The sequence below is a fragment of the Malaclemys terrapin genome, chromosome 10 (assembly GCF_027887155.1).
Source record: "Malaclemys terrapin pileata isolate rMalTer1 chromosome 10, rMalTer1.hap1, whole genome shotgun sequence".
Taxonomy (NCBI): domain Eukaryota; kingdom Metazoa; phylum Chordata; order Testudines; family Emydidae; genus Malaclemys; species Malaclemys terrapin.
Window position 1 is genome coordinate 80507166 of NC_071514.1, and position 552323 is coordinate 81059488.

General features: G+C 50.9%; 9 protein-coding genes and 1 long non-coding RNA gene across 24 annotated transcripts; 7 read left to right on the plus strand and 3 right to left on the minus strand.

Annotated features, from left to right (window-relative positions):
- Positions 1-27684: 27684 nt before the first annotated feature.
- On the plus strand, positions 27685-70228 carry LOC128844672 (uncharacterized). The gene is made up of 3 exons (XR_008446519.1): positions 27685-27738; positions 43316-43529; positions 68581-70228. It is a non-coding gene; the product is annotated as an uncharacterized LOC128844672 (long non-coding RNA).
- Positions 70229-80635: 10407 nt separating this feature from the next.
- RAI1 (retinoic acid induced 1) lies at positions 80636-213190 on the plus strand. Of its 5 annotated transcripts, XM_054042639.1 has the most exons (7): positions 80636-80883; positions 128528-128625; positions 149445-149539; positions 199237-204853; positions 209115-209208; positions 211452-211501; positions 213088-213190. In XM_054042639.1, the coding sequence occupies exons 4-7, from the start codon at positions 199253-199255 to the stop codon at positions 213100-213102; spliced, it is 5760 nt and encodes a 1919-aa protein (XP_053898614.1). In that variant the 5' UTR covers positions 80636-80883; positions 128528-128625; positions 149445-149539; positions 199237-199252; the 3' UTR covers positions 213103-213190. The 5 variants fall into 5 exon arrangements, with proteins under 5 accessions (XP_053898614.1, XP_053898613.1, XP_053898616.1 ...); XM_054042638.1 differs by lacking the exon at positions 149445-149539; XM_054042641.1 differs by lacking the exons at positions 80636-80883; positions 149445-149539 and adding an exon at positions 125970-126037.
- A 7516-nt stretch (positions 213191-220706) lies between these two features.
- Positions 220707-247165, minus strand: SREBF1 (sterol regulatory element binding transcription factor 1). 4 transcript variants are annotated; one of them, XM_054042312.1, is made up of 19 exons: positions 246786-247165; positions 233513-233941; positions 232640-232812; positions 232393-232533; positions 231270-231488; positions 230739-230853; positions 230081-230274; positions 229486-229687; positions 227623-227792; positions 226908-227169; positions 226389-226555; positions 225857-226025; positions 225264-225402; positions 224879-224988; positions 224402-224534; positions 223931-224093; positions 223011-223196; positions 222693-222804; positions 220707-222041 (listed from the first exon to the last, which is right to left on the minus strand). In XM_054042312.1, exons 1-19 carry the CDS (start codon positions 246889-246891, stop codon positions 221818-221820), a joined length of 3414 nt encoding a protein of 1137 aa, XP_053898287.1. In that variant the 5' UTR covers positions 246892-247165; the 3' UTR covers positions 220707-221817. The 4 variants fall into 4 exon arrangements, with proteins under 4 accessions (XP_053898287.1, XP_053898288.1, XP_053898290.1 ...); XM_054042313.1 differs by having other exon boundaries at positions 225264-225372; positions 246786-247164; XM_054042315.1 differs by lacking the exon at positions 246786-247165 and adding an exon at positions 238477-238579 and having other exon boundaries at positions 225264-225372.
- A 6950-nt stretch (positions 247166-254115) lies between these two features.
- TOM1L2 (target of myb1 like 2 membrane trafficking protein) lies at positions 254116-321436 on the minus strand. 5 transcript variants are annotated; one of them, XM_054041912.1, is made up of 17 exons: positions 321340-321436; positions 318772-318798; positions 296997-297081; positions 296143-296221; positions 293865-294014; positions 288872-289006; positions 287583-287741; positions 285209-285325; positions 282426-282559; positions 278755-278803; positions 278097-278220; positions 275806-275923; positions 272699-272774; positions 270008-270073; positions 263767-263826; positions 261868-261904; positions 254116-259600 (listed from the first exon to the last, which is right to left on the minus strand). In XM_054041912.1, the coding sequence occupies exons 1-17, from the start codon at positions 321389-321391 to the stop codon at positions 259452-259454; spliced, it is 1617 nt and encodes a 538-aa protein (XP_053897887.1). In that variant the 5' UTR covers positions 321392-321436; the 3' UTR covers positions 254116-259451. The 5 variants fall into 5 exon arrangements, with proteins under 5 accessions (XP_053897887.1, XP_053897888.1, XP_053897891.1 ...); XM_054041913.1 differs by lacking the exon at positions 318772-318798; XM_054041916.1 differs by lacking the exon at positions 270008-270073.
- Positions 321437-321993: 557 nt separating this feature from the next.
- DRC3 (dynein regulatory complex subunit 3) lies at positions 321994-342830 on the plus strand. Of its 2 annotated transcripts, XM_054042632.1 has the most exons (13): positions 321994-322181; positions 323084-323260; positions 324916-325032; positions 328214-328380; positions 329314-329460; positions 329805-329924; positions 331355-331467; positions 333581-333755; positions 336674-336805; positions 337959-338029; positions 338950-339073; positions 341970-342101; positions 342373-342830. In XM_054042632.1, the coding sequence occupies exons 2-13, from the start codon at positions 323101-323103 to the stop codon at positions 342484-342486; spliced, it is 1572 nt and encodes a 523-aa protein (XP_053898607.1). In that variant the 5' UTR covers positions 321994-322181; positions 323084-323100; the 3' UTR covers positions 342487-342830. The 2 variants fall into 2 exon arrangements, with proteins under 2 accessions (XP_053898607.1, XP_053898606.1); XM_054042631.1 differs by lacking the exons at positions 331355-331467; positions 333581-333755.
- Positions 342831-344181: 1351 nt separating this feature from the next.
- On the minus strand, positions 344182-354902 carry ATPAF2 (ATP synthase mitochondrial F1 complex assembly factor 2). Its single transcript, XM_054042633.1, has 9 exons — positions 354884-354902; positions 354345-354518; positions 350991-351035; positions 350416-350561; positions 349661-349758; positions 348163-348243; positions 347462-347574; positions 345732-345847; positions 344182-344924 (listed from the first exon to the last, which is right to left on the minus strand). The coding sequence occupies exons 2-9, from the start codon at positions 354472-354474 to the stop codon at positions 344787-344789; spliced, it is 867 nt and encodes a 288-aa protein (XP_053898608.1). The 5' UTR covers positions 354475-354518; positions 354884-354902; the 3' UTR covers positions 344182-344786.
- A 202-nt stretch (positions 354903-355104) lies between these two features.
- Positions 355105-368280, plus strand: GID4 (GID complex subunit 4 homolog). The gene is made up of 6 exons (XM_054042304.1): positions 355105-355407; positions 359597-359656; positions 360678-360785; positions 362584-362685; positions 363421-363551; positions 365458-368280. The coding sequence occupies exons 1-6, from the start codon at positions 355216-355218 to the stop codon at positions 365519-365521; spliced, it is 657 nt and encodes a 218-aa protein (XP_053898279.1). The 5' UTR covers positions 355105-355215; the 3' UTR covers positions 365522-368280.
- Positions 368281-370473: 2193 nt separating this feature from the next.
- On the plus strand, positions 370474-383406 carry DRG2 (developmentally regulated GTP binding protein 2). The gene is made up of 13 exons (XM_054042556.1): positions 370474-370572; positions 371894-372054; positions 372577-372666; positions 374611-374671; positions 375774-375864; positions 376697-376769; positions 376927-377017; positions 377343-377440; positions 378161-378237; positions 378758-378846; positions 380097-380155; positions 382026-382079; positions 382170-383406. The coding sequence occupies exons 1-13, from the start codon at positions 370509-370511 to the stop codon at positions 382254-382256; spliced, it is 1095 nt and encodes a 364-aa protein (XP_053898531.1). The 5' UTR covers positions 370474-370508; the 3' UTR covers positions 382257-383406.
- Positions 383407-410374: 26968 nt separating this feature from the next.
- On the plus strand, positions 410375-496883 carry MYO15A (myosin XVA). Its single transcript, XM_054041085.1, is given in 67 exon segments — positions 410375-410471; positions 410580-412519; positions 412718-412894; positions 414671-415045; positions 418391-418473; positions 419051-419114; positions 419494-419603; positions 420187-420261; positions 420736-420826; positions 421653-421658; positions 425053-425156; positions 426986-427049; positions 427135-427248; positions 427591-427752; positions 428525-428638; positions 429226-429284; positions 430517-430640; positions 432649-432744; positions 433142-433273; positions 434805-434930; positions 435129-435206; positions 436688-436842; positions 437320-437365; positions 438970-439094; positions 439447-439564; positions 443066-443241; positions 444100-444194; positions 446826-446945; positions 447818-447948; positions 450220-450315; positions 451052-451287; positions 451811-451989; positions 452627-452699; positions 453261-453452; positions 454120-454232; positions 454666-454760; positions 455729-455849; positions 457215-457276; positions 457726-457863; positions 459910-459964; positions 461645-461783; positions 462155-462236; positions 462596-462709; positions 465754-465858; positions 466885-466944; positions 467920-467995; positions 468576-468691; positions 469048-469166; positions 470016-470157; positions 470686-470797; positions 471209-471283; positions 473351-473556; positions 473884-474026; positions 474691-474763; positions 476006-476078; positions 477436-477509; positions 477885-477967; positions 478572-478702; positions 481886-481980; positions 482640-482717; positions 483601-483697; positions 486609-486769; positions 489123-489256; positions 491398-491531; positions 492428-492561; positions 493557-493697; positions 496093-496883. Coding segments are annotated over 67 exon segments (9516 nt in total). The 3' UTR covers positions 496195-496883.
- A 13149-nt stretch (positions 496884-510032) lies between these two features.
- On the plus strand, positions 510033-536223 carry ALKBH5 (alkB homolog 5, RNA demethylase). 3 transcript variants are annotated; one of them, XM_054041199.1, is made up of 5 exons: positions 510033-510644; positions 510980-511827; positions 520797-520877; positions 528323-528478; positions 530711-536223. In XM_054041199.1, the coding sequence occupies exons 2-5, from the start codon at positions 511079-511081 to the stop codon at positions 530892-530894; spliced, it is 1170 nt and encodes a 389-aa protein (XP_053897174.1). In that variant the 5' UTR covers positions 510033-510644; positions 510980-511078; the 3' UTR covers positions 530895-536223. The 3 variants fall into 3 exon arrangements, with proteins under 3 accessions (XP_053897174.1, XP_053897173.1, XP_053897172.1); XM_054041198.1 differs by having other exon boundaries at positions 510033-510399; XM_054041197.1 differs by having other exon boundaries at positions 510033-511827.
- Positions 536224-552323: the final 16100 nt, after the last annotated feature.

Genomic DNA, 552323 nt, shown 5'->3' on the forward strand with positions numbered 1-552323 from the left:
CCCCCCCCCGCCTAACAGCTGTTTGGCAGTGCTTAGGACTTTCCATGCGGGAGTGGGAGGAGGCAGAGAAGAGGTGAGTCGGGGTGGGGACTTGGGGAAGGGGGTGGGATGGGGGCAGGGCGAGGGTGGGGGCAGGGGTGGGAAGAAGCAGGGCAGGGGCGGGGGTCAAGCACCCACTGGGCAGAGGGGAAGTCAGTACCTATGACCCCATGCATAGTAAGAAGAGCAAGGTCCTATCCATCTCCCAACAGAGCAGCACAAATCTCTCCCACACCTCCCTCCAGGCCTCTGCACTATCCTCAGGATGAGGTGAAGGAAACCTGTTATAGGTGGTGCCGTGCCAGTTTCATTGCAACTAACAAGACACTGAAGAGCTTTGATTTGTGTCAGAGTTGTATTTATACATGAAGTTCCTACATGGGATGGGGGGGCTGTAGTCCACAAAAGCTTATGCTCTAATAAATTTGTTAGTCTCTAAGGTGTCAGAAGTACTCCTGTTCTTTTTTCAGGGCAGAAAAGCTAGGGTTGGAGGAACCAAGGCTGCTGGAGAGGGAAGCCACCACAAAAGGGCTGGAGCTCTGGTGCAAGGGAAGCCACACAAACATCCAGGGCTGTAGAGCAGGGGAGGTGTGGGAAGCCCAACAAAGTTCCAAATTTGCAGACATAGCTAAATGGCACGGCACGGAGCCTGATACCTGCAAGTGGATCCTTGGGCTGGGCTAGGCTACTCCAAGGGACTCCATGTTCCACCATCATATATCCAGGGCCCCTAGGTACAGAGGGCAGCCTGGCCCAGCCCCCCACTACCTCAGAGTCCTACAGCTGTTCCCTCATCCTCTCTGGGCTGTGTAACATTCCTCCCTGAAAATAAAGACAATCTGTTACTAAAGACACTGAACACTAGGGTGACCAGATGTCCCAATTTTATAGGGACAGTCCTGATTTTTGGGTCTTTTTCTTATATAGGCTCCAATTACCCCCCACCCCATGTCCCAATTTTTCACATTTGCTATCTGGTCACCCTACTGAACACAGAAGCAAGGAGACTCACCCCAAACTAATATGCCTAGTCAGAGCTGCAATATATACAGCCATAGAATAATCCCTGCAGTTATAGTCAGACTGGGGAGAGGGATAGCTCAGTGGTTTGAGCATTGCCCTGCCAAACTCAGGGTTGTGAGTTCAATCCTTGAGGGGGGCCATTTAAGGAAGGAGGAATAAAAAAAATTGGGGATTGGTCCTGCTTTGAGTAGGGGGTTAGAAGGGACCTCAGGAGGAAAAGAAGCTCCCAAAACCATGATCAACCCTAATCTTTTATGAGTGTGTGTATCCACTAAGCAGGCTCAAGTCAGTCCGAGAAGTCTTTTCTTTACGGCAATGCCTACAACCTATATTTAGTGTTCGCTTTGGAATCCGAAGTGTCAGCAAACACATACAGTGTTCCATCTGGCACAATGCGAGCTGGTGACAAAAACCTATTTTATTACAGATAAAATTCAGATCCACCAAGCCTCAGCTATTTTAAGGAAGATTCATTCATTTTTCCTATATTCCCGCTACTACCTGTGGCACTTTGGCTACAGCCAGCTGGGTATAGGTCCCTGAGCCCACCGGTTCTGCTTCTGAAGCAATCACATCTCCGGCAGAGATTAGATGGGGTGAGACTCAGATGCACTCAAATTCTCTGTTGCCCCTTCAATTTCTAAAGAATTTAAGCTTTTACTTAATAAAAAAGTTTAGCCCTTATGGTTAAGAAAGAAACCTCAGTTTGACTAGAGTCATTGCTGTCTGCCTGAGTCTACAGAGTGACAGCCTGAAACCATTTACATGTTTATAGATATACCTCTAAATTGGGTGTTAACTCTGGAGCCTAATGGTGATATTTGGAATGTCAACATTGTTAGCTATTTCGCTGTGAATTCTTTTAATAGAAACATTCAGCTCCTCTGAATTGTAAGTGGAATTTGGGGTTGTGGGTGCAGCTTGAGTAGAGACCCACCAATATATCCCCGTCCACTGGTCACTACAAAGGAAGCGGCTCTCCCCACACACAAGCAGGAAAGCATTAGGAAAGGTTGTAGGAAAAGAAGCTCCCAAAACCATGAAGGACACAACTGGCAGCATCAGTGCTCTTAACAGTCTAGGGAAGACTGGGAATCCTCTTCCAGGAGGAAAAATGGAGGTTTATGAATTACTGCCCCATCCATACCCAGCCAAAAGGAAGTCATGTTTGGCATTATAAAGGCATATACAACAGTGGGCATTACGTAAAGAAGACCCTAGCTGATGAGGAGCCGGACTACATGTGCTGTCACATCAGAGGCCTTAGCCACTAATGACCTAGAATGATGACAAATATTTTATAAAAGCAACGACACTGTCAGGAACCCACAGTTACAGCCACCCTGGTCATCACAAGAGACAGCACCCGAGACATTCTGCTCTGAAAACACAGACTCTCTTGCTTGGGTCAATAAGGTTCTCCAATAGTTATAGAAACATTCTGACTTATACCACTTCTGGGCACTAGCAGGCAACGTAGACACAAACACTTGGGCGCATCGGACTACAGTGGGACACATTGGCCAAGACAATAGTTCTACATGATATCAGGATGCCATGAGTGGGGATGAGGCATTGAGGCATCAGCGTCCTCCAAGGATACACATGCGGATCCAGTGCCCAGACACTATGGTGATGGGGATGCGACATAAGAATAAGAACCTGAACAGAACCACCTCATTGCTCGTCTGGTATTGCTCATGGGTATGCTGTCAGTCAGGTTCTGCCCCAGGATATGGGAGGTAGTCAAGTTCTAGTAGGTGACAGAACCACTTAGCACCACTTTGCTGCCCTGTGCCAGAGCCCCTCACAGCTCACATGGGCATTCAATGCTAGGTACAGGGAGAGGTGCGAGGATGCCATAGGAGGAGATCCCTGCAGTAGTCCTTTGAGTAGCCCAGATTCCTGGAGAGGAAACAGGGTCCAGTGGGCAGGGCACAGTACTGGAAGTCAGGAGACCTGAGATTTAAGTCCTAGCTCTGCCACTGACCTCTTCTGTGACCTTGGACAAGTCACTTCACTGCTGTTTCCCCCTCTCGTTTTGTCCATGTTGCTCCTTTTGAACCTGGGCGGCCAGTCAAAGTTCAGGGCCCTGGGATGTTGATGAAGTCTGTTTTTTTCTTTAATGTCATCTTGTTTAAAGTCCTTCTTCTCTGCCTGCAGGAGGAACCAGAAACCAAAGGACCAGTTTCCTAGCTTACAGCCCCAAGTCTCTTTATCCAACAACCCAAATGGTGTCTCTCTAGCTTTTTCCAGGGTCACACGATACTCATAGGCTATTGCTTGGCTTTCGGGCCTTTTTCCTCTGCCTCCCTCTCAGTGCCTGAGTGTTCCAACTTCTTCCTTTTCAAACATCTGGGTGGGTTCACAAGCTCTTTTTGTCTTGGGGTCAGGTGGTGATGGGATTGGGAGCATCTGATTAACTCACCTGGAAAGTTATGTTAATTGAAGGGTGTGTTTGCACCCAATCTCAATGAGGTTTTAACACCACGTAAGTTTTCACAGTCTATTTAGATCTAGTAAGATCTAGTGGCTGTGTGCACATATAACACAAGGGGGACCTGATCTTGCTTAGGGCCCTTTAGACACTACTACAATACAAATAATAATTATGGGCCTGATCCAAAGCCCATTACAGTCAGGGAGACTCTCGTTGATTTCAATGGGCTATAGAGCAGGCCGTAGGAGAGAGGTGTGGGCTGGGCTAGATGTCCACCCAAATGGATTATCTACAGCAAGTTCAGGCCTTTAATCCCTCTAGTTGGATAATTCCCCACAGCGGATGGCAGCGATGCTTGTGCTGAGTGTATAATTAGCACCCCTATAATTTCCGAAGCAGAGATATGAGAGGATGTTGTTTATTTTGCAGTGCCAGCACCTAGCTCCTTATGATTGGGCAGGCGGGGGAATGAAATGTGAGCCAAGAACGCTCCAGAGACTAGAGAGTCGACAAAACTAGTGGGAAGGCCGATTGTAACCCATTCCCTCCTTTCCTGGAATGGAGTCAGCAAGGAGAAACCCCTGCAACAAATGCAGAAAGTCCCTGACCTCTGAATGTCCTTCAGTCTTGGCCGGCCTGGCTGGCGAGCAGGAAATTAGTGCTGGTTCTGGAGACGTGAGCACCTACCCCATCCTGAGCCAGAGGGTCGGGACCTAAGCTGACAGCAGGGCCGGCTCCAGGCACCAGCCGACCAAGCACGTGCTTGGGGCGGCACCTTGGGGCAGGGCGGCGCTCGATTTTTAATTTTTAAATTTTTTTCGGCGGCGCAGCACTCGGCGGGGAGGGTGGGGGCTTCGGGCGGTGCTCGGGGGCGGGGCTTCGGGCGGCGCAGTGCTTGGAGGGGGCGGGGCTTCGGGTGGCACTTGGAGGGAGGGCAGGGGCTTCGGGCAGCGTGGTGCTCAGAGGGGGGGCGGGGCTTCGGGCAGCGCGGCGCTTGGGGGGGAGGGACTTCGGGCCGCATGGTGCTCGGGGGGGCGGGGTCTTGGGGAGAGGGGGCTGGCGCGGCGCGGTGCTCGGAGGGGGGGCAGGGGCTTTGGGTGGCACAGTGCTTGGAGGGGGCGGGGCTTTGGGTGGCATGGTGCTGGGGGGGGTGGGGATTTCGGCAGCGCTCGCGGGGGGGGGGGTACGTCGGGGCAGCGCTCTTCTTTTTTGCCTGGGGCGGCAAAAAAGTTAGAGCCGGCCCTGGCTGACAGGGTTTAGTCTGGGTGAGGGAGGGCATGGTGAATTGGTGGTGTGCATGGGGGAGTGGGAAAGGGAATAGAATCATAGACTCGTAGGACTGGAAGGGACCTCGGAGGAGAGGGGGAACAGGATTAGGAAGGTGTCAGCCAGGCTGGAGGTAGAGAGAGGAAGAAGCAGCTGAAGCTGGGAGAGCGCAATGAAGGAGTGACACAGAGATAAGCAGTGATCCTCCCTTCTGCCCCTGGACTGTAGAGCAGGGGACTCAAACAAGCGGCCCTCGAAGTTATTTCCTGCGGCCTACCATAGGCGCCGACTCCACCGGCAGCCAAGCTCCCCTCACCCCCCACACTCCCTCCTCCCCAGCACATCCCTCAGCCCGCGCCGTTTCCCGCAGCCCCCATTGGCCTGGAACAGCAAACCACAGCCAGTGGGAGCTGTGATAGGCCAAACCTGTGGACGTGGCAGGTAAACAAGCCAGCCTGGCCCGCCAAGGGGCTTACCCTGGCGGGCCGCGGGCCAAAGGTTGCCAATCCCTGATTTAGCACTTCCACAGCACCCTCCACACAAGACTCTCAAAGCCCACTGAATTCTGCCTTGTCACCCCTCTGAAGCATTAACAGGTCAGTAGCCTGATTTTCAAAAAGGGCACGAAATCAATGGGAGCTGCAGGCACCCACTATCTCTGAAAACCAGGCCCTCAGTGACATGCCAGGGTCCTCTGTGGCAGAGTCAGGAATCAAACCCAGGTCCCTGGCTCCCTCCTTTAACCACAAGACCCCAGCCAGGAAGTCCTGGGGTTCCTCAGCCAAACAGCAAGTGCGGAGGAGGCTAATACTCGTTATGGTTGGAAGGCCACTTCCCCACTGGCAGGGATGTAGCGTGGTGACAGGGACAACCCGAAAGCCTTGATTAGGAATCAAATAGGCAGCTGCAAGAACTTCAGCTGGGCTGGAATGGGCTGAAACGCAGTCTTGCCACCAGGCAGACTGGGTTGTGAGGAAGCGGAGGCAGGAAACATGTCAGGATTGAGGTCCCCAGGATTTCCCTTAATCCCAGCGTACTGCTTAGTCCTTTGTTACCAGAGCGTTCACCGCATAGCAAGGGAATGGTGTTTCCAAAGCCGGGCCCCTATCCACCTCAGCCAGCTTAGCCTTTTTATCCTGCTTCTCGGACGTACCCTGACAGATGGTAACAAAACAAAGAGGCACTTCTCACTTAGTTTGATCCTTCCTCGTCCATTGCCAGTCGTGTTTTATTTAACTCTCCTTCCCCAAGAGCAGAGGCTGAAAGCTCAGCCCCTTCCTCCTCCCGCCCTTCTGAATCCCCCTACCATCTGAACACTCAACGCGCCCTTTCAGTCCCCATTACGGCCCCTGAGTGGTCATTGATGAGAATGGAATGGAATTGCAGATGCTCACGTGGGTGAAAACAATTATGCGGCCATTAATGGCACTGCTGAACTGGCCTGGCGAAGGGAAGACAGCAAACACAGCCTGATGTCGTGCTGCTCTAATGTCAAGAGAAATAAGCCGCTCCCTTTGTTTCAGTTTGTTCATTGCCTCTGTAGCTAACGGCTGTCAGTACAGTAGGCATAAGCTCAAAGGTGGACTTGGCCAGGCATCTGTCTCACGACCACTTGTCAACAGCTCAACTGCCAAAAGTGTCCTTGCTGGCTGCCCTGAACCCAGAGTCTAGTGAACAGGTGGGGGGAAAGGCAGTGCAAAGGCAGGAGCCCTTGACTGAAGGCCCTTCTTCCCAGCCACAGGTAAAGAATTCCTGGGGTTGACTGTGATAACCACTGGGTGGATCTCGGTCATGGCAATGGAGCACAACGGGCTTGTCCGCACTAGAAAGATGCCCCTTTGCTGATAAAGGCCATGTAGTAGGACAAGCCCCGGACAGACAGGCCAGGCCCATGCTACTGACAGAAGAGGAAAGTCCTGGCCCAGGGGCTTTGTTTCAGCGTGGAGTATAACGAACTCGTGGCCTTGACTCTCCTCACAGACGCGTGCTTCAAAGTAGAGCTAGCTGACAAGAGACGGTTTCATCAGAATTTGCCAATTCACAAAAGTCGACACATTTCACAGAGATGGCTTAATTTCAAGGAAATCCCCCCCAGAATCTAGGCAGGTTTCCAAGCCTGCCTGCTTTCCTACCGGCTCAGCCGCCTGCCTTTGGTTTGCTGACCAGGAGCCAGAAAACCCGTTCCCAAGCTCATGGCTACGCAGCAGCCTGGAATCTGAGTGGCCCCAGGGCAGCCCACTAAGTGGGCTCCGTTTCACAGAGAGTTTCGAAGTGTTTGCTTTCCATTCCAAACCAGAACCCAAACTTCCAAATCCGCCACAAAACAGAATCCCCAGAGCTGTACTCTAAACATTTACAAAGCACAGTCAAGTCACTTCATTTACCTAAAGCATTCAGGGAGCACAGTGCTTAATTTGTAATGAAAGAGATGCCAGGGATGGAGCAATTAGGTGCTAGGCCTGAAACAATTTTTTTATTTTCATAACTGACATGACAAGCCCAGAGGTGCCGGGGCTCTGAACTGCCAGGCCCAGAGGTGCCGGGGGGCTCTGAACTGCCAGGCCCAGAGGTGCCGGGGGCTATGAACTGCCAGGCCCAGAGGTGCCGGGGGCTATGAACTGCCAGGCCCAGAGGTGCCGGGGGGCCATGAAACTGCCAAGCCTAGAGGTTCAGCCCTTGCACAAACCAAGCACTGGGAGAGTCCCATCAACATAACCTACCTCCTTTCAGGTCTCTCTATACCTAGAGCAGATCAGGGTTTACATATGTCCCTGATTTCCCAACATCCTTTTCCCCAGGCTAGGGCTACAAAAAGGCTGCCAGGAAGGACTACATTTCCCAGCAACACTGCTTTCCTGGATCTTAGACCAGCTGGGAACTACCCTGAGCCAGCTTTGTCCATCACTACCGAGGGGAAGAGGAGTTCCAACCTGCCCTATTCATAGGGCTCTGAAAGAGTCAGCAACGGTGCCGTCTTCACTAGATCCAGTCTGCTTCCAAGAGACCATCTCCTTCCCCTTGGTGACTGCATGCCCTGGCCCAAAAAGGCAAACTTGCTGTGGACTAATGCCAGACCTGGAGGGTTCCTCACAGACGTCAAACCCTACTCAGCACTGCTTCTGAAACAGAAAAACCCAGTCAGTGGCTCTGAAATCGCCTACATTATCCCATCCTCCATTAGCTACAATTATTGTCATCAGTACCGCAGGGACCTGCAGTCCTAGTGGGGGTCTCTAGTGTTTATGGAAGAAGTTAGCTCTGTTTATACAATGAATGATTTACCAGGGTAATTGGCTTACTGCTCCACTATTACAGGTCATTAAGAATTAATTACCAGGTTTTCAGTGCTCCCTTATCAGTTTTATTGGGCTTCATAATACTTGGCAATTTGGAACATACAGTGCATGGTGAGCTTCTGTTCACACTTAAATCTGTGTAAATCTGGAGTATCTGCATCGGGGTAGATTCAGATCTCAGTTATACTAGTGGAAATCTGGAGTAACAGCTCCTCCTCCTCATCCCTTCACTGCCACCTGCCCTCCCTTTCTTTAAAGGTACAGAGACATGTATTATCCACCATGTATAGCCATTAACACAGAGATTAGCCTGGACAAAAACTCTGTTTCTGAATTCCCTAAAATCTTAAGATGTTCAAGTTCTGAAACTGGGCCTGGGTGAACGTATTTTGTTCATGTCCGCAGGCGTTATACTGGGCTGAATCGAAACCCAGATCCAAACACCCTTTGAGTTTGGTGAGTTAGAGGTCTGGCTTTCGTGGCTTGAGCCCAGCTCTAAACAAAACAGCAACCCTCAAACACAACCAGAGCTAAAGTGGGACTTTCACAAAGGGCTCTATGCATCACATGCAGACGGCTAGTTCCTTTGAAAGCAGTTTCTCAGTAAATTACTGGAGACATTTGTGTTTGCATCCACACTTCCTCCCAGGGCCCAGCTCTTCTGCCTGGTAGGTGCTTGATATGGTGCTGGAAATATTGTTACTTCCATGTGAAGATGGGTTCCTAGGTAGTGGACCTGTAAGAACCTGTGGGACTAGAACCTGGGGGGTTCTGGGCTGATAACACTTCTGCCTTGTCATGGGAAGCTTAGGCTGGGTTTCTGCTGGAGGACTCTGTGACCAGCCAGGGCCCCTCACACCCCACTGATTGGCTGATGTATTTAAAGCAGGAAGACGGCATGGGGCAGTGTCGGAACAAGAATACAGACTGTCCCTCTGCTTCCACTCCAGGCCCTGCTAACTGTAGACCCTAGACTGCAGCTTCTGACACTGGTTTGTCCTTGACTTTGCTATTTGCTTGCTGTCTATAACCTGGCACCTGCCACTGACTTCCTGATATCCTCACCTGGCTCGACCCCGACTCTGCTCTTTGCTTGCCACCTGCAACTTGATGCCTGACCCTGACTGCCTGGCATTCTGAGCTGGATCACTCCTGACGCTGTTATTCGTCTACTGACTGCAACTTAGCAGCTGACGGCTGCCCATGGCCCACCCTTGACAGGACCCTAACCTCAAACGCAAACCACTTTGCTAATTAACAAAGGTGGCAAGGAGAAGGCATTAAATATTCATGGTTAGTAGATCCCCGTTCAGCCTAAGAGCACATCACGTTTCCCTAGCCCGTGTTTCACAATAATGCCATCGCCACTGTATCTGTACTCCCAGCTGCCTTACAGAAGACATGGTGGATCGTCATCTCAAAGTAGCATCCTGTTTTCCCATCTCCAAAACCCAAATGTGACTTTCAGCTCCTCCCGGCTTCTTACTGTGTGAGGGACCAATTCCACTGGCTTAAATGGGAACTGTTGACATAAATGGACTACTTGCATGAATACGTACAACTCAGCCTGAGCAAAGGTTTCAGAGTAACCATCCTAGCCTAACGGAGTAATCCTAAATAGGCAGCAGAGAGACTGGTGCGGGGCACAAAACCAGACAGATGTATTGTAGTGCTCAATGTCACCCCCTACAGGTGACTCAAGGAGCAGCATTGCAGGGCAATAATGCTGTATCCAATCGGTCTTGTCTGAAGGCTGCATGGCTATGATAGGAAACCTCACAATAGGAGGCGCCAATCAGAGAGGGGAAATCAGAAATACACCAGGGAACACAAGGGACGCTGTCCCTCCTGCACAGAAGGAAATATCCGCCCCTCAGCCATTCAAAATGCTATTTTAACGTGTGCATCATAATAGGGATTCCTTGACAGCGAGAATAATGGATGAGAATTTGGATGGATTTTGTAGGAGCCTGACCCAGCCCCAACTGAAATCATTGGGGATTTTACCATTGACTCCTGTGGGAGCAGGATTGGGCCCCCCCATGAGCAGTACCAAGGAGGACACAGTCATAGGAGTCATTATTAAGTTATATGGCCCAGCAGGAGGCTGCGTTGGTGAGGGCCTTAGGCTATGTCAGCATAACTTCTGTCGCTCAGGGGGTGAATAAATCACCCCCTAAGCGATATAAGTGACACTGACCTAAGCACTCGTGTGCACAGTGCTATGTTGGCAGGAGAAGCTTCTGCCATTTGAGGAGATGGTTTTCTTATGCGACGGGAGAGCTCTCTCCCCTCAGCACAGAGCGTCTTCACCAGACATGCTGCATCGGTACATCTGCGTCGCAGCAGGCAGCGCTGTACGTGTACACACGGCCTTAGAAATGCACATAAAACAGATGGAGAAATCGCTGTCTGCTCATTCTTCCTAGGACACAGTCCTAGGGACTGTGGGTGGCTGAGAATTAACAGGCAGCAGCAGCCCTCTAATCCCACCCCCCACAAGCTCCCTGCACCAGGGGCTGTGGGTGGGACCAGCACCGGGCAGTTTCACTGGCACTGGGAGCCCTTGACATGAGGTGTATTCCTGGGAGAGGATGTCTGCTGCCTTTAAGAACTCTTCACCCCACTGCAGCAGCTTGGAGGGGCCTTATGGCAATGGGGAATTGGACCTCTGGACTCCATTATGCCCAAGGGCCTATAACCATGCAGTGACCCGCCTTTGTGCAGTGACGTTTAAAATGGTGCATTTACTTTTCCAGGATGCACGGACCACATATTAAGCAATCCCCTGATATTCCCAGCCCTGCTGCATTCTCAGGTGACATAACACTGAATTTTTAAGGGACTCTGTCCGAAGCAGCGATTTTCTGCAGCCATTTGTAATGTGTCAGCTTTGATCATCTTCACTCGCCTTTGCCCTGCTAAATCCTCTCCGGTCTCCCCAAATGTCAGCTGTGCTGTTTTGTCTGCATCGTCGCTGATTTCACCACAGGCGCCCTGGCCAGGGCGCCCTGGCCGCTTGTCTGTTTCACTGGACTCATATCAATTTGGCTCTACACGGCCCCATATGTGATGGCAGCTCCTAAAAAACAAATGATTGTTATTCAGTGATGCCCACTGCTCCTCATGGTGCCCTGCGGTTGCTGTGGCAATGGGCGCATGGCCCTCACAGCCGCCATCAAAAAATCCCTTCGGATCACAGCTGCTTGGAGCTGGTGATTTAGCCTCACTGATCTCGCTTCACTGCTTTATTCAGGAAAGTCGCTGGGATTTGTATCGATTTAATCAAGAGCTGGGCAGAAATAAAACCAGGCTCGACACAAGTCTTCCAGAACCTTTTAGCCACCTTCCCACAGTAGTTTCCACACAAGAGTCTGCACAAAAGAGCAACAAAGAGCGAGCACTGGAACTCAGGCAATGTCACCACTGAGCATCTTTCTGACCACAGCAAATTTCACGCTGCTCCGCCCTGCCTGGGTTTCACTACAAGCTGAAACCGTGGCCTTTGCTGCCCAAGCTGCAGCCTCTTCCAAAGGGAGCAAGCTTCAAAATGAGCAGTGTTGAGTTTTAAGGGGCTTTGCAGCATCCATGCTCCGAGCCAGCCAAAGTTCTTAGCCCCGGCAAAAGTTTGAGCAAGGATTTGTGGTGGATTTAAAACTAGTCCCCAGGGCTAGATTCAGCCCTCTAATAAAACGGAGTAATCAGTGAGCCTGGCTGGCGTGAGTTGGGCTCAAACAGTGCACTCAGCTCCTGGGGTACTGTGCATTGCTTAACTGCAGTCCCCTGTGGTTGATTAAGGGACAGCACGCAGAGGAAGTCTTTGCTACAACAATTCTTGCAGCCAGGGAGAACACTGTCTTCAACTCAGGCCCTTCCAGAGAGGTTTCCAATGGGTTGTAAAAAGGGAGGATTCTTCAAGGCTTTGACAGGGAAGAAATTCCACGAGCTTTGGGTTATTATCCATTTTATCACGAGTCACACAAGAGTCGATATCTCTCTTAAATCCCCAGCTGCCTGAGTCTTGTGAATACATGAAACTCTCAGTTTTCATCTTGTTAAAAAATAAGATTTTAGCCCTTGGCACTGGGAGAAAAGTTTAAAAACATGACCTGACTGCAACCTAAAAGTTCAAAATTCAGATGGTAAATAAGACAATCTCAACCATTTTTTTTATTTTAATCTCATGATTTTTGTAGACAATCTCATGCAGGGGTGGGGGGGCTGAGTCATGATTTTTGAATGCTTGGGGTTGGCACCACTGCTCATTGATTTTGTGTGTATGTGTGTACAGACCTCAGGAATCATTTGTTTTTTTAAATATAAACAATGGTCTTTTTAGAAGACAAGCCAAACAGCATAAAGCCAGTTTAAACTCTACATCCCACCTTTAACAGTGCCTGAGAGCCTTCAGGTTGGCCAGTTTCCCCAGTGGCCTCCTCTTCTCCCCATCCTTTCTGTGACGGTAGATAATCTGCCATGTAACACACTGTTTGCCCCTAAGCAGAGCCTAAAATACCTAGTATTACCGCCATTATGTTTCAGACACGGCACGCTGGGTAATAACATGAGAGGACTCCATGCTTGTAAAACTAAACTGGTCTTTATTATGAGACCTACTTACAGAGACGCTGCAATTGCAGCCAGCATTCCAGCCATGTGCACATAGACTGACTTCCTGGTGGCTCCTTCAAACTCTTCCCTCCTGCAACCTGTGCTTCTCCCTCTAAGTTCCATGCAGGTTGCTATATTACCTCCTTCTGGGTCATCAGGTCTATTTTAAGGCATGTTCCCTCACAGTCTTGGAGGTGGATTGCTTTCATTGCACCATCACTAATATTGTAATTCATCTCAGGGGAGATTATGAACTCAAGGCTTGAGGAGACTGAGGTTACCAGATCTGGATGGAAATGAGAAAGTCCTTGTCATCAGATGGCTCCCCCCCCTCCCTAGGGTGACCAGATGTCCTGATTTTATAGGGACAGTCCTGATTTTGGGGTCTTTTTCTTATATAGGCTCCTATTACCCCCCACCCCCGTCCCGATTTTTCACATTTGCTGTCTGGTCACCCTCCCCCTTCCCCCTAGGGATTCAGAGAAATTACTCTGAATATATTAAAACTTGTGTGTGCCAGAGGGCAAAAAACGTACTAATTTGAAAATATAAATAAATCATATCCACTCAGGGAAAAGCCAGACCCACAAAAAATTCCCTTCTGTGGCTGCATGTTAGTTTAAAGTCCTCCACTCCTTTAGTCTCCCCTTCTCTCTCACTGGGCTATTTACATACTGATGGGAGCAGCAGACACTGGTTTCAGCAGGGGAATAAGAATCAGGCATTCTGGGTTCTCTTCCTGGCTTGGCCAAGTCACTCTTAACCACTGTGCACGTCACTGTCCCCAGCCGTAAAATGGGGCAATACGGTCTCCACTCTAATGCTCATTTCATTAATGTCTGTGCAGACACTGAGCTGCTAGGATGAATGATGCCATGGAGTGGGGAAGATGGTGCCCTGGATAGGGAGTGAGATGATCTGGGTTTAATTCCCAGCTCTACCACAGGTTTCTGTATGGCTTTGGGTATGTCACTAAATCTACTCTGCTCCCCATCTGTGAAATGGGGATAAGTAATTTTATGGCCAGAAGGGATCATTGTGAGCATGTAGTCTGACCTCTTGCATACCACAGGCCACAGCATTTCACCAAGTGGTTCCCACATGGAGCCCATAATATCCAACTAGAGCGTATCTTTTAGAAAGCCATGCAACCTTGATTTAGAAACTTCAAATGACAGCGAATCCACTACCTTCCTAGGCAGGGGCAGTGCTGGGGGGACTAGCGGGGGCTGTAGCCACCCCAAAATTTGCCTTGCTCCCCCCTCCCCCATAACAGCTGCCACTCTCTGGCCGTCCAGCTCTGAAGGCAGAGCAGAGAGAGTGGTGGCTGCCGACCAGGCGCCCAGCTCTGAAGGTGGCAGTGCCACTGCCCAGGCAGGAGGCAGGGGGGCCTGAGAACAGCTCCCAGCCGGTGTCCCTGCCCGCCAGGGCGCACCACCCAGGGCAGGTGGAGGGTCCAGGGCTCACCACAGCTGCCCACACTGATCCGCTCTGGCCTGGGCTCTGCCCCCTGAGGGCTCTGCCAGCCCCAGAGCCGGATCCCCCTATCCTGGCGGCTGTTACCAGCTGCAAGCAGTTGAAGGGTGTTGGGGACCTGAGGAGCAGCCGCAGCCCCGGCTTTGTGGCGAGGGGGGCACAGCCCCCCCCCCAATTTTCTGTCTAGCCCACCTCAGCCCCCACAGGAAGAGGCTGGCACCACCCCTGTCCCCAGGTCAACTGTTCCAATGGTTAATTACCCACTTTTAAATGTGCACCTTATTTCTAATCTGAATTGGTCTAGCTTCAGCTTCCAGCTAAGGGATCTCGTTCTGCCTCTGTCTGATAAATCCAGTAACCCTCTCCTGTCAGACATCTTCTCCCTACGCAGGTACTTCTGGAGTGCGATCACATCACCTCTTCACCTACATTAAAAACCCTGAGCTCCTTTAGTCTTTCACTGTAAGGCCGGTTTTCCAGCCCTCAAGTCATTCTGGGAGCTCTTTTCTGAACCCCTTCGTTTGTCAAGAGCCACAGCACGTCCCTACCGCCCAGGGCTGGTGCGTGATTTGTCCATGAAGGACTGTGAGGCACTCAGTATTAGGACGGATAAGGGCTATTGACGTATCATAGACAGACAGACATAGAAGGACAAAGTGTTCTTTACCCCAGGCTGCCATTCCCCCCGGCTGCCTCTCGGCAGGTCAGGGTGCCCAGTTCTGTTAAGCCATTGCCTTGCGCTAGCTCCGGTTAGGGTCTGGTGACAGGTGGCCGTGGAGACGGAATTGTAAATCCTCTTCGACTCAGATGACTAAAGCAGAGTCTAGTCCTTTCTGGCTGGTGGCCTTTTTTTTATCCTAACACTAAACAATCTGGCCGGCTAAAATAAAACCAGCCCATTCATCATCACCCTGTTGACACCAAACATTATGCTCTCAGGATGGAGGGGCCATGGGAAGGAAGTTAATCCTTTGCACAGCAGGGGGTAAAATCAAGGCTGGGTTTTAGAGCCCTGGAGATTGACATTCTCTGTTATCCACCGGTCCCACACATGGGCAGTGGGAGATTCCCCCATCAGTGCTCCTTACTGGAAGGACCATCGCTTGTCGGCATGTGCTCCATAGACTCAGACTCAGACTTTAAGGTCAGAAGGGACCATTATGATCGTCTAGTCTGACCTTCTGCACAATGCAGGCCACAGTATCTCACCCACCCACTCCTATACCAAACCCCTAACCTATGTCTGAGTTATTGAAGTCCTCAAATCTTGGTTTAAAGACTTCAAGGTGCAGAGAATCTTCCAGCAAGTGACCCGTGCCCCACGCTCCAGAGGAAGGCGAAAAACCTCCAGGGCCTCTGCCAATCTGCCCCGGAGGAAAATTCCTTCCCAACCCCAAATATGGCGATCAGCTAAACCCTGAGCATGTGGGCAAGACTCACCAGACAAACACTCAGGAAAGAATTCTCTGTAGTAACTCAGATCCCACCCCATCTAACATCCCATCACAGGCCATTGGGCATATTTACCTGCTAATAATCAAAGATCAATTAATTGCCAAAATTAGGCTATCCCATCATAGTATCCCCTCCAAAACCAGCCTGCAACCTTAGTATTTCCTGACATTGATCCAGGCCCCATACGGGTTTATAGCCATGCAACAAGTGGAGCAGACAGCACAATGGCAGGGAGCCTAGACGACAGGGGAGGTGTAATGGACGGGGGCAGGAGGGATCCCAGGGGAAGAATCAAGGGCAGCTCTGTTTGGGGGCTCAGGACTGCTACAACAAGGCAGGTCAGGATAAGAGCTGTGCAGATAACTGGGTTTCTGGGCAAAAAATGGAACTGAAATGTTACAAAAAATGTTTAGGGCTAACACAACGAAACTTCGAACATTTCCCATTGAACCCAAAAAGTAGAAAAACAAAATACTTTGGGGTTGAATAAAACATTCAGTTCAAACGGAAACAAAATGTTTCCATCCGCTTGAGGGTTTTTGTCCAAAACCTTTTATTACATAAAAGTGAAGTAAAATTCAAACTGAAAAGTCGTTTAGAAATTGAAAAATTGGAATGAAACATTTCAATTTACTCCTCACGTTGTTGGGGGGGGGGGGGAGGAGGGTGTTTTGTTTTGTTTTTTTTAGACTGAAGCAATCCAGCAAATTCACCATGAATTTGCTAAATGTTTCGCTCAACCCCCATCTGCATTTTTCAGCAAAGTTTCATCCGAAAATTTTTGCCCAGCTCTGGCCAGGACGGAGGGGCAGTAAGAGAAGGGGATTCAGGAGAGGGACAGCAGAAAGCGGCGGGGTGAGCCTGCTCTCTGGCTACTCTCCATGGCGAAGTGGGGGAAGCTTCTCCCACCGGCAGCTAAGGAAGGATCCCTGCTGCTCCCAGCAAGGACTGCGGGTGAGTCTGTCTTGCTACAGCAGCTCCTGGCTGTGGGTAAAGACACGGTCCCCCAGTGCCTGATGCGGGGAGTTAGGAGAGACACTGGCACTGCTTCCAGCATGCTGACAAGGAGAGGTACCGGCTAAGCAAGCCCTTTTCTCCTAGATTTTCCCTTGTAGGCCCCAATCCTGTAAGATGATCCGGGGCGGATCCCTTTGCCCCTGTGGATCAGGACAGTGGTGAAGATTTGCATATGTACTAATATATGGACCCGAAGGGAGGGGAGCCCAAGAAGCCACTGGAAAGCAAGGATCTTCCTCCCACCCCATGCAGAGAGCAGACTTTCCCTCTGTTGGTGTCCAGTTGAAAACAGTGGCCCTGGTTTTCAGTTACCTTGATGCTGCACTTAGGGCAGGGACAGGAGAGGGGGTAAAGATAACACCAAGCCTCCTTATTCTGGGTCTGGCCAGGGCCTGGTTTAAGTTAGAGCAGTTTCAAGCGTGCTTTAATGCATGATGCGCTTCCCCGGTCCTGGCAAGTCCAGAATAGCCACAGTGTATTCGCCCAGCGAACGCTGCCACTCAAAAGAGATGACAGCAAGGGAGAGAGGGAAAGAATCCACAGGTGGTGCCCGTACAAAGAGTGTGACAGCGACACCAGAGCCGAGAATTGCATCACCCAGCAGCGGCCTCTCAAGCCAAAGGAACAAGGTCTTTGACTACAAAGCCCCACTTTATCTGCTCAGCCAGTTCCCCAAATGAACAGCGTGCGCCTTTTAATATCACCGTCCCTGGAGTGGAAGAGTTTGGCTAATGCTTCAGACAAACATCCTGCACTTGATCCAGAGGGATATGAAAGGGGGTATGAGTCACGGCACCCAGAAGATACTGTACAGCAGCCACCGTGACATTCATTGCCTTGGCTTTGTCTTGTGTTCCTGTTTACAGGAATCCCAGTTCGTTTCCAGCTGGGGTAAGAAGCGAGATTGTTGCAAAATGACCTAGAAAGAGACATGTTTGCAAAGGGCCCTGGAAAAAAAAATCGCTGCTCCTGTGAACAAACGACTTCTGCTGCGGGCGTGTGAGCGGCACAGATACACAGTGGCAGCAATAATAATATTGCGGGAGGGAAGCAAATCCTCACTTGGAGTAAGTCACCATAGCCCTATTACTTTCAATCGCACGTGACACTGACGTACACCACTGAGGATCTGGCCCTTGGTTGGGCTTTTTTCCTTTTGCATTGATACAATAAAACCCAGCTAGCCAGAGATCGGAGCTCAGCTTTCCGAAATATCTCTGCATTTCAAAGTGGGGTCTAAAAACCACGTGAAGCTAACTTCCCAGGGCCTCCGCATTAAAAACATTTGCCCCAATCCGTTACCCCTCCCACCCAAGTCACCCCTAACAGAAAAACCCTGGGAAAGGACTGCTTTGGGAACCACAGAGCTTAATACTTTATTACACTGGGGAGCATAGGAAGCAATTTTATAGAGCCATATGGGTTTATTGTGAGGAACTTTAAGAGCTTGCTGTAAATATCTGCTCTCTCTCGCACACGCCAGATCTGTTACCCTTTCCCTCCCGTTTAATTTATTATTAGTTTCCCTTCAATTCACTCGGCGGCATGTTATTTTAAACCTTTATTTATTAATTGTATCGTGATAGTATCTAGTGACCCCTGTGAGGATCATGGCTCCATTGTGCTAGGCGCTGTACATACATATAGTAGGAGAATGGCCCTGCTCCGAAGAGTTTCAGTTCGTAGAGGTTGCCTCACGGTGAAGCACTACCACTGGCCACTGGGCCCATGTGGGTATTCCTGCCTTACGGCCCTGTTGCCAGGTGTACACATCAAGGTAATGCCAGCTCCCTACACCAACTTCCTGAACCCTGAACAGCATAGGAACAAACCGCACAGCGAATGTCACTGCTCCGCTGTTTGTGCTCTGTTGTGTCCTACTCTTGATCCCGGTGTTTCTGTTTAGACTAATCTCAACAGGCCAAGAGCCTTGATTGCTATCAATCAGCCTTAACTAGAGCAGAGCTGCCGTGAAGCTATAATTATTTCTCCTGCAGTAGGACCTAGAGGTCCCAAGAAATGCCAGGATTCCACTGCGCTAGCTGATGTACAGTAACATAGCAAGAGACCGTGCCTGCCCCCAAAGAGCACACAATCCAAGTCGACAAAGAGAAGGGGGGGAGGGAAACAGATGTTAAGTAACTTGGCTACGGTCACACAACAGCTCAGTACCAGAGGCAGGACTAGAACGTAGATCTCCTAAGTCCTAGGCAACTGTTCTACCCACTAGACCGTGTTGCCTCTGTCTTTCGAGCTGTTAGTGCTTTATAAATAACGTATAACACTAAACCCCACACAGGCCCGTGTGTTCCTTCTGCGGGGGGCTGATTTGCTTTGGTCTCACAGTGCGAGGCTCCACAGAGCGTGTTCGTCAGTAACTGCTCCTCTTGGTCGGCTCTCTCGTGCCTACCTTCTATCAACATACATGGCAGAAAAACGGAGCAAAGGGTGACGCTGAAGCCTCGTCAGTGCTACTGTGGGAAGCCGAACCTTTAGAGGAAACCAGTTCCTGGCGGTCGCTGCTAGAGAGTTAGCGGCTTCTAATTAACGGGAGTGCAGGGAAAGGCAAAAGCTTGCCAGTCTCCCGTCAGGGTGTTTCCCACGGGCCCCTCGGGGGTCGGTGGGTCAATAACTAGCAATGGACCTGAGCCACGAACCCATCTGGAGCTGGTGTTATTACTACTATTATTAACTGTATTGTATTAGTGCCCAAAATCTGGGAATCCACAGGTCAGACCATTTTGCTAGGGGCTGGGCAAACGTAGCACGTGATTAAATGGGACGTAAGCATGTGCGTCAGTGCTGTGCCCAATTGGGATGATCTCCTGTACTGAAGTCTCGCACTGGTAGGAAGACACTGAGGAGCTTCACAATCTAATGACCCTACTTGGACATCTTGCTGTGCCATGCTACCCAGCGGGCCAGATCCTCGGCTGATGTCAATTGGCTTCGTTCCATTTAACCTCCATGGCGCTACACCCGTTTATACCAGCAGAGGATCTGGCCCTGTGGTTTTCGAGCACAAAGATTTCCAGCTGACCGCATTGCTGCGCCCAGCGTTGCTGCCTGTCTCCTTAGTGAGGGTGGCGGCATTTGGTCCTTCCTCTGTGCCACCACGGCTCCCCTGATGGTGGGAGGCGACGGGAGAGAATTTTCATGGCAGGCTCTTGCTGAACTGGTGACAGCATGTCATTGCGGGGGCTGCGGGAGCCAATGGGGCGTTGCGTTCGAGTCCTAGGGAGGGACTAAGGGTTTGTAGCGTAGACAGAGGCATCGTCCTTCAGATGAGATGGGAAGCTGCTGGCGGGGTGGAATAGGGGCAACAAACTACATTTTTTGAAAGGGGTGGGAGAAAACCCTGATGTCTGTCCTGGCTCACATATTCTCTCTCTCTCTCTTCAAGAAACCTGCTTGGGTGCCACACCAGGGACCTCCAGCGCTAAAGGCAAAAGCTGCCAGAGGTTGAGATAAAGAGCCAACGCTCCTCAGCTGGGTCTGTAACCGACTCGTATCCTCTGTGCATCAGGCATGGAAGAGAACCTGTAACACACTCACCAGTGTGAGTTACACGATGACTGCACATTGACTTCAGTGACTGGGCCGGTATTTACCCTTGGCCAAATCCACTGTAAAATCTAAAACACGGCTCAGCACGCTGCCACTCGACGGTCGCGCTCGCTTCTGTAAAAGCAGCCTGGTGAACTGCTCATAGCAAAACATTTGTGGGAAGAATTTCTCCTCTTTGCTCTCAAATGGGTCCCCGAATAGCTTTACGCAGTTTGTTTGAGGCACTTTTTGTCTGTATTTAGTATACAAAATATCTGTGCAAACAATTTCTGTGAAGGATTCCCGGCCTGTAACTCCTTTGTTGCGAAGCTTCGAAATTCGAGCACGTCGGTTAGCTCTGATTGGACACACCGATCACATGATCCTGTTTCTGTTCCCTGACTGGAGAAGTGAGATGGAGCAGAACCCGTAGAATTAGGTTGCTAGTGTGAATAGTCACAATTGCAAATTCAAAATTAGTTGTAGGTTAATGTGCTAGAAGATTTGTTGGTTGCCTGAACATTCCTGCCAGCTTGTTCCCTGGAACTTTGGTGCTAAAGAAGGGGGGAACATGCACAAAGCCAATTTAATTACAAAGCTGAATGGACAGTCATAGAAAATGGTTAGCAGTAATTACCCGGCTCTACTTGCGGTGTGCTTTCTGATTCCTTCTGTGGCAAGAAAGCTATATAAACCCATATCTATCATCATCTCCAAGAGAGAAAACCGGTTTCCTTTTCCCTTTGCCATCAGCTCTCTACAGCCAGGGAAAAATGGGTAACACTTACAAAATAAAGCTACCATAAGTGGCCTATTGATACTAGTGTACTTCTAACGCCCACATGAATACACAATGATTTCATCTGGCTTCATGAGATTCTAATAAACGCCAGAGAATTAATGAGAGCCAGGCTACGATTTTAAAGTGTAACCGGTCTAGAAATGCAGTAGGACATTTCTCCACCCGCTTCCCGAATCAGGCCCGTTTGCAAACTGCTGCTGTGCCGAGCCACTCCAGACGCTGCATCAGTCGTAAAGCCAAGTTCTGCTCAGAAAACTGATCCGGCAAAAATGGTGTCACTTACTGTGCAGCCCACAGATGCTCAGTTTACTAATGAAGAGATAGTTTAATTCCTAACTGCCCGCCTGGTAAACTCATCTCAGGCTCTGAGAGTCACGCTGGGTTCTTTCCGTATTTATCAGCAACCTGTAGCCCAAATTGGGCAAAGAGTAACCCCTTCACAATTCCTCTGGCTTCATTTTGTACCCTCAGTGGTACCTCTGCACCCCCACTGCCTTCTGTGTATGCCCTCGCTTGGGTTTCCATGGGTGTAAGGCCTGTTGAAGTGTTCTCATCTGGATGTGTTCTTGTCTTCGTCGTCCTTCTCCATTCAGGGCACCCAGATCAGATCAAAAGACACCTGCTACATTCCTAGAAACTTGATGCACAGAAAAGGCAGCGCGGGGGCCGCATCATTTAGGCTGATTTGCTTGTGCACCTGCAAAGTCGGCTGGGGAGAATCTGCTAGTTTCCTTGGCAACCGTGTGAATGTCTCCAATTCGGCAGCTGCTTGCTGAGTAGAATTTGCCCTTACAGAGGCAATCAGACTGCAATCCATCAACTCTCCAAGGGACCTGGGGAGAAGAAAATAGGCTTGGGGGCATGTGGTACCATTTAGACCTGGCTCTCTTTTCTTGGCCAGAGTGACACTAATTAAGACACTGCAGAGCCCAAAAGCTGTTTTTGCACGGCAAACACTTAACCTTGAGGCTTGGCTTTTAGAGCTCACAGGGGGCAAATTTTTCAGCCTGTTATTTCGAGGTATTATTAACGTAATCCTAAAGCGCACAAAGGAGAAGCAGTGTTCTGTGTTTGCAGCCCTTATGAATGCAAGGAGAGCAGCAGTCTTGGTGCAGCGTTGAAGTTAGCATGGCGCTTAGGCCTTCCAGAGATTCATATTTTCATCCAGAGGGTCTCAAAGGTGGGTAAAGGTCATCAGCCCCATTTTACAGACAGGGAAACCAAGGTGGTTTGACCAAGATCACACAGCGAGGCAGTGGCAGAGTGGAAAACAATCTCTCCTGCTGGCACATCAGACTCTAGGTGTGATTATGTCGCCCTCAAGTGGCTGGTCCACATTGAGGCAAACAGCCTGCTACTTACTCCTAGTAATGGAGTTGGTCCTTTAGCTCAAGGAGATAGGAGCTTGTTCAGAACGTCACAGGTTCTGTACCTCTTGGTGTCTGTATATCCGCAGCCATGGACATTTTACATAATGTGGCGGTTTAATACACCAACCAGGTCGACATCAACTTCACCCACTTTCCAATCTCAAAGAAATCATTTCTTTATGCTTGGTATTACAGTGGGGACCTGCTCTGCCAAGCACCCAGAGTTCATCTAGCCCAAGTTTTGTTCTCTCCAACAGAAAGCCATAGCTTTGACAGTTTATCTAAGCCAGCCCCTTCTTGAAGGCCCAGTCCTAAAATATCCTAACCCACATGTAATCAAAATATTACAAATGGAGCAGGAGAGTCACATACTGGGTTCTTTCTTTCTGGTTTGACATGGGTCCTCGACAAGCAGGAGACCATTTTTCTGATGAATAATTAGATCATGCCGATTCCTCCCAGCTCTTCTCGGTGCAGTGACACCAAATGTTCAAAAGGGGCCTCTAATTTTGGGTGACTCCGATTTCGAGTGCCCATCCTGGGACACCAAGCGCCTGCTTTGCAGAGGTATTGAGTGTCTGAAAGTCCCATCAACTTCAGCACTGCTGTTGCCAATGGACCTCAGGTAACTCATTTGAGTCTGAATGATAAAGCTAAGTTAAAGGGTAAATTTGTGGCTGGATATTTACATGACCTGTGACAACCTTAGATCTCCTAGTAGCTATGGTTCTGCTATGTGGATTTTTAGGGTGCCCGTTACCATGCTATGTGGTAACATTTCATTGTGAGTTAAACTGGGATCTCTTGACACTTCCAGGAAAAGGAACAAATCCATCTCATCCCTTTGTTATATAGTGGGGGGTGGGGAAGTGATGCTTGCTGGTTATAAGCTCGGAACTCATTGCCAGGATGTTGTGATGTCGAAAACTGGGTTCAGAAATAAATTAGGTAAGTTCATCCATCAATGGCTATTAACCAGGATGGTCAGGGATGCAACCCCATGCTCCAGATGCCCCTAAACCTCCAAATGCCAGAAGCTGGGACTGGACGACAGGGGATGGATCACTCAAATTGCCCTGCTCCGTTCATTCCCTCTGAAGCATCTGGTACCCGCCGCAGTCAGAAGGCAGGATACTGGGCTAGATGGACTATTGGTCTGACTCAACCTAGCCATCAGGGCCGGCTCCAGCATTTTTGCCGCCCCAAGTGGCGGGGGGGAAAAAAATAGCTGTGATCGGCACTTCTACCGCCGCTGCTTCATTCTTCGGCAGCAATTCAGCGGCAGCTCCTTCCCTCCGAGAGGGACTGAGGGACCCGCCGCCGAAGAGCCGGACGTGCCGCCCTTTCCGTTGGCCGCCCCAAGCACCTGCTTGCTGCGCTGGTGCCTGGAGCCGGCCCTGCCAGCCGTTCTTTTGTTCTATGTTCTTAATGACCACATCCATGTTTGTCTGGGGGCTGGGATGCAGCGGTGTTAATTACATGGTAGATGTATGTAATTACTAGCAACTAGAAGCTGTAAGAACCTGGGGCCAGACTATTAAAGCTATTTAGGGCAGCTGGTGATGCAGAGAGACGCCCAGTGGGGTTCTCAGAAAGGCCTCTCTCTGCATCTAGACACCTTTACAAATCTGCCCCCTGGCCCTGCTGAGATCAGGGATTGAGCCCGGTGAGTACATGCTACGCTGGCTTTGAGGAACGTTGTGTCTTAAGTCCTATTCAAACGTGACAGCTACTCGGTGAGGTGCCTTAGGAAAGGCTTAAAAGGATGCTTAAAAGGAGAGTGGATGTGCCAGGCGCATGCTGCAGGGGCCCAGTGCATCAGGCAGGGATACAGAGCCCGTAGTGGCTAATGACCCAAGGACCATATTGTTATCCCTACATGGTAAGGTGTAAGGGCCTGATCCTGTGACGTACCAAGTGCTGCCCATCTGGAGAGATGCCCCTTATGCCTAGAAGCAGTCAAAGCCCTCCCATTAGGGGATCAATCCCCCAGCATGGCTGGCAGCAAGCCTCGTTCTTCTCGCCTTTCAGACCAGGGTCTGCCCCAGCTGAGCCATCCTGCCAGGCGGTGTTTAAGACTCACTTATCTGAAGCACTAACCACTAAGAAGGACCCAGGCGATTAATCCTCCCGGGGGCTGCCGGGAGATTTGTGTAACACCAACCGCATGCTCTGTGCTTTAAAGGGGAGTAATGAAGACAAGGATGCTGCCTTGAGGAGTGTGGACGGTGAGACAAAATAAATGGCCCGTCCCGACGTTGTTCCCTATATTTTCTGGTGCTTGGAGGTCTCGAATTTCAGTCGCCAGCACTGCTATTGGCACTGGAGCGCTGGTGGGGACGGATCAAAAGGGGAAGGCCTGGGAGGTAAATGGTGTGAGGGGAGGTGGCTCAGGGCTGCCGTGCTGTTGTGGATGGAGCCGAAGGGGTATCTCCGTTGTGGGGTGGCAAAGCCAGCTGGAGGGTTCGGAGTGGAGAGATGCAGAGAGCGTGGTGCAGATAGGGTTAACGCAGCCAGGACGGGAAGTGTGTTTGGGGCACCTGCTCAAAGCTCTCTTCATCCTTTGGGGTTCCATCCAGGTCCAGATCAGGGCTCACGTCTGAGGCGTGGCAGAGAGCGGGTATGTGTTAGAACCAGGGAAGCTAGAGACAAATACTGCTGAAGCCACCCAGCCCAGCTCTCTGCCAGTGCCTGACCAGTTGGGATCTGGACTAATCAGCATGCCCATAGAAGGGTGAATCTGAGCTCCTGTATACCTCCTTTGGGACTGTTTTGTTCGAACTCACTGTTTTCTCCCCTGCTCCTTTCTCAGAGGCCCCAACCAAGAGGAAGCGGCAGTCACGCTCCGGCACACATGAAGGGGAGAACTCAGTTAATAGACCCACTCAGCCCCCAGCTACCCTGGCCTCCGGAGGCCACTCCTCTTCTACGGAGCCCTCTCCATCCCTGCTCATCTCAGCTCTCTCCCGGAGCCAGGACGGGGCTCCCTGGCTAAAGGAAGAGACTGGACTCACAAGGGGACAGTCTGTGAAGGCTTGGCTGGAACATCCATTGCCATGCTGAGTTCTGTACCAAATCAGGACTTTCCGGGCCTCCCTTCACCCAGCGTAACCCACTTTACCGGTGTATCCTGTCCCACTCAACCCCAGCTGCCGTTATTCATCATCCTCCCTCTGCTGATCCCTAGCAAAGCCACACAGCTGAGTTTGCGATGGGCCTGTCATCCTGGCTAGCACTGCAGACAGACTCACTCCCCCGCTCTCACCCCGTTGCAGTACCTCCCACTGAGGAACCCGAGCGCCTAGCACACCAGTAAAGGCCAAGGGATGTGTCAGCAGGAAACATTAATCCTCTACTGGACGTTCATGTAACTCGGCAGCATTGCTCAGCCCTGCACTTCAAAGCTTCCCCTAGGACAATCGGGCTGTCTGTGTGGCTGGAATGACTTTCATCCCCTGCTCCTCCAAGACCAGCTGTGGCTAGCTCCAGCCCTGGCTGTTGTGTGGGTTGCGGTGACCTGGGAGCAGGAAATTGACTAGAAACATCTAGCGTAACTAATCTAGTGTCCATGCTCGGGGTCATGCAAAAGCAGAGAGAGTGAAAAGTAAATGAGCCCTTTGATTTTAATTGCCTCTGGTGGTGTTTGTATCACAGGTAAGACCCTTTTTTGTGGTAAACATACAATATGTCCTCTGACTTCGATGATTCACCTGTCTGAGTGGAAAAGCTTCTCCCTGTTGTGTGGTTCTGAGGAAGCCAGCACCTGGCTAGCTGGGGAGAGTGAGCGGCCCCCATGTCAATGCCAGAGAAAGCTCCAGCGCACACAGGGAATTAGAGTCCAGGAAGGGGCCAAGGACACAGCAATATCAGAGAATCTGCGGAGAGGGATCGCCCTGCACTGCGGCAGGGTCTGAAAGCTCTTACACCGGGGGCATTTTGAGACGCTCGCTAGCAAAGGCAAGTGAGCCCATAACGCTGCCAGGCCCCGGGCGACTGGAGCTAATCAGACTCTCCCAGGCTTTTCTGGAACTGTCCTTTGTGCCTTGGTGCTGAGTTGGTCAGGACTGCAAGTGGCCCTTTGACCTGTCAGGGGCCCTTAACTCTGTTAGGAAGCCCAGGCGCCCGAAGGCTCGCCTGACTGGCCCAGACCCTTTCCATGCAGACAACAGCTCAGAAGAGGCTATCGTGTGTGTTGGCTCAGGGGACGGCTGTCAGCACTGTCGGGGGGGAAGGGTCCTTCATCTTCCTTGAGCTAAGTGCATCCCTGGTGTAGCTACATTGACTTCAGTGGAGTTACATCAGAGGTACATTTGGCCCCAGGTGCCTTGCCAATTGCTGCCTTCAATGATACCAAGCCCTAGAATTAGAACCGGGCCAAAGCTGGATCCAATCCTGGTTCCCAGGCATCTGAACCCCCAGAGCTCAGGGGTCCCTCTTAGCGGGTTTGGTTATGTTCAGAAACAGGGGTGGTTTGGGATTTAGGAAAAAAGCAATTCTGTGTGATTCATATCCTGATTGGATTAATCTGAGCCACCAGAGCATGGGCTGGCTGGCAGGGTCCAGCCTGGCCCTTCTTGACTAGGGCTTCTGGGCAATTTCTTCTAGTTATCGACGGTTTCAGAAATCGGCCGGTTTTGGTGTGGAGAGGTGATCACTGGCACAGCCCCATGGTCTGCTCCCCCAGGGCCCTGCACACTGTTGTGGGGTGCTACTGACTCTCAGGGGCAGGCACGGGCCGGAACAGCCAGCAGGTAACAAACAAGTACTTGACCCAGTGAGACCAGCACGTGTCTTCTAAACACCAATCTTCTTCTCCCCTATGCAATAGGGCAGCCTGGCGTAGTGGGTGGTGCACTGGCCTAGAAGCCGAGAGACTGGGGTTTGATTCCTGCCTTCACCATGGACCTTAGACTAGCTTGTTTGTTTCCTCTCCCTTTCTTTGTCTGTTTCAATTACAACCGCTTTAGAACTGTCTTGCTATGTATCTGTGGCGTGCCTAGCACAATGGGGCCCTGATCTCAGCTGGGGCCTAGAAGAGGAGGAGGAAGGGCAGGTTTCATTAAAGTCCCTCCAGCCTGCTGCCTCCTTCTAAGCAGCACCCCCTTTTGACCCAGCCCGGCAATAGCATCAGACCCTTAGCATCAGTGAACATTAACTTGTTTGGTTTGGTGCCTTCGGGGCCAGGATTTGGGAATGATTAGCTCCTACAGTGATGGCCAGTGAGTCACTGGGATCTGGAAATAGCCAGGGAGCGAGCTCATTACCTGATGGGTTAAAGAAACAAACAGGAGGAAAAGAAAAGGGAGAAAGTCAGAGTTATTAACTCAGTGCCCTCTGGATCCTGTGCAAGGCAAGTTAGTCAAGCTCATTAGCAGCAAGCGAGCGGCTTTGAGCTGGGTGAGTCAAACGCTTTCTATTTAACACTTTGACTATTATTCATAGGCCAAATGAAGGCCAGGGCTCCAGGGAGGGAGAAACAAAGGGAGAAGCTCCCTTTGTTGAATTCAAACTTTCGGTGCAGACAGACACTTGTGGGAAGGGGGCGGGGATGATGGCAAAACTGCAGATGCTGGCGTCCATCTAGCCGGGCGGCAGCTGGGCGCGTGGGTGTTACATAGGCATATGGCCAGTATGGGCTCTCTGAGCAGGTGGCTACAACATGTACCGCACCAGCAACCAAGTGCCTTGCCTCCCGAGAGCCAAGCTTAGACAGTGGCCAGCACTCCAGTTTAGAACTGCCTGGTTCCCAGTAAGTAAGGATGTGTCCCTCTGCTGCAGACAAAGGCTAGCTGCTCAAGTCCGAGGTGATACAGCACATGCTGCCATGGCTTCCCGGCTGTTGTCACTGGAGCTCGCTAGATCAAAGTTAGCGGAATGTCTAGGTGTGCTGCAGGCCCGCCTCCGACTGCCGTGTGGACGCACAAGGGTGGAATCCTGCCCCTGTCGAAGGCAATGGGAGTTTTTGCCATTGACTTCAGTGGGGTCAGGATTTCACTCTGCAGCTTCACTAGCTAGGATTACAAGGAGGAGGTGGTTTTCCTTACCAGGGGAACTGAGTGAGGACTTAGGGGTTTGGCCCAGTCTCTCCCTTCTGCACGTTGTTTCAAGCTGATGCTCAATGCGCCTGGTCCAGTGAGTGTCTCCAACCATATCTGTCTGCTCCTGCCCCTCTTGGGTCAGTGGAACAAGCGTGTTCAATTCACGGGGCGCCCGGGAGCTCACGGCAGACATGAGCTGGAAAACTCAACCGAGACAACAATGAGCAGGGAATCCCCATCCACCCACATGCCTCCTCTCCCCACGCATTCTTTCCCTGCATGCCGTGTGCTCCTGCCAGGTCACGCTGCCACCGATCCTTCCACTACGCATTGTTCCTGTGCCTGCCGGCCTTGCAGCCTGGCCTTTTCAAAGAATTTCCTTATTACCACAGCCTGAATGGACAGTCTGTTCCAGGCGCTCTCAAGGCTGCGCCTCTCAATATAACATCTCCACAGCTAATGCTGGGCACAGAGCAGCTGCCTTTTGTCTACGCTGAGCTGCGGAGATTTACTGTCCTGAACAGTTTTATGTGGCCGGGGGGGAGGAGAAGGGGAGTAAACTGACGGTGCTCCCACGCTCATCTCAGCCATATCTTTGCTCAGGGATCTCCCATCCGGACACGGTGCGTTTCCTCTCTCCCCAATGGTGGATGATTTCCTGCATGGCATGATCAATAGCTGGGGTGAACTCTGCCTCCTAGGCAAATTTTATGATGCAGAAATATGAAAACACAAACAAACAGTAAAGGCAAAGTGCGGGAGCGGGGCCAATTGTCCAGCCAGCCAACAAAACAGAGCTTCCTCCTCCCGCGGGAGACTGGAACGCAGTTAAACTGTCCGTTGAGGTGCCAGCTTGGTGATTTATGCCTTGCACAAGGAAACATGTTTTTCAGCAACTGTCTTGACTCAACCGTTTGTGTCTGTGTGGAAGGCTGGGATCTGCCAGCGACTTTGTCCCTGCTCTCCTGTGGTTAGCTAGTCACACCGGTGTACGGGCTAAGGCTTACAGACCCCGTGGACTAGCAGCCATTGTACAGGGCTGGGCATCGGGACTCCTGGGTTCTATTTCCAGAATCCTCACCCACCACTGACTTGCTGGGTAAAACAATTTAATCGGTTTCCCCAGCTGTAAGGGGTATCTAACAACAATAATACGACGCTCACAGAGGAGCCTTGAGGCTTGCATAAAGTTCAGTACCAGACACTGCTCTGCAAACATAAATCCAGCTGAGACACCGGAGCCAACTCGAGAGAGACATGGAAAAGAAAACACATGGCGCAATGATATATGGGAGGTCACGGTGACCACGCTGTGGTGCCAGGTTATTCCCACTAGCTCTGTGAAGCCCTCCTAGTTCATCGCAGAGATGCACAGAGCCAGGGGTGCAGCCTTGATCACTTGCCTGCTGCTGCCTGTAGTGTGTGCCCTTGCTGAGAGGGCAAGTGGACTGCAAAACAGGCTGGAGAGGAGAACACGGGAAAGGCTGATCTGTGAAGATCATCCCTCTATAAGGCTTATGCAAGGTGGGAACTTTGCAAGTGCACAGGTCTTGTGCTGATCCTCTGCCTAGGGCTAAATGCCACCCTGCTCCTCTCCTCCCGTCCTGCCACAACGGAGCAGTGTCAGTCATCCCTGAATGGTGATGAAAAGTGAGCTGCCTCCATTCCCACAGGCCTGGCACTGAGAGTGGGGTCAGAAGGCCTGACCCTGCAGTCGGTGCCATAGGATGGGACGACTCTTGCAAATAAAATTGCTCATTGGAGTAACAGTTGGAAGATCCGGCCCATGTGGAGAGATGCCCCTTATACTTAGAAACAGCCAAAGGTCCCAGCATGGTTGGCAGCAAGCCTTGTTCTTCTGGCCTTTCGGATCAGGGTCTGTCCCCAGATGATCCCTCCCGCCCAGCCTTTCTGCACGCAGCCCCAGCGCTGTCCGACTCAAAGGGGAAGAGCAAACACTCTCCACACTTCCTAGCATGCAGACAAGAGCTTTCCCCACAACGAAGATGTCTGGCTGGGGAAACGGCGCAGTCCTGGCTGGCAGTTCGGGTGCCCTTTAGCTAAATGTTAGCTAAATATTTCAGGCCAGAGCCCGGGGAAGTCGGGGCGGCAGGGGGTGGGTGTGAATAATGCCAGAGACTTTGGGTGAGCTCTGTTGATTCACACTAGTGGAGTGGCCGGCCCCTGTGCAGCTGAGGCCTTGTCACACGATTGTACCAGGCCCACAGCTGCTGCCCGTCATGGTAATGGTAACAGAGCCCAGGAAGGCAGACATGCTGTGATAAATCAAGGGGGGATAGCTCCCTTTGATGGACCCCCAGCCAGCCAGCTAGCTGTAAAATCCCTCTTGGTAGCTGTTCTTTACCTCTAAAGGGTTAAAAAGTCCCCCCCAAAAGAGCCAATGGGAAGGTAGAACTTTTTAAAATTGGGAATGAAACTTTCCCTTTCTCTGTTGTTCTCTGGGCTAGAGGGACAACTTAAGCCAGGTATGATCATAACTTATCAGATCAGACCTAGAACTACTTATCTGAACTTCAAACGTGTAAGTAGATCAGAATGTTTAGCTAGGCGCGATGAGGATTATTTCTTTTGTTTCTTATTGGCTTGTGGACTCCTCTGCGCTAACCCCAGATGCTTTTGTTTGCTTGTAACCTTTAAGCTGAACCCCCAAGAAAGCTAGTTTGGGTGCTTGGTTTTTGGAATTGCTTTTTTAAAATCTAGCAAAAGCCTAAGTTCCAAATGTATTTTCTTTCTTTTTGTTTTTAATAAAATTTACCCTTTTTAAGAACAGGATTGGGTTTTTGGTGTCCTAAGAGGTTTGTGCATGTTGTTTGATTAGCTGATAGCCACTGCTAATTTCCTTTGTTTTCTTTCTCAGCTCTTCCCAAGTGCTCCTTCCTGGGTTCAAAGGGGTTTTGGTTTTTTTGTTGCATTTGGGTGGTGGCAGCATTTACCAAGCCAAGGTCAGAGAAAAGCTGTAACCTTGGGAGTGTAATACAAGCCTGGCGTGGCCAATATTAATTTTTAAAATCCTTGCAGGCCCCACTTCTGCACTCAGCGTGACAGAGTTGAGATTTAGCCTTGACACGTGCACTAGCGGAACAATGCCCCCACCTAGGCAAACATCACCCGTTAGCAATGGCAACAGTTCTGGTCCTTTTCCAGCCAGCTTATCTAGGCACCCGTAGGGGATTTCAAGGGAGGATATGTGCAGAGAGATGGGCTACATGGGGACTCCCACCTCTAAGGAACAGCTACAGCTATCGCCTTGCCAATGCGACCTGCTGGGATTGCCATCTGTCCATCCTCCATCTTCCAATGGGCGGTCCCTGTCAGTGTCAATCATCTGCTGATGGGCTGCCCTGGTGCTGGGGATGCCCTCGGAGTGCCCAGGGAGGAGGCAGAACCCATTCACTGCCAGCCTCCCCAGTGACTTCTCCCTCCCACCTACTCCTGGTCAAGATTCCCTCTAGACCACATGTGGGAGTGGCCATTGTTCATGCCATGGCTTGCATCTTTGTACCCAGCTAGGCGGAGTGAGGATACGAGGGGCAGTGGGGATCTAGTGGACCAAGCACGGGGCTAGGAGCCAGGAAGCATCTTCGTTCTAATCTCAAACTGCCACCAACCTGATGAGTGAGCCTTCCATGCTCCGTGCCTCAGTTTCCCCATCTCTCTAATGGGAGTAATAATTCCTACCTCCTGGGGTGGGGTGCGGATTCCTGAGGATTTGGTAATTAATGTTGCCCAACAGCCCCATACACGCTAGGATATGTTCCTAGAGGAAAGAAGAACGGAGACGCCACAAGAGAAGGAAGCCAGGAGTGGAGAGGAAGGACCCTTCTGTGTCTGAGTTAGTGCCTCTTGGCATTGCTCATAGGAACAGCATCCTCCCAGAGTGCTGTCCTGGGAACCAGTGGGATCCGCCAGGGTCATGTCACCTAAAGCTCTAAGCCTGTACCCAGAGCCGGCTGCCTTCTGAGCCTCTCCTGGGCTCTGCGAATGGCATGTTCTGACAGGCAGATGTTTACGCTTTTGTCTTCACCGGTTTTGTTTGCGTTTGGGGTTATTTCGCTCAGAAAAGCCTGTTTGGCAAGGATTTCCTGTCACTTGGCTTGCAAGGCCAATTGAAGGGAAGGAGATGCTATGCCCAGGCGTGTGGCACCCTCAAAAATAAGAGCGACCACAGTTCCCGTAGTGCCAGGGCCAAAGCAGGCACCATTTGCTGCCACAGGACACACCCAGTGGCAGAGCCACTTTCTGGGCAAGGGAATGGAATCAGTTCAAAGAATAAACATGCCAAGGCACCAACTGCGCAGCTGATGGTGTTAACCCCGGGGGCCCCACGCCAGTTTGAATCCACCTCTCTCGAACATGGGTGACGACAATTGGACACGATATTCCAGATGAAGGCTTACCGGTGCTTTGCACAATTAATTCTTTAGCATGGAAGAAGCAAGGCCAGCGTCACGTTAGGAAGCATTCCTGTAGTACGTTACCTCGCTGCTCTGCTCCAACGACCGCGCACTCAGGGCTCTTGCAAGCGTCATTATCCCGGGCTGTCAGTGCTAACGAAAGATAAACAAATCCTGTATCTCTCTGAACTGCCGTCACAAAGAGCCCACCTGAAGAATCTGTCAAATACACGTAGCCTCTGAACAATCCTCTCTCGCAGGCCTTCGCCAGGAGGCAGAGCTGCACAGGGGTCGAGACTCTCATAAGACCCCATGAGAAATGAACGAATGGTGGTTAGTGTTATTTCTCTGATCGAAACGTGTATCTGGCAGCTCCTGCTGCAGCATTGGAGCGCTGGACAAAGTCAAAGTGCATTAACATACAAGAACCGGCTTCCCCAGGTACATGGACAGGGAGAAATCCACTCCATAAGGCTCTCGAGTTGTAACACTAGGCAGGCCGTTAGCTGGCTGGAAAAGACTGTACTGCTGCTTAAACGTCACCAGGTCCGGAGGCTGGTGGATCACGAAGCAAGTGCCACAGCTAGGAGAACGTGTGGCCACTGCTAATGCACACGGTGAAATTCACTTGCACCACGTAAGCCCTTTCAAAGTCTGAAATCCGACCCCCTGGACGGGGCAGTGCAGATCTGTTAGCCAGACACAAAGCTTCCTACCAGCACTGGTTGCAAACCACAAATCCAGAAAGAAAACCCCGGAACTGGAACAGGCCAACAGCAAAGAGTTGCGTCTACTAGCCACGGGGAAATCATAAGCAGCGTCGGGTTGCCTTGCCTACCTGAGGTATTTTTTTGCATCTACAGTCTGGGGCATATCCACCTGGCAGCAAGAGGCCAGCGTTTTAAGGATGCAGCCTCAGGAAGGGATAAGAGGCAGGTGAATAACTGAGAATAACTAGAGTTGAGCCTACGGCGCAAAGTTCTGATCTGGATCCGAACTTCCCCACAGGTCAGGGCAGGAGGGTTTGGATGCAGGGATTTGGTGAGGTCCATTATACAGTGAAGGGAAGAGGGAGGGGTGCAAATTCATCCCTGGGGTAATTCCGTTGAAGTCAATGGAGACAGTGGCACCAGGGATGAGCTTGGGTCAGTTGCAAAATTTGGATGCACGTTTGAATTTGGAACACCCGAAAATGCAGAAAAGGGTTGGATCTGGGAGTTTGGTCTGCACCCATCTCCTGCACACACACAAAACCCCATACTTTATGTGCACTGGCATCATATATCATCTAGGACTCCTTTTAAGGCCTGCAGCAGCATTCAGCTGTAATGGCTCTATTGGGGGAAAACCAACTTCTTTCCGCTCGCTCCCCCCAAACTCAGACACAACTTCCACCCGCGGAACAAGGGCAGAGCACACGCGGAAGGTCAGAGGTCACAGAGGAGGATTCTGCCTCAAGCACTTGACAACATTTTGCTCCTGAATAGCTCAGCACCGGCTCTTTGGCAGTAGTTTCATCCGAGAGGCTCAGGCGTGAATGGGCCATGGAGACCGAGCTCCCCGCTCACACACCGGGAAGCGAGCTGGCCAACAGGAATGAGGGGAAACTCGGCAGCATGAACCTGGCCCTAGAGAACAGGGTCCCAGTGTGTGAAGCTCTGTTGGCGTTTGCCCATTCCCCGCCACTGCTGGGTAGCCTGGAGGAAGGGGAATCGGAGTAAGGAGAGAGGAACACAAGCATGTGAGGGATTCTTTGACTGAAAGCATTGTAACACCCAGAAATGCTGCGGCACCCCAGAGACCTGAGGGCATGTCTTGTGTTTCATGGAGCTGTGAAGGGAGGGTTTTTTCCCAGTGATGGCAAACAAAGCGGCTGCTGTCTCCGACTCTCCACTGTACCCAGCCCGGGGCCTGGGCGGGTGACACCGATCTGCTCGCAGAACGCTGATGCCCAAGTTTAAGGAGATACTGGTTTTCTGCAGAGCGTCCCGTCACCCTTCCGGGAGCTGATGGGAGAATTTTGATGGGTCCTGCCTTACCTCCAGATTAGATATATGGGACTCAGTTCTCCTCTCACACAAGCTTTACCCCGGGGTGACTCCAGTAATGTCAAGGGCGTTACTCTGGATTCACCTTTGATTGGACTCTGGCCCAGAGTTTGCTGCTGTCCAACAGGGAGCACGTTGCCCTCTGACGCAAAGCAGGGAAGGTCTGCCAGCAGATGTGCCAGGTCTGCGGGCCCATGGCTTGCTGCTGCTCCCAAATGGCTGTTTGAAGAGCCAAGGGCACGACCGCCTGCTTTGTTTCTGTTCACAGTCCTGGCCATTCCAAGCAGTTTGACAAGCTCTGCAGGTAATTCAACATTTTCCTCTGCACACACTGAAAAGAGCCGGGGAGAGTGGTAGGTAGGGTTACCATACGTCCGGATTTTCCCGGACATGTCCGGCTTTTGGGGGCTCAAATCCCCGTCCGGGGGGAAATCCCCAAAAGCCGGGCATGTCCGGGAAAATCAGGAGGGAGGGAGGGCTCGGCCGGGGCCTCTTTGGCCGGGCCAGTGCGGGGCGGGGCCGGGCCGGGGTCGCGGGGCCGGGCGGGGAGCAGGGGGCGCGGTGCCGGGGGCCGGGCCGCCGGGGGGTGCGCCGGGCCGCGGAGCTGGTCCGGGGTCGCGCCGGGCCGCGGAGCCGGGCCGCTGGGGGGTGCGCCGGGCCGGGCCGCGGGGGTGCGCCGGGCCGCGGAGCCGGTCCAGGGTCGCGCCGGGCCGCGGAGCCGGGCCGCTGGGGGGTGCGCCGGGCCGGGCCGCTGGGGGGTGCGCCGGGCCGGGGGGGGTGCGCCGAGCCGGGAGCCGCGGGGTGCGCTGAGCCGGGGGGCCGGTCCGGGGCCGCGGGGGTGCGCCGAGCCGCGGGGTGCGCTGAGCCGGGGGGCCGGTCCGGGAGCCGGTCCGGGGTCGCCGGGCTGCGGGGGTGCGCCGAGCCGCGGAGCTGCGGGGGTGCGCTGAGCCTGGGGGCCGGTTCGGGAGCCGGTCCGGGGTTGCGGGGCCGGGGGGTGCGCCGGGCTGCGGGGGTGCGCCGAGCCGCGGAGCCGCGGGGGTGCGCCGAGCCGGGGGGCCGGTTCGGGAGCCGGGCCGGGGGGTGCGCCGGGCCACCAGGGGCCGGCCGGCAGTGCTGGGCGGGCCGGGTGTGGTCGGCCGGGGCCGGCCGGCACCCCAGGGCCCGAGCCGACCCAGGCTGGAGCCGCGGGGGGGCCAGCCTAGGCCGCACCTCCTCCCCCCACCCCCTTTACCTGCTTCAGGCTTCCCGCGAATTAAATGTTCGCGGGAAGCAGGGGAGGGGGCGGAGACTTTGGGGAGGGGGCGGAGTTGGGGCGGGGCATGGGCGGGGCTGGGGGCGGGGCCGGGGTCCCCTGGAGTGTCCTCCATTTGGAGGCACAAAATATGGGAACCCTAGTGGTAGGATAGTTTGCTGGGGCCTTCAGAGATGCGCGCCACACTTGGGGGGGCGGGAGGGAGGGGATGAGCTGATGAAATCCAGGAGAGGTTTTATTTAACATTACTCATTCTCTGTATGAAATTGGGACCACCCGTAGCCTCTAGTGCAGCCATTAGAGGTTTTTTCCAACAGTGCCCATGACTTGGAGGGTCCCAGTAGCTGGAAGGGGGCAGTGAGAGGAATAATCAACAAGCCGGCCACTCTTGTTTTCTTTCACTCCTGGGAACCGATGGCTGCTCTGTGCAGCTGGAGTGGGCTATCGGAGGCCATCTTCCCACTGCCAGAGCCTTCTCTGCTGCCCCCGCTGGAAAACTAGAGGTTACTAGAAATGAAGAAGTGGGGAGGAGCTACATAAACAAACACAATGTGCTTTGGGCCGGACCAGAGTTCTGGGGAAGTTGTTCTCTGCAGTCACTGTGTCTGCCTGATTGTTCAAAACGAGCAAACAGCTCCACAGAACGGGGAAGGAAGAAGGGATGGGAGCTGGGAAGAACACTCACTGCTTTGCACAGAACATGTGCTGCCCTCCTGACCAGACTGAATTTCACTGCACATGGGCAAGGAATGCTCACCCAACACTGACATGCATCCACCTCTGGCCTGGAACACGCACCAGTCATGTCACACAACAGCCTGCAGATAGATAACTCTTCGTTTATGATCACACTCAGATACCTGGGTGGACATTGCTGGCAGGGGAAGTCAGGAGTGAGTTGTGATGAGAAAGAGGGCGACTTTTAGGGAAGTCAATGACAGACAGAAAGATGCAGCTTTTTTTCCTCATCTGCATTTCCAGGAATGGTGCTTCCAGAGGTATAAGCACCATCAATAACCTGCCGGGCTGCGTCGTCTGTGTGGAGCAGCCTCATCTGGCTTTATGTCAGGCAGGAGATAAATGGAATTTATTGATGGTGATAGAGCCTCGTATGATTGATTTGATGTGTGCAGATAATTCCCCCTGAGATGTAATTAATCTCAGTTAATGCTTTCTCTGGGAAGCTCTTTACCCACAGCTTTTCGGATGGTAAATCATTGTTTTCCTGTCAGACAGCACTCTTATTTTGCTGGAAGGGTTGTGATACACCAGTGACTGTGAATGGGGCATGACTGCCTTCCAGTGGATGGAATGATCCACCTCCTGAAGTCTATGTGATCAAGTCACCCTCTAGTGGTGTCAGCTTAAGGCAAATATAAGCCCTAATGTTGCAGCCATCAGAGATTCTTCTTAAGCACAAGGGAGAAGGGTATCTATTTTTGGTCTAGAAGGTCATGGGCGTCTGGCTTGGGAGTTACACTATGCAGCTATTCAGAACCCTAGGGAATGCTAGGTGGGTGGGGTAGATTTAGGTTACCCACTGCTGGAATTTTCCCTTTTAGCAGGTGTGTCTTCTCCTTCTAGAAACATGATGACCAATGGCAGAAGTCACCAGGTAGCACTGTTAATTTCTGAAGAAATGCAGTGTTAGTTTTGTGATGTACATTCTTTCAGCGGGAGGGGGAAGGAGGCTGTGGCAAATGAGAGTTTGCTCTCTTGCCTTAATCTTGCTAACCACAGTCAATGCTTGAGACAGAGTTGCTTCCTGGGGAATGGGTATTGGTGTTTGGGCTGAGATTGCTGAATGAAGGGATTTCCTGCCTGATGTTTGTGAAAGCCCCTGTGTGCTGGTTGTGACCATCTCTGTTCCAGGACTGGCATATGTAACGTAAATTAGCAAACTGCACTAAGAAAATCCCTAGATTCCACATCACTGATTACTGCTCCAACAGGGAATCAAGGAGCAAGATCCCAAAATCTTCTATGGATCGGAGAGTAACCAGCAGGGTTGTGCTAGATCCCCAGAATGTGAAATTGGCCAATCTAGTGTGTCTTACTCCAGTGAAAGGAAAAAGAAACAAGCACCATCAATGGGGAAACGTGTGCAAGCGTTGAACTTTCTGACGAGACCAAAAACCAAGTTTCTGTCTCCTTGTGATTATTAAAGATCTCATAACATGTGCCCCATGCATAGCAATGTTATCGCCTTTCTAGCATCCAGACCAAAATGATTGACTAAGTTATGTATGAAATTCTCTCACCTCCCATCTTAACCTTATTTGTGCAACTTTGCTGGGTCCTGCTAACAAACTGCCACGTTCCACTCCAGAGGTGGCTACATTTGAAAGGTGGAGGAAGTCATCTCTCTCCTTCTTCTACAAGGTGCCTTTGGGATCTTTCTGACTGAAAGCTGTTTGTTCAGCCTGCAAGCTCTTGGAAACAGGGAACTTGCCTGTATTTTGTATTCTCTATGGTGCGAGGGTTACTGTTGACAGTTAACCAATCAGTGGTGAATCATCTGAATGCGAGATCATTGCCATTCTACGGGCATGCATGAAACCGGGTTAAATGAGGAGTGAGATGATAGAGATGGCGACTAAGAGATGAGGGTCTTGGCTTAAGTGGATGAAATGGAGTCAGAGCATGTCTAAAGTACCAAGGAAATCAAAACAAACGTGTCAAGTATCAGGGGGTAGCCGTGTTAGTCTGTATCTACAAAAACAACAAGTTGCATCCGAAGAAGTGAGGTTTTTACCCACGAAAGCTTATGCCCAAATAAATCTCCAAATCAAACATGCTCCTCTCTGCAGAGGAGAGGACCAGAGGCCTTGGCTGCCTGCTTGCTGAAAAGTGAATTATCTCTTACTCTCGAGTGGCTGGCAAATGATGATTCAGCTACTTGAAAGCTCAGTGTCTGGAGGTAAAAGGCAGTTCAACAAGTCACAGGGCCAGAGCCTGGAAGCTGGGGTAAATGGGCATAGCTTTGCCAAGTCCAATAAGCGATGTTCATTTACACCAGCTGACGACCTGGCCCCTGCAGTGTTAATTGGGGCGTAGTCGGCCTACCCCAGTTGTGAGGCTGGCTGGGAAAGTGGCTGAGCATTTACAAAATGGTCCAAGCGCCTGTCATAACAAACATTAACGGGAAAAGGGAACAAAAGCCCGACTCAGCTTGCGACATAAAATGTTTCATAAAAAACTCAGGGAAAGTGAAAAACAGAAAGACGAAGTTAGTCTAAACCAAGGGGCTTTGCTGCTGTAACTCCAGGACTGTGCTGAGACCAACCCTGGTAAAGAAAAAGAGTGTGGGACCGGAAGTGAATGGCACAAATATGGCATGTCAGAAATAAGGCGGACAAAGTAATGAGAGGCTGGACTATTCGCTCCTTCAGAGCTCTTAAAAAGAGACTTGGGCAGGGCATGGCCCGACTGAGGGATTTTTGGAGGAGGGGAAAGGCCGCCAGGCCTCTGCTCCACTCCACGGACTTTGTCCTTCACCCATGAATCCCGAAAGTCATTGCATGAAGCCCAGCCCTTAGCACATCAGCAGGACCACCACCAGTGGAGACTCCAGCTGAAAACACATAAGGTTCTGCTCTGGCTTCCCTTCGTTTGTGTGTTCCTTTCAGCCCCCCCCCCTTTCCTCCTGTCATCTCTCTCTCTCTCTCTCTAGGGTTTCCCTTTGATCTTGAGCTCAATAGCACCACACGGTACAATGAACTAAGATTGCCCATTCTGCTCTGCCCAGCCTAAGACCGACCGGTAAAGGAGATGTGCCAGACCAGTCAGATAACATCCCAGGCTGGGAGGTGAGCCAGAGCCCAGAGCAACAGCCGATGTGGACGATCCACCAGCCCAGAGCGTCCATATGTGACTGACCTACCACCCAGGATCCTGAGAACAATAATGAAAGCCATATTTCCCCCACCTTTACTATCCTGTCTCTTCTTCCCCTCAGGCCTCAGTTTGTCTAAAGCAGGAAAAGCGACTGATCCTTCCATCAGAACTGAGCAACAGAAGGAAGACTTTCCTCCCCACCAGAAAGACTAATTGATAGCCTGGAGTGGGGTTCAGTGGCGTTTTATATAATCATTCCAATTCAATTTTAAAGTGCTTTGTAACTTGTTTTAGTTCCTTTCCTCTGGTGTATCCTAGCCAATATATCTCCAGATTTTGGCATAAATGTCTTGGTGTGTTTGCCATGGAACTAAGCAAATTGAGGTCTCTGTCCACCAGCCCCCAAACCTCGTTTACAGCGGTTTAATATTGGATAGTTATAGAGTCATGCTAACACCTTTGACTCTTTAAGCTCCTATATCCCCATCGAAATTAATCCAACACCCCAAGTCTGGAGGAAGCCGCCTTTCGATGAAGCATTTTCCCAAGCACGCAGATCTGCCATATGCATTCAGCCTGGGTGGCTTTTATTTTGGATTAAGGTTAATAGCCAGAAGAAAGGCCCAAAGTAAAGTCTCCCTGGGAATGAGGTGCAGGATGCATGTCTCCTCTGTAACATGCTGCGTGAATTCGGCATCACAAAATGGCCACCACCCTGGCAGTCAGGCAGATTCTCTAGCCACTTAGCGGTGCAGCGTAGAGGAAAAACCAGGCCTTCCTTGTTTCCCTAGCAATAAACACAGCAAGAGGCCTCCAGTGTCTGGTGGCAGGGCTTCCTGCTTCATGACCAGCAAATCCCTTCATTCTGCACTTTGAGGAGAATTGAGAGGACATGGCTATTAACCTGCAACTGCAATGTTTCACCAACTTTGGGGCACTTCCCAGCCCTGATAAACAGCTCCCAAGCAGCCATCCCTTCCTCACAAACAGGGAGGAGAAATGCCCCATGTCCCCTTTGGCAGCATCAGCCTCTCCATGAGTTTAGATTCCAACCTCTGCCCCCTTTCCAGCTCTTGATTTCTAGATGTGTCACCCTCTGACGACAGGCCTGAGCACTGTATCTGCCGCCAGGAATGAAGGGCATGGGGTTCCTGCTCGCTCCCTGCCTTGCCAGATGAGGACACAGAGCAAAACAGCCACCAGTCATGCAGGATTATCGTAAGAGCCTGGCCAGCGTGAGCCAAGCAGGTTATATAACAACTCAGTGCTACCCTGAGGGCTGCATCTGAGGTTCCAAAGTCCATCGGCCCTTCATGGTTATTTGTGCAATGTGACCGCCGCTCTGGGAAACTGTATACAGCCCATGACCCCTGCAGCAGGCAGCCGGTCCAGGGGGGGACCTGCCACACAACTTCTCAGCCAGCTTTCAGGATTTCTCCTCCTGGGTGGTCAACTTAAGAAGATTCCCAGGAACTTCTGCTTCAGATGAGACCCTTAGTGCAGTACTGACAGCCCTGGGGGCTAGGCTCCTGTATCCATTGCCAGCCCTGGTGGCCTCAGGGCAAGCACCACTTCCACAGCCCCCACCAAGGTGCTCTAACCTGGCTTGGAGGGACCATCTTCAAGAAGGAGAACTTGGTTCAGTCTTCCCAGCCCACTCCCGCCTCAGCCTCTCTGGTAGAGTTACCAATGGGGGGACTGATTAGGACCAGCAGCGATGGGGACTTCAGTGCTGTGGACACCCGCTCGCTGGGAGCGGGACCCACCAGCTTCCTGCATAAACATGGCAAGTTGTAGCAAAGTTTTTGACACTCCTACAAGTGACGGGGAGGGTGGGTGCAAGTTTCATGAATGTAAAAAGCAGCCTTGCCTCCTTCCCTTCCCCACCAGTCACCCCATTTTGCTCTCCCCATCTGCTAATTCCCTGCTGAGCTCTCTCCCTTGAGCTCAGAGTAACAGCGCTAGTTCCACCCCCATTAGGAAACCTCTCTCGCCAACCAACCACACACTGTTGCAGGCCAGGGGCTGAGCCAGCCTTCATAGAATATCAGGGTTGGAAGGGACCTCAGGAGGTCATCTGGTCCAACCCCCTGCTCAAAGCAGGACCAATCCCCAGACAGATTTTTACCCCAGTTCCCTAAATGGCCCCCTCAAGGATTGAACTCACAACCCTGGGTTTAGCAGGCCAGTGCTCAAACCACTGAGCTATCCCTCCCCCAAATAAGCATAACTCTGGGTCATTTTTCACAACAAAGTCCCCACAGGAACGGCGACAAGAACACTTAGGACCCTTCAGCAGAATCCTGACTGTTTAGAAATAAACCTTCCTTGTCTCCAAAAGCCATTTGACTCATGGGTCTGACTCTTGAACACTGGAGGTTATAAAACGCAGCACATCAATGGTCCACTGATACACCAGGCATGTAGACTCCCCTTTGAGCCCAGTGAGCAAAAGCGGGTGGCATTATTGGGATTAATTGTTCCCGGAGGAAAGAACAGCATCCTTTCACACACCCCTCTATTCATCAGCCTTTGCACCGTCCTGGGCACCTCGTTAGCAGAAATTTTGAGGGGAATAGTAGGAATTTCAAAAAAGATCAGTAAGAAAAATGAGAAGGTTTGGGGGGGGATGATGTCTGTGGCCAGGTTAAAATAGGGAAACATGGAGAGTGGTGAGCAATGCTTGTGTTTGCGGGACATGGTAACAGTCTATAGATATGAGAAGGATGGAGATCATTTTGGGCACCAGAGGCTGTAACTAGCCTTCATGGGATAAAATTGGAGACAGAAAATGTGGGATGAATATTAGGGAAAGTGAGATTGAGCCAGCGGTGGAAGTCTGTCTATTCTTGGTGTAAAAGCTCTCCCTTGGTCAGGGAAGGCCCTGATAACGCAATAGGTCTTTTCCATCTAGAATTGTGCTGTAATTTGGATGCAGCATGTTCTCCATATCTGCAGGATCTTCTTCCTCTGGGTCTTCAAGATTTCCCAGGTTGCTTCTTTCTATGCAGTAATTAATTTTGTCCAAGGCCAGGTCCCATGGAGCCATGGCCCAGCAGAGCTGTAGAGGGCCCTGGCTAATATTGGGTATAGTAACAGTGCCCTGACCTACAGCAGATAATCCCCATGGTGTTTAGTGACCCTTAGATCTTTATGGCCCCAGAACCCAACACTCCTATACCCTGAGTATTGCCACCACCTGACCCTACATCTCACAGCCCAGTGGATATTATTTTCCATGAGCCCAAAGAACCAAACAAGGCAGCATTCACACCCCAGGTAACTCAGCAATGAGATTGTCACATGCCCTGGAGGCCCCTGGTGTTTAATTTCACTCTGGCTTTCTCTTCTCATCTTCATAAGGAACTTTCTGCATTTTCTCAGGAGATCTGAGACGCGGCAAACATCACGCTACGTCACCGAGGCGTGGCAAAGCCAGAAAGCCGTGGAGGCAGCTGTCTCTGGCAGCTCCGTCACCCAGCATGGCCAAGAAATCGCCAGCAAATAATCACCCAGGAAAGAGACCAGGAGGTGGCACCAGAGCAGATGGGATCCACGAGCCCAGGGTTCTATTCCTAGCTCTGCTGAATGGCCTGGGGTAAGTCATGTCACGTCCCCATGCCTCCGTTTCCCTTCCTGTAGAAGGGGGACATTAGAGGTGGGGTGGAAGGCTTCCTTTCTCCATGTTTGTGAAGCAGTTTGAAGCCCTGGGGGAAAAGGTGCTATAAAAAGGTAAGGCGCTGGACTCTAAACAGTAGCTGGTTTTAGTCTGTGCCCATACTCAAATACAGCACACATGATAAACTGCAACAGTAACTGGTTGCATCAAGCGGCAGGGGGCATTTTTTAGGCTGTGGGAAGCCTAAAATTAGCAGCAATAGGATTAGACTGAAGAGAGGAAGGTGTCAATTGAATCTCAGGGGAAACCACCTGCCTATCAATCTGTTCAGACAGCTGCACTCATTGCTGTAGCATCTGAACCGCTCAAAACCACACCTGACTGCCCCACAACGCCCCTGCTGTGAGGTAGGTTAACATTATCTCCTTGTGAAGGGGAGAGAACAAGGCCCACATACAAGTGTCTTGCTCAAGCTCACAAAGGGAGTCTGTGGCAGAACCAGGAATTCAACCCCCCCGTCTCTAGAGTCTCAAGCCACTGGACTAACCACGGGACCATCCATAAGGGTTATTTGACATGGGGAGCTTGGAACTGCAGCATTGTGACTCGCCATGAAGGCAAAGAACTAGCAGATTTATTCAGCTACGTCTGACATGTGTCCCATCCTGGCATACGCTGGGCTTTGTGCAGAGTCATGGGAAATGTGCAAAGGTTTCCCCATCCAGGTATTACCAGTTTATGTTGGGTAAATTATACCTATCTCAGAACTGGACAGGACCTTGAGAGGTCATCAGGTCCAGCCCCCTGCCTTCACTAGCAGGACCAAGTACTGATTTTTGCCCCAGATCCCTAAGTGGCCCCCTTAAGGATTGAACTCACCACCCTGGGCTTAGTAGGCCAATGCTCAAAACACTGAGCTATCCCTCTTTTTTGTGAAAGGCTCTGTTCCAACCCTCTGGGTCATGCAGGGCCCCCAAAATATCAGATCTCAGACACAGAGCTCACCACTTTGGGCTCAGCTCCAGAGGTGGACATGCACCCTCTCTACCATATGTGAGGCAGGAACAAAAGATGAGGGACACTAGAGAATGCTGGAATTTTTCTTTGTGTCTCTCCTTAGACACAAACACAAGTTATTCCCCTGAGTCAAAGCACTGAAAGAACTTGCGCGATTGTGACCATTGGACTCAGTCCAAATAGGCCCGACTATATAGCTGCTTAGATCACATGGGGATAATTCACAGCACCCAGGACTGATGCACGGAGAGCTATGCGTATCAGCTGTGCTCTGCTCGTCTATCAGGAAGACATGCAGTCCAGGGAGATGACTCGGATGTCTTTTCATCGGAGACATCACCATGTGCAAACAGTGCAGCATAAAGAGAAATCCCACTAGAAAAATGGGCTATGGGCTTCAGACAGCAGCTCCTCTGGACTCAGCAGGTCAGACTGAGACTCCAGATTGAGCCATTAAAACACCTCCACTAGAGATGGTGCCATCTTCAGCACACATTTCAGGGGAACAAGCTGACCTTTGCTGCGGAGTGACACTCAGGGGAGATTATTTTCCTGTTGGATTTTGGCCAAGTCCTTCCATTCACAAAACACAGTCGTATCATCAGAATAAGCTGGTAAGGCAAAGGGTGAGGAGGCACCATCCAAACACGCCAGATTGCAGGCACTTGTGACTTGAAAATAAAACATGGTCCTTTGACTGGGGCTATCCTCTGCTTATTCTGAGCCAGAATCATGTGTGGGAACCTTAGCAACATTCTGCTTGGCTGGAGTTATCAGACAGCCATTTCCAACCATTAAGAAACTTTCCAGGTGCTTTTTATCATGCTCAGGTAAGTATAAAATCTCAGGATTAAACCTTGAGTTAGCTATTAGGCCAGATTCATCTCTTTACATCAGTCCTGTTCCAGGAGAGTCTCCTTATTTACTCATAGACCTTTCTATCATCTAGCCTATCTACTGCATATCACAGCCCAGAGAACCTCACCCAGTCCCCGCTACATTTCTACCCATATGAGCTCAGACTACCCATTGAACTCACAGCTCTATCCCTAGAAGCAGCCGCCCCCACAATTATCTGATCAACCTTTTATAAGCTCATTTCCCAGCATGCTTGGCTGATTGCTTGCCCTTTAAATCTGGGAGAGAGATGCCATTGCAGCCTTACAGGGACCGTAGTGTACCTGCATGCTGTGGGTTACCTAGTCCTTCCTCCTTTGCTGCTAGTAGGTGTAGATGTTTTTGTTTCATTCTAGAGGGAGTGATGCAATCTCAGAAATATGTTATTGTAGTGTTACATTTAAAAAGACAAGGGCTAGACCAGTAAAGGGAATTAGCAGAAAACCCCACTGTGCAAGCCATACTAGTGGGGTGAGACTATATAGCACTTAGCTGCAGCTTGGAAAGTCTCTTGTTTTTGACTTTCTTCTGCATCTCAGACTCCATCACCAGACTGGCCCCCTGCTCTCCTATGGTAGTGACCCCCATGCCAGTCACTGAATGGTGATCTTGAAGCTGTAGCAGAAATGTCCAAAACAGTTTGGGGTCCAAAATTCATTCTGCATAATAATAAGGGGGAGAGATAGTATGGACTAGTTAAAGCACCGGACTGGTTGGCAGGAGAACTTTGTACCAGTCCTGGCTCTGCCAGTAACTCACCATATGGCCTTGCCTAAGTCATTTATTTAATCTCCCTAGTTTAGCTTCTCACCCTGTAAAATGGGGCTCACAACCCCCATTTTGTGAGAGTTAAGTCATCTATACCAGCTAAGGTGCTTTGAGATTCGCAGAAGGGTTGGATTCAAGAATTTTGGGGCCCTGTGCACTATGGAGATAGAGGAGTGCAGACAGGGCCCTGCCCTGCCCCACCTGAATCATAGAAGATTAGGGTTTGAAGAGACCTCAGGTATCTAGTCCAAACCCCTGTTCAAAGCAGGACCAACCCCAACTAAATCATCCCAGCCAGGGCTTTGTCAAGCCGGGCCTTAAAAACCTCTAAGGATGGAGATTCCACCACCTCCCTAGGGAACCCATTCCAGTGCTTCTCCACCCTCCTAGTGAAATAGTTTTTCCTAATATCCAACCTAGACCTCCCCAACTGCAACTTGAGACCATTGCTCCTTGTTCTGTCATCTTCTACCACTGAGAACAGCCAAGCTCCATCCTCTTTGGAACCCCCCTTCAGGTAGTTCAAGGCTGCTATCAAATCCCCCCTCACTCTTCTCTTCTACAGACTAAACAAGCCCAGTTCCCTCAGCCTCTCCTCATAAGTCATGTGCCCCAGCCCCTTAACTGTTTTCGTTGCCCTCCGCTGGACTCTCTCCAATTTGTCCACATCCCTTCTGTAGTGGGGGGGCCAAAACTGGACACGATACTCCAGATGTGGCCTCACCAGTGCCGAATAGAGGGGAATAATCACTTCCCTTGATCTGCTGGCAATGCTCCTACTAATGCAGCCCAATTTGCCTTTAGCCTTCTTGGTAACAAGGGCACACAGTTGACTCATATCCAGCTTCTCATCCACCATAATCCCCAGGTCCTTTTCCTGCAGAACTGCCGCTGGTCCTGGTGCGCTGAGCTCAGCTGGCCTGGAGAGAAGGAGAGGTGGGGAGAGAGTGTGTGTGTATGTCTTTGTGCATGTGTGTGTTCTGGGAGATGCCTGTCGCAAGTGTACCAGGTGCACGTTGGTTAATCTGGGCCTGATCCTCCAAGGAAAGGTGCTAGAGGAGTGGGATTTTGCTGGAGTTCTCGTCACACGTGCTGCTGGCTTTGGGTTTGTTGATTTACTTTCAATAAATAGGTCCCCAGAGCAGCAGAGGGGCACCTTTTTCTGTTCTAAATCCCAAGTAATACTTTTATACCCACGTTATGAAGCAATCCAGACAAATTCAGGCTGGAAATAAGGTGTAAATTTTTAGCACTGAGAGTAATTAAGCATCAGGACAACTTGCCAATGGCCGTGGTGGATTCTCCATCACCGACCATTTTAGATGTTTGTTCCAAAATCTCTGCTCTTGGAATTATTGTGGGGAAGTTCTCTGGCCTGGGTTACACAGGAGGTCAGACTAGACGATCACAGTGCTCCCTTCTGGGCTCGGAAGCTATGAATCTATTAATTGTTCTTGGATTCAGACCCTAGCAGGAGATCTACACGTGCAGTTCCTATAGGAGCCAATGGGGCGTTACATACGAGTATTATGGGATGGATCGTGGCCCTTAGTCAGTAAATATTTCACTGTCAACAGGATAATAGCGAATTGCTGCATCTTTCTTTCAAAGGGTTTGTTAAAACACAGGGGCGGCTCCAGGCACCAGCGCAGCAAGCGCGTGCCTGGGGCGGCAAGCCGCGGGGGGCGGCCTGCTGGTTGCTCTGAGGGTGGCTGTCAGGCTGCCTTCGGCGGCATGCCTGCGGGAGGTCCACGGCTTCGGCGGCGGGTACGCCGAAGCTGCGGGACCGGCGGACCTCCTGCAAGCATGCCGCCGAATCTGCATTACCAGCGGACCTCCCGCAGGCACGCTGCCGAAAGCTGCCTGACTGCTGTGCTTGGGGCGGCAAAATACATAGAGCCGCCCCCGCTAAAACCTATGGATCAGTTGCCTCTAGTCCATGGATTAGAGCAAGCGCCTAAGTGCTAAAGGGATTCCTAACTCAGTTAGGCACTTTTGAACGGTGCTGGGGTAAATCAGCCCGGCACCACTGATTTATACCCGCACAGGATTTGCCAGGTGCTCTCACTGTTAGTACAATGCCCTATTTCTCCAGGGTAAACCCGCCATCAAACGAAACAACAATAGAATAAGCAGCCTTAGACGAGAGAGAGCTAAATGGAAGATACGTCTTAGACCCTTAGAATGCTCCCTGCTCCACTAGCCTGTGCGTTAATTTAAAATCAATTCAACCCAGGCTGTGTGCATTGAAGATCTGGCCCTCCTGAAGCTGCAGTTTTCCAGGAAACGGGCTTATTTGGTGCCTGCCTCTGCCTTGAGTCTCCATTGTCCTGCAGTAGATTTCGACTGGCAAGAGGTGAATTCTGTAATTGCCTGATTTGGACCCAGCAGGTGTGGTCAGCGTGTCCCAATGGAGCCCTGGTGCTAGGAAACCGGCCGTGCTGTGCCCTGCTTTGGGTCTCCTGGTGAATTATTGGGGGAGTTTATTTGCAGTGAGTTGTTATGATTCCTTCGTGGGTCGCCTTGGGGGGGTGTGAACGGAGAGGACGCTTTAACCCCCTTTTGACCTTTCCCTGATGAAACACCAACAGCCTCTTTGGGAAGAGGTGGGAAATGGCTCAGCAGAGAAAGCGCCATTGCGAGCCGCAGCTCAATGAGACCTCGCCACCTGCTTTACTGGTGTCGGAGCAGCAGCAGAAAGGGGCTGCTCACCCCCACCAGCCTAAGGGCACCGTAAGCAGCAAAAGGACCAGTGGCTGGTGAGTTCTGACCCCCTGCCTTGTTTGGTGCTGGGGCTGCATGGAAGATGGTATGGCTGGGTTTGTTCCCAGGTTAGGACACGCTGGGCCACCTTCCCATTTGGGTATGGGATTGACTTGTGTCTGGAGGCCTGAGGAGACCTTTGTTCTCGCTGGCCGGCCAGGCTCCATTGTGTGAGACGATTGTAGTCACTCAACCACCAAAAGAAATTGATTAAACCCTGGCTCCAGTCCCTGCATTTGCTGCAGTAAGGCCTTAGTTTCCTGAGCAAGTCCATGTGTCTTCACTTCCCCTCCTAAACCCCCCTGCTGTGTAGCATCGCTAGGGCCGAGCAGTTGCTGTGTTCCACCCCAGAAGTAGTTGCATTTCAGTGGTGAGGGAGTGAGCGTCGGAGGCAATTTGAAAAGGGCTTTGGGATCCTTCAGGATAAAAGACTCCATGGAAAAAAAAATTTGGTAGCACCCAGAGAAACCCAACACAGATTGGGACCCTCTGATGCTGGGTGCTGTACATAAATTGAGTAAGAGTCCCTGCCCCAAAGAACTTACAATCCAAAGAGGCAAGACAGCCAAAGAAAGCATTATTCCCATTTTACATGGGGGGGGAAACTTGAGGCACTGAGTATCAGAGGGGTAGCCGTGTTAGTCTGAATCTGTAAAAAGCAACAGAGGGTCCTGTGGCACCTTTAAGACTAACAGAAGTATTGGGAGCATAAGCTTTCGTGGGGAAGAACCTCACTTGCCTGTCTTGCATCTGAAGAACCTGTCTTGAATCTGAAGAAGTGAGGTTCTTCCCCACGAAAGCTTATGCTCCCAATACTTCTGTTAGTCTCAAAGGTGCCACAGGACCCTCTGTTGCTTTTTGAGGCACTGAGAGAGTCACTCGGCCCAGGTCTGTGGGAACTGAACCCAGGTATAGTTTATTCCAGTGCCATCCTTTATTTCAACACTTATCATCACTATAGTTTGTAGAGCTCCCTTCCAGCTGCAGCACCATACATGCAACCCCCCATTAACCTTGCTTCAGTGAGGGCCCAGCTGGGAAATGACCATTTGCGCCGTGCTCATAAACAGAGCCGTAAATAGCACCGCCGCGCTACGTGGGGCTCATTAGACAGAAACGAAGCTGGCGCTGGGCTCAGAAAAGCAAAAGCTGAACGCTGCTGGGGGAGCAATTAACATCCTCCTCCAATGCTCAGATGAGGCTCCAGGTCTATTTTTAGAAGGGCTAATGTCTGGAAATGGCACAGTCAGCCTGAAATGAAATAAAGAAATCTGACGTGCAGAGCATGCTCGTCTCTGGGGTTTTACTATATCTGGAGTCAGCATTTAGCCATCTTTCCCGAAGCACCTGCAGCCCCGCGTCTGGCTAAAGAACACTCGGAGGCGTCTTTGTTGTCCTTCCCAATAGACCTCTTTGAATGGCTGTTTGTAATGTGCTTTTTCCAGGCAAGCCCATATGCTGTGTAGGTTAAGGCCCGGGCATGGCATTCTGGAACGCTGGGTTCAAGTCCCCACTCCCCCACAGAGTTCCTACGTCACCTACCGACAAGTCGCTTAGAATCACAGAAATGTAGGGCTGGATGGGACCTGGAGAGATCACCCAGTTATGGCCAGATCCTCAGCTGGGGGCAATTGGCACAGCTCCACTGAATGCCCACGATCACATCGGAAGCATCTGATTTACACCTGCTGGGACTGTGGCCCTTAATAAGCCTATTTCAGCTCATCTGCCAAGAGGGAAAATCTCATAATCATAGAAGATCACGGTTGGAAGGGACCTCAGGTATCAAACCCCCTGCTCAAAGCAGGACCAACACCAACTAAATCATCCCAGCCAGGGCTTTGTCAAGCCGGGCCTTAAAAACCTCTAAGGAAGGAGATTCCACCACCTCCCTAGGGAACCCATTCCAGTGCTTCACCACCCTCCTTGTGAAATAGTGTTTCCTAATATCCAAACTAGACCTCCCCCAGAGCAAGGGATGTTGTGAGACTAGCTCCATCACAGTGCATGAGATGCTCAGATTCTATGGAGCTGGGGCCAGTGGTTGATTAGCCAATGGGGCCCATGCCCAAGGGCCCATAGGCGGCGAGTTATATGGGCCCGTGGTGCCCGTGCTCCACCAATATTTAGGAACGTGGGCCTGGCTCAAGCAATGTTTGGGCTTACCTCGCTTTGGGAGGCCCCCGCGCTTCAGGGGAACGCAGGACCAAAGCGGACTGGGGGGTAGTGGGGGGCCTGGTGGAAGCTGGAAAGAGGAAGGGGTGGAATGGGGGCAGAGCAGGGGCGGACTGGGGCCAGGTTGCTTGCTGCTGCCAGCGCCAGGCCCTCCATTAACCCCCCAGGCTACCCTGGACCCCGCGTCCCCCTGAAGCATGGGGCCCCCCAAAGGAGGGGGCGGTTGTTCCAGTCTGTCCTATGGACGGGATGGTTCTGCTTGGGCCTGTTTTGGGCACCACAAAAAATTATACAAACATGGCACCCATGCAAGGGCCCCAGCCAATTGGGGAGCCCCTGGAAAAATGGGTGCCCGTACCCTCACCCTGCTCCCCAGCAGGAACACGGAGGGGTCAGGGGGGACTGCAGGCAGAACGAATGGGGCGGGGCCCCCACCTGTTCTGGCCCAGGGCCCCCCAAACTTCTAATCTGCCTCTGGCTGGGGCCATATGTAGATGAGGTGGGTTTGCATTTTCCAGGCTGATCTGCAGTTTTTACTGCTTCCCTTTCCACTCCTCTCATCACTTGCCCTCCAGTGGCTTTTCTTTCACAACTGGGGCAGGCTCAGTGACGCATCCTTAGCTTTACCCGGCTGCCCTCAGAGACAGAGTTGCTTTGCAAATAGGGTGACCAGATGTCCCGATATTTAACCCTTTGTCCCGCATCCGATCAATGTACGATCGGGACGCCATTTGTCCCGATAATCAGGTAAGGAGGCGAGCGGGAAGGAGGCGCTGACCCCGTGGGTGCTCCGGGGCTGGAGCACCCATGGGGAAAAATTGCAGCCACTCTCCCCCCTCCTCACCTCCTTCTCCCTCCCGCAGCGCGCCGCATCCCCGCTCCTACCCCCCTCCCAGCGCTTCCCACCACCTAACAGCTGTTTGGCGGCACTTAGCGCTTTCCAGGAGGGAGGGGGGAGGAGCGGGTACGCAGCACGCTCACGGGAGGAAGCGGAGAAGAGGCAGGGGCGGGGACTTGGGGGAAGGGGATGGAATGGGGGTGGGGTGAGGGCAGTGCAGGGGCGGGAAGAGGCGAGGGGTGGGTGAGCCCCCACCCGGCAGAGGGGAAGTCGGCATGGTAGGAGTGAGTGGTGGGCAGGGGGGTGAAGAGGTGAGCGAGCTGCCGGCAGGCAGGCCGGGGGGGGTGAGGAGGCGAGCGGTGGATGGGGGGCTGAGGAGGGACGTAGCAAGCCAGTGGCGGGCCAGGGGATGAGGAAGGGCACGGGGGGGACGAGCGGGGAAAGGGCAGGACCTGGGCAGAGTGGGGGGCGGAGCCTGGGAGGAGCGGGGGTGGACTGTGGGCGGAGCTGACGGCACCCCAATGTGTCCCGATATTTTAGTGTGGTGATCTGGTCTTCAGTCAATGGGTGTGTGTTCATTTCAAGAGGAACCCCCTAACTATTTCAACCCAGCTCCTGTTGCCGCCGAAAGCCCCTGGCGGAAGGGTAATAACGGGTAAATGCTACCATTGGTGCCCGTGGGTCAGTGCTCAAAACCGGAGCAAACCCGTGTCTGCGTGTGGGTCAGTACAGGTGGCATTGGGAGGTGCTGGTGAAATCCCGCTGCAAATGTCCGTTAGCAGGGAAGGCAGGCAGCCCTATATCTGCACTATTGACTACCTGGCTCATTTCTACAAGGGCCCAGGACACCCCCTCACTACACTGCTGTCCCCTTAGAACTAGGGCCCCATGATGCAAGAACCTTTGGCTGCCTCTTAGCATTCCAAGCAGCAGCGTAGAGCCGTGTGACAGGGGCTTGACCCTGAGGAATTCAGCTCCTGGTAGCTGCAGGTGTCATGAGTTCAGGGGACACTAAGTTCAGTGAGTGCATGAGTTCGTTGGGGGCATTTTCCTGCCACGGCCGGCTCTTTCATCCGAGTCATGCGCACCCTGCTTCCAAGCCTCTCACGTCGTTACTGATTTACCCTTCAGCGCCTATTGCCCTGGACTTCTCAGAACGGCAGCTCCTACCCGCAGCGGTGCCTTGGTCAGATGGGTTCCCTCTACCCAGCCAGGAGGCAATGCTAAGACTCCTCCATCTAGGTGGGATGTATAGAGCTGTACTGAAGGCATTGCCCCTTGTCCCGCAGCTGGAAGGGACAGAGATGTCTCAGGCTCTGAGGTTGGTCCCTTACATTAATTTGGAGTGTGCTCTTCGCTGAGCAGCACTTTTGTTACTTGATGAGGAACATTTTGTCCAGGAATGAACTTCCATTTGAATTACGATGCACGTTTTGCAGATGTACTCCGTGCACAGTGCACACAGTCATATCGCGGGGCAGGACTATCCGAACCGGTTACAATAACGCAATGTGCCCACCTGATGTTCCCCTCTCCTTCTGAAATGGCAGACAACTGCTCCCGGTTGAACAGTCACCCAGCCATCAGCCAGGACAAACTCTGCCCTGTCTAGGGCATGCATATATCTTGAAATTGTCATTAGACTGCATGGGAAAAGCTATAATTCATAGATAGGAACCTGATGTTCCCTGAGCACCGCCCACCTTATAAACCGATCAGGTTTTACAAACTAAATAGTACAATAAAGGAGACAAAAACAAGTGAAAGTATCTATATCATATGCATATATGTGAAAATATATACAGAGTAATGACCTTGCTATATAAAATCCTTTATATATGTAAGTACATAGAAATATATTAAGAACATAGGAGCTGCCATATGGGTCCATCTAGCCCACTATTCTGTGTCTGACAGTGGCCAGTAACAGAGCTTCAGGGGAGGTCACAGAATGGGGCAATTGGGGAGCTCCACCCTGTCTTCCCCTTCTGGCAGTCAGAGGTTTAGGGTCATGCAGAGCTTGGGGTTGCATCGCTGACCATCCTGGCTAATAGCCATTGATGGACCGATCCTCCATGAACTTATCTAGTTCTTTTCTGAACCCAGTTATACTTTTGGCCATCACAATATCCCATGGCAATGAGTTCCACAGATTATTATATAACATGTATACACCTACATTGTCTAGGTATAATAATAGCTATAACAACAGTGTATATAGCTTCTCCACCTACAGCTACAGGTAACAGCTTACAGAGGCAGAATATTATTCCATTATACATTATAATTCTAATATTATATCTAACATTTATATGATGTTTGTTATAAAGTTACATGATAGACTATATAATTATATTATTTGTGTTTATCAGAAAATGGTACTGTAAAAAAATTGTAAGGAAACGAAAAATCTTCATGGAAATGTTCTGGATTTTCAACCAAGAACCAAACTGTAACAGTTTCTTTTAGAAAAAAGGTCACTTTTCAACACAAAAAATTGACACAACAATTTTGATTGATGCATATAATCTATATTTATATGTGCGTGTGTGTGTCTGTCGGTATCGGGCATGCATATCTTTGATTAGAGACTGTGATATCTCACCTCCCATCGTGTTCTGAGGGCTCCAGCAGAGGGCTGGCCCATATCCATCTAGTGGATGAAATGGTCCTTAATGCAGTGTACGGACAATTTATAACCTCCCTCTGACTCTCCTGTCGGATGGGAGTGGCTCGGGGAGATCTCTGTTGCCCCAGAAGTTGTGCAGAGCTTCATCACATGACAGCTAACCTCCCAGCAGCTCTCAGGGGAGGACATCAGTAGATCTAGGGAGGGTCTTCATTCAAGGATTCTGATTCCCAGAAGAAAAGGCTGGGGCTCATTGCCACTGAGTGATCACTGGGGTGATACCACTCCAAATGTGAGGAGGGGAGAGGGCAGAGAAAGGATTTCCATTCTGGACCTCTTTTTGGGGCATTAACATCTTGCTGGCTTCTAACCAATTCCGGAGGATAAAACCTTGTGTTTTGCCAGTTACCTTGCCTGGAGAGGAAGGCTGCTAGTGTTTCTTTTATATTAGAGTTCCATTAAATCACATGCATTGCGCTTGACTGGTGACCTCTTCCAACAAAAATACCCAGCCCCTTTTTAGGTGGTTTGACTCCTCCCTGCCCAATCTATACAGCAGAAATGAACAAACATATTCTACAGGAGGTGATTAAACATAGTATGGAGGTGCTGGTTGCAGCTCCTTTACTGAGGTTGAGTTGAGTTGTCCACATATATATGCATGTCTATATTATGTACTCGGGATTTAATTATGTAGCATATAATTTAATATTGGGAAATCGATATGATATTGTAAATCTCTGTGGGGATTTCCGTAACTCCAAGTAATGTTAGATGGGTGGATTTTTCCAGTACTAGTAACCAACAAAATAAAATAAAACACCTAGCACAAGCAGCACATTTTTTCCACTAATAACCTAGGTATTAATTATTTTATTGTGATTATAACTTGGAAGATACCACATAAGAATTGCTGTGCCCAGTGAGACTTGTGGTCCATCTAGTCTAGTATCCTGTCTTCAGCACGGCTAATAAAACATGTTTCAATGGAAGGTGCAAGAATCTCTGTAGCAGAAAGTTATTAAATGACCTGCCACGGTGGAATTTCCCTCCTGACCCCAACAGATAGTGGTTGGCTTATTACCATGAAGCATGAGGATTTATCATTCTGATCATTTTGTTCCCTCTCAAACACAACTGTGGATAGTCTCATTACCAATATACATTTTGAATGCCACTTGACTCTTGGGCTCAATGATCTTGTAGCAGTGAGTTCCACAGGTTAATTGTGTGTTGTGTAAAAAAAAATCCTCATCAGTTTTAAATCTGCTGCTGTTTAATTTCATTGGCTGTCCCCTTGTTCAATAAGATCAGAGGATAAATACAAGTACCTGCTTGACTTTCTCAGTCAGGGCCGGTGCAAGGAAGTTTCACGCCCTACGTGAAACTTCCACCTTGCGCCCCCTCCAGTCCTGCGGCAGCTTCCCCCCTCCCGCCCTGAGGTGCCCACCCACTGCAGCAGCTCCCCCCCCTGCCCTGAGGCGCCCCCCCCTGCGACAGCTTCCCACCCCAGCTCACCTCTGCTCCACCTCCTCCCCGAGCACGCTGCCCCCGCTCTAATTCTCCTCCCCTCCCAGCCTTGTGGTGCCAAACAGCTGATTGGCATTGCAAGCCTGGGAGGTGGGAGAAGTGGAGCGGCCCAGGAAGTTAGCGCTGTAAAAAAAAATTGGGGGCACCGCTTTTTGGCGCCCCAAATCTTGGCGCCCTAGGCAACCGCCTAGTTTGCCTTAATGGTAGCACCGGCCCTGTTCTCAATACCATTCATTATTTTACCTCCGGCATGCTCCCGCTTCAGCTCCTCTCTAAAAAGTCCTGATTGTCTCCATCTCCTTTCCGACAGAAGTTTTTCCAGGCCTCTAATCGTTTTTGCCTCCCATCTTTGAGCCCTCCTGTTTCTGCTGTATCTCAGGCCTAGTCTTCACTTACCGGCTGGTCCGGCGGCACGCCATCGATGTTCTGGGATCGATTTATCGCGTCTGGTTAAGACGCGATAAATCGATCCCGGATCGATCCCGGAAGTGCTCACAGTCGGCGCCGGTACTCCAGCTCGCCGAGAGGAGTACGCGGCATCGACTGGGGGAGACTTCCTGCCACGTCTGGACCGCGGTAAGTTCGGACTAAGGTACTTCGAATTCAGCTACGTTATTAACGTAGCTGAATTTGCGTACCTTAGTCCGATTTGGGGACTTAGTGGGGACCAGGCCTCAATGTTGACCAGAAATGAACGCAATATTCCACATGAGGGCGTACCAAGCAGTGACGTGATGACTTTCTAATGGTCTCTGTTGCATTCTTTATGCATCCCACCTCATGCTGGGCTTGCTTTTGTGACTGGCGCTGCACAGCGGACAGACGTTTTCCATTGAGCCGCCCAGAGTGATAATCCAGGTCTCTACACTGAGAGAGACCAGGCAGTTTAGAACCCGGTAATGTGTAGGAGTAAAGTAGTTCAAATGCCACCTCCCAGTATACATTTTTCTTGCATTTGCCAACGCTGGATTTCATCTGCCATTATGTTGCCCATTCACCCACCTTCCCTTGGCCCCTCCGAAGTACATCAGGGTACGTCTACCCTGCAAAAAAACAAACAAACCTGGGGCAGCGAGTCTCGGAGTCCGGATCTACCGACTCAGGCCTGCGCTATGGTGGTAAAAAACAGCAGTGTAGACGCGCCTGCTCAGGCTCTGAGACCCACCCCGCATCGGGTTTCAGCGGCGGCGCTCCGTGCCAAGAGAGAACGTTTGCGCTGCTTTTTTAGCGCCGTAGCATGAGCCTGCGTCTGTCGACCTGGACCCTGAGACTCGCTGCTGTGGAGGTTTCTTTGCTGGGTAGATGTACCCATAGAGCCTTCCTTCTTCTTGACTCCTCTAAGTAATCTGGTGCCATCAGCAAGTTTGGCCTTTTCCCTGTTTATACTGTCAAGTATCAGGGGGTAGCCGTGTTAGTCGGTATCTACAAAAACAACAAGGAGTCTGGTGGCACCTTAAAGACTAACAGATTTATTTGGGCATAAGCTTTCGTGGGTAAAAATATGCATATGCATCTGAAGAAGTGAGGTTTTTACCCACGAAAGCTTATGCCCAAATACAGGGCCGGCTCCAGGGTTTTGGCCGCCCCAAGCAGCCAAACAAAAAACAAAACGAAACAAAAAAAGCCGCGATCGCGATCTGCGGCGACAATTCGGCGGAAAGTCCTTCGCTCCGAGCAGGAGTGAGGGACCGTCCGCCGAATTGCCGCCGAACAGCTGGACGTGCCGCCCCTCTCCGGAGCAGCTGCCCAAGCACTTGCTTGGTAGGCTGGTGCCTGGAGCCGGCCCTGCCCAAATAAATCTGTTAGTCTTTAAGGTGCCACCAGACTCCCTGTTTATACTGCTCCGCATACTCTGCCCCCAAAACCTGGCAAACACTGCCACCTAGTGCTGGGAATTAGTACAACTCAGGGACAACTGTGAAGGGGGTGTTCTGAAAAGCCAGTTTTCGGCCCAGACTGCCAAGAGAGGGAGTCGGAAGCCGATGCTGGCAGGGAGAGACTGAATGTTTTTTTTCTCTGGCGCATGTGATGTCAGCCATCACTTCCACTGACTTCGATGGAGCTGCTCCTGCTTCTCACCAGCATTACTGCAGAGGAAAGCTCTGATCAGACATCTTCTGTATTTGCTCAATGACCATCCCTTCGGCCCCAGGACTAGCTCACCTGGATGCCAGAGTCCTGTGCGAACATCTCTTTTGCACAGCAGAAGCCTGCGGGTTTTCAAGAATGGTCTGAGAATTTCCTAATCCGGGCTTGTTCTCATTTGGTGGGGGAAGAGGTTGTAGGGAGCCGGACGTCTCTGTGCATTTCCCTTCCAGCAGCTGGGTCCATAAGAAAAGGAACACATTCCATGTTTGCCCAGCTTTGGCTGTTGCCCTGGGGGAGAGCGGATCCCCAGAACAGCTGTACCCAGCCGTGTGCCCCCTCTCTGACCTTGTCTGGGGCACCAAAGGAGCAGGAGGAGGGCTGCCAACCAGGGCTTCTCCAATAAAAGTGAATAATTCAGGGATGTCCATAAACTCCAGCCCATCCTAAGCGACAGGAAACCCAGCCCTGGTCCAAAGGACAAGAAGTAGGGCCAGCAGCCTGCCGGTCTTCTTATTCCGGTGTTCCCTTCCTACGAGGGCATCCAAATAGTCTCTCGACCCTACAATTCACTAGTGCAGCCCTCACCCTGCCAGACCCACCTCCCCTAGACCTGGCTACCAGCAGCACACCCCCCCCCCGCAAACCCTCCCTCTCACTTGCCATCGACCCAGCCTCTCTCAAAGCACATGGAGTCCATGCAGATACATGGAGTGCCAGGCGATCAGCAGAACCTGCAAGTCGTGGAGTGTTGATTTTACCCGTGGGATTCACACTCCTCCCTCCCGTGGCTGGGCTTGGTTCCCTGACCCCCTCCGTCCCATCCCCCTGTGAGCTCCATGGGGCCCGCCCCATGTGACACCTAGTCACACCATGACACCTTCGCATCCCCTGACATCAGCTGGTTACCATCCCCCTCTCCCCCGGGGCAGGCTGCATCAGCCATCATCTCATTTTCCAACATTAATCAACACAGCCTCAAGCCACAACTCATTAAACCCTCCTGCCTAACGAGCAGCCCCAGCTGCTGCTGACCAGACCCAGCCGCCCAGCAGCCCTGCTCCCGTCCCCCTGGCTCTGGCAAGGACGGTATTAGCGGGTTGCTATAGATAGCAGCATGAACTCATCTGTCAGCCCGGCTAGCGGAGATCCCACATGGGGTAATGACACCGGGGCACGGGTGGGGCGAAGCTGCGTTTTGGGGTGTGAGCTGTTTCTGCGCCAGCTGGGTCACAGCCTCGCTGTGGGGAAACAGAAAATGTGACGCCGGCTTTTCAAAACCTGACTCTCGTCCCATCCTGCCTTTTCCAGCGTCTTCACAACTTAAGAGGCACCTCCCATTTTCAAGGTGCTGCGTCTTGCACTCATAGAATCATAGAAGATTAGGGTTGGAAGAGACCTCAGGAGGTCATCTAGTCCAACCCCCTGCTCAAAGCAGGATCAATCCCCAACTAAATCATCCCAGCCAGGGCTTTGTCAAGCCGGGCCTTAAAAACCTCTAAGGACGGAGATTCCACCACCTCCCTAGGTGACTCATATCCAGTTTCTTGTCCACTGTAATCCCCAGGTCCTTTTCTGCAGAACTGCCGCATAGCCAGTCTGTAGCAGTGCATCGAATTCTTCCGTCCTAAGTGCAGGACTCTTGTTGAACCTCATCAGATTTCTTTTGGCCCAATCCTCCAATTTGTCTAGGTCACTCTGGACCTTATCCCGACCCTCCAGTGTATCGACCTCTCCCCCCAGCTTAGTGTCATCCCTGAATTTACGGAGGCTGCAATCCATCCCATCATCCAGCTCATTAATAAAGATGTTGAACAAAACTCATCTTTCCTGCTGGAAGAGTGTGGGGTTCCGGGCCCTTTATGGCGTAGCCACGGATGACTTGAAAGGGCACCGTGTTTGGAAGATTTGAAACAAGATGATGAGAAATCTACTTTTAACACATCACTGGCTGCAAAGGCCTTTGAAAAACGAAAATCACCACGTTTTCTAAGGATGGAAGCTAGAAAGTGACTTCACTGCCATAAATACAGCACGCGACATTGCTAGATTGTTATTGTAGGGTCATAATCAAGTCGTGTGAATTACAATTAATTGTCTGTATTCTGTACAGGCCTTAACTGAAATCGGGACTAGGAGCTGTACACACACAATGAGAGACAGTCCCTGCCCTAAAGAGTTTATAATCTAAGTAGAAAGGATAGTCAACAGCGTGGGGGGAGGGGAAACTGAGGCACGGAGGGGTAAAGAAACTTGTCCAAGGTCACGTACCAAGTCAGCGGCAGAACTGGGACTAGAACCCACCGTCTGGGCAGTAGCTTACGGCAGGGAAGCTTCTGATGAAGTGGTATATTGCTGTAGGGTTGCTGGTGAGCATTGGGCTGGTGTGCGCTGGTTTCTTATTGTAGGGTTGCTCGGGAACGTTCCATTGATGACCGTAGTTTTGAACAGGATTGAAGAGTTTGTTGACAAAATGCCCTGTGTGTAGAATGGCAGGAGCTCAGCAGGGAGAGATTATACAGAAATGACCAGGATCTGTTTACACAGTGCCTCTCACGGCTAGCGTCAGGGGCTGTATCTTCTGCTCCTAGTAAGGGTCTTATGTCTCTGTTCAGTCTCCTCTTGCTGTGTGTGCCTACATCCCATTAGTGCTAGTGCACACACAAGGAGATGAGATGCTAACCTTGAGGGGCAGAGTAAAGCCCTCAGGGCCCTAGCTGGGTGCAGCTGAGTGTCCGGTGGCAGACAGGAAAGCCCAACTGCAACCAAGAGCTGCCCGAGGCAGAAATCCTGCACCCGGCTCTCCGGAGACCTGCCACAAATGGTATCATGTCCGTGACTTGTGTGACCCACCCGCCAGGTGTTCCAGTGACGGGGGCCATAGACAGAAAAGACCGAGCGTGGCTGCTGGGGCCTGGCTGGTTCTGCATCAGGAGAGGGACAGCCAAGGCTGTCAGCCACATGGCAGGAATGCCCTGGGGGTCAGTTGCTCCCTCCCCAGCAGCACATGATGGAACATGGGCGTCTTGTCCCTTCGTTAATAAGCATCCCCCCGTCACGCTGAATGCCGTTACGATCTGCAAAGGGCTGGCTCTAAGCCAAGCCCAGCAGCCTTGAGCTACAAGCTGGTCCATTGACATGCTGGCTGCGGAGCTTTGCAGGTACGGTCGTCACATACCAGCAGCACTTAAAGTGCAGTTAGCATCGTCCAAGCGCTACACAGAAGCCAGCTGGTTAATGCCCTGCACTGTGTCAGCCAGCCGGCCAAATACTGCTCTCCCTCCCGTCACAGCGACACCGCTGACTTCAGCAGGGCTGAGCTATCGGCCGCCGAGTGCAGAATTTGGTGGGAGGTTTCAGCCAGTTCAGGGCTGCATTCTGCCACCGTCTCCAGGGCTACTCGGGGGGTTCGGTGCCGCTTGCCCTGAGTAAGGGGGAGCAGAATGGTTAGGTCTGCTGTGGAATATGACAGCTCCAGCCCGCTCCCCACCCCGGTTGTCCCCACAGGTCTTGTGAATGTGTTTTTCCTGAAGCTTTAATGGAAAGCCAGTTTGAAGTGGTCTCTCCGGGTTTGTTCCTTCTGAGATCCGTGACCCAGCCTGCTCAGAGCAGCTTAGACAAGACTGTGGGGATAAGCCCTGCATTTGTTACAGCTTCCGGCCTCGCTGCCACCGATGGAGTTACTTTTGCCATGTGGCCCCAGCCTTGTGTTTGCTCACGCTCGTGTGCACCAGGACAGCGTATGGGGATTTGCACGCTCATTTGCATGCACATCACGGTGTGGGCTTCTTGGCGTTGACAAAGGCTCATGTCACAGGAGGTGAGAGGAGCTGCTATTTCTGACCCTGGCTGGTTGTTCTTCCACTATCATGGAGCTAATTTAAGCACCTCCCTGACTCATCATGTCCCCTTGGCAGTACAACAGCAGCTCTCACCACTAGCTTTTCACCGCACATGACCCCTTTCCACTCCTCCTGGGCCAAACAACTGTATTGGGCCATCTCAGCATCACTGCAACGCGCTTTTATGACCTGTCCCGCTCTGGCTTTGCCGTTTCCCAGATGTGCACTTCCGAGCTTGACTCACCGGGCAAACATCAGGACAGCTCTGTTGTTTTCTTGAAGGCGATTAATTTCTCAGTAAAAGAGGGAAAGCATCTCGCAGGGTGTAGTAAAGGGCAAACTGCAGGGACAGGACAGTCCAGAAATGAAGCAACTGCAGGTCTCTCTCTGTGAGCTCCCCTTGAGATGCTGCCCGAGTGACACTAATGAGTACAGCATCGTTACCAGCCCAAAGGTCCCAGGAACCCATGGGGTTTGGGCTTTTAATGTGTGCGTAAATTAGGATAAAGCTGAAAAAAGAACAGCCACCGAGACTAAGTGGCGGTAAGGGAAAGAAATGAGGATAATGCCACAGCCAGATGGAGAACCCTGTAAGCTCTTTGAGACCCTGCCATTTATTCTCAGGTGAGGCCGCTATGCACTACAGCGGTATAAATGTTGACAGTAAGAGCTCCTATTTTAACCCTGGGTGCTCACAGCTTTCACTGGCTTTGGAAACACAGTTGTGACAGTGAGACAAATGTGGATCACGTTTAAAAGGGTGCAAATCCACTGTTTTTGGTAGAGCTGCACTTGTATTTACACCAAATCTGAGTTTGGCCCTGTATCTCTGTGTCCAATTAAGGTCCTGACTGCTTGAGGTTAGTTCTGCCTACCTAAAATTACCCTTGGGACTTCAGTTGGATGCAGTAACCTTCATTTCCTGTCCTAAACTGTTCTGCAGTGTTGGTGTTAAGCAGCTGCCATGTTCTACCCCAGAAGTAGCTGCATTTCAGTGATTGGTGTATATTTTAGTTTATAAGTGTAAAGGGAAAGCACTGTCTAGAGCTCAGTTACTCCTGAAACACTCAGGGATCATAGTGGATCCACCAAAAGTCCCCTCTTTGCATGAGGCTGTGTGGTAGTGTTCCTTTAAAGGTGTAGCAAGCTGCCGAGATAAGGTAGTTCTAGGCAGGAAACACTAAAGAGAAGTAGAGGGAAAGGCAGAGTAACTTTATGGATAACACTGTTCTAATAAAGTTCTTTTGTTCAGTGTTAGAAGAAAGCGATCCTTTCTGGGATCTGTAACTTGTCACATGATGCCAGACAGGGCTGCAGTCAGGGGGAAAGTAGGAAATAGAAAAGGCTGATACAAAGGAAAAGCACGAACTCAATAGGATGTGAGTGAGTTTGTGTAACAGCAACAGATTTGCCAACACCAAAATATTCTATGAATATTTGTTGATTTCACTGAATTGTTTGTTTAAAAAGAAAAACTTCCGAAAAAAACATACCAGTTTTGTTTCAACATCTTCAAAAGGAAACAGTGAGAATATTTGGTTTGAAACAACTTTTTGTACCTTGCCAGCCAGTCAGTCCCACCCCTTCCTGTCTGTATCACAGCGAGCTTGAGGGCTGAGGACACAAATGAAACCCGGGTTCGTGCCACCATCTGCTAATCACAACACACACGCCCGATCTGAAAGCCTCACTGGCTCCTCTGGAGTCACTTGCAGTCTCCGCTCCATTTATCAGCAGCTAAAGAGCTTTGGAACAGCAACTGCTGTCTAATTCGTCACAGCTCTTTCTCCTCTGCTGACCCATCTCTCTCCAATGACAGCTCACAAAAACCAGCAGGCCTCTGGGCACTGAGGAAGAAAAGACATTAAAGCCAATTAACTAGCCAATGCCCAAGAGTTCCCCGTGCGGGGCAGCGCCACCCTGGTCTGTGAGGGAACGCCAGTGACTGTTTCTCCCTTTGGGAAGCATCCAGCAACAACATTCAGGTCCGGCTCTAGATTGGGAGTTCAGGGGCATTGGTGTAATACGCTGGCTGAGTGGTTGTGATCTTGTCTCCCCCTAGTGGCTGGTCTCAGTAGCAGTAACAACCTTCTACTAGCTCACGGTTTAAAAAGGTCTCCATCAGCTCAAGTGACCTGGTTTCGAGGGCTGATGGTCCCTGTTAGCAATCAGGGCGTCTTTGTTTACATGGCCTCTGTTTGTTACATTTAGATCTGGCCAGCACGTAGCACTGACCGTGCATGTTCAAAGCTCTGTGCAAACAGGGGCTGCTCCTCCCAGTAGCGGGGAGATAAATATTGTTACAACATCATAAACGAGATGTCTGCGTATATGTAGTTTATTAGCTAATAGATCAGGTGCCGATAGACAGCGCTCGAGAACAAGGCGAAGAGCCTGGATTCTGTAAGACCAATAGAACTTGTTGTGCACTTGTAAGCTACACCCACTCTGTTGGGTGCTCTGCCCGCCTTCTAGTGGTGGCTGGGCCATATATACAGGTCAGTGAGCCTGCTGCAGCTTTGGCTGACGGAGTTGGGTGTTTTAGCTCAGACAGTGCAGGCTCAGGCATTAAGGTCCAAGGTTCAATTCCCACGGCCATCAACCCATCCAGGGATGTTGTGTTTCAGGTGGCAGGAGGAGGCATCCTCTCAGCAGCTCTTAACCCGTACAATTAGCCCCATTTGACAACTGGGAAAAAACTAGTCCCCCAGTCGCCTAAAACACTCACAGGGACCCTCCAGGGGTCTGTCAGCACCGAGCCTCCCATTGGCAGGACAGGTAGGAGCTGCCCTTAGCTAATCCAGCGAGACATCTTTGCAAATCTTGCGTGTAGCTGTTAACGAAAGGCCTCTCTGGTTGAGCCTTATTTCTCCATTACCATCTTGGCATCAAGATGCTAGAGTGATCGGCACCTTATAAATGGACAGATTTCTTTACTGATTCTTTGACCTCTTGTCTCGGAGAGGGCTCCAGACACCTCCCTGGGGGCAAAGGAGGGGGCGCCCCCATGCAAACATTGAGAAAAAAAACATCCTGACGGGATGCGGAGACAGCACTCCTGGGTCCTAATAACATCTCTGCTAAAGAGACTCTACAAGACCGTGGGCAGGTGACAGCCTCTACCTGTGCCTCAGTTTCCCATTTGTATCTCCTTCCCTGGGAGCTGGAGGGTTCTAACTAATCATTGTTTAAGTGCTCTTGGACCCTTAGATGAAAGGGACACAGAAGGACAAAGCGTTACTTTCTGTCCTCATTGGATGCTTGTCCCTTGTTTGATCATGGGACTGGGCTAGGCTGTGCATACAGATGCTGAGGGTGGGCTAGGTGAATCGGAAGGTTTTGCAGCCTGGGACTCCGTGTTGTCCTGGGATACACAGCAGGCTCCCATCTGAGTGCGGGGGACTCTGAGTAATGCACTTTACCAAAACACCTTGTTCTGGATGGACAGCTGCAACTGACACACATGCAGCCAGTTCAGGCCCAATTATACAGGTGATTAAAAGCCCCTTTCCAAAGGATTGCTTTGTTTGCTAGGCGGCTGGCAATTGTTCCTGCAGTCTGCATTGCAAATGGTCGGTTCTGACTGTTCTCGCTCTCAAATGCAGTCCAGAGAGGGGAGGGTACAGGGCTCTAAGCAGCGAAAAGCGGATGTAACTACCTCCAGTGGCCCGAGCCATAACCTTAGGCAGGAGAGTAGTCCAACCAAAAATGCCAGCTCTGTTTGTCAGCCCTCCCTGCTTCCTGCCATACAAGCTGGATGCACCAAGCAGAAATACTGGGCAACAGAAATGGCACCCACCTCTGCTTTGTTTGCATGACATTCAAGAACAACTGTAACAGTGGCCAGAGAAACTGCACCTGGAAGCCGTACCTTGAAAGAATGCCCTGGGGAAAAAAAGACTTATTCTAGATTCTGCCAGCAGGTGGCAGCATGAGCCATTGGACTATACCGCAGTCTGCACTGTCTGGATTAATGGTGCAGGTGACAATATTTCCTGAGGACCTGGGCTCCTTTCCATTAGACCACTGGGGAAATGACAAGCTGTCACACGCCTGGGCCTTCAGCTGCCCGAGCTTAGGTTACGGATGCTTTCAGAGTCGCTTCAGTTTTTACAAGAGAACAGATTTTTTTATTTGATGGCAGCTTTGCTACTTCACTCGGCCCAAAAGGCATTGCAATGCAGCCAGTCAATACCGTGCAGTCCAGTGAACAATGGCAATGCTACCTGCCAACGCAGAGCATTGCAATGAGTTTTGATGTGCTCAGTAATAATGCTCAAGTTTGGACATTCAAACCTGACCTCATGAGAGCTGGCGAGCTGGCTGGGAGCTGGGGGTCGCCCCTGCTCTCTATGAATGAGTGAGAGCTGTAACTTGCCCCGGAACATCTCCCAAATACAGACTGTAGCAATCTCAGTCCAACATCCCATTGGAAGGACCTCACCTCTGCCAGTGCAGCGCTTCCCCCATAGTGCACTGCAGCGACCACTGCGCTGATACCGTACTAAAATCACGGCAAGAGCGACAGCCCTCTTGGGAAGAGGACGCCAAGGCTTTCAATTCCTCCTTCATCTCCCCCAGTCGCAGGCATTTACCCAAAGGTAAGTTAGATGTGAATGTAAAACAGGGGAGGCCGTGAGTAGATTTCATCAGGAAGGGGGAGCAGGGATCATCACCTTTTCCCAGGCTCAGTGCAACTGGGGGCTGCCCAAGCTCTCTCAATGCACCTTGGCCCTACCAGCATTGTGACTCCCCTGACCAAAGGCCAGTCATTGCTCTGGGGTCTCAGCAGGTGCAGTAGGGAGGTGACCACCAGCTTGGGCCTTACGTCGGGGTCTGATCCAGATCTTGCACTGTGGGGCAGGTGCAGTGGAGTCGGGAAGGAAGAGTGGTTGCGGCAATCGTGTGATCTGCATGTCTCACGCATCTTTATTTTTCTTTTTAACCGATCAGAGCAGCAGCCCAGAGCTGAGCTAGAAAGCAGGGATGGCGGCTACAGGGCCCAATTCTCCCTGGCCCTACAGCCTCTTTATGCTGCTCTGGTGCACAAAGGGGCCATACAGGCAACAGACCAGCCCACTGGGCAATACACCAGCATAAGGCCTTTCCCAGCTGGCATAGCTGCTATAAGCCCCTTGCATGCCCTGGTACAGGGCATGTGGCCAGAAAGCTGCTGTGCTCTGGCTATTCTCAGCCCCAGAGCTGCTCTGATTTGCAGCAGGGGTCAGCTAGACTCCCGGAGGGGAGAGGCCATAAAGCAACTTCTCTCCGCCTTCTGCCCTGGTTCCAGTGCTGCAGTTGGCTCAGCTGGGGTGGAGTAGGAGACCCCCGGTGTCCACGCAGGAAAGGCTGCTTCCCTTCTAGCATTCACACCCATGCACCTGCTGGTGGGAAAGGGTTAAACGAAATTCCTCTCTCCCCTCGCAGCTAATCCCACCACTTGATCTTAGCTGGATGCTGAGCTGATGGCTGCACCCCCACTCCACCTGGGGTTCACTGGTACAGTCTGCCTCCTCCACTCACCCAAAGCCTGCCGCAGAACCGCTGCTGTTCCCCTGGGCTCTTCATCTTCCCCCTCTCCTCAGGCACAGGGGGCTCTGGGCTCACTTACCAATTAGTGCGGCCTGCTCATTAAGGCTCATTATCCTCCACGGTGAACTTGGATGGGGATGCGCTTGCTTGGCTCTGGATCAAACTCTTTCTTTCTTACTACATATGATTTGGTCACCTCCAGAATCCAGCTCCGCCTCCGTGGAGTGGACTGAGCCCTCAGCCCAGGTCCAAAGCAAACTTGGGGGTGTTCAGAATGTGGACCCAAATCCGAATTCTGCCATTTCTACTATAAATGCATGTGCCAGAGGCCAAGGTGGTATAATGGACGCAGGCTCTAGTCTTTCATCCAGGGAGAGATCCTCTCTTAGGTCACAGGTGGTAAGGGCTTAGATACCATGGTGATGGGCACTTTAGGCAGATCTATCAATGTCAGCCTAATCTCAAGCAGCTATTTACCCACACCACAAAAAGGCCCAGGTTTGGAGTAACAGAGGAGCCATGGATCAGGCTTGACTGGCATTAGCAGAGCTGTGAGGAGAATGCAGGACTGGAATAGCAGGAGGACTGTGGGTTGGGGTTTAGGGGCATTGGCAGAGCTCTGTGGGAAGGTGGGGCTCCAGGTTGGAATTGAGGGGTATAGGCAGAGCTGTGGGGGGGCTGTGGCTTGGGAGAGCTATGTGCAGGGGGCTTGCAGTGTCTGTCTGCACCTGGCCTGGCTCCAGACATAACCCCTCACTTTCCTGGGTCCAAATATCCACATTTTAAAATAAAATGAGAGTAATAATGCCATTAACCCCCATGTCCCAACCGGGAGCACAGAGGCCATGCCAGTGGCCTCTTGGCTTTCATGCTTGGACACGTTTAAATGGCTCTCTGGAGCTTTTGCTGATGGCTGGGAAAAGATGTAGTTAATCAACTGAACTTTTCTAACAGAGAAAAACTTCCTAGCACTTTGGCCTCCAAAAGGACTCAGCACAAATCAAACATCCGCAGGTGACTTACCAGGAAGCCCAGAGCAGAGATGGAGTCGCCATGACAACAGACAGCTTCTCTCATCTCAGGTGATTAACACAGCAGCCCAGAAGGAAGGATTGGAAAAATAAAGGAAAGCACGAATGAGCCTGATTGAGAATGAGGCAATAAGGACACACATAAATCAACTCAAAGGATTGGTAATTCAGCACAGATGGGGATATAGCCGTATATAAATAAACCAGCTGGAGCAACACCTGAACCATCTCTCTGAACGCTTCCACTTTCCTAAGGTTTTGGCGTGAGAGGGGGCTATGGTTTCATCTAAATACAGGAACCAGATCCAAGCCCACTCCTCCCACAGAGCTTTGTCCATCTCTAACATAAACAACAAACATTCTGTCGGGAAATTCTACCTAGAGCTAACAAAACGCTTCTGAACTATGTTGGCAGTACAATGGTCTTTTGCACTCCCAAATTCCATGAAAATCTTTATCAGCCTGGGGGTAACACTGCCCCCACTGCCATTGAAACACACCCAGGTTCTAACATTTCCCCCTCCCCCACGAACTACACTAAGGTTCTAACTCCGCCCCTCCGCCACTGAACTACACCAGGATGCTAACACCACCCTGGCACTGAAAGTAACCAAAGTTCCAGGTTCAAACGATGCACTGACAGCCTAATAAGGAAACGCAATTTATCTGAAATTGGGGAGTCCAAAAAAAAAAAATCATCTGATAGCATTGAACATTGACAGATCACATGAACACTACCAGCTCTCAGTTGGTGGGTGGTCACGTGGCAGGAAACCCTTTCACGAGTGCTGTACTGCAGCATTTCCAACCTCAAAGGGTCAAAATCCTGAGAGTGTCTTTAAAATGATGAGAGTAAAAAAAAATAATAATAATGGGTTCTTTTCATTTGCCTTCTGAGAGCGAGTAGGGCTGACATTCTCAAAGGCACCGGAGAGATTTGAACAGCCAGTTCCCATTCAACTGCGTGAATGGGAAATAGGTGTCCTTTGGGGGCTTTGAAAAGCTCATCCAAGATTTGGTGACATTATACACTCACTTTGCACTGTTGTAAATGACAACAGAAAGCCCCGCGTCTTTTTTATTTATCAGCAACTGAGTGGTAGATTGTATAAAGGCTTAGGGCTCCATTCAGTTTGGGCCAGTGAGTTTAGAGCCCCAGGGATAGTAAGTCCACTAGCTGGGAAGTTATATTAGCGTAAGATGGCCCTCAACCCACTCCTGGCAGCCTGCAGGTCAACACTTCTATGTTGGGGACAGAGGATGCAAACAGGGCACCTGGGACACACTTCACAGCTCCTTTGGATCTCCTGGGGGAGCAGTGTTTCCACCACCATGAGGGAACAATTGTCAGCCCTTTGCTGTGTATACAGAGTGAAGTGGTGATGCTATTCCTCTGCACTGTGCCTTTACCCTTCTGAGGGGCGGGGTCTCAGCTGTGCGTTGGCCATTTTCTCAGTCTTTAATGGAAGGGTCAGGGGAATATGAATCTTTAACAAAAATGTCATCTCTTCTATCTTTTTGCTGGGTGTTTGAGTTAAACGGGCGATCCGAAAACCAAACCGGAGCCAGGGTTAAAGAGGCTGAATAAAACCAATTTCCCCTCTCAGCGAATGTGGTTTCACTTCATTGGGATCTGTGATGTCATCAACATGCTAGTTCTCCAGTCATCTATAGAGTCTCCGGGGGTCAATCAGACCTGAATTTCTAATGCAAAAAACCAAGTAGTTCGATTAAAAAAAACTTCCAGGCCTCCTTTGTGTACATCAAAAAGGGACACAACCCCCTTATTTGTCCTTTAGTAGTCACCTTTATAAATAGATTAGATCATACTGGGAGGTGCACGCAGCTGCCCAGATCCACCAACCTACCACTATATTGTCTCCAGAATCCTGGAAAGCTTTGTTTCCTCACTCTCTCTTTTTTCTCTCTTACCCTCTCCCCTGGTCCTCATGTAGCTGACTCCAGAAAGCTTTTGCCCGGAACAGATGTGTTCTCATTCATAACCAGCTCCCCCACCCCGATTCAGGTGCTTGATATGGAATCCTGTGTCTGAGACTTTGGAAGCAACTGTCATGGAACCCTTTATGATGTCATCAACACGGAATGGTGGTGTTAATGAGTGGGTCAGGTCAGATGGAAGGACAGGGATCATCATCCCAGAGAGGTTTCTATTTACACAGGAATATTTGGGACACCAACAAGGTTAGGAAAAGGAGGGGCAGAAAATTTTTCCAGGATGCTGGTAGAATATTCTGTCATTGACCCTTTAAGACTCTCCAGCCTTACATTGCAGAGTGCCAGGCGTCTGCTCCACCCTGGAATGGCTTGTGGACTAGATTAACTTTCACTAGAGCTGGAGCAACTGGGGTGACAATACTGCAGTAATTTTACAGAAACACACCATTACAGACACTTGTTTTATCTATCTCTGCCCATCACCAGAGTATCTAGGCACCTCCTGTCTCAATCCAGTCCTCCTTCCCCCCGCCCCGCACATCTTCCCTGAAACAATAAATGTGGTTGGTACATAAAAAAGTCCTAGCAGAATTCAGAGGGCTTGAATTGTAGAGGCAGGACTAGTGGTTCGTGGCCAGGCTCCGCCCACCTGCTAGGCCCCACCTACTTGGGCCACCAACGTGTGACTCCAATCACAGTGGCTTGTGCAGCTGTTCAAAATATGATCACACGTGCTCTGCTGGGAATGAAAGATGAAAACAAACGTGCTTTATGCGCAGGTTGGAAACCACTAGCACGGTCAAATTCTTTTTATTTTTTTTTTCCTTTGGGGAGGGGGATTGTGTTATTTCACTTTATCATGGGGGGGAGGGAGTCAAGTCCTGCCCTTGAGGGGTGGGAGATCTCAGGGGGTGGGGGAGGTAGGTCCTGCCCCCAGGATGGGAGCCCCATGGATGCGGAGTGTTGCAGAGCAATGACGACGGAGGGATGGCAGGGCCAAAGTTGAGTGAATGGTGCTGTGACTCTGTGCGCCAGGCTGCAAAGCCACTCACTCAAATTTGGCGTCCCTGCCCCCCCACCCCCCCATGACCGAAGGGTGGCCAGGCCTAACCGGAGCAGTTCTGTGATCTGTGGTGCCAGGTCACAACGCCCAGAAGGGGTTGCTGGGTCCAGCCCCGTGGGACAGAAGCCGCCGCTGCAGTTTTTTGTTTTATTTTGTGTTACTTCACATTTGCAAAAGACGCAGGGCTCTAGGAACAACCCTTCTGCCCATTGTCTGCCTGTGCTGGCTAGACCTTTTCCTGAGTACGGGACTGCGTGGGAACTTTTTCTTGAAACAAGGGTTAATGCAACTCTAGCTAAAATCCTCCCTTCCCTTCCCCCACCTCCACTTCTCCAACTCTCACTGCTCTGATTGGCAGTTTGGTTCAGCCCCTTAGGCGTTGGCTGGCTACCGCTCTGGTTTTGGCACAGTTTTCTAATCTGATCCCTGTTGTATTTGCACCAAAGAAACACCTGGCACAGAAAAACATGAATTAGCCACTCAGGGAGCAATTGTACACCTGGCCTTTTATTTGTTGGTCTAGTCGTTGATCAAAAAAGCCTCTGGTGTTGCTAAGAGAGGCCTAGACTGGCCGACAACTAACAGCAAATACCACTGCTTGAAGATAACACTTAAAGGTCCCAGCTGAGATGGGGTAAGCGAGTCCTTGCCCCAAAGAGTTTATGATCTAAATAGACAAGACAAACAAATGTGTGAGAAAGGAAGGGTTATTCTCCCCATGGGGGGGGACAGAGAAATTAAGTGAGTTTCCCAACGTTGCACAGGGAGGCTGGGGTAGGGCTGGGAATCTAACCTAGATCTCCTGGGTCCCAGACCACTGTCTCACCCACAAGACCATCTGTACAACACACACATTACTGTTGTGACGGAGGCCGAGAACCAGGAAGCGAAGCTGACGATAAGCAAAAGTAACACTGACCAGGGCTTTTGCACTGTCCACACTGAGCCAAGTGTGGAAAAGGAAATCGGATAATTTAAATAAATCCTTTTGTTTTTAATAATCCAGGTAACACAGAAGTGGAATTCAGCTGACCTTCCTAACTCTTTATTCATCTACTTTCCAACTCCAACCAGTGGTTCTGAGTCACCAGATCTGGCTTGCTCGAGACAATCAGTGTATTTGGTGAATGGCACATGTCACTATTTATCAAAATATCATGTTCCTATAGTTACAGAAATCCAGTCATTGTCACTGGGCTTCGTTTTTAACATTCAAAAGTAAATGACTAAGGTAAGTGTCCTGTATCAGTTTAAAAACAAATTAAATTACCCACTAACCTCTTTATTTATTTATCTCAGTGATGGAGCCACCCCAATAGCAGAGAAGTATTCTACGAGCCAGAGACAAACACCCGGTATAAGATCAAGCCAAACTTCTTTAGCTTCTGCGAGCCAGGGTTTTAGCACAGGCCAATGCATAAGGCTTGTGCCTGTATCATTAACACAATCCCTAGCAAGTGCCTTCTGTGGCATCTGACCAGCTCTTAAGGGCTGCAAATCATGTCTGGGAACGCAGTCCTCCAATGCCCCCCGTTGTCAGTGCGGTTTTCATTGTAGAACTAAATGTACCTTGGTTCCACGCAGACCCAAATTCACTGCCCGTTTTATTGCTGCCAATTGCCAACAGCAGAGAATGTAACATGGGTTAACTCCTTCTCTGCCCTACTGATGTCTGCAGCCTTAAACGTACTTCAGGTTTCTCACATTGCTACCTGGGCAGCACGTGCTCAGCTGGGGTGCTCAAGGGGTTAAAGAAATGACCCAGCCCCCCACACATACACAAGCTCCCTTGGGTTCCCATAGGCAGTGCTGCCACCCAATGAAGGGTGATGATCAGGAATGTGCAAGGCTCAGACACCTACAAAGTCTGGCTGATTGCTCTCTGCTCCCAGGTTCAGCTACTCTCTCCTGGTCTGCGCCTCCATCTGTCCCCCTGCCCTCGCCCAGAGCTCCCACTCCAACTACATGAATATGGATAGCAGAGCTGAGAGGCTGCCCATCCTCTGGTGCTGACCCAGGCACCTTCACATCTCAGTGGGAGTCAAGCCGGTGCAGGGCTTTGAGCTGCAGACCACACTTCATTCCTGGTGAATGCTCTGCGGTCTCATGCTGTGAAAAGAATGAGCAGATAATAGGATTTTCCATTTCTTCAAAGGGCATGCAGGCCAGCCCCCAGTGCTGAGCAGAGCGCTGAAAAACAGCCACCAGGCAGCTAGCAGGCTTCCCAGGCATTGCCATGGGAAGGAGACAGTCAAATATTAGTATTTATAAGACAGCTACAGAACAGCCCAGTCCAAGTGACAGTGACGGGCATATTGGATGGATATCAATGGGGTGATCACAGCCAAGAGGAATGGAAAGAGACCAGGATAGCAGGCCTAGAGACCAACATCTTGGATCTATCTCCAGACCTGCCCCGCTGATGTGTCTCAAACCTAACCTGAACTGATCGGCTCCAAAGCCGAGAGGCTATGTCAGTCTCAAGGACCCATTCCATCCCTGGCTTCTCGGCTGAGATGGTCGGCAAGGAGGGGGACAGTTAGTATTAGCTGTGGGGATGGGTTTTGTGATAGAGATAAAGCTGGATTGAACCCCACCAAACTCCCACACCACAACCAAACACCTAGCAGAGGGTGATATGGAGGCGATACAGGCCTGAGTCATGCACGCTTTGCCCGCAAAGGGGAAATTTACCTAACAAAAATTCCCCACTAGTGCTAGCACCAATTCAGTGACCTGCTGTTAGCCCCCGTGGTAAAAGGAGGTCTGAGTGGAGGAACTTTGGAAATATCCTCCGTGTGGACACAGCCATGTTCTCTCTCTCTCTCTCCTCCCACACTGCAGTGACATGCCTGATAACAGCAGAGGGGGAAGCGTCACCTGCAGCCTCTTTATTTAGGACAGTCCTAAAACAGATAGTTTAGCCACTTTTTCACGTTGAAAAGCTGCTAAACAGGAGAATTACGTAGGGCTTTCTACTGTGTGTTAATTACAGCTCGTGCACAGACACCCATAAAACATCTGCACCCACGCACACCCCCTCCCCCAGATTTCCTCTCAACCTCACCCCAAGACAGACAAACACCCACCCAGGGACACAGAAACACACAGAGCAAAGCGGGAGAACTGGAAATCTTCTCGCTACAAAGGAGCAATTGATTCCCTCCGACCCCAAACTGCAAAGCAGGGGAGATTGTGGGAGCATCTGGAGACTCATTTGAAGAGCTCCCGTTTTCCTGTGTCTGCTCCCATTTCGCCTCGGATGGCTTATCAACAGTGACTTTCCCGACAGCGATCGATAGAAAACATTTTATCTCCTTCCCAGGCGGCAGAATCCTTGGAGTGGCTCTGATTTCTGTTACTATGGTGACATCTTCTGGGCTTATTAAAGCTCTTTCCTTTCTTGGTGTGGTGGTGGGTTTGGGTTTTTTTTTTTTTTTTTAAGCAAAATAACAAGAAAGTCAAACAAATCTGGTGCCTGCAGCCTCTCTCCATGCATGGAGCTTCCTGCACTGACCTGCCTTTGCGGGGGAGGGGCTCGGAGCAGCTTTCATCTGAAAACATATTTGGAGCCTCTGAAATCTATTGAGACTCAAATGCGCGCTGGCTTGGCTGGGGCCCTCACCCCTCTAATCTTGTCAGATTCCTGTCTCCCTCCCCTCTGAGCTCAACCTCCCAAGCCTGGGAAAATCCCCTTGGCTACACAGCAGGGACGGCCTAAAACACAAGAGCGGGCTTGGGTCCCTGCGTAGCCTTGACTTATGTTATTGCTCTGTCCTGCTCCTTGAAGGAGGAGGGAGCTCATGGTTCAAACCTACCCCCTCTGGCAGCTTGTGACCCTACTAGGGCGTGGAGACTTGCAAATTGCAAAGCTGACCCTGGGACACCGATCAAAGGAGGAGGGACTCCAGGGCTTTGACTTAGTTTCTCCACCACACAATACATGTGACACACACACATACACCCCTCCCCCCTGTTGTGCGTTAGACCCCAGCTCTCTGCGTGAGATGGTTGCTAGATGGTTGTTTTCCTATAGGATCTACCAGATCTGTTGCTGCTCTCATTTCTATGCCATTCTCTCTCCTCATTCCCCCAGCCCCCACGTCGGTGATGATGCCTCTTTGCGAGTGACACTTCCTCCCCTCACACTCTGAACAAAACCAGCCAAGGGGCCTCCATCTGGAAGCGACTCTCTTCCCACAAACGGCTACAGCAATCGCTGGAGAGAGAGGTTAGCTAGCGTTCTGCTGTTGCCGGGGCCCAGCCCGGCCATGCGCCTTGCTGGGAAAGCCTCTCTTCAAAACGACAGCAATGGCCCAAAACGCTGCCCTGAGCTCCTCGACGAAGTCTTGGCAAAGCGCCTGAGGGGATGTCTTCACCGCAGAGTTAGCCCAGTGGATCAGCACCAGGGTTGGCCTAGCTGTCGGGTGAACAGCCCCAGGTCACGGCACAGCCTGACCCAAGTTACTGTGTCTGCACTGGGGCTGTGCTCCTCCCCCATGTGTGTCACTAGGACTTGGGGGTGCGTGTCCGATGGCTCTCTGCGCTGCAGCACGCTGAGCTGAGCGAGGATTTTTTCCCCAGGAAATTGTAGGAGCTCTTCTCTGTCCTGCAAGAAATACGCAGGGAATTGTGGGAAGGTACTGGAGGACTAGCAGCACTTTAGCCGGCGTCCACACTGCAAAGTGGGCCAGTTACTAGCAGAAGTGAAAGCAGCACCCAAGCTGGGCCAGGCACCTGGGGTGAAAGCATCACTGAAGTCGGGTGAGAAGGTTTAGTGTGTGGAAAGGAGGCGAGTTAGGGGCAACGCCTGAGTAAGTGTCTAGGCTAACTGTGTGAAGACAGACCCTAACACTGTACCCCTCTATCTGCCTAACAAGGTCGCATTAGGCCACAACATTTGAGCCAGAGGTAGACTTTGATACTGGTTGGTGAAAGAGGCCGTTTCCAAGGGCACGAGTAGGAAAATGTCTTAGAAATGGCTAGTGCTGGAAGATTAGACAAGGCTCTCTGCCTCTGAAGCAGTCAGGGGAAAGAAAGAATACAGAATATATTTGATGATGGCCCCTATTAAAAACAAGGTCTTTCAGTGACCAAAGCAAAGCTACTGGGGTAGTGAGTTGCTTGTGGACAGGACATTTTCACTGATGGAGTCATTTCATTCCAATTTCAAAGCTGCTAGGGGATTTTAGAGGTAGGCTGGCAGCCCTCATTAGCTTGGACAGCTCTGCTCACTTCTTTAATTTAACTATCTGACCCTTCCATTCCATTTAGTTAACATTTATAAATGATATCTTCAGCTTTGGTGACACAAAAGAAAAAATGAAAGATGTTTAAAAATAAAAAACCAGGGAAATTCCAAAACCAAAAAAACTTTGTTTAAAGAACCAGTTAGGGTCACTAAGCGACAGAAATGTATTTACTTTCACATCATTTGTAAAAGCAGAAGCTCTTAAAAGCAAGGAAAGGAATAGCTAAGGACACCATGAATCCAACATAGCTTAAATGATAAATAGAAACACGTTGTTCTGGCTTAGAATTGCATATACATACATATATACATACAACAACCTTATCTCTGACCCAAAATACAAAATTTTGTATGTATATATTAACAACACATATTGATCAACTTCAAATACAAGCCCATGCAGAACATAGCCACAATTTTACCAGGGAGTTATATTGTACATATTCAACGTTATTCTAAAGAAACAGCAGTTATGTCGGCCAAAACCAACGACTGTCAATTTATAAATACTCAGCCCATCAATTTTTCCTCCCACTAGAAAAACCCAGCGAGGCCCCCAAAATTGCCTAAACGCTCGGGCCAAAGGGGGCAAGAATACGTTATCTTATATCTCCTATTCAACAGTATCCCTGGAAGGAAAATAGTTAAGATATAGAAATTAAGATAGGAAAGATTCATAATGGGGAGAAAAAGAAAACAATGGGTCAGAGTTCAGTTTGTTGTGCTGTGATGAAATACGCATTGCTTTGTACTTGATCAGAATAATGAAGTTTATTATAATGTTATAATAAATGTATTATTCTTATTTATGTTGCTTTGTGGTATGGCCCAGGGTTCCCCACTCTGGAGCAGGGACACATTATGCTAGGCACAGCACTGTAAAAACACAGAACTAAGAGAAGATAGGCACTATTATTATGTGGGCAATTTAAGATTCACAAAGTCCTTAGATTTGAATTTCCTTGCTCTTATAGATGATGTGATAGGGAAATATATTGTTAGCACTTGGCAACCTTGATTATTTCTTTAAATGATTTTTTTGTTTCTGGAATACATATAGGGCAGAGCTTGGAAACCCTTATTCACAGGAATAATACTTTTTCACACAAGTAAGCCCATTGACTTCTACGGAACTACCTGAGTACAAAATGGTTTGCAAGATCACGTGCCTGGTGCTTTTTTAAAAAAAGAATTCTTGGATCTTTGGGACTAGGGCAAGGAGCCATTTGAGGAAATTGAGAGGTGGGAAATTTTACATTGATCAAAGGAAATACTTTTTCATGCAACCCACAAGTAGCCAGTGGAACTCATTGCCACGTGGTATCACTGAGGCCAAGAGCTAAGTAGGATTCAAAAAAGGATTGGACCTGTGTATGGATAACAAGACTATCCAGAGTTATGACAGTAAACACCGGAAATATAAACAAGAGTTTTGGAAAAGATATAAGCCCCGAGGCATAAGCCAAGCTCTAACTATTGGGGGCTGGCAGAAAAATTTCCCTTGGGGCAGAATATCCTATAACTGGTTCTGGGCTACTGTCATAGACAGGATACTATACTAGATGGATCCCTGTATGGCAATTGCTAGGTTCCTATTAAAAGCCTGGGATTAGACCAGTCTAAATAGTGATTGGAGTCAAACGACAGGCTGACCTCAACTAGCATCCCAAGAGTTTAAGAAACAATGGCTTGTGTTGTCTGTTTGGAGACCCCTTCTGCCTGGGATTGCTATTCTGCAGCGTAGAATAGGGCAGAAGCCCTGTTAACACTTTCGCTGTTGTTTGGTTTTCGCAGTGGGACGCAGCAGCGCTGCAGGTATTTCCTGCTATTGGCCTCCCTCTGCATGTCTGGCTGGTTTCTAAAGGGACGTGCTGAACCCAAAATGCACCCAGCTGCTAAGATCTGTTAAAACTCAAACCAAAGAAAACCTCTCCTTGTCAGGCTAGTGCCAGAGAGCACAGGTGAGTCGGCCGGACATCCATGCCAAATGCCTCGGCCTGCAGGACCCCTACACCACTTGCTCACTATTACTTGCCTTGGTAGGCCCGGGGGATTAGATGATGGCCGTCTCTGTGATTAAAGGGAAATCATCAACTTAAAAATCATACATCTGTCTACAAATGGTTCCCCCCATTATCGCTACTAGCCAAGGCTACAATGGTTGTCGCTAAGAAAACAGAGGAAAAACAGCCTCTATGTTTCACTTTGTTTCCTCTACACATTTCACAGCACTCTGAGCATAGCACTTTGCCCTCTTTTTGCTTGGGGCTTTTGCAAAAAACGTGGGAGAGAAAAATATTTGTTTAAATGGGAAAATGTGATTGTAAAAGCACAACAAGTAGCAGCGTGGCTGGGGAGAAGGGATAGCACCCAAAGGCCTATTCATTCCTTCGGAGTCTCAATTAGGATTATTATCAAACCTTGATGTTACTGTAGCACCAAAAGGCCAGTTAGGCTCAGGGTGTTGTGCTCTACAAACAGAGATGCACCATCCCTGCAGCAGAGAGCGGTCTGCGGAGGCCTACTGGAATTACCATTAGGGTTAATGCAAACATGGGGTGTTAACAGAGAAATCCTAACAGAGAATAGATGTTGGGCCTAACAGCAGTGTGGCTTAATGTAAAGAAATAAGGTCCTTTCAGTGAACACTGCTACACCTACTCTGGCATGCAAACAGTTAACTAGCTGCAGACACGAAACAAAGATCTTATGAGGCTAACAAAGTACCCCATGGTAAGGAAAATACAAAAAAAGCATTAGACAAGTGCAGCTGGCTACAGCCAATTTTCTTCACTTAATATGCTTCCTCGGCCCTGCCTCCCCACCGCACCCCATTTCCTTCAAGCTGACGCCTGTGCAAAGATACACAACTGTCAAGTTGCCAGGCCAACCTAAACAAATACCATTTTGTCTTGCCACTTCGTTATGAGTTTATAATCCTGGGACTCAAGTTGAAGTGTAGATGGGAGTCCTACCACTCTGACGGAAGCCTGTTCTTTATCGGCCTGGATTTCCTAGGCCCCTGGCCTGCTAACGGAGATTCTCCTTCACTTCACTATTCTTTTGGATGGAGGATTGGAGTCCGAGTCTATGAAATCCCCTCCAAGTGGCCAGGGTGTGCAGCATGGTGACCCCACCTGGCTGTGGGTTCATCACCTCTCAGGGCACTTCCATCTGAGGAGAGGTTCATCGGCTCATACATGAGCTTTCAGCTCCAAATACATCCCTCCTTCCCCTAGGTTGGGCTCTGAAAGCCCTATTAAATTCGAACAGCAAAACTGCCACAGAGAGGCAGCTTCCCAAACAGCTGGAATAAGCCACCTCCGCTCAACCAGGCGCTTCAGTGCCCTGTCTCCAGCTAGAAGTTAGGAAAGCCAAAGTCAACCCTCTCTGGAGCCGATCGCTCGTTGCTACAAGCGCCCCGCGGGAGGCTGCGTGCGGGGTACCCCCAGCGGGCTGGCCTGGCCGCGGCTGGGAGGCTCGACCCCCCAGGCCCATCCCACGGCGGGGCAGCTTTGCAACCCCAACGGGCAGGGCCACGTGGGCGAGCCGGCCGGCCGGCCGGCAGATGGGGCTGTCGGCCCGGGCAGAACACCTGGATTTCCCCGGAGGGAAACATGAGCGTGCACTTCCGACAGCATCCAGCCATGCCTCTAACTTTCTTCTCCCCCCCTCCTCGCCCGCTCGCCCTTCCTGTGCGAAGTGGGATCGGGCTGCCATCGACACCCGCGCCGGAGCGCGCTCGGCTGCAGGCGGAGCGGGGCCAAGCCCGGGGGGCGCAGTCCTTGACCGGCCCGCGGGACGCGCCGGGGGAGCGCAGCGCAGCGCAGCGAGGCGGGGAGGAAATCCGGCCGCGGGGGGCGCTCCCATGGATGGGCACCGGAGGAGCTTCCGCGCCCCGCGTCCCTGGCCCGGCTGCCCCGCTTGGCGCCTGCGGTGAGCGGCGGCGGAGCGAGGTAAGAGCGGCGGAGCCTCGCCCGGCTGCGGGGGGGAGCGGAGCGCACGGGGCTGCGACAGCGGCAGCTCCCCGGGGAGACGAGGCCCGAGCGTGCCCTGGGGCTCCGGGCCGGGCTGGCGGACAAGGCGCCGGGGAGCAGCCAGCGGGGTCGGGCCGGGGACAGCGACTCTGGCTCCGGCGGCGCCCCTGCGTGCCTCCGCTGCCCGGCTCCGGAGACCGATCCGGGGCCCCGCGGGGAGGCGAGAGCCCCTGGCTGCCATTGACTCCACGTCGCCGCGGGCCGGCCGGCCGCAGCCCAGCCCCGGGGCGCGCGGGGTTTGTGCTCCGGGCCCCCCGTGATTCCCAAACTGCGGGGGCGTGTCCCGTCCCCCAGCCCGGGCCCTGCTGCCAACTTCCCGGGGAGCCCTCGAGCTGCGCTTCTCTCCCTTCCACCCACCCCCACGAGCCTAGCCCGGCGTCTGCCCGTGCCTGGCTCCCGGGCAGAGGAACAAGACAAGCCCTGCAGCTGATCAGCTCTTTCCCTCCTGCGGCCGTTCCCAAGCCAGGGCCAGCGCAGGGAGACCCTGACCCAAACCCTCTAGCACCGGGAGACCCTGACCCAAACCCTCTAGCACCGGGAGACCCTGACCCAAACCCTCTAGCACAGGGAGACCCTGACCCAAACCCTCTAGCACCGGGACAGAACTTTGCATTGCACAATAAAGTTTGCGGACCCCCGGCCTGGGAGCCCTGGCACCCCCGCCCCCGTCTACCTCTTCGGCTGGAGCAGATTTTGCAGCCGCAGACCTGATTTTGTGCAGCGCTGGCTACAGCACAGAAATCCCCAGACAGAAAAGGCAGTGGGAGCTCTGAGGTCTCTCCCTAGCGAGTAAACAGCCCCCTGCACCAGGCGGCCCGAGTGTCAGCCTGAAGGAGACACTGTATATTATTTCCCTTCCGCGAGGAATTGACTTTTCAAGGGCTTTCCATCTGTTTGCAATACATCTTGGCTGACGTCGCGGACCTGTCGGAGCCTTTAATTGACGTCAGAGCCGGAGAACTGCTGGGGGGTGTGTTTGCTCCCTGCTGCCTGGACAGGACCACCAAGGGGCCCCTGAGACACGATCAATCCCTTCTTTGCAAAAGCCTGCAGCGGCCAGTGGGCCCTACCTGCCCCCTTGGTGGCTGCTGACAAGCAACCTGCCCCTCCAGCTGGCCTCTTGTGACTGCCCAGAATGGAGCCCTGTACTCAGGTGTAGGATCACATTGGGGCCCCCAAAGGTGCAGAACCTCTCACAAGGCAGATCCAATTGTTCCTGCCTACAGCCAGCTGTAAAGACCCTTCAGCGCCCAGCCGCCGCCTCATGCTGCATGTCTTCGGCGCTGCCTGTAAAAGTGCCTCCCTGACGGCACATTGTGAGGAGCAGGATCCTACCCACCCCAGGGATAATAATAATAGTAATAATACAGCCCTGCCCCCCCCCCCCCAACATCTGAACAGAACCAATGTAGTGCTAGAACCTGAGACATCGTCCTTGCTGTTGTGATGGAAGGGATGGTCCGTGAGTTGTATTTGGCTCTTGGGTCACGTAATGATCCGTGCCCAGGGCACCGTAACAGGAAGGATTTTCATTCTCATTTATTGTTCCTAAAAATACTTTACAAATGGGGATAAAAATGTTGTTTTCCCCATTTTAAAGACTGGAAAGCAGAGGGACAGGAGCGGTTATGCCCAGGGTCTCCCCATGGGTCAGTTGCAGAGACGGGTCTAAAACCCAGAAGTTTCGATGTCCCGGTCCTATCCGCTGGACTTCCCTCGTTTATACCAATCAAAGTTCCCCTGAGCCATTGGCTCATTGGGCTGATGTGATTGAAGCATGTCCCTTGTCCCAGTCAAGGCACAGGAGGAAGCGATGTGGCCTGCATCATGTCCCACTGCTTTTGACTGCCCTAACCTGGTGGTTTGGGTACCCATTTTGCAGCGGGGTGAACTGGAGGTGACCTTTTCAGTGTGAGATAGAGCGAGACTCAAATGCAAACCTTCAGGATTGTAGTCGTGCCTTAATCGCTCAGCCATTGCCCCCAATGGCTGATGAAAATGTAGCCTGAGCTATGCTGGGGGATGGGTTAGAAAAGGATACTAAGCAGCCGGTAAAAATGGAGAAAAGGACCTGTCTTATGGTAGGTCTCTCTCCTACCCCACTGAATCTCCCACTGACAAAAGGATACCCAGGTCCCCAACTACATTAAGACAAGGCTTTAAAAATAGCAGCCGCGTGATATAATGACAATGACTTAATGTTTCTCTACTGCCTTTTGTCCAGGAGGCCTGCAAAGTGCTTTGCAGGTTGCACTGGGGTCACTTCAGCAACCAAATGCAGCTTCCTCTGGGGTGGGACATGAGTTGTTCAGAACAGGAAATGAGGACGAATACTACACCCGCTCAAAGCTACATGGGGAAATTTAGAGAAGTAGAATAGGTCTAAATTGGGAATTTAGTTACAAAAGAACTACGGATGCCATCCTTGTCTCGTGAAGGGACCACCCATGCCGAGGGCCTGTGTCCAATGTCTCACCCATAAGCTGCATCTCCCAGTATAGTTGGAAATCCACACAGTGTTCCCCTTCAGAATCCACAGCTTTCAGAAAAGAGTTTCTGGGTTCATCTAGGCAGGGCAACTGCTGCTAAACATGTATTTTAAGGGGCCCATCTGTCACACACCTTGCACTCAGGTAAATGGTTTGCCTCTCCCAAAAGTCCCCACCACTCATTGTCTCTGAGCCACTCTACTACTACTCTGTAGATTGAGTAACTGGGTCCATTTTGATTTCCCCCACAAACTGGTGCCAGAGCCCAAGTGTGGGGAGCCACGGGCTGGAAGAAGGCAGCCTAGAGGCTTATCCTTGTAGATGGGACGTCACATGCTACTTCATTGAGAGCCCTGCAAAGGCAGTCTTTTCTCCTGCATTAAACCTCCTTCTGAGCTGCAAATGTTAGGTTCTTATCTGGGGATATTCAGATCTGGGTTTTGGTTCCACTCCATATAGGGGTCACCCATGAAGTTTGGATCCATACCCAAACTTCTCCAAAATACAGGCCTACTTAGATCTAGGCTTTACATTCCGGACCATCCCTAGTTAAATTACATCTTTGTAACCACCTAGTGCTTGGCTGTTAAAGACAAGGGAGGGTGAGCTGTGAATCCTGCTCATGCGCTTGTCAGTGGAAACACCCGAACCTTTGGGATACTAGAGGGTTCGTTTAACTGGTAGAACCAGGCTGAAGCTTCACATACGTGAACTCCTGAAAGCACCGTGAAACTGAGCCCTAGGCATGAGACATGCCAGTAACCGACCTCTGGACCCTGAGAGTTTCAGTTAACCAGGGTTTTATTCTCACGGGTTTCCTCGCTCTTATCGTTTTCCCCCATTCCAGCACAGGCCACCTTTAAAACTTTTGTCAGTTGCAGCCACACCTGCAGGAGCAGACCCATCTGTGGGTTTCCTCTCGCTGCGGGTGCTGCATGCCTGGCCGCGGAGGCTTTGCATTCACAGAACGAAGTGGAAAAGCGACCCGACAGAACAGCTGACAGGCTGGGTTGGAAAAGGAGGTGCGGGGGCAGGTTAGGTGGGGAAAAAAAAACGAAAAAAAATGATTCCTCTCAAACTTTCACATTTATAATCTACCGTAAACAGTCAGATCCTCACCAGCTGGGCTTGATTTGCCTCTCACTTTACCCTGGTCTATACAGAGAAAAGCCCCTTTTCAAACCAGCGCAGCATATCTGTGCTAACGGTTTGCATTGATGCAGCTACGCTGATATAGCTACATTTCTGCAAAACACCACCCTGAAGTCAGGGCCTTGCCTGGTTTTGTACAGACGTTGCTTCATTAACTCCATTGGCGTTTACTCCTGGTTTACACCAGCGTAAGTGACAGGAGAATCAGGACCAGTGTTTGCAGGTAGGCCCTGCTGCAGGGTTAAGCCCATAGATGCAGGTTGCTGTAGCAAACATACAGTTACAGCTGGGAAATACAGACTTTGTTTCAGCTGAAGTCTTCTCCTTATTCATATCAGCTGCTGACACCCGATTCCCCACTGCCCTGCACCTTGGGTTGTCATTTACCCTGAGTGTGAAAACACTGCCATGTCGGAATGGTGCAGTCCTACACCCACTTTCCGTCTATGTAAGTGACAACACCAGGAATCATCCATGTGCTGGCAGCCGCAGAGGAGAGACAGTCTGCACCTCCCTTATTCATTGTGACCCCTAATGCAGGCAAGGACAACTCTGAGGGACGCCCTTAAATTGCAACCCTGCTGCAGTGGCCCCAATAGGGTTTTGCAGGGGGATGGAATAGCTGGGGGCGGCTCCTGTCCCCTCTCCTTCAGCCCACGCATGCCCTATCCCCAGCCCACGCCGCAACACTCCTTGTTCCTGGAGCCAGCTCTGTTCCCTTTGTGTTAGCACTGCACAGCAATGGTCAATAGGGCCCGAGGCATGAGGTAGAAGGGAATCAGGCCTAGCACATCCAGGTGGAACTTTTCACAGCAAAGACAGCCAAAGTGTGGACAAGGAGCCGAATGCAGCCCAAGCAGCCATCACCTGTAATGTGGGAGTGCGGCTCCCAGCAGGCCCTCGGCCATCTTGATCTTAACAGTTTTGAAGCAAGATGGAGCATGGCCTGCTAGGACTTGTCTCCCAAGCCACGCCACCCTAATAAATAGGACGGACAGCTCCAGGCTGCTCCATTCTAGGCCAGTTAGAGGTTGACAGGGCAGCCCTTGATGTCACCAAGTTTGGGTGCCCTAGTTTGAGAGCCAGGATATGATGGGTTTTGCTCACAGATTGGCTTTCTGAGTCATTTTTTGTCTTTAAATGACAACTCTTTGCCTTTAAATTTACATGTATAGGTGGGGAACATGACAGCCCAATGCGAGAGGGAGTGTGAGACTTCTTATAAAAAGAACGAGTCGGGTTTTATTATCCCTTTGAGACAAGCAGAGAAAATCTATACTGAAGGCATGAAATAGCAATAAAAATGGACTTTTTGCCAAAGCAAAATTAATTGAGTGAATCTCACTCCTCAAGCCTGAGCTCTGAGAGGCTTATGAGCTGGATATGAACCGTGCTGGCCCCTTCCAGGCTGTGATCCCCAGAGGATGGGAGGCAAAGCCCCTCCCTCTGCTCCCGAGCACTGGATAATTAAACAAGATGGGACCAGTATACAGGAGCAAAGGGACTCTCGCTCGGGGCCTTCGCATCAGTGACTGATCCCCACAAGTTCCAGTGCGACCCGATATCTTAGATGGAAGGCCTCTAGGGCAGGGACTCTCTTTATCTGTGTCTGTTCGGAGTCCAGCACCACGAGCCCTGATCCCGATTGGGTCTTTTGGGTGCTCCCAGAACATAAATAATTCACTTATCCTAATAATACAGAGTTTGGTGGGTCTCAGCCCCAGCTTCTCATCTCTCCACAGTCCCAGAAACTCGGTGTAATCGGCCTAAGTATCGCCAGTATTAATTTTTGGGGAAGCAGTCAAGATGGGTTATTGCAGAAGACTCTCCCTCCAGCTGAACTTGGACGTCAACACTGTTTTGGTGGCGTGTCCTAGGCGCTGGCCTTTTGCTAGTCCTGATCTTCCTGGGATGAAGTCTTGTTCCTACCAACTAGTTTATTTCCACGTCTCCATTTACTGTAACTGACCCTCCTAGGAGCTTCCTGCACAAAATCTTCACCATGGGGGGACAACCTCACCAAGGCCTCACCCTTCGATGTACGTCTGCAGTGGGTCCAGCTCTGCTCTGCTGGTATTTTTCAGTGGGAGAATGGAGGGAGGAGCCGTGGCGAGAGACCAGCGAGGTGACAGAAGGACTCTTCTCGGCAGCAGGTGCAAAGAGGACGAAACGGCATAAACCTCCTGAGTGCACCAGAGACGCAGAGATTAAATAGCAGGAGAGCTGGGAGGCAGAAGCAGCTTCCAGGCAGGAGAAGGAGGGAGAAAGGGAAAAAAGGGACAATTTGAACATGAATCTCCTCCCCCTCAATGTCTACCCTCCAATTCTGAGGTCCCAGATTCAGAACCATCAAAATATAGCCCTTTTCAATCCCTTATCTCGTGGCAGCAGAAACAATTGGCCTGTGAAGAAGGGGGAAACAATCTGTTTGACTGACAAACAAAAACACATTTCTGCACAAAAGGAGGAGGAGGAGGCAGCTGTCTAGCTGCCGCTTCTGCTTTTTCATTCCCCTCCCTCCCCTGTCCCCGCGCTGGCTGGCGGTGTCGAAGCTGAGCGGTTGCTGCTGCCAGCGAGACACCCGATGTTCTAACTGGCTGAGTTCAATGTCAGGCGTTCGGCAGCAAATGTCATTGTCAGCCCTGCTGTTTCCAGCCACGGTGGAGCTGACGCAAGCCGCTCGTGTCACAACGGAGAAGGGTTCTGTGGGATGCGGAGGGAAATCTGGCAGTCCTGGTGACCGTCTTCCCTCCCCAGCTGACTGGCTCTGGTGCAAGGCTGGGGCAGCGGAGAGGCATTATGCAATGGCGGAGAGGAAGCGGGCCTGTCTGGTAGCAAAGCAAGGACTCAGTCTAGAGAGAGAGACCGACCAAAGATGGGGCTTTGTGAGGAGCTGAGCCGGATTCCCAGAGAGGAAGAGAGGAAATTCAGCCAGATTGGCAATCATCTGCTGAGATCTCAAAGCATGGGGAGCCTAGTCTGATGGTTACAGCATCAGGACGCCAGGGTTCTGCTCCCTGGTTTTCCTGCTGACTCACACTGTGACTTTGAACTACTCGGTTAACAGTGCCAGGCCTCCGCTTCCCCATCAGCAAACCAAGGATGATGATAGCTACCCACCATTGTAAGGCGTTGAGAGTCTTGGATTAAAGGCACTATTTGACGCATAACATTGTTGTATTATGCAAACACCATAGCCACCAAGCTGTTGCTGAGGTTAATCCATTTGGGCATTCCTACTCTGGGAGACCTCAGGAGAGCCCATTGAGTTTGGGATGCTCTCCGTTTCCCCGGCATGATTTCCCATCTTTGGAAGCTTTTCCATTGAAGGAAAAGATGCTGATTTTTTTTTCCCCTTCCCCATGCGGAATCTTCTGTGAGCCTTGAGCAGGTGCAGTATCACTTCCCTGACTGATACGGCCCTTCCAGGGGACACTGTTTGGCTCTGCCAAAAGAGGTGAAAAGGGAATCTGAAAATACTAAGCGTCATCCCCGGTGCCTACTTGCGTATGGAGAAGTGTAAGAACAGAGTCTGAGATGGCCTACTGTGACCAGATAATGTATCCAAATATGAAACGGCAATAAACACAGAAAAGAGAATGCAAAAAGAGCCATTGAAGCCACAGTGAGATTCCTAATTGCCCTTAGTCCAAGGTTGGTCTCAGTGGGAACGAAATAGGAAAGATTACCTCTTATTAGTGGGCTACTCAATTTTTTAAAAATGTGGTCTGTTGCACTACACATCAAGTAGCAAAGCAACACCACATTATAAAAATGTAGTTTGCTCACCATGGGATTCCAGTTGAGTGGCCCTCGATTCATGAATGGTGAATTTCAACCGTTCTTTCTGATGCATCAGTCCAAGCACGTTATGCCAAGCCCTTTTTGTGCACACTCATCAAAAGCTGGTACAAATAGAAGATACTTGGACCCGTTCCAATGAAAGCGCATCTCACAATGCTTTATTGGGATCACCAGTTCAGAGACTTACGAGTTGAAGGACAAACACCATAATGCCTGCATCTGCTGTAGCAAGCTTCTAGAGCCAACGAGCGTGTACCCTGAAGTAGCTGCAAAAGAGCTATACACCAGGAAATTAGAGGAGGAGAATTATAAGGACAAAACGCTGAGGAGATTGGCTGGCAAGCAGCCAAGCCAACGACTATACTGTCCACATCAGTGTCATACATCATAACCCACCCTCAGGGTCAGTACTGCTGGAGGAACAAAAGACAGTTGAAGCAAACCAAAAAAAGCTGGTCTCTCTCTTTAGGACGTTCAGAATGGTGCTGCAGGTGACCATGCACTCACCAAAGTAACACTTGCCCCTCTAGTTTATTGACAATGACAAAACCAGCTAAGGTAGGCCCCAGGTGGCAGACCTGCCTCCACAGCCAGACAGATCACAGCCAAAGGAATTGTTTGGCTATCAAGAAGTGTCTGTGTGATCAGAAAACCCCTGAGATTCAGAGATGGTGCAATAGTTCTTGATGGCCTTCACCCTGGCCGTCTCTATTTGTGTGCCTTGGTAACTGCCAGCATTGGTTTGTGGTGGGTGGTTTTGGTTGACTTTATTTTGTTGCATTTGATTTTTCACAAGAAAGGGAAGGTGCGATGCTAGCTAACCCCTGTCATGTGACCTGGGGTAAGACATTCGTGTCACTTGGGCCAGGAAATAAAACCAGTCTCCTATCAGCCCAGCACTCCCGTGTTCTCACACTTGATTACAGCAGTAATACCTGTCCGTAGTCCGTATCCTCAGACAGTGTTACCCATGATCCACCCTGTACCAACAGGCTTTGCCCAGTGGAGGGAAAGTGAGCTACTAGCAAAGAGTTTTGCAAAAATAGGGCACCAGTTGCAGAATTCCCATCTTTGACACAGCCGTGGGATTCCGACACAGAGAATGGGGCTCCAAGCATTCAGTGCTCCATCTTGAGCCAGGGGACTTTCACTTGGATCCAGTTGGAGCATTGCATGCTGGAACATGTAGTCAGCAAGGGCCAGACCTCCATGTTAAATGTAAGAACAGGCCTGGGCCTCGTCAGGCTACACTGTGGTCACTTCTTGCCAGCTTGGCTGCTCTTGGTTCACTCTGCCTGCCAGGGAAACAGGCCACCAGCGCTATTATCGATGGCGTTAACCAAGCCACATGCAAAATGGGCACCACAGGACCTGTCAGCCTTTGTAAGGCTCAGTGGAGTTCATTGCCACCTGCTGGGAAGGTCCACGGAGACCTTTAAAAGACATTTAATCCTTTTCAGGATGGACAAGCCCTGTTAGCTTAGGCCGCTGTTCTCCAATCCCCCGCTCCGAGTGAGGATGTACTAGCCCTTTGGTCTAAAGCCGGGACCCCTCATTGGTATTTTTTCCAGCAGAGCAGCGCAGAAGAAGGGGTGAAAAAGAAAGAGAAACACAAAGGAACGAAAGGCCCATTATAGTGGTTCTAGCAGTGATGAAAGAAACCGAGAGAAGGAGAGATGGGAGGCGGCAGTGCAAATTAACGGATCCACTTGGCTGGTGACTGACAGATGCTGTTTCTCCAATCAGCCTAGCGATGCACTGGTGTCAGTCAGCTGTTCCATCCGACTAGCTTTGGCATGGCTGTCGTGACAGCGCCCCCAGCTCCTGAGTGCAGCCCCCTTCCTCCAAACATGCCCCCTGCTCCTTTTGCCCTTCTCTCTACACACCTTCAGCCTTCCCCGACCTAGCAGCAGTTCTGTATTCACACCGTGTCCTCTGCAGCCGTGTACCCTAACAGCTTGCCCCGACTCACTCTCATGCCCAGGGCCCCCTTCGTGCCCTATGTCTCTCCTCTCAGCTGGCCCCCAAATGCAGGCTCCAGTCCCACCTTCCTTCCTCAGCTGCCTCCCTGAAACGCCTGCCTTCTCACAGCTCCATCTGCCTTGACACCGCCCCCTACCAGCCTGCTCCCTAGTTCAGACCTACCTCCCCATTAGCGCAAGACCAGCCCCCTTGGGGATTCAGCGGCCGAGCTGGGCGAAGGCCGTACAAAACCCACCGTGTAATAAAATCAAACTAAGCCCCTAGCGTTTGACTCCTAGTGAAAAGGACAGGTCAGGCTAAGCTGCCTGCCTCTGGCTGCTCAGCCCTTCCTCACTACAGACACATTAAAACAGGTTGGAAGGCTGCTCTAACCACTTCCGTGAGGAGGCCGGGGATTTGACTCAGTCTGGTACAGCGGGAAGTACAGAGCTGTGCTGGGATCTGACAAAATCTCATCTGACTACCATGCCCCCCCCATCACCAGAGTATCTGAGCGCCTCAGTCTTTAACGTATATATCCTCACGTGCCCTGTGAGGTAGGTCAGTGCTATTATCCCCATTAGGCAGATGGGGAACTGAAGGACTAAGGCCCAGCTCCTCAGAGATATGTAGAGGCCTTACTCCTGTTGAAATCAATTGGAGTTAGGTGCCAAAATACCTTTGAGGCTCTAGGCCTAAGTGACTTGCCCAAGGTCACATAGGGAGTCTGTAGCAGAGTAGGGAATTGAACCCTGGTTTCCCAAGTCCCAGACTGCAGTCTTACCCACTTGGCCATCTGTCACAGGTCAGGGCAGTCACAGAAGTACTCTCCCTCCATGGTCCAGCAACGACACCCACTGTAGGTTCCCGGCTCCTAAGCTGTCACCTCGCTTGTGTAGAGACCTGCGTCTCTCTCCCTCCTGATGGGTTTTTCCAGGCTGCACATCTCCCTGCCTACACTGAGGTCCCCAGCGAGCCGGACAGCCAACACAGGCCTGCTTCGCTTTCTCCCCAGAGACTATAAGCAGCGTAATTGCCCACACTTAGACGTTACCACGCAGTGCTCTCTAAGCAAGCACATGTATTCTTCAGGTGAAAGCATTACAGAGAAAACATATTAAAACCAATACAAGAACCTGCATGCGTGCTAATAAGCTTACCAGAGATCATCCCAACGCTGCCGTGGGCTCTGGCAGGGTCCTTCAAATCCCACGCAGAGGTTTTTCTGTGGTTACAAGTTCATAACACCTTTTGCTCAGAACAAACCCCCCTATGAATCTGAGAGTCACTGCTTTATACAGGTTGGGCCTTTGACCTTGGGACCCTGGGAACAGATGATGGGTTAACTCCTCTGGACATAGCTTCAAAAGGTTGGGTCTGGAGCACAGTTGCCAATTTTCACACAGTAAATAAGCACCCCAACTTCACAGTAAGCTAAAAATCAAGCTAATCTCAGTTCAAAACAAGCCAGTCCCTAAGAACCCCAACACACTGTGACTAGATCCCCCCCGGTCTGCAGTCTGGGACTGTGGTGGGCCCGCTGTGCACCCCTGACTCTCCCTACCCCTTGCCCCTTCTTGCCGGGAGCCAATCAATAAAAAGAAGCAACAAGCTACAAGCCAAACAAGCCAAACAAGCTACAAGCCAAAAACTAACAAGCCAATTAATCGAAAACCAAGCCCAATTTCTGCTTTTTTTCCACGGGTTTGGCATGTCTGGTCTGGAGGTGAACATTCGTATTCCTCTCCTCCCATGTATTTCCTAGGAATCCCACTCAGCAGAGAGTTCGTTCTTGTCTGGCACCACTGTTTAAAAGACTCAGAACACTTCCCAGGGTTTATATTAGTCATGTCTCTCCCCCCGCCCCCCAGAGACGTTCTAGATAATCCCACAATAGTACATAAATATTTGCATTTTTAATACAGTGCACTTCTAAAATGCTTAAACATAATTTGATAAGGTTTTAACTTAATTCAATAAGGTTTGTCCAGGATACTGCAGGAAATGGCTAAATCTGTCACACCGGCCTTCCGCTTTTTACCTTTCTCTCCTCTTACTCATCCAACTCTGTATTCTGAGGCTGCCCTGAGTTCCAACTGTCCAGCCTCCAGCACGGACAGAAAGGTGTAGCCCGCTCTCTCAAGCAAAACCAGGACTCTGTCAGATCACCCCAATCTCAAATGCCAGCATTGGCTCCCCTGTTCATTCCAAGACCCAGTTCCGAAATGCCTTCCTTGTTTTTAAACCCTCTCAGCCCAGCCTGTCTCAGCATCCTTCTGCTTCTCTACATTTGGTCCCTACACGCAACCAAACTACTTTTGGTGCAAGAGCATCTGTCACCTGGTGCAGCCTTCCTGTATCTCGTTGCTTCATTAACTTGCCACTGGTTTGCAAATAATTTCCCCCTTGCCTGCAATACGTAATTTATTTTGCTGTTACTGTTAATTCTGGAAAGTGTTTTGGATTAGAGTTTGCATGAAAAATACTATACATCTTGAAGCTGTAGTGTAGTGTATTCATCTGTGTTTTTGTACAGTACCAAGAATGTTGTGGGATCGATCTATCTATCTTAGCATCTGGGCACTGGTATCATATAATAATTAATGCTACGTGAATAATTCGTAACAATTATTCAATGAATTTCACTTCTTTTCTGTTCACAAGTCATTTGTGCTTTCCTCCAGTTGCATTCATTATTCAAAATGACTTTCTGAGTTCCCCCAATTGTATTCGTTATTCAAAATTATAATCCAGATAATTTCTGCAAATAATTCTTGAGGTTTGCTTTTTTGTGAGGTGTTCATTGTGAATATGCAATTTCAGAAATTAGCGGTGTTTTAACTGGCCTCTTAAGTCACATGATATGTTTCTTTTTCCTGATTGGATGAGTGTAATTCTTAGAGTCAGGTTTCTGGTGCAAGTGCTTGCAAATAAGAATTTTAAATCCACTTTCTCCAAATATCCTGCAATCCCTGTTCAAAAAATACCTGTTTTGGCGAATATTCCTGCTGATAAACGAATCGGCAACAATATTCAGAGAATGTAAACACAAAAGTGGTACAAGTGCAACTGAATTTCATTTATGTAAAAATTCGAGTGAAGGTTTATGGAGACTTTTTTGCAGAATTCCCCTAGTTCCAGTAATAATAATCATCAAAATAATCTTAATACATAAAAATAATGTTGTAAAAAGACATTGATAATAACAATACTTTGCTTATAAACCCTTTCATCTCATGATCTTGTGCTTTACAAACACCTTTTAGTTGAGCCAAAGCGCTCTCTGAGTCTGGTCCGTGTTTTTATCCCATTTTATACTGTAGATTCTGATCCTCGGCATTCATTGCAGAATAGGATGCAAGTAAAGCAGAGAGAGATCAAGGACCGAATACTTCCCTGATTTACACCCTGTGCAAACAAGACTCCAGACGTCTCTCTCAGAGTTGGAGTCAGGGCAGTTTATGACCCAAGTGACTTGCCTGTGGTCACGCAGAAGATCTGTGATACAGCTGGAAATGGAACCCAAGGTCTCTTGATTCTTGGTGCTTTGACCACAAGAGCAGCCTTTCTCCCATTTAGAAATCAAAACTAAATGGTGCACAGAGTTCAGACATTTTCTCTAACCGGCAGGCTGGCTCCTGCTACCTCTTGTAGAATCGCTTCAGTTCTAGGGTGGTTGTTTTTTTTTCTCTTTCGGTATCAGTGTGAGTCAGTAAGGCCCCACCCTTCCCCCCACTTAATAACATACACTGGCATGGCATATTTATGCCTCCAAAGTGGAGCATTGTGTTAGCATTCTTGTTGGTACAGCACACACGCTCCGTGGCCTCGTGCTTCCAACAGCAGCTGCTGCTGATGATTTCCCTTAAAAATAAAACCCCTGTAAAGGTACAGTGGGGATAGCTGAAATGCAGAGCTGTGGCATGCAGTTCATCATATCCTCTTAACAGGTTTATTCGCTCATTAAATATTTAAGACTCGTTTCACTTTATCAATAGCACGGAGGCGTGTGGGCCCCATGCGAAGATTTATGCACACAATAGGACTGGCTCATTTGGGGTTGTTGGAAGGCATCTGAGGGCCGGCTAGAATTTCACCAGTGGGGAGATTTTTGCTTGTTATACCTAGGTTTATAGATTCTGATTGCAGTTTGAAGGCAACTAGGGCATTTAGCCCCACAGCTCCTATTGGGAGTTGGGGGGGAAAAGTCCCCCCAGTTGGGTTTAAAAATCTCAGCCTATTTTAAAAAGCAGGAGCAGAGAAGATCAGGAGACATGATTGCAGCTGTAAATAGCCCCTCTTGCATTAGGTACTAGCAGCGCTCTGTGTCGTAGAATAATAATAATGAAAAACACAATCTGGGAAAGCAATAGATGTGCTGGGAGAGAGTTTTGGGAAGCAGCGTTTTGATCCCAGAGTCTTGCTGCTGTTTGTAGAAGGGTCTTTGCGGTGGCGATGTGAATTCCGACTGTTGTGTTGGAGTTGTCTTGCAGGTGCAGCATCTGTTGTTCTCTGGTTATCACTAGAGCTGTTCTCTTAACAGCATTAGGTGGGGTTGATTTGGCTCTTCCCTCCGTCGTGCAGAGGTGGCCAGAGCACAGACTCTGAAGTTATACAATGTGACCTGTGACCATTCTCTTATATATAACACATTGCCGGAGCCTGTACGGCCGACAGGTCTCAGCACGCGATGCTCCTGTACCATCCCAGCGGCCTCTGCTGAGATCCAGAAGGTGCGTCTCATGCTGGGACCTGTCGTCTCTCTGAGCTGCACCTTGGTATCTCCGTTTTATGGCCGGTCTTTGGGCTCCCAGCGACCTTGCTTGGGAGAGGCTTGGATGCACCCGGGGCAATGTGGGGTGGGGTGGGGGATGGAGACCCAACACCGTCCCATTAAAAAAACCTAACTCAAGCAGCGAGGCCTGATGGTATTCCACAGTGGGATGGTCAATGCTGGATACACTGCTGGTGGGCACATGCTAAATACCGGTCTGGATTGCAAGTTACGTTAGACGGAGGAAGTATGGGCACGAGAGAGATTTTCCCAATCCCTCCTGCTTTCCAACATCCTTTAAAAAAGGATGTGGCAGCGTTAAAACTGTGAGGCTTTTTTTTTTTTGTAGTTCTGATAGCTTCCCCCTCCCCCCACCCCACCTTATAATAGCGAATGCATCTGTCACTACTTTCCTAATGAGCGTCCCAGCTGCCCCTTTGGGACTCCTACCTATCCATGTGGGCTTGGGCATGTGGAGCTCACAGAGGGGAGGTAGCGGCAGACGGACTCCCTCGCTCGCCCCCTCCTCTCCGAGGGCAGGTCGTCCAGAGCGAGGGGGGAGGAGGAGGCAGCTCTGTGTCAGCGCTGGGAGAGCTGGCTTGCACCCCCTGCAATCACAGCCAATAATGACAAAAAGACGCGGCTGCCGCTGCCAGAGAGCGAGAGCTGAGCGCCAAGCATTACAGCAATGTCACAGCCCTGGGACGGCTGCTACTGGTGAGAAATTTCCTCACGACAGGCAGAGCTATAGGAAGGAGGCATTGGTTTAATAACAAAGACTGTCTCTGCTTTTTGGGGTTGCGGGGGGGAGAGGAGGGGTGTGGATTTTCAAGGCTCTTTCCTCCACGTGCCATTGAATTTGCCTTCAATAAAACCCAAAGCGTCTCCTATCCCGTTCTCAAGAGTACAGCAGGCCGGGCGCTGCCGTGCTCAGATGCGAGCCAGACTCACTCTGGACAATGGCGGGGAGGGTGATTTTCCAATTGCAATAACAAAAAGGCAAGTGGGGAGGGACAGGCAGCAATGCTATGCTGGGTTTACCAAGGATCACCCTCCGCATCAGTCCTTCTCCCAGCCCACTGCTGGTTAAAAGCCCAGCTCGCTGGTTGATCAGTCCCAAAAAAACTACCCTAACCCAAGTCAGGGCCTGATCTGATCCATTGGAGTCAATGGGAGCCTTGCCATTGATTTTGGTGGGCTGTGGTTCTTGAGGAGGGGCGATGGTCTTGTGGTTCAGGTGCCGACCTGGCTCTGCCACTCACTCCCAGTGTGATCTCCGGTCACTTAAGAGCAGATCCTATAAAATGCAAAGTGCCCTCAGTTCTCATTGTGTTCAGTGGGAGTTGAGGTGACCCAGAACTTCGCAGGATCCGGCCTGTAACCAGTCCATGCCTGAGCGTCTCCCGTCTGTAACGTGGGGATGATGAAATACTAACCTACTGCACGAGGGCGTTGCGAGACTGATTTAGTTAACGTTTGCAAAATGCTTGGAGACCCCGAGATAGGAGGTGCTAGAGAAGGGAAAGTGCTGTTATCAATGTGCATCGCTTGGCCAGATGACTAAGGGAAATATGATAACTGTCTAGAGTTGGAGGATATAAATGCCAAGGAGGGAGAGACTGGTACAAGCGGACATGACGAGCAGCAATGGAATGAGGATTAGGAAAGGAAAAGTACAGGGTGAGTCTTAGGAAATATTGTCCACTGGTGAGATCTGGTTAAGCTGTGTGCTACTGTTCCCAGGGAGGAGGTGAATGTGTGGACACGTGTGTCATTTAAAACTGGACTGGACAAAGAGCCAGAGAATGTGCTGTAGGGAACAAGCCTGCGCTGTTCTCTAGATGGGATAGGTGATTTCACAGGTTTCAGCTTCAATTTCTATGATTCAGTGCTGTGCAAAGGTTTTACAATATAGGAGCCGCAGCTGGACATTTCAGACCTGGATTTCAAGTCCTACCTAAATGTGGGGTCTTGGTTTGGTCCATGATAGCGATTCAGTAGGAGGGAAATCATGATATTTGGATCTCTAATTTACCTCCCTGTCTGTGTATTGGACTCATCCCTTGATGGATCAAGGCACCGAGTGTGATATTTGAATTGTATGTCTAGATTTTGCATGGCCCTGTGCCAGAGTTCAGTTTTGGTTTCCAGTTATGACCACCGTAGAGAGATCAGTCCCTTCTAGACTGAGTTTGGGATTCTGGTTCAAGCCCCTCTGCAGTTGTACTGGGAATCTCTGTGTCTGTGGCCAGTGGGGAACTACCAAGGCTGAGGAGTTATTACTTATTGGCATTGTGCTGGTGCCCAGAGCCAGCCGCAACAACTTTATAATCTGCCGGGGGGGGGCTCAGCCCTCCCGCCCCCACTCCACCTCTTCCCCCAAGCCCCTATCCTGCCCTGCCTCTTCCCACCCTGTTCCTCCCCTGAGCACGTCCCTCCCTCGCTCCTCCCTCCCCCCAGCACTTCCTGCATGCCGCGGAACAGCTGATCCGCAGCAGGCAGGAAGTGCTGGGAGGGAGGGGGAGGTGCTGATCGGCGGGGCCGCTGGTGGGTGGGAGGCGCTGGTTTGGGAGGGGAGAGCTGGCTGCTGGTGAGTGCTGAGCACCCACCATTTTTTCTCCGTGGATGCTCCAGCCCTGAGTCGGCGCCTATGTCCAGAGCGGCTCCATTGGTGCCAGGTGTTGTAGAAATGCAAAGGAAGACATGGTCGTTACCTTAAGAAGATTCCAATCTACTTAGGCAGATTGTTGTTGTTTATTATTGTATCACAGGAGTGCCCAGAGAGCAGAGCCGAGCCCTGTTTATTTAGTTTATAATGGAGATATCCTATCTCCTAGAACTGGAAGGGACCTTGAAAGGTCATCGAGTCCAGCCCCCTGCCTTCACTAACAGGACCAAGTACTGATTTTGCCCCAGATCCCTAAGTGGCCCCCTCAAGGATTGAACTCTCAACCCTGGGTTTAGCAGGCCAATGCTCAAACCACTGACTAGACCCTGGACAAACACATAATAAAAAGATTTACTTACTTTACTTAAACTGCAAGTTCTAAGTCCCCACTCACCAACTGTACCTTACTCTGAGGTGTATGTTACTCTCACACTGTGATACGGTCACTGCTGTAAATTTCAGAGCACGCTGCCTGTGTTGCAGAGACAGCAGCCATTGTGCCCTCCGAACTGCCGCAGCTTGTTACCGAGGGCGCGCGCACCCTGTGCTCTCTCCAATGAAAACTTTGCTTTGGTTCTTTCTTTCCTCTCATTTGCCTTAGCATCAAATAAAAGTCATTCAGACTGAAAATATAGAGCTGCTCTTTGTGTCTGAAAAACATAACTCCAAAGACAACCGGACCTGCCAGGGATTGTACTCCCTGATGGCAACAGTGCCTCTTTGTTAGAGCCGTTGTCCCTGACCCGTCTCCAATGTCTGGGGCACTGTCTCTTTAAAGCTTTAGTGTGTAGTGTCAAAGCCAACAGAGAGTTCAGCTTATTAATGGATTCACTCGGTTAATATCCCAACAGTTCCCCCACACACATCATAATTTAGAAAGGGGGAGGGGAGGAGAAAACCCAGTCGCATTTCTGGGGAGGGAGTCGTGGTATGGCTCATTGCTTTAGAGAAATGGACCCCGAATGGCTGATCAGTGCCACAAGGAAATACTGGGCCAGCCCTTTGCCTTTCTGTCTATGTGTGTCTCTCTCTCGCTTTCTCCTGCGGGGTTCCCTGCATCAAAGCTTCTTCCCGTTCTTATGCTAATGAGGTGCATTAATGCTTAATGACTGTGAACAGGCTTGTTTAATTGCACCTATCTGAGCAGGAGGCACGTTGCTGTATAGAGGGAACAACCATGTAAGCAGCTGCATGCCCTCCTGGACAGTCTTAATTACATGTAAAACTGATGTGATCTAAACCACCAGGCTGGTGATTAGTTTAGTGAGGCAGGTGGTACTTTGCAATTCAGTGCCTCAGAAACTGGGAGAAAGTAAGATCAGATTCTTTCATAGGCTATGGAGGGATAAGGCAAGCCCCGATCATCCTTGAATTTCCTGTTGGGTGGGGAAAAGCACAGCATAGTAGATTAATTTAATTAATTTATTGCAGTTCGTTTGCAAAGACATTATCCGCCAGCGTCTGTGCAGAATACTGAGCAGTCCCATTAATGCAATGCTATTTCGCCTGTAAATCCTCTTCTCTCCCCCCCCCCAGTTATAGGAGGAATGAGCTGTAGTGGTCTCAGCTTTCTGCAGTGTTATCTCGCGCTGTTTGAATACGGCTGATTGTCTGAACTACAAAGGGGCCCGGCGCTAATGCAAAGCCATCCCTGTTGGCAGAAGACCTAGATTAATGACTCCGCATGCCTTGCCTTGGCTGTAAACTGGATTTCCCTAAAGCAGCTCGGGGAGCTGCTGTCTCTGCTCCAGTATCTGGGCTTCTCGCGGGTCTGCAATTGTTCAGCTGGCGAAAAGAGCAGAATCTGGGAGCACCTCCAAGTGCAAGGCTGTTAAGTAGGGGTGCACAGGTATGAAGGTACCAGTCACTGCAAGCCATCTGCTGCTAATTAACCATACTCATTTTGTGCAATTATTTGTTTTGCTTTTATTCACCAGAGAAAAAGCCCTTTTGGGAACCTAGCACTTTTTGTGCAGAGAACACACAGGGCCCAAACCCAGCAGTATTGCAAGGTCCATCCAAAAACGATGATGCTCCTAGCACAGTCTCTTCTTCCAGTCCCCCACTACTCATGCACTCTTCCTCCCCACCCCCAAAAGGAGCCTTGCTCTCTATCCTACTCCCTGAACACTTCCTCCCAGTCAATTCTGCTTCCTGTTGGCCTCCCTGATCTCTCCCCCGGTGTCCCAAAACAGACTGTTCCCGACTCCTGACAGTCACTTCCTCCCAGTCCCCTAACCTATGGGCTCCTTCCACTTCCTCCCCAAGTCCTGTTCACGGAGCAGACTCTCCTTTCCACTTCTACCCCCTAGTCATTGCTTGATCTTCCTCTCCTAGCCCTCTCCCCATCCTCCAGCTTTAAGTATTTATTTACAAAAAGGCTTGCCCGAGGCTCTTATGCTTTTTACACAAGTTAAAATCACAATCATGGCTGTAGGTCAGGGCAGGATTTGATTCTTGGTTTCTTCCGGACTCGCTGCCCCACTCAGACAACTGAGCCCAGATCCCAGAGATCTAAAGATCTTGCCTTAATCCCTAAATTTGTGGGATTTGGCTTCTTTTACACATTTGTTGCTGTTGCATCAGGGTTTGGCCCAGAATTAGAGGTCTGTGTGTATAGTTGCCAGTTGTTTTTTCCTGCAGCAGGTAGGAGAATGCCCCCAATAACTGACCAAACACTTGCTCCCAAACAACTGATACCGCTCTTGGCCAACTCCCTTGCCGGAATTAACTTTGAGTGGTTTGTTGCATTTCACCTCCTCTAGTTCACTTGTGTGATTGTCCGCTATAATACAAATGCACAGTGGCCAGACTATAAAAATAGGCGAGTAAGTGACAGGGAAAGCCACATGGGAGGCCTGGATTCTCGAGGGAAACTGCAGTGCTCTCCTCAGCTTCTGGAGATGAGAGAGCCGGGAAGAAGTGGGTTTTGTCTCCGGAGGGGCAAGGGGAAAGAGGGTTCTAGTGACTCCTTCGGTACTGCCTACCAGCTGATTCATTTCCTGCGTGCAGAGGGAGTGTTGCATTGTGGGAGATGAAACCTCAGTCTAAGGAGAAAAGCCATGGCAGGGCTGGCCAGATTCACTAGTTCTGCAGCCCCAAAGGGCTGTCGTGGATCCAAGAATCGGGTCCATACACTCAAGCTGAGTGTTTGTTTCTTAAATCCTTAATATTAAATGGCCCACCCTATAAGGTTCTGGGTGCAGTCCCTCAACATTCCTGATGAAGACTTTGGATCAGCTAAAGAGGAGACTTTTCCCCAGAAAATCCATCCCATTTCGTACGCCAAGCCGGGCCCTGCCATGAAGAGAGACTATATGAGCAGTCGCTGTGTGGATGCCCAGGCGGTGCAGATGCGATCAGTAAAGATCATAGTTACGTATCTCACTATCGAGGGTCAGGGCCTTGGTTTAAGTGACTGCCAGTAAGAACGGATGTGATTGGTCCCAACTGTGCCTTTGCCTCTAGAGCGAATAGATATTGATGTCCGGTGGGTAACCCTGTCCCTTGTCATGTGACTAGCACCAGGCAATAAAGACCATTCTTTTCCCAGCCCTGTCACACCTTTAGTGCAGTAACTAGGTTAATAGTCCCACTGTTACTGCTGCTGTTGGTTGTTGCTGGGTGTGGTTTAGGCTGGGTTCCTAGGGCAGCAGTGCATTGGTGATTATAGTGAAGGATGTTACCTTTGCAACAGAAAAAAAAGCTCTATTTTGATTTTAGGTTCTGAGAAAAGCAGGAGCATTTATAGAAAGATGCTTTAAGTGAGGGATCCACAATTTTACACCAGCTCTACAAATGCTCAACTTTTAGAGAGAGTAGGCACCAGCTCCCAGCTTTGGGGGGACATTACTGGACGGGAGAGGCCCTCAGTCTGTCCAGATTGTGATTCAGCTGAGTATCGCACTGGCAAAACAAAGCTCCACGTGCTGAACCCTAGCCCAACTGAAATGTTTTCTTTGAGTTCTCCCGTTTGCCAAGCACACTTCCTCTCTTTTGATTCTTGCCACCTACTTACAGCCTGACTTGCAACAACAGAAAAAAAAAAATTGCAGCATTCAGTAGAAGGCTTTCCTGTCTAATGACGTTAAATTTATTAACCAAAACTCCGGCTGCACCAGGGTGGGATCTAATAATATTCAGGCTATGGAGACGTCAAGTAGAAAGAAGCTTAAAGCCCTTTTTATTTCACAGTAAAACTGTCAGTAAATAACTGGATTGTCTTGAGACTGAGAAAATGGGGATTTATCTTTCTGAACATGAAAAGTGTGCTTATTTTTTTTATCAGCTTCAAAAAGCCCCAGCAACCTTGATTTTCCTTCCATACCGTTCTCCGCAGCTCCACCAAGCCCCCAAACCACACCAATCAAGAAGCAGACTCTAAAGATCATTTTTAATTAAATTATTAAATTAATTCCTTTCCTTCCTTCTCTGTTTCTCCCTTGCCCCCCTCCTCCATTCTCTTTCTCCCTGTTTCCCCGGCTAATGACTTCTGTGTCACTTGAGCACTAGCTGTGGCATTTGAGCACTAGCTGTCAGTAACACCACACTTCCATGCTGGTATTTAAATTGGGCACCGAGACACATAATTCCCTGCAGATGTTTCCCCATTTGATGGTATTCTCGGAGGTAAATCTCCAATCGCTCCCTGTTTTCTTTAATAACGCTAATAGGCACAGATTAATTAAACGGTTATATTACTTCCTCCTTTCTACCAGCACCAGTTAGAAATCTTATTACCTGCTCCTCTCTGCTTGCCTTGTCCCCAAGGTGGTTAAATTCCAACCAGTTTCCCAGATTTCTCTGAGGCTGTTGCACAAGGTGAAACTACAGACACTGTCTCCAAAGGGCCAGATTCTGCTTTCGGTTCTACCCTAGCAACCCTCTTGAACTTTCATAGACTCACCCGGGTGTAACCGAGGGCAGAATTTAGCTCAGTCTGTCTGAAGAGGTTCTTTCTTGAAAGCAACAGCAGGTCTATTGTTGAGTCTAGATACCCTCTCTAAAGGACTGCAGCTGTAGGGAAGAGGAACTGTATACATCTATCAACTCCTTGAGGGCCCCAGGATGTATTAGTTAAGATTGCGGGATAGCATGTCTGGGCTTTAGTGAAGGGTTCTTTTGAATGACACTCTGGACAGACAGTTGCACATCTGTAGCTCTATGGTTAGGTTTTCCAGACAGTGGGAATGTGACAGTGTGTGGGAAAATTCGGGATAAAGGAGGCACACTAAAGAATGCCTGGGTAGATTTTGGTCAGATAGCTCAATGGGGACAAGACCAGACCACAATGCAGAGGCTTGTTTTCACACAAGGATTTGCGACGTCGTTTGAAATCCACTCAGGAGCTTCCTGCACTAATTACATTTATAGTCATCATTATCCTAATATCCCCCATTCATCTAGCACTGTTTATTCACAAGGATCCCAAAACATTTCACAAACTAGGGGCAAAATCCTGAAGTCCCGGCCTGGTCTGTGCTCTGTGGGAGTTGTGACTGAGTGAGAACAGCAGAATACAGCCCTCTGTTGTTATAGGAATTGCCTCAGGACTGCAGCCACTTCTGTTATAAAAGACTTCAGCCTGTTCACAGTAAACTGCACACTTTGGGGGTGGGGGTGGGGTGCATTTTGACCAGTGAGACTTGGGCAGCCCCTACACTTACAGAAAGTGTCATTTGGGATCATCAATGTCCGTGTGGAACCGGCAGGTTGGCTGTTTCAGGTCTCACCTGAAGAATTCAATGTGGAGAGACTCCATGGCTCTCATGAAGAACCCCCAGTTGCTCTAACTTATGTCAACCCGTCCTGAGTGGCTGTAGGCTGCACCACAGCCCAGAATCCCCTTAGCGCCATGCGCTATGGACCTGTCCCCTCCCAACCGCACCTCCAGCATGGCCCCTCCACCAGGGCTTACAAGGAGTGCAGCGTAGGGCTGCATATGACTTTTCCTCTGGCTAGTTTCCTATATGGTCCCTATTCGCTGCCAGAGTGGCATATGGAGACCAGAGCCGTGTGTCTTCAGTGACAGTCTGCAATGAAACGAATGCAAACAGCACAGTCCTTGGAAATGCAAAGGTGCAGTACACAGAAAACAAAGCATAATGGCTGCAGGACTAAATACGCCTCACCAGTGTCTGATCCTGTGCGGGGCTGAGTACTCGCAGCTCTCACCAACATCAGTGGGAGCTAGCACGCGGCACCTTTTAGGATCAGGCCCAAATCTGGGGGGAAATTAGTGCTTAATGTTCATATGTGTAAGGCTAAAACCTGATAGGGAAGTTCTCCTGTGTTAATTTACCCAAGTTATTTACTATACTGATTACTGAAGATACTCTGATTAGTATATGAAATATTTCTATACCTTCAGCCTGATTAAGCGATAGCTGCAAAATAAATATTTGTCTCATTATAGTTGTGTGATCATGCAATCAAAGACCCGATCATAGTGGAAAGGGGAATGAGATAAGGCTGGTGTGGGAACGGAGGGAATAGTGACAGACGGGCGGGGGGGGACCTGAAGGGAGATAAAAGAATGGACATAACTGGAGGGAAGGCTTAGTGGTCAAAGGCTTATGATTGAATACCTCAGAGGGCACGATTCTTTTCTCATTACAGTAGTGCTCATTGGGAATAGCTCCACTGAAGGCCCCTAGATTCCCTGGAATCACAGGTTGGAATCCCAGGAGGATCGACTGGGCCCTTCCAACTTTTTGAAACAGATCAAGTGAGTTCCAGGAAGTTTATTGCGTGTGCAGGTCTTTCAGGTGATGCCTTAAAAACCAAGTCCTTGTCCGTGCTGTGTGAGCGTAAAAGAAGCCGTGGCACTAGGGGATTGTGCCAGATGTGTGCCCCTCATCTCTCTGGCCCAGCTCCTTGGGTCTGGCCCGAGAGGGCAGGACAAAGGTGGTTTAAAATTCAGTCTTTAGAGTATGCTCAACCAGCCTTAGGGGCTGCTCTAATTCACACTGGCTGGTAAGGACCCCCAGGGGCCATTACACAGCTGGTGATCACTGGTGCACAAGGCATTTTGTATGCATCCCCTTTCATCCCAAGGCACGAAATAAGCTGTCTGAAAGAGATTTAAGAGCGATATCTGTGTGAACCACCCTGGTACACTGTTCTTTACCTATGATCTGTTAGGAGAGCAGGGGAATTTTGTTGTGGTTGTAGAAGCAGCTATGGGCAGAGGTTGCCTTATGAATTCATGAGGCCCGATGAAGATGGGCCACCCAAAAGTACAGGAACGTGTCCCAGATACGGCGTATAGTTATGCCTAACAACGTCGTGTGCCATCAATGCGCCTTGAATTAATGTAAGCACTGTTATACTGCAAAAGAGCTGAAGTCATTCTTCTAAGGGCAGGGTGTGGTGGGGAGGAGGTATGTTGCTAAAGGGAGGCTGCTCTTTGCATGGTAGTATATATTTAGGTAATGCTAACGAATGGCTATATAGCGGCTAGGTGCGTATGCGTCAGCACTGTTCTCTGTTGGATGCCTGCTCGCTATATGACTAGCACTGCCGTCTAATGGCCCACAGAAGCTTTAAGACCTGCCACGACATCTAACATAGATTCTTTTTTAGCGCAAGCAGTAGCAGGCTGCTTTGGGAGCTGATGGTTTTGAAGATCTAGCCTGGATCCGGCACGTTCTCAGATTAGCTGGTGTCTGTAGTGGCCAATGTTTTACCCGCAATTTCACTGGACTGGTATAGAAAGCACGATAGGATCCATGTTATTCCTGTGTTGTTTTGTGTCCCGCCATCGATCATCACATTAAAAATGACTCAGGGTTGAGTCTGATGCCCCTGTCTGAGCGTCAGTAATAAAAGCACTTGGGAATTTAACCACCCGGTCTTCCGTGTGATGCTCCCGCTGCATCAAAGACCAGCTGCTCTGCATGAAACTTCCAGAGAGAGGGAGACTGAATGGCAGCCTTTACATCTTTGTTGCCATGAAGCATAACCTGGGTTCAGTTCCGAGTTTCGCTCTCTTGCCCCCTGAGGCAGCAGATGCTAGAAGAGTTGTGGAGGCAACATGCTTAGCCGGAGGGGTTGGGGAGAGAGTGCGCTTGTCATTCCTCTGGCGTGTGGTGTGGATGGGTCCTAAAGGGATTCCCATTCCGTCCTCCATCTGGAGGAAGCGAAGTGGAAAGCATAGTCGTGTGGGACTATTCCTAATACCCACGACAGGGTTCTCAAGTGTTTTCATAGAGTGGACCACATTTTACTAAATAAAATAAATTAATAAAAATAAATTAATGGAGATATCCCATTTCCTAGAACTGGAAGGGACCTTGAAAGGTCATCGAGTCCAGCCCCCTGCCTTCACTAGCAGGACCAAGTACTGATTTTGCCCCAGATCCCTAAGTGGCCCCCTCAAGGACTGAACTCACAAACCTGGATTTAGCAGGCCAATGCTCAAACCATTGGAGACTTTTTTTGGACACCTCGCCTTCTTTTCACACTGACATGTTCACCTCCTCCCTCATTTACAATCCTCTGAACAACCTCCCCTCCCAATGATTGTGCAACACCCCAGGGGCAATAACAGCAATAGCTTACATGGAAAAATACTATATGTCAGGAAAGTATTTAGTCATCTTTAACTGTTCAGCTGCTGGCTCTGGTCCCTTAAGGTGGTTCCTGTTTTCTCTCCTTCTTGTATTATGTAGAGGCAACTTCTAGGCCAGGTCCAGGCTAGGAAATTAGATCAGTATAACTATGTTGCTCGGGGGGGTGAAAAATTCATGCCCTGAGCAACACAGTTAAATCAGCTTAACCCCCCGGTGTAGACAGCACTAAGTTGATGGGAGAATTCTCCCGTCGACATAGCTACTGTCTCTCGGGGAGGTGGATTACCTACACCGACGGGAGAGCCCCTCTTGTCGGTGTAGGTTGTGTCGTCACTAACGCGCTGCAGGGGTGGAGTTGCAGTATTTGAAGTATAGACCTGCCCCGAGTGAAGGTTGCAAGCCTGGCCGCTCTTCTTTGTTTCCAGCGGCTTCTATAGATACCAAGGCTCTTTACAAGGAAGAGCCTGCAGGCCCAAAGAACCAACTGGAAAGTTAAGCCGTGAAATCAGCTCTCCACAGGCTCACGGCTAACTGTTCTGTGGGCCACTTTCTGAGAACTGCCGACTTGGCCTAACCGTCCATCCCTCCCGCACATATTACAATGGTATCTGAGCCAGTGCCAACTCCAGGGTTTTGGCTGCCCCAAGCAGCCCAAATAAAATAAAAAATAAAAAGCCGCGATCGCGATCTGCGGCAGCAGTTCGTCGGGAGGTCCTTCGCTCCGAGCGGGAGTGAGGGACCGTCCGCCGAATTGCCGCCGAATATCTGGACGTGCTGCCCCTCTCCGGAGCGGCCGCCCCAAGCACCTGCTTGCCAGGCTGGTGCCTGGAGCCGGCCCTGATCTGAGCACTTATCTAAGGCTTTACAAACATTAATAGCAGTAAAGACATGGGCATAACTCACTATGACTGTTTTTAGAAACTAAAGGAATCACGTGGTATGATATGGTGGCTGAGCGGGGCTCAGATGAGTGGCAGGGCTCAAATCCCTCCAAATGCCGCCCCTGCCCTCTCCCCATAGTGATTTTCCTTGGGTTAATAGTAAGCAAGAAAATCCGTTATGGCAGTTTAACTGCCACTCTGCAAACCTTCCCTGCTCCCCCCTTCCCTCTCCTTTGTGCAAGGGGGTTTATTTGCATAATACAATTGTTGTCAGAGGCTGATTTGCATAAAAGACATGGAGGAAAGACCACCAAGGGGCTGGCTGGGCCAATAAGAGGCCTTTGAGGGGAGTCTTAAGAGAGCACCAAAGCGGAAGTTGGTAGGGCCTCATCTGGGTGCAGTACTGGTTACCCGATCTTCATAAGGATATGGCAGAGAAGGACATGGAAAAACTCTCCTATGAAGAGAGATTGAAAAGACTGGGATTGTTTATTGTTGTTAACCCTTATTGAGATTGCAAAGTCTAGCACTCAAAAGTAAGGAAATGCTAGTATTAAAGGTGCTCGTGCAACCTTCATTCAGCCCCTTTGTGCGTATGCTTTATGATACAGTCTTTAATTACGTGATCATGTACTATTTTTTTCCACAGGACCCCTGCCTCATTCAGTGCACAGAATGGACAGTACTCACTTAATAAGCAGCTGATCAATACTTGGTTTTCTCCTTATTGTTCAATATCTGGCCCCAGGCCTTATATACTGCATGCTAGTCAGACCCAGCTCTGAAGACAGAATTATTCATTTTCTCATGGGCTTTTCTCTGGTACTCATCACTGTAGTATCTGACTGCGTTGCAGATGTTAGTGGATTTATCTTCACAATATCCCTGTGACGTGGGGATGGTATTATCCCCATTTTACAGCTGGGGAATTGAGGCACAGAGAGATTAAGGTAAACAATTTCCACTAATTTTGGGTGCCCAATTTGAGACACTTAAGCCCTGGTTTTTCTGAGTCCTTAGCTCTGTAAGTTCAAAGCCCAGCTCCAGTTGTGAGCGCTCAGCACCTCTGCAAATCAGACCCCAGGGTGTCAAGTTGGGCACCCAGAAAATGAAGCGCGCACAATCAGTGACCACCTCTGAAAAGTTTGGTTTAAGGGACTTGCCCAGAATCACAAAGAAATTCTGTGGCAGAGGCAGGGGTAGAATCCAGTTCTCCAAGGCAGCTTTCAACCGCCTTAACAGTGAGATCCTCCTTTCTCTTCCTGCAGTCCCCTGCCTCGGTCACTACAGACCTTTTCACTTCTGCAGCAAATAAATCAGGATTCAACAGACAACAACCTCCTTCATTACACAACCCTGACTCATCCCCAGGGCAGATCCATCCTGGGCATTGAATGAAGAAGTCCTGTGGAAAAAATAATATGCGATCATGTAATTAAAGACCGTGCATGCTTACAAGGGTGCCAAATTAAGGTTGCAAAGGCACCCTTAATTTTGGCATTTCCTAACTTTTGAGTTTTTGACTTTGCAACCCTAATAATGTTCATTTAATGTTGTGTGTGTGTGTGTGTGTGTAATTTCCTAGGTTTTAAAAAAAGCAAACTGGGGGAAAAAAACAGAAATTCAATCATGTGGCATCATATTGACACCCACATGGGTCATCAGCAGGGTTTAGATCCACCACACAGACCTCTGCAACTTGTGCTAACAGAGTAACTTATAGCAGTAGTAGGTTGTCATCTACGTGAACCTGCACTAGAAGGGGATAAGACACACCCTTTGCCAGTGAGTTTAACAGATATTTACTGAGAGCAGAGGAATGGTGAGGCTCAGGAGGGGAGCGTGCTAACGGGCACAGAATTCTCTGCCTGTTTTCCCCCAAGCTTGACCTCTTCTGCTCCACCCCCTCCAACCTGTCCTTGTCCCAGTCCTGTCACTTCCCCACGCTTGGCTCTTGTCCGAGTTCCATTCTCTTAGCCTACCCATCCTGGTCTCCACTCTTCAAGCTTTTTCATCCCAGTCTCCTTGCGCAGCCAGTTCTCAGGCTCACTCTGAGTCCTAATTGCTCTCTGCCATGCCCAGTCTCTCCCCCTCCCCACACCCAGTTCCAGCTCCCCCCTCCTGCCACATCTCGTCCCTAGTCAGCCCCAGTCCCCTCCTCTTGGCTCTTGTCAAATATGTCTCTGGCTTCCCAGTCCTAGTCTTTCTCCCCAGGCTCCTCATCCCCTCTTAATCTCCCCAGTCCTCCTTCTCCAGTTCCTTGTCCCAGTTCCCCGCTCCCTGGCTACTTTCCCCAATCTCTCTGCCCAGCCAGTCCCAGTTCTCTCCCTGCACCTACTTGTCAGATCTGCCTCCCCTCCCTTCTGCCTGCCACGGGTTCCTACTCCCAGTCACCTTGTCCAGCAAATTCCGGTCTCGCTCCATCCTCCAAGCTCCTCGTCCAATCTGAGTGTTTCCCCCATAGCCAACAGGTCCCCTTGCTCATTTCCCTCGCCAGTCCCAGTCCCAGTCTCCCCACACCACAGTTCTCTGTCCCAGTCTCCTTTCTTGGCCTCCTCTCCCCTCCAACTCCCAGTCCCAGTCTCCATGTGCAACCCATCCCACTTTCATTCCCGCTCCATCCCTCCAGTCCAAGTCTCACCAGAATCCTTGTCAGTCTACTCCCTTTCCTCCACTTGCTCTGGCGTCTGGCCACTCTGAATTTGAATCCTCTTCTACTCTGCCCAGCTGCCAGCAGGTAGTGGGGGGGGGGGGGGGTCACTGAGAGCACAGGACAGGCAGGCTCCCTGCTCTCAGTTCGGTTGCCCAGCCCCACCCCAGCTGGGATCAGCCATTACAGGCAAAACCCGGCTTTGCTCCTGTAGCCCTGGACTGGAACATGCTTAGTCGTGGAGATGGCAGATGTGGGGTTAGACCAGATGACCCTAGTGGTCCCTTCTAACTCTATGATTCTATGTGTAACCCACATGCATTATACTGCAGCATTTGATTTCTTTGACCCAGAGAAAGGGAGTGAAGCAGGGGGCAGAGGACGTGGATTTTTGTTGGAATACTCTGTGTCTCTGCGCATATGCAGAGGGCAGGGGAAAGCCAATCAACTAGAGAGGCCCAGCAATTCCCAGAGCTAGGATGCGGGTGTCAGTAGACGTACTCGGTACCTGTTTCGAATGCTGTATAAAAAGTTTTCATTTAGGACGTGCAGTCTTCCTGGCCCCACATATATTCACCATCTGAGAGCAGAGCCTATTAGAGCTTGGAGAAAAGGTTATAAATGTCAGAGTTAATTAAAGACAGCCCTGTGGACGCCGCTGCTGATGGAGGCAGGACCAAGAGATGTCTGTTGCAGGGGGGGACAATACCCGTATCATTTTGGATCCAGATGAGTGCTATTCCAGATCTACTTACTAGGGAAAGCCTCCATTTAGACAGTGTGGGCGAGCGCAGTGTGTTTTCTGGACCTAAATGGAGAGCTGGGAGGGGAGTGTTTTTCACGCCTCGAGGCTACAGAGCCTAAAGAATTTGCATTTAACTGCTTTAAACTAGGATTTTGTCCAAGTTAAAGAGAGAACAGAGTAGAGCTCAGTGAGGTGAAGGTATGTAAAGTCTTACCTGACTTTTGCTGGGCTTATGGGGAAAAGATAGTGGCCTGTTGAGTGAAAGTCTTCTAGAAATCCAGGGATGGATACTTTATATGCTGATCCCACTTGGGCCCAGCAGCGAAGGAGACCAGTCAGCTACTAACCCAAGGACTGCATGGATCCCCACATTTCTGCTTGCTGCCGAGGCTCTGAAATGTTTGGAAAAGAACTCAGATGCTGCCGTTATTCTCAAGCCCTGAAGAATCCAGGTGACAGAATACCTGTTACGGCCCCACTATAGAGACCAAGCATTCATCTCTGAGAGAAGATGACAGGGGAGAGTGTATACTAAAGTACGGAAGCGTAAATGTTCCATCGAAACCTTGCATTTAAATATATGTAACAGCAGCAAAGTAGGGAAGCCTGGAGAAGAACCAGTAGATTTACTGCCTAATAGCTTATGTTTTAAAAGTATTCCGAAATAGTCCAAATACCATTAACCGTGGTTTTGTGTGTAGTAAGTGATTGTTTACTAACAAATTGTATGTCGTACTAAGACATTCAACTGGCTGGAGCAGCTGCATTCAGGGTTTTGCATAAATAGCCCTGAGGTTTAGCTGTGGGCAATGCTTTCTGAAAAGTCCTGAAAAGAGAGAGCTCTGGTCTGCGGTTCAGCAAAGGATTAGAATGAGGTGCAAGAAAAAAGGGTGAATGCAATGGAGTTAAATATATTCCTTCAGCACCCCCGTCCCTGTGGGGATGGCAGTCTCAGTCTCGTCAGCAGTAGGATCTGTGAGGGGATGGACCATGCTCAGTGAGGACTGAATCTTGAGCCATTTTAGCTGCTACAGTTGAATTATTCTCTACCTAGCGTGTGCAAACTGTGTTGTTTTTTTCTCCTCAAAGGCTTATAACTTGGCCACACTTGGGTGGATTTTCCCAGGGACAACGAAAGGCACATCCTTGACACAAAGGCCAACCCCCTGCCAAATTTCAAGTCCCTGCTCCAAAGCATGGGGGTGCTAGAGCTGTTCAAAGAAAAGGCCACCAGAATTTTTTTATAAGCGCAAAACCTGTTTTTCCCTGCCCTTGTTCATAGATTCATAGATTCTAGGACTGGAAGGGACCTCGAGAGGTCATCGAGTCCAGTCCCCTGCCCGCATGGCAGGACCGAATACTGTCTAGACCATCCCGGATAGACATTTATCTAACCTACTCTTAAATATCTCCAGAGACGGAGATTCCACAACCTCCCTAGGCAATTTGTTCCAGTGTTTAACCACCCTGACAGTTAGGAACTTTTTCCTAATGTCCAACCTAGACCTCCCTTGCTGCAGTTTAAGCCCATTGCTTCTGGTTCTATCCTTAGAGGCTAAGGTGAACAAGTTTTCTCCCTCCTCCTTATGACACCCTTTTAGATACCTGAAAACTGCTATCATGTCCCCTCTCAGTCTTCTCTTTTCCAAACTAAACAAACCCAATTCTTTCAGCCTTCCTTCATAGGTCATGTTCTCAAGACCTTTAATCATTCTTGTTGCTCTTCTTTGGACCCTTTCCAATTTCTCCACATCTTTTTTAAAATGCGGCGCCCAGAACTGGACACAATACTCCAGCTGAGGCCTAACCAGAGCAGAGTAGAGCGGAAGAATGACTTCTCGTGTCTTGCTCACAACACACCTGTTAATACATCCCAGAATCATGTTTGCTTTTTTAGCAACAGCATCACACTGTTGACTCATATTTAGCTTGTGGTCCACTATAACCCCTAGATCCCTTTCTGCCGTACTCCTTCCTAGACAGTCTTTTCCCATTCTGTATGTGTGGAATTGATTTTTCCTTCCTAAGTGGAGCACTTTGCATTTGTCTTTGTTAAACTTCATCCTGTTTAACTCAGACCATTTCTCTTGTTCTTGGAAATGGCTGAACTGTTTTGACTGAAATTTTCCAAAAAATATCACCCCGAGGCAGACACCTGACATGGAAAATTTCAACCCAGATGGTTAAAGTTTGGCAAGGTTATGCACAACTGAAAACCAGGTCTTAAAATGGGAAGTGTTGGGCAACTTTAATAATAGACAGCACTACCAGTCTTGCCTGTAATAATGAAGGTCTAGAGAAGGTGGATCAAGAGTTACTGTTCTCCCAGTCTCATAACACAAGAACTAGGGACATTCAATGAAATAAACAGGTGGCAACATTCAAAACCGACAAAAGGAAATACTTTTTTGTGCAACGTGCCATTAAACGGTGGAACTCTCAGGAAACTCCTGAGGCCAAGAACCTAGCAGGGGTCAAAGAAGGGTCAGATATTTACATGGATAACCAGAATATCCAGAGTTATAATAGTTAGTGCTAACAAAAACTTTGGAAGGGATATAAAATCTCATGCTTCAGGGTTCAAGACAATCTCGAACTGTATGGGATTAAGATGTGACATTCAAGGAGGCAGATTATGCTACATCTGCCTAGCGCATGGGGTTTGTGAACCTTCCTCTGAGTATCAGGTGCTGGAAATATTGGAGACAGGATATGGGGCTAGAAGGACCTCGGGTCTGATCCCATGTGGCAATTCAGATGTTCCTAGGATGTGGCCAAGTTCGAAGGGACCCAATGGGAGGAGCGCCCTTTGAGCACGGTTGTGTGGAAATGGGTGCCATGCTGCCCCTAGGATAAGAGCACAACCCCAGCTTTGTAGGGGAGAGGGGAACAGCTGTGGAAAGCAGTCTCAGAGACAGGCCATGGAAGAGGCAGCACAAAGCTGTAGAAAAACAGTAGGAAGTGGCTTTGGAGGGAGCCACAGATGGAGCTGAGGCCTAGCTGGAGAGAAGAGGAGATGACGGACATCTGGGCCTCTTCTCTCTTGATTTCGGAGCCAGGGGCCAGTCCCAGGAGACTGGGACAGAGCAGAGCTGCCGCTCACCTGAGAAAGGAAAGAGGTGAGCAGGGCTTTGTACTGGGGGAAAGTCACCTGGGACAGTATGTAAGCCATATCTAGGCTTCAGAGCCCAAGCTGCAACTTCAGAGTCGGTCATCCTGGGCTGGGTATTCGCTCCAAAATGCTGTGTAGACGACCCTACAGGACTGAGGGCCCAGGCTTCAAGGCCGCCATTGGGTTCTTACTGGACAAAAAGAAAGGTTTGTGGTTTAGGTCACAGGGTCTCCTTGGCCGCCCAGAGTAAGAGCCTTAGATCTGGTTTTCGTGTTTTAAACCCCTCACCCTTATATACCTTCTGGGACATCTGCTCCTCACGTAGGGGCTCAAGCCCCTGATTTGGGGAATGGCTCACCGCTGCCCTTAACTGAGTACCTAGCTCTTGTGTAGCGCTGTTCATCAGCGGATCTCAAAAGTCTTTACAAAGTGAGGCGCAAACCATCGCAAGGGTTTAATGTCTCCGGGCGGAAGACAAGCCGTCCGTCCCTTCCTCAAACTTTGTTTTGCCACATCTATACTATCCCTTTCATGATTGCAGCCCATACGTACGTGATATACAGAATCAGCCCAGCACTAATATTTATCCCAGAGGCACAAATCTCTGAAAATAATGCGTAATCATTCCTAAGGTCCTGACACCAGCCTTCACCGCCGCATCACAAAGCTCCTGCCGCAATTGTGGTATGCGTGTGTGTCAAATCACGCCTCCCAGATAAAAGCTGCTCCGCAGGCCCCTTTTGTACTAGAATATGGAGCCTTGAAAATGTGAAAGAAACAACAAAATGTAGGACATCACACAAAGCTGACCCACTGGGGACTCAGAAAAACCACAAGGAAGAGGGCTCGACATGCAAAAATTGTTTTGTTAACAAAGCGTCGTTGATCCATTTTTGAATCAGTTTGGCTGGAGTGGTAAAACTCCCCATGTGGAGACAGCTGGAAAGGGAAGGGAAAGGGGAAGAAGGGAATGAGGCAGACTGACAACCCAGCAGATAGCTTTATAGGATGCTACGTGCGAGATGCAACCAGCAGCGCATTCCTTCATTGGACAGGGTGGGGCTCCGGACGCTGGTTACCTACGACTTGTGGAGGAAGGGAGGGTGGAAGACTAGACATCCCTTCTGAAAGTCACCAACAGGGCCACCTGCTTTCCTTGCATGATGTGACACTCCAGGTCTGTTAGTGGCATTGCAGCCTCGCTGGAGACTGCGTGAGTTCTGTTCCCAGATTTGCCACTCGCTCTTGGTGTGGTCTTGAACCAAGACGCTTACCCTGTCTGTGCCTGGGTCCCATCATCCCCATTGCAGGGTGTGTCCACAGGGACTAGGGGTGACACACTGTTTGGGGTTGGGGGAGGTACAATTGGAAACAATATTCATGGTCTCCCCCGGACCCTCCAGGAGGATCCACTGAGATTCCCAAATTCTCAACTACAACGAAAGGTCTTGCATCACCTGACCTTTCTTCCATCTCCTCTCTTGGGTGAGTCTAGCCCACTCCTGCCCCCGCTGGCCAGGTGGTGAGGAACGACTGCTCTACCAATCCAGCGAAGGGGTGAGATTGGGGCCCAGCCCTAGATTACCATAAAATGGCAGCATTTACTCACTGTGCCAATGTTCGTTTGGCCAGTTTTTACAAGGCCTAAATAAGGAAAATCCACCAGGGAAACGTGAGGTTTGAAATGGGATCATTCTCATGAAGTTGGGATCGTCCTGTTTTCATCACTGCTTAGAACCTGCTCCTGCTCCCGTGGAAATGAGTCGACGTTTTGCAGCCGACTTCCATGAGAGCAGGATTTGGCTCTGAATGAGGATTTTGAGTGAAATCCAGTGTATGTTTGGGGTAGGGGGCCTCGGGCAGTAACATTGGTTTTTGGTGTAAAGGTGCAGGGTACGGCTAAGGCATAAGGGGTGGAGAGAGGTAATATCCTGGGAATCTCAGGTGTCCCAGAATGCCGTGCCTGGGAGAAAGCCTTAGACCTACACTTTGCAGTTGGCCTAGCTCCTCGTTGATGTTGGAAATGAGTGAGGGAAATTCTATGCTTGAATGCCTGGGGCCTCTTAGCTACAGCACAAGCTAAACATGAGATGGTTTATGCTAGCAGACTGTGCTGCCACTGTAGCTGTCTGCTCTCACTGCAGATGTCTCCCCAACAGCTCCTGCTCTCTCTGCTGCCTTCCCTGCCTGACCTGAAAACTCCCTGATGGGGCTTGCTCCCGCTGCTGCCTTCTGTCTTTTGAGGGACCCGGTCCTGTCCACTGTGTCTGAATTCCTGATTACTTGCTAATTGCTTGACACACTCTGCTCGCAATGCAAGAGACAGGCCCCGTGTCATCCTCTGCGGTTTGCTAGGAGAGCGTATGAACCTTGTCTTGCCCTGACTCGAAAGGGATGAAAAAGGAGGGTGTTTGATAGGAGGAATGCAAAGACTTCAGCTCCGTTTTCTGTCTCCGCGTCTGCTGCTGTTGGAGAGCCCTTTGCACGTTGTTTTTCACAGGACTATTTTCTTTTAGAGATGCCGTCGTGGAAGAACACCGTGGCCTTGGTCGTGCATGGCCCTTGTAAGTGGAGGATGCCTATGGGGACTGGACTAAGCGCTAGGCATAAATCACAAGCCCTCTGCCAGCCCACGCCTCTGCTCAGCGACGGGTGAAGATGGGGCAGGGTGTGGGCAGATAGTGGGTGTGTCAAAAGGGGCTTGTGATCAGGCTTAATCTTCTGGATGTTTATGAAGCACTGGGGTGCAAGGACCTCCAGGCACAGTGCCTGGCAGCAGCATCTAGACCTGCCTAACCTCCAGCTCCTGTGGGTTCCTTTCCCTGTTCCCCCTGCTGCGACTCTGGCTTTTGGCTGGGGGCCAGGGTGGGTGCAGCCAGTGGCTGAAATGCCCTTTCCTCCTTCCCCTGCCCGCCAGCCAAGGAGACCCCTGCTCTGAGGTCCCACCAGAGAAGCAGAGGCGGGGCGAGGGAGCACTAGCAGCCTGCAGGGTAAGCAGAGAGGGAGGGAAGGAAGGAAGGCTGCCAGCCTAGCAGGTGTGTGAGGGATTGGGGTGGGTGGAGGAGGACAAGGAGCACGGCTGGGCGGAAGGGGAGAACTAGGGGTAGGACTGAAGGAGTGCAAGGAGAGAGAGGTGTATTGACCAGACGGAGCAGGAATAATGGCAGCGGGGAGATGGAGAATTGACGGCGTATTAGTAGGAAGCTGATTCATTTGTGTGTGGGTCACTGATGGCTTTGGGGTGCCCATTTGGGGATTTTATACATGCATATGTAAATTTATTCTGGGTTTTGGCTGAGCCAGGGCAGGCAGGCCTGCTGGCAGCTTATTAGCTCCAGCCACTGCTGCTGCTCCCATTCCCTCCTATACCAGGCCCTGCCGCTGAGTGGTCAGTCAGGGTCTCCTCCCTTTGCACCCTCACCTGCAGGCTCCTCCTTTTCAGTGCTGGGAGCTGGGGTGGGGGTGGGGGTTGAAACTGGAGAGCGGAGGTAGCAGATTCCTTGATGCTGCAGGGTAAATGGGACTTAAATGGGTGAGTGCCTGGGGAGGTGCGTGACCAGATGTGTGATCGTCGGCATGTGCACGGCTGGATATGTTAATGAGCATGGGCACCGTGGCGCATGCATGCATGAATTCCCACACCGCATGATCATGGGAACGCAAGAATATGCCTGCAGAATGGAGACTGTCTTGGGGGCCTGTCCAAACATTATTATGCCCTTGGGCTTAGGTGTGCACTTCTCTTTATAGCCCCCTGCCTGTAATCAGGCAGGAGTAGCTAGGCTGCTGCAGAGCAACAATTTCACCAAAGCAGGATCCGGTGCCCCGTGTTCACTGCCCTGCTCAGAGGCGCATTACTGCGTCCCCTGCGGTGTGCAGGATCGAGCCTGACTAGAGGGCTGCACTTGTGCAATAGAGAAGTTGCACGGCTGAGTATGTAATATCTTGTATTTTCCTGGTGCCGTTCAACCCGCAAGGTGCTACAGTATTTTACAGCCTGCCTGTATGGGTCACTGCATCCATCACTGAAATGCAGCCAACTCTGGGGTGAAGTGCAGCTCCAAGGGGAGGAAGGGCAGAATGACACTGCATGCAATTGACAATGCAGGGTGAATGTAAGTGGGTAGAATGTACGTCCCTGAGTTGGAACGTAGCCACGACTTGAGGTTAACCCGCCTCGTATGAAAATTGTCATCGGATCTTCGATAACAAGGTCCTCAGGCCTTCCAGAAGGCAGCAGCTCGTACAACTGGTTGGCTGTATGCTCAGAGGGCAGAGAGCCACCCACAGTATGGAAACACCAGGCCCACGTCCTGCACCACCCTCCCATCCAAGGACTGAGGCCATTTAACGTGTGAGATCTGGCAGGAGCACAGTGCTAGGTGAACTGGGCTCCAGGCAAATCATAAAGTAGGTGTGGTGGAATTAAGAAGCTGATATGAGTTGTATCATGTTGCCACAGCCACTGCGATCACATTGCGTTGACTGTGACATGTTTTTGAAGTTTACATGCCAAGCCAGGGTAGGGCTTCTTCTGCACCAGAAGAAAGAGACAGGGATGGAAGGAGTATGGGCTAGTGGCTAGGGCTGGGAAACAGAGACAGCTAGGCCTAGATTTGCAACTGACATGTGCTGTGTGATCTTGGGCCAATCTTTGAACCTCAGTTTTTCCTTTATGAAAATGGGGATAGAATTATTGAGCTACCCCTCTGGGGGGTTGTGGGATGTGATAAACCTTTCTAAGGATGATGAGCCCCTGGAATAAAAGGTCACAAAGAACAGGAGTACTTGTGGCACCTTAGAGACTAACCCTAACCCTAACCCTAACCCTAACCTGGAATAAAAGGTGTTACATGAGCACAAAGTGGATGAATCTGCAGTAACTTCACATCCAAGTATTGTGGCTGAACACCAGTGTGAACGCACCTGGAGAAGGCCTGGGTGGCTGGGAGAAAGGGGTTCGGAAGCGATTACTCGGGTTCAGACGTTTATCAGGTAGACGGCTGTGCCTAGAGGGGTTGCGTGGTTTTCCTTGCTTCCAGGCTGTTACCAGTTGTGCTCTGTGAATCCGCAATTCTGCAGACAAACTGATGTACCCATAATGGCCAGACTGTGCCAGAGTGAGGTAAATGGGGGGATCACGTGGGGCACCTTGACCATGAGGGGCAGTTTGAGAGCTGGGGGGGGGGGGGGTAGTTGGTATGATGCTGCGAATTTGAAAGCTGTTCCTCGCAGCTTTTCCTCATTAACAAGGTACGCCCCTCATGGCTGGCTCCAAGGTAAACAAGCTTTATGTGAAATACCTCCCCTTCCCTCATTGAGCGTTGTGAGAATATGACAGTCTGGCACCAAGAGAAGAAATAAATGCTCTGTGATCAGCTCAGGCTCCCGCACTGAAATGTGAGGAGATCCGGTTACAGTGAGGGGGTTAGAACAAAAGCGATTTCCTTCTAGAATCAATTCCTCTCCATTTTGTAGGGAGAAGTGAAGGAAAACAACAATTGCCTCTCTCTCCCCGTGATGAAAGCTGATGGGTTTTGTGGAAGCAGCAGCCCCAAAGCCTGCACAGCGCCAGCTGCATCGCCTCCGAAGGACTCAAGCATCTTACAAAACCATTTATATTCGGAGGCTGGCTGAGAACGGAGGGTGATCGTCCCAGGAGGGGTCCAGAAATAGGAGCTGTAGGACAGGTGTTTGTTCCGGTTTGAAATCAACAACAACAAAATGAGGTAGCTGAGGGCTAGTTTCAACCCTTTACTCTGTTAAGGCCTGATCCTGTGAAGTGCGGAGTGATCTTTACACCCAACTGGAGGTGGGCGTTCAGTGCCTCAGAAGCTCAGTCCCTATACAAACGAGATTTAGTGATGGGGCCTTCTACCATGCATTAAGAGCAAGCCAGCTAGAAAATCCTAACCACTTAAAAGCACTTTCCGTAAAAGGACAGCTGTACCAACATCACATGCACTGATTTCCCTTTAACCCAGGGCCGGCTCCAGGCACCAGCCGACCAAGCATGTGCTTGGGGCGGCACCTTATAAGGGGCGGCCAATGTTGGGGTGGCGGGGGGCGCTCGTGGTATTTTTGTTTTTGTTCATGGGGCGGCACTCGAGGGTTTTTTGTTGTTGTTTCGGTGGCGTGGCGCTGGGGGGGGCGGGGGTTTGGGCGGCGCGGCCTGGCCTGGCCTGGCCTGGCCTGGCCCGGCGCTCGGGGGAGGGGCAGTTGGGTGGCGCGGCGCTCCGGGAGGGTGGGGGTTTGGGCAGCCCAGCCCGGTGTGGCGCTGGTGAGGAGCGGAGGTTTGTCCGGCACGGCGCTCCGGGGGTTTGGGCAGCGCAGCGCGGTGCTCGGGGTGGGGCAGGGGTTTGGCTGGCGTGGCGCTCCAGGGGTTTGGGCAGCCCAGCGCGGCGCTCGGGGGGTTTGGGTGGCCCGGCGTGGCGCTTGGGAGAGGGGGTTTGGGCGGCCCGGCCATGCACTCTGAGGGTTTGGGCGGCCTAGCACAGTGCTCGGGGGGATTTGGGCGACTCGGGGCGGGGGAGTTGGGCGGCCCGGCGTGGCAATCAGGGGACGGGGGTTTCGGCGGCCTGGCGCAGCGCTGGGGGGTTGGCGGCGCAGCACTCGGGGGTGGGGGCGGCGCTCTTCTTTTTTGCTTGGGGCGGCAAAAAAGTTAGAGTCGGCCCTGCTTTAACCATAAGCCACACTTGAATTTGGGGCACACGTGGAGCTGACCTGGCTTGTGAAATGAATGTGCTACCGTGTGGTGGTTGTCTTTTTTTAGTTTTGTTTTTATAAACTCAGATTCTTCTGAGCCACACAAACGTGAGGCAGCTACAGTATGTACAAAATACAGACACGTATCCCACTGCAGTGTAACACGGATCGAACTTAGTGAACATATTAACCTTGGCTACAATTAGCCTTTGCGGGATCACTACCTGGATGGAAAATCCAAGTTGGTGACAGAGGTGCAGCAAATTTTCCTACGTCACCTGGGGAATGTACATGATTTCCATTTTCCATCTAGAAATCCAACATACAGAGGTTTTATATTTAGCTAGAAATGGAAAATGTTGGTCCTTTCATTGCTAAGCTTTATGATGACCCTCTGTTCCCAAATGAAGATAGTGAACCCATACATTCAGTGGGATACCAGAGCAACTTCAGCATTAAAACTCATGAGAAATGAGTTTGACAGAGTTGTCTTCTGGGTTTTCTGCCCTTCTGTCTACCAAATCTTGCTTTGAAAAGCAAGCCCCCACCCTCTGTGACTAAAATCTGTAGAAGTCCTCAGAGCTTTTCCCAGCAGTATGTGGGAGTTTAACACGCACTGAGAAATGCTGAAATCCATTATCCATATATGCACTGGATATGTGAAGTTGATATGGGGCTTATCAACTTTGGTGGAAAGAAGCTGGTAGGTGTACATACTGTCATTTCAGAACCTGCTTTGCTAAAGGCTGGATTCACAAAGGGAGGACAGGGGTCATAGTTTTGGGGTTTTTTGTTTTTTTTCAAACATTAACCAAAAAAACTTGGCGTTCGGGTTTATTATTTATTTTCAAATTTTAATGAATAGTTTCAGTGCTAGATGCCAAGCTTCTATGAACCTGGCACCCATGTAAATAACAGCACAATCAGAACTTGTTTTCCTATCTAGGCCTTCATCTCATCTGACCATGATTTCTGGAGGTCCCTCTTCCATAACTCTCTAGATCTCAGAACTCCAGACTCCATTGTGTGCACAATACTGTTTCTTGCCATCTCGCGTGCAGCAAAAGCCATGACTGTATCACACCTATCCTCAAATGCCTCTACTGGGACTCTGTTCAGTTTACAATCAGGTTCAAAATTTCTCCCCCCGAAAATTTAGCAGGCCCAAGGACCAGAATGGGCAATATTCAGTGCTGCAGCAGTGACCGGTTTAAGGCCCAACACCTCACAATCCTGCAGAGTTAGAAAAGAGGGCCACACATGATTGGAAAGATCTGAAGCCGTTTTCTTGGTGACCACAACAGCTCCGAATCAGGGCCTTACTCAGACACTGCAATGCAACTCTTCATGTACGTCACGCCATTGATTCGGGGAGTAATTCTTGCTGTGTGGTAAAGATCGCAATCGGCAAAAGGCTTCGGGAGGGGTAAGATGAGCTGGGAACATCAGCGTCTCTTGGCATCCTTGTAGGGGCCGAGTTAGTTGCACAGCAGGTTTTCTGTGTGTGGTTTGTTCTCTCCTGTAACGCTCTGGTAAGGGATATGGGGAGTGGAGGCCCTTAGCTTTGCATCATGGTTTTCCAGTGTGCGAGTGTTGGGTATTAAACTCTCATGTTCAGGAGCTCAGTGCACAGGCACCTGCAGCCCCTAAAAGCTGTGCTGACAAAGTGCTGTGTGTTTTAATATGGACCCGTGAGAGGGAGAGCGAACCTTCCCTGTAAAGCACTCTCTTACCCAGTGCTTTGTAGGGAGAGTTAGGGTAGAGGATGGGCTTGTGGTTAGAGCCCAGGAATGGGAGGGAGGAGCCTTGGGCTGAGAGGCTGTGCTGTGCCCCGGGGGAGAGAGATTCTGGAGAGGCTGCCAGCACAACTTAGACCACTCCAGGGGCCTGTCTAAGTTATAGGAGACTGCCCAGAATCTCCACAGCACTGTGGGCTGTGGCCCTGCCCTCAACGTACCCTTAGGCCGAGGCTTATGAGGGGGGTCTTCAGAGGGCCTTATGGTTGTATGGCACCGTGCCTGACCCAGGAGAATGCTCCTGTGGCAGGAGACAGGTCTTTTAGGGCCCCTTTATGCCTCTTAGACCCTTTTATGAGGTGTAAAGAGGTTAGAACAGGCTCACCCCGGTTTCAAATCATGGCTCTGCCACTGACTTGCTGTATTATCTTAGGTATAATCTCCCTGTACTTCATCTTCCCCTGTCTTTTAAATGGGGTGAATAATCCTTATTCCCCCCGCCCCCCCCGCCCAGGAGTGTTGTGAGTCTTATTTCGCTAGTGTTTGTGAAACGCTTTGAGATCCTCAGGTAGGTGTGATTATCATCATAACGCTTTGCCGAGCCGAAAGCCGCAGTGCCGGGAACATGGCACATAGAAACGGACGAGGGGAAAAGAAAAGAAGTGAACTGCCAAAGCGGGGAAGTACATGGTTTCGTAAAATGTGAGGAGACAGTGAAATTTATGAAAAACAATTAATAGCTGCGAGGACCAAGGCTCTAAACCAAAACCTTGGGGAGAAAGGGAATGAAACGGCTTAAGATTGTTATTTTATTGCTTACCTTTTTAAAAAAAAAAAAAAATCTGCTAAATGCAAATAAGCATTCACACAGACGAGGGAGAGGGAGGAGATGGGAGGCATGCAGGGAAAAGTGAGTGGGATCTAGGTTTTGCATCGTTCGCTGAATTACTGGCAGGTCTTTTGTAACATCTGTTAAAAATAAAACAAACATTCATTTCCATTTCTTGCTGCCTGAGATGGCTTCTGCAAAAATTTCAACCTGTCCAGGAGTTTATCTGGAAAGTTCCCCTCCCTCCCCTCATGCCTCTTCTTCTCCAGGGGAGATTTCCTTCCTGGACTTCCCAGGGGCTCCATTAGCCCCACATTAAAGCCTTTTACTCTACTCTAGACTCTCCATTGAAGTAAAAGGAATTCTAATAAACCACTGGGAGAACTCTGCTATTCATTCTTTCCATGGAAACAAGGTACTGACTCAGAACAGAACTCCACTCAAGGAAGCCTGGGTCAAGGCAGAAGGAGACCAAGGAGGAATGGAGAGATGGTTTCCATTATAACAGACTCTTTGAGACAAATAGTCACTCCTCCCCCACCAACGCAGCCCTTCGGGGAGAAGGGGACCTGTTTGTGCTAAGTGGACAGGCTGTGGTCACAGGAGGTTGGATCATTAGCTGAGAATGTGACAAAGATTGTAAGGCTCATGAAGACAGCTGATTACCATATGTAAGGGTGTCTGCTCTCACCAGGTGTATAGATGGGGCCTGATGCTCCGCTCACTTATGGTGTAAATCCGGAGTAACCCCATTCAAGTCAGTGGTGTACAACTGGCGTAAGTGAGAGGAGCGTCAGGCTCATCGCCTTTTACATCCCATCCTACGCACACTCAAGTGAATGACAAAATTCCTGCTGACGTGTGTAGGTGCAGGCTCCATCCCTTAGGACTGGGGAGGAGCCTGTGATCACACTTGGACGTCAGCAGCAGTGGCGTAAGGAACTGCAGAAAGGAAGTCCTGGAAACTCAGTTTAGATCCTTCTGATGAGGACTGTTGAAATCCAAAGCCTCTACAGTGGCTTCCTCTGACGTGCTTCTGGTTCCACGTAGCCCCAGCTAGGCTGAAGCTGGAGTGCAGGATCTGAGTTGATTAGACGTAGGGGAACGCCTTTGAGGAAGGGACAGGTTGCGCAGAAAGTCTCCACTGGAATCAGCTGAGAGCTTGACGGCTGACAAATGAAGAAAATTAAAGTTATTTAAATGAGAAGCAGGTGCCGAGGCGCACTCATGCTGGACAAGGAAATCTGCTACGGATGGCAGAGAATAAGGCAGTGACTATGGTTGGAGGAGGGGGCCTAGGAGGAGCCGTCCAATAAGGTAACGGTTTGGCAAAAGGAGTTATGGAAAATGGGCAGATGCTCTGTCACCATTTGTCATCCTTCTTTGTAACAGTGTGAGAAGCTTAAAAGCAAAAGGGGAAGTTGTACCAGCCTGCACTGGAAGAAAGCTTGGACATTAACTGGCATTTCTGAAATCTGTGATGAGAATGACCATTGGGCTGATGTAATTCCTAGCTCTCCAGGAAAGATAGGTTTGGACACAGGTGTGTGTATATTAGAGCTACACAAATGAGTCCATGTAGTGGGGCGGGGGGAGGGAATGTGTGGTCCTGAGGCCGAATCCCTGTAGATATAATTTGCAGGTCACGAAAATAGTGAGTTGTGCCATCAATTTCTGGATCAGAACATGGGTGGTGAATACCGAGTGCTGTGAGGAGTCACAGAGGGAACAAACTCTAGTCAAAACAGTAAAAATGGGTGGCTTTAGCTACCTGAATATAAACTGAATGACACACGAGGACATGATTTGGAGAAACAATTTCTCAAGATCATGAGCTATTGGTTCATGGAACAGCTTGTTCTGGAAGAGGAGAGGTGACTCGTGACCTAATTCTGACTCATGCACAGGAGTTAGGCCAAGAAGTAAGGTGTGACTGGCCACAGATAACAGTGACCACAGATAATTAACATCCTTGCAGATGCAATCACACCAAGAGTTAACGCTCTGAGGATTTTTTTCAAAATGAGGAAGCTAGTAGAAAACAGCCTGAAGGACAAAGTTAGGAAGTGAAAATCCATAGGCTCAGCTTGGAGACTGCATAAGATACTTTATTGGCGTCAGAGAAGGGCTGAATATTCCCTACAAATAAGGAAGCAAAGGACAGGAAGTAAACAGTACAGCAAGATGGCAAGGTACAAGGGTTGATTCAAGCCAAGTATCCCTGAGAAAATGGAAATCCAGACTGAGTAATGATGATAGAACAGAACGTAAACTTTGTGAGGTTAGGTGTAAACTGGAGTTGAAGAGGAAATGTGCAGAACAAAGAGCCTATGACTTAAAGAGAAATGACAAGAAATGAATTCAATATCTGGGAACTAGAAAGCCCCATGGGAGACTCAGTGGAGCGCCCAGTCCATAGATCACAACCAGGGCAGTTACTGTTTGTAGGTGGCAAAGGTGAGACGCTGACAGAACTCAGGTGGCATTGTTCTAACAGCTTGAGAAATGATGGTGCAATGGGGATGTGTTACTTGAAGGGAATCCCTTGCCTCTTCTTAGCCTAGTGAACTCTGCCCTCTAGAGCTGGGTGTGGAACAAGGGGCCGTGATCAGTGTGAAGCAGGGAGGCGGGTCTTTCTGTACCATGCGCTAGAGTGTCTTATCGTTCTCTGTATTCATGGTACCTTGGCAATGGCGGTCATTTGCTTGGTGCTGGTTGCTGACCGTGGTAAGCAAGAGAACCGTAACCCACTGTTGCAAGATCTTGAAAATGAAGAAAGGGCTTTGTTTGATATCTCTGTGTGCTGCTTGAGCAGTACTCCAGGAACAAAGGTGGACCCCAACCTCCCATTCCTCGCAACTGGACGGTATAATTCACTTGGGGGCGCTGAAGGAGCTAAAGAATAGTCGTTACTCAAGCAAAACTTCCATTGGATCGGGCTCAGACAGCTGGAACGTATCATTAAAATAGCTACCGTACCAGTACACCAACGGGTAAGCAATGTTGAACCATAGTCAGCATTACCAAACCAAAAATCATGACGCAGACACCTCTGAAATCATGAGATTTTAAAAATAATAGATTTTGGATTGTTTTAATTTGCCTTCTGACTTTTGGGCCTTTAAGGTTCATGTAGTCAAGCCTTTCTCTGGAAGTGTGAGGGCTAGAAACTTAACTACAAAAGCTGAGATTCTCATGCAATCACATGATTCCAGGAGCTGGGGATTTAAGATAGCATGATAGAGTTGACAATACTGCATATTTTATGGGACTCAAAGGTGACATAAAAACTATAGACCAAGGAGCTGTATATCGGTACTAGAAAAAATATTTTTGTGATGAATTAACTAGTGTGTGTCTCCCTTCTACTTTATGGAATCAAAAATGTTCAGCTATGGGTCATAGCCCCTCTGCTGCTGAGTGCTAAAGGAGATTTTCTTTCAGGTTAAGTGGTAGGAAGGGATCTGTGTTTTTGGATTAAGAGGATCTGAGTGCTAGCCCCACTACTGCCTTGAAGTTCTGACTGGCTGGGGCGTACAGCAATGTGACACTTGTGAAGTCCTAAGTGACCAGGGATTTGTTATAGTTATATGTTAGAGAATAAACCAGCCCAACTGGGTCTGGAGCTAGGAGAATGCTTGGAGGAGCGGGGAGGAGGAGAAGACAGCTGGGAGAAGAACAGTTCCAAGGAGTGGGAAATTAGGTGGAGGAGGAGATACTTTGAATGACTGTGGACTTCATGGATGACTAATAGTCAAACCTTTGCCTTCTTATGAGGATTGATCTTTATTTATTGTTTGACCTCTGAATATATACAAAAAATAATAGTGAAAAGAAGGCTCCTATGTGACTCTACCCCATCATTCATCAACAGGGGGTTCCATGTGAAATTAAAAGCCAACAGACTGGAAATGGATCCCAGCGAATACTCTTTTTCATAATGTACGATTAAACCATGAAACTTGCTGCCATGGGAGATCATTGAGGCGAATAACTTAGTAAGGTTAAAAAAATAAGAGTAGCACTTGCAGAAGGGGATAATCAATCCTCATACTTCAGGGCATCGTCTGATCACCAGCTGGGGTCAGGCAGAAGTTCCCACTCTCCCCATGGGCGAGTATGACCCAAAGAACTGTAGCAAGAGGGTTTTACAACTTCCTCTGGGGCAGCCAGCATGGGACACCTGGAAGCAGGACACCTGGCTTTGGGGACCAATGGTCTGCAGTGTCACGGTGATTCCTCTGGTTTTGAAACTTTTCATAGGGATGTTGAGCTTCCTCTAGGCGAGGGGTAGGGCTCTTTGATTTCCTTTAACCTGGCAGTGCCTAACGTCCTTGTTTTTCTCATGATTTTTCATTTAGAAGAGGTGCATGGGGAAGGATTGCTTTTTGTTAATGCTCCCCTTCCCTCGTTCCAAACACAAAACCTAAAACCACCATGCAAGGAGATTAGCTGCCGTCAGATCTAATTTGCCAGCCACCGTCCACCTAAATCCCAACAGATGCGCAAAGCTTGGAGTCCGAGCTTCTGTATTTTTCCTGTCAGTCACTGCCTTGGCTGCAGCTGGCTACGCAGAACAGAGAAAGCTGCAGGTGTGATTTGTTCTCATTTCTCCGCCCCCCTCTCTGCCTCGCTCTTTCTTTTCCCAGCTACCTTACCCGTCCACCTATCTGATCATCGCATTCAAAAATGAAACACAGCCTCAGACCCCGAGACTCTTCTGTATCTCTCTGATGCAGGCTTAGTTCAGAGCTGGGATGTTTTGGTGGGTGGGTGTTTTTTGTTTTTGTTTTTTGTTGTTAATGTGACCACTTGAGACTGAGGAAGGAAAAACAAAAAACTATAAAGGAACCAGCAAGCTTCTTCCTCCTTTTCTGTCTTCCCTCTCTAGAGGATTAAGCCAAAAAAAAAAAAAATGTCTGCAGCTTTCTGTTGACCCTGCATGATGGCATTTTTGTGCTCTGTGTGCTGCCTCTGCTGCTGATTGCTATTCCTGGCACAAACACGCGCACACACACTCACCACACACAACCCTAGCATAGATCACACAGGCGAGGCAAGCCTGCTACCCACTCAATAATAATAATTAATAATAAAAAGACACACGTTGTCACTAGCCCCTCTGCATCTCTGGCCATCCTGTCCAATGACCTGACATCTCTATCGAGAGATCGGACAAACCACGCTCTCTGCCTTTCCTTTCCTTCCCCTCCACCCCCAACCCTCACCTCTCCCCTAGCTCCACCAAAGCACCCTCCTGTCTGGTGTAGCAGCCTGCAGCCAAACCCCCCAACCACTCCTACCACTGGCATTAAATTTTCAGGCTGGATGCTATAGGGCCGTTTCTAATTACCTTATATCCCCTAGTGGTCCATGAATAATGGCTACTGAAGGAGCTTAGAAGGGTTGCTGAGAAGGAAAGCAAAAAAAAAAAAAAAAAAAAAACCCGAAGTGTGCTATTTCTCACATTTTTTTTTCCTAAGGATCTAATCTGGCTACTGTGTTCTGGAAGAGGAGGAGGAGAGAGAAAGACAGCACGAGAGAGTGAAAGAGAGAGAGAGGAGCACAAGAAACATTGCAGGTATTGTTACCAGCTACATCTTTGTGCCTTTTTTTACTGGAGGGTCTGCAGAATGTTCTTTGGGAATTTCCAGCGCTTTTTCCTGATTTATTTTTCTCTCGTGCAACTTGCTGCCCTTTCCAATTGAGACTACACCGTACGTTTCTGGCATTGCCGAGTTTGTCTGTGTCCTGCTTGCAGTGTTTGGGGTTTGGGTGGTTTTTTTCTATAATTAAAAAAGGGGGTTGAATTTGTTGCAAATTTCTAGTGACTTTATTGGTAATGGGCGTCTGAACAAAGATACAGCTGAGACTCCAAATATTTGTGTGTGTGTGTGTGTGTGTGTGTACGACAGAGATTTCTTCATGTCACTTGTCTCACCCCCCACTTTTTGGAAGTTGAAATAATAATAAAAGCTGGGGGTTATAGATGAATATGGGAACGAGGTCTGTCAAGGAGGTTTTTTTTAGTGGTAGAGTTATTCATGTGCATGTTTTTCTACTTTAAAAAGTTCCAGCACTGATGAGCCCCAGCATCCCACAATCATTGCTGTTGTCTTTGTGTGCGAACCCTGATTTGATTTGTTGTCTTTCATTGATTTGGTGTGTATCAGGCGCGCCTGCCAGAAAAAATTGTTCTAGCCGAGATATGAGTAATCCCAGGATTTGCACATCTGGCTGGGTGTTCGGAAACCCCCTCCGTGAGACTTTCACATGCTCTCCTGCTCCTCCTTTCCCATGGCAAATTTATACAAAAACCGTCCATTGTCATTAAAAAACAACCCAAACAACCAACTCACAGCCCCCTTATAGAGATTTCACTTTTCAGAATGTGTATGTGAGAGAGACGGAGCGAGCGAGCTTTTGTTTTAAATAAAGAAATGGCAATGATTGAAAACATATGAATAGGATGCAATGCAGAATGTGTGTGTATGGCGCGGGGGGGAGGGAGCAGGGGGTTGGAAAAGTGCTTATACTACAGAAGCAGCGCTTGAATGACCGTGTAGTACATGACAGCCAAGGGGGGCTGTCCATTCTCTATCATTACTGAGCAGCTCACAGGGGCTTGCGTGTGTGTGGAATGGAATTTGATTTTTTGAATGCAAAGAATGATTTTTGCAACTGTCGAACTAGCAGAGGAAAACTGGAACTGAAGTGGTACATGAAATCAGATCCATTCAAACTTTACTGCCTGATATTGTTACAAAGCCAGCTCGTAGTAATTGGAGGGAAAAAAAAAAAAAAAAAAAAAGCTAGAAGAGAGAAATGCGTGAAAATTGGGAACCAAAAGTACAGCGTGAGCCCATGGACTTTGAAACCTTATCAGCCAGAGAAAGGTGGTGATTGAGATGCTAATACTGAGACCGTATCCAAGTGTGGCCACCGTTCTGGATTTTATTTTTGTGCAGCAATAAAAATCTGTTAAGTGCCTTGGGAGGGGTGAACTCCTTGGAGCACGTCTTTCAAAATAAAATAAAACATTCCTACAAGGCTCTGCCTGCTCCCCCCACCCCACCCCCTGCTTGTTTTGTTTGTTTGTTTCCAAGGGGAGAAGAGTCTGGGGGTTGGGCAGGGCGGGGAGAAAGCATGGGGGCGGAGAGTCGATTTAAATTGGACTTAATGGATTCCCAGGGCAGCTCTTTTAGATGAAAGTCAAAATAAGAGCCAAAGTGAATCTCAGCAGACCTGTCTCTTGCATTAAAGATGCAGCGTTCCTCCTCTTTCCCCTCCCTTCTTTTTTTTTCTTTAAAAGGAAAAAAAAAAGTGTTAGCCGTACAGAAGAGAGTGGAGTTTCTAGGCCTATAATGAGAGCTCTAATTGAAGAACTTACAGCCTCTTGGGATAGTCTTTACTGATCACTGCTTTTGTTATTCCTGCCTCAGTCTGGGGTTTTTTTGTTTTTTTTTGGTGTGTGTGACAGACACGGGCAATTTTTAAACCCCCCACTTTGGCTCCTGGCAGGCAAGGTGCCCCCGTACACAGCCAGGGCATCTCCTCAGTGTAAGTGGCCCAGTACGCAGGCTATCTTCAGTTTGGATAGGCTTGGCGTTTTCTGACGGACGCACCACGGTCAGCTACGAGACTGGGATTCAATAACTCTGGGATTCAAAGGGTTAAAAATAGGCTATCTCCGTGTCTGAGTATCCTTCAGGCTCCGTGGGACACTGAGGGCCAGGTTCTGATCTCAGTTAGAGTGTCGTCACTGAGGTCAGGGTAACTATGATGAGACTCGAGCCACGGGCCCCTGCTATATGCACGCACCCTTTCTGAGGCCGAGCAGTGGAGGTGACTGTAGGAGCTGGGACCCAAGCGGTAGCAAAGCTTCTATTGGGTACATAGGCTCAGATCCTCGGCCTCACCAAGTCTGTTTTTCCCCAGTGGAGCAGTGCAAAGCAGTCTTAAAGTTCTCCTAAGCGGCCAGCTGAGGATTCCCCTTGTGTTCAGGAATTCACCAGTGGCATAGAGCTGGCACGGCCAACTGCCAGCATAGGAGGCGTGTCAGGGGTGCGACTGGGGAATGGGAGTAAGGCTGGAGTTGTGCCACCATCCCAGGGGCTATTACGGCTGCAAGCAAACTGTAGCAGCCCTGAGACTGCTCTAAAGTTGTGTCAACGGCCAAACTGGCCCTGGGCTGGCCCCGGGATTGGAAGGGGGAGCAAAAAGTTGGGGTACAGCCACCTTTGCCCCCTTCTCAGGTTCTGCGCTGAGCAGAGATCAGTCACAGCTGGGGCGAGGGGGATCGAGCCCATAATGTAGGACTCGGTTCACTGTTTTATTTCTCACTGTGATCTCTTCCTCCCATCTAATAATATCTGCCCCTTTTGGGGGGAGTTGTCTCTAGGGGATTGGAGGACCTCTTGAAGAACCATAGACACCACTCCTGCCCCTGCTGTGAGCACATGCCAGATCTCTTTTGCTGCGTGGTCATATATTTGTTTGGATTAATTTAAGGGGTCTTCCGGGAGTATCCTTGTCACCGCCAATGTGATTCTGTCCTTCCCCCCCGTGCTCCTGGTGTCCCTCACCCAGGCACTGCTTGACAGCCAACTTGGCCAACGAGGAGTATCCAATGGGATCCCCTAAGATGCCTAGTAATGCAGCTCCTTAATCAACTAGAGATTGCTTCTGAGTCTCCATAGCATTTGCATCCCCTTTGCCACTCTGGGTAAAAACGGGACCAAATCTGGGAGCTGAACTGGCATCTCCTGAAGAGCAATGCAGACCGCAATTACTAGGCTGGTCGGGTTGTGTGTGGCAGAGGGGCTTGCCTGATAAGGCTCCTAGGTGTGCCAGTTCTTAAGCCCCACTGACTCACTCCGCTTTTGTTCCTCTCCCACCACTAGAAACCTTTTGCAGCTCCAATCAAGATGTAGATTTAAAAATCAGGAGAGCAATCGGCTCTTGCTCCGTGGTATTTGCAGTTTGCAAGGCTGCAGACTTACATAATACAGGGAGAAGGGGAAAGGTTGGTGCTTAAACGCTTCCTTAGAAATACCATCGATAGGTAGGTTTAGAATGAAGGGAAAGCAGTTAACCTAGACTTCAGCTCACTTAAAGAATTGCATATTGACATTCACAGTGATGCATCAGAAACTACAGAGTCTATATCATTGGTCCCTGTCCTTCCATTACAGGGTGTCACAATCGTGGAGTTGGGTTTAATTTCAGGCACTGCTGTACAAAATAATACTACTTAGTGCCTGTCATGTGACAATCTCAAAGCATTTTGCAAAGACTAATGCTGTGTCTACACTGCAGCTTATGTCGGCTTATGTTGCTCAGGGGTGTGAATAAACCACCTCCTTGAGACAGACAAGTTACACCGACATAAACACCAGTGTGGACAGCGCTTCTCCCACCAACATAGCTATGCCTCTCGCAGAGGGGCTTTTATTATGCCGATGGGAGAGCTGTCTCCCGTAAGCATAGAGCATCTTCACCAGATGTACTGCAGCACTGTATGTGTAGACATGCCCTGAGCCTCTCAGCCTCCCTATTAGAGTTCTACTCCTTTGACTCGGAAGCAGGAACTCCACTTTTGTGTCATCACTATAGAGCTCCAGTATAGGAAAACCTCTAGTTGGGCACCTGCCTGACATCGCCTGCGGGGATTGCGTAGGCATGTGAGCTACAAGAACCTGTCCTTCAACAGCTCTTCAGCTTTTGATTGTCTTTTAAGGACAAATTTGAGTCAATGGCTAAACTCCCGTTGACTTTAATGAGTCCAGTGTTTGGCCCCAGTGTCTCTTGTGGTTAATGCACGGAGAGGAGGCGTCTGAACTCAGACCTTCTGTTCCTGGCCAGGCCACTGACCCTCTGGGTGATCTTCAGCGATTTGCTGGGTCGCTCTGTGTCTCAGTTTCCCCATCTATCAAATGGGCATTGTAGCACCTAATTAGGCCCGAGGTAGGCAATACACGTTTGTCAAACCCTTCGAGAACTCTTGAGGAAAATCCCACAGAAGGGCAGACTGTTCGGATAAGAAGAATCCTTTCCCCTTCTGCTACTTTCCACTCTCTCCTCTTCCCTAGCATCTTGAGAGTGTCAGAAAAGCACAAGCAGGCTGAGGCCGAGAGGAGAAAGCTTCTTGTGGCTTAAGTGCATCTCCCTGATTGAAACGGGGGTGGGAGGTGTTGGAGATAGCCAAGCTCCTGTCACTGGACCAGGACACGTACTGCTCCCCCCATGAAAGTGATCGCTAAAAGCCAGCGTTCCATCAGTCCCAGCCTCTTGCAGCAGCAGCACTCTCTGAAGGCTCGCACTCTGCCGCACAGAAGAAAACAAGTGAGAAGAGTGGGAAGGAAAGAGAGAGCCTTTGCAGCAGGCAGTCAATAATTGTAGTCAGGCAGTGCCTGTTAAGTTCCCACATCACACTTTCACTGAGAGAGAGAGAGAGAGACGTTGTCCTATGCTCCGGACCCGTGGAATAGGTGGAGGATGCAGGATAAGCAGCAATTGCAAAGGATGTGATGCTGGCCTCTAGCTATGTGTGCTCCTTGCCTACAATATGCTTGAGTTTCCTGCTGCGTTACTTATGACTTGATGTAGGTGAACCTTTCAACTCCCTGTCCTTGGGGAACAGCCAGGCTGCAAGGAAGGTGTCAACAGCCTTTGCATCACAGCTGGGGAAAAAAATGTTTCTCCTTTCTGCCCTCTACCCCCCTCCCCCCGCCCCTGTGGAAAAGGTGATCTTGAATGTTTAAAAAACAAAACACCTCAAGTCTCCCTTATGTGTCCCAGTTGTAGCAAAAGCCAAGGCAAAATATCAAGGAGTTTTTTCCTTTTATGCAGCGTTTGAGATTGAAGATACACTAGTGGAAAGGGGAAGACCAGAGCAGCAAGGCAAATGGAAATCTTAAAGGAGATTCTTTCCTTTTTGTCCCCAAGGAGATCAGCCCAGAAAATGATCCACCTGCTAATTAAAATTATTATGTCTTGATTGAGACATTCTTGCTTATATCCCAGTTGCCTACAAGAAGTTCGGGAGTGGACAGAGAAATTCCTATCATATATCTAGATGGATGGATATAGAAAATAGATTATCTATCTATTTAATCTAATCACAAGCATAAAAGAAATAAAAAAATGGAGGGTGCCATATATAAAATATCTATATCTATCTATATAGCTATCTTTTAGTAGCATTTGGTTATATATAAAAAGATTATACATCGTTAAAGAACGAGCCAAATCCTTCTGTTGAAGTCAGTGGAGATACATTGGAGATTCATTTGGCCCATTGTGTAGTGTTTAGTATGTAGGGACTATGCTGTAGCACTGCCTTATTTGAAACAAGAGTTATTCAGATCCATTTGTGGTGGCTGCATTATACCCAAGTGGGTGGGGAAAGCAAAAATCACAAATGGTTATGTCACTGGGGCTAAAGCAATGTAAATAGGCATAAATATGTCAACCCGTGCATGATTTACACCACACCTGCCAATGAGAATGTTGTAACAGGGTAGATTTATATGGGGTGGTGAACAGGGGTGTGAGTGTGTGTGAGTGAAAGTGAAATTTGTTCCATTAAGGGACCTAACTTTGCAGTCCTGATGCAAAAAGAACTCCCGTTGAGTTCAAAGGGGTGTAGGGTCATGCCTTATAAATGTGGTCCAAATTCAGTCCTGGTGCAAAGAGGCTAAACTCTGGTTAGCCCCAGGTTTTACTCTCACATAAAACCTGAGCTGAAACAGGGCTGGTGTCATTTTAATTTGGAATATCATCTTCAGCAAAACCCCTGGAGTTTTGGGGGTTATTTTTTGCTTTCTTACAGTCAGACTTTGCTTCCTTCCCTTTAACTGCATCTCCATTGTTAGTCACTGCTTGATGTCTCACCAGGGGATACCTTTTTTGCTGCATTTATGGTAATGGCTAAACCTTGCTGTTGTGCTCACTACCTGTGTTTGTGTAGTCCCAGCTGTTGGATAGTAGGAGAAGTTTAAATATTGTGCACCTAGTTTTCATGTATTTTAAACAACAGCCCCTTTCCAGCACTCTGGTAGTGTAAAAGGGCCTTAAAGTGAGTGTAAATTACACCAGCAGGGCACTGCCCTTAGGCCTGATCTACACAGGGAAATTGGCCAGAATCCCTATGGTGGAATAAGCTATTCCAGAATAGCTCCTTGTGGGGCCGCGTGTGGACTCTATCCAGAATAGAAGGTCTGAAAGAGCCAGTCCAGTCCATGTCCCCATGTAGACAAGGCGTTCTTGCAAATGAAAATTTAACACTACATTCAGTAGACAAGAACAATTGCTTTAAAAATGGTTCTGCCTATTGACTGCTAAAATTAATGCATCGCTAATGTTCTAACACCTGGCTTATTGCTGAGCTGGGGGGAGGGGCATGATTTAATCCTGTAATACTGTATCCCTCCCCAGGACTGTTGAGATATAGGCCACAGAACACTGTATTCACCAAATAGCGTGACCTTCACCATGGCTCTTACTATATAAACTACAGAACTGCATAGTCCTATAAAACCATGTCCTTCACCATGACTATTGCTAGATGATCTCTAGAACAGTATAGTCTGTAATACTATGGCCCGTCACCAGGACTGTTGCCTAATGCGCTTGAGAAAAGTATAGTCCTATAATACCATGACCTTCAGCGTGACTATTGCTATATGAGACACACAACAGTAGAGTCCTCTAATACCTTGTAATTCACTGTGACTATTGTGATGTGATCCACAGAACAGTCCTGCCCTGTATTATGTTGTGTCAGATTTTAAGACTGTTTGGCGTTAGCATCCTCTCTATCTGTTGTCTGGCTTCTGAGCAAGGACTAATGCCACTGGGGAAAAAATGTGAAACCAAGCAAGGAGCTGAAGAGAAAATGGACAAGAGATAAGAGAGGATACGGGCAAAGGGAGAAGACCAAGAGAAGACAAAAGAAAGTAGGGAGAAATAAAGCAATCACTGACAGGGAAGGAAAAGAGAAATGAAGGCCTTGCAGAACTGATGCCCATGAAGAGACCCCAGTTTGGTCCAGCTCAGATCTGATGATGCTGGATTTTGGAGGTGGGGGTGTAAATTTGAATTAAGTGAGGAGATCTTTAAGGCTTCAGTGGGAGTGTAGAGATTGATCTACTTGAAATCAATCTGGGCACCTACTCTGTAGTGAAAAAAGAAATTTTCCCCTGCAGATGTTAATAACATGGTCCAATGGAGTTGTCTCCCTTCTGAAGCCAGAGAAAGGGTATAATCACTGCTATTCGATATGGGTAGTTGTAGACGCCTCATCTGTGCATTGGTGCCATTTGTTATTGTTGTTCTATTGCAGCAGTGCTGTGAGGTCCCAGTGAGGATGGGGGCCACATTGTGCCAGGTACTGTACAAACACATACAAAGTGCCCGGACCCAGAGAGGTTACAATCTAAGAAGCAAAGCAGAGGACCAAGGAATCATAGATTAATCACAATAGAGGCCACAGTGAGGCATTTAAGCGGTTTTATGGCTGTTTCATATGAAAATTAAGCGAGCCCTGTAATAATACTGTAGAAATATCTTCCCTCCCTTTATCTTTGCTCCTTGGGCATGCAGGATATAGTACACCAAAGTGATACCCTGTAGGAGGTTGTGAACATGCCTGTTTCCTTCGGCTGAATGCTGCTGTAACATTTAGACAGCACCTTTCACACCAAAGGACCACTTCCGAAACTTTTCATGTGCAAGAGACAGTTACCCCACTGCTTAAATGCATCTGCTTCTTGAGTGGAAACAGACACTGTTTAAAAGCTCATAACAACACTGCTAAACAAAACAGGAAGTGAAGAGCTGTATACCCCATTGAAACTAGGGGTGGGATTTAGGTCAAGTCAGTAGTGGCTTGGGCTCTGAACGTACATTCTGCGCTCAATCCTGAAAGATACTGACTGCTGCGTCACTCCCTCAACTCCAGCTGATTTCAGTAAGGATTGAGAGCCTTTAGCACCTTGCAGCAGTGATTGGTGGGGGGTGGATAGGGATGAGTTCCCATTTAAGTGCATGGCAAACCCCGCTGACTTCAATGGAGCCGGATCAAACCCTGAATGAGTATCCAGCACCCAGCAGGTGCCAGCTCCATCTGCAGCATTTGAGAGCTGAATTCTAGGAGATTCACAGATTAACTGGGCTCTCTTGTGTTTGCATATATTGCCTGCATTATAAGTGAAATCCCTACCCGAACGCCTCAGGCAGAGAAATGGATGGAGTATGTATTCGATAGAAAGAAAGGGGGCGGGGGGGAATTCCTCTGGCTGGTTTTCTAGCCGTACAATAAATGTAAAAAAAAACCCCATGCATGTAAAGAAGTAGGGGCCATACTCAGTGCAGTCGTTTCAGGAGCCGATCTACTGTGAAGATGTAAAGGGTTCTGTGATGCCTCCATATTAGCTGGTTAACCCTACCCCTTCAATATAAACATCAGGGTGGACAGTGAAGCCATAAGGAGGCTCTGTTGTATAAATTTGCCTTTTTTTTTTAATGTTCTGAAGTGGATGTATTGCACTGTAAATTTTTTTCCCACTTTAACAAACTGCTTTAGTTAATGTGTGGGCAGAATGTAGATGTTCTTGTAACCTTTTGGTAAAGAGACAAAGAGATATAAAAGGGTCCCAGGAGGGAACAGGGTTTTGCAGTCACTGTAATGTGGGCTGTGAGGATATAGCATACCAATGGTCTTACTCTGAAAGAGACGCTCTCCCATTAGATCTCCCTTTATAAAATCCAAAGCAGAAAGTCATAGTGCCAGGCCCTCTGGGAGGTCTTTAAGGTGCAGCTGTAGACATCCAGAGCAAGCAGCTGAAGCCCAGCTGGTGACGGGATTCTGTTGATGTTGGTTTGTTTTTGTTTCGCTGGGTTTTCTTCGCAGGGGACATGATGCAAAGCCATCAGGAGAGATTTCAATTTGCAGGAGGAGCCAGGGATGAATGAGTCCAAGATAAGAGACATTTGTGGGTCTTGGAAGGGAAAGTTCACAACTGTTTGCAGGAGGGACTGCGAGATTGATTAGGAGGCACATTTTAGGAGCAAGCGTTTTCAGGCAATCTGCAGCGCAGCAGTTGGCATTTGAGATAAGGTTTGCAGGAGTGTTCGGAACAGCACCTAATAGATCAGGGAGAGGCGCGTATGTGCTCGTTTTCATGAAGGAGCAGGCTAGTTTCTCCTCTCAGTTACACCCATGTAAATCAGAAACGGTTCCGTTGATTTCAGTGGCGTCACTTCCAATTTACTCTGGGTGTTAATGAGAGCAGCATATGGTCCCATGGCTTTCAGAACCTTTTCCTTTTTCCCCTCCTCAGCAGCCTGTGCCACATATCTGCAAACAGCTGTACGAAGAGCAGAGATCATTAGCTGGAAGGATCAGATGGGCTCATTTCTTAAAAGGATTGTCTGATTTCTCTATTGATCAGGTTGATTTAGAAGGGGTAAGTGGGTCGGGGGGTCATAAATTATCATTTGAAGGGGGGGTAGAGACTGTGCTGCACTTAGCCGCAGTGGTAAGGAAAGGAACGTATCTATTTGTAGGGACTTGAATGGTTGTATGCTGTGGCTGCCATGCAATTTAGGTCTCCTACACGTTTTAACTGGTGTTAAGGAACCGTATTTAAACTCCGTTAAACAGTGTTTTGGTTAAACTAGTTTCTGCAGTTTGGCTGGCCAAACAGACAGGGGAAAACGTAATTAGATTTGCATTTAGATGGGGTTTTAAAAGCCACTGTATTATAATTTTGAATGCATACGCTGTACACATAATGCACACGGAATCGTTTGCAAAATAACTCCAGCGTGTGTGAGCCATGAAGTCACATGCTGGGGTCTAACATTGCAGGAATTCCTGAGAGACTTGTGGTCTCTCCTTGGTCTCTCTTCCCAGGGAAGGAAGGATGATGATGTGGTTTACAGCAGCCAGGAGCACTATGTACTATCCCTGACTTTCCCGCAGAAACGTTTTGGGTGGTCTTCGGCAAATAACTTAACCGTTCTGTGCTTCAGTTTTCCTGGCTGTAAAATGGGGATAATCTTCATCATAGGTCTTAACAGTGTTGCCAACTCTCATGATTTTATTGCGGTCTCATGATATCTCACAATGTTTTTACTAAATCCCCAGCTCCTGGAGTCAGGTGATTACATTAGATCTCAGCTTTCATTTAAAAATTTTTTTCTAGCCCTTAAGGTTGCAGGAAAAAGGTGGAAAACCCCAAGAGCTCAAAAACCAGAAGACAAATAAAAAGAACACAACATTTATTATATTGTAATAAAATCTCATGATTTTTTGAGCCAATTTTGTCTTTTGGCTTTGGGCCTGACTCATGATTTTTGAAGGCTGGGGACTGGCGACACTGAGATGATAGTGCGGCAACATGAATATTTGCAAATCGTGTTGAGATCCTCAGATGCAGAAGTGCAAAGTGTAATGATTATTCACTCAGGTAACAGCTACTGTAGTACAGGATGTCACAGACAGATTTCAATGACGTTACCAGGCACTAACATATCTATATCTAGCTGTCTGTCATGTGTCTAGAGCAGCCATCATCATAGTATGTGGGCGAAGCCAGTTCGTGTTCATTGCTTTTTCAGTGCTGGGTCCTGTGCCACTGAAGTTTTGACGTCAGTGTGATGAGAATCAGGGCAAGTATTGCTGGAACGACAGTTGCGTGCGACTCTCTGGGTGATTAAAAATAAAGATCATCAGACGGGGCTTCGTTTTAGTCCTCTTCTGTATGCACGTTGTACAGCTTAGGTTACCTAGGATGTGTGTGTAGTTTTTTCTTTGGCCGCGGTAGGTCTTTTGGGGTAGCAACCTGTAGTAGTTCAGAAGAGAAGAAAAAAAAAGTGTGATGGGGCAAATTACAGCTGTTTCCAGTATTCCGCCACCATGGCAATTGTCTTCCATAGAGGAGAGTTTTTTGTTATAAATTCATAGATTCCAAAGCCAGAAGAGACCATCCAGTCTGACCTGCTGCATACCACAGGCTATAAAACTTCCCCAAAATAATTCTTAGAGCAGATTTCATCTTGATTTAAGAATTGCCAGTGATGGAGAAGCTACCATGACCCTTGGTAAGTTGTTCCAATAGTTAATTACTCTCACCGTGAAAACTTGACAACTTATTTCCAGTCTGAATTGGTCTAGCTTCATCTTCCAGCTCCCTTTCTCTGCTAGATGGAAGAGCCCATTAGCAAATATTTGTTCTTCAGGTAGATACTTGGAATCATAGGGTTAGAAGGGACCACAAAAGTCATCTATTCCAGCCCCCTGCCAGGAATCAGGATTTGTTGTGTCTAAACCATCAAAGACAGGTGGCTCTCCAGCCTCCTTTTGAAAACCTCCAGTGAAGGAGCATCCACAACCTCCCTAGGCGGTCTGTTCCATTGTCCTACTGTTCTAACTGTTAGGACGTTTTACCTGAGATTTCATCTAAATCTGCTCTGCTGTAGTTTGAACCCATTGCCTCTTGCCCTGCCTTCTGTGGCAAGAGAGAACAACTTTTCTCAATCTTTGCTATGGCAGCCTTTCAAGTATTTGAAGACTGCATCTCCTCTTTTCACCGTTCCTTCAGCCTTTGCTTGTATGGCTTGCATTCCCTCCCCTTGATCATCTTTGTCGCTCACCTCTGGATCCTTTCCAGTTTCTCTACATTCTATACATTGGTGACCAAAATTGGACACAGTTCTCCAGCTGAGGACTAACCAGCGCCAAGTAGAGCGGTACTATCACCTCCCGTGACTTGTATGCTATGTCTCTGTTAATGCAACCCAAAATTGTATTTGCTTTTTTTTTTTTTTTTTTGGCAACAGCATCACATTGCTGACTCATGTTGAGGTTGTGATCCACTACAACGCCCAGATCTTTCTCAGCAGTCAGCTGCTGCCAAGCCAGTTATCCCCCATTCTGTATTTGTGCGTTTGGTTTTTCTTCCCTAAGTGTAGTTCCATATATTTGTCTTAGTTGAATTTCATTATGTTGTTTATAGCCCAGTTCTTCAATGTATCAAGATCCCCTTGAATTTTAGCTCTATCCTCCAAAGTGTTGGCAAACCTTCCCCCGCCCCCCAGCTTTGTGTCATCTGCAAATTTGATCAGGATGTTCTCTGTTCCTACATCCAGGTCATTAATAAAGATGTTAAATGACACCGGACCCAGAACAGATCCCTGTGGAACCCCACTTGAGACCTCCCTCCAGTCTGACATCATTCCACTAATAGTTACTCTTTGTTCTTCTTCGAGTGCTTGTGCATGTCCATTCCAATATAGGTGTGTGCGCATCCCAAGCACAGTTGCAGGATTTTTTTCCCCTAGTGGTATCCGTTGGGTCGCCTCCAGCGCCCTCTGGGGCCGCGCGCTCATAGAGCCAGTATAAAGGGCCGTGCCAATGCTACTCCCCTTTAGTTCCTTCTTACCGCCCATGACGGTTGCTGGAATCCCGCATTGCTCAGGCAATCTTTCTCCTAGTGGTTTTTTCTCAAAGGACTGGAGAGAGTGTGCCAGCAAGTTAGCGATCCCATTTCTCCCTGGGACCTGAACCTTGTCCTGGCAAAGCTTATGGGGTCCCTGGTCGAACCACTGGCAACGTGTTCACTGTTACACCTTTCCTGGAAAGTGGCCTTCCTAGTAGCCATCACTTCGGCCTGCCCCAATATATGGTGTTCTTCAAGGGCAAAGTCCAGTTATGATCTCACCTGTCATTCCTCCCAAGGGTGGTGTCACAATTCCACTGTGGCCAAGCAGTCTCCCTGCCGGTATTCTACCCTAAACCGCATGTGAATAGAGAGGAGCAGCACCTCTATTCGTTGGATATGAGGCAGGCCCTGGCTTTCTACTGATAAAGAACCAGACCTTCCTGCAGACCCACCAGCTCTTCCTAGCGATAGTGGAAAGAATGAAAGGTCTCCCTAGCTCTGCACAAAGAATCTCATCATGGCTTACTTCTTGTATCCGGGCGTGTTACAAACTCGCTCCCAGCTAATCTAACAGCTGACTCCACAAGGTCTCAAGCCTCCTCCTCCGCCACTTCCCTAGCACAAGTCCCGATTCAAAACATCTGCAGAGCAGCAACCTGGTCTTCGGTTTGCCATTACACAGCAGGATAGAGACAAGGCCGGTTTCAGCTGCGCAGCCTTGCTGTCAGCCTGTCCTTGAACTCTGAACCCACCTCCTGGGCCACTGCTTGTGAGTCACCTCCATTGGATTGGACATGTGCAAGTCCTCAAAGACGAAAAACGGTTACTAGCCTTTCCGTAACTGTTGTTGTTCGAGATGTGTTGCACATGACATGTCCATTCCAAAACCCATCCTCCATCCCCTCTTTTCATAGGCCGTTGGCAAGAAGAAACTGAAAGGGAGCGGGGTTGGCAGGGCCCTTTATACTGGCGCTATGAGCGCGCACTATCAGAGGGTGCTGGAGCTGACACGATGGATGCCACTAGGGGGGAAAATCCTGGTGATTGTGCTTGGGGCACGCACATCTACACTGGAATGGACATGTGCGACACATCCCGAAGAACAGTTACGGAAAGGTGAGTAACCGTTTTTTTGCGATTGTTTAACCAAAGACTATGATCAGGTCACCCTTAAACCTTCTCTTTGGTAAACTATAGATTGAGCTCCTTAGGTCTATCACTATAAGGCAGGTTTTCTAATCCTCTAATCATTCTTGTGGCGCTTCTCTGAACCCTCTCCAATTTTTCAACTTCCTTCTTGAATGGTGGACATCAGACCTGGACACAGTATTCCAGCAGTGGTCGCCCCAGTGCTAAATACAGAGGTAAAATAACTAGTTCCTACTTGAGAGTACCAGTTTATGCATCCAAGGATCACACATAGCCTCTGTTTGTCAGAGGATGGAGATGGATGGCAGGAGAGAGATCACTGGGAGCCCATGTTCAGCCCCTCAGTTCCTAAAGGACCATTTCACTTCGGTAGAGGATTGTTCTCTCCTACCACAATGCTTGTTGTGTGGGAGACTGAAGCTGTGCGTAGCCTGGTTCTAAGGTAGAACAAGTACATTTGTATGTTACAAGGTCTGAACTGTGGGGAAATGTTAAAAAAAAAAATTCTGGGATATGAGCCATCCTGACTGATGGGGTTTGCACCCGTTAGAAAACATCTTCGGAGCTTCCCGGAGGCCTGTCTTGTCCTGTTCTTGGTGTCCCTCGTTTCTTGCTCCTGCAAAATATTCTGCAGTATAACACGTTCCAGGGAACACACTTTGGTAATGTGTAAGCATTGGTGAGTGAATACAAAGTTCTTCAGATAATCACATTGGCCTGAGTCTTCCCCTCACACACGTCTCCCACCTTGGCCAGTGCACCTCCGTCCTGACTTGTGACAGCCCTTGTTAATCTTACCCTGCACCCCCCACAAAGCACTGCCATTCTGTCTCAATCCTAATCTGCAGCATCCCTGAGCCGCCAGTCCTGAAAGCCACGCTGGGCTCTGCCAGTGCATCTCAATCTTGACCTTCAGCAACCCCCTACAATTCCTGTTTTCATGAGCGGAAGCTGCCAGTCATAGGAAATTGTGTGAAGATTCCCTGATGTGAATAAATAGGGACTAGGATAAGAACAGCCAACTCGTTATCGCTTGTGACCTGGCCCAGGCGTAGAACTCAGGGTGTTCAGATGGAAAAGGCCAGGGTGCCGACCCATTGCCCGGGCTCCCGGCCTCCTGGGGACTGTGTCTTTGAGTCATTCTGCCACGGGGCTGTAGAAATCTCAATGGGCAGTGCCATTCAGATGAGAGGAGAGCCTCTGACACACAACAAAGGGTCCACAACAGTGAGAACAGTGGGAGTCTGTAGCTGGGGAGATTGTGACAAGGGGAAAAGGGGCAACTTATGGTGCAGACGGTAGGAACGGGGAAGAAGGCGCGTTTAAGTGGTGGGAATGGGGGGGAAGACGGGGACTCTGGCTCAAGCTGTTCCTTTTTTTCCCCAAGTGCCTCCCACAGCCAGATAGCTTTGCCCCCCCTCCCTCCCCCTGTTTCATTTATTTTGTAAGTGGTCACCGCTGGCGCGCAGCCTGTAGACTGGAAATCTCCCCCGTCAATGTCACGCATATCAGCCCGTTCTTACGTGCCAGGATGCAACAGGAAGTGATGACTTGGTTTACTGGCCTTGGCTACCATTTTAGAGGAAAATATGGAGCGGTGGGTAATTATTTCTCTTTCTTAATTGAAATTTCAGCCTCAGTGACTTGCTAGAACGTGCGAGGGAAGAGGCACAGGCAAGCATGACATAAACGGAGGGCTGCGTAATGGTCCGAGAGGGAGAGGGAATTTATTGAATCCACAGGTGGGCAAACGATCTCATAACTCATGGGAGGGTACAGCCATTGCTGGGTTAGCCAGCCATTCCCTAATGAGGCTGCGGAAAAGGATTTCCTCCCCCAGCGGCACTGATGGTTTCCCGACATATCAGTCTTCTTCTTAGTATTATTAGTATTATTATTAATAACGTGCTGTCTTTTAATGTTTCAAAACAAAGGGGTGGGGGGGGTTGTTTTGTTTTTTGTGGGGTTTTTTTTTTTTGCTTTGAATAGAAGGCCAATTAAATAAAATTATCATCTGAAGACTGCCACGACACCCCTTGATGACAGCCAGCAATCAGGTGTAGCACAGCATGGCTGATAAGGGCCAATCAAGACATACAAATGAGGTGTTGACATTCAAACAGCAGGTACTGTACCATATAGCATGAGCCTTGTTTGCTATCTGTCGAGATGGTGCAGAGCCGGGCATGGGGGAGACGGGGCTGTGAAAGGCAGCAGAAGGGAGTACGGACAGCAGGCGGGCTCTCGGTTTCTACTGGGGAGCGTTTATGATTAACGACAGTAGTACTAGGAAAGCCGGGCCGAATTAGGCAGTCCTTAATCAAGTCAGTTGCTCACTGATGCCAGCGTGAGCTTGGGCCGATGGAAGGCTGCAGAACTTGGCCTTTGCACTTCTAGAGCCCAGTCCTTCCATGTGAGCGGAGCATGCTGGGCTCCTTTCAAGAGGCACTGAGGGCCAGACCCACAAAGGGACTTAGGAACCCAGCTCCCATCAGCCTAAATACCTTTGAGGATCTGGGCCTGAGTGCCTTGCAGGATCAGGCCCAGCTAGCACCACGCATCGGAGGATCTCAAAGAGTTAGACAAAGGTAAATTAGTAGTGTCTTCATGTTACAGATAGGTAAACTGAGGCATGGGGAGGTTAAGTTATTTGCATAATGTTATACCGTGCGCTGGCGCCGGAGTCATTGATAGACACCTGGCTCTCCAGACTCCAAGTCCTCTGCTTTAGCCAGTAGATTGGTTCTCAGCCTGGAGGTCTAGCCTTCCTGTGTGGCTGGCTGGGACGGGAATCCTGGCACTTTTCCCTTTGTCACATGGAAAAAGCAGAGAACCGCTGCTGTAGATTACGCTGCCTCCATCTGCACACTCGGAGCAGACTCATGCTTGGTTAAACACAGCTCCATCATGGTTTCCTTGACCACCGTGGACAGGGAGTTTTGGCCTGAGAACAGTGTTAGAACCATGGCAGATCGTTTGGCGTGTGGGTTGGCTAGACAGGTTCTCCAATAAAAAACAAGTTCCTGTCTGCAGTGGTCAGGGAAACCCTGGTAGAGCCCTGCTCGCAGCCGCTGTGTTTAAGCAGGACTGTAGTGAGCAGAGTGCCCATCCCAGAGTGGACAAGACCTTAAACTGCGTCTGGGAGGCAGGATCTCTCCACCTTTAGATGTTTGGCTGGAGTCCTTTGAACTGAGTTGGGTGGTCTCAGCTTAGCACCTAGTGTGGTCTCGCACTCCAGTTCCTAGCACATTTTTTGTCTGCGCCACGAAGCGGCTCCCTAAACATTGGCTCCATTATTCATGGAGGCCAAGACCCAACCCGTTTGCTAAGGGAGGAAGGCTGCTGCAGATCACCGTGACAGATTCTGGCAGGGTGCAACTTGACACAGTACCTCGCTGAGCTCACACCTTGCCAGGGCGAGTCCCTTCACCTCCGCCAGCACCACAGTTCACCAACATTTTTGAATTAAAAAAAAAAAGGTGGGGGCGGGACGAGGGGTGCTAGTGACGGGAGGGACGCCGAGAGAATGTTGCAATAATGAACCGATTGAACCAGTTCAGAGACGGTTTGGAGAGGAGAAATAAGCTACATTTTGAACGACCTCATCAGCATTTCCTGTCTCACGGTGGAGAAATTGCATGTGGTGAAAGGCTCTAAAAATAGGATCAACAAACTTTTAACCACATTTGCAGATGTGAAGGTAAAGTCAGACCAACCCCGTAGGCACTGAAGCTGAAAAATAATCCCAGAGCCCTTCAGAAGTTTCCCCTCTCTCCCTCCCCAGCACCACCAGCTTTAACCCTCTGCAGGATGTAAGGGAAAGCATCCTGGTGTGTCTAAATGGGGACCAGGTCAGGACATAGCCCAGAGTAGAACTCGGGGTTTGCCAGCGGTGAGAGGTCACCATGCTAACCCGCTGCTCGTGCACCCAGCCTCCCGGGGACCATGGCTCGGAGCGTTTCGGCCGTGATCACAATGTGAGTTGAAGGCTCTGGCAAGACACAGCTAATGTGGAAAAAGGAGCGCGTGGCCCCGAGCTGGAGTGGTTGTGATGGAGACTGAGTGGAGGGCAGCAACCCCTGGATTAGCAGCTGGAATGAGTCTCTCCATTGCTGCACCGATCTCTCCTCGCTGTCCCCATTAAGTGTGCTCAGGAAGACATTAAGATCAGAAGCACGTACGGTGAGACTCTGTCTAACAGCACTGCTGACTGACCCTGATTTGTAGCAGGGCTGAACGCTGAGGCTGTAACGTTACAGCTCTTCCTGTAGTAATAGTGAGCGAGAAGGAGTCACATGCACACCCCTGCTTGAGAAAGAGAAGGGGAAAGGGAGGGGGACCGGACAGGTCAGCTCTGGGAAGCAGGGGAAATGAATACCGGGTGTAAATGAAAATCCAATATCTCATTTGTGGTACATTTGCTTAGCAAGCCACAGTGGTGCAACTGCATAAAAATAAAAAGTTGAGGGAGCCCAGGAGTGAGTGTGCATTAATTCTCCAGCCATACCGAGGGGGACCTCACAAAGTGGGGGGGTGGGGTTTGTCCCCCTCCCGCCCCAGTGGCTGTGCCAGTAGTAGCCCAGGACAATGACCTGGGTATCTGCAGGGCTTGGGGATAAAACCTCTCTAGCTGGGAAGTGATCCTCTGTCTCTCTAGTGCAAGCTGTCGTCCCTGCCCCCCCCCACTTCCTTCCTCCCTCCCTCCCTCCCCAGCTTCCTTGCTGCAGGATCAAATCAGCTCCCTACGTTAGGTTAGTTTCCTTCTGTCTCTTATTCCAGTCCCTGTTTTGGATTCCATGCCAGGCTAGCCCTTTCTCGCCTCCTCTGAATGCTGCTTCACTTGTGGGGGCCAGTGGCTGTGGGGGTGCTGATAGCAGAGCCCTGGGGCCAGGGGCTTGTTTATTGCAGTGATGGGGAGAAGGAGTGTCAGGGAGATCCTCCATCAGAAGTGAAATTGTCATTGGCTCTGCTTGACCTACAGACTGTCTTTGGGATGCATGCCACAGCAGCTAGTGCTGTTTCTCAGGCGCTGATGGCAGGCAGCCAGCCAGCCGGCTTACCACACAGACCGACCCACTCACCTTCAGTCCAGACAAAGGGACAGCAGGCTCACCCTCCACCCTACCGTTACGGTGAGCCAGGGTCATCACTCATTACTACAGCCCACCCGTGTGAGCAGATACAGCGCCCTCTTTTCTCTGGTCACACGGACTCCTTCCCCCCGACCCATTCCCCCAAATTATCTGCTTCTCTGCAATTCGTGTCGTTGTCTAATGGTAAGAACGAGGGCCTAGGCCTCCGGACTCCTGGGTTCAAATCTCCGATTCCGCCATTGGCTCACAGTCCTGATCTTGGGAATGTCACATCACCTCGCCCTGCCTCACTTTCCCCATCTGTAACGCGAGGGATTTTATGAGCCTTAATTTGTTACCACTGGGTGGCAGATGCGGAGGAAAGCCAAGCACTAGTATTTTTAGAATCAAAGCAAATATTAAGATCCTTTCATGGTGTTTTTGTTCATGATGATTGCGTTTAGTACCAATTCAGTTTAAACCTTCCCTTTGCCGTGGTCGTGTTTGTCCTGCATTGGTTATGTTACAGTCCCTGCGTTGCTTTGGGGAAATGTACAGAGCAAAGTTGAGGCAAAACTAGCCCATTCCTGTGAAAGGGAGGGGGGGAAATCCAGCGTTGTTGTTGTTTGTGGAAGGGTGGTGAGAAATGTATTGCCCTTGAAAGGTGAGAGACTAGAGTACTGCATATGAACCATCTTCTGTTTATAATATCCACTTATCAGACACATGGACAGCACTTGCATGCCATTCCCATTAGCCTGTACAAAAGCAGGGCAGTGTTATTAATGGGAGTTACGCAGACACCCAAACAAAGAGAGCCAGGAAGAAGAAATCTTTAAACTTCCAAACTTGGAAGGGTGAATCTGACCATTGGAAAAAGGAGAGACCAGGAGAGAAAAACATTAAAGAAAAGAAAATTAGATTCCTCGGGTTACCTTAGTTACCCAGTTTCTAATGACTCCAGCTTCCAGGCACTCATCACCTTTTGTATATAAAGATTCTCCAGAGAGCTCTGGATCGCCCCATTAACAAGAGAGAGACCCTTGGTCGTGATTTCTGCCAAGGAATGGGAGGGGATCAAGGAGTTCTCTGTGGGAGAGGACTGCCTAGGAGGTTTTTAATAGTTGCTTTTTGTGAGATGGCTAGGGGGTAATCTATATCTTTCTCACAGTAATTGCCTCTCTTTACCTATCTTTCTCTCTGTAATTGCCTGCCTCCTTGTTGCTTGGGTTTGGAGTAGCTGTTGTCAGCCTTCACCTGAAACCTTGGATTATCAAGATGAAGAGGGGAAATTGTCCTTCGGAATTTTATTTAGCTTAAAAAATCCAAGCTGTGTAGTTATCCCAGAGCAGAAATTCAGGGGGCTGAGGTGGACCAACATTTATCCTAAAACTGCTAGACAAAAGAACTTCCGCTCTGCCTTGCTAGCTTCCTTATTCTCTAGTCCCGGTCGGTTTCCTTTTTAACAGAGTGTTGACGTGTTAGCTGGCCAAACAAGGAGTCAATATTTTGGCAAAAAGCATCACCTTTTTTGTTAGAATAATAATAAGGAGGGGGGTGAGGAAGGCAGACAAGCAAATCCGTTCTATCAGACACCGCATATTTTATGAAAGCACATTTCAGCTCTTCAGCTTTGGAAAGCTTTTCATACCCTTTAATTTTCTAATAAAAAGGAATTACATTTGCTGAAAAGCCAGTAACAAGATTCACTGTCATTGTCTTTTGTACAGACCATAATTCCTGCCTTGGGTGCCTGCCTGGAGGGGAAGAATCCAGTTTGTGTGGTCCTAGGTGAAATCTCTCCAGGAAACCTTCCGCGAAGCAGGTGGGGTGGCTGACCAGGGGGAGCTCACCTAAGGGATAAAAGCAAGTTGACTATGTGACGGGTTGGATCACAGAAACCCCCTTGGGAGCTGCCACCTGATGTGCAAAGACTACCCCTGCTTCTGCTTTCCCTGCCAGCTCAGGACTCCAGCACCCTGTCTTGCTGAGCCAGACACTCCCGTCTGGCTCCAGACACAGACCCAGGGTCTGAATCACCTGTCCCAAAGCTGCAAGTTTACCTGAAAACAGCTCGCAGTAGCGTGCTTGTCTTTAGCACTCAGATGCCCAACTCCCAATGGGGTCTAAACCCAGATAAATCCGTTTTGCCCTGCATAAAGCTTATGCAGGGCAAACTCATAAATTGTTCGCCCTCTATAACACTGATAGAGAGATATGCACAGTTGTTTGCTCCCCCAGGTATTAATACATACTCTGAGTAAATTACTGAATAAAAAGTGATTTTATTAAATACAGACAGTAGGATTTAAGTGGTTCAAAGTAGTAACAGACAGAACAAAGTAAGTCACCAAGCAAAATAAAATAAAATGCGCAAATCTATGCCTAATCAAACTAAATACAGATAATCTCACCCTCAGAGATGTTTCAGAAAGTTTTTCTCAGACTGGACACCTTCCAGGCCTGGGCACAATTCTTTCCCCTGGTACAGCTCTTGTTGCAGCTCAGGTGGTAGCTAGGGGATTCTTCATGATGGCTTCTCCCTTTTTCTGTTCTCTTCCCCCCTTTATATATCTTTTGCATAAGGCGGGAACTCTTTGTCTCTCTGGTTTTCCACCCCCCCTCACTGGAAAAGCACCAGGTTAAAGATGGATTCCAGTTCAGGTGACATGATCACATGTCCCTGCAAGACTTCATTACTCACTTGCCAGCACACACATATACAGGAAGACTCACAGGTAACTACAGCCATCTGCAGACAATAGGAGTCATCAAGATTCCAAACCATCATTAATGGTCCACACTTTACACAATTACAATAGGCCCTCAGAGTTACATTTTATATTTCTAGTTTTAGATACAAGAGTGGTACATTTATACAAATCAGATGATCATACTCAGTAGATTATAAGCTTTGTAATGATACCTTACAAGAGACCTTTTGCATGAGGCATATCCCAGTTACTTACATTCACTTATTACCGTATTTTCTCTAAAACTATCCCAGTTACATTATATTGACTTATTATCAAGTTTTTATAAAACCATATAGACTGCACAACGTCACAGACTAGTCAGTTTGAAACCTTGCAAGACCATCCCCTCAGAAGACAGTAATAGACCCCTGGGTAGAATAAGGTTGCTGTGGGCAGAAGCTAGGTTTAGGCAGCAGAAAAAGCTAAACTTCCTTCAATAAATGCTTTGAGCTGAATTCTGCTCTCAGTTACACCAGACTAACCACAAGGAAACCCACTGGAGTCAATAGTGTTTCTGTGGATTTACACCTCCATCACAGAGATGGCCCTTGGTCTTGGCGCCCTAGGAAGTTACAAGGTATCTTTATCCTCTCCTCACTAGCAAGTATGCTGTCTTGGGGTTTTCCCTTGTGCAGTCTCAAGCGAGATGGAACGGATACCAGAGAATGTTAAGGGGTGACTTGATTACCGTCTGTAAGTACCTACATGGGAACAAATATTTGATAATGGACTCTTCAATCTGGCAGAGAAAGGTATAGCGTGAGCCAATGGCTGGGAGTTGAAAATTGGACAAATTCAGACTGGAAATAAGGTGTAAATTATTACCACTGAGAGTAATTAACCGTTGGAACAATTTACCAAGGATCGTGGTGGATTCTCCATCGCTGACAATGTTTAAATCCAGATGGGATGTTTTTGTAAAAGCTAAGGAATTGCACTAGGAATTATTTTGAGGGCGCTCTCTGGCCTGGGTTACGCAGGAGGTTCAGACTAGATGATCACAGTGATCCCTTCTGGCCTTGGAATCTCCGAGTCTCTTCTGTTGCCATGCCCACCACTGTACCCAGCAACCCAGAATCCAAGACCCCCATCTTCTCTGTTATCCTTGTTACCAAAACAGCTCACTTGAAAAGCAGCGGCTGGTTCTCGGTGACATTCCTGCTCTTTAAACGAGGGTCTATTTATTATTATTTGTTTATTTATTTATTTATTTGTATTGCAGTAGTGCCTAGATGCCCCGCTCCTGAACCAGGGCCTGACAATGCGAGGCAATGTACAGACATAGAACAAAAACACAGCCCTTGTCCCAAAGAGCTTTGCCATTCTCTTTAGCCCTTTTCACCCCACATCTTAGAGCGTTTTGCTGATCTCTGTGGATTAGGTCCCTTAGTCCCCTGATCAATAAGTATTCTGTGGGCTGGGGAAACTGAGGCACGAAGCGGTCAAAGTGTCTTTCCCCACATCCAGTTGGTAGCGGAGTCTCGAATAGAACCCAGGCGTCCTGATCCCCAGCTCTGGCCGTTGGGATCACTTTCCTGCCCAGTTTTACACATAGGTTGTTTTTGGAACAAGATGATCATTCATTTTCTTTGTTGCCAAACAGCAAATAAATGGTTGCATGAGGATTATACTTCTCTAGCCCTGTCATCCTTCATGTTTATATAGTAACTACTAGAACACGTTGGCTCATTATATATTTTTAAGTGACTTTGTTCCTTTTATTCCTATCTGGTGTCTCTTGACACAGGCTAATGTTGATAGCGTCTTTGCATGTGTGATATTACATTTCCATGTACATACAGGCAAATCTGTATCACACAAAATATATATAAAATACTTTAAGGAGCAGGGTTAGCGCTGTGACCTTTATTATCTGGATGGAGACTTCTGGGCACCTCCAGTATTTTCCAGATTCACAGAAACATCTGTTCGTTCATCCTCTCCGAGGTGACAACCCTCCCAGTGCGCTGATTGTTTCAGATAAAGAGGAAGCCAGTCCAAGCAGCCTGCTCTGATAGCATTCACAGCGTGGCCTGAACCGTGCAGCCGAGCTACAGGACCCGCTCAGGACTCTTCAGGAAGGCGATGGATGACGCACCCATCAGACGATTTTTGAGAAAGATGAAGGGAACAAAGACGGGAAGGGTTTTAAAAATACTATCTGCCTGGTGACTGGATTGGGAGATTCATCTCTGAGAGCAGTGCTGGACTCAGGTTTGGTGGAGCAAGGAATTCTGACCTTTCCCCCTCAGGGATGAACGTTTTCGACCACCAGGCCAGGCTCTACAAATGCCCACTTGGGCAACGAAAACTAACCTTTGCTGTGTTCATGTGCTTGGCTAAAAAAAACCAGCTCCTGGCATACAGGCGCCTCGATCAGAGGGCACTTCGCACTGTGTTTAGGCCTAAGGATGTTGGTCAGTGGCATCCCAGTTAAGAGTTTCTTCTGTCCGAGCGAAGTGGGAAAGTAGGTGAATCAGCCAGTTTATAACTGCCTGAAGTAAGATGTCTGAGGGGCAGTGAATGTCGTGTCACCAGGTCTGTCTAGAGTAGGAAAGGAGGTTGTTTTTAAAGACACGTTAGCAAACCCGTGTGTAGACAGGGCAGGTCGTGTAAGTACGCATTAGAAGTCATGGGTGACCTAGGCGCCCCTCCAGGTCGCCCAGCAGCAACTAACACATGTTCAAACACAACTTGTCCTGTCTACTCTAGCATTTAAAATATGTTAGTTTTAAGGTGTGAGCTAACATTTTAAAAAAAGATCTCCTGTGTTTTCCTAGTCTACATATGGCCACTCTGTGTTCATCCTCTTAACTTTTATCATGGGTCCGTGGAAACTTGGGATTTCTCACTGGGGCCTGATTCTTATTTACATTAAGGTGTTATTAGTAGAAATGCGGAGGAGGCCCGTTGTTTCTAGGAGACATTCATCCAGCTCACAAAACCATCCCAAAGTTTGGCCCAGTACCTAGTCTGCTCCAGGCTTCCCAAAATCTAGAAGTGTGTGTGTGTGTGTGTGTGTGTGTGTGTGTGTTGGGGTGGGTGCTAAGATCCATTAACAGAGCTGTGTAGGAGAAACCTGATTGCCATCTGCTTGTGCTCACTTTCAAGAGGTCTGCAGTTCCCTGAGTTTTAAAAGAAGAGCAAGATTATATTAGAAGAACGGGGAGCACACCGCTGAAGCACTGGGCCCATCCTCGGCGCTCTTTCCTTTCCAAGGGAGACTAGATGATATTGTCCCATCTGGGATCAGAAACGGCAGCAGGCGTTTAGACCTGTGAATGCTCTTCCCATTAGGTTTTGCTGAGATCCATTGGAGCCAATGGGAGTCCATCCATTCACTTGAGTGGGCGCTGGATGAGGCCATAAGGGGTACCCTATCTTGAGGCCTGTAGAAGAGTAAGGCCTGGGGATAAATGAAGATTGCCGTGGATTTCCCCCTGCACAGAGCAAGGCACCGTGTCTGTAGCCTGTGGGCAATGGGAAACTTTAAACTAGAGCCGCCAGATCGTGAACATTCATTCAAATCCTGAAAAAAACTAGTCTCACCATGTTTGTTTCCCCCACTATCAGCTCAATCCTGCAAGGTGCCGAGCGCTCGGGCCCGGATCCAGCAAAGCGCTTAAGCTCACGTTTAACTCCGAGGGAGTGGTCCCCCTGAGTTCAGTGCCACTGCTTGTGCTTAAATTTCAGCACACACATGTCAGTACTGCCAGCCTCAAGCATGCAGAAATTCTGAGCCAGGCTTCCAAAATCATGAATTTGCCTTAAAAATTGGAAGCTTTAAAAAAAAAAAAGACTTCGGGGTCCTTTTATTTGCCTTCTGGTTTTTGAGCCTTTGGGGTTCACATTTTCCAGCTAACTCCACAACCATGAGAGCTAGAAACTTACCTTTTATTTGTTTTTTGTATGTTCGATGGTTTTAAACGAAAGCCGAGATTCTGCCTTGTCCACTGCGCTCCTGGAGCTGGGGCTATGAGAGAACCATCAAGTATCACAAGACTTGTGATAAAATCACCAGAGCTGGCAGCAGTGATAATTGCTTTGCTGGTTTGGGGCCAAATCGCTCAGCACCACACAGGATCAGGGACCTGTTTGTGAGCACTGATGCAGACTGATTAGTTTGGGAAATGGTTGTGCTTCCTGGGTGAAATTCACCCCAGCACAGAGGCCCTGCCTATTGTGAGGGCTTCCGAAGGACTTCAGTCGTGCCTGGTCTCTCTGCAGGCCCTCTGCACGGGAATGAGTTTCATCTCGTATGAATGCCCCATTCACATGAGTGAAGAAGAGGAGTCATTCCTCACTGTTCGCCATTTGTTATTCTCCTGTTCTAAAAGTGTCGGTTGCCCTATCGGGGAGCAGAAACCATGCAGCGTGATCAAAGTGACCAATCGCATGCCATGAATAACAACTAGCAAACAGTTTGCAAACCATCCCATGGGCGGAAAATTGTTCATCCAAACCATTTGGAAAATACAAACAATGAATGCATTTGTGGCAATCAGGATCCCGCCACAAACAGGAAAACAGGGCTAAATTGTCAGAGAATTTAGTCCCAGTACCTTAAACCCTTAAGCCCTTTTTTAGCATAAGCTTGTTTTTCTGAAAATGAGTATTTTTCTGGTCCCTCCCCGCCTTGGGGATGGAGGGAAGAGATCTAATGGTCAGCTCCTGCTTTCCTTCAAAGTTTTTCATCTGAACCTCAAGCTTGCTTGCTTTCCTGGGTAGGGAAATAAGAACCCAACAGAAATACATATCTTTTCTATTTTCCCCCCTTTCTCATTTTCATTCTTACTTCCCAGATGGTTTCCAGGGGTTTAGCATTTTCAAAGCTTTCCGTAAATGCGTCTGACAATAGGAAGTGTTGCCTCTTAGCCTGCGGCCAGCACAGTTTTAAATGAGGTCCCAGGTAGTCATGGTTACCTCTCCTCTTCAGTAAGAGATGACTTTTATTTCCTGCCTTTTGTGTTTGCACATCTCAGATATACGTTCTCCCAAACCATAATTGGTATTCGCAGATATATGGCTGCAGACAGATCAACAAATAAAGGGGAACGGGAGAGATGGAGAGATGTCAGGGTGCCAGGTTTCTCCAAGCATTGGGGAGTCTCCTAGATTGAAATCGTTTTCCTTCTCTCAAATGGGGAAACAGCTCTCTCCCTCCAACCGTAGGTCTAATCCTGATCTCACTCACACCAGAGTAAATCAGGAGTAACTCCCCTAGCGTCAACAGAGTGATTCTGCTGTCAAACCAGTGCGAGTAAGATTGGAACCAGGTTCCTTGTCTTCCCCTCTCTTTTTCTCACTCCTTCTTGCTATAATAATTAGCAGCCTGACAGGAAAGATCCTAGATCAGCTATTAAAACTGAGCTTTCCCCTTGGAATATACATTGACATGCACACCCCGAGACAGCAGGCACTCAGCTAGCAGCGTGATTAGAGCGGTGCCAGAACCTGAACAGAACAGAATAGAAAGCAAGGATCTCCGCACAGGCACCCGTGAATACATGGGAGGTGATGGAATGAGCAAATAGCTGTTGGTGGGTTTTTTTTTTTCCGAGAGAGAAGTTGTGTTGTTCTTGCTGTTGCTTTGCGCTCCTGTTTCTATTCTGAGGCTAGTGCCTTTTATTGGTTATTAGAGGAAACTGATAGCCCAGGCGTTTGAGAGTCACAGAACTCGCCTGTTCGCGCGCTCTCAGACGCAGACTGCACTGCACTCTCAAAGGCTGTGGACCTGGATTCTGCTTTCAGCCCGCTAGGTGAGCAAGGATGGTGCTAGGAATCCTACGCAGCGAGGTTCCGCTTCCCACACTGGGGGAGCGCGGGGGGGGGCTCAGCCCTGTCTAATTGCCTCCCCCAGCGGCAGTCCTAGATGGCCACGTCAGCTGTGTAAGTACAGAGCCACAATTTAACTCGGCTTAAACGCTAGAGATCAACCTTCTTTGCGAGGCTTCTTGAGAAGCGAGAGAGTGGCTTGTGACTTCGGGGTGGTGGAGGGGAGGCGGGGAGAGAACGGGGGGCGGGAGATGATGTTTCTAATGAGGATCAGCGACGGGAGGAGGTGCTGTAACTTTGGAGCAGATAATGGTATTCATGTGAGTGTTCGCTATGATTTATATGCAGCCTTTGCATCTCCCCGATTTGCACAGTGCATGCTGTGTGTGATTGGAGATACGGTAGCTCAAACAGAAAATACTGGACAGTACGATGAGCAGCCTGCAGCAATCAACCAATCCCAGGTACCCTTTGAGTTGAATTTGAGGGTCTGGGTTCATTTGCTTTCCCCACAGCCGGTGCATATACCTATCTCTAAATACGTTTCTCACCAGGACCAGGGAAATTACACCAGGTGGCTTTGTCCCTTTGGAAAAAAGGGCTGCAAAATTTGTACTTACAGTGTGCACACTCTGGTGGGCGAGTGTGTGTGTGTGTGTGCGTGCGTGCGCATGACTGCTCAGGCAATGATTGATGAAAGATCATAGCCTCATTCTGCAGGATCATTGCATAGAATATGGGCAAAGCTTCTGCCCCCCAGGGGACGACTCTGCATGTGTGTGCGGGTGTTTTAGAGCAGAGCGGATTGTACAAAGGCAGATTCTTGTGCACCTCTTTTTACAAAAACAAAAGCAGAAAGGCTTGAGGATTCCTCCAGCTTCCTTGGAAAACTTAATTTGCTACAAAATAATATAGATGCCTTTAAAGCAAGCCGAGTTTCTCCGCAGTCGCTGGTGCTTTTCTGACAGTATGACAACTGGCTCAGAACAATTATTGCAGTGTAACAGTAGCAGCAGACATATTGGCTTTTCTCAGCCAGCACAAAATAATTTGCAAAACTAAGCAGACGTACTAAAGAAGCTAGCACTTGCCGGCTTAGATATACTAGCTGTAGTGCCTCGGATTTGCAGATCACCATATTTGCCAGTTGCCGCAGATCAGTGAATTGCACATTGGTTGCACCTGGTTTTCTATTTACATTCTTTTGCGAGGGCTGGGCACAGTTGCATACTCAGTGGAAAGTGACTAGAATTGCCAGCATATTAACATCAGAACATAAAAATGGCCATGCTGGGTCAGACCAATGGTCCAGCTAGTCCAGTATCCTGTCTCTGACAGTGGCCAATGCCAGATGGGAATGAACAGAACAGGGCAATTGTCAAGTGATACATCCCTGTCCAGTCCCAGCTTCCGGCCGTCAGACTCTTCCTAGCCTGGTTCCAGCTCTCCAGGTGTGCAGGCACTAGGAGCTGACGAGGGAAAGTTGATTTCTTTTTTTTAAATAAGAAAAATGCATCCTGGTCCTAAAGAATGTACTTACAAGTGTGAAGCACTAAGGAGAAAGAGAGCAAGTCAGATCCCCCATTGGAGTAAATCAGGATAGCCCCATTTACTCCAATAGAGCTACACCAATCTACACCAGCTGAGGATCTGGCCCCCAGGATTTTGATTTTATTGAGCAACCAAGAGAAATTAAAAGTAAACTAGAGGCCAGATCCTGAAGCCCTTAGTCAGGCAAACCTGCCATATGATTGAACCCTGGAGTCCTTGCTCAGAGCTTACTCATTTTTACGCCGAACCTGATTTGCCTCTTACGTCACTTGTGCACCCATGAACTGTCATTGCCTTAATGGAATTACTTCTCATTTACACCAGTATAAGTGGAGAATCAGGCCCTCAGTCCTTACTCAGGCAAAATGCTTCCTGAAGTCCCTGGTTAAAACCAGGGCTGGCTCCAGGCACCAGCAAACCAAGCATGTGCTTGGGGCGGCACATTTTCAGGGGCAGCATTCCGGCCATCCTTTTTTTTTCGCTTGGGGCAGCAAATGCCTAGAGCCGGCCCTGGCAGCAGCACGTCCTGCGATTCGCGTCGGGGAGCAGCGCCCGCACCTTATGGCCGGGCGGGCTCCGAGGGGGACACTTGGGCTGGGGGCCGCCCCGCGGGGCGCACGGATCCACCGCAGCTGGGGCTGGGCAAAGTGGCCCGAGCCACTCAGGGACTGCGGTAGGACGACCAGCAGCAGCAGCGGGGCCACAGAGGGGACCGGTGCCCGGGGCACTGCCATGTGGGGCCCGCATCCCGCTCTCCGGGGCTCCACTCCCTCTAGGGCTGCCCTGCCTTAGTTCCTCAGCCCTCTGCCGGGTGGTGCCCCCAGCTCTGCCCTCCTGGGTCCCGACCGGTCCTGGAGGCAGGGCCCCCAGCTGGAGGGACCCTGGGCTGAGGTGCGGCCCGGGAGCCCCGCTGCTTACCCCAACCCTGCCAGCGCCGGACCGGCTGGAGGCAATGGGGGAGCAGGCGGAGTCAGCACTGGTGGGGGGGAGCGCAGGTGGTGTGGGTGGGATGGGAGGAGAGCCCAGGGTTGGGGCAGCAGGGGGTGTGGGTGGGGGGGAGAGCCCAGGGGGGAGAGCCCAGCACTGGGGCGGCAGGAGGGTGCGGGGGGGAGCCCAGGGCTGGGGTGGGGGACAGCCAAAACATTTTTTGTTTGGGGCGGCAAAAAACCTAGAGCCAGCCCTGGTTAAAACTCTGCTGAAGTCAGGTTACTCCTGATTTAAAGCAGGGTAACTGGGAGCAGTATTTGGCCCAAGACATGTCAAACGTAAAGGACACACTTCTGACATCCATACTCACGTTGGAGTAGTACCTTACTCACAAGAAGTCCTGTTCCTACTCATTGGGGCACTTATGGGGAAGATGCTGCTTAGCCGGAACAAGGAGGATAGAATCAGGCCCTGAGATTTCATTTACATTTGAAATGCTGCATGCATGCATGAAAGAAAGAAAAAAGGCACTTGTCCGACCCAAATCGCCCAGTGGCCCTTTTGAAAGGACCAGTTGGTAAGCGGGCAGCTGAAGTGAGAAGTTACACGGCATCTTTGCTGTAAGCGCTGAGATTAGGCCACATTTGAGTCAGTCCAAGGTTTTTTATGCCTTCCATTGGTGAGAAAGGCCGGACGCAATCTGGTTTGGGTAACGTTAACAATCTGCGATCTGTATTCAAACTGTACAGCTGCTGCAACAGCTACTGATGGAGACTTCACTATATTAGCAGCATTAATTAAGTTACAAAAATTATGCATGTTATCAGTTATGAGACGACCTTTCATAAACTCGGTTATTAAGGCAATAAAGCATGACCTGCTGGTCCTAACCAGTTTAATGGCTGGCTAAGAGTGGGGTTTTTCACATAATACTTTTAGCAGGTCATTAGCTGAGCAATAGGACAACATGGAGAACCTAAGTGATGCGCTAGAACCGCAGCTGAGAAAAATTCACAGTGTGTTCATTTGGGCATGTGGGGGAGGGTGGATAATAACCTGCCCTTCTGGAGCTGTTTGTCAGGATAAACCAGGCAGAAGGAGAGAAATGGACTGGAGGGTCTTGGTCACGGGTTTGGAATTTGAACGTTTTGGGGGGTTTCTTCATCCTCAGATTATTTGGGTTTGGTTCTGTCTCAAACGCCAGCCCGGGAAAGCAGCAGGCTGGTCGAGCAGCTAAACTGCCCCCTTGTTTTAGCTGCCGTGCGTGACTTGCTTTGGTTTCGGTCCTGTTGTTGTTTTTGTCAGCCACACTGCCAGCCCGCAGGCGCCTCGGAGAAGCAGAGGTGAGAGCAACGCAGGCTGACAGACGTTCCCTTTGGGGGCCGAGCCGTTGCTCCAGACCTGGCCGTTAAAAAACAAAACGAGTAGGAATGAATAAAAACCGTGTGTGTGTGTGTGTGTGTGTGTGAGTTAAGACTGCTGTTGTGCAGTGTGTTAAAGGAAGCGTAGAAAGTACCCTAGAGGGTCATGGAAGATAAAGTCAAAGGTATGAACTCGGGCTTAGGAACCTCGTTGTAGTCTTGTCGCAGGAGTGGGGTTATCAGTGATTTACATGTGAAATTCCTGGATGGGTGGGACATCTGGCAAAGGTCTTGGAGCTGCAGGCTGAGGTAAACAGGGGGTTGGTGCTTAGAGCCTGAGGGCGTTCCTTATTCACTGAGTCTCCCGGGACGGCTCGCTTGAGTCAGGACCATTCCTGCGTGCCCACGTTTGCGGGCGCTGGCCCGTTGCGAATACGCGACAGTGCCAGCCCCAGACAATTACAGGGGAAGCTCCTGCTCCCGTTGATGCCAGCAGCAGCAGGATCAGTCCCCCAGACAAGCTGAGAGGGAAGAAAATAAATTCCCAGGCAGGGGAGTTATTGGCTGTGTAGAGCCAGGGAACAGATAGTTGAGAGGGAGGGTGATGCTGGATTTCCCCTACAAATAAATCACGGAGGGTTATTAATGCAAGCGCAAGCAGAAAACGAGCACGAGCCGGGGCTGTGTATGTGATGGGAGCTTTCCAAATCGGCAGGTAAACAGCAGGAAACCAAAGCAGCGAGTTTGGTGTGTGAGAGAGAGAAAGGAGTGGGCCGAGGAGTGACAGATTCCCTGGCTGCTTGCCGGGAGCATCCTGGATTCTGACACAATCCACCCACAGAGGCAGACGCTGGTTTTAGCGCAGCCTTGCTACCTGATTCCAGGAGCCTCCCGGGTGTCAGCCTGCTGCATAGTTTACAGCAGCTGACACGGGAGGGGCGGAGAGGGATGCTGCTGTGGAAAGGGGTGGCACAGAGCAGACGGCAGAGGCTTGCTTCAGAATGAGCAGCTTAAGATGGCTTGATGAATATGCCAGTCCACGCTGCTTCGGGCACTGCCAGAGGGAAAAGGGGAGGAGGGGCTCATAGCTGGTGAGGTGAGGCAGGGGCAGGGGGAATTGGCAACCCGTAGAAAGATGCATGGCTTGCCCTGAGATTACAGAATGGGAAGGGGCCGGGGGTGAGCTGGGACCTGCCTCCAGGGCTTGGAATCGGGAAGAAGAGGTGTGAGGTGGCTGTTTTAGCTGGTGTGGAGGGACCGTGTCTTCCTCTGCGTTTGCACCGTGTGGGATATTATGTGGGATAATGGGCCCGAGTCGTCCCTTGGGGAGCTACAGCACAGTCAGGAGCTGCACTGGGAAAAGATTTGGCCGGGCACGTTCTGTCATCCCTGAGATCTAGCTCACTCCTTATGCAAGTCCTAGCCGGGGAGGGCGAAATGAGATTGCATTAGGGGCCAGCCATGTAAACGCTCCTCATTTCCAGCCCAGCTCTCCTGCTCCTGACTTTCAAGGAGCCTCCTGGTTGTCCTCCTGCTGCTTTGGTCTTGAGGCTGCTGCTGGGCCGGTGGAGCCACCCGACTCTGTCCTCGTCGCCCATGTGGGCTCCGTGTGAGGAGCTAGAACCCAATGCAAATTAGCGGCGAGTCTGCCAACGCACTTCACAGCTTCAGGTGAGATCGCCCTGTCTGGCCCTCCCTCGCAGCCACGGGAGGAGGGATCAGAGGGGGTGCCACGTCCCACAAGAATCCCGGGGGGAGACCCGGAGCAGCTCCACGAAGCGGCAGGCTGGCCCCTAGCTGTGCTAACCCGCGCGGCCCAGCGCCGGGGACAGACTCCGGCATTGACGGCCCGACTCACTTTAGCAATGGGAAGGTTCCTTCAGCAGGTGGCACTCTGCCTTCGTGCCCCTCCCACCCAGACAGTGTTCTGCCCCCTCCCCGCCGCCAGTCCAGCCTTAGATCCCAGCACTTACTGCGAGGACTTGTTCTAAACGGGCCCCCCCATAAGCGTGTGACAATGCCCTGTCTTGGATGGCAGCACCCTGCTCCATTGATTTCCAGGGAAGCCTGCCAGGGTAGGGGGGTCACAACCACGCTGACATTCCTGGAAAACGTGCTCCCCCACCATCCCTCCAGGTTTGTTCCCGAGACATGTAAAGAGACATGGCAGTTCTGAGTCTCCCGCTTTTGTCGGGGGAAATCTGTTTGAGGTGCCTCCATGGAGAGCGGGCGCAGGGCTGAGCATCTGTGTTCTAATCCTGGCTCTGCTACTCACTCCCTCTAGGAACTGGAGCATGTTGCTGCCCAGCTCTGCCTCAGTTTCCCCATCAGTAAACAGGGGGATACCTGTCTGGAGAGGGTTGGGAGCGCTAATTAGATAAAGTCTGTAGAGCACTTTGAAAATGCCCCTTCCCCTGTCTATGGAGGGGTGCTAAGGGATACTCACCTAAGGAGTCTGAACGGGAGAGTAATTCCCCTTCTGTGGCCCGTTCCCCCTGAGATGTTCAGAGCTGCCAGCTCTAACTATAGTGTAAGACCGCTGCTTTGCAATAGAGGCCCTTTCTTCCCACGGTCTCGAGTCTCACCAGCACCCCTGGGAGGCAGGCAAGCGTTATTCTCATTCTGCAGGATGGTAAACTGAGGCCCAGAGTCTACTGTCTTGCCCCCCTTCACACAGCAAGTCAGTGGACTAGCACCTCGGAGTCCCAGCTCCCTGCTTTAACCACTAGACCATGCTCCTTCCATACGCTGTAACCACATTTACTGAACAATCTGGACTTTTTCCAGCCCTCACTGAGCCAAACCCTGAGGTCCTTCCTCAGTCCCCGGTCAGGCACAGCCCCCGTTGAAGTGGAGAAGATTTTGATTCCCTGAGTAAGGGCCAACAGGATCTGGGCTCTTGTTTCCTCATCAGATAAATACGTTGCCCTTCCGTCCAGTACCCTAACTTGCCTATTTATCCCCCAAGCTCAGTGGGGGCAGAGAGCAGGGATATGCCTCCGTTTAGCCAGAGCTTTGCTCCCCTAGCCAGTGCCCCCCGTCACCCCCCGGCAACCCCTTTCCCCATCCCTATGAGGCATTTCCAAACACTGACCCTCTCGATAAACAAAGGAGAGGGGGAGGAAGGGTGGCTGGCATGTTAATGCACTCCCCCCCTCTTCATCCCTCTGGGAAAGGCCTTTGCAGATATAAGCAAACCTTGATTAAAAGCTGCCTGACAGCCAACGGCAGCAGCAAGCAGCAGGCAAGGAAGCTCTTCAAGTCTAAAGGGAGCTGCTGCTGCCGCGGCTGCCTCCATTCTCAGATGTCCCTGATCCTTTAATCAATCACAGCCGAGGAAGAGAAGAGCAAACACGCATGCTGAGGCAGAGGTATGTACGTGCATTCATTCCAGCCACCCTGCGAGCGCCAGGGCTAATGCATGGATTTGGATGGATAGGGAGAGGTTCCCATGGAAGGAGCAAGCATTTTATTTCTCGGGGGGGAGGGGGCAGGGAGGCGGCGTATCAATCTCCTTCTCCCTGTTCGGGAGAAGCCTCCCCTACCTGCTGTTTCCCAGTTACAACCCCAGCGCTGATGCTTGCTCTACACCCACGGTAAGGCAGACGCTATAACTGATGGGTTTTTTTATTTTTTTTTTAACACATGAGGATAAGATGTTACATGTCTCTAGCACCTCCCTTCAGTGAGTCTCCGTGTGCTTTAGAGACATGAAACCCGCCCAGGAGGGACGTATTATCTTTTCCATTTTACCGGTGGGGAAACTGAGGCACGGAGCGAGGGAGTGATGGGAACTAACGTGCCGGAGTTCCTGACTCCCACCCCTGTGCTCACATCACACCTCCCAAATAGAAACGGCTGGACGTTGTTTTTTGGGAAGCGTGTTCTCTGGGATTCCCTACACTTTCTCTTTTATTCTCTAACTGCTCAGGCACCCCTGTATTTTGGGCTAACTTATCTTTATGGCCGAAGAGAGCAGGATGGTTTAATAGGGGAAAGGAAGCTGCCTTCCTCTAGGGGTGACCAGAATTAAATCTGGACTGGAACCTCATCTTTAGCACTTACATGGGCTCTACATTTTCAGTGTGCGCAGAGCTCTTAAATACCCACCAATCCTGTTAGGGAGCCAAGTATCATTACCTTCCTGTTACAGCTGGGTAAACTGAGGCAGGCTGAGTAAGCGACTTGCCCAAGACCACAGACAGGGTGCGCAGCAGAGGCGGGATGAAAACTGAGCAGTTCCTGACTGGTAGTTTTTCTTTTGCTTAGACCATTACTCCACTGCCTCTACACTGCTGGGTTGCTTCAGCAATTGCAAATCTTTTAATGCTAGGGACAGCCGCTTGTTGGGGCTGGGCTAAGAAGCCACTCGGGCTCCTCTCTTGATTCAGGATGTCACCTGGAATCTCTTGGTAGCCCCGTCGCCTACAACAATACAGCACAGAGCTGTTTATCTGTTAAAACAAGCAGCGTGGGCAAGACTCCCATCGCCATCAGCAGGGCAAGATTTCACCCTCAAGTTATTCACTTTGTCCCGACTGCACATTCCTAACCTTATAATTGCACGTAGAGAGAAAAGTACCTCGTGCTTCTGGAACTAATTGCTCATGGACGTACCTCCTGGATCTGCCAGCCTTTTCCATCTTAAGGTTACATGGAGATGGGGAAGGAGGGAAGGAAAATGTGTGTAATTTCAATGAAATAGGTCAAAATCCTTCAGCCGTAACTCAGCCCGTGCCCAGGTAAAACCCCTATTGAAGTTGGTGGGAGTTTTCCTGGAGTAAGGGCAGCAGGAGTAGGCCTATAGCCTTTATGTAGTTTATTTTTGTTGTTGCTTATTTTTTGTACCTTTCTATTAATATATTTTGACAGTGCCCTGGGACTCAGTGCACCTATATTTGTATTATAGGGTGTCTAGGGCAGAGACACTGAGCTCTGTAACTTAGCATCACCAAATCTCCTGAATCAGAAAGGCTAATGAGGCACCCTCTGCAGACAGTGGTACCCTCAGGGACTAGAGAGAGCTATAGATAGATACCTAAATACATACAGTTTACCGGAGCGCCATATGCTTAGGATCCGATGTGGGGTCAAGTTTTCAAGCCCGAGAGAGGGGGCGTGTGTTTGGTAACAGGCTGAACGCTCTCAACCTCTGCAGCAGTTTTACCTGCGTCTGGCATGATCTGATCCGTCACCGGCCCACTGCACTGTTCCCTTTGTAATAGCCGCCTGACAGCTGTACGTAGGCAGTGCCTGCAAAAAAGGGCTGGAGGCTAGAAAAGAGGAAAGCTCGCTCTGTTTCTGGCTTGCAGAGCAGAGTGGAAGGCACCCAGGGGCATCGCTCAGTCCTTTCCGTTTGTTCCTAAAGCTCAGGCACCGGCATTGCTGTGTAATAGCTGTGAGCTGGAAAAGACATGCTGAGTATTGACATGCAAAGGAGCAGAGCAAGCGGTTCCCTTTGCTTCTGCATTCCTAGCCAGCAATCACACGTGTGACATGAATGCACATACAGTCCCATGGGTTACCGTCGGTAAGAGCAAATCCTCTCCTCCTGCACCTTGACTGGCTAGATGCAAAGGGCCCAGTGCGGTTGGGATGATGGATTTTCCACCCACACACTTCATGGAGTGGCAGCGGAACTGCTCCCCGGCCCCTTCTTTAGGCCTAAGGCAACAGTAGCGTCTACAGAGAGCAGTGGCTTACAGCAGTGATCCATTGACCCCTTGGGGGTTATGCCCCTAAAGACCTCCACACCTGTGTTTCTACGTGGAAAGCTTTAGGCACAGAAGTCCTCATGGAGAGAAGGACTCACAAAATAGTTCAGACTGGCTGGCCACCCTGATTTCAGCCATCCAAGAGGAACTGGCTGGCTAGCCCAATGCTCTTCTTGGGGCTGGTTTGCTCCTCTTGGGCTAGAGACATCAACTATAGTTAGTTTGTCTCCCCAGCATGAGACCACGGAAGATACACTTGACTCCTCTTCCCACTGGGGAGAGAGTCAGCCAATTAGTCCCCATCATGGGAACTGCAGGACATTCAAAGGAACCAGCTGCCATGTGAGTTGGCCTTTTTGAGGGTGACCGCATGGTGGGTTTGTTGTGATGATATAATGTTTGTAGCCTGATGTCGTGTTTGGAGCGTTGGTGGAGCTGTCCCTCTCGAGTTTGCTTATGAGGTTTCAGTTGCACTTGGTGGAGTTGCATACCCTTACTGACAAAGCGTTCTAGTTCGAATTCTCCTTGGGACTTGGAAATACTTTTCCTGCAAAGACAGCAATCTGCCCACACCACAGTGTATTCTCCAAAAGGTTCCCAAATACAGCATTGAATGTGGGGTCTGTTGTTCAGCTGGAAAACAAAACGAGAAGGGAAGAGAGACTGGGAAGCTGAGTCTTTGGGGGACATGGGAGAGTGGAAGCTTTGGAGAGGAGGCTACGGGAGTGAACTGCATTCAGCGGAGGTTAATATGCAACAACAGATACAAAGCTAATGGGGGGGATCCCATGCTGGAAAGCCGGGTTCTGAGACAATGTAGGGGTGATACTTGAGGTGGCTATAAAGAGAAGCCAGAAAATGTGCTATTAGTATGCAGTTGGGAAATAGAGGGAACAGGGTAACGTAATATGTAAGCTCTGAATGTCAAGAAATTTTAAAAAACAAAACAAAAAACAGTCGCAGGATGACCAAAAAGGAAATGGAGTGGAGGCGAGATCTTTAATTGAATTCAAGAGATTGGTGGGAACCAGACAAATAATAAAGTTGGTTTTGGTTCATCATTTGTGGTAGGAGTTTGCTTCCAGTTCCTAACCATACTGAAGCCCATTAGTAATGGATCTTTGTAGAATATTCTCCTCATTAAGGCAAGATACCTTATCTGTCAAAGAAGTTTTATAAGGAAACTATACCTCGTAGAGGCTGTGTATATGCAAATCATGCTGTATGCAGTATACCATCCTTAATTGAGACATCAATGGGTACATATTCAGCTTGGTGCTCACAGGAATTCCAAATATTGCAATTAGGTAAGAGTAACAGAGGGCTGGGGACATGCATATCATGTCATAGCTGAAAATGTGGGGCCGCTCTCTGAAAGGGCAAAAAGCAAAAGCAGCGCCTGTTTTGCTCCCGGACAGTCCTGGAAGTTGACACGGGGACAAGCACTTGTCTCCAAATTCATAAACTGTAAATAAACTACAGGCCAAATTTTCAGCCAGCTTCTGATTTTGCACAAGCAACTGATTGCATTCAGAAAACTGGGTGAGCACCTGTTTTGTGCATGCAGATTCTACATTTTCACCCACCTGTTTAGTGACCAGGTGCTCCACTTCCCTTTATGAATGTCCCAAACGAATCCATGAGTACTTCTGGAGGGGCAGCCGATTGTGCAGGTAAAATTGGATACCATGACGGAAAATTAGGCCCAAAACTGGCTTATGTGAACCTGCTGCACATTCGCTATCTTGCTGGTGGTGACCTCTGCAAATGTGGCACACAGTGGCAAAGACTGCAAGTCAGTTTTCACTTGGCTTTAATGTTGCTGTCAGTGATGACCGGTAATGTGGCGTTGCCAGTAAGTTGAATGCAAACGTGTAAAGCCAACTATGTGCCCTTGGATGCTCAAGGAGGCTCCCGTTAACTGCAGATGGATATGTGTTCGAATGTGTCACCAGGCATTTCCAGCTGACTCACAGCTGGTTGCAGTGCACCATCTAGGTGGAAATGTACCTGTCAGGGCCTCATTTTCCAGGTGATGATCTCCTGCAGATGATGCTGTTGACCATCCTCGAGGTTGACTTCAATGGGAGTAATACACCTGGTTCAGTCAGGGGTGGAACTTGGCCCTTTCAGTTGAAAACCCATCTCCTGTAGATAATGTAAGATCACAAGCTCTGGAGAAGCAGCCAAAGAACTCACCAGGGTGTCTGTAAGAGCTTCATGCAACAGTGCATCCCACATCAGTATTCAGCCATGGCAGAACATGTATGGGCATGAGGTCCTCCTGCACTGCTGAGGCCTCATGGAAAACTGCAAACAATTCTCGTTTGTAGAACAATCCCACTTTGCCTTTGCATATAGTAACACCTGAAATCCAAGGCTCTCAATGTGCTTCACGAACGTTAATGATGCAAGTCTCAACATGGAGGGGAAATATTATACGTCTTGTACAGCGGGAGAGATCGAGGCTCAGGAGAGTTAAGCGACTTGCCAACGGTCACTCGGGAAGTCTGTAATAGAACCATGAATATAACGTAGCTGTCTTGATTCCCAGACTGGTGCTTTAGCCGCATCATTATTTCCCTTCGTTTTGTATGTCACAGTTGGCAAATTCTGGTGCCACTGAACTCCGGGGAGCTTTGCCACTGCTTTCAGTTGGACCAGCCCTTGTATTACCTTCGCTCATTATTACTGGTAGGGCTGGTTGGAAAACAGAAAATGTTTTTCATAATTTGTTCCCCAGGTTTTATCAAAAGTTTTCTAAATTTCCTGCCTCACTCTAATTACCAAGGAGATCTGTGCCAAAGCAGCAAGAGTGTGTCATTAGAGTTCCTCCGCTCCTGCTAATTATTCCCTTCCTGAAGCCATCCTGATCCTTCAAGGACTTAATATTTGTGGTCATATAAATGGTTTCGCAGCAGCCAATTGCCATGTACCAGGATTTATAGCTCCAGGTGAGCAAGAAGCTCTGCAGACTATTAAAAACAAAGAGCCAAATGTATCCCTGGTGTAACTTCGCTTCAGTCAATCGACTAAGCGACACCAGGAATTAATTTGCCCCCAAGATTCAGCCCGAATATTAATCGGTGTGTTTGTTTTGTTGTTTTTTTAAAAAGGGAAGAAAATTGAGAATATATTTGATGCCAAATCCTGAGGTCTTTACTCAGGTTTTATTGAGTCCCTTCTCAGGCCAAACTGCCATTGAAGTCAATGGCAATTAGCCTGAATGAGGACCAAGAAAAAACAGATAAAGACTGTGGGATTTAGCCCCAAAGGAGTTTTATCTTGAGTCAGAACTAAGGAGGGATTTCAGGATTTCTCTCACTGATTTAAATGAGATGTTTGCCTAAGAAGGGAGAGAGTAAAAACCAAGTAAAGATTTCAGCCTTTGACCTGTAATATGGAGTTTGTATTGTCTCCTGGTCAGGGCTAGTTTTGCATCTCAGGCTAGGTCTATACTACCCGCCTGAATCGGCGGGTAGAAATCGACCTCTCGGGGATTGATTTATCGCGTCCCATCGGGACGCGACAGTCGATCCCCGAATCGGCGCTCTTACTCCACCAGTGGAGGTGGTAGTAAGCGCCGCCGACAGAAAGCCCCAGAAGTCGATTTTGCCGCCGTCCTCACAACGGGGTAAGTCGGCTGCGATACGTCGAATTCAGCTACGCTATTCACGTAGCTGAATTTGCGTATCTTAAATCGACTCCCCCCTGTAGTGTAGATGTACCCTCAGTTACAGAGGTGTAAATCTGGAGTAACTTCGCTGGACTCAGTGGAGCTACACCCAGTTTGCACTGGGGTAGCTGAGATCAGAACCTGCCCCCCAGCACAGCACTCTCCCGCCATGAGGCCTCAGTGGATCTTGTAAGACACACAACAGCATCTCAAAAGGAAAATAAGACCTTATCTTCTTTTCTTTGGCACAGTGTTTCTAATCAACAGAGCACAACAGCACCACAGGCACACAGACCCGTTCTATTTCAGGAGACTACTTGAAATACACCTGCAAGAAGGGAGAGAACCTAAAAGCACCCCGTAAATAAATGACAGAAGCAGCCCTCCCATCGAAAAACACCCACAAGGGTGCCTGCAGAATTAGAGAGGCAAAGATAAAAGATGTCATGGGGAAAGAAAATGTTGCCTTGTGAGCGATTCAAACACTTACAGGCTTGATTCTCCTCGCTCACCAGTTTTACGCTGGTTTAGTAACTCCACTGATTCACGCTGGGGTAAATGAAATCAGAATCAAGCCCTGAAGACCTCGCTGCAGTTACACCAGGGATGAATTTGACCCTTTGTGCCAAATTCTGCCCTAGGGTACCTGAATGGGGCTTTTTCTATGGGAGTATCCAAAGGCAGGATTTGGCCCACTAATCGGTGTCTGTTCTCCCATTACTGAGCACAGGTGATACCCGTTAGCATTAATGTGAGCGAGATGTGTGTAGCGATGGAGAAATGAACCCCTACAATTGTTGTCTTAAGATTCAGTGTATTTACCGCATGCTACGGATCCACTTCTGCCTTTTTTCCCTTTCTTCCCCCCCTTTTCTGAAACATTAAAAATCAAACGGCTTAAAATGTAAAGCATCAAAAATTCTAAAACCTTCATCTATTATTAACTGTGACAGTAAATTCTACCTCAGAATGTTTTACATAGCAACTGTTACCAAGACACTCTGCATCTTAAGCTGATGTTCCAACAACTTTAAATCACAACAGCGTATTCCAGCAGTGAATGACGATGACTAGACAGGCCCAGCAAGAAACATGCTGGTGTTCCTGGTACATGTTCACTTGATTGGAAAACAATCAGAGAAACGAATCAGAGAGTTAGCAAATAGAGCCCATACAAGCGCTCTCTGTAGTAAATTATATATGTGTATTTATATACATGGGGAGTACATCGTCAGGATCCTGGAGACATGACATTTTATCGCCACCCGCTACTGTGGGTATTGTTGTGAGTGTATAATACAATGGTAATATTTCGTATTTATGTATTTCCTTTCATCTGAGAGCTTCAAGGGGCGGTAATGTAAGAAGCTTTACAACATACCCATGAGGGTGGGATGTATTGTTATACTCGTTTTACAGCGGGATAAGATTAGGCACAGAGAGGTTACGTGACATGCTCAAGGCCACACAGCAAGTCAGTGGCGGAGTCTGGGTTAGAAGCTTGTCTTCAAATTCCTTGCTTTGACTGCTAGATCATTGTTATTTTGTCTGACAGTGGCAGCTAGAGGCCCCATTTGTGATGAAAGTCCCGTTTTCCCTGGGACTGTACTTACATGTGCTGTAGTAAGAGACCGTACGTGTCACAAAAAGTTCGTAATCTATATACACAAGACTGACAAAAGGTAGGATAATTATCTCCATTTTACAGATGGGAAACAGAGGTACATAGAGATTAAGGCTTATATCAGCATGGCTGTGTCTGTTAGAGGGGTGGGGAAGCCATCCTCCGACCGCCATAGCTACACTGACAAAACCCCTCGGGTAGACACAGTTATGCTGACAGAAGAGTGCCAGCAGAAATACTCCTGTTTGTGTATGCTGTGTCTGCACTAGGGGACCATGCCGACCTAACCTCTGTACTGTAGACGTAGTCTTAGTGATTTGCCCAAGGTCACCCAGGAAGTCTGTGATAGAGCTAAGAAATGAGCCCAGATCTCCTGAGTCCCAGGCCAGTGCCTTAAACTCCAATACCACCACCCTTTCCTTTCCTGACCCCTTTTACATGACTAAAGTTTGGGCAGGAAGGATGGTCTAATGGCACTGGGAGTCCAAAGACTGGGGACCAATTCCTGGCTCAGCCACTGGTTCCCTATATGATCCAGGGCAAATTGCTTAATCTCCCTGTGCCTCAGTTTCCCATCTGTACAATAGGGGTAGCACTTCCCTATCTCACCGGGGCACTGGGAGGATAAAATCCATTAATGACTGTGCGGCACTCAGTTGCTATGGCGATGAGGCCAGGATAAGTAGATAGCTGTGAGCTGTCTGCATACTTAAAAGTCCACCTGTTTTGTGGTTGCATATTTGATCTATGCAACTATCTGTGAAAGCCTCTCTTCGGCTGCCTGCACTCCGACCTGGGGGGGTGAGTCCCCGGCTCGTGCACACATGTTCGCGGTAGCTGAGTGGGAGGATAAATAGCTGTGTAGTACATACCTGCTGTTGTCAGCTCAGCTCAGCCGTGCCTCTGCTGCCACTACCTGTGCGACCACTTACACGAGCAGGGGACTTACACCCTAGCTCGTAGACGTAGGCTTAGCCTGTGTGTAGCTTTACGCACGTGAGTTGCCCTGTTGGATCCAGAGCTTAACTCGGGACTTTCAGGATTGGGCCCAACAACAATTAGAGCTGGAACAAGTAAGGGGTGAAAGTGTGTGACCAAATGGACAGAGCCGAGCTGACCAGCCTATGCTGAGCTCTGCGGGACTCCAGCAAACATAATCCTAGGTTGCTGATGTGCTGAGACTACTGCTTGTTCCACTAATCATCAAAATCTCACTGTTACCTGGGGCTCGTCTGCATCGTCAATATCCCCTCGTCAGTTTGTTGTATTCACCTGTCATCTCTCATCTTACGTTGAAAGATCCTGGGGCGCAGGGTCTGTCCTTTTGTTATACATTTGTGCAGCGCCTAGCGCAGAGGGGCCGTGATCCCTGATCGGCGCCTCTAGGTGCTACATATAATACCAATCACTTAGCCTTAAGTCTGCTCGCTGTTGTAGCTGCTGCCGGTGCCAGCCTTAGCCCTGACTTTGGGCTGATCCTGCCCACTTTGAAGTCAGTGGGAAGATCACGTCTTGATAGCAAAAAGAAGGGCAGAGAACTGGACTGGGGAAGACAGATGTTCCGAGAGACAGAGAGCATCTCTCCAGCTCTAAGAGTTTTATAACATACGTACCGTACTTTGAGTAGCCTGGCTTACGGCACGTAGGGCCAATTGCGTAAACGGCTCAGATTATGTTCTTCGGCGTCTCTTTGCATTGGCTGTCTGTGTGTGTGAATATTGCTCTCTGTAAGGCTGATGCACGTGCTCTCTCGTTTTTACCCCCAAATATCTGTCTCTCCACTGTTCAGAAAAGATTTAATGGCCAAGCCAGCGCTGTAATGAGGTCTCCTAATCCCCAAACTTCATTACTTTTACTAAATAGACTCCAGCACGTTGCCAGTTCACTACGGAGTATCATAAATAATGAAAACTAGACTATAGTAGTGAAAATAAATGAATAAATGATATTTTGTGATGGAAAATCTTTGCTTTTTATTGCTTATTTTTCTTATTGCTTATTTGGATTTTGCTTTTTAGATTGTATTTCTCCACTTACTTGCCAACTCGCAAATCCTAATAATTTGCAGTAAGTCTCCTAGCCATGAGTACCAATTAGTGCATATATGTATATCTGCTGGTATATTGTGGTTTGGGTCCTTGCTTCTTTCTTCTGCACTGCCGTGGCAACTGAAGTCAGCTGGCATGTTCTCAGTAGAGGTTCCCCACATTTAAATGGCTGGGCTTTTTCAGTATCGGGCCCTTGACTCTGACATTCGCTTCCCCCGTCGCTTCACCAGAATTCGTCAACCTTCAGAGCATGGAGTATAGCGCCTCTCTTTGGTCAGGTTTTGCCCAAAGGGGCTGGCTTTATCTTCTGGTTCTTCTGTGAGTTAGTGTCCCGGTGAGTGCGCCACCACAGGATGCTCGTGCACTCGTGCACTCACGATTGGAGACTTTACTTAGCAGTGTCCATGGGTCTGCGTCTGTGCACTATACAACCTTGTGCTCCAGTGCGAGGTCATATAGAGAGGGGCAGATCGCTCCCGTTCAGATGGGGAGTCTCGATTGGTTAATTTCCATTGTATTTGGAAGCACTTGGATTTGTCTGTGCACCGAGAACCACAGCCATGAGCACATTGGGTTAAATCTGTATTAGAGATGAGACCAGATTCACATTTTGACCCTGCAGCCCTCTTCCTTCTTTGGGAGGAACCTAGCGATCACCTCGCATTCCGATCTGGATCCAGGGCTAGCTTGTGAAGCCTCCAGAGGTTTGGATCTATTTTGTCTGTCTATTGTCCTGCACATGTATAATTATTATTAATACTGACTTTCCTACGGCTGAGTGGCAGAGCTTGTGTGCACTTAGAGCTCTCTGTAATAGGCAGGAAATCAAAGCACATAGAAACAGGCCTCTCGGAGTGACTCACTGTTAGGATTCCTTTACTCCTGGGAATCAGCCACTTCCGTGTCACAGCGGCTTGTCTCTTGAGCAAGTCTGCCTGGCACCAGACGTCCCCCGTCACCTCCCTCCCTCCCCCTCCTGCAGCGACTACACTTTGACCACAGCGTATCTAATACCTGTCAAGGTCAAAAGGTCAGCCGGCTCTGCTCGAATTCCATAATTGTTCTCTCCCGTTCGCAGCCAACGAAAAAGGACAGAGGCCCCGAAGAGCCCCAGGTCTAGCTTTCCCAGCCTGCCCATGGCATCCAGAGAACCACTCAGCTGTTCAGTCCCCCAAGTTGCATCCGAGTAGCCTTGATTTATTCATTCATAAGGAAAGCAGCATCGCTGATTGTGCGTATGTATAGCAGCGGGCTAAGCCATTCCTCTTTCTCTCCGCCTCCTCCTCCTTTCATCTCTGGGGACAGGCAGCAATTTTCCTCCTCTGAAGAAGCTTGTGAGGGGATGAGTGAATCTAGGAAGCAAATCTAATTGGCAGCCTAGTAATTCCCCAGGGGGACATGTACTTTGGTCATATCTAAGTACATTCCAGCCAGTGTTTAAGACGCACTGAATCCAAACTTGGACAGTAAAATACCAGCGGCTCTAAGCTCCTTATCTATCTCAGGCAGATTAACTCCTTAATCATCCCTTTTGGAAGTTCCCTGCCCCACATTCCCCCTCACGCTCCCCCCCTTTTTTTCCCCCAGCTGGAACAAAAGGAACAGCCAAGATTTTACAGGGAGGTAGAGGTTAGGGGCCTTGGTTGGGATGATTGACAGAGTCAATAAAAGGGCAAGAGAAGGCGGCCTTTTGAAAACCTGCTCTCCTAGTTAACCTGCAGGAGTATTTGTCTTCAGGATTCAGAGAGGGAATGTATAATACCGAAATAATTCACCACACATCAGACCTTGATTTCCTTCCCTGGGATTCCTGCTTGGCGTCCTGTGAAATAGGTTAAGCCTGCGGTAACATTTCCCCTGAGCTCCCCCACTGAATCCCCCTCTCCCCCCCGCTGCGCCCACACCTGGTCTTTTCTTTACACTGCCTCCAGGGAAAGGGGGAGCAGAACAGTTTGGGGGTGCGGCGTGCCCAAGGGGCATCGTGCACAGTGAGGATTGCGTCTGGCTGCAGAGGGGCTGGGAAAGCACCGGCTAGGACTGGAGAGTCGGAGAGTAAGTGACTCCGCCACTGAGCCTGTCAGTGAGAGAGAGATTGGGGGGGTGGGGGATATTTCCCTGTGGAGCAGCCGCCTACTCCTTCCAATGGCCTACCAGGCACTGCTGCGAGCCGTCCTCCATCCCCTCCCTCTCTGGGCAAGGGGAGCAAATTGCTTCCGAGAACCACCTCCTTCCATTGCCACCATGGCCGGCTTTGCAGCAGCTCTGACCCTCTTCTCTATCTTCTCTTCTCCTTTGCCGCCTTCCTCTGATCACCCACCTTCACCCCTCCCCGCTCTCTTCCTCCTTCAGCTTTCCTGTCTTCCCTGCCCCAGCTTCCCCTCCCCATGGCCAACAGCTCGGAGTCAGCGAGCCAGACGTTGGCCTGGCTGCACACAGGAAGGGCTGCGTGTAGCGTGGGGGGGAAGGGGGGGGACTCTATTAAAGAAATGCCTCTTTTGTTACACGCGCGATAACTGCTCTAAAGGGGGTTTATGTTAATTTTTTTTTCTAACAGGGAAAAAGAAAAACGAGGCTTTGATAAGCTACTGAGACTCAGCTGGTGTTGGCCAGTGTCATTCATGGGAGCGTCAGAGCATTACGCTTCATTACAGAGCTGTCTGCTCCTCTCAGGGAGATGACTTAGAGGGCTCTCCTGGCAGCAGCACAGCTGAATCCATCTCTGGCGTACAGACCTGTCTGCCGGCAGACGCCAAAGCTCAGCCTCGAACGGGTGAGAGGAGGAGAAAGAAGGCGGCGGCGGGGGGGGGGAGGTTTTCCTTAGTCGGTGAAGGATAGTCTCCGCAGTTTCCAAATGCTGGGAGAAGGAAAAGCAGCGAACGCCGGGTGATTTGCAGAACACCGCGCGTCCCAGGGGTTGTTCAGAGGGGCTTTTCCCTCTTTTTGTTTCTAGAGATGGCCTCTATTCTGCAGGAGACTGTTTTGAAGGACTGTGTAGTCAGGGGAAATTCGCATCAGGGTCCACAACACACTTCACTAAGGGTGTATTACTCTGATCAGCAGACCCGGCTGAGACAGGCTGCCAGACCTCCCGCTGTGGCGGGGGGCTCAGGTCAAGGGTGAGCCAGATGGAGGTGTAGGGGAATCCAAACATTTGATGCCTCAGGAGGGACTATATAGGGAACATAAAACAAATGGCTTTGCTGGGGGCTCCAGATTGGCTTGACTTGGCCTCAAATTCCTTTTGTGGATGCAGTGCAAGGCAGCTCCCTTACACAACATTTTAAGAGACCCTCTGAAAATGCACTCACTAAAGGGGACCGTTTCGATGGTCCAAATGGGAGACGGGTGCCTGATTGTGAAAGGTACAAAAAGCATTCGCTGCTGAAATGTGCAGGAGCGCTCCTCTAGGCCCACAAAAACCAGCATGTGACAATCCGGACGTGTGTCTGCCTGATCTTGACGCACAGAGGCCCTGTTATGTGCCTGCACGTACAGGGGCTGGGGGCGGCATTTTCAGAAGGCTGTTGAAAATTGGGCCCAATGTGTTTAAAAATAACTAAACTAAGCAGGAAAATGAGGCGGGGAATAACTCTCTCTTTGATTTTACGTATCCTAGCAATGTGACTAGAGGGCTGTGAGGACCGATGGGGGAGCAGCCAAGCTGTTGTGATTATGAACTCATTAGACTTTTAAGAGAGGGAGGGCTGGGAGATACAAAGTCCTGGGATTTTGGTTCTGGCCCATTTTAATGCAAAGAAAAGACATGGGGGGTCAGGGAAGGGAATGAAGACCTGGGACCAAATCCTGCTCTTAGTTCCACTGATGTAAATCAGGAGTAACTCCATTGATTTCCGTATGTTACTCTGAATTTACAGTGACGTAACCGAGAGCAGGATTTGAGCCCTTGAATTTCAACAGAGCCATTTTGAAAGAACGCTCAGGTGAAATTGATTGAAATAAAGCGAAAAGGACACAGAGGGGAAATGGAGAGTGTTCAAAGGTAAATCCGTTTATGCCCAAAGGGTTATGGTATAACATCAAGCAATAAATACACTCTGGGGTGGTCTGGTCTCACATTGATACGTGGCAGAGGGTGGAGGAGGTTATGTGGGTAATACTTAATAATACTATTGGGAATTGTGGACATAAATCCTGCTGCATATCAGTGGGGAGGGAGAAGAAAGCACAGAAGTGAGTGAGTGAGTGTGTGTGTGTGTGTGTGTGTGTGTGTGTGTGTGTGTGTGTGTTTTGAAAAATCCAATGTGGATTGAGTCAGGGAAAGCAAAAAGCAATCAAGTGTCAGATGGGGGGGACCGTGTGTGATGTGAGACATGGGGTAACAGAGGACGTTACTGACAGAAATTAAGAGAGTGAAATAATGATAAGAAAAGCAAATGTGCAGATTGAAGGAAGAATTGCACAAAAGGTTGAGATAAATAATGAGACCTTTTCCAAGTACACAAGAAACAAGAGGTCAGAGGAGGAGACAGCAGGGGCCCCTATGAGTTGGAAAGGGTAATTTATTGGCAAAAAGAGGTAATCGTTGCTTTAAAAAAAAAATTAAATGAATTCTTCGCCTCCATGTTCACAAAGGAGAGAAAAAGGATGGATCCTGGAACGGGAGAGAGAAATTTCCCTGGGGAAGGAGAAGAAATATTGAAGAAAATCAGGCCGGGGCTTGTATAGGTGAGCAAAAAATGAGGATGCCTGAAGAATGACAAAATACCATGCACAGTCCCAGACTTCCCTCTGATTAAAACCTCTTTGGAAATGGGAGAAGTTAACGTAAAGAGACTGTAACTAAGGACCGGGAAACTATAGAACTGGGCCCAGGGACTGATTTCACGTACATCAGTATAACGCAGCCACAGTGAGTGGTATCAGGTGCATAGTCTTCATGAGGAAAGTGGTACGGGCATGAGTGAGGGCAGATCTGGGGAATGCTCCTCACGGAGTCCAAAGGCTACGTTCTGGCTTCAGCTACAGCGGCGTCTGGAGTGTGCCCGTTGGAACTCAGTGATGTGACGTTGGATTTCCACTGCTGAAAACAAGAGCAGAATTTGACACTTAGAAGTTAGATGGGGAAAGGCCTCTCAGGCAGTGCTCTGTGTTCAGCCTAGTTCTGAATGTCTCAAAGGGTGGGAGCAGTTTCCATCATGTCCTTGGGAAAATGTCATTCCTGAATCCCATTGAGCCAAGATCCAGTTACGGATAAGGAGAAAGCTGTGGGTACAATTGACTGGCGATAGAGCCAAACTGCTCCATGTGGGCCCAGGGGTTGGGTCCTGGCACCTCTCTATAATTTACTATTATTAGTGGTGAGTTGTATTGTGACAGCACCCGAGAGCCCGGTCATGGGCACTACACAAACACAGAACAGACAGACCATGGCCTATTTTTCATGCAGGTACTCTGATACCGTGCAAGATTCTTCCAAGACTTCAGGGAGACTAACATCAGACGTGGGAAGTTGCTTGAGTGGAAATAGAACTGGCACGGCTCTGAAAGACAGTGGGCGCTTTGCAAGCAGAAGCTCCTAAGAAGGGAGGTGAGCGCACTAGAAATGTTCCATGAGGATCAGGACCAGGCCTCTGAAATAGGTTGGCAGTGAGGAGGGTGGAGATAGATGTGGAAGAGGGCTCTATCCAGCCTGGCCATATGCGGCAAATACACAGCACAAGAGAGGAATCATAGTAATACTTTGCCCTTCCGTAGCAACTTTCTTCCAAGGATCTCAAAGCACTTTACAACTTTCGTTCATTAAGAGTAGCCCTCTGGCATAGGTATTATTAACTCCCATTTTACAGACAGGGAAATGGAGGCACAGTGAGGTTGATTTGCATAAGGTCACGCGGTGTCAGTGTCACAGCTGGGACTAGAACCCAGGAGTCCTGAATGTCAATTCCCTGCTCTAACCACTCAACCACACTGCCCTTGAGTAAAACGTCTGAGCCCATTGTGTAGTGCTTAGCAGCAGCAAAACTAGACAGCTAGCATACTACGGTGATGCATAGAGAGACCCATCCAATATTATTTGGAGGAAATCATTCTAGCTCTGACTAAGGGATTTGTGAGGCCCTATTTGGAGCGCTGGGTGCTCTTCTGATCGTTGGGTTATCAACGGAATAAAGATTAAAAAAATACAGGACTCCCACTTCTGCCTTGCTCGCTGACTCTTCATTCTCCATTGATTCACCTGTAACTCAGCGTTCCATTTCCACCTCCCATCATCTCCTCTGCCATCAGCCCCCTTCCAGGTCAGTAGCTGCCTGCCTCTCGCCTTTCTCTCCTTGTCCAGTGTATAGTCGATGTAATCCACCACTGCACGCTTCCAGGATCTTTCTGAGTTTAAAGCAATCACTAGTGCTTTCCCCACCAACCTCTCCCCTGAAAGAATCCCACCCCCGAGCCTTCCTCCAGTAGAACCCTCCTTTCCTAGCTCAACTCCTACTTCCGACTGGTTCGTGTTTCACTTTTGGGGGAGAGGCTGCCATCTTTCCCTGGCTTGCAACGGCTAAGTAGGGGACTGGAAGGAAAAGCAGCAGTGGATACACACCGGTGATCGAGGATGGGAATGGAGATGGCATAGGGTGACGTCCTGGCCCCATCAAAGTCAGTGGGAGCTTTACCATTGACTTCATGGGGCCAGGATTCCCGCTCAGCGATTTGCAAGAATGGAAGCAGAGATGGGCGTGAAGGCAGCAGAGGTAGGGACAGGACTGGGGACTGGAGCCATGTCTGTCGAATCTGCTCCAAACATTATAGAAACAGAGGTTTGATCCACACTGGAATTTTACACTGGTATAGTGACATCTCTCAGGGTGAGAAAAATCCACACCCTTATGAGACACAGCTATACCGATCTACCGCCCCGTGTAGACCTCACTACTGCCTCTCGGGGAGATGAATTACCTACGCCAACGGGACAGCCCCTCCTGTCAGTGTAGGTAGTGTCTACATTGAAACACCACAGCTGTGCCGCTGTAACATTTTAAGTGTAGAGAAGCCCAGAAAGAAAAGGAATTGGCATTGGAATATCCCAAGATTTCAGCCTCGGGGGCAGGGTGGGGATGGGAGGCTACTGTCCCCATCAGCCTAACGCTAATAGGGGTAAATCTCATTCTAAGACTTCCCTTATTGACCTTTTTTTTTGGTCTTTATTGCAATAATGTTGGGGCCATAATTGGTGATTAAGCCTTAAACTATAACTGCAGTTTAACAGCCTTCTCTCTCCAGTCACTGATTAGGGTGCTCTCTCCCTCTCTCAATTGTTCTGTGATGCTCTGTATGGGGGATGCATCATACAAATAAACGATTTAATAGAAGGGCCAGAGACATGGCCCAGTGCTGCCAGCATGCTAAGGGATTCTGATTTTGCAGTGGCATAAATGAGGATGTAACCACGCTGAGGTCCATCGGGGAATAGCAGCATGCGGGCAGAATCAGGCCCCTGGTCTCTCTTTCTTGGAAAAGGAGTGGCTAAGCGGTGACCTTTTGGAGGTGTAAACATTTCTGCAGGGGTTAGAGAGGAGAGATAACGTGCGTGTCTGTTTGGGCTAGTCTTGAGCAGAACAACAACTGGGCACAGACTTGACCTTAGCAAGGTTCAGGGAGGGCAGGAATGCACAGAGCCTCCTCTGTCTTTTTAAAGGAATCGTCCTTTGAATTCTGGACAAATATTTGTCTAACACAGACAAGGGAAGAGTAGGTTTATTTAGGCTCCTTGCCTCATTCCGTCCGAAAATACCTCCAAACTCTACAGATGTCAGCCAAGTTTCGTGCAAAGTGTGGGAGAATCTCCCTTCTGGCTCCGTTTCCTCATTGGACCCATGTGGAGACTTGATCCTCTGCCTAGAGTAAGTCCCCTTTGCGCTCCTCTGGTGGTGTAAAACAGCAGCTGGAGATTCCTCTGTTGTTGGAGAATCTCCTGGAAACATGAATCCAGCTCTGTCTCGCCACTTCTCCAAGAAGGGGGCCTATCAGGGTGGGAAGGCAGGCCAAGCACTCTGCCTTTTGCTGATCCCGGGCATGCAGAATCGCTCCATGGGGATTAGGCTAATGGGCCTAACTTAAAGCAGCCCTGTGGCTTCTCTGTTTTGTAGGCGGGAGTCGCTTTGGCAAACCTTGGGATTGGAGATGGCGGAGAGGTGACAATTGAACCCGCGGTGCCAGTCTTGCTCCCAGTGACACCAGTGGGAGGTCTCTCTTCCCTGGAAAAGCGCCAACAAGCCCGTGTTGTTTACGCCATATCAGTTTATCTTCTGGTGCCCCGTGTAGTGTCATCCCCGTAGCCCCTAATTCTAGATTTTTACAAGGTGTTTCTGTTACTGAGACGTTGGTGGAGATGGGCGACTGGAGCAGTTCCTTTAGTGTCTAAGCGTGAACTCTTAGACTTTCTACAGCACTGGGATTGCGCAGTGCTTTACAGACATTGACGGCTTAGGACTGGCCACGCCCTGGAGCAACAGGAAAGGGATCCAGCACAGAGGTAACAGTCCACCCACACGGGTGTTGTTACTCAGCAGCTGTTCTCCAATTCCCAGCATCACTCCACATCCATTTAGGAGAGGAAGTGTCCAGTTAACAGCCGGTAGAATTGAAACAGGCATTTCGCAACAACTGGAGGTGGAGTTTAGTCAGACACTGAGACGCCCACTCTTATGAAAAATGCCCTAGGCTCTTCAGTCACCGCAAGTGGCCAGAACCTCATCTGAGACCACCTCCAGCTGCCCAGCCTGGGCATTGGTTCAGTGGAAAGAACACCACGTGCTGAATCAGCATTGCCGCTTCCTGCCACAGGCCTCAGTGCAAATCATGACCTGGCGCAACCCTGTTAGTGGATACGATCTGGTGGGATCACAGAACGCTTTTAATCCTGTCCCTGGGCGTTAGGAAAACAGTGCTTCGAATCAGCAAAGCCCGAGTGCTGGCACCCCAAGGGTTAACCCTCTCCTCGCTGCCTAAGTCCGGGATCTCAAACTCAAATGACCCCGAGGGCCACATGAGGACTAGTACATTGGCCCGAGGGCCGCATCACTGACACCCCTCTCTCCCCCTGCTGCCTCTGCCCCCACTCCACCCCTTCCATGAGGCCCCACCCCTTCCCCACCCCCATTCCAACCCCTTCCCCAAAGTCCCTGCCCCCATTCTAACCCCTTCCCCAAATCCCCGCCTCTTCTCCTCCTCCTCCCCTGACCGTGCGGCTCCCCGCTCCTCCCCCCTCCCTCCTGGAAAGTGCTAAGCTCCTCCTCCCTCCCTCCTGGGAAGCACCTGGGGGTAGGCAGAGGAGCAGGGACATGGTGCACTGGGTGGGACGGGGGGGGCGGCGGGTGAGGAGAGCTTGGCGGCCACAGGAAATAACTCAGAGGGGACAGGGAGCTTGGCGGGCCACAGCAAATAACTCCACAGGACGCGTGTTTGAGACCCCTGGCCTAAGTCTTTACTGGGATTTCAGTTGTCTCTGGTCTTTATTTAACACATCATCCAGACAGAGCATGGAGTTTCCAGCAGCGTGGAGCCCAGGGTATTGGTAGACAGAGCATAAGAGCTTCCTCAGACAGGACTTGAAAGCTCTAGCCAGCAAACCGCAAGAAACACTCAAATGCAAATGAAGGCAGAACTGAAGGCCCTGGTAGGTGCTTAGGCCCGGAAAAGGAGGAAGCTGCTTACAAAGCAGTGTGATCCATAAACAGAGCAAAGGATTGATTTGATCTTTACTCCTAAAAGGTTAATTTCCTCCGTCAAACAGACAGAACCAGTATTTCAAGCATGGTCCCCTTGGAGCCCAGAGTCAGCACGGAGCGAGAGCGTATCCCACGGACGCCTCAGAGCTGACTTCAGAGGCGATGTAAACAATGGTGCAACTTACAGTGGGAGTAAGTGGGTCAGAAAGTAGATGGAAGTGGTGAAGCAGGGTAAAACCAAATGCATTTGACATTCAGTGGGTGTGCAAAGCGAGGGTAATATATGCAGTACAGAGCCAGATTCTGCTCTTGGTTACACCGATGTAAATCTAGAGCCTAAACAGGTAATGGAGTTACTGAGGCCCAGGTTTTTATAGGTGTCTTGGCATTGCTCCGCTCAGAGTTGCAAGGCCTAATGACTGAGATGGCTAAATCCCATTTCCAAAAGCACGGGGGGCACTTAGTCACTGGGACGTTGGCTCCTAAGACAGCCACAAGGGGCAAAGGGAGGTTATAAACCAAAGAGCTCCTCACCTTCTCCTTACCGCTCCTCCTGCTTTTCTTGCTCTCCTCCCCACCCTCATCTGCCCCCTCGGCAGGTCAGCTGGCCTTGTTTTGCACACCCACTCGAAGCCAAATCAGTCGCGGTTCTGACTGACACTGATTGACACCTAACCATGCAGTTTCCATCACTGCAGAATTTGGCCCATGCACTCTGGTGGTTCCTTTCCTCTAACCTGGCCTCGTGATAATGAAACAGCCTTTTTGATTCTGTAGTTTCAGCGAGACAGCTTGTCCAATCACAGTACTGGTAAAAGGGCATTTCACACCCTACTTCACTGTGTCTGATGGAGGAGGCCTCACCAACCAGTTGCATGAGAGCAGAGCACTAAATATCCTAGAGCAATTCGCTATTATCAGCTCAGGCAGAGAAGACTCTGTGATCCATACACAGTATGCACTAGAGCAGTGGCTCTCAAACTTTTGTACTGGTGACCCTTTCACAGAGCACGCGTCTGAGTACGACCCCCCCTTATAAATTAAAAACACTTTTTAATATATGTAACACCATTATAAATGCCGGAGGCAAAGTGGGGTTTGGGGTGGAAGCTGACAGCTCGCGACCCCCCCATGTAATAACCTCGTGACCCCCTGAGTGGTCTCGACCCCCAGTTTGAGAACCCCTGCGCTAGAGTGAGAAGCAGGATAAAAAAGCTTTAATAATAACAACAGCACTTGTAACGCTTGTTACAAGTTGCAGTGAATTTGGTTTCACAACATCCCTCCTAGGTAGGCATTACTATCCCCATTTCAGTGATGGGAAAAGTGAGGCAGAGAGGAAGTGACTTGCCTAAGGAGGTCACACACACACTCACACACACACTCTCTGCTTCACAAGACTATTCCTCTCTCCTATTAGGTCTGGACCAATATTTCTGCTGGCGAGCTGTGATCAGACAACTCTTACGTGTTGCCTATATACAGGACATTTACTGTGATTGCATAAGCAAATGAATTAATTCCATGATTAAATACGGTGTGGATTTTGAATGCACTTAAAATTTTATAAGCTCTTGCCCAGTAATGGCTTGAAAATGGTGGATGAGAGAGAGGTATAGGTTAACTAGAAATTTGTAAATGAACTGTCTGTAATTTAAAACAGAATGATACTATAAAGAAGAATGGGAAATGATTTGGTTCTTTTAAGACACAAGATTGTTGGGGTGTTTTCTTTTACATTTAAACTACTTTGGAATCTCATAGTTCTTCTGAAGGAAGGAAAGTCACAGTCTGTAAGACAGAAAATATGTTTAAAAAAAAAAAGGTAAATGCTTTCCATCCAGATGGCCCATCGCTTTGCTCTGAGCAGCAGCGGAGGGTTATCCAAAGCTTATCATGGTTGTGGGGGACTTTCAGGCAATTTATAGTTAAAGTTGTGTCAGCATTGTCACTAGGACTCCCTGTTTTCAGATCTAGAGCGGTGAGAGAATCCCCCCGTTTCAGCTCCCAGGAGTTTCGGTTGAGTGTGTGCTGAACATCCATGTCACCTGGTAGGAGCCCAAGAACGCCGTGTGAAATTCACACAAAAGGCAACATGTCTAGTGGGGTCTTTTACAAAACTGGTGGAGGTTTTCTCCTTCAGGGGGATGAACAAAAGTGCTGTAGGGACTTCTTAAGGATCAGCACTGCTGGGCTTTGAAGGGACCCCGCCTGATCCTCCTGTGAAGCCTGGTTGATGCGGTGTGGGGCCATGAGGGGTGGTGATGAAAGAAGAGGCCGGGTGCTCTTTCGAGGTGATGGAGGGCTCCGCCAGGGCCTTAGGATATTTAACCAGAAGTGTAATTTACAGCTTATGTAGACGTACCTGTGCTAGATTTAACCTCACTAGCTCGCTAAAAGTAGCAATCAGGATGCAGTGTCGTGGGCTGCAGTGCGGGCTGCATACGCGAGTACGTACGCAGAGGGAGCCAGGACTGGCCAAGCAGACGTGTGCCGGTAGGGACATCTGCAGTGTTGTTGTAGCCATGTTGGTCCCAGCATATTAGAGACCAGGTGGGTGAGGTCATATCTTTTATTGGACCAGCTTCTGTTGGTAAGAGAGACAAGCTTTGGCGCTTACACAGAGACACGTACCATTCTGTCCACCTATGGAACTGTTCTTTGATTGGCACCACGATATGCTCCTCAGTGCATATGACAAGCAGCCGAACTTACGCAGGAGGCTGCATTCGGTCACTGCCAATGCTTTTGTCTGGTGCATTGTGGGGACCCCCCCGTGAATGAACTTCAATACACCATCTCTCTTCCTCCACTTGGGGCAGGTTGAGAACAGACAACTCATAACACTGGGTCTTTAAGTCTTCCCATGCCACAATTTCATGTCAGTCTTGTTAGTATGAACACTTACACACTAGAGATTGACAGGACTTGTGAAGTCCATCGGTTAAGAGAAGGCCATCAGGTCAGCACTGAGTATATGAGGCACTATCTTGCATTAGGCATTGTATTGCGCCTCCAGGGGTTACTGGTCTGGAATCAGTTCCCTGAACCTGCTGCAATACCTAGGCACAGTGAGAGACGTGAAGGCCAGAGGGTCAGTATATCATTTCAGCTGTCCTTGCTTTTGTCTGCCTGCGTCACAAGCTTCAGGCAGAGTGCTGAAAAGATTTAGGTGCAGAGGCTGAAGTGCCAAGTCCCTTGTTAACCTTAGTCCCGTTTTCTGCATAACGATGGGCTTGTTTGCCGTTCCCCTGCAAGCCTCTCAAGGTTGATGCCAATCCAGGGGAGGGGGGATTGGTGGGAGAAGTAATAAACGAGTTTTTCCTCCCTACATGTTAAGTCTGGGCTATGCATTCTGCGACAGTGCATCCTTCCCTGCTGTACCAATCACTTGCCTGGGAATGCTCAACTCAGGTTGAGCATCGGGTTTGCAGGGAGGTTCCTGGCTTTTTTTGAACCGAGCTTGCCAGCTGGCATTTCACTGAGCACTAGGGAGTTAGGAGACTTGCTCAGGGGTTTAGAACACAGGATCTTCCCAATATCCTCATGGCTGGAGTTCAGCATAACCTGCCTCCCCTCACTCGTTTGTAATTCCACTGGCGATTTCGGCCTTGGGAGGAGGTGAAAAGGACGGACCTTTGCCCTTTTGACCTGTGACATAATTAAGGGCTGCCCGTTTTGGTGGTGGTGGTGGTGGTTTTTTAAAGTTGCTTGGGAAAGGTAGAGAATTGAAAGGAAAAATTAGGGAAGAAAGAATCAAAAACGGAAGGGGGGAGGGGAGGTTACAGGGATTAATACACCCAGGCCATTTCTCCTCCACATCTGGTGTGAGACTGAATGCACCAGAGCGGCTTTAGAAAAAAAACAAACCCCACAGCCAGCATCTGAGCCGTTCTCCAAAAGAAGAAGAGTGAGAACGCTCTGATTCAAACGGACGTGAGGCAAGTCAGTGGAGCCTTAGCGGTGCATGCAAGAGGAGAATCGGATCCTGGGTGGTAGGAAGAAATGTTGAGTCATTATCCGTATTCCCAGCCAGTGTTTTCGTTTGAAATTCCTAGATTGGGAGGAGTGGAGTCTCCAGGCTGAGGACCAAAGGGCGGGAGTAAGGGGGAGCGAGGCTGAGGTTTCCAAATGGGTACGGGGATGAGTGTGAGCATAAACGCAGAGAGCAACAAGCCTCTAAGACTAGCTCGACACAGGAAGTGGGCAGAAGCTGCAGCGGACAGAGCAATGTATTACATCAAAGGAAGGAAGATATCCCAGTGGGGAAGGGAGGAGGCATTGTCTGGCCGGGAAGTTACTGAGCATTTAGAACAGTCACCGGGCTCCCCCTTGAATTCAGAGCACTGCTTCCAGCATTAAAAAGCCCGACAGCAGCAAAGCCCCCCGGGAGAGCGCCAGCCCCACTGCTAACTAGGAGGTTGAGCGCCCCAAGAGCCCTGCATGCTGCCACCGAGTGCCACCTGATCATTAGCATCCTTCAGCAATCTCCATCCGCCGCACCTCTCTCCTCGCAGGCGGCTGGAGGAAAGAGATCCATTATTTACAATTGTTAATGGGTAGCAGGGTAGGGGCATGCACGCAAGGGGGAGGGGGGGGCTCAGCGGGGACCCAGGCATTAGCGCTTTTGGGGAGGGGAGGCTCGACCCAGCGCCTTTAGGGGGTGGGAAGGGGGGGCTTCAAAGGTGGAGCCTGGAGGAGGAGGAGGAGCAGCAGTGGAGCTGGAGGGAGGGGACAAAACAGCAGCTCTGCCTGCCTGCAGTGATGCACAATGGAGCCCCATGTGCGGCGCTCCCAGGCGCAGGACTTCGGCATGGTCGGAGACCGGCTATTGAGCTCGATGGACCGCTGGGCTGAGCCAGTGTGGCCGTTCTCGTAGGGCACCTTGCCGGCAGCACCGCTGTGCCCTGCAGGGGCCGAGCCCCGCGCGATCCCCTCGCACCGAATTTCCCGGAGCACGTGGGGGCTTGACATTGCCGCTGGCTCGCAGCCGGGGCCATCGGTGTAGCGTGGGCCAGGCTCCAGCCCCTCACACCGCGCCCTTTGCTGAGCTAGGAGGAACCCGCCTAGGGCATTCCCCGCTGTCTGGGGTGGGGAGGGGGGGAGTGAGAGGGGCTGCAAGTGACCGCAGCGAGTGAGCCGTCCCCTTCCCCCACGCGCACATTCTCGGCACAGCCCCAGCCTCATTTATCATCATCTGTGGTCAAGTGAAGTGTGCAAGGAACAGCTGCTTCACTCGGCTGATTTCCGAGGGAGTGTACAGCGGGGAATCGGGGAAGATGAATGATGGAGGCTGGGGAGGAGAGCTGCTTTCTCTTGCCTCCTCCCCATTGTGGGGGGGGGTCCCCTTAGCCCAGCCGCCCCCCTTCCCGCCTTCCCCTGCGTCCCTGTGCGTGCCCACATGTCTGGAAAGGCAGAGCCAAGGGGCTGGTTGCTGCGGCTTGTTGATGGTGGCTTAAGAATCCTTCCCCCCCTGCTCTAATTAATACTGAGGGGGGGCGAGGGGAGGCAGAAGTCCGGGGCTGCCCTGCTCCTCTCCCACCCTGTGTCCCTACAGCGGGAGGGGCAATGGGGAGATTGCCGGGTGACCTTGCACCCGGCTGCCACGGGCAGGGAGAGAGGCTATGGGCATCTGCTCATCGCCCCGATCAGCCCACTGGGCGCCGGTGCCCAAGCAAGCCAAGAGGGCGGGCGGGCTGCGAAGAGCAGAAATGAGCCCCAGGAAGTTTTACCTGGCCCCGGGGGAGTCCTGCGGATTTCCTGCCACTCCCCCAGCAGCTCAGGGCGTGCTGCTGCCTGTCTAGCACGCCGAGGGAACAGCTGTCGCGAGCAGCCGCCTGGCTGCCACCTCCCCCACGCTCGGATCCCAGCCATGGGTGCCCGAACCCCATGGGTGCCAGGAGGCACCCCCCCATACACACACACAAGCCACCCCCCTGGAGAGGGAAGCACCCGTCCGCCCAGGTCCCCCACCGAGGGGGTGCACACAGCTTTTTGGGGGGGGGGCACGCCGCATCTCTCGCTCGGAGGCTGCTAACAGACATCATCCCTGAGTCGCAGCCTAATTGCTGGGAGCGGGGCCCGGCTTCATTTCAGTGCCCACGAGCAGAGAGTGGCTGCACAATTAGCTCTGTCCTCTGCCAGCTGGAGAGGGGCCCCCGCCTTAGCACGGCGCAGCATAGCCCGGCGGGGGCTGGGCAATTTCTGATCTCTTCCCCCTTCTCTCCCCCCCCCCACCTTAATAATCAAATTACACGCAGCAGTTTGCGGTGTGGCAGCCTGCCAGAGCGTGGTTCGGGAAGTGCCGCTGGCATCTCCTGGGCTGCCAGGCGCTTTCTGCCAGGGGGCAGGGCTGCACAGCGCCAGCCTTCGCCGCCTTTCCATGGCTCCCCATGCAAAGGATGATCGGGCTGCAATGTGAAACTTGCCCCCCTCTGCTGCTGCTCTCTTCCCAGTGGGGCTGGAGGGGGGGGCAGGTCACCGCATGGGGCTGCCATTTCCCCTGCTACCCTGGCGGAGGGTGGGCAGACCCAGGATCTAGGCTAGATGGTCGACTCGGTGTCTTGGCAGCTGGCATCCCGGGGTTGCCGCTTAGCAAGGGGGCTGCATTTTGTAACGCTCCATCTGGAGCACTCTGGGGGGGTGGGGTGCGGAGCTTGGGAGCAGTCAGGGAGCCGGGATGACAGTGCTTTCCCCAGATTATTACCATGCAACAGCACTGGTTATTTTTAGTCTGCAAGACCTTGCTGATGTCACATCACCCGAAGAGCGAGCAACCAGAGACTGAGAGAACAGGCTGGAGCAGCTGAGTGGGAGCACCGCGGGCCTGATCCTGCGGGGAGCTGAGCACTCCCACGTCCTGTTGAAGTCAGTGGAAGCTGCAGGCACTCAGCCTCTCTCAGGACCAGGCCCTTAGAGAATTGGAAGCAGGAGACAGGCTTGGAGCGGTGCAGGGAGCTGGCAGAGGATTGGAGCAGCCCAGGACTGCAGTGGCTGGAGGGGTGAGTGACAAGGTCCAAAGGAGCTGGCGGCATTGTCAGTGAAAACGTGTGCCGTTCCCGGTAGCCGCCCCTCCTCCGAGCAGAGTGAGTGACGTCGGAGGGTGAAGTCCCCGAGCCGCCATTCTTTCATTCAGCGTGCTGACGTCCGTGCGGAGAGTCCCCCTGACTTCAGAGGGCTTTGGATCAGGGCCTTCATTTGCAGAGTTCTGGGCCTTTTTCTTCCCCCCGAGCGGGCATCAGAAAACCATCACAAACGGCGGCAGAAGGCTCCGTGCATCTGAGCGGCTGGCGTTCACTGCCGCGAGCGTCTGCACAGCTGTGTTGTGACACCTCAACGCCACCGCAGGGCTCCATCTCACTTGGCCGGCCCGACAGCGTAAACCCTTTGTCTGGGGCACATGAAGGGGCTGGTGTGCACAGAGTGTGCAGTGTTTCTCATGAGATGGGCGTTGAGTAAGCAGTTCCCAGGTCGCCTGCTGGGAACGGCTGAGGCTCTCTGACCTTTTCCATCTGTGGAGCACTTGGCCCCCACTTCCAGCCCAAGTTCTGGGCCCACCTCTCTTTCCTAGCACAGCAGAGGGGTCAGCTGTGGACCACTCGCAAGGATGCTGCTGATGACAAGTGGCGGGTCACTGTGAAAGGAAGTGAAGGATTGTAGCATATTTGGCCAGTGACTGCACGTTCCCAGCCCTGCATCAAGTGGGTGTTTTAATTCTAATTCATGTTCTTATCCCCCTCCAAAATGGAGAGGTGAAAACTGAAGTGAAGTTACAGGGGGCAACAGGCTGTAAAAATAGGTCCTTTAGTTAGAAAATAGGACTATAGGATCTAGGGCGTGTCCCTGACCCACATTGTGCCTCCATTTCCCCCTCTGTAAAATGAGGACAAGCCTGACCTCCTCGCCGGGGGAGGGGCTGTGAGACATAAGTCAGGGAGTGGTGTGAAGTGCTTTGAGCTCCTCAGAGAGAGAGAGGGGTTCTTTGTACTCTTGTGGGGAATGTCTAGCCCGCTGGCCGAGCATTCCTGTGTCGTATTTGACAAACAGGTAAGCGTGCCTCTGATGTCCGGAGGGGCGTTGGGGTGGAATCTCCTACTCAGCAGGGAAATGGGTGGGAACCCTCCAGAAAGTGCCCCTCCAAAATCCCAAGTTGTCATTCACCGGCATTTGTTTGTCGCCTGCGTGAAAAGGTGGTAGCGGGCAGTACCTGGAGCTTTCCTTCTGCCTAAGGGGCTCCTCCGCGGAGCCCCTGCTTTTCTCCTTCCCCTTCCTGTTCACCATTCTAGCCAAAGAGTGTTCCTCGTTGCCCTTTGGAGCCGGCCAGTGCTGCTGGGTTTAATATGCTGGGTCCCGCCTCTACTTCTCACGCTCATCAGAACTGTTGTCGTATTGCTTTTCTGACAAACCCCCGGCTGGTGATCCCCCCCCATGCCCTCAGAAAATATCCCCTTCCGCAGGAGCGGGCTGCGGCCCGGAACCACGCCTGGGTGTGCACAGCTGGTGGGTGGTGGAGAGTGGGGGTGGTTGTTTGGATGGGCTGTCTGGGTATGTCTACACTGCAAAGAAAAACCCATGGCACCCAGTCTTAGAGCCAGGATCACTTGACTTGGGCTCACTGGGGCAGAGGCTGCCGGGCTAAAAATAGCCTCGTCCCCACTCATCTCCGAGACCCTCCCCCTTGCGCCCAGACTCCACCTGAGCGAGGAGGTCTACACAGCTGTTCTTAGCCCCATAGCCCAGGCCCCATGAGCCCGAGTCAGTTGACCCGGGCTCTGAGATTTGGTGCCACTGTGGGTTTTTTTGGTTTATTTTTGCAGTGTAGACATACGCTCAGAGTCACAACCCCGGCAAGCTGGGCCCGCTGGTTCAACAGTCTGACCGAGGCTGTGGAGGTTAAGCTGAGAGGCTGTTCCCACCTCGCCTCAGTGCTATTGTTTCAGTTTGTCAGGCTGCAGACTCAATGAGACAGCTGCCTATTGATTTCCTTTGTGATTGTGATCACGGGGCTGGGCTAGAAACTTCTTAATTGAAAGCTGGGATCCTGGAGAATAGGGCATTGAGCAGTCTCGCAGGGGGGAGCACCTGGGAGCGTGAATGTGGACAGCCCCGAGGTCTCAGCCCGGAGAGAATGTTAAACCTGCTGCTGTAGACAGCTTGACTTGAGGCCAGCCTGCATCAGGCAGGAGCATCTGTTACGTTCCACGCTAGCCAGGCCACAAGGAGAGACAGAGCATCCGGAGGGAAAGAGGTGAGGGAATGGAGCTGTGTCAAAGCTGCACCTGCTGAGAAGAGACAGACCTCGCCTGGCTAAGTCCAGCCTTACAGCACACGCCTGCTAGCAAGGGGGCGTGGGAGACCTCTTGGAAGGGAAGGAGGGGTTGGCTCTGTCGCGGGTAGCAGGGATGCTGGGAACTGCATTTCAGAACTTGTGCGGGGCTGAGCACCCTCCAGTCCTGCTGATGTCAGCACTTCGTAAGGTCAGACCCTTCATCTGCCTCCTTCTGTGGGGTGGGAGTGAGGAAAGTGATTCCTGTTTAGTGTTTGTTAGAGGGACTGCTGGCTGGGGAGTGAGTGGTGTGCATGTTCCCCACTCTTCTCCCAAACAGCTCTGCCCGTGTGCCGCAAGCCTGACCAGCAGATGCAGCCAGATACTCCCGCCCAGGCCTGCCCACCATGCACTTCAAGCCTGACCCGAGGCGTGGCCACCTGTGCCAGTCCTGAGCCCATGCAAAGCTGTGACAACCCATCCTAAAAGCACCTGCAGCTCTGCTCCTGTCCGCTTGCTGGGCCAGCTCTCCTGACCAGGGATCATTAGCAGGGCTGGATTTGCGTGCACAGTTTGCGGGGGGTAAAAGAGAGAGAAGGAGTACAGTAAACTCACTTCACGCGTGATCTGATCCAAACTTGTGTCCAGGTCTCTGTTTCCAGCGGCAGCAGAGAAGGGCGAGATACACACTGCCAGGAGTTTGTTCTCCTGAATGACAATGGGGACTCCGTAGGGCTCCTCCATCCTGTGTGTCAGTCGTGTAGTCTCTCCGGGTAGCTCTTTGTAACAGGATGGCCAGCCTGCGGAAGGGCAAGGCCTTGATTTGAGCTAACATGAAGAATAAAATCACATCTTAACTGGGGCACCGAGGGTCACTCTTGGTCAGCTTACACAGGGCACTGGTGCTTCAGGTGGATATAAGGAGTTCCCGTCATCGCTGCTTATCATGCCAGTCTTGCCTGCTCCTTAATATTCATGAGCAGGAATATTCAGCTGCCCTTGGACGCAACCCTCTAAAGAGAGAGACTGGGACCAATCCAACAAGCGCAGACGCCATCTGACCGGGGCAGAACAGGGAGATGTACAGGAGCTCTGAGGCACAAGTAATCATCTTCAACGTCTGTAAGACTCATGGTGTTAAACCAGTTTCTGTAGGGTCCACCGCTGTAGTAAACGGATTGTATTTATGGATCTCCTTATTTCAGCGGGATTGTTGCTAGAGCAATCTCTCCCCTCTCCCTTACCCCTTCCAAGATGAAGCAGAGATATTTTCACAGGTTCTGTTCTCCAGCCATGTCCTCTGGTATCTGCCCATCGCAACATCCTTCCCAGCCTACGCTGTGATCATTGCCCTCAAAAGCTCCCCTGCCACACCATCCCTTCCTGCAGCTGAAAAAAGATTGCCTCATCAAAGGGGCTTGCTGGTGAGTGTTGCAGGAAGCTACCTACATCCCCTCCAGGGCCTAATGTGTGCCTCAGTTTCCCCACCTGTAAAATGGGAGATCACAACATTCCCCTGTCTCAGAGGGATTGTGAAGGGCAAAGCATTTGTATGTTATTGATGCACTTTTGGTCTGGTCGATCATTCCAGGAAGGCAACATTTATGTTATTTTTAACAACACAGATTTCTGCAAAGGTTTTTCCAGCATTTTCATCTCCGCTGACTTCTTTTCAGAGGAGTCGGGTCAAAATCACAGGCAAATAATGTCCCCCTCCCTAGTGATGGCTGTTCTCCCATGGCTGTGAAATATAATTTCGGGGGGGATCTCCCTCGGTGAGACGCCCACGGTCAGAGTTGTGAGCCGGTGTGGGGGAGGGGCTCTAGGCAGCTGAACAGCATCTCCTGCACTGCACAGTGTGATGGTCGGAACCACTGGTCAGATAAGAGGTTGTCCCCATGGCAACTGCATACTGCCAAGGTCTCGCTGCTCTGGAGCCGTGGGGGCTGAGGTGCCGGGGGATGGAATGTCTGACGCGCCGGAGCCAGCACAGAGTGTGGGAATGGATCTGATCCGGAGTGTCCCAGGTCAGGGCCCCCAGCACGTGGGAGCAAAGGAAACGGGCCAAACTCTGTGCTGCATAAATCCAGAGCGCTGAACTCATTCCAACAGAGCCCCTCTGGATTGACCCCGGCCTCACTGGGAGCAGAATTGGGCTGGGGGGGGAGGGGGATTCTGGATTTGGCCCAGGTAACAGAGAGCAGAATGCAGCCTTGTATGTAACAAGCGGAGCCGAGGATCCAGGGGGAATATACAGGGTTGTGTGGGTGTTTTCCTTGTGCTGATGGGCTCCCCCTGAGACGTACTCAGGAGGAAATCCGCCCACGGCTTTGGCCCACGGCTTCTGTCAATTTTATTTGCCTCGCTTCCCCTGGGGCTAAATCCTGCTCCTGCTGAAGTCGGGGGCGAAACTCCCATTGACCTGCCCCAGCTCATCGGCCTTGTTTTTAAACCCCTCCATGGTTTTGCTGTAGCCAGTATCGCGAACCCCACCCCCTTTCTAGCCCCGTCCCTGCTCCAACCCCCATACAGCGCAGCCTCCTCCCTGTCCCCTCACACAGTCTCGGCAACAGCCGCTTTTTATCATCTCGGCCTCATTGACTCTCTCCCTTTTCAGGTCTCCTTTGAAAGCCGCTTTCTCCCTTGCCCATAACTCTGAATCCGCCTCTCCCCCCTGCTGTCGCTTATCTCTGCATTTGGATTCTTTCAGTCCAGGGGAGAGTGAGGGAAGGCGCTTTATGGCATGAAGCCCTACGGTATTTGTGTCACCCTGACACAACCCTCTCCCTGGCTGTTGTGCAGCAGGGCGCGCTGACCTGGAATGCTGCATGCTGCTGTACCGGCTTGAAGGGCCTGGCTAACAGGCGAAACAACCCCGTTTCACTGACTTCGGCTGTGTGGCTGACCTGCGCGATCATGTGGTTTGCGCAGTCGGAGTGCATGGGCCCAGGTGGGTTTATAACCAGGTTTTGAAAGCCAGGTTTTAGCTTAGGATCTGTAGCAAAAGTCGGCTCTATCTACACTGCTGAACCAAAGTGGGTTTCAACCCAGTTGTGCTACCAACGTGTTGCATAATGCAAACAGGGCCTAATACTACTGTGTGAGTATCAAAGGAGTTAGGGGCCCCCATGGAAATCCAAGGAGTTACATCAGAGATAGATGGGGCCATTAATGCTCAGTGTTGGCCAATGTGTGGGGCTGGGGGAGGGGAGCCTACAGTCTGGGAGGCACAGATAGTCAGGGCCATCAATTGTTGGAGGAGCTATTGTCAGGAGGCGGCTGCTGTCATCAGTTGTCACATTTCCCATTGCTAATCAGTTCCCACTGCTAGGCTGCTCCAGGCCTTCTCCTTCCTCACTGGCTCCAGGGGCTTCACAGACTATTGCTTTTGGAGGTTGGCGGGTAAGGGACAAATCCGGAGAGGTGCATTTCCAGCCGGGGATCAGTCAGTGGAAATGTCACCATGACCCAAACCCGCTTTGATTCTAATTGGATCCTTCCCTCGCCATCTCCCCCAGTTCATTCCCCTCTTTCTGTGCTAATGTCACGTCCCTCCTTCCCCCACAGCCAAACGGTGTCATTATCTCAGCCTGGCGTTGCCTGGGCTCTTTGGAAAAGTAATGATAATTAATAATCAAAGAGAAAGAAAGGAGTCTTCCATTAAAGCAACAGCTCAATGTTTTTTCAAGCTGCTTTCATTTTTCAAACCCACTTCCTTGTGTAGCTTTTGGGCCCTTTCCACCCTTTTGTTTCCCCCCCCCCCGTACCCCCAGGGCCTCTCTTTCATTTGTGTTCTTTTGTTCCCCGATTCCTTCCCCCCTAGCCCCTTTGGTGGGACGGGGGAAAGTGAAGCCACGATTTCTGCGTCGGGTGACTTGAGCACAGGGTTCACCATATTTTAATCGAACTGTCTTTTCTCCGAGATACATGCTTTAACCGCATCCAGCTGCTTGTGCGTATTGGGAAATCCAGCTGTAATACAGAAGAGCTGAATTAAGCGGAGCCAGCATTCCATTCTAGGGGAGGGGGAGTGGAATAACAGGGTGCTGGGGGTGGGGGGAGAGGGGAAATTAGCAATGCCACCTTTCTGAGTCGCTTCTAATAGCGTTTTTTGGTCCTGTATTTCAGAGGCTTTGGTTTTCGAAATAAATAAATAAAAGGTGCTGAAATGTTAATGATATCCACAGGACACTCAGCAGGAAATGAGAGCAATCTGGGACTAATAAAAGCAGAAATGTAATTTGTGCAGATAGACGAGGCTCAACAGACAAAGGTGCAGGCGGCTTCATTTAGAGCCACGCAGAGTTTTGCACATTCTGGCCTCGTAAATATGCCGCCCTGGTACAACGGAACGAGGGGGGCGCCACCTTCCCTGGATGGGGCCGCAAGGAACGTGGGGATTTTATGGTCGCGCTGGAGAAGGTGCAAAGGGGCGGGGGTAACCTTGTTTCATGGGCTACATGCTGCAGGGGCCGTTGTGATGGGGATTTGTGTCCGCGCTTGTTACGAGACTGGAATGAAATTGTGTGTCTGGGTGCATGCATATATTTGATTGGGCGTGCACACATGTCTGACTACATGTGGGGGGTGCATGTGTTTTGCATGTGTGTGGGGGGGGAGTGCGTGTGGGTCTATGTGGGGGTGGTTTGTTTTTAACAGCCAGCCTGAAGTCTTTAGCGAAAGGAGCAGGTGACGGCTCAGATCTGCACGGAGAAAGAGACGCCCGTGTCAAAAAACAGAAAAAAATCCCGCCTCTGTGCACAGCTCTGGTTTGACTCTCTCAGCAGGTGTCTGGTGTAATGTGTTAGATGCACCAACCAGAGCCGGAATCGAAGTGGGGAACTAGGGCGAGAGGCCGTTCCCCGTGTTAAAGTCATTTCCTTAATAAACACAGAGAGAGGACAGAAGGGAGAGAGAGACACTGCTCCTCAGAGAATGGGAGCGGTATGAAGAGGAACCGGGCTGGCCTTATGGTGTGCCCCACCCCAGCTCCTAGGATGGGGCACTGGCCCTTTCTGTCACCACTCCTGGTGGGGAAAGCAGGCTGGCTGGCCAGGATATGGGCCCCCTAAGCATTCACGGTACTTGTGTTTAGGGCCAGTCAATCAACAAGAATGGGGATGCTGCCTCACTGTTAGAGCAGTCGAGTGGGTCCCCTCCAGGTGCCTCCTCCCTTTTGTGCTTCCCAGGGGAGTCAGATCAACCCTTCTAACTCACGTGGAGGACTCCCCATTTGCACACGGTTAAGGCATTCCTCTTTCTTTCCGTCTCCTCCTCCTTTCATCTCTGGGGACAGGCCTGCAGACCGAGCTCTTACCCGTTGTAGGGGACGTCTTCACTGCACAGTTAGCCCAGGTAACTGGCCCCGGGGTTAGTCTAGCCTGGGTGGTGTGAGCCTCCACACGGCCCTGCACCCTCACTGTCTCTACCACTCACCCATGTGTGTGTCCGGGGCGTATCCCACATTCTTTGTGCTGAGACACTCCAGGATTCTTTCCCAATCCATTCCGTCAGTTGTGGGAGAACTGGAGGGGAATTGTGGGAAGGCATTGGAGGACTGTCAGCTCTTGCATGCATCCTCGCTGCAAAGTGGGTGTTTCAGCCCGAGCTAAACCGGAGCCTGCGCTCTCACCTGTAACCCCAGCCGCGTCAGGCAGCCCGGGTTTAAAGCACCTCGAAACCCAGGTCACATGGTGTGTGGATGGTAGGGGGTTGGGGCTAAAACCCCAGGTAAGAGCCTGGGTTAACTGTGATGTGACCACATCCCCTTAGAGGGACCTCTCTGGTCACATCCCACTGCGTTTATTAGCTCCCCCTGGAAGGAGTCAGAAGGAAACCCGCATGACCAGAATCCTTCTCTAATGTGGATAGATCATAATGGTCCCTTCTGACCTTAAAGTCTATGAGTCTATGAGTCTATGTGATTTCCAGTGTGGGAATATACCCGTGCCTGGCCCAGGAAGCTGTGAGGGTGGTTTGGGGTGAGAGAGGCAGCCGTATCCCTCACCAAGGGGATTTCAGGCACCACTGGTGCTATTCGGTAAACTCTGGTGCTGCGCAGGGTGCAGATGAGCCAACAGTAAATCCTCACCCTGAGCCCCTCCAGGGAAGGCAAGTTAGAGAGACGCTGGTGGGGCCTGCTCCTTGCTACGCCCCCGATATGCCTATTAGCCCTGAGCACCTCACAGGATCGGTCCCTTAATGTCCATGCTGATGCACCTTTCCCCTTTCGTTAGCACGCATTGTCTCACTCACCGCACGTGATCCATTTATCTACCTAGAAGATGGAAGACGCAAGGCAGGCACTGCCCTTTCCTAACAGAATTGGGGATAGGAACCAGGGACGTTTTATGATGGCTGTGCCTCACTGCTCTTCTGATAGACGTCTGCTTCAAGGGGCAGACAGATTCCAGATGGTATCACACCAATTGAGGAGGTTATTGATGGGGAGCTGGGGGGGGGGGCAGAGAAGCAGAACCAGGAAGTTGAAATGACTTTCCATAGCAGAGCCCATGTTTCTGTCCTCAGTGCTGATAGGTCAAATAATAACACAACAATAATGATTAATAATTTAAAAAAAACCGAGGCATTGTAACTGGATTACAGGATCCTGAAATCCCAAGGGAGGGTGTGGGGAAAGGAGGGAGGATGGTTTTGCTAAGTGATTGCCAGCACTCGAGGGGCAGAGGGATGAGAAAACAGGTGCGTGAAACACCGAGCAACCTAACACCATTCAAGCCGCATCCAGACGCTGCCTGCATTGGTTGCCGTCCTTGGCAGATCTGAGTCCACAGGGATGCTGGGGCTGGCAGGATGGTCTGAGTGTTCCTGAACCAGAGGGTGTCAATAGAGTGCAGCTGGTAAGGGAGAAAGAAGGGGGGAAAGGAATTGTCATTGGGATTTTTGTTTTGTTTTTATTTTGTTTTGTTTTCCTTTAAGGGGTGGGGGGTGGTCTGACTGTAGTGCACAGTCAGGAGGCCTGCATTGCAAAACAACAGCCACAATACAGGCACAAATCTCTAATATCTCGCACCGGCTTTTAAACAAACAAACAAACAACAATATAACACGCCCTCCCCCTTCCCAAACCCAAGGTAAAAGAAAATGGTTCATTTGAATCCTCTCTCTCTCTCTTTTCACAGATAACAAGCCCGAGCCATGCAGTCCTTTCGAGAAAGGTGTGGTTTCCATGGCAACCAGCAGAACTACCAGCAGACTTCACAAGATACATCACGCCTGGAGAATTACAGGCATCAAAGTCAGGCAGGGCCGAACTGCGAGCGTCAGAGGCTGGTGGCGAAAGAGTACTACAGTCAGCAGCAGCTGCCTTACCCAGGGTACGAGAACAGCGCCGTGGAGAAATATCACAGGGGAAATAAGCAATTGCCCGGCCAGCAGCTGCAAGGCCGGCCGGCCTTTTCGAATTATGCAGTCCAAGAGAACAGCCCGTACCCGGCCCGCTATTCTGGGGAGGAGAGCCTGCAGACCTGGGGAGCTCAGCAGCAATCCTTAGCCGGAGGAGTGGCAAAATATGAGGAAAACTTGATGAAAAAGAGCCCGGCTCCCGCCGGCAGCAGGCAGTACCACGAGCAAACGGCTCAGCTTCCATTCCGAACGCATTCCTTGCACCTGCAGCAGCAGCCGCCGCCGCCACAGCCACCTGCCTTGACGTATCCCAAGCTGCAAAGGCAGAAAATCCAAAATGACGTCTCCTCACCCATGTCCTTTTCCCAGACCGGCCACTTTACCCAGCACTCCCAGTCCCAGTTCCCAGCATCTTCGACGTACTCCTCCGTCCCAGGAGGGAGCCAGGCAGCTCACTCCTATAAAAGCTGCACCGCGCCCTCCAGCCAACAGCACGAGCGGCCTCTTGGAGGTGCTGCTAACCTAGCGTCTGGGCAGCGAGTACAGAACCTGCATGGCTATCAGGCAAACCGAATTAGCTACGACCAGCAACAGCAACCACAACAGCAACAGCAGCAGCAGCCCTTGCAAGGAAGGCATCATGCCCAGGAAACGCTTCACTATCAAAACCTAGCAAAGTACCAACATTATAACCAGCCAGGCCAGACCTATTGCCAGACTGATGCTCCAGTGAGGACCCCAGAGCAATATTACCAGACATTTAGTCCTAGCTCAAGTCATTCTCCAGCTCGTTCTGTTGGTAGATCTCCATCCTATAGCTCCACTCCATCTCCTCTGATGCCAAACCTGGAGAATTTCCAATACAGCCAGCAATCTCTCAGCACAGGGTCTTTCCCTGCCGGCATCACTGACCACAGCCATTTCATGCCTTTATTGAATCCTTCTCCAACAGATGGGACAAGTCCAGATGCTCAGTCTGGGAACTGCAAAAACTTGCAGAAGGAGAAGATCCCTGAAAATCTTCTGTCCGATCTCAGTTTGCAAAGTCTAACTGCGCTCACCTCACAAGTCGAGAATATTTCCAACACTGTCCAGCAGCTTCTCCTTTCAAAATCAGCTGTGCCCCAGAAAAAAGGCATCAAAAACCCTCCTAGGACACCAGAACAGCTAAAAGGCCAACACTGCAGTCCAGAGAGTAGCACATACTCTGCCGAGCAGGTAGGGACCCCCCTGTCGGACCCTCTTAGCACCCCTCAGTCAGTACATGCTGAAGCTCAGGATGCCGATTATCTGAGCGGGTCTGAAGATCAACTAGAGAGAAATTTCCTTTATTGCAGCCAAAGCCGCAGTCCAGCGAGGGTCAACAGCAACTCCAAGGCCAAGCCCGAGTCGGTCTCTACCTGCTCGGTGACTTCTCCAGACGACATGTCCACAAAGTCCGATGATTCTTTCCAGAGTATTCATGCGAACCTGCCCTTGGAAACATTCACCAAGTACATGACCAATGAAAGGGAGTGCCCGAGGCTGCTCCTGAGTGCGCTATCTCAGGAGGAACTGGCTTCCGAAATCATTGTGCTACAGGATGCTATCAACGAGAAGGCAGACAAAGCCTGGGCCAACTCCCCCGCTTTAAACAAAGACCCCGCGAAATCCCCTTTCCATATAGAAAATCACAGAACGTGTCTGGACTCAATGGTTAAGAGCACCTGGTCCAACCAAGGCGACTCGGGTACCCACACCGAACCCCTGAAATTAGACAAAGCCTCTGGGGGAAACAACAGTAAGGATTTCAGCGAAGAGGTTTATGAGAATGCCCAGGTGGAGTTTACAACAACTGAAACAAAGAATGCTCTTAAAGTCACCAGTTCCATGGCATATAATTCCAAACCCAATATCCCAGCTGCTACTTCGAGTTCTGGGGCCGCCAGTTACAGCTGCTATTCAAACACCACGGCCAACTCAGTGGGTTCCGACAATGCCATGGAGCATTTTGACTGGCCAGATGAAAGCATCAGTGAATCATGCCTGAGGTGGAAGGAGCTTGGGCCATGCCTACAATCGTCAGATCTTTCCAAGGATTTGTTCCACAGCAAATTGGCCGGGTCTTGCAAAGAGAAAAAAAATGCCTGCTGCATGGATATATGTGACGGCGAACAGCCAGCCAAGAATGAACAAGCTGAGGACTTCAGCCAGCAGCAGATGGGGGAGGAAGAGGAAGACACTTTGACGTATGATGAGGCCACCAAAGCAGATAGTGAGAGGTGGCTGGAGGATACCAGGCACTGCTGTTCAGGTGGGGACTTCAGTGAAATCCCGATGATATCATCTCCAGATCTGAAGGAGTCTGATTTGGAACCAGAAGAATATTCATCTCTGTGTGAGCTGGCTAGTTCAGAGCAGAAATCTGTGATCTACGATACATCCCCACCTAAACCTCCTGAGAATGCTGCAGTGCTCTCCTCCAAGGATGTGCCGGTATCAGCAGAAGAAACTGTAAGCGCAGTGGAGAAAGAAAATTCAGTTCCCTCCTCTCGTTTGTCTGGACAGTCTGTTATCCTCTTAGGTCCGGCAGTCGGCACTGAAACCAAGGTGAAAAGTTGGTTTGAATCTTCCCTGCCTCACATAAAACCTGAGGAGGACACAACGGTAGGTGAAAGCGTCCTCCAGGAGAAGACAGAGACCGAAACGACCTTGTTGGTCAAGGTAAAGAAGCAAATGCTACCGGAAAATTTGCTGGTAAAATCAGAATCAATCTCAAGGGGCAAGACTCTTCGCAGCAAGAGGGTCCATTCCAGGTTGTCAGAAGGAGAGGAATCCAGCAAACCAGTACCAAGCCTGTTCAAAGACATCCAGGCAGCTGGCATGGTGGCCAATCCATGTGTAGGGCCAGATGGTGAGATGGAAACAACAAGCAAAAATACCCATGGCCAGACTCCTAGGTTTCCAGCTGAAGGCTTGCCAGCTCGGATGTGTACCCGCTCTTTCACTGCCTTGAGTGAACCCAGGACGCCAGCCCCACTGGAAGGACTGAATGTGTTGGCCCATCAAGAAAAGTTAGGGAAGAAATCAGTTTGTGGCATGAAGCAAAGAGTTGCTTTCAAAGCCAGGAAACGCACCGGAAGACCGACCCCAAAAGTTGTCCAAAATCCCAGCGATCCCACTTCTCTCCTGGTCCCAAACTTGGTGCAGAACGAGGACTTTATTGGCCAGAAGGCTAAAGGCCTAGAGCCCCAAGATGCAGAGGTGAAGGACCAGAGATCCATGATCCTGCGATCTAGGACCAAGACACAGGAGGTCTATACGAAAAGGAGAAGGGAGAAGAGGACGGCAGAGGTCAGGCTCAAAAACTGTAAAACACCCAAGAAGCTCCTTTCAAACAACCATCTACCCCCCACCTTCAAGATCACACCCCCAGGGGGGCCACACAAAGAAGGGAAGGTGGGCAAAAGAATGAAACTCCCCAAATCCGGGCCCGGAATGGGCAGCAAAATGTCTGAGCGGCCGCTTCATTCGCTGAAGAGAAAATCCACCTTCGTGTCCCCTATCCCTACCAAAAAGAGAAATTTAGTTTTACGGAGCAGCAGCACAAAAGAGGAGAAGCCCGAAGCCTCCCCCAATCTCTTTAAAAGGATGCCGTCAACCAAAAAGGCGAGAGCTAAACTGCCCACAAAGAGCTCCTGCGAAGCGGCCTTGACGCCCCCTCCAGCTAAAGAACCCCCCAACGTCTGTATTAAAATCACCTCTCGGGCAGCATTTCAGGGGGCCATGAAGACAAAAGTGCTGCCCCCGAGGAAAGGCAGGGGCCTCAAGCTGGAGGCCATTGTGCAGAAGATCACCTCGCCGAATTTAAAGAAGTTTGCATGCAAAACGGCCGCTGCCACCGCTACTGCACACAGTAATCCTCTGAGCCCTGCCGGCGCGGAGAAGGAGCGGGCCTTAAAGAATGCAAGTGTAACCCCAGCGGTGGGAGAAGCGGGGCCATTAAACCAGGGCATGGCACAAAAGGCTCCTGCCGCTTCAGTAGCAGAGCAATTATGCAGAAATTCGAACAACAGATCCTTAAAAGGAAAACTAATGAACAGTAAGAAACTGTCCTCTGACTGTTTCAAGGGTGAGGCCTATTCATCTCCCGAGACAGTGCAGTACAACAGCAGCAGCATGGCTGCAAAGAGCATCAGCCTGCTGCCCAAGAAGAGGAACCGAAAAGGGAAAGCAGCAGCCTTCAGCGTGGCCAAAAACCCATTGGACAGGCGGGCGCATCTCGCCCCTGCTCTGCTCCTGACGGCCAGAGAGCGGGCAGGCGCGGGGGACGCGCTGGGGAACGGGGAAGACGGACAAAGGGACGGGAAGAAGCCAAAGACCGAGGACAAAGACTTTGCCAAGAACGAACCCCCCGAGGGGAGAAGCTCCCAGACCCAAACCCGGGCGCAGAAGCAGCGAGCGAACCACTCCAACTACAACGGCTACTCCAAGAGACAAAGGAAACGGCACACCCGTAGCAAGGCCAAGAACGTGGCCTCCAGGTGTAAAAGCAGGGCGAAGCGGCGGCGGCAGCAGCAGGCCCCTCTGCTTAACCCCACGGAGCCCGAAATCAGGCTCAAGTACATCTCGTGCAAGCGGCTGCGGACGGACAGCCGAGCGCCGCCCTTCTCCCCCTACGTGCGGGTGGAAAAGCACAACGAGTTCACCACCACCTGCACCGTCATCAACTCAGCCGGGGAGGAGGCCAGGCTCCACAAGGAGCAGCAGCCTTCGTCCTCGGCCCAGGCCCTGCTTCCCGGCGGGGCCTCCCTGCAGCCCAAAGCGGCGCTGCCTTTATCTTCCACAATGCACCTGGGCCCAGTGGTGTCCAAGGCCCTCAACGCAGCCTGTCTGGTCTGCTGCCTCTGCCGGAACCCAGCCAATTACAAAGACCTTGGGGACCTCTGTGGGCCGTATTACCCGGAGCACTGCCTGCCGAAAAAGAAATCGAGGCTGAAAGAAAAGATTAAAGTGGAGGGGCCAAGCGAAGAGGCTCCCGTGCCTTCGCCGGCAGAGAGAACGCTCAAAACGACAGATAATAATTGTACAACGAGTACAATCAGTGGAAAGCTGCCAAGGCTGGACAGTGCCGCTGACTCAGCGAAACAGAGCGCGCTCCGGTCGAGTTCCAGGGGAATGTTTAGGAAACTACAAAGCTGTTACTGCTGTGATGAGAGGACAGAGGGAGAGGAGGCGGCAGAGAAGCCCAGACGGCACGAGTGCAACAAAGCCGAGTCCCCGTCTCAGGAGTCGGTGGGAGACACGCAGGAGCACTGGGTTCATGAAGCCTGTGCTATATGGACCGCTGGGGTTTACCTGGTTGCAGGGAAGCTGTATGGGCTACAGGAGGCGATAAAGGTGGCTACTGAAGTGGTAAGAGCCTCTCCTTAGGCTAAAGGGCCATTTGGAACGTGCACACCCGCTCACCAGCCCTACACACCCGCCTCCCATTATCAAAAGTCCGGGATCGCCCAGATCAGAGAGGGCAGGTCAAACCCACAGTTGTGATTGTGCATGGGGCGGGGGGGAGCCTTACCATAAGACATAAGGATTGTATCCTCCAAACAAGTCGAACCACATTCTTTGCAGTCACTGGCTGGGGAGTCGAGGTGTAGCCCTTTAGGAGGCCATCCTAGGAAAGGCATTCCAGTGCCTGAGAGGCAGGCTCGGATTTCCAAGCCCGGGTGCCTCGCAGTTGCGTCCTGCAAGGTGTCGAGCCCCCTCAGCTGGAGCAAAGGGTGCACTGCACCTGACACGATTAGGCCCTCCGGGTAGCTAGCGCCTCGCCTAGGCAGGGCATCCTCCTGAATGCCCCTGCGCTGGGTGCCCCCCGTTTGAATGCAGGAGCAAACAGGTAACGCCAGCAGTGCTTAGCGCCAGATTCCCAAAGGGCCTCTCTGAACGTGCCCGCAGAGACTGCATCCGCCTTTGCAGTTGAGCAGCTAGACAGACGTGCAGCACAACGTCCACACGCAAATGTGGGGTTTGGCCCGTGCGGACCCTTTCTGATATTGGACTGAAGGCTAGCGGGACGCTGTCAGAGGCTCATAGACTGTTAAGGCCAGACGGGACCATTAGATCATCTGTATCTCGCAGGCCAGAGCATTTTCACCCGGTTACCCCTGCACTGAGCCCCATGATGTGTTCCTGTTCTTCTGGGCATTCGATGCTCGTCCCGAATAGAGCCCGTTCTCTATCCGTCCCAATAGAACACAGCCGACTTTCAAATAGGGCAATTAAAACCCCCCACAGGGCCCTTTTCACCAGCGAAACGCCACGTGCCCCCTGGTGGGAAGCCATTGGAAACCGGAACACCAATTAATGAGCAGCCATGTGTCTTTAGTATTCATTTGGGGCCACATCCTGCCAACTCCAGTGGGAAGTCAGCCTGGGTAAAGACTGCAGGGTTTGGCCCTGTATTGAGCTTTCCTTGGCGTCCCCAGACTTCACACAGTGTTAATAAATAGAAGAGGAAGATGGAAGGAAAAGGGGATTTAAACATTCACCAGCCAAGTCTTATTAGGAAGAGCCAATACCTACCTCGTTTTGAGTCAGACACGTGATCCTTACCTGCTGCTGTCGACTGGCTCCAAATGGCACGTTAGCATGTTCACCTTCACCTCACCAGCCTCCATGGCTCTAGTTACATTCCTGCTGTGGATGGGCGGTGCGCGACGGAACAGTCTCCCATACCACCCTGCCCTGGCCCCTCATGCGGTTCCGGTGCTGTTGCACACACAGTAAATAGCAGCACCACAGATGCAGTTAGACAGCCAGGCTTAACGGTGCGTTAATAAAAAGCCTGAGGAGCAACAATGAAAACCTGCCAATTGTCTTAAGAAATGTTGCTCCCAGGAAATTAAAAATAATGCACGGGCATAGATTGGGTTTGTCTGGCGATAGGTATCTTATAACTACGCATCAGGCCCGGGCAGAAGCTGAAAACAATGGGCGAGATTCTCAAAAGCACCCAAGTGATGTATTTGCACAAGTCCCATTGACTTTCGGTGAGACACGTGCTCCTTTGAAAATCCCACTCATGATGCCTATTTTGGCCTTCAATTAAGCTTTCTTCATGCGGGAAGGTGACCCTCCATGTTCCCATAAAATTGTGGAGATCCATCACCCGTGGGGACTCTGAGATCTGCTGGAAGCAAACTGTCCCACTTTTACCACAGCTGGCTTGGCATGCGTCTCAGGTGCAATGCTAGCTAGGAACAGGGACGGAAGGGGAAGGGGAAATGGGATGAAGAAACAGAAGCTGCCTGGCCAGATTCCACAGTGACGGGCAGAGTAGAGGGCAAAGGGACCCTTCTTCCCCTTTTCTTTTCTGCGCCAAAAGGATCTAGTGCAAGTAAGACGCACCATGAGGGTAATTAACCACTGGGACAATTTACCTAGGGAATGTGATGGTTTCTCCAAGCCTTTCAATCGAGACTTGATGTTTTTCTTAAAAAAAACCTCTAGATCCGTCAAAATTGGATGCAGGGGATAGTGGGTGATGTTGTCTGGTCTGGGCTATGCAGGAGGTCAGACTAGAGGGTCATAATGGCCCTTGTTCAGCTGAAAGTCTATAAATCCATGGTTTTACCAAAGGGGCAGCCGTGCCCCAAAACACCAACTAGCTTGAGGCTGTCAGTGGATATGCCACATTGGACTGTTCTTACAGTGTCCCTCGGCCTGGGCCATTTTCACTGTCGGGTGCATTTACACCTGTGCCTAAGTGTGTCTGCTCATTTGTACACACACCGTTCCACAAGCAGAATAGACAAGCTCAAAAGCAGAGTGATGATTAGCTTCTCCGGGCAGAGCTCTCTTCTGCGCCTTCTTCCGTGTCTCTGAAGCACCATGCTCAGCAGTGGGGCCACTGAACTGGTAATAATTCATCATCAGAACCTGCCGGGCAAAGGAGAGCCAATCAGGGCCAGATCCTCAGCTGGTGTCACTCGGCATCGCTCCATTGGCTTCAGCAAAGCTAACCTGATGGATGACGGCCGAGGATCTGGCCCTCAGAGTGTGGCGAGGGATCGCTGGGTGCAGATAATGGGATGTTATAAAGCGTTCTGCTGTGTTTTTACAGCATGTCATTACTGGTATTTAAATAGCTTTATGAAATAATCAGGGTTGGAACATTTTAAACATCCATTCGCCCTCAGTCCCCAGCTGCAAAGCCCCTAAAGGGGTGGGTCTGTAGCGATTGCTCAACCATCCCTTGTCTTGAACCGCCATTCGCCTGTACCTCGCACTTGTACTGTTCTAAGTGATGTACCTTGGAGTTGCTGAGTCTCATGACGGGGGGAGAGGCACAGGGCCAATTCTGCTCTCGAGCTCTGCTGTAGAGCAGGCTGGCATGAGCTAGGGCTGGCGTGAGTGAGCGGATGTGGCCCGAGGATATGCTAATGCAGTGAACCCCATGTCATGGCTAGGAACTGGGATCAGTTAGCATGAGGAGGGTGGATCGAACAGTCAATTCCCCGCAGTTCCAGGGTTTTCATCTTTCCCTTCTGGGCTACGCTCCACTTGCATCCTTCCCTCTGGGCTCTGCAGGTTGCACAGTGCAAGGTGCCCTCTCTCTCCTGACCCTTCCACCTGCAGGCCCCTGGCTGGATGTTCTCCAGCACAGCCGTTTGACGCAGTGCAGCGTACGCAGACTCCGAGTTGTACCAGGCCTTGTAAGGGACAGCTCGTGTTCCCAGAACAGTGCAGAAAGAGGAGCACACCCCAAAATCCATATACGTTTCACACACAGCGCAGGGCGAGCTGGAGACTGGAGCACATGAAGAGCCGGGATTCTAGACCCAGCTCTGTCCCTGACTCAGTCGCCGGCCTCTGACAGGTCACTCCACCTGTGGGTGCCTCCGTAAAATGGAGAGGACGACGCTTACCTAGCCCACAAGGGAGTTGTGAGGATTAATGAATATTTGGGAACTGCTTTGAGATCCTCTGATGGAAGGCACCAGGAAGGGCAGAGTATTTTGCCTGTTATACATCAAGCAAGTTCATTGGGCAGTCACCGGAAGAGTGTTTTGTCCCACCGCAATAAGAGGAGTTGCCTCCCCTGACACACAGTCAGGTTGCATTAGCCCCACCCCATCCCAACACCCCACTGGGCTAATGCCCTTTTAGAGCATAAAGGGTTGCCACAGCCTCCGAGCGTTCAAATTTGGGTCTGGTTACCGGTGTTCTTCGGCCTGCAATTCTGGTGCCAGTCACCGGAAAAGGGGTGGTTAACAAAACCCAGTGGTAGGCCGTGGAGAGGACAGGGTTAAAGGCTATGTCCATTGCACTAGGAAGGGGGCAGGAGTGCTATCCCAGGGACCAGCCATGTGCCCACTGAAGTCAGTGGGAGCAATGGAAGCATGTTCTGTTGCCAGATCCCCGGTAAGGGTTACACCTCACCGTCCTGGGGAAATGAATGAGTGTGGTAACGCTAGTAGGGCTCAACCAGGCTTTGTGGGGCTGAGGAAGGAATGGGATAAATCTGAACCTGGTGGGGATGTGAAGGTGGCAGCTTTTCCTGGCCTTTCCGTGGCTGCCAGGGGACTAGCTAGTTCTTGTATCTGGGATTTACTTTGCTGGACCTCACTGGATTCTCTCTCTCTTTTCCCCCGATGCCCCGTTGGTGGATTTAAAGAGATGCTCTAGTTGCCAACAAGCAGGAGCAACCGTTGGGTGCTGCCACAAGGGATGTGTCCAAACCTATCATTACGCATGTGCCATTGACACAGGTAAGGCTCGCTTAGGAGCGGAGGGAGTTGGGTCATGAGGGCTTGAAGGACCTCAACTTCCTGCTCCCCAGGGTTCGGTTGTTCCTGGCGCGATTCCCGAGTCCCGTGCATGAGGAGAGTTCTATAAGGTGGGGAATAAGCGTCCATTGCGGCTGGCTCAGAGACCCCCTTTCTGAGTGTTAACGATCCATGGGATTTGGGGGTTCATAAACGAGAGGCACCAGCGCATTGCACCCAGCTTTGTCTGTGCTCCCCAATGCACTTCAGACCCGGCCCTCCGCCCCTCATGCCGGGCCTGAGTTCCCTCAGCAGGTCTGCCAGTGCACCACCAGTTCTGACCCGCGTGCCTCCTATTCCAGGCCTAGTCCCCCCTTCACAGGAACCACAGCTGGTCTAATTACTTTGTATTATGTCCTATTTGTGATCATTCACAGGGTGGCCCTATGTGGTTAGAACAGGGGGGCTGGGAGTCAGGTCTCCTGCATTCTACGCCTGCCTCTGCCATAGGTTTGTTGCATGTCCTTGGGCAAGTTACTCGATCCCACTGGGTTTTAGTTTCCCCCTTTGTGAAAGGGTATAATGGTACTTCCCATTCGTTCATGGTGCCAGAGTTACTGGTGATCTGTATCGGGAAGGCTTCAGAGAAGGGAAAAGCCTTTTTAACAGGCCAGGATCAAGTGTGTTATTCTATGCACGCCCCTGCAATCGATTTTGTTACCACCCAGTGTCAGTTTGCCGTGCATGTGCGCCAGAGAGATGGGACGGTATTTATGTGGCAGTCAAAAACCACTGACCGGGTCTTAAAGGTAATTTCAGCGTGGCACCGTTGGGCACTTTGCCACGGCCAGTCTTGGAGCCTCACTCTGTCCCCCACAGATTTCAGGGAGGATTTCGTCCCGGCCAAGGGACTTGTGCAGGGAAGGGCATTGCAGTATTGTGGAGTTCGTTGCCATGTTGCAAATTTGTCGTAAGCAGCCAGATGCCCGTTGGGGGAGCTGTAAAGAGCTCACCCAGCCCCTCTCCTGGAGGCTGCTAGGAGAAGGCGGTTCGATGCAGAAAGGCAGGGTGAGAAAGGCAAGAAAGAATGAAGGGTGAGAGTGAAAGGACGAGAGCAGTGTGGGGTGCTGGGCTGAGGGGGGCACTTCTGATCCCATCCCTGCCATCCGCTCCCTGGGGTTGAGTCCCCGCCATACGCAGCGCCTCATGGGAGGGAGGACCCCACTGCACGGAGATGTGGGCCGTAAGCAGTTAAGGTAAAGGGGCCAGAGTCAGCCCTGTAGATCTCCGCGGGAGTCACACGGTTGGGCCTGGTGTTGGGAAAGCGCTTTTGAATCAAAGCAGCCACAAGCGTTCTTCCCCATCCCCTGTGTCTCTGTGTCCCGTCCTCCTGGCGGCCTCACTGGGGGGGAGCTGTCGGAGGAGGAGGAGGCCGTGAGCAGCCCCGGCCTCTTTCACAGCTTGGACTGCCGTACTGTCAGCCTCGCAGACATCCACTGGTACTGGGAGCTTTCCCGTGGAGAGGAGAGGCCTGGAATTGCTGCCAGCCCTATTCCCAGCTAGCGCCAGCTCCCCCAGCAGTCACCAGGCACATGTGCCAGGTTGGGATGGGGCGGGACCGGCTCCACCGAGCAAGATCTCCCCAGACTCGACCCTGTGGACGGCCTGCGTCAAATCCCACCAGGGGAAGAAGTTTGTCCAGTCTCAGCTTAGCCCTTTGGCAGAACCATGGCCGCAGCAAACCCCATCACTCATTTAGCGCAACGAAGTGCAGTTGGCAGGAGAGACCCGAGTTTGGGGCCGAGGGGCAATGGTGGGACTGGGGCTTTAAGAGCAGGTCCAGGCTGAGGAGCTGAGGCAGAGCTCTGTGGGTGCTGCAGGTCGAGGGTGAGGAGTCCTGGGGGAGCCGTGGGGGGTCTGGCACAGCCCCTGCCGGGCTCTAGTCGTGGCTGACGTAAGCCGGGCTTCCCATCAGCCGGGAGCGGCCCCTCTGGCTGCTGGAGGAGGAGCCGTTATGGACACTAGAGTGAGTCCCATTCAGTCCACTGCAGGACAATGCCTGTGACAAAGGGGAAATCAGCAGGGGTAGGGAGAAGGCTTCACAGCTCCACCACCGTCCCCAGCTCAGAGCACTCAGTCCGCGGGCTAATGGCGGGTAGAGGTGGGTGGTTGTGAGAGCTGGGGGGGACGACACACAGCTGCCTCACCCACACCCTCTAAAGTAGGGCTCTCCTTTCCGTTCGCAGGTTGCTTATTAACTGAAGAGAACTTCTCTCTGAAATGTCCCAAACATAAGGTGAGTCCAGAGCCCCCCACCCAGGAATCTGTCCTCTCCTCCTGGCTTCCCCGGCCACAGCCCTGGCAATTCTGTGTGTTCCCCTGCACAGCCCCCAGCAGGCTGAGGGGAGTGGGGGCTGGCTGGGGTAGCCCCACTGCCATCCTCCCAGCCCAGGGGCTCAGCTCATGGCCAGCCCTATGGAGCAGGAATCAAACCCAACGGCCTGCCCTTCCCGCCTGGCCTTCAAGCCACCTCTGCACTCTGGCCGTGTCGCCCTCCATTCCTGCCCCCAAATCTCAGCTCCCTCTGAAGCCTCTTTAGACACCTTGCTCTGTTGGCTTCAGCCTCTGGCAACTCGTCCCAGACGTCTGTTGCCCTCCTGGGGAAACGCACCCCCTGATTTCCCTTCCAGCTCCCAGAGAGATGGAGTCAAGCTGCCTCTAGATTCCTGCTCCGCGGGCGGCCTGAGCCGTTTGCGCCTGTCGGTGTTGTTCTGCCTGGCGTAAGCAGGCAGGGAACAAAGTGAGGTTGAAGCGGGAGCGTTGGAGGGGAAGGGGAGGGCGGGGGGGGGGGGGAGTTCACTGCTGATGCCACCACCTCCCCACAAAGCAGCAGGAGAAGGGCTGGGACTAAAGGGCTTTGTCTTCCCTCAGGAACTCATTTCCAAATGCTGACCGGGGGGCCCGATAATTTAATCAGCGCTAAAAGCACTTCCTGCCTCTCTCCTTCCCCAGCTACAGCACGTGCACCTTATTACAGGCACTCAGACGGGAGGTCGGGGCTGCACAACCCGGATCCAGACTGGGAACGTGCCCACAGCTTGGGGGTTGAGTGTTTGGATGGGGGGCGGGTTGGGCCAGTGCCCAGCTGTCGTTTGTAATCCGGTCGGGACAAGACCGGGCAGGTCATCACCAGCTGGTCTGATGAGTGGGAAGAAATGTGCAGATGTGTCTGGTAGCTGCTCCAGGCTGATGCCCAGGGAGGGAAGCCAGGGGCTGTGGGCCCGGGGGGAATGCACAACACCCCGCAGACCAAGAGGCTCCCACTAGCGGATTTGTTAAGCTGAAGTTGCAGAATGTATAGCTGAGGGGGGAGGGACAGGCCGTGCAGGGCAGTTCCTCTGGTACAGGACCAATGGCGAAGAGGACACCAGCGTGGGAAGGATGGGACAGCAGCGGGGGGAGGTGCACGCATCCCTTTCTCTGGAAGACTCTGGGGAGGGCAGGATACCCGCAAGCCAGCAGATGGCTAGCATGGCACTGAATCCAAAGGGACAAGCCAGAGGAGGGCAGGTTGCTGAGAGATGAGTCCTTCTGCCCCCCGGTGGTGGCCGTTCTCTCTGTCGAGCCGACAGGCTGCAGATACAGGCCTGCAGCCTGGCTGGAGCCAGGCCAGCGCAGGTGAGCAGTGCCAGCCACAGGGTGAACCCGGGGAGTCTCATGCCACCCTGTTCCCCGTGTGCTGGCGAAGCCAGGCCTGGAATTCAGCCAGCTCAGCGGGAAGGCGACACCATTCTCGCGCCTCCTCGGAGGGGGTGGACCCCCCAGAGCAGCAAGTTAACCCTTTCGCTGCCGATCCATTAACCTGTTCGGTTTCTTTTGCAGAGGCAGCCGTTATAATCCATCTGCCGGGAAGTCGCCCCTCCGCCAGGCCCAGGTCACCCCAGAGGCTCCTTGGTGCTTGTCTCAGCGGTGGCTGCCAACGACAAGATCCCACAGGGAAAGGCAAGGACGAAAGTGCAGAATGTACCCATCTGCGTCCATTCCCCCGGGCAGTAGTGTTTACCTGGGACGGGGGAGCACCCAGAATACAGGCCAGGTGGGAAGCCAGTTCCAGGTTCTACTTCTTCCCTTCTGCTCCCCCCAACACTCTACCAGAGCCATTCCGGATGGGCACGGAGATCCAGCTCCAGGGTCTTCTTGGAACTCTATCCAGAGCCATTCCAGGTGGGCACATAAAAGCAGTTCCACGTTTTTCTCCTCCCCCCTCTGAACTCTACCCCGGAGCCAGTGGGCAAAGAAATCCAGTTCCAGGTTTTTCCTCCTCTCCCCTTTAGGACCTGTAACTGACACTGATAGTAACACACCTGGGACAAGGCCCCAGGTAAATCCCGGCCTGGAGCATTTTCAGCACCTCCCTTTGAAGTGGATTCTGGGTACACCTGCTGCGGTGGGACTCCGTTGACCAGAGAACGAAGGCAGCGCGTGGACGGTGGCTTCTCTGACCCGGTCCCAGATGATGCAAATAACAAAACCCATGGCAAACACAGACTATGTTTCAGAACTACATTAGCTGCACAGGGGTGGGGAGGGTGGGGGGGGGGGGGAGGGGAGGGGGTACAGTGTAAAAGGGTTACTGACGATGTTGTCTTACTCTGGAACAGCCGGACTATGAGAGCTTTCCAGTCCTCCATATCTCACTCTGATCTGATCTGAGATGTTGCCTTCAGCAAACCTCATGGTGTCTGTCTGTATATATGTGCTCGACATGAGAAAAAAAATGGCCTGATGTTTGAAACAACACTTTGCTCTTTTGGTTTGGTTTTTCATTTTCAGCCCCAGTCCCCTGCCGCGAGCCCCGGGGGGGGCGCACGTGGGCAGGCGGGGGGCGACTGGCAGAGGCTGCTGCGGGAGACGCTGCGGGGGTGGAAGTTGGTGTGTGCATGGGGAGGCGGAAACGTGGTTTCGGCCCTTGGAGGTTCCCCTGGTGCAGCCACACTGAAGGCTGGGCTGAGCTTCTGGACGGGAAAAGGGAGTTTGGCTCATTAGAATGATCTCAACCCCGCCTCCCTGCATTGTCTCTGGGCCTTCAGCGCCTCCCTCTTGCCCCCTCTCCCACTCCCTCTGGACCGCACTTGTGTACTGGTGTGTGCTGCTCTATGCACCCGCAGCAGCTCAGGCAGGGAGTGACAAGCAATACTTATCCATTAGACCAGTCTGGACCCTGCCCTGGCTGCTGGCTTCAGCAACCCGGCACGCCATTCTTCCCTCTGTACCCAATGCTGCCTGCTGCTGCTGTGTGCCATGCAAAGTCCCAATCCCTCCCTCCTCCCCCGCCATGTGTGTTGGTGAGCTTTACGGCTGCCCTTTCCCCGCTGCTTGGGCTAGATAAGAGTGCATCGTTGTCATAACCAGGAACCACAGAGTGACCAAGGGGCCTGGCTGGCAGCTGGGTTCTAAGGAGCAGATGTGGATTTTGGCATTAGTCCTAGTCACCCTGCTGGGCAGAGATTTGTCAGATCTCACCCTCTCCGCAGGGCTGGCCTGGCTCGGTACGCGGCTGAGAGGCCACCTGCACCCTGCCCTGGGGGTCACACCTGGGCCAAGCTCCCATCTCTCCGGTGTGCTGGAAACTGGACTTCTGGGCCACTCAGACCCCCCCAGCATTTTTCACCTCAGCAAGGGCAGTAGCTGATCTGCTCTGTGCTGCCCCTTGTGCCCCGACGCTGGTGGGAGTTCGGGTGGGCGAAGGGCACTCCCTCGCCGTACCCTGTGACGAGCTGGCAGCCACCATGCGGAGCAGACAGTTCAGTCACTGAGCAGCTGTAGCCTGAGCCGGCCCAAACAGCCGCTAGCATCACCTCCTGCTTAAAAGCGTGCTCTAAAAACAGGCCCATGTGACGGGAGAGGGGATGGGGTCTGCAGTGGCCTCTCTCATTGCTGGGCTGGGTGACCCCTGGGGCTGGCTAACTGGGCTCCAGCTGGAGGCGGCTGGGGCTGGAAGCAGTTCTAGCTTTGTTCCCATCCTTTTTTCAAAACCAGTGAGTCCTGAACTCACAGATGCCTAACCAGGCGACCTTCCAGCGCCCCTCGTTAGAATTGCCCTCGGAGAGCAGCCAGCAACCATTTAGAGCTGTAGGAATTTACCAGCTCCTTCCCCTACGCACGCACACTTCCCTCCATTAAACCGGCATACAGGCGCCCCATGGCTTTGGTTCCCCAGCATTGCTGGTTGCAGAGACACTTGTGACCTGGCCCCTTTGCCACTTAGCTGATTCACTCCATGATGTCACAGCCCATTCTTTGTTCTTGCGGGAATGCTGCCTCCATCACAGGGGCTGGAGGGATAGTAAATGGATTGGGCTGAACGAGACGGAAACAGCCCGCTAGCGCAGACCTAGACCCGCCCGGCCCTTGAGTGTGTTGGCCCATTGACACCCATGAGACGACCTACGGGAGATTTCCAAAATCAGATCCATGATAGTCAGCAACGTAGAGACACGAGCTAGAGCCGCACGCACAGGTTAAAGGGGTCGGAGGCAGTTTGGGTTGGTATTTGTCCAAGTGTGTTGGATGGGATCGTTACTGAAGATTGGCCATGCTGCCAGACGCCAGAAAGAATGAGCCCATCTGAAAATGAATTGCTGTAGAACCTCAGAGTTACGAACGCCAGAGTTCTGAACTGACCAGGCAGCCGCACCCCTCATTTGGAACTGGAATTACACAATCAGGCAGCAGCTGAGACCAAAAACAAAACCAAACAAAAGCGAATCCAGTGCAGGACTGTGTTAAACGTCAACTACTAAAAAACTAAAAGGAAAGCAGCATTTTTCTTCTGCATAGTAAAGGTTCAAAGCTCTCTTCAGTCACTGTTCAGTTGTAAACATTTGAAAGAACCACCGTAACGTTCTGTTCCGAGTTACGAACGTTTCAGAGTTCTGAACAACCTCGGTTCCCGCTGCGTTTGTAACGCTGAGGTTCTACTTACATAGATAGAGAAATGATAGGTGTTTAACATCACACTCGGGTTGGAATCACACATGGTTGGATGTGAGCAACAACCCCCCCACCCCCAGCCTATCCCCAACAGTCTAAGCAGTTGTTGCATTGCGCCAGACAAGAATCTGGACCCCTCCCCAAGCAAAGCCAATTCACCCATTGTAACCTGTCTGTTGGTGGTAGTGTGCGCATTTCATGCTGCCACGCTTGGCTAGCCATCTCACCACCACTCACCTCGCCCTCAATGTTTGCTGGCCAAGAACTGTCTGTTGTTTCAGAAGCTTGCCACGGACCATGGGAAAAAAACTATCTGCGTCCCTGGCACCATTGCCTGACATCCTGGCTATTTTTAGTGGCATCTTGTACATATGACTGTAAAATGGTAAATCGTGTGTATTATATATTGCCTCATTATATAGTGTATATATATGTATACATATACATATATATAATATATATGAAGACTGTACATGTTAAGACTAGTGTACTTATTAGTATATTGCTTCACACTGAAGATTGTGTGTAACAAGCTGTTTCTAAAAGATGTTTATTTTCCTTAAGAGTAAAAAACAGGTCATTGCATTCAGAACGTCAATAAAGATTCAACAATTGTTTTGGAAGTATGTGGCCGTCCAGCCGTAGCCCGTTTTTCTCCCGCCGACCCTCCTCCCCTGGCAACAGCTGAGGAAAAGAATGCAGGTTGCAACAGTGATTTCCCGCTGGGCCTTTTGTCACCAGCAGTGGTTCTCACTGACTCCCCATTCCCATCTGTTCCTAGGAGGGTTCCCTCTGTGCACACATCCCCAGGATAACATGAGCAAATGGAGTTCTGGCCTGCCCTTACTACTTCCTTTCCTCCCCTTGGCCCGCCTTCAGGGACCATGCCAGAATGGCTCAGCCCCCATTGGCCAGCGAGGCTGGTAGCCTGCCTTCATGCTGCAGCACAGCAGGGGATGGGTCTTGCTCACCCCAGCGGTTGGCTGGTGCGCTGGTTGCTGTTCTGTTTTCTGCAAGGCTGCCTGTCTCTTTCGGCCCAGCAAGCCAAAGCTCCCTGTCCGCCTCCCACGCTTGACTGCTGCGTCCTCCTGGGGCCTCGCCAGTATCCACAAAACCCAGCCTTGCTCCTGGCCTAACCATGTCATCTCCCCCACTCCACTGACTCCCCTGGTTTCAGCCCAGCACGGTCCAGCTTCTGGGCTCGGAGCCCCTTCCCGCATCTGCCCTGGCCCAGGGTCCCCTCAGGTCTCCTCCTGCCAACACTGCTGGCCGTGTCTGGCCAGGTATCATTAGCTCATGCAAACACCGCCCTGCCATAGCAGCACCCCTCCCCTGCCCCCCAGCCGCCAGAGGGAGCCCCCAAAGCCACCCTGCAGGCCGCCTCCAGACCCCCTCTGCCACCTGCCGCGCATGGCCTAATGGCTGGGGGGAGCTGGCCTTTAGTACCATCTCCAGCCTGGTTCCCACCTGCGGAGCCTCACTGCCTCTGCCGGCTTTGCTTGTGGCTGCATCGCTGCCCGACGGCGGTGACCACATACCAGGCACTGGCACAGGCCGGGCTCCCACGGCTGGGCTGGCAGGGGGTATCCCGCTGCTTGTGGGCACTGCTGCTGTGCCTAGCTGGGGCACAACACGGTGTTGGAAACGGCTCCCCTGAGGTCCCAGCGCAGCCAGCTCTGGCTTGGTCACCCTAACTGGACTGGGGGGTGTGATGAGAGCCCCAGGCGGCAGCGAGGGCTGCGACAGACCCACGCGAGGCTAACGTCCCATGCTGAGGGCTGCAGGGATCTAGGCTAATGATGCCACGGTGGTAGCACTGAGGTGGGTGCAGAGCTGCAGGTCCAGCAGTCAGACCCCCTCGGTAGCAATGAGCCATACATAGGCTGGGATGCCTGGCACAGCGGGGGGAGCTGGTCCTTGGGCTGCTGTCCTGCTGCTCCCACAGGCCCCAGCCCCGGTGCTGACAGCGCACGCGCCCTGCCAAGCCAGCAGAGCAGCGTGGGGGCATGGGGCAGGCGGGCCAGTGCAGGGAGCCAAGTGGATTGGGGGCAGGCGGGGAGCGCAAAGGGCTGGAGAGCCAGTGAGGAGAGTGATGCCCCCTAGTGGGGGAGCGATGTGCCACACCGGCGCACTAGGCACTGACAGAACTGGGGGGAGGCCCCGTGGGACCAAACGCTGCACAGACATAGGCCCTGTTGGGCCACTCCACCGCGGGGCCAGCCAGAGTCCTGCCCCCGCCCCACCATATCAACCCAGCTGAAGCCTGAGGATGTGACTAGTGACCCCGCATTGGTGCCCCTGCCCTTCTGCTGTGATCCGGGCACATGGGGCAGGCACCTGCCTACAGTGACCTGAGGGTCACGTAAGCCCTGCCCTGATAGGTTTTGGGCGGGGGCGGAGGGGGGAGAGGCTGTCCCACAACACAGGCAGGCCCATGCCCATAGCCCCGCTTTCCTGTCTGGATATAGCCGGGGAGCTCATCCCCCGTGCCCCGTCCCTGGGGCCTGCAGGCTGAGAAGCAGCCCCCCCGCCCTGTAGTGCTGGGCTGGAGCGCAGGGTGTGTGTGTGTGTGGGGGGGGGGGGGTTTGCATATGCACAAATGGGGCTGCGCCAACGCATGGGCTCAACTGTCAGCTCTGCCCTGTGCAAGTGCCACTGGGTGCCCGCCGTGCTCCTGCCATTACACAACCCCATGGGACGTCTCCCGTGAGGCCTACTGCCCTAAAGCCCTTTTAGCCGTGCCCAGCCCCCTGCCTGCTGCGGGAGTGTCCCCTAACCTGGCCTTGGCCACAGCCACCCCCTAAACAGCTCACGCAAAGGGACTGCCACCACTTCCTGGGGCCTGAACCCAGTGTCTAATAAACTCCTGCTCCCCCGCGCCCCTTGCTCAGGGCCGCCTTGGGACCGCCTCACCCGCCCTGCGCTTTATGGGCGCCGGCAGCGCGCCCCACGTCCAGCATCGCTCAGGCAAGCTGTGCCTAGGCCTCGGGCAGAAACCCAGCCATTGCAGTGGGGCACACAGCTCGTCTCTGCCCGTGCCCACCCTGGGCGTGCCCTGGAGGAGCAGCCATGGCTGGGAGAGCCTCTGCTCCAAGGGGCGGGTCCAGGCTTCCTGGTGGAGGCCCCGTGTGACGCTTGGCCGTGGGGTGTGTGGTGACGGTTTAGCTCACATGGATGAGGCTCAGACGTTGGGGGGGTGATGTGTCCCCCCCCAGGAAGAGACCCTGTCCCTGATAGCAGCTGCGGGGCGAGTGGAGGAGGGGCCAGCTTGCTCCCCGTCCCCCTCCCCTCCCTGCTGAGGGGATGGGGGCCAGTGCAAAACTGGGCCTGGCTCCGCTCAGCCCTCCTGCCCTGGGACACAGACCACGTTCCTCTCCCCCCACCGTCCATGCCTGGGGTCGGCTCCTCCCAGCCCCATACGCCCCCCTGGCCCAGCCCAAGCTGCTCTGCTGCGTGCTGATGGCCTGGGGCCCAGGGGTCCCACCAGTACCCAGCAAGGGGGCCAACCCTGAGCCACCCTACAGGACTCTGATCCTTGGGGTGGCTGAGCTGGGCCCAGCCCCTGGCCACCCTGTGCTGATGCCCTGGTCTCCCCTCTCCCCCTCACAGCCCAGCCCCAGGAGAAGTCCGTGCCTCTGCCCTCCCCATGTGCATCACAGGTGGTGCCCCTGTGACAAGCACCTCTCTCCTGCCCTTAGCAAGGGAAACTGAGGCCCAGTGAGGAGTGATACCGCGTAGGTCATGCAGCCAGGCAATAGCCCTCAGGAATAGAACCCAGGAGTCCTGGCTTGCCCAAGACCCTTTCCCAGCTGGAGGAGGGTGGGATATGACCATGGTGACTCTACTTAGAACCAGCTGGGGGCTCTGGCGACCCCACCCCTAAAGCCAAGTAGCTCCTCTAGGTCCTCCCAGGCTGTGCTCGGGGGACGCTGTGCGGAGCGAGCTACAAACCCCATCGAAGGGAGCAGGGTCAGCCTCTGTTCAGCTGAAATGTGGGAGCAGAGACGGAGTCCCCCAATTTCTGCAGCAAGAGGGGCCATATTGGCAACCAGCCCTTGGGAACTGACCCTCGCGCTGCAGCCCACCAGGCACCCAGGGGGATTGGGCCCTAGATTTCCATGGCAACATGAAAAACCCAAAAGCTCCGACGCTAGGGGAGCAGCGCTGAGTGCTTGGCCCTGAGCCAGCAGGAGCAGACCACGGGCACAGGGACTTGCTGCTGGGTCCATGCTAGTGCCTCTGCCCCGCCAGGAGAGGCCCAGGGCAGACGATCCTCGCACCCAGGCTGCGTCACCGAAGGCGGGGGGCGGGCAAGGCCTGATCCTTGTTTATTGCGGGCTCAGGGGATGAGCTGGAGGAAACACACCCCGGCTGGATCCTGCTGGGGAGAGGTGGCGATACCACTGCCACCCCCAGATGTGCCCGGCCCTGGCGAGGCTGCGCTCTGTGACCGCCCCAGGGTAGGGGGTCAGGTCCAGCGCCCCGCCCCAATCCAGCACAGGCACAACTATAAATAAGCAGCTTTAATCGTTTGTACAAAACTCTCCAACTATGAAAATAACCTTTAAAAAGGAAACGCAGGCGAAGGGGCCAAGGCAGGGCAGGGGGGCAATGCTGTGAGTCCTGGGGCATGGCCACCCCCATGGGTACCACTGCCAGGGTCCTCCACCTCAGCCCTGCCCTCTTCCCTTTCCCTGAAGCCCCCGCAGTTGATGCCCAGCACCACACTGTGCACGACCAGGGTAGGCACCGCCAGCTGCTGCGGGAGGGAGTCCGAGGCCTTCCACCGTGGGGCAGAGGCAGGGGCAGCAGCTTCGAACGCTTTGCCTGGAGGCGAGGGAGCAGGGCTGGAGCAAGGGACCAATACTGTAATACTGAGAAGGGGCCACTAGAGGTCCCCGTGCTCACCCCCAGCATAGCAGGGAGGGAGACCTGGGGCAGGGCAGGGAGGGGGGTGGGGGGCCATGCTGGAGGGTGAGGGCAGGAGAGCAGCTGGGATTCCAGGCCCTAGCACAGGGGAGGGGCTGGAAGCTCTTTGGGCCCAGCCCTCGGCACCCACGGACCGTACCAACGAAGGGCCTGGCTGTGTCTCCGAGGGCCAGCACTCAGTCGCCTGCACAGAGCCTGGGCCACGGGGCCCCCGGCACCCCACACATACTGGGGGCGTGCTTCTAGCCAAGGCCAGGCTGGACCCCTTCCACCCTGGCCAGCAACCCCGCCCCCCACCAGCCCCAGCCTCTACACTTAGCCCCCTCAGGGCACCCGTCCTTCCCTCCGCCATGACAGCATCTCTGCTCCCAGGGCAGCCCCCCATCAACAGTGTCACCACTTGGCAGCCAGCACCCCCCTGAGGTAGGGAAGTGTATTACACCCGTGGGGAAACTGAGGCACGTGTGGGTGATTTGCCCAGGGTGAGAGAAGAGAGTCGGGAATAGAACCCAGGAGTCCTAGCTCCCAGCCCCTCCCAGCAGTAATGACTAACATTCCCGCCCATTAAGCAAGGAAACACATTGGCCACGACACAGCACAGCAGCCCTGCTGGAGCAGTTACTACTGGATCAGTCCCATTAGAGCAGTGGCCTCCCCACCCCCATGGTCCATGGCTTTCCGGCCACGGCACTATCCGGTGGTGACCGTGGTGCCGCTGCCCAGTTTGATGATCATCTGCTGGCAGTCATGGAGCGTCCGTTTGTCACCCAGCTTCTCCAGGGTGCGGGCGGCCTCGGCCAGCATGCCCACGCGCTGGCCTGGAGCGGAGAGGAAGCTGGGTGGGAGGTAGCAGCAAGCCAGCAGCAGGGCCTCGGCGTGCTCCCGTGGCGTGGGGTGGCTCTCCGGCTCGCTGGCTGCAAGAGCAAACACAGGGCCCAGGTGGTTCAGCACTGGCCGCCAGCACGGACAGAGGGGCCCCAGGGGAGGGACAGGGCCGGGCAGGGGAAGGCCCAGGCCACGATCACGTGCCCGTTGCACAGAGGGGGATGCGCAAAGATGGATGGGGGGATTGGTCCTGCCCCTCGCCCCCAGGGTGCCAACAACTGCTCCAGCGCTAGCGCTGCCAGCCACACACTGGGGGTCTTGCTGATCCCTACACCCCAGGCTGGCCCCCCGCAGTCCTGTACCAAGTAGGCTGCAGAGGTAGGTTAAACTGAGCCCATCTGCTGCCACAGGCAGGGCGTGTTGGTGTCATGCCACTCGGGCACGCAGTCCTCAGCCCAGCCCACCCATGCCCTAACCTGATGGGACTTTTCCATGTCATGAGCGGCTGGGTCTCAGCCCCTCTCGTAAGGGGCGGCCATACAGCCCCACAGCTGGCACCGGTTGGCAGTCCCAGGACAGACAGGGCGATGGAGGCTGCATCCTCCTCCTAGCCCAAGGGCAGGGCCGGGCACATGTCCCAGTCCCTGCTAGCCCAGCGGAGCCCCCCCAATCTCTGGCAATCTGGGCTCCCTTCCCCCCTGCTGCTCCCACACCACCTGGGCCACAGGCTCCCCCTTCACCTTCTTTGCTGCTCTGAGCCCCTCTCCTGCGCAGGCTGCGGTCCAGCAGCTGGTGGGTCCTGGTGGGGCTGGCTCTGGCCATCAACCTGGCAGTGGCTTCGTGCAAGAACACCTGGGGAGCAGCCCACATAGACAGTCAGCCTCCGGGCAGCCCGGCGCCAGCCCAGTCCCCAGGGAGAGTCTGCACCCAGGGACTTGGACCCCATCCCCTGGCACAGTGCCAGCCATGGGGCCTCCAATCATGGTGGGGAGCATGTGCTCAGCAGACAAAGCAATCAAAGAGCTGCCCCCCCCAAGCCACGCCCCCCCGCGGCTCACCCGGCGCATGGCTGGCCGGAAGGTCTGGGCCAGGCGCCGCAGGCTGCTCAGGTCCTGCTGGAAGCCCCGCAGCTCCAGGGCCGAGGCCTGGTAGACGCAGCTTAGCTGCTGGCTGACATTCATCTGCTGCTGCCACAGGTTGGTGCGGGTCACGAGGAGCAGATCGCACAGGAGGAGCTGAACTGCCTGGGGGGAGAGAGGGGCACCAGTGAGGGGGAGGGGACACACTGTGTGACACAGACACCACCCAGGGCTGCGCCCACAGAGACGCCGCAGAGAGCAGGCGCGGGCCAGGGAGATTGGGCCTGACCCTCCCACGGCAGCACCATGGAACTGGTTGGCCCATCTGGGTCCCACCTTTCCAAGTTCCTTGGTGGCTACGGTGATGCCCCATTGACAGGCGATGGCCGGAGCGAAGGAATTACGGCTTAGGGGCGCCTCCCCGGGGTCTGCCAGGGCCGGTGCTTGGTGTTGGACAGCAGCCCTCTGCAGTGCCCAGCGGGGGCACTGCTGCCCTGGCCCCTTGCTGCAGGCTGGCGCTCGGTGCTGGAAGAAGCCCCGTCTGGGCTGCACTGCAGGGGCATTGCACACCTGTTCTCACACATGCAATGCAACTACAATGCACCACAGCTGCGGCCACTGTGCTGCGCCCCCCTGGATGGTCCTTTCCTGCATCTGGTGCGCAGGCCCCGTGGACAGCTGGATGCGTGGCCTGAGAGAGCCAGATGGTTCCGCTGCATACGGCACCATACCCTGCTTCCTGGAACCCTGCGTGCTTCGCCCCAGAGGTGGCTGCCTTTCAGTGGATGCGGTGCATGCTAGGGGAGAGTCCAGTTACACAGCTGAGAACAGTCAGTGATCAGACACAGCTGCTCACCCACCCCCCTGCCGAGGCCACAGGGAACAGCCCAGGGACTCACCTTGTCAAGGGTGCCAGTGGCGGGCAAGCTGAGACCCAGGCTGTCCCGCAGGTAGCCGCTGGCTTTCTCGCACTGGCCCAGGCTGGCCTGGCTGCCGTCCTGCTTCCCCAGCAGGGCCCGCACGGCCTTGAAGGAGTGCAGCGCGGCCCTGGGCAGGGGCTTCCTGCACGAGCGGAGGGGGAGAGGGTCATCATGGTGCCCCCCGGCAGGGGTCTCCCAGCACTGAGGGGTGGGCTGGGATAATCAACCCCTGTTCAATGCTGCCCCGTCTCTCGGCCTCACCCCCAAAGCTGGCTCCCTGAGATGGAATGGGCACCCCCTTTTGGAGATCATGTGACTGCACAGCTGATCACGACACTGTGTCACTCCCCCACCCTGAGATCCCTGGTGCATTTCTCTTGCAGAGCTCAGCCGTTCCCGTCCGATGCACCTCCCGCCCCGCTCCCCGTCCCGATCCCTGCAGACACTCACTCCGACACCTGCAGGGCCCTCGGCATGGTCTCCACCAGCGGGTATAGCCGTTCAGCTGCCTCATCGTCCCCCTGCAGCCAGTGAATCGCCACGGCGACGATGGACGCCCACCACTTGGCAACGGGGTCGCTGCCTGCGAGTGGGGGACACGGGACCGATGGCATCAGCCAGCCTATCACGGTGAGGAACAGACACTCGCCTGCCCTGGCCGCCCCCCCGCAGATGCCTTGCCCTGCACAGCACAGCACCCCCCACACCCACTTGCCCCACCTTGGATCTCCAGCCAGTCACTTTCACGCTCCCCGGGATCACTGCGCCCACCTCGGCCTGGACACCCTGGGTGCCGCGTGCTCCAGGCAGTTGCCCATGCAGAGTCCCAACCGCAGCTTTAGGCCTGCCTCTCAGCGCCAGGCCATGTGCCAGGCTCCAGGCCCCCCTCCCCTGCCCCCCGTCCGCACTGGTCAGCGATGGCCTCACCTGTGCCAGCCACCATGCCGGAGCTGATGGAGAGGGTGCAGCTGGGGGTGCCAGCGGTGTCCGAGCAGCCGTTGAGCAGCTGTAAGTACTCCAGGGCATCGGAGAACTCCCTGAGGCCGAGGGGGAGAGGAGCCGTTAAGGACGGGTGCCAGGAGAACGAACCGTCCTGGGGCCCCGCCCCCTCCCCAGGAATTAGAGGTGCTGCGGGTGGCACAAAGCCATTGGCGGGAGGGGCCACCAGGCATGACCCTCAGATGGATGCTCAGGCCACAGCCCTGCAGGACTGGGACTGAGTGGTCGCCGGCAGGGTGCTGCAGGCTGGGAGGAAGCCAGGAACTGGCAGGCTGGGTGCATCCCTGCCCTGGGCCCCACGGCTGGTACTTACCCTTCTCCATGGGCCGCTGGCGGGCTGGGCTCCGGCATGGCTACACAGCACAGGGCCTTCTCCAGCAGGTGCTCACGGAACAGCTGGGTCACCTGAGCCAGGGGGTCCACTGGGCCCCATGGGACGCGCCAAGAGAGGCCTGTTAGTTGGATGGCGGGGGGGGGATTAGGCCCTATCACCTCCCCATGCCTGGAGCATCCTGACTTGGGGGAGGAACCAGCTGAGGGGCACTGGAGCCCAAATGCTGCATCTCCAGACCCTGGAGCCCTTGCCAGGCACAGAGCTGGCACAGGGGGTCTAGGAACCACAATGTTAATAAAGGCAAGGGCAGGCTGGAGCCTGGCAGGGCGCCCAGCATCCCTAATGCCAAGGGTAGGGCAGGCAAGGCTCACTTTAGGTCGTGTGAAAGAGGCCCATTTTTCTGGAGACAAAGGCCACAGTGTCTAAGCCTCAGGGGTGAGGGGCATCGGCAGAGCTGAGTATGGGGAGTGCGGGCACAGCCCCTGTCTGCCTCCCACAGGGCAGTGCCCACCCCCAGTTTGGTGCCACGCAGAGACGGAGCTGGGCAGTGAGACGCGGGGGGGGGCGGGTACCTGGGTTGCTGGTGGAGCTGTAGATACTGTCCCTCGGGGTGCCCTTCAGAGACCAGTCTCCATCAACGAAGAAGCGGTGGCCCACAGGGTGGCAGAGCCACTGCATGGCCGGGGGCACGGTGCCGCTGTGCGACAGGGACACCTGCCGGGCACTGCACAGGAAGGGGCGCTGCCAGGGCAGAGACACGGGTCAGCCCCTCCGGCTGCATGGCCCCAGGGGCAGCCAGGCAGGATGGTGCCGTCTGGGCAGAGAGCCACGGCCAGAGCTGGCAGCCAGCTCCAGGGGCAGGTCTGAGGCAGCAGGAAGGGGCGATATCAAGCTACATGGGCCCAGTGCAGATACCGGGCTGGATAGGTTCCTGGCAGTGGGTACCAGTGGTGCTGGGGTGCCGGGCTAGACGGCTTCCCGTAGCGTCCCCTCTAGGAGAAGCCCAGTGGGTGGGACCGGGGTTGGTGTCTGCAATCTGGGAGGGCGGGGCATGGAGGAGCCCCGCCTCCCCTGAGCCAAGCCCCACCCCTGAGCCATACTCACGGCCAGGAAGTGGACGCGCCGGTGAAGGCTGGTCTTCACCCGAAGCGCTGCGGCCACATAGATTTCGGCAAGCATCGCCACGGAGATGGTGTCGCCGGCGCACTCGGCCAGGTTGACGGCACTCAGTGCCATGTTGATGCCGGAGAAACGGCCCCCGACGTGCTTCCCTGTGGGCGAGGGAATGTGGGACATCAGCCTGGCACTGAGGGGCGCTCCTGCCTTGCCAGACTCCCCACAGGGCTCAGGTCACCCACGATACAAGCGGGAGGAAGGGGGGTAGCAGGTGAACAGCTGGCACCTCTCCTCCCTGCATGGCACGGGCTGGAATAGCTGGGGGGTGGGGGGAGCTGTGGGTTGGGGCTGAGGGGGACAGGCACAGCTGAGTGAGAGTCTGGCACGGAACCTGCTCAGGGATGGGGCTACCACATATCCAGCCCCAATCCCCGCACTGGGGACCCAATCCCTCTGGCCCAACCCCCAGTAATCACAGCCCCATCAAGGCTCTCAGGTGCCCCCTACCTGTCATGTGCAGCTGGTGCAATTTGTGGTAGACCAGGGCGGCATCGCGGGCGCTCTTGCGCACGTCAGCCTTCAGCTCGCTGTCTCGCCGGAAGCCGCCCGCCCGCCCGGCCAGCCAGCGCCCCACCCAGAGGCGCTGCAGCAGGTGGCGGATGAGGTTCCACATGAGGCTGCAAGTCAGGTCGAAGTTGGAGGTGGGTAGCGGGCGGCCCAGGGCCTTCAGGGCCGTCCACAGGTGCTGGGAGGCCTGAGCAAAGTCCCCCTGGCAACGTGGAGAGGATGCAGGGTGTTAACGCACTGCCGGCGGGGTGGGGAATTCCCCTACTGAGTATCAGGCCTTTGCCGGGGCAGGACTTTTTCTGGGAAGTTGGGAGCAGGGCATGGCAAGCGGGCAGGGCCAGGGAAGAGCCGGGCCAGGCGTGCAGGGAGTGGCGGAGCTTTTCCTGGCAGGAATTGGGGGCGGGGCTGTGCCAGGCGGGCAGGGAGGGGCGGGGCTTTTCCTGGCAGGAATTGGGGGTGGGGCTGTGCCAGGCAGGCAGGGAGGGGCAGGGCTTTGGCTGTTAGGGGCTGCTGAGCACCCAGTGAGTAGGAAGGAGAAATCAAACCAGGGCCAACCTGGGGTGGATGCACAAGGCTCCGGGCTGGGACCTGCCCTGGGGCAGTGGGAGCCCGGAGCCCCCTTCCCAGGGTATAGCCAGCCGGCGCTGCTCCTTACCCGGGCCAGGTCCAGGTCCGCCTGCTTGCGGTGCCTCCAGAAGAGGACGGACGGCTCCGAGTGGGGGCGGGTGACAGGCTCACCGTAGATGAAGAGCCGGACGAAAGCTCCTAGCACGACCAGCACGTTGAGCAGCCAGAAGATCAGGGTGGGCCAGCCTGAGGCCTCGTCTGGGCACAGGGCGCAGAGAGGGATGGGGGGGCCGGCGTTAGCAGCACGTCACAGCTAGCTCCGGCCCCACCAACGGCCCAGAGTGCCCCCCATGCTACGGACTGCATCACCCAGCAGGGGTGTCACGGCCCACTGGGCCACGTGGGGCCACACCCCAAACGCAGGGCCCCCCGCCAGCACTGGCTGCTCCTCCCAGCACCCTGGACACATGACTGCACCCAGGCCCCTCTACCCTCCGGCCTGGCCCCAATCGCCCCAGCCCCCTCTACTCCCAGGCCTGGCCCCGATGCCCCAGCCATCCAGCCCCCTCAACTCCCAGGCCTGGCCCCAATCGCCCCAGCCACCCAGCCCCCTCTACCTCCAGCCCTGGCCCCGATCCCCTAGCCACCCAGCCCCCTCTACCTCCAGGCCTGGCCCCGATGGCCCCAGCCACCCAGCCCCCTCTATCTCCAGGCCTGGCCCCAATCGCCCTAGCCACCCAGCCCCCTCTACCCCCAGGCCTGGCCCCAATCGCCCCAGCCACCCAGCCCCCTCTACCTCCAGGCCTGTCCCCGATGGCCCCAGCCACCCAGCCCCCTCTACCTCCAGGCCTGTCCCCGATGGCCCCAGCCACCCAGCCCCCTCTACCTCCAGGCCTGTCCCCGATGGCCCCAGCCACCCAGCCCCCTCTACCTCCAGGCCTGTCCCCGATGGCCCCAGCCACCCAGCCCCCTCTACCTCCAGGCCTGTCCCCGATGGCCCCAGCCACCCAGCCCCCTCTACCTCCAGGCCTGTCCCCGATGGCCCCAGCCACCCAGCCCCCTCTACCTCCAGGCCTGGCCCCGATGGCCCCAGCCACCCAGCCCCCTCTACCTCCAGGCCTGGCCCCGATGGCCCCAGCCACCCAGCCCCCTCTACCTCCAGGCCTGGCCCCGATGGCCCCAGCCACCCAGCCCCCTCTACCTCCAGGCCTGGCCCCGATGGCCCCAGCCACCCAGCCCCCTCTACCTCCAGGCCTGTCCCCGATGGCCCCAGCCACCCAGCCCCCTCTACCTCCAGGCCTGGCCCCGATCGCCCCAGCCACCCAGCCCCCTCTACCTCCAGGCCTGTCCCCGATCGCCCCAGCCACCCAGCCCCCTCTACCTCCAGGCCTGTCCCCGATGGCCCCAGCCACCCAGCCCTCTCTACCTCCAGGCCTGTCCCCGATGGCCCCAGCCACCCAGCCCTCTCTACCTCCAGGCCTGGCCCCGATGGCCCCAGCCACCCAGCCCACTCTACCTCCAGGCCTGTCCCCGATGGCCCCAGCCACCCAGCCCCCTCTACCTCCAGGCCTGGCCCCGATGGCCCCAGCCACCCAGCCCCCTCTACCTCCAGGCCTGGCCCCGATGGCCCCAGCCACCCAGCCCCCTCTACCTCCAGGCCTGTCCCCGATGGCCCCAGCCACCCAGCCCCCTCTACCTCCAGGCCTGGCCCCGATGGCCCCAGCCACCCAGCCCCTTCTACCTCCAGGCCTGTCCCCGATCGCCCCAGCCACCCAGCCCCCTCTACCTCCAGGCCTGTCCCCGATCACCCCAGCTATCCAGCCCCCTCTACCTCCAGGCCTGGCCCCCATTGCCCCAGCCACCTGGCCTGGGGGTTCTGGCCCTGATTGCCACTCTCTAGCACTAAATCCCCCGGCCAAGCATCTGGCTCCGTGCTGCTCCCAGCACTTACCTATGGAATCCGGCTGGCCCATTATGCTCCTGCCAGGGCCAGGGGAGGCCCCGCTCTCTGGGGCGCCCTCGGGGCTGGTGCCCCGCAGCAGGGAGGCCAGGGGGTTGAAGGAGAGGCAGAGGAAGACGAAGGCGCAGAGGGCCATGCGCGAGCGATCCAGCATACCCAGGCTGCCGGTGGACAGCTGCTGCTCCTTCTTCCCCTGAAAGCCAAGCACAGAGGTGGGCGTGAGGCCTTGCTACAGGCGCTGGGTCTGCTCCGGCTGAGCTCGAGGGGCGGTACCCACAGAGCGCGCCAGGGCGCGAAGGTGAACGGCACCAGCTATGCCTGGGGGGCTGGGAGCCAGTCTGCGCTGCACAGATCCGTCACCCCCTCCCCCTGGGCAAACCAAGCTGGGCCTGCCCCAAACGCCCTGGCACCCGACAGGAACCTGCACGTCTGCCGGCTGGGTAACGGGCCAGGCCCAGGGACCGTCTCTAAGCAGCGTGGCTAGGGCTCGCCCTGGGTCAGGTGTTTGACCTGCCAGCCCCTGGCTCCAGGCGGGGGTCCCGCCAGAGCCGTCTCCTGCCCAGCCCAGCGCCCCCTGTCACGGGACCTTGGTCTCCTCGAACAGCGGGCTGTCGGGCTCCGAGTCGCTGCTGCTGCCGCTCAGCGAGAGGGGGCTGCTGTGGGAGGGGGAGCCCACATCCGAGGGCGGGGGCGTCAGCATGTCCATCATCTCTGGCTTGATCTCCTCCATGGGCACGTCTGTCTTCCCGCCGCACGTGGCCACCAGGTCCTTCAGGGACTCTGAAAGCAGAGGGGGCGTGAGGAGAGGCTGCCGCTTACAGCTCCCCCCCGGCAGCTGAACCAGCCCCATGGCTTCGGAGAGCTTGTGCCACCCTGCAATGGGCTGGGGCTGCTGGGGCATTCATCGCCCTGGGCTGGGCAGTGCCCCACAGCACCCCCCCATTGCCCCTCTGCCTGGCCTGCCCCACAGCACCCCCCATTGCCCCTCTCCCCTACAGTGCCACCACACATCATCTCCCCCCCCGCCCAGCCCTCATGCAGTCCCCCCTCCCCCCTGCTGCTGCCCCCCAATCCCAACCCACAGCCCCCATGACCTGCTACTGTAGTCCTGGGCCTCTGCTGGGGCCAGGCTGAGACCCTCCAAACTCACTTCACTGGTGGCATAACCTGGGTTCAACTCCCAAATCCCTCAACTCCCAAACCCTCCCCCCGCCCTCCAGCCAGGAGAGCCACCCCGCACTCACTGTTCTTCTGGGCGGCCATCTTGAGGGCCACGTTCTCCTGCTTCAGCTTCTGGTTGCTCTGCCGCAGGAAGCGGATGTAGTCGATCGCCTTCCTCAGAATGGCCGACTTGTTCATCTGCCCGAGAGAGGGACACAGGCGCTCAGGCACAGCTGCCCCCCCATCGCCGGACACAGCCAACCCCGGGGAGAGTGGCCCCCGGCAATGCTGCCCTCCCCCCCACCCCCGTGCTAACCGCTGTTGGGTGCTGTCCCTGCGGACTGGGCGGCAGAGTTCAACCCACCGGCCATGCCTGTGTCATGGTGGCACCAGGATGCGACATGGCCGCCAGACCCAGGCAGCGCAGGGACGGGCAGGAGCCCCTTCAGCCCCCGCCCAACCCTACCCCCAGCCAGCTCTGCTGATGCCCCTCATTCCCGGCCTGCAGCACCTCCCAGCCCCCAGCAGCTGGAGGGAGGGGGGAACCACAGCGCTTGCGTCTTGGGACAGACACCCCCACCCTGCTGCGACAGGCCCCACCGCTGCCCGGGTACCTTGGCCTCCGAGCCCACCACCAGGTCCTTCAGCTCCATGATCCTGTCGTTGATGGAGGAGCGGTAGCGCTTCTCGATGGCGTTGTGTGCTGTGCGCTTCTCGCCTTTGTTCTGCACCAAGGCCGACTTCCCGCTGGCCGCCAGCCGGTTAATGGGCAGCTTGTCAGCATCCATCATCAGCGGCACCGTGGCCAGGATGGTGCCTCCGCTCACCAGGGTCTGCGAGAGAGCAGGGCGTTGGGGCCGGCCAGAGCCAGGAGTATGCCCACCCTGCCAGGGTGGGGGGAGAAAAGAGCCCATCCACCTACCCCAGGCAGCTCCCCCGACAGCTCTGCCAGGACCCCTCGCTCCTGACACAGCAGCCCCCTGCCCTGCTGTTCCAGCCCTGGGCTCCACCCCCCCACACCAGCTCTGCTGCTGCTCCCAATCCCAACCCACAGCCCCCTCCTGACATTCCCACCCGTGAACCGCTCTGGGGCTGACATTCGACCGGGCCCAGCTCCATTTTAGTTTTGAGAGGTGGAACTTGCTGAGACCCACTGAGCTCGTCCCCTTTGGGCCAGAACCCGAGCTCTGCTCTCTAGCTGCAATTGGCCGATGCCTTGACCCCGCTCCCAGATATTATCTATGGCTTTAACTGGCTGAGCCCCTGCTGGTCTCCAGGGAAGGTCCCCACCTCTGGCGGGGGGGATGTGCCATGAGCCATGCCCCGCGACAGAGCTGCTGGCAGTCCCAGGCCCTGCCTGCTGCACCAAGGGAGGATATGGAGGGTAAAATATATATATATATAGATATGGAGATATACCTATCGCACAGAACTGAAAGGTCAGTGAGTCCAGCCCCCTGCCTTCACTAGCAGGACCAAGTACTGATTTTGCCCCAGATCCTTAAGTGGCCCCCTCAAGAATTGAACTCACAATCACAAAGTTTAACAGGCCAATGCTCAAACCACTGAGCTATCCCTCCCCCCAGCCAGGGAGTCAGGAGCCCTGGGTCTGTTCCCAGCTCCCCGCTGACTGGCTCTGACCCCAGGCCTGAGGCCAAGCGGCAGATCCAGCCTGGGGGTGGAGACGTGGGCTTGTGGGGGAGACTCACACACAGGGACCCCCGAGGGTTCACCTACCGGGACCTGCAGCGGCGCAGACTGGACGGCCGCCGTGGTGGCCAGCGTCGTGTGGCTGGAGGTCTTTGCCCCAGAGACATCCGTCTTCACAGCTGTCAGGAACAGGGACTCGGCCTTGATGAAGTGGGGCTGCAGCAGGACCTGTAGGGTGGGCAGAGGGTTAGCGTGGGAGCTCCACACACCCAGCTCGGGGGGCAGGAGTGCCTGGATCTCCCGCTACCTGTCCACGCTCCTGGCCCCAGCTTACCGGGACTTGTTGGATCTGGGAGGAGACAGCTTGGGAGGTGCCGGTGCTGGCTGCGGCCAGCAGCTGCTGGGGCGAGATGTTCTGGACATGAGCCTGAATGGTGACGGGCTGGATCTGCGGAGAGGACTGAGGGAGGCTGGCCGGGGACTGGGCAGCCCCTGCGGGATGCAACGCTGAGGGCAAGAAGGAGAGCGAGTTAGATGCAGCGTGGAGCCTGCTCCTCACACTCCAGGGGCCCTGCCCGCCCACGATCCTGCGTCAGCCAGGCAGACCAAGGGCCCAGCTCCTCTCCTCTCCTCACTCGGGATGCTCCAGAGACTGTCAATCACCCATCACGCCCCACTCTGCCAGGGGACCAGCCAGAGTTGATCACACCCTTGAAAACAGCCCACGCCTCCCACCCATTTTGCCCTTTCCCCAGTGAACAGACCCCCCCACAGGGATATCTCCCTCAGGGCCTCATTACTGGTGCTCAGCTTGCACTCTTCCCACCGGCTGCCCTGGCAGCAGCAGAGGTGACAATATTATAGGTCCTATATAAACACTGTCTCCCACTTCTTTTTTTCCCAAAACAAAAACCCCCCACTGCTCAGTGAGATTTGGTTTTTAAATTCATGTTTTTAAAGACCCAAAAGGATATTCCCACCCAGGGTAGAAAAAAACTGAGGCCAAAAGATTAGGTCTAAATTACTTGACAGCGTCCCTTTAAATGAACCCCTTACAGTATTAGCTATGGGGGACATCGCATCATCTACTGGAGCTGATCCCACTCCCGTGCTGCCCCATAGACTACAGCCCTTTCAGGGCCAGTTCGGAGTCCCACGGGAGACCCAGCCCCATCTCAAGGGGCCCTCCCCCCATCCCGAGCCTCACCGGTGAAGCCGTGCTGACCCTGGTAGCCCAGTAAGTGCTGTGGGGTGAACTGGCCTTGGGAAGCCGGGACGAAGCTCTGGGCTGTCGTCAACCCCTGCTGTGGCTGGGGCAGAGGCCGGGGCTGGCTGGCAGACAGTGCCATGGGCTCCTCCTTGATATCCGACGCCGGCAGAGACACCGTCAGGCCTGGCCCGGCCCTCAGCTGGGGCTGCGGTGAGAAGCTCTGCAGCGGTGGAGGCACCTGGTACATGCTGACGGGAGCGGAGGGGGGCGCCTGGCTGGGCCCCAGGTAGCCGTCGAGAGAGCTGGGTGTGGACGGCAGCCCCACAGGCGTGTTGGCCTCTGGCATCGGGGTGGCAGGTGCGCCGAACGGAGTGTCAAACAAGCCCGGGAACTCATTGTCCTGGGTGTTGATCAGTTGGAGCATGTCTGGAAAACACCCCAAGCCAGCCCAGCAGTGAGAGGGATCCCACGTACCACAGAGATCTACGTCCCCCCGAATACAGGGCTTGCTGTCTGGCAGGGAGGGGATCCACACACCCTGCGAGGTGAGGGCTGCCCACATTGCAACCAGACCCAGCTCGGTTATTAGATTGCCCGCAGGGTAGATGCTGGTGGTGGATAAAACAGCCCTGGGAACCCGGCGTCCCTGTATCCCCAGCCAGGCCAGCTCCCCCATGCTGCCCCACCAGCTGACCTAACTCCAAGGCCTACTGCACCTGGGCCTCGCCACTGAATCTGGTGTTTGCGCCAGCCGTGGGTTTTGTCACGTGGGCACCTTTAGGAACTGGGCTGAACCCCCGAAACTCATCTCAGCGGGGGGAGGAGGAGGAGGGGGCTGGACTGAAGCAACAACTGGGGCCAAAGGCCGAGTCTTACTGCGCACGCTCAGCATTCCCGTTTGCACCTTCCTCTGGCTATCGCATGTACCAGCAGGGGCACGTCCACCCTCCCGCCCAGGGGTTGCCCACACTCGCCCCTAGATCATGTCGTGCTGCCAGCAGGGCAAGCAGGTTGCTCCGTGATGGGCAGAGCAGGGCATGCTGGGACACACAGCCCATGGGTCACCTCTCCGTATTCAATGGCTGCAGGCTGCCTTTGGCCTCCGGCACCTTTGCTTTAAAGCTCCCTCCGTCCCAGCCTGCCCCACGGGGTCCCAGCCGCCAGCGTTCAGGGACGGCATGCGGGGGAGAAGGCTCCTCAAGCACCTCCTAATGGGTGGCTGCAGGGCCAGCTGCCAAAGTCCCCATCATCAACTGCCCCCAGCTGCAGCATCAGTGCCACGTACAGGACCGCGCGGGGGGGACGGGGTGGGGGGATTCCGAGGGGGTAGAACGGCAGCCCAGCCCAGCAGGCTGGACCGAAAGCCTTCAGCCCCCCTGGGCCCAGCCCAGCCCAGCCCACCCGAGCCCTTTACAAACAACCCACGCACAGCACGCCGGCCCAGGGGAGTCGGGTACCGTCCTTGGCATGTCAGCTGTGGGTGTGATAACCGCATCTGCCAGCAGGGGGAGCCTGAAGACCAGCCACCAAGGGGACACTCTCAGGGATACAGGCAAGAAGTGGGAGACACAGGGAGGTGCAATGGGGAGGATCCAAAATCTCACCCCTCCTCTTACAGCTGCTCCATGCCCGGCTGGACCCCAGAGAGCCCGATCCTGCAGCCCTATCTCACATGGGCTGCTGCCCTGACTTCCCAGGGGACTACTCACACGAGCAAAGGGGCTGGGCCCGGATTCTATCCCATCACAGCCTGCAGGGGAACTGACAGGGGACCCTGAGGCTGAATGGCAAGAAAACAATAAACAGGAGGAGGGAGAGGTCCTGGGCTGTTGACAAGCCCCGCAAGGGAGGGGCAAACCCCCCCCCCCCAGCATGGGCTGGAGCAGAGGCTGCAGGGTCCAGTCCTGCGCTGGCTGTAGATGGGGAAGGGTTATTATTGTTTTCCATATTACGGTAGCACAGAGGGTCAATAAAGGCCCACTGGCTTAGGGGCTATCCGTACCCGCAACGAGAGACAGAGCCCTGCTGTCCAGCCCCACAGAGTTTACAAACCAACAACGGGAAGGGGAAAAGCAGGATTATCGTCCTGGCCCCGTTGTACGGGGGGGGAAACCGAGGCGCGGAGCAAGTCAGTGCCTAGCCCAAGGAGTCTACGGCAAAGCAGGGAATGGAACCTGGGTCTCTCGTGTCCCAGCCCAGCAGTCGTCACCCTCCTCCCCCTGTGGATCGATGCGTCCTGTTACTTACAGCCCCGTCTGGGCTTTGCTTCAGGCTCCCAGAGGCTTTTTTGACCAACTGTACTAAAAAACCCAACCCCCGCCTCACTCCTTTCCCCCTCCACATGGCTGCTCAGTGCCCTGGGGTGGACTTCTCTGGTGTCAATTCAGCTGTGATCCAATGTCCCGATGACACCAACACTGCAGCAAAGCACCTGGGGGCCAGGCCCAACCTGGAGACAGAGCGGGGGAGCTGCAGGCGGTTGGGGGGGGCAGAATCTGGGGCTGAGCCATGTCAATCCTGTACCCCCAGAAAGGAAACAAACAGCCCAGGCACGGCGCTGAGCAGATGTCTCCAGTCAGCTGGGCCCATCCCATTATTTATTGCTGTCTCCTGCAGGCTGCCCTCGTTCTCCCTGCGTCCGGGTTTCTGCAGGGGGAGTGCGGGGCAGGGACCAGGATCGGGGCCCACAGCATGAACTCGTGACCTGCAGTGTGAAAGGGCCTGCAACCCTCCTGTCTAACTAAGGAGGGGACAGGGCCCCCAGTCGGGTAAATGCAGCCCTCGGTGCTCACACTCATTTGCCGTGGCAGTGTTTCCCACGGGCCAACATTGCAGTTGGGGGGGAGGGGGGATGGCTACTCCATCACCACGCCCAGCCATCAGGTGAGAAAGGGCCAGAATCCACAGGGACGCTATTCTAGCCTCTGGCAGGTGTGCAGGAAACGCACGCTCTCAACATCCAGGGTGAACCTGCGTTCGAGTGCTAGTCTTCCACCAGACGCAGGGAGCTGCCCTTCCCTCCTCACCTAGACAAGGCTGCCACACGGGCCTGGGGCTGCAGGAGGCAGAGTCGAAGCTGTTGCTTGAAACCAGACGCGCATCTGTTCACCTTGGACGACTCCACTCCCACGCAGCAGTAGCTGCTGGGTTTTTTCACCGCGCTTTACAAGTGCGGCACGGGGAGATGGCCCCCGGTCACGCGCGGAGCCAGTGGCCTCTCTCGATCGGAACCCAGCCTTCCGACGGCCCAGGCTTTGCCGCAATTAGCACCAGCCATTAATAACACTGTGCACTGCCCCGGCGCCTTCTCTGCCGGCTCTTACCAAACTGATCCTTCCAGCTCAGCCACCAGGTAGCTCGGTCTCACTGTCCTCACCATGTGCCTGGGGAAACTGAGGCACGGAGTGGTTGGTGTCTGAGGCGAAGACTCCAAAGCTGACTAGGAGAGTTAGATTCATCGCCCTGCTCATTGGATGGGGAGTCCTGATTTTAACTCCCCTCGTCAGCTTCGAAAATCTCAGCCTACGTTTTCAGCACTGAGTTTGGGAGCTCGCCCTGGGCCACGTGGGGCCTGATTTTCAGAGCTGCTCTAACCCTAGTTGAAGTTAATGGGTGCTGTGGTTGCTTAGCACCTGGGGAAACCAGGCCCCGGGGTCCTAAGCTGGGCTCCCAACATTGGAGACACCAGAACGAGGCTGAAAATGTTGGCTGAGGTGACTTGCCTAAGTTCATGCACCATGTCAGCAAAAGCCAGAAGTCCTGGGTCCCAGGCCCCTGTTCCGACCCATCCCTACGTTAGCTTCCCCCATCCCGCCGCCTGAGAACACTGCTCACATCTCCCTGCCACACAAAAAGGCCACAGGTGCAGGCCAGATCTGTAACACTATGGCAGAGCCTAGCACCGCTGGGGTAACTCCTGTCCCTGCTGTGATCACACCTGTACGGCGCTGGGCAGAGCCTCAGTGCAGGTAATAAACGGCTGCACTCTGGTCTGTATATCTGCACAGAGTAGCATTATGCAATTATAACACAATACACAGCACGCACCGCTAGGAAGCACATGGTAGGGGTTATGGACTATCTGAGATCACAGTGTGATTAGATACTTATAACGCAATCTCTCTCTCTCTCTCACACACACACACTATGGAGCATGCAGTCGGTCTATTTCCAATGTGGCCTTCACCATGGTTTCGTGGCATAATTCAGAGGTCTTGCATGGAGCATTTCCAGGTGGTCACCGAAGAGCTGGCGGGTAACAGCCCCCACTCCACCCTTCCACAAACACGGTTATTCCGCTTTATAGGGACGCTGTAAATGTCCTTTTCCAAACGGAGCGAAAAGGGGGAGCTCGGGAAGCAGGTGTGAGGGCAGTGGGGACATGGATTGGGGGGTGATGGAAGGAAAGTGACAAACTCAGGCAAAATACAAACGCCTGCAGCCCAGGAAAGTCCCTGAGGGAGTGGATCCCGCAGGAGACAAGCTGTCACCTGTTATAGGGGAGTAGTTCCTCACCTCTCCCACCACTCACTCACCCCACGCTCCCCAGACTCAGCCTCCCTCCCCTCAATGCAGCTTTCAAAGGGAGGGGGCCAGGCACTGCTGTGACTCCAGTCCAACGGTGCTGGAGTTCTGCCGGGACGGCTGAGCTCAGCGAGCGCTGCAGGCCAACCATGGGTTGAACCCCAGGAAAGGGGGTGCCCAGCTCTCCGGTTGACCCAGGCTCCTGACCTGACAGCGCAGCATTCAGTGGAACCAAGCAGGAGAGATTTCAGCCTCCCCCCGCACTGCAAACAGAGGTGACCTTAGCCCGCTGCGGGGGGTGGGGGGGACACTCGCCCACATGCCCCACCTCAGTCTCCCCACAAGACGGGTGCACATCTGTCGGGGGGGAAGCAGACTGCACATCTGGAAGCCCAAATGCACCGAATAAGCAGTGCTTGTGCAGGGGGGGGAGATACCTTCGAAAGTGCACTCCATCCCAGCCGTGGCCCAGGGACAGGCCAGGTGCCCGCGGAGCCCACGAGCCCAGATCAGCCCGGCCGGCCAGAGGGAGAAGGATGGCAGAGTCTGGGTAGTGGGGCCGTGTGTGGTTATTTCAAACCCGGGTGCCTCCCGCCCGCCCTGTCCCGCCTCCCCAGCCGTCGGGGAAGGAGCGCGGGTGGAATTGTGAATCACGGCTCTTGCATGAGGTGATCCCTCTCCGCCAATCGGCGCCCGCCTGCCCGGCCTCACTATCCGGCCCTGCCAACCGCCCCCAGACAGCCTGGGCCTCCCCGCGCAGCCTCCAAGGTGAATGGCGCTGGGTTACTCCAGGCCGTTTGCCTTAACCCCGGCGCTGCCAGCCGGGGTTACTCTCGGTCATTCACAGTTAACCCCTTGGGAGCCAGGCACTTTTGAAGGACGCTGCCCTGCAGTGCCTTGTTTCTCTCCTTCCATCTGACACAGCTGCATCCCCCACCCCTTAGCGAGGGAGGATCCCAACCCTGGCCTCTGGTCTTGCAGCTCGGGGATCAGACAGTGGGGCAAAGCGGACGGCAGGCCCTGCCCGCTCGGGACAAAGGCGTTTGACCCCAGGCCTTTCAAGCCAACGCCAACCATCAGGGCTAGAGCTGGGTGCCGCATCTCCGTGCAGGGCAAGGGGACACGTGGCCCCATCTGTTTCCCAACCAGGCTCCAGGCAGAGCCGCCCTCCCATGCCACACCGGGTAAGCAGGGAGGTTTGTGGAACCTGACCGAGCCCGGGAAACGCAGCAGAGCTGGAGCCCAGCGGTGCGGCCGGGGGACTGGCATAAAATCAGCAGAGACAAGTCACCCAGTAAGAGTCTAAAAACCTGGGGCCAGGCCCCCGACGCTGACCGGACCGAGTCTGTGTTTGGTTACACTGGGGTGGGGGGAAAAGGGGGGAATAGCACAACTAAATCCATTCGAAAACAGGGCAGATGTACCAGTTCCTCCATCCCCACCCTGCCAAGCTGCAGAATCCAGGGCCTGCCTCTCAGCCCTGCTCACCCTGGTGCCAGCGTGCACAGCCCGCTGGGCTGCTGGCACCATTGGCAATGCTACAGCTCTGCGCCCTGAGCGCCAAGGCAGCAGGGCAGATTGCTAGACCCGCCAGAACCAAGGCCCTCAGCTATCTGTGCCCAAAATGGTCCCATCTGGCCTTGAAAACAAGTTGAGGATCTATTCTGGAGCCAGCCCCTGGCCCCCAGACACACTAGTGACCTGCTTGAGGAATGGGCACCATGCACATATTTGTACAGCACCTAGCGCCAGGGGTCCCGGGCACTGAAATAACACAGATAATAAATAACAAAAACGCGGCCATGTAACCTCTCTGTCCCCATCCACTCCTCCCACTTCTACCATCAGCACCTTTCACGCCAGGACCGCGCAGCAGGGACACAGTGAGCACCCACCAATTCCAGCCCCCCTCGCACGAATAAACCCACAGGAGTGAAAGCAAACTCGAGCTGCCCCCTCCTCTGGAACTGGCGCTGCCCTGGTGCTTTGAGACTCCCGAGGGCCCCCCCCCCCCAAAGTCTAGTGGCATCTAGAGACTTGTGACGGCTTGGGAGTGCAGGAGAACCGCTCAGCAGAATGGAAGGGGCGTGCCAGCTCGGAGAGTCCCAGGCCAGGGCCCGTGGAGCTCTTCCTGGGAGTCTGCAGCCCGCTGGGCTGGCCTGTCACATGGGGCCGGCCCCTTCTGCTCATTCCCAGCTGCTGAACAGCATTAGAAGCAGGTACAGCGGTATCCCACGCTTCCCTGATGTGCTTGTCCAAGTCAGCAATCACCGCTGTAGCCATAGGGATGTCATGGGGTGTGGCCAGGAGATGGTGCCTGGGAACGGAGGGGCCACGAGACAGGCCCTCCATTAAGGTGCGAGCCGCGCTACGGAAGAATTGGAGGATCCCTGGATGGGAGCCACGTGCCGGGGCCTGAGCAGGATTGTTTAGCAGGCCGGGACTCGGAGCAGATCAGGGGCAACTGGACGCAGCTTCTCCCTTGGAGCTCCAGTGCCACGCCCTGCAAACTCCCAGGTCGGCAAGAAAGCTGCAGCCTCCCGATTTAAGTGGCTTCACGAGGGTTACACTCAGCCCTCTGCTCCAGATGTGAGGAGGCGGCGCTGCCCTAGGGTGACCATACCTCCTGTTTTGGCCGGGACAGTCCCTTTTTTAAGCCCTGTCCCGACTTTTTTGGCAAAAGAGGGCATTTGTCCCGTTCGTTTGCTCTTGCTGACTGATCAGGTTGGCAAGAGCAAACAGAACAAATGCTCACTTCTGTCAAAAAAGTGGGGTGAGGTGTGGGGGGCGAGCGGAGATGCCAGCCCTGTGCAGGGGGGTAGTTGGGCTGCGGGGGGGAGGAAGGGTTCCAGTGCATGGGGAGCAGGCCTGGTTCCAGCAACAGCCTCAAGTGGGGGGCACGCAGGGTTCGAGTGACCAGTGACAGTCTGGGCGGGGGGGCTCCTTGGGGGAGCAGCTGGGGCCAGCCCATCGTGGCGGGGGCGGGGGGGGTCTGGGTTAGTGGCTGGAGCCAGCCCCATGGATGGAGGGGTCTTGGGCCAGCCCCACGCAGTGTCCCGTTTTCACTTGAGGAAATATGGTCGCCCTAAGCTCTCCACACAGCAGCCAGGGCACTATAGAGCACATCTGACTGGGCAGGGGAGCCTAGGCTGGGTGTGTGTGGGGGGGTGGGCTGGGGGGGGGGAATGGCTAACTCCACAGCAGAGAAATTCTTTATTGTCGCATCAGAGCAAGGAAAACACAACCCAGAGGATGCCGATACCGAATAGGTGAAACCAAAGGCCCCACGGAGGAACCAAAGGCCATAGGGAATGACACTGGCCCAAAGGGGCAAGTCCATGCGATGCTAGAGGGTCAGATAAAACCTGCTTGTTCTGCGGGGTTCCCTCGTACTCGGATAGCTCTGTCCCTTCTCTGCTGAGCTCCCTGGCCTGAGCCACCCATCTCCGACTGCCTGTGCGCTCCCGGAATAGTTGGCTCATGACCCCCTCCTCTTGCAACAGGTAACCAGGACCCAGGAGAAATGCAGCCGGACTCCTCCGAAGATACCCACAATGCCTCATTTCTGCCCACCAAATACCACACTGCTCTGTCCAGCATCCCAGTGTGGGAGCTCAGTGCTGGGCTGTGAGGATGAGGGCGTGGATGGCAAAATGGCCTAGTTCAGACACCTTAGCTCTTCCCCACCCTTTTATCCTCATTCTCCCTTGTCTTCCGTCCCCCCCTTGGGAACATGTGTCATCCCAGCCAGCCGCGGAATGGGAGCATGTGAAATGGGATAGTCTTACACTGCCAAAGCACTGTGCATCCAACAAGCTATTTATTACCAGGAATGGCATTCTCCCTAGCATCGCCAAAATGCAGCCACCTCTGGAGCACAGCACGGCAGCTACTAATCGCGCACAGCAACACTGGAATAGCCGTTTAGGACAGGGAGTAAGGGGCACTGCAGCTAACTAAACACAGAAGAGGGGAGGAACATCTGCATCAAAACTGAAGCCCCGCCAGGAATTTAGCCACACTGTGCTCCTGGAGATAACAGCAACAGCTGTGCAGCATTTCCGAAACAGAGCGCGCCCTTTGCCCTGGGACAAAGTCCACGTCTGAATTGCAGTTGACCGGAAGTTACCTTCTGACTTCCCTGGGCAGCAGGAGGGCACGTGTGCTTTTCAGAGACTGTTGTCAATCTCTCGTCTAAAATAGCTCTGGGCATCGTGCCTGCCTTGGTGAATGCTGGGATGTCAGCTTGACACAAGGGGAGAGTGAGTCTGCTCCACCAGTCACACCCCCAGGGCAAAGAGCAGATGCAGCCCCCTGCAAGGTTCACAGGTGCCAGGCTGGGGTTCACTGTCTCTGAGCCAGCTCCCAATTCTTCGCTGCGTCGGAAGAGGCTGCCGATGCACCCATCCTTCCCCTGGGAGCGAGGTTACCGCCTGATTTCCACGGATGCTGAGTGTCCGTGTCTCTTATGGCCGTCAAGCGGAGCACCGGGGGCTCAGCACCTTTGAAAATCAGGCCCTGAGTGCTTTTCCCTGTGCAGGTCTTGGGGGGGTTGCAAAGGTGAGTGGGAGTGACTAGCCCACGGTCCCACAGAGGCAGCGGCAGTCAAGCTGAGCTCCTGACCCTACAATGCAATGCTGCTCAAGTCCTTGCAAAAGTCAGCCCGCTCCTCTACCGTTCTGTCCCCAAGTCCTGACGTTGGGTTGCTGGCAAGAGCCCTTGCCTGCTCCAGCCTCCCCGGCTCACATCCGGGGCTCTCCACACCCTCAGCAGGGCTCCCCCTAACTCCAGTGGGGCCTATTTGCTGGTACCGTACCCAGCCCACGGCCGCAGCAGCCAACCCCTCAGGATTACTCATTGCTTGGAGAAACCACGCCAGGCCACCTCAGAGCAAGCAAAGCTTGCAGGCGAGCGCAGCTCCTATCGCCACCGGCAGAAACAACCCGTCCCAGTCTCTGAGCGGCTCTGCCAGATCTGGGGGAGAACCCCCAAGGCGGGCTGGCTGGTGAGGAGACTCACGGAGGCAACTGGCATCGCAGAGCACAACGCTGCAGGATGGTGATGTCAGATGTGCTGCCAGCAACTTCCACGGGGCAGGGAGGGGCAGAAAGAAACAACAGTCTTAAGGGACTGAGGCGGGGGTGTGCACAGCAGGGGGCTCTCCTAAGGAAGATGCCGGAGCGGATCATGGGAGAAGGGATCCTCATGGGAGCTGCCCAGGCAGGACGGGTGGCATCTCGGCAGGGTTCGCTGTACTTACAAATGCCACCCAAGCGACTTGTCTCGGCCCTAGTCAGCCTGCTAGCTCCGTGGGCGGGGGCTGTCTTTCACTGCATGTCCATGCAGTGCCCAGAACAACAGGGCCCCTTGAATGCACAAAATCAGTGGGGTCAGGCTTGTGCTGGGCATACATGACTCACACATGAGCTAATACAAAAGTGCCCGTTTCATACGTGACAAGGCGTGCACAGGGCCTCGGGGGGGGGGGGGCGGAGGGAGAAGGGACCCACTGAGCAGCCCCTGCCTTTCCCCAGCTTTGGGGGAGGGGACGGGGAAATCTTCTGATGTTTGGAATGTTGGAGGTCACCTGCCTGAGCCTACACCACGGAGCGAGAGCTTTGCCGTACACTTCAACGGGAGCAGGAGCAGGGCCCCAGGGGTGACCTATTCACAGTGCTCAGGGAAACCTCTCAAGCACCCCTTTCAAAAAAGGTCAGCGCAGTGACCTCAGCCAGAGCCCCCATTGACTCAGCGAGTGGGTCAGGGTCTGCCCAGGTCAGCAGCTTGCAGGATCAGGGCCATATTGGAAGTACACCTGGTCCACCTTTAGCAGAAGGGCACATGCCCCAAACCTCTGACTATATGGCAGGGAATGGGGGAGCAGGCGGTCCTTTGAGTGGTTAATGAAGGCAGGTTTTACTGTCTAATGGAATGCAATTAGCTGGAGGTGGGTTTGAACCATGAATTCCAGATCCAAAGCGCCTTCTGCTCTGGCTCTCCTCAGCTCTCAGCTCCATGGATGTGCAATACATAGCGCATGTAACAGAACTGCCTTTTACTAATCTTCTGCTCAAGGACAGCCAATGTAAAAAGCCAGCCCGATTGCATCATTAAGCTGTGAAATTAACCCCCCAGAAGGCCGATGATGGTAGGAGTTAATATTGTCAGAGCAATCTTAAAACTTTGCCACGTTAGCCACACCCCCCCCATGTTCTTTCCCATGTTAAATGTAACCCTTAATGTATTGCTCTTTGTTATTCCTTCACAGACTATAAACTACCAGCCAGGCAACACGGCAGAAGGCTTAGCTCTAGGCAATCCTCCACTTGAGTGACCGATCGCACAAACTTCAGATTGCATTTAACTGTCACTTTTCCATCAATTTTAAAGCCCAGAAGGATCATTGCGATCATCTAGCCTGACCTCCAGCACAACGCAGGCCGGACAATTCCACGCTGAGATTCCTGCATCAAGCCCGTTAAACTTGTGGTTGAATTAGAGCGAGTCTTTTGGAAAGACATCCGCTCTGGAGCTAAAAGGTGAAGCCCTGGCCGCATTGAAATTGATGGAAAAGTTCCAACAGAGGCAGAATTTCACCCACAGATGCCAAGTGACAGAGAGGCAACCACTTCCCTTGGCCAATGGTCAGTTACCCTCATCGTTAAAAACATGGCCCTTATCTCCACTTTGGATTAGTCCAGCGTCTTCCAGCCATTGATCTCCTCCTGCCTTCGACTGCTTGATTAAAGCGCCCTCTTGGCAGGTTATTTTCCAATTTGTTTGCTTTTAATTTGCTGAGGCAGAAAAAGAAATCGCCTTCCACCACTTACAAATTCAGCTGACAAGTCCAACAGCCGCATGCATGCCTTTCTCCACAGCTAGCTGCCCTAAGCACTCACAAACTCCAGTGGCTTTGCCACGGGTGCCCTTCTGAGCCACAAAATGCACCCTCTGACTAGCTAGACATGCAGCACCCGCTGGAACTGAATCAGGTGCTTCAGATCACTCACAAAACCAGAATGTGCCGCCGCTCCTGGACTGACGAACGTCGGAAGGGATGGGTTGAGCGTGCAGAAGCACACAAATGTCATCTCTGTTAAACCACGCTCACTTAGGCCCTAATCCAACGTCACCGGAAAGCCTCCCATTGACCCGACTGGGCTTTAGATCCGGCCCTTCCACCCACCCACGATTACTTTGGGGGTTCTCCCCCCCCCCAAAATGTGCCCCCTCATCCCCACTGTCCCTGAACGCAAAAAATGGCATGAGATAAAGTCTAATCTAGGCACAGTCCCGGCCTGGAGAGCCGCAGCTCACCAGGCGAACGTTCCGGTGAGTGCCTAGCACGAGGGGCTCTTGCATCTAGCAAGATGGGTTTCTTGGGCTCTCCCGAAATAAACAAGACCCATACGGACGCAGGCTCTGACGGAGACCCTTGGGCAGCCTGAACCACAGCAGAGGTCTCCTAAGGTTTCACTACAGCCCGGAGAAAAGAACGAGGAGTCCTTGTGGCACTGTAGAGACTAACAAATTTATTTGAGCATAAACTTTCGGGGGCTACAGCCTTTCGGGGGACCCATCAGGGTTCGCAAAGGAGCGCTTTGCGGGGCGAACCGGTGACGCCGCATTTCCAACCCACTGCGCCACGCTCCGCCAGGCGCCTTTATCCTGCCCCAAGCATCCCGGGCAAAGGGGCCAGTGACCAAACGTCCCGCTCGAGGCCCAACCACCCACCTGGGTTCCCCACGGCCAGGGGAAGACGCCGGTTTGGGGGGGCTGCCCATTGCACTGTGCCCCTGTGCTCCAGCGACCCCCGCGGGGCTGGGGGGCTCTCTGGGAAGCCCGCGGGCACTGCGCAGAGCGGGCAGCGGGTGCATCACGCACGCAGAGAGGGTCAGGAGCAGGGCTGCACCCCGGCTAGGGATGCCCGGCCTGGGGGCACGGCCCACGCCCCCCCGCCGCCTGCAGGCCGCCCGCGCGCTCGCGGCTGAACTCTCCTCGGCAAGAGGGAAATGACTGCGAGTAACCCTCCCGCTGACGTCAGGGCCCCCGGGGAGCAAAGGGGCGGGGCTTGGGGCAACAACTCAGCCCAGCAGCGGGCGCGGAGCCGGAGCCGCCCGAGGAGCGTCCCCACCCCCCGGGGCCGGCCTGGGTTTATTATTAGCGGGCCTGGCTTCCGAGCCCCCCGAGCGGGCACCCCACTTGCAGCCGGCAGCCTGGGGGGCGGGAGAGGGGCAGGGGACAGCAGCAGGCTCCTGAAAGCAAAATCGATCGGGGGGGGGGGGGTAATTACATGGGGAGCCCCCAGCGCGATCGGAAATCACAGACCCCCCCCATCCATGCACCAAGCCCCCCACCCCACCGAGGGAGAAGAGAGCCCCCGAAAGGCGGTGCCCGCCTGCGGATCGCTGCCCGTCTCGCGTACACACGTGTGCGATCCCGGAGCTTAGAAACACGGGGCTAGAAGGGGCCAAGCTGCAAGGAGGGGAGGGGAGGGGGGGGGCAAAGAAACCCTCCCACCCCCACCATGAAGGGTCAAAAGCACTGAAATAAAGCCCAGCCCTCCCTGCCTAAGCCGGACGCCTGGGTTCACAGGCGCCTGCAGCCCCCGCATCCCCACCCCCAGCTCCTCCCTGCCCCCAGACCCTTGGGTCAGGACCCAGCTGTTCATTGCCCCAGGCGCTGCCCTCCCCCCCCCCCGGCCATGCCCGCTCCTCGGCCCCAGCTCTGCCCGGCCGCTACCCACCGTCGATGTCGCTCAGCAGGGCAGTGGTGATCTCGCTGGATTCCTGGAGAGTCAAGGAAGGGTCCAGGTTGTCCAGGGAAGTGTCATCAAAACAGAGGCTGGTCATTGTCGGCTCTGCAGGGTAGTGTCCCCCCCTGGCTGGGGGGGGTCACTTTGGCGGGTGCTGCTGGGCTCTGGGGGCTTCCCCCCCTTTTTTTCCTGCTAACAAATCCTTCCCCCGGAGAAGGCCATGGAAACAAGCAACTCAGCAGCAAACACGCGCAGCCCAACTTATGGGCAGCGGCCGTAGCCTGCCCGCGGCCCCCACCTCCATGGCTGGGGCTGGGGAGGGGGGAAAAAAAGTTGCTCAATTGAACTGTGCTCAAACCTGCTACTGGCGAGGGTAGGGAGGGGCGGAGCCCCCGCTTCTGGCTCCGCCTCCTCGGCCTGATTGACAACCACAGCCTTTTAGGGCAGGCGCACCCTTCCCCCTCCCCCAGAGCGGGAGCCTGCAGCGCCGGGGACCCGTTGCTTGAGGGGAGCAGGCGGGGGGTGCCCCAGGAGGAAGCGGCCCATTGCAGCGGCGGGATTGGGTTTGGATTTTGGAGGCAACGGGCAGGGCTGTTGGGTTTCTGGCGGGGTTGGGCTTTCGCAGCAGCACTTCTCGACCCTCCTCTTCCCAATGCACCGAGCGGCGTCCGCTGGGGACCCCCGCTTGGCTCGTCCGGGGGAGTCGCAGTGGGAGCGGGGCGCAGGACCCAGCACGCCTGGGATCTCATGTCATGGGGGTGGTGCTGCATTTCTTCCTTTGACTAGGGGTACAATGACTCCCCCCCCCCCCTCGCCTCGATATACATTGCAATGTTGCAAGTAAAAAACCGCCCCGCGTGGCTGATTGTTGTCTAATCTTCTCGGTGGCTGCAGCGCAGAGGCTCCGAAAGAGAGAGATATGCAAGCGGAGTTTTTCTCCCCTCCATCATAGCGAGCAGAGGTACAAGGCTGGGTTGGGAATCTGCTTCTGCAGGAGGCTTCCCTAGCCCGATCTATTCTGCCCCCCCCCGTCCGGTTATCCACAGCAAAAAGCCCCCGGGGTTAACTGAATGCAGCCACAGGCTGTCTCGCCTACCCTGCAGCCGCCTTTTACTAGGAAAAAACCGCCCTGGAATTGCTACCCCCTTTCTGTTTGCCATGGAGCAGGGAGAACACACACCGCTAGACGGGCAGGAAGCATTCTGGAGGCCTGGCTTTGGGGGAGAATAAATGATCCCTGTGTGGAGTCTGCAGCCTTCCCTTGTCCTTTTTCGACTCACCCTCTAGGAGGTTTATATCTGGTTTAGAGAGAACTGCTGTGAGGAAAGAGACCCAGAAGAAAGTAAAAGCCTTCCCCAGCCATGCCTGCCTTTTAGGGACTATTTATTTTTACCATGTGCAGCCCTCTCCGAAGAGAGATCGATTGCAGGGTGGCAACCTAACCCTAGGTTTTTGCACAGCTCTGCAGCATGATTTGCTGGTACAACTCCCCCCTCCCAGACAGCTAGCAGTCTTCACAAGGAGGATAAAGAGGAGCTGCAGGACTCCAAATGCCTGGAAGAGGTGGATTAGGGACAGTGCCACCTAGCTGGCCCCAAATCTCAAATAAATCCCTTATGTTATCACGAAGGGGAGTCTGAATTAATAGAGGCAACAGCCCAGGAAGACAGCATCATTAGTCTTCCCAAAGCTTGTCTGAGAGACTCTGCAGAAGTCAATGCTCAGATACACCTACGAGCAAGAACCCTTTGGAAGGAGACTTGTTCTGAAGCAAGAGGTGGTGGTGAACAGGGAAAGTGGAACTCTCCTGAACAGGCCTAGGGCTGTGTTTCTGGAGTGTGGTTACCATGGTGTAATCTAAGAAGATTATATCAAGTCGGTGACATTAGTAGAGCCCTGCCAATCTACCGCTGTCCGCTTTAATCTCTGCGGATGTCCGCGGACGATGTTTTCGTATCGATCCAGATACAAATTTTATATCTAGAGCCCTGCAAATCCGCAGATACTTGCAGATCATGTTTGCAGATTGGATGGGGATACAAATTTTGTATCCGTGCAGGGCTCTAGGCATTCACACTTGATGCATGCAGTCTCACCCCATGCCTTGAAGGAAGGTCTAGAGGTGACAGAACTGGAAAGGTTTTTCATAGGCACATGTCACGAGTCTCTGCCTAGTTCAATGCCTGGAATGAAATCAGATATCGTTTACTATTCTGCAGCTTACCTCTTTGCTGCTATTGGATAGGGCTCAGGTAATCAGGCTGACCCAAGTGTGCATAACAGATGTTTTCACCCAAAACCAGGGCAAAGGACTTAGAAGTATCTTTCAGACAGGGCCATTGTTCCCAGGTATGACACAAACCATCAGTCATTCAGTGGAAAGTATCGAAGAACAGCCCCCTGCCTCTGAAAGACGTGACTAGCTGGCGTCCCTCCATGCACCCTTACTCCGTTGGTAATGAGCAGCCAGGCTGGTGCTCCTAGCCCTCCAACACAGTCTAAAGCTAGCCGTAAACTAATGATATTAATGCAGAGAAAGAAACCTGCAGGTGCCTGCCTGTCTCCAATCCAGACAGCATCTTTCAGTTTGTTCCATGTTTTAAACACAAGCAATACATGATGGACTCCTGCCATAGAATGTGGATGGAGCTCACGGAAAGTGGAGGCCTACACACAGAATACCCTTTCTTTCTACAGCACCTTTCAGCAGAGGCTTGAAACTGATGCACAGAGAGGTATGGGGAATTACCAAAGGTCAGTGGCAGAGATGAGAACAGAACCCAGGAGTTCCAACTCACCACTGTGCTCTAAAGTCTAGACCACACTAATCCCTCTGCTTCAGCCTCTTGGGCAAAAGGCACAGTAGCGAGCATTACGTAATAGCTTTTCCCTTCTCTGATGATCAAGGGTATAGAACGGCTTCCATATGGGGAAAGGCTAAGAAGATGAGGGCTGCTCAGCTTAAAAAAGAGACAATGAAGGGCAGGGGATATGATGGAGGTCTGTAAAATCATGAGTGGTGTGGGGGGAAATGTTTTGTATCCTTTCCCACAATACAAAAACCAAGAATCACCCAAGGAAATTAATAGGCAGCAGGTTTAATACAAACAAAAGTAAGTACTTTTTCTACACACTTCACAACCTGTGGAACTCATTGCCAATGGGATGTCGGGAAGGCCAAAACTAGATGAGTTTATGGCAAAGGTCCATCAATGGGTACTAGCCAAGATAGCAATCGAACCCCATGCTTGGAGTGCCCCCACGCCTGCCTACCAGAAGCCAGGAGGGGAAGACAGGGATGGATTACTCCAAACGCTCTGTTCTGTGCACTCCCCCTGAAGCTCTGGCACTGGCCACTGTTGGATACAGGACACTGGGCCATTGGGCTGACCCAGTATGGCTGTTCTTATGTTCTCTTTCAGAGAATCTCTTACTGTTCCTGAAGTGTATCCCGGGGGGGTAGTAAGAGCTTCTCAGGCTGATCTCGGACTTACACGGCACAGGGGAAAGATTTGGAAAGATCAGGAGTTATTAGCCTTAAAAGATGGTCATGAACATTTACTGGTCCACACACACAATCTAGAGTGGCTCTCCACCCGGAGGAATTACAATGACAAGTATCAGAGTAACAGCCGTGTTAGTCTGTATCCGCAAAAAGAAGAACAGGAGTACTTGTGGCACCTTAGAGACTAACAAATTTATTAGAGCATAAGCTTTCGTGGACTACAGCCCACTTCTTCATTTTTCCTGTCCCTCAGAAAGCTCCCTGCTCTGCAGAAGCAGAATTTTGCAGGGCTCAGCCCCTGCTAACGCGGATGCGGCCTATGGCAGGATTCTTTAGACCCACACAAGCTTCCTGAGGGGCCCGGGTAGAACAATACCAACTAGAGTGGAGAAGAAGGGGTTAAAACAGGACCAGGCTCCATAGGCGGGGCCGCGTTTCCGGTGACCAATGGGCTACGATCAGGGGCGGGACTCCGCCCCGCTTAAGTTTGGTTGAGAAGCAGGGAAACCCCGCCCGTAGAACCAGGGGGAAGCAGCCAATGGGCGAGCCCGGCCGGAGTGGAGTGATTCTGCATCACAGCTCCGGCCCGGCTGCGATTACGTCATGTACATGCCCCAGGGGACGCAGCAGCCGGTGCACGTGGTTCAGAGTCACCCAACCTCTCCCCTGAGTGCGCTGGGCGGGGACACAGCCCAGCCCAGGGCCCAGCTGGTCAGGCTCGCGCTTGCTTGGACAGGGTTGGAGAAGTCAGTTGGAGGTGCATGGAGAACTACCCGCCCCCCCCAAGCCAAGCGGGGAGCAGGATGTGAGAGCAAACACCTGGGGACAGATGTCAGTCCCCGTGCTTAATGCACAACCAAAAGGCTCTCAGAGACGCCGGCGCTGAGCGTAGGGTGACCAGATGTCCTGATTTTATAGGGTCCCGATTTTTGGGTCTTTTTCTTATATAGGCTCCTATTACCCCCCACCCCCATCCCACTTTTTCAGAGTTGCTGTCTGGTCACCCTCGTGAGCGCAGTATGAGCCACGATGTAGAATAGAAAGTCGAGGTAGCCATGCAAGCTTTGCCTACGCAGCTGTTGATGCACCTCCATTCATCCCCTGCACTTCTGCTTTCCAGCCTGGAGTTCTATACAGGAGATAGTTCACTGGTTTGAGCATTGGCCTGCTAAACCCAGGGTTGTGAGTTCAATCCTTGAGGGGGCCACTTAGGGATCTGGGGCAAAATCAGTACTTGGTCCTACTAGTGAAGGCAGGGGGCTGGACTTGATGACCTTTCAAGGTCCCTTCCAGTTCTAGGAGATGGGATATCTCCATTCATTTAATTTCAACCCTTCCCATCCACCTCCCATCCCAACCTTCAGCACCCCCAGGGCCAGGGTCCAACAGCTCCACCACTAAATCTGGCCTGCAGCACACCCAGCTATTCCAATTCTGGGTCCCCCTACAGCTCCTCAGTATGCAGCAGAGCTGTAACAAGGAATTTTTGCGCCCAAGGCAAGGGCCGGCTGCAGGCTCTTGGGTGGCAAGTCCCCTTAGTCCCTCTCAGAGGGAAGGACCCGCCACCGAATTGCTACTGATCGTGGTTTTTTTTTTTCTTTCCCCTCTGCCCAGCTTGGGGGGTAGAGCTGTGCCCCTCCACTTTGCAGGCTCGAGGCAAGTGCCTCACCTTGCCCTTGTTACAGCACCGGTATGTAACGTCCCTGTACTTCAGGCCTGAACTCCCTAGAGGACTTTGCTAATGCACCTCAATCCTGATCTACAGTATCCCTTGCTAGAACAGTGTTGGTGCCTTTTCTTTTATAGGAGAATGTACACAATCAAAATATATACAGCAAACAGACTCAGGTGCCATGGGTACCCCCAACTCCCTCCCCCCATGCATCCCACTGTGGGCCTCTCCTGAGTAGTAACCGTCAAGCATGCTTGACTTAGCCATGCAGTCAGATGGGGATGGGATGGCACCATATGCACAGGGATTCGAACCCAGGTCTTCAGAATGAAGGCCTGTCACACCCCATACTTCCTATGGGGCTGTATTCTCCACCCAGACATAGCTTCCTGCTGATGTTTGTTTTGCATTCTAAAATGTGCTACCGCAAGTCCAGCATTTGTTGTTCAGGGAATGTACAACTTCGTGACTTTCATGCCATTTCTGCTCTGTCAGGCCACTGGTAGCTATGCACATTTGTCCTGAATAGAACTGGGCACTACAGCTCCTGCCAGAGCGTTTGACACACAAAGAATCAGGCACATGATCTGACTCACAGCAAACAAACCAGTGCAATGTTTGGAAAGGCGATGGGAGCAGCAGGGGATTGGCCCTGTGTGGCACATCATTTCTAAACACTCTTTGGCAGTAGAATGGATGAGTCTGAAACAACCATTGAAATTTCAAAAACAACAAGGAGTCTGGTGGCACCTTAAAGACTGAGGTTTTTACCCACAAAAGCTTATGCCCAAATAAATCTGTTAGTCTTTAAGGTGCCACCAGACTCCTTGTTGTTTTTGTAGATACAGACTAACACGGCTACCCCCTGATAATTGAAATGTCAGTTCTTTAGTTGGGACAAGCTTACTGTCAGAGGCATCAGTTATTAGCACCACTCACCTACTCTTGATCTAACCAGTTGGGAATGGAGGGGGGGAGAAATCAGCCCTTACCTTCACTACAGCTTTATTTGTGATATCTCAGAGTTATCCTGTTTCACTTTAATTCAGCGGCTTTGAAAGCCAACCTGCAGCTATTATGAGGGGAAATGCTTAATTCTCAGAACAGTTCAAGTTAGCAAACTCCATACTTTAAAAAACACCTGTTTAATTTTTTTTTTTTTTTTTTTAAACTACTCAATACTGCTTTTACTTTCCTGTTGGGAACTAGACAGCACCATTTCTTTCCCTGCCTGTTTGCATTTGGAAAACGTATTTCATGGCATTTCTAGTTCTACACTAGCAAAGTAATTACTCTTCCATTTACTACTGTACTGGGTATGCTGTCAGCCACCACAGAATGATACAAGTGGACACAGCTCTAGGGAGACAGCATTTTCAGCAGTTTACTGATCCCGTGCAGCCAGTAGGGGAAGTGCCCAGAATAGGTGTCTGGTAGCACTTGCATGGTGAGCTCTGTGGTGCAAGGTAGAAGACTCATTATAAGAAGGGGTCTACCTAGAATCCACAGCACACAAAAGGAACCAGACAGACGGGGGATTAGTAATGCCCTCTTGCTACTAGGTCACCAAATCAGATTCTCAATGAGTGATCATCTGAGGACCATCCAGTGGTCCTATGAAATGAGTGTGTTGTTTGGTACTAGGTGGACAGGTGTCACCAACACAACCGGCACCAATTTGCAGTCAATTTCAGATGCCAAGGATGTGTGGATTTCAATCTCCATTCTACTCATGCTCCAGGTCTGGGTCTGGGCAGTGAGGAGAAGCCTGCATTGCTGTCGCCCATATTATACCAGTTCTATGGACAGATCTTTGGTTTCCAGGTTGTCAATCCAACACCATCACACAGGAACTAGATCCACCTCAGCACAAACGCAGAGAACATCTCCCACCAGCGGACAATTTTAGAAGTGGGTCAAGTCTGAGAATTAGTGCATTTAAACCAACTCAAGATACCTGAAAGACGGCTTTGTACAATGAGCATCGTGTGAAAGGAACACTGGAAAGTCTTGGTGGGCTGATGAGCAACTCAAGGCAGCTATGGACAAAAATAAACGTTATCACTGGTCTGGTTAGGAAGAGCAGGAGGAAAGGAAAGCAAGACACCAGGTGTATCTAAGACACAGATTCATAGCCATCACTGTACAGTTCACACTAGTAGTGCTTTTATTGGAGTATTGCACATGCAAGAGCCAAACTAGAGAGATGATTTCTGTAAGTTAAGTATGGTAGAGTAATACACTTGGATCATCCTTACGTAAACACACTGGCTTTCTACATAAAGACAGCAACACATTTATTTAGTGTGTGTTTCTTCTGTTTTTACATAGTCAATATTTGTAACAGTTAAGTCCCCTTTCCCTACCCCCTCCCCCAAACAAAAAAATACCCAGTATCTTCAGTAAATAAATATTATCCACTTTTATCTGGAAAGCCTACAGCTTTAATATACAGAGACGCTATTACACAGGTTACATTTGTAGTGTTAATGGTAGCTCATAATAACATTACAGAATGAAGAGCTGACACTTATAAAAACACAGAGCGGGGTGTGTGTGTTTGGCATATGCTTGCCATTGACTAGGTGGAGACAGCAGGAGAGAGCAATGGGTGAGTAAAGCCAGCTCGCAGTCAAATGGAGTTTTGCACTTAGCCCAGATGGATAGTGCAACTGCTGCTTGTATGAGGCAGGGATGGCGAGGTTTTAAAGTCCCATGTCAAAGGGCATGTTGTGATCTGGACAACCCGCTACGTGTGGGAAGTTGTGGACGGTGAGTACAGGGGCAAACTGGTCCTACAGGGGTCAGTTCGAAAGGGACAGGAGCGGGTTATTAAGTGGACGGTAGCAGCACCTGAGTGCTTATAAATGCATGCAGGAATGGGGTTTTCTGCCAGCATTCTTCTACTGGGCCAGTCAGACAAAGGCAGTGGGAAGATGCCAACAGGATGCCTATGGCAATCAAAGAGTTACCTGCAAGAAGAATGCGATTTACCCACCGATTGCTTCATTATTTCCATGAAAAAAAAAAAAAAAAAAAACTGTCCTGAGTTTTGTTTTTTCCCCCCAGGACAGCCTCTGCAAGCCTTGGGGTTGGTACTGAGGAGGTAAACAAATACAGACCAAACTCAATCAGCTGAGCCCAGGGCTGGAGCCAACCAGCGTAACCCTGCCCCACAGCACATCCCAACAACACAGGAGGCCCTAGAATTTACAAGGCAAAAAAAAAAAAAAAGGTACATGGGAACACCACCATCTGTACCATCCTCACTGGTGGAAACAGAAGAGTAGCGAATGGGAAGCAGCAGATACAGGTCACATTGGCTGGGGCTTTCAAAGGAGTTGAGGAGGTGCACAACTCCCACTAAAATCCAACAGGAGTTGGGCAATTAACTCCTTCTGTGCCTTTGGAAGCCCCCGTCTAGATCTACTGCTACACCACTGGAGGAAACCAAGTCTCATCACTATGTCTGGCTGGGTAAAAGTCCTCCATTTAAGGTGGAAGCAGCTAGTTTCATTCCTTAAAAACTCCCTCTGCCTGGAAGTGTAAAAACAAACCTGAAATGCTGGCACCCGAGCTGATTTGGTCAATGTAATTTGGGGGACACAGTTAAAGTTGGCAGGAGAAAGGGACATTGGAGGCTACATGATGGTCCAACTCAGACCACTTAGCATACATATTCTCTGCCCTTTAAGAGGGACCATGGTAAGTTTTTATGAGCTTTTTCTCCCTTGAACCTTGCATACGTGTTAAACATCCTAAAAGTCTGTACAGCACATTGTTATCTATTACACTCGCCAAAGATGCGCCTGCAATCTACACGCAACGTTTAAAACCAAAACCCAAAAGAGGTATATTTAAATAGAAACAATTCATTTTTTACATCTCAGCACACAAGGAGTTAACAGATGATGTTAAAAAACACATTGGAAAGCATCTCTTGACAAAATAAATACTAGAACCTAGAATAAAGTATCATTAGAACTTACAACGGACCCCAATGTTAATTTAGTGTCACTGAGTACGTAGCTGTGATTTCTAAACACTAGGAGAAAGGCTTTCTGCTGAGCCATGCTGCTCTTCTGACACGTCCTTCCCCTTCACCCATGAATACCAGAGCCGTGTCAGTTCTCTCACTCGGGTAGAGGAAGCATTTACAATAAAGGGGTGGAAGAGTAATTGAGGTAACCATCTTCCAAGGACAAATGGAACAAGCCATTCCTTTCCTCAAAGGGATTCAACTGCTCCCCTTCTTGGGAATCACAATGAACAGAACGGAGAAGATGGGAGATCCTGATGCAGGACATTGGAAAGCTTCAGCAGTAGCTCTGACATTTACAACAGAGGCTGTGGGCTCGACTTTCAGACATTCCACTCAGCCTGATCAGTTTTGTTCCATTTGATTTTTCCCCTATCAGAGACTGCAGTCAGCCAATTAGCAGCTCGACAAGATCTTGCCCCAGGGACCAATCTCTTTCCAAGGAAGCAACTCTAGTTTATGCATGGTAGAGAGGGGAGGGGGGTTAACCCCTTCTTTCCCTGCAGATGACCTGTCTTTCTCAGGGGGAAGAGGACTCCACAGGAGATCTCCAATGGCAATATCACGTGAAGCCAATACCACTACATTTCATCTCCAAGCCTCACAGTGATCCCATCCCACTGGCCCTCCCCTCAGGTAACTAAGTTCTGTACAAGACCCAGATTTCTAGCTGAGCACAGCACATCCAGCCCTCACAGCTGGAATTTGAAGTTGGGGGTGGGGTAGCAGAGAAGAGGCAAAGGATAGTTTCATTCCCCCTGCTTAGATCAAGCCATCTCCGTGGCCTGGCACCAGTTTTGAATCCACTCGCAGGCAGGCCTACATTCTGCACAGCACAGGGCTGGTTGAGAACAGGCACATCCAGAGCAGGGAAGGACAATCTCAGCCCCTAAACGAAGAGGAATGAACCAAGGGTTGAGTGAAGCAATGGAAGGAGAGGGGCAGAGAGAAAAAGGGGGAGAGGAAGAGGGCTGCCTGGGGCAAGGGAGGGAGGTGGCCGCTGGAGAATGAAAGGGCGGGAAACCACGCATGCTTGGATGACTAGAGATCATACCACACACTCCCCCAAAGTCTTTGAGCAAGCTGGTATAGTCCTTCTCGGCAGCGCATTCACCAATCACACGTTGCCTGGCCTTCTATCCAACAAGACTTACAAGTCACATTCCTTCAGCTGCCATCACTGACAACCCCCGCTCTGTCTCTCCCCTTGCCCACCCCCCCTAACAATTCTCTTGCAACTTCCTGCTTTGCTCCTCTTCCAAGACTCACTGTTGAACAGCCCCGTCCCCAGCAGGCCTGTTTCAGAGATCGTAACTGCACCCAAGCTGCTCTGTGCCAATAGACACAGGCTGAGATGGCACTTCCCCCTCCCCTCTATAACTGATGCTCCAAGTCATGCACGGTCCTGTCCCGAGGTCTGCCCCTACTGGCAAGCTACATTTGTTTTTCAGAGTAAGAGTGAAAATGGACAATGCTGCTTCACCACTGTGTCTCTAAGACTAACACACTGCAGTGGGCCATTAGGGGACTGACAACGTTTCATGCATATATCACGGCCTAGCCAAAGCCTGAAGTACCCTACACGTGCAGGCTAATGGAGACTGACCAGAATAAAACCAATTTCAGATCAACATTCAGGGAGCTGGCATGGGGGAGAGAAGCATTAGCTACATCCAAATACTAGACTGTAAGAATGGTTCGAAGTGTGGTCTAAAGCAGGTGAGAGTGGCGCACACATAGCAGTACGCAGGGAAGTCATGACGTGCCAAATCAAAACGAAGCAGTTCGCTGCCTAAAAATTCTCGTGCCCTCAGGAACGATGACTAGTGAGTTGTGAGAAACAGCGTTCTAAGTGCAAGTGTGCTTAACTGATACAGCACCTCTGTTAACTCGGCTCTCAAGTGTATGGACTCTATTGTTCCATCTTGCGCCACTGGCTTGCTACCCAGGAATCTGTGCAGGGTATGTGAGGGGGTGGGCGTAGAGGAGAGTAGCATAGGACTATACTGGAAATGCTGGTCTCCACAAGGCAAACACACTGCAGAATCCTTTGGGGCATCTCCAAGGAGGACAGCATTGTTAGTTTATTCCTCTGACGAGCAGAGGGAACAGAATCCAAGCATGCAGGCAGAAAGGGGGAGGGGTGGGGGGACAGGCGCCTCTTAGCACTAGATGGTTGTAAGGAGGCAGAGACGGCAAAGGGCATCCCACCTGTCTATTTCACATTACATACAATAGGACCGCAGCCAGCCAGTGTTTGAGCCCAAACCTTCTAGCCGGAAAATAAAGAACTGCCTCTCCAATATGCACAGCCAAAGTGCCAGTTAAAATCTTTCCCCCAGTATCCATTTGTCTAGGAAGTCTCCTACAAGAAATCACAACTCTGGCCCCTTTTTCTGATGACCTACCTCTAACAACATTTCTGTTTTTACCCCTCCAGTGCTACAGGACATACCAGGGACATTCAGCAAACATGCCCCTCCAGTGTGGCCAGTCACACTCATTAAGTCTTTCAGTCCCATCCACTTGCATGGATGTTATTCAAACAGTTGAGGAGATGAAGGCAGCGCCTGCTTAGTATCAGAGCTAATTACTGGAGAAGTATTCTCCAGCTTGGGAGAAATGTAACGGTTTTAAAAAGGCACACATTCTAGACAAAATACTATAGGGGAAAAGCTCCCTCAATGAGTGAAATACTTCATACAATATCTAGTGTTACAATAGCCATTTTCCTATTCACGGCTCTGCTGGACAAAGCTAACAAATTGCTTTCAAATCAGAGCAAGCTTAGATCAACTCAGAGAAAAAAAAGCCCGTGAGACTACACACTGGAAGCACCAGAGTGGAGAAAAGCAACCACCATGTGGTACTAGGAGATTTGGGGGTGGAGGGCGAAACGTAACTTGTGAAGCACATGTTGAAAGGGAAAAGCTGTTGTTCTTTACTCTCTAAGCCTATTAGAAGCTGATAGCTTGACCTTTGTATCTAAAATTAAAATACATCTCCATTCCGTTTCAGTCAATTACATGCGGATTGACACTCAGACCGGCCTATTCGGAAGCACCTACCTGCAGAAGAGGGTGGTCCCTATGTAAGTTAAAGGCAAGGCTGCTCTCTCTACACTTTCATATCAACAAGGTAAAGAAATACTCATGCGTTTTAAAGGGGTTTTCAGCATTAAGAGTTGTTTGGATGGGAATTGGGGGGGGGGGGGGCAGGTTAAGCTAGTGCTGGAAGAACTGTGGTCTGGCAGGAGCAGAGCTGGTCTTTAATACAAAGGTCAGCTGGGGGGGGAGGGGTGTTTCAGAGATAAGCAGAAGAAGCAATTGATGAAACCAGGAGGGCAAGGGGGTCATGGTTAGCCAAGAACTGTGAGAGGACAATGTGACTGTACAGAGACATTCTTCCGCAGAGCACGGGGATGGTAGCCAGGAGTGCTCTTTACAGTGCGAAGAGGGCATCCTCTGAGCGCTCCTGCTTCTTCCTGCCTGAAGGATTCGTAGGAGGAGTGGGGGCCTCCAGCGGAGGAGAAGGTAGATTTGGGACCGTCTCGGCAGCTTTGGCTCGTTCTTCTAAAAATTTGTCAAACTCTGCAACGCAAAAAAACATTGAGAAGAATCAGAGTTAAGGTCGAACCTCTGCACGAATCTAGCAGTGCACTGACTGTTCTCTGGGTACGCACAGGGCAAGCAGAGCATAGGCACGATCACTGAACGCTTCCTCATGCTGCCCCTGCCCCAGTGTGTTCCATCCTTGACCCCGCAAGGGATCAGAGCTGTCTCCATGGGCCATCAAAACTTCTCATCCCTTTGGTGAGCTTGCCAACAAAGTGAGCAGCTGGTCCGGTTCCCAGAGCACAGGTATCCATGCCAGAGAATCCACTACCAGAACTAGCACAGAGACCCAAACGCATTTCACACAAGGCCCCCGGTACAGCCATCCGAGGGTAACAACTACTTATGGTCACCGCTGACAAAAGGGAAAGGCTCTGTACCAGTGGGTCTCAATGTTTTTCACTTTGGAACAACCTCCTCCCACCTTGCTACACGGGAGGGGGAATGCTGTCAATATGGGGTTACGAGCCCTAGGTTGCTCTGTCCCCACTGTCAATCCCCTGGCCAACCTTTTGTAGACACAAGCCACATTCACAAATATGGCTTCCTCATAAGGGTACAGATAGCCGGGGGGGGGAATAGCTCTGTGGTTTGAGCATTGGCCTGCTAAACCCAGGGTTGTGAGTTCAGTCCTTGAGGGGGCCACTTAAGGGTCTGGGGTAAAATCAGTACTTGGTCCTGCTAGTGAAGGCAGGGGGCTGGACTCAATGACCCTTCAGGGTCCCTTCCAGTTCTATGAGATAGCTATATCTCCATATATTATATTAAGCATCACAGTAATACAATTTAGTCAACAGAGTAGATCAAAACTCAAATGCCAGTCAAGGGTGCGATCCCAAACATAGGGAGAAATACCACCAAGTGCTATTCTTGTGGGTGGGGAAAGGGGGAGGAAATGAACATTTCCCACACTCCAATGGATGGTATCGGAGTCATGCCTGTCAATATTTATAGGTTCCCCCACCATTCTTATGCAGTTTAGAATCCCTTAAGTGAACTTTGCTCTCTCTCACACACTCAATTGCTAAGCAAAGCACATGGGCAAATCACGTGCCAGGATTGGTTTCGGAGCATCGCATACGGGCAGGAACAAAGTCTGGGAACACACAGTACAAGTGGGGCATGTCCAGGGAAAGTGAAAAAATTGCAGCGAGGGGGAAAGAGTTGAAAAGTTGGAGGGCATTTTCTTGGGCTTGTTTTTTGCTGAGCACTATATAGTGTGTCGCTCGTTACAGCTTTATGACATGCCGGGGCATGCTTCATTAACCCTCAACCTATACGTTAACTGTGGTGTCTCAATGAAGTTCGGAAATCAGACGCACTGTTTACATCAGGATTAACTAGTTAACACCTTGGAAGCATGGCATCTACCCCCACAGAATATGCCCCGACATGTCTTACTGCTCAGATATGGCCACTGCATTTTTTTTAAAGATTGCTCTCTTGTTTGGATCTATCCTGCTGCCTGCCTGCCTTCTCCTGCTCCTCAAAGCCAGTGCGTCTCCTTTTGCAGAATTATTTTTTCTGTTAATGAGGCTAAAATAGGACCTTTCTGGGCTCTTGATTTAACCCTTTTAAAACAGCTCGTTTTAAGATGATCATTTGGGATGTTTAGCCAGCTCTTGATTAATCTATTTTTCTAAAAGTAACTAATAAAAGCTGCTCAAGGTGCCTGATCACTCCTGCTAGGGGCAAGAAGGATAAATATTCAAGGTTATGCCCATCTGCCAGGGAGGCACCACATGGCAGCTAGATCAGCAGAGGGGAAGATTTGAAATAAAAGGGGAAAGTGGTGAGATGAAAAGGAAGAGAAAACTCAGTTCCTTCCACCAGGAGGCAGGGTGGGCGAGATAAGAGAGTCCTGGAAACTGGGAACAGAAACATCCCATCCTGATATAAACAGGGGACAATCATTTCAAAGTGCTTAGGGAGTTCAGTGTCTTGTATGTTGCTACAGAGGCACTACACCGCTACAGTGAAGAAAAAGTGAAGCACAGAAAGCTACCAAGGTAACCAGCACGAACAGGTGGGTTTTTTGTAGTTCCCTGCTGAAATTCTCCACCACTTCCCATTTCAATGAAGATGCTCCAGAAGGATGCACTATGGAACATCAGCTACCATGAGTTTGGTGGATTGGAAGAGGATCTCTGCTGGGTGATTGTATCAGAAGAGAGCAATATGGATATTCTACTCAAAGGCACTGGACTGAGACAGCTCTGAAAGCCAGAGGCTTTCCTCCTTACCTTCACTTGTCACGCCTTCTTCCAGTTCTTCTCCTTTCTGCAGTTGGAACAAAGAAACAAGTATGAACATATGTACTTCGCTTCGCCTCACCCTAAGCAAGTTTACAAGTAACCCAAACCATTCATTGCCTCTGCCCCTTTATTTAACCACAGTTACTACTGGAGCAAGATGACCTAGATGAGTCTCATGTCAGGAGGCAGACGAACAATCCAGTATTTCTCTGAGTTGCAGAGCAAGAGAAATAGTCCAAATGATGGTGCTATTGATTACTGGTGACATCCATTATCAGTGCACTCTCCATTAGACCTGAGTGACAGTCAGTTAATCTCCATCTTCTCCACTTTCAAGAGAGCAGGCCTTTTCTTATCAAGAGAAGCCATTACCTGATACAAAACTGAATAGCTACAGGAGATGCCACCTCACCTGTTTACAATTCCTTTAGGACATCATGGCTGTGGCTTTCGCTAATAGGGCATCTTATTTAAAAGCTTAATCAAATGAGGTAGACACCCCCAATGAAGTGTTTAGGGACAATATTTTTCCTGAATAAAATGGATGGTTCATTTTGGATTTAGAATTCATGATTGAAGGGGGAAAAAAAAAGCTGATTGTAAAGCATGTGACACCATGAACGTAGATAAGAATAAGATGGGAGGGCTGAAATAAAATGATAGGAAGCTAGTGTGTTGCCAGGAGAAGTAGCAATGGTTAACATGCCACAAGTTTAGTACTGTACATTTTTCCCTTCAGACATCTAGCATGTGTTTCACCAGGATTTGAGAATTCATAATCATTAAATAAGGAAACTGTAATAAATCCCAACTAGGTGGCATAATTTTCAAATAATTACCACATTAAAAAAAAAAAGGACACTGTCAAGTATTTTAATCCCCTCCCCCGCCAAAATCTAGTCTCCTTTGGAAGTGAGGAGTAACTTCTCTGCCTCACTTTCCCCATCTGTAAAACAGGAATACCACTTGCCTTACCAGGGTTTTGGGAAGACTAACACTTTGAAGATTAAGCATCATGTAAGATGTAAGCATCATTCTATTGTACAGTTTTTTTAATGAGCACGTAGCCAGGGCTTAATGTAGGACACTATTGCTTGCTCTACCATGTCCATTAGCTGAGCTGTACTGATGTTACTTCCTTGAAGTATTCCGTGACAAGGCCTGGTCACTTACTTTGAACTGGGGAACAGGAGGCTGAGCTAAACATTTGTCAAAATAGGGAAAAGCAAAAAACAGCAGAGAAACTCCCCCCTCCCACCCCCAGTGAAGTTTCAAGATTGTAAAATGACATTAGCCAAAAGAAGAGGAGTGCAGGGGCAGAGAACAGACATTTAAAAGCTCTTGAAAGTGTGCCACTGCTGTCAAACCAATTTAAATGGAGACAGGTAAGATTTACTGTTTAACTGTAAAGAACTTAGGCCCCGATTCAGCAGTCCAGCTATTCAGCATAGCACTTGAGCATAGATTTAAAATTAAGCATGTGCTTAAATCCCAATGACTTCAATAGGCCTTAAGCATGTGCTTAAATACTGTGTTAAATAAAGGTGGACTTCAGCATGTGCTTAAATGCTTTCCTTAATTGAGTTCCTTAAATCCAAATTCCTGATAATCATACCACCTCGGTGACACTGAGAATGGAGAAGTGAAAATACAACAGCAGCTCAGAAACGTGTTTTGGATGAGATGACTGCAAATGGCAACTATAAGTCCATGTACTTATTTATTTCCTTCCCTGGGGAAAAAACCCAAATATATGCTTTATACGGTGTCATTCCCTCCCTGTATATGTAACCACAGAGGAGCACCAATAGCTTGCATTAAAAGTTATGCATATGCACAAGTCCTACTTCCTACATGAAAAACGAAATATAAAAAGTCAAGTCTCACCAAGTCGGTACTGAGCCACTCCTCAATGTCATCCATGACAGAGGACTGTGCAACGGGGATCTATGGAGTGCAGCAAGAGACACAGCAAGGCAGGCAAAACCAAAATACATCCACAATCATGGCCACAGAATGATGGAAAATGCCAGAAATAAGATGGAAAAAAAGAAAACAAAACAAAAAACCACAAAATAAGCTGTAAGATGCACTGAAAAAAGCAACAAAATACAAATAGCACGCAAATAAAGCAACACTTAAAAGTCAATTATGAACAGTGAGGCTAACAAAACCAAAACAAGAGATTATGGAGAATATGACCAGATGCGAGAACTTTTTGATTACATATTAAAGCCACCAGTGCGGACTGATGGCTCTAATCTGGATCACATAACACTTTCGAGGATAGAATATTGGATATGAATTACATTTTGAAATACCGAACTTCAGAATCATGTCCCCCCACCACATTTTTTTTTTTAAATGGACATTAACCATTGTCTAAGGTTAGTAACAAACATAACGAAGGGGCTCAAATACTGCAGTCTTCCCACAGGCAAATGAAGCCACTTTGATCAGTCCTTCCAGAGAAAACGTAACCCAGAATGACCATATTGAGGATAAACTCTTCAGAATCAAAAGTAAATTATACCGAAATGTTTCTTCCACAGGAGATTCTCCCCGAATCTTGCTAAGGTAGTTTGCCTAAAGAGGACTCTTCATTGTTTATGGCTCTCTTCCTACTTATTCAAACACATTATGATAAAAACCACCATCTCCTGCTTTGTAATGGTTACGGACGTGGATCTGATCTGTAATAATGTTATGGATACTTGGATGTAACTGTTGTATTAATGCTGCGTATGATTGGTCAGCGAGGGGAAGTTCTTGTACACTGGTCTCTTACAAGTTCCTATAGGACTGTATGGCTCTAACTTAACAGAGGGGCTGTGGAAAGCGCAAACAGGAAAGTAACGCGATAGACCTAAATAAGGACACTCCAGCACGCACTTGGAAGACAGTGGCATGCTTGCAGGCTCTAAGCTGAAGTGGCACAGCTGTTCTGTCAGGCACGGAGACTAAACACTAAGCAGTTAGAGCCTTCAGAGGAAAAGAAGGGGGGTGAGTTGCCAGGGGCTGTCCAGGAAGAGGTCACTAAGCTGGGGAGACAAGGTGACAGAGCAAAGCTCCATGGAAGAGGCTCAGGGAAGTTAGTCCTACCAGGATCCCTGTGTGGATGATGGTAAAACATCTGGTAAACGAGGTCCAGTCTGAGAGTGGGAGAATCATGTGATTCCACCCAGAGACAGGTGATGGCTAGAGGGTTGAGACCAGGGTGCACTTGACCGAACCAGGATGGGGCAGAGATGCAGTTTGCCCAGTAACTGACCGTAATGATATGAAGATCCTGAACACCGCAGGAGCACTTGCAGTTTAGATTGGAATAGGCCAGATTTCTGTGCAGGACAAGTCTCCGTTTTTAATTGGCAAGGATAAATTGGATCGTGCGGGTATGATGCTGAAGGCAGTGGTTCCAAGTTGCTGAGCACTAGCTTAAACAGCCATTAACTGGAAGAGAGATTCTGTAGACAGTTTTTGACTTGCTAGCCTCCACGAACAAGTTGTGTCTTGCAGAGCTGACTAGTTGGTTTAATAGCTTTGGAGATTACTGACTTCAGACACGAGCCCCAGCCGTGCAATTATTCAGCCAGCGGCAATTTAAAAACCATCATAGGAGTTTTAAACTCCTGTCTCTCTTTCTCATGTATTTACGTGGCCCCTCTGATGGTTTGTTTTTAAGGAGGGTTATTTTATAAAGCTATTGCAATACATTTTTTTTCCAAAAGTCTACATGCAAACAGAAAATGGGAATTAACCTATAAAACATTCAAGCAACATTAAGAATAGACTTCAGTTCAAAAACTAAGGACGGATGGTTAAGATTTCTTGGCGATTTCGTAGGGTTTTTCCAAAATTAGCGAGATCACTTGGACAATCGGGAAAGATGAAAAAGGAGGGGTAAGAGAACAGAGGATGAACCTTCAACTCATAAAATCCAAGGAAACTTGGAATTAAAGTTAGACACCATTATTTGAAGGCAGTTTTTGTTTGTGGTTTCATCAGCAATAAAGACCCCACCAAAGAAATACTGCCAAACCGTTTCCTTAGTGCTGATAACATCCAATATTCTACCCTTAAAAAGGCCTGGGGTGGTGTTAATAACACAAATTATGTTTCTACTCAATAGGATCCCACTGGAAAAGAAGCAGGTATGAAATGACACCTCGAGTCTCTAGGTGAACTCATTCATGCTCTTAGAATGTCTGTCCAACAAGGTTCATACTACTTGTCGCTAGATTACAGCCTTGTACTAGCATAGCTAATTCTATTCCTTTTTGGATATTTAATACAACTGACACCAATACTTGCTTAGCTGCTATTCATTTCTTCCCTCACTTGGTGATCAAAAATTCTTCGTATGATATATTACGGTAACAGTAGAGCTCTAAGGCACGTGTGATGACACCTATTTCAGAGGAATCCTTCAATCTTGTCTTTTTAAGGCTGCAGTGACCCTCACGCAGCTAAAGTGAATCCTAATTTTAAACAATTTAATTGGCTACTTGATTGTCTGCAACGTGTAACTGTGTGTGTTTACTGCATATACTGTAGTGGAGGTTTTAACTCATGTACAATATGTTCACTAACACGGCCTGTTGTGCCCGAGACATTGTAAATAAGATGCAACATCTTATGGGTCAGGCAAGCCCAGGCAGTTGAAGCCATCATGGGTACAGGGAATTAACCTTTTCAGAACATTGTAGGAAGCGCTTTACAGAATCCCTGGAAAAGTGAAAATGAAATGACAGACAATGAGCTTGACATTGTCTTCAGAAGGAAGTGACTCAACTGGCCCTGTGTGTATTGAGGACGGGGACAGGGATCCTGCCGCTAAGGGAAATAAAGATCTCCAAAAACTCTGGCTGAGAGAGTTCATCTGGGCACGTTTGACGCTACTTTCACCAAAAGCGTATTTTCCTAGCTTGTCTGGGGCACAAGGAAGAGCAAACCAGGCTCCAGGGAAAAAGGATATACCTCTCAATTGTCCATGTCATACAGGCCACTGTTACATTTGAGTCCCAAATCTTCCTTTATCCCAGGCAGATGTGGTGGCGTTCCAATTTGTTAGTACCCAACAATAAAGGTAGTATAACAAAGTATCTTAATTATTGAGAGGAACCTGCCCCTTCCCCTGCCAGCTTCGTGTCTTTTAGGATCCGCTGCGGAGAGCAGTTTGTTTTAGCTTTAGGTGAATTCTGGTTTGTTTTTTTTATCCCAAACAATTTGGCTACTGACCTGCTGGCAACAGTGATGGTTTCAAATTGTAAAATAAAGTGGGTGGCTTATGCAATGTAAGCTTTTGACTTATGTAACAGGCACCCAGCTGGCATGCTGCTAGGTAGTGTGTAGATAACTTAAGACAATCCAACATCTTCCTTACACTTTGGCAGCTGTTCAAATCTAGGAGAGAGACACTGGAACTACGTTGCCCTACCTTCAGTCAGAGGTGGCGCTAGATGTAAGCAGACTAAGCAAATGCTTAGGGCCCCAAGCAACTCAAGGTGGGCCCCTATTAATTATTAGTATGTGTTGTGTGGGCAGCCCCCCAAAATATTCCTGCCTGGTGCCCCCAATGGGCTAGCACCATGAGCAGGAGAAAATAGTGCAAAGTTCACTAGAACAGTGTGCACAGAATCCTAGAGTGAACTTCTTATGCATGCGGGTATGGTGCTGGGGAATGGCACAAAGGGGGTGGGGGAGAGAGGAAGGAACTAAACCTAAATTAAGGCCATCACAGTTTGGAAAGAAGGCAACCCCAAGTGCCGGTTCATGAAAAGTTTAAATGATGCTCTCGTAGCTTTTTAAAAAGGCAAAAAAACCTCCCCTTTAACATCCCTAACGCTGCCCAGACACAGTTGAGAGGTGTGTCAATATCATCCCTCTTTTCCATATGTCAACAGTACAAAAAGTTTCCAAAGAATTTGAACACACAGTAGTTCAGGACTAGGATGCTAGTTATTCCATTTACACTGTAAATACTACAAAGTGGGATTAATAAATATGGTTAAGAACTACAGCCGGTTGAGAGAAACTGAGTTAATGATTAGTCCTGTTTTATTGTAGGGATATAATACGAACAAGGGTGAGCACCTTGTGAGGGCAGAAACTGGCACCTTGTTCATACTAGGGCAGCCAGATCCCCCCCAAAACCTGTGTGCCTCCATGAATGCTGCAGTATCCTTTTTTCCAGGCCGAATAACCACAAGCCAATAAGCAGATATTGTGTTTGTTTTTTTAATAAGGCAGTGGCCTGAGTGGAGTGAACAGCAGGGGCACCAATTTCATGCTTCCCTGCACTTGTAAACAGTGGAAGAGCAAACACGGGGAACCAACTCAATCACAGTGTTATTCATAATGGATGAGCCTCGAACAAAATGGAATAGATCATCAGTGGCTGCTACATCTCCACGGACCAGAACTGCTTCCAAAGGCATCAGTGGAGAAGCAGGTGCCATTCCTTTTACGGCTCTTTCAAGCTTAGAGTAGTAATTGTGGGTCTGACAAACACTGGGAACCAGAGTTCCATTTCAAAGTTAGGTGCACGCAACTGGGCACACAGTGTGCCCCTGATACGTGCAGAGAACCCAGGATGCACTCAGGCATTTGCAAATGAATGTGACCAAGTCAGGCACCTTACTGGCTACGTACATGCCCAAATATCCGATTGCCATGTCTCCACTGGGCACTGGCATGCATGTTTTAGGCAACGTGCAGTTTCACACCCCTCATTTAAAAACCTGGGCTTGTGTTATATTTTTCGATTTCGCATCCATCAATTTCATTTAATTGAGCTGTTCTGATGCCCTACACCCTTTACTTTCTGGACCTTAATTTTTCTCCCAACATGTCCCCTGTAGGCTGAGATCTTCAAAGGCCCCTTCAGGAGTTGGATGCCCCATTGAATTTCAGTAGGAATTGGATACCCAGCCCCTATAAGCTCTTTTGATAGTCCCAGCTCTAAAGCTTAATAGTAAAAAACCTCAGCCCACTTCCAAAAAAAAAATAAAAAAAAATTTCCCCTTCGTCCCCCCTGAAAAAAAATCTAAGCCAAACTCACACCTATAAACCTGCAATAAGTCTCATATCAGGACTCTGACCACTCCTCCTAAAGATGTATGTGTTTATATCTAAAAACAGGTCACAACAGTAGCGCAACCTCAAAAATTAAAAAGTGAGTCAGTCCCTCTTCCCCCACCCGGAATCAAGACTGACTTAAAAATTCGTTATTTTAAAACAATCGTTGGGTTCTCTTTATTTCCCTCTGGTTTCTGAGCCTTTAAGGTGCACTCAGGTCACACTTTCAAACTTTTCATCGTAAGCATCAGAGCACAGAACTATTATTTAAATGAGTGCTGAGATTCTCACGTGCTCAGCTGTCTTCAGGACCTGATGCTTAAAGTATCACGAGACTCACAATAAAACTGCCAGAGTTAGAAACACTGCACCAGGTCCTCCCAATAAAGTCCAATCCTGAAAGCCTTAATGCAGGAAATATTCCTTAATGGGACATTTGCTAGTACCAATGGAACATATGAATCCAGCTAGCATACTCAGGTTCCCTTGTTTTAGAGTAAGCGGAAAAAGAGAAGGACACAGAGAAGTACCCTTCTTCTATGCTACTCAGTCCAGTGAGGTTTGATCCTGCAAACTCCATGGTGAGCACAGCACATGAAGTTAAGTGCCACAGGAGTGGGCTGCTATTAAAGGAGTTCAAAAAGGAGCCTAGAAAATGACCCATCTCTGAATTAAATACATGGAGCTTGTGTTTATGCTTGAAAAGTGGATACTGCATATATAAATCGAGACAGTAAAAGGAACTAACAGGATCCCCAGCCCTGTTTCGAAGGTGAATATGGACAGTAGAAACTGCTACAACTGAGGCCAACAAGAGACTTATGGGGCTGCAGGTCTCTGGGCAATATAAAAATGAATTTTGGGAAACCTACCCCCTGAATATTAATCTTTCCCCATCCCCTAGACAATTATACAGGCGGGGAATAAAATCCTTGTACTGTCTGATTTGGGGTAGCTTAGCAGGTTGGGTGAGAGGTAAACACAGGATGGTTATTCTACAAAAGGAACGGGAGTGGGGAACAGGGTTCATTTTAATTGGTGAAATCCTCACCATTCCTTGTGTAATTAGCCACTTGTCTATGGGCTCCATGTCTGAGCTCCCACCTTTACCTCTCCTCTGTGTTGAGAACAGAAATGCCCATAAAGAAAGAAACCACAGCAACACCCGTGATAAGGTAATAATACAACAGCAGTAAAATAGAAGCATATAGTGTGCATAGGGTCCTTTCTGGTAATACCCACTTAAAGACACCACCCGCTTCTGTCACCCTTCTGTGCGATCTGTACATCAGAATCAGCAGTCCTGGCCTCTTGGCTTCCTTGGAGTAGGTTAGAGAACTAACCATTTCTAAGTGAGGCTGACGTTTCTATTTTTCTTAAAAGTCGGCAGGTTGTGGACTGGACGACTCAGAAATTTGTTGGACCTCACAAAAATCCCTAAGTTTAAGACATTCTGGAACTTCCTTTTTCGGGGGTTATAATTCCCAGCAAACATTATTTCTCCTCCAATTTTTCTTGGTCTCCGGACAGACTGTCCACGCTTAGCCTGGCAATGCCAACCTTATGAAGGACATGATGATAGTGGTCAGGGGAGAGCAAATAACCCAAGCTGGATGAAATGTTTTGGCAGTCTTTCAAAACGCACATCTTTAAGGGCTTCACAGTTTTAGGGGACCAAAACCATAATATCTCATTTCAGGAATTGGGCTGGAGAACGTATCACAACGTGGAAACACTCCATCTTCTCCACAGTGTGGATAACAAAGATTATCTCATGGGCACTGCCCTTCCCAGCTGCCATCCTGCAACATCTCGCTGGCAACTATAGCAATTCCCAAAATGGAAAGTAATATATTTTTAGCTGTCGTCATATGATTTAGCAGCTGAAAACAAGGATAGTCAACTGCCTATGACCAGCCATCTCTCCATGGACCACCATTTGAGAATGACTGCACTACTTCAGTTTGATGAGAAGAATTTTAACGTAAGAAAACCTCATTAAAATGAGAAGCCTGAGAAGAATGTGCTGATATAGGTTTTGGCCCCTTCCTGGATGCCCTATAAGTGAAATATCCTTCAGTTAAGCCTTCTGTACTAATTAAACCACACATTAGTTTATAGAGAACAAGGAGCTACCAACAACTTTACTCTTATTACACCAACAGGGGTTGATAAAAATGCTAATAACGTCTAGAAGTTATCACCTCTAAGTAGCAGTGCCCAACATCTTTGCATCATTTTGTAAAGTGTATTTTGTCTCCTAGCTATTCAAGGTTTATGTTTCCTCCCAGACAAGCAGTGCCCATGTTAACCAATCATAAAATGGGCTATTTTGACTACGTGGTACAGTCATCGGGACCTTTGAAAAGAGGGTGAAGATCTGAGCTGTAATGACATCCCACAGCCCAAAGTTCAATAGTCCAGGAGAGTGACTGCTTTCCAATACTTTGACCAGTCAGATTAGTTCAGACCTAGTCCTTTGAACTGACAACGCTTCAGGCAAAGTAACAGCTATGCTGGTTTACGTATTAATGGAGATATCCCATCTCCTAGAACTGGAAGGGACCTTGAAAGGTCATCATGTCCAGCCCCCTGCCTTCACTAGCAGGACCAAGTACTGATTTTGCCCCAAATCCCTAAGTGGCCCCCTCAAGGATTGAACTCACAACCCTGGGTTTAGCAGGCCAATGCTCAAACCACTGAGCTATCCCTGGTGTGAGTGACAGGTGGCGGAAGTGCCTGAAGCAGGTATAAAATAAGAACAAGATGATTGCTAATGATTAAGGATACTAACCCCTTAGCCACCAGTGGAATAGAGCCCCCATTGCCAAGGGCTTGGGCCCCACATCAGCACTCACCATTGGTAATTCCAAAGTTAGCCAGCAACAAAGAAGGGATTAAAGATTCTGTTCTCAATACTCTAAGCAGCAGCTGGGCACACCTGGCCTGACTCTCACACAAACATTCATTCCCATTTCTCACTGGCTCAGAGTGAAAGTTCGCTGGGCTGGCCAGATGCCTCAGAATAGATTGCAACCTGCCAGCACATGAGAGAATCGAGAGGGGATGGGGAGATGCAACTCAGCTGGTGGAGAAGGCTGTGTGCTGCTTGGCTCTTCCATGCTCCCTAGTGGTCAATACGAAGCCAGGTTAGGCGGAGGCTCTGAACTCCTTCAGCGGTCACTAGACTTATACTGACAACTGTGAGAGTACATAGTGGTAAAAAGGGGTTAAGGGAATATCTGAGAATTTCACTTGCTCCTTACTCAGCTCACATCCCTAGATGGGGCTGGCCAAAGGAGTTAAAGGCATCTCTCGCTCTAAGTCACTACTATCTAGTTTGTTACAACTGCAGACAGATTGTGTTCCTTCTGCACAACTATATTAACTTTCATAGACAAGAATTAATCAGCGTTCATAGAAGGTTACCCACACTCAGTTCTGCAGCGGCTCCTCCCAGAAAGCGAGACATCCAGGCAGACTGCAAGATTACAGAAGCATTCACCCACTATACTGATTACACTAAGTAGCAATTCTCCTTAGGAATGGTTACAAAGCAAGTACGTGCTCTTTTGATATTTCTTTCAAAATGGCCCTCACTGGCATCGACGCACTGGACAATGGTCCCTTGCGAATCATTGGTGGGATACCAAATGAAAAGTTTAACTCAGACACAGATGCAGCATTGCAAGCCATGCTCCCAGCTTTGGGCTGGAGTGCTTGTTTCAGAGCAATGACGTACCCCTCCTGTATTCTGTTTTCGAACATCCAGAGCAGATGCCAGTCCTTTGACAGCCTGTGGATCTTCATACGTCACACTGAAACAAAGGAACAAACAGAACGGATGCAAATCCAGCCATCACTGAATGCCAGGACAAATGCTTTAGGCACTAATCTACTAGTCTGCCGCTTGTTTTATTTGAGACTAGCATGGAGCATATCATTTTTTTGAGTGCAGTAGGTGCCTCTCAGTACAGATAAAAATACATTCTCTGACCCGAGGAGATTACAAATGGATTTCAGATATGATGCAACATGTGATGTGTAAGAGACAGAGTAGGGAGTGAGAGGGGAGGCTGGACAGGCATCAAATATGATTACCAAGTTACTTACTGAAGGCTAGGGCATAGTACAATGGAGCAAACAGTTTTTTTTTTTTTTTTTTTTTAAAGACAGAATGAGATTTAAATCGGCAAGTTTCTTACAGTTATCATGGTAGAAGTGAGCCTTCAGGTGGCTTTGGAGGTCAGCTCAGAAAGGGCATTCCAAACGCAGAGGACAGCACAGAAGAATGCCTGAAGGTGACTGGGCAGAAACAGGCACATGGGGCTTGGAAGCGGTCATCAATGGTAGAGCGGGGGGAAGGGAGGGCGCGCAAAATGCTGGGACTGGATAGAGAGCACTTAAGTTTCTTGTGAAGCCTTAAAAGGTGATGACAAGAAGCTTGAACATGATGTGGTGAAGGGGGAGCCAGTGGAGGGAAGGGGAGATATGACCTCATCAGATAACGGGTAGGGAAGAAGGTCCTACCAGTTATGGGGAGGTCATGATGGAGGTGGCCACAGTAATCAACAAGCAGTATGAGGAAACAAAGATGCAGGAAAACCCACTAGCTCAGTTCACCAGATCTGCTGCCTGTTTACTGGGTATTTAAAAAGATAAGCAAAATTGCTACTGAAAAGGATTATAATCATAGTTATTAAGCTAAGGGAGCACTACTATCACTTCCCCTTCATGCACAAGGACTAGTAATTGACTCTCTCAAGCCAATACCAACACCTACCTGTAAATTAGCCACTGGGTGGTGCTACATGCCTGACTTGGTGAAACACCTCTCCCTGGCATGCCTGCTTCTACCAGCCTGAGGGCCTGCAATCCACAATCTCTGCCTTAACAATGAGGAGTCCTTGTGGCACCTCTGCTTTGCTTCAGCAGCAGAATAAGCTACAGCCAAGCCTTTAGGGAGTTGCTTTGCTCTATTTTAACAGCATAAGAGCTAATGAAGGTACAATAATCCCCCCTTCTGAAATGATGGATTTCAGCGTGCTCTTTGCTCCATTACTTCCCATACGACGGAGATGGAGTTGCAGGCTGAGAAGAGCAGTTTCACGTTTCATTTAGTACAACGGGCATAATGGAAACCCTGTAAGGGATCTGGATTTAGATCCCACTATTCTGTATTTACCCCAGGCTTAGCACCTCAGTGTGAATTTAGAACAGGAGTACTTGTGGCACCTTAGAGACTAACAAATTTATTAGAGCATAAGCTTTCGTGGACTACAGCCCACTTCTTCGGATGCATATTCTATATGCATCCGAAGAAGTGGGCTGTAGTCCACGAAAGCTTATGCTCTAATAAATTTGTTAGTCTCTAAGGTGCCACAAGTACTCCTGTTCTTCTTTTTGCGGATACAGACTAACACGGCTGTTACTCTGAAAAGTGTGAATTTAGAAACCCTTAGTGCTAATTTAGCAACTCTAAATTAAAATGCTAAACTGATCAAATCTATTTCTATTACAGCTGGAGCAGCGTGGACATCCGTACTTATGGCTGCTTAAGCCCTCCTGCTCTTAAGGACCTTTGAGTTGTCACTTCATAGCTGTGATTTTCCAGGCCCGGTCTCTGCCTGACAAGGATTATTTTTTTGGAGAAAACAGGCACAAATAGAATGCAGTGGGTAGTTACTAGCTGAGAAAGGTAATTACGGTGCATGGGATGCTATCTAGCTGCATGTCTAAGGTGCCTGTCACTGAAGGATATTGGTGCTGTTCCTACTGTGATACTTGGACTCGCTTCCAATCTCTGATACTACCTGTATTTCCTTGAATTTGAAACCAGGGAGAGCCCTAGAGAAGGGTTACGTGGAACAAAAATACCTGACAGTCTCCTCTTAACGAGCCTCACTTGAGAGAGATCAAAAGCTCTCAGAAGAATGTGGGTTAGTTTTCTATTAAAAATATTCATGTCTATTTAGTGCCTGGAAAGGTGCCTGATCTGCAGCCCTGGAGGCTGAAGTCTTGTTTTCTACAGACTAGGTAGAGCGTGGGAGCTTCTTCATGGTGCCCAGCCAACATACCTTGATCTGGAGTAGCAGGAACCAGCCCTAAGTGTGAGATGGTAATTCAGTTCCCAGGCCCAGGTGATAACGACTGGTCATTACAGACCTGTGCAGGATTTGAAGCCATGACCTATAGGTGAAAGACTAAGGGCATGTCTACACAGCAATTAGACACTTGCAGCTGGCCCGTGCCAACTGATTTGGGCTTGCGGGCCTTAGGCTGCGGGACTATTTAATTGCAGTGCAGACGTTCCAGTTTGGCTGCAGCCTGAGCTCTGGGAACCTCCAACCTTGCAGGGTCCTAGAGCCCAGGCTACACTGCAAATAAATAGCACCCCAGCCTGAGCCCAACGCAGGTGGCATGGGCCAGCAACGGGTTTTTAACTGCAGTATAGACTTACCCTAAGCCACTGCTCGTCTCCCAAAGTTGACTCTCATGCTCTGATGCCTTCAGGGTTATTTAGGGGAGGTTAATTTCCACACCCTCACTGTGTAGAAAAATAATTTAAGTGACTTAATTCCTAAGTTTCTAGGTGACTTGGAAATTCAGAGGTGAACTGAGATGGCACCTGAAATTACTGAACCAATCTACAGTGGACCTTGGCCTATAAAAACACTCTCTCCCCCTACCCAAATAATCCGATGAAATCCAGCAGGAGAAAATTTAGATTAAGTAAAGTCAGAGGACGAAAATCCACATCATTTGAGCTATAAAATCACTTTGATCTGAAGAGGCCTCACATTTTTGTTCCCTAGGAATAAAGAGCATTAAAACCAAATGCCAATTTACCTCTTCCGTTGGTCAGCCAAGGAACTGCCTCTTGTCTGCGCAAACATGTCAAAGTCGTCTCGAGGGTTACAGTGTTGAAGGGAGCTGAGTGTTCCACTGACGCTGTCTGTGCCTAAGTCTACAACAACAACAAAGAAGCACAGAATATAAGGGACCAATAGAATAGTGAATTGTGATCAAGTACCAGTCAGGAATACCTAGGATACACAAGAAATCATCAGCAATATAGGTTAGTTACAGTGAAAAGTAGATGAGTCATAATGTTGCACTGAGACTGATGAAGTGTGTAGGAGACATCCTCTGGGCCCTGTCCACAAGAGGGTTGAAACTGTACTAGCCACAGTTCTGTTTATACATGGTAACTACTAGCAGAGTTTTTACTCTGAGTAGTATTGAGAGAGATTTCCCATCTCTCAAGAACCATGATATAGACTATACCGCCTAAGTAGTACAAAGCTGCCTTCTCTCCTCCCATCCCCCAGTTTTGTTGTTTTTGAGAACCCAGGCAGGGAGGGAATGAGGAAAAACAAACGCAGGAAAGTGAAGAGACGAAGAAAGTTAATGGAATGAGAAAAAGTCATTTGCATTTTTCTGTATTATGAATTTGCACTGAGATTCAATTGGTTTCACATGGTTCTGTCGGTGATAAGGGAGCAATCACAGCCACATAGCTAATTTTAAACAATTTTCATAGATTCATAGATGATAAAGCCAGAATGGACTCCTGTGACATCTAGTCTGACCTCCTGTGTAACACAGGGCAAAGGACTTCCCAGAATTAATTCCCTGTTTGAACCAGAGCCTCTCTCTTAGAAAAGCATCCAATCTCGATTTAAAAATTGGCCAGTGATGGTGAAATCTGCCACAACTCTTGTTAAATTGTTCCAACAGTTAATTAGCCTGTTAAAAATGTGTGCATTATTTTCAGTGAGCATTTACCTACATCCTTCTTGAATTGTGGACAGCAGAACTGGACACAGTATTCCAGAAGCAGTTGCACCAGTGCCAAACAAAATAGTACTATACCCCTCCTTACTCCTACTCGATATTTTGCGGTTTATAAATCCAAGGATCACATTAGCCCTTTTGGCTGCAGCATTACACATGTTCATCTGATTATCCACCGTGACCCCAAGTCTTTTCCAGAGTCACTGCTTCCCAGAAGAGAGTCTCCCATCCTGTAAGCATGGTCTGCATTCTTTGCAGGGCCGGCGCAACCCATTAGGCGACCTAGGCGGTCGCCTAGGGCACTACAATTTGGGGGGCGGCGACTGCGGTGGTATTTCGGGGGCAGGACCTTCTGCTGCCTCTGTGCGGGGCGGCAATTCGGGGCGGGACCTTCTGCCGCCTAGGGCGGCAGAAAAGCTGGCAGCGCTTTGTTCCTAGATGTATGACTTTACGTTTGGCTATATTAAAATGCATATTGTTTGCTTGCGCCAGGTGATCCAAATCGCTCTGTATCAGTGACCTGTTCTCTTCATTTACCACTCCCCCAACATTTGTGTCATCTGCAAACTTTATCAGTGATGATTTGGGGTTTGTTTGTTTTTTAATCTTTTCACCATGTTTTACAAATTTTATATTTTAATTGGTTTTAAACCCCAATGTCCCTTGCATTAATCCAGAACACCAAGTTCCAAATGTTGGCATTTCTCTTTGTTGAAAAATGCTCACGCTGAAATATTTACTGTTGAGTAAGGTTCAGTACTGTTCATTTAAGGTTCAGAAGAGGACAGCTATTTTGCACAAGGATTCCAGTCTTCTCAGCTGTAGTTCTTAGTCCTATGCTTCTCTCCATTGTTAAATTGGCTGGGAATCCAATGCAGAGGTCAAATGGAATGACCAGATCAAGAGCCCTTTCATCTAGTTTAAAACACAAGATTTTGCGCTTGGATAGAACCATTCATCCGAGGATTTCTATTAAAGTTTGTAAAAGTGCTTCTAAGCCTCAAACCCCTTTGGAGCAAGTAAATGAGTAATATCCTGACTTTACAGATAGGAAAATGGAAGCACAGAGGTTAAGTGAATAGCCCAAGGTTACAGAGTGAATCTGTGACAGACTAAAGCCCATATCCATCTCCTTTTCCCCTGTTCTAACCGCTGGACAATGCTTTTTACCCACAGCTCTTCTTAATGTCACCAGACTGTTACTAGTAACTACTACCTCAAACAAAATACAGGCACTTGTTAATCCAATGACCCAAATGTACGCCCACCACAGAGTGGCTTGGGACTAGTCGTACGCAGCTACTGTTCCATGCTGATCTGCCCTTTAAAAACTAGGTACTTACCAAGCCCTGCAAGTTGTGAGGAAAGTGAAGTTGGAGGTGCTGTGCTCCCCACCATTGGGCTCACAACAGCTGGGGAACCAGGGCCCAGATCTATTAAATTATCCTCCGTCACTTCACTCAGCACCTGTTGGGACAGTCAAGATGGTAGGTTATACTTCCTGCCAAGCAATTATAACAGAGACAAAATAAAATGAGAATGATGGATGCTTCCTAAAAAAAGCCCTCTGTGGAAAGCTGTTGCAAATGGGAGTATTTTAATTGGGCTTTTAGACTACGAATGCAACACAAGTAGACAGAAAAGATATTTATCTTGCTGGGTCACTGTCCAAAAAGCAGTATAGGCTCAACATCTGGCTAGATTTTATGGTATTATCCCATCCAACACAGCCTTGAAAGACCTCTCACACATCTCCCCTATTACCTCAGAATTAGTTAAGTTGCCTTCTGTTTCTGCACCCCCTTTAGCTTCGGAGCCGTGTAATAGCAAGAGCTGAGCCCCAAAAGGCCTCTATCTTTCACCTCATTTTGTACATTCAATACCAGTCATGGAAACGTTCTTCACCATAACTAGTGTTACACAACGCCGACACTCAGCGTGTGTTTGGCAGAAGTTTCCTCGGAGCGTACCACAACTGTAGAAGGTGAACTGGATACTTACTCCATTACTGGCGCTTTGTGCCGAACGGCCTGATCTGTACCGTTCAAACCTGTTATAAAACAGAAGAGAGACTATCAAACCCACACATGCACTCTGAGCAAGTCAAGTTCAAGACAAAGCCAGGACACGTCAGCCAGGGTGAAGATAGCTTTCCTTGGCTTCTGGTGGGATCTCCCGGCTGCTATGAAGGAAGAAAGGAAACTATTACAGAGGTTGTGTTCTTGGGCTCCAGCAGGGATGGTGTTGACTAATTTGCTCTTACAGCACATAGAGGCCAGTACATCCAGGGTAAGCAGCGTGAAGGAAGCTGGACAGCTTCCCTTCATCAACCGCCACTTGAAAGGATTTTCTGAAGAAACGGGGTAGGAGAACTTGGAGCCAGAAGGGTAATACCCCTGACCGGAGAGTTGAGTACTAACAAGTCTTGCTCCCATCTAAGAGCTCCCCATCACCCGAAAAACTTCTGTACACGCCCCTCCCCAAGCATTTCCTGCTTTGCAGAGCAGCACCCTAGCACAGCTCTGCCCAAGGAGCACGTTACAGTACATTCAGTGCTGCTGCAAACCCCAGCTCTCTCAACATCTCCTGGGTCCGTCCCCTTGTCTAAACACTCCCCAGCACTCAGCAGCTGCTCAGGGCCAATGCCCAGGCAGACACTCCCCAGCACAAAATAAACCACTTCAGCTAAAATAGATTGATTAGAGGAAAAAGCCTGGCTGGGCAGGGTCATTTGTTTCCACTAGCTGTATGTCTGTGGCCCAGACTAAGCCTTAACAGTCACTAAAAATGGATCTTCCCTACTCTCCAGGGTTGCCCTCATGCAGATCTAAGAATGGCCATATTGGGTCAGATCCATGGTCCATCTAGCCCAGTATCCTGACTTCCGACAGTGGCCAATGCCACGTGCTTCAGATGGAATGAACAGAACAGAGAATCATCAAGTGATCCATCCCCTGTCCTCCACTCTCAGCTTCTGGCAAACAGAGGCTAGGGACACTCAGAGCATGGGACATGGGACTGCATCTCTAACCACCATGGCTAATACCACTAAGGGACCTATTCTCCATGAATTTATCTAGTTCTTTTTTGAACCCTGTTATAGTTTTGGTCTTCACAACATCCCCTGGCAAGGAGTTCTATAGGTTGACTGTGCATTGTGTGAAGAAATATTTCCTTTTGTGTTTGTTTTAAACCTGCTGCATATTAATTTCATTTGGTGACCCCTAGTCCTTGTGTTATGAGAAGGAGTAAATAACACTTCCTTATTTACTTTCTCCACACCAGTCATGATTTTATAGACCTGATTTCATATTTTTCCAAGCTGAAAAATCTCAGTCTTTTTAATCTCTCCTCATATGGAAGCTGTTCCCCACCCCTCGTTTTTGTTGCCCTGCTCTGTATCTTTTCCAACTCTAAATATATCTTTTTTGAGATGCGGCAACAAAATCTGCACGCAGCATTCAAGGTGTGGGCGTACAATGGATTTATATAGAGGCATTATGATATTTTCTGTCTTATTATCTATCCCTTTCCTAATGGTTCCTAACATTCAGTTAGCTTGTTTGACTGCTGCTGCACATTGAGTGGATGTTTTCGGAGAACTATCACACTGACTACAAGATCTCTTTCTTGAGTGGTAACCGCTAATTTAGACCCGATCATTTAATATGTCTAGTTCGGATTATGTTTTCCAATGTGCATTGCTTTGCATTTATCAACATTGAATTTCACCTGCCATTTTGTTGCCCAGTCCCACAGTTTTGCGAGATCCCTTTGTAACCCTTCGCAGTCTGCCTGGGACTTAACTATCTTGAGTAGGTTTGTATCATCTGCAAATTGTGCCACCTTGCGATTTACCCTTTTTTCCAGATAATTTATGAATATGTTAAATAGGACTAGTCCCAGTACAGACCCCTGGGGGACACCATTATTTAACTCTCTCCATTCTGAAAATGGACCATTTATTCCTACCCTTTGTTCCTAGCTTTTAACCAGTTATTGATCCATGAGAGGGCCTTCCAGCTTATCCCATGAGTGCTTGCTTTGCTTCAGAGCCTTGTCAAAGGCTTTCTGAAAGTTTAAGTACACTGTATCCACTGGATCACCTTGTCCGCATTTGTTGACCCTCTCAAAGAATTCTAATAGATTGCTTTTGTAAAGGGAAATCATGCCTTGCCAGTCTATCATCCTCTTTCCTTACTATGAAACCCAACAAAACATTTTAAAGTCAGCCTGTTTCTGAATAAAGATCAATTAGAAACTTTAACCCTCTCCACCCGGAATGAAATTCCGGACCTGTGCATGTTAATTCAATACCATGGGCCTTCTGTCAGCAGGACAATGTCCGAGTGAACTGCAAAGATTTCTTAAACTAACAGTGGAAGCTACATTTTTAATTAAGTGCAAACAAAGGGAAGTTTAGGCCCAGATTTCTGTAAGTGTCTGTGGAGACTGTACATGCTCAGCTTCTCTGAAATATCGAGTCCCACTCTGCTTGCTCCCAAAAATGAAAGCATCCCCACAGTAGCACACATTTCTCACTAGAAAGATTTACAAGCCACTTACTCCTCTTAACCAACAAGCCCCAAATTCAAGAAGTCAGTTCCTGCTTGCATCCACTGATTGCATTTTATGTCCTCAGCAGCGCCAGAAACCAACATCCGGAATTTTGAACGCTGAGTAACGGAGGAGGAGAATAAACTGGTTTTCACATGCTTGAAATATTCAAACCTACGCAGTGATTCTGCAATTTATTTGCTCTTTTCAAAGATTTTTTTCAACTGTGCAGCTGACCTTTAGGTGTAAAATGCAATAAGAAGCTTACCCCCATTCAGTGAGATCCGAGATGGAGAAAAATGTTTTGAAGTTTCACCATTTTATGGGTGATCGGTCTCATTCTGAGCCTTAATCAGAGACATTTACACATGGCTACTTGTAAAATCCTGCTCACGAGTGCTGAATTGTCCCAGTTCAGAGCATGAGGAACAATTCTAGTTTGGAAATTGTGAAGAGTCTGGTGCAAAAGACTAGGTGAAATGGATTGGGGGATATGGATTTTTTGCATCAATGTGCAGTTTTTCTGTGACAGCACAAAATCACACAGCTAGAGTCTAAATTATTTTAAAAAAGCTTTTTATAAACGAGGCTTGTGTTATCAGTAGGGGAGACAAGCATCCTTTTTTTAATAGGTTTGCCTCCTGCACCAATCTGTCAGGGAAAGATTAAACTTTCCCCCAAGAGTGCTACAGTTAGTAGGGTATGTAATGTAACAGCAATCAGTCTCCTAATTTTAAAACACATTTCTGGTTTTGAATTTAAAAGGTAGGAGCCCAGCCCTTATTTGCAACTTTTACAACCCAGTGCTTTGAGAAGACACAGCTACATTCAAATCAGTTCTCTTTTTTGCGATTCTAAAAGAAACCAAAATTCAGTGGCTATGAAAAAAATCTCAGCAGCTTTTAAAACCAGTATTTGTAAGCCTTCTGGGGGACGCGGAGGAATTTAAGGCCAATCACAACCGAGAACATATGAATTCTTCATACAAGTTTCTTGGTCCAGTTCCTCCCATTTGCTTTGTGTTTCATCTTATTGGTTGCTTAACAATTTGTCCTCCATTTGTGAGAAAACCCAACATGTGGGAGTAAATAGGACTACTGGAAAAGGTGTCCCACCTCTCATATCTGAGGAAGACGTTATTTAAATCATCATTCACATGCAGCAGTTCCTCCGTGACTTCTTCATTGGACACTCGGGAGATAAGTTCCACAATCCTCTGTTGCATAGCTCTACAGGTTCGGTTCAATTCCTAAGGAAATAAATTGCACACGCCTGTATTACGATAACCAGTGAAGAACAAGTATATTTGCTTGGGCTCTGTTTGCAGCCACATACATCAGTGGCTCAGTGTTCTCAATCAGCTGAGAAGTACCAACACAATGTGGATTATGGAAGATTAAATGCCACCCAAGAGAACACACACTTCAGAAGGACCATGGCCTAAAACACTTGAGGGCCTATTTATGACTCTGTGTCCAGTTCTTCTTTAATCATAAATACATGGCAAAGCTTTTTTAAAAATTAAATACCTATGGATTATTTTCATAAATATTTTTGAGAGTAAGCATACTACAGCCAGGGCCTCCCAGAATGGAGACACCGGGTTTTCTGCCTAGCAGCACAAAGCACCAAAGGTATTGTCCTGTGGGGCGTGGGAGCATGGGGAAGCGATCACTGGTATTTGCCACTGGTTTGGCTAGACACAATGAAAAAGGAACACCCCAGCAGCTGGGAAAGTGGAGGCACACAGCATGAAGTATTATGGAAACAAACACAAAAACTACACACATTGCTCAACTACATGCGGACACATTCTGGATAGTAGTATTACGCAACACCAAATAGTAGAGTCTCGTCATGGTCAGTGTGTCCACTGATGAGATGTAACCCAGAGCACTAAGTGATTAAGGAGAGAACCTCAAAGGCTAGGCTGCATAGATGTGTGCATTGTAGAAGTCTTTCACCCCAAGGGATATGGGTTCTAGTTTGCTTAGTTAGGTGATCTCCTGCTTTCTCTGCCATCACCAATTAATGGGTATACTCTTTTTGCCTCTGGCAGTCACAGAGGGCAGAGGGTTGCAATTGTATGGACCAGAGGTTAAAACTAACATGTCAGGAGAGCTGCCTGACGCTACTGGTGAGACCCCAGTATTTCTCCAATGAGCATAAGCTTTTCAACCAAATCATGTCCCACTTCTTCTCCCACCCCTCCCCAGAGAGGAAATTCCGCACTAAACAAGGATGACTTGTTGGTACATAACCTTTGGGATGAAAGCAAAACGTGTTTGTTTTCCTTGCTTGCTCTGACATTCTAAGCTCTGGATAAATTTCACTTCATGCAATCCAGCTGCCTTAACAGCTTGAGGAACATGTTCTCCAATGTCAGTTTTGATCCCATCACTTTAGAAGCAGATTGTGACATTTCAGAGGTTTGCTTGCTGCCACACTGGATAGGGCTGACAGTCCCTATCTATTCTGCTCAGACTTGGTTCTTAGGCAGGCTGTTTACATTTAATTGTGGAGGAAAATGTCAGGAACTATTTAAGAAGCACGACTATATAAAACCTCAAAGCAAGAAGTCCTTCACATACAAGTATCCAGCTCACACCTTTCCTTCTTTAAAAGTCAAAAATAGTCTCTCTCCTCGGTGACCCAGATTTAGGCTGCATCAGCTGGAGAGAGAGAACCAGTCTGCATAAAGAATCACTACTGTCACACTTCGCTGTGTGATCATTTCTCTAACCTCAGAGCTAGACGGAGATTACACTGGGTCAGGATTTTCGTGGTGGTTTATAAATGTAAACAAATGGTTCTGTGCGGTTTTGGTCTGCCACGGTGTCCTGGAAGCGGCTTTTGTTTTGATCAATCCAATCGGCTTAGTAGCTGAAAGGCTCATTATCTATTGTAAAGTGTCTCATCAGCTGCCATGATGGCTCCGAGACAACACACTGCTGCTGCATCAGAGAGAGCAGTTTTTGGACCAACTTCAAACTCTGGTGCATCACAGAAAGCAATTCCCTGCCTTGCTCCCACTGTGCCACTCGGGGGGGGCCCATCCTCCCACTGGTCCAGTGATGAGACAATGCCTTCTCTTCCAAAGTAGACAACTACAGGAACAGGGACAGGAGGTGGTAGGTCAGCTCATCAGTTTCTCAGGGCAGAGACCTCGTTGACTTCATGTTTGTATAGCGCGACCTGCCTGCCCCCAAACAGAGTGCACTGCCCCAGTAGCGCCCTTAACCATTGCTGGCTTGGGGAACAAGACATGAAGCCTGGGAGATGAACTTAGTCCCACACTAAGGCTGGCTCATCTGGAACACGGTTGATTCAGATCCAGAAGGGCCATTATGATGATCTAGTCTGACATGCACAGCACAAGCCAGAGAACAAACCCATATCAAGCCCATAACTTCTGGTGGAGCTAGAGTACCTTTTAGAAAGAGACATCCAGTCTGGTTTTAAAGATTTCAAGGGACGAAGAATCGACAGTATCCCTTGGTAAAATTTAATCCATCCTGGAACAGAGAATAGGTTTGTGCTCTGTCAGGATTTGGGTCTTTTTGCCATTACAAAGATGATCCTGAGTATTTGCTGAAGTATAGATAGCTTAGGCCTTCCTCCAATTCCCATTCTTTCATCGGGTTCCATATCACAGCATTAGCGAAAGCTTAAGGAGCACGCAAAGTTCACAGGACTGAAGTTGCCTTGAGTGTTTCATCACATACCTCAATTGCACAACAGCATCCAAAAAGCGAGACTATTGCCCAGTTAAGGAGTCCAGACACAAGCACACCTCCAATACAGAACCAGGCAAACCAAGGAACTGAAGTGGAGTGTAGGAAAAGGAACCCCCATTATGCCCGGCTACAGGAACAGATTTGCTGGAAAACACACTTACCTGTAGTAACTCAAGGTCTGATGAATCCTCCTGTCCAGGAACCATTTCTGTTAACATTTCAGACATCACGTGTGTGTTCCCACGAACAATATCCAGTTCACTACGCAGCCGGGCGATCTGTTTTTGGGGAGGAGGGAAAGCAAGGGCCATATTACCTTTCAGTGTTAAGCAGAACATTTAAGAACTGGCTTTGCAGCTCCCCTGCTTCTGCGATTTGACTTGGGAGCAGTACATCTGGTGCTTGTCATTGGAGATCACAGAGAGGCTACTACATGTCGTCATAAAGAAGATTACTTATCTAGAGTAATGTACATTTTAGATCGGTGATGAAGAAAGAAGCTATGAAGGACGTGGCAGAATTCACAGGCTTGGCAGAATTCGATTTTTGTTTTCTCTAATTTCAACAATTAATATTCAGTTTTATTTTTAAGACTTTTTTATTTTTAACCATTTTTCTTTTTACAGTTGCTGGAAATTAAGGGGTGGCAGGGTTGGGATTAGGGCAGCACTGATAGCCGGCTTGCAGATGGTTCCCTGTGCTGCCAGAAGGCTGGTGACATTGAATCACAAGGCACAAGGTGTGGGGAAGGCTGTGGTCCTGGTGGGGCAGAACAGACACCCCCAGCCAGAGTCACAAGGACCACAAAGAGTCCCTGGCTGTAGGGGAGACATTCCTGTTGCTGAATGGCTCCTACCTGGGGATGGAGCCATTCAGCAGCAAGGTGGCCTCTGCGGTGGCCCAGGACAACAACTCCTCGCAGTCTTGGCCAGGAGGTCTCTGCTTCTCTGGGCCAGGACAGCAGACTTCCCTGCACCTTGCACCTGCAGAGTCTGGGTTCATCGGCCCTGTGGCAGTGCAGGGAGCCCCAGCGGCTCTGCTCCCTCACTCCCATGACAGCAGGACTGCAGAGGGCTCTCTGTGCTGCTGCAGGGCTGGGAACCCTCTCCCTGCAGGCACACCAACGGTTACCGATTGATTTTTTTTCCTGTCGATTTCAGTGTCAGCTGAAATCGACGTTTACTGACCTTTGTGGATTGAAATCAAATCCTGCCAAGTTTAGTTATTCATCACCATGACAAAGCCAGCTGTGCTAACACTCAGATGGAAACATGGAAGCAAACAAGAAGAGCAGCTAAATTAAACCGAATTATGCTACAAAACATAACACTCTTCTCTCAAAATGCAGACGGATGAGGGGAAAAGGAGGCATGACCTCTTGATCAGGGCTTTTCCACTTTGGAGTTGCATTCATTTCATCTCACAGGAAGGATGGGCCAATGGTTAGGGGGCTAGCTTGGGACTTGAAAGCCCCAAATTCAGTTCCCAGCTCTGGCACAGATTCCCTTTGTGACCTTGGCCAAGTTATTTAGTCTCTCTGTGCCTCAGTTCCCCATCCATGAGGTGGGAATAGTAAGACTTATCTACCACACAGGGGCTGGGAGGATGGATACATTAAAAGACTGAGATGCTCAGATACTACAGTAATAGGGCTCACATGTATGTATCTTAGGGCTGGTCCACACTAACCCCCCAGTTCAAACTAAGATACGCAACTTCAGCTACGTGAATAACTTACCGCGGGTCCACACGCGGCAGGCAGGCTCCCCTGTCGACTCCGCGTACTCCTCTCGCGGAGCAGGAGTACCGGCGTTGACGGCGAGCACTTCTGGGATCGATTGATCGCGTCTAGACAAGACGCGATCAATCGATCCCAGAAGATCGATTGCTTACCGCCGAACCCAGAGGTAAGTATAGACGTACCCCAAGATAGACACAGATGTAAGAAAATTGCAGCCCACCATTTTGTTGTGGAAGCCACAACTTTTAATACCTTTTAAAACCTTTTACAGCTGCCGCAAATTTGAGCGATGCTACGATCCCCTGCACCAGGTCGCAAAGCCACTCATCACGTTAGGCCTGCCCTCCCTTCCCGCCATGGCAGAAGGATGGCTGGGTGTAATCTGAGCAAGTGGCGTCGCACCAGTGGACAGGGTCACACCACCACTCAAATTTGGCCCACTCCACCCACTGCCACGCTTGCCTTCGAGAACCAAGCAGGACACACAATGTCTCTTCTCTGCTGCTGCCCTGCTTTGGAAGGCAGGATACATGCCTTGAACTGCAACTTTAACCAATCACGGCCACAACTTTTAAACCACAACAAAAATCACAACTTTCTTACAGACTTAAAAGCAGATTGATTTCACAATCCACAACAGGAGAAACAGTCACTAGACAAAACCAGGTCTCGGTTGCAACTGAAACTTACCTTCAGAAAAATTAAAATAGGTGACTATGACGACAGGCTGATTTGCTGAGCTAAGAGCCTTACTCACCTATTCACTTGAAATAACCAGAATTACAGCCCAGTACCTGTTCAGAATTGGCAGTGATGGGACCAGTCACATTCAGAGGTGGGGCCTGAGGAGCTGAATATGCAGTTGGAGATGGGGATGAGTAGGAACTTGTGCTCGTCTTTTGCTGGGACTGGGACTCATGCATATTTGCTGCTGGATCTACTTCAGGAACACTCTGTTACGCCAGAAAAAGAAAGGGTTCAAATGCTGAATGCGGACAGTGCTTGGTTTGCATCAACCCTAAGGCAATATGCCCAAATACAGGCCATAGCTCCACCTTCAGGAAAAGGTCCATTTTTGTTCTGGAATACAAGCTGACCTATCAGAGCACAAATGTGGAATAGCAATGACAAGCTACGTTAATCTCTTCTGTCCCAATCCATAACTTTTAGTTGCAGTTTTCCTCCACAAGAAAGGCAAGAAGGAAAATAAAAACAAGGGTCAGAGAGTGAAAGAAACGTAGCCTAGAAACGAAGTCACATTTTACAAAATCATTTGCTACACGCACGTTGCAGGTACTTTATTCTGCTGTCGCAACCGTAAGTGCATTTCCTGTTTTTCTGTGTATTTAAATGTGCAGCTATATTATTGCATTGCCATATAGTTTCACAGTGAACAGTCTGAATATTTGCGATCAGCAAGTTTACTTTCCAACAGTAATAGCGGAGTCGAGTTTGTAAGCCCTGACTTTCAAAGGTACTGAGTACCTGCGGCTCACACAAAGTCAATGGGAGCTGTGGTTGCTTAGCACCTTTGAAAGTGGAGGACATCTACTGGTTTCTCGTGATGTCCCCCATGAATTGTGTAAAGCAAAATAAAAAGTACACAAAATGCAGAACACTGGCTTGCAACCTTTGAAAGTCAGGCCTTCTTTGTTCATCTGCACAAGATGCATTGAAGGCAGTGCCGCCATATCATCAACAGAAACAATTGTCCTCTCTGGGGGAGAGATAATTAACTCAACAATAGATCCTGCCAGGGCTGGTCCTGAGCAGATTAGTTACGTTTGTGTGGCAGTTTGGTGACACATCACAATATTCAGTACAGAATAAGTGTATAAAACTCCTTCAAACTCATTCGGTTCTTGCGCTGATGTTTGTCACAAGGGGACGCCAGTAGTTTATCAGCCTGTCAACCAAGTTCCCTTATTTGTTTCCATTCCCTTTTACTATTACAAAGGCCATCCAGGTTTGAGAAAGTTTGGGGCAAGTTTAATAAAATCACTAGCTGAGGAAAAGAGCAGAAGTTAAAAGAGTATTATCCAATTATTCATATGACCCTGGAAAATGCTTCACTGCAGCTTACCCTCTGTGGTGTGTGTATTGGAGACAAAGCATCAAGATCTGCCATAGGAAATTCTATCCCTTTCCTTTTGAGTTCTTCATAAATATGCACTACTCCAGTTAGATCGGGGCTACTTCGAAATGCATCTGCCCAAGCCTGGAAAACAATATACAGGATTATTCATAAGACTTCCATATGATCTGTAAGTTCCCTTCTACCTCTTCTGTCACACGAGACTCATCCAAACCAGAAACGCATTCATGCATTTCAGTCTCAAAGGAGACATTCAATATTACAGCTTATCTGAAAGATTCTGGGTTTCTACCCAGATGGTCAAGCATCAAACAGAACATAAATGGGGATTCACAGTGGATAGCAGTCCCACATAACAATTACATAGGCAGAAGCGGTTAATGCACTCGTTTAGTTATATTTGGTGGTACACTGATATTTGTCCTCATACTTAACTCTAGCCCTGCAATAAACTTTGAGACAGAAGCAATTTAAGTAAAATTCCTAAGAAAAGTAATAAAAGGCAAAGGATAATTTAAGTGCACACACGAAAATCTCTTAGGTCATATTCCAAAAGACCATACTTTCATTAAAAGTTTGATCCACATGGCTTTTCATATGAAAGAAGCCACACGGAAAGAAAAGAACTACTGTTAAATTAGAGAGCTATTCAGAGAAATGTGGGTAAGATTGGAAAAAGTTCTCCACGAATGCTCACCATGTAGTCATTTTCTGAAAATAGACTGACTATTTTCACCCCCAAAAAGTTTTCAGCCATCATTTCAATCAAGGATAAAATAGATTAAAAATAAGATTAAGTATTTGACTTACACTCTTACTCTGCTCACTTCTAGGAAATTGTATTTAGTACCCTATATACCTCCATCATTTCTTGGAGGCTAACCGTTCTGCTTCCCAGTACTGTTACAGTAAATTAATTGCATTGATTGTTCAGATTCAATGGGAGTTCCACCAATCTCATTTCAGCAGGAGAAACTATCTCCAATTGGCAAGAGCCATTCCGGTTTGAAAGGTCAGTTTCAAGGAAGCTTCCTTATTTACAACAGAAGCATCCTTGTTGCAGAAGTAACCAATCTTGTACTGTCCTGATGTTTGTAATTTACATGAGAGGCAGTTTAAACCCATTTCTATAGAATTGCATTTTCCACTCTGCTTTTCTATTGGCCCTTAACTAATAGAGTGAAACTGACGTGGCCCCAGGTGAGCTCTGTTGAGCCATTGCACAGAATGACTCAGGCGCCGAGTCCCACCCCATGTGCACTGCATTGCTGCACAGAGCTCTTACTGTGGTTTGGTTCCCCAATAAAAGGGACAATTGCACCCCTGCTTCACTGGTTTCCTGTAGCTATTTCTGCATCCAATTCAAAATCAGTGAGCTCACATCACCCTAACTCTGGGGCTTCCTACTCTTCTACCTGCTAAGCTGGCCTCTCCTCTGCAACTCTCCACCCCTGCAGAAAGGAGAGACACTCATTTGGGCTGCTTCGCTTGTATGGAGCTCCCTCTGCATTGAATCATCTCCAATCTTTAAATCTTGCCTTTTGATTTGAGCTTCTTTTTTTGAAGAGTCCAGGTTTCACCTGGACAGTGGCACAGCCGGGCAGAAGGAACTTCGGTTCACCCCACATCCAAATAGCTGAACCACTGAACTCCTATTTCCAAAAGTTGCAGTGTGGCATAGTGCAGGCCCTAACCCTGCTAGATTTGATCTTGTGAGCACCTGATCCAGGCGAGAGCCGTATTCTATAAAAACATTTCCAAAATACAGTTTTAATTGACACACTATGAATAAATTTAAAATGTTGTGAAATCTGTTGGTTGACTATAGAAGCCACACTACATGCCCTACTTGTGTTATGGTCAACTTAGTCAGTGCAACATTATTTGTATTACTGTAGCTCCTAGAGCACCCCGGTGAGCTATTTCCAGTACTGACAGGGATAGTTAATGTAGTACTGGTAGTACTGTTAATGCCACTGTACAAGCACTGAGAAGAACTCATCTGGAATACTGTGTACAGTTCTAGTCACGCATGTTCAGGAAAGATGGATTCAAACTAACATCTTCAGAGAGGGGCTGGGAGGATGATTGGAGGAATGGAAAGCCAATTTTATTAGTGGAGACTAAAACAGCTTGGCTTGTTTAGCCTTGCAAAATGAAGGCTGACAAATACATCAAGGAGTAAACACAAGGGAGGGAGAAGAGCTATTTAAGCTAAAGAACCATGTTGGCACAAGAACAAATGAATATAAAACTGGCCATGAATAAAGTTAGGCTAGAAATCAGAAGGTTTCCAACCATCAGAGGAGGGAGGTTCTGGAACAGCTTCCCAACAGCAGTAGGGGGCACAAACTACCTAACTAGTTTTAAAATGGAGACACCATCCAATTTGCAGCAATCCACACTCAGGAAAGACACAGAAGTATAACAGCTAGGGTTGTTTCAGGAGATGTTTGCACAGCACATTCCCATACTTCTAGCTTATGCTATTAGTCCTCACTTGTATAGGCATTAAAATTCCCTATTATTAAATCATAAGTTGTGACAGACCCAGACCAGTGGGGAACAGGAGTCTGGTAGAGGGCAAATATACTGGTCACTGGATGAGTAGTTTTCTGTTCCCTGAGTGACCAGAGCAAGGGCTGCACTAAAGTAATCAGGAACCTGCTAGAACCAGTTAAGGCAGGCAGGCTAATTAGGACACCTGGAGCCAATTAAGAAGAAGCTGCTAGAATCAATTAAGGCAGGCTAATCAGGGCACCTAGGTTTTAAAAGGAGCTCACTTCAATTTGTGGTGCGAGTGTGAGGAGCTGGGAGCAAGAGAGTGTGCTGCTGGAGGATTGAGGAGCACAAGCGTTATCAGACACCAGGAGGAAGGTCCCGTGGTGAGAATAAGGAAGGTGTTTGGAGGAGGCCATGGGGAAGTAGCCCAGGGAGTTGTAGCTGTCATGCAGCTGTTACAGGAGGCACTATAGACAGCTGCAGTCCACAGGGCCCTGGGCTGGAACCCGGAGAAGAGGGCGGGCCCGGGTTCCCCCCAAACCTCCCAATTGACTTGGACTGTGGGTTCTTCCAGAGGGGAAGGTCTCTGGGCTGTTCCCCAACCCACATGATGAATCTCTGAGGCAAGAAAATCCACCAATAAGCGCAGGACCCACCAAGATAGAGGAGGAACTTTGTCACAAAGTCTACAGAAGAGGGAAGTGCGGGCCATTAAAACGCTATAATAGAGTGGAGCTGGGAAGAGACAGCAACCCCTTGGATCAGAGAACAAGAAGAGTAGAGTCTTAAAGCTGAGGAAAGCTGGATGAGAGGCAGGATATTCCATGTTTGTGGGCCCCCATCAGGGAGCTGAGAAGTACTTCTGTAGTCCCTTTCTCTGAATTATCTGATAATCTAGAAAACAAAGTCACTCACCACCTCTGACAAAACAAAGACATTGTGAGAGGAGCCAACCACAGGCAACTCTTCACAATTTCCATTCTGTATACGCCAAAAGGCATTTCGGATTCTAAACTAATGAAGGTTTTTAACCCCACCGCACTAGATCTATTCAGATATAAATATATGTAACTATAGAGAGCAATGACTCTGGCTTCATGGTAACATTGCAACCACTGTTCCACTCTGGTTCTATTAATGGATGGAAACGACGTGAATCTGGGTACCAAGTTAGCCAGCATCCTAGAAAACCACCGTAGAAGCCTTAGTAAGGAAATAAACACACTTTGGTGTTAAGAAGTTTCTATTAATAGCACATAATACAGATTATTGAACTGTGACCTCACCCATCGGCTTTCCCACCGAAGGGAGGGGACGTGTGAAGGTTCACTCGGACTAAGAGGAGTCTTTTTTAAACAGTTCTATTCAAGTTGCATTATTTATGGAAGAAGCAGTGGGTTGGAAGGGAGGGTGAAGGGGCTTCTGAAGCACTTATGCAGTCCACTCCTAAGTCTTCCACCAAATTTATTTCCTGTTTTAAAGAAATACAACTTATTTAGTAAGTCTTAGTGGCTTCGTTTATGTTCCTGTATATGCTTTAAATATGTAGCACCCAAGAAACAACTAGAGATTTAGTAGCCCGTTTCCCCGCTCAAATTAAAGATATGTTTTGAAAACTGCATTATGTGCCTGTCAACCTATTCCCAGCAAGAACCACCACAGCACCTTTATATAGTTTTTAATATACAAAGTTTTTAACTGCCTGGTATTTGCAATAGCCTAGTAGAAGCTTGCAAATAAAGCTTCCTATGACTGTCAAGTTTCCTCCAGCAACAGTGTTTCTTCATGCAATTCTAATGGGACGTGAAATTAGCACGGCTTTGTTGGGCTTTTTGTGCAGCATACAAATAAGTGGCAGATGTGCACTTCTGACCTTTACCACTTTGGGCAAGGAGCTGACAGTTCAGGAAACAGTATGAGAGTAAACTGCTGCTGCAGAGCAAGCAGAGGAAATGAGATCTTTCGATGAATGTTCCTTATAGAAGTACAAAGGGCTTATTAAAGATGGAAAAGTAGTTCCATTTTCAGACAGGGAAATGGAGCAGAGAGAGATTGAAGATTGATCTTGTACTATTTAAAAAAAAAATCATCAACAGAAGTTCTCCCATTTATTTCATTGAGAGCAGAATGTGCTGCTAAAATGACTTGTCTAACCTCACGCAGTGAGTCAATTAGGGTTGGAAACAGAATATAGGTCACCAACTTCTAGGTCGCCTGTCTAACCAGTAGATGTGCTGCCCTTAAAAAAAACTCACTACCAAAGTGGTGTCTGTAAAGAATCCTGTGTATTCAGAATTGAGAAGGCATTTTTCCCTAGGTAAGTTCTGCCCCTAAACATCATATATTAGGGTCTCCCATTTCATTGTGGGTTTGCCATTGCACATTTAGCACTAACACCATGCTCAGCACGGTACAGTGCTCAGCAAGACAGCCCCCATTTCAGAGATGGCATACAGAACTGAAGAGCTGACTTGCATACCTGAATCAGGGCGAGTACTTTATCCTGTACAATGGTGGGAGGATTGTTCTTGGGCGAGATGATTTTCACCAGAACACCATCTATGAAGTCTCGGTTTGCCACGAGGACATGGAAGCGATGGCCACAGTTTTTCACACAGGTCTCCAATACCTACACAAGAAACACAAATAACCTCTGATGGAACAAAGGAAGAGTCCTCCTGGTACAAAGTCTGCATTGGGGGGAGGAGGCACGAGGGGGGTGAGGAGAGAGGAAGAGGAGGCTTAGTACCCTGTTTTTGCTTCTTTCCCCTACACACCCCCCCACAGTACCCCTCCTGAGCTTCCTCCTCTACACACAACCCTAGGAATTCGTTGATATGTTCAGTCCCCTTTACCAGGAACCATGCAAACCAGTCGATTGGTTAATAGCCAAAGTGTAGCAATTTTCCTTTAGATGTACCCTGAAGCTGAATTAGATCAAATATGTAGCCCTTTCTCATTATAATTTTCACTAGTAATTTTGGACCTTTGCTTTGGACATTAGTCAGTGAGGGGGTGATCCAGCTGATGAGACAATATCACTAGAAATTATGCCTTGGGCACCAAAAGATGCTGACAAAATGTGATTCATATTAAAGTTTTTTCCTTTCTTGATAGCTTTTGTCTTGTGATAAAATAAATCACTAATATTAACAGCCGAGACTTTTGTGATCCAACTTTTCTCATTGTCAAGATGAAGAAATAAAAGTTTCTGCCATTTTCATTCACGTTTGCTCACTAATGCCGTTTGTACACCAAATTTCAGCACATAGGTTGTTACAGCAAGGACATGTCAAATGGATACCCTGTCACAGGCTCGGGTTTAGAGATACCCATTGACAATGCTTCTGAAATGTGATTGAACCAGGACACCCCAATTTACAATCCATGTTATAGAGTTTTACAGGGGGATTATGCCAAATTATCTTAAATCCTTCAAAACACTGCTTTTGAATTATTTGACAGGTTATACTCCAAAACACATTTTCCCCATAACTTAGCTGGAGTCACTCTCACTTGGACATTCAATTACCACGGAACACCAGCTATTGACTCTTTTCTGTGCCGAACATGATGCACGTGGAGATGAATACAACACACAGCTTTTACATATAACCATGGCGAATAACTGCCAGGACCCCATAGCCGAGGAGCTTCTGCTCCTACTGATGTCCTCGCACCTGACGACATGGGCACTGAGGCCTGCAAGTCCAGATTTCAGCCTCTTTTCAAGAGAACGTATAATTCCATATCCACATTATGATGGACAAAGCAGTCTCATTTTGCTCCCTGGGGCACTAGCAGCTTATTTTAGTTCTCTCCAACAAAACCCTTAACTGGCAGCTATCAGAATGACAACCCAGGGCAGGAAGTGGCCACGAGGAGACAGAGCTAACAATGGATTAGTGCAAGAGCACTTCATCTTCAGAAACTGAGTCAAAGCTAGTTAGGTAAAGAATGAAAAAGAATTTAGAACCGTCATCTTCATACAAGTGACAACCACCACACAGGTCAGCACAACTGGCAACCATCTATGCTAAGGAGGGAGCAGCATAGGATGTAGCAAGGGAGGACTGAAGTGTGCTGGCAGAGTGCAGGGGAAAACACATGCAGATCACCTACCCACATTATGCCTTGATCTAGTCAATGGTATTTGTCCCTTACATTCAGGAAGTGCAAGTTTCACCCACCAAAACACATTCTCATCTGCCACGTTACCCAGTAGGCCCTTTTCAACCAATAGCCTTGCTGACATGATCAGCAGGAAAGGTCACTGCCAAATGACCTCACGCTCCAGTAGGGCTGTGCAAACGCACAATGTAGTAATTTATGCTGATTTAGTTTAGGCTTCCTGTTTCTGATGTACTTACAAAAAAGTTACACTATTAGTTTTTGTGCCCTTAGCTAGTTGCTCTCCAAATTCTGCCTTATACTTTTAGAGTTGACTTGCCAGAGTAGATGCTGCTTTCTATTTTCCCTCACTAGGCTCTGACTTCCAATTTTTAAAGGATGCCTTTTTGCCTCTGTTATTTAGTGACAGTGGCTTTTTTTTTTTAATTTGGAGAATACATTTAGTTTGAGGCTCTATTATGGTGTTTTTAAATAGTCTCCATGCAGCTTTCAGGCATTTCACCCTCGTGACTGTTCCTTTCAATTTCCATTTAACTAGCATCCTCGTTTTTGTGTAGTTCCCCTTTCTGAAGGGGAACGTTACTGTGGTAGGTTTCTTTGGCACTTTCCCAGCTCACCACACTCACCGTTAGAGCCAGCATCACCTCTCTGTAATTTCTGTTTCCATTCAGCCTCTTCTTCAGTGCTCGGATAGCATCCTTTGGACTGAAGGAGAAAAACATCATTTTCACTCCTCATAAGGTGGGAACATCGGCATTCCCTAACCCTTTCTGACAGGGCAGGAACACTTGCGTTAACTTTAGATAACCCAGCTATAATCATTGAAAGCTCAGCATGCGAATGCAGATACAAGGGCGATGTATGAATGAGACAGCAAGACTGACAGGCACTCAGGAAGAGGCCACAGGCGTAACACCATTGAGAACAGGCCCGCTGTGTAGCGCAAGCAACACAGCCTGAGTGCTGAAGGGACAGATGATACTGGAGAGGTCCCTCTCTTCAAATGCTAGGATCTGGTAGCATTGCAGCATTTGGCAGCTTGGAAGTTACAAGCAAGTCTCCTAAAAATACAGGATCAATGATCCCTATTGTAGCACATTTAGTATGCGCTTTTTGGAAATACCCAGGAATTAGATATTGCACCATGAAAATCTAGTGCTGTCATTTTGGTGCTGGGCCAACATAGAGCTCTGCTAATGAATCTCAATCCTGACATGCCACATCCCATGTTATTCTAACCCTCCAACTCTCCTGAGCAGAGGTCTACACTAGCAAGTGCCATAAGACATGCTGGTTGTCTGAAGTGGAGCAGTGTCAGTTTGGGATGAGGAGACCAAACAACTCATTTGCTACCTAAAAATGGGATTTAATCTGAGGACACCTGTACATTAGCCCGCTGCACCACCTAGCATGCTGAAGAACAAAGCTCAGTGCCAGCAAAACGTGTGAACGGCCCAAAGTTATCTGTAATAGCACATACCCTTCTTCTGTCTCGTTGATAATGTCGCAGATCTCCATGTTAAGTGTCCAATCCTCACTCTGCAAGGAGCCATCAGTCGCCTTTTCTGTGAAGTCAACACAAAAATCTCTGTCACCTCTCCTTGATTAAGTTACTATAGTTCATTTTATCTTCACTCTATTACTGTGCCTTGTTCACAAGTTAGCACTCCCCATATAAGGAAGGGACAAATTTTCCAAACTCTTGAACTGTTGACTCTGGACAACATCATACCGTTTTTCCTAATTTAGAGACCAGTCTAAAAGCTTCCAGAGTAAAAGTCAATCCTGTGGGCTGGATTACTCAATATCCACAGACGGGCTGTCAGTTAATTCCTGCCCTATCTTCTTAGTTACCACCCTACTTTAGCTCTGATATTTTGATGGGAGAAGGGGCTAATCATTCAAAGTTCTAATTGACTATATTTTAACACCTCTATGTCAACCCTCCCTATTTTTGTGGAGTCAGAATTCATATTTCTCTTTTCATGGGGAAGATCTGGCTCCTTTTTGTACACTAAGGGTTTTTCCTTGCTTGGTTTTTTACCTTTGAAGTGTCAAAAATGTAAAATTCCTGCCTTCCCTATTTTGCAGAAAGTGTCTCTTGGAGGACCCGGAGATGTAGTTTGGAAATGCACTCAGACCTTAACAGAAGAGGTGGTAGTGTTGAATCTTTAACAAAAGGAGTTTTCTCCCACCTGTTTGTTGGATGTTTGATTTAAATATGCTTACAAACAAAAAGGGCTCTCAGCTGTCTGGATAAACATCACTTTCCCTCCTCAATTAATCATGTTTTATTTCAGATCCCTTGTCATCTGAAATTACAGACCTACTACCAAGCTTCCAAGAAAACAGGGTAAACAAGACCTGAATTTTTGACATAAAAAAACCAAACCAAAACAAAAAACCCAACCAATCAACAAAAAGTACAACACACAAGCAAAACTTTCCTAAATAAATCTTTCAGGCATAGTTTATACATTATAAAGCAGCAAGAACAGCAGAAGTACAGTTTCCTTTGTTCCCCTTGTAATCACCTTGAATTCTTTATATCAAATTCCCCAAATCAAACCCATTTGTCTCAAAGGATAAAATTGCCTGAACAGGGTGGATTCACTTTTAGAAGACTGAACCTGTTCTATAACTCTGCCTTGTGCTTCCCGGGCTAGAAAGCTGCATCTATGGTAACACTGTTCCCAAAAATATTCCTACCATTGAGACCAAGGTTACAGCTCCCCTGGCAGTAGTCACTGTGGCAGTGTTAGCACAGACCAAGTGCCAGCTCAGAGCAAGGGCCACATAACAAGGTGCTTAAAATGCCAGCAACCAGTATTCCCACCATGGCAGTTCCACCAACGGTAGGAACTTGAGAAAAAAGACTGGCATAGACATGGCCAAAGTTAGAAGCGCCGAACAGAGGTTCGCTCAATCCCAGAGTGGGAGGAACACAGGAAAAGTGAGATCATTCCATTTCTCAACAGTGACACTTTCAGCCTCATAAGGAGTGTTGAAAGGCACTCAAACGATCTCTGTCTGGGTCCCACAAGTCCAAAGAGGAATAGAAAAAAAAAACAGCCATAGCGCCATCTTTGTACGGGACACAGATTCGAAAAAGTCAGTCAACCTTATCTCATGGTACAGTTCAAGTAGCACAAAATCTATTCACATATGAAGTACTCCCATTCCCCAGCAATTCAATGAGGGAGTTCAGAGACTATGACCTACTGTGTTTTGACCAATAGTAGCATTCTTAAGATTTCAAGGTGGTTTCTAGTCACTGAAGTTTAATACTGTTCTTCAAACAAACCAGATGCATACTCATGAGACTTCTTTCCAGCAGCTTAACCCCTTTGCTGCACTTCACAAAGCATCACAGCAGCGAATCTGGGTCGCACCACCGAAATGGACAAAGGATTACAGACCACAAAAATAACTTATATTCTGTTTTTCTCTAAGGAAAGATGAACAAACAAATAAGCTTCTAATTGTTTCTAGAATCAGTACCCCTCACAAAGGCTTTTTTAATATTTACAACTCTGTGTCAGTGTGCGTGAGAGAGAAAGAGACAGACAGACCAGAAGCCCTGACCCACATATTATGCCAAGGAAATAACCAAACTGTAAAATAAAAGTATAGTCAGTGTCAGTAACAAAACATTTAAAGGGGCACAACATTATCTATATTCTCCAGCTTGGCCACACAAAACCAACAAGACAAAAACCAAAAAAACAACAACACATGAATCAAATTATTGGTGGCCCTAACTGAATGGCCAACCTCTCTGCTACCTCCAAAAACATCACCCAACAAGTGGAGACAGTGCCGCACTAAATGGAGAAAGTTTCAAAAGATTTCATGATTCTCAGTCACAGAGCCGTGTCACATGGACATTTTGCCCAAATAAACCATGGCCAAATATTTATCACAAGATCAATGAAGGAATTGGCTGCTGGCATTGCCATGTGCAGGGTTAGCATTTTCCCACATGATTTCTAAAGAGAAGTCAAGCCTTTGACTGAGTCAGACAGTATGAAAGCTGACATCAGGACAGGGACTGAGCAAGAGCAACGGGGAACACAATTTTCTTTAGCACATTTTTGGATTTTCTTTACAAAGCATGTCAAGTGCCCATGCTTAGAAATACCCCATATTTAAGGCATACTATTCTCTCTGATGGCACTGTGCTAGTATGTTCCTGCTGTTTCAGTGATCATTCTTCCCCTCAGAGCATGGAGAAGAGGCTGTGACTTTCTGACTGAGTGTTGAGATTCTGATTTTAAATACAAATCACTTCAAAAGCAGCACACACTACACGGACAAGAGGAACTAACAGTTGTGAAAGCACTTCCCTTGATTACATTAAAGCCGCGTGTACACCAAAACTGAAACAGTATTAGCAACAACCATGTTCACAAGTAGCTCCAACAATGCAGGGATAGAGTCCAGCTCCCCAAGAAACACATCAGAACAGTACTATTAGTATAAACTAGGGGTCATGTAGCATGCTTCTCTGAGTAAGAAAATCCCCATCCTGTACCTGGGAAACTGCAGAACCTTAAGAACCACTAGAAATGTTTTTAAATGCTGGAAAAACTGATATTGGGTGTCAATCACGCATCTCCCTGCGACTCACTCTCAAACTGGACAGGAAATAGTTGGCTCATAATACTGACAGGGTCAAACTGTTTCCAACACCTAGTGCAGGTGCCGGAATCCTGGAAGAATGGCACATTTTCCTCATGTAGGTGCACCTATAGTCAATATATTAGAAAAGCATCAGTTCCCCCACTGCCCACAACAGGTCTGTAGCACATGTCGATTGGCATTAGCTTGCAAAGGATTTGGAGACAATCAGCACAACTCTGGGATGGTGCAGGGCATCTTAATTGATACCCACCCCAGACAAGATAAAGTAAAAAGGCAGAAGAAAAGTGAAAAATTTCTGGGAGACTTTTATTGGGCAATATACAAACAACACCTCATACAAACTTAAGTCTCTAGTTCCCAGGGCCAGGGATGGGAAAGAATAATACTTTGCACTTCGATAGCACCTTACATCTAAGGTGCTCATGGCTGTTGAACATTAAATCTCAGAGAAGTCCAGTCACAGGACATAGCCAGAAATTCTGGAGTTCTAATTCCAGGCTGCCACTGACATCTTGGGGAAATGGAGGCAAAGGGGTTAAGCAGTTTGCCCATCTGTAAAATGACAGCTAATACCATCCTACCTCAGTGGGTTGTTAGGTGATAAATCTCTGTAAAAGTGCTACGTGCTGCCCATTTTACGGCACTCAGGCAAGGTGCTCCTCAACTAAGAATGTCTCCTGTGCATCAATCTTCATGAACGTCATCTACTAGCCAAGGCTATGCCCACTCTCTAAAGTATGACCTGGATGAGGTCACCATAAGGAAATGAAGCTAGACATAGAATCATAGAAATGTAGGACTGGAAGGGACCTCAACAGGTCATCCATTCCAGTCCCCTGCACTGAGGCAGGTCTGAATATTATTTAGACCATCCCTCACAGGTGATTGTCTAACCAGTTAAACCTCCAATGACGTAGATTGCACAGCCTCCCTAGGTAATTTGTTCCAGTGCCTAACTACCCTGACAGTTAAGAAGTTTTTCCTAACCCAGTGGTTCTCAACCTATGGATCAGGACCCCAAAGTGGGTCGTGACCCTGTTTTAATGGGGTCTCCAGAGCTGGAGTTAGACTGGGACACAGGGCCAAAGCTGAAACCTGAGCCCCAATGCCCAGGGTCGAAACCTGAGCCCCACCACCTGAGGCTCAGGCTTCAGGCTCCCTGCCCAGGCATGAAGCCCTTGGGCTTTGGCCCCCCAGCCTGGGATGGTAGGGCTCTGGCTTTGGCCCCCCACCTGGGGTCATGTAGTAATTTTTGTTGTCAGAAGGGGGTCGCGGTGCAATGAAGTTTGAGAACTCCTGGTCTAACCTAAATCTCCCTTGCTGCAATTTAGGCCCATTGTTTCTTGTCCCATCCTCCGTGGCACAATTTATCACCCTCCTCTTTATGGCAACCTTTTATGTACTTGAAGACTTATGTCCCCCCTCAGTCTTCTCTTTTCCAGACTAAACAAACCCAATTTTTCAATCTTCCCTCATTGGTCATGTTTTCTAGACCTTTAATCATTTATGTTGCTCCCCTCCAGACTGTCTCCAATTTGTCCCCATCTTTCCTGAAGTGTGGTGCCCAAAACTGGTAGTGCTAAGTAGAGTGAAAGAATCACTTCTTGTCTCTTGCTTTCAACACTCCTGCTAATACATTCCAGAATGATGTTCTCTTTTTTTTGGGGTGGGGTGGGGGGGGTGCACAACAGTATTACATTGTTGACTCATTTCGTTTGTGATCCACCATAACTCCCAGGTCCTTTTCTGCAGTATTCTTTCCCAGGCAGTCATTTCCCATTTTTTGTATTTGTGCAATTGATTATTCCTTCTTAAGGAATAGTGCCCAGAAACTGCATAGGAACAGGCTATGCAGGAGAGGTAGAAAGTGCTCTTTTGTTTTAATTAAATGCAAGGACAAAACAGCTGCTTGCCCTCAGGAGGAGCATTCATTTCAAGCTCTGCTCAGTAGCATCCTAACAAATGAAAGCTGACATGGAGTGCACAAAAGGTCACCTACTACACAATCCTCTCATACTCAGCCCTTAGTACTTTTGTTTTAAAGCTACAGGCCTGATAGCCCTGGAGACAGGACAGATACAGCACAAGCAACAGCAGTGCAAGCTTCCCTCTCCCTGCCCCGACAATGCACCTTAACCCTGACCTCAGAGACCTCCACTGATGAACACGAGGGTAGTTCGATCTCCATACTCAATCTGACCACGCTGGTGCATCTGCTGATAATGATGCCAGCTGCCACTGTACGTTTTTTGATGAACACTTTCAACAGGATCTGAACTGAGAAGACTGGATTCAGGTAGGAACTGTATTTAATACATGTACCATATGCATGTTTCTAGACTGGAGAACGAAGGGCTGGTCTCAGGAAGCACGATGGAAACTTGCTCTACCTGAATGGTGACAGCATGCAGTAACCGAGGCAACAGGCTGACGTGGGGGTATGTCTATAATGAAAAAAAAAAGGGTGCTCATACTCTGTTAAAATAGCAGTGAAGACTCAGACTCGTATACTTTAAAGTCAGTGGCAACGTGGCCTTTAACTCGTGTTAGCCACTAGAGTCCAATCCCAGGTTCCCCTGTAGGCTTTAACTTGAGCTGCTAACCCGAGTTAAAAGCTGACTTGTTGTGTCTTCACTGCTAGCTTCACTCATCTTAGCCAACCCCAGTTAAGAACACCCCTTTCACTTGCTGTGAAGACATTCGCTGGGATAGAGCTTTCTGAACACTGTGCCCTTTCCTTCCATCAGTAAGTCTGTCTACCAAGTATCGAACAGCAAGAGTCACTGTGCTGCACAACACGCTTGAAAGACGCAAGTGGAAATGCCATTATTGGGCAAAGGCAGCAAGTTATTGTTCATGGACATTTAAGTCCTGCCTTGTGTACAAACTACACGCAAAGAGAAAGGGAGACTGGTGTTTATGTAGGTGTGGTCTCCAGTCTGAATAGTAAACATTCTGTTATGTGGATCTACGTTCTAACAGCTGGATAAGCCCTTGGTGTGAAAAATCCATGGATTTCTTTGTACATGGATAATCTCACCATCCCAAACCAACAAATGAGCAAAGAGGTTTGTTCTAAAAAGCAACTATTAGATATCACTGCAGCTGATGTGAATTTCTGATCAAAGTGCTGCTATTAAAACTGAATATGAACCACCATTCAGTATTTAGAGATCAATTCTATGGGCCTCTTTAAGTAAGTCATTCAGAAAGGAGGTCAGTTTCTTTGCTAGACAAAAGGCCAACATTTTCCACTCTGTCACCTTGCTTACTCCATTCTCTCTCTGCTCTCCCTATTCTAAAACTGCTAAGGTTGGCTCTCCAAAGAAAATGGATCAGCATAGAAAAACATGATTTGAATTGGACTGCTGTAGCCCTGGTCCTCTCTCCTGCCTACTGTCACCCTACATCATGTTTTAGCTACGCTTGGGTTGAAAGCTATTTGGGGCAGGCCGACTGTCTTGTCTCTAGAGCACCATGCACATTTGTGGTTCTGAATGAATAATTCGTACTGAACCCACAGACTTACTAACACCAAAATAGCAGAAGAATGGGCACGTGCTCAAGACAAACTTTAAAATATTTAGCCCACATTCCAAGTTTGAAAGAAGTCTGTTCAAATTTATTTAGGAACTGTCATTTCCCCAATGAACAGTCTGATTCTCTTTTTGAAGACTACTCACCATATGGCATTAGACTGTGATTACCAATAAACAGTGCACAGTTACAAACCATGTTCTGTTACTGCGTCTCTTAAGAGGATCTCAAGGTGCTTTACAAACAGTTACGTTTCAACATCCCTGTGATACAGGTACATTATATAAAGCGTATTGTTTAACTACCACTGAAATCCAGCCACTTCTGGAGCAGAACACAGCATCTGTTTAACAGCAGACAGTTAGAACAAGAAGCAAAGCCAACCATATCCATGCCAAAGACGATTAATATACATATTAAATTAAATAATTAACTTAAACTTAACATTTATATAGAACTAAGAATGCCTTGTGCCTACATTAGACAATAGACAAGGGGAAGAATAAAATAGACATCCTTACATGTCAGAATAAGGTCTCTTTAATCAGCCTGACCTGGCTTAGCTTATGAGATCCCATAAGGATCTCAGCATGTTTGCAGGTGAATAAAACCCTGACTAACCTTAGAGTACAAACTCATATAGGCTGGGCTCCAACAAGGCAATCTTGGACTGTGATGAAAAGTGGGGCCTCAGCATCCAAGTCTCATTCAAACTGTAAAGATTTGTGTTTTAAGAAAGCCACTTTTATGTAAAATCCCTCCTGTGTCCATAGATTCCTCTTTTCAACGCAGAGAACAGGAGAGGTGAACAGCAGCCTTCAAAAGGGATTAATGATCTCCGCACCTGATGAGCAGGTAGGCATCCCTGCCAATTAACACATCCTTACTGGGAACTGAGGTAGAAAAAGTAGGGAGAAAGATGCAGACCAGGCGGAAGCAAACCAGGCATTTCTGACTGTTAGTCTTTATCAAAACTCTTGTCTCAGAATGAAGCCACACCATGCCCTGAAATACCCATTTGGTACAAAACTTGAAACTGCTGTTTCATGCTCTGCACTGACTCCCCAACCAAGGCAGAACCCAGTTCAAGGTTTCAGGACCGGTTTCACAGAGGGCTCTGAATACTACTCTTCCTTCATGAGCATGACCTCCCATGACAGCTATGTTCCAATGGAACAATAAGTGTTGAGAAATAGGGCTCATGAGTGTGGGAGACAGAACTACCACCGGAGCTGGACGTAGACACAGCAACTCTGTCACATGAAATAAGAATGACCAGAGTCTTCACCCCTTTCAGCAGTGAATGCAAAACTCTCTTCCACACATGGCAGAGGAAAACCCTATCAAGCTCTCTCTCCAACAGGCAGAGGAAAAGAAATATCGGTGGTAGCTATTTTTAAACATTTGGGAGGCTCTCACGTTCTACAGTGATGGGAGCCATACAGCTTCCTATAGAGGTACCTATAGAGGGGTAATTAAAAACAAGTTTTTCTGGTGCGGCATGATGGTTTAAATGCGCTGCCCCAAGGGGTGAAGTGGAGTCTGTGCCCCAAGCAGAGCAATACGCTTCCAGGCCCAGAAGAGCATCCTTACTCAATCTTCTCACTGCAGCTTCCCATCAGTTTGAAATTATTGCTGGCGATGTCCTGCTTCACTGAGGGTGGGATGCAATGTGCGTATGGACACCTGTCTGTCTTATGCTAGGGACAAGCAGGAGGCCATAGCTTTTTGAAAAAAAAAAAACAACAACAACATTTGAAATCTAGTGGATTTTCACACGTGTCAGAAAATAAAAAGCTTCCCTTGTCTCCGTGCTGTATCCTCATTAAAGCGAAGGCGCTGACCCAAGTACTGTAAATAGCTGTCCTTCAGAACTAGGTCAAGTGAAAATGTTTCCTTGCCACATCAAACCATTTTCAAAAATCCAGAGGCATTTATCTGAACTAGGAACTTTAAAAGCAGCATCTATTGCACCAATATGCTACATTAGCTCTTTCAGTGATGACCTCTGCAAAATTCCTACCTCACCGTGAGCCTGAAGTACTGCAAGGGTTGTGCACTTTCCCAACAGGGTGTGGAACTGGCTAGTGAGTTCCAGCTCACGTCAGAAGTCAGTGCAGAGGAAACCTTCCATCGGAATTCTGGACAGGTGTGTGCGTGTGTGTGCGCACACACACACACACACGTACATAACAGTTTTTCTTTGATGGATTTACTTGAATTTAGATGTTTACTGTGTTATTTCAGAGAGAAAGTAATGCTTGTTCAGTTCATGTATGAGGGCAATGAACTAAAGTACTCTTAAAAGGACAGGTTACACCCTCCTCTAAAAATCAAGTTCTTTGACAACTTCATGTCTTGATTTATTATTACAGTGTGCAAACCCCTGTGATCTATTAAGCAACACTTCCAGTGCTCTAGTATTAACACATCCTGAGCGTCCATCTTTTGTTTGTGGATGGAAGCGACAAAGGAAGCATAAATCAAAACCTTCTGGATAGCATAAAGGTAACAATGTTCTCCCTGGCCTTTTCTGTACTAAGCTGTGACTTACTCAACAAAGTACAGTTGTGACTGAGTGGTATGGTTGAGTGCTGAGTTCAGATTAGTCATCCGATCCATTCTGATACATCAAATCAACTTTCACTCCTTCCCCTGACCACAACAAGGCAGCCGTGTTTGTGTACAGATGTCATGAAGTTACAGACATGCATCTTGGCTGGCTAGTGTACACATTCCACCAATTGTAGGCCAAAACATTTTTTGTACAGTTTTCAGTTCTCTATCGGTTTTGGATAACTAAGCAGACCAGATTCTTCACGTTATGCAAGGGTGAACTGCATGGTGTTTTAACTGAACACAGCAGGAGAACAAAAGATTGCTTAATTCAAAGACGGACCATATACAAATTATTTATGATTGGAGGAAGGCGGGAGATCTGAATATCTATCACAAGATATTTTTTTAAAATCCTGAAAAGCTTTTCCAGTATGTACTTTAATAGCCAGAAAATACTGTCCTTCCCAATAAAGACAAGTCCTTAGAGTCCATATTAAAGCTCCATTGAAAGCCTCAATAAGATTCTTACTCACGTTCATGAACCTTTCCTATTCTGTTAGAAAACACAACTGAACTTCCAATATTTGTTTGCCCAAAATTCCAAGGAGGTGAAGCTAAGGATTTATCTTCCAACCTGGCCTTTTTCCAATTAATAGGTATATACAAATACTCTATGTAATGGATATATTGTCCTTAAAATTTCATGGATGGCAAAGGGAAAATTGCATAAACAAGCTGGTTTAAAATACATTAAAAAAATACAGGTGGACTGACACCATCCATCCAAAGTAAAAGAATTACTACCTTTGACACCAAAGAGATGAAACCATGAGGTATGGAAGAGGGGAGAGTATACCACACATCAGCATTTACATTACATCTAAGAGTTCTGGAGCTTGACAGCCTAGTTACATTACGTGACAAGCTTCAAAGCACAAATAAGAGTGAGGATGGGTGTCAGCGTTTAGTTGTGTCCCCTCCTCGCTCATCGGAGGGTGTTTAATTTCAAACAATTACAGGTAAAGAAGCAGCCTTTATGAAAATTATGGATGATCAGTGTGTCCGTGAACTACATTTGAAATCCATCGGTGCTTGATGGCTAATTCTGTACTACATGAATAAAGCAAGTTCTAATAACCCATTTGGGACTTCACTCCGGTACTTACAAGCTATGTGTCTTTCATATTCATAAAACAAAACTAATTACCTTTCATGGGTGAAATGTTCTAAGAATTTCCAAACCACTGTAGCCTCAAAGGCTAAAATACCTTCTCATATTTAAAAAACTCCCCTGCCTGCCCACCCATTCGTAACAAGTTTTGTTTGCTGCAAACAACAAACTGCTGGATTTTCTTCACCTTGTAGAACCCCTAATCAGTATTCTATTTTTTGCAGGTCACTACTAAAGTCAATTGCCTGCATTCTCACTTGTTCAAAATAAATTTAAACATTAATTACACTTAGTAAGAAAGAGAAGCAAACTCTGTCATTCCCACACAGAATCTAGTTATAAAACCAGACTTACTTCACAACTATAGCACTACTGCAGATTGACAAGCAAAACAATGTACTTAATTATAGGTGGAACCATTAAAATATATGCATGTAATGACAACATGAATGGAACCAAACAAATCATGAACTACTATGATTGCACAACATTCCACCTCATCCGTCTCCAATATTTCTATGCATAAGAAAACTTGAATTCAGTGCCATCTGGAAGATGCTGGTTACCCAACAAGCAGCAGAAAACAAGACAGTCAGATATCTGTAGCTTTTAGAGGTAACCAAGTTGCAATACGCACCAAGAAGTGCATCAATTTGCTTCTCTAATCCATAGCCTTCCTTCACACCGCTAAAAAGAACACAGTAGACTTTGTTAAAAGGCAACAATCTCTGCCTCACTCAAGCTCCTGTGGCTTCAACAGTACAGCACCGACACTAGTTTTAAAGGTTTCCTTTCTATGGAAGTTGGGTTCAATGAAGCTCTATTAGGTGAAAGAAATAATTTTGCGCTAAAGCCGTTTCCATTGGGGTAGTCTGTTTTCAGCCACCCCTTCCAAGAGGCCAAGCAAATGCAAATGTCGGGCAAATGCTTAGGGGGTTACATTTTCAAAGCACTTGTTTGGAAGTTCTGGGCATAAATCCTACAATGGTTAACAAGATGCACGCATGTAACCCTTCTTGTACTGCCTTCAAAAGGTAGCTCCTCAGTCTTTATTGACCCGAGGGTTAACGATTTCAATTCTGCTTCCAAGCCCTTGGGTTTCATGGCGCAGTGCAATGTTGAGCCATGAAGCCAAAATAGAGCTTAGGTGCTACATTTTATATCTGGAAAATTTCTTTGCAATTTTCATTAGTACTGGGCAGGAAACAGTTTTCCAGTCCTGCAGGAATTCAAACTTAAAAAAGTGTTTCCCATCCCAAATGAGGACAAAAAAGCCAAAATCCTGAAGATTTTATGAACCAAAAAAAAAAAAAAATCCATAAAAAGTTTCAGATTGAGTCAATGAAATAAAAAATCTGTTAGAAAAGGATGTCTTGTAGGTGGGTGAAGTCATCACTTTCTGTTGGGATAGAGCTATATGATGTCAAGGACCTCACAGGCCATTCCACATTCTGCTCCTCAAATAAGGTCTTGCATTGCACCACCTGACTCTGCCACCATCCCCAGAAGAGGTCCATACAAAAACTCCCAACTCATCCAGCTGCATCAAAAAAAAAATTTATGCTTCCAGGGAACTTTGTTGGAAACCAGATCTTCACCACTCACTCATTGTGTTAAGCCACTGCATTAGACAGAAATTTTAAAGGCTGCTTTACTTATTATAGTAACTACAACACACACACACTAATGAACTGCAATGTCAAGAAAACAATCACAACCAAATGCTGACCCATTTTGTTTTCTGTTGAACTTTAAATCACTTTCCAAGTCTGACAGCTGCTCAAACTTAATTGCTCATTATGCCTGTAAATAAAAACTGATCTTACTCTGATTAGCCAACCATTTTATGGCTGCCACAATAATTTCTTGGTTAATAAATGATTTGATGTTTAGCAGTATTTCCCAAATCTTAGCAAAATATATTGGTGGTACGCTGTTTCTTTTCTCTAAAATACCCTTTTACTTAGAACAGGGGTTGGCAACCTTTCAGAAGTGGGGTGCCGAGCCTTCATTTATTCACTCTAACTTAAGGTTTCGCGTGCCAGTCATACATTAACGTTTTTAGAAGGTCTCTTTCTATAAGTCTATAATATATAACTAAACTATTGTTGTATGTAAAGTAAATAAGGTTTTTAAAATGTTTAAGAAGCTTCATTTAAAATTAAATTAAAATGCAGAGCCCCCCGGACCAGTGGCCAGGACCCGGGCAGTGTGAGTGCCACTGAAAATCAGCTTGCGTGCTGCCTTTGGCACGCGTGCCATAGGTTGCCTACCCCTGACTTAGAACTTAATGTTATCGCTATAGAAGACAGTTCAGAGATAAACCAAATTATTTATTATTGCCTATTCCACATCAGGCCCTAGTGGCAAGACATAATGGCACCCATAAATCAAGGTCCCTTGCTTGCACCTTTTCTTCTGCTTGTGTCCCTGTTATTGTGACATCGCTTGCCATGTACTTGATTTCTTGGGAAATACTCCAGAGCACTCAGATTATAACTGCTCACAATGATACAAGACAGATTTCTAGATTATAAACAAAACGTGCTAGCAGAGCCTAAAAGTCTAAATAGTGAGATGAAAAGCAAGTAGCCAAATTATGTAGTGGTCAACATCTGCTTAATATACAGATAAGCAATTTAGCACACAACAGGGGTGCTCTTTCATAGATACTAAGCAATCAAAACTCCAGATGGCTTAACTGACAAAGGACTCAATGCAAACTCTTTTGCCTAACATTCTTAACGCCATTACATTTTAATCTACAGTAACCACTATCCCATCAATGTATCTTCTACAGCTCCAAAAATAAACCCTTTAGACAGAAGTCAAGCAGGCAACATTTTAGTCCACAAGGAACCAGTTAAACAGTTTGAGTTATGCGAATACAAGGGGAAAAGACAACCTTTCTTTGGCTTTTCTAGATCAAAAATGATTGAAAGTAGAGACTTGAGACTTCCCCTCTTGGATTGTTTTCACAGAGACTTAAAGGGCCAACTTTGAAATCATCATGATCAGTCTTTTTAAAATTACAAATGCTGAAAACAAATAATTTCGTACTTCCCCATTAAAAGTAGTATTTGGTTCTCAGAATGAAAGTAGGATGCTTCTGTTAAGAACGGGTGGACTTAAGGATGCATTTGTTAGCTTGGGGAAGCCAAAGTGGCCCAGAATTACTAAGCGCTGCAGGACTGCAACCCTTTGAGGTTTAAAGGAACCTTCAAGCTCTGCTGGCAAAGCTGTTGAAGCTTGCAATTTCTGTAAGTCTAATCATGAGTTGTTGGATTTTTGGGGGGCGGGGAGGAGGAGAATGTCTTTTTCTTTAAAAAAAACCCATTGGGAAAATAAATGAAGAAAGCTGTAATGAATGCAAGGTTAAAGTGGAGAAACAAGCATTCAAAAGCCAGCATTAAGGTCCCTTCTGCCATATTAACTCAGCCATGCCATGAATATGAATTTTTTTTATTCCCATTATTCTTGTCAAATGCAAAGTTCACTACACTTCTCTCAGCAGATGTATCCCATAAAAATACAAAGGATGCAACATGGCTAAGTTAACAGAATTCTTCTGTCAACTTAGTTACTACCTCTCAGGGAGGCGGGTTATCCAAAGCAACAGGAGAGATAAGCATCTACACTGAAACACTACAGTGCCACAGCTGTGTCGTCGTAGCATTTTAAGTGTAGACACAGCCTAGAAGTGTAACAAGTTTGTAACAAGTTTATAACAATTATCTGCTCTCATTTTGCATGGCATCTTCTGACCTGAATTTGAACAGACGAGCTCTTGCCTGGCAGTCACTCTTTCTAGGCCAGAATGTCTGACTGCTAAATGGGAGAATTAGTCTGCCCATGCTTGCCATACAATGACCAGATTTACAAGCTCTTACCCAAAGCATACAACAGGTTTAACTGGAATGTGTACTTGTCCTCTCGGTCTCCTGACACTGCTTGTGACGAGTCAGCCTCCTCTTTGCATCTCATGGCATAGTTTGGCAACGTTCATACGCTGAGCCCCCGGATTACTCGGATTCCCAAGTTAGAGAAGCAATGGCAAATATGGTCCAGTGTGGATAGTCTGACCTCGGCATTGTCTTGATACAAATACACTTAATTAGTTTATGCATTTATGCAATCCTTGATTTTTTGGGATACTTTATTACACTATTGACTATAGCATTTGATCCCTGCATTGCTCATCATACTGCTCCAGATTGTGCAGGACAGTTGTAATGTAGTGTTTTGTTTTTAAAAGAGGCTGATTGGTTGATTCCATTTTCATTTCACCTTCTGGAACAGCTTTAGGAGTATTTATAAATAAGAGAGTTGAAAGATTTGGAACCAGGGAGAAACAGCTCGTTAAACTAAAGTAAACCATCTGCTCCTAAGGGAAAAGGGGTTCAGATATAGCTAGGCATTCAGGTTATCGCTTTCTTGGGCACAAGAACCAGCCTCTTCCAAAAGAATCCTTTTCAAGGAAGAATAACTGAAATGAATAAACAGAATCATCAGGAATAAAGTAGATCTTCTGGCAGCATAGGATGTGACTAAAACACAGCAGACATGGCTGTTTAGAGAGGATTGGGTTTTTGCCCTCCCACATTAAACCAGTTTTTAAAATGCAGAGAAGTAACACTTCCTAAGATGTTTGCATGGATGCAAGCAGAAAGCGGTGTTTGAATGCTAGTGCTGCAGGACCTGTGCAGGTTCACAGCACCAGTCCTCACAAAAATCCCTTTGATATTTACACCAAACACTAGCCACCACAAACAGGCTCACCCTTGAGTACATTTCATAATACTTGGGGCTGCTATAAGAATCTTTCATCCAATGAGTTCAAAGCACTTAAACATTTTAGCCTCTCATCAACAATATGTTGTAAAGATTCTGAAACCAAGGCACACAGAATTAAGTGACTAGCCCAAGGTCACCTACTAAGACTCTGGCAGAGCTAAGAATAGAAGGCAGAAGTGCTGGCCAGTCCAGCACCACCCGACTAAACACAACACTGTCTCTCCAAATACTAAAAGTTTCTTTCCTCCCAGTAAGAGATCATTTTACAGAAGTATCACCAAGCACCATATCAAATGCCTCATTCACCTTCAATGAAAGTTTTATCAAAGGCTGGTCCCAATTTAAGAATTCAAATTGTTCCAACATTCCTTTCATGAAAGTTGTCTTAATTCAGCATTCCACAAACATATGTAGAGAATGCAAGAAACAGTACCGCAAGCAAATTGTTTCAAATAAAGAGACATCAATGGGAGGTTTAAAAACCAAAACTAAATATTGGGTGTCCATTAGTTTTTTAGCACACTTTTAAAGATATAGGACTTAAAGCAATATCAAACTGTGAGCTGGCCATCGTCAAATTGTAACCTGGTACATGGAATATACATTTAAGCATGTTATGCTGCAGCAGATAAAACTACATTATTCAAAAACACAGTCTAATACTTTCATGAGCGGCAATCTGCTTTTGTGACTATAAAAAAAAAAAATCAATCCAGCTTTAGGAATCTGGTATTAAATGATATTATAGTAATTATCCAGCTTCTCACATATATGTAGTTTCCCTAAGCTACCAGATTCATGACTCAGTATTTATTTGCTCCTTTTAAAAGCAAGATATTCATTTTCCTAAGAGATTTTCTCTGCAACACAATACATCATCATGAAGTGAAAGCAGATCCAAGTAATCTCATAAAACTAAAAGCACTTTATCGTCAGACTGTTTTGCATGACTAGCATAATTCTGTAGGAACACTGGGAGACTGGGTTTTGACCACAGTCCATGTTATTTTAGGTACCTATACAGAGAATAGCATCTCCATCCCATTCACAGTGGGCTGGCAAGTCATGTATCTTTTTGATGTATTCAAGTACCATATATTGTGTCTAGAAATCTGACACTAAATAGCTATTCCAATTTTGTAGTGGAGGACAGTCCACCTTCAAAACAGTGCACAGTACATATGTATCTCTGTATAAAGTCCCAAGACATATGCTGGCTTTATTTATTTTTTTTTTTTGAGCGGGTGGAGTGGGGGGGTTTACAACAGAAGTCATGAGAATGGAACACTTTGCTAGCAAAGCAGATAAACGTGCTCTTTAAAGCCTTGATTTTGTCCTTGGGAAAAGGCATTTTTCTGAAGAATGAATCTTACCAGGTTTACACTACAACAAAGCAAACATTTACTCTGAAAGGAAGAGACACTGCACATATGGACAATGAAACATGGGTTAATTTTCTCTAGATTTTTAGTTTTTGTTGTCCTTGTCCACCATAATACATTTTTCTAGACCTGCATTTGCTATTAAAAATAAAAATAGCTCTTGAACAAATGTGTTTAAGTCTGTCATAAAACATGTTAGAGGATATTTCAAGGAAGCATCGAAATATTTCCCATGGGAAAAAAAAAAGGAAAATAAAAGATGTTAAGAGCCAAGAAGCCTGCACCAATATTTCATTTTATGAAAAAAAGCTCTACAAACAGATTCTCTCTGCACCATATTCATCATCACTTTAACTGCCTTGAAATAGAAACTGAGAGTGCTTTGATAAAAATCGATTGAAAGGTTGTCTGGTTTCACTGTTGCTTCAATAAAGTGCCTCTGTATCCTCTGCAGAAACACTGTTTTTGTAACTTCCTTAAACAATCCTATTTAGTAAATCACAACAGTTAGCTCTTTGCCTCCTGCTGAAAAAAGGATTCCCAGGCAAGGGTCCAATCCTGCACTCCATCCTCAGGCAAAGGTCTTAGAATCAGTTGGTGTTTGACGAATAAATGCAGCATGACAGCCATAAAGGTACTATAGTGCCAAACATTTGGAGTCCTGGTTATTAGAAAAACAACTTCCAAAATTATTCTGGGCATGGCGCAAGGTTTAGCTCCAGAAACTCCCTTCTCCATTTCTAGTACATTGTTGTCAGACTGCAAGTTTTAGGTAGTTGTAATTGTGCATTCAAGTTTTATCCTGGACCTGGGTTAGCAAGGCCTTTTGGTCACAGCCAATCAGGCCTCCTAGGTCTCTGTTGAAAAGGACTGATTGAAGCAGTTCTCATGATGGACCTCATTGTTCCCAAAGGTGGATACGCACATTCGCTATTTGTTCTACCTGCGAGGAGCCCATTTCACAGATCACTGCTCATTGTCAGCCCTTTGCACTTGAGGAAATTAACAAAAATTCAACACAGCAAGATTTGATTTGGATTTAAACGTTCCCCTGCAGTGTTTACAAAGATCTCACCAGTTCAGGAGATGTAGAAAATGGAACTGATTTCCTTGTGCAAGCAGAATGAAAAGCAAAAAATACACAGGAAGCATGAACAAAAAGGTCAGCTGTACTTCAGATTCTTGTAATCCAATCAGTTTTAATAATCTAAGATGAGTTTAGCAACACGTGGAAAGGATATTTGTTTTAATAACCTTTAATCAAGCAGTGACCCTTTAAAGATGATTCTCTTGAGCAAGCAAAATTAAGCCTGCAATTTAAAGAGAGGATGCCCAACCTGGACGCACGGACTCTTGCTATTGGAAAACGTAGTATCATCTGGGGAGAGCGCTAGCTTCACCACTTTAGTACACACCTTTCTGTAGTCTTCCTATTCTCAGGTAAGCAGTATTTCTAAACAATGTTTTGCATTCTCAGAATATAGATTTACCTGGAGTTCACCCTTCCACATAGAACTATTTCCCCCAATTTACTCTGTGAGCCTATCATAAAAATCTAGGTTTGCGTTCACTACCTAAAATGAATCTGAACAGTAGCGACAACACAGCCATTCTGCACCATTGAGAGCCTCCACACATTTAGCCTAGCCCCTTCAGAAAAGCCTGGGTAAATAGACAAGCTTTACATTGTTCCATGAAAGTCAACACATTTAGGCTCTTTTAGTCCATGAGAAGATGTAAATTCCACAGGCGAATGCCTTTCACTACGAATATTCTGCCACCAGTACTAGATTTACAAACCTAGACACTATCAGCTCATTTGACTCAGCTGGTCTCAACTACAGGAGTAGAATTTGAGGTGAGAGGCAGGGATATACAGAGCCGAAATCACAAAAGGGGATTATAGTTCTGAGTCCAACAATTTGAATTGCATCTGGAAAGCCAGTACAATCATGGAGCACAGCTGTAATGTTCTGCTCCATGCCAGAACCACAGTTAAGCATGTGAGGGGCCACATTCTGAACAAGCAAACTTTCCAGGTCATCTTCAAGAGTAGCCCTGTGTGGAGTGCACTGCATTAATCCAATCAGAAGGTTACTAAGGTGTAGAAAACTGGTGAGGACCACATCTAGAAGGGATGGTCGCAACCTCCTAGTCATCTGACAGCCTGGTGGGGACACTGTAATCTTCTATTTACCCATAAAACATGTATTGAGAAGCAGTATATTGTCTATATTAACCTCTCTGTACTTCAGTTTCCCCACCTATAAAATGGGGATAATGATACTTACCCACATTTGAGATGTACAAATGAAAAGCATTACAAAATGAATCAAGTATTATTTGTTTAAATAAATTCACACACAGCATCCAGGTGTATCCCAACAGCGGAGTGAGCTTCCCCACAACGCCCCACCAACACACCTCAGCCCTGCTCTGCGGGGACCATTTTTAGAGATGAAAAGATAGCTCAACCTTCACAGTCCATTTCCTTTATAGCCCATCTAATCCATAGCCTCTCTCCTTCTACTTCCATTGTGCTTTTCAGTTAAAGGCAGCTGTGGTGATTTCTGTGCAGTGGACACAGAAAGCAACTTGCCAAAAATCAGATGTAAATAACTTTCACACACCGTGAACTGGGCTGGAATTTGATCAGCCAATTTAGATGTGAAAGATGCTATATATCCCCATTACTAAACCTCTGAGTCCAACAGAATCCCATCCTAGTAATCCAAATAAATAATAGTATTTTCCTGATCATAACCATACTTCAAGCAACAGTTTATTGGAAAGGTCGCTCCAGCTTCAGAGGAAAGATGAAATGCCTTGTATTAGCTCCCCCCGCTCTTCAAAACCCCCTCTGAAATCTGCTTTTTCAAACCTGACATTTACCTGAAGACATTCTGTATGCTCCTAATTAAATTTTCATGTGAACCACTGCTGCTTCCTGGCAGAGAAAACACACACTCCTCATGCGCTTACGGCCTTCCATAATTTTCTACAGTTCTCTAATATGGTAAGCATGAGGCCTCAACTGCAAACACCAACACAGTGTTCAACACAACTTGCTTAAATGGAACTACGAAATTATTTATGGGGGTTTATTTAAATCACCAATAGAAATAATACAACAAACAAATACTCTGAAACTCTGAAACAAATAATTGTATCTCACAAGCTCATTCAAGCAGAACTGCGGAACCCTGGACAAACGCAGCGCTCTGTGAGAAAGTCTTGCTTTTGTTGTATTGTTACCTTGGAAAAACATGCCTGGCAATTATAAGACAGGCAGCAAAACTTTTCTTCCAGAACAAAATCTGCTGATGTCTTCCATCAAAAGAGGAGGAAAATTCTTAAAATACAACAGAATCTTACAGTATGCACACATCACTAAAGTTGCATAACTGACTTAAACATAGCTCACTCAAAGCTTTGCTGTCATAAGAGGCAGTCACTGTCTATTATTAATTCCAAGAGAACAAGGGGCAGGAAGGGGATGAAAGAACTAACATGAAGCTTTAAATGCCTTAAGCATGATTACAAGGAATAGATGGAGAAGCAGAAGAACAAGAAGGCTGGAACACAGATTTTATTATATAAAATTACTAAGACTTAAGAAGGCACCGTTACATCATTTACTGGTGTTAAATGAATCAGACAATAAATAGATCAGACACTATTCCTTTCTCTAACATTGTTTCCTGTAGCTCCCTTATCCAAGCAGCTAAGCAAACAGCTGCCCGGGCAGATGCTTATCAGGTGGATAAATGCAACAAAGCAAATCCACTTTAAGATAACATTTAACTTTCACCACCATTATTATATCCAGAAACAGTCAGCGCTGCTTACCATAATCTAGAAGAAACAAACCTCCCCGAGATCGCTATTGACAGCTGGCTTGACAGATCTACATATGCTATATGTATTCTGCCAAAGTCAGAGTTCAGTCATCTTCAAAGCACAGTGCAAGACTCATCTGTTTGATCACATCTTTTGGTTCTAATAGGGAGTGCTGGAGTGGGAAGGTAAAGTATAGGAACTTTCTGGTTTTGTGGCCAGAACTACCACTTTATAAAGGATTTTCATTTTTGTACTCACACAGTCTGCACAATCCCCGGGCAAGGTAGAGAAGTATTATCGGACACACAGAGTAGTTAAGGGTAAGGTTTTCCCTGAAGATCTGCACCTGGGTCTGAGCACCAGAGTTAGTCTAGCCCAGGGGTGAGCAGCCACACAGCAAAGCCTTACCCAGGTTACTGTACCCTAACTGGTGCTGCGCTCCTGTGTATGTCACTAGGACTTTGGGGTTATATTCCATGGCTCTTTGTGCTGCAGTAAGCTAAGCCGCTCTATAATTCTTTCCCAGTGAATTGTGGAAGAATGTGTCTGTCCTACTGAGCACACAGGGGAATTGTGGGAAGGCTCTGGAGGACTATCAGCACTCAGTCTGTGTCCTCATTGCAAGGTGAGTGAGTTCACAGCCTGAGTGAAAGTAAAACCTAGGCTTTAAGCCAGACTCCAGCTAGCCAGGGTTAAAAACATCAGTAAAACCTGTGTACACACCTGGGAGGAGGGTTGGGGCAACACATGAGGGGGGTGTCTCACATGAACACATACCCTGCATGACTTACTTGCCCAGGGTCAACAAAAAGAGAGAGAGAAAGCCAAGAGCAGGGACAGGATTAAAACTTGGAACTTGTTGACTTCTAAGCCTGTGCTTATGCCTCCAAACTATGCAGTCTTCCCTGTATATAAACATACAACCCCCAAAGCAGATATTCAAGGGAAAGAAGCAGCAGCCCAAATACAGGTTATTTGGGTCTAGGAAGGAATTGACTTCCTGGGACATCATAACACCAGTTGCTTAGAAAGGCAGATTGAAGTGGGGCAAGATCCTTCAGGTGGGATTTCTGTTCCCCTTTGCAGAACCACTGCATCATGATGCTTTAGCCCTGTTATACTCCTGCTTTTTTTTTTAATTTTTAATATATATATATGAGAGAGAGAGATACCTATCTCATAGAACTGGAAGGGACCTTGAAAGGTCATTGAGTCCAGTCCCCTGCCTTCACTAGCACAGGTGCGCTAGTACCTCGGCTGTCACCAGAAACCCCACAGGAGAAAGGGGATTTCAGCAGGATTTTGTTTGTGAAGTAGGGCGCCCGTACCTTGCAAACCAAGCCCTGGAGACAACCCTGGGAATCACGGACCACAGCCATGAGCACCCCAGCACTCACCTCCACAGGGGCTCTGCAGCCCTATCTGGCCAGCGCCTCCCCACACAAGCTCTCACCCTAAGGTGCCAGACCCTCAAGATCCCACCAGGGTTTGGGTCCCCCCTCACCCACGCTTTTCTGTGGCGGGACTCCCATCTCCACCAAGCCTAACCCTACTGGAGTCCGTCCTCCCCCCACTGGCTGGGGTCCCGTTTATGTGGATCTGCCCCTCCCCAGCTCTGCTCCAGACATGGCTCCTCCCCCAGCCCAGTTCTAGCCCCCTGAGCTCTGTCCTCTCCTTCCCCCACCCAGCTTGGCTCTGCCCCCTTTGCCTGCCACCCCAGGCTCTGCCCCCTCCTCCCCCACTCAGCCTGACTCGGCCTCCTCCTCCCCCACCCAGCTTGGCTCTACCCTCTCCTCCCCCACTCAGCCTGGTTCTGCCTCCTTTAGCCCCCCCCCCCGGCCTCTGCCCCCTTCTCCCCCACTCAGCCTGGCTCTGCCGCCTTTACCCCCCCCCCGGGCTCTGCCACCTTCTCCCCCACTCAGCCTGGCTCTGCCGCCTTTACCCCCCCACCCAGGGCTCTGCCCCCTCCTCCCCCACCCAGCTTGGCTCTGCTCCCTTTACCCCCCCCCAGGCTCTGCCCTCTCCTCCCCCACTTAGCCTGGCTCTGCCCCCTTTACCCCCCCCCCGGGGGCTCTACTCCCTCCTCCCCCACTCGGCCTGGCTCTGCCCCCTTTACCCCCCCCGGGGGCTCTACTCCCTCCTCCCCCACTCAGCCTGGCTCTGCCCCCTTTACCCCCCCCCGGGGCTCTACTCCCTCCTCCCCCACTCAGCCTGGCTCTGCCCCCTTTACCCCCCCCCGGGGGCTCTACTCCCTCCTCCCCCACTCGGCCTGGCTCTGCCCCCTTTACCCCCCCCCGGGGCTCTACTCCCTCCTCCCCCACTCGGCCTGGCTCTGCCCCCTTTACCCCCCCCAGGCTCTGCCCTCTCCTCCCCCACTTAGCCTGGCTCTGCCCCCTTTACCCCCCCCCGGGGGCTCTACTCCCTCCTCCCCCACTCGGCCTGGCTCTGCCCCCTTTACCCCCCCCGGGGGCTCTACTCCCTCCTCCCCCACTCAGCCTGGCTCTGCCCCCTTTACCCCCCCCCGGGGCTCTACTCCCTCCTCCCCCACTCAGCCTGGCTCTGCCCCCTTTACCCCCCCCGGGGGCTCTACTCCCTCCTCCCCCACTCGGCCTGGCTCTGCCCCCTTTACCCCCCCCGGGGCTCTACTCCCTCCTCCCCCACTCGGCCTGGCTCTGCCCCCTTTACCCCCCCCCGGGGGCTCTACTCCCTCCTCCCCCACTCAGCCTGGCTCTGCCCCCTTTACCCCCCCCCGGGGGCTCTACTCCCTCCTCCCCCACTCGGCCTGGCTCTGCCCCCTTTACCCCCCCCGGGGCTCTACTCCCTCCTCCCCCACTCGGCCTGGCTCTGCCCCCTTTACCCCCCCCCCGGGGGCTCTACTCCCTCCTCCCCCACTCGGCCTGGCTCTGCCCCCTTTACCCCCCCCGGGGCTCTACTCCCTCCTCCCCCACTCGGCCTGGCTCTGCCCCCTTTACCCCCCCCGGGGCTCTACTCCCTCCTCCCCCACTCAGCCTGGCTCTGCCCCCTTTACCCCCCCCGGGGGCTCTACTCCCTCCTCCCCCACTCGGCCTGGCTCTGCCCCCTTTACCCCCCCCCCGGGGGCTCTACTCCCTCCTCCCCCACTCGGCCTGGCTCTGCCCCCTTTACCCCCCCCGGGGCTCTACTCCCTCCTCCCCCACTCGGCCTGGCTCTGCCCCCTTTACCCCCCCCGGGGCTCTACTCCCTCCTCCCCCACTCAGCCTGGCTCTGCCCCCTTTACCCCCCCCGGGGGCTCTACTCCCTCCTCCCCCACTCGGCCTGGCTCTGCCCCCTTTACCCCCCCCCCCGGGGGCTCTACTCCCTCCTCCCCCACTCGGCCTGGCTCTGCCCCCTTTACCCCCCCCGGGGCTCTACTCCCTCCTCCCCCACTCGGCCTGGCTCTGCCCCCTTTACCCCCCCCGGGGCTCTACTCCCTCCTCCCCCACTCGGCCTGGCTCTGCCCCCTTTACCCCCCCCGGGGGCTCTACTCCCTCCTCCCCCACTCGGCCTGGCTCTGCCCCCTTTACCCCCCCCCCCGGGGGCTCTACTCCCTCCTCCCCCACTCGGCCTGGCTCTGCCCCCTTTACCCCCCCCGGGGCTCTACTCCCTCCTCCCCCACTCGGCCTGGCTCTGCCCCTACTTACTCCCACGGCCCCCCCTCACCCTCCCCCAGGTTCTGCGGCCCCTTATTCCCCAGCCCCCCTCCCCCGGGCTCTACCGCCACCTCCCCCACCCAACCTGGCTCTGCCCCCACTTACCCCCCAGGCTCTGCGCCCCTTTATTCCCCCCGCCTGTCTCCTCTCCCCCGCCCCCCTCGGGCTCGGCCCCCCGGGCTCTCCGCCCGCCTCCCCAGGCCCGGCTGTGCCCCGGCCCCCCCTCACCCAGGCTCTGCCCCACCGGGGTGCTGAACGGATTCCCCAGCAGAAACTCCATCTTGGGATGACAACAAACAGCCGGCCCGGCCCGGCCTCCGCTCCAGCTGCGGACTCCTCCTCGCCCTGACCGGCACCCTCACTGACCAACCGGGGACTTCGCCTCCGTCAACAGCCCGCCCACCGAACCCCCACTGGCCGGGACACCCACCTCCTCCGACCGCATTGGGGGAGGACCATGCCAATCACCGTCAGTCCTGCCTCCCCGCCCCCTCCGCCAATCAGCGCCCCCGCCCCAGAGTTACATCCCCCCCACCACGTTGACTGACATAAGAGAGGCAGGAACCCTCTCTACCGATACCCGCCATTGGACAATCCTCCACTAAGCCTCCAACTCTATTGGGCAATGGCCACACCAATCCGCTGAAGCTCCAGCCCTCCTATATCTAGAACCGGTTCTGATTGGCCGACACTGCTTCTTTGCGTTCTGATTGGTGTAAAAGCTTCAGACCCGCTTGTCGAAGTCACCCCCGAACTGAGCTGCGATTGGCAGAGGCGGTCTGTCACGTGACGGGGAGAGCCTCTGAGGTCACCCTGCGCCTGAGATCACATGACTCTGCTTAGCAACCGCGCAGGCTTCCTTAGCAGCGAGCCCTAGTGCCCATGGTGTGGGACGAGCTGGCGGGACCGCCGAGCGTCACTGGGGCCGGGTGTCTGGGGACCGCGTGGCCGCCTTCGTCAGCTTCTGCGCCCTCCACCTGCTGGGCATCTTGGGCTCTGGCTGCCTGGCTCGTCGCCTGGCCCCGCGGCTGGCCGGCCGAGCTTCTAGGGAGATAGCAGTGGCTGGCTGGGTGGGTAGATGGGCAGGCGGCTGGGGGTGGGGGGCAGCCTGAATGGACAGGTGGCTGCGTGACAGGCTGGGCGGCCAGTGAGTGGATGGTTGCATGGCAGAATGGGTGGCAAGTGGGCAGGTGGCTGTGTGGCAGGCTAGTCTCACGCGTGTGTAAATTCCCCCCCACCCCCCAGTCTGAGTGATGCCACAATTTGCAGCGTCAGATGGGGGAGGGATAGCTCAGTGGTTTGAGCATAAACCCAGGGTTGTGAGTTCAGTCCTTGAGGGGGCCACTTAGGGATCTGGAGCAAAATCAGTACTTGGTCCTGCTAGTGAAGGCAGGGGGCTGGACTCAATGACCTTTCAGGGTCCCTTCCAGCTCTAGGAGATGGGATATCTCCATTAAAAAAAAAATTAAAGTTTAGAAACCTGTTACTGGTAATTCTCACATGCACATTATACCATCTCTTGACTGGTACATCTAGCCTTATTAGGAGGTGACATTCACCCCAGTGTGGAGGCCCAACATAGAGCCTGGTACCTGCCCTCTCCACTAGGGTGAATTTCACCCATAGATCCTTGTGGTGGGATGGGCCCTCTTCTGCTCCTTTGGAAGGCTGTGGCAACTGCTCATTGATGGTTGTGGGAAGACTCATTGTGTCCAAAGCTGCAGTTCTTCTGCATGGAAATTTTTGCTTAAACTTGATGCAGGTTTTCTACATGGTATCAGGATCGGGCCCATGAGTTTGACAGTCTTCTGGCCCTGCACTGGGTAGCTGTTTAGTAAAGTCTAAGTTGAGTGGTGGAGGATTGGGCTCTCTGAATAGCCCACTGTGCTATTGTTTCTTTGTATACTGCGTGCAGTTCAATGAACACATTGAAAAAGGTAACCGTGGGATACTGTTTGTTCTGCTCGTGAAGGCCTGTTTCGTGTGAAAATGAGTCGGTTATACGATACCATAGAGCCAAATGTGATTGATGAAAAGATGCTTCAAAAAGCTGTGGAAGAGCAAGGGCCCCAAGAGGAATTAGGACAGCTTGCCAAAAGGGAAGGCATTGATTACAAAGATGTCATAGAGCTACAGCTTGATTTTAGAAGTAAGTATCAGATTTTTTTTTTAATTAAAGGATAATAGTAGTATGTTTGAAGTGACAAATTGGCCATTAAATAATTGTGACTAGCCTGGAATTTGTCATGTAAACAGTAAGTGACTAAATTTACATTTTTAGCTGTAGCCATATGAAATAGTTACAATATTAGGGGCTGGATGGCTTAGGTGAATGGTAATGGGCTATAAAGCTTCTTAACTCTGTTATTATTAATTATGATTATTATTTAATATTTATCTCATGGTGGCACCTAATGGCAACAACCAAGCTTGGCCCTGTTGTGGTAGGCCAAATCAAATCCAACCCAAGCTTCTGGTAACCACAAGTTATCTTCATCTGATGGCACTTGAGTAGCTTATGGTGGACATAGTCCAGTTCAGAGTGGATGAGCATCTATGTTAAAATAATATCCCAGCACCACAATAGGTACTGATTGACAGCTTTGTTGAAGGGCTCAGCAAAGAGGCAAAGATTTAATTGGTGAAGGAGACTGAACTACCCCACTTGCCCTTCCCATTGCAGGTCTAGGTACATCCAGAGGTGGAGTGGGAGAAGTGTGCCCCATTAATGTGTCGATATAGGAATTTGATCCCTAGCACTGTCAAACCAGCAGTAAATTAATACACAAAAATTAAAATAAATGGATGGGCAAAATGTACACTTAATTTGTTCATGCAGTTATCGTGATTGTGTGCATGCCAATGAGGTAATGGTGTGTGCAAATGATGACTTCTGGTAATTTGCACACACCATTTCCTGATTTGTGCATGCATTTGCTTGCAAGTGAAGTGTGCAGTTGTGTGTACATTTTTCACATGCAGTTGCATGCCTAATGTTAAAAAAAAAATCATGCCGTGTTTGCCTGAGATCAAAACATGTTTTTTATGTCGTTTTCCTCTTGTGTATTTCTACTCCTGCTTTTTATCTCGACTCCCACTCGTATAAAGAGAAGGGAAATGAGAATTTCCTATGCATTCCATCAACATGACCTCAATGTTTTGCTGTAATCCATATCAGCCTGCCCTCACGTGTCTAATTTTCTCCAAGAATCAAAATGCAATTACTCTTGTTTTCACTCCAGACAAAAGACTATACGATGCATAAAAATTGAGTTGTAATACTCATAGTAGTTCCACCTTGTTCTCATGCAGTGATTCCATAACCTCAGCAGGTGGAGAGCATTACAGAATGTGGGGTAACTTTATAATGTGATAGGGTAGCTGTTTACAATTAGCTACTACCCACCAGTAGCCTGCAACTTCAGAGGAAAGTACTGGCTCATTCCAAGCCTCACTCTTTAAGTTAGAACTCAAAGTGAAGGTCAAGGCCTTCTTGTAGTGAATCCATAAAGCCACTCTTGACTGCAGTGTTGCAGTCAGCATCCCCTCAATGACTTCCTGGCAGTACTGATTAGCAGTGGGCAGTGGTGCAAGACAATGAGGTTATCCCAGCTGTTTCAATCTAAGCCCTCATCTAGCCTAAGGACCTTTCAGCAGTCTCCACGGTGCTTTTCACACACCAGTGCACCATCATAATCTGCTCAAAGAGGTAATATTGGGCATGTGTCTCTAGTACAACATAGTGTGCATTGCAACTAAAGTCTGGCGTGTGTGAACTGCAGTATTTTTTTTGTGTCTGTTTAGATATCCTGAAGATTGATAACCTATGGCAGTTTGTGAATCTGACTAAACTGCAGCTAGACAACAACATCATTGAGAAGATAGAGGCATTGGATAGTCTGGTCCACCTAATCTGGCTTGGTAAGAGTTAGGGGTATGAGGCTGGCTTCACCTTGCACTGGTGTAAAGCAGGAGCAATTCCATTAAAATCAGTGGAGTTTCACTGGTGTAAGTGAGATCAGATTCAGGTCCATGTCATAACTGGAAAGAGGCAGTTAGTGGTACTGTCAGTTGATGGCTCAGCTTTTAGTATATGTTAAATGTATTTTGCTTGATAGTTGAAATGAAATTGGTGTCTGTAGATTGAGTATGCTGCACTTCTAGAATGAAATAGAATTGTACTTTGAAATGCCTACGCAAGATTTTAAATTCCACTGTAACGGTGTTTGGAAGGAGATACTGGCAACAATCACCCTATGCTAGCACGGGGAAGGGTGATAGAATATGATGGGATGTACCAGGTATTTGTTGCCCCGAGATGGAGACCCTGCGACCTCGGTGCACCCTGTCCAAAGAAAGTGTCCTTCTGGGGAAAAAAGCACAGAGTTTAGACCTCCAGGAGCTGCCAAGAAAGGCCACTTGGGATCAGCTATGGGTGGAACCAGTGAAAATCAGACCTCCAGCAGCTAGAAGGACTGGGAGCAGCCAGAAACCAATCAGGGCCCAGCAGGCGCGATAAAAAGGGCTGGCTGCTTCCAGGGACTAGTTCTGAGTGACGCTGGGATGGAGGAGGAAGGAGGTCCATCTGGCTTAACCCAAGAAGCCTGGCTGAACTCTGACTGCGCCTTTGTTGTTTGAGCCAACAAAAGCCTGTTTTGTACTTTGTGGAATGTAAGGCCCCAGAGCGGGCCATTTGGAGTCAAGTATTAATGTGACTGCTGTAAGCCTAGGGGAGCTCACGTTGCGAGATGCTCCATTGGCTCAGGCAAGCCCATGACAGACTTGGGGCCTGATTCACTACTGCATTGATTTCAGTGGTGGTGCACCAGTGTGAAGCTGGAGTTTGGCCTCCAGCCCAGTCCTGCTTACTCAGTCCTTGTTCAGGCAAAGACCCATTGAAGTAAATCAACGGGTGTTTTGCCTGAATGCACACTCCAGGCTGTGACACTGTGAGGAGAGGTTTGGAGCACCTTCATTGCTGTTACCCCAGACTCAGTCATTTGCTGGTATGTTCCGGAGGATGCAGCTGATAAATCTGGTATCGTGGTAAGGGGCATTTTGCCAGATATGCCTGTTATGTTTGGTAGCATCCAAGTAATTAGTAAACGGTTAAGAGATAGAGATCTATCCTTCTCTGGCCACTATTCTGAGTCTGCCAGTAGAATCCTACAACTCTAGCTTCCATTTATGATCTGTCTGCTTTACTAGTGTCAGGAATCGGTTTGCAAAGAGTGTTATTTTGGGCATATCGACCTATTTGAAATAAAACAAAACCCATCCTGATGATGTCATCGTGCGGCTCTAAGAAGCTGGAACTTGAACACAGTGGAGCTCAGTTCTACTGCGAACAAAAGCGTCTCTCACCATCTGCTGCTCCACAATGAAAACAGGATGTTATGCCCTGTCTCAAACACTGCTCAGGGGGACATTCCCCAGGGATACAGTCAGCTCTCTGAAGTGCCCCTCAATTTAATTGTCGGAGGACATGGATATCATAAAATCTTTTTTTTTAAACTAAAGTATTAAAAATATATATTTAAGAAAACATTTTAGGGAGGACTGAGATTTTCAAAGCTGCCTGTCCATCTTCTAGCTTGGAAAGTCTCATCTTAGGGTGTCATTTTCAAAAGTGCTTAACTGACTTAGGAGCTTAAGTCCCAATTTCAAAAGTAATTCAGGCACTTCGGAGCCAAAGTCTCATTGAAAGTCAATAGGAGGTAGGCTCCTAAATGCCTATGTCTGTTGAAAATGGGAAGTAGGCTCATAGGCACCGAATCCGTGGGTGCTCCGGGGCTAGAGCACCCATGGGGAAAAATTAGTGGGTGCTCTGCACCCACCGCAGCCAAGCTCCCCTCCCCACCCCACCTCACCTCCTCCCCTGAGTGCGCCGCGTCCCCGCTCCTCCGCCTTCCTCCCAATGCTTGCCGCCGCCAAACAGCTGTTTGGCGGCATAGCAAGCAGGACCGACTCTAGGCACCAGCAAACCAAGCACGTGCTTGGGGCGGCACAATTTCAGGGGCGGCATTTTTTGTGCTTCAGCAGTTGCACTCTCAGGGTTTTTGTTTTGTTTTTTGTTTTGCTTGGGGCGGCAAAAAACCTAGAGCCGGCCCTGGTAGCAAGCTCCGGGAGGGAGGGGGAGGAGCGGGAACGTGGCGTGCTCAGGGGAGGAGGCGGGGCCGGGGTGGGCATTTGGGGAAGGAGTCAGAATAGAGGCAGGGAGAGGGCGGAGTTGGGGCGGGGACTTTGGGGAAAGGTTGGAATGGGGGCGGGGCAGGGGTGGAGGCAGGGCAGGGCCAGAGTGGGGGTCAAGCACCCACCGGTGCGAGTAGAAGTTGGTGCCTTTGAGTAGGCTCCTAAATCACTTATACAAGTTTGAAATTTTTACTCTAGATCTTTATATAAGTTTAGGTGCTGAATGGGATGTTCTTGAAGAATAAGATGAGTGAAAGTATTCATGAGTCAAATAGCCACTATGGGCAAACTCTTCCCTGGTGTATCTCCACTGATTTCATTGGGGTTGCATGAACTGAGAGCAGGAGTTGGCCCAGGGTGCATCACCACTAGGGTGATGGTTTTGTGATGCAGGTAACAGTCTAAGGGAAAGGAAGCTAGCTGGTGCTATCAAATTTGTTGCAGAAATTTTCTTGTAAATTGCGTCTCTTTAGGCATTTCCTAATCCATTCCCCTGTGCTATGCACTTCCATACAAGAGATGTAGGTGGATTTCTTCTCTACGTCTCTTGCTCTCTGTGTCACTAAAAGGTAGGAGTCATATGCTGGTTGTGCACACGGCCTCTGGGCAGAGGAGGACTTCAGTGACTCCTCTGTCTGATTTAAGAGTTGCATGGACAAGTGGTAGAAAAAGTTGCATCTATTCCTTCTTTGCCAAAAGAGTGGTGATTTTATGCAGATCCTTGAGAGTAAAGAGGAAAGCCTTTCTTAGGGTTTCATCAGGAATACTGATCGCTGCCAGGGAAAACAATTAATATATATGCTAGACGCAAGGTACAAACTGAACTGCAGGGCCCAAGCAATGATGTTTAGTTGAAGGTAAATCAAACAACTTGCTTGTAAAACTTCTTGACTTATAATTTTTTTTCTAGATTTGTCCTTCAACAATATTGAAGTCATTGAAGGTCTGGAAGCTCTGGTTAAACTGCAGGACTTGAGCCTCTACAATAATAGAATATCTAAGATTGAGAATCTGGACACGCTACAAGAACTACAGGTCTTCTCTATAGGAAACAATAATCTAACTGCTTTGGAAAACGTAAGAATCCCATTGTTTTTGCCAGTGTTTCCTTCCTTCCTTATCTATCCCTATACATACCAATTATCTATCCATATATCCATCTTCCCCTCCCTCCATCCCCATATACCCATTGTCCATCCATCCCTTTCTCCCAATATATACCTATTATCCATCCATTCATACCTCCCGATATATACCCATCATCCATCCATCCCCGTATATACCCATTATCCATCTATATATATCAACGCACCCTCATACATATTCTCTCTCTCTCTCTCTCTCTGTCTTTCTTATATTGCCACCTCTCACTGAATCTGAACATCTTTTTAGAGGGGCGACTTCCCTTTCAAAGTTTCACTTTTTGTATAGTCTACAGTAAGGGTCTAGTAAGATATTAAAGTAGGAAATACTTATTTCAGCTATCTTTTCCCATTTATGGATTATTCACTCACAGATCGTGCTACGATTGATATCAATGGCAAAACTCCTGTTGACTCCAGAAAAAGGGGAAATAGCTTATGTGAATAGAAAACAGAGGCAAAGATTTATTTTGGGTGCTTTGATTTTACGCTTGGGCCTTTATGGAGAGTGGTTTTACTAGTCTGAGACCCCTGGAAGCTTATCATCCATCCATATAAAGGACACATCGCCAGGCCCACAGATTGTATGTCCAGAATAAGAGTTATACTGTATGTATAAGAACCATATAGAAAGCAGTTTCTTTCTCAAATAAAATGGTTCAACACTGTGCTAGAAGCCACTGCTTTAAACCTGTAACTGTGCTTAGACATTCAGTCCAATGTGTTGTGCCAGCTCTCGCTGAAGGATGGAGATGCGAGCAAGGTCCTGAGCTAGGACGGAGATGATAAATGTCATGAATTTCAAGGCATTGCTGCTTGTTGTTCCCATGGTGTGCGGGAATGCAGCATCTCCTTTCTTTTGGCATAGGTGGTCTACCTCAGGAAGTTTAAAAACCTACGCACATTGAATCTCACTGGGAACCCTGTCTGCGAAAATGAACAATATTCAATGTTCATTGCTGCTCACCTTCCAGATCTGGTGTACTTGGACTTCAGGCTTGTGGATGAGAATACAGTAAGTACTTCCACCTTCCCCTTTATTTAACCATTTGGAGACTTGCCACACACTTTCCAAAGCATTCATCGTGCTAGCACTCTGGGAATACACCAGCATTCAAAGGGTTAGAGTAACTCTTTTTTCAGTTGCTGTCTTACTGAAATACTACCTAGACAAATAAGAGCCATCAGAAATGTCCTCCTTGGGCCGTTTTTTTTAACACGCACAGGATGTAGATTACACCTAACATAGGAAAGCAACAGCAGTCTGGCTGTATGTTACACAGAGAGCTGTATCTGACCCAGGTTTATTAGGAGACAGGGTAATCTAACCCAAATGTTTTCTTTGTGTGTATTTCCCAGCGAGAACTTGCAGACATAAAATATCAGTATGTCATTGATGAGCTAAAGCAAGGTGAAGCACAGGCCCTGGCTAAGCTGGTGGAAGAGCAAGCTAAGCAGAAAGAATTGGAGCACCACAAGGTATGTTCTCTGGAGCTGACTGTATGTTACCACACTCCAAAGAAACCAAACGGCTTCTCTTTTATCCATTAGAAGATTTAATGGGAGGTTGACATTGATTGAGATAAAAATAAGGTCAGTGTTAATCTCTGGGGTCTGTAAATCTCACCTTTTGAATGAAAACAGAAGCTGCTATGTCATTAGGGTGACCAGACAAGCAAATGTGAAAAATCAGGATGGGGGTGGGGGAGGTAATAGGAGCCTATATAAGAAAAGACCCAAAAATCGGGACTGTCCCTATAAAATCGGGACATCTGGTCACCCTGTATGTCATAGGCATGATATGGAAGAACATAATTCATTGGGCTGAACAACTAAACCTACATGACGGACCTAGGGAAGCTCCAGAGGAAATCATAGTTTGGTTTCTTGTCAGCCTGATGCTAGATTAACACAATATCAGATCTGATGGAGCTGTTAGCATTATTCCCAGTGCAGTGATTTTCCCCTTTCAGACTTAGTGACTGGATAACATTGCAGTATTAATTTAATCTTACGAGTGATTGCAAGATCACAATGGGGAAACTGTCAAGATATGTAGTGAGAATTGGATAGAGCAGAGTGGTGCCCTCGGCTACCCTCAGGCTGTCTGCATGTTGCTCTCCTGCCTCCATTGATCTGCTGGCTATATGGGAGCGCTGCAGGTTTGTTTCCATGCCACTTGCTTGTTCCACACACTCTGCTTGGCATCAGCATTGCTCCCCACTCAAAGCACATGGGCCGAGCAAGGAGCAGATAGCAATCAGAGAAGCACTTCCACGGGGTGGCTGTTGGAGGCCTGTGCCTCCTCCACAAGGACATAGATCCCTGTGCATTAAGATTGACTTGGAGGAGTGCCGAATACATGGAGATAAGGTCAAGGAGGAAAAGTCATAGATGCTGAGGGACCTGCATGGGGCCCTTCAGGTCTTCCTTTGCATAGGGCCTCACAAAATCTGTCCCATTTATGCCTGAGTAGCTTAGATATCACATTGCAGGACCACAAAGTGGAGTTGAACTGCTCTGTCACATTGTTTAGTGAAAGAGCCACTGTCTAATTCCAGTAGAGGACTTATCAATGATTGTATAGTGTTTTCCTTGGAAAGCCAAAAACCTCCGCCCTACTATATAGTAATAATGATCTGGTCCATTGTTATGAGATTCACATTCCACAGCAGGAGGCAGCCATCATTCAGAACTGGAGAGTTGATGTCAGCCCAGATCCTCAAAGATATTTAGGTGCCCTTGATTTCAATGGGCCGTTCAGCCTGACTGACTGAACCTTCCTTAGCACTTTGCAAGAAGCAGCAAGGTGTTACTTAAGTTCTGCAGCAAGTTGATGGTATTTGGGGAGGGGGTTGGGTTTTGTTTGTTTTTTGTTTTTTTTAATATTGTACTGATTCTGTCCAAAGGCTGCTTACGTCGAGTACCTGAATGGACCCTTCTTATTTGAGAGCATGTACGCAGAAGATACAGAAGCTGCCAGGCTGGCTTACCTCCCTGGAATGGCTGACCTGCTGGAGGCATATCCTTCTGTTAGAAAATCTAGTGATAAAAGCTGATGACTTCAGTTCACAAGGATATGTATCAACAGGGACTCTTCATCTGTTCTTTTTACGCAGAACTGAAAGCTATATTGACCTGAGATTGGAGACTTGCTGTATTCAGTCTTGGACCAGTGCCTTAAAAGTACTGCTAGACCGTGAGACCGCTGACAGTTAAGGTCTGATATTTCATGAAACACAAGGGCTATAAACAAATGCTTTGTCCCATTGGCTAACTGGAAACCCCAAATTAGGAAGTCCCATTTGTATAAAAGGCTTTCTTCTAACACTGACAGGTCATGAGATTTCAGAGTTTTACAATCACATCATTCCGATTACCATCTTGCTTTTTCTCCACTTGACTCAGACTTGCTATTAAAAGCCAATGCCTTCTGAACCTCTAGAAATCAGGGCATTTACAGTCTCTTAAAGCCCAGAATGCATCTGACCTTTCAGATGGCATAGAGATTTCATTTACATCTGCAGCAGATTGTGAGATAGCAATTGCTAAAATCATGTTTCAGTTGAAGTGGTAGGGCACAGTAAGAATAATCAGGATTATCTAAGTCAAATATCTCACAACCTGCCAGTTATATGCAGTGTTGTGGAAGCCATGTCAGTCCCAGGATGTTAGAGAGACAAGGTGGATGAGGTAATATCTTTTATTGCACCATGTAAGCGTGTGGGACTCACCCCTGCGGCGCCTCCTGCTGGTCGTCTCAGGGAATTAGCTCTCCAGCCATTGGCGTGCCCTCTGCAGGCCGGTGTCCCACTACCGCTTGGCCCGTGTCCCTCCCAGACTCCGGTGCCCCGTTATCTGGGGTGCTGCCCCCTGGCAGTAACCCCTCACTCTCAGGGTCTCCCCTCCCCAGGGACCCCCAACCTCCTAATCCCACCTTGCCTCAGCCGGTGGCTACTGCCAGTCCGCAATGAGCCCCCGCTTCCTGGGGCAGACTGCAGTATAAGAGCCAGTCATCACAGGCAAGGGGGTAGGACCTGCTGTCTTCCTCTACCACCCAGTACCTCAGGGGTGGGCCTAGGACCAGGCCCTGCAGTCTGAGGGGTTGCCAGCCTGGAGCTCCCCTGGCCTTTCCCCAGCCCTGCTTCACTCCCAGTACCTTTGCTACCGACAGCCAGGACCTGCTCCCTCCAAGACCGGAGAGAGAGTTACTCTAGTGCCAAGCTAGCAGCCTTTTAGAAGGACCTGCTGTGCTCTGTTTGGGGCATGACCCCAGCAGTGCCTACTTTCCTAAGCAGCCTGGGCTTTTCCTTACAGCCCCAGCCCTCTCCCAGGGCCGGAGCGGGTAACCACCCTGCTACAGACCAACTTCTATTGGTCAGAGAAACAAGCTTTTGAGCTTATGAACTCAAAATCTGCCAGTTAGAAACACTAACCCTATAGGACCAGTACAAACACATTCATGGCTAGTACATTTTTCTAATCACTGCTCTGGGCAACAATCAAAAAGCAGATCATTGTCTCTTTCTTTTTCTAGCTCAGATTAATGGAACGTTGGCAAGGCTCCACATTTGACCTTGCTTATGATTGCTTGAGACTGTTGTCAGGAAAGTTCATCAGAGACGAAATATAATAGACTTTTGAAACAATTCCATTGCCAAGCAACTTGCAACCCCCCCTCCCCCATAGCCATTATCTTTGTGGTGCTACCAAATCCGTGTGTTTGGGGCGCTGGCTCTTGGGCAGGGGTTTTTAACTTTACAAACACTGTTCTCACAGCTGTGCAGAGAGATAGGGTCAGATGCTCCATTCTACTTACATGGCAGAGAAGAGCCAGGGGCGAAGGCACATGTTGTTTCCTTTTGTGCCCACCATGTTGCCCTCTCCACACAGTTAAGGGAGCAAAACCCCAGTGCGAAAAGATGATGTGGCCCAAGCCTTCGAGGTGACGAATGCTCAGCTCAGCACCTCAACTGTCAGTGAGCTCGGTGGAGTTATCAGTCAAGATGCTTTGCCTTGCATTTAGGTTGGTAATAGCTGGACACAATAGAGCAGTGTTGATGATCATGCAGCCATGCTTAGTGTGTTGACTCATTTAAACTATTACGGATTATATACCTTGACTCTGGTTTCACATACAAGAGTAAATTTGTATTAATTTGTGAGAACCTCTTTGCCTATGGTCTGAAAGAGCATGAAAAGCGACAAGCTGAAGTCTCAACCTTCTACGAGTGCCTTCAAGAAGCGATACAGGACAGTCAAAAGCAGGGCACAAAAATAATCCTAGATTTTGAAAATGACAACCAAGGGGTATTTGATTACAGCTTTTATTGGTTGAAATGATTTCTGTGTATCAGAGGCCAGAGTCTGATCTCAGGGATGTATGGAGTAACTCCACGGAGATCAGTTTAATGACTCCAGGTTTACACTAGGTTAAGGGAAATCAGAATATAGCCCCAGATTTTACTGTATATGTTTCTATGGGCTTGTCTACACTGGAGGGATTGACATTGTGTTAACTAACATAATATCGAGTATAGACAAGGGCTGGTGTGTTTAAAATCACATCAACTGGAAGTGGTTAAACCTGGCCTCTGGGGCTAAGCACAATCAGCTGGTGTGGTTTTAAACATGACAGTCCTTGTCTCTGTGAATTCAACATAATGATAACACCAAGTCTTTTCCTACTACAGACAAGTCTTCATGTTAATGGTTCTTCTTAAAGGCTTGGAAGGAGGGCTGTCAAGATTTTTAACTGAAATTTTTTTCCACAAAAAAATGGTGGTTTTTTTAAGAAAATGACAATGGTCAAAAAAAGTTTCTTTTGTAAATTTTCATGAAACTAACTGAAATGAAAATTTTTGATTCCATTATAGAATTGGAAAGGACTTCAGGAGGTCATCTAGTCTAACCCCCTGCTCAAAGCAGGGCCAATCCGCAAATATTTTTTTTCCCAGATCCCTAAATGGCCCCTCAGGGATTGAACTCACAACCCTGGGTTTAACAGGCCTATACTCAAACCACTGAGCTATAGAAGTTTTCACTTTATTTTTGCCTCTTGGTCCCTACCCAGGTACTGTGCCTCCACTGGAAAAGGAGAAAGAAAGGGAAAACCTGACAAGATGATCATTATTTATTCAAGAGACAAGATGGGTGACATATATTTTATTGGACCAATGTCAATTGGTGAGAGAGACAAGCTTTCAGGCTACACAGAGCTCTTCTTCCCAACTGGGAACCTCGAAAGCTTGTCTCTCATCAACAGAAGTTGGTCCAATAAAAGATATTACCTCACCTTCCTTGTCTCCTTATCCTGGGACCAACATGGCTACAACGACACCGCAAAAAATGATTTATTCAAATCATTTCGGTTTCAATTCATTTTGTAAAAAAAAAAAGAAGCCACAAACTGACTTTGAACAGAAAAAAATGTTCATTTGGTTTGAATATTTTGGCAGCAAATACCAGTTTTCAACCAGCTCTGCTTTCCAGAGAGCTGCAGCCACATCACTGGGGAAGGCAAGGTCATAGCTTCTACCCATTTCAAATAGAGGGGCAGTTATTATTGTTTCTAGAGGTCCCTGGAAATATCAGCTTGGCTAAACTCTGGTCAAGGGCTTTGTCAACTGTATAGAACAAGCCGCTCCGGATTGGCGGCAGTGAGATCTCCTGTGCTCAGCACCTCTGAAAACAGGCTCCTTTTATTTAGGTGCTTTGTAACACTGTGGCAGGATGCTGAGTCATTCTGTTACCGAGTCCTTGAAGCCTGTATGCAGGTGCAGTGTATATTAACGCTGACTCATGAGCAAGTGGCCTTAACTCCAGCCAGGGTAGAAGTGGGGTTGAGGCCTCAGCGGTGTTGAATGGAAATCCGGGGGGAGGGAAGAACACTTGGGAATATGTTCACAACCCCACTGTGCTAGGTACTGTACAAACAGAACAAAAAGGCCCAGCCCCAAAGTGTTTTTATTTGAGTTACCAATAAATCCACACTCAAAATGCGGGTAAGTTTGGATTTTCGGCAATATGTCTGTGTACTCCTCTGCCTGCTTACAAGCTTAGATACGGATTTAGGTGCTGAATGTAGGCACCTTGTGGCGTATGAAAAAGTCTAACCTAAATGAGCTGGTCAAGGTGAGAGAGGGAGTCACAGTCAGTCAGAAATGCTGCTAAATGGATCTTGCAGGCTTAGTCATACCAGTTTAAAAATGGGTGGGAGGAGATTAGAAGGCGATAAAGTATAAACCGGTGCTAGGCTCCATTTGCCTAGCTATAATTCCACCGTGCAGGTCTCTATGAACGGCAAGACAGCTCAGCTTGCTCTGAAGCTGGTTAAGGAGCAAAGAATTATGCCAAAGCCCTAAAGCAGCAGGTGTTGCTAACAGGAGCCCGGTTTTAATTGCTTGGGGCCTCCTGGCTTGATTAACTTATATAAAGAAACGCCCCCTTTAACATTACAGTGTCTGCATAATCTCGTTTGATTTACAGATAGCCCTCTGCAATGGTTCGTGCCTAATTTTAGCCCCTTCTATTGGCTCCAACTGTGAGGTGCATTAGGGTCCTTCAAAATATATTTTTAACGTTCAGATTTCAGTAGGAGAGATTTATTACAAAGACGCTTCTTGAAAATAACCTTTGCTTAGCATATACATTGCTCAGCAATATTAAGATTGTTGACCGCTGTGAGGCTGATGTCAGTATTTAACTCTGAAGAGCAAGATTTATTGTCATTCACTGCAACAAGAACTCATTACTTGTGATGTTCTATTACATATCTTCTGAGTGCAAAATCCTGGGCCCATTGAAGTCAGGCAAAATTCTGCTTGACTTTCAAGAGATCAGGATTTAGACCTGCATTTCTTAATAAGGAGTAATTGGAAGTCTCTCCCCTGTGGCTATGAATTTCAGAAGGCTTATCGTTTTTCCTTTGACACGGACTTTCTACAGGTGAGAAGAAGTAGGAGGTCTAGGGAAAAAGCCATTTGCTGACTGGCAAGCAAATTAGAGTTTTCACGCAACTTGCTGCAGTGGAATCTTGTTGGTTAACATTGTAGTGCACTTTGGTATTACTGACCTCGAAGTATGTAAACCAGACCCACTTAGCAAGCCATCACATTTCATTTCAGCCAATCGTGAGCCAGAACTTTTCTCAGATATGTAACAATCACAGTTCATTAAATTGCAATGGAATGGTGAGCATAAATGTATGTGTCTCTCTCTCTGTTTAGCTGTTGGACATGATCCAAAACATGAGTAGTTTTGAGATTGCGGAGTCTAAACTCGTAAAGTACAATGAGGACATCAGTCAGCTGTCAGACACACTTATGACCTTGGAAATGCAGACGGTTGACCAGCTAGAGGTAAGGCAAGGGGATATATCTGCTAAGCCTCAGATAGAAAACACTGGGGCTGCTTCTCTGTTGCCTTATGCCTTGCGTAGTCCCACTTGTGCAGAATGAGCGTAGAACTCGATCATTCCGGGTAGTGCCTGACACCAGCTTTATTCTCACTCCGCACAGGAGCGAGTACACAAAGTGCAAGGCAGTGGAGAATTGGACCCAGTGTATTTATATGTTGCATCGGCACTTACTATTCATGTGCTGCTACTGAGGATGAAGGCATCGGCGTTGGCTAAAGGGTCATCCGGGAGGTTATTGGGCCGTTTTGTGGAAGCTGCCCCCTAGTATAGGACCCATTTTCAAGGTTCTAGTGGTGTGATTCTTTCAAAGGGATCGTTGCTATGACTGAAAAATTACTCTCATGCCCCCACCCCAAGTTAGTCCACTTTCCTGAGCACCCCACTGGGAGCATGACTATGGTAGCTCGTAGCGGAGTTCAAACTGGATGCTTAACAGATCTGGGGGGGTGAGTGGGTGTTCATTTCTTTCTTTATTACCAATAGATTTTGCAAAAATATCAGAGGTGCTTTTCACATGCCCTATTTGAGGCACCGGAATGTTTTAAACATTTTATTAGGGATGTTAGGGAAAGCAGAAGCTCTAAGAGACTATCCCCTGTTTTTGAGAGAGGCAGCAAGAAGCAGCGCCCACCTTCCAGGATTTAAACAAAATCTCTCATAATCCCAGCTGTTAGTTATGCTCCTGATGGCAAAGTCTTCAAGAAGCCTGCAGCCTTATAAACTGAATGAGAAACTTTGACACCTGTCTCTAATCAGAGACAAAATGTTCTCTAGTCATAATGTACATGGAAGGTTTGAAGTGATTTGATGGAGTGAACTTCCCAGAGTCTGTTATAAATGCATCGCTCCATCAACTCTTCCCAAAAGGATTGAATCTAATCTTCCCTGACACATGCATACCAGTGCAGAAAAGCACATGCCTTTCGGTGCTTCAGCACAATTAATTTTCTGAGGTACCTTCAGTCCCCAGCGGTGCTGATAAAACTGATGGATCAGATCAAAAGTATACTGCATTTTAGACTCCTCCCTGGTTCTGATCTGTGTTGTGTGTGTTTGAGTACTTGGTAACTTTTCCTTTTCTTTCCCATGTTAAGGAAATAATAAAGGATTTTGAAAGAAACATTGCTGACCAGGTGTCAACATTTATTGAGAACGTCCAAGGGATATATCCTTTTGGCAGTCTACTGGCCTGAACTCTGTGTCGTATAAATCTGACCCGCGGCAAATGTGTTGTTTCACTTCACAAGATTACTGCAAGGCCCAGAAGTCAGCACTCACTGTGTGGCAATGGATTGTTGCTTATTAATGTGTTGTAGGCTTTGATTGATTAATTCTTAGGAACATTTCCCTGTTCATGAAAAACAGACTCTGCTCAAATACTTCTCTACCATATTCTCAGCAAGAGAACACAGTCAGGAACTGCTACACAACTCAGTGATGAGGATGTAATGAAATTACAGAGTTAGGTACCTAATTCTCAGTGAAAGTCAAGGGGAATTAGATTCTTAGCTGCTCTTTGTGCCTTTGAAAGTCCACCTCTGTTTCTGAGCAAATTCTTGGTAAATCTGACCATGTGATATCTATGTATTGCTGACATTTTAAGAGGTGAAATACCTAAAACTCCTCCTGTACTGTCTCTTTGTGCCTTAGATTGTTGTGCAGCTGTGTTCTCTAGAACAGTTGCCCTCTTCTGCCTCAGAGGTGGTTGCATTGCAGTGGCAGGTGAAATGATTTTTATACACACAAAACTCTTGGCCCTGTGCAAGTGCTTGTCACATTCAGAGTTTTGTACACGCAAACAAAGGCCTCGTTGAACTTCCTGTGCCAACGGCCCCCAGTGTCTGTTCTGGATAACGTACCACAATGAGGGTAGTGGGGATATTGCTTTTGAACACTCCAGGATCTTCTCCACCAGCCAGGTCAATTACTGGTCACCTGTTTCACAGGAGGTGGACGAATCCCCTTTTAGGGTTAGCAGTGCTTGCTTATGTAGAACGTCATTCTCTGTCGATGTTCAGCAGCAGATCCAGCCTGTCAGAGACCAGTGAAATGCCACTGTTCTTGTTTCTTAACCTTCTTCCATACGATGGCTCAATGCCGGGATCTAGAAAATCATCACCACGAGAAACTGCTGGAGATCGCAATCAACACTCTGGAGAAGATAGTCAAGAGCGAGTTTGATGAGGAGATGCCAGATGATGTTCGACTGGTGAGGCCCCCCACTTGTGTATGGAGCTTAGGCTCTTCTAGGAAGCAGGGATCCCGAGTGTGGAGGAGGAAGGGAGCGCAGCATGTTCCCAATCAGGATTGGGTTTCAGAGACCCAATATCGTTTTGAATTATTCTGCCAAAGCTAGAAATAGTTTCCTTTCAACCCCCCCGCCCCCAGATAAGGCTACAAGGAAGTCGTGGTTTGTCGGTTCAAACGTTGTGGCTGAAGTTTGTTGAAGTTGCGGTTTTGGCATGGTCAGACATCAGCATGGCAGATACTCCCTAGGGGTCTCACAAGCCTCGTCTCAGGCTTCCCCTCCACCTGTTTCCTGACGAGAAATGAAGACCCCACTCTGGGTATCCCCCCCAAGTAGCACTACCCTTGCTTCAGCAACTTCTTCCAAGGCATGCAGCCTCCCCTCCAAAGCATGGCAGTGGCACGGAAGAGACACCATGTGACCCCCCCCCCACCCTTGACTTTCGAAGGCAAGCAGGATGGAGGGTCAGCCAGGCCAAATCTGAGTGAGTGGCATTGTGAGCTGGTGCACAGGGCATAGCGCCGCTCAAAGCTGCAGCAATTCTAAAAAGTCGCCATGTTTGTTAAAAAGTTACGTTCTGTTTGACGATAAAATCGCAGCCCAGAATTTTCTGACACCTGTACCCGAAAAGCACCGGGGCTGGACAAATCGCACCGCTGGGCCTGCTGGGCAGCTCTGCTGGAATGGGGAAGGGAAGAGGGGGATGGCACTGCAGGTTTCCACCAGGGATGAAGACCTATTTGTGTTGTGGCCAGAGCTCTGCTGCTGGAAGGTGCCTGGGAGAGGTGTCTGTTCGGACTGGCCCAGTCCTGTCCCCTCCTAGGCCATGGCTCTCTCAGGCTGATCTCTACACCCTCCAACACAGCAGGAGTTTGGGGCAGCGTGCACTACTGGTAGATTTCCCAGCCCTAAGCTAAATGTAACGTGGCTGTCACTCCTTTAAAATCAGTAGAGTTGCACCTGCTTAATTAGGGTTTTATTTGGCCCTACAGTTTCATATCTCCCTAGAGATCAATCAGTCCTTTTGAAACCGATACATTGAATTCCACAAAGGTCTTTCAGCTGAGACCTCACAAACCAAGGTCCTGTCCGCTCTGCAGGAATAGTCGAGATCCCATGGCGCACTTGTAAGAGTGCAGTGCTAGGCCTGGTGTCCTTGGCCAAAATCTCCCCCCTCCTTGCTATTGCCCTTTGCCCCAGGTGGCCGCATTTCAGTGGCAGTGGATGGAGGTAGTGCGTAATGCAGGTTGCAGTCTATCAGAACAAAAGCTGCTGTATACATTGAAAATTACATTAGTAAACTCTATTTACCAAGCTTTATAAGTAAAGGGAAAAAATTATGGGCAAAGATTTCATAGAGGTTTGCAGATGCAAGATCTGTTTTTCGTATGAACAGACAGGATGGGAGTTTGGTTAGAGATCAGTTTCCTGGATTCTGGCCCCTCAGAAAGCCTACCTGGGAAGGCTCTCCATTTAATGTTGGTAGGAGCCCAGTGTCTAGCCTGAGGCCTTTTGCTGCTCTTAAACAAATGAGAGTTTCTTACAGGCGAGGGGGTTTGGTGGGGTGGGGATCGAAGTAGTAGGGAGTACATTCCCAATGTGGGTACTACATCTGACCTGTCTCAGAGTTTTAACATGTGTCAGTCTGGGTTTCCCCATCTTTACCCCCAGTCCCAAAAAACAAATCCACATTTTTAGCACTGAGCAGATGTACTGCTCCTCCAACATTTCTATTACAGCTGAAAAATAAACAGATCCAGGCTTCCACCACTTTTATTAAGCTCCGTTCCAATCGCTGCTCATGTCTCCAGGTGCTTAAGGAGTGAATGGGGTTCGCGCATGGTTTCATAGGAGACGTCTAGTCCCAATTTTACTATCACTCTTTAGGGATTGGCTCAGTGCAGACGCTTCTGCAAGGGAAATTCACACATCCAAAACGGCATGTCAGTGTCCCTTTGAGCCAGTGCCCTGCCCTTCCAGAACCACAACTCCTCTCAGTCACTGCCCTGCTTGCCCAGGGCCCCTCTGAGCCAACACCCTGCCAGCTCCGAGCCTAGCATGGCAGATTCTCTGAGCTGGTGCCCTGCCTACCAGGTGTGACAGGTAATTATCTCTTACCTGTTGTAAGGAGGTAAAGTCAGAAGGAAATAAGTGACTTTTGTGCCCTGTTCCGGGGCAGGGGCAGCTGCCAGCTTTATGGACTGTGAGTGCAGCCTGTACCATTGCCCCATACCAAGTTTTCCTCACTCCTGTCCATCTCCACTGAGAAGCGATCTTCAGGTGTTTAACAGGCAGGTTTGGCTGCAGGAGGATAGTAATTATAGTTTATAGAAGCCATCCTCTATTTAAAATCTCAGGGGGAAGCTGCTGCCTCTGTTCAAAGTTGTGGTGCCAGAACAAAGATACACAGTAAATGCCACCAGTTAAAGCAACCTCTTCTGAGTGCAGTTTTCCATTTACTATACCTGCTGGGAGAGGAAGGTTGGAGCATATGCAGCCTTCCCCGGGACTGACAGCTGCCAAGATGGGCTTGCCAGATGCTGGGAGGCAGCACTGTCTGGAGGAATGAGCATAGGGTTAGGAGTTTACTCCCAGCTCTCGCTTGCTATGCAGCCTTTGGCGACTTACTTCAGCACTGCCTCAGTTTCCCCATCTGTAAAATAGTCCTTGCACAAGGCTATAGGGAGGCTAAGTTTGTACAGGGCCTTGAACAGCATGAGATGTACCAGAGAGAGCTTTTATTTTCTTCTCTGATGGTGCTACTACGTGTTGCACTGCGACACATCTAGTTTTGAGACCCGCTGCATTTATATGTAAAATCCACATCACCCATCGCTCGGTCAATTTCACTCCCTAGCTTTTTGTGGACAAAGACACCATCGTCAACGCAGTGAATGCCTCCCACGATATCCACCTGCTGAAGATCGATAACAGAGAGGATGACATCGTCACCAAAGCCAAGAGCTGGTCATCTTCGGTGATCGAGGAGGTAAGGAAACCCCTGCGGCTCGGGGAGCAAAACCCTGCTTAGGGAAAAGACAAGCAGCAAGGTCATGAAAGCACACTGGCCTGCAGCTGCTTCCTAGCGCAGCGGGCAGAGAGGCACCAGGGTCCAGCCACTGTAGCTGGGCCACTGCCAGGAAGTCAGAGGGACTGGGGGGAGGTATCTCCTAACTTTCTGCTGGGCCCTTTGGCAACAGCAGATGACTGAAGGTTTGAAATAAGCCCTAGGACTCACTGTCCGATCACACTCTCCTCAGGTTCACAAGAATGAGCTCAACAGAAACCGCAACCGTGTGAGAGAGATTAATCAATACATCGACCATCTGCAGGAGGAGGTGGACAACATGGAAAGCCTGGAGCAGATGGAGTAGGCCAACAGTGGCTCCCCTGTTAGGACACAGGCCTTGGTGATCTAACAGGTGTGCCTCGCCCTTTCTGACAGCCCCCTTGTAAATACTCACTGGTGGGGATGTTTCATCCTGGGGTGTCACCCCCCTCCCCCACAAAAAAAAAAATCATATGGAAATAAAAATACCATTTGAGTTTGGAAAAGCTCTTAAAGAGGAGCTGAGGAGTTCACTTTGAAGCCCTGAGACTTATGGTGCAAATCAAAGCCGGTTCACAAACAGCAGATCGAGCTGCGATTCTCCAGCACCAGGCCATGCCTGGAAGCTTTGTCACCTGCGGGCAGTGGTAGGAGCCTGGGACTCGGGCAGCAGCTCAGGGCTGGGAAAGAGAACACTCTCCATCAGACTAACCGCCGCCCCCCTAACAATCATGGGTTTCTGGCCCAGCAAGCCGGAGGTTTGAGGCTCTGCACTCCCGGTAGCCTCCTCTTTCCTCTGCCCCACACTAAGGGAGCTTCCTGCAGAGTGCTCAGAGTGGCCTCTGACCAGCAGGGAGACCAGTGGCTCTGCAGAAGCCCACCTGTGGCTGCTCGGTGCCGAATCATTAATTTCCCTCCTTGTTCAGCAGCAGCTGCTCCGTTTGCTTGGCAGAGAGCTTGGACTCCTTGCTGGAGGCAGGGCACTGAAGAGGGGGAGGAACGGAAACCCATGCTTGTGGAACGGATGTGGCAGTGCACAGTTTGGGAAAGAGACAAATACCCTGAGACTTCCACTCCTCCTTTCCTGGCACTAGCCCTGCCCGTGGGCTGATTGCAGTTGCTCTGGTTTAGCTGACAAAACACTGTCCTCCCTTGGGCTGGTGTGAGAGCAGGCTCTCCTCTGGTCCTTGCTAACCCCACGCCTGGTCACTGAGAAACGGCCCTGACTGGCTGCACACGGGCTCCGGCTTTTCGGCAGATCTGAGCACTCGTGGCTCCAACTGAAATCAATGGGATCTGCGGGTGCTCAGCTCCTCTGGAAGGTCAGGCTCTACACGTGTAGTTGGGCACCCAGAAATGAAGGGGCCCCCAGTCTGTGGTCACTTATGAAAGTGCTGGCGCTACTGATTTCCCCCGAGTGTTAACTGAAAACGAAGTGGATTCTAAATGAGGATTCCAGGGGTGATCGTGCTCATAGGAGGTTTTCATAACAACTGCCCAGCTGACATTCTCTTTTCCTTTAAGAGTCTGAAGTCTTCAGAGACAAGCCTAAATGAAAGCCCAGGGGCCAAACACCCCTGAACTTGGGGGAAAGAGGCAGGTGAGATCAGAACTTTGCAGCACAGGCCTGGTTGGTGAGGCATAGGCATTGATCCCACAACTCATACGTGCCTGCTCAATACATATTACGCATTAGGAGTCCCACTGAAGTCAGTGGGTTTGCTCCGAGTTCAGAGTTGAGCATGTGCATAAGCCATTGCAGGATCAGGGCCTCAGACAGTTGGGGAGTTAGAATTAGTCCAAAACAAGGGGGAGCTCCTGTCCAGTCCTCGGCGGGTGAGCCGGTGCTTGCGACAGAGCACTGGGCATGGAGATCCTCAGACGAAGCCTGCGGGCGAGGAAGCAGACAGCTGTCAATCAGTGATGGCTCTGCTGCTGTCTGGGCGCTCTTGGGCAGAGAGGCAGCGCACATCCCACAGTGCGGTGGGGAAGTACAAAATAACTGACCACACGCACTGGCTTCCGGTATCTAGCAGGAGACGCCTTTAATCAAACTGGGATTGAGCTCAGCTTTGCACAGGGGCAGAAGCACATTACTGGGTGAGGAACAGGTACAGCTGGGTCTTGTCTCCAAGGATATGACTTTGGATTTTAGCAACAAACGTGGGCCACGGGCAGGCAGATGCCAAGACGGGACCTATGCTGGAGTGTGTGCCTAGCCTTACCGAAGCCCTTTTGCCAGGCTGCTGGCCCCACGGCTGGGAGCCTTGGAGGGTAGAATGTAGACTAGCTACCCCTCTGAGTGATCATAAACACTGGCTGAGCTGCAGCCTGTGGCAACGGCCAGGGACAGGGCATTTAATTGGGGCTGAAGGGAGCTCAGACTGTACTTCCTTTGTAACAAAAGTCAGGGCTGCTGAGAGTCACTGGCATCCTCCAGCACCAGCCAAGCTAGGGAAGAAATGCTTCCGCTAGGAATCATCATAAAGTCATGGCCCTCTCAGTGCTAAGTCACCATGCTGGCAGGCGCTGATTGCCGGGCCAATGGCTCGAATCCACCCGGCTGCATTTGTCATCTGTACTGGGCATTCTCCGGCTCTGCCTGACGCGTCACTCCCCAGAGCCTCAGTCCTGCAGCAGCTTGTGTTTTACAGTCGAGCTCTCTGAACAAAGGTGAGCAAAGAGGGTCCCGGCAGCCGTGCGGGCACGCAGCTCGTACAGGTCATAGTCGTGGGCCCACTCCACGTTGCCCCACCGCTGGATCTGAGAGAAGAGAGAACAAGCAGCTCACTCAAGAGTTCGTTAGAAAGCGGATTGGACTTCAGGAATTCTTGGCCTCCGTTTTCCTGTCTGTAAAACGGAGATAATACCTCCCAGGAGTGGCACCAAAGCCTCACTAACCAGTGCCTGCCCAGCGCTCGGAGACCCTCAAGTGAAAGGGGCTACAGAAGGCAACGTATTAGGGCCTGATCCAAAGCTCATTCAAATCAGACTTCCATTAACTTCACTGGACTTTGGGTCAAGGATGGTTTTGTGCAAGGACAGAGCTTTTTCTGTTCACAATAATCACATTAGCGTTAACTTAGTCCTTGGCCAAGTGCTTAGGCCTGGGCAATACACAGAATAAAGACCATCCTTGGGCTTTGCACTGCAGGTTGGAGGAGGGCCGAAAAGCAGCAGTCCAACTTCTGCGAAAGAAATCCAAAGCCCTCAGCAGGTTGGACTCAGAGCGCCTTTGGCTGTTCATCACGTGACTTGGCTGAACACTCAAACCATATTGACCAGAGGCAGCCTGGTGGAGTGAACGTCTCCTATAATAGCAGGTTTCAGGGTAGCAGCCGTATTAGTCTGTCTCCTCAAAAAGAACAGGAGTACTTGTGGCACAAGTGGGTTGTAGCCCACGAAAGCTTATGCTCTAATAAATTTGTTAGTCTCTAAGGTGCCACAAGTACTCCTGTTCTTCCTGTAATAGCAGGCAGTTCTGTGGCCAGTCGTTTGTGCTGGGAGATCACTTGTCATGCTGAGATTATCGCTATTTGAATGATAGGGTTGCTCTGGAACATAATTTACCTGGTATTCTTCCTCCAGGCGAGACAGCAGCACGGCTTTTTCTACCGGAATGTGTCTGTCAATCACTCCCATGGACAGAACCAGAGATTTCAACTGGGCAATCACATATTCTATACCTGGGAGGGGGGAAAATATCAAACATGAACCACAGTTAGTTATACAAAATCACATCGGCATCTTCACACCTTCTGAAGGTGCAGCCAAGGCATAACATGGTCAGCAGGATCAGACGGGTAGATGATCCCCCACACCTTGGATCAATGCACTCTACAGAGTCAAGTCCACAGTTAATAAACACATGAAATTTCTGTTGCTAATCAGGATCTATTGTTACTTTGATGCAAATGGCTGCATCTCTGACTGCAAACCGCTTTCTCTCATTCTGAAACACACCCTTATAACGTAATAATGCCACACCACTAGATACAAATGTGGAAGGATTCCCTTCTGCAGGATGGCAGAGCTCACCTCTTACCGCTAAAGAGCTGGGGAGGAGATCAGAGAACACACACAACTGTCTAGGAGAGGGAGAGAGAGAAAAAAAGGGGCCTGATCTGCAGAGATGATGAGCATTTGTGACAGCTGGAAGTGCTGAGCACCACTGACAATCAGGCCCATGTACAGGGCAAAGGGGGGAGACAGAGCAGCATGAATCATGCTCAATCGAAGCTAAGTGATCAGCTAGAGTCAAGGCCAGATTTGGGATCAATAGTCAACTGACTGCCCAGGAATACAACAGCTGGGGCCTGGGGCCTTGCTTTCCCCAGCTGAAGACAGACGTGCCAAAATACCAACTAAAAGAAGCACCCCTGACCTTACCCCAAACACAAGCTGTAAACAGAAGGTGACCAGAAATGTTTGCAGGAAGGATTGGAGGCCCTGAAATCAGAACAGAGAGCACACTTTTCTACTAGGAATTCGGTGTCTCTCATCGTCTTCTGACGAGGTAGCCAGGGATTCCGGTGGGTTTCTAGTCTACTTTGTTTGAAACATCTTTATTTTGAAAGGAGAATGACACAAGGAATAAAGAGGGGATGTGTCGGGGTAAAAATCCATTTTAAAATATTTAACATTGACCTGAAAGAATTTTTAAAGTCTTGGGCACTTTTCACCATTTTTGCTGTTTATTCGCATCTTGCGCTTCAAGGAGGATGAGCAATGAGAACTGATTAGTTAGTTTCACCTTCGTTTCCAGTCACATTCACTTTCTGGATCTCGTTCAGTTGCACAAGAGTAGAACAGCTGGGCTGCCAATAACCACAGCTCTTACATTTTAAATCTAAACTCAAGGGGTTTTCATTTACTGGGGGGGTGGGGGGTGGGAGGGGGAAGTCACGAAACCATAAAATCGTTTCTGTGCACTTGGGGTTTCAAACCTCTTTTCTTGGTAACAGAGCCTAAATTTTGGACCAAAATCACCTGAAAATGTCATGTTGAGGAAAAAAATAGATGTCAGTAGTTCTGAGAGAATCAGGGCCTAATACAACAAGACTTTGTACAGTGAAGAGAGACCCCCTGCCGTACAGAGCTAGAGCTAAAAGTCTAGCTTGGATTTATTTCTTTTAAACTACAATCCCCCTTTGTTTTCCCCCACTGATTTCAAGTCTCCCTTCCTTCCCCAAAACGTTTTTGTTGTGCTGGTTACTGCTCTGAGAGGAAAAGGCATATATGTGAACGGTGCTTCGTGTACCCTGGAGGGACGGACACACCAGATAAGTCGTCCTCAGTACCTTGCAGTGCCCACATGTTGTAAGATGCCAAATGGCTGGTGAAAGTGTCTTTGGTCCTGGCTGGGATGTTGGGTCCCAGGATGCTAGTAGAGGAGCCGATCTCCACGTTGTACCTGGAATGAGTTAGATGGTACCAGACAAACGATTGGTCATGGAGGCACGGGAGCCTCAGTATCATTATGAAGCAAGCCTCTGGCTAAATTTAGCCCTGGCATAAGCAGATATGACCCTCACGGATGTCAGCTGGGGTTATACCTGCTTTTTCCCCTCGCGGTCTATGTGGGGACATTTCCTACCCACACTGCACCGCTCTAATTCATTCACAGAGCCAGTCAGTACAATGTTGCATGTGCAGCAACATCTGATCTTGCTTATGGAATTTACAAGCCTAATTCCCTTCCTCCTCGATGGGCTGAGAAACACCGTGAAGAGGTCACCAAGACATCACGCTGGAGACTGGCCAACAGCAGCTCCTCGCTGCTAGAGACTTGACACCCTTTAGGTACAGTCTCTGCCCTCCAAAGCCTCCTCAGTACCCCACAGTGCCTCTTTCCATGGCCCAACGGCCTGGCCCCAGCCTAGCTCGTGAACTAAACTGTCACCAGCATGATTGGTTTTCGGAGAGTGCAGTGATGAGCACCCTTGGAATACCACAGAGAGGGCAGCTAGCAACAAGAAGGGAAAAGTCTTTGACTTCTTACCTTTTCTCAGCCCACTCGATCATGGGATCCCATTCATTCTTCTGCAGTTCTACTAGGCCGGCTGGCTCCTCCACCCTGTAGCTAGACCATTGCAACAAGAAAACAGCCTTCACAGACAAATCACTGGCCTTCTTCACGCAGTACGTGGAGCAAACCCACCGGGCAGCTAAGCCTGTTTCGGGGGTGGCAAGGGGAGCCCAGTATGACCGTAAGCTGCAAGTGAGCAGATGCTGCCGGCTAAGGAAAGAAAGAGCTTCCATTGATGACCCTCCCCCAGATCCAGAGCCCTCTGCTGGACAGACAACCAGCCAGCTCTTGATCCCTGTCTGGAGGGATGCTGCTCCAACAGCCCTGCCCAAATTTAGGGCCTGATGCTGTGATATCAATTCCAGGTCTGTGCCTGTGTCCTCCTGACATAACTGTGGGGGCTGTTCACAGCCTGCTGGAGTGCCAGCCTACAGCTCTGCTTCACACCACGAGAGACCTCTGCAGCCACAGGCCGCAAAGCACTTTGCCTAAAGATGAGTCAGTTTTACAGATGGGGAAACCGAGGCACAGGGAAGGCCACTGACTTGTCTGCTACCAAATGGGCCAGCAGTCAACCTCAGTGCACACTGGATCAGGCCCTAAATCAGCAGCGGGATTAAGTGCTGTCCAGTGGTCAGAGTAGGGGCACTGACCCCTGAAGCACAAACTTGTTAGCGATCTGTTTTAAAAAAACACTTCCACAAAATCTGTCAAGGGGGGAGGGTCTCAGAGCCCACGCTCCAGCCCGAATGTCTACACGACAGCAGGAGCCCAAGCCCCTTGGTCGGAGCTCCTGGAGTTCAACAGGGCAGGCCGATGGGTTCAGTGAAAAAATAAAATACAATAGAAAGGAATTCTAGAGCAAACCAGGTGTTAAGGCCGAGCACGGAAACTGCCATGCTCCTTATAGCTAAATTCAAGACTCTTGCATTGCCAAATTCTTACAGACAGCAACATCTTGTGGGGAGCAATTCAGGCCTAGGGCAAAGTCTCAATGGAGCTGAACCCCCATCATGCCAGGGCTGAACTGGCCCCGCCTTGCGGGTGGTGAAATCTCCCTGGGGTTTGTGAGTTTGGGGGAGAAGGGGTGGCAGTATGTTGACACTATGAGTGAGTTCTGCTCCTCTACCCCTAAGGAGTGGCTCTGTGCTGGTCCCCTTTCAGAAGGGGCCTGTCCTCTGATCCACACTGGCTACGAGGCTCAAGGGGATGTACTACACACTGGGGTCATTGCCGGGGCTGTACCACTACAGAAAGAGAAGGGCAGATACATTGTTCAAGCCAGGGCGTCTGTCCCAAAGGCTGTATTTGTGCCAACCAGTCACCCAGCTTAATGTGTTTCCAAACCTCTAGTCACCCTTCCGGTCTGCCCAGCTGGAAGATGTAATAACCCATAATAATGCAATGAGACTGGCCTGGCTTCTAAGCCAGAGGTTTCCCTAGTGAATTGCAAGTCCATTCAGTTTCCTACCAGACAGTATCTGTCTCCAGGAACTTCACAGCTGCTCTGATTAGCTGATCTTTGTTTCGCTGAGATGGATTGTCCAAAACTGTGTTGCACAATGTGGTCTGCAAAACAAAAGGCAATTACACCAGCCAGAGTCCTGGGGAGGCGGCAGCTCTGATTTTACAAGGTCCCAGACAACAGCTGAAGAATCCTTATTGTGCTAGCGACAGATTAAGGGATAGTGATGCAAAACCTAGCCCGGGAGGTGAATGAGTCCAAACCCACTAGAGGCGATGGGAATCTTCCCGGGTTTGGATCAGGCCCACAAACACAGTGCTCCTGTGAGCAGTGACAGAACAGGAGCGTGCTGGAGGCCTTGAGGTAAAATAATCTGGATGAGAAGCATTTCCAGCTGCGAGTCAGGTCCCATTCACATGGGAGTTTGGCCCATGTTAGGGGGCAGTTTTTCATCCTGGGGTTAGACCCAGTAGCTACTAACGGGTGAGGCACGCTTTGCCCCAGCTCTGTGGGTCAGGCAAAAGCCAAGAAAGTGTAAAAAAATAAAATAAAAAAAAATTACTAGTCTCAGCCCCTTTATATATCAATCTAGTTTATGTATTTAGCTCAGAGATGGGGCCCGCACAGACTACAGCTCCCAGCAGGCTATGCTCCACCTTTATCCAAGATGAGGCTGTCCATAGCAATGGCCCCAGCAAAACCACTTGTTAGATTCCTTCCCACCTTGGGGCTCCCCTTCCACCAAAGCCCACGGCGCTCACCAGATGCATGGTGTAGGACTTGATGGTGTCCTGCTGGGAATCCCATTCCGTAGCAACAGCAATAGCCAGGGCCTCGCTGGGGACAGTGAAGAGTTTGGCCTGGGGCGTTTTCAGCTTCCTGTGGTCCAGGTTTATCTCAAAGCCACCTGGGGGATCAGATTAGAAACCCAGCGGGATTCCAGGGTAAAGCACACGAGGGATCCACGTGCAACCCCCAGGCAGGGGGCAGATTCAGAGATTAAGCTGAAGGGGGCAAACTCATCCCCGGGCAAGGCCAGTGTTACACCTGGCCCAGGAGTCTCCCCACTGAAGGTCTTGGGGGCCCCGCTCTACCAGAAAAGAATTTCCAAGAACCATTCTTGGAAGCCATTTCCCTTCCCATGGTTTTGCCAGCCAATGGGGAAAGGGCAAACCAGGTTTGTGACAAAGCTGGCTCTCAAGGTCTGGTTTCCAGGCCTGGCCAGCATCCGCCGGTAGGCAGGGCCTGCGTTCCATAACCACCCTTCCCTGTGCCCGGTTTTCACACCAAGGGCCATGTGTGGACACCCCGCCAGACTCCTGGCGGAAGCACTCACCTTCGCCTTGGGAGATGCTAACGTTCTGGTAAAACCTCTTCCTTTCTGGGGGGGAAATGACATCCACTCAGAAAGCAGCGAGAATGACAGTCAAGCCCCTCTCCTCATCCCCGCCCACTGCGGATCTGACATGCCGGCTCTCCTCGGCAGTGCTGAGCATGGCACAGCTGGCCTCCCTCCCTTGCTGGTTCAGAGTCCCTCTACACAAGCCCATGTGCCCGAGTCCCTCTGGACCTGCCTCAGAGCTTTGGTGCGAGGCCTGTCCTGGGAGAGGCCTCACCATGAACCAGGGGCCCCTCTTTAAGCAGAGCAGCTGCTTCCCTCTAGCACGCCAGGCCCAGCTGTAGGCTCATGCCTGTTGTGCGGCACCCATACACAAAGCAATGGGCATCGACAGGTGCGTTATGGCTTATTTGGCTTAGTAACGCGTCCGGCTCAGCCCTGCTGTGAGCCCTTTGAAGCCAAAGAGTCACCCCAGGGATGCATCTGGGTCATCCATTCTAGTTTTAACCCCTCCCCCCGCCCACTTTCTAAGCCCCAACTGTGCCCAGGTAGAAGGAAGACACCCAACTTATAGCACCATTCTTCGACTCCCTCCCTCCTAAAAGCAATCCTTGTCCTGTGTATTTCAACAGAGGAATACGGTGTTGGCCTATTACGCACTCCAGATCTTTTTCTACATACAGCTCTCAAATGCGGTTTACTCTGGAGGCACTAGGACCAGGTGCTGCTTCTCCTCCCTCACACCAGGTGGCCTTGGGGGGACACCTGTAGGGAGGAGGAGCCAGAGACTCCAGCTGATCAGGGCAGGAAAAGCCGAAGCAGGACACTCAGAGAATTTGCAGCAATTTTGACTGGACTGTCTGTGCCAGTGCTGATCAGCTGTTTGCTCCAACCTGCTCTCCCAGTCTCTTCACCTGTTTCTCTCCACACTGGCCCCTCTTCTCCCCTGCCCTGCCCTTTTCTCTCCAGTTAGCTGATCCATTCCTAACTAAACCCACCACAAAAAAACAAAACAAAACCAAACAAAACGTGGCACTAACATGTCATTTGCTGTCACCCCAGTGTCCACTCTGCTTGACTCTTCTACCTGCCCCACTCACATCTGTCAGGTCTAATTAGACTGTAAACTCTTTGGGGCAGGGACCATCTGCTACTCTGTGTATGTCCAGCACCTTGCACAGTGGGGGCCCACCCTTGATTGGCCCATAGGTACTATTATAATAAACATGACAGATGATAATATTAAAGAGATGTGAGACCCCAGGGCACAGAGCAGGCCTGGAATACATGCTGGTGCAATCCCTACCACCGAAGCCCCTCTTTGCCGGACTGAATATTAAACTAGCTCTGGGTCAGTCGACCAGCTCTCTGGACACTGTCTTGGAAACAAAAGTTATGTGACCTGTCAGGACCTTTGCTCAGCTGGTCAAAGCTGTTCCACCTGCTGGAGTGATGCAGCAACTCCAATCAGCAGGAGCTACAACTCCCATGTAGCTTAGGTGGGTCACCAATATCCAGCCAGCTTTTAAAACGGCTCCTTCGGGTGTGATTTCAGACGGAAGCCAATGATGTGCCTGAGTCTAGAATAGCCCCTAAATTACAGCAACAAGCTAGCCTGTCATCCTGCCCTGAATGCCCTCTGGCTGGATCCAGGAGCATTGCCCACAACGCACGAAGCCATGTCCTGAGTGTGTTCACGTAGATGCCAGGTACACTGCAGCATGCAATTTAATATACTGGGGGAGCACTGATCTCTTTGCTCTTCTCCAGGCCTTTAAACGGAGGATCTCCCTCCCGCTGCACCTGTTATGTCCAGGAGCCCACCTGGTGCAATAGCAAATCTACCACTAGGGGTTGCAGGCCCCAGTTTTAGAAACAGTTTCCATTTGGCACCTGCACTGTTGCCAGGCACAACCATTAGACTTCTAAATGGCATGAACGGCACCTGCTAATTCCCTGACTGCGCCCACACGTAACACAGCTAGATCCCGGCGCTGACAGCCGTCACACCCACAGTATTCCCCGCTCCAAACAAAAACCACACGCGACATTAATGAATGAATTCAAGGGAATCCTAGGGCCTTTGTTACGCAGGCCAGACTAGATGATCACAGTGGTTCCATCTGGCTTTATAATGGAGTAATATATGAACATAGGAAGACAGGCTCTTTGAGGCCATGCAGAGCACAGCAGATAAACAAGTTCCAAACTGGGAGCTATGGGTCTGTAGTGTGGATCCAGATCCGAGTCTGTGTTAACACAGGACTGGACCACTTACAGAGACAGACAGACAGACACCTGGCTCCATTTCCCACACAAAGCAGGGAGAATGGGCTACCTCTCCAAACCCATGTCCTTACTGGGTCTGGACTATGGCTCCCTTCCTACATCTGACTGCACACGCAGGCCCCTGGGTTTCCAGAGTCCCAGTGAAGGCAAAGGGAGTCTGCCCAGTCCACGCCAGTTGCAGGATCAAGGGACTTAAAGAATGCCATGTTGTTAGGACTGTTCAAACATGCGCCCAAGGCCTTCATCCTGCAACAAGACACACCCCCTAGTCCTGTTTTAATGGGGCTCCAGGACTTGCATTTCATTGCCAGTTCAGGGTCTTGGCTTATGAGAAACAAAGGGTCAAATTTCACCATCCTCGTAGAAACCACTGAAACCACAGGGGAAAGATGTTTAAAGCGCCACTTCTACAACTAAGGAAAGATGGACTAGTGGTGCAGGTGTTAGCTTGTGACTTAGGAGACCTGGATTTGATTCGCTGCTCTGCCACAGACTTTGTGTGTGACCTCGGTTTCTCTTTCCCTCCGTTCCCCGTCTATAAAGTGAGGAATCACAGCACTGCCTAACCCTACAGGGGGGTTGTGAGAAGGAATAAATTAAACAATGTGAGGTACTCCGCTACCGTGGTGACTGAGGTAATAGCAGTACCTAAAATAGAACTGACAGCACGTGCTCACTGCTGCATCTGTGAGGCCGAATGCAGGCACAGCAGCAGACTCACACTGTCAGCAGCAGGCATGAGGCATTAGACTTCAAGCTGGGGCAGGGATGTGGTTTTCTTTTGCCTCTGCAGTGCCCTGCACATATGTGAATAATAAATGTTCCTTGTCAGGCTTGAAATACCTGGGTCTCCACAACTACTGCTACAAAGGTTCAGTTGGGGCCCACAAGCCAGAGCCCGCCTCTGTAAATAGGGGATCATGCCCCTCTCATAAACTGTGTTTGCAGCCAGCTTTTAGGACTGGCTAAATCCACCACGGACGAACATCCCTGCAATGTGGACGTGAGCATGTTGAAATTTGCCGCGTGTGCCGCAGGATCGCTGTCCAGCTTGGTCCTCACCTGTCGGCGGGGTGTATGTCCGTGCCGTGCCCGGCAGTGAAAGCCTGGGGCCCCCAACGGGAGGAGTCGGGCACAGCCGTGGGGTCTGGGGCGACCAGGCGTAGAACAGCCGCTGACAACGGCGCCACATTCTCGGGAGGCAGCGACCAACAGCTCGATGGGGACGATCTGGCCCTGTTAAAGACCTGGGCTCCTAGTGACTCGGGGCCGCCCACCAGGATCAACGCCTCCCCGCGCCCCAAGAACCCCAGGCTGGGAGCAATGCCGCCACAGAAAGCTCCTAACCGGGATCAACGGCCCCCCGCAGAGGAACCCCCCGATCAACGCCCCTCCCCCCCAAGAGCCTCCGCCAGGATTGATGGGCTCCCCAAGGCCCCCGCCGGGATCACCGGGCCCCAAAGACAGACCCCCACGGGATCCCCTGCACGACCCTATAGAGTCTATAAGGGCTCTAGGCCCTTCTCCCGCTCCCTGTAGGGGCCGCACGGACGCGGCTTGCGGAACAGCCGCCTTCCCCTCTCCCCCGCTGCTCAGCTAACCTCTCTGCCCCTGGGCGCCGCCATCTTGCTCACCGACGTCCAATCAGCATCATAATCGCTAGTTTGTCCCTCCGAGTGCACCGTCACTGGGACCTACAGGAAACTACGAGTCCCAGGGGGCATTGCAGCCGCCCACGTGGCTTCCATAGACCAATGGGAATGGCGCCCCGCCCCCCCCCGCAGCGCCCTCTGGGCCAATCAGCATGTGCGGAGGCGCCGCCGGGAGGCCCTGAGCCAGGCGGCGGGGGTACCGGCGAGTTCCCGGGTCGGTAAGGCGGCCGGGCCGGCTCCCCGCAGCCCGTGTCGCGCTGGCGCCCGGGGACCCCCCCGAGATGCCGGTGCGGAGCGAGTGCTGCTGCCCGGGGGGAGCCCGAGGCCGCGGGGCCGCCGCCAGCCTGGTGCCGCCGCCCCCCATCAACACGGCGCAGCCCGGGGTCGCCACCTCCCTGCTCTACAGCGGCGCCAAGTTCCGCGGCCAGCAGCGCAGCAAGGGCAACGCCTACGAGGTGGAGGTGGTGATGCAGGTGAGCCCCGCGGGGATCCCCCGCCCCGCCTCTCGGGAACCCCCCCCCGGAGCGCCCCGGGACCCCCAGAGCGCCCCCTCCCCGGGGACCCCCCCTAGAGCGCCCCGCCTCCTGGGGACCCCCCCAGAGCACCCCCTGTATCCCTTCCTGGGGTCCTCCCCTGGATTCCCCTAGAGTGTCCCCCGCCCACCCGAGATCCCCCCCTCCTAGGGACCCCCCAAAGCACCCCCTGCATCCATTCCTGGGGTCCTCCCCTGGATTCCCCTAGAGTGTCCCCCGCCCACCCGAGATCCCCCCCTCCTAGGGACCCCCCAAAGCACCCCCTGCATCCATTCCTGGGGTCCTCACCTAGCTCTCCCTAGAGTCCCCCCTCCCTTGGACCCCACAGGGTGCCCTCTCTGAGGTCCCCCCTCCTGGGGACCCCCCTTAAGCATCCTTTGCTCCCCTCCCAGGGACCCTCCTAGAGTGGCCCCTGCATTTCCTCCTAGGGTCCTCCCCCAGGAATCCCCAGAGCACCCCTCGTCTCCCTTCCTGGGGTCCTCCCCCTGGGGACCCCAGAGCACCCCTCCTCTGGGGACCTCCTAGAGCATCCCTGCTCCCTCCTGGGGTCCTTCCCTGGGTCCCCCTAGAGTGACCCTTCCCTGGGATCCCCCAGAGCACCCCTGAGGTCCTCCCCATGGGGGTCCCCCCAGAGCATCCTCTGCTCCCCTCCCAGAGACCTCCCCCTAGAGTGCCCCTTGGGATCCTCCCTTCTGGCGCCCCTCAATCCATTCTAGGGTGCCTCCCATGGACCCTCCTGAGCACTCATTCCTCCCTGGGATCTGCCCCAGTACTCCCTGTATTGCCTCTTAGGGCCCTTCTCCCAAGATCCCCCCTGTTCTCCTAGAGCACCTCTTGGGAATCCTCTTGAGCACCCCCTGCCCCACCAGGGCCTCCCTAGAATGATGCCTGTTCCCCAGAGTCTGGACCCCCATGCACCTCAGCCCCCCTGATTCCAGGCACCCACTGCCCCCTGAGGACCCTCCCCCAAAGACCACCCCATGGAGACCTCTTTCCCTAATCCCCCCATTTCACAGAGATGAGGATCCAATACGTGCAATATCTGCTCTTAAAATATCTCCCTCTCTTAGATTGGGACCCCCGCTCCCTGAGATCTCCACATGGGCCCCCTTCCCTCGCATACCTTCTCTAGCAGAGACTGGGATCTACATTGTCCCCAAAACACACACATGCACCCCACCCTCCCCCCAGGGCACCCCTTCCCTCAGATCAGGACTTGCTACCTCCTGAGACCTCTGCATGGGGGTCCCCTGCCTGTAGGTAGGGTGACCAGACAGCAAATGTGAAAAACCAGGACAGGGGGTGGGGGGTAATAGGAGCCTATATAAGAAAAAGACCCAAAAATCGGGACTGTCCCTATAAAATCGGGACATCTGGTCACCCTACCTGTAGAACACTTCATTCTCAGAGATCAGTGCCTGTGAGGTGGACGTCCAGGGGAAGTTAAAAGAAGAACAGGAGTACTTGTGGCACCTTAGAGGGGAAGTTAGGGACCCTTCCCATCCTGGGAAGGCCTTCATGGCTCTAAATGTATCTTGGGCCAGCAGCACCTGCGAGGTGGCGGTGATGCAGGTGGATCCCCCAATCCAGGCCTGCAACACAAGGGCAGCTGTAATACTGACAAGAACAGCCTCTGAGCTGGGCGAGGCAAGGGAGACCTCTCTAGGGACCCACCAGGCCCCCACCCCAGATTGCCCCTGCATGAGCTAGAGCAAATCTCCTCAGCAAATGATGTCTCCCCCTCATCCTTCATGGAGAACGTAGTAAATGAACAAAACCCTTTGCTAGTCTGGGGGCTTGTCCCTCAGCTTCAGTTGAGGAAGAAAAAGCAAGCAGCTGGGATTGGCTGAGTGGGTGAGTAATAGGCTGAGTGGGTAGCTGCAATCCAGGCCAGCCTGCATCAGGAGGGCTGGGGAGGAAACTACTTGATACTAGTCATCTGGGTGTAAGATGCCCCAGACATCAGGTTTTCCAGCCACCACAGGTGGTTTGGCCCTCAGGGGCTCACCCTGGGACTTCAGCTCTCCAGCCCTGAGATTCACCATCCCTGCATGTCTAGTTCCTGGCTCTGAAGCCTTTGGATCTCACGCTGACAAGGGAACGACGGCCACATCTGCTCCAGTGCCATAGTGTGGGCCTTCCTATTGCGACGCTCGGGTGTTTTCTGTTGCGGTGGTTCATCCACCTCTGCGGGCAGGAGTAGCTGAGGCCAAGTCTACAGTAAAAGTTAGGTCGACCCAGATGTGTTGCTTAGGGGTGTGAAAAATCCACACCCCTGAGCGATGTAGTTAAGCTGACCAAACCCCCAGTGCTCGGTCAATGGACACTCAGGGAGGGGGATTGAACCCTCCCATCGCTGTAGTGAGGGTCTACACTGAAGCAGTGCAGCATGCCACTGTAGTGGTTTAAGTGTAGACACAGCCTAAGTCAACAGAAGAATTCTTCTGTCAGCCTAGCTGCTTCTACACTGGGAACTAGGTCAGCTTAACTACGGTGCTCAGGTGTGATTCTTTCACAGCCCTCAGTGAGGTTGATAAATTGTAAGTGTAGACCGGGGGTCAGAGCAAACCGAAGCAATCAGTCCTGGAACAGAGTATAGCAAGAGCAGCTGTTGGGCCCAGCTGTGCTCCAGGGATCTCTTTAAATGAGCACTTGTCTCTGCAGCCCTCCCATTCCTGTTTAGAGTGATTGTTTCTCCGTGCTTTATTTTTAGTTGTAGGCACTGGCATGATCACTTTGGGCAGGGCTGGCGAGATGTAGGGTCGTGTATAAGTGGCAAGCCAGATACCGGATAAGCTCTTGCTATAAAACATGCTGCCTGTTACAGCTCTGTTTCCAGCTGGATTGCAAAAGATCTGGTGGTTTATATAATGAGAGCTATGATGAAGCCTGATGCATTGGTCAGTGTTGTGGAACGATGTCAAAGTCCTAAGGTCAGCAGACACGAGTAGCATTTAAACCACACTGTCAACCTTCCCATACAGTGCTACGGTTGTCAACAGCACAAGAGTACCTGGAACGGAGTCCTCCTATGGCAGATCAGCTTCATTACAGCTCTTCTTCTGCCCAAAGAATACCCAGCCTTTTAGCTTCAACTCTGATGTTTTGCATGTCATCTGAGGGGCGGAGTTAACTACAATTATTCTGCATAAGCACAGTGAACTATTTGCACTTAATTAGCTACAGATGGGAAAGCTGCATTTTTGCCTTTGATGTCAGGGTTTTTCAAACTCTTCGTTTGGCTTTGAGAGCTGATCTGGTGATTTGTGGGTTTCCGAGCAGAAGTTTCTAGAAATGGAAGTATCCCAGTAATTAGACACTGCATGGCAAGTAAATGGAGCATTCAGTCAGAAGCGGGGGAGAAACGAAGGCATTGGGAATGGGAGACAGGTATGTGTTAAGATACAGTTTGAAGAGAGGTACATGCAGACTTTTCCGGATGGCAGACATTCCAGAGAAGGCTCTTGTGTGCAGCAGTGATGGGATTGTTTAGAAGGGACCAGGCCTTAGTGCCAGATAAGTAGAGAGAACTCATTGGGGTGGGTCACGTTATGGAAGTGATGAGAGACAGATTTACTAACAGTCACCATCAAAGCCAAGGATGAAACCAGAGTTTCTGGTGGCGAGGGAGAAAGATCTGATTATTTGAGGATGTTCCCTCCCTTCTTGTCACTCGCAGATGTCTAGATTGCTGGTAGCATGTGGTTAGAGCAGGTGACAGACAAATCAGGAGATCTGGCTCTGTTGATGTGCTGTGACATTGGGCAAATCACTTCACTTCCAACTCAACTTCCCCTTCTGTAAAACGGGGATGCTTACCCATCTTTTTAAAACATTTTGAGATCCTTGGGTAAAAAGGTGCTATACAAGTAGAACGTATTATTAATTAGTTGAAAGCACATGAGACATTCCCCAGCCCTCTTGCAAAAAAGGTAAAGTGGATACCTCTAAATGATTCTCTCCTGAGTCCAGATACCACTGTGTGATCAACGTGAATGACGTATGAACGAAGCTGGGCAATGCAGTTCTGTACCATCCTTAACAGAGCTGAGACCAAAGTCCATTGGGCCAACTTGGGTATCTTGTCCCTGGATACACACACTTACAGATTTTCCGCTCTCTGTCCTAGCATGTGGATATGGAAAACTCCTATCTTTGTGGATACTTGAAGATTAAAGGCCTTACAGAGGTGAGCACGTGTTACTAAACTCCTTTTCTATACTCCGTGGGAGTGAAGGGCAGCCTCTGCTCCAATTTCTGGCTAAAGGTATGAAGGTCTGTGAGGTTGAGCCCATAATTAAGAAGACTGTTGGGTACCTTAATCCCTTTCCTTTGTTTTTTTTACACAGTGTAAACCAAATATAAATGGTTTTGTAGCAACTTAATTAAAAATTGTTTTAACTTGATAGCAGCACTGTAAGGACTGAGCTGAAGCGGACCTGACTTTGCCATCACCAGTTAATTGGTTGTGCATGTATCTTTGTTGCCCCAAACCTCCAGACAAGCCAGATCTTCCTGAAGTTCTTCTTTCCACACCTTTCATGTAGGACCTGCCTGTATTAACAGCTGACCTCGCAGGCATTCAGCAAGACGACTGGTTTAACATGCAGATTTCCAGGTTTCTTTCTACCTCTGCATTCCTTTCCTCACAAGCTTCTCCTGACACAGGCTCCTTATTTCAGCTGATGATACGCGATGGCTGCCCGCTGTTGTAGAGCTCGCTGAGAGTTTCCACGCAGTGGAACTCTAAAGTAGATCATAGCTTCAACATATGTGAGCAGGGGAAGCCCATCCAGCCTGATTCTTCTGTATGTCTTTGGCTGATCTGTCACCATTTTCTTTAATTTCACCATAGCCTCTGATTCCTTCTTAAGGAGCAAATTAAAGGTGTGGGGAGTCAGTAGACAGATTGCGGGCAAGGGGACCAGTGTAGGAGAGATGAATGGAAGAAATTGGCTATGGGAGAGAGTTGGGAAGGGGCATCCCGTTAGAAGTGTCTGGAACGGGATAAAGTAAGGTGCAAAGCAGAGAGAGGGGGACATCAGACCGAACTCTCCGACCACTTTGGGGGGGTTGGTGCTGACGTGTCATTGTTTGCTGAAATGCTAGCCAGTATCTGAGTGTGTCTCCTCTCTTATACAGGACCCAGTTTTTTGTTTTGTTGTTGGCAAAATTCTTTAATCTTTAATCTTTTTTTACCCTCCTCCTAGGAATACCCGACCCTTACCACTTTCTTTGAAGGGGAAATAATCAGTAAAAAACACCCCTTCTTAACGCGGAAATGGGATGCGGATGAAGACGTCGATCGTAAACACTGGGTAATTAAACATATTGGAACCAACTACAGATCTAAAACCACCCCAAACATGTTAACTGTTTAAAAGGGGTGTGCAAATGTTTTTTTTTTTTTAAAGAAACAATGAAGGCTTTGTTGTGGTGTATCTTTGTTGTTGATATACAAAGACAGCCTGAAAAGTTCTCTCCTTAGGCTTTTCTCCTGGTCGCTTTCTCACATAGGGATTCTTTCCTTTCCTTTTTTTCATTCCTACTAATGTAGCTCCACTGATGTTGCTGCACCAGTACGGACACTCTGTACTGGTGAAAAAAGTGACTGGCACCAGCATGACTCAGCTGGTTTGAAACTGGGGGGAAGCTCCTCTGGCACAAGTCGCTCTTTACCCAAGTGCAGCACTAGTGATTTCCAGCAGTGCAGTGACATCTGTGCTGCTGTGTCCGTGCAAGAATCACCCATGTAGACAAGCCCCTAGATCAAGAATGTCAGTTCTGATCTTCCCTGACTTGGCTGGAGGATTTCTTTGCAGACTTTACAAGTGCTGCCAGCCAAAATCTCTGATCTGTTCCTGAGAACGAATGATAATGATCTTCTGGCTGATGGGACCACATCTGGAGTAGGGCCTAGGGGGAGTGGAGTGGAGTGGAAGAGACCAACACAGATACCTGTTGAGTAGGAGGAATTTCTGCCTCTCAGTTCCTAATGGAATATAGTACTTGTGCTGAGGGAGAGGCAGGCTAGGGGATTTCTCCTGTGTGGGGGGATTCTCTCTCCTCACTGAGGGTGGATTTCACATGTATGCTGGTGTACCTCTCTTGGGCACCAATCCCTTCCCATCTTCACCGCAGTGAGTTGCATGTCTCTACCCAGCGAGTATAAGGAGCGACTGTGTGTTTCGCAGCTGAAGCTGGTTATACCCCAGAGTCTCACTTGCAGGTTGATTGAAGTCATTTCACAAACTGTAGCAGGCCTTAGACATTGGAGCCCTCTCTCTCCTGTAGGGAGGGATGAAGGGATGTTGGATTTCTGCAGTCAAGTATTTTTGAGTTTTGTCCTTAACATTAAAAATGTTCTCGATTGTTGGTGAAAGGTGCTGGCTTGACAGTCCTGGAAACTGAGAACCTTTAACACAGAGGTCCCCCAAACTGTGGGGCGGGCCCCTCTTGGGGGCTTGGAGGAATATTCAGAGGTGGTGCGGCAGGGCCCGGGCCAGCCCACACAGGGGGCAAGGAGGGAGCGCTACGCAGCCCCGCCCTGCCTGCAACCCCAGGCCGCGCCCCCGCTCCCACTCCCACCCCCAGCCTCATTCCCCTTACCCCTGTACACGATCCTCCCCCACCCTGGGAGCTGTAGCCCCACTCCCATCTCTGGCTGGGGCGGGAGGCGATCCTGAAAAGTTTTGGGGCCACTACTTTAACAACAGAACAGTTACAGGAGGAGTAGCTGTAGGGGTACGATCTTCAGCCACCTCTGGAGAGAACACGGGGAGTTCAGATTCCATCCCTAATGCCTCTGCTGTGACTTGCCAGCAGAGGGCCCAGAAGCAGTGGTGGCTTTTGATATGGATGCCTGCCCTGGATCAAGGCAAGTTGGCTAGCTAGTCTAGCTTGAATCTGTGATGCAATAGCTTAGAAATCATAAATTGCCAAACTTGGAGATAAAAACCAAAAATCCTACTGGATCATCCATTTCCCATTCCTGACAAGGCAGGGCGAGGTTCCCAGAGTCTCTTACCTGGTAACACGTTCTTCCCTTCATAAACTCTGCTAACTGAAAGTCGGCTGTGCTCTAGGAATTGATTTTTGTTTTTCCTGTGCTTTCAGGGGAAATTCCAGGCCTTTTACCAATATGCGAAAACATTTAACTCAGATGATTTTGATTACGAGGATTTGAAGAACGGGGACTACGTCTTCATGAGGTGGAAGGTAAAAAACTCCCTGTAGATGTGTGTCCCCCAGCCAGCTGGTCTGAAACTGCCAACACTTAGAACATGAAACACATGGGCGCTGCATACAGAATGAAATTCCGGGAAGGGTGTCTCTGTAGCAACACTAAGGATTTATCCCTCCTTGCTTGAGAGAGACATAAACATCTTAAAAATGGCACTTCTGTCGAGTTATTCTGCACCACTCAACACATGTAGGTAGCTGGAAGCAATAAGAGAGACTTTTTTGGCTGTGTGGTTTTGACACACTGTATAGCCAATTTCCTTGTTTCCACTGGGTAGCTAAGTTTGTTCCCTCCCATTTATGTGGGTCTTTCATGCTGTTACAGTGGGAGAAAATCGCTGTCTTTAAAAATAGGAAAATGTGATTGTCAAACCACAAATTAGCAGGTGATAGAGCTGAAACGACTTCTAATGTGTTCTTTAAAACAGGTTGGGTTGCAAATGGACAGTGTCCCTTTAAGACTGTTGTAGTGGAGATCTTGTGAAAGGGTACAATGGTCACTATATACATGCTGAATAGTCCCTTTGGTCCATGCTGGGATGACTAAAATGAGTTCACAGCTATGAAATACTCACTTGACATCTTTCTCTGTTCAGTTTCCAGCGCTCGGCCCCTCTGACTTATAACAAGTGCAAATCTGCACCCCAGGACTTCCAGGAGGCAAAGGTTCAAATCCATTTTAAATACAAACCCTTGTTACCTTTTGTGCAGGAGCAGTTCCTAGTCCCAGATCACACGATCAAAGACATCAGCGGTGCTTCCTTTGCTGGGTTTTATTACATCAGCTTCCAGAAGTCTGCAGCATCTATAGAGGGCTATTACTACCACAGGAGTTCAGAATGGTAAGGGGAGCTTCCTTCCCTTCTACAGGCTGAAGGATGCTGGCAGTGTCTGGGCTCCTCTGTCACTTCACAGCCCTGGGATTGGATGTAGGACCTTACTGTGCTACTGAAAGAACAATCTTCCACCAGCCCTACTCACAGCCCCGGCATCTGAAACTCAGGCTCGCATGGAGAGAGAGTTTCTACACGGTGTGTGGTTAGGTCAGCTGTAGGTGCCAGCACCAAAAGTGGTGTCACATTTGTCGCTCTGTCTGACAGCTCTGCCCGTTCACATACCTGTCACTAGCCACGGAGCACAGTAAAATCAAGGTTAGAAGATCTGAAGTGGAGAGGTCTGGCAGCTGTTGGTGAATTGCTGCCAAATACTATTGCTACATGTCAAAAGCTTTTCTTTCCCTCCTTCTGCTTGTCTGGCATCATACTTACTGTATGCTACCCGAGTGACCTCATTCTTCAGCTGCCCGCTGTTGAGAGGAAGCCATGACTTGTGTTACACATGATGGCGTAGCGAAGAACACTCGGCATCTTGAGATTAAAATACTGTCTCTGTGATGCTGGCGATTCACTTTTAACCTCTTCAGGATTGCCTGTCGGGATGTTTTCCCTTCCCCGCGTGCCCTGTTAGCATGGTGTGCTGATGCCCACTTAGTTGCAGGGCTCACCAGCAGGTCAAAGTCATGGGCTCATGGCTGCCTCCTGGACTTGGCTCTTGCTCGATGCTGAGGCTTTGGGGGCACTGTTAGATACTGTGAATAGGGTTTTCTGACTGGCTATAGAGTTGCCCTTCTATTAATATCCCCATCTTGGTAACACCATCCCAATAACTGACGTCAAGCCTTGTGGTGAGTAGCTGCTAACTTGACCCCTTCAGTAATTCCACGCATACAGCAGGTGCGGGCTTCCTGAACAGCTAGCCCCCCTCCATCTTTACTATCCCGAAATCTCTGTAGTTCATGGGGAAGGAATGGAGGAACCACCGTGCAAGAGGCTCTTTCCGGAGCCAAACTGCTGGCCATGCCTTTGCTGCGCTGCTACGGCCTTGGTGCACCGTGCTTCTAGCAAGATGCAGAGTAAGGTGCTCTCCTGAGCAGTGGCGCGGAGGCTGCCTGTGGGCTCGGTAAGATTGTGTCCTCCGCACTAGCAAGTCACAAGCCTCTCCCATGCTAGGGTAAAAGAGGCGGGGGACAGTAATACAGTCTTGCCACTCCAGGATTGGCCTCCCCTGTACTACTTGTTCTGCTCATCTCCTCTGACTTGAGCTTCCATGCACCCAACACTCTGCATCTGCCCTGGGTAGAACCAACTGCAAAGCAGGCATCTGTGGAGAAGGCAGGCAAGGGCCCTCTGAAAAGAGAGTGAAGAGTGTTCTCGTAGCTAACAGTTCTGCTGTTACAACCTTCAGTCAGGTTTCATCCCAGTCTGCAGAGCCTCTGCCACGGACCCGTGGTGAGCAGGCAAGGCCTAGGATGCTGGCTCTCCTTTGCTAGATAGCTTGAAAAGACTATTAGCCCTGTATTTTTAGCAATATTAGGAAAGTAAGCAACGGCCAGAGCTGGTAGGTGATTGTGAACGGGTGGGACGTCTGCACAGCGATGAATGGAACGGTCTAAGAGTTTGAGAGCCCTTGATGTGGGTGCAGCTTTTTCTGAATGTGTCAGACGTTAATTTAAAAGTGTTTTGTGAATTGCAGCAAAATACAACCAGCTGTAGCCAATCCAAAGTGCTGGGGCTGACAATCCGGATTAAGTCGAAGAGGCGCGTTTTAGAGCTTGCGTCCGTTCTGAAGTCGAATGGTCAGATCCTAAAGTGTAACCAGCTGAACAGACGCAGAGCTCAGGGAAAGGTCGGAAGGGGAAATGGCTCATTATGTCTTGTCATTATCGTCCCTGTTTTTCCTTCCTCTCAGGTATCAGTCTCTGAATCTAACTCATGTCCCTGAGCACAGTGCACCCATCTATGAGTTCCGATGACAGGCGGACAGAATGATGCCAAGTGAAAAGAACCCGGGCAGGAGAGAGCGTGATCTGCCACGAGAGATGTGTCCCTGTCGGAGTGGGGGGGACACGCGCTTCTCTTCTGCCCAACGGACTTGTGAAAGAAAGCATGAATGTCAGCCCATCCGACCCAAGGAGCGTGGCTGCAGGAGCTGGAGTCTCCCTCCCGCCAAGTGGCAATTTGATCTTTAATCTGGTTTTAAAGCTACCTTTAAATGCACTTTCTTTTTGCACAGCTAGTTTCTTTATCACTGAAATTCCTCCCAATCCCCTTCTGGAAGTTTGGTCCTAGCTGGAATCAACACCTTCTCCTCTGAGTAATAAGAAAACATAAGCTCAGCACTTATGGTTTCATGTTACATCCTAGTATGGGTTGAAATACAAAGAACTGCGGCCGTTCACATTTGTCGCTCTGTCTGACAGCTCGGCCGCTTCCAGAGCCTGGGCGTGTCGCTGCATTAGCGAGGCTTGGCCTAGCGGAGAGAACTGCTGATCTGCAGAGTCCACTACAGAAGCATTTGGCTGAGACAGACAAGTCTTGAAGACCTAATGAATCTCCAGCTCATACTGGCTAATGAGGTTAGCCGGAGCTGCAGATCTCTCAGGAACGCTAGCCACTTCTGAGCTGCAAGCGGTTCCTTTGTCTTGATATGCCACGGGGAATAGATTAAATGTAAAGACTTCCAGGCCCTCAGTAGAAGTGGATCTGAGCTCTGCTTACTAAGTGTATATTTGCTCTTTACTTAAGGGTAAAAAAATAAAAAAGACTTTTAATAACAACAAAAAAATATTTTTATGGTTCCTCTTCCCAAGGACCCTATGGCAAATGCACAATTATTCAGAATTACATTTTACTGTTTTCACATTGAAAACAGTGAATGTCTACATTAGTTTTTTATATATATATGTATGTAATCAACCAGCAGCTTTGGAAAAATCGTCCTGGTACAAGTGTTTAGCAGCATTGCAGAAATGATGCTAGTGAACTGTTTAGCATTTGTACCTACTTTCCATGCTCCACCAACATCACTGCTTGATACCTTTATACCAGGCAAAACGAAAAAAACAACAAAAAGAACAGTGGCTGTCCTACAACTTTGAAACATTCAAGTGAAATAACTTAAGGCTTGTGTGCCAAAGTGTGTGCGTGTCTGTGTGTGGGGAGGTTTTTTTAAGACATTTTAAAAGTTGGCATCAGTTGTATATTTAATATGATACTCTATGCGTGCAGGGCTTTTGTGAGACAACTTACCTTGCCTTTTTCTGGCTGTTTTATTTAAAAAAAAAATAAGCTATTAAGAAAAGGGAGATTTGTACCAACAGAGCAAATCATTTTTAAAGAATGTTTGCCACTTGCAATCAAAAAGCAAAGCCCTTCACTTATGGAGTGTGAAGTTGTTTTTTTAACTAACTTTTTTCCTTTTCACAGTGTCCGTATTGTATTTTGCAGAGGCTGAGTTGATAGTTTAAGCCTTAATGGGAAAGCATTCAGGTCTCAGTGGGCTCTCTTTGTATATTCCACATTGGGGACTTGGTTTATTTTCATTAAGAAAATGAACCGGTTTAATTTGCTCGGTGACATAATAGTCAAAGTCCTGTGGCCCTATTTATCCTAGCTGTAAACCCATGTTCAAGACACATTTGGGAAAAGTTGTCTAAACAGGCAAGGAGTAGGTTTCCATCTTAAAGGTTAGATGGGAAACCACCTGGTGTATTAAAAAAGGTGAAGGATGAGGGAACTTAACTTCTTGTAGGTCTTGATGGACAGCAACAACAGAGTTAAAAAATGGCTAGAAGACCAATGCTGAAATGATCTCCGATAACAGCCAGAGGACAGGGTGGGTGAGATAAGTGTCTTGTCTAGGTCCACTATTCTGATGACACAATGACTTGAATAAGGCACCTTGGCAGTACAGGGGCTGCTGGCTCACTCCTGTGTACTGGGAGGGGTTTGTCTTATTTCGGAAAAGGCGGTTGTGGCCACAAAATATGAATGGAGCATTTTTCTCTGTTTTCCAAACTAAAACTGATCAGGCCCATCTGCGGTGACGCCTCCTTAGACCCTTTTAACAAGAATGAAATGTGCAAATACTTTTAATCTGTTAGTGGTTTCTGTGCCTCTGGAGCGGTGTGCAATATTGTCACTGATACCCAACCCATCACAATGACATTTTTGTGACAATTATGGTTAGGCTTTAACTTTAAACATTGTGGTGGCCCCATGCAGAAACCAGGTTGCAGGAGGTCCCTTGGGTCATCTTATAATCAGGAAGTTCTCCTAATGTGTTCCCTAAACCACTGAGACTTGATGTTTCTGAGAGGGATTTGGGACAGAAGGGGCTCTTCCCCCTCACATAAAGCATATTTCAGCTGAAATCCAAAAGTTGCAAAGGAATGAAATTTTTTTTTAAAAGGATTGTCTTACATTCAGAAAAGGAGAAGCTTTTATTCTCTAAAGCCTTGATTTGCTTGTTTTTTTTTTCTTAAACTGTTTAAGCTAAGAGGAAATACTCTTAATTATATTGCATTGTGGTGAAAGAAAACTAACAAGGTGAGACTTCTTGGGGAGAGTAAGTGGGAGGGTGGGTCTTTGAGTCTTGTGAAAGTTTAAAAAAAAAAAACACCCTAACGTGGGTGCAGAGTCTGAGTATATTTATGATTAATTGTGGAAAAGGGACTGGGAGAAGTATTTTGCAGAGCTATCAACGTCCAAATTAAAAAGAAATGTATTTTAAGGAGCGCTTGTTTGTGTGTTTGTAAATCAAAGCAATTCTTGTTTTATAGGAACAGCAAGTTGCATCTTGCTGATCAAGCTTTATGGCTGGAGAATCCAATAAGCCACTGATTGTCTGAAGTGAATTACCCTGGCTTTAATTGGAATAGGATGGCAAGCAGAAAATAAGCTAACAATCAAATTATCATAGTGAGAAAGTTCTCTTTAAAACTCTTCCCGATTGTTAGCTTTATATAGAACTTCTAAGTACCTGCACCTAAGCCCCCTCCTTTCTTGGCTTCTTTCTCAAAGCAACAATGGCTGACTGGCAGCTGAAAAGTCTGCTGACTCCTCCCAAACACAGTGGTCCAGGCCTTAAAGATACAGTACTGACAGCACACTTCTTACAGCTCCACACATCAAACCTGGAACATGGCCACTACAGGAAAATTAGCTGTGGTTAGTTTACATATCTTGCTGTTCTGGCTTATATATATATATATATATATATATATATATATATATATATATATATATATTTTTTTTTCCTTTCCTGGAAAGCCTGGAAGGTTTTTTTGTGGCTTAGGAATGGAGTCATGTTTGCTGACTAGTATAATCATATCAATCTGTTTGCATTTGCTGTTTCTTTAGTGGTTGTGAGGAGAGGTGCTAACAAATTGTCTTCTTGGAGCCATGGTCACTTTCGGACAAATGCTGGTTTTCCCCCCACCATGGCATCCTGTTTAAAGTTTCAGAGCTTTGTGACTAAATCCAAATGTTAATGGGATACCATCTAAACCTTTAGCAGTTAAAAAAGACTTAATTTTAATGCATTTACAATCAGGCTAGTTCTCATATAGCCATATCCTATTGGAGTACAGCTATGTCGTTTGAAGGACACATCTGACAATGGGCTACTTATACACATAGGGGTTAATGTTTGGCCAGTCTAAATCTAAATGGGCCTCCTATTGTAAGCAACAATCAAACTAGTTACATTTGTAATCAACTTTCCTGGCATGCTCAATCTGTACTTTTGCTACAGGTTCTGTCTTTATGGTAATTACAGTATCAGTATATATTTTGACCTTGGTGCATGAGGAAAGGAGGTAGGATTTGTTACCATTTTGTGGCATTCCCCCAATAGATAATATAGAATCAACTTTTTTCCTCTAGTAACCATCAGTGTTAGTCTGTATAAAAAGCACGTTCCTCTTTGCTAGACTAGGGTAAGAAGAGTTTTGTGGAGTGGCTTTGATGTATCTGCTTAAGTGCTAATTATTTAAATGCCCCGTCTGTTCTTTTATCTACTGTACAAATGAAAAATCACCACTGCTTTATATAATCAACCTAAGTGGCTATTTCTTTTATCTGAAAATAATCGGTGGACAGAGTCGCAGAGCCCTTGAAGCTAATGGCATGGCAAATGGAACAATGCAGCTAAGGCAATCGGCCTGCACATTAAAAGGAAGAACCACTCTAGAAGCCTGAGCTTTCTGCTTGATAAGAATGTGGGAAACTTCTGGTTTAGCAAGGGTGGGGGACGTGCTACGCGGACGACTCGTGCAAGGCCATCTAAAGTGCTGCCCCAGCCTTTTCCCTTGGCAATGTCTAACAGGAATGGCACTGAGGGCAGAGCTGGAGCAGGAGTCCTGCCTCGTTTGTCTGCCCACAGTCTTCCTGGTGGACTCTGCAGTCTCTGAAGTGGGGGCTAAGACCAGGCCGCCTCCTATTACAGTGCAGGGGGGAGAGTTGCCAGCTAGAAACTAGTTACAAACTGTCCCTGGCTGAGGGCAGGAGCTCGTGGGCAGGGGGACGTGGGGGCAGCTGCTGCCCCTTCCCCCCACAGCAGCTGCACCCATGTCTGAGCTGGCAGGGTGATTGCTGGGACCAGCCCCGGGGCGCTTGTGGAGGGAGGGAGGGAGCCAGGCCGGTCCGAGAGACCCAGCGTTTTGCAGACACGGCAGGGGCCAGCTCCCGCTGTGCAGGGCGGGGGGACGTTTGTGCTCCCGGAACCCTTGCAGCGGGGGTCGGCACGTTGCGTGTCCCGGCCGGACTGGAACTCGAGTGCACCGGCCGCCACCCCGTCACGCCGAGGGGGTGATTAGTGCGACGGACGAGCCGGCGGCAGCTTCCGGGCGAGGAGCCGGGGTGGCTTGAAGGCGGCGCATTAGGCCTGTAGCGCCCGCTTCGGAGCCCCCCCCCCCCCCCCCGAGCGCGGCTGCGCCCCCGCCCCCGCCCGCCGGCGCCATGGGCATCCTGGAGAAGATCTCGGAGATCGAGAAGGAGATCGCGCGCACCCAGAAGAACAAAGGTCAGGGGCGGCCCGGCCGCGGGCGCTGGGGGGGGCTCGCCCCGTCCGTCCGTCTGTCGGGGGGCTGGCAGCGGGGGGCTGGGCTCGCCCCGTCTGTCTGTCTGTCGGGGGGCTGGCAGCGGGGGGCTGGGCTCGCCCCGTCTGTCTGTCTGTCGGGGGGCTGGCAGCGGGGGGCTGGGCTCGCCCCGTCCGTCTGTCTGTCTGTCGGGGGGCTGGCAGCGGGGGGCGGGGCTCGCCCCGTCCGTCTGTCTGTCTGTCGGGGGGCTGGCAGCGGGGGGCTGGGCTCGCCCCGTCCGTCTGTCTGTCGGGGGGCTGGCAGCGGGGGGCTGGGCTCGCCCCGTCCGTCTGTCTGTCGGGGGGCTGGCAGCGGGGGGCTGGGCTCGCCCCGTCCGTCTGTCTGTCGGGGGGCTGGCAGCGGGGGGCTGGGCTCGCCCCGTCCGTCTGTCTGTCTGTCGGGGGGCTGGCAGCGGGGGGCTGGGCTCGCCCCGTCCGTCTGTCTGTCTGTCGGGGGGCTGGCAGCGGGGGGCTGGGCTCGCCCCGTCCGTCTGTCTGTCGGGGGGCTGGCAGCGGGGGGCTGGGCTCGCCCCGTCCGTCTGTGGGGGGCTGGGCTCGCCCCGTCCGTCTGTCTGTCTGTCGGGGGGCTGGCAGCGGGGTGGAGGAGAGGCGGGTGGCAATTCTGTCAGCGCCTTCCCTTACACTGATTTTTCTCGTCCTTGTGGGGGGCTCCATTTGCACCCCAGAGAATTGGCTGGATGCCTTTATGCTCCCCTACAGGGTGCCATATTGTGCAAACTAATGCAACTCGCACCTCATGGGTGGTTTATACCCGTGTCCTGATAGGCCATTGGGAACAGATTAAATGTTAAGACGTAACTTACACCACAAGAAGTGAGTCTATAATAACTAAATAAAGGGGGGGGGAGAAAACACAAAACCCTGTTGTTTGCTCTCCCTGGGAATCCTGTCCCTTCTCTATCAGAATAGACACTCTTAAGGCAGGAGCTACCTTTATTTCAGTGTCAAGTATCCGGGGATAGCCCTGTTAGTCTGTATCCACAAAAACAACAAGGAGTCCGGTGGCACCTTAAAGACTAACAGATTTATTTGGGCATTTATTTCAGTGTTTTGTGCCACATCAAGCATAAAGAGCAAATAGTTAAAAACACCAAACTTGATCTACAATGTTAATTTGTAGCAATGTCCTAGTTGCTGCAATTCCTAAACTAGAAACAAGTCACTTGAACTAATGGGGAAATAGGTGCATGTTCCGATGCTATTGCCGGCTATTTGGTTACCAACTGTTCTTTCTGTTTTGTTTAAGCTACCGAGTACCATCTTGGCCTACTGAAGGCAAAGCTTGCGAAGTACAGAGCTCAGCTACTAGAACCCTCCAAATCTGCTGCTGCTAAAGGAGAGGGTTTTGATGTGATGAAATCTGGAGATGCCCGAGTGGCACTGATTGGCTTTCCCTCTGTGGGTAAGGTCAGTGACTATCAGAGTTGACTCTAGCACGTTCAGTTCCTAAGTTTGTTTTCAGGCTTTTGAAATATGCTTGTGTTATCTGACCGCTCATGTTTCTGACTTTTTCTGTATTTCCGCAACTGAAGTGTGTGTTTGCCAAAAATGAATGGAAAGAATGTTGCTCGCACACCCAGACCTGAAGGCTAAAACTGGGGAAAGTCTTTCATCATTCTTGTAGGCAAAGCACACTTGGTGCATCCCAAAACCTTTCGTTTGTTCCCATCTGACAGCAACACCACTGTGAAAGGTTTGTAAGAGCAGTCTGGTAACTGACATTCAAGAGAACATGCCAAGTATCCCACTTCACCTCTAAAACTCCCATGCCCGGCATAGCAAGAGCACATGGCTGTTAAAACTACAGTTGTTTTCTCCCCATGCCTGTTCAGCAGTCATTGATGTGCATTGTTTCCATTTATCTTTATATATTCAGTGGTGCTGTCATTTGTTTATATATTTCACATTATGAAATATATTGCCTTTCAGTCCACATTTCTGAGCTTAATGACCTCCACAGCCAGTGAAGCTGCCTCGTATGAATTCACAACGCTGACGTGTATTCCAGGTGTCATAGAAGTAAGTGTGATTCAGATGGATTCTACATCGTAAGTGAGGCTGCGAGTTTGTCACAGAAGTCACAGATTCCGTGACTTTCTGTGACTTCTGCAGCGGCTGGTGGGCCTGGCCTGGGGGCTTCTTGTGCGGCCCAGGCAGTCTCTGGGCCAGTCTCGGGCCACCGCCTTTTCTCCTCCCTGCAGCAGCAGGAGTTTGGGTGTGGAAGGGGGAAGAGGGTTGGGGCATGGGACAGGATGAGGGCTCTGGGCGACACTTACCTTGGGGGAGCTCCTCGGAAGCAGTGATATCCCCCTCCCTCAGCTCCTAAGGAGAGGCGTGGCCAGGCAGCTCTGCGTGCAACCTCTGCTTGCAGGCACCGACCCCGCAGCGCCTATTGGTCGCGGTTCCAAGATTTAGTCAGGGGTATATAGTACAAGTCATGGACAGGTCGTGGGCCATGAATTTTTATTTACTGCCCCTGACTTTTACTAAAAATACCCGTGACTAAAACAGTCTCAATCATAAGCCGTTAGCAAAAGACCCGCAACTTAGTATGTGGGGACGTGCTATTCCTGATGTGTGTATTCTAATTACATGTATGGTAGGGCTCAGAACCAGCTGTATCCAAAGGTCCCTGCTTCCCAGCTGATTTCTGTTTTGAACTCTTGGAAGGTCTCAAACATTTGCAGTTAGGTCTGTGGAGCCTGGCACTTCTATAGGCAGCATTGCTCCTCTGACTAAATGCACTGGGGACCTGACTCTGCATTTAGGGGGGCCAGGCAATAAGATAATTCTCAACTGAATTTTTTTTTTATAACCGCTATTGGCACCATTGACCAGATGGCTGGAAACCTTGACAGATTTGTTTTTAATGAAGCTTCAAAATAGGCAATCTGTGCAGTAATCAATTTGGAAAGCAAATAGGACAACTCCTATCCTTGAGGAGTTTTTGCTGTCTGTGCCCTGTACATCCATCAGTAAAGCAAATTATAAAAGGCACCAAAGTGAAAAGCCTCCTAGTATAATGTGAAATTTTGGGGTCAAAATTCAGGCTGAGTGAAAATAATTAAAACAAACACATTGATGTCAAAACAAGCATAAATATTGTAACAAATCTGAGGCCATCTGCAACTTCATTGTACTGCACAATGTCGTCATTTGAAACGTCTCTGTAGTAGCAGGAATGGAACTCTCATCCTCCTGCTCCATAAGCAAGTGACCCTCACCGCTTGAGTTAAAGGAGATTCTCTGTTAACAGTAGTAATATTATGCCTATGACACACAGCTGAGTAATTCTGAATCCAGCCATGAGAAGCGGTGTTTGCACTTCTCGTTACAATATTTCACCTGTTGGACCAGATAAGAAACTTATTACTCGTATGGACAAGTTTCTTTGGTGAACAGAGGACCAAAATAATAATAATTATTATTATAATTAATGGAGATATCCTATCTCCTAGAACTGGAAGGGACCTTGAAAGGTCATTGAGTCCAGCCCCCTGCCTTCACTAACAGGACCAAGTACTGATTTTGCCCGAGATCCCTCCTCAAGGATTGAACTCACAACCCTGGGCTTAGCAGGCCAATGCTCAAACCACTGAGCTATCCCTCCCCACATAATACAGCTATGGTGTGCTCTAGTCTTGTTGTTTTGTAGTCAAACCAAGATGGTCTAGAATTTTAGTAGCTTTGGCCATAAACTGCTGCAGTCAAATATATCTTGAGGTGGAAGAGGAATCTTCAGAAAGTTAGTGAAACAGCTTCATGGTAAAAACGCTGCAAATTGTTTCCAGCTCAATGGGATGCTAAACTTACTGGGCCGGATTTTGCCCTGTGCTGCCCCATTGGTTTCCGAATTTGGCCCTCTATTTACAGTACACTGAGTGCCTAGCTGGCGTTAGGAAAGCCGTTTCAAAGGTTTGGTGCAGTTCCTCATCATTTTCCACCTTTCTGATTATCTTGCAGTACAAAGGAGCAAACATTCAGCTTTTGGATTTGCCTGGAATCATCGAAGGAGCCGCACAAGGTCGGTTAACTCTTACATTCATTTACATTGCGCTCAGCACTGGGTGGAGTTTCTAAATGGTGCCAGCCTGGTCATGTATTGTGTGAACACCTTAGACTTAAAACCCGAGGTCCTGAATGTGGGGGACAATTGTAAGAGGGTCCCTGAATTATGTAAAGGCATATTATGTTGTAGGAGATGCTTGTTCCAGAGGTGGGAAGCAGAAGTAAGCAAATCTCCCTATTCAGGGGGAGTCTTGGCCTTGCTCATCTGCTCTTCTGGTACAAGGGGAGGTCTTTGGTGTTGGTCACTAGACAAAGAAACTGGAGATGTGCGGGAGGAGGGTTAAGCAAGGCAAGAAATATTGTTCAGCTACGATCACCTGGGTGTTTGAGAGTTCTGATGTGGCTCCTTGACTTGGGAGCCAGGAATTGATTCCACCTCTTTCCTCTTGCTTCATCTGCCAGTCACTCAGCTGTGACGAGAGGCGTCTTGTGAGGTTCCTAGGAGTCTTCTGATGTTTCATTCTGAGCACAGTGTAGTTTGGTTAATAAACATCTCCTTTCACTTCTGATCAGAAAGTGTGTCTAGCTGATTTGAACTGGGATCTCAGGGTTTTCCTCTTCGCTATTCTGTGTATCCTCACTTCAGTGCAGGAGAGAGAGAACTGCACACACGCTGCTTCTTGGAAAGAAGGCAGTCTGATGGGATTGCAATGCTTCTCCACTGTCTGCCTGCGGAGGGAGTGCCTGCTCATCAAAAACTGCATGCCCCTCATGCTACAGACTGAGTGGGTCACATCCCAGCCCCATGCAACCAGGGGGAATGGATCCTGCGGTTGCTTAGAGCCAAGTCCCTTGTGTGTCTGTGTAGTGCTTTCTGTTGGACTGGCCTTCAAAATATGGTGTGTTCCTTTTGTGAACAAGCATATATTTCAGCCTGCAAGAGCTCTGAATGGGCCATGACCCCATTAGCCTGGCAGTCTTCCCAACAGGTTAGTGCAGCCAAAGCAGGAATGAAATTCTTTCTTGCTTTGAAGAAGTCCCATGGGACGGCTCCTGGTTCGAGGGAGCTTTTAGCTATTCTGCCTTCCCACGGATAACATCATCTCCTTCCTTTGCAGGGAAAGGGAGAGGACGTCAGGTGATCGCTGTGGCTAGGACCGCTGATGTTGTCATCATGATGCTGGATGCCACCAAGGGCGAAGTACAGAGGTGAGCACAGGGAGCAGGTTAGTCACTTCAGGGCTGATCAGCCAATGAAGGAATCCAGATGGCTTGATACTTTCCAGCTGCGGAGGCCAACTAGGCATACCCCGTATGCAGCACATAGATATTTACTAATGTCTTAATGTAATCTATATTAGGCTAATAATTTTACTTTTTAATATTCCTGGGATGATCATCTCACTTTAGTCCCTCTCTCCATAGGCATTCCAAAATGAACTGACTGTGTTGATTTTTGCTAAATTGTTCTTCCACTCTAGCTGGTTCTTCTAAAAATTTGTGCATCATGAGGCCACTCTGTTAATGCGTTTCAGTTTAAATTTAAACTTCTATCAGGGCTTTTTGGCCATTACTTTAGCAGCAAGATAACTGTTACTGCAGATTATTGTCTGTGCTGGATGGCCTATTGGTAGCTTCCAAGCAAGTAGCCCAGGCTTGGGCAATGGACTTGGTTGTGCTCAACAGAAATACTTACTGGCTAGGAAGGCGCAGCATTTACTAAGCTTGCAAGGAATCTCAGTTCTTGCTTCTTGAGGAGAAGAACATCAACATGTGGCCTGTCCAGGAAAGGATAATAGATTACATGGTGGTGTCTCTATTTGAGGCTTCCTCCTCCCATGGCCATGTTCTTAGGTCCCAATTAGAGGCCTTGCTGAATGGGAGGGCCCCAGTCAGTGGTATAGAGAAGATCCACAGGGTGGTGATTTGGAGCTGGGAAACCTCAAGGTGCTGGCCAGTCAAAACCCAATCTTTTGACCATTTGATCCTTTTGCTGCGCTAAGTCCAGTGTACCAATGACTAATTTGCAGCATCTACGCAGGTCTCTCTTGGAAAAGGAATTGGAATCTGTAGGAATCCGGCTGAACAAATGCAAACCAAACATCTATTTCAAGGTGAGACTTACCAGTAGCCCTGCACGGTCATGGGTTTGCGTGTGCTCATCCAGTGGAAGCACAAATTCCTCTGTGCCTGTCCCTTTGGTTGTGTCACAGATAATGTGGACTTGACGTTTTACAGAATGTTTTAAGGTTCTTTGTTCTGTTCATCCAGCCAAAGAAGGGTGGGGGCATCTCCTTTAACTCGACTGTCACGCTGACCCAGTGCTCCGAAAAGCTGGTTCAACTCATCCTCCATGAGTACAGTATCCTTTCCTGAAGGGGAGCCCAGAAAAGGGCAACCTCCAGAAACTGCTTCTTTTGACCACCATCCCACACCTCAGATCCACAGCCCACTAGGTGAAGGTGAATTGGAATGGGATTGTATCTTCAATACTAATTCCAGAGCAAGGTGTTCGTGCCAATAGGGTGATGGTGTGGTTAAAAGCAGTAGGAGGGGTTTTTTTGGGCGGTAGGGGGAGGTCATCTGAGCAGCCCCCATTATACAAGATTAAACAAATCCAGCCCATTGTGCCTGTCCCATGTATTTAGCCAAGAAAGGAAGTTTGGCCTTAATGATGTCCACCTCAGAAATCTTCAATGCAGAGATTCTGTTTAGAGAAGATTGTTCTCCTGATGAGTTTATCGATGTGATTGTCGGTAACAGAGTCTATATGCCCTGCCTTTATGTGAGTATCCCAGAAACAGCCTTATTTCTGTATAATTAATGGGACAGCATAAGATTGGGGTCCTAAATATAGAATGATCTTGACCTCTTGCCTGGAGAGAATCACTCTGTATGTGAAAACCACCACTTGTCGTAAAACTTCTAGGTTACCTGTTGCGCATGTGCTAACAGAGTGCTAGTGTAATACGCTCGTTTAGCACATGATTCCAGCGCCCTCTTGTGGCTGGCCCCAATGACTATAGCAGCAGGCTACCTACAGCTGATCGTTCCTCTTTTAGCTCAGGCGGTGTAGAGACTTGTGTTTTGGTGCTGAAAGTTCCATGGCTGATTTCCTCTACCAACCCTGGTGTCTATATGTGCACAGCCTTGGTGCACTGTAGATGCACCTTTCATTTCAGGGGCCCCTTTTGATAATGTGTTGGATTTTTATTATTAGATCCCAGAACAAAACACCGGAGGGTTGACCCCAAAGGAAAGAATGTTAAAATGGGAAAACTTGTCAGTTATTTTGAGGCTTATGAACTTTAACAGTTTACCAAAAATCTTTGATCAGTATTATAATAAGAACCACATTTTTTAACAAGCTCCAGCGTCTCAGTATTGTATGTCTGCGAGGACTGGAAGCTGCAGAGCTTCATAATTACTTGTACGTATCATATTTTCTTGCAATGTCACTTGAATTGACTTTCTAAAGGATATGTCCTTTTCCCTTTTGATTTAGGTTTATAACAAGATTGACCAGATATCTATGGAAGAAGTAGATCGTCTGGCTCGGAGACCCAACAGTGTTGTGATCAGGTAAGAGCTTGCAGGCCTGTCAATCCACGCCTTCTACAGGCTCTGCACTTAGGGAAGTTGGTTTACATTTCATTAATACCCGCTTCCTTTGCTATCCCAAAGAGGGGTGCGCTCCTTGGCACACCACTTAGCTGCTCTGTGCTCTGGCGGAGAGTGAAACTCAACAAGTACCCTGTCATTTTTAACAAAATATTCAGTGGCCTCTATCCACAGAGAGAGGCAAATCTGCTATAAGCTGCCTCACACCATCTGCAGGTTGAAATGAACTAGGTCGTCTTAGTAGTTCTGTTCTATTATCTGTTCTATGAAACTGATGGGCTCTGCCACTTTGAAGCTGGTGTACCTTTGGAAAACATTGTCTGTTTTCCCATCCTGACCCATCAGAAAGCTTCACCTTGTCATCTAGCACTTAATAGGTTTCTCGATCACACTTCTTTGTGGATTCCAGGGAAGATGGAATTTGGGCTGCTCTTTGGGGAATAGAATTACACTAAGCCAAGATGTTTGTGGTGTTTTGCAGCTGTGGGATGAAGCTGAACCTGGACTATTTACTGGAGAAGCTGTGGGAGTACCTGGCGCTTACCTGTATCTTCACTAAGAAGAGAGGACGTAAGCAAAACACTGACTGGCAAAAGAAGAGTCCAAGGGGAAGATTTTCAGAAGTACACTATGTGCCCAACTCCCATTGGCTGTCAGTGGGCAGTTGGTGTGATGGGTTGCCCCCCTTTAAGGTGCCACCTGATGTATTGAGATACCACTAAGCCTGCCTGTTCCGCCAGCCTGGGCTCCCTTTAACCTGTCTTCCTGATCCAGGCTTTTAAGCCTCCTCTAGCGCACAGACAGGCAGGGCCACACCCTGCTGCAGAAAGACAGACACCGAGATCAGCATTTGCCCCAGCACTCAGGTGCCCACCCCCCATGGAGTGCAAACCCAAAGGTATATTGTCTTGCTCTGGAGAGAAAAATCCGCACAGCTTAAGCTCATAAAAATTCATCCTCTCCCTCAATGTGGGGAGAGAGATGCACAGCTTCTTGAACCCCCCCAGATATAAATTGCGTAAACTGGGGTTATGTTATAAACAAGAAATAAGTTTACTAACTACAAAAGACAGATTTTAAGTGATTATAAGGGATAGCAGACAGAACAAAGCAGATTACTAAGCAAATAAAACAAAAGACACAAACTAAGATTGATTCACTAAAGAAACAGGTTACAAAATGTAACTTCTCACCCTAAATGTTGAATTAGGCAGGATACAGAGTTTCTGTAGCTCTGAGTTCTAGTTATTCTTACAGACTGGACCCCTGTCTGTCTGGACTCACCCCTGCCATTCCCTTCAGGTTAGTTCCTTTTTCCCTTCAGATTCTTTCAGCAGTCCCACTTATTTGGGCATAAGCTTTCGTGAGTAAAAATCCTCACTTATCTGAAGAAGTGAGGTTTTTTTACCTACGAAAGCTTATGCCCAAATAAATCTGTTAGTCTTTAAGGTGCCACCGGACTCCTTGTTGTTTTAGTATAGAAGGAAATCCCTTTGGTACCCGAGAGAGAGTAAATCAAATCTTGGAAATACTGTCTTTGAAGATTATGAATTGATTCAATGTATTGGTCTTTAACAGTCCAGGGTAAGTAGCCAGTTTGTACTTCCTCCCACTGGAGTGTGTATGGAGCTAAGTAGGCAATATAACTCAGGTGAATGGCTGCTTTGTATGCCAGCCTGCTGTCAGGTGTAACTAGCGTGGGGGAGCCGGGGGGATTCAAAGAGTTGTACGTAATCAAATGCATTGTCAGATTGTGTTAAAGGACAGCGATCAGGAAAGCATTGCTATCTTTTCCCTTCTTGTTTTTCTGTGCTCTCTAGAGAGACCAGACTTCTCAGATGCCATTATTCTCCGGAAAGGAGCATCTGTAGAGCATGTGGTAAGTAAATAACACAAAGAAAGATCTTTCTCTGGTGGTAGAACAGCACTGAGTCCAAAGCAAACTTCCTACCCGAGACTCTTGGTAGGATTTTGTATATTTCAGGTTGTCCTATGAAAAAAACACATGTTGATGTTTTGTTGCCCATTAGCATTCCTTAGCTTGGTCTAACTAAGGTATAGAAACAAATGTTTCTTTCCTGGTTATGTACTTTACAAACATTTTTACAAGATAAAAGTTGATGAAGGTTGTGATGGGTTGGACACCCCCCTTCTGGCATGCCACCTGATATACTGGGGTTTCATTGAGCCCTTCCTGTTCCACCTGTCTGGATTCCTTCTCACTGTTTTCCTGAATTAGGCTCTGCGGCCTCTTGCAGCATGCACACACAGGGCCACACCCAGCTGCAGACATAGACTGAAGTCAGCTCTGTGTGAGAGGATTCACCCAGCACTCACTTGCACACACCCCCTTTGAGGAATAAACCAAAGATAATACTGTCTTACGCTATATAGAAAGATCTGCACAGCGCAAGCTCATAAAAATTCGCCCTCTCAATGTGAAGAGAGAGATGCACAACTTCTTCCCCCCCCCCCCCCCCATAGTTAGAAATTGCACACACTGGGTTTTAATAATAAAACAAATGTATTAACTATAAAAGGCAGACTTTAAGTGATTATAAGGGACAGCAAACAGAACAAAGCAGATTACTGAGCAAATAAAACAAAACACGCAACCTAAGCTTAAGATCTTAAAGAGACTCCTTTCAAGAAGTAATATCTCACCCCAAATGTTATTTTAGGCAAGTTGCAGAGTTTCTGTAGCTTAGCGTTCCAGTTATTTCGTCTTACAGACTGGATCCCTGTCTCAGTCTGGACTCACCCCTGCCTTTCCCTCAGGTTTGTTCCTTTGTCTCTTCAGGTATTTTCAGCTGTCTTTCTTCTTGGGTAGGCAGTGGAGGAGAGTCCAGATTAACCCTCTCCCCAGCCTTTAAAAGGATTTACCTAAGGCGGGAAACCTTTGTTTGATCCCCATCCCTCTACAGAGGAAAAGTACCAGCAGTGTCCAAGGTGGTATTTAGTACCAGGTGACAGGACCACCTGACCTTATAGTGTCACAGCTACGTCCCAGGACACCTCTCAGGAAGGAGAGAAATTAGTATCTTCACAGTCTTATCGTTTCTTCCTAATGGCCCATCAAGGCTGTGATGGCCGGTTGTCTGGTGGGTGTCTCCCAAATACACACCCAGTTGTAATTGTTACATAGTCAATATTCCTAACTTCAGATACAGAAATGATACAAGCAAGACAAATTGGATAATCACATTCAGTAAATCATCTTTCCAGTGATACCTTACAAGATCATCTTGCATAAAATATATCTGAGGCCATATTCAGATCATAACCATTTTCTATAAAGAATATGGGGTGTAACGTCACCAAGATAACTTAATAGAGTTCAGCAAGCAAGCAGATGGAAATGATGTGACTTTTATGACGCTGTTCCTGGGAACTTCGTATGGAGAAAACACGATTCTAGTACATTTATTTATGCTCTTTGTGCGTTTTTGAATGTGGCTCCGAAGTTGCCTTTGCAGTATACAGCATGGACCCAAGGTGTTCCTGTTTTGTAGGGGCTAGATGTTAATTGAAGACAGCAGTGGGTACTGGAAGTCTGGGGAAAATCTCCACTTCTTGTCTTGGGAGGCATGATTAGTTGGCGCTAATAATCAAAAACAGTGTTTTCAAGTCTAATTCTCAGGTGCTCAGACACCATGGTGAGGGGCACAGTATAAGAACCTGAATAGAATAGAGGCTGATGTATATTGAAGTATTATCCTTTGACTGTCTCACACACTGTCTTATTGCAGTGCCATCGAATTCACAGAACATTAGCCAGCCAGTTCAAATACGCCTTGGTGTGGGTAAGTGACTAATACTCTCTGAATTTGATTTGCCTGTATTTGAAGTGTCCACTCCTAACACGTTTCAAATTGCTTTCTCCTGGTTTAAAGGGAACCAGCACAAAATACAGTCCTCAAAGAGTAGGATTAACTCATTTGATGGAGCACGAAGATGTCATCCAGATTGTCAAGAAATAACCCTCTTAGCCGCTGCTCACTGGTGCCTGACACCGCCTTAGGCTGTAGAATTGGAACTGACTTATTGTGACCATATAAAAGCCAAAAAAAGGAAGATGTGCTCCAAAGCCACGTAGGCTTCCATGAAGCTTGTTCCGTTGGAGACGGGAAGAGACTAAGGATACACTATAACAGGTCGGGATGGGGGAGACGTGGGGATTCCCATCTGGTGACATTTCAGGCAAGGTAGCTTGTTTGCACAGCATCTCTAAAAGTTGGATCCTGGAGCCCATTTGTTATGATGAGAAGAGAATCCTCTCCCCGGCGGCCTCCTTTACCACTGCAGATTTCACATACACGTCTGTCTGTTATACCAGCTTTCTCGGTTAATCGGAATCTGTGGATTCGTCCATGCAAATGTGACTCTTCTCTTGGTGCCATTGATACCAGCACTGAGAGAGGTTACCTGCCATTCATTGCACATTCCTGTCCTTTAATGTAAGTGTGTCATTAAAGCAACCCTTTCCCTTCCCCACTCGCCCAATACGAGGGCTGCTAGAATTCACAGCCTTTCTAGCTTCCGCTGGTTTCTTAGTTCTGCACCTCAGTGGCTTTAGACACCAGTCTCCCACATCTGAGTCAGCCCTAGGTCGAGCTTTTGAAAGTCCCACTCTATCAAATTTAAAACCAACATCCCATGCCTCTTGTTAACCCTCTGATATAGCCTATAGGGTGTCCTGATCCAATTAGTACTGTTGAGAGAGCTGGAAAGTGCAACCCTATTAACAAAGGGATTGACGCATGGCCAGGCCACAGGTGCCGTAGCTACATCCTAGAAGAGCACCAAGACTTGGTGAGGATTCGTTTCTGTCCATGTCACAGCGATGGCATTACGAGTTGCCCAGCGGGAAACCTCTGCTTTGCCTTCTCCTCCTTCCACCTTTTCTGACATAGGTACCTGAGGAATAGTTGTCAGGACACCACTTGTCTCCAAATCATGCATCCACGGCTCCTAAATCCCAGAAATAGCTATTCAGACTCGAGTCCCCTTCTATGCTGTGGCCTTTTTTTGGCTATAATAAATGAACAATAATGCTTCTTAATGGAGATCTTCCATCAGAAAACTGTGGATTTTCTAATCATGCTTTATTAAATGTTGTTGCTAACAGTTCATAGTGTCTGATAGATACCGGCTCTTTCTTTCCATGAGCAAGAGCCTCCACTAGCTTTGACTTTTGTGATAAAATAGCTCCATCCCCATGCAGAATTCGGAACCACGAAGCCTGGGTTGATGGTGAGCCCCTCGGACCCAGAGCGCCTCCTTCGTGCTCCTCCTAAACTGCCTAAGGATGAACTGGCCGGAAGCGTTTTATTTAAGAAAATAAAAGTTGCTATTTCATGTGAATTATACACTTGTCTCTTGAAATAGACATGGGACCACTTGCTTTGTCACCCCTCTCTCTCCCTTTGGGCCAACTGAGGTGGCAAGGGGCTGTGTGGTGGAGTGGATTTTGATTGTAATGTGTCATAGAATTTAAGGCCAGAAGGGACCCACTAGATATCTAGCCTGACCTGTATCTCTCAGGCCACCACCACCACACAGCACCAACACACTAACCCAACCCTGAAATGAGACCAAAGTGGCATGGTGAAGCGGGAAAAAAGGGCTCTCTAAGGATGGAGAAGAGCTGGATGCATTAGGCCTTCCTCGGATGACATGGATAAATTTCATAAGAACCAAGCCAAAAAGGTGACTCAGCTTTGTAGGTTACCTTCTATGTTAATGATTTTGCTCACAGCTGGAATGCAGAGGGAATCAGGGCTCAGGTAGAAGCTACTGGAGAAAAATCTCCAAATTAGCTGCATTATGCCTGAGCTGACTTTCTAATGCAGGCACTTCTCTCTGCTAATTGAGTGGGATGCTGTTCCAGCCCATTGACTCACCCTTGAAATTTCCCATGAAGGTGGCGCAGGTCAAGACACCACGACAAAGCTTTTCTTGTTTCATTTTTAACTGTTTCAGGGGTGCTGGCGTTTAACTACTAAACAAGGATAATGGAGGAAAGCGTGTACCTGACTTGATACATCTGCACATCTTCCTCAAACAGGAGAGGGAGGGGGAACAAAAATATTCAAAAGAGCTTGTTAAAACTCACATTGTAAATCTAAAAAACAAAAAAAAAGCGAACGTGCTGTGGTTAACAGAAAGCTAATCGTTACATCTGTCTTAGATTAGCTGGTTGTCTCAAATGTTGGATCAATATTGGAACCACTGTCAAATTAACCGAGCTGCTCTCCCTATCGTGCGGGAAGCCAATGATTTTTTTTTCCCCATCGTAGTCCAAGTGTATAAAGCAGCTGAACTTTGATTAAACTTGGCAGGGAAGAAAACGGAAACAGATCAAGAGCAGCTAATTCTGCTGTATGCATGAGCAGTTTGGGTAAGCATGGGTCACTGTAGGTACAGCTGGAAATTTTTTTTTTCCACCTGTTTCCATCTTCTCAGATTAAGTGTAGCACACATTTGCTGCAAGCCGTACAGTTGAGTATCAGCAGTGAGAGCACATTGGGCTGAAGATCTACATATAGAACCTTTACTGGGGATCCTGACGTGCCTAATTATGTGCATGGGAAGATCAAATTCTTGCAAACAATTTAACATCAATCCAGTTGTTTTCATTGAAGGAAATGGAAAAGCTCCATTGATTTCCACTGGGAGTTGGATCAGACCCCTCGTTACCTCATTGCCCAGGGTGATCAAAGGCAAACCCAGTACATTCAAAGAACGTTTTGTGGGACCTTTAGTGAGGAAGGAGGTACTCTTGCAAAGTGGGGATTGGGCATTTCTACACCGCAGTTGGAACCATGCTTCCCATCTTCAGTACACAGGCTAGCTCTGCTCCACCTCGCACAGTAATAATAGTGTAGCAGCGGCTGGCAGCTTGGGCCGGCAGCCTAAGTACAAACCCGAGTGGACTCCCTGGGAGTGTACTCTGGTGTCTGTCTGAGCTGGGACGCACGTGCTCCGCTTCCGTGCAGATGTACCCATGTAGAGTGGTAAATACTCATGAGGCAGTTTACTTAAAATCTCTTGTGAGTAATTGAACATTTGAATTACAACCCTCGGGTTAGAAGCAGCAGAACTTCATACCCTGTAACAGTGAAGGGCTGTGTTTTGTGTTTATATGCTGTCTCTTGTAGGAGATGTACAACTGTAATCTTACCATTTGTGCTTAATGATACTAGCAGTCTCTTGGAAAAACAGGGTGGTATCGTTAAGGACAAATAGCAGGGTATTTTGGCCACTCTGCCTGCATCCTTCCCTTGCAGTTTCAACTGGACGTGGTATTCCTCAGTGTCTTGCCCTAACTACAGGGTGTTACTGCTGCGTTCCACCCCAGAAGCAGCCGCACTTCAGTGCTGAATGAAAGGATCCCTGTTATAACTCTTATCTGCTTCACAGAAAGAGTAAGTTTGTGTGTTTAAAGTTGCTTCTGCATGTTGCTCAAAGGCCAAGTGTGGCATTTCACAAAAGGGAGAGATTATTGTTAACCCTCTTTACACAGGAGATCGTGGAGGACCAGAGAGTTAAATGACTTTCCCAAGGTCATACAGCAAGTGGAGGGGAGAAGCAGATTAATTATAATAGAATGCTCCCACCATTTGTCTCCCAGCATATGTATATAATCTGCAAAATACAACTGCCCACTGTCAAACTAAATACAACTCAAATGTAAAAGTTAAGCTATCCCTTTAAACGCAGCTCCCAATCACCTCATCTGACAAAAGCGTGAGTGGATGGATGGTCTATGTACCCTAGAAAGTCCACGAACTCCAGCATTTTTTAGGTTTGCTCAGTCCTGTCTCAACACAGGGAGCTGGATTTGATGACTGCTTGAGGTCCCTTCTAGCCCTACATTTTGATGAGTCTGATTTCAGTTTTAGACAATACAGCAGTCGCTCCTCGAGATTGTCATCCTGGAAAGGGTTGCAGCTTGAAGCATATTCTGCTCAAAACTAGAGGGCTGTGCGTGTTCCAGGCAATCAAGCACGTTTGATTGGCCGAACACTCCTTTTATCATTTAATTTAGCCAGGAATCGTTTGCAAGGTAATAAAAAGGGACTTGACTCCAGCTACATTTGTTTAATTCAATGAGAGACAGTTACAGCCATGGGCTCTCCTCTGCTATCTTCGCTACTGCCATCCTGGTGAGATTGAAAGCACTGCACGGGCAGTATATCACAGTCACGGTCTTGCAGTGACAACTTCATTGTTTCAAACAGTGACACGAGTCACCCCAAACAAGCTAGGCCTGTGAAACTCCTTTGTAGCAGAGGTGTCTAAGGAGGCTGCTGAAATGAGGGCAGAGGGATAGCTCAGTGGTTTGAGCATTGGCCTGCTAAACCCAGGGTTGTGAGCTCAATCCTTGAGGGGGCCATTTAGGGATCTGGGGTAAAAATCTCTCTGGGGATTGGTCCTGCTTTGAGCAGGGGGTTGGACTAGATGACCTCCTGTGGTCCCTTCCAACCCTGATATTCTATGAGGAGAACACTGCAACGAGACCAAAGGGGCATCCTGAAGAGGGAACAAAGGGCTCTCAGGATGGAGAAAAGCTGGCTGCATTAGGCCTTGCTCGGATGACATGAGCTGGAACACTGTGCAGTTCAGGTCTCCCAGGTTTAAGAAAGATGAATTCAAAAGGGAACAGGTGCAGAGAAGATCATCTAGGATGAGCACTTGCTGCTTTGAATTAGAGGAAATAGTGGATTCTCTGTAACTTGAAGTCTTTAAATCAAGGTTTGAGGACTTCGGTAAATTAGCCAGAGGTTAGGGGTCTATTACAGGAGTAGGTGGGTGAAGTTCTGTGGCCTGCAACCTGCAGGAGGGCAGACAAGATGATTGTGATGGTCCCTTTTGGCCTGAAAGGCTATGAGCTTGTGGTCTCAATGCAACCAACTGCAAAGGTTCTCAGCCCTTTGTGGGATTTGAATTCAGGCCCTTTGGTGCCCCCCAATGCATCACTCTCCAAGCCCGTAACCATAAAAACCACAATCTGTTAACGCAAACAATTCTCACAACTGGCTAACAGGTCACTCAGCCCTTGGTACGGATCACCGCTCCAGTGCTAGGAGTGAGTGAATAATAATATCTCTGTAGTGCTGTCATCTGCCAGTGCTACTTCCAAAGCCTTATTTATAAAGGCAGGTAACATACCCATTATACAGCTGGGGAAACAGAGGCACAGAGAGGGGGAATGAATTGCCCAAGCTCACATCGTGAGTCAGCGCTATCGTTGGGGTTAAAAACCCAGGTCTTCTGCCTGCCAGTTCTGTGCTAAACCCATTAGACAACACCTGCCCTCAGTGAGTGGTTTAAAGATCACATCAGGTTCACGTGGAGGGATTAATTTTCTGTTGGCAAAATATAACATCTGCCTTTCCAGCCACCCTTTTGTATTGGTCTGAGTTCTCCCAAACTATTCTTCTCTGACCCTCAGACATACAGAAGCTAGTTCATTGTGACAGATACTGCTGGGTACTGAGTGTCTGCACGTATCTGTATCCCCCTGCACAGTTGTTCCAAAACCTGTGTCTGTTTCAATCATCATTCGGTAGGAGGTGCAGTGGGACAGGCTAGTCTGTTTGGCTTCCTTTTCTAGTGCCCCAGGCAGGTAGCTGCTCTTTTGACTACACCGTTCCCTCCTTTTTCCCTGTTAACAGGTTTTGTCCCACCCCTCCTTGGAGGTATCTGCAGTTCTGTCCATCAGCACAGCCGGGGGAGCAGTGCTTGCTGCCCCGGCCTCTCATTCATTCCCCAGCTCCTCTGCAGGAAAGGTTAGCTCCCCTCTCTCCGTTCATGAGTGGAGATGAGAATAATAGCGGTCATCAAATATGCATCGAGTGGCAGTGGCAGCAACCGGCAGCCGCCTTGCAGTAAACATGGTTCCCCTGGGTCCGGCAGAGTGAGGTTCCCTGGAGGAGAGGCTGACAAAGGGGAATGTCCGCAAAGCCAGGGGATGCGCTGATCTGGAAGGTGTAGATCGTCACAGAGCAGCCCTGGCGGCGTGCGGGCGAGCGAGGCTGCTTAACTCAGGTGAGTGGCGTCGTGCTAGCCAAGCCTCCAGGGCCGTATGGCTTTGTGTGGTGGAATTACGTCTCCTTCCCTCCATGTCACACAGGAGCCCCGTCACCACTACCCTCTGCCCGGCTGCAGGTGGTTCGGAGGCAGGGGTGGCAAAGGAGATGGACATCTGGGGGGCAGGCAGGGTGGTTAGTGCGTGATGTCCGCGCCGACTGAAGCATGGGACGATGAAGACAGGCTGAACCAGCTCAGGATGCTGTAGGGATCTGTCCCGGAGGCCCAGGGATGCTATAGGCTGGGTAACAGTCTGCTGCTCTGCTGGGCAAAGTTCAGATGCCTTTGGGTCACGGCACTTTAGTGTTCACCCTGCACTGTCCTAAGCTCTTCTGTTCCCCCTGCATGCATCCACCTGCCAGCTTGGTAGGCCTCAGGCCTGCCGTAACCTGAACTGCCCATTGCACTGCCGCCTAGAACCCTCTCCTCTCTCCTGCCCAAGGGCTGGTCTCTCTCTAATTTATGGGGCCGCCTCATTCGTCTCTGCTTTTGCTGCCCTCCACCCTTCCCCACTGCCCCCGTTTCCGTGCAGCCCCTCGTAAGGAGGTTCTTGGCCTTTCCTGCCAAAAGGGCCTGGCTGAACCCACATCTCAGAGCCCCTTCGCCATCCCCAGGCCCCCCAGCACCCGGAACCTGCTGCTGCGGCTCTTTTCCCTCAGAAGCTTGTCTCCACCCGCAGGCCAGCCTTTGCTTAAAGGAAACCTTCAAGTCTGTAGAAAATGCTGTCCCACCCCTCCTCCCCCCACCCCCAAACCAACGTGGCAGGTAGGGTGACCAGATAGTAAGTATGAAAAATCGGGACGGGGGTGGGGGATAATAGACACCTATATAAGACAAAGCCCCAAATATTGGGACTATCCCTATAAAATCGGGACATCTGGTCACCCTAGTGGTGGGCCGCAGCCTGAAACCGAGCGTCTGCGCCTGTGGCCTGGTTCCTGGCTCGCTGAGGCGAGGGCAGGTACGTGTGGGGGCGTTCGCCGGCATGACTGTTGAGCTGTAATCCTGCTCTTCGGCGCCGCTGGCCATTCAATCTCTGCTCCTCGGCAGCTGCTTTTCTCCTCCCTGTCCCAGGAATCTCTCCCCGTGGCCCGGCTCCCACCAGTCGCTGGGAGGTGGGCGGCAGATCCCTTATCCAGGCCGGTGGGGCGGAGATCTGCACATTAATGGGGCCACCATGATAAATGGTTAAGGAGCGCCCAGGTCCCACCTCTTCCCTGTCGCAGGGGAGGAAAATGAGCCTGAGGCAGTGTTTGCACAAGCTCCTGCCTAGTCGGGGCAATCCCTCCCTTGGCTCCAAGCTGGGCCGGCGAGGTGTTCGAAAGAGGCTAACCAGGGTGCCTGTCGGGCTCAAGCCGGAGAGGGATGGCTTAGTGGTGGGGAATATCCTAGATTCCCTGGACCCCCGGTTCCAATTCCGCCTGGGCACAGGCAGGCCAGAGTGTGTCATTTTAACCACCTTGAATGGTGCTGGGCAGAGGGAGAGCCCCCCCTTTGCTCCCCTCCTTTCTGGGGCAGTGAGAGCTGGCGTTAGGATAGGGAACCCCTAGATTCCTGGCTTGAATCGAGTTCAGGCATGGCAGTGAGTGATCTGATCTTGCTGCCCTTGTGCCTTGATGTTTCCTGGGGATGCTGCAGTATTATTGCATTGTGAGGGCGTTGGACAAACCCCTAACAGTGGGTTCCCTCTCAAGACTGTCCAAGTGCACAGGGCTGGGTTTTCAGCAGGGGTCCAAAACGGTACCTGCAGAGGTGGGGGCTGTGTGGGGCACTTACATTTCGGGTACTTGCATGTGCAAATGCAGTTACCCGAGTCGCGTGAGTGCATGCGGGTGTTCTGAGTGTCTGAGACATGACATTGTTAGTGAGGTTTGGGGGGGTGTTTCTTGGTGACCTGCTAAAAACTTGTCCCTTGCTGTGTGCTTGGATTGTCACTCTGGACCAGGTTAGCATTCAGAGGGTTAGCAGTAGCTAGTGCAGGAACACTTCTCCTTAATAACCTGCCGTAACCAGTGGCTACACAGTGGCCTCTAGGGACTGGGAAGCCACTTGCAGCACCAACCACCAGCTCGGGATGCGCTGAGATGTTGCTCGTCGGCTGGCTTGTCATTGAGGTGGGAATGGGGCCTTTCAGCAGGATCCTTTCCGTGGAGGCAGAGGACACAGACAGAGGTGGGCGTGTGCTCTCCTCTGTGTAACATGAAACACGCTGCAAGCAGACACTGAACAAACGATGGGCACGTAGGTGTGCGTAACCATTGACCTGTATGCACACAGCAGAGACAACACCAGGCTGCACCTGTAACACAGGGAGTTTCGGAACCACTCGAGAAATAGATGCAGCCACTGGGTGTGTGGGTTACAGGTACTCTAAGGACCACAGCTACAGTGAAAGGTACAGTGTTAGGGGAACGTGTTAATTCCTGGCTGGGGTGGGACAAGGCAAACTCCACTGTATTGCAGGTCTCCTTCCTTTCTCTCTGCTTCTCAGCACTGCTTGTGCTCTGTGTGCGCGTGGTGGCTTTTCCCTCCTTGTGGCAGCCACACGCAGCTCGCACAGCTTGTTTCATACTTCAAGCAATTGGGCCTTGCCTGTGTATTAATTGGGAGGCTGTTTTGGGCCCTCTTCTGAATCAAAGGGGAGCTTTGTTATAGCTGTGGGGAGGAGCAAGCGAGTGGCACCAGCAGGGGTGCTGGAACAATTTGTATCGTGGAGGTGCTGAGAGCCATTGAACCAAACTGTAAACCCTGGATATGATGGAAACCACTTCAAGCCAGGGGGTGCTGCAGCCCCCCCACACCCCTAGTTCCAGCACCTATGGGCATCAGCCTTCAGATATAAATCAACTTGGCTTTCACTTGTCTCTTGTCATTTTTCTTTATACATGTATTTGTATTTCTAAGGCACCTTTCAGTGTAGTATCTCGTGGCCAGTAACAGTACTTAGTGCATATATCTGTATCTATCGATATATATAACTTACTACCTTCAAACCGTTATGAACTGATCCCTCTGCTACCTCTGAGGTATTCTAATCAAGCAATAACATTGTCCCCGTTACGCTGGGTGTGAATGCCAGGCAGGGGGTGTGTGTGTGTGTGACTTGACTTGTCCATGGTTGGCTTTCTATTCTGTGCTTGGACATGCTGAAAACGTGCAGCAGAGACTGTTCTCCTGCCCATCCCTGATCTCTCCCATTCGGTCCTGTGGCGCCATCACAATGCACGCTACATTTGGGACATGCTGGTCAGTTCCATGGCCGCAGGCTGGGATGTCTCTTAGACAAGAGCAGGGCTTTGCTTGGGCCAGAGCAGGAGGGGAAGCCGCGTTGCATTGGGGGCAAACACAAATATCTGCTGTTACTGGGATGGGAGATACAAAACAATCTCATGTCAATGAAAGTGGCGAGACATCCTCTCCTGGGAGAGGCGGGGAGATCCAGCAGTCGGTAGAGGGCAGGGAGCCAGGAGTGCTAAGTACTAGTATTCTTTTGTTTGCTCCAGTGGGAAAGTTCCCTTCCCAAAACCACGCCGGCTCCCCGCTGACAGCCCTTTCCTCAGCTTAAATCTTTAGTATGATGCAAATATAGGGCACTAGGCTATTCTACGTGAAATGGACTTTGTAACTGTTTTCCTTCCTGGACCCGCTCCATAGGGGAATCTCTGGTAAAGTCTTCTCCCACAGCACAGGGGGCTGGAACCATGTGTATAGTGGGGGTGCTGAGACAAATTGAACCAAACTGTAAACCCTGGATATAATGGCAGCCACTTCAATCCAGGGGGTGCTGCAGCCCCCCTATTTCCAGCACCTCTGGCCGAGCACCCACCGGGTTTCTAATTGTTCTTTAATGCCTGTGTATCCAGAGGTTTAAGCTTTAAGGCTGCCTTGGCGGCTTTCCAGGGGCTTGGTGCTCCACCCTAGTCTCCATCTAGCTTCCATCCATGTTTAGTCTGATAGAAATGGCCAGATCCAGACAGCTCTGAAAATAGCTGCACCCTGCAGGTGCACACACGGATCGAGTTTCCTGAACTTCTGAACCCATCAGCGCTGCTGGCGTAGGCCTTGACTCCCACCACGAGGCTCAGCCAAGGGTCCTGGAAGCCGTCCCCCGATGAGGTCTCAGCCCCTGTTGCTAAGGGGGCAGTGGCAGACATACGTGCCTATGATAACCACGACAAGCTTTACCCCAGGGAGGTGGCCGGCTGTGGGAGAAGCGTCTGCAGCGCTATGCCTTCCTCCCCAGAGGTGTGTACAGAAGAAATGCAGCTGCCACACGGCCCCATTTCGCCCTGATCATCCTCCCAGCAATTTCAGCCCCTGAGGACCTTGTGTCTTCATGGGGTGAGTCATTATTGGCTCCACCTTGACAGCAGTCTCAGAGGCCAGCAATTCCACTCCTAATTCCATCCTCACGGAGATTATCCCTAGAGTCCCATGTGGCTGAGGCCTTAATGCCACGGGAAGGAATGGCTCTGTCTACAATAGGGCATGTTCCCTGTCATTTCCTAACACTGCTAGGTGGCTGCTTGGGGCCCTCTAACCCCACGTCATAATGTGGTGGTTAAAGTGCCTGGTGCCCTGACTCAGGGGCACTGGAAGGACTGCAAAAATGGGGGGCCAAGCAACCAAACTGGGCCAAATATGAGCCCCTGCTGAGTTCAGGTTGTCAAAAGTGGGGAGCATGGACCCCTGTTTAAAAACGGGGGTGGGGGCAATGGCCCTTTGGTCCCCCCCATCTCCATCACCCCTACCCTGATGACACTAGCGTGTACTCTCCTGGGTGGAGTTGCACTGTGGTTAGCAATTGGTGGGGGGGATTTTTGGGGAGATGCTGTTGGGTGGACAAGACAAGCTATGGGAATTGGGTACAGGATGGTCCAGGCTGCTAGCTGAGAGGGAGGATGTTCTTCTGATCCTGTATAATACCTAGAAATTACCATCGGTACTTCAGAGCACGAGATCAGATTCTGATCTCAGTTACACGGTTGCAAATCCAGAGCATCTCCAGAAGAGTCAATGAAGTTACTCCGGGTTGGCAGCTGTGATCTCAGAATGTGGCCTGCTGGGTCAACTCACCCCGGTGTAACTCCTTAGCACTCACCCCAGAGGCATTTTCCCCAGCATTTTAAAATCTATGTAGGAGCTGGGGGCTGCATGTTAGAGATGGGGAAACAACAGCACCTGAGTTACTGAAGCATACCCAGCACCTTACACGGTGATAGCACAATTGCTGTGAGTGGGAGCCTAGTGACCCCAGGGCTGGGGCCTAGGGGATGTCAGGAAAGGGGGAGGATGAGATGTGTCTCCTGCCGGGACACGGGGAGGGTAAATCACTGGGGTGTGTCAGGTGCCCAGTGCTGTGGGGATGGGGGCCAGAGGAAAAGCAACTGGAGAGCTTAGGAGAGCACGTGAGCGCTTTACATTTATAAAGGGCCAGGAGAAGGGGCGTCTAAGGAGTCTGGTGGGATTGGGCCTCCGGCTTCCTGTGTGAACAGAAACGACAAAGGCCACAGAAAGTAGAGGAAGAGCAATATTCAGCGTGTGTGTGTGTGTATGTGTGTGTGATGGGGGGGAACAGGCATGGAATGGGTGTCTAACCTCTGAGGGGTGGGTGGGTGGGTTTTGGAGAGACGCGTAACCTCTGTGTGCGCATATAAAAGAGGCAGCTGCGGGGGAGCAGGTCCAGGAGCTCGCGCTGTGCCAGCTGCCCACTGCCTCTCCCTATCTCTCGGCAGCCGGTTCCCTCCTGGAGGGCCCTTATCACGGGTGAGCAAAATGGCTCTTCTGGGGAAAACCATGGCAACTGCTCTGGTAGCTGTGCCAATGGCAATCTCCATCACTTACAGCGGTTTCTTTCTCTCTCCCTTTCTTTTTTCCTTCCAGTGCCTTTGGTTCCTCGCCCAAAAGGGAAATTCTAAATTCAAAAGGAAACTGATGGTTTCCTCCATCCCAATTACAGGAGTGCTAATTAAAACAGGGGGGGTTGTGTCTGTGTGTGTGTGTATGTGCATGTGTGTTGAGAGAGAAAGAATTGATGGTGCGTGCACCAACTGCTAATTCATCAGGATATGCAGCATGGTTCATCAGCTGGTAGGGTCAACAAAGCTGTTGTTCATTGCTAATGGTTTCCTGATTAAGCAGCAACTGAGACATTTTATTGGGATTTTTGAGCGAGTCCAAGGGAGTTAGAATATCTAGGCACCTAATTCCCTTAGGTTTCTTTGAAAATCCCAACCTTCGGGGCTATGAAAATGCCCTTTCTTTCTTGAGGAAAAACATTTCTCTCCACACCTGGGAAAATCCCCAAGCAAAAATGCTCTATAGATCTGAACAGCAGACGGTGTCTGGGAGCTGCTCCCGGTAGAGGGCCATCTGTCCGAAAGGTTCTCTGGTTGCTGACTGGAGAAGAGCTGTGGGGAATCTCCTGGCAGTGGGTTTGAATGGGTTAATGTGATCTGATTGATCACGGAACATTAACTATTGGAAGAGGCAGTCAGGGCTCAGGAAAGGTGTTTCTAATGTCTGGTTTTTTTATACATCTAAATTAATATTACATTAACAATGACATAAAAAGATGGTTATTAAGGTTGCAAAGTCAAGCACTCAAAAGCTAGGAAATGCCAGAATTAAGTTGCCTATGCAACCTTAATTCAGTCCCCTTGTGCGTATGCATTATGATACAGTCTTTAATGACATGATCACGTACTATTTTATCCCCCGGAGCCCCGCCTCATTCAGCGCACAGGATCTCTTATAATGGAAAGTGTCAGGCAAACTGGTTACGGGGGTGGCTCCCATCTCCTCTCTAGTCAGTGAGTCTAAAACCAGGGTCTCTCCTCTAGTGACTGCAGAGAATGACTGACCTCTGTCTAAGCCCATGCGCTGTGGATTGCCAAGCTGCCAGACACGAGAATGCCCCAGGCAGGGCAGTGTAGCCATATGCCCCCATCTCCAAGAGTTAACTCTTCAGGATTGCAGGAACTGTCCACCCAGGGGCCAAAGGGGAAAGTCTCTTCTCTCTCCTGTGTGGATCAGCGGTGATGCAGCCACTGCTGCTGGAGAGAGAAGCACCCAGAGGGTTTGCCAGTGTGTATACACAGGGGAGGAAAGCCCAACCAAAGGCAGAAGGGGCTGCTTTTCACCTGTTTGTTTCACGTGTTAACCCTTCGCAGGTCTAATGGGTCAGCTGCTGTAAGCATGGACAGAACCCAGTTGCAGCGTTAAAAGCACTAGGTTATCCCACAGCGGCCTGCTGCGGTGAAGTATCAGGCATTAGCCATTGTCAGAGAGAGGATACTGGGAGAGAGGGACCTCTGATCTGATCCACACTGGTGACTGGTCCCACGCACAACAGAAATCCTTGCACCCCAAAGGAGAAGCTGTGAAAGGCTGGCTAGCAAGGGCCTGCCCTCCCGAGCTGTCCCAGAGCCCTCTCATCTGTGCGGCTGCCTGAGGAGGAGGATAATGGCTGGACTGTCCCAGCGTGGGCTGGAGAGCACGGCTTGTCAGAGTTCATTGTCTCTGTTATTTACTCCTGCCGGCGGTGACGCCAGAGCTCCCTTTCAGCCGGCGAGCTGGCATTGGCCATGCCCGGCTGGGGGGATTAGATGGCATGTCTGAGGGGAAGCACCAGTTGTTAAGAGCTCAGGTGTGGTGGCAGAAAGCAGCCTGCGACAGAAGCTAGAGCACTGGAAGAGCTGCCTTAGGTCAGCTGGCCTCACCCTGCCCTTCACCTTGGACTCATTTTAAGATCCCAGCCCCTTGTGGGCTTTTAGCTTCCTCCTGTTGCCTTGGTTTTGGGGGCAGATTTGACTCACCTGATGGGCTCTTGACCTTGTGCTCTCTGGCAGTGCGGATTTGCCGGGGGTTGCTATGGGGACTGTGTATCTGGCTCAGGGGTGTAATTCGTGGTGTCTGGCAGGGGCACGGTGGCTCTGATTCCTGAAGGTAAGTCTTAGCATTTCGTGACCGGCTTAGGCAGGGTCTCTCACAGATCTCAGGGTGCTGTACCCAGCAACGGAGCGATCTGCATCACATCCAACTGGACAGAACTAGAGGAGAAGGCTTCTAGGACTGGCAACCCTGGGGGAGGGCTTCCTGCTAGTCTGCAGCCAGGCGGGAGACAGCCCTGTGGCCGGGGTCTCCCAGAGCATAGAAGTGCAACAATGAGAAGTAAATTATTGCTCGCAGGAGATGAGGCACTTCCCTGCAGGAACAGATGTTTGATGGCGTCAGCATATAGACCTAGTTACAGCACAGTGACTGAGAGCACAGGGTCATGTGCTCTGGCAGGCAGAGACCGCACTGTGCGCTCGATGCTAGAGGCTTATACCAGTGGGGGGGGGGGGGGTTGTGGCGGGGTGTGTGTGTGTGGGGAATGGGGCAGAGGAGTCCCTGGTATACCTTGGAGAATAGTTCTGCTAGCCCACCCATGAGGTTTTGCAAAGGAAGAGTAGCTGGAATTCCCTTGGAAGCCCAACGGCAGCATTCTTCACCCGGCTGGAAGGGCCTCTTTTGAAGAAGGCAACCCAGCTCGGCCACTAGAGGGTGACGTGATCACATGTATTTGCCTAGGGTGACTATCCCATCAGGTAGACCTCAGGCACGGCCCTTTTCATGAGGGATTGTGCAGAACAAGATTTCATGAGGACGCGTCAGCTGTGAACAGCTCATGGCCGGGACCGTGCCCAGAAAGGGATCTCAGGCACAGCTGTAAAAGACGTTTGGGTTTTTATTTACATTTTACAAGGCCGCGTTTCAAGGCTATGGTGTCACTGCTGCCTCTGGTGAGGTTATCGGTCAGATGTAAACTTTTTGGTGTGATTTTTTTGTTGGTGGTGTGAAAGCTGAGGGCATCTCTGTGTCTTTTGTGGACTGGCACAATCTTGTTCTATAAGATGCGATACATTATGGCACATTCAAGAGCCTGGAATCTCATTGGCTACGGCAGCAGGTGGTTATTGGGAATAACGTTAGGTTGGTTGCACTAGGGGAGCAGCATAGAGAGAGCTAATTCCAGGTGTGACCAGGTCACAGACCTCCACCCACAGTTTGTCGCAGACGCTGCCCTCCACCTATGAAGCACAAGGTAGAATCACTACAGCTAGAAAACACTCTCATTGGCCGGACCTACCCTGAGGGTAGCGCCCTGGCAATTTAGGGAACTAAATTAACACTTTAATGGGTGTCACCACTGTGGTACTGCAGTGAGGTGTTAGAGACCATTATTTGACTATCCCTGACTCTAGGCACTGGTCAATACAGCAAGTCCCACCCTGTCCATCACAAAGTGGCCCGTAGTGACCTCTGATCCCTCTGTGTCCTCCAATTCTCACACCTGCAAAGATCCAGTGAGAAACAGCTCCTTGTAAACCCTGCCTGTTCCCCCCTGTATCCTTACTGTGACACCTGCCAGCCAGCCCCATGTGCTAAGCGGATTAGACAGCCCAGCATCTGGTCTCTGTCCTACAGCCCAAATACACCCTGCTGATGTCCCCTAATCTCCACAAATGCTGAGCGGTGACACTGCAGCCACCAGCCTGGGGAGGGTTGATTAATGGGATGCTGCCAAGGTTTGCAGGTGGGAAAGTGGCCCTGTCCTGGCGTGATGCATCTCTCTACCCCAGTCACCTCCATCCACTTCTGCTCAGTTTGAGAGGGCCAATGGAAGCAGCCCTGCTAGCAACACAAATTCGGTATGGGGGAAGAGGCTCCTTTGTCCATGCTCCTTTGGACCCAGAGCCCTGAGGAGGGGTGGGAGGGTCTAGGCCCCCCTTTTCCTTCCCTGACTTTGGGAATCAAGGGCCTTTCCTCAGTGGAGTGCTCTGCATGGCACTCCCCAACCAGCAGCTGGAGACCCATTAAAACGGGATCTGTTAAGAAGAGCAAGGATATGTGGAACAAATCCAGCCCGAGCCCCAGCCATGGCTTGCCTGATCCCTGCCCCTTAGACTCCAGGGGAATCTCTGCATTGACTTTAGCGGGCTTTGGATCCAAGGGTTAGATGCAAGAAAGTCACAGAGCTCTTAGATTGCAGAGAGCGCATTTCCCCTCCCTCCGTATGCGGGTCTGGGCTCTGCCTGCTGACAACTCAGCGTCTGGCTAGGCAGGCTGTTATCACTACCAGGGCAGAATTAAGGCAATCTGGTGCCATAGGTACAAGCCACACTGGCCCCCTATGGCTCCACCCCCTTGCTGTGGCCCACCCCTTCTTAGGATGGCAACAGAGTTCAGCTGAATTGGGCAGTTTTCACTTCTCTTGGAGCAGTTGGAGTGGCTGTCTGCAGACTCAGGCAGGTGTCTGTTAAACTAAAATGTGAACAGAGTGTTTCTTTGCTTCCCTTGAGGGACAGAAACGTAACTTTTTCTTTAAATGAAACTGAGATTCTGAACTGATCACATGACTCCAGCAGCTGGGCCCTAGGCCTGGGCCTAGAGTCTCCCTGCCTTAATCTGGTCCTGACGGGCAATGATCCTCTTGCTGCTCAAGGCAGGGCAGCATTTATTGTTCTCAGCAATTGATCAGTTTGACATCTGACCTGGGGAAGATGGAATAGTCTCTGTTCTCTGCCCAATGGCTGGTGTCCCCTATATCTGCTGGCATAGCCCCCCGCCCTCTTCCCCTCCCGTCTAGCACAGGAAGGGGGTGCTATGTCCCTGTCTCAAACCCAAGCAGTCCAAAGGCCACTTTTATCTGCCCTGCACTGTAATCAGCCTAAAGCATCAAGGCGATTGCATCCTGGTTTGCATGTCAGGTGTGGCTGGCTGGAGAGTTCGCTGGGATTGAACTGAGTCTGGCTTTAAGGTGAGTTGATTTATCTTCATTGTGTAGTTACTTCTCATCAGAATGACTGGTATTCGGTCTAGAGAAAACATAGTCCACCACGAGGAGTCCCTTTCCTCCACCCCCCTTAAAAAAAAAAAAAAAGGTGTTGGACATGGAATTTAAATTGAGTTTGAATTAAATTTGGGCCTTTAATTTAAATTGTTCATGGCGCTTTGGTGCTTGGGAAATGTGCTGGCGGATTTAAATGCTGGGCGGAGCCAACCAGAACATAGAAAGGCCCCAGCCCCTCTGAGGAGGGAGAGGCCACTGACAGAACTCAGAATTCGGCTGAGTTGGGGGGACAAAAACCTCACAGGGTGCAGGTCAGAGGGCCAAAATGTGGGCAGCAGAAGAGGACAGCGAGCAGAGAGTCGGGACAACGCCCGCTGCTCCGAGACAGAGTCCTCCAAGGAACTCTGCCCAGATGTGCGCGTGGGCAGCAGAGGGCCCCACAGTCACAGAACCCCCTGTCCGGCCTCAGCCAACAGGCAAGCCAGGGTTTTCCTAAGGAGGGGGCTGGAGGTGTGCGTCTCCCCAGGGCCAAGCGCCTGATGGGGAAGCACAGAGGTATGGGAGGCTTCCCCTGTTACGGACCATCATCTCCTCAAGCCTCCGTCCACCCCAACTCCTCCCACCTGACCCGTCCCCACCTCGGAGCCATGGGTCACCGTGCTGGATCAATGGCCTGGATCGCTCCAGCACACTGCGCTGCAGACTCGGCCGCCCTCACAGCCACGGAGGAAAGCTCGGCTGCGGAGCAGCTCCATGCTGGGCCAGGGCAGCCTCAGGCGGAGCCCGGAGCCCACGATCCCATACACCACGCGTGCGCCATGAAGCCACCCAGCCGGTGTTTCTATGCAGACCCCTGTAGGGTGCAGCTCTGGGGTTCAAGCCTCAAACAACCTCAGGCAGGGCTGATTGGCATCTGTGGCCTGGAGGGGGCAGGGGGCTGGGCCTCCTTCCCCCCATCCTCCTTGCGCCCCTGGCTGGGAGGCTGATGGGAAATCCTTGGAGCGCTGGAGACAAGTCCCTTTTTTATTCAGAAAACATGAGCGTGGGCCACCTCACTGTGTGCTGAGAGACAGGCACCCTGCCCTGGAGCCTCAGCCCTGAGCTATAGGGCTCACCTGCAGGCAGCAGAGGGACTGTGGGTCTCCCTGCCCCATCCTACGCTTGGCCTGTCTACTGCAGCTGCTAACAAGGGGACCAGTTATTGCCGGTTGTAAGCGTGGATTTGACTGGGCTCATTTTGGCAAACTCATTTTGCACAGGGAGGGCCAGTAGGCAGGTATCCGTGGGAGGGGGCGCGAGGGGAGAGACATACCTTCCAACCGCCACCGAGCTGGGTTTGCAGTGGAGGCAGACCCAGACTCTTGTGGGAGTTGTAGTTCCGGCTCGGTCCCGCCGGGTGAGGAGGTGTCTGTGAAGCTCTGTCTGTCGCTATGTGCCGTGCACTAGGTTGGGTGCACTCTCCAGGCACCAAGGCCTTTTCCCCTAGGGCAGGGCCTAGCACCGGTTACTGAGAGTCTCGGGAAGCTGTGCCTTGGTGTTTGCAGCCCGGCAAGCAGCTGGCTTTGCGGGATCAGGTCGATCTTCCAAGCTCTGAATCTTGAGCGTGTCCCTTTAAGAAACGTAAATCTAGGGGCATGCAAGATACAGTGCCCCCTGCACAGCAAACACTGCTCTGGAGCAACTCCCCAGCTCAACGCCCCCCCTTCCTTCGGCCTGTTCTACACTGCAAATGTAGATTGACATAGCTATGAAAAATTCACACCCCTGAGTGCCGTAGTTAAGCTAACCTAAGGCCGGGTGTAACCGTGGCTAGGTCGATGGAGGGAATGCTCCTGTTGACCCAGCTTAGCTATCGTGGCTTGGGGAGGTGGCATTCCTACAGTGATGGGAAAACCCCTTCTGTTGCTGTAGGAGGCGTCTACACTGTGGGGTTACTGTGGCAGATCTCCAGCTATGCCGTTGTAGACCCCGTAGGGCAGACAAGCCCTTAGGACACGCTCCTGTCCCCGTTGAAGTCTTGGAGTCTGTTAGAGTCAAATGACAATTTTTGGTTGAATTAGTCTTAATATCAGCCCTACAGACATTGTACTGATATCTAATTATCTGCACAGATGCCCTCCTAGGTTGTCTGTCCCCAGCTGCCATTTTATTCCCTGGTCCATGCGCTTGCTTTTCTGCAGCTATGCTAATCCTCTGCCTTTGGTAAACCTTCTCCACCGATGCCTCCTTGCTGGAGCTTCCAAGCATGAAATTAAAGGGGTCTCCACAGGAGCCTCCTATTCTAGCTGAGTCCAGATGACTTCTGTTTTCCTTCACTAAAAATATTCCCTAGGCTGCAGTCTTTGTGACCGAATTATATTGAAGAGTAACAGGCAGGAATCAGTTTAATCTTGATTTCGCCGAGTTCTGCTGATCCTAAATACAGATCTTGCTTTAACCCACCACTCAGTCACAGAGAGAACATTGATCAAATAGCGCTGGGAGAATAATGGATTTTTCAGTTGGCTGGCAACTCCGAAAAATGGGGAGGAGGGTGGTAATTGTTTCAGGTAGAACCAAAACCAACATTTTCAGCAAATCAAAAAGTCAAAAAATGTTTTGTTTCAGGTTAAAAAAAAAGTTTAATTTGACTCAAAACAAAATGTTTTGGTTTGATTTTGAGCATGTAACAGGGTTCACGCACCACTGCGGCGCCTCCTGCTGGCTGTCCTGGGAATTAGCTCTGCATGGTAGTGTGCCCCCTTCGGGTGGTGCCTTGCCGCCGTCACTCTTGCTCTAACCCATGTCTCTCCAAGGACTGCGGCATCCTCTTCAGCGACACAGCCCACTGGCTGTGTCACAGGATGTGCTCCCCCATTCTAGGGGTCTTGCAGTCCACTGTTCAGCCATTTCCCTTAGTGGCTACTGCAACAAATTGTCTGGCCACTTCCTTGTGGCCCCCCAGTATTCTCTTTTGCCCTTGCCTCAGCCTGCAAACCCCAGCAGCCAGCCAGGAGCTGTCTCTCACTCCCCCAGTCCCTGCTAGCAGCACTGCTTTGTCTAGGGTGCTGGCAGTTCTCTCAGCCCTCCAGAGACACAGTCCTTCCTCCCTGGGCTCCCAGCAGAGAACTCCCTTCCTCTGCCCTGCAGCTCCCTTTTTTAAATGGGTCTGCTTGGCCCTGATTGGCTGCTCCCTTCAGCCCTTCTCTGATCAGCTGCCTCTCTGCCACCCTAGGGCTCTATTAACCCCTTAGAGCCCAGTGTGGGGCAGGCGCGCAGAGCATTTTTTAAAAGAAATTTTGAAATCAAAAGTAACTTCCAAAAAAAAAAAAAATTGAAACATTGAGTTTTTAGCCTTTTTTTAAAAGCAAAAAAATTTGCTGAAACTGGCACAAATTCACAATGTATGTTGATATCATCAACTCTATTTTTTGCCAAAAAAAGTTTCATATGAAAAATGTCTCCCAGCTCTGTGCGCAAACTAACAATGTAAGGGAGGCTAGCTGGGTCCGGGCATTAATACGGCGATTTGTAGTTCACCCAATCAAACCCAGTGTGGGGCTGTAGAGACCCATCTGACGGCTGTTTGTGAAAGGAGACCATGAGTTTAAATATGTAAGGAAGCCACGTGGTCCATTCAGTGGACGTTGCCGTTGCTAGCCAAATGGCTCACGTGCAGCATTGGAGACAAAACTTAGGACCTTTGCTCCAAAAACACAGGTTAAAGCCATTTGGGCCAAATCAAATCACTGTTAGCTGTGTAGGATTTGTAGCCTCAGCAGGCTGCGGCCTCTAGATGGCGACACAATCTATTGACCAGGTCAGATATTCTGTCCTGCAAAGGGCCACACTGACATCTACAATTGGCCAACACTTAAGGCTAGCATGGCTGCCCATGGTACCATACTAGATCTGTGGGTAAATGTTAAATTTCGGTAAGCAAAAACAACGAGGAGTCCTTGTGACACCTTAGAGACTAACAAATGTATTTGGGCCTAAGCTTTCGTGGACTAAAACCCACTTCATCAGATGCATGGAGTGGAACATACAGTAGGGAGGTATACATACACAGCCTATGAAAAGATGGGAGTTGCCTTACCAAGTGGGGTGTCCGTGCTAACGAGCCACTTCAATTAAGGTGGACGTGGGCTATTCTCAACAGTTGACAAGAAGGTGTGAGTATCAGCAGGGGGACATTAGTTTTTGTAGTGACCCATCCACTCCCAGTCTTTATTCAGGCCTAATTTGATGGTGTCCAGTTTGCAAATTAATTCCAGTTCTGCAGTTTCTCGTTGGAGTCTGTTTTTGAAGTTTTTTGTTGAAGAATTGCCACTTTTAAGTCTGTTATGGAGTGTCCAGAGAGATTGAAGTGTTTTCCTACTGGTTTTTGAATGTTATAATTCCTGATGTCAGATTTGCAGGTAAGCAAAGTGTTCCTGCAGGTGGATAAGGAACTCAACTCCCTGCATGGTGATAGCTGCTAAGAGAGATTATCATTGTTACAGGAGACATGAGGAGCCCTGCCCTCGGTACTCCCCAGTGCGGCGCTCAGGTCTAGTGGGTTGGCACTTATTGGATCCGCTGCCCATGCCCTGCCACTCCTCCAACCCACCAGCAGCCTTCTCTGTACACATGGCCATACATAGACACATACCATGGATCAATGCTCCACAGAGCAGGGGAGTACAGAGTCCCGGCGTGAGCTCTCTGCAATGCAGACCCCGTGCATTGGGGAAAGGTGGCATTTCCATTGCATTCAGAACTCTTACCCAGAGCTTCCTAGGGTCCATCAGCGTTTGTCATAGGGGCCTGCTCCTGCTGACCTCAGTGGTAAAAAGCTCCCACTGACTTAAGGGTTCAGGATCAGGGCCTGTGTGAACAAAGAGATTCTTGACTATTTGAGCAGGAGTCACAAACCGGCCAGCTCCTCGGTGTGTGTACATGGCAGAGCTCAATAATGGAGCTACGCCAATCTAGGATCGGTGCAGAATCTCACCCCTGCCTAAAGCCCCAGGGGAAAAATTCATGAAGAAAATGAAAAATGACCTTTTCTGGAGAGATCCGAAGGTGAGCGCTGCGGAGCTGGAAAGCTTGTCTCTTTCACCAACAGAAGTCGGTCCAATAAAAGATATTACCTCGCCTACCTTGTCTTCTAGGGAGAGAGAGAGAGAGAGAGAGAGTGTAGAGCAGTGTTACCAACTCTCACAATTTTAACATGAGTCTTGCAATCATTGCTGCTTTTTCTTAAAGCACCAGCTCCTGGAGTCATGGGAATATGTGAGAATCTTGGCTTTTTTTAAAGTAAGTGTTAGCCCTCATGGGTGCTGTATAGTTTTTCTCTTGCTTGGGGGGGAGGGATAGCTCAGTGGTTTGAGCATGGAGTACTAAACCCAGGGTTGTGAGTTCAATCCTTGAGGGGGCCACTTAGGGATCTAGGGCAAAATCAGTACTTGGTCCTGCTAGTGAAGGCAGGGGGCTGGACTCGATGACCTTTCAAGGTCCCTTCCAGTTCTAGGAGATAGCCTATCTCCATTAATTAAATTTCATAAAATGTCCTGTTTGCATGTAAATCACCAGCATGCCTGGAGATAATGTCCTTGGCACTTAGCATTCAGCAGTTGTATGTGTAAAATACTGGCTGGCTGACAAGCTCTCTGACCCCCGAGAGATGCAGCATCTCAGGGGCAGGAGAGCTGGCCAACATTGAAATCTAGTGTAAAGGCGACTGACTGTGGCTCTGAGTGTCTTTTCCGTGGGAAGGTGATCCAGGCGGGTGAAACAAATGACAAGTTTAGAACATCTCTGCTTAAATTTTCATGAATTTGCAGCCACTCAAATCCAGGTCTGTCATTAATAGTTGATGCTGGCAGCAAGCTGCAGGATTGGTGGGGGAGTCATGAATAGAAGAAGGTGGGAAAGGGAAGTGCAACCACCAGTGTGAGCGTATGCACCTCTGCCCCCATACACACTATACGTTCATTCACACACCACACTCCCCCCTGTATCACCCTCCCGCACACACTATGCATTCACACACCACACACACACTCCTTGTGTATAACCCACTGTAAAGGGGCAGACTCACCCCTCCGGCACCTCCTGCTGGTCTCTTCTGGGAATTAGCTCTTCCAGCATCCTGGAGCACCCCCTGCAGGCCAGTTATCCACCTGTCCTCTGGCCCCCGTGTCCCTCCCAGACCCCGCTGCCCTTGTATCTGGGGTGCTGCCCTCTGGCCATACAGCCCTCAGTACTAGGGTCTCCCCTCCCCAGGGAACCCCCACCCACTATCCCTACCTCGCCTCAGAATAAGGCCACTGCCAGTCACCAACTAGCCCCCACTCCCTGGAGCAGACTGGAGTATAGGCCACTCATCACACGCAAGGTTGGGTTTGGACCTGCTGCCTTGGCCTACCCATGGGCTGTCCTCTGCAACCCCCAGTACCCCTTGGCCTCCTACTAGGCCACAGCCTGGGGCTATCCAGGCTGGAGCTCCCCAGCCCTGCTCCAGACAGGTACCCTATGTCTCGCTCTCTGCAGCCAGGCCATTCTCTCTCTCTAAGTACAGAGAGAGACTGTTTGGCATCTGGCTCCCAGCCTTTTTATCCAGGCCAGCTGTGGCCTGACTGGGGCATGGCCCAGCTATGGCTACTTCCCCAATCAGCCCAGCTTTTAGAGCTGCAACCCTCTGCCAGGGCTGTTTTAAGCCCTTCCAGGCAGGAGCGGGGTAACCACCCCACTACACCCACACACATACACACCCTACACCCTCCCTCCCTCCCTCTCCCTACAAGACAAGGTAGGCAAGGTAATATCACAAGCCAAGATTCTCCCACATTCCCATGACTCCAGGAGCTGGGGCTTTAAGAAAAAGCAGCAATGATTGTGAGACTTCTGTTAAAATGGTGAGAGTTGGTAACACTGCTCTACACTCTGTCTCTCTCTCTGTAGAAGACAAGGTGTGCGAGGTAATACATTTTATTGGACCCACTTCTGTTGGTGAAAGAGACAAGCTTTCCAGCTCCGCAGCGCTCACCTTCGGATCTCTCCCGAAAAGGTCATTTTTCATTCTCTTCGTGAATTTTTCCCCCGGGGCTTTAGACAGAGGTGAAATTTTGCACCGATCCTAGATTGGCGTAGCTCCATTATTGAGCTCTGCCATGTACACACACCGAGGAGCTGGCCTGTTTGTGACTCCTACTCAAATAGTCAAGAATCTCTTTGTTCACACAGGCCCTGATCCTGAACCCTTACGCCAATGGGAGCTTTTTACCACTGAGGTCAGCCGGAGCAGGAGCAGCTATCTGACCCTAGGAAGCTTGGGTAAGAGAGGCCCGAATGCAACGAAATGCTCATTTGCTTTTAATCCGTCTCCTTCCCCCTGAGATGCTGTCAGCTGATGCTCGCTGGCTGGGTGGCTTTCGGCGCGCCGGCAAGCAGCACAGCCTGGCTGGGTTTGGGTCTGGAGATCAGCGATGGACATAGAGAGGCACAAAAATGTCCTTCAGAATCCTGAGTGAAGGCCAAACCTTAACGAGCCCGCTCCTCAGCTGATGTAAAGTGACGGAGCTCTGACCTCAGTGGAGCTACGTGGATTTACACCAGCTGAGGATTTGACCCTTTAGGTTGTGGCCTTTACTCAGGTGAAACACCCAAGGCCACGCTTCAGTGAAGGCTAGGAGTGAGTAACGCCCGCGACCCCGATCCACCAAGGGATTTAGGCTCCTGATGCCCATTGATTTCAGTGGCAGTTAGGAGCCTAAATACCTTGGTGGCTCTGGGCCTAAGCGCCTCAGGAGGGGTCACTCAGGAAGGGCTGTCGGTGAAAACAGGGCTCCCTGCTGTCTCCGTGGGGATCAATTCTCCTCATTGCAAAGGGGAAATAAGCCTAAGACTGGTGTCCTCCCAGCAGAGGGCGCCACATACACGGCCCTGAGCGCTCCGGCGCACCCACCTATTAATGCGTCTCCCACAGCGCTGCCCATTGCGCTGTAGGAACAGTCACTGGGGGAGTGGAGTTGACGACAAGGGGATCTGGGAGGGGAGACAGCATGCTGCAAAGCAAACAAGTATCCTCAGCACGATTTTGCCTGGCTGAAAAGCAAGCCCCGGTCGCTGCTCGTCGGCCCAGGGAGGCATGGCTGGGTCTCCCCCGCCACTGACTTCACAGGAGAGCAGCCCTCCTGATTTGCAATACGAGCGGCGCAGCGCACACGAAGGCTGGGGAAGATTTGAGTGTCTGATTTCAAGTTAGTCGCGCTCCGATATGAAATGTGCTCCTTTGCTTTCCTTATGAAACCTGAGCCAGGAGCACAGACGTCTGGGTCTTAGAAAGGGCCTCGGGGCCTGAACTTCCTGGGGAAGGGATAGAAAAACCACAGCAGTGCCCGGTGCTATTACGCCATTTGCTACTGGCCACAGAAAACATGCTGCAGGGCTTGCCGTGGAGTGATATTAATGTCACAGGGAGCTGGCAGCGACTGAGGGTTCAGAAATCATCCGCAGCATTATACCATCCAGCAGAAAGCTGGCCAGGCTCCCTGGCTGCCCTTAGGGCCTGCCTTATGCTAGAGGAGATACCAGCGTCCTCCAGAACAGTGCATGGTGGCAGGATCGCCGTATTCTTTCCACCCTGCTTGGGAAGTAAATTTAAAACACATGGAGATTATCCCCATTGTCCTGCAGGGGGCGATGGGGAAACTGTGGGGTGGAAAACAGGGCTCGGCGGCAAATGCTTTGCAGGGCTCTGATTTCCCATTCCACAGTTGCTGTCCCTGTGCACGCCCCAGCCATGCAAACACACTAGTCACGAGCGGGCACGCCACACATACCCCTGCCCTTTCACAGACAATCTTGTGCACACAACAAGCAAACATGCATGAACACATTCCTGCATGCGTAACCCACTGGCGAGTGTATGTTATGGGGCCCCCTTCGTGCCTGATCCACACAGGCTATGAGCTATCACAGTCCCCCTCCCCCGCCAGGCAGGTTGAGTGCACGCACAGCTGTAGCAGCTCATGCGTTTAGCAGGTGTGTAGGCTGTGGACAGGTGTCTCATCAGTGCAGGCTGCCTGGGATGTGAACTGTTGTAGGGCTCAGGCTGTCAGCGGAAAGCTGCGTGGATGTGCCTAGCGGCTTATGATCATTCCAATCCTCCCGTCCTTTTCTCTGTGGTTTATTGACTTTGGAGCTCACCTGAATCCCCCTGAATGGTATTGCCTTTGGCCTGCTTGCGCCAATGTCCCCTTAGGCAGTTTGAGAAGGCTGGAGATCCAGTGTCACTAACGCTGTGGAATTCAGGCTCCCGGATGGAAGGTCCTGCCCTCTATAAACCAGGATGTCCCGTCCTGCTCTTTTCATTGGCTCCCTTGAAAACACACATGCTTATCAGTTATTCTTGGGGGTTAATTTCACCACAGTTGTTAGATTTGCAAGGTTAAAAAGAAATCGCAGGGTGAAGGTCTCTCACCCAGGCAGTCCTACTGGAGTCAGCAGGTGCGTGGCCGTGAGAGCAGAATTTGGCTCCGAAGGGCTTGAGCTTTCTTAACATGAGTGAGTCACCGACATCTCATGGGAAAGGTCCTATTCGAAGACTGTGCCTTTGTGTTCTCCCCTTGTCAATGGCTAAGATGATGGATGAGAACAGGGTCTTCAGGCTAGATTTCACCCATCCCTGCTGCTTATTCCTGAACCGAGATCGTGCTCTCAGCTACGTTACAGCAACCCCAGCAACCGTCCCCAGTGTAGATGAAAGTTGAATCTGGCCCACCTTCTGTAACAGGATCATTGTCTCCTAATTTTGACACGTAAATGTAGCCTCCTGGCCTGGTGGAGAAAGAGGCAGACAAGCTCCTGACACTGTTCCCACTAGGAACACTGGTGTGTCTCCCAGTGACTCCTGATTTATGGCACTGTGAGGAAGACGAGAATCAGAGCCCCTGTTTTAATGCCGATATCCCTGGTGGGGATCAATACTGTGGGGAGAAAACCAACAGAAGACCTATGCTGTCTGGGAGAAAATTCACCCCCTAGGCAGAGAGACTACACACCGCTTTATCCGATTGAAGCCTTTTGGGTGATGTAAGGTGTAGGTTGCTAGCGGTGAATGTGAATTTCACCCTCTAAGAAGAATGGTTTCCACTCTTTGCCTTCATCCAGATTTATCTTCCAATTGCTGTGGCCAGTGCATTTGGAGCGCTGGCCAGAGGCCATTTCTAAGTTCTCTTCCTTCGCTTCTTCTGTCTCCTTTGGAAGAGTCTTTGAGTGGAAGCAGGGCAGCCCACTTGCATTATTCATACGGCCAGGTGCTAAGGAGATACAGTTACAGTCTAGCAGAACAGTCGCAATAACTTGAGTTCTTAACTCCCCGTGCCTGGCAGAAAGGTGCATCGCAGGATGGGATGAGACATTTTGACCGAGGAGTCGTTATGGAATGTTAAGAGCCAGGACCGGGGACTTCCCAGTGGAAGGATGAAGCAGGGTCTCCCAGAGGATGCAGCTGCAAGTATCAGGGGATGTTCTCATCACCGGTGGGACACTGCATTCACATTCTAAAGTGCAGTAGGGGGGACTAAGAAGGAACGACTAAGCCGAGGAGGGGAAGAATGGAGAACTGCTCTGTCTCACTGAAACCCTGCAAAGGTAAATAAAACCAAGACCTGTATACGAGCACTAGCTCCTGGCACTGCATGCCCCTGTTTCGGAGCAATGCAGAAAAGCTTTCCTTCTGCTGCTGGGAAGACGTTACAATTGGCTCACGAATGTGCATGGGCAGCATGAAGGTTTGGCTTTGAAGGCTTGCTGCTGCCTGGTTTTGGGGGATTGACTGCCCAGGGGGACACTGTTATAACCCACACCTATTCTCAGGATCGTGGGTGACGTATGGCACTGCCGCACCTGGAGGCTAGAGTATGAGCCTGAAACACCAGGAGCATGGGTGGCAAAAAAGGTGAGACCAAAAAGACCGCTGAGAAGGGTGGCAATGCCAAGAAGGGCAAGGACGAGGTCAAGGGGGGAAAGAGCAATGCCAAAGGAGGGAAGGAAGTGGCAAAGGGGAAAGGGAAGGATGAGAAGAAGGGGAAAGATGCCAAGAAGGGGAAGAAGGAGGTTCTCAGTGAGTCGGAGGAGGCCTCGGACTCTGAACTAACGAAGAGCAATGCCGAGGAAGACAGTGATGAGGAGAGTGAGATGGTGGAGGAGGAGGAGGACGAAGATGAGGACAGTGAGGAAGACCCTAAGAAAAAGAAAGGGAAGGATAAAAAGGAGGCCTCCAAAGCCATGGCTGGTAAGAAGCAGGGGAAAGGGAAAAAGGTGCTGTCGGAAGAGGAGGAGGAAGAGGAGGAGGAGGAAGATTATTCTGCAAAGAAAAAGAAGAAGGACTTGCACCTCAAAGGTGCCTCCCACCTGGTGATGGGGCTGGCGGGCGATGATGCCAAGAAGAAGAAGGGGGCAAAGAAAGAGCATGCCAAGGCTCAGCTGAAAGGGGCTACCAAGGCTATGGCTGGTCTAGCTAGGAGGGAAGTGGAACCGCCCAAGTCCAAAATGAAGAAGAGCCTGAAGAGTGCATCCAAGCTCTTCATGGGCTTCAAGAGGCTAGGCCTGAAGCGCTCCAAGAAGGGCCAGTTCAAGAACACCTCCCGGTTTTTCTGGGGGCTGAATAAATACAGCACGAAGAAGAAGATGAAGAAGAACAAGGCAGTGCTGAAATCCACCTCCAACCTCATGATGCGCTTCAAGAGTATAGGGAAGAAGAAGAAGAAGAAAGAGGAGGCCAGTGGCAACCCGAAAAAGCCCTCTTTCCTGCTGATACGGCTGGGATTGGGCGGCGAGAAACCTAAGGAGGAAGGTGGGTTCTTCAGCAGCCTCTTCCGCCGGAGGAGAACGAAAGAGAAATTCAAACCCCGGGCTCAGATCCTGAGCAAAGCTGCTGCCGCCACCAGCTGGCTGACAAGAAAGTTCCTGTCCAAACGGGCCAGGCTTACCTACAATGAGAGGCCCATGAATGAGGCCTGGCTGTCTAGGATTGGAGCTAAGAAACTCCCCTTCCCCTCAGAGGACGAGATTCTGAGGCACCGAGCCAACATGAAAAGGTTCTCTGGAGCCAGGAGGCTCTATGGTCAAGGGGAAGAGGAATATGGCTACCAGCCAAATTTTGAACATGGCGGCCTTGTGAGGCAGCCCTCTGGGAGGTTCTCACAGCCCGGGCCAAGCGGGTATGAGGGCCCTGCAGTCCCACTGGACTATTACAACTGTTACCAGGATGACAGCAGCTTTTACGACCCGCAGGCCCCAGCTCAGTATGGCTACCCTGAGGAGGAAAGCTACCTCCAGGCACCAACTGACTATGCAGATGGACACGACTTTCATAACAGATGGGTATCTGATTATGAGGACGACCCTGGATATGATAGGGAAGAAGAATATGAGCTTTATGAAGAGCCCATGGACTACTACGATGATCCGCTGCAAAACCAGTCTGACTACTACGACTATGAAGACCAGGATTATGAGTCACCTTCTGGCTATTCACCATATGAACCCTATGACCAATATAGGAGCGATATGGATTACTACGAAGAGCAAACAGGGCCATACAGCTCTTTTGAAGACAGATATGGTCCTTCTGGAGGGCCCTACAACCTGAGGGTAGATGAAATGGGCTATCTGGATGATTATTCCCCTCAGCATGAAATCAGTTATAGCGAATACGAATGGGACCCTCCAGCTCAGTCTTCCTATAACCCTTATGCGTATCCCTTGGACGATATAACGGAGATGGATGAGCCAGAGGAGTTGGCGGATGAGAATGGAGATTACCCTTTTATGCTCCCTAATTCTTCCTTCTTTGAGCAGCAGGGGATCGAGGAAACGTTGCCTTCTAAACTGTCGTTAAACAGGAAGTTCAGGCTCTTCCCCAGGCCTCAGGTGAAGCTATTTGGCAGAGACAAACTTGATGTTCCCCTCCCTCCTTCTCCTCATATTTCCTTTGCCGGCGTAGATCAAGATGAGGATGACTACGGTGAATACGAGCCGCTGGCGCCTCCCTTTGCCCAGTTCAGTGTTGGGGATCCCCAACCCTCAGTGACATACGGCCGTGTTGGCCAGGGTCATGGCAGCCGGCTTCCAAGGCCTCACTCTCCAAAGTCAATGGGAAGCAGGTTCGACCCTGGTGGCCAGCAAGGCAATGTCCAGGGGGCGCATTTGCAAAGCTTCTCTCCGCGAGGATGTGGGAGCCCCTTAGGACAGTTCTTACAAAGATCCCTCACACAACCAAAACCCATTTTAAAACACCATGGGAGCGAGGTGAAGGGCAGGCCTCCCACGCCCTCTCCAGTAAGGAGGGCAACATCTTTGTCATTTGGTGAGAGCGGGCCTCTGAGGCCACCTTCCCCTCAGCCATCAATTAGACACGGCGACATGCCAAGTTCCACCTCTTCCCCGAAACTTAGCAGGCAGTGTAGGAGTCCAGAGAGACAGAGCTTTCATCACTCTTCTCCACAGCCCTCTGTAAGACGTTTTGACATCCCCCAGGAGAAATCACATGACCGGCATCCATTTATTGAGCCGTCCTATAAAAAGTTTGGCCATAAATTAGCAGGGATGGAGACCTTAGAGTCAGCACCTCTCTTGCCTATGAGGAAATTCGATTACACAGTCAGTAACAACAACAACTCCCAAAGGCCTCCCTCCCCTCAGCCTTTAAGGAGAGTAGGAAGCAGAAGCAGTCTGGAGCTCCTCAGGCCACCGTCTCATTCTTCTATGTGGCAGAGACCCCCTTCTCCAAAACCCAGTGTGAAAAGGCTCAACTTTAACCAGCCACAGGCGGATTTTCAAAAGCCAGAGACTAACAACCCCTTTCTGCAGCAGTTCGGCAGCCACATGACTGGGAAGTCTCCACAGCTTCCCTCTTACCAGTCACCAATGAGACCCAGAAGTCCCCCTCCCTCACCGCGATCCTCTCTGAGGATGAAGAGCCCTCCCCCTGCTCCTCCTCGCTCTTTGAGGAGACCAGGGTCTCCAGTGGCCAGAGAAAATGTCTCCTCTCCTCCTCGATCATGGAGACAAAACTCCTCCACCGCTGGGAGCACAGCACCTATAGATTCCACCTTCCAGCCCATGTCATCTCCTAGGCCAACAGCTCATAACCCATTCATGAGTCAGAGGAGTTGGTCTCCACAGCCTGTGCTAAAGCACGTCAATAGCACAAGGGGTGAGCCACCTTCCAGCCTGCCGTCCCCACAGCCCACCCTCAAATCCAGCTCATCGAGGTTTCAAATGTTTGGCTCAACCCCCCAAGGCACTACCCCAGCCATGCTGCCTGGGAGCTTAGCCCCTCCAGGGCTCCATAATCCTGCCCCTGGGGAACTGAAAGCACCCTCTTCACCTCACGCATCCCTGAGGCAGTTTGGGTCTCCTCCTGAGGCAAGGTCCCCTAGCTTTTCGGCCAGGGGTGCTGGGAGCATACGGTCATCTTCCCCTCAGCTATCAAGGAGACTGAGGCGCTCGCCCGTGGAAATACATAGGCGGCTCCCCCAGGCTTGGAACAGGCAGCCCGAGCCTCCAACTAAAGCAGTGAAGCCTTTAATGAGGAACTCGTTTCTGAAGCAGTTGGGCCGTCCAGCGGGAGCTCAGTCTCCCATCCCACCATCCCCGATGCCGTCCATCAGAGGCGGGCCGCCTCCCCGGGGATTGGCAAGAACACCCTCCCCTCAGATGCTGACACGCCAAGGAAGCCATCGTGTTACCATCAAAGACTCTCCTAACTTTCTACCTGGCTGCTCCCCGTCCCCCATGGATGCTAATGGGCCGGCGGGGGAGCTGCCTGCACGGCCGCGTTGGGACAGGGCTTCTGGGAACGAAATGCCAGCTCAACGAACTCCATCACCCAAGATGGCAGGAGGCGGAAGCATGAGGAACATTTCAAAGCTACCTCCACCTCCTGGGATTCCTAATGCATTTATCAAACGCATCGGCCAGCCTCTGGCTGGGATGACCCAGACCCCTTCCACAAGGAGGCCTTCTCCTGCAGAAACCAGCAGCATGCTTGCAGGTGAAGCAGGAGGTAGGAATGCATTCCTGAAACGGTTTGGACAGCCAGTGGCAGGTCAGACATTAGGACCCACAGCTCTCCAATTCTCAGTGAGAGAGGGCGGACATGTAGCCCAGGGACAACGCCCACAATCACCGACAGATCCTAGACGCCCCCTTGGTAGGAGCCCTTCTCAGAAGCCGGCCTCCCCCGCTCCATCCCTAAAACATGCTACGATGCCAATGGGAGAAGCAAACAGGCCACGGTCACCTACCCCAAACTGGGCGCATAAGGTTCCGGGTGGGAATTTGTCTTATTCGGCCACCTGCAGCCCCCACACTGTGCTGAAAGGCAAAGCAAATCTGGGCCCTCAATCGCAAAGAACTGTGGCCTTCAAAGGCCCGCATTCTGTGACGGGAGCTGGCCCCTCCTTTGCCGGGTCCCCATCCCTGCAGGAAGCATGCAGCAGACCAGCAAAACTCCCTGCTGAGCTCTTTGAGAACGAGGACATGTCAGGGGAGGATGGCGTGGGGAGGTACGCCGTTGTCATGCCGCAGGTCCAGAGGCTGGGCACCTTCAGAAGGATGTCCTACATGCACAAGCAGCACTGGTCTAAGCAGCAGATGGTGAACGTCCGTGCGTCACCCAGCCCGTGGTCTTCTGAGAAACTGCTTCATAACCCTCCCACTGAGAGCCTGAACAGGTGGTCGGGCCGGAGAGGAGACAGCACTGCTGGGTACCTGACCCACCGATCCTCAGTGCAGAACCGGGGTGATGGGAACCACTGGGAGCGTGGGAACACGGGCAAAAAACCGCCCTGGCACGATAAGGTAATTTCAGGGATTTGGGCCAGTTTGGTGCATTTAGAGCAGAATCCAGACCTGGGGCCAGTTTACATTGTAGTAAACCCACAGGGGTTAATCTGAATGTGGGACCGGATCCAAAGATCCAGATCCAAACGATGTCAGGGGGCGTTGGATCAGGCCCTTACACTGAAGAGTGAGCAACATTTGGCCCCTAGGGTAAGCAGGTACAGCTCTCTTAAAATCCTCTGGGCCAAATCTGCAGTGAGATGGGGGGTGTAAGTTACACATTGGTCAGAGAAACAAATTGGCCGAGTGCTGTGGAAAACACCAGGGTTTGAAGGGTAAAACCAGACCTTGTTTATTAGTAGAGTTAATGTGTAGCCCCTGGATGTGCCCCTTCCCCACTCTTCTCCCAGCATGGAATGAGCATCAGGTGCTTACAGCCAGCCAGCCAGAGGAACCCAGGAGTCCTGACTGCCAGCCCCCCTGCTCTAACCACTAGATCTGGCTCCCTTCTCTTGCACAAGAGCTGGCCTCAGATGTGAAAATAAAACAATGTTTTCTCCTCTGTGCCATCCGGTCCTGGCTCTGATGCTCCTCTCGCTTCCTCTGGGGTAAGGATGCCCAGTGGGGTCAGCAAGATGAGACTCGCGCTGTTACATTCAGACCATGCCAGTGGGAGCGCGGCTTTACCCACATGGCAGTTCTGAGCAGGAGAGAAGCTAAGGTGGCCAGCCTGTGCTCCCATGCAAACATCCCCTGCTTGGGCTGACTTACTCACTGACAGCCAACCCCCCGGAGACCACAGCTGGCACCACGAGGTTGGCTTTGGCTGGTTAAAAATCCTGGCCTGTTGGAAAGAGGTTCCCCAACAGCAGGCTGCAGGAGCCAGGCGGTGCGGACACAGCTAGCGAACTGGCACGTACGCTGGAAAGGGGAAACCAGCCCGGTCCAGACTGAGGTTTAATAAAGGCACAGAGCTATCCCTGGGCTCTGTCATTGTAAAACCATAAGCACCCCCACTGCAACCAGGGTGACAGCTGGTACGTTTGGAGCCGTTTGACCTCTGTCATAGCAATGGAACAAAAGAGGTATATGTAAATGCAGAGACTTGATCTGTGGCAGGTAGCTGCATTGGAACAGAAGGAGCGTTTTAATTAGAGGGGCCTCTCTTGGCACGCACTGGCTGACAGAGCTCATCTGAGACCTACCCCAGTACGTGACTGGCTTACCGTGGATGGCGATTGGCTTACCTGCTTGCTGCCTACCCTGGCCTGAGCCCATGAGGGGCTGGATGCTCTCCAGGTTAGGAGCTACGGTGATGATTGAAAAGGCTCCAGGGTTTATTGTCTGCTCTTCCAACCTGGTGACTCTTAGTTACCTGGGCTTTTTGTGAAGTAACAGATGCTCGGTGGCTCTTCTGTGCATTCAGCTGATGCTGCACGAGGCGTTTAAAATCACGTTAGACAAAGCCCAGGGAATGAGATGAGAGGGACCAATACTGCACTGGCTGGGGGGAGGTGAACCAGGGACCCAATGGGTATCTTCCGCCTCTGAATGTCACGCGGGGATTGTACAGTGCCTCAGCTACCCTTTGCATTGTTCTTGAAAGCTGAATAGGTGCCAGTGTGACAATATAGGGGCCTGTGTATGTTACCCAGCAGTTCAAGGCGTGCGCTGTAGTGGAATGCAGAGGGACAATACACTGGGGGAGCTGCTTTAGCACACTGAGGGACAGTGTGGTCTAGGGGGTAGGGCACGGCATGGATTCCCCATCCACATTGTTTAGCTTGTGATCCTTTTATGTCAGAGACTGTTTCAGGCCCTGCTCTCGGCTCGGGCCTATAGGTGCTACTGTAATGCAAATAATTAACGGTCATTTTCGTTTTTGCTCTCTGTCTACGTGGGAACACTCAGGAAAATAAATTCACACCTTGTGTTAATTCGGATTAAAGGTGGATTAGTCATTGGCCTGCTAAACCCAGGGTTGTGAGTTCAATCCTTGAGGGGGCCACTTGGGGATCTGGGGCAAAATCAGTACTTGGTCCTGCTAGTGAAGGCAGGGGGCTGGACTCGATGACCTTTCAAGGTCCCTTCCAGTTCTAGGAGATGGGATATCTCCAAACCACGTTGAACCCATGCATGGAGACTCTCGTTCAGAATTAAAGTGGCCTTAATTTGGTTTAGCTTAATTCACAAGAGTGTCCGCAAAGGGATTGATTGTGGTTAAATGAATTTGCTTTAAAAATTAATTTGGATTAACTTTCCTGAATGTCCCCATGTAGACAAGTCCTCAGTCTAATAGTCTGTGTGTGTGTGTGAGAGCGAGGGGGTGCAGCTGGTAGAAGAAATGAATCTTTGGGAGGGGGTTGGTGGGCTGGTCCCACATAGGGCCCAGCATGAAAGCCTGGGTGAAGAGGGGAAAGACAGGGCAGCAGGACTGGTATCATCAGTGGAACAAAGTGGAGGGGCAGGGAATGTGGTTAGAGATGCAGACCAGGGCAGAGTTGTGCAGGGTTTGAGAGGTGTGAGCTGGATATGGTAAGTGAGGGGAAGCCCGGGGAGTGATGCAGAGCGGAGCGGCATGGTCTGATCTCAAGACATCTCTCTGCTGAAGCTCCTGCCCAAAGGGGTCGCTCCATAGCGGCTGTACCCCTGAACAGGGCCAGTTCTGTTCTCCTTTATTGGAAAGCCACCTCCATCAGGCAGTTGATTTTTGTCAGTGCCTCCATAGCTACAACTGGAACCCACTGGTTAGTGTGTTATGCACGTCCCAATTTGCAGAGATCTGGCCCTGTGACAGGCCCTAGCTACAAGGGCTGGCTCTTTAGTTCAAGCTGTAACAGTTCATGCTTTTAGCTCTGGGGGTCCCTGGTTCAATCCCAGTCATGCAGGCCAAGATGGCGGCCGTCACACACCCATGCCCAAAAAGGGATGAGGAGATAGGAACTGCTCCAGGGCTTGGTGTCCCAACCCCCCCCCCCACTCCCTGGCCTTATCGGTGGCTGTACCAGGTGATGCCACCTGGTGGCCTGCTGCAATGAAGGGACTTGTCAGCAAAGGGTTGGGGTCAGACCTCCCCCTTTTGCAAAGTCCCTTCTGTAACCTCCGGCTCCACCTGCACAAGCCTCATTGCTCCCTAGGGTTTCCTCTTGCTGATGGGAGAGGGTTGAGCCAGTCCAGTCACTTTAGAGCAGTGGGGATCTTGTCCCCAGCCCAGACAGACGGACAGGCCAGTTGGACCAGTTTGGGAGCAATAGCTTGGCCTGGGGTCTGACCCCGACTCTCTGTCTCGTGAGCCCCTGAGCTGGCCGGAGAAGTTCTCTGAGTAACACTGCCCGATCTGCATGTCTTCCTCCCTGAGTGTAGATGCACTCCATCCACAACCTGCCGTCTAGGAGCCCCCGAGAAGAGCCGAAGGAAGATGGCGTGGAGGACATGACCCAGCTGCAGTAAGTGACTGACCGGCATGCTCTGGTTGCTCTAAAAGGAATGCTAATCACCATGGGCTGGCTGGTGTCACTCAGCAGAGCACCATTGTGGGCTAGGGGCCAGGGCACCGGCCTGGGAATCAGGAATCTGGGGTACAGGCCTAGCTCTGCCACTGACCTGCTGTGTGACCTTGGGTGAATCCCATCATCTCGGTGTCACCTCCAACCCTCCGTCTTAGCTGTTGTCTCACGTTGGTTATGTAGAGTGACTAGCACAATGTACTCCCCAGGCCCTAGCATGGACCGTGCCCACTGCTGTGAACAGCTCCTGCAGATGCCCTTCCCCGACCCACTTTAAGATCTCATCAGCCTCGGCGGTGGATTCCCTTAGTCTGACTCCACCCTCACTTTTCGGAGCGTTGACTGCCTGTGCCTGGGAGGGGTGCCTTTTCTTTGCACGTTGGTGGCACTGAGCTGGCTGGGGTTTCATTTGTGGAGACGGCAGGAGTGGATTTGTTGGCCCTCAGCCTCATCCTCTTTCTGAAGGTGCTGTGCACTAGGGCCATGGCTTGATCCCTTTTTGTGCTGTGTGTTCCAGGGACCTCCAGGAGGGGGCAGTGCTGCAGAACATCAAGACGAGGTTTGACCGTGAGTTAATCTATGTAAGTTCCTGGCAGCTGAAGTCGCACTCAGAGTTTATTACAGGCCTCGGGGTCTCCTCGGCATTACCAGTGGAGGGTCCTGTCTGACACGGATGTGCAGAGTGTGTGTCTGGTGGGTGGGTCACTCACGGCACAGCGTGTCAGGACGCCTGGGTTCTAGTCTGCTTCACCCCCATCTCGCTGTGTGATTTTTTTGAGCAAGTGACTTAACCAATGTGTGCCAGAGATGGACCTTCCCCCACTTTTGTAAAGTGCTTTGAGATCCTTTGGTAAATGGCATTAGGCATTACTGTCACTCAGCTTAGGTGCCTGCCGCTCGTCTTCTGCCGAGCGTAAAAACATAAGCAGCATTTCCTTTGTGTGTCTCTTGCTGTTGCAGACCTACATAGGCAGCATCTTAGTGTCCGTGAACCCCTACAAAATGTACAACATCTACGGGACGGAGCAGGTGCTGCAGTATGAAGGAAGGGCGCTGGGAGAGAATCCCCCGTAAGTACGTCCCCCACACGGAGCGCGGTGTGCTGTCTATCTCCTCCTGGCATGTTACAGTCCCCTTCCGGCTGGGGTCCCTGCCGCACAGCCCGGCTGCTCAGGCTCCGTGAGCTCTGATTGTCCTGGCCGGGGACCCGAGCCTGCAGGGAGTAATCCTCTCTCACCCCAGTAGCCCCACTGCAATCCAGGACCACGTGGGGCAGTCGGGGTTTGCAGGATCTGGCCCCCGGGTTGGGCAGGATCCTGGGCAGTGCTGAGCCGCTATGGGGAGGTGCTGCAGAGGGCGCTCAGGCCCCAACGGTCTGTCTGATGATGAAGCAGCTGTCTTCTCTCTTGAGTGGAGATCCCAGCGCAGGTAACCGATCTTTCCTGCCCGTGGGTAGCAAGCCTGGGGTTCGATCCTGCTGGGTGTCTCCAGACTTCCTTTGTGCCAGTGGGTGACCTCAGGCCAGGGAGCTGGCTCAGCTCAGAGCATCAGAAGCCTGGTCCGGCTGCCAGCCAGGGTGTGGGGCTGGTGGGAACCCCTCCTCTCCAGGGACTGTTTTACCCCTAACACTCGGTGCGTCTGGCTCTTTTGCAGGCACCTCTTTGCTATTGCAAACGTCGCCTACACCAAAATGATGGATGCCAAACACAACCAGTGTATTATCATCAGGTGAGAGCTTGTGGCCTCGCTGGGGAAAGGGAGCTCCCCTTTCGTTCCAAGAGGTGGCCCCTCTAGCTCCGGGTTGAGCCCGCTCATGGCAGCTTGCCCAGCCACCGCCCATGCCACACCTGGCCTGCAGGTAGATCTGAGCGGTCCTTCTGCAGGGCTGCGAAGCTGGCAGCTTTCTCATCATCGTCATGGCAAATCCCAAAGGGATGTCGATTGAGCGCTACCGGGATCGATCTCTGCTGGCATCTTTAACCAGCCGGACAGTATTAAAATCAATATAATGGTAAAACCGCCAGGCCAGGTCCAGCCCCTGCTGAAGCCAGTTGGAATTTGGTTGATTTCAATGGGAGCAGGGCCGAGCACCACACCCATAGCTCGTGTAGCTGCCGCTCGGTTCGGTAACCTCTCAGCTGGCTTCAGGTGATTGACTGCACGCTCAGTGACCTTCCTTATGTTCGCGTCTTCTCTTTCTAGTGGCGAAAGTGGTTCAGGCAAAACGGAAGCCACCAAGCTGGTCCTGCGTTACCTGGCAGCGGTCAATCAGAAACGCAATGTGATGCAGCAGGTACAGTGTCCTTTCCAGATGCCACGAGCTATGGTGCCCTGAGAACTGCTGTGCTGCCATGAGCCACCAATGTGCCCGGAGAGCTGGCAGCATGGCGGGAGGTACCGGAGGTGAGTGGCCACCTGGCAGGTGCATTGGACCAGGATGTACTGGCCAGCTCCGCAGCACAGCAGGTGCGTCCCCCTCAGATGCCCCAACCTGGCCGGCAGCTTGGCAGATGTGTCCCCGTGGACAGAATCAGCACATTTTGCAACCCAGCAGGTGCAAGCATTCCCTCCAGAGGTACCTGGGACATTCAGCATGAGGCAGTTAAAACTGAAGGCTGTTTGGAGCCTTTTCCCATGATGGCTTTCAGGGACTTATTCCCTGGAGCCATTCGCAGGCAGTCATTTTTCCTTGGGACCCACTTGCGGTCTCTCGGCTCCCTTCAAATCCCTCCCTCCCTTGCTCTCTGTGGCTAAACTCAGGGGTCTCCAAGCTGTGCCCCTCCTGCCAGAGCAGGGGCCTTCCTCCCCAAATTGCAGCACACTGCACAGAAGTTCGTTCTGCCTGGCAAAGAGAGCACCAGACGCACCCCGTGTGAAAGCCAGAGAAGGGTCTGCATTCTAGGAAGCCTCATAAAGCCCTTTGCAGCAGCAGGATGGGCAGATGTTGGTCCCATTCTAGGGAGGTAGGTCCCATTGCTAGGTCCCATTCCCCAGATAATTCCTGGGTAAACGTACAGTTCTTGGCAATAGAGTGTGGCTTATTATCCTCTTCTCACTGCCGGTGTGTTGGTGACCCTGACCTGTTGTTGTTCCTATGCGTCCCTGCTGCACTACCATAGATAGAGGTATGGGGTGTGTGTGTGGGATGCAAAATTTCCACTTACCTAACAGAGTGATGCCAAAGTGGCCTGCTGTGTTATCTCTGCTGAGGCTAAATCCTGCAGCTCAGAACTCCCCTAGGAGTCATTGGGGGCTTTTTTTGCCTGCAGCCTTGAGCCCTGTGTGTGTGCGTGGCTTTGCAGTGATTATCTTTCCTTTCACTCCCCTACTCTCCTTCTCCCTTCCTGCCCTCCTTCAGCCATCATCCAGTGGGGAGTTACAGGTCCCCTGGCACTCAGCAGACAGGCTAGAAAACCCTTCACGCATTAAAACCGACTCTCGCCCCCAGCCTTGTGCGAGAGCTGTTGCAGAGCAGACAATGACTGTTGCATTTGCGGACAGGTCACTGTATTCCACTCCTTAAATAGAAAAGGAACTAAAGGAAGCCAAACCCTGGTCTCTCTTCGTTGCTCAGCCAAATGTTTAACTTGGAAGCACCATTTTCCTGAGACTGGGTCTGAGGGAGAACGGAGGTTTTGCTGTGTTCACCAGTTTTCAGGCCCTGAACGCCTGGGATGGCTCGTGTCAGTCACAATTACTGATGGTGAAAAACATTTCCGAGCAGAGCTGGGTCCACCAATGGGCCAGAGGTGCCAATGCCCAAGGCAACATCTTTCTTTAGAAAATGTAATTATTAATTTAAAATTATTACCCTGGCATCTAAGAGCCCCAGTCAAGGACTAGGACCCCATTATGTCTGGTGCTGTGCAAACAACAAAAAAATTTGTTGAGGAAAAGTCAACATGGTTTTTGTAAAGGGAAATCAGGCCTCACCAATCTACTAGAATTCTTTGAGGGGGCAAACAAGCATGTAGGCAAGGGCGATCCAGTGGATATAGTGTACTTAGATTTTCAGAAAGCAGTCAAAAAAGCAAACAGGATGTTAGGAATTATTAAAAAGGGATAGAGAATAAGATGGAGAATATCTTATTGCCCTTATATAAATCCATGGTACGCCCACATCTTGAATACTGCGTGCAGATGTGGTCTCCTCATCTCAAAAAAGATAAACTGGCATTAGAAAAAGTTCAGAAAAGGGCAACTAAAATGATTAGGGGTTTGGAACAGGTCCCATATGAGGGGAGATTAAAGAGGCTAGGACTTTTCAGCTTGAAAGGAGGAGACTAAAGGGGAATATGATAGAGGTATATAAAATCATGAGTGGTGTAGAGAAAGTGAATAAGGAAAAGTTATTTACTTGTTCCCATAATATAAGAACTAGGGGTCACCAAATGAAATTAATGGCAGCAGGTTTAAAACAAATAGAAGGACATTCTTCTTCACACAGCGCACAGTCAACCTGTGGAACTCCTTGCCTGAGGAGGTTGTGAAGGCAGGGACTATAACAGGGTTTAAAAGAGAACTGGATAAATTCATGGAGGTTAAGGCCATTAATGGCTATTAGCCAGGATGGGTAAGGAATGGTGTCCCTAGCCTCTGTTTGTCAGAGGCTGGAGATGGATGGCAGGAGAGAGATCACTTGATCATTACCTGTTAGGTTCACTCCCTCTGGGGCACCTGGCATTGGCCACTGTCGGTAGACAGGATACTGGGCTGGATGGACCTTTGGTCTGACCCAATAGGGCCGTTTTTATGTTCTTTGACAAGGTCCCTCACCAAAGGCTCTTAAGCAAAGTAAGGTGTCATGGGATGAGAGGGAAGGTCCTCTCATAGATTGGTAACTGGTTAAAAGATAGGAAACAAAAGGTAGGAATAAACAGTCAGTTTTCAGAGTGGAGAGAGGTAAATAATGGTGTCCCCCAGGGGTCTGTACTGGGACCAGTCCTATTTAACATATTCATAAATTATCTGGAAAAAGGGATAAACTGTGAGGTGGCAAAATTTGCAGATGATACAAAACTACTCAAGATAGTTAAGTCCCAGGCAGACTGCGAAGAGCTACAAAAGGATCTCTCAAAACTGGGTGACTGGGCAACAAAATGGCAGATGAAATTCAATGTTGATAAATGCAAAGTAATGCACATTGGAAAACACAATCCCAACTATACATATACAATGATGGGGTCTAAATTAGCTGTTACCACTCAAGAAAGAGATCTTGGAGTGATTGTGGATAGTTATCTAAAAACATCCACTCAATGTGCACCAGCAGTCAAAAAAGTGAACAGAATGTTAGGAAAGGGATAGATAATAAAACAGAAAATATCATTAAGAAAGGGATAGATAATAAAACAGAAAATATCATATTGCCTCTATATAAATCCATGGTATGCCCACATCTTGAATACTGCGTGCAGATGTGGTCGCCCCATCTCAAAAAAGATAGATTGGACTTGGAAAAGGTTCAGGGAAGGGCAACAAAAATTATTAGGGGTATGGAACGGCTTCCATATGAGGAGAGATTAGTAAGGCTGGGACTTTTCAGCTTGGAAAAGAGACGCCTAAGTGGGGATATGATAGAGGTCTAGAAAATCATGACTGGTGTGGAGAAAGGGGAAAAGGGAGTGTTATTAACCCCTTCACATAACACAAGAACTGGACGATCACACAATGAAATTAATAGGCATCCGGTTCAAAAATCAAAAGGAAGTACTTCACACAATGCACATTTGTCAGCTGTGGTACTCGTTGCCAGGGGATGCTGTGAAGGCCAAAAGTATAAATGGGTTCAAAAAAGAATTAGATAAACTCATGGAGGATGCAACAGAGGGTCCTGTGGCACCTTTGAGACTAACAGAAGTATTGGGAGCATAAGTTTTCGTGGGTAAGAACCTCACTTCTTCAGATGCAAGACAGGTTCTTCAGATGCAAGACAGGCAAGTGAGGTTTTTACCCACGAAAGCTTATGCTCCCAATACTTCTGTTAGTCTCAAAGGTGCCACAGGACCCTCTGTTGCTTTTTACAGATTCAGACTAACACAGCTACCCCTCTGATACTTGACATCATGGAGGATGGTTCCATCAATGGCTATTAGCCAAGATGGTCAGAGACACAACCCCATGCTCTGGTGTCCCTAAACTTCTGACTGCCAGAAGCTGGCAGGATCACTCAACAATTGCCCAGTTCTGTTGATTCCCTCTGAAGCACCCGGCACTGGCCACTGTCGGAAGCCAGGATACTGGGCTAGCTGGAGCATTGGTCTGACCCAGTGTGGCCCTTCTCATGTTCTTATGCAAAGGCTGGGGAAGGCTTTTACTTCCTGTCCCCAAGAAGAGCAGGCTGGAGGTGGAGGCATCATTTTTATCCTTGGCCCAGGGCAGCCAGGAGGGTTAATCCGATGTGTCTAGCCAGCCTTTCGTTTCTGCATTGTGCCCATCACTGCAGCGTCTTGGCGTCCCTGGTTGGACTGTCTCACCCTGACCAGCGCTTGGTGGGTTTTTTTTGTCTGGCTGGGGCAGATCCTCGAAGCGACCCCCCTGCTGGAATCCTTCGGAAATGCCAAAACAGTGAGGAACGACAACTCCAGCAGGTTTGGGAAATTTGTGGAAATCTTTCTGGAGGAGTAAGTAATGATGAGCGTATGAGTGTCCCTCTAACACCCCACTCTGTGTGTCTGAAACTGACCCCCAGCCCGAGGGAATTCCGCCCCACGGTCCTGCCTCTGGGCTGCTGACTTGAGGGACCATTAGAATCCCTGGGAGATGTTAGATCCTTGTGCTCCATGGCTGTGATTTAATGGTTCCATTCAAAGCACGGGAACCATTCAGCTCCCCGGGCTGGGCGGTCGGCCAACCCAGACGCAGGCAACTCTTTGTGGAAAGGTGTCTCCCCAGACAGATTGTATCCTTGTCTCTCTTACGTGTGGGGAGGGGTTGTTTGATTTTAAGGGCCTGCTTTTAAAAAAGCCATGTGTGTGCCACTGCACACCTAATTTGCACTGCCAGTTGTGTGACTGTGAGCACTGCCTAATAGATGTGTAACCGGCCGCATGCACACCCAATTGCTAGAGCTGCATACGCAGTTACGGTACCACGTGCACAACTCAGGCCTTCGCTTCAAATATCAGGCCCTAAAAATATTCTTCCTTTTGAGCTCCCCCAGTCCCAACCGACGTGGCCTTGTAGCGGGGCTGCCATTCCTCCAGTCTCTGGATACATCTCAGTCTCTCATTCAAATACATGAATGGGGGAGGGGGGTGAAGGGCTTCCATTGGGGCTGGGATATAGGATGTGGGAGCACCAGCTCCCCAGCAGAAGGCAGTGGCTTCCTCAGTTCATGGCACACACAGAGAAGCTAGACAAAAATGTAACTGCTCTTGCTGGAAGGTTGCAATGCAACATGACTTTATTTCTTAGAATTCAGAATGATAACACACAGTAACCAAAACCAGAGAGTGACAAAGCAGGCTGCTCCTTAAAACAAAGAAGCACAAGTCACCCCACCTTGCTCTTAGGCTGCCTGCCTGCAGATTGCCTCCTGCTCCCAGCCACTTCACAACAGAGCCCTCCAGCATGCAAGCAGGACCAGGAACCGCTTTCCCCCTTTCACCCTCCTTCCCACTCTTAAAGTGATGGCTTGCAATTCCAACACAGTCCTCAATACACCACACTCAGCAGCTCAAATCCTCCACCCTTCTCTTTGGTCCTCTCGCTTAGCCTGAGAATTGGGCAGCTATCGTGGTTTTCTGTCTGCCCATCCATCCACATGGACTTCAGTCACTAATGCACAGCTGGAAGGCACTCAGAGACTGTGGTGATGAGGGCAGTGTAAGAACCTTTGCAGAATAGACTAGAATCCATCTCTCCCCACTGGGAACAAGGAGGAAGTTCTCTTCCGCATTGGCTTTTAGTGCAGGAGATTTCATTGCCGCCTGTCTGACACAGTCTGCCAGGCTGCAACAGCCAATCCATTGTCTTTGATGGCTGCACATGGTTGGCCCTTTGTTTACCAGAGGCTCAGCTGTGCTGGGGGTTGCAGCAGGGGCACCTGGCTAGCAGGACACCCCCAGTGCTGAGTTCTGAGGCAATTTCAGCTCGGATTCAAGGGAAAACAACGGGCAATGACTAGTCCTTGGACCCAGAGGTACTTCAGGGGAGAAATGGGATGAGATGCTGGGCTGGCAGTGCCAGCTATGGAGTTGAACAGTACTGGAGTAGGATGTTTCCCACTGAGCAGACAGGCTGGGACCTTGGGCGACATTCACGTTCCTCTGGAGTGATGAGCAGGAGCCATTGGTTGGCATCGGTTGGGCACCTCCCACACAGCCAGTGTCCTGCAGGTGCAGAGGGCTGGGTGTGGATAGAACCTCGGTCCTTCCTTCACTCTCTTGTGTCTGACGAGATGCCTTGCTAAGATTCCCAGCCCCCAGGCGCTAACCTTTGTCTCTCCCAGAGGCTTGATCTGTGGTGCCATAACCTCACAGTACCTTCTTGAGAAATCAAGGATCGTGTTTCAGGTGAGTCCCAGCATTTATTGTGCCACCCCCCACTGCCATCACCATGTCACGATGCTTCCTTAGTCTTGCCCTTCTTGTTTCATAGGCCAAAAACGAAAGGAACTATCACATATTCTATGAGATGCTGGCTGGCCTTCCTGCTCAGCAGAAGCAGCAATTCTGCCTTCAAGATGCAGAAACGTACTATTACCTGAACCAGGTATGGAGCCCACGTCCGCACGTGAGCTCAGCAATCAGGCCCACTTGATTTATTATTTCTACGGTGCTGCACCCGAAAGCCCCAATCAGGATCTGGGACCCATGGTCCAAGACCCTGTACAAACACACAGGCAGACGCAGCCCCGCCTCAAACTGCTGACAACCTGCAATTCCATTTCTTTCTGGAGCTGTGATAGCACCCATGTCCTTGTGACATTCAGGTTGCTTCGCTCCCCAGATCGGTAAATCCCCAGTCCCAGTAAATTTGCATCCCCTGTCGTGGCTAATTCCTGGGCCTCAGGTTGCATGTTCCCCAGATATGCTCTGACTGGGACCTTCGCAGGGGGGTAACTGCGAGATTCCTGGCAAGAGTGATGCTGAGGATTTCCGGAGGTTGCTCAGTGCCATGGAGATCCTGAACTTCAGCACCGAGGACCAGAACAGCATCTTCCGAATTCTGTCTTCCATCCTCCACCTGGGGAACGTCTACTTTGAAAAATATGAGGTAATCGTCTCCCGGGGGAAGACGGGAAGGGGACCCAGGGCGCAAAGAGATACTGATAGCAAGGACTTTATATGCAGCTGCGAACTAGGGTTTTGATCCAATGTCTATTGGAGCCAATGCAAAGACTCCAGTTTGGCTTCCATGGAATCTGGATCAGACCCTAAGCCCCTCTGCAGGGAGGAAGCTCTCAAAAGAAAATTGAACCCAAGATTTTAGCTTTTCTCCATTTTGTGGAATCTGCAACCAAAAAAAAAAATCCCTGGCCCACAGAGGATCCGGGCACCATGGGACATCTGAACTACAACGCCCTGGAAGCCCCACAGCAGCTTTGGCAGACGCAGTTCCACATCAAACCGGCAGACACAAAATGTTTTGATGTTTCCAAATCAACACTTTTCTGAACTTGCCGTTCTGCAAAACAAATTGAGATTTCAACAGTTTGGGTCCATCTGGGACAAAAACCAGCATCAGAATATCAGCCTTTCCCACGGCGGGGACGTTCTGATTCCTCCTCTAGCGCTAAACAATAACGTTGACAATGGGCCAGATCCTCCGCTAGTCTAAATCAGCGTAGCTCAAGTGAAGTCAGTGCTTCTATGAGCACCAGGTCAATGGAGCTACACTGATCTACTCCAGCTCAGGATCAGGGCCTATATTCATAAACAGAGATGGACAAGGCCTTCAGTCTGAGGTCCCCTGGGTTGTCTCTGGGTACCAACTGTGCTGGCCCCTGGGAAGTTGCCTGCCAACGGGCTGTTTTTGCGTTTCACAGACAGACTGCCAGGAGGTCGCATCAGTGGTGAGTGCAAGAGAGATCCGTGCGGTAGCCGAGCTGCTCCAGATCTCTCCAGAGGGGCTGCAGAAGGCCATCACGTTCAAAGTGACGGTAAGGCCCACGGATTCGAGACGGCTGGTTGGACAGGCGTGTGATGTGGCTAGAGGGACATCTGGGGAAGGCAGACGGCAGTGAAGAGAGTCTCTGCTCTGAGACCCTGCTTACTTCATTGCCCCGCAGGGGACCGGTGTATTTTCAGTATCTGATCTGCCAGCAGGACACCCTTGCTTTGCTTTTCATGTTTGTGGAACATCCCTGTGGAGTCCTCTGCCCCCCTCATCTCTCTCTCCATTTATACAACATCTAAGTGTGTCTTGGCATCTCCCGCCAATGGACAGTCACCAGACCTTTGTTCCATCCATTTCTGAAGGACTCAAGAGATGCTCCCTGTGGACGACTGTCCCACCCTCTAATAGACCTCACTGACAGTGAAGCTTTCTCTGAATTTTCCTTCACCCGGTTTCATCTCATCCCTCTTCTCCCGCTCTCCATCTGCCTGGTTCAGAATGGAGCAGAGCATGCTGGGGCTTGTAGTCTCCCGTGAGCCGCATGTCTGCATTAAGAGGTGATGGCAGCCCCACACCGGCTTTAGGGAGGATTTCACCTGTTTGTTTGTTTGGTTTTGCCCTTCTCAACAGGAAACGCTGAGGGAGAAGATATTCACCCCCCTAACTGTGGAAAGTGCCGTTGATGCCAGGTAAAGGGATTCTTTGTTAGGAGATGCTGAGATCTGTCTCTGGCTTGTCAGCACGCCGCACATGGGGACTGAGGGATTCAGAATGAGGAAAGGCTGGCAGGCAGTGGCAGCTTATCAAAACATGTAATAAACACAGCCAGATGCTATGGACAGGGTGGCAGGCAAGCCCAGCTGTCCTGCTTTAGGTGGGATTCAGCAGACCAATCTACTTTGTACCTTCCCTATCTACTTATACTCCCCCCCCCCCCTTCCCACAGTATCTGAACACCTCGCAATCTTTACCTGTCAGGTAGGCCATGGCTATAGTTCCCATTTATAGATGGGGCATGGAGCCACAGAGAGACTAAGTGACTTGCTCGAGGTTGTACAGGGCACCTGTGGCAGAACAGGGAATCGAATCCAAGTGTCCCAAGTCCAAGCTAGCGCCCTTACCACTAGGTTTTCCTTCCTCTCTATCCGTTGTGTTATCCTTCCTTTCCCTTCCCTGTTGTAAGACATGTCAAATGTCCTACTTCTTCCCATGCTATCCCACCCTGTGGCTAACCAGTGCAAAGGCAGGAAACCTTCCCCCTTGTGACTGACACAAACCCCGAGAACGCTGAGAGCATTTTTTCAATGTGTGTCTCAAAATTGAGGGCATTTTGAGGCTCTTTGTTCTGCCTGGGACCCACACTTGTGTGAGAAATGCCCCAGAGCACAACCTGGTTTTACTTGTGCTATATTTTTTCAGCCTTGCAAAATTGCCCTGGAGATTTATCAGCTCAGGCACACAATTGACGTGCCCTCTTTTTTCTAGGACGATGCAAAAAATGAATCATGTGTTACCCACCCATCAGGTAGGGCCAGATCCTCAGCTGGTGTATATCAGTGTCACTCTCTCGGCTTCAGTGAAGCTCTGGCCATTCACACCCACTGAGGATCTGGCCTGAAGAATTTTACAACGCCGCCAGGTGGAAACAGACATCCTATGGTTTGGGGTCTGGCCATCTGGTTACTTTCCACTATGCGCCAACTATTTCGATCATTTTATTGATGCATGTAGCTCTAAATGCTACTGAGGGGCTGGCAGATTTCAGCTGGGTCATGCCCAGGGCAGACTGGGACAGAGGGACTGGGGTGGTGGTGGGAGGGAGCGCGACCAGACTCCCAAAGCAACTGGGTCTCAATCTGGCAGCCCCTTCCACACGTTCCGCTGTATCCCAACAGCTGTGCTTGTCGTCTCCTTTTCCCAGAGATGCCATTGCCAAGATCCTGTACTCCCTGCTCTTCAGCTGGCTCACGGACAGGATTAACAAGTTGGTCTACCCTAAAAAGGAGGCGCTTTCCATAGCCATTCTGGATATCTATGGGTTCGAGGTGAGCAAGCAGAGGGCTGCATGTGAGATGCTGGCCCATCCCTGATGTTCCTATAGCACAGGGGGAGGCAACCTATGGCACGGGTGCCGAAGGCGGCACGCGAGCTGGTTTTCAGTGACACTCACACTGCCCTGGTCCTGGCCACCGGTCTGGGGGGCTCTGCATTTTAATTTAATTCTAAATGAAGCTTCTTAAACATTTTAAAAACCTTATTTACTTTACAGACAACAATCGTTTAGTTCTATATTATAGACATATAGAAAGAGACCTTCTAAAAACGTTAAAATGTATTACCGGCACGCAAAACCTTAAATGACTCAGTGAAGATAATGGGGGGGAGGGCTAGCTCAGTGGTTTGAGCATTGGCCTGCTAAACCCAGGGTTGTGAGTTCAATCCTTGAGGGGGCCATTTAGGGATCTGGGGCAAAAATCTGTCTGGGGATTGGTCCTGCTTTGAGCACGGGGTTGGACTAGATGACCTCCAGAGATCCCTTCCAACCCTGATATTCTATGATATTCTATGATTCTAAGACTTGGCCCACCACTTCTGAAAGGTTGCCAACCCCTGCTATAGCATATCAGGAGAATCGTAACGTGGGACTAAGGGTAGCCTTGGTGTGCGTATGGGCATCTCCCGCGGAAGCCAACGCGGGTCAGGCCAGGCCTGAATTCAGCGCCTCATGAGCTCAGCAGATGACACCACAGGCTCTGGTGGTACAAATGTGTGTTACCAACTTGTACTGGCACCAGTGTGACCTATTGGGAGCCACAGCGTGACTTACTGGGGCCGTGGGTCAGAAACAAAAGACATTGTGAATGGAAATGATCAAACCATAAATTAAACTCTCCTGCCCCCAACTCCCCGCTGGGATTCACAGGAATCCCATCCATGACCTGAGATGCGCCCTCCTGATCTCTGATGCTGCCGCAACCCCCGCAGCCCCCATGGGCTAGCGGCCCCAGGGCGTTTCACTCACCAATTTTCTAATGACACCTGTGGAGTTATCAATGGCCAGGGCTCCCCCTTCCCCCTCTATGGAGCCTGGCCAGCGTTTCCCTGCATGCTTTGCGCTTTGCAGCCGTGCACTCAAAACAGTCCCAACTCAGGGCCAGATCCACAGCTGGTGTAAATCATTGCTGCTCTGTTGGGTCACAGCCGAGGTGTCTTACTGTAAAACGGTGGATCTGTTTAACATGCGTCTGGTTCCATCCTCATGGGTTTTAATCCAGTACGGGCCTGGGTGACACATGCCTCGTTGTCCTGTAAACATGCCAGCGGCAGAGAATCCAGGAATGGTTTGGAGACGTGGATGGTTTTGCTGCCTGGGGCATGATGCTCACTAAGGTCTAGGCCCAAAGCTGCCACTTCCAGTTTCTTCCAATCCTCAGCAGAGCAAATCCCCCCTGAACGGTTTGTCAGGCCCCAGGCACTGATGTCTCCAGAATCGGGGGTGTTTGTGTGTATTCTGGCTTCGCCACCCCCAGCTCCGCTGATCCTCACCCACCACCCCAGCCTGCCCTGATCTCTAGCTCTGTCTGCTGTCATGCTCCGGAGCCCCTGCTCCCCACCCCCAACAACTCCCCGTAACCCCCCCCCCCCCCCCCGCCGCGAACTTCCTATGCATAAGAACACAGGAGGTGCCAGGCGGGATCAGACCATCTAGGTCAGTATCCTCTACCTACGCAATCCAATTCTTTCCTATGCCAGCCCTGGGCTGTCTCGCTGTATATCATTACCTGCCGTTCCAGTCCAGTGCATCTCAGTCCTGGGCCTCTCCTCGAGAGATGCAGCTGGTTGTGTCCAACGTTGCCATTTTACATGGTCCTTCTCTGCTGAGCACTGATGGGAACAAGGCTGCAGCCCAGACAAATGCATTTGCAGTTTGGAGCAAAGCCAGGATTAAACTTCTAGGTCCAGGGGTCAAAGTTTGCTGTGCTCATTCACTATCCCTTAGCCCTGCTGCGCCCGCTTCCAGGCATGCTTTACATGGGCGTGTATTTTCCACAGGACCTCAGCTTTAACAGCTTCGAGCAGCTATGTATCAATTATGCAAACGAATATCTGCAATTCTTCTTCAACAAGATCGTCTTTAAGGAGGAGCAGGTGAGCTGGGGAAGCTGGTTGGAATTGGGGTAGCGCCTGGCCTCTTGCTTCAGTGCACGCTACCTGCCAAACCTGCAAGTGAGAGAACAGTCCGGTCCCCCTTCACAAAAACCAACCCCTCAGGGAAAGCTACACTGGGTGCAACCATTCCTAGTCCCCAGAGCTTACTTCAAAGCCAGCAGGGCAGTCTCCAGGATTATTTGACACCCCTCATTCTTTGAAGGCCTTTGGTTGATCCCTGTGCCCTCTGGATAATGGGGGTTCTTCTGGAAAAGGTTTGCCTAGTAAGAACTATGTCAAGGCCAAATAATCATAATAAAGACCTATGAGCCGGCAGATTAAGCCCGAATCACTGAGGCCTTTTGCTTCCGCGTGACCTTGCATACGCTTCCTGCAGGAGGAGTACGTCCGGGAACAGATAGAGTGGAAAGAAATCACCTTCAGCGACAACCAGCCCTGCATCGATCTCATTGCTCAAAAGCCACATGGGATTCTGAGGATCCTGGATGATCAGAGCTCCTTCCCTCAGGTAGTGGCGCTGCAGAGGGCTCAGCGTTGCCAGTGGCTTATTGGCAAAATGCTGTTCATTTTTAAAAGTGATCATGGCAAGCTAACCAGAGAGGCGAGTGCCGTTAGCTCCTGCAGATGCAGTCCCTGGGTTCATTCTGATGCCTTGATCTCCGTAAAGGCAGACAGCCTTATTTATATACTCTGATCCTTGTGTACCTTAGCTTTAGAGAGGGATCCTGGAGGCATCCTATGGGCACACGAAAGGCATTGGTTCAAATTCAGAGCTGCTGCGTGAGCAGGTGCAATTCCACTGTCCCCCCACCAGGGATGAAGGTGGCCAAGCAGGGCAAATAAACTGGAGCAAGGGCAGGATTGGAGCAAAACTGCCTTGAAACAGGAATTCTTTCCTCTCCGTGGGTGCATGTGCGCACACCAGGGCCTCCTACTGGATGGAATCAGAGTTGCACAACTGTGTGTCACAGACCCTGTGCTGCTGGATGAGATTCTCCCTTAGCTCGCACGGGAGGAGGGTTTGGCTTTCAGGCTGTGTCCACACTCAGGCAGCCATACCTGCGCTAGCTCTGACAGAGCTGGCGTGCTAAAAATAGCAATGTAGCTGCGGCCGCATGAGGGGTGGGACAAGTTAACCTTCCCGAGTACAATCCTGTCTGAAACCCTAGGAATGTACTCGGAGCAGCTAGTCTCTCCCATCGCCCATTCAGCGGTGGCTACGCTGTTAAGGGCATGTCTACCCAAGAAATGACACGCTAACTCCAGTGTAGACACACCCTTCGAGCAGGAGGGTCTGCAATTCAACTGCTGTGTTGCTGTGGAGTTGTGAGGGGTCATGGGGACCCCTGTGCATCATGGAGAGGTTCAGGAAGTTCCAGGTGGCCATAGATTGTCTAGAGTGGCTTCCAGCCAGGGATCTCAAAGAGCTTTTGCAGATGTTAATAAATGACATCTCCTAAGCCCCCTAGGAAGGAGGGGACACTGAGACATGTAGCGGTGAGGTGACTTGCTTGAGGTCACACAGTGATTCAGTGGCAGACCTGGGAACAGATCCCCAAAACCCGACCGTCTGACTCAGAGTTCTGTGCTCTAGCCATTAGAAAGTGCTCCTTCCAGCTTGTTGCCCCAAATCCAGGTGAGTTTTATCTGCTTATAGGTTTCATTCCAAATGTTTTTCCAGCTCTGCCAAGTGCTCCCTGTGATGTAATACCCCTCACCTGTAGGCCAATGCTGAACATGGTGATGATGAGTGCAGGTATCAGAAGTTCCTTCCTGACACTTCAGGCTATCAGTTTACATGCCCTGAAGCATGACATTTTTTCCCACCCCAAAGTTAATATGAATGGCTACAAGTGTTACCAATGCTCATATAATCATCCAGTCCTCGATCTGGCTGCCTGCTGATGCAGAGCAGTCCATGGGGGCTGGTTAAACAGTGATAAAGACTGGCTAGAAACAGTGAGGCTGCCTGCTTGTGGCTGTAGCCTGCAGGCAGACAGGTTGCCTAATTAACCCCGCACTCCTATTCCTACTTCCAGGCCACCGACCATACCTTCCTCCAGAAGTGTCATTACCACCACGGCTCCAATGCATTATACACCAAACCAAAGATGCCTCTCCCAGAGTTCACCATCAAACACTTTGCTGGCAAAGTAACCTACCAGGTGAGTGGCTGGAGAACTGGGATTCGGAGTAGGACCGGTGCTCTTTAACCGCCAGCCTGGCTCTCTTTCCCACAGCTGTCCGGCGAGCACTAGATCCTCTGGTGTAAATCACAACTCTAGTGGCCCTTCATTTCTAGATCTTCCATGTCATACCCGCTGGGTTTGAGTAACTGGGGAGGGATCTGTTTATTTTTCCAGGTGCACAAGTTCCTGGATAAAAACTATGATCAAGTTCGCCAGGACGTGCTGGACCTTTTTGTCAACAGCAAAACCAAAGTAAGAGTTCACGCTGGCCTCTCTTTGCTGCCATTGCTGGCGGCGCTGGCTGGGAGAGCGGCAGGGAGGGCGCTAGCGATGGATCTGGGGGTTGCCTGATGGGATGGTACAGCAGGATTGCATTTTCTATAAGAGGCAGTGTGACCTATTAGACAGAGCAGTGGATTGGAGTCAGGCAATCAGGATTCTAGTCCCAGCTCTGTCTCTGGCCTATCAGGAATAGACTTCTCTCTGGACCTCAGTGTCCCCATACGATACTGACCTTCGTAAAGTGCGTCGAGGTCTACGGTTGAGAAGAGCTGGGTGTTATTGTTACATGTACTGCCACTGGCGGGACTCCCTTTCCCACTCAGAGCAGTGACTGCAGTGAACGTAATTAGCTCCTCCAGTGTTCACGGGGCTGCCATGTGATTCCCCCCCTTGGAACTCTGTCATGCCTCTGGGCAGTATTTGTTTAGCTTGCTCTCGGCCAATCAATGCAAGTCCTGGCTGCCGAGGCTGAATCATGGAAATCGGAGCTAGAGAAGGCCTGTGATGTCACCTCCTTCTTCCCGGGGGTTTGGGGCAGGATCGGTCTCTATAATAGGTTTCCCAGGAATTTGTCCAGCTGCTGAAGTCCATTCAAGAAGCTTGTGTGGATATGAGTGGACTTGGCACTAGAGAGGTCTGTGAGTAACCCAGAACACGGATACACCTGCCAACCTATGGGCACTTGTTAATCCACCTGGCAAGTTGGCCAGCGTGGTTTGTAAATGTACCACCTTCCCCCAAGACAGTGCTCCTGGGCAGGGTGGATCAAATGTAACAGACGAGGCCACTCTAGGATTTTGAAGACTACTCGTATGCAGATGCTAGAGACAAATACTTTAACAACCACTGAACTCCACCCATTCCTGACACACTTGCCCTATCTCCCGCCAGCTAACTTGGCCAATAGCACTTTGCTCTTCCATAGCGCCTTTGGTCTGAGTATCTCAGACAGATCACGTGACAAAAAACAAATAAGCTTCCCAGCGTCCCATGAGGACACAGTATGGGTGATCCCATCTTGTAGGTGCGGAAACTGAGGCACAGAGCAGGGAGGTGACTTGCCCAGGATCACACAGTAAGTCAGTGACAGGTCTGGGAAAAGAACCCAGGAGTCCTGACTCCCATTCCTGTGCTTTAAGCGTTAAACCTTCTGAGGATACACTGTGGACATAACGAACAATAATAACCCCTAGCTCTTATCATCAGTAGATCTCAAAGAGCTTCACAGAGGAGGTCAGTATCATTATGCCCATTGTACAGATGGGGAAACTAGGCACAGAGTGGGGCAGTGACTTGCCTAGGGTCACCCAGCAGGCCAGTGGCAGAGCTGGGAATCAATCCAGGCCTCTTGAGTCCCAGGCCAGTGCTCTATCCACTAGGCAACACCACAGAAAACATCTCAACCGAGCCCTATTCCATCCTGCTTTTTAACCACGCCCCTCCCTTCCAAGGTGGTGGCCAACCTCTTCTTCGGCCATGCCCAGTTGGTGGCCCAGCAGAGGACCATGATGGGGAAGAACAGCACAGTCACCCGGCGGTATAAAGCACCGACGGTGGCAGCTAAGTTCCAGCAGTCACTCCTGGACTTGGTGGAGAAGATGGAGAGGTGAGTGAGCAGGGATTAAAGAAACGGATTCAGAAATTGCCTATTTGGGGGTGGGGTGGGGGAAACGGGCTGGTGGGAAAGATCCGGCAGCTCCTCATCGTTCCACATTCCGGAGTGGGGTATAGACCTGCCCAAAGAGTTGCCCCACAGAGTCCGGGTCTGGAACACGGAGGGAAGGGATCTTTCCAGGACATTGTAACCACATAGTTGCAATATACTGGTCTCCAGAACCAGAAGCTAGGACTCTCACGGGGCCTAGGGGAGTTAGGTGCCTTAGAAAGTCCCTGCCGGCGTGGCTGACGTGCCCAGAATGATCGTTGGGGAAGATAGCTGGTCAGCTACTCGGCTTGCTTTCACGGTGGCTGTGTGCAGCAGAGACCTCGCAGCCCTTCCCGGGAAGCCCTGTGGCCTCCAAGCTCGTGGGTTCCTTGGTCTCAGCTCCCCCAGCGGATAAACGTGTCTCTCTCTCCGATTCAGGTGCAACCCGTTCTTCGTCCGCTGCCTCAAACCCAACAACAAGAAGGTAAGAACGCGCCACGCGGCTGGGGTGGTGGTGGTGGGGGCCGGATGTAGGGTTAGCAGTGCCAAGGGCACGACTCATTGACATAACCCCGGAGAGGGAGTTCCCCCTTCCCTCCCTGGTTCTATTAGTCCTGGGCACGATGGAAATGGTGGGCTGGGGAACGGGCTATATGGAGAGGGGGTAGGTGTCCCTAGAGGTCTTGTTCCTGTTCTGAGCAATGGCAGTGTCCTCTGACGTCAGCTGGAGATGTGGGTGCTCAGCGGCACCTCTGAACATCACGGCCTAGCAAGGCATCCACAAAGGGAGCCCACTTTTAAAAACGGGGGCCAAAGTGACATGCCCAAGGCCACCCTGTGAGCCAGTGGCGGGGTCCGGGAATGGAAGCTGCAGTTCCTGACTCTCAGCCCTGGGCTTTACCCACTAGATCCTGCTTCTTCTTAGCACAGGGAGTAAGGCATGGGTGTCCCGTATGGGATTGCGATAAGTGCGCCCAACCCTGGCTGGGGTCACAGTGGGAGGGGTGCTGTAAAGGGAGGGGGCTGCTGGTAGCCCAGTGCCTTTCAGTTCTGTGCCATGCGGCCTGCAGTGCACTGGGCAGCTCCAATGACACTGTTCCCCAGCCTGGATCCCATCGCTCCAAAGGCCGTTTGGTGAGATGTCTGGCCTGCAACTGTCTCATTGAACGAAGGGAGACAATGCACCGAGATGGGACCTCACCCATTGTCTGGCTTGTTTGCTCTCGAGCAAACACACTTCCTGCTCTTTACCCACTCCCTTTCCTGGTTACCCTCCCAGGTTCCTTTGAGAGAAGAGCCGGCTGCTGGGCCAGAGAGCCGATAACACGCTGCATTGCGGTGTGTCTCTGGCCTCACGCAATGTGTGTCCAACTGCCCTCGGCTGGCTGGAATCTCCAGCCTGCTCAAGTGTGTGTGATCACATCGCCCTCTAGAGGCTTGAATTGTGAGAGCCTATAAGCCTTAATATCACCACACAGACTGCGCATTTGGCCGCTTAAGACACCTCCGGCCGGGGTGGCACCAACCACTTTGTTCCTGGAATAGCATTTGTCACAGCCGAGCAGATATAAGCTCTTGGCAAACGTGCTGCTTGACGCTTTGTCACAAAGAGTGAGGCGAAAGAGCCCTGTCCAGAGAGGAGAATCCCCTTGGAGATCCGGCTTGAGTTGCTGGTAGCAGGAGGTTTGCAAGCAGATGAATTGCACAAAAGCATTTCAATAACATCAGGAATGCGATGCGCTAGCCATGCTGTCTCGTATGCAAGAGCTTCCACCTCCTCACTGCCTTCTTCTCCCCCAGACCTCTCCCCAGCCAGTGACGCTCTCTGCACCTAGCCTCTGACTCAGCAAAGCTCTTAAGGAAATGTGTAGCTTTAGGTCCCGCTGAAGTCAGTGGCCTGGAGTTGAGCGTGTGTTTGAGTGCTTTGCTGACTCGAAGCGCCGAGGATGCTGCATTGTCCCCACGCAGCCACCAGCCCTGTCTTCCTCGCTCCTGCTTCACTCACGAGTTGTCTGGTCCCCACTGCCCGATCCCCCTTTGGCTTGAACAGGCGATTAAAGCCCCCCCGCCGCCTTTCCCCTTGCTCAGGAGCCCGCTGTCTTCGAGGCGGACATTGTCAGCAGCCAGCTCCGGTACTCTGGAATCCTCGAGACCATCCGCATCCGCAAAGAGGGCTTCCCGGTTCGCATCCCCTTCCAGATCTTCATCGACAGGTGCTGCTGCCTGGAGTTGCAGATTCCAGACTGAGAAGCTTTGGGATGGGGGTGGGAAGGGGCATTTCCCAAGAGTGAGCTCGAGCAGACGGAGTGGTGGGAAGGGAGGGCAAGGTAGATTCCACACAGGGGGAACGCACTGTAGGGAGCAATCCAGTCCCCCCCCCCCCCCAGACGGCTCCTAACAGGTCTCCTCCCTCTCTAATTTAAATGAGTACCGGGGAGCATGTCTCCCGGATTTCTGTTCTGGGCCCTGTTCTTGGCTCTGATGTGGGTGGAATTACTCAAGAGGGTTTGACTTGACTTGAGTCTCTGGGTCTCATGCATTAACTGTGCTCCCGGGGCTCTCTAGGTACAGGTGCCTCATAGACATCCGGCCTGGCATCACCCCCGATGGTGTGAGCTGCGTGGAGGTGCTGAAGAAGCTATGTGCTGTGAGTCCCACCATGTACTGCATTGGAGTCAGCAAGGTACGGCTGTTGTCTTTCCCGTTGACCATGGCCAAGAGTGTCTGAGTAGCCTGGACCGGGGAAGGGAAATCAAGGGCAGGGTGCTGTATGGATTCTGCCCATGGTGAGGGCTTATGGCTGGCTGGGAATGGGATGATGTCTCAGCCTGGGGGAACCCGGCACCATTTTGTATCCTGTGGGCCACACGATCTGTTTGCAGGGACTGGCAGGGGACGCTACCTCTGAAGGTTCCCCTGCATGAACCAGCCACTCCAGGGAGGGGCTGAGGCGGCCGGGCGACATTTGTCAAGGTTGGTGGACTGTTAGGGTCAACGCCTGCAAACAGAGCGAAATCCCAAACCGTAATGACGGGCCTGAGGTCACATTTTCAGTTGCGCCCACACAGCGGGCACGTGCAGCCATGCCCACGGAATGGCGTGCCCTGCTTGCACGTGGCACTGCACTTGTGAATCAAGTAAATGCACTCACCAGTGGCCCCTGGTGTGCAGAGTGGGTTCTCCGCATGAACGCTTACCTGCTTGCCTGTGCAGTCCTGGCAACGCCGTGCGCACCATTGCACGTGCACTTTTAGCACGTGCACGCTATGGAAATTAAACTCTAACCCTAACGATATTTCCTGGGGCTGCCCTGTCTGTCTGTCTGCGTCCATCTGTTGTCTTGTGTCTTCAGCTTAGATTGGAAGCTCTTTGGGGCAGGGGCTGTGTGTGGTTCTGTGTTGATACAGTGGGGTCTTGGTCTCTGCCTGGAGCTCCTACATTCTACCGCCATACAAATAATAATAATGCTCATTATAATAATAATCCAGTCCAGACTGTGCAACACTCGTTTGTAGGAATCTCATCAGTTCTTGCCTGCCAGAGGCCTCCTGGAAGAAGGGTGCTAAACCACGCCAGAAGTCAGTATCGCCAACCCCAGAAGTTCAAAAAGCATGAGTCAGACCCCCCAACTATCATGTGATTGGCCCCAATATTATGAGATTTTAAAAAAATATTATACTATGTTTTTGATCTGGCTTTGATTTTTGAATTCCCCATGTGTGTGGGGCAATTACAGTGTGTGATCTCCCCCTACTCCCCCCCCCCGGGGCGCATGTGGGGCAGTTACAGTGTGTGATCTCCCCCCCCCGGGTTGCGTGTGGGGCAGTTACAGTGTGTGATCTCCCCCCCCAGGGTGCGTGTGGGGCAGTTACAGTGTGATTGGCCCCTGCCCCCCCCCGGGGCGCATGTGGGGCAGTTACAGTGTGTGATCTCCCCCCCCCGGAGTGCGTGTGGGGCAGTTACAGTGTGTGATCTCCCCCCCCCAGGGTGCGTGTGGGGCAGTTATAGTGTGATTGGCCCCTGACCCCTCCCCGGGGTGCGTGTGGGGCAGTTACAGTGTGTGATATCCCCCTGCCCCCCCCCCTGGGGTATTTGGGACAATTTGTGTACCCAGTAAGGTGGTTCTGGCTCTGCTACAGAAGCTCTTGCTGTTGCTTGATGGTGCAGAGCTTCCAGCTTCTCCCCAACCCCAAATTCTAATGAATGAATTCTCTGTTCCTCCCCCAGCCCCACATCAACTCTGCTCCCACAGCCCGCAGCCTCACTTGCAGGTGCAGGGACTCCTCACTGCCCCGCTTTTCAGCCCTGGTGTAGCCAGGATCGACAGGGCCGGGGGGGAAGGGGAAGAGCACAGAGCAAACGGACCCAGTGCTCATAGGAGGGAGGGGCAGGAGGAAGCAAAAAGAACCCAACAGCTCAGCCCTACCCAAAAAACTCCTCTTGGTTCATGGGCCAGAGCAACGGGGGAGTTCTGCCTGCATCTGCGGGAGCTGCGATTGGCTGCCCTTCCCCAGGAGGCAGGGCAGTGGGGAAGGCAGCCAATCAGGGGATGTGTGTCCTCCCAGGCAGGGCTGAAATTGGCAAGAGAGCGGGAGCATCTCGTGTCATCGCCAGACATGCTCCAATCCCGGCTGAAATCCTTGCGTGGAAACGGCGTGAGCTGACGGCACCACGAATGAGCTGTCATTGCTGGCGTTCGTTATTCCTTGTCCTTTGGAAGCACCCAGAGGGCTCAGTCGGGCTCAGAGCCCCATTTTGCTGTGAGCTGAACAAAGCAGTGGGCTCCCCCTCCCCAGATCATTCATGCGTTACACAGACCAAAACTGCTGCTGTCTCCAGCGCTGGGCGGGGGGGGTTATTGTCTCTGTTGCCCCCAGGGTGGCCCTGGAATCCCCAAACATTCCCCTGTTTCAGGTGGGTTTCCTGTGGGAGCTATTTGCTATGGCTGAGCCGAGAGACCGCAGACTTTGTGTTGTGTGCAGTGCTTTTTTTAGAGTGTCTGCATATCTCTGGGGATTCAGTCCCTGGGTCTTTGTCCCCGTGTCTTATAGCACTATAGTCCCCTAGAAACACCCCGCCTGCCGGGCCCAGTGGTTTATCCCCGGGTGGTGCTAGGGCCCATATCATTGGTGTGTGATGCTTTGTCGGCTCTGATCACGATGGGGAAATTCAGACGTGCCCTTTGCTGTAGTGTCCACGGCCTCTTTGATAGCCAGACATGTTGGGAGTTGGAAACAGACGTTGTCATAGCAAGGGTGATTACAGCTGGCATTAAAGGGACACGGGTTGGCAGCGGGCACTGCTGGCACCCTGCATGGTAACTGTACTCTTGGCCTGCAATCCTGCTGCCAAACTGGCCCCCTGGTGCCCTGATTACACGAGGGGGGGGGGTCAGAACTTGGGCCCCCAGGCTGCTGTGGAAGCAGTGCACACTCGCCTGGGGGATGCACCCTCTCTCCCATAGCCGCGCTCTCAAGGAGCGGCGCTAAGGGGCTGAATGATCAGCTCTCCTTGCCCACAGGGAGGGTCACTGGCGGGCAAAACTTTCGAAGGCGAGGGGAGCCCTTGGTGTGCCAAGGAGAGCCCTAGCTGGGTGACCTCAGCTAAGCACAGCCAGGGAGCTGGGCTTGCTGGGTTCATGGGTGGGGGGTCCACTAGGCCACATTCTCCTCCCACACCGACCTGCCGCGGGATGGAAACTGACGAGCACCCCCCTGGCTCGAACACCTGCGTCTTCCGATGCCCTGGGCCACCACTGTGGTGCCCGACCGTACAGCCATGTGTCCCTGTGTTATCAACCCCTTGGCTTCCAGACTCGGTTGTCTTGCTATGCAGCCCCTCCGCAGAGTGGGATAATGAGATATCCTGTGGCCATCTGCATGCAGCTCACGCAGGGCAGAGGGTTAAGCCAAACCCTTCCCAACCCTACTTTGCTAATTCGCATAGAGCCTGCCCCAGACCCCGCTGAAATCAACAAGAGTCTTTCCATTCCCTCCCACAAGCTTTGGGCCAGGCCCCTGGCGCGAGGAGCTGAGTTCCCCTGGAGGTCAGTGGGAGCTGCTGGGGCAGGAGCAGGATCAGCCCCACCCTGGCTGGTGTCCTTTGGGCAGGTGGGTGAGCTGGTTAGAAGCTGCCTCCCGCAGGGGTGGGCGCTGATACCTTTTCTCTCTCTCCCTGCTGCCAGCTGTTCATGAAGGAGCACCTGTACCAGCTGCTGGAGAGCAAGCGGGACCGTGCCCTGCACCGGGCAGCGCTCACCCTGCAGCACTACGCCCGCGCCTTCTTCATCAAGAAACGCTTCCGCTCGCTGCGCCGCAAGATCGTCCTTCTCCAAAGCCAGTCCCGGGGCTACCTGGCCAGGTGCTGGGGGGCGGGGCACCGCCGGAGTGCCGCTCTGCCCTGCCGCGCAGGGGCCCAGCCAGCCGCTCACTCTCCTGCTTGGGAAGGGCCGCGGGGACGAGCTACTGGGGGACAAGGCTGGGCCAAAGCCCACAGCAAGGCCCCAAGACCTTCGGGGCGCCCCTGGGCTGAGTTTCAAGTGGCCCTACGCCGAGCTTTGGGATCAGGCGGGATCCAGGCAAAGCCAAACCGTTTCAATGGGCAGAGCATAGACTATTGGGGGCACGTTCCAAAACGAAACACAGGGGGGGGGGGCGGGGAGAATCTGCCCCCGTTCCCCTAGTGTCAGGGCCTATGGAGCAGGCATGACCTTTCACCCCACGGCAACCCCCACTCCCGAGGACCTGATCCAAAGGCAAGATTCCCATCAACATCAGTGGGGTTTGGCTCGGGCTCTCAGCCTACATGTTCCATGTATGTAGAATCCTTGGGGTAGAGTCCAAACCAGCGGGGCACCTGCAAGCGAGCCAGCCTGCCGACCGTCATTAGAGGATGGGCTGAAAATCTCTGTTCTCTCCCTAACCATTCCAGCCAGAAGTTGGGGAGGGGAGGACGGGGAGTTGGACTGGGAGCATCGGGCAGCAGACGGGGGGACAGGCTGATTCGGTGCCATGGGAGCACTCCGGTGTCACGCACCTATGGCCAGTGCTGGTCAGGCAGAGCCCAGAGTCCCTTCCCTGTGCCTGACGTCCCACCTTCCCAACGCTGAGCTTCTTGGGCAGTGCCAGGGGGCTTCCCCCTGGGCTGGGATCCGTGTACGGGGCCCGGCGTAGAGACTTCCACCTCCCCCACTAACCACGGGGTTGCTGTCCCCTGCAGGCAGAGGTACAAGCGGCTGAGGAAGAGTCTGATCAAGTTCAGGTCCCTGGTGCACATGTACGTGAATCGCAGGAGGTACCTCAAGGTGAGAGCAAGTGGCTGGCGCGGCGGAATGGCAGGGGAGGGGAGGGGAGGTGGTCGTGCAATGTGCCGTGGGCCTGTATCGCAGGGAGCTCCGTTGGTCAGGACTAAGGGGCAACAGCAGAACTGTGGGGGGCTCAGGGGTGGAACAGCAGGTCAGGGTTGAGGGGCACTGGCAGAAGCTTGCACTGTCTGTACTTGTCTCTAGCTTGTTCCGAGGCACCAAAGTCACCCAGAAAACCCAGAGTGTGTTTAGTGTAGGGGTGTCGTTACCAGTCGCCCAGGCAGAAGTAAGGACATAAGAACGGCCAAGCTGGGTCAGACCAATGGTCCGTCTAGCCCAGGATCCCGTCTTCCGATGGTGGCTGGCGCCAGATGCCCCAGAGGGAGTGTGAGAACAGGGCAATTTATCGAGTGATCCATCCCCTGTCGTGTCCTGGCTCCTGCGCTGTGTGGCGATGGTGCAGTCAAACGGTCTGGATGCTATGGGCCTGTGCCACACGGGGCTGGTGTTAGTGACAGTCGCTTTGCACAGGGCCAGCGACGCTGTGTCATTGTGCACAGCGGGTGTGACTCTGACCAGACGTGTGGGAGACACCGACATTGACCCAATTCACCCAAACCTGACTGGAGTCTTTGAAAGTGTGTCTGCTCCCTGCCCCGCCAACACAGGGGCATGGACTGGCTGTCCCATGGGCCAGGAACTGGTCTGCCTAAGAGGAGTGAGATCCCGATGCTGGCACGTGCCCAGAAGCCCCTGGAGGGATGTGAGATTGCAGAGAGAATGGCGTTCAGATCTTGGACTCCGGGAGCCCAGTCCCATGGCCAGGGCAGGATCCGGTGGGCCTGAGCCAGCTGCTGGAACTCAGAGCATCCTGGATGCTCCTGGTCCGCTGTCAGGGGCATCTGATCTTCTTCCCTGTGGTGCTGGCTGGGGTGTGTGTTCCCCTGCTGGCTGGGGACTCGGGAAGCTCTGGGTAGCCTGCAGTGGGGGCACAGAGCCAGCTGTGCCTAACCCCCCTACCTAAGGGAAGGCTGGAGGGCTGGGAGCTGCCGAGCATATGAGACGCTCCCCCAGGGTGAGAAGCCCCCAGTGGCCACTTGCCTTGCCAGTGCCAATGCCCAGCCCTGCCCCTGGCTCCCTCCTCACCATCTGGCCCCCAGTGCTCCCAGTTCAGAGCAGAGACTCTCTGGCGGCTGTGCTGGGGGCGGGGATCCGGGCCAGGCACCCGAGTGCCGGCGCAGGACGATGGGTTAAGCCCTGGCTTAGCCAGCTCTGTAGGCAAACAAACAGAGCAGCCTCAAAGCGGCGAGTCCCGCCCCGGCCAGCTGTGCAGGGACTGGCACATCCCCTGCCCCAGGCCCGGCAGCAGTAGCAGCACTGGGCCCCCGGGAGCCAGTCGGGGCCCATGAAGAGCGTCCGGTTCCAGCTGGATGGCGAGGACGCAGTGAGTAACCAGCCACAGCGTCCGGCCCAGCCTAGCAGGGCGACGGGACGAGCCCAGGGGAGGTAGGGGCAGCCTCTGTGCATGTGCAGGAGGGATCCTGGTGCCCACTCCCAGGGCCTGCCTGTGCGCGGGCACCGGGCTGTCTTCTGATACCGATGGACCCCTTGGCTGGTCTCCTGCTGCCTTTCGCCAGGGTGGATCCGAGCGCTCAGGAGAGGGAGAGGATAGAGCCAGGCGTGGTGCAGGCAGGGGCTTGGCACCCTTCCCACACCCAGCTCTGCTGATGCCCCCCCCAATACAACCTGCCCCCCCTGCTATCCCAACGCTGGGCTCCCCCTCACCGCTCTGCCGAGGGGGTGCTGGCAACAGGGGAGCCCCTCCAGGTCATGCGTGTCCATGTGCTGTCCGGCCACCAGCCCAGCCTGCTGTACCTCGCGGTACAGAACTCTGATCCCGCTGGTTTGGCTTCATTCCCGCGTCATCCTCCCGCGCCCCTCCCATCCCGGCCAGATTCCTAGCGGGCAAGCGACCCGGCCCAGGCAACCGGAGCCATTCGCACAGCAGCCGGCTGGGTGTGTGTCGCTGCTGCTCTCCACGTGCCAATGTGCTCTGGTTTCAGAGGAAGGAGGAGGCTCGCAGGCGGGCGGAGGAGGAGAAGAAAAAGGCTGAGCAGGTAATGCCGGGTGGGCTCAAGTGCGCGCATGCTGGTGCGTGGACGTGTGAAGTGTGTGTGTAGCACATGCCGTGGCGGGTGCATGAGTGCACTGGTGTGTGGGTGTGATGGATGCATGCTGATGCGGGTAGAGGGCACACGTTGGATGTCTGTGGAGGGTGCATGCCAGTGCCACTCAGTGTGTGTGTGTGTGTGTGTCCCTGCTGGGCTGTGTGGTGGGTGAGGTGTGCCTGGGCTGGGGGTGGGGTTACGGTAGCTGCCCACTGCAACAGTTCTGGGTCACGTTCTGCTGTTGCCCACGTCAGCTGGACTCACCCCCATCCCTATGCTTGGCTGGGATGGTGGAAGAGCTCAGGGCCTGGCTGAGCGAAGCAGGTGGCCGTCTCTCCATCTCTGGGCCCTGCTGCGGCTGGGTTCTGGGAGCCCAACCTGCGCTTCCCCTGCACAGGGGATTGGACCTGGAGAGGTGACGCGGGGGGAGCCTGTTAGATCATGCAGTGCTCCCGCTCAGCGCCGGAGGAGAGCATGGACGGTGACGGGTGTCTCTGTGCTCTGCTCTCAGGAGCTGACCAAGAGGGAGGTGGTGGATGTAACGCACCTGGAAGTCCCCGCTGAGTTGGCGGGGCTGCTGGAGCTGGCGGCAGGTAAGCGCTCATTTCCCACACAGGGCTGGGTTGGAGCAGCTGGGAACGGTCCACAGGGGATCCAGGCCACTAGCAAAGTCACCTTCACCACCACCGGCCTCCTGTCTCTGTCCCATAGGGACACCCTGATCCCATGGGGATCTGGCCCCCAGTGCTCTTCACCCAAGACTGCCCTGCTCAGCGTCTGCCTGCTCTTGTGCAGCTCAGATGCCAGACTCCACCCCAGAGGTGGTTGCCCTGCAGTGGTAGGTGAGGAGCTCCCTAAATCTAAGGGGGGTCAAATTCTAGCCAACTACTGCCCCCCTAGCACCCCATGGAAGTCACGAGGGTGCAGTGGAGAAAAAAGACCTGTCCCCCAGCCTGTTAAATGCCTTGGGACCCTCAGGGAGAAAAACCGGCTAGAGATGGAAGCTGTTATCATGACCAAGTTGGCAACTAGAGGGACCTCTTCCCAGAGAGGAGGCAGCAGGGGGCCAACCACACTCAATCCTAGGCAGAGCTGTCTAGTGGTTAGAGCACGGGACGGGGTTCAGGATGCCTGGGTTCTATTCCCAGTTCTGTCACTGGCCTCTGGGTCTCAGTTTCCCCCTGGAATACTGTGAGGTTTAGCTGGGCCACGTTGGTCTAGGCGTCTCCAGAGAGAGTCAGCGAGCGCTGTCTCGGCCCTGCCCCCAGAAGGAGCTCAGCCCAGCCTCCTGGCTGCACCAACGTGGGTTTGATTCTGCCCTGCCCTGGAGCCGAAGGATCCCAGGCTGAGACACCCCAGGGAGCTTCTGTTTGTTGCCCACCTTTATTCCCTAAGCCAGTGGCAGGGGCTGGAGCCTCTCCTCCTCCCGACCCCACTGACTCCTGGTGCCTCCGTTCTCCCCCAGCTCACAAGCCGGTGAATGCTCAGTGCATCGTTCCGGTCCCTGCGCCCAAACTGCAAATGGACTCCCGGCTCACCCTGCCACTCGACATCAACAACTACCCCATGGCCAAGTATGTGCGGGTCCACTTCCAGGTAAGGGCGGCACCAAGCAGCCCCCTGAGCCACTCCGCGCCCTCGAAAGAACGGGCAGTGTAAGGAGGGAGGGACACTCAGTAGTTAGCTGGGACCGGACGCCAGGACACCTGGGTTCTATTCCTGTCTCTGGGAGGGAGTCAGTCCTCTGGGAGTTAGAGAGTGTGCTGGGAGTTCAAACTCCAGGGCTCTCCTCCAGCTCAGGGAGGGAGTGTTACGTGGTTACAGCAGGGGCCTGGGAGTCAGGACTGCTGTAGTCTCTTCCCGCCTCTGCCACTGACTCGCCGAGTGACCTTGGGCAAGTTACTTACCCGTGCTTTCCCCAGCTGCAAAACGAGGCTGATGGTGCTTACTGACCTCCCAGGGAAGTTAGGAGGGGCCTGATCCTGTGACATGCTGAGCACCGGGTCAATGAGCACAGAGGATGCTGAGGCTTGGATGCAAGGGGCTCCCTCCAGGCAGATTGTAGCATCTGTGAATGGGCCTGAGCTTAAAGGGACTCGTGACAATGAGGTTCTGGCGGAACCCAACTGAGAGTGCCAACTCAGGACAAATTGCTCAAACAGGGCAGTTACAGCCCAAGGCTGGGGTTTTTTCCACCTCTAAGGCAAACCAAACCAGCCAGACTAGGAGGACTTCGGTCTCACCCCACTGGCTAACCGCAAGTCTCACAAGCAATCTCCTTAGACACTCCAGTTTCCCAGTATTACCACCAGTGCCACTCGTTATGGGGACAAATGGTTCTAAAAACCAATACCCCAGTAAAAGAAAAAGGTTCTCCTGATCCCAAAGGACCAAGCCCCAGACCCAGGTCAATATACAAATCAGATCTTACCCACAAATCACGCTGTTGCCAATCCTTTAGAATCTAAAATCTAAAGGTTTATTCATAAAAGGAAAAAGATAGAGATGAGAGTTAGAATTGGTTAAATGGAATCAATTACATACAGTAATGGCAAAGTTCTTGGTTCAGGCTTGCAGCAGCGATAGAATAAACTGCAGGTTTAAATCAAGTCTCTGGAATACATCCCCCGCTGGGATGGGTCCTCAGTCCTTTGTTCAAAGCTTCAGCTTGTAGTAAAGTTCCTCCAGAGGTAAGAAGCAGGATTGAAGACAAGATGGAGATGAGGCATCAGCCTTATATAGTCTTTTCCAGGTGTAAGAACACCTCTTTGTTCTTACTGTGGAAAATTACAGCAAAATGGAGTCTGGAGTCACATGGGCAAGTTCCTGCATACTTTGCTGAGTCTCAAGGCATATTTGCCTTCTCTCAATGGGTCCATTGTATAGCTGATGGTCCTTAATGGGCCATCGAGCAGGCTAGGCAGAGCTAACACCAGTTTGTCTGGGATGTCACCCAGCAGCATAGCATAAGTTTGAAATACAGACAGTATAGAGCCAATATTCATAACTTCAACTACAAAAGTGATACACACATATAGACAGCATAATCATAACCAGTAAACCATAACCTTGTCTTAGACACGCCATTTGACCCCCTTTATACAAGATTTGCATGCCACTACAGGACCTTGGTTGCAACAATGATCTATATGGTCCCAGATTATATCAATAACGTCACAACTCGGTTGAGAGAAAATCAGACGACTGGAGAAAGGAAGCATGCTTCTCTGTGCTACTGGCTCCCCTTTGATCACCGAATCAACGTCCCTGACCTGTGCGTGCCATGTGCCTTCTGGGTTTCACTCCGCCCGGGCCAGGATCCGAGCCGGCTTTGTTCTAGTCCGGCGTGTCATTCGGGTCTCACGCATGCAGCAGGATGCCACAATCCACAGGCAGACGTTTGCATTTTTGTCCCGAAGATCTTGTCGTCATCAAATTCTCACTCACACGCTTCTCTTCCCAGGAGATTGTGCACAGCATCTGCTGGTGCCCAGGGGCTGGGTCCTGCTCTCCGTGCTGCTCCTGGAGTGATGAAGTCGCTCTGCATCTGAGAGCAGAATATGGCCCCTCGCTCGGCATTTGGCCTGTGCCTGTCTCGTGGAAGTGGTGTGCGCCCGCGTGGGGCTGCTGTCTGACAGACCGTTCTGTATCTCTACAGCGGGATACTGCCCTACCTCCCTCACTTCCCAGCTGAACACGCCGGGCTCGGTGCTGGGGGATTTTGTAACGTTCCCTTAGTCACCAATGATCGTTCCAGCCAGGACCTTTCAATGGGCCTTGTCCATCGTTGGCCTTCATGGTGCCCATAGCCTGAGCTTTGCCAAACCCCCGCAGCGGAGTTCAATGCGCCTGTCCTCTGCCCCGCAGGAGCCGTTGTTCGGGATGCTCACCGCGCCACTGGCGTCCCCGCTGACCCAGCTGGAGGAGGAGCTGGTGCAGGAAGCGCTCAGTCTGTTCAAACTGGTAGGTTGGTGTTCACAGCATCTCCTGGCCTCATCCCCAAGACCTCTGGTTTGTCCAGAGCGTCTCCTTGCGGCCTGGGGATTGCAGAGGGAAGGGAGCAAGGCTCCGTCCAGCCAAGGGGTAGGAGGATTCATGGCTAATGGGCATAAGTCCATAAATCAGTTTGGGCTGGAGGCCTGGGATGCCTCCTCAGGTCCTGCCTCCAGCCCCTGATCCCTGGCCTGACTCTGCTGACCTGGCCATAGGCACATGCTCAGAGGGGCCTTTCAGCAGGGATGGAGAAAAAAAGACCACCAGGCGTTCACAGCATTGCTATGGGACCTCTTGGCTTCTCCAGCAGCAGCCCAGCGCCCATGACGGGTGATGCTAAAGATCTTGACCCACCATCTCCAAAGGGGTGAAACCAGCCCACTCAGAGCCCAGGGTGGTGGGGCTGGGACAGGGAGCTCTTCAGGAGGAGGGCTAGCTCCTGCACCAGTGCTCTGCCAGCCCTGTCCCCTCTCAGGGATGGGGAGTGACACTGCACCAGGGCAGGCTGGGCACAAAGGCAGGTGCTGGGACCAGCAGCTGCAGCCCGGATGGCTCCATGGAGATGGGATGATGCCTCCCAGGAGAAAAATGTCTGGGGGCACCCCTGGAAAGAGGGGGGAGGCCTGTCTGTGTTGGGGAAAGGGAAGGAGAGATTTCTGACCGTTGCTCGGTATCCCACATCTCCTGGCCCCTCTCCTGGCGGTAGATTCTGCGCTTCATGGGCGACCCGCACCTCGGCGGCACCCCGGAGAGCCTGTTTGGGAACTACATCGTGCAGAAGGGGCTCTGGGCGCCGGGCCTGCGGGACGAGATCCTGGCTCAGATCGCTAATCAGGTGTGGCGCAACACCAACGTCAACAACGAGGAGCGGGGCTGGCTCCTCCTGGCCGCCTGCCTCAGCGGCTTTGCCCCCTCTGCCGGCCTGGAGAAACACCTGCTCAAGTGAGCACTGGGGCTGGGGAGAGGTCGTGAGGGGAGCCCATGGGACAGGGCTGAACATCCGTCTGATGGTCCCAGTCTTGGGCTCCTTCTAGCCCCCTTAGCTGCCAGCGAACCCTATGGGAATCAAGGGCATCCGCACATACAGCTCCTCCGCAGGGCTCAAACCTGCAACCCTCCACCCCAAAACCTCTGGCTTGTACCCCTTGAGCTAAAGCAGGAACTCTTTTAGCTGTGCGGCAGCAGTAGGCTATTGTAATCCCTGGGCTGGCCTCTAGGGGGAGACATCAGCACTCACACTAAGCGCAGGGTATTCCATCAGCACCTGGAAAGGTTGGGGCTGTTGGATGCGCAGCCGGAGACATGCCCCTGCCTCGCGGCTCCATCAGGGCTTCCAGGTGACCCGGGGCGTTGCCTGGAGAGCGCGAGTCAGTGAAAGTCAAAGGAGGTTGGGTCCTGCGCCATTGTGCAGATGCGTGTCCTGCTGGCCCAGCCCCCTCCCACGGTGTCCATCCTTCCTGTGTAGGTTTGTTTCCGACTACGCCTTTGATGGCTACAAGCCGGTGTGCCAGCACAAGCTGATGCAGGCCATGCTGAGGTCCCGGCTTGGCCCTGAGGCGGCCCGGGCCTACCCACCGTCGCTGCTTGAGTGGACAGCCAACAGGCAGAGAGCAAGCATGGCCTTGGACGTCTACTGCTTCAATGGTGAGGGGCCTCTGGGACGAACCCAGGGGCCTTGGGTCAAGACTCAGCCCGGGGGGTCAGGGGGATTGAGGGCGGCTGCAGGGAGAGGTGATGCCACTGCCCTGGTGGGCCAGACACTGGTGGGCCTGGCTGGCACCCCGCGCACACCCCCATGGCTCAGTGGGGGCTCACGGGGGTTAGTGAAGACAGAATGTGGCCCAGAGTCTGGGCTCTTGGGGGTGGATAAAGCCAGGATCTTGGGGAACCGGCCCCAGAGTGCGGGGGCGTGGGGGAAACAGGGAGGCTGGTGGCTGGCCGCTGCGCTTGCAGGGGAGATCGGGACTGAGAGGCAGAGGCAGACTGGGAAGCGATGTGCCAGGGGAAAATGGGATGGGGGGTGAGGGAGTGGGGGCGCAGTAATTTGGGGGAGTCCAACATTTGGGTGCACCCCAGCCCTCATTTAGCCTTAACCATCCTCTGTGTCCATCCCTTCCCCGGGCCCTTCTTTCCCTGCCCAGCCCCGGGGGCAGTTTTGCCAGTGTGCGCTCACTGCCCCACGTACCCAAACGGACTCCAGGTGGGGGGTGTGTGGGTCGGGGCTGGGGTTCAGCTGCTCGGTAACATGCGGCGATTTGACCGTCTGCTCTTAACTTCTCAGGTGACTACTTCTCCTGCCCCATCCATTCCTGGAGCACAGGGGAGGAGCTGGCAGGGGACGTGCTGAAGCACAGGTAGGGGGGCTTTGGCCCTGCTGGGGATGGCCGGCATCCCGACCACCTGCCCCATGGATCTGTCTGCTCCGTTTCCCACAGGGACTGTGGAAGCCCTTGGCCCACGCTGTGCTAGGCAGAGCCGGCTAGGCTGGGGCTCTAGTCAAGTAAGAAGCAGTGACTAGCTAACGCTACACAATTTGGATCCAGAGTCTCAACGGGCAGGTGCATATGGATCTGGGGCCCGAGGGGGCTGGTTCAGGCCCCACCTCTAGCCATACGCAGCCCCTCGGGCGCAAAGCAATGAGCCCTTCCCCAGCAGGGCCGTGGGCTATCGCAGCAGCTGCTGGCTGTGGAACTGGTGGGCCCTGGTTCTATTTCGGCAGCTGTGGGTGCGTGTTGGGGGGCTGCTGCTGGGTCTCGATGCATGGAGGGCCAGGGCCAGGGCCTGGCCTAGTGGTGGGGTTGAACAGGCAGGGCTCCCCCCACGAAGGCCTGCCCTGGGCCTGCTCTGTCTCCTCCTCGCTGCGTCCCCCCTCAGGAGTGCGCTCTCCTGGCTCAGACGCTGTGCTTTGCCGGCAGGGGGCTGACGGAAGGCTGGAGGGGCTGGTCCATCTCCATGAAGGATGGCGCCCAGTGGGCCGAGCTGGCTGGCCACGATTACATCCTGGACCTCGTTTCCGACCTGGAGCTGCCCAGGGGCTTCCCCAAGCAGAAATCTTATTTCATCGTCGCTTCAGAGGGGGTGGACAAGGGCAGCAGCACCGCCAGCACGTAGGTATCCGGGGATGCTGAGTAGCCTAGAGGGGAGAGTCTGGCCGGGCCCGGGGGGCCCATGAGCTCCCAGCGGCTGTAGCGGAGGTCAGAACCCCAGATCCCCAATGTGCAGACCTATTCCAGAGCCGCTTGGAGCATCTGGATGCCCTTCACAGCAGCTCTGCTTTTAAAGGGACAGCGACCAGAGCGCTGGGCCCCTTTGAAGCTCCCGATCATTCAGCTGCATAGTGTGCAATATACGTACCATTGCATGCCCTGCAAATGCTTTCTGAGAGGCGTGAGGTGTGGCCATCAGAAGGAGGCGTGGCCAGAAGAGGGGGTGTGGCCTCTGGAGGGAGCGGCGCATAGGACTGGGAGCCAGGAACAGCTGGGATCTTATCACAGCAGGGCCACTGGCTCGCTTTGATCTTAGGCTCCTGGAAGGGCAGAACTCTTGCGAGAGCCGGAGTGTTTGGGCAGGGTGGGACGAGCGCCCATTGCCAGACCCTCAGCCTAGCCCTGCCTCACAGCCGGCTGCACGCAGGGTCTCCATCTCAGCGCGTCTCCAGCAGCGATGATGCCAGCAGCCGCCTGCAGTCAACAGCAGATGAAGAGAAAGCAATGAAGGGTGGAGATTAAACAGCTGTTCCCTCTTAATGCCTCCCCACCCCTTTTTTCTCTGTAGAGTATTCGGACAAGGCTTGGATTCGGACGAGGAAGTCCCTCCTCCCCCACTCACAAAGGCCCCCACTCTGCCGCCTCCAAACACCCCTGACTCAGATGGATATTACAGTCGTGGTAAGAGTCAAACTCGCCTTCCTGCAGCCTTCTCCCCCCAGACTGGGCCCCTCTTTCCACGGACAGAGCAGTGCAACTCCCATTCACTTCAGGATCCATCTCAAAATCATCTTGGCCTGGGGCTTTAGAAAAAGGCAACCCTTCCCATAATGCACCTGACCACTCCTGGTCTCTGTAGGTGAGGGGGGTTTGAGGGCCCTCCTGACCCGATGCCCTGAAGCATGAGATTTGGTCACCCCCGCTTTAGCCTGCAGAGATGTTAATGTCACCATGGCCATGGAATTATCTAGCTATAGACTCTGGAGTGCAGGGAGTTTCGCGGTTACGGGCCATTAGCCCATGAACCCGGGAAGTGTTTGGAAGCAGTAGGCACTAGTCAGCCAACACCGTCCTCTTCGGCTAACTCTTCCTCTGCCTGTTGTGACCCCGCCAGCAGATTCCGACACCGTCAGCGAAGCTCGAACACACAAGGGGTTGGATCGTTACCTGGACAGTCTGTTTGACCCGGTCCTGTCCTATGGGAATGGGGTAAGGACAGTTCCCTGTTGGGAATGAGAGGAAGGACGGCTGGGGCTTGGGAGCCCGGCCCTACTTCACGGGGGTGTCATTAAGGACTGTGAGGAGCCCAGCGACTAGGGAAATGGGGTCCAGGCAAGGACCATAGATAGATCAAGGGAGTCCCTGTCTTAACTGCAGCAGTTTCCCCCCGGGACCCTTAGGCGCTTGGGTGTAAGAAGGGAACAAACCACAGCAGAAAACTCTTTGGGGCTAGATTCACGGGGCAGCAGAGTCTATGTTTGCTAGCCAGGCCCCCTGCCCAGTGTCAGCAAGGCTGGCGGGTTTAATCTGCTGTCTCTGCCGAATGGCTTAAGCACCAGGTTGGAAGCACTGCAGCTTTAAGTCTCTGGCACTTAAGCACCTGTGTGGGCCCCTATGATCCCACAGCTCTTTGGTGAGAATCCAAGCTGGGTGGCCTCTGTTCTCCCACTTCCCTTCCCACCCCAGAGGTGGCTGCATTTCCATAGCAGGGGTGGCCCTTTGGGAGTGGCATGAAAGCTGCTGTATAAACGTCACCCGCTATTATGTTACTGGAGTTTTTTCTTCTCTCTTGTGCTGTGCCAGGTGGCAGGCCCCGGGAAGGGGATCAGTTACATTGCAGTTGAGAGGGCTGGATGGAGCCATCACCCTCATCTAGGCAGAACCATTAGGTGGGCTCCCCGAATGGGGGCATGGGGACGAGTTACCCCGGGAGAAGCTAAGAGGCATGAAACCTCAGTTGTTACGACCCCTCAGCCGTACTGGCTTTTGGCTCCCTACCTGTCCATTGCGATTGCAGCGTTAGTGGGGAAGGAGCTGTCACTCGATCTCCCTGGCCTGGATGTTCCCTGACACTCGTCTGCCGTGGCTGGGATCACTTTCCAGCCTGCCACCGAGGCTCCCGCCCCTGCCACCCTCGAACCTTTGTTTGCTCTGTTCCTGCCTCTCTCCCGTGCCAGGACTTGGAGAAGCCGGCTGCTGTCTCCCGGAAGATGAAAGGAGGAGGCCGAGTAGGAGGTGGGGGCAGCAATGTGGACCAAGGCAGTGCCAGAGCACCCATGGAGATGCCCCAGCAGACTGGTGAGTGTGGGCAGAGCCTCCTGGCCTTGTACAGGGCAATGCCTGCCAGAGCAGGACTCTGCAGGGCGCAAGGCTCCTGGGCTCTATTCCCAGCTCTGCCACGGGCCTGCTGGGTGACCTCAGGCAAGTCAGTGTCCTGCTCTGGGCCTCAGTTTCCCCATCTGCACAGTGGGGATGATGATCATAATAATCATAATACCTAGCTCATGCCTAGCACTTTTCATCCATGGATCTAACTCGCTTTACACAGGAGGGCAGGATCACTGTCCCCATTATACAGATGGGGAAACTGAGGCATGGGAGGGGAAGTGACTCTCCAAAGGTCATTCAGCAAAGCAGTGGCAGAGCAGAGCCAGAACTTGAACCCAGGTCTAAGTCTCAGTCCAGTGTCCTATCCACTAGGTCGCACAGCTGGGAAGGGCGAGGTTAGGTGTGTGGATATGTGAGATCTGTGGCCAGAAGGAGCTGCAGGGAGACTGCTTGCCCTGTGCCTGTGAGCGGAGGGCTGCTTGTGTTAGGAGACTCTGAACACACCCAGGGGTGGCTACTACAGCGCCGAGAGAAGCTATAGGGGTACGCTAGGGCCAGATTTCCTCAGGGAAGTTGTAATCACTAGGAAGGGGAGTCTAGCCCCTTCCGTCCCACCTGATTTCAGTGGGGCTGGCTGGCTCAATGACCATGGGGCCTTCCCCTTCTGAGGCTTGAAATGAGTCTTAACTACCCACGTTCCCACTCCACCCCCAGCTTTGAGGTGATTGGCTGAAGGCTGGGACTGGAGTAATGGGGGGGCTTCAGTGGGGTGTGTGGAGATCTCAGCCTACCAGCCAAGGGCAGTCCCGTATCCCTCCCACGAAGAGGGGTGGTGCCCAGAACGCAGGCGCCTCTGGGAGCAACAGGCCCGTATTGCTGCACCCAGGACAGTCGGATGGGCCGTGAGCGAACCGTCCTGCTGCAGAAAACACGGCTCCTCGGCACACGGTACAGACAGGATCCAGCCCCGGCTAGTAAGGGGTGGCAGCGCTGTGAACCAGCGTGGGGCCTTCAGCCAAGGAAGGGTGGAGAGGGCTCCCTTTGAAGCCACGGTCTAGAGGGGTCAGGTGAGAGCAATGCAAGGCGCTCCCCTGTCCCTGGGCTGTGCACCCTGTCCCCGCTTTCCCAGCCACTCTGTCCTCTCCAGGTCCATGCCCTACACCCGTCACCATGGTACCTGAGCCCCAGCGAGGCTGTGTGCACACTTCCAGGCTCCCGCGTTTGCTGGACTGCCCCCTTCTCTGCGCACACCCAGGCAGCAGCTCTATCCGCCGGCCTTTGGCAAGCGCGTCCGTTTCTGGTTTCATCCCAGCTCCCTCCTCTTTGCATTTGCAGGTTTGCAGGAGCCCGGCTTGGTGCTGCAGCGCGACCACATCAAGCAGCAGGCCCTGCTCCGGGTCAGTGGGGCCGGGGACTGGGGGGGCGCAGTAGGGGGCAGCGCCGAGGTGTAAAGCACTCGCAGCAGCATGTCAGTACTGCAGGAGCCGTGGGGCTTTTCCCTTGCCGATTCTAGTGCCTTAGTTCAAAATGTGTCAGATCCCTGCCCGGGATAGCGACTGGGGCGCTGGGGCGGGCAGAGGCCCCAGGCACTAAGGGGCGGTAGAGATGACAGGCCACAAGGACGTCAGGGTTTAACACTCCCCTCCCATCCCAAGCGGAATGTGGTTGGGGGTGGAGATTTGGGGCAGCCTTGGAGGAAGGGGGCCTGGCCACTGGTTCGCATCTCTGTCCTGCCCTGTGGGAGCACCGGGGATGAGCGAGGGGGTGTCTGAGGATGCGGTGGAATCCGGCCATGGGGCAGCGTGCAGCCTGTGCTCACACCCGCTCCCTCGTTTCGGCGGCGCAGGCTCGTCAGATCACCAGGCAGCAGCAGCAGGCGGACGGCACAGCCTCCCCCAACGCCTCCCAGGCCACCAGCCCCAGACCTGCCGACCGAGCCCCCAGCACAGTCCAGAGCGCGCCCGGCACGGCACTGCCGCAGCAGGTGGGTCTGTCTCATGTGCCCCTGCTGGGGGGGATGGGAACACACCCAGCCTGCGTTCAGAGCAAGAAGTTAACCATATGGCCCTAAAATCCCTTTTCTCTGCTGGGAGTGTCAAGACGAGCAGGCAAGGGATTGACTTCTAGGACGTTACATCTGGATGCCGGCCCTTTTATAGCCTTTCCCTGAGGTCTAATGAGCCCAACCCAGCCCCGCTGAGGAGTAGAACAGGGCTGGACAGGACCCTGCGTCTCTTGGCAGATCACGTGTCCCCCCCCCGGGGGCGGCTGAGCCCTGAGAAGGTGTGAGGCTGCCCTCCAGGGAGGCCGAGTGCTGCCGGACACCAGATGGCAGGCTCCCAGGCAGGGTCATAGTTTCTCCCATCTCATTCTTCTCTCACAGGCTGGCATGGCCCCAGCCCTCTTTTATGGACCCTCCCTGGAGCTGTGTGTCCTGGGAGTGAGGAGAGAAATAGAAACCCCAGGGAGTGGGGGAGATGGACTCCCCACGGAGTGACTGCTGGCCCCAGTGCAGTGCTAGGAGTAGCCTTTTCTTTGAATTGAAAGTGAATTTAGGGCTGGCGTATTGCACCGCTGTGGGTTCGGCTCCGGTGGCGGCAGGCTCAACAGAGTTCCCTCTGCCACTAGTCTCAGGTCTAGAGCTGCTAGGAACACATGAAGACCAAGGAAAGAAACACGGACATTTACAAGAACAATGTCTAATATCTTTTATCAATTGTGTTAACGCTACCAACAGCGTTATGAGTATCCAAGGGTAGATACATCCTACATCTATCCAGGCACAGATTATAGCTACAGTTGTACTCACCTCCTCCTAGAGAGTGTTCGAGTCTGACAGGGCTCTCCTGGATTATCAGGAGAGGGAAGGCTTCTGCTGGAGTTTTCCCATAGGAAGCTCAATTTTCCCACTCTGGGCACCCTCTTTTATCATGCGATTCTGTCTGTAGGCCTTGCGTTTCAGCCCTCCTTATCTAATGCATACTTATCCCTTGACTGCTGATCAGGCTTATCCGTCTATAATCCTAACCTCACACAACACCCAATACATGAGTAATCAACTAAAGTAATTGGCTACATAGGGGACCCTGTGCCACAGGGAGTCGGGTAGGTGACTCGGGGAGTCGGTGCTGGCCCCAGTGCGGTGCTAGGGGACCCTATGCCACAGGGAGGGGGATAGGTGACAGGTAGCCAGCCAGTGCTGGCCCCAGTGTGGCCGTGGGGGTCACTCTCCCTTTGGAATCAGCACTGACCCCAAGCCCCCAGCTTGGGGAGAGAAAAGCGAGGTCCTGACCTGTGGTGACAATTCAAGCCCCTCGAGGGGTCACAGCCTGTGGGCTCCCTGAGCTCCGCTCTGCGCTCTCAGCTGAAGGGGCTCCGTTTCGTTTCCTGCCCCCCGCTGTTGGGTGGTGGGGCTGCGCGCTGGGAAAGGCTTGAGTGTGTGCTGCCTCCCGGAGGTCTTGGATCCTGGGGGGTGCCCAGATTCCACCTGCCCACGCTAGTAATAATGACTCAGCTCCAGGCAGCTTTCTATGGTGGAAACATTACGATGGAGCCTTAACCGCCCTCCTCCCCCCATCCCCCATTGCTCTGGGAGGATGTTTAAGACCCCAGGGCAGACAAGGAAAGACAAGGCATTTACCATCTAACCTGGGCCAGAATTGCCTTTCTGCCTCCATGCTTGTTCTACAGCGCACTGGGCTGCTTGGCACCCTCCCACCCTAGAGGCAGCTGCATTTTGGGAGCGGGGGTGTGAAACGATCCCTGTACACTTTAAAGTGCTCTGGAATCCTTTGGGGTGAAAGACCCTATTGAAACAGAAGCCACCGTAGCAGCTGGACAGCCCTGCCACATCATGGCCACCCCTCGCCGAGGCAGTTTCCATGGCTGCTAAAGCCAGAAGGAATCACATAGTCCTGGCCTGCTGCCTAGCACAGCACTTCCCCCAAATAATTCCTAGAGCGGCGCTTCAGAAACCCATCCCGTTAACGCCTGCTGATGTAACACACTCCTTCTCCTTCCCCCTGGCCAGAGGACAGCTGTGAGCGGGACACCAGCCAGGACGGCGGCCTTCTTGCAGAAAGCCGGTAAGGGATCAATCACAAATACAGCCTCCCCTGGAGAAACCTGTCTTGGGTTGAGATCTCACCCTCCACCTCCGCAGGGACACCGAGAGCAGCTTTCTAACCCTTTCCAGCCCCGAGCTTGCGGCTGTCAGGGGACGCTGACGCCACGCCCAGGTGCATAGTGGTGCCGTGGGCTAACGTGGCAGCGCTTGCCTTTAGAGACCTGGGTTCAAATCCTGGCTTAGCACTGAGGGGAGCCTGGCTTTGGGTCTAGTTCCCATTGGTGTGGTTTGCTGCTATTATTTGAAAATGACCCGCCATAGGACTGGGAGTGCAGGAGGGTGGGGGGTGAGGGGCGTCAGCAGAGCGGGTGGGGGGAGCCCAGGACAGGTACAGGTGCTCCAGCTAAGGTTTTGGGGCAGACAAGGGAAGGAAGTTGGGACTAGCTGGGGGTGGGAAGCATTGACAGAGCTGGGGGTGGGGCTGTAGGCCTGGGGGAAAGCGTGAGGTGTGACAGGGGCTTGCACAGTCTCTGGCTGGAGCCCCAAGCTCTCTCCCGGCACGTGACAAACACTTGAAGGGAGCAAAGAGCTGCGCAGACACCTGTGTCTGCTCTGCAGGGCGTGTCCCAGAGCCTAGGCCAGGGTGGTGGAAGACTCCTGCGAAGATGGAGCTAGAAGCCCAGCAGGGAGAGGCGGCCCAGGTGGCACTGGGCTCGTGCATGGTGCTGGACAGAAGTCTAGGGTTACCATATTAAAAAGAGGACACTCCACGGGGCCCTGGCCCCGCCCCTTCCCGCCCCCGGCCCCGCCCCAACTCCGCCCCTTCCCCAAAGTCCCCGCCCCAACTCCGCCCCCTCCTCTGAGAGCCCCACATTCCCCCTCCTCCTCCCTCCCAGCCACGCGAAAAAGGCTGCCCGAGCGCTACCGGCTCCACGGTTTGCCGGGCAGCCCCCAGACCTCCAGACCCTGCGACCCGGGCTGGGTGCTTCACTAGTGCAGCCGGAGCCTGGGAGGGGAAGGCCCGGCCGGGGGCGCAGGGTCTGGAGGTCCGGGGGCTGCCCGGCAAACCGTGAAGCCGGTAGCGCTCGGGCAGCTCGGCTCTTCAGCTACACAAAGCTGAGGTGTCTGAGGGGAGCAGCAGCAGCCGCCGCCGCAGCGGGGAATCCGCCTGCAGCTCACAGCCGGAGCCGCTCAGGTAACAGGGCCGGCTCCAGGCACCAGCTTAACAAGCAGGTGCTTGGGGTGGCCAAGGGAGAGGGGCGGCACCTGCGGCAATTCGGGGGAGGCAGGTCCCTCACTCCCTCTAGGAGCGAAGGACCTGCCGCTGAACTGCCGCCGCCGATCGCGGCTTTTTTTTTTTTTTTTTTTTTGCTTGGGGCGGCAGAAATGCTGGAGCCGGCCCTGTCAGGTAAGCAGGGGACTGGGGCGGGGATGCCGGCCTTTTCCCGGACATGTTCGGCTTTTTGGCAGTTCCCCCCGGACGGGGATTTGAGCACCAAAAAGCCGGACGTGTCCGGGACAATCCGGACGTAGGGTAACCCTACGAGAAGTCACAATTGTAGCCTGAGCCTTGCAAACCAGAGCAGGAGCCTTTCCCCACCTTCGAGGGGGGTGGGGGCCAGACTTCAGGGCTGGAGCCTACCCCCCCTCCTTGAGATTCTCAACCCAGCCTCCTGCTTGCTTCCTCCCTCCATGACAGCTCCTGCCTCCAGGCTGCGGGCCGGCGAGCTGGTGCGGCCGGCCAAGCTGAGCTCGCAGCACTTCCCCGAGCCCACACAGCACATTAAGAACATCATTAAGCAGTGCCAGCGGCCCGCCAGGCTCCCCGAGCCCATCAGGTGAGACCCTGCGCCGCCAGAACTCGGATCTCCTGCCCGAGCCCCTGTGGACATCAGCGTCTGATGCTGGTCTGGAGTGGAGCTCACACCCTTAAAGCTACAGGGACAGCAGCTGGGTTGCATTTCCCAGCCATGCATTAGCAGCAGCAGGGCTGGCTGGGCTCCCCGGATGATGCACCGGCTGGGAGCTGTGATCTCCCCGCTGCAACAGAGTCCCAGCAACGTAACAGTCTGTTGCTGGCTCAAGGGGCAACCCCTTTAGCTCAGGGGATGAGGCCTCGTGCATATCTCTACACACACACACACACACACCACACAGCCAGAGGCTGCTCACTGACCCTGCTCTGGCCCCTGGCTGTTTGTCTCTGCAGGAAGGAAGGTGGGAAGGTCTTTGTGAAGAAGATGGATCCCCATGAGGAGGCCATGATGATCTTAAAGGGGCAGATGTCAGGGGTGCCGGGCCCCCCAACAGCCGCTCCGGTACGAAAGCGCTGATCGGAAGGCACAGGCGGCCGTGCTCCCTGTCGATAACCTGGGGCGCTGTGGGGTGTGGACGGGGAGGTCCAGCTGCTGGCCTGGCGAATGCAGGGGCACGGGGTGCTGCTCCGCAGTCGAGCATTCAGAGTCCCCACCAGCTGGGGATCAGAGTCAGGGCTCCCAAGGAGAGCATGATCCCCAGGCCGGCCACTGCCTGGGCTGAACCCCAGTGCTAGCTGGCAGGGCACCGCACGGGCCAATGAGTGTCCCCCGCTCCTGCCCATGGGTGTGATGAGGGAGAGCCCCCCAGCCCGGGGAAATGGCCTCACAGGAAGTTGGTCTCCACCTCTGTGTTGTAGGTGGCCAAGGAAGCAGTAGCCATGGTGAAGCCTGTTACCAGCACCAAGAGGCCTTCGCCGCCATCACCAGCCGCCGTTCCCTCACCGGCTGCCACGGCCAGGTCTTCTCCAGTGTCGCCTCCAGGTAACAGCACAAGAGGCAGCGCAGCTTCATCTCCTCTGGGGTTCAGGGCTGGATGCCGGAGCCTCACGCTGTCCTGCCAGGTTCTGAAGGAGACGGCTGGGCAGGTGGCTTCCCCCAGCCGGCAGCGCATTGCCAGGATCCAGCTGGAAGGTGATGGGAAAGCCCTTTGTTACTGGAGGGCCGAGGAAGCTTAGCCTGGCCTGTCTAAAGGCTGAGATGCCTCTGAGACCATCAGCAGAGACCATCCTATGCAGCGCCCTAGCAGCACTGCCGGAGAGGCCGTACCCCAGTGTACAGAGGTAGCCCAGTAGAGAACTTAGCCCTATAGAGGTCTCACACCGCTGCCATCTGGCTTTCAGAATGGCTCCAAATCTGACCTGTCTGGACCCTCCGACCCCACTCAGTGCTGCCCCCAAACGTTGATCCTTTTTGCATTTTTTTGTTCATGCGATTTTGCAAACGTTTAGGAAAAGTATCTGAGAATCCTGAGCCCCTGGGTGGGCCTGTGGGTCCCTGGACTATTAAAGAACTCACCATAAACTGCGACATGTTAGGCAAACGAGGCGGTAGCTATACAAACGCGAGGCAATCGGACACCACGGGGATGGGCGTGGGGTGAGAAGCTGATGGAGCAGAGAGCAGCAAGGACAAAGGGGCGTCCCAGAGAGCCTAGAAGAACAGGTAACTTGCACCCCATGAGATCTCCTTCGGGCTACTGGGGATGTAGGTTGCACCTGGGCAGACGTCCCTAGTAAGAGAGTTTGGCCGAGAGTCAGGGAGTCTAGCGGTACATGGCCTCGCACGTCATCCGACCCATAGACTTTTGCGGCCGCCAAGTTAGGGAACCTGCAGGAGTTAGTGAATGCAAATCTGCAGGGCCAGGAGGCCCAAGACATGAATCCGGGTGGGCAGCGAGCAGTTGCCATTCTGTCCCAGAGCGCCTCTGCTCAGCAGCGAGGTGAGGGGCCCAGGATATTTTCAGAGGATGGGGTTTCCCTAGCAGTGAGGACTAGGCAGGATGAAGTGACCAGAGATCTTGATCCTCATGTTTCAGGGCATATGATCGATTCCCCCGATGAGATCAGGAAGCAAAGCTCCCCCCCGTGAGAGAGTATCAAACCATTTCTGAAGAGGGGTTAAGCCAAGCTCCTGATGGTTTATGGCCATGAAAGATCCCCTGGTATCTTCTGCAAGAGTTGAGCCTGGGATCAAAGGGCAAAACCCTGATGCCCAGATTAAATTCCCTCTTGAGTAATGACATCCTTCTTCACTAACACCCCCCACCCCCGCAATTTCAGTTGGACACGGCCTTCCCCATCACTTCATGTATTAAACAGTTGTGCAGTGTTGCTGTTACACACCTGCTGCCTTCCATTCCAGAGGTGACTGTATTTCAGTGGTGGGTGAATTCTGAGTGGTGTTTCTATGTGCTCTTACACAGCTGCCGCCTTCCATCCCAGAGGTGGCTGCATTTTAGTGGTGGGTGAACCGATCCTTGTGTATCATCTTAACTTTGTGAGGTGCGTTGAGATCCTTCAGGATAAAAGATGCACTATAAATCCAAGAGAGCGTTAGTCTGGGGACGATGTGGAACAGGAGAGAAGGAACAGGCTGCCCAGTATCACAGCACCAATACATACCAGATCCCATGGGGGCAGAAACTTGTAGGCTTTGCCACACATGTAGCTGCACTGATACCAGCCCCTGGTGGAAGGCTGGTGCAGTGGTTAGTGCACTGGCCGGAAACCCAGGTTCAGTTTCCTGTTCTGCTACAGACTTCCTGTGAGGGACCTTGGATAAGTCACTTAGTCTTTCTGTGCCTTCGTTCCCCCTGTAGTGACCATAGCACTGCCCTGCCCCCCAGGAGGTTGGGAGGAGAAATGCACTGAAGGCTGCGAGGTGCCCAGATGCTACGGGATAGGAGGCAGGTTAAGTAGGTTGGCTAGATAGCGTAGGCCTGATTTGCCCTGGTGCAGTAGGAAATAACTGTGGCCTAGCCAATGGGCTGCCCCCTGCATCCACAGTAACTCATAGACTCATAGACTTCAAGGTCATAAGGGACCATTATGATCGTCTAGTCTGACCTCCTGCACAACGCAGGCCACAGTATCTCACCCACCCACTCCTATACCAAACCCCTAACCTATGTCTGAGCTATTGAAGTCCTCAACTTGTGGTTTAAAGACTTCGAGGTGCAGAGAATCCTCCAGCAAGTGACCCGTGCCCCACGCTGCAGAGGAAGGTGAAAACCACCCAGGGCCTCTGCCAATCTGCCCTGGAGGAAAATTCCTTCCCGACCCCAAATATGGCGATCGGCTAAACCCTGAGCATGTGGGCAAGACTCACCAGACAAACACTCAGTAAAGAATTCTCTGTAGTAACTCAGATCCCACCCCATCTAACATCCCATCACAGGCTATTGGGCATATCTACCGCTAATAGTCAAAGATCAATTAATTGCTAGAATTAGTTTATCCCAGCATACCATCCCTTCCATAAACTTATCAAGCTTAGTCTTGAAGACAGATATGTCTTTGCCCCCACTGCTCCCCATGGGAGGCTGTTCCAGAACTTCACTCCTCTGATGGTTAGAAACCTTCGTCTAATTTCAAGTCTAAACTTCCTAATGGCCAGTTTACATCCATTTGTTCTTGTGTCCACATTGGTACTCAACTTAAATAATTCCTCTCCCTCCCTGGTATTTATCCCTCTGATATATTTATAGAGAGCAATCATATCTCCCCTCAGCCTTCTTTTGGTTAGGCTAAACAAACCAAGTCTTTGAGTCTCCTTTCAGAAGACAGGTTTTCCAATCCTCGGATCATCCTAGTAGCCCTTCTCTGTACCTGTTCCAGTTTGAATTCATCCTTCTTAAACATGGGAGACCAGAACTGCACACAGTATTCCAGATGAGGTCTCACCAGTGCCTTGGATAACAGTACTAACCCCTAACTCAGCTGCCTGTGAGCATTCTGCCCCCAATCTCTTTTCAGTCACAGTCTCCCGGGAGCTCCCGGCCGAGCGCGAGCAGGTCCAGACGCAGCTGCACCGGTGCTGCAGCGAGGAGTTCTACGCCTACCGCAACGTGTCCTGGAAGATATACATCCGGAAAGAGGTACTTGTCTGGGGCACAGCTCCACACAGCCGCCTCCTCCCTCTCCTACCAGACCCACCCGGCCAGCGGAAATCAGCGCCCAGGCCAGACCCTGAGCCCCAAAAGAACTGGCCTGAAAAACTACCCCTTGTCTGTTTCTGTGGGGGAACAGTGCCATCTAGTGGTTGTTAAGGTGCAAGCGCCCCCTAGGAGGAGAAAGTGCATTTCAGGGTCTGTTTTCTCCTTAGGAACTTATGTTCCAAACAGATCCAGCCTCCGTGGGATTCTTTAGAAGGGGAGGGGAGCTTGCAAGGCTGCGATATTGAGTGAAAGAGAGTGGAGAGGTGTTACTGTGGATATGGCAGGAGACCCCAGAGCAGAAGGGCTCACTGCCTTCTGTGGGAGGGGGTGTCGTTAACCTGAGTGGTATTATTACGATTTATGAATGATTTGTTATTGTGGTAACTCCCAGAGGTTCCAGTCAGGGATCAGGTCCCCACTATACTAGAGGCCATCTATATCACGTCACAGGCAGGCCCATTCCTGCCTCTCAGATGTAGTGAATCAGTGAAACTTTCCCTCAAAGGGACGTGGTCAGGGAGTTTAGGCCTAAAATTTAAGTTCTTTATTAAAATAAAAAAGATTCACAGCCCCCTGTGTTATTAACAGAGAGAGTTTTGTGCGTCTTCCCGTCTTTAACTGCAGTATTCGCTGACGCGTTCCCTGGTAAGTGAATAGAAGTGAAATTGACTAGCCTTGGGGTAACCTTTTCAAAAGTGCATAAAAGCCTACGTCCTGTTTTCCAGAGTGGCCGAGGCACTTCAGATTCCATGGGACGTGAGTGCTAAGTTACGCAGGCGCTTTGAAAATGTCACCCAGAGTTCCTGTCCTGCTTTGAATGTAATGGAGGAATGAAATAAAGGGCCTAAGCAGTGAAAATCCTTTCGGGTTCACTGATCTCAGCAGCTAGTAACACAAACTGAGGGAATTGTTCACTAATGGATCCTTCCGCACCTGACCATGCCCCTTTGATCTCTTTCCTTGCAGGTGTTCTATCCAAAGGATAACTTCAACAACCCTTTGTTGCTGGATCTCATTTTCAGACAGGTGAGGTTCCAGGCTCTAGATCCAGAGCTTTTCCTGCTGTAGAGTTGTCTGTATTATAAGAGCGGAGGGATAGTTTCCGGCTTAAAGTCCAGGGCTGGGAATCAGGACTCCTGGGTTCTGTTCCTGGCTAGGTCACAAACTTGCCGTGTGAACTTGAGCGAACCAGCCCCTCTCCCTATCTCCCTCTCCCCGTATGTACTGCAGGGATAGTTCCCCACAGGGGAGTTGCGAGGGCTAAAGAACATTTGGAAAATGCCTTGAGATCCTCAGCAGGGAGCACTTGAGAAAGTCAGAGCATTGTTAGCTCAGTCTGCTTGTATTCCCTCAAAGTCTGGGCAGGGTGTAGGCGTGCTGTGGAATCATGGGTTCAACCAGACCCTGGAGTAGGAGGAACCCAGGCCCATAGATGTGCAAGGTGACTTCTGTTTCCCAGTCTGTCCTTCTGCAGGAAATGCCTCCCCTTACTCAGCAACGCCCCTGGGAGCCAGCAGCTTCCCCGCCCTGTTCCAAGCACAGGCCACGCAAGCTGTAGTGGCTCAGAACTACTTATTCCCTTGCCTAGGGCTTGGCCTTATTCACAAAAGGAATGTACAATCCAACCCAGGCCTTGTCCCTAGGCTGGGTTGCTCCCAAGGTTCCTCCCTGAGGACAGCTCAGCCCACACCCTAGGTCCTCTGTAAAGAGCCACTCCCACCTCTGTTAAACGCAGGTGGGTTCGGGACCCACTGAACCTTTCCCCAGCAGGATTGACACCTGGGAGTGGTGTGTTTCAGGCAAACTCTGCCCTTTGCAGCCCATTCAGCAGCAGGATTGAGAGGCTTCAGGGAGGCTGAGCCAGTGTTCCTGACCCCTGCACTGTGGCAGCCAATGGGCATGGGATAGGGCTTACAGGAAGGAGTCAGTGAGGCTGCATCAGGGACACGGAGGCCTCAGCCCTGAAGCTCCTAACCTCAACGTGGTGGGTTCCCCCCTCAGATCTTCCACGACACGCTCTCTGACGCCTGCCTCAGGATCACCCCGGAGGAGCGGCTGCGCATGAGATCCCTCTTCGGTAACGCCCAGTCCTGCCCACTGAGTCCTGCGTCACGCCGAGGGGCTGGCCTCCCCACCGCTGGGGGCGATGGCCTCCTCTCTCCAGCCCGACTTCCCTGCTCTTCCTTGGGGCAGGGGATGTCTAGTGCGTAGGGCAAAGCTGCCCTCCTGGAAGGCGACGGGAGGTTTGCCATCGGGTGCAGTGAGGCCGGGTTTAGCCCCCGTAGCCTTTCACCTCCTGGGCCAAGGTTTAGTCTGAGCTGGGACTCGAATGTCACAAGTTCTGCTTGTGTTTGGCCTGCCCTGGGCATTAAGGGGTCTCCCAGCCCCCGTGGGAAGGTTGGGTCCCCGGCAGGGGCAGCGACAGGGAGCTGTTGTCTTGTGCGCTGGTGGGAAACGCCTGCTCTGTCCCATGCTGGCTGGGGCCGTACCACAGCAAGGAGCAGAGCTCACACCCCCATGGGGAAGTCCTTGTTCTCCAGCTGGACCCCCGTGCCCAGATTCCCTTGCCCCAGCAGCAGATCTGCTTTGGCCGGGGAGGGGGAGCCAGCACCTGACATCTCTCGGGGTGGGGTGGGGGGGGGTGTTTCTCACCACAGCGGAAAACAAGCTGGACTCATTCAGCCCGGTGGCCGATGACAGCGTTAAGAAGGAGATTGTGATTGCAGCCCGGGACGGCTGGGAGGTTTACTTCGCACGCCTCTTCCCCGCCACGGTAAGGGCCTGCCCCACTCCCAGCATGGGGAGAGTCCAGGGGCTGGGACAGGTCTCAGCAGCAGACCCTGATGTACTACGGTGTGATGCCCCTGCTGCCCGTAGCCGCTGCTCTGTGCTGGCCAGGGGATGCAAACCTCCTGCCAGGGACTGTCAGATCGTCCACAGGCCTGAGGCCGTTGTGGATTTAGAGACAGAATTGTCAGTGCTCCTGGGCTCCTTGGGGTGAATCAGGCAGGTTCCCTGCATTTCCCAGCGGAAAGTCTCTGCCCAGCACTGCTGCCGTGCCAGTCCAGGAGGGCTCATCGCTGCACAGGGTGGGTGCTGAGATTCATTGGTTTGTCCTTCTATCCCCAGGGCAGCGTTGGCACGGGGGTGCAGATCCTGGCAGTGTCCCACACGGGGATTAAACTGCTGCGGCTGGTCAAGGGCACCAACGTGCCCGGGGAGCAGCTACGGGTGCTGCGGGGCTACAGGTAAGGCCAGGGCCAGCCAGCCCCCCTAGGGCTGGAACTCCTGCGGCTCTCAGGAAGGGGACGCGAGCAGAGGAGCCAGCCCTGCGTGCACCTGTGGAGAAGGACTGGCATGTGGCTGCCAGCACCCCGCTGTGCTGGAGGGTCAGGCTGGGCACATGCTGCCTGGCATTGGCATTGGCACTGTCACGCCACGCCAGGCAATTCCAGCCTCCAGCCAAGGGCCTGGCGGTTCCTTGCCAGTGAACAGCCGGTGCAGGGCTGAAGGAATTGCTTTAATGGATTCAATTAGACAGAGAGCCACTTCCCCGTGCGGATCCGGCCTGCGAGCTCCCTTTGCAAAGTGCTGTGAGCAGTAACACACACACACACACACACAAACATATACGCACGCGTGGATGCACAGAGACACACATGCACCTCTGTACACACTTATATACACACGAGCCCACAGACACTTGCCTGTGTACACACCGACACATGCCTACCGAGCCTGCGGCGTTTTGGGATCCCCAGGAGGAGAGGCTCCGAAGTGTGATTTATCCTTTGCTGTATACGGTCCCGGTGTGCCTCCACTGCTCACTCCCAGTGATGGAGTAAAGGACGGGCCCCCCAGCTCTGCCCCTCACTCCTCCTGACTCCTAGTCCCCTCAGCTCCATCCGAGTCCATGGCAAACAGGCAGGGTCCAGTGGCTGGAGAATATGGTTCATGGGAAGCATATGTGGTGTCTTAGTTCTGCCCTTGATCTGGCAGTAAGACTAATCTCCCCCTCGCTGCTCTGCCCAGCCCTCTGGCTTTCTCAGCTGTGCTCTCCTAGCCTGGTTTTTAACCCCGTCCTTTCCCCCCCCCAGCTACACCGATATCCTGTTCGTGACCATCCCCTCCAAGCAGATGCTGGAGTTCAACCTGACCAACGAGAAGCTCATCCTCTTCTCCCCGAAAGCCCCCCAGGTGAAGGCCATGATCGACTATTTCATCATGGAGCTCAAGAAGGTGAGAGGCCGACCATGGGAATGGAGCCAGAATGGCCTGTCTTGGCATCTCCCGCACCCAGTCCATGGGGCAGGGTCCCCAGCAGACACACGCGGTGGGATACTGCCCTGTCCCTCGCCCTGCTCACCTTTGCCTTAGAAAAGCTCAAGCTTTTATGCTTCTGTCTTGGTGCCAATGAGAGCACCCTGGTCTGGCTGCCGGAGTGAATCAGCCGGAGAGCTCTACACCTCCATACAGAGCCCCAGAACCGGTCACCTGGCCACAGTTGTATATAAGTGTGTTCAGCTGAGGGTAGTGTGTGTGTGTGTGTGTGTGTGTGTGTGGCGGGGTGGAGGGTGTTGTACTCTGAGCAGGCTATGTGTGTGTTTGATTGTGCAGTTATACTCTGTGCGCAGGGTGTGTCTTTGTGTGGTTGTATTCTGAAAGTGAGCGGGGTGTTGGATGTATGAGTGTATTCTCTCTGTGTGTGTGTGTGCGCGCGCAGCCCCCCGCAGCAGCCCCAAACCCAGCCCCTCTCCCACGTGCCAGGACTCGCAGTACGTGGTTGCCGTGAAGAGCTACGTTACAGATGACAGGAGCCTGTTGAGCTTCCACAAGGGGGACATCATCCACCTGCAGCCGCTGGAGCAGCCTGAAAGAGGTGAGCAGCCCGGGACTCTCTCTGCTGGGAGCCACCTCTGGGGCGTCACGGGGCGGTTTGCAAAGGAGAGGACAGGGCGTCTTAGTGGGGGCCCTTTTCCCCTGCATGGGCGCGATGAGCTGAATGGGACCACCCAGCCCTGTCCTTCTGGGCCTATAACCTCCTGGGCCACCCACCCCCGATAGCATACATCAGACTGTGAATGACATCTGCTCCCCCTGCGGTGCCGCTGCGCAGCCCCTCCACTGGGGCACACAAAGGGAACGCTGCCAGCCACCTCCCCAGAGAGCAGAGTGCTGCCCGGATCCTTCCCCAGCCCTGGTCACTGTTGGGCAGCGTGGGGGGATGGAGCTGGTTGGTTGGGTGCACTTAGCCCTGCCGCGGTGCCCTGAGGCTGTCCCCTCCCCACAGACCACTGGCACGGATGTGTGGTCCGCAAGAAGGTGACGTACCTGGAGGAGCTGAAGAGGGGCACCCAGGACTTTGGTGGGTGGCTCTGGAGTGTCGTGTTGTGCTGTCCCTGCGTGAGCCCTGTCCCCCTGCGCCCATTCTCCTGCGGGGCTCTCTCCTCTGGAGCCAGCTCGCCCCTCCCCTCTGACGAATCATGTGCTCTCCAGACCACCCCAGGCGATGAATCCCAAGGACCCCACTGCGGCCCACATGGCCAGACCTCATTCCACTGCCCGGGGCTGGATCAAAGCACCAGGTCAGGGCGTGTAAAATATCCTCAGGGCGCTTCCTGGCCTGCCCCTTTCTGTCACTGTAACACACTGACGTAGTGTGTTGTGTCGCCCTCTAGGGGCCAGTCCATATACAGGACAAGCGCCTACTATCGCTACCAGCGAATGGAGTTCCTGCTTTACCCTGAGCTGTAGAAGCCTGTGCTTGTGGCACTGATGCTCCATCTCCCATGCACAGGCCTAAGGGCAGAGGATGCTGTCAGATTTCCAGCTGCTCCTCTAGTGGTCTCTGTGCCCAGGCTCTGGCAAGAGATTGGGGAAGCTGGACCCCTGGTGTGTCCACCAAAGAGAAACAGAGCTCTCCAGGAGAGACGAGCACATTCCAGGCCCTGAGAAACCCATTAGCACCAGCTCCCCGTGGGCATTAGCCTGAGCAGAGCGTGCTCGCCCGGATGCTCATGGGGAACGGACAGGAATCGGCGCGAGTGCATCTGGAGAGGATGTCGTTATGCCATCCCAGGGGCGGTTTTGTATGGGGCACGCAGCTCCAGCGGTTGGCACTCTAGGGGGCAGGCTGAGTGCAGGGCATGGGGGTTATTTGTCCAACGGCCTCCAGACCCTGTGTGCGGAGAAGCCGTCGTAGAACTGGCTGGAGTCCTAACAGCCCCATTGGCCGTGCTCTCGATAACAGCCCATAACTATAACCACATGGCCTCCTCCATGCATGGCCCGCTCCTGTATCTGGTTTGTGCATGTAATCCTGGTCCCTAGCCCGTTCAGTCTCTGGGGGGAAGCGCTAGCCAACCCCAGGCGAACAGCAGGTTGCTGCATGCAGGACAGGATGGTATATGCAGTGTGCATGGTCCCCAGACCGCTTGTTTAAGAGTGCGGTGCAAAAGCAAGCCTATATGGGTCTCAATACCAGCCATTCCGTCAAACGCTGTGGCTGGATTTTCAAAGGGGGCTGGCTGTGTTTATGGTGATTCTGCCTGCTGAGATATGGACAATCAAATCTTGTGCTTCAGGACAGGTCTCTGCAGAGGTCAGGAAGGAACCTTCCTTCCCTTCCCTGAATGCAATCACAGCTCTGGCTATGTGATGTGTCTTTATGGGGAGTTTGCACCTCCCTAGCAAGCCCCAGGCATTGGCCACTGTTGCAGGCAGATGCTGGATTTGAGAGACGACATGTCTGCTCTAGGGCAGCAGGGTGTGGGGTGCTGGTTTGAATGGACAGGTCTAAAATGGTAGAGGAGGGAGGCAGGAAACGTGGCTGGATGGACCGATAACCAGGCCTGGTATGGCAGGGTGGGGGTACAGGGCTGGATGGACTGATAACCTGGTCCGGCACAGCAAGGAGGGGCGTACGGGGCTGGATGGACCGATAACCGGGCCCAGCGTGGCAGGGAGGGGGGTACGGGGCTGGATGGACCAATAACCGGGCCCAGCGCGGCAGGGAGGGGCGTACGGGGCTGGATGGACCGATAACCGGGCCCAGCGCGGCAGGGAGGGGCGTACAGGGCTGGATGGACCAATAACCGGGCGTGGCAGAGCAGGCAGGAGCGTACGGGGCTGGATGGACCGATAATCGGGCCTAGCGTGGCAGGGAGGGGCGTACGGGGCTGGATGGACCAATAACTGGGCACGGCGCGGCAGGGAGGGGTGTACGGGGCTGGATGGACCGATAACCGGGCCCAGCATGGCAGGCGGGAGCGTACGGGGCTGGATGGACCAATAACCGGGCGTGGCAGAGCAGGCAGGAGCGTACGGGGCTGGATGGACCGATAACCGGGCCCAGCGTGGCAGGGAGGGGTGTATAAGCCTGGCTGAAGTGTGTGTCTGAGCTCTAGGCTGTTAACGACATGTCCCGGTTCAGGGTGGAAATTCGGTGCCATCCATGGGAGGTCGGGGCGCTTCCCCGCTGAGTACGTCCAGCCTGTGGCAGCCCCAGATTTTATCCACCTGCCAGCGGACAGGAAGGAGGAGCCCAAGAACAAGCAGGGCAAGGTGGCAGCCTCGGCAGCCGTGGCAGTGGCCGTGGCCTCCACGGCCGTGGCTCAGAAGCTGGACAGGAAGATCGAGGTGAGGGACTGTCCCCAAGTAACCCTTGCAGTGCTGGAAACTGGGAGCTCTCAGAGGGCTGGGGTGGGCGGGGAGTTGGTCGGGGTGGGTGGCAGGGAGGGCCTGATCCCTGGGGCTGGTTAAGCAGCTGGGTAGGAGGCTAACTGGGGAGGGAGGCATTGCAGCTGGCACAGGGTGGGCACTGATCAGTGGGCACCAGGAGGATGCAGCCGCAGTGTCTGTCTGTAGCTTCTCTGAGGGTTAATGGCTCTAGGACCCATGGAGTCGTACGCTGGCGGCACGGGTGCGTGTTGCACCCTCTGCAGCCCATGGTCCCCCTCTCCCCAGGTGTCCCCCGTGGGCAGCGACTATGCGGAGAGCGTGGAGGAGTATGGCGGCGAGCTTCCTGGGGACAGTGCCCTGCAGGGCGGGCAGTTCCCCATGCAGGAGTTTGCCAAGAAGTATTTCCGGGAGGCGCAGAAGACGAAGACGTGAGTGCTGGCCGAGGGGAGGGGAGTGACCTTTAACCTTCCAGCCTCCAGTGACCCTGTGTACAATGAGTTTGGTGGGTCTCAGCCCAGTTCCCAGTGGGACAGTAGCCACGTCACAGAAAGCACCATCCTACGTGGCGCTAACTGACCCCGGGTTGGCATCCTGGGGCTGACTGCCCCGCTGCGGAGCTAGGCTCAGTGCCCAGCCCAAGGGCTGCCCGCGGAGGCAGCATACAGAGAAGGAAGAGCGACCTCTCTGGCTGATTATGGAACTGCACCGATGGGCTTTCCAGTCAGTCCAGCTGCATGCCTGGCCCTCGTTCTACTGCACACCTGGCACTGTTCCCAACGCAGCCTCCTGTCTGCGCTTGCATCGTCATTGGCCTGTGTGGGAGCTGCAGCCATCAATGCTAGTGCTTGCGTGTCAGCTGGGGTAGTGCTGCTGATCAGACCCGCATATGGGAGCCCGCGGTTTGTGGCGGGTGCCAGAACTTCAGGCACAGATTTTGCAATTGCAGCAGCAAAAGGGAGGCTGTTTTTGGGCCCACAGCTCCTATCCATGGGGGAGGCGGATGTGCTGACCCCCGGGGGATCCCCCGTCCCAGCCCCCAGCAGCTCGTGCCCAGAGAGGGACCTGTCATTCTCTGTCTGCGATTTGTTCCAGGGATTCCTGCAAGCAGAAATCCCGGAAAGGGAAGGACTCGCCGGACGTAGCGGAGATGCTGAAATTCACCAAGGTAATGGGGATCGCCTAGCTCGCTGTGCATGCTCTTTGCTGGAGAGCAGAGCGGAACAGCCCCCTAGCCTCACCACCTGCCGATTTCAGGCTATTGCCCCCGCCCTTTGCGTTAGGGCAGCCCCTGCTGGAAAGGGCATGTGGCCTGCTGGCCCTCTTACTGCCCTCCACATGGAGCCGACCCAGAGAGGCTCAGTGCCCTGCTAAAGTGCTAGAGTGTCTCTCCCCTCTGGGCTGTTGGTTCGAATCCACCAGTGGGAACGGAAAGCTGTTTGATGACCTCTGTGAAATGAACATGTGGACGCCATTTGGCTGCTAGGAGATGCGAGTTCATTGCAGTCATTTGCGATCAGCGGAGCTGGGACAGGCCAGGGGCTGAGCAGGCCACGGGAGATGAATCCTGCGGGCGGGGCTGGCTCAGCAGGCCGGAAGGTCAGGCTGCACCTGATCTGTGGCTCAGTGGAGGTGCTTGGTCTCCGGAGGTGTCTGAGACGGTCAGGAGCCGTTTCCGCAGGCAGGTGCAGTGTGGGTTTGCTGGGGTAGCGTGGGAGAGACGCTCATCAGTTCCGGAGGACGCCTGCCGGCTGTGGATGCAAACCAGTTCTCAGGCGGTTTCCTGGCTCTGCCTGAGGTGCTGGTCCCTGCAGGGTATCTATAGTAATGCACCAGTGGTTTGCAGTTCTCATTCAGCCACCAGTAAACTCAGCTAATGGGCTGGTCTGAGACCAGGGGACTGCCTGGTGACCAGTCCCCAAGGGACATACCATAGCGCCCTGTGCCTCTCTCGGGCTAGACTCTTCGCTCCGTGTTCTTCTGGTGGGGCCCCCACCTGACGTGGAACTGTGCACCCTCCTCCCGCCCCTTCCCCACATGTCAGGGGCTCTGTGCACCCTCCTCCCGCCCCTCCCCCCCATGTCAGGGGCTCTGTGCACCCTCCTCCCGCCCCTCCCCCCCATGTCAGGGGCTCTGTGCACCCTCCTCCCGCCCCTTCCCCCCATGTCAGGGGCTCTGTGCACCCTCCTCCCGCCCCTCCCCCCATGTCAGGGGCTCTGTGCACCCTCCTCCCACCCCTCCCCCCATGTCAGGGGCTCTGTGCACCCTCCTCCTGCCCCTCCCCCCCCATGCCAGGGGCTCGGTGCCCGCGGGCTCACTGAGCGTAGGGCTTGGCAAGTTCAGCCGCTAAGCCCAGCAGCGTTCCACGCTGGTAACTGATGCAAGCTCTGCTTCTGCTCTCCCCGGCCAGTGCCCGCTCCAGGAGTCGCTGATCGAATTCCCTGACAGCTGCCTGAACAGAGCCGCAGCCGAGGCCTTCCAAGGTGCGTGGGAGGCGCTCGGGGGAGCGGGCACTGGGCAGGCTGTGGGGCGGAGGGGGGTGGCGCCCCATGCTCAGGAGCGTCTGAGACCAACGTGCCCAGCAGGGGGCGGCCTTCTCATGCCATTGCCTGCTTCGTGGGACGCCCTAAAACCTTGGGTGTGTTAGTGAGAGTCCAGCTGAAAACTCAACCCCCGTGAGCCTGCCATCCCCTGCCCCCCGTGTGGGGCGCCGTGGCCTGCCCTCTGCCTCCCACTGCCCCCCGCGGCCTGCCCTCCACCCCCCTCCGCCCCGCACAGGGCGCCACGGCCTGCCCTTCGCCCCCCTCCGCCCCGCGGCCTGCCCTCCACCCTCCTCCTCCCCACGGCCTGCCCTGCGGCCTGCCCACCACCCCCCTCCGCCCCGCGTGGGGCGCTGCAGCCTGCCCTCCATCCTCCTCCGCCCTGCGGCCTGCCCTCCACCTCCCTCCACCCCGCGGCCTGCTCTCCGCCCCCCCTCTGCCCCGCGCGGGGCGCCACAGCCTGCCCTTCGCCCCCCTCCGCCCTGTGGCCTGCCCTCCGCCCTCCTCCGCCCCGCAGCCTGCCCTCCGCCCTGCGGCCTGCCTACCACCCCCTTCCGCCCCGCGTGGGGCGCTGCAGCCTGCCCTCCGCCCCGCGGCCTGCCCTCCGCCTCTCTCCACCCCACGGCCTGCCCTCCGCCCTCCTCCGCCCCTCATGGGGCGCCACGGCCTGCCCTCCGCCTCTCTCCACCCCACGGCCTGCCCTCCGCCCTCCTCCGCCCCGTATGGGGTGCCGCGGCCTGCCCACCGCCCCCCTCCGCCCCGCGCAGGGCGCCACAGCCTGACCACTGCCATCCTCTGCCCCGTGTGGGGCAGGGACAGTGAAGCTCAAAAACCTCACCCCAGGGTGGGGCACTGGAATCTCTGCTGCCCCTACTCAGGAGTGGGCTGAAGCCGGCCCATGGGCCCAGATCTGGCAGTTTCCGACGGGCTGATAACCAGTGAGTCAGTGAAAAACCAGGAGTCCGGGAGCTAGTGCTCCAGGAGGCCCCTGGGACTGGGGCCGGGGAGGGAGAGCCCGCTGGGGCCAGGATGGGAGAGCCAGCTGGGGCCGGGGAGGGAGTGCCCGCTGGAAGGGAGCCAGGAGGTTTGGTGGCTCTGGGTTTCATTTGGCCATCCTCCTCCCCCGCCAGTTTGGGGGTGCTGTGAACTCCTCAGCCCCTTCCCCGATCTGGGGCACTGTGATCTGCTCTCCTCCGGGTTACAGGACCCACCCAGCGGGTCCAGAACCAGGAGAGCCACCCCCTTGCTCGGGGCAAGGGGAGGCGGAGCCTGTCACCGAGTGTTGGTTTGTCATCCCCAGCCGTGATGAAGTTCATGGGCGACTGGCCTCTCAAGGGGCAGACGGAGCTGGACGTCGTCTGTGCTGTGCTCAAGGTACCTCCCTCCCTGGGGAGCAGAGCAGGACCCCCAGAAGGGGCTCCGGGTCAGTGGGGTGGGCCCTGCCCTGCAGCCCCAGGGCCGGTGGTGGGCCTGCCTGCAGCTCCCAGCCCGAACCCCTACCCCGCAGTCTGCAGCTAAGCGGGGAGGAGGCTGAAGGTGGGGGCAGACGGCTGCATATTGGCCAGCGAGGGAACAAGCCACGTGGCCTGGGAGAGGCCCCAGGAGCAGGCTGCAAACTGCACCCCTCCGACCCAGCAGCAGGGGGGCAGGGATGGCAGCCGGCACGGTGGGGGAGCAGTTACAGCTGGAGGGGCAGGGGGCTCCCCAGCACCAGGGCAGTGACGCCCGCCGGTGCCTTTCTGTCTCCAGCTGTGCGCTGACCAGGAGGTCATGAGGGATGAAGTGTATTGCCAGATCGTCAAGCAGACCACGGACAACACCAGCCCCAAGATGTGAGCAAGTCCCTCCCCTTCCCGTGGTGTGGGGCCCGGGCGGGCCTTCTAGCGCTGGAGCCCCACCCTGTTCTCCCCTCCCTGGCCAGCTGGCCTGGGCTGTGTGGCCTCCCCAGTGGAGGGTCTGGGGGGGAGAATCCCAGGGAGCCTCCTGCGCCCCCAGTCTGGTTGGGACTGGCTGATAGTGTCACTGCGGCACGATGGGCCTGGATGGGTCAATATGGCTCCTACCATCCTAGCCACCCCCGCAGCTGGGAGAGCCTTCCTTGGCCACTGGAGGTCCCGCCCTGCCACCCCCCTCCATGTTACAGCACCACTCTGGGCCCCTGCTCTCTCCCCTTCCCCTCGGCTCTCTCCTCCTCCTTCGCGTCTTCGTTTTACTCCTCCAATTCCTCTTCCTCGCCTTCTCCCTCTCTCACCACATACCAGAGCTGATTGGGCAGGGTCCCACCTGCCTGCCCGGAGGCCTGGCATGGAAGGGGGTAAGGGGCACAGGTTCCAGGCCTGTCCCAAAGACTTTCTGGGGCTGAAGCTGCACTGAGCAGCCTAGGCCTCTCCCGCTCTGAGACCTCTTTCCCCCCACCCCGCCCCGTGGCTTGGACAGGGACAGCTGTCAGAAGGGATGGCGGCTGCTCTATATCCTGACCGCCTACTACAAGTGCTCTGAGGTCCTGAAGCCCTACCTGCTGTGGCACCTCCAGGAGACCTGCAGGAGCCCGGGGGCGCAGTTCCAAGGTAGGACGCTCGTTCTGCAAAGCCGGGAACCCCGACCGGACTGGCATGGGGGCCTGTTCTCATCAGATCTTACCTGTATTTTATCATCTTCCATCCTCTCCTCCTTATTAGGACATTTATAGATCCTCTCCTAAGGGATGTCCGAACCACGTGCTCCTCTGCATCTGTCGACTTTCCCCCAGCCCTTAGTTTAAAAACTGCTCTACGACCTTTTTAATTTTAAGCGCCAGCAGTCTGGTTCCATTTTGGTTTAGGTGGAGCCCATCCTTCCTGTATAGGCTCCCCCTTTCCCAAAAGTTTCCCCAGTTCCTAATAAATCTAAACCCCTCCTCCGTACACCATCATCTCATCCATGCATTGAGACCCTGCAGTTCTGCCTGGCTAACTGGCCCTGCGCGTGGAACTGGAAGCATTTCAGAGAATGCTACCGTGGAGCTCCTGGACTTCAATCTCCTACCTAACAGCCTAAATTTGGCCTCCAGAACCTCTCTCCTATCCTTCCCTATGTCATTGGTACCTACATCAAGGTACCTCCCTCCCTGGGGAGCAGAGCAGGACCCCCGGGGGGGCGCTCTGGGTCAGCAAGGTGGGCCCTGCCCCGCAGGGCCGGTGGTGGATAGCGAGGGCAGTGCTCGGCCCGTGGGCCTGCCTGCAGCTGTCAGTCCCTGAGCCCCTATCCCGCAGTCTCTGGCTCAGCTGAGAGGAGGCTGAAGGTGAAGGTGAGCTATCAACACTCCCCTTTACAGACCAGGAAGGTGAGGTACAGACCAGCGGAGCAATTCGCCCATGGGCACACCGGGATTTCCGGGCTCCATTAGATCACCTGCCCCCACGCCCTGGGCTGTGCCCCTCCCTGGTTGTGCCCAGGTGTGTGTTTGATACCACGGGCCTGCTCCTGGAAACCATCAGGCCAGTTCTTGTGTGCCAAGGCTCGGTGTAAACCCTGCGCCCAACCCCTCTGTCTGCCGGACGTCACGAGCTCAGCTGCTGTCCCAGCCAGGATGAGGCTGCCTGGAAATGTGCTCCGTCACCACCACATCGGTTTCCATAGCAGCGAACATGCTTCAAAGGAGCAGGGCAGGCACTTCATGCACACTGGAACCAGGCGCCTGCAAAATGGAAAGAGAAGCGGAAGCGGGACAGAGCCAATAGAATCACAGGGAGGGACAGGGCGCGTCAGAAATGTTCACTGAGCCCCTTTCCTCTGAAGAGCAGAGATGAGGTGCGGGGGAGAGGGTTAGAGGGACACTCCCGGCTCAGCCCCGTACAAGGGGTCTGGCCTAAGCCCAAACCTGAGGGCTAGGAACTCTGGAATTCCAGACCCAGCTCTGACACCAAACTCCCCGTCGACCTTGAGCAAGTCACGTCCCCTCCCTGTGCCTCAGTTTCCCCCTTGGCAACAGGGGAATCTCAGGCTGGCTTCTCTTATTCAATCACTTGGATCACGGTGGCCTGGACAGTGCAGCAGGTGCTGCCCCAGTCCTATTGCTGCATCGGGAACGAGTCTTAACGCTGGTTTGCATGGTGCTGTCAGTGTCGGACAAAAAGCTGCACCTGCCCTCCGCACTTTGCATTCTAGGTCAGACAAAACCTGACATGCCCCGGGGCGAGATGGCTAACGCCGAACCACTGGGCCATGGTGCTGGGGACACTTGTCTTCTACAACTGAGTCCCACTCACCTGTTTTTCCTGGGGTGACCCCCAAGCAGCCCTCGGACGGCACTGGCTTTCAGTCACTGCTGGTAGCAGCCTAGCCGGCAAAGGCTCCGTGTTCCAGTCTTGTCCCTGGCTCGGGTCTGGCCCATCACTTTGGAATCCCACTCGCCCCCCGTTCCCCATTAGTATCCCACATGCAGATGTGAGCCCCGGCCATTGCCTGCGTGTGGCCGAGGAGCCTTGCTGAAGAGCAGGTTAAGGCTGTTCCCTGTGACCGGTGGGGTCTAGGGATCGGGGTGTTTGTCCAGCCCAGAGGAACGGGGCTGCGAGGATGGGGAATTAGCAGCATTTACACACAACCTCAGAAATCCTGTTTGGAAACAGCGCCAGGTGGGCTTGCCCAGGCCTGTCCTAGAGCCATTAATAAATGGCAGCGCTGCCCATCTGTGAAGCCTTTATCAGCCAGCCCGTGATTCCCTAGCCCAGCCACCACTTATTTCCTCATTAAACGCTCCAGGCTTACAGCTGTTTAAATGGCTCTCAGGGAGGAGAATTGTCTGCAGTGATAGATTGCCCCAGCCTGGCTCCCGGCCAGACCCGCTTCAGCTGCCGTTAATGGGACCTTCTCCCACCGGCTCTGCATCCAGGAGCGGCTGGGAGGGCAGGGCCCACTGGTGCCAGGGCGAGGACTGAGACCGATCGGGTGATGCTCACACCCGGATCCGAACCTGTTCTAGGGAGCAGTGCAGGCAACGCTGCTGGACTAGCTGGCTGCGTGACCCGTAGGGCAGGGGCTGTCTTGTCATTATGTGTGTGTACAGCTCCTAGCACAATGGAGCCTGACCCCTAATCAGGGCCACTAGATGCTACTGTAGTACAATGGTAGTCAGAGCACCAGAGCCTCCACCATGCCTGAGGCAACATGCCAGGCAAATAGGGGAGGGGAAGGGGGGAAAAGTGGGGACAGGAAATGAAATAAACAGGGCTGTCAAGCGATTAAAGCAATTAATCGCGTGATTAATCACACTGTTAAACATGACTAGAGTACCATTTATTTCAATCTTTTTGGATGCTTTCTACATTTTCAAATATATTGATTTCAATGACAACACGGAATACACACTGGGCCGTGCTCACTGTATTTATTTTTGCTTATAAGTATTTGCACCAACAGAATACAACACAGAATACAATATATATGAAAATGTAGAAAAACTGCAGTTAATCACAGTTCATTTTTTTGAGGTAATGGCGTGACTTAACTGTGATTAATTGGCAGCCTTAGAAATAAACGTAAGCTTCGATTACAGAGAAGTGCTACGATACCCCCCCCCCCAACACCTCATGATTTTGGGGTTGTTTCCCCTCTGAACCGGACCTGAATTTCGTTGTTAGCCACTGTCTCTGTAATGAGCCAAAGCCACGCTCTGGGTCTGGCCTGGTTTGTGGAGGTGGAGGCCTGGAACCCTGCACTGTGCCTGGTGCCCGTCTCTGCTTTGACGGGGCTCTGGTGTCCGTCTGTTTAAGGGATCGCGAAGGCCTGCGAGCAGAACCTCAGGAAGACCTTCCAGTTTGGTGGCCGGCGCGAATTTCCCAGCAGCATGGAGCTCAAAGCCATGGTGGTGAGTCCGGAGCTCACGCAGGGGCCCTGCAATGGTGTCAGCGTGCACCAGGCGGGCACGTGGGGAGAAGGCTCTCTGAGGGGCTAGACTGGGTCACAAACAGCTCGCCTAGGGGATGGCATGGGACTGTACCCCTTGAGCTCCCTGGGCTTACAAAGGCCGAGTTCCTCCAGGGGGCTCCACTTTCCGGGCTCCCCTGCTATGGCCTACGTGGTTTGTCTGTGTCTTGCTTCCAGCTGGGAGGGCTAGAACGGGACTGAGCAGGTGGCTACAACTGTGGGTGGCTGCAGCCAGGGCGTGTTACCCCTGTGATGCCTATGGTAGGGCTGGGGGGAGGAGAGCAGAGGCCTTTCCGTGCTGGCAAGGGCTGAAATGGACAGGAACTTGCAAGGATGGGGATGGTATAGGCCTGATTGCCCTCTTGTGAAGACGGCTTCCCGCCTCTCTGAAATGCCCCTGGCGTCTAACCGAGTGGTGCTGGAGCCAGACAGAAAGTGCATGGGGATTCTGCTAGGCAGAATGGGATCCCCCAGAGGAAATCTCCCTGCGCCAATGTGGGAGAATCTAGCCTGGGGTCTTTAGCCTGGCCTCTGGAGCCGATGGATGGCTTAACGGTTCGGAAACCTTCCTGCTTCTCTGTGCTTTACCCCCCAACCAAGGCCGGCCGGAGCGCCAAACGCCAGCTGTTTCTCCTGCCGGGAGGGATCGAGAGGCACCTGAAGATCAAAACGTGCTCGGTACGTCAGCACAGGGGCCCGACACTGCCCAGATCCCCCGGCTCCCACTCGGGCCGCTCCCGCAGAGCAGTGATGGAGACGAGTGCGGGAGCGGAGAGAGCACCAAACAGGAGCTGAGCTCAGCCCCTCCCCAACAGCGGCATTAGGGAGAGCTCCCCAAAGTCGCTGATTTCCCTTGGGGGGGCTCCAGGGGGAAGGCAACGCTTCCAGGCAGCGTCCCTCCCTGGCGCAGTGCCAGGTGGCTGCAGCACGGGCCAGCTCAGCAGCACTTGGGCGGGGATAGGACACGTCAGGGCTATCGGTTTCACCTACAGCTGGGCCCAGGCTCCAAAGGTCAGCGCCGGGGCTCGTGGGGTCCGTAGGCTCAGAGGGCGGGAGGGGACAAAGGCAGGGGAGCGGGGCTGATGTTTAAGGTTTGCCCGGAGTGGAGCGTTTTCTCGGAGCCCCAGTTAACCTGAGGCGGCTGGCACCTGGCTGCCCACCAAAGGCATGTGCAGGTTCTTGTTATCTGAGGCTGAACCTGCTGCTCTCTCACCTGAGGGGGGGGAGTGGGGGAGATCCCATGGGGTCACCGGCCCGGCCCTAGGATGGAGCAGCAAAGCACCCAAACTTCTGCCATGTCTCTGAACCCATGGCAGATTCCCCTGCTGCTGCTCCTCGTGGCCTGCTCCTGCACGCTTAGCCCACACTGGGCACGGGGTGCTCAGCACCTTGTGGGATCAGGCCATCCAGGGCTTTGCCAGACAGCCAGGAAGGGGTGTCGCTCCAGGAAGTCCCACCAGCAGTGCTGGGCAGAGACCACGGTGGTGGGGGCACAATGCCAGCCCTAGAGCCTCCTTCCCGGCCTTTGAGGGGCTCAGCTGGGTGGTTTGCTCCTCTCTAGGTTGCGCTGGACGTGATCGAGGAGATGTGCTATGAAATGGGGCTGCATCGGCCCGAGGCCTTTGACGAATACGTCATCTTCGCTGTTACCAACGGAGGTGAGGCTTGGGGGCAGGCAGGGGGTGTCTCTCCCCATTTTCTCCTCTGAAGTGGTCCCATCCCACCCCCCGAATCCTGCCCAGTGGCCTGCCTCTGCCATTGGCCATTCCCATATTGCATGCCCACCGACAGGCGGCCTGAGCTGACCGGCGTCTGGCTTCCCCAGGCCCGCAGGCGGCATCAGAGCAGGTGAGGGCACTCAAGTCCCAAATGCATTGGGGGGGGGGACTTCCTGGCTGACCTGATTTCCATGGCCCGCCGCCAGAGACTAGCCATGGGTAGCAGCCTCCTGGCTCCGAGCCCTGGCGTCCCTCCTCCTTCAGGGAGTAACGGCACAGGCCATTGTTCGGCTCAAGACGCTGCCCCATGAAGAGAAGAGAAATGAAACCCCGTACGGAATGAAAACACGAGAGAGATTCACTGCCTCGCCCTGTTGAGTATTATTGCCTAGAAATCCCAGTTAAGCCATTGTGCTAGGCACTGGGTGAGCATCTAGGCACAGACAGGCCTGCCCTACAGAGGTTACAGTGTAAACAGGCAGAGGGTGGGAGGGGAAACTGAGGCACAGAGCAAACAAGTGACTTCACCACTGTCCTGCAGCAGGTCAGCTGGGAATATCACCCAGGCCTCCTGATTCCCAGTGCAGCGCTCTGCCCACTAGCCCACATTGCCTCCTGTTATAACTTGTATGAAAAGACACGCGTAGGAGGCGTTCGCACCTGGCTAAACACCACACAGCTCCTGGGCGTTGGCTGAACAATGCTTGCCTCATGAACCGGCTGTCACTGCTGTTCCCTGCCAAGTTCAGCGGCTACCCGGGGAGACTGCTCAGGGGGCACTGACTGCATTGCTTGTGAGGGATGTTTTTATCTCGATGCTGTTCCGTTAAGCCCTTTGTGTGTCCAGAGGCATAGCCCCGTGGGATGTGCATTCCCTGCTGAGGTGAAATACGGCACCGAGAGCCCGCCGCCGCCCTGAAGAACGGGCAAACGGACCCAGACAGCCATTTCTGTGCCAGTGTAGTTTATTCCTAACTGCCAGTGGCTGCCCGACAGCGGGAGCACGAGGCAATCGCCAGTCGATCCAGCGCCCAGTGATGCTCCCTGGCACAAGCGAGGCCTGCCGCGAGCGTGGTCCTAGAACACCCCTTTCTGGGCATCCTCTGGCAGCGCCAGGCCCCTCCAGCCAGCGTCGGAGCTGAGCTGCCGGGCTTGGAGGCACAGAGAGGATGGGAAAGCCACAGGCAGTGACGGGAGGAGGAAAGCGCTGTCCTTTCTCAGCGGCGCTCAGGGCGGGTGAATGGTGCCAGGGTCACAGCCCTGGCATTTCTAAGCACAGGATGGGCACAGCGCAGACAGCAGCCGTGCAGGTTCCACCTCACCCTGCCCCAGTGGAGTGTCCCGTCCCCTGGGGCTGGCTGTGGGCTTGTGCTGCCTTTGAGGGGTGCCCTGCTTGGTATTTTTGCAGCTTGCAGGGCAGTGCCAGGAGAGGGAGGTGGAGTATTGGCCTCAGCTTTCTTCTGAAATGCTGAAAAGGCAGGAAATGGTTCACGGTCTCCCTGCACTTCCTGGGGCCGAGCCCCCGCTTTCCTGTCTGTGCCTCTCCACAGCTCCCGGCCGCCTCGTTGGCTTGGCTTAGGCTAGCCAGTGGCCTAGTTAAAGTGTGGGCGGGGGAAGGGTTGTAAAGGGACCGTTGGAAGGGCTGTGTGGACGGGCCCAGAACCACCAGGAAATAGCATCTCTGAGTCATATCCTGCTTTCTGGGAAATCACTGCATCACCCTAGGAATGTCACCCGCCTTCTTAGCCCCACCAACCCTCTCACTCCCTCTCCACTGCTTTTTATGGGGATAGTTGAAAGCCTCTTCTTGGAAACGGAGCCCCGGGGCTCTGAATGTGGATTCTCCACTGTCGATCTGATCCCTGGCTGAGGGGCTGTGCCGTGAGAGGGGGCGGCACAGTCCAGTGACACGGGCTCCTGGGATCTAATCCTAGCCCTGCCTCCGACTTGTTCTGTGACCTGGGGCAAATCAAGTCACCGCCTCCTGCCTCAGTTTCCCCATCTATACAATAGGGCTTATGACACCCACATTCATCTGTCTGTGTAAGGGCTCTCCTGAACTCTGGAATTATAACATGCTCTCAGGAGTTACATGGATGATTCCAAGTGCCCCAAATCCTGAAGCGTTTAGAGCGACCTGCAGAAGGAAACGCGGACTCAGCTTGTGTCCTTTTGGGACGACGTGTAAAGAAGGCCTGGACTTTTATTTTAAAGGTGTTTTATGGGGTTTTTTCTGCCTGTTTTTTATCTTAGAACTATCAGGAACGGTCAGTCTTGTCTTCCCGGTTTCTGATGGGTGATTGAGGCTTGGTCTACATGTAAAATGTACCCCAGCGTAGCTATGTCACTCAGGCTAGTGATGTCCCCCTGCCGCCAACCCCCCCAGAGTAGACTCAGCTATGCCACCATAGCTAACGTATGGGGAGGTGGTATCTGCCAGGGTTAGGACAATCTCCTTCTGTCAGCCTACGCTGCGCCTTCACAAAGGGACAACGCCAGCGAAGCGGTGCTGACGGGCCTACGCCGGCATAGGCTCTGTCATGTAGACACAGCCTCAGAGATGGGTCCTGGCAGCGTTCTCGGCTTTCAACGGAACGGGCTGGGTGGTTGAATCCTAAACAAACAGAGCTGTTCTCCCAAGGGTTAAGTACGTGTGGACACAAACCAAAGCGTCAAAGAGTAGCAATGAATCCGATTTCATTGCTCTGCATACACCATTCAGTTCTCCAGCCAGCTTTACCCTTCTGCATTGGAAAGGAGCAAAACCAGAGCAGCCCGGCTGGCCTTTCCTTGCCAGGCGGCCTTTAAAACTAGAGCCACACAGTTGACTCTTCCCCTGTGCTCCCCATAGGTCAGAATGTCCGCCCCTTGAGCAGACGGGAGTATATCCTTGACGTGGCCACGGAGATGGAGCAAGTGGACAACAGCTACATGTTCTGGTACCGGCGCGTCATCTGGACCCAGCCGCTGAAATTTGACAACGAGCTGTATGTCACCATGCATTATAACCAGGTAGCAGCTCAGATCCAGCCGGGGCAGTTGCCTTAGTTTAAGGAGGGCCTCGTCCTCCTCCCTTCCCTGGAGTATGGGCTCAGGGGTGTCTGAGGAGCAATCTTTCATAAAACCAAGCTCCTGACCTCTCACGGTTATTAAAGATCCCCTAGCCCCTTTCTGGCAGAGCAGTGGGGTTAGCCCTGGTGTCCCAGCCAGATTCCACTGCCAGGTAATGAGCTTCTGTCTGCCTAAACACCCCCCGTCTGGAAAAACGATGTTAAGGGAACATTAGGCAGGTTGCAAAGCCAAGCCCCCCAAAGTTAGGAAATGCCAGAAGTGATGCCAGCTTGTGCCCGTGCGTTATGGTACAGTCTTTCCTAACCTTATCACGTACTATTTTTTTCCACAGGACACGGCCTCATTCAGTGCACAGGATGGATGGTTTTCACTTACTGAGCAGCTATTCAATATTTCGGTTTCTCCGGGTTGTTCAGAGTCTGGCCCCAGGCCTTAGCCGCTGCATGCTATCCAAACCCAGCTCTGAAGACAGAATTATTCATTTCCTCATGGGCTTTTTTCTCTGGCTCTCATCACTGTAGTGTCTGATCGCTTCGCAGACATTAGTGGATTTATCTTTAGCCCTGTGACGTGGGGATGATACTATCCCCATTTTACAGCTGGGGAATTGAGGCACAGAGAGATTAAGGTAAACAATTTCCACTAATTTTGGGTGCCCAATTTGAGACACTTAAGCCCTGGTTTTTCAGAGTCCTTAGCTCTGTATGTTCAAAGCCCAGCTCCAGTTGTGAGCACTCAGCACCTCTGCAAATCAGACCCCAGGGTGTCAAGTTGGGCACCCAGAAAATGAAGCGCGCACAATCAGTGACCACCTCTGAAAAGTTTGGTTTAAGGGACTTGCTCAGAATCACAAAGAAATTCTGTGGCAGAGGCAGGAGTAGAATCCAGTTCTCCAAGGCAGCTTTCAACCGCCTTAACAGTGAGATCCTCCTTTCTCTTCCTGCAGTCCCCTGCCTCGGTCACTACAGACCTTTTCACTTCTGCAGCAAATAAATCAGGATTCAACAGACCACAACCTCCTTCATTACACAACCCTGACTCATCCCCAGGGCAGATCCATCCTGGGCATTGAATGAGGCAGGCTTGTGGAAAAGATAAGATGTAATCCTGTAATTAACGCCTGTATCATACTGTGCATGCACAAGGGGGCCACATTAAGGCTGCAAAGACCCCCTTCATTCTGGCACTTTCTTTTTCTTTAAGGGATTATTAGTAGTATTTTATTATTTAAACTGTACTTTGTATGTATTTGTTGATTCTGGCATTCTCTAACTTGTATGCTTGACTTGGCAACCTTAACAATGTTCTTTGAATGTCATTTGGTGTGTGTGATTTACTCGGTTTATTGACAAGCAAACTGAAAAAAAACCCAGCAGTTCCATCATATTGTCACCCGGGTGGGTCATCGGCAGGATTGGAACCTTTAGATCCATCGCCCGACCTCTGCCATGTGTGCTAATGGAGTTACTGGAGTCCGTCAGTAGTAGGTTGTCATCTTCTGTGTGAACCAGCACTAGAGGGGGTTGGGACTGTTAGCCAGAAGGTTTCATGGATATTTGCTGACAGTGGAGGAATGGTGAGACTCAGGGATCTTGGGTTCCATTCCAGCCTCTGGAGGGGAGTGTTCTCTGATGGGTGCAGCCTCTATGCCTATTTCCCTCAAGCTTAGGGTGACCAGATGTCCCAGTTTTATAGGGACAGTCCCAATTTTTGGGTCTTTTTCTTATATAGGCTCCTATTACCCCCCCCCCCGTCCCGATTTTTCACATTTGCCGTCTGGTCACCCTACCAAGCTAGACTCCTGATGTCCCTTTCCCTCCAACAGGCCCACATTCTTCTCCTTGCCCCACTCTATCCCAGTCTCCTTGCCCAGCTGGTCCCAGAATTCCCCTAGTTCCTCCGCAGATCTCAGGTGCCCCCCTCTGCCCTGGGCATCCCCCCCTGACTCTTCAAAGTGTGTCCCCCGAAGAGTGGGTGCATGGGTGTGCCTGTACAGTCTAAGACCGCGATTCAGGAAAGCATCTCCGTTCAGGAAGGTACTCAAGCCCCCACGCTTCTCTTTGAAGTCCCTGTGAAGTTCCGTGCTTTGCCACAATCTGCATCATGTAGTTGTTATGCCGTGGCCCTCTCCGTGGTATCTGACTGCCTGTATGTGTGTGAATGCATTCACACCAGGACGTGCCCTTCCTGGGCATTTCCCATGGAGCCCAACAGCTTCCAGATCGGCTCCCATTGACTCCTGATGCGCAAGTGTGACAAAGCCACTCCCGGCATGCTCTGTATCTTCTTTCAGGTCCTGCCCGATTATCTCAAGGGGCTTTTCAACATCCTACCTCCCCTGCAACCCAGCGAACAGCAGTGCCAGCAGGTCTCCAAACTGGCAGCCCTCCAGCACCGGGCCAAGGACAGCATGTACCTGCCCACCGTGTAGGTACCCTGGGCATGGTGGCGCTTGGGTGCTACCCTGCTAATCATGGCTTGTGTCCCATCATGGTGTGTTCGCACCTTAGTGAGTAGGGAGCCCCGGCTAGTGGCTGGAGCAGAGCTGCCAGAACTCCTGGGTTCTGTTCCACACTTTGCTGCTTACTCATCGTGTGACCTTGGGCAAGTCACTTAGCCTCTCTCTGCCTAATGTTGCACGTGTGTGATACGTACTGCCACCTCCCAGAGCTGCTTGGCTCCATTGTTTGCAGAGTGCCTCCCGGTCCTCAGAGGGCGCGTGCTATAGACAGACGAGGTGTCATCGGCGTCGGTATGACCTGACAGGCCACCCCAGAGTCTGTCTTCACTACAGTCAGCCCAGTGTCTTATCTGGGTTTTGCCCCTAACCCACCTCCCATCCACACACACACAACCTCTCAGCCGAGTCTAGTGGTGCTTTCAACCCAGGCTAGCTGGCCTGGCTGAGGCTCTGGGTTCGAGTCCAGGTTCTGCTTCCACTCAGGCTGCTAATGCACCCACTCTGCAGTGAGGACACTGGCTAAAGAGTGCGGTTAGTCCTCCAGTGCCTTCCCACAATTCCCCCCCATGCTCAGGACAGACAAGTTCTCCCACAATTCACTGGGAAAGAATTATAGAGCGGCTCGGCTGACTGCAGCACCAAGAACAATGGGGCATCCCCCCAGCAGAACTGGTGAGACACAGGGAAGGGGGGCACAGCACCAGCATGGACACAGGAACTCGGGTTGGACATTGCAGTGGGGTTGCTCACACCAGGGCAGCGCTAAACCCGGGTGCTCTGACCCTGGTGCTGATCACCTGGGCTGTCTGCGCAGGACATCCCCCCACAGAGAAATGGTTGCATGGAATGAGAAGATTCAAAATTCCGGTCTCAAATCAGAGCATTAACTATTGCTGTTGCGGTGAATTAGATCCCACATGTACTTTGGGGGCTGGGGAATTCCTGGAATTTGAGTTACTATAAAAAAATCTCCTGGAAGGTGAAGCTTTTAGAGGAGTGCAGAGAGCTTGCAGAATTGCTGCCCCGAGGGGAAAGGAGAGGGAGACTTTCTACCACTTACATAAGCCCTAAATGAGAAGAAAGATGAACTCACGTAGGAATTTCAGTTCCAGACCAAATGCCAAGGACTGAGGGGCTGTTGGCCTAAGGCTGCTTTGTGAACTTGGGTTTTCTGGTAGCAGTGACCTCGTGGCTCAACTCCAAAGTCCTCCAGTCTTATTAAACTGAGTGCGTAGCTGCTGTGACCCTGCCCTGCAATCTGATCCATGTGGGTATGCCTTTGCAGAGCCCTACTGACATCAGTGAGATTCCCAACAGGTGCCAGGGTCCATCTACACAGATCAGCTTGCAGGATCTGGGCCTAGGTTTGCAATGTATTCAGACTGAACTCTGTATATATGTGCTTGTCTCTGGGTGTCAAGCTGTAGGACCCTGCATGGAGGTGCAGAGCTGTTCTGCTGACTCTCCCTGGTAACCAGACCAGGTGAGTCTCATTAGCACCACTAAGGAGCAGATCTAAGAGACAGCTAGTGGGAAGGGCAGGAGTCCTGCAGGGGGAAACACTCATCAGCCTGCTCAGGAAGGAGGCCCCAGTCCTTCAAAGACTTTTGCATGTGATTTAACTGGGTTCATAAAGCTAGGCGTGTGCGTGAGTCTTTGCAGGATGGGGACCTATGCTCAGAAGCACACTCCTGCTGTGCAGTTTTGTTATTTAATGGAGGCAGAGCCCCAGCGCGGGGCGGGACTGAGGCTGGACAATACCCATGGTGAATGTGCTGCATTAGGAGTGGGGTGGGGAGTGTCCCCTCCCCCCGTCACTGCATGAGAATGATTCAGGGATGAGGGACTCCCCACCTCATCAAGACACCTGGGACTTGCCAGTAAGGAGCCCCCCTGAGGGCTGAGCTCTGGCTGCTATTACCCAAGAAAGGGTCTTTGTTCTTCCCACCCCCTGGTTCTGTGCTGCCCCGGTGCTCAGCACGTACCCCGAGCTGGGGGATGAATGGGCAGCGCTCTCCCACAGTGAGTTTTCTGTCCCGCGACGTAGGCAGGGAGGCGTTTGCCTGGGGCTGGCTGTGACCTTTCCCTGGCTCTCTCCCTCCCGCAGCCACGAGGTGCAGGGTTACGTCCCGCCCCAGTTCTGCCGAGCGCTGAAGGCTCAGTCGTGGCTCAACCTGGTGCTGCATCGTATGCCGCAGGTCCAGGCCCTGAGCGCCCATCAGGCCAGAGCTCAGTTCCTAGGTAAGCCGGGACCGGGGCGGGCTCGCGCGGGAGCCGCTGCTGGGAGTCGGCCGAGCCGAGGATTGGGGGAGCGTTTTTAGATCAGAGGGGAACGTGGTCAAAGGCGGGGCAGGGCCAGGAGCGGAAGTAGCTGAGTGCTGCCCTGGTGTTGAGGGGCACGGCAACAGACGCCCCCTCCCTCCATGCCACGGCTGGGCCTTTGCAGCCACAGCTCTGGGTGGGTCTCGGCAGTGCCCCCCCAGGCACCTGCCATGCCCTCGGTGCCGCCTTGGGCGTCCTGCCTTCTGTTCGCTCGTCAGGGATGCAAAATGTTGCTGCCCAGACCGATTCCCAAGCGGGGGCAGAGGGTGGGGAGGAAGCAGGAGAGGCTCTTGGTCTGGAAGAGACCGTGTGTGCCGTGCTGGGTACCTGGCATGTCGAGGGAGGGGCGAGTTAGAGTCCCCCGGCCGTGCCCCCGCACCCCCACGCCCTGAGCCGTCAGCCAGATCTCCAGCAGAACCTGTCCAGCAGGCTCAAACAGCCCAGTTAACCCCCCTCCCGCCTCCATGGCTAGGCCCTGGCCTCTACGGGCATAAACCTTCACGAAGAGCCTCGTGGGGGACAACCTTCCCCTTCCCTAGGGGCACGCGGGAGCCCAGAGGGGGTGGGGCTGTTTAGAAGGGGGTGTGGCCAGATGCAATGATTGATCATCTCCCTCCCTTAGCAGCTTCCACCAGCAGGGCTGCAGGTCTGAATGCTGCCCCCCCACTGGGCAGTGGCAGTACTACCACCTGCCCCAATGGGGAGGATCAACTTGTCCTAGAGGGGACCCCCTTGTGGCTATGTCCCAGCCGATCATGGTGGCTCAACCCCCGGGTCGGGTTCCTGGCTTTGCTGACTGCACGTCGTCTCCGCAGGGCTCCTGAGCGCCTTCCCCACGTTCGGCTCTTCCTTCTTCTACATCCAGAGCTGCAGTAACAACACCATCATCTCGCCGTGCATCCTGGCTGTCAACCAGAACGGCCTCCACTTCCTCAACAAGGACACCCACGTAGGTGTGGGGGGCAGCAGGCCAGCCCCTCGCCCGGTCCCTCCAGGAGGTGCTTGCTCCTGACGTGCAGGGCACAGTTGCAGCCGAGGCCTGGTCTACGTGGGGGCTGGCTCTGGCCAGCGTGGTGAGACTCCAGGAGAGCTCACTGGGCCTGGAAAGAGCCAAACTGCCCCTGCCCCTGCAAGCTGGCTCAAGGCCTGCTGCCCCCTCTGAAAGGACAGAAGCCTGTCGGCCAGGCCCGTTGGCTGCTGGGTGACGTCTGCCCTGGGAGGGCTGGATCCAAGAGTGGAACCCATCGGGACTGGCATCCTGCGGGTTGGGAGTGGGGCCGTGGGCTCTAGTACATCACAGAGAGGCCCACCCCCCACCACTCCCCCGGGCTCAGCCGTGCGACTCATAATACGGCAGTGACCCGTGTGTTAGACACCGGAGCCTTCACTCTGTTGTGCAGTGGATTCAGATGACAGCTTAATTCTGCTGTCGCTGTGACCTGGCCGTTGGACCGGGCTAGAGGGCTAATCCCAGTGGCCCAGAGAGGCAGGATGTCCTGTACATAGAGTACATAGAGTGCCCACCCCATTCTCAGTATGCCTTTCAGTGCAAAGCTGTTGCCTCATGATATACGGCAATTTTCCCAAAGACTAATGGAGGTGAATTATTCAGGGGGCCCAAGGCAGGGATAGCTACTATTGCCTCATTGTTTCCGTGTGCTCCCCCGTCCCTCTGTCTGTATCCATCCGTTGTTTCCTGTCCTGTGCTCAGATTGGAAGCTCTTTGGGGCAGGGGCTGTCCTGTGTTTCTGGGTTTGTACAGCGCCTAGCGCAGAGGAGTCCTGGTCCATGACTCGGGCTCCTAGGCGGGATTGCAGTGCGAATGATAAATGACAGTAGCCGGGAAGGATGGGATGAACTGGTAGGAAGGAGCTTGTAGTCCATACATTGGGGCCGGGTCCCCGGTGGGGCGCGCGTATGAAGGAGCTGCGCATCCATCCCCAGGAGCTGATTGTGAAGTTCTCGCTGAAGGAGATTCAGTCCACGAGGACCCAGCGGCCCACGGCCGGCTCCAGCTACCCCTACGTGGAGATCATGCTGGGAGACTTGATGTCACAGAGGATGACGCAGCTGCAGCTGGAGCAGGTACGGAGTGCAGTTAAGCGGCTTGCCTTTCCCCCTCTTTAACCCCCTCGGCCCTGCCTAGATTCAAGGCCGGGCGCAGGGTAGTGCCAGGATGTGCTTAGGGGATGGGAGGGCCATGGCGAAGGCTCCCACGGTGTTATCGCCTCCCCTGAATTCACATGGCCATTTAGGCTCTTAGACTGTAATGTGACTCCTGATGGTTGGCTCCCCGGGGATTTGTGGGTCGAATGGCACAGATCCGAGGCCCCACTCCCCAGCCATGGGGCTTGCGGGATGCAGCCCAGCCTTCCTGGTTCCCCTCTACAGGGGGCAGGATGCCAGGAGCCCATCCCACCCCATCCCACCGCACAAAGCACCAGGGAGGGTTTCTGTGGCCTCTGGGAGCAGAGAGTGAAGGGTGTGGAGTTGCTTCCCCCCTCCCCACAAATGAGATGCGCTCCAGAGGGCAACATGGGCCCTCTGCACTGCACTCGTGAGATACCCTGAGCCCCTGTATTACAACACAGTAAAGACAGCAGTGTCCCTGGCTAGCGGGTTGGGGGAGCACAGAACCCCACCAGGGTGAGGCTCAGGGCAGGGAACGCAGACAATACCCCACAGAGGTCGCTCTACGTGACTCATCCTCTCTACAGCCCCCTTAATTCTCTCCTTGTCGCTTGTCTACCTACTGTCTTCTCCTGGCTTCTTCACCCGGATCTCTGAAGCTAAACCTTCAGATGGTAGGTAGCCGCTGCCTCCCCGAGAGAATGTTTGTGGGTTGTGTTTGGTGCGGGTACAGAAATACAGTAAAGCCAGCACTGTCCCCAGCCTGTCTCTTCCGGGATCACTGCACAAAAGTGCTTCCGCATGCACCACATACTCTGCCTTGGCAAACTAAGAGACACATCTTCAGACAAGTTAGGTGTGCAGCAGCACAGGCAGTGAGTGTGCATTTGTGCTAAGCAGCCTACTCTGCGTGTGCAGTTACCCACTTTTCACATGCTGTCCTGGTAATGCCGCACACAAACTAAGCACATCATTACAAGGAGTTCCTCATTACAGGGTTTGCTTTTTCCCTGCCTAACTTGCTTGGACAACCAGCGCATGGGGGCAGCTGCTTAAATACAAGGGAATCCAAGTGAGAAAAAGGCGGGGTGCATCTGTGCTGCAGTCAGAGGTGTGATTGCAGCCTGCATGGTAGCATCGATCAAAGCCAGCTTGAGAAACAACAGCAGTGAAGCTGTAACGAGACAGACTCCAGCAAGGGCTACTTGCTCAAGTATCTACCCACAGCCTTGGCCGAGGTTGGGCCACCCAGGCTGCTGGTGTTACTCAAGCTGGCTAGATTAAAGCTATCCCAGGTACGTCTACCCGCGCTGCAGTCAGAGCCCCCGATTGCCATCTAGATGTATCCTCAGAGTCTAAAACCCAATGAAATCCCGGCTCTGCCAGATGCCAGCTGGCCCAGCAGTGTCCAAAGTCTAATGCACCATTGCATTCTCCTTTTAACTGCAACATGAGGTCCCGGTAGATCATCTACAGGTTTTTATTGCTGGTGGACTCCTGCAAGGAGCAATTTCTATTCATCTCTCCAGGATGCAGAGGGGAAGGTGGCCTCATGGTTTAAAGCCCAGGACTGGGAGGCAAGAGAACTGGGGCTTGTTATTACACCTTTCCGACGCTCTCGCTACCAGTGTTTGGAGCTGCTCAGTGTCCCTTCTTGGACCAGGGCCGTGTTACACTAACTGCGTATAGTTTTGTAGCTCAGTGGCACTGCCAGATATGGGGAACGTGGGAGAAGCAGGGGATGCTCTGGTGCTGCCTCTTGTGATGGGTGGGTTGGGCAAAGGGCACCTCCAGTGCTGCCCCATGTACAAGGCCAGCGGTGTGAGGACATTTCATAGAAAGTCCAATCAAGCGCCAATGGGAGGCCACAGCGGAACAGTAACTAGAGGGAAGGACCAGCAGGGAGGAGGAGCAGAAAATCAGAGAAGCTGGGTATTGGTAACCATTACGGGCTCAGGCCTGGGAAGTGCTCCCAGCGACAGCAATAGGCGTGGGTGGCGCTCAGCACCCGGCAGGAGGCACTCAGCACCTCTCAGGATTGGGCACTGTGAGTACAACTGGGTCACACAGCATTGTGCCCCTGCAGGCAGGCACCACTTTCATTCCAATGCAACAAAACAGTGAGTCCAAAGGCAGCAAGGCACTCAGGAGGTGCATGCCGAGGGTTTGGCATTCGGCTTTCGCCACTGCGAGATCGGATGCCACACAACAAAATGGCCACAGCAAATTTCAGCAAAGGGGTGTAATTCATTCTAAGTCTTGCTGGGGGGGAACTAATGCTTGGGGGGGAGGGGAGGGTAACCCGAGTTAAAATGCTGCAATGCTCCATTGTGCTTCCTTCCCTCTTTAGGGCCTAGAGTTGTGCCGCGTGATCGCCACCCACATGGAGAGTCTGTTGTACGCTCGCGAGAAGAGACTCACCCTCCCTCCCAGTGAGATTACGTTGCTCTGATCAGGCATGTTACACACACGCACACTCGCACACTCCCTCCCTAACAGCTACTTGAGTGAAAGCCAGCATGGAGATAAGCAAATATCTCTGTGTCCTGGGAGAGGCAATGTAGACTAAATATAGACACTGATGGGACAGATTCCCAGCTGGTTCGAGTTAGCATAGCCCCACCGATTTCAGTGGCCTGGGGCTGCTGAGGGGCTGGGATGGGGGACTTACAGACCGTATGTGAGGTCTGAGGAGTGCAGAGTGTGGGGAATGCAGTCTGGCCAGTTAACAGGTGAACACAGATGCCTTAATTTATGTTTAATAACTGCCCTCCTGGACATAGGGTGTGACCTTTTTCCAGAATCAAGTGTATTTAATCCATTATTTTAGTAGCAACATATTAACAGATTGTCTTTGAGCAGGACATGCCCAGTTTTGCACATCTGCCTGTACCAAGGACCTGGCAATCCAACTGCTCGCGTGGTGCATACACCAGATGGCTTTTATTTGTGTTCGCTCCCGGTTTTTTGGCCTTGTTTGTCCTGTGATCTAATTCTCATTTTTATAAGTGTCATTGGCGCCTGTATTTGTATACTGGTCTGTAGCGCTGGCCCTGTAAATGGCTTCCCGTTTTTGTAACTTTTTTGCACTCAACGTTGCTTTGAGATTTTATTTTTGTTTCTAATTTGTGCAAAATTAAAAATTCCTTTTAAGTCCACAGCCGCCTGTCGTTTGGGTGTGCTGGGGAACCAAGTTGTTTCTCTTTCCTCAACCCAGGAATTGTTTAGGCCGCGGTTCTCAACTTCATCACCCCCTTCTGACATCAAAAATTACTACAGGACCCCAGGACGGGGGAATGAAGCCGGAGTCCAATGGAGCCCTGGCCCCCCGGAGCGGGGCGCAAACCAAAGCCCCATCTCCCCAGGCCGGGAGGCCAAAGACGAAGCCCTTGGGCTTGGGCTTTAGCTTTGGTCCCGGCAAGTCGAAGCCAACCCACTTTGAGGTCTTGACCCCTAGTTTGAGAACCGCTGGTGTAGAGCCAAGAGCGGAGCTTGCAGTCTAGCTTCAACTGATTGCCAGTGAACGCTACTATCAATGCTAGTCTAACCACCTCATAGACATTTATGCCAGGACACGAGTGTTTATGGTTAACCCTAGGCTGTATCCTAAGACAAATGTGTGCCAGGACTAGACTACTATTAACAATCGTGTTCATTAACTGGCCGTCAGTCAACGCAGGTTAAAAGAGGTCCCCAAACGCTAGTCCAGACAGATCCCCACAGAACAGTGGAGCGCTCGATGGTCATATTTGCACTCAGGTTGTGGTGACATTCGAGGATCGCTGCAGCTTCTCTGCTGCTAGCAACAGAGGCGGCGCTAGCCTAGACCAGCCACAAGTGCTTTACCGCCATGGCAACTAGGCCTTGAGAACCTGCAGTTTGTACGCTGCGATTCACTGAATCCAGTCAGGCCCTTCATCTGAATCACCGCATTTCTTTACACGACGGATGATCATGTGGTTAAGGCACAGGAATCCGGGTTATGTGCATGGCCCTGCCAGACTTCCCACGTGACTTTGGACACGTCCCCTAGGGATTACTGTGGCATTTAAAGCCGTGTCCAAGCTGCAGCGATAGCGCGAGCGTTTGCCAACGGAGCCCCTGCCCTATTGTAAACACAGAACAGCCTGGGTTGGTGACACGGCAGATTGTCTGCAAGGGACTCATAGTTAAAGGCTGCCAGAAACTTGGCAGACCCAGCAGCAGGCAAAACGTTAACAGCGACTCCCAAGAACCGAACCAGAGAGCTTTGCGTAGCATGACCTCGCCGTTCACCACGGACAGCCTAATGGTGTTACGTGAGCAGCCAGGTGCCCAGGGAGTTCTGAAATTCCCACTAGGAGCCTAGCTGCCTCTTTAGGCACCTAAATCCTGGCCCTAGGAGCTCCTAAACCAGTGAGTTCCTTGAGGCCAACGCAGAGGCTCCGGTTTCACATCGTACTCTTGGCATGGAGTGGGCTGGGGTAGGTTTGCTTTGCTAGAGGCTGGGTGTGGCGAGTGGAGTGGCACTCCCCCAATGATGGGAGAGATGGAGAGTCTGAGCTGGGGCACTGGCTCAGATCCAGCTCGAAAGCAAACCCCTATAAGCACAGTCTTGGCAGCCTGGAAGGCAGGATGGTCTAGTGGGATGGGTGCTGGCCTGGGACTCAGGAAACCAAGGTTCAGTTCCTCATTTACCAAACTTCCTGTGTGATTTGGGGCAAGTCACTTCATCTGTCAGGGGGATAAAGCACTTCTGTGCCTGACAGGGGTGTTGTGAGGAATTAGTGACTGGGAGGTGCTCCGACACTACTGAGAAGAGGGCCAGCCAAGTACTCAGGTAGAGAGATTAGCTCTCTTCTCCATCGCCCTTAAAGGACCTGTCCAGCCTTGCTCCCACTGAAGTCCAGGACAAAGCTCTTATTGGTCTCAGCTGCAGCATTGGTCCCAAAATGTACTTTATGTCTGGTATAAAATTTGGGACCAAAATTGGAAGGGATAGGGCGTTACCAGAACTCAGGACACCAGCAAGTCACTGCAGGCGCCTCTCCCAGCCTTTTTGAAGGAGAGAAGGATTGTTGCGGTGCTGGTTCGCCCAGCCGCCGATAATCTCAACAAGTGGGACTGTTTGTTGGCAGCTGCAGAGCGGAGCTAGTTTTGGACTCAACTTCTGTTGTGACTCACTGGCAGGAGAGGGGGTGGATCCCCCAGGGTCTGTTCTCCTGCCTCCTGGTAAAGCAGCCCTGCGTATGGCCATGTGCTGGCGGAGAGAGACTTCCATCCACTTCCCTGAAACTTGGGGGGCTGGACACAGTCAGCAGGGAAAGAGCAGAGCCAGGCAGGGAGTGAGCTCCCCCTTCTGTCCCCACTCAGCTGCAATTGCTCACTGGGGAAATCATTGTGTGTCTCTTTTTCCTTGTGTTTCTCCACCCCGCCCCCAAGCCTGACATTTCTCCCGCCCTCCCGCCATCACCACAGACTGACCCTGCTCTTTTGGAGGAAGATGCTAGCCTTGACAGTACTGCTCCTTGGATCAGCCAGACACGCTTGCCGGGTGAGCTGGTCTTTCCACTCGCTGGGGCTGAGTCGCTTGGGTGCAAGCTCGCATCCTGCTCTCAGACCCCTGTTGTTTGACAATAGACAGTGGGGCTGACCCAACTGCTTACTAGGGATGTAAAATGTTAACCGGTAAGCACTAGTCTTACCGGTTAACCCGTCTTAACCGTTAACCCCTGGCCGGCCAACCCAGTGGTCCCGTGTTAGCCGGAGCGGCCCCAGCCACACTGCATGGCCGGAGCAGCGCCGCCTGGCCAGATCGGCCCCAGATGGCCCTTTAATCAGTTAACCATTTAAACGAAATATTTTTAATCGTTTAAACGGTTAACTTTTAAAATGGTATTTACATCCCTATTGCTTACGGTGAATCCTCGGCTCACAAAACGGATCTCAGGACAAGTTCTGAAGCCATCTGCCTGGTACTGGTCTTCCGATCTCTCCCTAGGTCTCTGAAGTCACTTTCCTAGCCTGCTCAACCCTTACCATTGTCACTTCCCTTCCATTAGGTATAGACAGTGCGGAGAGGATCTTAACCAGCCTTCTTCAGGGCAGATGGAGAAGGAAAATACTAGAGAAGGGTAGAATAAAGTCACCCAAGAGAGGTTCTATCAAATGTTCAGCTGATGCTATACTTCACCCTAGCAGGCTGAGGAGAAGCAATCCATGACTCCTTGTAGCCCCTAGGAGCCAGTGCGCACTCCATCCTATTTCTCCTGGACGTGTTCTAGTCCATCATCTCTGCAGTAGTCACTGATGCTGATTAATTGCTGCCTTCTCCTAAACATCACCACTTGTCCTTCTCCTATGTCCGTTAATTAATCATTTACTAGTCACGAAACATCCTTGCGTACGGCTTGCCCAATCCAGCCTGCGAAAGGAGCGGAACCAAACATCATCCACCCCTAGTAACTTTACACAGTGGTGCGCCAAGCTAGGACAAGAATGTGATCAAGTTCCTAGCCCGAATTCAGCCAGTGCTCGTTTCCGTATATGATCCGTGCCTCAGGATGGGTTCATTTAAAGCAGGAAATTAATCTATTGACAGGTAATATTGTTATAGTATAGTTCTGTTTTGTTTCCCAACTAGATTCCCGAGCATGGCTGTGCACAATGAATAATAGCATATCATCTGGGTCTGGAGTCTACAGCTTTTATGGGAAGCCCAACCTGCTATAAAATGTTCTATTTGAAGTGGGTTTTATCTCAATAGGTTTCAAAGTAGCTTTTCTCCATCAAGAGAAAGATTCCAAAAGTTTGACTTATAGCCCAGTTCCAAACTAGAACTGTTGTGGTAAGTTGTCTTGTTTGTGAGAATGAGGGCATCAGTCGTAAGTTTCTCCAGTTTATTTTTAATTTTGTTGATGGCAGAATGTTGAGTTACTGGTTGCTGGGGAATCCCCCCCCGCCCCCCGAGACATCGGCTGTTTTTATAGGATTTTGGTGTCAAACTTTCTGGTCCCATCATGTCATCTTAAGGCCATCTCAAAACAGGTCTTGGGTGTGCGGAACTTTGATTTTTTTGGAGGGGAGTCACAGACACCAGTCCCCAGGGCTGGCGCAACCCATTAGGTGACTTAGGTGGTCGCCTAGGGCACTACAATTTGAGGTGCGGTGACCGCGGCGCTATTTCGGCGACGGGACCTTCCGCCGCCTCTGTGGGGGGCAGCATTTCGGGGCGGGACCATCCGCCGCCTAGGGCGGCAGAAAAGCTGGCGGCACTCCAGCCAGTCCCTGCAGTATGCAAAACTCCAAATACTTTTGTAATTGCTGGCCTTAAGCGGCCTCTTCCCAAAACTGACGCTCACGATGGATGACCTAATTCGAACCTGACTGGCCCAAGTTCCACAGCTCCAATGTCAGCCTGGCACCTGATTTGTGCAAAGGTCTTGGAGGGAGGCGTCGCAAGGCAGAGTAAGCGGAGTTCGCAAACCGTAAGGCCAAGAAGCCTCGCCTTTCAGGTCAATGAGCCTTTAGTGGGAAGAGTGACCTTCCAAAATCCCCAAGAGCAGCCACCTTCTTCGGGAGAGGAAGTCATGACAGCAAGGGCCAGCCCACTCCTTTGATTAGTCTGTCCCTGCATCTGAAGGAGGCCTGTTAGCGACAAGTGCTGTGCCAGCAGCATATCACTGTCTGGCTCCTTCACGGCAGCCCCAGCTCCTACTCTGAGTGTTCAGGAGACTGCAAGAGCTCCTAAAACCCTGGTCCCTCAAGGATCTACTCTCTCTTTTTTCTGGTTTTGTCTTTTGTTTTTAATCAGCTGGCTGACGTCCTAGCTATTCAGCGTTTTTCTTGTTAGGGGACGCAAGTGAAAGCATGGCTGTGTGCATGTGTGAACACCCAGAAAGTCCCCATGGGACAGGCATCTGAAAGAAAAGTTCCCCAGGGTTAAACAGCTCTAAATATTGTCTCATAAAATGACTCGCTAAAGTGTGATTGTCACCTGTAATTTCTAGAAACGAATGGTTGTCAAACTGTGGTTGATCAAGAGTGTGGTGTTAGTCTGTGTTACAGGAGGGCAGAAGGAGAGGGTTAGTCACCAGGCTAACCAGAATGGAAAGCCAAGAGGAAGTTTTATAATTGGCTCTGAGGTTGCGGCTCAGCCTTTAGATAATAATTTGGTTTCCGTATTAAGATATTTCGCCAGCTCCAAGTTACAGACTGGATGATTTTGGTAAAATCCTTTAATTGTATAACCAAACCGGCAGCTACATCTTTAGACTCCTCTTTACAATTTGAAGGTCGTTTTGTTTTTTTTATTAATTTGACCATTTAACTAATTTGACGATTTCACTTCAATCCAACATTGAGACTAATTTGTCGACTTGACCTTGATTTGCTATTGATTTGATAGCTGTGTTGCTTGAGTCTTAGTTCAATGTTATTAACACAAGCTTAGCTTTGCGGATATGCTTTCTTGATTTAAGTTTTAAGTTTTTGTAGTGAACATTTGTAAAAAGATAGAGTCGCGTTTCTTTCAATGAGCAACATGGATCCAGAACTTCTGAAGCCCTGGGAAGAGACCAGCTGGTCAACCTAAAAGTCACGGAGACCTAAAAGCCTGACCTCCTGCCCCTAATTAGTTTTTGGTTCTCTCAGTCTGGGGCAAGTCTTCAGCGCAACTCTGGAGCCTGACTGGCACAGCCAGGGCAGGAGAGTTCTTCCCCGCCAAGGGGTAGGTGTGTGAATCCTTTTCAGTCTAATTTTTATGGCGATGACAGCGCCGAGATGCCAGTCCCTCCCCCTCAACTCTTTCTGGGCAGCAGCAGTCTGTTCTTCCTCAGCAGAGACACGTTCCTTTCTTTTCCACTTAGATGGAGCAGAGTGGAGGAAAATGACTCATGTGGTGGGTGATTCAACTTGTGTTTCGCTGGCCACTCCCACATCAACCCAAAGACCAAAGCAGTGCGTTCTCGATGCTGCAGCCAAACCGAGCGTAATTCCTGTCCCAAGCCAGGACTGGCTGGCAACGCATGGACTTTGGCTAGCCGCCTTCATGGTATACAGGGCTATTATCATCAAGTTGCGTTGTTTTCTGGAACCACATAACATGGGGGTCTCTGCCTGTATAGCAGAACTCAGCACTCTCGCCTGGCCTTGCAAATCCCTGTTGTTACACGGCACATACAAAGGATAAGCTTCATCGTTCTGGGCTGTTACCAAAAGGGAAACGAGGAACCAGCCGGGAAGAGCTGGCATCTGGCAGTCTGCAGCGCTCCTCTGGCAGGAGATGGAGTATCTGTTCCCTCGCCCTCGTCTGCAGCAGAGTTGATTTCTGCTGTTAGTACTGACCGGCGCTCGCTTGCATGGGCTGCCCCCGGCGGGAGAGTCTAGTCACTGAGCAGGCTGTGTGAAGGCTCTGCAGTGGGGAATGGCTGCCAACTAGCACCACCAAACGGCACAACGACCCTCACTGTCACCACAGCCAGCTCGGCCTTTCCCGCTCACCGCGCTGCTCGTTCTCCAGGCTGCCCTGTAAGGCACGAGGCTCGCTGGGGCCAGCGTAAAGAAGGCCGGTGTTGCACAGCCTCTTGTGACAAAGGTGGGCTTCCGCCACTGGAGAGGAAAAATAGTCCCTCCGCATGCCATGCTTTTGCTGTGGGAGGCGTAGGGCTCTCTTGTTATTCTTGTGAAACTCGGACGGTTTGCCTGGGCTTGTGCAAGGCAATGCCTGGAAAGCGAACTGTCTGAAAGACCAGCAGGATGCACTGGGCAGTGCAGTGGGAGGGGTAACCGGCCACGTCTTGCTGTAGGGACTGAAATAGCAGCATTTGGACAGAAGGGGGAGCTGTAATGAAATTACCCGGCTTGTCATTCACAGCAGCCAAGTACTGGGTAGCCGTTCTCATGTGCACACAAACTCGCCGGCAGGTGAGTATTCATCATAGGTGCCAACTCCGTGGGTGCTGGAGCACCCACAGAAACAAATTAGTGGATGCTTGGCAGCCGGCTCCCCCTCTAGCACCTCCCATCCGCCGGCCCCATGGATCAACTCCTCCCTCTCCCTACCAGCACCTCCTTCCACAGCATGCAGGAGGCGCTGGGGGGGAGGGGAGGAGTGGGGATGGGTCACACTCGGGGGAGGGGGCGGAACTGGGCGGGAAGAGGTGGGGCGGAGTGGAGTGGGGGCAGGAAAAGGTGGGGTGGGAGTGGGGGAAGAGGGTGGGGAGCAGGGCCGGGTGGAGGGGTTGAGCACCCCCAGGGCCTGGAGGAAGCTGGTGCCTGTGGTATTAATGTCCCCATTTCACAGAGTGAAACACAGAGAGGTGAAAGGACGGGCCACACGCAGCACTCAATGGGTCAGAGCTGGGATTAAAACCCAGGCAGCTCCACTGTGGAGACGTGGGCTGTAGCCCACAAAAGCTTATGCTCAAATAAATGTGCTAGTCTCTAACGTGCCACAAGTACTCCTGTTCTTTTTGCGGATACAGACTAACACGGCTGCTACTCTGAAACCTGTGGAGAATGAAGCAAAGCAAAATGAGAATGAAGCCAAGAAGGCCCATGAAAGACGAGAGGTCAGAGGACTGGAAAAGGGCAAATATAGTACCAAGCTATAAAAAGGGGAATAAGGACAACCTGGAGAATTACAGACCAGTCAGCTTAACTTCAGTACCCAGAAAGCTAATGGAGCAAATAATTAAGCAATCAATTTGCAAACACCTAGGAAGATTATAGGGTGATAAGTAACCGGCCGCATGTACAATTCTGGTACATACCATCCTTTGGGCCTTGCCAGTTTGAGAGCGATGGTACCCGCTCCAGTGGAACAAGGCGTGTGTAGGGGGGGATGTCAACCTCCAGGGACAATGGGGTGGGCCATGGTCTATGCCAGGCTCCTGGGGACAGGCACAGAAAGTGAGCTGGGCACTGACCAGCAAAAGAGATGCAATTGGGTGAAACCAAAAGGAACCATCGCTGGAGATAACCCTTCCCACCGCTCCTCTTTGTACATGGTGGAGATGCAGCAGGACCATCTTACATCCACGCTGAATTTGGCCCTGCCTTTGCAAAGCACTCTGAAGACAGAAAGTGCACTTGGCGCTGACGATCGTTTTCCATAAAAGGTCTTTGAACCCCAACACTGAGCAGGAAGTTCCACAGCCCGACAAACTACCTGCCGTGTTGGACGGCCATCTGATCTGCCCCTCCCAACCACGCATGACTCAGTATCCAAATGCTACAGCCTGATTTACACAGGCATTTACCTCCACCGTGTACTGCACGAGCCTCGCTGGAGGGGTAACCCAGTCGGACGTTCATCTCTCACCACCACCCCAGTGGCAGGCCTAACTCTACCGAGGGGGGTGGGGTCTCCCCACAATGGAGGCATCAATGACCCGACAGCAGCACAAACCTGCCAGAGCATATTAAGGAGCCAGCTACGCGGTGTTAATTGAACTGGCAGGCAAGCGAGAAAGAAAGAAGTTTTACAAGGGTCACAGCAGGCCTGCTGCAGAACCTATAGTCAGGGGTTAGCAGGTCACTTATTTCTAGTGCTCCGAGCTTTAAAGATAACGATTCCCAAAGGGCGGGAAGAGACTAGGGCAGAGGCGAAATTAAATTCTGGGCTTTCCGTGTGACCTGTTTTTCCTCTCACGTTCTCGCTCTTTTATAGATATTACAAATACTTTTGTATGTGAAGATTTCCACTGCACACCGCACGCTCAGTGTTTTGAGAAATATAAAGCACTATATACGTGCTACGTGGCTAGAGCCTGGCACCAGGGGCCCTGAAACTTGCATTCTAGTCCCAGTTTAGCCATGCAATGGCAGTGTCCCCATGGGTGATTCCCTGTCCCGCTTTGTGCCTCAGTTTCCCCACTGTCCAATGCGGATAACAATACCCACTTCGCAAAGTGCTTTGAGATCTTTGGGTGACAAGTGCTTTAGAAATGTGAGGTATTATTAACTATTGATGCCAGGATATTAGAGGGAGAGGCAGAGGAGAAATTATAGACAGAGAAATGAAATAACAACTATACATACATCTGTTTCAGAGCATTATTTAGCCTAAAGGAGGAGGAGCCTGAGGTGATGCAGTTAGTTAACCTTATTCCCCATGCTCTTCCTAGTTCACAAAAACCCTTTACTCTATTTCCCTTAGTCTCTCCCCATCTGGTTTCCGGTGATAGTGATTCATGTTTGTGCCCGGTAATAATAACCTACTTTGCCATCTCTCCATGCACTGCAGTATTAGGAAGCCATTTAATTGTCCAGTGCCCTACTAATCCCCACTACCATCCCCTCAAACCTGAGGACTTCTAAGAAACACGATTGCTGCCATGCGAGGTCGTTCAGAAGCTTAGCGATTCCGAATGCTTCCAAGTCGGCCACGGACAGAATTAGCTGTCCAGCGTTGCCGGGGTTTGCACACACACACAGATTAACACCATGAGTCCCAGAAGAGACAATGTGACAGAGCTCAGTATGTCATCTAGGACAGCGATCTCCCCTTTGGGACGATGTGGAATGGAAATGGAGCAACAGTCAGAGGTCAGAAATCTTGCTGAAAAAAATCCCATGAAAAACAGACCCTCTGAGAAAAGGAAAACCGAGAAACATCAGTTCTCTTTGCCCAGCATTTCCTTGGAGGGCGAGTTAAAGGAGTTAGAGCCCTTGAAAGGAAACGTGGCTGCAAGGAAGAGACAGAGTCCCTGGAATGAACAAAGTGGGGCACAGGTCACATGGGTCTCCTCAACTGCAGACACATCCCTTAGGGATCTAAAGACTTGCACTCTTGGGCTCAAGACACCTAGAAGATCATCTGAAGCTCTGGGATGAGAGCCCCGATTGACCACGCTTCTTCTCCTGCACATTGAACTTTCCACTGTATGGCTATAGCTCATCTGTGGCAAGAGACCGAGCACTCTTGGGGGCTGGCCCAAACGGTGGAATGAACTCCCCCAAGAACCAAGGACCATCCCACATCTCCCCACCTTCTGCTCCAAGTGCAAGGGGCACTTCTTTGGCCTGCCTTCACACAAAGCAGCATGTACATTTAAAAACCAAACGCAACCCTACCACACCAAAATATTCCACTGCACACACAACTCACCCCCAGGGCGAGGATGGAAGAAGAAATCACAGATGACAGATGTCAGTCATGTCACTTAATGATCTACTGCAGTGTTTCCCAAACTTGGGATGCCGCTTGTGTAGGGAAAGCCCCTGGCAGGCTGGGCCAGTTTGTTTACCTGCCAAGTCCGCAGGTCCGGCCGATCGCGGCTCCCACTGGCTGCACTTTGCTGCTCCGGGCCATTGGGAGCTGCTGGAAGTGGCGCGGGCCGGGGGACGTACTGGCTGCCGCTTCCAGCAGCTCCCATTGGCCCGGAGCGGTGAACCACGGCCCGTGGGAGCCGCGATCGGCTGGACCTGCGGACGCAGCCACGGTGATGAAGGCGGGATAAGAACCTGCACAGAACAGAATAGGGAAATGCCGCATCCAGTGGCCCCGCTGGTGCCAGTCACTTGAAAGAGGTCCATATGCTGCCCATTGGCTCCCTTGGGCAGGTTAGTGTAGCACAGGCCCCAGGCTAAACTAAGAACCACCAATACATTATCATCGCAGGGTAAATTTGGGGCGAGGGTGGGAGCAATGATACTCTTCTAAGCTCCACCCACAAACCAAAATCCACTCAGTTGAGACCCCATTCACATCAGATTGTGATTGTTTTCATAATATGATCATCCCCTTCCTTTTTTTGATCAGCAGAGAGATAATTAACACCATTGACATTAAATGATCAGCTTTGGATAGTCCAGTTAAATAAATAAAATAATAAATGAATGGAGATATCCTATCTCCTAGAACTGGAAGGGATTGAGTCCAGCCCCCTGCCTTCACTAGCAGGACCCAGTACTGATTTTTTTTGCCCCAGATCCCTAAGTGGCCCCCTCAAGGATTGAACTCACAATGCTGGGTTTAGCAGGCCAATGCTCAAATCACTGAGCTATCCCTCCCCCCTTAAAATGTCTCATTGGGCTGAATGGGACAGTTCACACCTTTCAGAGACATTGTTTCTGGCTCTGCAAACTGAGGCACTCATCAGCACATTGATTATGGTTGGTTCACGTTTTGAAGATTTTATTTTAAACCCTAAGGGCTAGAAAAATGCTTCTTTTAAAATGAAAGCTGAGTTTCTGGAGCACAAGGTAAAACTGATGTGATGATGGGGGAGCTGGCAAGGATAACGTGCACCCTTGGTTGCATGTGTGTCTGCCGTCTTGGGCTGCAATCTCATTTTATTAGCCACAGAGCTGCTCTAGGAATATCAACTATCAGGAGTAGCCAAAAGACATTCTGAACCCACAGAGAGATGAAAGGTTTATTTGTCATCATTGGATATCTGCCCATAACTACAACTTATCTATCTGAGCTACTTATATGGCCCTCATTACAGTAGTATCTGAGCACCTCCTAATCTTTAGTGTATTTATCCTCATAGTATCCCTGTGAAGAAGGGGAGTGCTGTAATCCCCATTTTACAGACAGGGAATTGAAGCTCAGAGAGAGTAAGTCACTTGCCAAAATCAGACCAGAAATCTGTGGTGAAACAGGGCATTGAAACCAGGTGTCCCAAGTTAGCACGTTAACCACTGGACCATCCTTCCTCTCTGAACCTTGCTTTCCAAACCATTCTTTTACCTCTGAACCTCAACAGCTTGCAGAAAAATGGCCAATACATGTTCTCACCACAGTTTCTTCTTCAGTGGCCTGGTCAGGGTCAGCCTCTAAGGAGAATTTGCCACCTGGAGCGTTTTTCTTGTGGCGTTTTTCATTGTCAGTGACTTAGTGAGTTACTGTTCTCAGCATATGAATACAGTCAGTGGCATTCTGGATGTCCTCAAGAAACTGAGAACTCCTGTCCTCTTTGCTTCTGTTCAGCTGATTTCTGTTCCAGTAGTACACTAGAGATAACAGATGATCTGGTGCATTATATAACTGTAACCTTTGCATATCACCAAAAGCCATTTTTTTGCAATGGGGGGCAACTATTTTGACTTCTTATCGGCCTTCTTCTGTTCTAGTTCCCTATACTTAGTACAAGGTTTGGTAATTACTTCAGAGTTCACACCCTTGGGCTCAAGAAAACTGTTATCGCAGATGTTGGCACAAAGGTTGACGTCCTTCAGCCCCTAAGTCTCTGAACGGATCCTGATAAAGCACTGTGAGATGGGTTGCAAGGTTATAACAATGCTATGAGCGGCTCTCTTGAATCTACCAGGGCTTTTTAAAAAGCAAGTTCTTTGCTACTCCAAAGGGCTTGATGCTTCTGAGTTACGTAATAAAGGTGTGATGCACAGATGCACAGTGATGCTGAGAGAAGAATGAACAAGCACAGAGACTCCCCTGACCTGGGCCAGTATTGTAAAGGTCATGTCCCTAGCCCATGTCAATGCTCAGTCTCCAAGGCAAGGGTGGGTACTTGGTATATCCATACCTCAGTGGTGGGTATCAATCCCCTTGAGTGAATGCCTATGCCTTGTGTCCTGGGGGTGGTAGGGTGGGTGCCTATCCCCTGTGCCCTGGGGGGTGGAGGGTAACATGGTCTGTCCCATCATTCCCCCCCTTACTCCTGGCAGAACTGCCAGTGCCATGTGGCAGCCATACAGTGCGCAGCAGATGCTCCAGGGCTGAGGTGTCCTGCCTGATGCCTGATTCTTTTTGCCTATCCCCACCAGACTGTTCCCATCTATCCGCCATCGCCCACCCTGCTATCAGGAAAAGAGCTCCTTTCTAGGCACCTCTCTCAACTCCAAACTAATCAGGCACCTCTTAGGTCACCCCAATACCTCCTCTCAGAGGGGTCCTCCGCCATCCCGCACCGCTCTACGCAACTTGCTCCACAAGAAGGACCCCATCTCACAACTACCAATCAACTAGATTTTTCCTTTTGCGCCCGCCTCATCAGGGCAGCTCACCCAATCAGCATCGAGCCGGGGGAAAAGGTAGGATAGGTTGTACCGTAACGGGGGGGGGGGCGATGTTGAGGTTTAGGTGATGCCCTCACAGAACGATCCCACCCTCAGTCGCTCACTCAGCCCAGCTCAGCCCCACCCGCCTTCCGGGCCACCCCGACCGAAGAGCCCCGGTGACCTTGCCAAGCGGCGGCCGCTCTGAAGTGCGTCGGCTGCAAAAAAGACGCGACGGGCCTAGCGCGCATGCGCCGCCGGCGGGCGGGGAAGGCCGTCGGCGCGAGCGCAGTGGGACGGCTCGGTGACCGCGCCTGCGCAGTGCGCGGCCTGCGCTCTCGGCTGCCCCTGAGTTATTTATAATGTCGGGCTGGTGCCTGGTGACGTAGCGAGGAGTCCGGGCCGCGTCTGCGAGCGCGTCGGAGCTCCCGCCCCCAGCCCCTGCTGCTGCGATGGGGAGCGAGGTGGCGGCCAGGGGGCTGCCGGGAGCCGGGGCAGCCGCTGGGCATGTGCCAGGCTCCGCCACTGCCTGAGGAAGAGCCCCATGGGCGGCGGGCTCCCAGCGCAGCGCGCGGGGCCCAGCAGCTGACAGCCCGCGGGCGGCCCGGAGGCCTCGCCCGGCCCTGCGGCGGCGGCGTCACCCGTGCCTGGAGGGAGGCTGGCCGCGTGGCCCCGCAGAGCGGAGCCCTGCTCCCACGCCGGCCCGGCCGTGAGTTTGGCATCGGCCGGGGAGAGCGGGCGGCTGGGGGAACTGCGCGCTCCCGCCCCGGGAAGACACGGGGACCCGAGCTACCTAACCCCCCCCTCCCCCCTACAAGCCAGAAAGTGGCCGAGCTACCCCCCCCCGGCCCTAGCAAGGAAGAGGGGAGGCTTGGCCCTGTGTTGCCTGCCTGTCTCCTCCCCCCCTCTTGCCCTACGCAGTAGCCAGAGAAGAGCCTGCTCGCATAGACGGAGGTGAGCTTCCTAATCCCCCCCCCACACACACACACACACACGCGTGTCAGCAAGGAGAGAGGGGGCGCCCGACGTGGAAGTTTAGAGCAGTACAAGATACGTCTCTTGTTTTGCTACCCAAAGGAAAGGGGGGGGGGACTTCCTGTTTTGGAGCAGAGCACGTCCCTCTCCCCTCCAAGGGGTCAGGGCTTGTTATGGAAGAGTGCAGCTGAGCTACCTGTTTCAAAGGTTCCTACCCCCACCAAAGCGGAGAGTTGGGTGGGTGCCCTGTGTGTGGAAGTTTGACTATAGAATCCACTCCGTGTACCTCCTTCCTTTTGGAACTATCCCAGCAGGACGGTGAAGGCCATGAATAGCAGCAGCACTTCCCACACTCTGACCCAAAGAGTCGTGCACAGAGGAGATCAATAGAGGAGGTGGGTTGCGAGCACACCATGGCGGGGAGTGGCTACAAAGACCTGCGAGAGAAGCTGAAGTCCATGATGCCTTATCGGGACAACTACAAAGGCAACAGCCTGCGGGATCCTACAGAGTCCCCCTATGGGGCAGTTGGGGGTGCTGCTGCAGAGCGAAAACGCAAGTACCATGAGGACTCTGATTCTGAGCCCAGTGACTACGAGGAGGAGCAGCAGCAGCAGCAGAAGGAGGAGGAGGAGGCCCGGAAAGTCAAAAGTGGCATCCGGCAGCTTCGTCTCTTCAGCCCAGACGAGTGTGCCAAGATTGAAGCCCGGATCGAGGATGTCGTATCTAGAGCTGAGAAAGGCCTCTACAAAGAGCATACGGTGGACAGGGCCCCTCTTCGGAACAAGTATTTCTTTGGGGAGGGCTACACATATGGGTCCCAGCTACAGAGGCGAGGCCCTGGTCAGGAAAGGCTGTACCCTCAGGGGGAGGTGGATGCCATCCCGGAGTGGGTGCATGACCTCGTGATCCGGAAGCTAGTGGAGCACAGGGTAATCCCTGAGGGCTTTGTGAACAGTGCGGTGATCAACGACTACCAGCCTGGTGGCTGCATTGTCTCCCATGTGGACCCTATCCACATTTTTGAGAGACCCATCGTCTCCGTGTCTTTCTTCAGCGACTCTGCACTCTGCTTTGGCTGTAAGTTCCAGTTCAAGCCCATCAGAGTCTCCGAACCTGTCTTGTTCCTGCCAGTGAGGAGAGGGAGTGTCACTGTGCTAAGGTAACTAAGTGGAAGGCCTCTGGGTTTCAGGGACTAAACTGAGACTCCTTAGTAATTTGTTTTCGTAACTTGTTATCAGTACCAAACATCAGCAAAAAACACATGCCTGAGTTGTTTATCTAGCATCCTAGATACACGGGCTTTCTACTGACTGGGTAGGAGGATGGAGGAAGGATACTTGGGACAGAGGCATTATGGTCAGTGGGGGTCTGGCTGGAGCAGTGATTCAGCTCGGGCAGCAGGCAGTGACGCAGCTAGGCTTGGGAGGAAGACAAGCCCATCTGCAGTGGCCTCAATGAGAATGTCTGTGCATGGAACGTTGGTGGATTGAAGCTCACGCCTATCTACGGTTAGAATACACAGTAAGGCAGAAAATGCAGCCCCTGCCCGATAGTGTGTCTGTGATAGAGCAGCTGATTTAGAAGTTAGGACTCCTGGGTTCTATTCTTAGCTTGTTCACTGACTTCCTGTGTGACTGTAAACAGGGTGAGGTGAGGTGACTGGCCTCATTTTTCTCTACCTGTAAAGTGGGGATATTCAGTCTTAGCTGCCTTTTTGTAGAAGGCTCTGAGGTCTCCTGTGAAACATAGTTTGCAAGTGCAAATCATGTAGCACTTCAAAGCACTGTACAAACTGTGTGCAGAGCCCTGTATGATGGGTACAGTAAGGCCCCCCACACACTCTTACAGATGGGGAAACAGCCCTACCTGCCCAAGGTCATGCAGCAAGTCACTGGTAAAGCCAGGATTGGGACTTCCCAGTCCCAACTTCTAATCCCTTTCTCTGTCTCTGTCCTACTGCCTCTCTAACAACATATGGAATTTTGAGACCGGCACAGGTAGCGGCCAGTTAAGTTGCATGTGAGGATTGGTGCACGTGGCTTTGTGGAGCAGGTGGGCTTTTAGGTGTCACTGGCGGGAGGAAGTCACATGCTGGGGCTGCATAATTTTATGATCAACATTTATAGTCCTGAAGCTAAGGGCAGTTCTGCAGAATTCATTTTGACGGGTAGTCAAATACCCCTAACTTTTTCAACATTGCCAAAGGGAAGTATTTTAGCTATTCTATTGTCTGAGTTGGTAAATGCGCATGCTAGCAGTAAGGCAGTCTGTGGGTAACTCAGTCTCATGTTTTGGCTTGTAAAATGATTGCTGCTTGTAAAATGATTGCTGCAGGGGGTCAGGAAGGAATTTCTCCTCTCATGTCAATTGTACAATGCTGTATTTACCAGGTGCATTAATAACTGATACTGAGCATTGTTTTTTCTCTAAACTGCTGCACAAACATTAAGTAATTCTCCCCAATACCCCTTGTGATAGGTGACTTTCAGATTGGTGGGGATAGAAAATTGACATGTAAGTGGGCACAGCTCTCTGAGAGCTAACAAAATTCTACCTGCTTATTCCAGTGGTGAATATTGGCCTGAGGTAAGGTACTAGAGACTGATAGGCAGGATAACCAGCCTTGATGGGCTAGCAGTTTGATCTGGAATAGTAAATCTTACATTGCTACAAAGCATTCTATCTGGACAGGTGTAAAAGGAAAGAATATGGGCTGCTCCCAATTAAGTTAATGGCAAAACTTTCATTGCCTTGTATTGGAGGATGTCAGCTTGGTATTGACAAATAACATCAATGGGTGAGACAAGCGTAGAATGGAAACACAAGATTTTGGAATAGTGCTTTGAGGGTTTCTTGTTACTGAACCCTTGCTGGAATTGATTTGCTTAATCCAAGATAAGAGATTAGTTTCCAGTAAATAATATATTTAAAAATAGGGATTATTTCCATTTAAATGCAGCAGTTAGTAAATACTTGGCACGTACAGGACATTCTGCCAGAGGGATTGGTTTGTGATATTGTGAGCCAGGCTGGATCGAAGTTATGATGACTTATGAAAGTTGCCAGGTTAGAGAGCGAATGAACATGACTTGCAAGTCTTCTAGATCCTGCTGAAGGTGATGCCTAAGATTCAGCCCTCTCAGGCACATTGAAGAGTCAGTTCTCCAAAGTGGGAGAGAGGAAAAATCCAAGTAAATAGTTCCTGAAGGCAATTGTTCTGAAAACAGAGAAACTGTATGGAGAGAAGTAACGTGCTTGTAAAAATGTCTGTGTGACTCAAGCATTGCTGGGTCAGTGGCTGTTCTCAGCAAGACTGTGTTCCCCGGGAAGCCAGTGTAACAGCATTTCTTTGGCTGTGTGTATTAGATCTGCGTGGGAACCATCAAAGAGTCTGGGGGGGAAAAGTTGCATCTCTCCCTCTCTTTGTCCCTCCCCATGTCACCGTTACTGGGTTGTTCCTACTAATATCGACAGTCAATTTACAACTATCTTCCTGGTTTTCAAAGCTCTCTGTTAAGCTGTTTCGTTCTGACCTTGTAGCCACCTATTTCCCCCTTCCGCTCATTCTGCTCCCTTGGCCTAAGTATTCTATCACTCTCTGCAGTAGAGTTTTTGGAGGCTTTTATTTTTTTTTTGTGGGGCCGAGGAAGGGTTCCATCTTGCTACGTCATATCCCTCCCTCCAGGGTATAATGGTACTTCCTCTCTTGTTTAAAGTTGCCCTTTTTAAACCTCTTTCTCTCCCACTTTCAACCCATAGCTGAATTTTTTTCCCCTTAGGAAGTCTAAATCAAGCTTGGTGTAAATACGATGTACCTTTCATTTCAATGCCACTCTTTGTAGGCTAGAGTTGTGCAAGGGATGCTGGTGACTACTGACTCAGCCACATTAGCGTTTCCTTTTTAAAGGAATCTGACGAATACCGGTAGGATAGAACTGGTGTGCATGAGGCAGTGGGAATACAACTGTTTCCCAGTCTTTCTGAAGAGAATGTGCCCTCTTGGGAGGGGGGAGAGAATACTTAAACTGCAAAAAAAATAATTAGGAGCATAGTGGGGGAGCTTCATTATATCTAACTATGTCTTGATAGCTATTGCTGTATCACCATGAATATTAGACTGTTCGTAAATGTGCCATGACGATCTTTGCAAGATACAAAATTTAGCAGAATGCAAATCTTTCTCTTGATTGCTAAAAATGATGCACCTTTCAGCTTGGGTCTTGAAAACAAATTATTAGGTTGCTATTAACTAGAGGAATAGTGAGAGATCATCAACAGATGTGTGAGGGGGATGGACACTAGTGAGCTTCATGAACAATGCCCACATGAGAAGTCCAGCAGCTGGAGTTAGGTGCTGTCTCTGAACTTTGCTGGGGTGGTGGAACTACATCACTTGTATCAGTGTTAGGGTAATGATGCCCCCACCCAGTCTCCATCTGGATGCTGAAAAGGAGAAGGGGGGCTTGCTTTCTACTCTTGATCCCCGGCGCCTCCTGGCTGCTATGAGGGGAAGATCTCTAACACTCTGGCCTTCCCCATGCCATTCTTTGGGCTCTCCTCCTCAGTATATGCTCCATATGCTTGCTTCCTGCTGACCAGTTCTGAAACTGACAATATGTTAGTTTCACTCTCCTGCTGCTGGGCAAGGCTGTAAATAGCAGAGACACTAGCGCTGGCTGCAGACTCAGGATGAGCCTGCGTTCCTTGTAGTTGCAAGAAATCCTTAGCTGTTCAGGCTAGAAACTTATTTTAAGAAGAGAATTTAAACTTCAGAAACTGGTGTAGATCCCCTTATCAGAGGAAACTTCATGCCAGTAGCGAGTAGGCATGTGAATTTTTCAAGCTCGGCTTCAACATGTAGCATCCAGTCAGCTGAGTCAGTGAGGGAGGGCTCCTTCAAAATCACTGAAAATAGGCTGAAACCTTAAACCCAATTGCCACTGATTTGAAATCTATAGATCCCTTATGGTGATGGGGTAACATGCAAAGCACTTCTGAGACTGCCAGCATATTTGGACATCTTCTAGTGCGCTAGTGATTTGCACCGGCAGTATCCAGTACACAGCCTATGTCTGTCTTCCCAGCAGGGGGTTGAGGTTGGAGCAGTGTGTAGGGAATATGCTCTGCTCCAGCAGAGATGAGGACCTCAGTGCTCAGCAGCAGCTCCTTGGACTTTAAGCTGGGGATGCATCAGTTGGAAGTAACAGAGGAGGAGAAGGACCTTGGAGTATTGGTTGATCACAGGATGACTACGAGCTGCCAATGTGATATAGCCGTGAAAAAAGCTAATGCGGTCTTGGGATGCATCAGGCGAGGTATTTCCAGTAGAGATAAGGAGGTATTAGTACCGTTATTCAAGGCACTGGTGAGACCTCATCTGGAATACTGTGTGCAGTTCTGGTCTCCCAGTTTGAATTCATCCTTCTTAAACATGGAACAGGTACAGAGAAGGGCTACTAGGATGATTCAAGGAATGGAAAACCTGTCTTCTGAAAAGAGACTCAGAGCTTGACTTGTTTAGCTTAACCAAAAGAAGGCTGAGGGGAGAAATGATTGCTTTCTATAAATGTATCAGAGGGATAAATACCAGGGAGGGAGAAGAATTATTTAAGCTCAGTACCAATGTGGACACAAGAACAAATGGATATAAACTGGCCATCAGGAAGTTTAGACTTGAAATTAGAAGAAGGTTTCTAACCATCAGAGGAGTGAAGTTCTGGAACAGCCTTCCAAGGGGAGTAGTGGGGGCAAAGACACATCTGGCTTCAAGACTGAGCTTGATAAATTTATGGAGGGGATACTATGATGGGATAGCCTAACTTTGGCAATTAATTGATCTTTGACTGTTAGCGGTAAATATGCCCAATGGCCTGTGATGGGATGTTAGATGGGGTGGGATCTGAGTTACTACAGAGAATTCTTTCCTGAGTGTTTCTCTGGTGAGTCTTGTCCACATGCTCAGGGTTTAGCTGATCGCCATATTTGGGGTCAGGAAGGAATTTTCCTCCAGGGCAGATTGGCAGAGGCCCTGGGGGGTTTTCGCCTTCCTCTGCAGCGTGGGGCACGGGTCACTTGCTGGAAGATTCTCTGCACCTTGAAGTCTTTAAACCAAGATTTGAGGACTTCAGTAGCTCAGACATAGGTTAGGGGTTTGGTATAGGAGTGGGTGGGTGAGATACTGTGGCCTGCGTTGTGCAGGAGGTCAGACTAGACAATCATAATGGTCCCTTCTGACCTTGAAGTCTGAGTCTATGACTAAGGAATGGCAGTATCTGAGTGTGACTCCATTAGCAGCATTTCCCTGTTGGGGTGAGTGGCTCTAATATGCCCTCTAATGGACAAGGAATGAGCCTGGGATGCCAGCCATGGGCAATTCACTTAACCAGGCTGTGCCTCAGTTTGCCTGCCTATAAAATTAGGATGAAACTTCTACTTATACTAGATGGTGTAGCTGAGAATCTCAAATCACTTCAGACAATAAACTAAGCCTCGCTTCACCCCTGTGAGGTAGGTATTGACCTCATTTTACAGATGTGTAAACAGAGGCACACAGGTTAAGGGATTTGACCAAAGTCCTAGAGGGAAGCCTTCAGAAGAACAAGGACTAGAATCCAGATATTCTCACAATGATACATTGAGGAACGAATGTTTGCTTGATAGCTTCAGTATTAGTGGTGTTGGGAGGCTCAGGGATGTAGCTAACTGACCTTAGCAAAACAAAGTGACTTTGTTTTGTCAGGTCTCACCTTGATGATCGTATTTGGTATGGGGCTGTTGAGGAACAGAACATTCTTTTGCTAGTTCAAATATAACTTTTATTTCAGTTTGCATAGAGCTCGGGCTGACCAGCTTTGGGTATTTATTGCTGCCATCTTCTTGGCACATGCCTCTTGGAGCAGGGAGGCAGAATATCTAGGTTTATAATCTTTGTGCCAATACTTGGTGCCTGTCTATGGCCATGAGTCCTATTAGTTTCAAGTTGGCATTAAACTCCTCTGTGAAGTAGACTCCCGCCCAGTAAATAATCAGAACATACAGCCTGATGTCTTATGGAGTGTTCATGTTTAGAAATTAGCTTGTTCTCTTCAGTTAAAGGCATTATTAGGGTTCTATTAAGATCACCCACGTTAGTGTTCATCTTATCTTAATTAATGCACTGGAGCTTGAAGCAAAGATACTGAAACATAATAGAGCCCTATAATAAGCCCACTTGCATAACACGTCTTAATTCTTTGTGCTACACCTGAATAAAACACACTGATCTTCTCTCCAGAATTTATCTCAGTCCTAGAAACAACAGATGCTGTATCTTGGAGGGAGTGAACGGTAGCTCTCTCTCTCTCTTTTGGGGAGGTTGGGGGAGAATTACAGTCCCATCTACTAGTTAACTCCATGCATGTAGGAGGGGCTGTCCTGTGCCATGTATCCTTCTCTGGATAGACCTGCTTGAGTAACCTACAGCCCACTTAGCCAGGCCATGCAAGAATGCTTACTGCTGACTACTGGACTTTGCAATGAAGAAGGTATAGTGTTAGGGCTTTACTTTGGGGAGTGTTTGCATTGTCTTCCCAGCCAGTCTGTAAGCACTTGGGAAATGAGAAAATGAGAGCACAGATTTCTAAAAAGAAAATGAAAATAGCCTCTTATCGAATCACTGAATTATGGAATGATGTCGATGCACTGCAGAATGTTACATTTTAGCTTCCCCGTGTTATCCAGCATGAAATCATTAACGCTAATCTTGCTGGCCAACCTCAAACTTGCCGCATTTATCCTATAAGTGCAAGCTGTCTGTGTTAAGTTTTAAAGAGGAGATGGGAGAGTGGCCTATAGTATTAGAGATGAGTTCACAAATGTATGATTCTGCCTTTTTGTGTCCTGGACACACTGATTCTGTAGTGTTTTTCTCCTGAGCCAGATCCAGTGTATGTAGTGCCCCTGCCATCTATCTTAGAACATTCTGAAAGGCTTTTATCTTGCCAGAAGTGCCCTCTTAAGCCCCATTCGGGCATGGGGCACTCTGTGCTGGGATGGGGATTCAGTCTGTGCCTTCAGGATGCTGTAGAACAGAGGTGGGCAAACTACGGGCCACATCCGGCCCGCGGGACCATCCTGCCCGGCCCTTGAGCTCCCAGCCGGGGAGGCTAGCCCTTGACCCCTCCCCTGCTGTCCTGTCTCAGCTCGCCATGCCACGTGTCTGGCTCCAGCTGGACGGCGCGGCTGCTCTGAGCTGCATGATGAGGGGGCAGGGAGCGGGGGGTTGGATAAGGGGCAGGGGATCCCGGGGGGGCAGTCAGGACAGGGAGCAAGGGGTGGCTGGATAGGCGTAGGAGTCCCAGGGGACCTGTCAGGGGGTGGGGGTGTGGATAGGGGTTGGGGCAGTCAGGGGACAGTGCAGGGGGTTGGATAGGGCGTGGAGTCCCGGGGGGGTGGTTAGGGGCAGGGGGTCCCGGTAGGGGGCGGTCAGGCCAGGAGCGGGGGGGATGGATGGGTCGGGGGTTCGGCGGGGGGGTGGGGGGAAGGGGGCAGGGGCCAGGCTGTTTGAGGAGGCACTGCCTTCCCTACCCAGCCCTCCATACAGTTTTGGAACCCCGATGTGGCCCTCAGGCCAAAAGGTTTGCCCACCCCAGCTCTGTTTTTTCCAAAGCGGGAGAAGCACTGGCATGGTGCGTTCCCTTCCCTCCAGTCTGAGTGGGCTTCTTTCCTTACCTTCAGTTAACATCATAAGAACAGTGTTTCATTTCCAGAAATTCTTACACGGTAATTTGTCTAAGCAGATGTTATCTGCAGTCATCCATATTAACGTAAAATGTGGCCCTGCTCAGTGAAACCTCAAACTACATACCTTGCTGATTGCACTGAACTCTGAAAACTGTACTTTTCAACAAAAAGGCAACCATGAGAACAGAATTCGAAAGAGAACGTTGATACTTGTACTACTTGATAGCGCCAACAATACACCTCAAATGCTTCTGAATACCCATAGTATGTAGCTCTTAGGGCAGTATCTTGTTTTACAGAAATTAGTCTAAAGACACAAGTCTAGCTAAATCATCTTCATGCATGCTTCTATGACTGGGCCTTGATAACTCCAGCAGTAGAATCTCTCTGTGGTTACATAGGAGGGCAGTCTGAGTTGCTTGCTTGGGGCAGCGGAGCAGGGAGTGGTTATGCTATGCAGGGAAGTATCTGAACTTGATGGGGACACAGAAAGGTTAGTCTTTCTAGTGCAGGGGTAGGCAACCTATGGCACGCGTGCCGAAGGCAGTACACAAGCTGATTTTCAGTGGCACTCACACTGCCCGGGTCCTGGCCACCAGTCCGGGGGGCTCTGCATTTTAATTTAATTTTAAATGAAACTTAAACATTACATACAACAGTAGTTTAGTTCTATATTATAGACTTATAGAAAGAGACCTTCTAAAAAGGTTAAAATGTATGACTGGCACGCGGAACCTTCAATTAGAGTGAATAAATGAAGACTCGGCACACCACTTCTGAAAGGTTGCCAACCCCTCTAGCACAAGGACACCCATTCTCTGACTTCTTGCCACTCTGCTTTTCACCAGGCTAAAAATTCACCTGTGATCCCAAAGCCACAACCCTTAAGGGGAAACTCAAAAGGCAGAGTAGAATCTTGTCTACAGCTTGCCCACATTTCTCTCCATTGTAATTGAGATGGCTTTCTATGGAGGGAATTACATGGGACTATCCCTTTCGGTAATGTGGTGGTGGTATGTTGCTCATTTAAATTCTCCTGATCATACTTCACTAAATGAGGTTGCTGACTGTACATTCTGTGGTTATACTTTAAATGTCACTTTATTTATGAATATGGCTTGTATTAATTTTTTTTGATGTGTACTTACACACTGTGGCAGAAAATGACCAGGACCAAAAAAACATTCATGTCTTCATCTGTTTCTCAGCCTGCCTGAACTTGAAAGCAAAAATTATGTAAGGCCGATAACATGAATTTGTTTTCAGAACAGTGTGACGTTTAGGAACTGCACCATGAAAGTTAGAGAGTAGGTAGCAGTGCTTGATTCTCTGAAACTGGGAATCATTTATCAGCCTGCTCATAGTTCATGGTTTTTTTTTTTTTTTTTTTGTCTTTTTTTTGTCCAGTGGATATGCAGCTGATGAAATCACGCACTGCATTCGACCGCAGGACATCAAGGAGAGGAGAGCTGTCATCATCCTTAGAAAGTAAGTGTTAAAGCATTTTGAGTGATCAAGGAAGAAAGAATAAAGTTGACTCTCTAACCCTCTGTCATTTCAGAACATTTTTAAAGGGCCAGTATCAGGTGGTAAATCACTTGTGTTAAAACATTAGATTATTCAACATTTTAAATCTTAAATATCTGATTACTTACTAAACTAGTTTTGAACAATGAAAATAGACTGCCTGGTTCTGACCTCTTCTTTGTTACTGTAAGTTCTTGGGTTCATTTTCTGACTCTTGCAACAGCGTATTTTTTTGTAATGTTCGAAAACACTGCAGAGGGTACGTTCACATCCAAACAGCTGTCTTTCGTTGGCTGCCTTATTTAAAAAAAATAAAACCAGCCTTGTAAAACCCTAAATTTTTGGCCTCAATTTAAGGCCTGTTTACATGATTTCTAAGTACTGAATGACCTGACATGGTCCCTTCAAGTAGATATTGTCCATATCAATTTCTGTATGGGGCATCTTTCATAATAAGCCAGAGAAATTATTTTCCTCTGGGAGGATGATGACTCATTTCCAACAGGGAAATCAAAATGCTGATGACTGACACACATGGATTACAAAACTAGGCCTATAAATGGATCTTTAGGGATTGGCAGCGTGAAGTAATGCCCTGTAAATTTTCTCATCACCGATGATACTATCTTATAACACCATGTTATTCAATAGATGCCATTTCTTCTGGCCAGTGTTTGTCCCTATAGCTTTAAAATTTCAGCAGCGTAGAAGTTAAATTAATTCTTCGCATGGAATATGAGTGAGGTCCCCACACCTGAGCCATTCTTTTTAAGTGACAGATCTGAGGAACTTTCCCAGATTGAGGTGACAGTAGAGGAGGTATTGGAACAAATTGATAAATTAAACAGTAATAAGTCATCAGAACCAGATAGTATTTACCCAAGAGATCTGAAGGAACTCAAATATGAAATTGCAGAATTAACAACTGTGGTATGTAACCTATCACTTGAATCTGCCTCTATACCAGATAACTGAAGGGTAGCTAATGTTATGCTGATTTATTTATTTTTATTTTATTTATTTATTTTATTTTAAAGCTCTAGAGGTGATCCTGGCAATTACAGGCTGGTAAGCCTAATTTCAGCCTTAGGCAAACTGGTTGAAACTACAGTAAAGAACAAAGTTATCATACACAGATAAACACAGTGTGTTGGAGAAGAGTCAACATGGTTTTTGTAAAGGGAAATCATGCCTCACCAATCTATTAGAATTCTTTGAGGGTATCAACAATCAAGTGGATAAGGGTAATCCAGTGGATATAGTGTATTCAGACTGTGAGAGAGCCTTTGACAAGGTCCCACACCAAAGGCTCTTACACAAAGTAACCCATCATGGGATAAGAGAGAAGGTCCTATCATGGATTAGTAACTAGTTAAAAGCAGGAAGCAAAGGGTAGGAATAAATGGTCAGCTCTCAAAACGGAGAGAGGTAAACAGCAGGGTCCCCCACAGATCTGTACTGGGACTGGTGATGTTCAACATACTGCTAAATGATCTGGAAAAAGTGGTAAACAGCGAGGCGCAAAGCTTGCAGATGATACTAAATTACTCAAGATGGTTAAGTCCAAAGAGTTACAAATGGAGCTCACAAAACTGGGTGACTGGGCAAAAAAAAGGCAGGTGAAATTCAATGTTGGTAAGTGCAAACTAATGCACATTGAAAAACATCCCAACTATACATACAAAATGATGGAGTCTAAATTAGCTATTACCACTCAAAAAAGAGATCTTGGACTTATCATGGATGGTTCTCCAAAAACATCCACTTAGTGTGCCGCGGCAGTCAAAAGCTGACAGTGTTAGGAACCCTTAGGAAAGGGATAGATATTAAGACGGTAAATATCATAATGTCACTATATAAATCCATGGGACACCCACGTCTTCAATAGTGTGCAGTTCTGGTTGCTCGTTTCAGAAAAGATGTATTAGAATTGGATCAGGTGCAGAGAAGGGCAAGAAAAATTACTAGGGGTGGAACAACTTCCATCTGAGGAGAGATTAAAAAGACCGGGACTGTTCATCTTAGAAAAGGGATGACCAAGGGGGGATATAATTGAGGTCTATAACATCATGAAAGGTAGGAGAAAGTGAATAAGAAGGGTAACAACACTTCCATATAACACGAGATAGGGTCAGCTGGTTAAATTAATAGGCCACAGGTTTAAAACAAACATAAGGAAGCACTTATTCACATAGTGCACAGTCAGCCTGTGGAACTCGTTGCCCAGGGTGTTGTGAAGGCCAAAAATATAACTGGGTTGAAAAAAAGAATTAGATGAGTTCATGGAGGCTGGATCCATCAATGGTTATTAGCCAAGATGGTCAGGGATGCAACCCCATGCTCTCATGTCCCTAAACTCCCATCTGCCAGAAGCCGGGACTGCACAACAGGGGATGAATCACACAGTAATTGTTCTGTTCATTCCCTCTGGGGCACCTGGCACTGGCCACTGTCAGAAGACAGGATCCTGGGCTAGATGGATCATTGGGTCTGACCCTTTATGGTCATTCTTATGTTCTTAACTCCCCCCACCTCTTTGGGTATCTGTTTTATTGAGTCCTGGTGGCAGAAACAACAACCCTTTTGAGTAACTTGAAAATACATAGCAGCCTCTGTTTTTAAAACTCATTGTGCGGTGGTCCCTTCTGTGGGGTGTCCAACCAGTAATTGCACTGTCAAGAAATCCCCTTACGAGGAAAGTATAAACCAATGGAGCCCCTCTGGCTTAAAGTACTGAAAACCCAGAAGGGAGTAGAGACAATGGCAGACTGCTGGAATTGCAGCCCAGGCAAGCGTGAGGTTAGTCGTCAGAAATTTGGCTCCAGATCCTCTGAGCTTTCAAGCAGCTTAGCTGGTTTCAAGGAAACCTAGTCTCGTGGAAGATGTGGCACAGTGCCCGTTAGATCAACTCCGGGGCAAAGTGAAGACTCAGACATCTGGTTAGAGAGAAGCCATGGAATGAGACCAGGAAAGGCAACAGCCCTGAGACACTAGTGAGGCAAAATCAGCTTGTGGAGACACAGGGCAGAGGTGTGAAGTAGGGGCAGCTGACCATGCAAGATCACAGTGGTCCCTTCTGGTCCTGGAATCTATGAAGTAAAGAGAGGAGCTTTTGTGCATTGTACATAAACATGGCAAAGCGATTCTAATAGGAACCAAAAAGCTGTTGCAGTTGAAACTAGCTGGAGTGAGAGTAGCTGCTGCCAGAGAGAAACCAAACCAATCTGGACTAGTGCCACTAGAGGTGCGCTCACAAACTTCTGTAGCTGTTGAAATATTTGAAGGAGCGTGGGGGTACTATGGGGCAGGATTGAGGTGCATTGGCAGGATTAGGGGAGAAATGGGCCTTCCAGACTTCAGCACATGAGTGGCCACAGTAGATCAGGCCAATGGTCCATCTAGCCCGGTAACCTGTCTTCGTGAGTGGCTGGGGCCTAGAGATTTGTCTGCGCTAGAGAAGAGCGTTGGCTTAACTAACTAGGTTTAAACTAGCTAAGCTGGGGGAAACCTATAATGTGGACGTTATGGAAGAAAACACAGTCTTCACTCTTAGGTTGTTTGCAACAATTTAGAGACAGTTTATTCTCAAGCAATTGCAAGGGGGAAGAGTGCACATGGACAGGGAGTCCCTCTTCCTAGGCAGGTCTCCGCCAGATCAACAATTAGGGCAAGCATTTATACCTTTGATTGCATACAATAATGATCAACAGCCGTGTCTTGTTTATACATATTCCTTTTTGATATTTTACTTTTGTTAGCAGTTTTTGCTACAGTCTGCATTCCATTTTTATTTAACACAAGGTCAAAACAGTGGGGTTTTTTTCCCCCACTCACCCAGGCCTTAAAGTCTTGCGTTATTAGAGTTAGTGTTAGCCTGACTCTTGCTCTATTCCTAGAAACTAAGATATCTGCGTTCAAATTCCCTTTATCCCTTTTTCCACTTCCACAACGTGCTTGAAGTGTTTTTTATCTCTTGGCTGTGGTTTTGTTTAGTTCAATAACTAGATATCCTTTGTTTATATTGAATTAGCTGGGCTGACACTGGTTTTTGTTTGTGTATTTTTTTTACATTGCAATTTAAAACTTTTTTTGAACTTGATATTAAACCAGTGCACTTCTCTATACTAGAGAAGGCCTAGGAGTGCAGGGATTCACATCTCTTGGCAGAACTGTGTTGGGAACGCTTGCATAACAATGCCTCTAGAGCTTGCTTCGTAGTCAGTGAAATTGAATGCTTGTGTATTTGAGCATCCTACACTCTGCCTCACTCAAAGTTAAGGCAGGAGAGAGCACAATGGGAACTTCTATGCCTTTACTGAGTAAGATTCTGATAGCTGCTTGACTGACTGGTGTGGTGAAGGATGCTGTTTATATCTGTCTAAAAGGAAGTTGTGGAATCTGGAATCCCCCTTTTCCTGCAGTCTTTATAGCACCTACCAGGCCTGGTCCCTAAAATGCATATATACCACTTTGCAAAAGGGTACACTATAGACATTGCACCCTACAGCTTATTTAGCTATTGCATATCCATTGTGACGCTAGAACATCTGCTCGCTGTCGAACCTGGTCTGCATCCATACACCGCAGGACTGCAGTGACCTTTGTAAACACTTGCATCCCATAGTGCGGATTGCTGTGGTGAAGTTTCACATCCAATATCATGTGACTGTTGCAGATTTAAATAGTGTGTTATGCAACCAGGAAAATAGCTATTTTCCCTTTAGGTAGCCTGTTGCTAGCATAATATTGATGTCCTAAAGCGCGTTCTTTCTGTAGGGTCTGCTTGGGTAGCCAGAGAATCTGATTCTCACCAAGATAAATGTATTATGGCAAGGGTGCTTCGCTTTAGACTTCGGTATAGTTAGGAACTAGTATATCGAGCCATGTGGTGAAGGGGCCAACAGGCAAAACTTTTGGTCTTGAGTCTTTGTTCCTGAATATGTTCTGTGTGTGAAGCTCTAGAAGCTCTGTACTTATTTGGCAGGGAGTGTAAAACAAAACTCTATGTATTGGAGAAATGCTCTGACGTTTGGTCGGTTTTGTGCAATATTTTGAGAGCAGCATGGTTATCAAGTAGGTCATAAACGCTTCAGTGCAGTTAAAACATAATGATATTTACAGTGTTCCCCATGTACTAGAGTGCAGGGCAATGAGGGCAACAGAAAGGGCTGGAATTTTTCTTCAGCTTAAGAGGTTGGAGGCCCTGAGGGGGCTGAAACTCCTAAATTTAAAAAAAACACCTACCCATTTTTTTTTTAAAAGCATAACTCTAACCAGAGAAATAAGCAGTGTTAGTGCAACCTAATGAGACCTGCTCAAACAGGCTCTGGAAGTAACTTCCAAATGATAGTTCAAGCTCTTTGTAATGCTTCTCGCGTATTGTACCTGTAGAAGAAAACTATGTTAAATGACGTTAGCTTTGCATAATTTACTTGCCTGTGCATATCTTTCCTTTTTAGTGTCCTCTGCTGCCTAGCTACATTTTAAAAGACCTAAAAACTCAGAGGCATCAGTCAAGATTTTATGCTCTTTTGTAATCCAATTAAAACTTTGAGACTTGCATTTCCAATCATATTTAATTTCTGTGCAAAATGTTTGGGGTTTTGTTTGTTTTGTTTAATCCATTAATTTCAGGGGGTGGCTATATCATCCCACGCCCTCAGAAGCCTTATTCCCCCTCCACAAGTTGACTCTTCCTTTCATAAAATCATTTTTGTGTGAGCCATCATGAAGTGCTTGGGGGTGAGGAAGAACTTTGAGGTTTTGTTGCCCAGCTTACAATGACTGTCATAGAGTGACCAGATGTCCCGATTTTTATAGGGACAGTCCTGATTTTTGGGTCTTTTTCTTACCTAGGCTCCTATTACCCAGCCTGTCCCGATTTTTCACACTTGCTATCTGGTCAGCCTGGCCTGTCAGAATGCTGATTATAGCTTTCATGAATCAGAAGCGGACAACTTGTGTTATTTTTGGCATATTTGTGAGTAGTGTTGGAATGGCAATAAACTGGTTCAGCATAGGACCTGCCATTATTTCTGCATTCAGTGTTCTAACTAATTGACTTGGATCTGAATTCCAGTAAGATACTGGCAGGTAATCTGGATTATTAGTCTGACACAAACCTACTTCCTGTGCGCAGTGCAATTGACAAACCTACATCCTCTGTATGGACGTGCCTTATTCATGTGTCGACACATTGTACCTGCAGCAAAGAGAGTAAGCTGGTGAGGGTTGGTGGAGACGATGGTTTGCTCTGCAACTGCAAACAGTTTAATTGGCGTTTGAAAGGATCTGAAGTTTTTTCAGACCCTGTTGAAATCAAGCTTGCAAAACTTAGGTTCAAGAATAACCAGAAAGCTAATTTTCCCCTTTCTTACAACCCAACTGCATGACCTGATTTTTAGCAAACTTCCCTTATGGGAGATGCACATTGTAAAATAATATTAGGAAGCCGGAGGAATCTGCAGCCATGTTTCTTTCACAAAGAGTGCATGGATCATCTCCACTATATGCACTGCTCTAAGCACTGGTACCTTTTTGTCTTGCATCCTTTCGGTGCCAGGGCTTGGGTCCATGTTTGAAACGACGTACTGCTGAAGCCAAAAGCTTGTCTGTGTGTAGCAGTGATGCAACCACGTTAAGACTCTGTATACTACTGAGTGTTCTGTAGGATAGCTTCTGCTAGCTCGGCTATTTCCTGGGCACGCAAACTGAGCCAGCTACAGCTGTGTCTGAGCAAACAGTGCTGCTGGACAGAATTGTTCTGTTTTAGCTGAACTGTGCTTGCCAGACCCTACTGCACATTGAGGTAACTATTAGCACAGTTCCCTTCTAGTGTGGATTAGATCTTGACTATTTTAGTTGAGATACCATGGTGCAGCTTGCTTGGCGTTCCTTTTGGATCTTCACCTGATGACTACTGGATATTTTTGTTGAGTTTGTCAGAAAATCTCCAGCAAAACGCTGTTGATGTGCACAGGTGAGCTCTCCTGATCCCAGCGAGAGAGCTGGAGCTGTAGGGAGAGCACAGAGGTGAAGCTAAGCACTGCAATATGGATCAGAGATGGGGAATTTTGCTTCATCACTTCTAGATATTTTATCCAGGGTTTTAAGTAGCTGAACAGTTATTAACCCTCAGAATTAATAGTTGAGTTAATATAGGCCAATATATCAGCTTTGTGTGCTAGATCCCAAGCAAACTTTTTTTTGAATAGGGAAATGGGAGTTTGAAGGGGAGGATTGCAAGTTTTGCCTTGTGGAACTTTATCCTGCTTGTCACTTAACTTTGCTGGTGGGCCTGGATCAGGGGAGCTACTTCAGTTTGACTAGACAGAATAGCTACTTTGATATGTCAGCACTTCCCCAAAAGTGCTTCTTTGGAAACACTTGTCTTTTAACATTCGCAGAACAAGACTCGATGCTCCTCGATTGGAAACAAAATCGCTGAGCAGCTCTGTGTTGCCGCCAGGTTACACCTCTGACCGTCTATCAGGAAGCAACAGGGATCAGATCCTGAAACCAAAGCGGTCCCATCGCAAAGCAGACCCTGACGCTGCTCACAGGTAGGATGAGAGCTTGTGAAAGCAGTGATCTGGCTCCAGGGCTTCTGGTCTCAGTGAACTGCAAAGTTTCATGGTCTGTCAAAACAATGGTAAATGCCACCCACCCATCAGCCTGGTAGTAATCACAGTTGCTAGAACAGCCCATTTCATAGGTCTTGATGTGATTCTTGCAAAGATAACGCAGCATCATTCCTATAATGCTATTGTGTAACAACTTAAACTCTGTCTAGCCTATTTAGTTTGGCTTTTTCTTTTCTTGTGCATTAAAGTTCTGCTCAAGTTTTCTCCCCTTTCCTGCCTCAGGGCTGCTTACTCCACACATACTTCCTAGGCAATATAGGCCTGTTTAATCAAAATGGCTTTTTTAGAGCCAAACCTGTCCATTTAAAGCTGAGCTTGGATTTTAAGCTGTTTATTTTTTCTTGTCAAGTGGTTGGCAGGATTGAGACACAATAGATTCAGCGTCCTCTTGGTAGTGCACTCATTCAGAACAATAACGTTTCCCTCTAGCTAATTTTGACTTTTCTTGCTAAGCTATTGTATAAAATGAAAGGACTTTTGAAAAGGCTAAAAGGTTTCACTCACAGGGAAGAGTGAGGGTATGGTTTTAATGGGCGATGTTTCTCATACCTGCTGTGGGCCCAATCCTGCATTCCTTGCATACCCAAACTCTCGGTGAACTCTTGCAGGATTTGGTTTCCAGAGGGATTTGGACACTGACTCCTTCTTGGAAATGGTCCAGTTAGTCTAGCAGCACCAGAAGCTGAGCCAGTCTTTTAGTGTGAGTTTATGGAATCCTATCCAGCATGAGATTTCGCCTGTGACGACAGTGATGCATTTGGTCGATATAATGGTTTCTAGCCAGGAGTGATAACTCCTATTATAGGGGGGAAAAAATATTTCCATACTTCAATGGTGGTGCAAAATCATGATAGTTCAAAGCCAGCTGTCCCGTATAAAATCTAACCAGTATTCCTGGTACCCAGGGGTGTCTCTGAGCCTTAGCAAGGGGTAAGACTTCTCAACGTCATGTAAAACCAAAAGATTGGCCTGGTTTCATGGTTTGACTACAGCAAGGTCCAGCCCATGCTGCAGCCAGTCACTTGAGGAGAGTCTTATTTGTGTAACATCCCACTCAAGTTCCAGACTAACTGTATAAGCCAAGAGAGAGACACCTCTACAAATGTAGCGTTACATTGAAACGTCCCCCAAACTAATGTGGAGTAAATATACAACAGAAACACAATTGATCGTACAGAAAAAAACAGTTCATGGGACTGCAGGAGTCGCTATGTCAGTACAACATGGGGGGTGGTGGGGAGGTTTTCTCCTTAACCTGAAGGTTACGTTCTTACTCTGTCATTTATGTCCAACACTGTCTGGGTCTGTCCCCTTATGTAGCCTAAGAGACTCTAGTATAGTACATGCATATTCCATGGATGTCAACGTGATGCATTTGTTATGGGGACAGTAACTACTGCTGTACCGGATCAGGTCATTGGTCCATGTAGTCTAGTAGTTTGCCATTGACAGTGGCCAGTGTCAGATGTTTCAGGGGCGGGGGGAGAGGGGACCGAGAGCAAGAAACCTTGCCACAAAAACAACCAACCCTTATGGAATTTATATATATATATATATAGTGGGAGAGAGAGAGAGAAACAGTAAACTAGCTCCTAAAAGAGCAAGAGAATAGGGAGTCCTGCTCCCGTTAAAAACAATGGCAGAAATCCCATTGCCTTAAAAGGGATCATGCCCTTAATGCTGACATTCTTTACCTGTGCTTATCACAATGGGAATCTCCCATAAAAGGGGTAATATTTGGTACAATCAGGTACGCCTAGGAAGGAATGGCAGAGCGGTTGCATAGTTTGGTAGTTTCTCTTGTAGTTTAACAGCTTCACTGTAGGACAAGAGTAAATTAAAGAGCCTTTTAATAACTTGTGATGTTGATTCAGAAAGAACATGCATCACTACAGGCAAAATCCTCCCCTCAGCATTCATGTGACTTTAGTCTGCTTCACCTGTGCTGGACTCCACAGGAATTCTGTACTTGTAGGAATACTGCGGCGTTGTGACCTGACAGTATTGGCAGTCCAGTCTGCCATGTGCTCCAAGTGGTCCATTTAGTCAAAATATTCAAGAAATTGTACCTTAAATAACACAACTAGTCTGAGACATCTCTTAAATTCACAACTGAGTGTCTGCTCCAAATGTTTCTCTTCTTTTCCTTAGGCCACGGATTTTAGAAATGGATAAGGAGGAGAACAGGCGCTCGGTCCTCTTACCAAAACATAGGAGACGGAGCAACTTCAGCTCTGAGAACTATTGGCGAAGGTCTTACGAGTACACAGAGGACTATGACGAGGAGGAGGAGGATGGAAGTCCAGCCCGCAAAGTTAAAATGAGGCGACATTGAGGCATGAGCTTTCCGGAGTCTCAAAGCTGAAGAGAGTGGCCTCCAGTCTATGAAAACTTCTCCTCCCTCCCCCCCTCCCCCCCCCCCCCCCCGGCTATTTCTCATCTAGCTTCAGTTTTGTTGTTTCCTTTCAGGCTGAAGAGTAATTGGGAAGGATCTGGCTATTTGTTTTTATGAATGGAGTAATAGTGAGGCATAAATATTGATGGAATATGTAAGGTGCCACCTGCAGTTTCCAAAGGGGTGTGTCAGATGGACATCCCCCTCCCTCATGAAGTGGATATTGTTAACACTGTGGCAGGCTGCCTGGTCTGTATTTTTGAAAACACCAAAAAGTTAACTTTCATTACTGAAGATTTAAGAAATTAATTTTTCCTTTTGCTTTGTTTAACTAAGTTTCTTTTTAAAATGTTCTAAATACCTTGTTTGACCCCAAGAGTTGAAACTCTTTGTAGCGGCCTCATACTCCATGCTACACCAAAGGGCTCCTGAATTCCTAAGTCTGCTATTACATAGTTTGGGTTTTTTTCTTTTTAAAGGTGTCCTGCAGCAACTGGAAGTTTGAAGCTTTGCAGGCACCCCTTACTGCAATCGATTACAAAGTATTTAGGATATTTGTTGCACTTTAGTAACAGTTTTTAATGCCCTATGCTTCCCTCCACTTCACCCCCCCCCCAGCTAGTTTGGGCTTGCAAGCATCTCGTCTTCTGCACTGCTGACTAGAGGGTGTATTCTCTCTGCGAAGGCCATACACAAGCTCTTGCTCACATCAGTGGTGGTTCTGAGGGGCTCCTCAAGGAGAGAATAGGCTTGTTTGAAAGAGGAAGGAATATTGGACTTGAAGTTGCTCCATCCACTTGACCCTTCTCGCTAACCGCATCATTACAATTTTTCAGAAGTATATTGTGTTTGGATTTTTAATCTCTGGATAAGTGTCTTAGTTGGCTTTATTGAGGCCTGTCAAACTACGGGACTGAGATTTGTATTGGCCCCCTAGGCCTTTGAGTATGAAAATGATTTGTGTGTGTGTTTTGGATACGTGCTTTTTCCTTCTCAAAGCTAGAGAATAGCCAGAACAATGTTAGGGCTAGCAGATTGCACTTGTGAGGAAATGTGACTTGGCAATGCCCTGGGAAGGGCTGTCTTTATGCTGGCTGGCATCTTGGTGGAAGTGGATCTCTCCCTTCTTGGTTCAGGAGGAAAAGGATCCACACTGCATTCTCTCTGGAGTACCCTGTTTGAGGATGCTTCAGAGCATTGCAGCAGCTTGAAGAATCTGTTAAACTTCTCAGCCACAAAGATGTGCTGACTCATAGAAGTGTGTGATATTGTCACCCCTGTAGAACTAGCAGACTTCTTCTTCCCTTAGTACCTTTGGGGATGTCAGAGGGTTCTTGTCTCAAAAGGGCAACCCCCAGCTTAGGTGTCAGATGCCTCCCATTTAACTTGCATTGCACTGTCTGTTCATAGCCTCAACAAACATCACAACTGGTCTGTGTCCCTCTTCTGTTTGCTGAGAGACCATAGGAATTCTGGTGCCGTGAGCCTCTTGGCCAGCGACTTAAAGTTCTGTGAATAAGACTCCTGGAGCTCAAGGAGTTAATAGGAGAAGTTAGATATTCTAATACGGTTTTCTGATCATCTTTCCACATTCAGTCCGCATTATCCTGGCTTGAAGCCTCAATGAGTTGTCAAAGTTTGGGGTCTAATAACTTATTTAGTACCCTAATTTTAATAATTAAACAGTAAAACTCTCCTCCATTTGATTCCTTGAATCCAAATGTCAGCAATTGCAAAGATTGGTCTTTATTTTTAAGTTTGTTTTTCTTTTTTACAGCTTTGCCTTCCCTAAACTTTTTTTTTTTTTTTTTGGGTAGTTTTCCTTGGTATCGTGTCTTGAACACTAGCTATGGTCTATGTACTTTACAATAAAAAGATCTAATATATTTTGAAACATGTCTGGTGCTGTCATGAAGAGTTTCCAGTCCAGAAACCAAGCATTGTTCCCTCATGTGCTGTTTGTTGGAAATCTAGCACGTTTACCAACCTTCTGACTTTTTTCATGTGTGGTTCTCCTACCCCAGAATGTACAGGTGGCCCCTCTTGAATGCTGAGTCTATTTAAGACTAGATCCACCATTGGTCATAATGCAAACAAAACTACTACAGACTTCAGTGGAAGTGCTATCTGCATAAGGATTACTAGACCAAGTCTTTCAAAGGTTATCCTGGGCTTGTCTCTTTGTGGTGGTTTGTTTTGTTTGTTTGTTTGTTTGTTTTTGTGTGTGTTTTCCTGGTTAAGAACTTTAGTTGGCATCGCTCAAAGTTGAGAATAGTCTTTTGCCAGCCCTTTAAAAGAGCACCACCTCTGCGCAGAGTTCTAAAAGTTCGTGCTTGTGGCAGTCTTTAAAATGTAAATTGCATTTGAAAATAAGCTGTTAAATTAGAACTGCGATTGCTCCCTCTCCTAGCTTGTTGAGGAGAGTAGCAACCCCGCTCCAAGACCAGCTTAACAATCAGAAAGGAAAAACTCTTCCCTTTCGGTTTCTCACGCTGGATCTGCTGCAGTCTTGTCTATCTACGGCTGGCCTCGTGAATGTCACTGTTTTAAGATGGTGACTCCTAGCAGGAGGCTGAGGAATGGTTTTAATTAGAACACTTTTGGATTCACAATTTACATGCTGCTAAAATGCCCTCTGTGCTTCTAGGGTGCTGTGCTGAATACATCATCTTTTTTTTTTTTTTTTTTTTTTTCCCTGAATACTAGCATTCTGATTTGCTTAAACGTAGCTCTGGCTGGATAAATAGCAGAAACCATAGTGATCTGTGCCTCTATTTCCTCTTTCCTGTGACAGTCCTCTTCTGCTATGCAGTGCACCCCCATCCAAACACGCTACGTTACGTCTACCTCTGCAGTAAGGATCCTAGGTTCTGGCTCCTCAACTTAAAATGAAGTTGATTGCAATTGTGCCTCTTTTTTGTGATGTGATAATAGTGGCTCCCAAATTAACACTTGATAGAGCAAGGTTTGCTGTGTGACCCAGATGGGAATGAGGTACTGGATTTGTCTTAAAGGAGCTCAAGACCAACTTATGCATTATCTATAGAGGTCTCTCCTCTAACATGGTACAAATGACACCTCATTCTAACTCTTATGCATTCTGTGTAGACAACAGATACCTTTACTTCAGATTTATTTTTGTATTCTTCAGTGCAACTTTTTCCTGTTTTCCATCTTTTGCTGTTTGTTCAGTTCTACAGGTTTTACTCAAATGGTCAGGAAAGCCTTTTAGGGTTAGTCTCAAATCTTTGAGCTGGTTGTGGGTTTGTTTGGTGTGGGTTTGTTTTTTTTAAACTGACTGCAACATTGCATGGAGAGATTGGGGCACAACTAATTGGACTCAAGGCATCTTTCTCTTTAGGGCAGATGTCACTCTGTGTATTGGCAGGCCATCCTCCCCAGTTGTACAGATATTTTATATAGACACACGTATGTACATCTGTAGATACATGTTTTTTAACTTTTTGCACTGATCATCACTCAAAGTGAAACCTTGAATTAAAAAAAAAAAATGGAGACTTTACATTTTCACACAGATCTAAATGTCTAGAGAACCTACTGTATTTTATTTGCTGGAACAATGGCTCACGATGTTAGTGACCCCCACATGTACTCTGTAGCTGGCTTGCGGTGGCTTATGGGACTGCTTGCAAGTCCCAGGTCAGACTTGCATGCACTCTCCTAAACTAGAGAATGTCCAGATGTGAGGTGAGTTCTGGCAACTCTGGTTTGATTAATGGCCACCACAGTCCCACCTCTTTTTCATCTCTGGGGTCGGGGGGTGGAACTTGGGTCATCACCAGCTGCTCAGAAATGGAAGCTCGAGCCAGGTGGCTTCTAACAAGGCCTTATTCACAGACCTGACCAACTTGGCTTTAAAATCTTTCATAGTCTGGTGCAATAATGTGGTCCAAATTCCTCTCTCTAAATCTGCATGTAGTATGCATAATTCATTAAACTATCATCTCAATCAAAGACACGGTAAAATTACCCCAAAAAACACCCCCCAGACCTTAACCATGACATTATTTTTCTTACCTAAGGAAAGTAGATGCTTTGTGTTTCTCTGCAAACAAAGGCTGGGGAGGAATTTGTATTTTTGCTACATGTGGCTATATGTAGCTGAAATGAATCTGTTCTAGTGGTGGAATCAAAACTCTGAGCCCGTTGCATGGGCTCGGTGTGTCCATCGGAAGAGAGTGAAAAGGTTTGCTAGTAACAGAAGAGAAGTGTTGGCACGGGGATTTCTTTAGAACGTTGCTTTGCTTCTTAAGCATCTGGCAACCTCAGCCATTCCACTTAACCGCATCTAGGTAAATTACACAATGGTAGGAAGATGTGGGTTGGCACATCTGGCTTTGACCACCTGCTAAATTCTGATCCAGCTGTTGTAAATAAATTGAGTTGTGGCACACATGAGCTGTAATCCAAAGGCTTGGTTCATCTTGAAGGTTAGCCCATGAGTTGATATTTTGGCAACTGACATGCACACTTCTGAGTTAGTCAATCAGGTAGCTTCTACTGTAACACTCACACACGCAGGTGTTAGCTTTTTTTTTTTTTTTAAGTTCTCAAGCTCTTTCCCAGGGTTCCTGTGCAGGGAAAGGGTAGAGCTCTAGTTCTTGGTTTTTAATGTTGTTAGTATGAGGTTTTGATAGCCGTGCTCACTGGAGATGGCTCTAAACCAAAACCCCCCCAAATCCAAACAGCCCTGAAATTTGGGGGACGTTCAGAGCTGGACCTGGACCCGAACCCTGTGGCTTGGACCCACCTCTAGTGATAAGTAGTTTTATATGCCAAATGCAGTTTCCCTTTTTGAGACAGAAAGGGAATGCTAATCTGATGCTCTGACAAGCTCCGCAGTACCCCTTCCCTTATTTTCAACCTCCTCCCCTCCCCCCACTCACGCTCTTAACAGAGTTCTGGCTGACTTACATTTTGTTTTTTAAAAGATTCTAACTTTTTGTTACAAAGAAATAAAAAGTGGCAATATTTTTTTCTGTAATAAGGTTTTCATAGGAAAGCGTAGTTTGTAACAAAGTTGTACAGTTCTGAAGTTTGAGATACAAAAAAAAAAAAAGTACTGTGTGGAACGCTGTAAATGGGGAAGAGATTATTTTATGTACAGTACCATGGGGGGAATCTTTTAATTCTGGTTGATTCTTAGGAAGAATTTAGTTCTTCACTGTCAGGGTTTGGAATTTCATGGATTTCATTTTTTTTCTTGTATAGAATGCTGCATTTAATTGAATAAAAGCAGAAAGCATCACTTGACTCTGTGGGATTTTTTGCAGGGTACGCTTCAGTTCTGATCCCAGGTAGGCTACTGACTTGCTGTGTTGTCTACAATGAGTTGTTTAGGCTCGTACTGTTTCAGGGAGCCTAAGGGAACAAATGTTTTTCACCTGAAGTTGCTGGTGAATATTGGGCCCTTAATCTCTGGGCTTTGCATACCTATATGTGGGCAGGAAAGGAGAGAATACTACTTACCACGTCTACAAAGGAGTAGTGTCTAGATACCTGAACAAAAAGCATCATACATGCAAAGAAGTATTCATCCCCTCTGGTGCTATGCTAGAATCTAGACTTGGAAACTACCTTTTTTGGTGGACATGAAGCATTCTCCTGCCTCCATTGTATGCTAGTAGTGCGTCTTGTCACAATGGGACTTCACTTCTTTTGGATAGGATATGCCACAGCCTACAAATTGCTTGGAAGATGGTTTCCATTCTCTCCTTGTATCCCATAAGTCAAAGTCAGGAAGAAGACGACGACAAAATAGATAGGTGGCGCACTTCTGAAATGCATGGGAGCTCAGGGACCACTCAAGCCTGGAGGGAAGGGGAAGGGCAAGGTCCAAGGGAATCATCAAATCAAAGGTGAGTGAGACACTCCTAGTGGCCAGGTAGTTGCCTGACATTCTTTTCAGGCACATTGCAGGCTCTATGCAAAGTCTTGGTGCACCTAACAGCAGCTGTGCTCGCTCCCCCATTCAGTCAGGAGGGTCCCAGTTTGACCACCAGCAACTCAGTTTATAATTCTGCTGTGGGGCCACCTCATGGTTTTTGGGTTTTGTTTTAAGTCTTAGATTGGATGGTTGAGCCCAGTCCTTGGATTATTAGTGAGAAGTAGCTTTTTTTCCCTCTACCTTTGAGGTATCCATGTCCCTGTAATAGTATCAGACTCTCCCCCAAATACCTTACAGCTGAAAGGTAACGGGCCAATCACAGGACACCTGTTATACATGCTCCAGCTATTTAGGGAGTGGTAGAGCTTGTGATTAGAGGTCAGGGGACCTGGGTTCTGCCCCCAACTCCCTCACTGGCTTCTTGTGACCTCAGATGAATTAAGTTCCTTCTGTGCCTCTATTCCCTCCTGCCCCAGGTTTGACAGTCTGGGTCCCAACGGGCAGACAGAAGAGGCCACGCACGTAGACCTCTGGAACCTTTCAGAGTGGAAATAGACCTGGCTTTGCCCTTTCCTCTCAATATGTTTGGCAGACCTGCTGTTTGCCCTTTGGAGACGAGCGCTTTGTCCTATCGCGCCAGGCCTGGCTAGTTCCTGTGCGGCATGGGGGCTCCCCCAAAGGGCAAATACAACCATTTTATCTGGGTATCCACTCTTCTGCTACGCTGACGAAGTGGGTATTCACCCACGAAAGCTTATGCTCCAATACATCTGTTAGTCTATAAGGTGCCACAGGACTCTTTGCTTTTTACAGATCCAGACTAACACGGCTACCCCTCTGATAGTGCATTCAAAATACTTCTCTACCCAGCCCTGCTCCCGGGAAATGTATCCAGACAAGCTGTCCCAGCCCTAATATCTTGTGACCTGCTAATGAAAGTCTAACATCATGGCTTGTGACCGCCTTGGCCCTCACTTAAGAACATAAGAACGGCCATACTGGGTCATACCAAAGGTCCATCTAGCCCAGTATCCTGTCTTCCGACAGTGGCCAATGCCAGGTGCCCCAGAGGGAATGAACAGAACAGGTAGTCAAGTGATCCATCCCCTGTTGCCCATTCCCACCTTCTGGCAAACAGAGGCCAGGGACACCATCCTGGCTAATAGCTATTGATGGACCTATCCTCCATGATGGATGCTCAAAGGCAGTCTATGGAGGAAGCAAAAATCCAGCTTGGAAGAGTGTCATTTAGCACAAATGCTGTATCCCGTTGACCCTGCAGAGGGGACTGAGGTAGGTGGAGTTCCTTGTACCCTGATGTGGTTGCTGGGGGTGGGGTCAGCTTCTTCCTCCATTCCTGGAGAGCTCGCCGGAATCCACTTAACTAGATTGAGGAGTGCCAAGATAAGTTGGACCGGGAGAATTGTGTTTGCTGGCATTCCCTGGACCCAAGAATGTTATACAAAGCAAGCAATTGGGCAGGCAGCAGTTTCATCTCTCAGAGCGGCCTTTAAAAGGGGTCTATTGCAATGATCTCTGGGATTGGGTACACGGTACGTTAATCTGCCCCATGGAGGCTGAAGGTGTAAGAAGCAGGTTTGAATTCATAGCTGGGAGCAGGCCCTGGGAGGTCTCTGGGTGTTGCCTGGTTCGGAGGGGAAGAAGAGTGTGGATGCTTCCTGGTGCTTGTACTGAATTCTGCTGCCTTGTAAGGAGTGCAGCGCACTATGCAGGGTTGAGATTGGATTCAGGGCTATTACCCACCTGATGAGCAGATGTGGTACAGTCTGGGCAGGCAGGGGCTGGGGGGAATGTGAAAATCATGGTACTTTGACAGCTCCCTTAGTTGTGCCTAGCACTGAATGGCATTGGAGGCTGCCAGGAATGGGCACTGTGTATCAGACCTGGGTAGAAAGGTGGTGTAATAGGCAGTGATGGCTGTGGGAGGAAAAAGTCAGCAGGTGGTGCTTGCTGGCTGATTACCCAATCAGTGCCCCCCAGTGTATGGTGATGCTTATCATGAAATCCTGACACTTGCAGTCCCGTCCTGCTGTGTTTGAAAGCATTAACCCCCATGTGATAGCTAACTTCCAGCACACCCAATGCTATCCTGCCACCTCAATGTCTCCTGCTGTTTAAAATGGCTGCGAGTGTGCTCCACCCTGGAGCTAGCTGCGTTCCAATGACCGGGGAACAATCAAATCCCCGTGTCTAGTCATTTGGGCCGGAAGCTGCCATATGCATGTCAATTACTCTTTTCACCCATGTCTAATAGCCGTGTATGTGGTGCAAACCTCCAAGGAAGTTTGGCTTGCAAGGGGAGCCGTGTGTATATGCTCTTGCCCCGCAGTTGCTCACCATGGTGTATATGCCATTGACTGATGATGTTTGCAGTTAAATTTTCACCTTCAGTCCTGGTCCCGAGTTCTCCCAAAGCCTTTGCTGGCGTTCTAGGGTGACTCCCAAGCCGCTAGGCCAGCTCTCGGCTGAGGCATCCCAGTGCCCTGCAGTTTTTCTCCCCTCTTTGCTTCTCGTTAACTATTCTGGCTCTACCCACATGGGCTGCTGGGTTGCAGGGAATGTAAATCCAGCATCTGTCTCTCTGGAATCTAAGGCTGAGTCATCCAGCCGTGATTCACACTCCCACAATTAAATGCCATCTTGCCTTTTCAGGCTCCCCCCTCACCCCCCCTTCGCTTCTACGGTAATACACACCACCACCCTGGCAACGCAGTAAACTGCAGGCTGGGGTTTGGACTGCAACCTGTCAGCTCCCGTGCCCCAGTGCCCCCACCAGGTGGCGTCAGAAGCAAAGCTAAGGCACTGCGGTGGGAAAGCTTCGCTGAGAACAAATCCTCTTGAAGTACAGCAGGCAAGGGGGATGGATTTGTGCCCTCTGTGTTTTTATATGATCAATGCAACCGCAGCTGCAAATCCGCCTCTCATGGGCCGAGTCGATCACTGGATTCTCCTTTGCATTTAGGGTTCTTCCCTCCCTCCACCCGGGGCCTAGTTGAAATCCACCCTGGGGTGACCTCGTATCACAAGGCTTTCAAGCCAGCCCCCGACAGTAGGGGCTGAAAGTTGTTCCCAATTTGCGTCCCCCTGTAGCAGTGCAGTGAGTTGTTTGAGTCTCAGCCCAACTCCTAGTGGGCAAGTACTATCGTCAGGCAAGTGTTGGAATTATTATGAACATAGGCTACTACCACAACCTCCATTGAATCCAGAATTCCTTTGTTAAATCTTAAAGCCAAATGGCATTTCTACAATTGCTCTAAACAGTCTAAAAAAATCCTAAATCTTAAGCAGTGTACTCTATTAAAACACTTACAAGCATTGGATTAAAAATATACCTTTACCCCTATATAACGCAACCCCCTATAACACGTATTCGGATATAACGCGGTAAAGCAGTGCTATGGGGGGGGCTGCACACTCTGGTGGATCAAAGCAAGTTCGATATAACGCGGTTTAACCTATAAGACGGTAAGATTTTTGTTTAACTCCCGAGGACAGCGTTCTATCGAGGTAGAGGTGTACTTACAAGGGGGCTGAGGCCTATATTGGTTGGCTCCAATGCGGGCAGGCAGGTGTCACGTTGTGGTTTGCAATCCAAACCAGTAAGAGGTTGTGTCACTACCTGCCCTGTAACCTGGGCTGCCTTCAGACATCAGGTCACAGCAGCCATTAGCAGGGAATCCTTTAAGCGTTTACCTTTTTATACCCCTTTAACAAACAAGGGATGTCCTTGCCCATTATCAGACCTTAGCTAAGGCCCCAGGAAGCATTTTTTTTTTTGTAACACATGAAACCAACTTATCTGGGCTCTTATTTACTGCAACTGCACCTGGTGCCAATTAACTGGTTTATTTCTATTACTTCAGCCCACTCCTTAAATAAGATAACCGGGGTATTTCAAAGGGTCACGCCCAGTTTAACACAACTCCTCTTCTTTCTGGTCCCTATTTGCTTTGGGCCTATTGCTCATGCCAATGTCCCAATTCAATTCAAAACCATCGTTGGCCCCAATCTAAAGTGGGCCTCTGTGCCTCCAGCAACCCGCTGCGAGTAGCCCCACCCATCGTCTCAGCAGAAGGATCCAGATGGAATGGGCCACTGCGTCTGAACTACCCGGTTCCCAGCTGTCCCTCGAGGTCTGGGGTGGGGCACCAGGGATGCGGGGAGCTCACTGTTTGGTGCTCATCCTGCGTCTCTTCTTGGTACTAATCCCAGAGCGGGGCAGTTGTTCCAGGCTCCGAGCTGGCCAGCAGATGGGTAAATAGACGCTTGCAGGGCTGTCAATCCGGCACCTTTCCCCAAGGCCCAGCTCCCAGCGTGCCTCCTTTCCGTGCAAAGCGGGGCTGGGACTTGGGGGCAGGGTTTCCGGTTGCACCCGCTGAGCCTAAAGCAGGAGTTCGGCCTCTTTAAATGTGGCGAGCTTCAAGCTGCGGCCTGGTTGAGCTGGCTTCCTCCTCCAGAGCGCTTCAGCGGGGTCTCCTTGTGCCAGACCCCTGCAGGGAGACGGGGCCTGGGGCCTGCATGGGCTGGGAGCAGGCTCATCGGGAGCTTCCCCCTCCCTTTGGTCTGCCAGAGCTTCGCGGGCCACGCTGCAGGGTCCATCGGCCTTTCCCAGAGGAGGGGCTGGGCTGGGTAGGTGCGGGGGGGAGCCTTGCTCGCAGTGGGAGCGGTGGTGCAAGGCTGTTGGTGGTTGGCATTGGTTACACAGGTGCCCAGGTGGTTTCGAGAAGGGCATTTAACATAGCGGAGCAGTCAAGCTGGGGAAGACTCCATGTGTCTCTCCTTTCCCATCCCTGGAAACTAGCCATGAAACTTAATGGCTGCAAAGCAAAAAACCCCATGAGAAATGAAGTGAGCAAACCCCTGCTCCCCATAGCCTGGCTTGGGAGAGGAGCTGTTGTACTGAGCAAGGGAGGGGAGAAGATAATATTCCCCAGGAAGTTCTCAGCTCTCCTTAAGGTCCACCTTGAACAGAATAGGCAGAGAGAACAACGGCTCTCCCCCCAGTATTCAGGTGCCCTGTTAGAGCATTAAGGGCCCCTGGAAACAGAGAAGTGTCTGGCTTCAGCTTAAGTACCCAGACTGGCCCAGCCAGGGGCCTGAGCCCTGTGCTGGAGGTGATCTGCCTTGCACTTCCCAGAATTCAGTGCCGGGGTAAGCTGAGGTCCCTGACACATGCAGAGCGAGTCTGCTTAGGGAACAGCCTCTGATGATCTAGTGCTTCCCTCTGTGACGTGGCTGGGGCATGGATCAATCCAGCCCCCCGTCCTCTCAGTGAATACTTTACACGTCTGTCTGAAACCGCAGCCCAGCTGCTGACCAGCACCGCCGTCTACATCTCCTGGCTGGCTCTTTGTGGTTGGGTCTTCACGTCCCATCAGAGTCTGTCCGTCCTCCAGATCAACGTGCAGCACGAGCTCCGTAGCTACCTTCTGTTAGTCCTGAATGGGGGCAAGTGCTGCGGTCCTGCTCTGAGACTTTTGTAGCCTTGCAGGGGCTGGTTGGCCTAGGGGGGAGCTAATTAGCCGTGGGGCTGCTTTGTCACCTCTACAGTGGGTCACCGGTTCAAGTCCCACCTCTGCCTGAGAAAGCTCTTGGCTGGCTCGTGTGTGAAATGAGTTTGGGGGTCTCAAGACACTTCCCCAGAAGTACATGTCAACATCACAAACAGGCTCTCACAGCTGGCAGGCTGCACACCCTTGTGCCCGCACAGCTGTCAGACAGTTGTGTGATCTCGGATGGATGGAGCTGTGCCAGCAAAGCCCCTAGCATCTCCACGGTATTTTTTTGCCAGGTGCTGGCCAACGTGCAGTGTTGCCGGAGCACTGTGAGACACTGCGTCCACACTAGGAGCTTTTTGCTGGTGGCCTAGATTGATACAGTCTCAGCAGCTAGGGCTGGAGCTAGCTCTTAATTAACTGTTGGTGGTCCTGGGGGAAGGTTGCTTTGACCCTGCCTGTGCGGTGCAGCTAACTAACAAGCTTCGCTTCGGTGAGTCTAACCCTTTTTCCCCCTGTCCTTCATTGGAGCATGGTCGCGTGAGCTAAACATCGATTGGGAACCTGGAGCTTCTGTGTTCTAATCCAGCTCCTGCCTCGCTGGGTGAGCTGCAGCCGGTCCCTGCTCTGTGCTTCATTTCCCCCCCAGTAAAACAGGGATAACACCCACCTCACAGGGCTGCAGGAGCCTTATTTAATTAATGCTCGATCAGCACATAGCTCATCTAAGTGTCTCTCAAAGTACTTCCTGGCCTTACGTGAGGCAAAGGCTTGGGGCTTTCCTAGCAGAGATGGAGTTTCTAGGTGCATGGAGCCGATGTCTCCTCTCAAGGCCCAGGTCCAGCCCGTTTTCTTCAGGGCTGGGTCTGAGGCCCCTGGGCAGAGCCTTTCGGAAGCAGAGTGTTGCCTCGCTTCTCTGCTGAGATCATCATTCCTCACAGTTCGCTCTACGCTCCTTCCTAAGATCCCCACAGAGGCGACCCCTAATCCTGGAAAGTAGGGCCGGTTTGGGGACAGGCAGAGGGGCCAGGGGTAAGGAGCGGGGGGGGCAACAGTTACTGGGCCGTTCGCTGGGGCAAAAACCCTCTCGCTGCTGCCACTTCCTGTGCAAGTCGTGCCCTGTGCTTTGGCAGAGACACCGGCCTGTGTGCTTGGGGAGCTTTAAAAACATCCACATGAAAGCATTTCCCCGGGATTAATACAGTCAGTGTCTTCAGCTTTGCTTAACAAACCGCACGCACATCTGCCACGAGCTCATCCTCTCGCACGGGAGGGGAGCTGCTCGAGCCACTCAGGCAACCAAATTCAGACCTCTTCCCCCACCTCCCTCCCCAGCCACGCAGCGCCCACGCTCTCTGCTGCTTTGGGAAGGATGGTTCTAGCCAGAGCTGTAGGCTACAGGCCTGGAGTGAGAAATCAAGCGCCCAGCTGGGGGCTGAGAGAGGAAGGCTAAGGGGGAGGGTGCAAAGCAGAGGGAGGCGACACTAGGAAGAAGGGGCCGTATGAGAGGGTAAGGGGGGCTGGATATCCTTGGGGGATCCTGGCTCTATCTACCCTGAGCCCGTGCAGGGGTGAGGAGCAGAGGAACCTGGCGCGAAAGGCCGGGGCAGCTCCTGGTGGAAACTGCCATGAGCCATCCTGCCTTTTGGTGGCTGCAGCTGGATGTCGTTTGTGAGAGGAGGTGTCGACACTCTGCGGGATGGGGCTGGACAGCATGTGGCTGACGTGGGAGTGGGCGGAAAGAGCGGGGGGGAGGAAGGGAAAATCCACCCAATTAATTTTAAAAAGCTGTGGTGGCCCAGGCCCAGCACAGCTCGTACCTGGGCTGGGGGCGCCCAGCAGGCCTGGGAGAGCAGCTGAGCCCAGACACAGCATGGCGCGAACTCCAGCCAAGGCGTGGGGAGCCTGCCTGCTACACCCCCACGGCCAGGGCCGGCTTTAGGCCAATTCAACCAATTCCCCTGAATCGGGCCCCGCGTCCAAGCCCCGCTCTGGCGTACCGGCGTGGCCCGGCTTCCCCCCGGGGCAATTTAAAGGGCCTGAGGTTCCCAGCAGGGGTTGGAGCCCCAGGCCCTTTAAATTGCCCCCAGAGCCCCACTGCTGGAGCCCTGGGGTAGGGCTGCAGGGCTCTGGGGGTTATTTAAAAAGTCGGGGCTCCCGCTGCCTCTGCTGCCCCGGCCCTTTAAATAGCTGCCGGAGCCCCGCTGCTTCCCCAGGGCTCCCGCGGCTATTTAAAGGACCGGGGCAGTAGAAGCAGGGGAGCTCCGGGCCCTTTAAATAGCCCCCAGAGCCCTGGGATAGCACGGGTTCGGGGGCTACTTAAAGGGCCGGGGCTCCACCTGCCTCTGCTGCACCCCCTGCCCGCACCAACCCCGCACCACCTGCCCTGTCCATAGCCAGCCCCTGCTGCACCCCCTGCCCTGCCTCCAGCCCTGCACCCCCTGTCCTGCCCATACCAGCCCCGCCCCGCCTGCAGCCAGCCCTGCACCCCCTGCCCACAGCCAACCCTTGCCGCACCTTCTGCCCTGTCTCCAACCAACCCCACCGCACCCCCCTGCGGCCCTGCCCAAAGCCAGCTAGCCCCACACACACTCCTGCCCGCTCCAGCCCTGCACCCCCTGCCCTGCCTGCAGCCAGCCCCGCACCTCCTGCCCAGTCTCCAGCCAACCCCTGCCGCACCCCCCTGCCTGAAGCCAGCCAGTCCCGCACTCCTCTGTCTCCATCCCTGCCAACCCCTGCCACACACCCCTGCGACCCTGCCTGAAGCCAGCCAGCCCACCGCACACACCCCTGTCTCCAGCCAGCCCTGCACCCCTTGCCCTGCCTGCAGCCAGACCCTACCTCCAGTCAACCCCTGCTCTGCTCCAGCCAGCCCCATGTCCACTGGTGCCCTGCAGTTCCCAGGGCAGTAACCCTGCCCACCTGCTTCAATGAGGGGGGCAGGGAGCAACTGGGACCCACACATGTGCACACCACTAGGGTGACCAGACAGCAAGTGTGAAAAATCAGGACAGGGGGTGTGGGGTAATAGGAGCCTATATAAGAAAAAGACCCAAAAATCGGGACTCTCCCTATAAAATCGTGACATCTGGTCATCCTAGCACACCCCCAGGGAGTGGCGGGGACCCACACATGTGAAACAGCGGTCATTAATAACCGATCAACAGCATATATGCCTCAATGTACATAATATATAATTTTATTATTTATATATTTATGAAAAGTAAATAATACATGGAAGAAAGTAAAGGCTTTTATTTAACATTTTTTTTTTGTTAGCCATCCCTGCCGGGGCCCCGCCGAAAATGTTCGAATTGGGCCCCGCACTTCCTAAAGCCGGCCCTGCCCATGACTAGAAAGCAGCCGAGCAAAGCGCCTCTAGCTCTCCCTAGCCAGCTGGGACTGGCCCACGGTTCGCCTCAGCGTCTCTTTTTAGGGAATACCGCTTAGGTGTGCGAGCGACAGGCCTGACCATGCACAGAGGCACTAGGGTATCCCACCGCAGTGTGTTACAGAGACACCAGCATCACGCCTGTGTCACGGTAGTGCCTAGACGTCCCCGCTGAAACCAGGGCCCCAGTGGGTAGGTAAAATGCAGCACTTAACCATTGCCAAACCTGGGAACCCCGGGGAGGCTGGCCAGTGATCACCAGCCAAACAATTTTAATGAGGGGGAAACTGAGGCACAGAGCGACAAACGGATTTACTGAAGATCATCGAGTGAGTCAGAGCTGGGATTAGAACATCTGGGTCCCAGTCCCATGCACAGACCGCCGCCGAGTTTCCGAGTAAAGGGTTAACCAGTCCTGCGTCAGAGGCGCACCTGCAGTGCTGTTGGCTGAGGGCCACAGGGCATGACGCCTCGGGCGCCAGGGCCCAGGCTGGGCTTCGGAGAAAATGTCCCCATGGACAGGGTCACACAACTGGCGCCCAGTGACCAGCTGTTGGGGACGGCGCTCTGGACTGGATGCTTTTCTATGGCGATGTCTATTGTCTGCTCAGTCTAATGCGAGCTTCCTACCAGAGTGCCTCTCCTCTGCCCTGGAGGGGCGGCTTTTAGAGCTCAGAAGGGACGTCAGTCCCCTGGGCCATTTATTCCTTGGCCTTTCTCTGAGGCAGGGCCGGTGCAAGGACGTTTCACACCCTAGGCGAAACTTCCACCTTGCACCCCGCCCCCCAGCCCTGCAGCAGCTCCCCGCCCCCATCTGCCCTGAGGCGCCCCCCCCCCAAGGCAGCTCCCTCCCCCCTGCCCTGAGGCACCCCCCTGCAGCAGCTCCCCACCCCCCGGCTCAGGGATCCATGCAGCAGATCTGACCCAGGGGCACCCCTGGGCTGCCGGTGGCGCGCTGACCCGGGGTTCTCCTGGGGTGCCGGTGGCGCGCTGACCCGGGGTTCCCCTGGGGTGCTGGTGGCGCGCTGACCCGGGGTTCCCCTGGGCTGCTGGTGGCGCGCTGACCCGGGGTTCTCCTGGGGTGCCGGTGGCGCGCTGACCCGGGGTTCTCCTGGGGTGCCGGTGGCGCGCTGACCCGGGGTTCCCCTGGGCTGCTGGTGGCGCGCTGACCCGGGGTTCCCCTGGGCTGCTGGTGGCGCGCTGACCCGGGGTTCTCCTGGGCTGCCGGCGGCGCGCTGACCCGGGGTTCTCCTGGGGTGCCGGTGGCGCGCTGACCCGGGGTTCCCCTGGGCTGCTGGTGGCGCGCTGACCCGGGGAACCCCTGGGCTGCCGGCGGCGGCTCAGACTCCCTCTCCCTCCCAGCACAGCGGCCACTGTTAAAAAAAGAGAAAAAAATTGGGGGCGCCGCTTTTTGGCGCCCCCAAAACTTGGCGCCCTCGGCACCGGCCCTGCTCTGAGGCTGCCATCGGGGCTGCCAGCTCACGCTGTGCTTGGGGGCAGTGGTTTGAATCACGCTGGGAGAAGACCTGTGCCACCTGTCACATGGCAGCGGACTGTGCCCCCGAGTCCAGTGGTGACTTTACCGGACCCACAGGGGGCAGCTGTCCGATGCTAACAGCTGCTGCTGGGGGCGTCTGTCTCAGTCATTCCAAATCCCCTAACTCAGGCGTTCCCTCACTAACAGAGCTTTCTGACTGCGAGAAAAAACAGGGAAATGTCGGGCTGGAAGGGACCTCGATCGGACATCTAGTCCAGTTCCCCTGCGCTGAGACAGGCCCAAGTAATCCTAGCCCATCCCCCACAGGTGTTTGTTCTTAAAAGCCTCCAATGATTCCACAACCTCCCTAGCTAACCTGGACCGGATGCTTCACTAGAGTCACAGCGAGAGAGTTTTCCCCCACCTCTAACCTAAATCTCCCTGGCTGCAGATTAAGCCCATTACTGCACGTCCGACCTTCAGCGGACAAGGAGAGCAATTGATCACCGTCCTTTTTATAGCAGCCCTTGAGTGATGTCATCCCAGGAGCATTTTGTCTCCAAGCGAAGAGATCAGCCGCCTGTTCATTTATTACTGCGCAGCTCGGTAATTAAAGGCCTTTGCTCTTTGGCCTCGGGTCTCACGCTGCCCCAAATTGTGCCCCTTGGTCGCTCAGAAACGTGTCACCTCTGCTCTAGCTGTCGAGGGCCTTTTAGCTCCTTTAGCACCAGCGAGGTCTCGGTTGCAATGAGCCATTCTAGGGTGGGAAATGGACAGAGAATTTTCGAACCTGCGCTAGTCTTTTAATAACTAGCTCTTGATAATAACGCTTGGCACCGAGAGGGCTGTTTTCACCCAGAGATCTCAAAGCAATTTAGAAAGGGGTGGAATATCATCAGCGGGGGGAAACTGAGGCATGGAGGAACGAAGTGACTTGCACAGCGAGTCGGGGCAGAGCTGGGAAAAGAACCCCGGAGTCCTGTCGCCCAGTCCAATGAGAAATGGCTAGACCACACGATGCCACCTCAAATCCTTGCGGTGTTAACTGGGATGGAATATTCTTGGGGGCTGCCAGTTGCCCTGATGGGGGGGGGGGGCCCTCTGGGTTTCCTCTCAGTTATTTTCCCCTTCTCTCATCAGATCCCACCCCAGCCACAGCTGTTTTTTCAGCCGGTGACACAGGTTCGCTCCCGTGATGTCGTTTCTGTCCCTAACCCTCTCCGTCCTCCCCAGGGCTGAGGGGTTCCCAGGGAAATTCCAGCTACAGCTTCTGCTTGGGCCTCCAAGCGGGACTATCCTCAGAAACCCTACAAATATCCAGAGAGCTGCCTGATGCTGTCTTAACATGCGCGGCTCTTTCTGCTTTAGCACGTCGGCATTTTGGGGGATGAAAATGGATGGCTCAAGGGTTTAGAGAGAGGCCCCTGTGTCCTGGCCAAACCCTGGCCAAGGTGGAGAGGACCTTGGGACCTACCTAACCCCCCTCAGTCAGGGGTAGACTCCTCCTTCGCTTCCTGCCCTATACCCTGCTGTTGTGCCATTAAACAACAACAGCCTTGAGGAGTGATTCCTGGCTGTAGCTAGTGACGTGCGGTGCCGGTGGGCAGAGTGCAGGGGGCTGTACGAGGCAGTGCGTGTGCATCTGGCCACAGGGCCTGGGCTGATCTATTGCTTTTGGCACAAGGCCGCAGGGAGGGAGCAGTCTGTGAATGAGGTGATCAGGTCGTTCTCTGGCTCAGCTCCCACAGCAATAGCGCGTCTGGCCACTCGCCCGGCCCATAGGAAACTCCCCACGCCATTTCTGCTCTCTAGTCAATAACCTCGAGCTGGCGGGAGAGGGAGAGAATCGTTGCCAAAGAACTCCCAGCTGGAGGGATTTGGGAATATCCTTCCCACTGCCAGCCACCAGCCCACATCCTGGATGCGGGGTCAGCTGGGTATCTGGGGAAGAGCTCACCAGCCACTCGCTGGCACCACAGCGGTGCTTATCTCCCTGCTCCGGTCCTAGCAGGCTCTTCGCACATCCGCTAATGGCGAGTGGCTGTGATTAGTCCTGCTAAAAATATCCACGAGGGACTGACTGCTTATGGGCCATCTCAACTCCTTCCCAGGAGGGAGGAAGCGCTTTTGAGGCCAAAGAAATAGGAAACAGAGCTCAGGGCCAGGTAGAGGCATCTGAGGCTAGACAAAGTGATCTTGCTGCAGGAGCTAGACTTTGACTGGGCAGCACAGAGATCTTGCATGTAGAATTAAACTAGCCAGATCCCTTCCCGGGCAGCCGAGGAGCAGGTTCTTGATTTGCCTGGGTGGTCAGCCATTGGCACCTGGAGAAGATTATCTCCAGCCTGGACAAGCTCAGCAGTGCTGCCCGCATTTAGCTAACGTGGCTGTCCCTCAGCGCTGCGTAATTGCCGTGTGTCCCCCGCATCATGGCTTTATGCTGTGAAGCGGTATTTTCCGTGGGTTGAAATATACATCTGTAGCCAGAGAGACCCCTGCACATCATGTATAATCCCTGTCCCCCGCTTGGGAATTCTGCACCCAATCTCCGGCCGCTTGAAATGAACTCTTGCTATGGAGCAAAAAGAGGAAGGATGGCCTTGCGGTTAAGACCCTGGATGCAGAGCGGAATTCAAATCTCAGCTCTAGAATCGGCGTATTTTTGAGCGGTCATATCGTCTGGGTTTTAAAAGGCTTCATGGATGACTGGAGAACAGGTCAGACTGTGACATTGTGTGTTTATTTCAGTTTGAGTCGGCATGTGGACACTCCTATTTTGGAATGAAAGTGGTTAAAATTAATTTAACTAAGGCTCCGTCTATGTGTAGTTTTTGCACTGATCGCCCCAAATCGGACTGAAAACAGCTCAGTTAAATGAGTGCAGTTGCCTAGAGTGGATGCAGTTATATCGATTTCAAAGTGTTTACGTCAGTTTTGTCAATTTCAACTTTTCTCAGAACAGCTTGCATCCTGTGGACACAATACTTTTAAACTTGCAGCCAATATCAACCCTTTGACATTGATATAACTGTGTCCCAGGTAGGGGTTGCACCAGTGTATCTGTTTTTATTCCCATTTACAGGAGTGATGTGAAATTGCTGGAGACATTTCTCCATGGAGACCAGGCTTTAGGTTGGACACAAACTGACTTGAGCTAAATCAAATTCAACCTTTTTCATTCCAAAACAAACGTAGTCACCCACAGACCTGTCCGGAAATAACGAAATCAGGTGCAATTCACACCTTTTTGTTATTTCGGAGCAAATGTGTGTGTAAACCAGCCGATCCCCTTATCAAACCATTCAAAAAACTGAAATGTAGCTAACAGCCTGACAGTATCCTCTTCATCACTAGACCTTGTTTCCACAAACACAATCGTCCCTGTCAGTGGTACATACACAGCCCCCGTTCCCATGGTAGCTGAGCACCTCACAGTCCTTGGGTAATTTCTCCTCAAAACCCCCTGTCAGGCAGGGCAAGGCTGTTATCTCCACAATGGAAACTGAGGCACAGACAGACATGCCCAAGGTCACATAAGAAGTCTGTGGAATTAAACGTGGGTGTCTGTCTAGCACCCTGATCATACCCCAGGCCCATTTCCAATAGCTGGTGTTAGCCATCAGGGGGTACACAGGGGCAATCAAAACCGGCTCAGGTCAGGTCTACACTACAGGCTGGCAGGTGTTATGAGCTGGGTGAAACCTTCTTATGGATTGGGTTAAAACCCCAATGAGATTGAGAGGCGTGAACTCACCCTGCAATTAACATAACTGTAAACGGAGCCCCTATTGAAGACAAAAGGTGGGTGTGAACCTGCCCAGGAGTTTTTGGGCTGAGTGTTGTTTTGGGTAGGTGTGTGTGGGAGGGACCATGCAGCGGATAAGGTCACAGCCAAGAACAAAAAGAGAGGCAGTCAGAAGAAGAGAGGCAAGAAAGCCAAGCAGGAGCTTGTGTGACCCAGGAAAAAGAGGGGGGAGAGAGAGAGAGCACTTTGGAGTCTGGTGTTGGCTAAAGAAGTTTGGGGAGGTGTGTGGGGCTGGAGAGCTAAGAAATGGCTGGTTTTCTTTTTGTATGCAGTCAGTGATGTTGGTCCCAGGATATTAGAGGCAGGGGAGGTAATATCTTTTATTGGACAAAAGCAACAGGGAGTCCGGTGGCACCTTAAAGACTAAGTGACTTATTTGGGCATACGCTTTTGTTTTTAACCCACAAAAGCTTCTGCCCAAATAAATCTGTTAGTCTTTAAGGTGCCACCGGACTCCTCGTTGTTTTTGTGGATACAGATTAACACGGCTACCCCTGATACTTGACACCATTTACTGGACAAGTTTCTCTCTCCCACCCAGAGAAGTTGGCCCAGTAAAAGGCATTGCCTCACCCACCTCAGGGCTGGCTCCAGGTTTTCTGCCGCCCCAAGTGGCAAAAAAAAAAAAAAAAAAAGCCGCGGCAGTGCGATCGCACCGCTCCACTCTTTGGCCCGGCAATTCAGCGGCAGGTCCTTCGCTCCAAGCGGGACTGAGGGACCCGCCGCCGAAGACCCAGACGTGCAGCCCCATAGCAGTCGGAGTGCCGCCCCTTGGTATTGGCCGCCCCAAGCACCTGCTTCCTTAGTTGGTGCCTGGAGCCGGCCCTGACCCACCTTGTTGCGTTTGTTTCTGGTTCCTTCTGTGTTCAGAGACACAGGACTCTGTACCTTCCTTGTAAATAAACAAGAGCGCATCAAAGAAAACCCCCAGCTCCTGTCAATTTCGGCTCTCAGCTGAACCACCCACAGAGCCCTGAACTTCTGACTAGCGGCTTTGGTGGAAATGGGGCAACATTGGCATCACTACACCAGCCAACCTCCCTAGCGGAGATGCAGCTTATACCAGCCAAAAAAGAGCTCTGGCCAGTGCAACTGGTACCAGTTCCCTCAGCAAAATAAGCTATGCCAGCAAAAGGACTTTCATGCTGGTATAATGGCATCTGTGCTAGGCGTTGGGCCAGCATAGAAGTGTCGGGGCGGGGCAATCACACCCCAAACCAACACTGTTATACTGGGCAAAATCTCTAGTATAGGCCTGGCCTGAGGGGGATC

Coding starts and splice junctions, on each gene's coding strand:
- RAI1 (XM_054042639.1), top strand. CDS start 199,253: ATGCAGTCCTTTCGAGAAAGGTGTGGTTTCCATGGCAACCAGCAGAAC. Junction 204,854..209,114: donor TAAAGGTGGCTACTGAAGTG/GTAAGAGCCTCT, acceptor GTGGATTTAAAG/AGATGCTCTAGTTGCCAACA. Junction 209,209..211,451: donor CGCATGTGCCATTGACACAG/GTAAGGCTCGCT, acceptor TTCCGTTCGCAG/GTTGCTTATTAACTGAAGAG.
- TOM1L2 (XM_054041912.1), bottom strand. CDS start 321,391: ATGGAGTTTCTGCTGGGGAATCCGTTCAGCACCCCGGTGGGGCAGAGC. Junction 294,015..296,142: donor AGGTGATGCTGGCTCTAACG/GTGAGTGTGGTG, acceptor TTTCTTGTGTAG/GTATTGGAGACCTGTGTGAA. Junction 270,074..272,698: donor GAAAACAGAATACAGGAGGG/GTACGTCATTGC, acceptor TTCTCAACACAG/AGGAGAGGTAAAGGTGGGAG.
- DRG2 (XM_054042556.1), top strand. CDS start 370,509: ATGGGCATCCTGGAGAAGATCTCGGAGATCGAGAAGGAGATCGCGCGC. Junction 378,847..380,096: donor CTTCACTAAGAAGAGAGGAC/GTAAGCAAAACA, acceptor TGTGCTCTCTAG/AGAGACCAGACTTCTCAGAT. Junction 380,156..382,025: donor GAGCATCTGTAGAGCATGTG/GTAAGTAAATAA, acceptor GTCTTATTGCAG/TGCCATCGAATTCACAGAAC.
- DRC3 (XM_054042632.1), top strand. CDS start 323,101: ATGAGTCGGTTATACGATACCATAGAGCCAAATGTGATTGATGAAAAG. Junction 338,030..338,949: donor ATTGAGAACGTCCAAGGGAT/ATATCCTTTTGG, acceptor CTTCTTCCATAC/GATGGCTCAATGCCGGGATC. Junction 339,074..341,969: donor TGCCAGATGATGTTCGACTG/GTGAGGCCCCCC, acceptor TTCACTCCCTAG/CTTTTTGTGGACAAAGACAC.
- SREBF1 (XM_054042312.1), bottom strand. CDS start 246,891: ATGACCAGCCTCTGTTTTGATGACACTTCCCTGGACAACCTGGACCCT. Junction 231,489..232,392: donor CTGCGCCGCTGCAGGTCCCG/GTAGGTGAACCC, acceptor GCTCTCTCGCAG/ACCCTGGTGAGCGGAGGCAC. Junction 230,275..230,738: donor GATGGCCGCCCAGAAGAACA/GTGAGTGCGGGG, acceptor CTCTGCTTTCAG/AGTCCCTGAAGGACCTGGTG.
- ALKBH5 (XM_054041197.1), top strand. CDS start 511,079: ATGGCGGGGAGTGGCTACAAAGACCTGCGAGAGAAGCTGAAGTCCATG. Junction 511,828..520,796: donor GGGAGTGTCACTGTGCTAAG/GTAACTAAGTGG, acceptor TTTTTTGTCCAG/TGGATATGCAGCTGATGAAA. Junction 528,479..530,710: donor GACCCTGACGCTGCTCACAG/GTAGGATGAGAG, acceptor TCTTTTCCTTAG/GCCACGGATTTTAGAAATGG.
- ATPAF2 (XM_054042633.1), bottom strand. CDS start 354,474: ATGTGGCGCCGTTGTCAGCGGCTGTTCTACGCCTGGTCGCCCCAGACC. Junction 348,244..349,660: donor CTGGAGACAGATACTGTCTG/GTAGGAAACTGA, acceptor GCAATGGTCTAG/CTACAGGGTGGAGGAGCCAG. Junction 347,575..348,162: donor ATCGAGTGGGCTGAGAAAAG/GTAAGAAGTCAA, acceptor AACTCATTCCAG/GTACAACGTGGAGATCGGCT.
- GID4 (XM_054042304.1), top strand. CDS start 355,216: ATGCCGGTGCGGAGCGAGTGCTGCTGCCCGGGGGGAGCCCGAGGCCGC. Junction 355,408..359,596: donor AGGTGGAGGTGGTGATGCAG/GTGAGCCCCGCG, acceptor TCTCTGTCCTAG/CATGTGGATATGGAAAACTC. Junction 360,786..362,583: donor ACGTCGATCGTAAACACTGG/GTAATTAAACAT, acceptor CTGTGCTTTCAG/GGGAAATTCCAGGCCTTTTA.